This window comes from Acomys minous, assembly GCF_964271855.1.
Source record: "Acomys minous genome assembly, chromosome: 3".
Taxonomy (NCBI): Eukaryota; Metazoa; Chordata; class Mammalia; order Rodentia; family Muridae; genus Acomys; species Acomys minous.
Genome location: NC_140485.1, coordinates 83168630 through 83735465, shown reverse-complemented (window position 1 = coordinate 83735465; position 566836 = coordinate 83168630). Strand labels below are relative to the sequence as shown.

Here is a 566836-nt window from a genome sequence, read left to right as displayed (position 1 = left end):
CCCTAGCCTCTCCTCTTCCATTGATCTGCCGAATCTCCGGTGGTTTGGGTCTTGTAATTCTCCAGAAAGGTGGGAGGCCAGGGTCTGCGAATAAAAAGGCAGGGGTGGGGGCGGCCTCTTGGACACCTGCCGTAACCCTTTAGCAGTCACTCCATTCCAACGCCACTTCCTAGGTTCCCCGGTGTTCACTTATTGTTTCATCCTCTCCTTTGATCTTGAGAGATCTCTTTTTTCATTGTCTTTTTCAAGCTGAGAAACTGCAGTCCTGAGTTGCGGTCTCTTGTTCACTCTTCCTTCTTTCAAGAACCGCGTTCACCTGGCCATTTGCCCGGCTAGGGAAGGCAGGGGGAAGGGTTAGGAGGAAACCCCTAGGGAAGGAAAGAGCAAGTGCAAACAGCTACCCTCATCACCACCACCACTGGAGGCCACATTTTCTAGGATGTCCGTGTGTGAGGGTGGGCATGCAAAATGATAGATCTGGCGATTTCTGACGGATAGGACCCTGAAGGGCCAGAAGGTGGCCATGGGGGCACCCACTGCAGAATGTCAGCTGAGGAGTTATGTGGCTAGGTCAGGACTTAGCAAGGAGGCTTGGCAGCCACAGTGGACCAGGGATCACAAAGCAGCCTCCTGGAATTGAGGAGTCCAGTCCCAGGGACATTATATTATAAACATGGTCTATGAGAGGAGGTGGGGGCCTCTCATGTGTCTGAATAGTCCCACACAACCACCCGCTTTGGCTTGGATCAGATGTCCTAGGCCACTGGAACCGTTTCTTTGTCATTATTCTGAGCAGTATGGAATCACTAATCATCCTAGTCCTACGATTTATATGGTTTATACTATCCCCGCCCATTTTATAGATGAGGAAACAGAGTCAAAGGACTTTATTTAATGGCTTAAAATTACATAGTAGTGCTAGAAACAAATTCAAATGTGGCTGTTGAATAGGCTTTGAAAGCCCAAGGGAATGGGGAAGGGAGGGAGGGGAGGAAGTGAGAGGAAGGACCACCCTGCTCCGGAGTGACGGGAGAGAGAGGAGACAGCTGCCCTAGGCTAGGTCAAGCAGCCATCTGCTGTCCTGAAGCCTGGCTTCCCTTTCCTGTCCAGGGACTGTTTCGGTCTCAGTGATGCTTGGGAGGTTGGGGTACCAGCTGTTGCCTAAAGCTAAAAGCAGAGGGGAAGTGTTAGGGGATAAAGGAGTTTTCAAGGCTGAATTTGAAGCCAGTAGCCTATGTTTAGACTGACAGGAGCCTATATGGTCTGAATCAGGAAGACCTAGCTCTTCTTTTTTTTGTCTCCTACAACCCCAGACCTAAAAACCAGTCTAACACAGAGAGCCTTAAGTGGGGTCGGAGGAGCTGCTCTGGCTCTGGCCACCCTCTGGTCAGGTGCCTGGATGGGCCTGGCAAAGATAGTATCCTCCTTTGGGCCCCACCTAAATGGAAGTCCCCATATATCCCAAGCCCAGTTTAATCAACCCAGCAGCAGAAGTCAGGTTTTATGGGCTGATACTTTGATGCCAAAAGGTCTGGGTCCCAGACCCACAGTCCTTTCGTGATTCCATGGCTTCGGGTAAACCACTCGATTTTTCTTGGCTTCATAGAATAACAAAATGGAGTATATGGCACGCCTTCCTGCGAGGACAGCAGTGAGGATAATCATTAATGGGAAGTTTCAATGAGGATAATGCTTTCCACAGAAACGTCTTCCAGAAACATCTCCCTGATACTCTGGGTATAACTGCCACAGCACCCCGGTCTTTTCCTTCTTCACAGTGACACACCAGCCAGCAGCTTATCTTGTCACGCGTGTCTGGGATCTTCCCGAGGGCTTGGGAAATTCACCCATCTTTCTTCACCCTGAGACTTTATAGTGCCCAGTGCTCTGGTACTCAGCAGGTGTCCTGTGAAAACGTGAAGGTGGCCTTATATAACCTGAAATGATAAAATTTTACAAGAAAGGAAATAAAAGCAGCCCGGTGGTGGCGCGCACCTTAAACCTCAACATTTAGGAGGCAGAGGCAGGCGAATCTCTGAGTTTGAAGGCAGCCTGGGCTACAGAGCAAATTCCAGGACAGGCAAGGCTACATAGGGAAAGGAAAGATGCTAACCAAACCTCATCCAATGAGACGCAGGCATTGGGACAAATGCCTGTGATCTCAGCCCTTGGGGTAAGGAATAGGGACAAAGGAAAGAGAATTGTAATGAATCCAAGGCCAGTCTGGAGCAGTTCATAGTGAGCCCCATCCAAAACGAGCGAGCGAGGGACTCAGTGACACAGGTGATCTTTCTCCAGTTTATAAAGGTGACTTATTCACACGGAGACAGTGGCTGTGAGGCATGGCTTGTAATCCTTTCAGCACAGTGTTAGTAGCTTTAGGAGGTTTACATTGTTACTAGTTGTTATTTACAAACTGGCCACTTTGTGGGTAGAAACTGAACCAGCAGGAAATGCTGCTTCAAGGCTGTTTGGTTGTTTTTTTTTTTTAAGGAAGTAGGAACATTTGCATTCAGGAGCCCTGTGTAGGGTTTGAGTGACTAGACTAGATGAAATGACCCAGAGGAAGGACTTTCTAAGAGATCTGAAGCATCCGTCAGGTGTGGAGTTAATCTACCTATCAAGGACACTGTAGAGGGGATCCTGTCTGACCCGGAGGTCTATACTGCTGTGTCCTGAGGGCACGAGTTCAGATGTGAGTGGAACCAAGGGACGTGTGGACTGACTGTGTTTCAGAGGCAGCTGGGTGGGCCTGGAAACAGCTTGGGGCTGACCTGCCTATGAGCAAAGTCTGAGTCTGGCTGGGATGGAGGCAGGTGGCCTACAGTCGGTCAGAGCTGGACAGGCCCTTTGAGAGCTCATCCACTTCCCTAGGCCTCTCTCACTTCACAGATGGAGACGCTGGGCCCAGAGAGATAACCTAAGTTAGCCAGCGGCAAAGACAAATCTGGAGCCTTTCCCTAGCTCTCGGAGACATGATGGTCTCTAAGCTTTGTGGGGAATAGCTCTTAGGAACCATCCTTGTCATCTTTCCTTACTTGGCCTCCAGATGCTGCTGAGCAAGGACTCCACCCCGTCTACTGCCCCTTCTGCTATTCCTGATGGTTTTCCCACGCTTCCTACTGTGCACAGGATAATTGGTACTACATTGTTTATAAACGCATATGTTGGGCATGGTCCAAATGCCAATCATAAGTCTGGCTAAATAAGCCATGGGGGTTGTGACAATGGAGTGGCCTGGAGAAGTGCTCTGTCCTAATGTGGAGAAGTTCTTACAGAGGAAAAACAAGGGCAGAAAGAGTGGTGAATCTGTGTGAAAATGGCAAATAACAACCTCTGGCTTCATATGTTTATATAAGCATAAAGACATTCTGGGGCTGGTGAGATGGCTGGGGGCGTAAAGGTGCCACCAACAAGCCTGAGGACCGGGGTTCAATTTCCAGGGTCCACATGGTGGAAAAAGGGAACTGACTCCTCCAAGTTGTCCTCTGACCTCCACACAAGCCATAGTACACACACCCTCCTCCCACATGTACACAAAATAAATAAATAAAAATGTAATAATTTTTTCGGGAAAAAAACCCTTTGGAATTACATAATAAAGATTGCTTAAAAAGACACTAGTAGTTGGGGATAAGGATGGGATGAAAAATTCATTATTTGTTGTGTATGCGTTTTTACAGCCGTGCAAATGTATTTGCTTATTAGTAGAGTAAAATTATAAAGAGGACAGCTGCTAAATAAGCCTGGCCAGATGTTGTAACACAGGAACAGGAACCAGTGTGGTCAGATTTTCTAATTATTCAAGAGAAGACACAAAGCTCTATTTTACTGTAAAATGTCCTTAGTTTTAGATACCAGCTCCAGGTTTCTTCAAACACTTCTCTTATTAGTAAATAAGCCACTGGGGCAGATGTGGCCAGCTCTTCAGCCTCAGCCCTGATGACCTGCCCCTGGCCTAAGAGCTCTCAGCGCTCAAGGTTTTTATTCTTATGTGGGCAGCTGCAGGCTGAAAATTGACTCCTTCTGCCTCTCTCTGGACACCCTTCAATCCCTGCCTCTTGGGGCTGTGACACTAACAGCTTTTAACTCAAGATCTAGGAGGCAGAGAGAGGCTGTGAACTCTCAGATAATTCTCTCCCCTGGGATGCTGTAGGCATCAAGGCCCACTTGCCTCCTGCTGTCCACCCATCTGTCCCTTGGAAGTGGGCGCAGGAGTGAGGCTGGCTGCGAGGGCACGGGAAGGGCTTCCTCCCAGAGCTCACACGACAGGGCTCTGTTCAACCCTGGAAGGATCAGATCTAAGATGGGGATCCTAAGAGCCTGTCAACAAAGAAAAGCCAGTGATGCGCATGTGGTGAGTGTTAAGGTAGCTGGCCAAATTCCAAATGCTGAGATTGCCGTTCCAAGAAGGACCTTTCAGGACCACCTCCATTCATCTCTCTTGGACAGACAGGGAGACAAACTGCTCCCAGCCCCACTGCCTACCTCAAGACCTTTTTCCTGGCTGGCAAACCCAGCTTCTTCCCTGGGCTCTCTGTAGATGCCCTGTGTAGGCTCTGTTTCTTAACAATTAAATTTTATTATACAATCCAACTAGCTTACACAAGAGGGAAAAAAGATTAAAGGGGAAAATGAGTGAACCTTCCAGTATCCGTTCCACAGGATGGGTCCTTAGGTGTCTCTGGCTGGCATGCTGGTCCAGCCTGTTCGCTGATCCACGTGCGCTCAAGCCTAGTCTCAACCTGCTGTTGCTCTTTCCTCTCCGCCTGTCTGGGTCACGTGGCCAGTCCTCAGCCGTGCAGACATCTCTGTCCTGCCCATCTCTCCTCTCCAGCATCAATTTCATCTCTTACCATCTTCTCCGCATTCACCCTCTTCCAGCCACACAAGCTGCTTGCTGTCCCTTTGATTTCATTTTAATTGTTTTTGTATTTGGTGCTGAAAATTGAACACAAGGAGGCCTGCTAGGGTTATGTACCTGAGCCACCCCGCAGAGTTCCTGGTCATTAGCAAGCCTGTCTTCTCCTTTTTCCGGGCTTTTGTCCCTGCCCTTCCCAGGTTACCAGCCGTTGCCTTTCTCTCAGATGTGGGCTGTTCAGAGGCCCTTTCCCTACCCTCAGCCCCAGGCCTCCCAGGTCTAGGATTATAGATGCACACCGCAGTACCTGGGTTCGTGAGGCATTTTGTTGCTCACCTTGCTCATACACTGGTCCCCTCTCCCGTGTTTTAAAAAATTTCATTGCTTTTGATACTACCTGACGATGATACACAGGCAGTTGTTTCTGGTACAGAGTGGAAGGCCTGCATGCTTATGTTACCCTCCACTGAGTCCTCAAGACTTAAGGGAGGCAGCAGGCTCAGTTGCCGCAGGAAGGGGCAAAGGCTTGCAGTCATGGTGACAGCGAGTTCCTCAGCTTAGTCATTTAGGGTGCCTTCCTCATTGCAATGTTTTGTTCTTCTTTGTAGGACCTGAGAGCCACTTAAATAAACAAGGGTGTCCTTATTTATTCATTGAGTTCTCAGTGTGTCCATATAGTCAAAAACTGAAAGGTACAAAGGAGGCACTTTGGGAAAGGTTTCTCCAGGCACCAGCTCCCTTCCAGGGGCAACCAGCGATGCAACAGCATTTTGGTTTTGACGGGGATCTCATTTAGCCCAGGCTAGCCTCAGACCCACTATGTAGTGTTAAAATAACTTTTTAGATTCATGATTCAATTATCGTTTCCAAGGCTTACTGCCTCCATCTGCTAACCTAGGCCTAGTCCTGGAAGCTTCTAGCCTCCATACAATCTAATCTAGGCCTAAAATGTTTTCACACTCTGAGACTTACTGCTGAGTAATCTCCTCCTTTCTGGTTCTTTCCGAGCTCTGGCTGGCTGGTTGAACTCATTTGTTCTGGCTCAAACTCCTCTCCAGGCTGACTGACTCAAACTGACTTCTCAGCTTTTGAATGGCTTTGTCTGGCCAAACTAACTCTAGCAATCTGTTCTACTTTGGCTCTTCTCATTCTCTGCCTCGTTCTGTCTTTACCTGAGTTTAGTTTGTTCTTTCTCTGCAACCTGTCTCACTATTACTGTCCCGTAAAACCACCTCCTCCCTCTCTCATTCCGTGTGCTGCTCCTTTAAGTAACTCCCTTTTCTTCTCTCTCATGAGAGTTGGGCGTATCCTATTCTGTCAAATCTTTCTCTGATTTGTCACTTTGTCAGCCACTCAATTAGACATTATATTTAAACATGGGTGCTTCCACCTACAAACTAACTTTACTTTCATTGTTTGGGATTAAAGGTGTGTGCCACCACACCTGGACCTAAGCTTTCCTTTATTTTAAACTTGCTTTCTACCAGGTTGGCCTTGAACTCAGAGATCTGCTTGCCTCTCTCTCTCTCTCTTTCTCCTGGGATTAAGGTTATGTGCCACCGCTGCCCCATGTGTCCGCATTCTAGCAGGATCACACAGACCTAGAAGGTCTTTGAATTTGAACTCTTTCCATAGCAGCCATGTTCTGAATTAAAATTCCTCTACATCTTTCCCCTTTCCATTTAAGCTAAGAATTGTACAGAGTTTGACTTTTACGATAGAAAAAGTTATCACTCCCACAAGCTTAACAGTCCAAATGTCCTTACAAAAATCTGTTGATGCAACGATCCTTCATAATTGCAGTCCTGATCATCTGTCTTCAGCAACAGCCCATTTTAGCATCAAGGTTTTCCAACATGCCAGCCTGATGAATTGTCCATCTTTCAGCTGGTTTGTTGAGCTGTCACCATGCAGTGGGATTTGCTTTGTGTGTCTGTGTTGCTGTCCTCCTGCATCTCTTCCTTGAGTGCCATTACATTGAAGCTGCTCTTATTTGGATTGGAAATTTATCAGTTTTGATGCAAGATATAGTCTTTCATCTCCTGTGGAAATATAGGCAAAACCTCTTCTCCAATGCAACACCTTCCCTGACTTCCATTCTCATGTTAAAACGTCTTTGAAGTATACAGGTTGAACTAATGCATTAGTTTTCTCCGTACAGTCCAGTGTCCTTCAGCTAATCTTATTTCCCTTTTCTATTTATCAAGATACAATAGATCTTTAGGAAACTACACACAAACCAGACTTTTAGGCATTCACATTTCATGCCTGGTGCCATGCTGATAAGCCAGGTTTCTTACCCATTATAGCCAAAGGTAATTGAAGTGGAAGTTTCTGGTTTCTTTAAAAACTTGGTTGTGTTGTGTGATGTTTTTCTGGAAGCTGCCTTGTGAGAGGGCATGCGATGTTTTGCTGAAAACAGACACATAAGCGAGCACGTGATGTTTAGAAAGAATGTAAACAGAACCCCACAGTTAAATGATACTACCATTGCTACACCACACAACACTCCGCTGGGCTTCTCTGGTCTTCGCTTCACAGGGAGAGAACATTCCAGAGAACATCTTGTGGTTCTGCTCCTTCTGCTCACTCGTGTTGATGCAGCAGAGCCTTGCAGTTTCTGCTGGATCGCACCACTGCTATGGACATGTGTTGCTGTTTGGTACTTACTGTTGGACTGGATTACTGGTATCCTGACAAAGCAAAGCAGAATTAGCCAAGAAACTATGTCTAAAACAGGCCCACAACTCCTTTTTCCTATTACCATTCTTTTTCCTCTTCCTCTAGTCAGTAAGGTTGAAGTGTTTAAGAACTCTAAATAAAGTTGGTTTTGAAAAATCCAAGCTTACAGATAATCTTGAATTTCTGATCCTCCTGATTTTACCTCCTAAGTGCAGAGTGTTGAACCCAGGGTTTCATGCATGCTAGGCAAGCACTCTTTCCATTCTACTTTCAGAACAGAATTCCATCCATTCCACCTCCCCCTTTTTTGAGACAGGGTTTTATAGTGGGCATTTTGGTTTCTTTAAAACCCAGTGATCTTATGTTTTTGTTTTAATCCCAAGTGTGGGATATAGGGCTGCTTTTAGTTTGTCCACAGCTGATAATTGCCTCATGGGGCTCAGAGAGGGGTGTGGTCACTGCCAGCTGGTAACGTCCTTGTGCAGTTCAGAGAGTGGCATGGTCTCTGACAGCTGCAGATAATTTAATTCTGAGAACTTGGAGAGGGAATAAATATCAGAGCCCAGAGAGAGAGAGAGAGAGAGAGAGAAGATACAGAGAGAGAGAGAGAGAGAGAGAGAGAGAGGCAGACAGACAGACAGACAGACAGACAGACAGAGAAGTGCTTTGAGGAGACTGTTAGAGGACGAAGAAAGCTACTGGTTCACTGGACTGCTGGATACCCTGATGACTGAGGTTGATATTGCCCCAATGAACTTGACGATCCTTAACAGCCAGAAGTAGCTAAAGAGAACTCTTCCCCCTTTCCTTTCTAACCTTTTTTTCCCTACCCAGTGTTGGGAGGTTGAAAGGGAGGAAGAGGTATTAGAAACCAAAATAAAATAGACTTTAAAAAGGTGCCTACACCGTTTGACTATGCAACTCTGGATGGCCTCAAATGTGCTGTGTAGACCAGATTGCCTTGACATCAAAGAGATCTGTCTTCCTCTGCCTCCCCAGGGTTGAGATTAAAATCTGTGCTTTGTCACTTCAAGTGCTCATCTGCCTTCCTCCATAGGCACTCATGCCATTTAAAAAGAGACCCTGAACTGTATTCAGTGCCATGCCTTACCTTTCCCCCATATGACAGCGTGTTCAGAGCCTGCTGGGTTCCAATGCATAGAGAATACACCGTTCCCTCTCATAGCATCAAGAATTCCACTGGATGTCCTGTAACCTACTTCACCCATCCCTTCAATGATGAGCAATTGAGTGGCCTCCAGACGGTGACAAATTGCTAGAAACTTGGTGGGCACACCGTTTTGGACATCTATTAGAATAAGTTTCTAGTTGTAGGCCTGTTGATTGAGTGATATAAAGAATGCTCATGATTTTGATAGATGCTTTCCTTGAGGACTGCTCCAGTCTTTTCTCTAGACAAAAGCACTAAAGAGGTTGCTGTAAACAGCCTTTTAAAGGGGATAGCGATGAGTCTTCCTGTAACACTGCTGCAGGGAGCTTAAAAGAATGAGCTCTGGGTAGAAAGTCCTCCAGGAGAAGCCCATGCTGAGAACAAATGGGCTGAAACCCTGGTACCAGCGCAGAGAGATTCACACCGCTGACACCCAGCCAAACCTGCATGTACATATTTCCTTGATTTCATTTGATCAGTTTTGCTTTGTTTGAAACATGGTCTCACTTTGTACTTCTGCCTGGCCTCAAATTCCAGGGTTCTCCTATTGCCCCAGGGCTGGGATTATAGGTGTGAGCTACCCTGCCATCCTTGTTTCATCTTTCTTTATTATTATCATCTTATTTTACTTTATTATTCTATTTTACATGTACGAATGTTTTCCCTGCATGTATGTCAGTGTACCATGTGGGTGCCTGATGACTGAAGAGGACACCAGAAACCCTAGGTTTAAGTTGCAGATGACTGTAAGCTGTCATGTAGGTCCTGGGACTCAGACCCAGGTCTTCTGAAAGAGCAGCCAGTGCTGAGCTGACTACTACTAGTCTTTCTCTCTGTGGATCTTGTCAAAATAACTTTAAAACTAAGCAAATACATAAATAAATCCTTCTTTTTTCATCAGTATTTGTTTTCTTGAAACAGGGTCTCACTACATAGCCCTAGCTGACTTAGAGCTCACCATGTAGACCAGGCTAGCCTCGAACTCATGCCAAGTCTCCTACCTCGGCCTCCCAGGCACCAGGATTACAGACATACTCCACTGCACCCACTTCCTTCATCCGTTTTGTTTCCTAGTTCTCCTTAGATATGGTGGCCGGGAATGGGCCAGGGACCTCGGGACTTGGGTAGCACTTCAGAATCCTTGCAGGTGGGCAATTGCTCCACTATGCTATACCTCAGCTTCCACTTCAGTGGCAAGGATTCCCTACTTTCTACGGTTGTGAGAATCCAAGGATGATGGAAAGTGCTCAGCAGGGTTCCCAGCATGCAGCAAGGACTCGCTGACTCACCTGCTTGGTGTACACACCATAGAGACATTCTGTTTCAGCCAGTGATACAGAATAACCCCTACTAAACAGTAAATGTTCAATAAGTACTGGTTCAGTGGGTGTGTCCACTTCATAATTCCTCTCTGTCTACCAGGCCCTTCACTGAGGCCTAGCCCATCTGACTCTTGCTTTTGGTTTTGGTTTTGTTTTTTTCGAGACAGGGTCTCTTTGTGTAGCCTTGGCTGTACTAGACTCACTTTGTAGACCAGGCTGGCCTCGAACTCACAGCGATCAGCTTGCTACGCACACACACCCACACACCCACACACCAGGTGGTCGGATGACAGGTGGTTGGTCAGATAGGCAGCAGGTGGGTGGAACGGGAGCTGTCACCCTCCTAGTCCTTTACTTCATGGAGTCCAGTGAGAGTGCCGCACCCTTCGTTCTTGTGGAACATTCACTAAATCCTCAGGCTTTGGTTTTCTGATGTGGTTTTGATACACCCACGTGCCCATATGTTCTCAGTCTACTTTGTAAGTTTTTAGGTGGCACCTTTTTTGTTTGGAGGAGTACGTTGTCGGTCTGTGCCTCATGGCTAGTGCTTCACAGTGATGGAGTCTGTGACTCATGGCTGGTGCCTCACAGCAGTGGGGTCTGAGCCTCGCACCAGTGCTGCACAGTGGTGGTGTCTGTAACTAAGATACGGAGTCGTCCTTCCTTTGATACTGTCAGGTGCAGCCAAATGCTACTTGTAAAATGGAGTCTCCCAGGTCAAGGCACAACCTGAACCCATTCACACAGCTCTGAGCATCACACAGCCCCCCCCCAATCTCCACACTTTCCCTCTGCTTAGTTTATTTCTAGTTCTCCTAAGATCTTGGCTTAAATGTCACTTTCTCAAGAAGCCTTCCCTCCACCCTAATTTAATTCAGGACCCTCCACACAATCTCACTGGACTGTGAGATTTTGTTCGAGCATTATCACAATTAGGAAAAGGCAAATGAGTAAATGTCAACCACATGACGGTCACGGCTGGAAGTCTGCCAAGCCAAGGATTGCCCTGCCCTGTATACCACTGGGTCCCCAGGTCCTAGCACAGGGCCAGTACTCGCAGGCATTGTCCTGAATGTCCTGAGTGCCAATGCCTGTTTCACAGAGGGTTGATCTGCCCTTTCCCACCCTGACCCCCACACCATCCTCCCTCCAGTGGAAGAAAGGCTGCCTGTAAGAGTAAAAGGGTAAGGGAGGAAAGGGAAGAGAAGAGGGAAAAAAAACTGGATCCTGGGGCTGAGGTTGTAGCTCAGCACTTCGAGTAGAGTGATCCTCTAGCACGCAAAAGCCTTGGGCTCAATCCCCAGCACTCTGCAAGACAAGGCACCACCACTCTGGTGGTGAAGGCAAGAAGTTCAAGGTTATCCTCAGCTACATATGAAGTTCGAGGCCAGCCTGGGCTACATGAGACCCTATCCCAATATAAAACAAAAAATTGGGTCCTTAATTCTCTCCATGGTCATGCTTAGCCGTATTAACAGACCTTTCTGGAGCCCACTCTGAGGTCCTTGACCCCTGAGAGGAAGTCCCTGGATACATGTCTTCTGTCCTGGCGAGAATACCAAATACATGAGGGGGTGAGGTCAGAAGTGAGACCCCAAAACTGTTGAGGGTTGACCTGGGTGATTCAGGATCTTGTGTCCCCAAGGGAAGAGTAAACACCTTTGGAAAATGAAAGCAAAGGGCCGGCCAGGCAGGGGGCATACCCAAAACAAGGACAGTGGGAGGCGCCTTTGAGGACCTGGATCCAAGAAGAGTGGAGGAAGATGTCAAAGACAAGGACAAGGAGGCCACAATGAGGAATATCTCACTGTTCTAGTGCTGTAAAAAGACACCATGACCAAAGTATCTCTTATAATTGGGGCTGGTTTACAGTTTCAGTTTAGTCCATTGTCACCATGGCAAGGAGCATGGTAGCATGCAGGCAGACATGGTGCCAGAGAGGTAGCTGATGAGAGTTCTACATCTTGATCCATAAGCAGCAGCAGCAGCAGAGAGAGAGATCAACACGGCCACACCTCCTAATCCTTCTGATTCTTTCAAAGAGTTCTACTCCCTGGTGTCTGAGCATTCAAAACATGAGCCAACATGAGGGCATTCTTATTCAAAACACCACTAGCCGCCATCGCCATCGTACCTGCACTTGCTATAATCCACAAGTGAAAACAGCTTAGTTGCCTGCCTACAAGACAGCAGTAAATACACCATTTCCAGCCATGCCACGGGCAAGCCACAAAAGATGGGCATATGTGGACTGGTGACGTGGCTCAGAAAGGGAAGGGGTTTGCTGCAGAAACTTGAAGACCCATGTAAATGTGGATCCGAGCTGGACTTCTTGATACAGACCTATGATCTCAACTCAGCAATGTTACCTAAGATGCTAAGACAGGAGGATCCTAAGTTCAAGGCCTGGCTGGGCTGTTGAGTGAGTTCCAGGCTAGCCTGAGCTATTGAGTTAGGTCTAATCTCAAAACAAAGAGCAGAAAGCTATAGTGGTAGAGCACTTGCTCAGCATGCACGTTTCAGCCCTTGGGGCAGTGGGCAGGCTCTAATCATAAATTCTAATGTGAGGACATTGAGGACTGAGTTAGTAGTAAAGATTTGTTCCCAGAGGCCTGGAGTGTTTTGGACTTGGGCTCTCTTTGGAGGTCATTTAAGATGCTTCAAGTCAAGCCACAGAGCCATCTGTTGCCTGGTGAAAATCTAGGCATGGGGAATTAGAGACAAGTCCCCATCTGGCTGCATGACCTTGGGAGGAGCCCATCCCCTTTCCTGGCCTTAATGTCCTCATCTGCCCAATGGGAATTCTATTTCTGCATTAGCCAGGGCTGTGGGAGGATGAAGCAAGGGCACAGAGGAATCCTATGAAAGGGAAGGATTATGCTCTGGGTCATGGAAGGAGAGGAAGGGAGGCCTCCCTTCCACCTGCCAAGCCCACAGAGGAAGTAGAGGAGGGGAGCTGGGGACCACCCAGGCCAGCAACACAACCCACATTCAGGACATGAGCAGGGATGTGGGCACCTGGACTAGCCATGGACCAAAGTTGGTGAGGCAGCCACCCAAGCTGTCTGGAGCACTGGGACACTGACACAGAGCTCTGCTGTGTTCTCCACCCTCCGCCCCAACACAGCTGCAGCTGGTCCCTTCTTCAAGGGTTAAGCATCAACCTCCCACCCCAAACAATACACCCATCACAGCCAGACTACAGCACACTTGCCCTCCACAGCCTATGATCCCACCAGAGGCAAGGGGCTTCTCCCAGGCCGACTCCATCAGATCCACACTTCCTCAAAACCCTCCAGAATGTCTCCCCAACCATTCCCCTTATCAGAGGAGCCTGGTAGGCTGTGCTTCTCCCCGTCCCCAACCTCAGCATCTCAGATCAGGGTTAGGAGCCTTGTGAAGTGCATTCCTGGCCCCACTTCCCCACCATGATCACAACTGGTGGGTCCTGGGAGGGGAGGGAGCAAGGCAGGAAAGGTTGGGGGATGAAGATGTCAGGCCGGCTGAGGCGAGACAATTCATTTCATTGGGGGGGAGCAAAGACTATTTCAGCCTTTGGGGAGTGAGTAGAGGCTTTTGGGGTGAGTGTACATCATCGGCGGGGTGGGGTGGGGTGGGGCCAAGGTGCTTTGAATGCCTTATTTACATGAGAAGGAATTCCTGGTGCTTGCTGGACTTGACCTTATAAGGAGACAGGAAGTTTAACCTGTAACCTGGTCTCCAGGCGACATGGACACCTCAAGAGTGGCAGAGGTGGGGGTTGTAAGCAGGCCCAGAACAGGGAGGGGACGCTCCTATTTCTGCTCCTACTTCTCAAGACAAGGTTTTCAGAATTTGGACATGCTTGAACCTCATTCACTCATCATAGCCATTGCTGAGCAGGACAAAGGAGTAGAGGAAGCTGTCCACAAGTACTGGGAAGAGTGGTTGCCCCGCCCTCCCTCTCCCCTCCCCCCCCCCACCTCCTCTCCCCCACCACCACCCTAGGCCTTCTCTAGATCCTAGATTGGTCTTGAATTTTTTTACAATCCTTCTGCCTTAGCCTCCTGAGTGTTGGGACTATATGAACCATCTTAAAGACAAACAAGCATGCTGGGCGGTGGTGGTGCACGCCTTTAATGCCAGCACTTGGGAGGCAGAAGCAGACAGATCATGGTGAGTTCGAGGCCAGCCTGGTCTACAAGGTGAATCCAGAACAGTTAAGGCTACACAGAGAAACCCTGTCTCAAAAACAAACAAACAAACCTGTAACATCTCTGTTGCAGTGGTGGTAGATGGGTCATCTAGGGTAGGTTAGGGAGTGGGTGAGTGTTGTAAAGTGTTTTAAAGCATGAAGGAGCCAGGGAGGCAGACGTAGAAATCCACCGTGGCTGTGATCTTAGCCAGAGAGGCACAGATGGTACCTTCATCGGCTGCTGCCTAGGGGCTCCATCTGTAAGCTGGACGTGGATGCATCGATCCCTACCCTTCACCTCATCCAAAAAGACAGGCCTCCAAGTCCCAAGCTGACGGCTTTAGTCTGAGAGGCTGCAGTACCCTGAGGGCCATGGTTCCCAAGGAGAGCTGTGGATGTTATCACTGAGCACACAGAGACGGTAGGAAAGGACTCCAGGACTCCGAGCATGGCTGCTATTGGCTGCAGTCCACAGACCAAGAGTTGATGTGGTTCAAGGAACGAAAGAAGGTTTGGTGGCGGCGGCGGCGGTGGCAGTGGTGGTGATGGTGGCGTTGGTGGTGGCGGTGGTGGTGATGGTGGTGGCGGTGGTGGCTGTGGGGGCGGCAGTGGGGGCGGCAGCGGGGGTGGTGGCGGCAGGGGTGGCGGTGGTGGTGGTGATGGTGGTGGTGGTGGTGGTGGTGGCGGTAATGGTGATGGTGGTGGTGGCGGTGGTGGTGGTGATGGTGGGGGTGGGGGTGGCGGCGGTGGTGGTGGTGGGGGCGGGGATGGGGGTGGCGGCGGTGGTGGTGGCGGGGGCGGGGGTGGCGGCGGTAAAGGTGGTGGTGGTGGTGGCGGCGGCCCACGCCTTTAATCCCAGCACTTGGGAGGCAGAGGCAGGCAGAGTGAGTTCTAGGACAGCTAAGGGTTACATAGGGAAACCTTGTCTCAAACAAGAAGGAGGAGAAACATAAAGCCTCCCTCCTAGAGCTTAAACAGCCTCTACAATATACCAGCCATTTGGCCTCCCAGCCTGGGCCTTCCTGCTGGCCTCCTGGGCTAGGAAACTAGTTACCTTGAGCTGGCTCGGTTCATCTTTCATGTGCCAGGGTTTAGGAAGTCTACCCCCACATTCAGCCCATAGTCACTGACTGAACATGACTGGACCAAGCTCATTCTTGGCCGAGACACACAGCAAAGACCTGGACAGCCAAGGTCTCGTCGGGACATACCTAGATGTCATCCCAAAAGGAATAAAAGTGTTTATTCTGAGCCACCAAACATGAGAATCCATGGTCCCAAATCCAGACTCAACTTGCCTCAGATGACTGTTCCACTGTGCACAGAAGTCACGTGAGTTATTTTGTGGCTGTTGACTTGTTTCTGATCCAGTGTCTCACTATGGTGGCCTGGCTGGCCCAGAAAACTGTGCAAACCAGGATAGCCTTGAACTCACAGAGTGCTGAAATTAAAGGCATGAGCCAGCAAACTGAGGCCAGGTTACATGAGTTCTTATTAGTCACAGGACAAAACAAAGGCAAAATTCACTTATTAAATACGTAGGTGGTGACTGAGGTTGGACGAGATGCAGCAAAACGGGGGGAACTGTTACAGGTTTTAGACTCTCTGCTGACATGCTTAGCACTTGGGTGGCGTGCGATCTACTGGTCTACTTAAAATGTGGGCAACAAAGGGACAAAGACAGCACGTGATAATTCAGTTCTGGCTCTGCAGCGTTCTAACTCTCCAATCACAGAGTCTGAATCAGTCAGTTTTTAAAGAAGTTACTTCTTCCTAGTAACTTCCATTCACAGCCCCATCCTAAGAGGCTAAATGCTCAGAAAGGGAGATGTTTAGAGAGAGAGAAAAAAGATGCTATGGTAAGTGCAGAGGTGGGACACACACACTTGACAAGCGGAGACATGGCATGGCATTGCGGGAGCAAAGAGGATAAGAGAAAATTAAACCAGGCTAAGGGCAGGTGTGTGCAAATGACCTGAGAATTCCCTATTGGCTCTAGGTCCAGTAGGACGCAGCAGGCCCACAGTGATGGCTGGGGACACCATTACTCATGCCCTCTCTCCTCTTCCTAAGGCTTCTTTCCTGCAGACCTTACCTGGTACTCTCCACTGACCTTGCATCAGTGAGCAGAGACAAGTCACAGGTCTGGGCAGCAGGAGCTGCAGGTGAAAGGGAAAATTTTTAATTAGCATTAAAGCAACCAGAACAGCAGAGCTCTCTAACTCATAAGTGCAGGTCGACAGGTATGCTAGCCCAAGGTCCCAGATGATAAGTCACAAAGAATGCGGAGATAGGAGACAAAGGCCTACTGAGTGTTCCAGGGACCGGCTGGCCATAAAAGATAGGGAGGGTACACAAGGACAAATTCCTGAGAGAAGCAGGTACCGGACATGATCAAGTGAGTAATGAGCCAAGACCCCTCATCCAATTTTATGGTGTTTGCTTAATCCTCTTTGAGGCCAGCACACAATGTTCTAGGTTTGAGTTTAACCAGATGTGTTGTCAGCTCAGATAAAACATCTACCCTCAGGTTTCAAGAAAAACAGGAACCAAGGACTGTTCCCGTATGATTAAGTCTGAGCTTACCCTAGATCTGCCTACACAATTTGCTGATGTTCAAATGTTTGAAACAACCAATTGTGTGTGGCCGCGCCAAAACTTCCCACTCCCCCCCGACCCTTGCCCATATAAACCCCTAACCCCTGGGCTTCTGGGTCGACCCCTCTGTCTCCTGCGTGAGGTACGTGTCGACCCGGAGCTCCGCCAATAAACTGCCTCATGTGTTTACAGCAAGACGGTCGTTTGTGTATCTTTGGGTGCGCGCCATCCCGAGGCTTGAGTGAGGGTCTTCCTTTGGGGGTCTTTCACAGGTGATGCCCAGTGACGGCCTTATGGGTTGGGTATGGCACTGATACCTCTTTTCTCCAGCTTTTTATATCCAGTGCATCGTTCACCTCTCTGGCCTCATCTCCCGCCTTCCTCCCTCACATCTATTCTATCACACATGCATCAGCCTCCCTGTCCTCAGGCTCACCTCAGGGTCATTGCACTTGTGACCTCTGCCTGCAGTGGTGTCTCACCTCACCCAGCTAGCCACCTGGCTCACTCCCTCACCTCCTCCCAATGACACCTCTTCAGAGACACCCTCCCTAACTCCTGCGTCACTCCCTCCCTCTTCACCTTGCATTGTTGGGGCACCTGGACAACACTTACCTGCACTTGACACAGGGTGCGTTTGCTTATTTCCCTGTTGGTTGCCCACCCCACCCCCCACACCTCCCCGAGCCTGAAGGTGGGCACCACACCTGGCTTTGCTCATAGTAGACTCATGAATTTCTGAGCCTGGGAAACTGCTACATTTCCATGAAACGAATAGTTAGGAAATATCAAAGATGTCCCAAAGTCCAAAATCTGTTCATTTTGACTCTTGGGGATGACTGTGACCTTCTCTGCAATGTCCAGCGACCACATGTGGTCCCTGAGGGCCAATCAGAGCCAAGAAACCATTCACATGGGGCCTTCCTTAACCCCTCTCCATGCAAGCCCACTCAACAAGGGTCAGGGGCGTCAGCCTGCCCAGCCATCTTTGGCCCCAAGGTGGAGAGACCCAAAACTAGGGTCCAGGCCCCAGGGATTCCTGGAAAGACTCATTTCTCCTTTGGCAAATATCCTCACTTCCTTCACAGGGCTTGTGCCTGCATTTCTGAACCAGAAGGTGTTTACACAAAACATCCTGGGTTTGGCGACAAATTCACCCTCTATGAGGAATCCTTAATGAATCTTCCACACCAGGCAGCTGCAGAGTAAACTGTCTCAGTCTCTTGGAAGGGAAGGCAGCCCAAAGCCAGACGAAGAGGTGTTTCTGGGCTTCATGAGAGAGAGAGACCAAAGCCTGTGTCCCCCTCCCCCCCAGATCTGTGCCTAATTTACCCTTCTCCCAGGCAAAGAGGTCATGAAATTCAAGTGAGGCAAAGAGGATGAAAGGGCTAAGTTACCAGAAGTCAAAAAGGAGACTTAAAAAAATTAACATCAGATCAGGGCTTTAAGATTGGGGGGGGGGCAGGGGGGCGGGGAGAGGTGGCTCCGGGAGCAAGAGTGTTCACTTTGCAAGAATGAAGATCTGAGTTTGAATCCCAAGCACCTGCATAAAAATCCAGGCATGACTGTGTGGGCCTTTTACCATTTGTGAACAGAGGCGGGCAGATTTCAGAGAGTTCACTGGCTAGCCAGCCTAGCCCAAAAGTGAGCTTCTGTTCCAATGAGAGGACACAATAAGGTGGAGAGGGACAGAGGGACACCTGACACCCTGCTCTGGCCTCTGCATGCTTCTGCATGGGCACAGGTACCCCCTATCCTTACACATCACACACATATGCACACAACATAAAATGAGATGAGAAATAGTTGAGTAGTAGAAACAGCGTGTGAGAGGCACTGGGTTAATTCCAGCCTCACACACGGGAAAACAAAAGGGCATGGGTGAGGCAGAAACTCCCAGGACCCACCTCAGAGCCTCCAGCTTTGCAACTGTATAGTAAGAGGTCTAGGGGACCCCTCAAGTCCTGCTGGGAAGCATGCCCCGCCCCGCCCCCCCCCGCCCGGAAGTCTTGGATCTTCAGCTCTTACTGACACTTCACTGCTGCTCATCCTGGACAGTTTCCAGCCCCTTCTGCGGGTTTCGTTCATTAGATTCAGCAAACGCCGTGGCCAGATGAAATTTAAGACGATTACTGCCTCCTTTCCAGATGGAGGTGGAAGGGCGAATTGCTATCACCCATTATTTGCAAACTGGAAGCTGAAAGCGTCACCGGTTAAATATGGGTCTCTCTACCACACTCGGTTTCTTGGCGTTGTTAAACGGGACTTTATGATTTCTGTGTCTCCAAGGCCCTTATCGCTACCTTTATGTGATTATTTTCCCATCAGTGGTCTCTGCTTCCCACTAGGATGACGTTCCTAGAATCGGGATGCTTTATTCACAGCCGCGTTCCCAACACCCAATCTGACACAGGGTGGATGCTCAAGAACCCTTTGGAGGAAAGAAGCAGCAGAGCGTTGGCCTGCTCTCCCAGCGCCTGCAGGGGGCGCTCCCACCCCACTCCCAAAGCTAGCCCCGCCTCCCCGCGCCCCGCTGATGCGCATGCGTTCCACTGTGAGGGCAGTGAGGGTTTGTGTGTGTGTGTGTGTGTGTGTTTTTTAACCCCACCCCGCCCCGCCCTCCGTCCCCGCTACGCAGGCGCGCCGGAAGTCCCCGCAAAGTGCGTGCGCGGAAGTAACCGAGGCGAATTTGAAGCGGTACGAGAGGTTCCTAAGAGGTGCGTGGCGCCATGCTGTCCCCCGAGGCAGAGCGGGTGCTGCAGTACCTAGTCGAGGTGGAGGAGTTGGCAGAGGCGGTGCTGTCTGACAAGCGGCAGGTGAGAGACGCTGCGAGCGCCTTACGGAAGCGCGCCGGCTCGGAGGGAGTTGATCTGGCCTGCCGGCGTGACTGCCTTTAGTGGCCTGGCGCAGAGAGAGTGCCTGTTCTGTGTTGGGCACTTGCCTTCCTTTCCCCATGGCCCTGCTGGTTCCTCGGATCCTACCCTCTGCGGGCGGCTTCCCCGACACCGTTCCCAAACGTTATCCGGAGCCCCATGTGTTCTCTCTCGTTCGTGCTGGGGATGTTATCTTTGAATTTTGATTGACTGATTGATCGGTTGGTTTAGACTCTTAAACTTTAGAGGGTCTCATGTACCTTGGGCTGGCCTCGAACTCACTTTGTAGTCTAGGATAGCCATGAAATTCCAGCCTCCTGAGTTCTGGGATTATAGGTACGCACGGGACTTAGATTTTTAAGAGTCTCGCTGGCTGCTCCCTAGAGTGCAAGGAACCATGCAGATGATCCAGGTGATCTGGATTTAGCCAGATGGTAGCGATGGAGAAGTGACGGGCTGAGAAATACACTCTGGAGATGTTCTCCAAAAGCTGTCATAGTGAGTCCTTGTGGTCTATAGTGAGAAGGCGCGGTGGTTCACAAGGTGCAGGATTCCTGTATACTCCAGCCCTGAAGTCACCTCCTGAGCAGCTGTCACCGTGGTGTCCTGCCACAGCTGCGCTGTTCTGTGTGGTTGGGTGTGTGGTGAGACTGGCAAGAGTTATCTGCAAGAAACTGTCAGTGGTCACTGTCTAGAGGAGACACTCAGCTCCCTGGTGACCCTGATACCCCCTCACGTTTGAATGGATGATACAAAATGACTCTTAATCTGTAAACCTTTTCCTAGCCACCTTCTCTGGAGGACGGTAGTGGGCGAAGAGGCAAGACATTGGCAGTTAGCCAGGAAAGATGCCGTGTCTCTTCAGAGTGGGGCAGGGGCAGCTGAGCTCCTTTCTGTTCCTGCTTTCAGATCGTAGACCTGGACACCAAGAGGAATCAGAACCGAGAGGGCCTGAGGGCCCTACAGAAGGACCTGAGCACTTCCGGTGAGTTGTGATGTCCCCCACTGAAGCCCAGGGGAGCCCATTCAAGTTCTCTTCTGAAGGGCATCGTTGTCTCTGGTAAACTCCAGGCCGGAGGCTGGAACTGTGTGACTCAGTCTCACAGGAAACTAAAACAGCTTGTGTAGAAGAGGAGTGAGCGTGCGTCACAGGTCAGGCATATGCTGCCACTCAGGGTTTTAGCTGCTCACTTCAGTGACAGGCCATTAGCTCATCACTCGTTGGCAGATACTGAGAGTGCTCGCGCCACTTAAAAGCAATAGATCTGCCCGTATGTTCCACACGAGGACGAGCAGCGCGGGCGCATAACTGAAAACTGTGAGTTTACGGTGGGCGGGTGTTGACTGCCTAGGAGGGAGGAGCTGGGGCTCGTCAGATGAGGCCAGGTGGCTGTGCTGTGGCCGTATGAACAGGAGGGGGACAGCACAAAGCAGTCTGGAAAGGTAGACAGCATTCAGGCCGTAATGAAGGCTTCTGCGGGCTTCTCAGCTCAACCCAGAGTTGTTCTGCCGGGCCCCACCTGACCCAGCCTCACACACACTCACCATGTGAGCCCCGCCCTCCCACTCACTGGTCTCATGGTTGCTCCTGACACCGAAGCACTGCTGATCCGGCTGTTGCCCTTCCTCTGCCTGGCTCTGTCTTCCTTGATGTATATAGGGGAGATGCCCTCCCTTCCTCAGGTCCCTGCCTGGATGTCACATGTGCACAGAAACCTCATCCCAACTTTCAACGTGTCTGCCCTCTGCTCTGATGTTTCCCAGCACTCTTACACAGCTTTAGTTTTCAAACTACTTTTAGCAGTAGGTGGAAAACAACTTTGTTTATTCCTCGTCTTTTGCTATGACGTTGAATTCCACGGGGGCAGGAACTGTCTTGTTCTGCTATGCTCTTCACATCCAAACGACGCCTGGCAGACAGCAGGCGCTTCAGAAAGAGAGCAAAACGTGTTGAATAAATGTCTGTTTACTCTTTCAGATGACGTGATGGTTTGCTTTGGGAACATGTTCATCAAAATGCCTCACCCTAAGACAAAGGAAATGATCCAGAAAGGTAAGGTGTCCTGGGACGGCTCAGGACATGGCTAACCCCACCACCGCCGCCACCACCACCAGCCTGGGTCATAATCCCGCACTAAGAACCAAAACTGATGTGGTTTTGGTTCCTGCTCAGCCACAGTGGGTCAGTTCCTCATCTGTAAGCAGCGCCTCTACACAGCACAGTTGTGAAGTCAGGATAAGAAGAATGTCCAGTGTAATTCTTACTTACTGGTGAGAAGGGAGCTGCGATACCAAAGCTTGACCTGACATTGAGCTTGACGTACAGTTCTGTTTTCCTCATTAAAAAGTTGTTGAGCCAGGCACAGTGACCCACGCCTGTGATCCCAGCACTCGGGAGGCAGAGGCAGGCGGATTCATGTGAGTTCAAGGCCAGCCTTGTCTACAGAGAGAGTCTAGGATAGGCAAGGCTACACAGAGAAACCCTGTGTGGGGGGAAAGAAAGGAAGAAAGAAAAGAAAAGAAAGTTGTTTAAAGAAAACCAAAACCAAGTCCGTTTTCCTGGAGGCCTGGTGAGACGGCTCAGCGGGTAAGCATGCCTGCTGATGAGCTGAGTTCAGTTCTTAGGACTCACAATAGTAGATGGAGGGAACCAGCTCAGGTTGTCCTCGATGCTCCAGCCATGCACGTACATTCAGACAAAATAAATAAAATCAACAACAACATAGGAAGTCCCCCAGCTGCTCAGCAGTGGCACTGCAGTGTAGTGCTTGCGTCACTGAGCATTCCTATACTGTTACAGGAGACCTTGAATCTGTGACCTGTTCTCTTGGCCAGTCAGAGGTTGTCTATTGTCTCTGTTTACCCTGCACCAATTATGCTGTTCAAGTTAGCTCAGGGGCAGATACCTCAAGAATATTCCTGGAGTGATGGCCTAATCTAGCTGTGTGCTTATCTGTGCTTAATGATATCCAGGGCGTAAGGAAGACTTCCAAATAGGGCCAGATAAAGTTCATTTTAGAATATTCCTAGAAAGACACATACAATTTTCTCAGGAAAAGACAAAACGAATCATAATGCAGAAAGTCCCCAAGAATGCAACACACAGACACCAAAAACCAAAAGTGAGAGAGCGAATAACAGCAATTGCAGTATTTGGCTCAGCTTTGCTAGAACCATTCCAAACAGCTGTGCTGGCTTCATGACATTTGCCGTTACCAGTGGATATGGATATGGCTGTGCCAACTGGACACTTTCTTATTTATAGTAAGAAAAAAGTCCATTGCCAAGGCTGTGAAGCGTGGCTAGTAGTCAGGGCTTTCCTCGTGGGAAGTGAGACCAGGCAGTCGGCTCACAGCATTTGAGTGATCAAACTTCGATGGCTGCCTGTGCTGTTGTGTCACTACTCCTCAGTGCACTCTGTGGTGACAGTAGGCTGTCCCTCCCTACCCACCATGACTGACTAGGTCATGCTAGAGCACCAAGCTCCCCCACTGGCTACTTTAGGCCACATTTTCGCAGGGCCTTGGTGGAACTTGAGGTTGTAAGGTTTCTTAGCCAACCACTTAGCATACTTTGGATAACTGAGTGTCAGGCCTTGCTCTGGGCCAGCTCAGGGACGTGGGTAGTTAGTGTCCCTCTTGTGTTTAGCCCTTCCTCAGATGGTCTCTGAGGTCATCTTTTCTTTCCTGTGTACTACAAGCCTTGGCTCCCAAGGGTGTTAGGTAGAGACTTGAGGCCCTCTCTGTAACATAACCTTGTCCTGTCCACCTGCTATGCTTTTTTTCAGATCAGGAACACCTGGATAAAGAAATAGAAAGGCTCCGCAGTCAACTTAAAGTGAAAGTTAACCGCCTCCTTGAAGCCCAAGGTATTGGCCTAGCCGGGGTGGAGGCTTAGACATGGGGTGGAGGCTTAGACATGGGGTGGAGGTGGGGGAAGCACTGAATGTTAGAGAGTGCGTGTAAAAAGCCGCTCAGGTGGGTAGTGGGAGACAAACAGCCGTTGTCTGGAGCTGCTCAGAGATAGGCCATGGCGATTTGTGGAGCTTCTTCTTGTTACAACTCCTTTCCCAGGCACTGAGAGCTGGCTGGGGTGATCCTGCCTGGTGGGGTATGCCAGGGTGGCTAGCACAGGAGGAACTCACCAGAGTTCAGTCAGAGGTCAGAGCTCATGAGTAAACTTGAACACATTAGATCCCAGGCCTGCTCTGAATGTGGCGGTCTGGGCGGCAGTCATGACTTGGCAGGTCCTTGGCTCAGCAGCAGTGTTGTTGTGTATCAGCCTGTGCACTGCAGCATCTGAGGCCCGGCCCTGCACTCCTCATGCCGAGCTGGCAGCATTAATGCAGTGTTAGCCACTTTCCTGGGCCTGGCTCCAGAGCCAGCAGGAGGTTAGGCAGCAGGGGCCCCAGTTTGATCGTGACTATCTTCTCTTTGCAGGAAAACCAGAGCTGAAGGGTTTTAACCTGAACCCCCTCAACCAGGATGAGCTTAAAGCCCTCAAGGTCATCTTGAAAGGATGAGGCTCACAGCAGGATGGGGGACTTTACCTCTAGGTCCTTCTGGCCTTGAGACCTGCAGGGACAGGATTGTCTGTTTAAGGGGACAGCATCAGGAATGTGGCTTCTGTACAAAGTCTTTTTTTGTAGTGCTTGGCTGCTTTGTGACGAGAGAGAACCCTTAGTCTGTTCTGTGTGCGTGGCCAGGCCACCAGTGCTTGGACACAAGACCTATTGACAGACCCTGGCAGCCATCTGTAGGTGTGTGGGGGTGTGGAATGGCTGTAGCCAACACTTCTCAACAGTAGCCTGCTGTTCAGATGGGCCTGCTCAGGGATGGAGGGAGAGAGTGGACCGGCAGCTTCATTCCAGCTTTCTGCATGGCAAGGCATTTTCAGGCAGTGTGTGTGTGACAGTTGGAATAAAACAAGAGACTGACAGTTCACTTCTGTATGAAGCAGACTTAGGTGTTCCTCACCAGCTGCAGGGTAGACACATTTCCCCACTGCTCTTCTATCCTTTTTCCTGCTGGTTGTCTGTAGTGGGTGCTGCCAGTTACCCTCTCTGGTTGCTCTTGAGATACTGGCCCAGCAAACAGCATCCTCCCTAGTGTGACTCAACATAGAGCATCGGCCTGAGATCATAGTGTGAATGTGGTGTGAGAGCAAAACTGGCCCCTGTTCCCAGGGGCTCAATAAACATCAACCGAACAAACCAAAGCTCAGAGTTGTCACCTCACTCTCCTTCGCCAAGGCCTTGCCTTTTTATTAGAATGCTACTCAAGAAAGGAAGTGGCTCCTGCCTTAAAATGTGTGGCCTCAAGAATAGAGACTGCTGTCTGTCACCCCCATTGCATTTGGCCCATAGTTAGATCAGAAACAAGCTGATGCTACTAGAGTGAAAGTAGAGGCTGGAGAGGTGGCTGTGGGGTTGAGAGCACTTGTCGTTCTGTTGGAGGTCCAAGCTAGATTCCCCGCCCCACAGAGCGGCTTATAACTAACTGTAACTCCAGTTCTAGAGGATTGGATACCTTCTGTCTTCCACAGGCATGCATGGCACATGTACACGCATATGCACATACAGGCAAAACACTCATGCAAATCCTTAGTCAGGCGTGGTGGCGCATCGCTTTAATCCCAGTCCTCGGGAGGCAGAGGCAGGGGATTGCTGAGTTCAATGCCAGCCTGGTCTACATAGTTGTAGGGCAGCCAGAGCTATGTAGAAAAACTCTATTTCAAAAAACAAGTAGGAGAGGAACTAGAAATTAGAATTAAGCCAAATATTTTAAATATTGCTGATGCCTTTAGGGACTATTTAAAAATGGGTTGGTCAAGAAAAATACCTTCTTTATGTAAGGCAAATTTGACCTGTGCCTGTGGGCTTGTTTTTGGGGGTTTATAGACACTCCTGTGGTAGACCCAGACCAAGCTGCATGTCTGCATTGGGGGTCTAGTTAGACGACCACACCTTCAGAGAGCAAGGTGGCAGCATAGCTCAAGCTGAGATGGGCCGAGAGTGTGTGACCTACAGACTATACATAGATGCTGTGTGGTCCCATCCAGACAAACCGCAGGGTGACAGGGAGATGTTCCGTCTACCTGCCCTTTTGCTGAACTTCTAAACCATATGAATAAAATACAAACTCAACAGTTCGCTTTGGCCGGGAGTGGTGGCACACACCTTTAATCCCAGCACTTGGGAGGTAGAGGCAGATGGATCTCTGTGAGTCCGAGGCCAGCCTGGTCTACAGAGTAAGTTCCAGGGCTACAGAGAGAAACCCTGTACAAAAACAGAAAACAAGTCACTTTGATGGCAGCTATCTGGTAGGTCAGCCTGGCATATAATTTCTCCACAGGAATATTGCTTCTGCCAGGGTACTATCAAAGAGCCATCAGCTCTGATTTCTGGAAGCAAGAACCTCGAGTCCACACTTGAGGGGGTGGGCTTAGGGAACCCCTGGGATGCAGATCCCGAGTGGCTCCCAGCCTCCCAAGGCCAGCTGGTTCACTTTTTGATTTGCTGCTGTTCTTTCCCAGATTTTCCTTCCGGCTTACTTTAGGCAGTCAGGTTTGCACTTGTAGGCAGACGGCTCAGAAGGTAGGTCAAGCTGCCTTCTCCACGGGGTAAGTTGCCTCCCAGCCCAGGCTTACTGTCACTTCGCAGACTATAAGGGAAGCCTCTGAGCAGAATATACTAAGGTACCTGACTTCCCATTGTGACCTTGCCTGATCACTGTAGCCTCACTTTTTGATTTTTTAAAATTCAAAAGCCCCAAATGAGAGGTGGGTATTCCCAGAGACCCTAGCTAAGCAGGGTGCCTTCCCACTTCTCATTTTAATCTGAGACACAGATTAAAACACATATGGTGTATTTAATCTGAGACACATGGTTTTCATATAGGACAGGGTAGACTTAGGGCTTGGCACTCCCCTAGACCTCCAGTGGACAATCTAAAATCACTTATTTTGCAAGCTTAAAGACAAACTTCCTAGCCCAGAGGACCATTCACCATGACCAAAGAGACATCAAAATGTCAGCGGCATCCTGAGCTGTGCTGGAGACCTGCTGCGAGAGGCCGGGGTGGCACGTGCCCAGGTCCTCATGCCTCCTGGCTGGGATCAGCTAGAAGCTTTCTTCTGCATTTGTAGGGACCAGAACAACTGCCTCAGCTGCTCCTTCCGATCGTTGACGCAGCCTAGGAAGAACATGGCGCGTTGGTTGGAGTGGCCTGTGTACCCACTAGCTGGTATAAGAAATGGGCAGCAGGAATTTTGTGGCCATGGGTGGCCCCCTCCTGTACTGGACCAATTCTCAGCTCTCCTCAGCTTCCTCAGGATGGCCCCACCTGCCTTGCAGAGTGAGTTCAGTGAAGGCTTAAGTTGCCTGGGGGGGTGGTTCACCTGCAATTTCAGAGGCACTGCCCCCCCCCCCCACCATGAGCTTGGTGAGCCTTCACAGGAGTGATGTGTAGCCAGGAAACTCAGATTGTCATTTACCCCAAGTTGCATGAGTATCAGAACGGAGATAAGCTGAGATTATGTGGCGGCAGAGTCACATTCACCTGCTTCTACAGACTGCATTGTTCTTGGCTGTGCTTAGTGAAAACACAAAAGCCAGCAGCGCCTGCTGCTTAGTTAAATGCTAGCTTACATCCCCTACCCAGTACATCCTGGAAGGGTGGCCCAGGCAGACCACGCCCAACAGCTGCCTCCCCTACACAGTCACGAGGAAACCTGTTCCCTGCTTGGGTCTCGGAGCTGGTTCTTTTTTTGGTTTTGTTTTAGTGGTTTTTGTTTTGTTTGTCTTTGTTTTTTGTTTTTTTGGTTTTTCGAGACAGAGTCTCTCTGTGTTAGCCTTGGCTGTCCTGGGCTGGCTTTGTAGACCAGGCTGGCCTCAAACTCACAGTGATCTGCCTGCCTCTGCCTCCCAAGTGCTGGGATTAAAGGCATGTGCCACCATGCCCAGCCTTCAGAGCTGGCTCTTAAGGAAACTCCAGTTTTTAATCTTAGCCAGGCACATTTATGACACTCATAGGTGCTACTGGCGTGACCTGGCATTCCATGACCACAAGAATTGACTAGTAATCTCAGTTCCACCCTTGCCTCCAAGACTGTCCCAGCTGCCAAGCTTCAGAACCCCACACTGTGCATCCTTGGTACTTCCCAAAGTGACTCCAGGGGGGCCTGCTTTAATGCTTTGGATCCTTCGTTGTGCCAAACTCTTTTGTGGAGTTTTAGATCCATCACTGGATTATTGGCTAACCTTTCCCCGTGTCCTAGAACACATTCCTCTACAGAAGCAGCCTCTGTCTGCTCTGCCTGAGTGCTGGCAAACCAACCATAGCTTCAGTCACACAGGCACCTGCAGTTTTCAGAGTTTGGCCATCTTGCAACCAGGAGACAACCTGAGCATTCGGCCAACCTGCTGAGTGTGGCAAGGAGAGTCATCCAGGCATCGCAACACTATGACGTCAGTCCCTTCGGCCATACCTCACCCTCTGTAGCCTGAGACACCTCCTCCACCACTCCCTTTCCCTCTCCCCACACCCCCTCCCAGGGTCTTGTGAATATTGGACAAGCACTCTGCCACTTTGCTATAACCCCTCTTTGAGACAGACTGGCCGTGAACCCACTCTACAGTGCAGGCAGGCCATGAACTTGTGATCCTCCTACGTCAACCTCCCTAGTGGCTAGGTCAGCCCCTTTCTACTTAACTACTAGTTGGAGTTTGTTGCGTGCAGCCAAGCCCAGTCCTAAATTATACTAAACTCTTTGAAAAGATATGAAATTTCTCATCATAAAAGAAACAGGCCCTCAGCACTCAGGAGGCAGAGGCAGGTGGATCTCTGTGAGTTTGAAGCCAGACTGGTTTGCATACTAAGTTCCAGGCCATCCAGAACTACGTAGTGAAACACTGTATCAAAAAAGAAAAAAATTTAAAGAAGCCACAAAACAAAATGTAAAACAACAAAGGAGAAACTTGAGGAAATGTTTATGTTTGATGCATCAGGGTGGGACAGGGGTGGTATCTTTGACCATTAACATTTTCTATAAATGTAGTAAAAAAAATATGGGCAGCCCAGAGGAAAACAGGTACAGGCTGGGCATAGCAGCACACACCTTTAATCCCAGCACTTTGGAGGCAGAAACAGGTGGACCTCTGTGAGTTTGAGGCCAGCCTGGTCTCCAGGCCAGCTGGAGCTACATAGTGAGGGTTTGTTTCAAAAAGTAGAAAGAAAAACAAGAAAAGAAAAAGTGTGTGTGTGTGTGTGTGTGTGTGTGTGTGTGTGTGTGTGTGTGTGTGTGTGTGTGTACAGGCACAGTGGCACATTCCTATGACTCCAGCACTTCATGGGCTGAGGCAGGAGGATAAGAACAGACTTCAATCTCTGCCATAGCTCCATAGAGAGTTCCAGGCCAGCTTGGGCTACCTGTGGCTCAGTTGATGGAGGGTTTGCCTAACGTGCATGAGGTCCTGGGTTCAAGTCCTGGTAACATGAAAACCTGGCATATCAGCACACACCTGTGGTCCCAGCACTCAGGAGGTGAAAACAGGAACATCAGAAGTTCAGGATAACCCTGGCTACACAGGGAGCTGAATGACAGCTGGGTGACGCGCCACCAAACCAACACAAGAACTTGCTTCATGTCCCTTCATAAAAGTAGTCTACTATTAAACAGAAAACTCAGCAAAAACCCAGGAAAAAGAGGAAATGCAAACGAAAAGTGGAAGTCTCCTCAGCAATTAATGGAATTCACATAAAATAAGAATGAATTCAGCAAGCCTTGGACTCCTTGCGAGTCTGTCCCTTTGGTCCAGGGACTTGGCTTCCAGGGACCAAGCAGGAAATAGCCTGTCTCAGTGGGTCTCACGGGAAAGGATGTTCACCCCAGTGTTATTTAGAAAAGTGAAAAGATGAAATCTGCTGAACACTGGACGCTGGCAACTGCCTCATAAGTCTTCTGAGACTAGGAGAGTCTAGAGTTCAGGATTAGGGTTCAGGCTGGTCCATCGCTATGGCAACAGCTTTCTGCGGTTTGTGCAACCTTTGGACATTTCCTCGTCCGTAGGGTGATCACAGACGCTGCCACATGAAATGTGATAATGTGCGTAGACAGCCCTGGCTACCGTGTGCTTCCCATGGGACGGCCTTTGTACTCCTGAGTGGAGAGATGCCACGTGAAAAGTGGGACTCCCAACGCCAGTCTGGTGCCAGATTTACAAAAATATGAATATATGCATATTCTGGTGTTTCTGGAAGGAAACACCAGATTGTTAATGATAGTTATGTCTGGATGTGTTTTAAATTTTCCTTCTTTAGTTTTCAAATATTCTACAATGAGTGTGAATTTCTATAATTGGGAAAAGTTTCACATTGTATATACTATACTAACTTTATCGAAGACTCTCGCAGCCTAACTTTTCTGATGATTGTTTGTTCCCCACCTGAGTCTTAAAATCCTCCTCCTGACAGCTCAGAAATTTCTCACTACGGTGCACAAGGTCCTACCAGGAGTGTCCAACCATTTGACATTGTCACCTATAAAGTCCACACTTGAGCAATGTGCAAAAAGTTACACACACGTTCAGAGACACACACTCAGAGTTACATGCACACGTGCACACACACACAACTGAATAAAAATCTCATAAATGTCTTAAGTGAGTATATGATTTTGTGTTGGTCCACCTTTACTGCTTGTTACCCTTAGCTGAGCTCAGTTTGTGAGGTTCCCCAGGCGGAAGGTTGGACATGAGGCTTGTAAGACACTACTCATCTGTGTGTTACGGGAGAGAGGTCAGATTGCTTGCCTGAGGCACACAGCTGGTGTGCTGCGGATTGCATTTACGTCATCTCACTGCTATGCCAAGCCCCGCCCCCAGCACACCTGCACTCCTCCCTATGACCTTTTTTCCCCACTCACTTCCTGTCTGGCCCAGCATACCTAGGTGAGTGTTGGTCACAAAGTTTCCCATTCCCAGTAGGTCAGAAGGCACCTCCTCTCTGCTGACGGGGCCATCATTCCACATGAGGTCGAAGCCCCCGACTCTCTTCTCCCTTCCTGTGAGCCTGGGGATGCGGAGGTAAAGAACACGCAGCTGGTGAGGCTTTAAGACAGCACCAGTGCCATCAAAGCCAGGCGCCATGCAAATGTGCAATGGGACCACTACTCAGGGGGCCCTCCCTACTGCCCATCAGTAATGTAGTGCTATTTTGTCATTTCTGCCTTAAAGTAGGTCCTTCCACGCAGGGATTCACCCATCCATCCCTGAATCCCTGTATTCCGTCCCCAAAGACAGCGTCAGGGTGGTAAGCAGCTTCTTAGTGAGTGCCGTGAGCGAGGTGCTTAACAGATTGTCTTGACGAGTTACTCTACAGATGAGGAAACCGAGAGAGGGGAAGTGACTGGTCCAGGGTCCCACACAGTCAGTAAAACTTGAGGAACTACTGAGCTAGCTACACTGAGTTCCTGGGCCCATGGATGTCTCAGTTTCTCCATCTATGAAGTATGTATCTCAAGGTTCTGAGTCCTCTCATCCTTGACCGGAGCCCATCTGCCACTGAGAGGGCACAGACGGGACCCTACCTGCCCTCCATGTCTACCACATGCAGGGTGTCTTCCAGCAGAGAGGTCTTCAGTTCATAGTCTTCCTCGCTGCTGGCCGTCAGTGAGGGAGATGCATTGACTTCTAGGAGCCACCTGGGGAGGGCAGGGGAAATTGTGGGGGGGGGGGGCGCTGTCAGAGGGTCCAGCCTACCTTCTATCAAAAGGTCTCCTGATGTAATGCAAAGCGCTGAGTGTCTCACACCTTAGAAAAGCATCCAAAAGATGTGCGAGCACACCCAAGGGAGGATACAGGGTGCAAAGGCTTCACACAGCTCTACAGTTGGGTGAAAATGATACCTAGCAAGGTGATAGAGAAAAATCCTACAACAGCCAACGTCTGCAAATATTTAAGAATAAACAAACAGGGCTGGAGAGATGGCTCAGCAATTAAGAGCACCATCTGCTCTTCCAGAGGTCCTGAGTTCAATTCCCAGCAACCACATAGTGATCTGATGCCCTCTTCTGGCCTGCAGGCACACATGTAGGCAGAACACTATATGTAATAAATAAATCTTTTTTTAAAAAAATAGAATAAACAAACAAAAACAATGGTTAAAGCTATACCTGTGGGCAGAAAAGAGCTTCCTGGAAGCTCTAAGATCACTGAATAAAAAAATCTAGCGCTGGGGTGGGTTACCCGCCTGAGTTGTTGGCCAGCTGTTACACAGCTATCGCTGCATGCCAGGACTAGATGCTAAGACCCTGTTGCTGGAGACACCGCTCTCTGGTTGCAGGACGTGGAGAAGCCAGACTGGGCCTGGATGCTCCCTCCTTGCTGGTTAGTGCTTGTGGGGTTGCGGGCTTTTGTGCAGGTTGGTAGAAGGTGTGGTTAACAACTTGCTTGAGTGTAGGTACAGAACGCTAGTACCATTAGCATGCCAGGGAAGATGTGCCCACTGGGGTGACAGTGGCCCAATGGGGTGAGATTATTCTCTAATTGCCAAGGCCCTCTCCCCAGGAGGGGTTCTGTGTTTGATACTGTCAGTCATAACAAAACCCCATAGCTGGAAGGGCGTCAGCCCTACTGGGAGCTACTGCTGTTGTTTTGCTAAATGGACACATAGCCCATGAAAACAGCTTCCAAATCTAGATGCTTATACACCCCAATTGTTGCTTCTTTGGACCCAGCCAGGGAAGCCTCTTTCTGCAGATGACTGAGGTTACTGCAGAGACTCGTGGGTGCTAAAGAATAGCAACAATTTCAGTGGCATTGCAGCCTGATGCTTAGCGCTAAGAGAAAAGAGTCAGATCTCTCTTTCACTCCCCTGAGGCTCAGAAAACACTGTGGAGGAGTAGGCAGAAAGAACACTAAGAGCCACAGCAACAAGAGGGGTGCTGTTAAATGCTGTATCCCGCCCCCCCCACCCGCCACCGCAGGATGCAGCAAATGCTGTCTCCAAGTCAGACAGCTCTGACTTCCTGCATGAGACCCTCACAAAACTGGGCCCACTCACAGTCCTTGTGAAAAGGGATGAAGGCTCACAAGGCCTCCTCTGAGATGAGGGTGCTCTTCTTCCTCAGTGGTGTCATTGCCAGCCAGTTTCCATTCTTTGAAACTGCTTAGCCATGCTCCTGAGAGCAAAGCAGGCCCACTTAAACTCATTGGCTCACCCAGCTAGACTTGGTGCTCGCTTTCTCTCCTTCCTCTCTCTCTTTCTTTCTCTCTCTCTCCCTCCCTCCCTCCTTTGTATCTCACCCCATCTCTCTCTCTCTCTCTCTCTCTCTCTCTCTCTCTCTCTCTCTCTTGCTCCATCTCTCTCTCTCTCTTTCTGTTTATTATGGTCTATCTTATCTATCTATGAATAGATAGATCATGCAATATCGAATCAGTTAACAGTTGGTAGAAATCCCTTTAGAACAGGCCTCCACCAATCAGCCATCATTTATCCCTTTAACAGTCCCATAATAGCAGACACTCTGATCAGCCCCAGTTTACACACTGGCAAACTGGGGCACAGAAAAGGAAAGCATGGCAGACTTTGTACAGCTAGGAAGCAGCAGAGCTGGGAATCAAACCACAGTAGTCTGCACTGGTCTGCATAGCCCACCATGACCTACCTCCCTAACCCTGGCTCCCTGGGCCACTGCCCACTTACGGCTTGAGGTCCTGGTCAATGAGGATGTCGTAACCATACAGCTCAAAGCAGTGCTTGTCACTGATGATCACCTTCTGCACGCTCTGCAGGCTCTTGATGAAGATGTTGTCCATGTCACGGAAGAGAGCCTCCACGGCCTCAGGACCGTGCTTGGATGCCAGGTACTGCCGGAAGCGCTGAATCATCCACTTGCAGCCCTTAGACCCAGGCAGTCAGGTTAGGAGGGAGGTCCACATCATTGGCGCCCTCCTGATGATCCTCAAATGACCCCATTCATAGAGCTCCTCAGCCTGGCGGAGGGACTCCAGCTGAGCCCTGGGACTGGGAAGTTTGGGTGGGCACTTCATTCTAGAGCAAAGATCTACCCACATAGCTAAGATGGGCCGTGGCCTACATAGGTGACTCCTCCTGGTAGAGTGCACTGGTCACCTCTCAGGGCTGAAAGGCAGCCAGCGAGCTTCTGCTCCTAGGATTACGTGATATAAGATGAACCAGGGGAAGGAAAAGACGAGAGTAAGTGTGAGCTGGGAGCTCACTCATCAATGTCCCCTGCTTTGGCCCTTAGCTACAAGAAGTCTGAGAATTCTATAGTTGTACTGGCTTTCGGGCTAGCATATGGATTAGTGGTAAATAGGTGGCTGTATATGATAGACAGACAGACAGATAATAGATAGAAAGAAAGAAAGAAAGATAGATAGATGATAGATAGATAGATAAGACAGGGAGATATATAGGTAAATTGATGATTGATAGGCAGAATATCTATATAATATACCAACTGATGGGTTGGTTGATCAGTAAGAGACACCTGAGATATGAGCACAGAACACATTTTGCTTAGGTGTAAGTTAGTTTGACATTCAAATATTGAGCTTCATGCCAAGTCTCTCTCCACGGTAGCCTTGCCCTAGCTCTGCAGATGGGAAGGGTGAGTGACCCTGCCTTCTCTGAAGTAAACTGTGGCCTATCTTGGGCTCCACGTCTCTCTGCTTGTCCCTCCCACTTGGACCAGGAGGAAGGCAGGTCCCTAGCCTCCTCACCTTTTTTGGGTGATAGTCTGGAGATGTCTTCTGCACCGCAACGTTGGTGAGGTGAACATCTGGCAGAGGTTGGTGGTCAAGGGCTAGTGTGGACAGAGGGGAGCATCCATGTTCCCTGCTGCTCCAGGGACTGAACTGAGACTGGCCCTGGCTTGGGAGTTGATAGGGAAAGCTTAAAAACAAAAACAAACAAACAAACAAAAAACAAAAAAAACACAAGAAAACCAAAACAAACAAACAAACAAACAAACAAAAATCCAGCCCACAGTTTACATGCATGGGACAAGTCCTGGGTACATCTCAGGGGCTGGAGATTCTTGAACAATCTGGGCGGGCCCTCTGTTTACCAGCTGTGCTTACCAATCTTATGTCAACTTCACACAAACTAGAGTTTTCTGGAAGATGGAAAACTCCACAAGATCCAGCCGTTTGGCATTTTCTTCGTGCTAGATCAGGGAGGGCCCTTCCCATTGTGGGTGTTTCCATCCTTGGGCTAGTGGTCCTGAGTTCTATAAGAAAGCAGGCTGAGCAAGCCATGGAGAGCAAATCTGCGGGCTCTGCATCAGCTCCTGCATCCAGGTTCCTCTCCTGACTGCATTCAGTGACAGACCACAGTGTGGAGGGGTAAGCCAGACAAGCCCTCTCCTCCCCGACTTGCTTTTGGTCATGGTGTTTCACCACAGCAATAGAAACCTAAGACAGCAGCCTGCTGACTGGGAGTGTACAATAGCACACAGTGGCCCCGCAGGGCTATGCAAGGGATTAGCTGAAGTGCCTCTTGAGTGCTTGCTTGGCAGAGCTGAGAGGACTATATTACCATTTCCAACTCAAGGACAGAGACCAATACAGAGGGGACTGGCCTGGTGGCTCCTTTGCAGGAGTCAGGGTGGTGCTGAGGGCCCAGGCCTGAGAGTTGGCCTTTCATATCACCACCATTGTGACCTCCAGTGGCGCCGTGACCCACAAAACACTTCATTTGCCCCTGCATAATCCTCATGGCATGGGTGAGGCTCAGAGGACGGGGGACAGCCCTTCAAAACCCCTTCCCTCGGCTTCCTTCCCCCAGGACTACCCAGTGTGGATCCTCAAGTCTCTCGATGTGACATAACATCCCAGGACTTAATTAGGACACTTGTGGGATGGGGAGGAGAGGCTCCTGGTCCCTTGCCTGAGTCTAGTTTGCCTGCATCACATTTCTGCTTGTCCCTTGCACATGGGGCAGGGCAGGGCAGCTCCAGCCTCCCAGATCATGAGAGACCCTGTTAGTGTGAATTTCCTAGATGTCATCTTTAGAACTCTTCCAAGGTCTTCTTTTTTCTTTTTCTTTTGCATTTATCTGAGAGGTTTGTTTTTCCTTCTCTATTCCAGAAGAGTGAACACATGACGAGTCACTGAACAGGAAGGGGCCTTTCTGTTTGTGCTAAATGATTTCCAAAGGGATCCCAAGGTAACCCACAGGTGCATCCTTCCCACAAGCAGGGCGGGAACACCTGGGTGGCCAGGTGCAAAACTGACTAACTAATGAGATACATAAGTCATCCTCCTTCCTCACACTACAGGCAAAATCGGCTTTGAATGCACTGCAAAATTTTATATAAAAGACAAACTAAGACGCCCGGCGTGGTGGCACACGTCTTTAATCCCAGCACTTGAGAGGCAGAGGCAGGCGGATTGATGTGTGTTTGAGGCCAGCCTGGTCTACAAAGCAAGTCCAGGATAGCCAAGGCTAACACAGAGAAACACTGTCTTGAAAAACAAAATCAAACAAACAAACAAAAAGACAAACTAAAAGTTCTTAGAATATGCGTGGATAAGTCACTGTCACCTCAGACAGAGCCCCTTAGGCTGCCAAAGCACAAACCACACAAGGAGAAATAGATACACTGGATTTTATCAAAATCAAAATTTTGTGCTGTAGTAATTGTATAAATTATTATTATTATTATTTATTATTTATTATTATGTGTGGCATATGTGTATCCCACACCTTTACCTGTTGAGCCACTCACTGCCTCAGTCCGTTTTGTTATTTTTGTTAAAGTGCATTATTTGTAGAAATGACCATAAGGTGGGAATCACATACAGTTGGAAGTGTTGTCCTCCCCCAATTCTGAGCCTCTGTGTTTTTCAGAGCTAATAAATTAATTACTGATGCGTGGCCTTTCATACTGCTTCCTAAACAAAACACTTTTAAAGCGTGGAAGTTGGTGACAGCACTTAATGAATAAAGAAGCCACCAATTTGAAAAAGAGCTAAGAGGGCATATGGGAGGACTCGGAGGGAGGAAAGGGAAGGGAGAAATGTCATAATTATAATCTCAAAAATAAAAGGATAAATAAATCCTAGGGGGAATAGTATATTTTAATATCTAACAATACATGTAAGATTTATTATCTCCTGGGGACAAAAAGTGGGAATTTATCCAAAAAGTGGGATTGTTAACCCAGCAACCTTCCACATGGCACTTGTCTTATTAGACATGTCCTTGTCAGGGCAACTCAATACTTCAGTACCTGGGCGCGCTCAGCAGGTTGCTGGCGCCATGCAGATCCTTGCCTCATAACCCCAGCACTCAGGCCTCAGTTGTGTTGTATTTGTATCTGTATTTGTATATATGCTTGGATTTTTGCACGTAAACTTTATATTACATATACCAAAGTTAAGATCATCGCATTTCTTATTTTGTGAACTAGAATTTAGTTTAAAGTTTGGTATGTTTAGGGTTGGGGAGACAGCTTGGTCATAAAGTGTTGGCATGCCTCCCTGGGTTTGATCCCCAGAAGCCACAGGGGTAAAAATATGGGAATGGCTAGTCATGGTGGCACATATTTTAATCCCAGCACTCAGGAGGTACAGACAGGTGAGTTCAGGGCCAGTCTAGTATCAGGCAAGCCAGGGATGCAGGGGAGGATGCTGTCTCGTACACTAGCCAGCCAACCAACTCTGGACACGGTGGCATGTGCTGTAGTCCCAGCACTGGGGAATAGGGACAGCACACTAGGGCTGGCCAGACAGCCTAGCAGAACAGGGGAACACTAGGCCAGTGAGAGACCCTGACATTAGGGTTTCTTTGTAGTCTTTTCTGCATATTTTAATTTTAAGAAATTGAAAATCATTTAAGAGAATGGCGGAAAGTGCTGCGCATTCACTCAGTGTGAATATTTAGTGAGTGGGGCCTTGTTAGATGGAAGCGGGCCCCTGGGAAGGGCTGCTCGTCTTCAGCATGTCCTCAGGATACAGAGGGCTATAACACTCCGAAATGGCGTTTACTGAGGGGTGACTCCTGCAGGCACTGCTGTATGTGTTGTGCATGTTACTTGATTTTAATAAAAACAAGGCAGCAATACAAAGAAAGATGGTGGCACACATGTGGCAAATGCTTGGTATAATCATAGGGTAAAATTAACATACTGGAAATGAAGTCACCAAAACAAGGAAAATAACTTGTAGTGCGTGTGCAGGAGGGCCCACACCCAGTCTTAGGGGTGGGCCATGCAAGGGCGTTACTTCAGGCTCACGGTTCAGCTGAAAGCTGAAACCAGTGCAGACAGAGGAGGCTGGCTCAGAGCACAGGCTGGAGTCCTCCAGTGTGCTGCCCCTGTGCGCAGTCATGCCATTTAGCCCCCTGACTCACTCTATAGCTGAAGATGACCTTGAACGCCTGAGCCTTCTGCTTCCACCCTCCCACTGCTGGGATCACAGGCCTGTGTCCTCACCGCCTGTCTATTGAGTGCTGTGCGTGCTGGGAACGCACTCTGGGAGCTGAGCTACAGCTTTGTCCTGTTTTTGTTTTGTTTTAACACAGGGTCTCTTTATGGCCCAGAGTGGCCCCAAACTCATAATCCTCCTGCCTCAACTCCCTCACATACTGAGATTACAGGCATGGGCCCTGTATGTTTTATAGGCAATACATTCGCCTGGCTCAAAAGTAAAAATGATATATATGTGCATGTGTGCACGCACACACACACACACACACACACATCCACACACATACACGTGTGTGTGCGAATGTATGTAAAGAGATAGTCTCCTTTCCACTCATTTTTCCTCCCTAAGACAGTTTCTGTGTCTAGTTTCTCTTCCCTCCCTCCATCCCTTTCTTCTTTCTCTTCTTCTTTTTAAAAATTTATTTTATTTTATTTATTTATTTTTGGCAGTGTTTGGATCAAATCTCTGGCCTTAAATATAAGGCAAGGGCTCTACCACTGAGCCATATTCCCAGCCTGTTTCCAGTTTCCTGTCTGTCATTCAGAAATATCTATGGACAAATAAAGAAAACATAGATATAGTTTGGCCTGAATGGGTGTATACCTGTTGCTGATGTTTTTTTTTTCTTGGAGACTGTTTAACATCAGTATCTAAAGCATGTTCCTTCCTCTGACCAGTTTCATCCTGTCCCGATGTATAAATGCACCTCCTGTCCTGTTTCCTGGGTTTTGCTTTCCATCAATGATATGCCACGTGCAACCTTCCTGCTCATTTCTTCCCACGCGGTGGTGTGCCTGTGGCATACACACTGATGGGGGGGGGGGGCTGGCTTAGGCGTCCGTGCGTCTGGCTTCTGGCCGTTACCTAGCGACTCATTCTGATACCTCTTTACACTCCCACCAGTCTCACACACGCCCTCCTCCCCTAGCTTTGGCACAACAGCGTGGTATCTGAGTTTTGGTCTCTGCCAACAGGACGGTGAAGAAGGAGGAACGAATGAATGAGCGCCCTGAGGGAGCCAAAGGATGCAGCGGCTCTGCAAAGCTCAACCTGTCTGCTCCAACCTGGGGAAACCCCAGTGTGGGCACCCATGCAGACCACCACACAGCAGGGACATTTGAGGGGTGCTGCCCTGAGCAGAGCTCTCTCCTGAGAGTTGCTCTTTTATGTAGGGACCTTGTGCTCAGGCCCCAGGGAATCTGGCATATATTCTGGGGGTGGAGAAGCTGGGGGGGGCTATGGGAAGGGACTGGGGACTGGAAGGGGTCTCATGGGGAGGATACAATGGTCGTCGATGGTATTCAGTGTGAAACGGGTGTTGGAGAAGCGGGCGAAGCCATCGCGGTACAGCCAAGCTCGCAGAGGGATGTACTGTCGGGGATGAGGGAGAGAGAAAAGGGCAGCGATGGTCAGAGTGTTCCCATGCCCGCTGTTTCCTTACCTGCCTTATCTCTAGCCCGCTTTCTCTCCACAGCAGCCTTCAATCGTTCCTCTGCTCCCGCCCTGCGGCTCCACCCCTTTCCCCCCTAGGTGTGCAAAAGGAACAAAATACAACCAGGCATGACACCCCACCGGGACCTCAAGGTCCTGAAGGATGCGCTAAGCCTGAGACACTGTGAGTCCTTGTTCTCAGTGGAGGCTGAAACCCAAGGACCTCACTGAGTTGACTGAGTTGTTATGAGAGGCCCCTGCTGTGTGCTGGGGCCTGGCGCTCAGTACATTTGTTATGGTTACCTGCAGAACTGTGAGAGAGAGAGAAAGAGAGAGAGAGAGAGAGAGAGAGAGAGAGAGAGAGAGAGAGAGAGAAGCAGGAGGAGGAGGAGGAGGAGGAGGAGGAGGAGAGCAGCTCTAGCACGGGCAGCTAGGATGTAACTCTGGGGACACCCCTCCATGCCCCCGGGCTCACAGGAGGCCCAGCCTGAGCCACTCACCGACATCACCAGCACGTAGACGCGCAGGTCAAACTTTCGGCCTGTGGGAAAGAAGTGCTTTGTGTGACAGATACTGATTCAGAGATGGACTGGCAGACAGACATCTGCCTATTTGAGGCTCCAAGCAAAGCTATACAGGGCACAGGAGGAGACTGGGTGGGGCAGGATTGGGGCAAAGTTGGAGACTTAGTGGCTGAGGAAGGCCCTAAAAGAGCTGCAGACTGACTGACTGACAGACACACAGACAAGTGTATGTCCGGCCCAGGCTGAGTAAGGCCTTCTGGCTGGGTGCACAAAGACTCTGGGCCCAGGGCAGGGGAAAGAAAGGAAAGTGAGGCAGGTGGCAGGGGCCAGGCCATGTGCAGAAGACAGGGACAAGTCTCCCAGCAGTCTTTGTTTATAAACCATAAGAAGCCACTGGTAGGAGTCGGTGCTCCTGGCGACTGTATTGGTGTGCAGTCTAAGGGACCAAGGCAGCAGAGCACCAGCGAAGCCAGGGCAGCCATCCAGGAAGGAGGCAACAGCAGCTAGGACTGGGTCAGAGAAAAGAGCGGTGGCCAGCCACGCTGCTTTAGAACTGTGGGGAGTTTGGTGAAGATCAGTAGGAGGGGGCCTGGAGAGATGGATGGCTCAGTGGTTAGGAGTGTGCACTGCTCTCCCATAGGACCTGAGTTTGGTTGGCAGCACACACATCAGGTGGCTCACACCTCCTTTAACCGAAGCTCCAAGAGAGCAGGTGCCTGCTGCCCCTGCAGGTGCCTGCCCATACCTGCCCATACCTGCCCATACCTGCCCATACCTGCCCATACCTGCCCATACCTGCCCATACCTGCCCATACCCACCCACAGCCACAAGCACCTACACATAATTAAAATAATAAACACAAATGAAACAAAGACCTCAGAAAACAGTGTCAGGGAAGGATCAGAGACATCCGATACTTCTCAGACTCTGGCTTGGCAACCTGGGGGAGGAGCAGCCGTGGCTCAGGTGGAGAAGCTGGAGATGAGCAAGGCTGGGGAACGGTTTTGAGTCTGAGGCACATTGGTATAGAGTTGCTGGGAATATCCCAAGAGATTTGGGGTCCAAGGGCAAGGCTTTGGCTGGGGACAGAGAGCTGGAGTCCCTGGAGGAGGGAAAAAGAGAAGAGGCCCAGGGGCTGTGCCCCCTAAAGATCACAGCTAGAGGACAAGGGGGTTGAGGGCAGACAAGTGGAATTAGCCTGGCTGCATTGAGACTCCCTGGATAGCTTGTTGCCTGCTGCCTGCTCATTTGGAGGCCAAGCTCGTAGGGTAGAGCCCAGGACAGTGGCAGCAATGAGGCTCTTTTGTCAATGTTTCTTTCATTGGATGAAAGCATGAATGAATGAACTGGCTTTCCATGGAGAATTTCCCTGACCCCAGTGGGAGTGGGAAGAGCATGCTAGGCTGGGGGAATTGCACAAGCCACAGTTAGGAGAGTTCAGGACAGGTTTCTGCCTGTGGCCCCTTTCAGGCCTGATGACAGGCCAGGTTCTTCACTGTCTGACATGTTGAGTGAGTGCTCAGAGGGCAGGGGACAAACACAGCCATCTCACCTCCTATTAAGTAGGGATTTTCCACGTAACGCTGAGCCACATAGTTCTCCACCGGCATCTCATCTTTCTGGTCCTCAGAACTTCTTGTGTCCTGGTTGTGGCAATACTGATCAGTAACACACACCGAGAGTGCCCCGTGTCCTGGGTGCCACGTCAGGCACTATCCCTGGGTATCTGGTTGGATCCTCTCCGGTAAGAACCAATGCAATCCCCATTTTACAGATGCACGCCTGAAGTCCAGAGAGCTGGGATGACTTGTCTGAAGTCACACAGCTGGCCAGAGGTCCAACAGGGGTGTGGTGCCATATATAGTTTGGCCTGTGCTGCCCCCAGAAGGGAGCCACTGGCCACACGTGGTCATATTGATGAAAAGCAACTGAAACTACATGTTGTGACATCAACAAATCCTGAAGCCAGCGGCTGCATGAAATAAGCCAGCAACAAAAGGATCTGCTTCCTGGAGTCCACCAGTATAATCATGCCTAGCACGCTTAACATGTGCACGACTCTGGGTTCTGTCACCATTACAGGATGAGATGAGGGAGGAGGGGGAGGGGCAAGGACCAACCCTCTTTGGGAGTCCAGCGCTTAGCCTGGGAAGAGAAATCACCCATGCCATGGTTGTACAAGTTCCAGCGCAAGGCTGCCCAGAGGACGTCAGAACAGGGCTGCCCCTTTCTCACCGCAGGCCCAGCCATCCCTGTCGCCCCCTTGACCCCATATCAGTGACTTCATGAAGAGCCAAGACCAAACCCCAAAGTCACAAACTCTCTGGACTCACAAGCCACCCAGTAGTAAGTGCTTGGACTGGGAGCCTCTGGCTGTCAGGGCAGAACCTCCTCCTGCCCAGCTGAGGTACCACATGGGTGGCCAGGCCTCTCCTTCCTGGGGCCCTCTTCCTCACTTCTGCTCACATGGCTGCCTGATGAGTTCACATTAGCATGAGCAGGTAGCGCCTCCATAGTGATGAGTTTCTTCCCAGCACTGCCCTGACAGGTGCACAAGATTCATTGGGATTGTGCGGGAGGGGAAAAGCATCCATTAAGCACTTGCTTTTTGAGTCTAGGAGTTGAGTCCTCCTGCTCCCCTCCCACAGCACCACTGTCACCACCATGGTTCAGAAAGGCCCTGGTCATATTCCTAAGACCACAGCTGCTAACAGGGGCCCTGCTCATCAGCCCACTGGATCCTCAGCAGACCCTAAGAAGGGCGGGGCGAGGTCAGGAATTTGAACCCAGAGCTGAGGCTCTTGTGGGAAGTTTTGCCAGGAACCCTGTGCTTTCTGGGGGAAGAAAGGCGTGGCCTCCTCCTAGAGGGTGGGTCTTGGGAGGAGGAGAACGGAGGCAGGCTCACCTTTCTCCAGTCCATGACGTCTTTCAGTCTCCGGAAGAGAAAGATGCCCTTCCCCTGAGATCGAGCAACCTGGCAGGGGGGTGGGGGTGGAGAAAGGCAGAGTCCGCTCAGGGTTCCTCCCTGGCCTTCATCCCCAGGGCCTTCCTCAGCTCATCTCTGTGTCCATCTCACCATGTGCATCTAAGGCCTCTGCCCAGAGGAATGCCCATTCAATCGCCATGGGGCTGGAGGAGGAGAGTGAGCTGGGCTTTGCTACAAAGACATACATTTACATGAATAATGTAAAAGGACAGACAATTAAAACACCATCTCGGCCAGCCCTGCAACACCCCCATCCAATGCTTTTTTTGGAAATCAATTTGCCTTCCTAATTAGGTTTTGCTTCACTAATATTGGATTCAGACTGCCTTTACTGCACCCTGCCTTGGGTAATTCATGGTCTCCCAGGGCCAAGGGGGCTGCGGGAATCTTTGCGATCTGTAGCGAGAATTTTGGTTTCTTTTAAAACCCAGTTACATTATGTGAATATGTTTTTGTTTTAATTCTAGGTATGGTATATGGGGCTGCTCCAGATTTTCCACAGCAGCTAGCTATATAATGTGTCTCATGCTCTGGGAGGGGTGAGATTCTTGCCACATGAAGATAGTTTAATTCTGGGAAATTTCGGGAGGGTATAAATTGGAGAGCCCCAAGAGGGCCCCGTGAGGCTGCTGCTCCTGGTTCCTGTTGTTACAGTTTGTCAAGTGGTCATGAACAAAAAGACAGTAAGTTAATCCCAGCACTTGGGAGGCAGAGGCTGGTGGATCACTGTGAGTTTGAGGCCAGCCTGGTCTACAAAGTGAATCCAGGTTAGTCAAGGCCACAAAGAGAAACCCTGTCTCAAAAAACAAAAACCAAAAACAACAAAAAAAGAAGTTGAAGATAACCAATTGATGAAGAATGGACTTGCCCCCAGTGCCCTTAATCAGCAGGGTGTAGTCTAAAGAGGTCTACACCCCCTTTTTCCTCTAACCTCCTTTCTCTCTCCTACCTAGTGTTGGGGTGTTGGAAGGGATTAGGGTGGAATAAAGGTTGTAAGGGTGGTAGATATAAGAACACAAATAAAATAGCTAAACAAGCACACCTACAGACATCTGGCCTTCTGGGATGCTCACCTGCCTGGATTTGCATAGGAACACTGTCTGCATGCTCACTGCCCTCTCCTACCCACAGCCTATTGCTACTGCAGAGAATTTTGTTAAGCCATCATTAAAAGGTATGTTGGCACGTGTGCAAGTGTGCATGGTGTGTGTGTGTGTCTGTCCATCTGTGTGTGTGTATCTGATGATCAAACCCAGGATCTTACTTTTGCTAAGCAAGCACTCTATGGCTGAGCTATAGGCCATCCCCAGGGATTACGCTGTATCTGTCACTTAGAAATCTGACTTTCCCAGCAGAACCATGAAGAGCGAGGATCTGCTATCTGAGACCAACTCTGGCTTCCTGTGCCAGCTCAGCCCGTTAGTTCTCTGAGGTCCTGGGCAGGGCCCCACGAGGCATCTTTTCTTTGGCACTCACCCAGGGGGTTCACCAGCCCAGCTGAAGTTCAGGACCAGCCTGTGGGGTGCTGCATGTACATCCACAGTGGGTCTTCTCTATTAAATTAAGCCTCTCTGGGAACCCTCTCAGAGATACCCCTAAGGATGTACCTCATTCGTTTTGTAGGTGTTTATAAATCCAATCAAACTAACAATGTGCTATCACAGCATGTCGAAGCTTTGCCAACCTGACACACAAACACATCAATTTAAGCCATAGCATTCTCTCCCGGGCCTCTTGGGTTGTGGTCTTCCCAGTGTGAGACGCACTCATTCTGACCTCAAAAGCCCCCACCCCTACTCTCTTAACAAGTGCAATGCTGTTCAAAAGTCCTAGATCCAATCCAGACATGGTGGCTCACATTTTTTAAACTCCAGCCCACAGGAAGCAGAGGCAGGCAGATCTCCATGAGTTCAAGGCCAGATTAATATACACAGCAAATTCCAGTACAGCCACAGTTACATAGAGACCCTCCCTGTTTAAAAAAACAAAAAAACAAAAAAAAACAAGACAACAAAACATCCTAAGTTTAGAGCCACTCACAGTGGCACGAACCTTTAATCCCAGCATTCAGGAAGCAGAGGCAGGAAGATCTCTGTGAGCTTAAGTCCAGCCTGGCTTACACAGTGAGACCCTGTCTAAGAAAACAAATAACAAAAAGAATCCTAAGTATAATCTCTCTTCTGAGACGCAATTCAATCTACTATGAACCCCTGTAAAATAAAAACACAACACACTTCTAACACCCAATGACACAGAAAAAATATTTCAAAAGGGAGGAACAGGGTAAAGCAAGTCCAAAGCCAGACTGAAATGCAGCAGGGGAGATTCCAACCCTACCACTCCAGGGCGGCATCTGGGGCTCACGACAGAATCACCTGGGCTCCACCAGCCGCGGGCAGCCCCGCCTCTCCAGCTCTGCCATCTTCAGTCTTTCTCTTGGATCAGTTCCACTTCATGCTTACGGCTCTCACTGGCAGACATGCTATGGCCGTGGCATCTCCAGTGCACTGGGGTCACCATTACAATGTGGGCTTCTTCTTCACAGCTTTGCCTGAGGCCTTTTGCAGATAACCCTACCCTGCCACATACTGACTGGTCTACATGACTTTCTGGAACCTCGATGAAGCTTCCATGACTCTCTCTCACTCTTGTACTTTTCACAGCTGCAAAACCAGAACCGCATGGACGCCACTGCTAAATTCTGCTGCCAGCTTGAGGTGGAGTCTGGTACTGGGTTTGAACCCATGTACTCTTGTGCATGCTAGGCAAGTGCCCTACCCACAGAGCCACATCACCAGCCCTTATAACATTGATTTTATACCAGTTTGGCCACTCTCAGGCCTTATTCCCTTACAGCCCTGCCCTGCCCCTAAGAGACTGCATTCATGATGTAACATTCGTTGGCGCCATTTGTGTTGCATTGTGGGTAGTGGGTGCTCTCCCTCAAAGCCTCTTCCACTTCATCCCACCCAGCAGACAGTGCAGACTGCCCTTGACCGAGGTCTGAGTCCTCACAGTGGCTCATTGCTGGTGCTATGTGATTGGCTCAGGCATTGGCCTTTAGGATGCCAGGGAGTCTGCTGCGGGGACTTCTGGGAAAAAGTCTGTGTCTTCTTCAAGAGTGACACAAGGACAAGGCATTCCTTTATCTGGTGGCAGGTGGAGGCATGATGAGGTGACGCGTTAGAGCTGCAGCAGCCATGTTGTGCTGGGAGGAGCAGCCTGCCTGCTGGGTGGGAATTAATGGTACTGTTGAGCCACCCAGGAAACTGCCCTTGCCTTGACTCTTCTTACTAAAGAAAGTCACCCAGGGTTTAGGGACTTCAAGGGGAAGACACTTTTTCTTATTTAGTGTCATTAATATCTAAGCAGACTGTTGCATTTCCTTCTATGATGCGTGCTGGCAATCCATTTGGGGAACTATCAGTCACGCCTGTGGCATATCATCAGAAGAAATCACAGTCTCTTTATATTATGTGACAATTGTTGCATAGATGTCAAAAGAGTATTTGTGTTGTGTGTCTTATGACTCTCAAATTACTACAGGGATGGAACCTGCTGTTAGGTCCTTTAATATGTAATGAGGAGGAGAGGGGGCGCTTAATGATATGTGAGGTGCACCACAGAGAGCACCACAGAGGGTGCCCCCCCCCCCCCCCGCAGGAGAGTAACCCGCTGGGTGCAACAGCTCCTCTGCTCGCCCACCTCCAGCCACTCTGGGCCCTGGGCCAGCTGCACATTCTACAGCAGGAACTTCTTCCCTCGCACTTTCCCCCTTCCCCCCTTCTCTCCTTCCCTCCCCTCCCCCTTCTCTCCCTCCCTTTCTCCCTCTTCTCTCTCTTTCTGCTCCACCTGCTTGGCCCTGTTGATTTTCCTCAACAGACACAACTCTGGCAAATTTCTTGACATCTGTTTCCTGGAGGGCCCCAGACTAACATGGTTTTAATAACTGTTTTTCAACATAGCTGTTTTCGTTTGTAATTAAATGGTTTTGGTTTGGTTTTGATTTTCCAAGACAGGGTTTCTCTGTGTAACCCTGGCTGTCCTAGAACATGCTCTATAGACCAGGCTGGCCTCGAACTCACAGAGCTTCGCCTGTCTCTACCTCCAGAGTGCTGGGATTAAAGGTGTGCACCACCACTGCCCGGCAATTAAATGTTCTTTATGCTTTGAAAACCCTTATTTTTTATTTTGTTTTGTTTAAGCTTTGTGAGACAGTCTTGAGATGTAGCCTTGGCTAGTCTGGAATTCTCTGATAGACCAGGCTGGCCTCCACCATGCAACAATCCTCCCGCCTCTGCCTCCTGAGTGCTAGCACCCCTAGCTGAGAGCCACGGCCTGTCATAGGTACATGCTTCTCTCTGGCTTCATGACATCTTTCAGATTTCATATGTCAATCATGTCTCAAAACAGCGTCTTTCAGTAAAGCACTATTCTGTGACTCAGTTGGCCGGTACGTGTCCCCACATGTTCAGGAGCTTGCTCAAGCCCCTGGGAGATGGCTTTCTGCTCTGTGCTGGCCACACAGGCCAGCTCTGGGGGGGGGGGAGGTATTCAGTGCAGCCTCAGCACCACCACTCACATACAGCAGAGTGGCAAAAATGTCCTCAAGTGGGGAGCAGCTAAGCTTTATACAAGATATTACAACCGAGAGCAGCTTCATGGACACACAGGTGGGTGGAAAGGCACAGTCCTGCCCCACACACCTGATGCCTTGCACCCCGAGGGACACTGGCAGGGGAGCTGGGGGGGAAGGGCAGGTGGGAGAAAGGCTGGGTGGGTGTGTTTGCTGCCTTGTGGGTTCCTTTATCCCACCCTTTATCCCCCTGGTTTAGGCTCCTAACACTAGATAGGAGAGAAACAGGAGAGAGGGGAGAGAGGAATTAGGGAAATCCCTAAATCTAAAATTTCTTTCCTTTTGTTTCTTTTTCTTTAACACAGCTACTAGCAAACCACAGCCAACCTCCCTAAACAACCACCGACCCCAACTCTGGAGGCCCTCACACTCATGTACCCTCTGAAAAGTTTCCAGAATTCCAGATGTCACACAACCACAGAGATTATCTGCAGCTGCCAAAACCACACTTCTTCTAGAGCAGGAGGCTAAACGTGGGTAGCTGTGACAACAGCCCTGTATCCCCACGCGTGGGCTTAAAATGAAAACACATTATATTTTTGTGGGGTTTTTTGTTTCTTTGTTTGTTTGTTTGTTTGTTTGTTTGTTCGAGATAGGGTTTCTCTGTGTAGCCTTGGCTATCCTGGACTCGCTTTGTAGACCAGGCTGGCCTCGAACTCACAGCGATCTGCCTGCCTCTGCCTCCCAAGTGCTGGGATTAAAGGTGTGTACCACTATGCCTAGCCTGTTTTTAAAGAAACCAAAATTCCAAAATTCTCACTACATGTGTGTGATTTCTTTTACACTAGACTGGACTTAAATTCTGGTAGGTTTGGCTTTAGTTTTTTGCAGGGCTGAGGGGTAAACCTGGGGCCTCAGTAGGCTAGGCAAATGCTTTAACACTAAACTATGTCCTCAGCTTTTAGACTGGACTTTCTGTGGCCAAACCTGAAGGCCTATTTATTTGTTTACTTGATTTTTTTTCTTTCATTTTTATGTGTTTGTGCACATTTACATGTGTTGGGGCACACACAGGTGTGTGGTTCATGTACCTGCTATGTGCACATGTTTGCATATTTACTTGTGTTGGGGTACACACAGGTGTGTGGTTCATGTACCTGTTATGTGCATGTGTGTGTGCATGTGTGTGTGTTTGCACATGTGCAAGTGTGTGCACGCGCCAGAAGACAACCTCAGATGTCATTCCTCAGAAACTGTTCGCCTTATTTATTCATTTTGAGATAGGATCTCTCTGTGTAGCCCTGGCTGGCCTACAACTCTTCAGACCAGGCTGGCTTCAAAGACACAGCAATCCACCTGCCTCTGCCTCTCAAGTGCTGGAATTAAAGGCTCTGGCAGGAGACAGTAGCTTTCATTGGGACCTGGGGCTCAGTGCCTCAGCCAGTAAACCCCAAGGATCCTCAGTGATGTTAGCACAGGCCACCACATCTGGTTTTTACATGGTTGCTAAGGATAAAACTCAAACCCTCACTCTGTAGTCAAGGATGACTCTGAATTCCTGATCCTCCCTCCTCTGCCTCCTAAATGATGGGATGACAAACCACTGGACCACTGTGCCTAGTGGCCAAAGGCGGCTTCTTCTTCTTCTTCTTCTTCTTCTTCTTCTTCTTCTTCTTCTTTCTTCTTTCTTCTTTCTTCTTCTCCTTCTTTTTTAAAAATGTATATGAGTGCTCTGTTTTTCATGCACCCCTGAAGAGGAATTCAGATTCTACTACAGATGCCTGTGAGCCACCATGTGGTTCCTGGGAATTGAACTCAGGACCTCTGGAAGAGCAGCTAGTGTTCTTAACCGCTGAGACATCTCTCTAGCCGTAAAGGCCTATTCTTCCTATCCCTAAGAGTGTAAAGCTGAGAGATGGATGGTCCTAGGACACCAAGAGTCTACAGAGTGGCACCAGGGTGGGGGTGGGGCACCACCAAAGTCCCCTTATACTTTCTGTGCCTAAGAGGATGCCTAGGAAGAGGGTGAGGGTAGAGTGGCCTGACACAGCCTTCCTCAGGGAACCGAAGAACGAGGCTTGGGATTGCCTGATGAAGATGTAGCCACTTATGTAGCACAGGGGCCAGGAGTGGGGTGGGCTTGAGCAAGGCAGTACAGAAGAACACAATAGTCCACAATGCCACCCAAGGAAGGCGGCCCCCAGGCTCCTGGTTCTTTCCCAGAGTCTGAACAGGCTGGTAAGGCGAGCTGGTGGTGACAGGGTGGAGAGGACGAGCAGAGAGCTACAGGCATCGCCCAGCTGCACCCCAGCTGTACTTTCTGCTAATTGGGAACCAGCAACTGCATATTAAGTCGCTTCCTTTCCCAGCCCACGGCTTTTGTTAGCAGCAGTGCCATGACGGTTGTGATTAAGAAGCGGAACCTTAGCTCTGTGGGTAGTGCTGTGTGTGTGCGTGTGCGTGTGCGTGTGCGTGTGTCCCACAGCTGAGACATGCTGTCCGGGGAATGAAAACGGGTGCTTCTTCTGCTCAGCTGGGCCTGAGGCTTTTGTTTTCTTTTTCTTTTCTGAGATAGGGTCTCACTATAGAGAGAACTGTACAACGGAACTCACTGTGTAGCGTAGGCTAGCCTTAAGCCTGTACTACTCCTCCTGCCCGAGCCTCTTAAGTGCCTGAATTCTAATTCTGTATCTGCCACCTGTGAGGTGTGTGACTCTGGCTAAGGGCCCCGGGCCACCCTGTTCATCTGTGAGCAGGGACAGGTCTGTGCCTGAAGTTGCACGTGTTCGATACAAAGCCCACGGGTTAGGGGAGAGGCTTGGAGTTAGGTGCTCAGCAGTAGACCCGTCCTCTGATCACTTCCAAGAGTCCAGGAAACACCTCCCCTTCGCCCTGCCCCAGGAAGCTCTGGTCAGTTTCACAGACCTGTGTGGCTGAGTGTAATGCCGCCCACCTTTAATCCTAGCACTCGGGAGGCAGAAGCACACGAATGGCTGTAAGTTTGAGGCCAGCCTGGTCTACAGAGTGTGTGTTCCAAGGCAGCTATATCTAGAGCTACTAGACAGGACTACATAGGGAGACTGTCTCAAAAAAAACAAAACAAAACAAGCAAACCTGAGTGTGCACCTGCCTTTCCCAGAGTCCCTGGGCAGACTGGGGTGGGCCTGAGCAGTTTGGTCTAATTCATGTGGGGAAACCCTTGCTCTTGCTGCTGGGCCTTGGTGACGCTGAGTGGCAAAACTGGAAGGCAGGGGCTGCAGAGATGGCTCAACACTTAAGAGCTTCTCTTCCAGAGAACCCAGGTTCAACTCTCAGCACCTGAAGGCAGCTCACAACTGCCTCTAACTCCAGTCCCCAGAGGACCCAACGCCTTCTTCCGGCCTCTGTGGGCCAGGCACACAAGTGGTGCACAGACACACATGCAGGCAAAACATGCACACACACAAAGTTTTTAAAAATCTAAAACACTTCTCTAAAGATAAAAGATTCGAAAACAGTGGCTCCCAAACCCAGTGCAGCTTGGAACTCTGCAGGTGCAGCAGGTACAGGGCTCCCCGGGCGTCCAGTGTGAGTGTGGAGGCCGTGGCCCACACCAGGCTCCCCCCACCTGGGAGCTCTAGTAGGACATGTATGACATAGTTCTAACACAGAATCGCTTCTTTTTTCATAACGCCTCAAAGGGACACGAGGCTTCAGTTTCGATGCTGGGCCTTCTTGGGACCCTCAGACGGCAACCCTGACTGGAACCCCGACCCTCGCAGCGGAGGCAGTCACAGGAACCCCGACTCTCGCAGCGGAGGCAGTCACAGGAACCCCGACCCTCGCAGCGGAGGCACTCACAGGAACCCCGACTCTCCCTGCGGAGGCATTTACTCACAGGCTTCATGATCCAGGTGATTCCGGGGTTCTTGCGGAACTCCTCCACGAACAGGTGGTACTCGCAGGGCATCTCAAAGGTTTTGGGGAAGAAGTCACACTTGGCTGCCTCCACCTTCCCCGACTCCCGCTCCAGCTGTTTCCGGAACCGCTTCAGGTTCTTTACCATGTAGTTTTTCCTGGTCAGCTGGGCCGCAGGGAGCAGGGCAGACAGTGACTCTCCTGCACCCTGCCTGCCTTGCCCACCTCTTTTTAGAAAAAAACAAAACTTCATTACATTTATTTATAGGGGGAAGAGGCCAAAACAAAGAGAAAGGGGACATAATGTCCCCACCTGCTTCTGAGTTTTTATCCTTTCTGAGGAGTAGTATGATTCCATTTCCCCCAAATTAGGTCACTTCCTACAAGTTTTACTCCCTTACACCACAGAGGGAAAAGAGTGTTGGGGGCCCACTCTGACCCTAGTCAATCAACAATTATTTCTGTGCCCAGGCACCAAAGCAGGGTCCTGTTAATGGTGGCTTCCCTAGTGACGCATCAAGGGCGGAGGTCCTATTACAACCATTTCAGTACTTGTGGACATAAACAACAACCCAATCCTCACAACAGAAGGGACACGTGGACATCTTAAGATCAGTAGAAGGCCTGAGCATAGTGGCTCACACCTTTAATCCCAGAGGCAGGTGGATCTCTGTGAGTTCGAGGCCAGTGTGGTCTACATATTGAATTCCAGGACAGCCAGGGCTACACTGAGAGACCCTGTCTCAAAAACAAACAAAAGACCAATGGAAGAGTAGGGAGAATTACCAAGATGGGGATACCTGAACCCTAGACAAGCTCCCAGACTCCCTTAGAGACTGCAGTACCCACTTGCTGATGAGCTTTGCGATTGTTTAACCGATAGAGCCCAATAGTATCAAAGGTCATTGGGCAACTTCTGGGTGTCAGTCTCTCCTACTATGTGGGTCTTGGGGATGGAGCTCACCTCGTAGTTGTTCCGGAAGTGGCTGATCCTCACGTGCTCACCCATGTAGGTGTGGTCAAAGTTCTCCCGCAGCCAGCTGAGGTCACACCAGTAGAAATCCCACTCGCCTTCACTGGGTGAGAGAGACAAGGATGGAGCCTGAGGACACACAGTGGCTGGCTTCCCTGAGGGACAGATGAGGCCACCCTGAGCAGACTGGCCACACTGCTCCAGTCCCAACTGTGCCCTAAGGTGCAGGGTGCTCCCCACTAACGCAGCCTGCGTTACAGGGAGGTAGAGCAATGGATCTGCCCTCCCTGCCCCTGCCCTGCTACTTTAATTTGGATCGGTGTGTTGACAGCTTGATCACCAGCCTGTGGCAATACTGGGAGATGGTGGAGCCTTTAAAGATGGGGCCCCAAAGGACGTTAGTTTACTGAGGGGCATGCTCTTGAAGAGGATATTGGGCAGGCCCCTAGCTCCTCCTCCCGGCTTCTGGGTTCTGGTTTTACTTCCTGGCTACCCTGAGGTCCCATCATGGTGTTCAGCCTTACTATAGGCTTAAGAGGAAAGGGCCAAGTGGTGATGGGCTGAGACCTCCGGAACTGGATAAGCCACTTGTTTACCTTAACAAACAAACAAACAAATGATGACAACAACAAAAAACAAACAAACAACAACAACAAAACCAGGGTCCCACTATGTAGCCCTGGCTGGCCTTGAACTTACAGAGCCCCGCTTGTCTCCATCTCCACTGTGCCAATACCTGGCTTCCTTTCCTGTTTTAAAATTGATTATCTTAGAAGATAATTTGCCAAAACAATGGAAAACAGACTAAATATCCTCCACCCCTGCTCTTCTTTCTTTCTTTCCTTTTTTTTTTTCTTTTTATTGGGGGGGGAGGGGAAAATATTGAGCTTTAAAAAACCCCTTGAGGGATCTGAAGGTGAATTAACTTTGGTGACTCTGACCAGGTCAGGAAGAACGCCATCGTCTGCAGCATTTCCCAACTGTCTCTTTTACCCCAGCAGCCATAGGCTACAAGGACAGGGAGAAACCATGAGAACCTTCTTGGGCAGATGGCACAAATGCGTGAGCAAAAATGGCCACACCTAACTGGTGACATTGGCATGGATGCTTCCCGGCAGATGTCCCAACATCACAGCCACAGCCCTGTGGCTACTGCAGATCCTGACCTGCGTGCAGGAGCTGCTGGCTCCATGTCCAGGTGGCTAAGCTGAGAATTCTATAGAGCAAGGGGGAACAAAAGCAGCAAGTTTCAGTGGGTGGTAGAAGTTTCCAGCAACTAAGATGTGGATTGCTTCTCATTTCCTCCCAGCTGCTGCATGGCATGCCTCCTGGACGCTAACCATGCATGGGAGTTTGGCCTTCAGGGCTGCGGAGTCAGGTGGGAGGAATTTGTCCATCCCTTGCAGGGGACATTGTGAGGGCATGTCTCTGAGCAAGTGGGCCCCGAGTTTCCACCAAGCATCAAAAGACTTTTTAAATTTTTTTGGGTGATGTGTTGCCTAGAATGCTGAGGCGCTGCAGTGCTGCGTTCCACCTCCAGCACTGGGGATGGGAGGACAAGGTACTTATACAAATGAATACGTGCTCAATGTGGCTGCACCTTTGAAACAAGTAAAAGACCAGACACTGGGCAAGGCAGCTCACACCCATAAATCCTAGCATTCGGGAGGACTGCCTACAAGTCTGAGGCTAGCCTGGGCTACATAGTGAATACCAGGCTAAGGTGTCACAACAGACTTACACAGCTATTAGCAAGAGCCTGGCTCAGGGAGAAAGGAGGGAGGGAGGGAGGGAGGGAAGGAGGGAGGGAGGGAGGGCGGAAAGGAACGGGGCAAAGTGGAAAGAGACAAAAGACCCATTGTCCAGCTCCATTTCTATGAGGTTGAATAGAACAAACTAAAGTCGAGGGGCTGGACAGAAAGGGAAGTGGGAGGAGGGACTGCTGGAGGATGGGGCCTTCTGTGAGGGAAGAGGAGAAGGTTCTGGAGTGAGACAGTGAGGATTACACAATATTATGAGCATGAAAGACAGGGATTTGAACTAGGCATGGTGATGCCAGCCAGGAGCCCCAGTACTCAGAACGTGGAGGCAGGAGGATTAGTGGTATGAGATCATCCTTGTCTACATAGTGAGGCTGAGAACAGCTTGGGCTATGAGGAAAAAAAAAAAAGACATGAGATTGGTTTTTGTTGTTTTGTGACAAGGTCTCACTCTGTAGACCAGGCTGGCCTTGAACCCACAGAGCCCAGCTGGAATTGTGTGTGTGTGTGTGTGTGTGTGTGTGTGTGTGTGTGTGTGTGTATGGGTTTATCTTCTGATAAGTGAAAAGTAATTTCACTTATCAGAAAAAAAGAGAGAGAGAAAGGAGGGGATAGCAAAAGGTGGCCTGAGACCTTTCAGTGTGGCTGTTACTGCCATGGCTGCCCTGGGCTCTGGGAAGGTCAATTGTTCTAGAATTGTCTCCTGAGCCTGTTCTCACCAGAAGATAGCAGTGGGGATACGAATGGGAGAGTGGTCCATCTTCATTGCTCCCAGCATCCCTCAGGGGCCTGTGCGCTGACTGAATGAGTGTATGACGCACTGTTCATTTGTTCACCTGTGTGCGGAGGCTGTCTCCAGGGGTGCCGGAGAGAGGCAGTTTGGGGGTAGTGACAATGACAAAACACCTGGGCAGATGTTGCCATCACTCCTGTAAGCTAGACTGACAACAAGCAAGATAGAAATCACTGCGCAGTGAGGAACTGTGAACTGTGCTTCGGAGTGAAGAGTCATGAGGTTGGGAGCTGAGGGACCCTTTGAAAGTGACCCTTCAGCTGAGATCTGGAGTGTGAAGAGGGTGGCCAGGCCGAGGGCAGCGGGGGAGCACTGTAGCAGAACAGGGCCCTGGGATTGGAAAGGGCGTGTTCGAGGGTGTGAAGGGGAGCTCTGGAGGAGGCGGAGATGAAGAGCAAGCTAAGGCTTGGAGAGCATCGTGGACTGCAGTGCTTCCTGTGACTCAAGTTCCCTCGTGTGCGTGCCATCTTCACGCCATTAAGTGTGGCCATTCTTTACTTATGGAGGAAGACGTTAAAGGGCTAACCAAGGCCAGGGATCCTTCCCCCTTCCACTCTGTCACGCTTAAAGTGTCCTGACGTCTGTCTGGCTCCTAGAGCGACCGCCCTCAGCTTCATCAACACTGAATGCGAGGATCACCTGGATGCAGCTTGCCGTGGCCAGGCAACCATTTCCAATGGGCTGACTTAGTCCCAGTCCGTCCTCCTGCTGGACTGAAGCCCGGGGCAGAGCACTGGCTCATTCCCTCCCCTGCTCATGCAAAGGCTGCTAGGCCTGGGTGGGAACTGTGATTCTGCAGACAGGCAGCGTTAGGGCGCCAGGCACACACGCTGCCCCATGGCTTTCCCTGCAGTGTGCTTTCCAGGTGGCAATGTCATTACTGTCCTAGTTTCCCGTTGGTGAAATCATAGTAGCACTTGCCCAGACGGTTTGTGGTAGAAGACTCATGGTGTGGCTAAGAGATGGCTTGTGTTAAGTGCTGCAGGGTGACCAGGATGCAATGAACTGCTTGCTGGGTGTCTTGGCGTGGTTGGATACTGGTCCCCTATCCTTCAAATCCATGCTCTTCTCAGGGTCTCACCCTGTAACTCTTCACTGTTGCTATGAGACCAGGCTGGCCTTGAACTCACGGAGATTTGAGTGCCTCTGACCCCCAAGTGCTGTGACTAAAGGGATGCGCCACCATGTCCAGCTGGAATTCTCTGACGTACCTGAGGCCATGTGGCTTCCTTGCAGTGGGATGTGGCACATGGCTAAGTTCTGCTGAGGCCACTGTGAGGGGCAAGGTCGCTTATTTTGCCTCAATCTGCCACCGCTATTTGAAGGCAACCCTGAAGTTCCACCTTAACTCATGGGAGAGCGGGATGGAGAGATGGATGAAGATGGCGGAATGGGGTGGGGGTGGGGGGCTCTGTCATCTCAGAACTTTCAGATCCAGAGACTTTCACCTGTCAAAACTCCTCATGGGTTTCTGTGACACACACCCAAGCCACAGCCCTCAGTAACTGCACCTACTGCCTCAGGCCATGTGTTTAGTGTTGTCTCTGTCACTGTCCCCAGGCCCTAGCACAAAAGAATTGCAGGCCTGCTGTAGGTGGCAGGGGAAGAGCTGGTCGCGCTGGTCCCTGGAAAGCTCAAGCCAGCGGGGCTGTGCGATCACATTCCTTGTTTCCGCTGAGAGCAATGGGACGAGTGGACAGAAATCACCCAGAACTGACTGGAATCCTACAGGACACTTGCATGCTGTGCTACTTTCCCCCATCGCTGCACGAAAAACACTGGACAAGAAGCAGCTTAAGGAAGGAAGGAGGGATGTGTTTGACTGACAGTTGGAGGGGATACAGCCCATCAGAGCGGCAGGAGCACGGGCAGCCGGGCAACTGCCTCCACAGCCAGGAAGCAGGAAGAGATGAATGCTGGCCCCCAACTGTCTTCCTCCTCTTAAAATCCATCCCGGGACCCCCTCCCCCACCCACACCCAGCCACCCCCACCCCCACCCATGGGATGCTGCTGCCTACTGTTATGAGGGACCTTTCCCCCTTGACAAATCTACAAACTCTTCACAAACACACACAGTAGCTTGTCCCTATAGAATCTATAATATAGATGATCCTACGTCCTGTCAACTTGATAGTTGATAATGCCCATCACACATGCCATAGAGTCTCAAGCAAGTGGCTAGCACCTGGGAAAGTATCATATCATACTAGATGTGTGCAGGGCATAAATGCAATGGCGATGATGTCAGCCATGCATGCAACACAATGTGGTGCAAAAACAAAACAAAACAAAAAACCAAAAACAGCAGCAACAACAAAAGCTCACATCTGATTTAGGGAAGGTCCCAGTAGCTGAGAGAAAAAACAAAAGGAGACCAGGGCCTGGGAGACAAAGGGAAGAGAGCTGAGCAGAGGGAGGAGAGGGGTATCTTACTCTTTCACTTCTACCCAACCGGGCCTGCGGCGCAGAACGTCCATGAGCGTGTTCATGGGTGTGGTCTTGAACCGGATTAACGTTCTCTGTTCTCTGCAAGACACGACAGAAAAAAATATGCTCGGGACCAACGGCTTTCTTAGGATGTCCCTGAGGATTGGGACAAAAGGGAAGAAGAAAAGCCAGGCTCCACCTGCTAGTGCCACAGTCAGGAGTGCTGCTTCTCAGAGCTCAGTGCCATCGCCTGCCAACACTTAGAATAGCCAGACTGAGACTCTTAGCTTCTTTGAGCTACTGATAAAATGGCAAACTAAGCATAGAGCGCATGCCTGTAATGCAGAAGGCTGAGGCAGGAGGAACGCCATGAGTTCAAGGCAGCCTGGATTTCAGCCTAGACCACAAAGTCAGACTTTGTCTCAAAACAACAACAACAACGGTGGCTGGGAAAATGGCACAGTAGTGAAGAGCACAGGTTGTTGCACTTTCAGAGGACTCGGGTTTGACTCTCAGCACCCACACGGCAGCTTATAACCATCTGTAATTCCTGCTCCAGGGGATCCCAGTGCCGCCTTCTGGCCTCCGTGGACACCAGGCGCACAGACATGCATGTAGACAGAACACCCCTGCACATAAAGTAAATAATAAAAATAATAAGCCAGGCGTGGCGGTTCTCACCTGTGGTCCTAGTACTCGGGAGGTGGAGGCAGGAGGATCAGTTGAAGGTCGTCTTTGGCTACATAGTTTGAGGCCAGCCTAGGCTTCGCAAGGCCGTATCAAATAAATAATAAATAAGATGACAAAACAAAAAGCAAACATTTCCTCAGTCCCTGCTATGTTCTAGGCGAGGTCCGGCTGCCTCACGTGAGCTGTGACTAATTCTTGTATCACACGGTAAGTGTTTGCAGATGCCCTTCCCTGGCAATCATCTGGGGAGATGGAGCAGATATATTCTCCCCTAGTCCTCCTAGGGGCAACTAAAATCCCAAAGATTATGTATAAAACACGTGTCAGAAGACTGAATGGTACAAGGAGGCTAGTGAGGGATCTTGGAACAAAGCAATGGTGATGGTGACTTTCCCAGCTTTCTCTCTGCCTCTCTATGTCCCAGATGTGGAAAGAAAACGCCCAGCCAGTGGGCATCCAGAAATGTTAGTCAGTATGGACCCTAAACAGCCTTTAAATGCAGCCTGTTCTCTCCAGTCTGCGGAAGCCCTAAATAATGCAACCTTCCACAGCAGAATAGACTAGTAAAACCTCGAGTGAACTCTTGTTAAGTGGGGAGCTGTCACTTCTTGTGAGGGTGCAGCAGTGTACGCCAACATTGCTCTGTCATTGGATGGTGCAGAGAAGAGGCCAGGGCCCCGGGAGCCTGGACAGCCCCAAATGCAGGCATTACCAATCAATTCCACTGAAAACAACGGACTGAATCAATAAAACGAAAGCTCTTGAAAGACCAATAAAGTTGACAAATCAACCAGCCAGACTAACAAAGAGAAGACGTTATTACCCACAGGTGGGATGAAGTGGGGTGCTACCACAGACCCAGCGGACACGGAGACCACAGTAGGAGCACACTAGCACCTCCCCACACCCGAGCTTGACAGCTGAGATGACAGTTCTTGAAAAGCCCAGACTAGCGCAGCCCTCCTCATGTGACACACATTTGAGTAACTGTATTCCTAGAGAAACTGAGGCCATTATGTGAAAAACACCCCCAAAAGATGTACCTGGCCCCACAGGATACCACTGGAGAATTAATTCTCCCAAGATGTATAAAGAAGCTGGCTCAGTTCCACCCACTCTTTTCCAGAAAAAGGAAGTGGGGCGGGCGGGGAGAGAGAGCTTCCAGAGGCATCTGTGACGCTAGAGTAACCTGAAAGTGACATTAGACACTGAACGGTTAACATAAAAACAAAGCTACAGGGTGTGGCTAATGGCAGAACCCTTGCTTAGCATGTGGGAGACCCCGGGCGTTATCTCTATCACCACATTTACAGGTGAGCACACACATGTTCAAAAATATACACCAGCAAGGGAAACTCAACAATACAAAAAAAATTTTTTTTTAATTATACCTCATAACCAAGTGGCGTCTTTCCAGCAGGTAAAGCTGGCTCAGTGCTGGAAATCTAATTGATGTAATTTATCATAGTAACAGACCCAAGAAGGAAAATCACATGGTCATATCAATTAAAGCGGAAAAATCATTTCAGCTCCTCAGCCTCTAAACAACAAAATGTATCATCGACACTAGACTTTGAGGATTAGACTTTCAGTTTGCAGGGAGTGGGGGAGGGACAGATGGACAGATAGACTATAACAGATGCATATTTGATCCCCTGGTGTCACAGGTCACAGGAGTCTTCCTGGAGGTCCCAGCTCTCTTTCAGGGGACACCATAGTCCTGTTTCCAGCTTCATATCTTTCTGAGATAGATTTTCTTCTAATCCTTCAGCACAACAACAGACTGAATTTTTAAAAAATTTTAGACATGCATGCTGGTACATGCTTTTGATTCCAACACTCAGGAGGCAGAGGTAGAGAGATCTCTATGAGTTTGAGGCCAGCCTGGTCTACATAGTGAGTTCTGGGATAGCCATGGGAAACCTTATCTCAAAACAAAACAAAACATTTTTCTTGAATAGGGTTTCAGTAGGTGAAGTTGGCCTTGAGAACCAACGTTCTAAGTAACTTTTTAAAAATAGAGTAAGAAGGTTTAGCTGGAAATTAACGGAGACCAAGCAGAGCCTTACAAAGGAGTACCTAGTCCCAAACAAGAGAGACAGCTTCAAAATCCATCAGACGGGGAAAATGTTAAAGCAGAAAATAGCAAGTGATCACTCGAAGGCAGGAGGGGTGATAATTACCTGTGGTGATGGTGGTGGTGTGGAGCAGTCACCAGAGAAGACTGCCTGGATGTGTGCTTAAGCCAACATAAAGTCTTTACTAGGATCCCAGAGCAGCGCTGAGCCTTTCTACCCCCATACAGGGTTTCTCTGTGTAGCCTTGGCTGTCCTGGACTCGCTTTGTAGACCAGGCCGGCCTCCAACTCACAGTAATCCCCCTGCCTCTGCCTCCCTGAGTGCTGGGATTAAAGGTGCCACGCCCAGCCTCTCAGGATGATCTTTTAAGCACAAAAATCATGTTCTGGGTTGACATACTTCAGTTAGCAAACAAAGCCTGACGCAAAACTACAGAAACTGACAAAGTCAGCACACTTAGAGACTTTCCCAGAACTATGGACCTTGTGGATTAAGTTTTGTCTTTTTTCTTTCTTTCTTTCTTTCTTTCTTTTTTTTTTTTTTTTTTTTTTTTTTGCCAGATTGTGCTGTCTACACACCGAGTTTTGCAGCCTGGATGGCACTTCCATCATAGAGTCAGTTGTGCTAAGGACTAAGGGCTTACTTACTAAGGTCTGGGGCCTCCTTACAATGTGAGGGTAAACGGGCAGCGATTGGGCCTATTCAAACCACCAGCAAGCTGGGTGGTGGTAGCGGCAGAGTTGCAAGCCTTTAATCCTAGCACTCCAGAGGCAGAGGTTGGCAGACTTCTGTTATCAGTTCTAGGCCAGCCTGGTCTACAGAGTGAGTTCCAGGATAGCTAGGGCTACACAGAGAAACCCTGTCTCAAAAAACCAACCAACCAACCAACCAACAACAACAACAACAAAGAAACCACCAGCTATATGTTGTATACAGAAAACTGGCAATCCCCTAAACACTGGGAGGAAGCAGCCACTGGGCCGGCAGAGGCCTCTGGAGAGGCTCCACAGATCAGTTCTAGTAAAACTGAACCTACAAATGCCCCAAACTCAGTGCTTTGGCCAAGCGTGTACCTCGGTGTGTTCTCAGAAACATGCTCAGGCACCTCTGGCAGGGACTGACGGCTGACATTTGCTGTGGAAACAGCACTGTGGCAGCACACCCATATCCCTGGAACATTCTCACTCTGCACAAGCCAATCAGAGGGCCTTCTGCCTCAGCACCTGAACCTCTGGCTCAGAGCAGATCTGAAGCAGGGAGGAGTCCGCCCTCCTCCCCCACCAGCACACGGAGGGGAGGGTGCTGGGGGGGGGGAGACTTGGAGGCTGTCCCTCCCCCACCAGCACACAGCTGGGGTTGGTGGGGAGGCGGGGGACTTGGAGGCTGTCTCTCCAGCTCTGCCTCGGGTCTATGTTCTCCAGGCGGATGGAACCCACTGGCCTCAGCCACACCGGATTCCTCCCCTTAGTTGGCTGTGGTCCTCCCCACTTCCTGCTGCTTCCTGAAACCACCTTCCAAATATCTTGCTCTGGGTCATTATCTTGGCTTTTTGATTCTGAGGGCCACAGCCAAGGCTTTTACAGGGAACCAGAGAAGCCATGTGTCTGGGTTCTTGCTATGGGACAGCCTGGGACATCCTCAGGCAGCCTGGAAGTACCTACCGTATGTTCAGAGCCCCACTAATCAATACTAAAAATACAATTTTTCTGTTTCTATTATTTCTTTTTTTGAAAATGCACTTTTACATGACAAAAGCAGGATGCAGAGGGAAAATGATACCCATAAGCAACTTACATCCCTAGCTCCTGAGCTCTAAGGGGTGGCCTTGTACTGTAGTTATGATTGATAAGATAAAAACACAGGAAGGTGGGCTGGAGAGATGGCTCCGTGGGTAAGTGCACTGTCTGCTCCTCAAAAGGTCCTCAGTTCGATTCCCAGAAACCACATGGTGGCTCACAACCATCTGCAGTGGAATCTAATGCCTTCTTCTGCCATGCAGGTGTACACGCAGACAGAACACTCATACATAAAGTAAATAATAAAATCTTACACACACACACACACACACACACACACACACACACACACACGGAGGGCTAAGTTTCTGGGAAATGTTTGTTCACTTGAATTTTACAAAGAGGGTGAGGGATATGCCCTGCACCCCACCACTCACGTTTTTCTTTTCCTAGCTCAAGCTGACGTTAACTCTGAGTCTTCCTGCCTCGGCCTCAGTAGGCCTGAGGTAACAAGTGTGAGCCACCATGCCTCACTTTCGGGGTCTCCACTGGGATCGGAAGGCTGGTGCTACAAATCAAAACTCAAGGAACCTCTGCAGCAGCACTCTGGCCGTTTTGTCCTCGAGGAAAAGAAATGCAACCTGCTGGTTGGCGGTGTGTTTGTTACCTGTAGCCAAACACCTTTCTAATTTGCAGATACCCTGACACAAGTAGCTGGACCCATCCTATTCACTGCAGTGCCTCTGGTTTTGTTAGAGTAGATACGCAAGCTCAGGGTCAAGAGCTGGGACAGGGTTAAGGAGCTCTGCCTGTAAGAGCTGGAGACTTGACAGTGGTGATAGAAGCAGCCATACAGAGAAAGTGTGGCTGGAACCGCCCTGAAAGAAGCACCTGAAGTCACCACACCTGCTCACTGCGGGCCCAGCCAGAGGAGCCTCAGTAAAGAGTAAAGATAGAAAACACTGGCTACAGTGTGTACAGTGCAAACCCCTCCACCCCCGGAAAATCTCCACTAAAGATCATTGCTCTTCTGTTTGGTGCAGGTGGGTTGTGCTTAGGGCAAACTAGTAGGTGCTGAGTTCTGAGTCCAGGCTCTTAAGAATGCTGAGTGCCAGAGGTGGGGGGGTCCAGTGTGCCCTGCAAGGTCCAACTAGCCATGCCTTACAGATGCAGGACTCCCAGCAAGACCCTTGGCTTCTCTGACTGTCCAGTGTCTCCATCTGCACAGTGGACACAGTAGCAGGATCTACCTGAAGGGTGGTGGTCAGGATTTGGTGAGATAGTACATGGGGAGAGGTGGGGTCACCATTCAACAACTGTTTGCTATGGTCCCTAAGGTTACAATCCTAATGATTGAATTAAATAATGGAGCGGTAGCTAGGTGTTGTGGAGCATACCTCTAATCCCATTGTGAGTTCAAGGTCAGTCTGGGCCACAAAGAGAGATCCCTAACTCAACAAGGCAGGGTAAAGAGAAAGATTAAGGGAGGGGTAGAAAAAGTGGGGAGGGGAAGAGGCGGAAAGGAGCGCCTGTCCTGTGGGGATGGACTGAGTGACACCACTCACCGCTCTTTTCCTTTTGACAATCCATGGCCCTTGTAACTTGGATTCTGCAGGGAGAAAAAAAATCCATGATGTAACTGGGTTTGCACACCCACCTACTGTCCCTGCCCAACCTATTCAGTGAGTGAGGTGCTCAAACCACCACACTCAATAGAGCGTAGGTCCTCAAGCGTGAATGTCCGGCCTGGCTGCGTTCTCCCTCATCATCTCTGCTCAGAAATCAGGGCGGAACTTACCTGCTTAGCAAGCAATGAGTTCTCCGATGCTGAAGAATCACACCACAGGCAAGACCGCTATATGTAGGCCAGCTCGTCAGTGCTTCAGATGTCAACCCAAAGCCTCGCCTGAGAGCTCCTTGGGCTCCCTAAGAACAATCTAGACCTTCCATTCTAACTTTGAGTGTTGGCTGTACACAAGAGCTAGGGAGGGACTGTGTGCATTTCTCAGAGTGATTTCCTCACACCCCTCCCAAAGACCTACCCAGTCCTCTATGGGTAAGGGTATTGTTTGTCCCCAGTCAAGTCCCAAAGACACTGGCCCCAGTCCTGGTAGGATCAGTCTCTACCAAGAGTACATGAATAGGGAACAAACTGTCTCTGTTGAGGGTGACATCTTTCCGGTGTGTGTGTGTTGAGGGGGGGCTCTCCTGTTGCCCTTTAACATGAACCACAGATGTAATGGTTTGGAAGGCTGTGAATTTGTTATTGTGTTGGTGCCTCCCTGAGAGATGTTTCTCTTGTAGAGTCTGGGGGTTTCTCCCACTCTCAGTCACACTGTGGGTACAAGTTAGTTGCTTGGGGTATAGGAGAGGGGTCTCTGGTGACTTGTCAGCCAAGACTTGCTCCCAAGTCTGTCTGTCTGTCTGTCTCTATCTCTGTCTCTGTCTGTCTCTGTCTCTCTGTCTCTCTCTGTGTCTCTCTGTCTCTGTCTCTGTCTCCCTCTCTCTCCCTCCCTCTCTTCCCCTGCCAGGTTTCTCTGTGTAATAGCCCTAGCTGTCCTGGAGTGGATTTGTAGACCAGGCTGGCCTTCACAGAGATCCTCCTGCCTCAATCTCTTGAGTGCTGGAATTAAAGGCGTGCGCCACCATGCCCTGCCTGCTCCCAAGTCTCTAGAGACGTGGACATCTGTTTGCACCCAAGATAGCTCCAGAGGCCTTGTGAGTACTTCTAATTCGTCCCCTCTGTCTCAGCTCTAATGACTGATGTAACTTAAGAGGATTACGGGAGGAGCCTTGTCGCCATGTGTAGGCTTAATTGCCTTAACAATTATACTTTACTATTAACTTATTAAAGAGTGTACCTCCCTTACAGCCCAACTGGCCTAAATAAGAGAGAAAGGAGACTAAGGAAAACAAGAATGAAACCTGGGTATCAGTTCCTAGGAACAATTCTCCTGTTGTAGGCAGCAGGATTTCAGCAAACCAGCAATCCCACCAAAGCTGCTGCTGGAACCTGGAGCAACCGGAAGCTGGAGCCTCAGCCGGAGCCCAAAGCCTTGAACAGTTCTCTTCTCTTGAGCAGCTCTCTCGAGGAGCATCTCGAAGTGCAGGGATGAACAGCCCAAAACCAAGTCCCAACAAAACGCCCATCCTCCAAGAGGACGAGGGCGATGAGAATGGGATGGGCGAGAGGGCGGCCCCCTTTCCAGCCGCAGCCGTGTCACAGGCTCTGCCCACGCTCAGGGACTAGGAGGATACGCGTGGCAGGTACACCAAGGAGTGGGAATCTTGGAAACCATCCTGGTGCTTTAATTACGACTCACACCTGTCAACGGGCCAGAGTGAGGGCACCACTCTGGCAAACTAGTAAACCCCCAAAACATGTAAAATTATCCTCTAGTCCCTCCACCTCACCCACTGCTGTTCGGGCCATTCTAATCTTTTTTAAAACTGTTAATATTTCATTCTTTCTCCTGCGCTCTGTTCTAGACTTTCCCTGGGCAGTCCCTCCAGGACCTTTGGTTGCAAAACATTTCTCCTTTCTTCACTACCTTGCATTAGTACACATGGCAAACTTTAATCAACCATGTGTTTATATATAGACTTACTACTATTTCTTCTTCTTTTTTTTCTCTCTCTCTCTGTCTCTCTCTCTTTGTCTCTCTCTCTCTCTCTCTATCTCTCTCTCTCTCTGTCTCTCTCTCTCTCTCTCTCTCTCTCTCTCTCTCTCTCTCTCTCTCTCTCTCTCGTGTATGCATGTGTGTGCAGGTGTGCTCACCCATGCGTTAGGTGTCTCCCTGGACTCATATCTCAACCATCTTTATAATTTCAGACAGCGTCTCTCAGTGAACCTGACGCTAACCATTTCTGCTAACTTGGCTGGCCGGAGAACACTCGGGATCTGCCTGTCTCCCTGTCCCCAAGTGATGGTGAAGGACCAGACAGACTCCATTTTGAAAAAGAAACTCTAATTTGTGTTAAACCTAGCCAAGGGTTAAACCCAGATTTGAGAAAAAACACAAACTAGTCTAAACAGAAAAATATTCCCTAGCAACACAATCAGCTCACCTTGGAAAAGTCCAAATATACTCTCAGCTGGTCAATCTGACCAGCAGGAGGTCTAGCACATAGCAACAACCAGTTAGGAGAAGCCAGGCCAAAGTTCCTAATACCCCATGACTGCTTCAACCAATCTTTTCTACAGGCCAACTTTCCCCTACCCAACCACGAAACGCCAAGGCTTGTAACTCCCTGCTTGCAGCTTTTCTGCCCAAATGCCATCCAATCATATACTGTAAAACCCATTTCTTTATACCAGGTGTGGTGACACACACCTTTAATCCCAGCACTCGGGAGGCAGAGGCAGGTGGATTGCTGTGAGTTTGAGGCCAGCCTGGTCTACAAAGTAAGTCTAGAACAGCCAAGGCTACATTGGGAAATCCTGTCTCAAAAAAAAAACAAAAAACAAAACAAACAAACAAACAACAACAACAACTCACTTCTTTGTCTAAAACCTATTTTAAAAAAACCCTCTCAATTGAGACTAGAGGCCGCTTCCCTGCATCTGCTGTGCCAGTGCATGGGAGGGGTGGCCTGGGTTCAAACCTGCAATAAAGACTTCCTTGCCATGGCATTTGGACTTGGCTCTTGGGTGGTCTCGAAAATTTGGACATAACAATGGAGTTACAGACTTGGACACTATTCCCAGCTTTTATTTTATTTTCCATTCCCGTGTGTGTGTGTGTGTGTGTGTGTGTGTGTGTGTGTGTGTGTGTGTGTGTGTGTTGGAGTTCATATGTCTGTGTGCACATGGCGGCCTGAGGTTGACTCATCCTCAATCACTCTTCCACGGTGTGTCACTGAGGCAGGGTCTCTCAATCAAACCCAGAGCTTGCTGATGTGGTTAGTACGGCTAGCCAGTTTGCTCTGGGGAATCTCATCTCGACTTCTGAGGGTGGAATCATAGGTGAGTCACCATGCCCACAGGGCACGTACGTAAGTTCTGGGGACCCCAACTTGGGCCCTCATGCTTAAGTGGCAGGCAACTGAGCTGCTGAGCCGTCTTTGCAGGCCATGTTTCTACGTAGGTGCTAGAATCTTGGTGCTAGCACAGCAAGACTTTTATCTACCGAGCCTCTGTTGTTTCATCTGCTTATTTTTCATCCTATGCCACTGCCGCTTTTTTTTTAAGCAGTCAGGAGTTGAATGTGGGGCTTGGTATGTGTGCCTGACAAGACCTCCAGCGCCGACCTACATCCCAAGCTGTTTGAGTCTGTGTTGTTTCGCTTTGTCTTGACAGAGACTCAGAGCCCAGGCTAGCCTTACACTAAAACATGCCGTGGAATGGAAGATGACACTGAACTGCTGCTCCTGCTTCTAGATCTCAGATCCTGGAATGAGAGGGATGCTGTGCCAGGGCTCAAAGCAGAGCCTTGTGCGTGTAAGGCAAGCACTCTACAACTGAGCGACATCCCCAACCCTCCACTCCAGCTTCTGCTACTTTTTATTTTTGAGACAAGGTCTGACTGAGTTGCCCAGGCTGGCCTTCAACTCACACTGTAGCTTAAGGAGGCCTTGAGTTTATGATCCATCTCCCTCATCCTCCTTGGTGGCTAGGATGAAAGGCCTGTGCTACGGGGCCCAGATCACATTGTTTTGAGGACTGTAGTTTTCTAGTACATCTTGAAATCAAATGACTAACCCTCCCATGTTGTCTTTGCAATGAACAGTTTTCTGTACTTCATTATAAACATGACTTTCAGTGCTAGGATTGAACCCAGGGCCACACACATGTTAACTAACTAAGCATATGCTCTACCACTGAGCTCCATGCCCCCACCCCCACCCCCGTCCCACCAACACAAATGTTAGAATCTGCTTCACAATTTGTATTTGAGGCATGTTGGGATTTTTGTTGGGATCACACTGAGTAGATCACTCATGGGAAGACGTGACATCATCAAGTGTTAAGTCTTTCAATCCATGAACATGGTTTGTCTCTCTACTAGTATGTCAATTTTATTTCTTACCAACTATTTTCTTTTTTTTTTTTTTTTGGTATGGAAATCTTGTTTTAATTTTATTTGTAGGTAATTAACATTGTTATGCTATTGTAAACATATGTTTGATGCTATGTGTACACATGAAGTCAGGTGAGCAGGCATGTATGTATGCATGCACGTGAAGGCCAGAGAGGTCAGGGCCGCGTGTCTTTCTCAACCAGTCTCCGCCTTCCTTTTTGAGGCTGCTTCTTTCACTGAACCTAGAGCTCACAGATTCAGCCAGGTTGAGGAGCCAGTGAGCCCCAGGGATCCTCCTGGCTCCACCTCTCCAGTGCTGGGATCCAAAGTGCAGGCTACCATGCCTAGTGCTTGCTTGTTTGTTTGTTTGTTTGTTTTTAGGGTCAAACCCAAGCCCTCATGCTTACACAGCAAGCTCTTTACCCTCTGCACCATCTCTCAAACCCCCTGTACTGGATATTTACTTTTTCTCATTTTTAAATTAGCTGATGATACTAATTTGTGATAAACAGAAAAAAATATCACTCCAAAGATGTCCATGTCTGAATCCCTAGAGCCTACAATACAGGCAAAGGAAATTAATGCTTGGCTAGAATCCAGTGACCTTACGCTAGAGAGAGCGGTCTGTTATCTCGATAGGTCTGATGTAATCACAGTGCCCCGTAACGTGGATGAAGCAGGCGGAAGCGTCAGAGTGGTGAGTGTGAGAAAGATGGGCTGTGACAGCAGAAGGAGCAGAAGCCATTAGACACAGAACAGGCATGAAAACCACCTCTCCTAGGAACGCAGCAGCTCTGCATGCAGCTCAGCATCTCCCTTCACACTCCCGACCATCAGACCTGATGGGTATCAAGCTTTCTAAGCCGCTAGATTTATGATAGCTTGTTCCACTGAAGACAGACACAAGCAGAAGCAAAACTGGTTAACATGTGGTAACCTGCAGTCAGCACCCTCACTGAACCAATGGCGGGAGCTTATAGATTCCCTCATATGATTCTATCTATCTATCTATCTATCTATCTCTATCTATCTATCTATCTACATATGTATATACATGTATGCTTGTATATACATATGTATGTATTTATGTTTATATATGTATGTATATGTGTTTGTTGTCTATGAACAAAGGCAGATCTACTTCCTCCTTTTCAATATCTATGTCTTTTATATTTTTATAGCTTAGCTGCAGTGTCCAAACCCTCATACAGTGCTGACTAAAAGCATCGAGCGCAAACATCCTTAACTTGTGCCTGGCCTTTAGGGACATTTCCTGTTTCAACTTTTTAAAATGATGCTGCCGACGCCAGAGAGACGGTCCAGCGGGTAAAGGTGCTTGCAGTCAAGTCTGCCTGTCTGAGGTCAATCCTGGAGACCCACAGGGTGGACATGGAGAACGAACTCTGGCAGTTTGTCCTCTGCGCTTCACACATGTGCCAAAGAGCCCACTCACGTAAGTAAAAGATGTAATAAGAATGTGTTTTAAAGAATGATGTTACAGGCTTGAGGTTAAATGCACTGGCTGCTCTTCCGGAGGTCCCGAGTTCAATTCCCAGCAACCACATGGTGGCTCACAACCATCTATAATGTGATCTGATGCCCTCTTCTGGTGTGCAGGTGTGCATGCAGGTAGAGCACTGTATACATAATAAATAAACAAATAAACAAACAAATAAATAATGTTTTAATCTTAAAATGAAAAAAGAATATTACTATAGGCTCATAATTGTCCTGTAACAAAGGGGTTAATGTTCTGCTGTTCCCTAGTTTTTTCGGGGATTTATCATGAACAAGTATCTTTTGTTTGTTTGTTTGTTTGTTTTGTTTTTTGACACAGGGTTTCTCTGTGTAGACTTGGTTGTCCTGGACTCACTTTGTAGACCAGGCTGGCCTTGCACTCACAGCAATCCACCTGCCTCTGCCTCCAGAGAGCGCCACCACTACCTGGCCATGAACAAGTATCTTATTTAAACATTTTTTGCGTAAGGGATCATTTCTTACAAAGTTATGGAAATACTATAAAATTCACTGAGAACATCTTTCTCTGATGATTATTATGTTACTCACCCATCGCAGTCATCAGGTTCCGGTTCTTGAGATGTGTTTGGCATTTACTTCTGCCTGACACCACAAAAACTGTGTGTGTGTGAGAATGCATGACCTTGCTTCATATGTGGCGGTCAGAGGTCACTCTGAGCATCTTGGCACAGTTGTTCACTGGCCTGTATGCCAGGCAAGCTAGCATTCACGCTTCCAGAGACTCTCCGGCCCCCACCTCCCATGTCCCACTAGGAACACTGGGACTACAGCAATGTGCTACCACGCCCAGCTTCATCTTGGTTCCGGACATCCTAACTTGGGTCCTCAAGCTTTCACAGAAAGCATGCTACTCATTGAGACGTCTCCCTGCACCATGAACTGAAAATGTGATGTCAGTGTCCTGAGCCTCCCAGGGAGCCTCCCAGAGAGGCTCAAGGACCCATCCAAGGTGAAGAGTTTTCAGAAGAGACTTGTTTTGGTGTAGTTTTGAAATATTAAATGGTTTATCAGAACTACAAAATCATGCATACATGACAAAGTATACAAATGACAAACAAAATACCAAGCAGGAGGGGGAATGCATCAAGGAAGCATTCGAGGCTTGTGGAGGTCCATGCAGCCCAAGGTGCACCACTTTCCCAGCCCTTCCCTGTGTCCAGCAACCCAGAAGCTCAGGGAGTTTTAATCCTATGACTTTCTCTTCTACCATCAACTCCCCCACGTGTGTGTGTGTGTGTGTGTGTGTGTGTGTGTGTGTGTGTACACATTTCTGCAAATATTTCTCCTTAGAAGCAGTGGGTCTCTCTGCCCTCATTGCAACTGAAAGGCAGAGGGGTTTGGGCACCCAACGCTTACCCCAGCCAACCAACAAGCATTTCTGTACTGGGGCACTGTGGCAAGGAACACTATTATAGTTGCTTCTATGCTCACACACCAAGGTAGGGTCTTACTGCAGTTATTTTAGTGATCATGAACAAAGACAGACCCAAGCCCTGTTGAACAAGGGCTCATAGACACTTTTAGACTGATAAAGAAAAGGGGTGTGGAGGACTCACCAGGTGGAATACCCTAAACCGTAAAATAACCCAAACTTCCTCAGGAGTTGACAGTCCCCCCAGCTCTTGGGGGGGGGGGGGACTCCTCTGCCTCAGAGCTCTGCAGTGCTTACCAACAAGCTTTCCTTTTGCCCTGACATCGATTCCTGTGTTGTAATCTTTAATGCCCTGAGAAAATAAGCCTGTCTGCTAACAGATATTGAAATGATCCACCAAAGATAGTTATTAACAACCACTCTGAATAAGCAAACTGTCACTTTTAGGTCCTTTTTATTCACAGGCAGACCAATAGCAGGCTTGTACTTTTTGGTGGCAAACCTCAAGGGCACAGAGTTTTTTGAGATGAACGCCACAAAGACCAAAATTTACATAAAAAACTTAGATGAAGGTCAAAGTAACCTTAAAAGATTCAATCCTGGAAGAGCATAGTAATTATTTTAGACAGAACATGCCAATTATTTCTGACATATCTTTTCTAGTTATTTAAGTTTACTTTACTTTGGTTAATACAACTGGACCATGGTCAAGGCCATGAAAATTTCAAATATGCTGCCAAGTCAGACATGACTGCTGTTGGGGGGCGGGGTAGAGGGCTGAGCACCTTCTAAACAAACGCAAATTGAGTCAGTGGTGGCGCACTCCTTTAATCCCAGTACTTGGGAGGCAGAGGCAGGCAGATCGTTGTGAGTTCAAGGCCAGCCTGGTCTACAAAGCGAGTCCAGGACAGCCAAGGCTACACAGAGAAACTCTGTCTCGAAAAACCAAAAAAAAAAAAAAAAAAAAAAAAAAAGAGTATGAAAAGGAAACAGTCTGTGTGGAGAAGGCTGCTGCAGTCGATGCTTGTCTTGCTTTTGTTAATGCCACTTTAATAGTGAGCCATCTCCCAACCTGTGTGCTGTATTGTTACTTTAACTAAGAAATGGATCGTGATGACTTAGCATAGTGGTGGTGGAAGTGGAGAGAATAAATTCAATATAAATTCACAAAGTTAAAAGAGAAGGCTTTCCTGGATGTAGGAAATAAAGCCATAGGAGTCAGAGTAGCACCTTAGTTTCCTTAACTTGATCAACAACAGTCACTCAGTAGTGACATGCCCGCTTTCTGTTTTATTTTTTACCAAATATTTTCTGGGTGTTTTTTGTTTTTTTGTTTTTTGTTTTTTGTTTTTTGTTTTTTTGTACAGAAATCTTATGTTTTAACTTAATTTTATTTGTAGGTAATTAATACTGTTATGCTATTGTAAACATATGTTTGATGCTATGTGTGCACATGAAGGCAGATGAGCAGGCATGTATGTATGCATGCACGTGAAGGCCAGAGAGGTCAGGGCCGGGTGTCTTTCTCAACCAGTCTCCGCCTTCCTTTTGAGGCTGCTTCTTTCACTGAACCTAGAGCTCACAGATTCAGCCAGGTTGAGGAGCCAGTGAGCCCCAGGGATCCTCCTGGCTCCACTTCTCCAAGGCTGAGATTACAAGTGCAGGCTACCAGCTAATGGAGGGCTTTGTAGACAGGCTGGCCTCGAACTCACAGCAATCTGCCTCCCTCTGCCTTCCTGAGTGCTATGATTAAAGGCGTGCGCCACCACACCCCGCTATTTTTCCTGATCTTAACATCAGAGTTGGCAAGCGCAGGAAGTTGTCTGATTTGAGGTTCAGATAGCACTGGGCTATCCACTACGGGAACTTTTTTGGATGGATGGGCAGACAAGCAAACTGGGAATGAAAGAATCTCTAAAGGTTTACTAAGTCGGGAAAGTATTTAGGGGCCACAGAAATCGCTGCGTGCAGTTTAGATTCTAGACCGAGTACATTTCCCATGTGGCCCACGGCATGTCGGGACTTGTAGTCTTTAGAAAGTCCAGCTTATTCTTTTTTTTTCACCTCTAAAACTGCACCCAGCCTTTCCGTTCTACATTCCTCTGCGGCCCTCTAAGGACATCGAAAGCACTGGATAGGTGTCACTCCTACCTTTTGTCGCGACATGACATGGGCCCGAACCAAACCGCCACGGGGAGCCAGCTAAAGCGTGTGCGTCCCGTTGTCACGGCAACGAAGGGACGTCAGATCCTCCACTCTGATTGGATGATTAGGCCACGCCTCAAGCAGCAGCCCCTCCCCCCCCGCCCCCCCCAAGAACGGATCAACTGCCCCAGCCTTTTGCTCTTGTGCCACTTCTCGGTGGGGTACACTTGCCTAGAGCCTGGCGGTCCGCTGCCGCACTTCCTATTCGGATGCCCAGCTACACGCCCCTGATCTAAAAGTACCGCATTTGAAAAATGGTCACGTTTCAGAAAATGCAGTTCCTCACTAGGTAATCTGATTATTTGGTCGTCTCCACCCCTCCAAAACAGTCATTTTTTAAAAAACTTGCGTTTAGATTTGTTCTTTGAAACGGGGTCTCACGTTACCTAGGCTAGCTTCAAACTCACTCCATCACCAAGGATGACCTTGAACTAACTCCAGTACTCTTGTTTCCACCACACCTCTCCGTATGACTCCATCACTTTCTCTGACTCTTCAGCATCCAGGCACTGTGGCATTTGCTTAGGAGGTAAAGGTAGGAGGATTCAAAGGTGTCCTTGGCTAGAACGTGAGTTTAAAGCCAGCCAGTGTGACATAAAACCCTGCCTCAAAAACAGAAACAAACAAAAATAAGCTAGTTATAATCTTATTATAAAAGTTCTGGTTTTGTGGTGTGGTACTATGGACTGAAATAATATATATATATTTTTAAAGACAGGGTCTCATTGTGTAGCACTGGCTGTCCTTGAATCCACTATGTTGACCACGTAGGCCTCAAACTCAGAGGCCTTTCTGCCTCTGTCTCTGCTTCCACCTCCCAAGGGCTGGGAGCAAAAGTATATGCCACCAGCCAGTTTATAGAAATAATTCTTTTTTTTTTGTTTTTGTTTTGTTTTGTTTTGTTTTTTGAGACAGGGTTTCTCTGTGTAGTCTTGGCTGTCCTAGACTCGCTTTGTAGTCCAGGCTGGCCTCGAACTCACAGCGATCCGCCTGCCTCTGCCTCCTGAGTGCTAGGATTAAAGGTGTGCACCACCACGCCCGGCAGAAATAATGCTTACGTATTCCAGTAATGATTCTGAAGAAATAACTGAACTGTGTGTCAGAGCTGACCCCTATGCCTGCCGCAGCAGCAGCATCCCCACCTCACACTGCCCAGCTCAAGTCACTCTCTGCCTGAGCACTCGGAAAACACAGGCTCCATCTGCTCCCCAGCCACTGGCAGCCTTCCGGAGCTCATCCCGCCCACTCTGTGGCCCTGTTCTTCCCGTTTGGTCTCCAACCTGTGTCAGTTGATGGTTTGACCTTCACTCCCCGCCCCCACACTCTGAAATCCACCTGCAGGATTCGCATCTTCTGCCTTAACCTCTGCTCACACTTTATCTCAGAAGTTCTTTACTGCATTCTGAAAAATTCCTCAGTATCTCCTCCCATAAGCACCTAGGAAGGAAGGAAGGAAGGAAGGAAGAAAGAGAGCTCTTGTGTATCTTCTACTTGCTCCAGGAATTCAGCTTAACGCCTGGCACTTGGCAGCTGGCCAACACCATCAGTGACTACATGAATGAATAAGGGAATGTTAATTAAAACAGATAGTTACCAACTGTGAGACTAGACTACAAAGTCCCAGGCTAAATATAGTCCAAAATAGCTGAAAGCAAATACTCAGATATTTATTTACACATGCTCACAGCAGCAGGATTCGCCGTAGACCCCCAAATAGAAACAACCTGCATGTCCATCAAGAGACAAATCAGTCGCAGTAGGTACATATAATAGAATCTTACTTGGCCATAAGGAGGTATGGAGAACTGAAACACACTGATGTTGATGTGTAAATGAACCTGAAAAGGCCATAAATAAAATGTATGTGGGGTGTGTGTGTATGTGTAAAACAAAGGCACCCAAATAACTCTTACAAAACATTATGGAAAAAAGGGGGCCCCACCCTGGCTTCTACAAAAGAAAAATGAGCAAAAGATAGCTTGTTAATTGTTACTGTTGTTATGACTTAAGAAAGGAGACGTTGCCAGGCATGGTGGAGCAAGCCTGTAATCCCAGCACTGGGGAGGCAGAGGCAGGTGGATCACTGTGAGTTCGAGGCCAGCCTGGTCTACAAATGAGTCCAGGACAGCCAGGGCTACACAGAGAAACCCTGTCTTGAAAAACCAAAAGAAGGAGGAGGAGGAGGAGGAGGAGGAGGAGGAAGAGGAGGAGAAAGGAGACATTGACTTTAATTCACAGTTTGAGGGCACAGTTCCACATGATGGAGAGGGAGTGTTAGCAGGAGTGTGAGGTAACCTGACTAGTTGTAGCCACAGTCATGATTGAGAAAAGATGACTGCGGTACTCAGCTCATTGTCTTCCCCGTATGTACCCCAGGACCGCAGGCCATGGAATGGTGCCATCTTTTTCTCAGATGACTCTTTGAACTTCAATTAACCCAATATAAAAAAAATTCTTCATGGGTAACCCAGAGATGTGTCTCCCTAGTGGCTCCAGGACCTGTCACAGGCAGAAAGAAATTCAAATGAGCCAAAAATGGTGCACACTTGTGATTCTAGAGATGGTGGTACACACCTGTGATCCTAGTGGAGATGGTGGTGCACACCTGTGATCCTAGAGGACATGGTGGTGCACACCTGTGATCCTGGTGGAGATGGTGGTGCACATCTGTGATCCTAGTGGAGATGGTGGTGCACACCTGTGATCCTAGAGGACATGGTCGTGCACACCTGTGATCCTGGTGGAGATGGTGGTGCACACCTGTGATCCTAGTGGAGATGGTGGTGCACACCTGTGATCCTAGAGGACATGGTGGTGCACACCTGTGATCCTGGTGGAGATGGTGGTGCACACCTGTGATCCTAGAGGAGATGGTGGTGCACACCTGTGATCCTAGTGAAGATGGTGGTACACACCTGTGATCCTAGTGGAAATGGTGGTGCACACCCGTGATCCTAGAGGAGATGGTAGTGCACACCTGTGGTCCTGGAGGAGCTGGTGGTGCACACCTGTGATCTTAGAGGAGATGGTGGTGCACACCTGTGATCCTAGTGGGCATGGTGGTGCACATCTGTGATCATAGTGGAGATGGTTGTGCATACCTGTGATCCTAGTGGAGATGGTGGTGCACACCTGTGATCCTAGTGGAGCTGGTGGTGCACACCTGTGATCTTAGAGGACATTGTGGTGCACACCTGTGATCCTAGAGGACATGGTGGTGCATACCTGTGATCCTAGAGGACATGGTGATGCACACCTGTGATCCTAGAGGACATGGTGGTGCACACCTGTGATCCTAGAGGAGATGGTGGTGCACACCTGTGATCTTAGAGGACATGGTGGTGCACACCTGTGATCTTAGAGGACATGGTGGTGCACACCTGTGATCCTAGAGGAGATGGTGGTGCACACCTGTGATCCTAGAGGACATGGTGGTGCACACCTGTGATCCTAGAGGAGATGGTGGTGCACACCTGTGATCCTAGAGGAGTTGGTGGTGCACACCTGTGATCCTAGAGGACATGGTGGTGCACACCTGTGATCCTAGAGGAGATGGTGGTGCACACCTGTGATCCTAGTGGAGATGGTGGTGCAAATCTGTGATCCTCTCACTTGAAGAGTAGAGACTGGAGGATTGTTGCACATCTTAGTACATCCTGGCTATCGATTAAGTTCCAGGCTAGGGCTGCATGGTGAGACTGTGTACTGGCTGGTTTTGTGTTTCAACTTGACACAACTTAGACTCATCAGAGAGGAAGGAGCCTCAGTTGAAAAAAAAAATGCCTTCATGAGATCCAGCTGTAAGGCATTTTCTCAAGTAGTGATCAATGGTGGAAGGCACAGCCCATTGTGCGTGGTACCATGTCTGGGCCAGTGGTCCTGGGCTCTAAAAGAAAGCAGGCTGAGCAAGCCATGAGAAGCAAACCAGTAAGCGGCACCCTCCATGGCCTCTGCATCAGCTCCTGCCCCCAGATGCTGGCTCTGCTTGAGCTGCTGCCTGACTTCCTCCAGTGATCTGTGATCTGGAAGTGTAAGCCAAATAAACCCTTACTTCCTCAACTTGGTTTTTGATCATGGTGTTTTGTCCCAGTAATAGAAACCCTGACAAAGACACTCTGTCTGGGGAAAAAAAAAAAAAAAACAAGTGAGAGAGGGAGGGAAGGTAAAGAGATAGAAGAAGGAAGGAGGAAAAAGCTAGAAACTCTAACTGCAAACCATCTGAGAATTAAGACAATTAAAAATTAGGGTTTTAAATACATCAGTTGCACAAAATAAAAGCAGCTTCGGGTCCTGGCTAACCAGAAACGAGAAGGAACCATTGCGGCCTAAAGGCTCCGTGTGTTGGATCCCGGGCAAAGCCAGGGCCAAGGCCATTAAAGAAATGTGTCCTTTGGAGAGTAATTGAGGCCGCTGCTCTCCGGGACTGTTCCGAAGCCAGTGCCTCCAATGCTTTTGTACTTCCCAAGCACTGTGTGAAGCTGCATTTCACGGCACGCTGTCTGTGAGCTGCTTGTGAATCCACCTTGTGGGGTCCAGAAGGACTGAACTCCCATCCCGTTCAGACCTGCCGATGCTGCCTCACGACCTCCACCAAAGCCCATGGCAAAGAGCTGGATTCTTTTTTTAACATGTTCATTTTTAATTATTCCTATATGTGGTAGGGGTGTGTGCACATGTGAACGCAGGCACACTTAAAGCCCAAAAGAGGACATTGGATCTCCTGGAGCTGGCGTTTCATCTGGGTGGTGAGCTGCCAGGTGGGTGCTGGGAACTAAACTGATCCTCTGCAAGATCAGTGATCGCTCTCAACTCCCGAACCAGCTTACCAGCCCCAGTAGCCGAATTCTCTCTTTTTTGGTTTTTCACGACGGGGTTTCTCTGTGTAACCTTGGCTGTCCTGGACTTGCTTTGTAGACCAGGCTGGATGGACTAGCTAGCTGGATTCTTAAACAGTGATCAGCGTGGGCATGTTGTGAGTGATCCAGGAGCTGGCTTCCAGTGGCGGAGGGGTTAGGATGGTTTAGCTTGGAGAGAAAGCAGCTGAGACAAACTGCCCTTCGGGAGACAGTTTTACTATCATGGTGGAAGTGTGTGTGGGTGGCCTCAGTACCACCAGATAAAGAGGCTGACCCACTCACACGAACACAGGTTACCAGGGTGGGCAGAAGGTCCCAGCAGGTTGATTAATAAGTCGCCCATGGTGCATGCTTGCCAGCCAGTAACCTGGCTGTCCCCCAGGGGCAGGGGGCGGAAGGAGAGATTGCAAGGTCACAGGCTAGTCAGCTCCAATGGCCACACCTTTGCTGGGGAAGCAAGGTAGCAAGGGGGTGTGGCCTATTCCAGACCAGGAAGAGTCCGGAAAATATATGCTCTAACACCTTTGTCCTGTCCGTGGCTCCACCCACCCTGGGTGCTAGGGTCTCCACCAGGTATTTTAAATACGCCGTCCCATTTATTCTCACTACAAACCTAGAGACCTTTTCTCCCTCGCATATATCACTGATGAAAGTGAGACTTACAGACTTGAAGTAACTTTACTCAAAAGCACAGTGGCCACCACCAGATTGCAGATGGTCTCTCCTAATGACAATAGTTTCTGATCACCGCTTGTAACTCCCACAAACTTGGTAACTTAAAAAAATAAAATCTCATGAATGTGCTATCTTAAGGCTCTGGGCAGAAGCCTGGAATGGGTCCCACTGGATGAATTGAGGTGACCACATGGCCGAGTTCTTTCTGGTAGTTATAGAAAAAAAAAAATTAACCTGCTGCCTTAAATTTTCCATCAACACCTCCTGAAGGCTCTTGCTTGTGAGCTGAGCTGCCTCCACCCCGAGGCAGTGTGTGACACACTTGGGTCCCTCCTCACCCTCTTTCCCCTCTTGTTAGAGTAGAGGTTCTCCCTCTCCCATTTGCCACCTTCCAAGCTCAGCCATACATTTCCAAAGACACTGGCTATCTCTTAGATGTGTTTGGAACCGTTCCGAGGAGTCTTGCTTGCCCTGAGATACATGGTCTATTGACATCTTGATGTGAAAAACATCTCAGAAATAGAGTTCCCTCACTAGTGCTCTCCTCTACCCCTTGTGCTCTCTGCTTCTGTCATGATTGCCCTCTGACCCTATGTCTCTGCCTTCCCTGTCACCTGTGCTTTTTGCCGGACACTCCCGTGTCATTCCACCTCATGCCGGTTGATGAATGACTTTAACCCACCTCCAGCCTCAACTTCCTTCCTGTGTAACACAGCACACTCAGAGCTTGACAGCAACCAGCATGTGGACAGCTTTGAGAACAAGCATTTTGCTTACCCCAGTTAAGTCATAGAGTTGTTTCTGGGGAGACATGTGTTTTAGCAGAATTTTTGTAAAATAGCCACCTCATGATTTATTTAAGAAACTTGGGCTTTGCAATAGCAAACAGCTCACAGCTATTAAATGTGTGATGTGTCACAGCTACCTTGTTTTCTCTCCTTGGGGCTTTTACTCTGGCAGAGATCTCTCTTAAGTGTGTCTCCTATTTCCTTTAAGCACCAAGTCTGACACAAAGGGTGACTGGGGTCAGCCCTTCATAGATGACAAAACAACCTAAGATAATCAGCTCTCCCTACTAAGTGCGCTGAGTTGCTACTTCCTACTGCTCTGATATGGGACCCTGTCTCCAGAATCTTTTACCAGCTCCCGCAGCCCCCCAGGATGTGTATGTTTGAGACAAGATTTCATATCATCTAGGCTGGCTCAAGTTCACAAGGTAGCCAAGACTGAACTTCAACTCCTGATCCTCCTGATCCTGTCTTCCGAATGCTATAGTTAAGGTCCACACCTCCGCACCTGCTCACTGTCAGGGGCCAGGCCTTCTGGAAGACTCAAGTCAACATCTTTGGTGTAACTTTCCACCTATAACTTGACATCCAATAACCACATGTTGAATTGTTTTTCTTTCTGTGGCAGAGATAAAGATTTTCAAATCAGGGAACCTAAGACCCCTTTCCCTCCTTCCCCAGCCGCCTCCGTCTGCATACCCTGCTAGCTACACTCCGAGATATTCATGCATGGTGAAAGCCTCCGCTTCCTTCCGTCTCTGTCAGTGCCATCAAAAGTTATCTTCATCTCCACCCACACACCTGCAGCAGCCTCCCTAAGTAGATGACTTCCCTAAGAGGGTCAACAGGACAGACAGACACACACACAGAGAGACAGACAGACAGACACAGACACAGAGACAGACAGACAGACACAGAGACAGAGAGACAGACAGACAGACACACACACAGAGACAGACAGACAGACAGACAGACAGACAGACACAGAGACAGAGAGAGAGAGAGAGAGAGACAGACAGACAGACACAGAGACAGAGAGACAGACAGACAGACACACACACAGAGACAGACAGACAGACAGACAGACAGACAGACACAGAGACAGAGAGAGAGAGAGAGAGACAGACAGACAGACAGACAGACAGACAGACACAGAGAGAGAGAGACAGACAGACAGAGACAGAGAGACAGACACACAGACACACAGACACAGACACAGACACAGACAGATAGGCACAGGCACAGGGCCACAGAGACAGAGGAGTTAAATCCTTAAACCAGATGCCATGGGTCCTTGGTTAAAGTTTCCCTTTGGCTTTCTGTCCCACGGAGGAGAAAACAATGTTAAGCCTAATTATGCCATAGAGGATCCTCCCTATGGGGCCTCTGACTGCACACTTCAGCCCATCTCATGCCCCTGCCTCAGCTCCCTCTGCTCCGGCTGTACCTGCTCTACCCACAGGCCACTGTCTCCTCAGCACAGGCCTCTGCAGTGCTGGCCTCTGGCCTCAGTCCTTCTCCACTCTTGCAGAAACTATGCCAGCTCTCAGCTCAAAGTCAGAGAGGTTTTCTCAACCACCCCTGCTTGGTTTTCTTCCTAGTCACCTGTGACTTTTGGTAAATGCATTGTTTGTCTGGGTGTAGTTTTCCTTTGCCTTCCCGCCTAGATCTGGGTTGTGCGTTACGTTGACACTGGGAGGCAATAATAAGTCATAAAAGAAGTTATTTTAAAATAATTTTCATTTACATATAATTTTATCACATATATAAAGGCCTCTAGCAAATTTGCCTCCTAATGAGGTGATGAACATTAAGAGGAGCGGATCTGGGTCCAGGGGTTCTGCTCAAACTACTGCACCAACCAAGGACAATACCTGCAGTAAACATCGGGCCCCTACCCAGATCTAGCCAATGGACAGGACATTCTCCACAGCTGAGTAGAGAGTGGGGACTGACTTTCACACGTACTCTGGTGCCCCATATTTGACCATGTACCCATGATGGGGAGGCCTGGTGGCACTCAGAGGAAGGATAGCAGGCTACCAAGAAGAGACTTGATACCCTATGAGCATATACAGGGGGAGGAGGTCCCCCTCAGTCACAGGCATAGGGGAGGGGAATAGGGGGAAAGAGGGAGGGAGGGAAGAACAAAAGGATACAAGGGATGGGATAACAATTTAGATGTAATATGAATAAATTAATTTTTAAAAAGAAGAAAAATGAGATGATGTGCTTGTTTAATTTCTGTACAAAGAACTAAATCTTGGCTGCATGTCTGATACTGTGGGACATTTTTCAGGGTTGATATTTCAATCTTATAATCATCAATACTGAGATTGCTACTTTGTAAAATTTGTAGCACAAAAGTCAGAAGATGTTGACTATTCTGTTTTAATTCCAACCCAAAATTCATGTGTTATTTTTTAGGAAATTGAACCCAGGAACTCAAACAGCATTAAAAAAAAAAACAACAACAACATTGCAACTTATCATAATCCGAAGATATTTTAGCTTGACACATGCTGAGGAATGGAGGCAGGAAAATATCGAGTCTCTCCCCCATAATTAGAAGTAATCTGTACAGTAAAACCCTGCAATTCATTACACAGCAGAGTCTCAATCTGGGCTAAGGTGTTTCAGGTAGAGTCATGGTTGGTGTGTGCCTGACTGCAAGCTCAGGCCAGAGTGTGAGCATGGCAGAATCAAAACCAAGGTTGCAGGGAAGCCCTCACGTTGCACAGCACAGGTGACTGCTGCCCAAAACACCCCAGACTCACGGTGTGCTTCATTTTGAATTTTTAGCCATTACATATTTAGAAACCTTTTACTGTTGCCAAATTTTTCACAACTATCACACATTCAGTGCCGGCCATGCCCACAGCTTAGATAAGCTGAGTTCTAGACTGCTAGCCTCCATCTTGGGCCACAACTGTGTCCCTAATATCTACTGCTCACTAAATATTTGTTGAATAGTTTGTGTTTTATGAAAACAGAGAGTGTTGAGCCAGACATCCCATTATATACTGTGAACTCAAGCAAGAGAGAAGCATAAAGAATGGCTTCTTTTTTTCCCTCCTCCACCAACAGTTGAAACAGACTCTCTGTCCTGCTTGTGTGGACGCCCCCCTACAGGTACTTAAAGGGTAGGGATGATGGCGGCAGGAACAGAGTGGGCTCAGCTGTTTCTATTCAGTTCCCATAGGAGGTACCTAACTAATTTACTTTAACATGCTTATGCAGACAGTGTCAGCTAGAGCTACGGGAGCAGGGGCGGGGCGGGGGGTGGGGCGGGGGACGGGGGTCGGGAGGGGACACGACTTTCTCAGATCATTCAACAAATGTGAACATGGGGCTTGAACTGTGGGCATCTTGTTGCAGTTTTTCTGAGCCAGGATAGGGTGCCTGGAGCCTTTTTACACTTACTTCCCCCACCCCCTCCATCCCGCATTTACCCTGGCTTCTTCAAAGCCTCTAATGGCAGTTATGCCTGGTCCTAGAAGAATTACCCACGTGGCTCCGTCCTCCTGGGGGCCAGAGTTCACGGAAAGGATAGGAGGGTGGACGGATGAAAGGTGAGTGGACTGATGGATGATTGATGGGTGGTTGGTGAGAGAATGGATGGGAGGGAGAGAGGGAGGGAGGGAGGGAGAAGATGGGAGACGAGTGACTGGGTGGACTGATGCATAAATGGACGGAAGGGAAAATGGATGGTGGATGGAGGGTGAATGGGTGGGTAAATGGATAGAACGGATAGTGGAGATGAAGAGTGGGATGAGAGAGAAAGGGGGAGGATGGTTGCGGGGGGGGGGCTGCATGGACTGGGGATATAAAAGAAGAAAAAAATTTTTTCTGTTTCTTGTTGCAAACAGAAACCAACAGCAGAGCCTTTAGCAATGAGTCCAGCAGCCTCTACCACTAAAGGAACCCAGGCTGGAGAAGCTAGCTGCTTTGCCCTCCCCCCCCCCCGCAGCCGCAGGCGAGTGCGGGTACAGCCGCAAGCTGGGTGTCCGTGCCCCATTAGGGGCTCCCCACCACAACCTCCTCACAACGCCGCGCCTGACGGTGCCAGGGTGGGGGGAGCGCCCTGCCCCCACCTCCGGAGGTGGCGTCCCACGCGGTCGCAACAAGCTGCCGTTGTCCCGCGGACCGTGGGCCCCGCACACTGGGGCTTTGTCCGGCCCCCCGCCACGACCCACGGGGGGAGGGGGCCCCACATGACCGAGCGGGTAGGAGGAGCCTGCAGCGGTGGCGGCGGCGGCGGCGGCGGCGGCGGCTCCATCGCTTCCCTCTGGGGCTGGGGGTCCTCGGGCGGTGGCGGCGGCGGCGGCGGCTGAACAGGGCTCGGCAGGACCGCGGACGCCGGGCCCCTGGCTCCCCGTCAAGCTGCAAGCTCCCAGCCTGGGCCAGCCGGGCAGCTGTGAACCCAGCGCTTTCCAGGTGCAGAGCCGGGGGTGCGCCCGGCCACCCTGCCAGGGGATCATGGGGAATGGCATGACAAAGGTAGGGGGAACCCCCGCCGCACCGGACCTGGACCGGTCGCTGACCTTCTGCTCCTGGTCCTAGATGTATGCCACATCTCTGTCATGCTGCATCTCTGCCTGTGCCTCTGTGCGGACTTTGACTCTAGCTGTGTCTTTGGCTGGCTTCTCTTGGAGCGCTTTTCTCTCTGTCTCTCTGTCTCTCTGTCTCTCTGTCTCTGTCTCTTTATCTGTCTCCGTCTCTGTGTCTGTCTGTCTGTCTGTCTGTCTGTCTGTCTGTCTCTCTCTCTCTCTCTCTCTCTCTCTCTCTCTCTGTGGAGGGGGGGGGAGAGGAGAGACCCCTGGACTCTGGAGCCTCTATCCTTCCAGCTCTGCTTTGCATGGCCTTCCACCTGTGCCTGCCATGGCCACCTCCATCTAGGACCCATTCAGTAACCCTCCCTGGGACTTTCTACCCATCCTTCCTCTTCTGTTCTACCCGTCCCCAGGCTGACCTCCCTGGTTCCTCCTGTGGTTAACGATCCCCTGTTCTTGCATCCTTGCCAGAGCCCCAGACCCCTCATGCAGACCTATCAGGAAGAAGGCTTCCTGAGGTCCCATCACCAATAGAGAAGAGCTGGGGGTGGGGGGCAGCTACGATGGGTGGGAAGGGGTGCAGCCCTCCCCCTGACCCCTGCTGTCCTTTCTCCAGGTACTTCCTGGACTCTACCTTGGAAACTTCATTGGTGAGCACTGCCCACTCTGTCCCCAAGCCATGGCATTCCGCCTGTCCCAGGCCTGTGTCCACTCTTCACACTCAGGCCCACACAACTCAGATGCTCTCAAGAATGGAATGTCGGGGAGGGAGAACGCCAGGCTGGGAGGAGAAAGGACTCACTTGAGGATTGGGGGGTGCAAGGGCAGGCAGCCCCTAGGCTGGAAAGAGCACTGGCATTGGCTCCCAGTTCAGCCTTCCCTGGAGGTTCCACAACAGGTTAAAGTCCTGCACAAAGGCTTGCTCTGAGCCTGCCCACCTCCTCAGCGAAGCCCACCAGCCCCCAGGGGCTCTTCCCTAAGGCTGTTGCTGAGGTCTTCTCTCAGTGGGAAGCTGTGAATTCTCCAACAGCCTCCTCTGAAGAGGAGCTGAACCAGGCACTGTCAGCAGAGCCCTGAGTGGAACCCCCAGGTGGCCTCAAGCCAGGGGGTTCTCGAGCCTGCAGTTTTCTGCCTTCCTTTTTCTCATCTATCCTTTCCACGATCTTCCATTGGGGGTGGGGGGGGGGAGTACACTCCCATCCCTGCCTTCACAGGCTCCAGGCTGGTGATAGGGAGCCAGATGCGAACAGAGACCTTTGACTTTGTGGTGGAAAATGTGCTGAGACAGGCTGGCTCAAGGCCTGGGGCCCCAAGGTGGATGGAAAAGTCACAGAGTAGACTCAGGTGACCCACCCCCACGGCTCTGGCTCCTTCCTCCCTAGGCGCCTCCTCAGCAGCTCCTGCCACATTGATTTCTGAGAGGAATCGGCTTTGTTGTGTGTTAGTTCCATAAGGACCAGCGCTAGCTATGGCGTTGACCCCAGACTCAGTGCCCAGCCGAAGCCTGCACATAGCGGGCACATGGGGAATATTGCTGAATGAGAAAATAGGTATATGGAAATACGTGTTATTTATCCACGTGCTGGCACATCTCACTGCCAGAAATGACGGCTGGCATCCCTAAAAGCTGTAGTCCTGGGTCATTTGTCATATAGTATAGATGCCGATGACGTAATATTTAAAACAAATGGAACCCCATCTGCATGCTGTTCAGGAAGTGGTGTGTCCCACTTACAATACATATCAGGAGTCATCCTCATATATCGTTCACAGGGGTCATTTTCATAGTTGCACAAGAGTCCAAAGTACAGTTGTACTTATTTTCAGCTGGTCCCTTTTGGATGGGCATTAGGTTAGCTCAAACATGTTTTAGCTGCTTCCGCAATGAACAGCGCTGCAGAGAACGCCAGCCTCCATGTGCAGCTGTCCATGTACAGCCACTCTGTCCACAGATTCCTAGAAGTCGAATTGCTGGGTTGAGGGATGGCCTAGGGATAGGCCTGGGATGGAAAGAGCAGCACCGGCTGAGGCACAGCAGCCTATGTCCGATGGGTGCCCCCCCCACGGGGGGGGGGAGGCGGAAGAACATGCAAGCCAGCAGAAGGTGGGCCTAGCTGGAAGGGGAGGGGTGAGGAAGCAAGCTGGGCACTGGCTCTTACTGGCTCTTGCTGCCCTTGGTGATTGGGAGAATAAATAAGTCACACCTGCCAACTTGGCTCAAGCGCCCTGTTTGTTTCAGATGCCAAAGACCCGGATCAGCTGAGCCGGAATAAGATCACACATATCGTCTCTATCCACGAATCACCCCAGCCTCTGCTGCAGGTACCCCAAGCCCTCCATGCCAGGCCTGGTAGGTGGGATGGAGAGCGGTAGGTCCAGGGCTGCCCTCGACTCCGATCCCTACTTTCTAGTGCTGTGGAGGTGGAGCCTAAGGTGTTGAACAGCTCTGTCCCTGAGCCACACACAGTCCTTGGACTGCCGTCTTTGACCCCCGCTGACTCATCCAGCCTTCCCCTCACTGGACTGTTTCATCATCCCTGTTTGGTGGCTGAGGCCGCGGACGTAAATGAACTCACCTAAGGTCATACAGTGATGAAGCTGGCCAACTAGGATTTGAGCATAGGCCGTCTGACCCTAGAGGTCTCATATCAGTCCTTAATAGTAAAACCTTAATGCAGCTCTCGTATTAATCCTTTTCTGCACCTACCTGGGCGTCCTTCCCGCTTCCAAGTGCCTGGACGATTCCAAACAGAAGATCCCAGGTTCTGTGTCTTACTGTACAACCTCGGGCCACGACTGCAGCTCTTTGGTGCCTTTGATCCTGACTGCCCCAGAGGGCTGCTGTGAGGGTGCAGAGGGCCTGCAGTCGTGGAAGAGACTTCTGTGTGCTGTAAAGCACAGTCCCACTGCATGGTTGGTTCTGCTCTCATAGACTCCTAAGGAAGAGAAGATGGTTTAGGACTAAAAGGAAGAAATAAAGAGACACTCGGGCGGCTGGTACTAGAGTCCAGAGACCATTTATTCTCTTTCTCACCTATCTGCTAAATGGAAATTTTACAATAGTACTTTTGACCTCACTGAGTGTCTCTGAGCCATGCATAGATGCTCAGCAAAGTATAACTGATAAAAGATAAGTTGTTGGGTTTAAAAAAAAAAAAAAACCTCTTATCCCAGGCTAGGGAAATGGCTCTGTGTCTAAGAGCACTTTCTACCAACTCTCAACACCCATGTAAAAGCCAACCATGCTTATATGTGCCTATATGGAACCTGGCACCACAGGTGGAGGCACAAGAGTCTTTGGGACCGGCTGGCTGCCAGCCTGGCTGAGAAACACATCCAGGTTCTGGGAGAGGGCCTGTCTCAGGGGAATAAGGCAGAGAGTGATAAAGCAGGACACCTGACCTCAGCACACATATATACATGTGTGCATGCACAGGTACATATGCACATACATGCAATCATATATATATATATATATATATATATATATTCCCGTATATATATATTCCCATAAAAGAACCCCTTATATTAGATTCTGTGTCTACTACAGCTACTGCCGAGAAGGAATAATAGATTGAAAAGGCTCAAGAGATCTTAGATTAAAAAAAAAAAAAGCCAGGTGGCGGTGGTGGCGCATGCCTGTAATCCCAGCACTTGGGAGGCAGAGGCAGGCAGATCACTGTGAGTCCAAGGCCAGCCTGGTCTACAAAGTGAATCCAGGATAGTCAAGGCTACACAGAGAAACTCTGTCTCGAAAAACCAAAAAAAAAAAAAAAAAAAAGCCAAGAGGTAGTTGCTGCACACACCTTTAATCCTAGCACTCAGGAGGCAGAAGCAGGCTGACTTGTGAGTTGGAGGCCAACCTAGTCTACAGAGTGAGTTCCAGGGCAGCCAAGGTTAAGAGAGAAACCCTGTCTTGAACCCTCCTCCCCAAAAAAGAGCAAGCTCCAGGAGCTGGAGAGATGGTTCAGTGGTTAGAACACTTTGTTCTTGTAAAAGACCCACACTTGGTTCCCAGCACCCACATGGCAGCTCACACTGTAACTCCAGTTTCGGAAAGATCTGATGTGTTCTTTTGGTCTCCAAGGGCACCGGGCTCACACGTACATTTACATGCGTGCAAGCAGAACACTCACACACAAATCTTTTAAATTGAAAAAAACAGACTGGCTGTAATGACCTTGGCAGGGTCTTTTATCCTTTCAAGGTCTCAGTTTTGTTGTTTGATTGTTGTTGTTGTTGTCTGGTTGATTGGTTTTTCACCTATCAAATTTGATGGTCTCTAGGGGCAGCTGACAATAATCTGACTTTCATTGTCAGTGAAGAAATTTCCAGGCCAGTGGAGTCTGATTTCTCATTCTAGGGAAGCCTCATTTTAGAGCACTGGAGTGTGTAGTCTGAACAGATTGCACGGGCAGGCTTTCCAAGTTATTAATGTGTTTATTAAAGAAATGAGTGCTTAGAAAAAGGGCTGTGCCCCATACCTCGCCAGCAGCCGTCCCTCCGTCAGGGAACTCAGCAGGCAGGGTTTGATGCTTCCACGCAATCCCGCAGCCAGACACACTGCAAAGGGAAACTGCAGATCCTCCAAATAGCACGGGATTCCACGACCTTGGAAGTGTTAGACAGAGACGGGACAAACCGCCATGGGCAAAAAAAAAAAAAAAAAAAAAGGGCAGGTCCCTGGCCCTTTAAGGTGCCAGCAGCAGGCCAGGCACCTGAAAAGAGTTGTGTGAGGTAACAACTATTAAGGGGAGTCCTTGAGAACTGGCGGTGAGGGGTCAAATCATGGGCAGAAATATCCTCAGTACTGAAGCAAAGCCTGTCAGACCAACTCATGAAGTTGTCCCTGATGTTGGCGGTGGTGGTGGTTGTGCGTGCGGTGCTTATTTTTCTGTCTGTCTGTCCGTCCGTCTGTCTGTCTGTCTGTCTGTCAGTCTGTCCTTTGAGTCAGAGACTTACTGTGGTAGCCCAGGCTGGCCTCTAACTCATAATCCTCCTGCCTCTGCTTCCTGAGTGCTAGGTTTACATATGTGCAGCCACTATGCCTGTCCGTCCTTTTCACTGTATAACTTTGCAACCCCGACTTGGAGGAGAGCCCCTTGAAGAAACACCTTCCCTACTTCCAAGTCTTCATGTCCCTGTCACCTGTGGGTGAGAAGACACAGATTGTCTGTATCGACACAGATTGGCCGGCCCATACAGATAGTACCTGCTCTTTGGGTTCAGGAAAACAATGGTGGTCCAGAGAGGGGGCAGGAATAGGGTGGGGTCACACTGTCCTTGGCAGCTCAGGCTGGGGGAGGGGTGAGGCAAGGCCCCGCCATCTGAGCGTGTTTCATCCTTGCAGGATATCACCTACCTTCGCATCTCAGTGGCCGACGCTCCTGAGGTACCCATGTAAGTTGCCCTGGATAGGCCACCAGCCGACAGAGAGATGCTCCCTGGGATGGGAGTAAGGTCATAGAGTTTTCATGCTGGAAAGCTGTCACAGGGCACTCGGAGCCAGACTGACTCTGCTTGAACCATGCCCTTACAGAATGTCCCAAATCAGCTCTCTCCAGAACTTCAGCCTCCTCCCCTGTGACATAGAGAAAGTGTCCTGTCTCTTGGGACCAGGTGCACAGGGGATTTGAGAGGCAGCCTTGTCTTGCATCCTCGCTCATCGTTAAGACACCTGGTTTGCAGCCAGGCTTTGCCAGTTAGTGCTGTGTGACCTTGGCAAAGTCACTTGTCCTCGCTGACCTTTAGCTACATAAAGGCAGGATGTGATGAGTCAAGGAGGTTTGCAAAGTCAAGGTGACCCAAGTTGAGGATGTGGGACAGGACCTGGTAATTGCAGGGACTCTGGAAGACCAGGGTTTTCTTTAGTTTACTAGCACTGGCACCTAGAGATTGGGATGGACCCAGGCTGAAACCTTGCCCTTGGGGCTCTTCTCCCAGACCACTGCTAACCACTGTTCCAGATCCTCTCCTGGGGTGCAGACCCCAGAAGAATGGCACCCTCACTCTCTCCACACGCATGTCCCTCTTTCCTGTACCCACTGGAGAGGTGGCTGCCTAGATGGTGGGGCCAGCCTCTCCCCCTGCCTGCCCTGCTGCCTCCTTGCAGAGCAGGGGCCCCCAATCACTATACATGCTGGCTGCACTGAGGGTCCAGGGTTCTCTGTCCCTTGCTGTCTATAAGTAGGAGGGGGGTGGGGGGAGCTCCTGAGAGACCTGCCCCCCGCCCCAGCACGCCCTTCCCTGTTGCTTTCTTCTCTAGCAAAAAACACTTCAAAGAATGCATCAACTTTATCCACTGTTGCCGCCTCAACGGGGGTAACTGCCTTGTGCACTGGTGAGTTCTGAAGGTCACCCTTCCCACATGCATGCCTGTCCTGTGGGGGCAGGTCCCCTCCAGCCTGCCATCACTCATCAGGACAGATCACTCAGAGGCTCATCACCCCCTGGCAGCTGGATGGCCATAGCCTGGCAACTGTTCTCCGGAGACTCAGTTCATTATCTGTAAAGAGGGGGCATGAATGTTGTGCTAACAGGGCTATTGAGGGAGCTGAAACTGCTGCTCTGGCTTAGTGGCTGTTTTCTCCAAACCGTACTGTAAGTGATGCGGCATCAGAGACCATGGGTTTTATTCCTTACGGTAGCCCAGGACCTGAACAAAAAGATGGAGTTTGTTTAATGAACGACTATTTCCACTAGTCCCTTAGTATGGGAGGGAGAGCGTAGGCCAGGGGGAGCTAGAAAGGCAGGCTCCCTGTGGTTGGAGCTCAAGGGACAAAGGAGAAGCTCCAGGGAAGCAAGGGACATGTCGGAGGGGGCATATGGAAGGGAGGGGGGCTTTCCTGAAGCCTGGGGCTGTCTGGGATCCAGCTTTGCAGGAATATCTCGAAGTACCACCGTTGTGATCGCCTACGTGATGACTGTGACCGGACTAGGCTGGCGGGAAGTACTTGAAGCCATCAAGGCCACCCGGCCCATCGCCAACCCAAACCCAGGCTTTAGGCAGCAGCTTGAAGAGTTTGGCTGGGGAAACTCCCAGAAGGTAGGGGCTGTGCAGGGGTGGGACTGTGCAGGGCAGGGGCTGTGCAGGGCAGGGGCTGTGCAGGGGTGGGACTGTGCAGGGCAGGGGCTGTGCAGGGCAGGGGCTGTGCAGGGTAGGGACTGTGTAGGGCAGGGGCTGTGCAGGGCAGGGGCTGTGCAGGGCAGGGGCTGTGCAGGGCTGGGACTGTGTAGGGCAGGGGCTGTGCAGGGTTGGGGCTGTGCAGGGCAGGGGCTGTGCAGGGCAGGGGTTGTGCAGGGCTGGGGCTGTGCAGGGCAGGGGCTGTGCAGGGCTGGGACTGTACAGGGCTGGGGCTGTGCAGGGCAGGGGTTGTGCAGGGCTGGGACTGTGCAGGGGTGGGACTGTCCAGGGCAGGGGCTGTGCAGGGCTGGGGCTGTGCAGGGCTGGGACTGTGCAGGGCTGGGGCTGTGCAGGGCTGGGGCTGTGCAGGGCAGGGGCTGTGCAGGGCAGGGGCTGTGCAGGGCTGGGGCTGTGCAGGGCTGGGACTGTGCAGGGCTGGGGCTGTGCAGGGCTGGGGCTGTGCAGGGCTGGGACTGCAGGGCTGGGGCTGTGCAGGGCTGGGGCTGTGCAGGGCAGGGGCTGTGCAGGGCAGGGGCTGTGCAGGGCTGGGGCTGTGCAGGGCAGGGGCTGTGCAGGGCAGGGGCTGTGCAGGGCTGGGACTGTGCAGGGCAGGGGCTGTGCAGGGCAGGGGCTGTGCAAGGCTGAGGAGTCCTATATTCCTCCTTGGTTTTAGCACCCAGTGGAGGGGACAGAGCCGCCCCGTGAAGCTTGGAAAGTCTTAGAATGAAGGAGTCTTAGAGGAGCCAGGTGTGGGAAGAGGGCGAGGGGTGGAAGTCGCAACAGTGGCAGCTATAGCTTCCCGCCCCCTGCTCCCCCTCCCTGCCCCAGCTTCGCCGGCAGTTGACAGAACGCTTCGGGGAGAGCCCGTTCCGCGACGAAGAGGACTTGCGCACGCTGCTGCCTCTCTGCAGGCGTTGTCGCCAGGGCTCGGCGACCACCGCGGCTACTTTGGTCACAGCGCCTTCGGCTTCCGAGGGGACCCTACAGCGCCTGGTGCCGCGATCGCCGCGGGACGCCCATCGGCCGCTGACGCTGCTGACGCGCGTCAAGCAGACTTTCTCCTGCCTCCCGCGGTGCCTGTCGCCCAAGGGCGGCAAGTGAGCGAGCGCCTTGTCCACCGCTCTGCCAAGTCTTGACGCCGCAGCCTTCGCTGGCCGCTGGGCTTCCCACGTCCGGGGATGCACCCAGAGCGCGTGGGAGCCTCGCCCCTGCCCCGTGCCCACCATACTTGTCTGCGTTCGTCCTCAGTGTCCCCTCTGTGAGTCTGTGTTCGGCCGGCCTGCTGCAAGCCACCTGGTGCCTTAGTCCCTAGGCTCTGGGCAGGGGTCCTGGGCCTCCACTCCGCTAGGCCGGGAGCAGGAGGGAAGGTCGGACCAGCCTGGAGGAGATTAAAGAGACAAAGTTGCCTGGCCCGGTGCCTCTGGTCATTCTGCAGAGCCTGGGCTAGGGAGCCTGCAGGAGGCAGGGCCAGATGGCTTCCTGGGGCCAGGGAAGCCATCAGTCTGCAGAGCTGAATTCTAAGACCATGCACTTCTTTGACACCAGCCCTCCCCACGCACCATCTGTCCCAGAGCCCTGGACTCCTGACACCTCCCTGTGCCCCTTTACTCTGGACCTCTAACCTCTCTGAGGCCCCTTCCTCTTCTTCTCCCTCCCTCCTCTCTACACAAATAGCTGGCCAGTGTGGCCCGGTTGGTGGTGTTGCCTTCACATATTTTATTGTTGAAATGGCTTTATCCTCAGGAAGACCACCTCAGGAAGGTCAGGCAGCTGGGCCCAAGCACACGCAGCTAGGGCAGGCCGTTCCCAGTTGCGATGGTAGGGAGGAGGTAACTCTTGGTGTGGAAGTTTCTGGAGAGAGACCCCGGCATGGTGCAGAGGAGTGGGGTTTTTTTTGTTTTTTGTTTTGTTTTGCTTTGCTTAGGTTACCAATCTAATAAAGCAGTAAGTAACCCTATGGACGAACAGAGGAAGGGGAGACACCAGAGCAAATGCCCTGAGAGAGCAGAAGTGGTTATACTCAGTAGACTCTTGTGGCTGATGGGGAGGCAGAGAGCTCAGCGCTGAGCTGAGAGAACGGCAAAATAACCACAGCATTCTCCAGTTCCTCACTCACTCAAGTGTTCATTGAGCATACAATGCGCCAGGTACTGTGCTGGGCCCTAGGGCTACCGCAGTGAGCAGACCTCTGTACATTGCTGGCATTCTAGTAGAAGATACCAGATAAAAGAAGGAGTGGGGGTGGGGTAGTGGTGTCATGTCTTTAATCCCAGAACTTGGGAGGCAGAGGCAGGCAGATCTCGGTGAGTTCGAGAACAGCCTGGTCTACAAATCAAATCCAGGACAGCCAGGGCCACACGGAGAAACCCTGTCTCCAAAAAAAAAAAGTGGGGGCAGGGGGTAAGAGTAGACCATCTTGCCATGTGACTGGGAGTGGTGATGGAGGTGTGTGGACCAGGTGGGAATTCCAAACTGAGGGAGAAGTAAATGAAAAGGCCCTGAGTTCAGGACAGCATGGAAAGAAGGTGGCTGGGCTCACCAGAGGGCACCGTGCCTGTCTGTGTCCTCCTGAGTGCTTGGTGGCACCACACTCCACCTGTTTTCTAACTTCTGTCTCAGTGTCGTTTCATCTTTAACACAAAAACGTGGCTCCATCACTTACAGACAAAACCAAGCTCTTTGGTATAAAGTTCCGGATCCTTCCGGATGCTCCCCGAGTGGAACATCACCTCTACACTCTATCTCAGCAGCAAGTGCTGTCTACTGAGGGTGCCACCACCGTCCTAAACACTGCAGCTCAGATGATCCTTATCCCACACCCTGCAAAGGCGGCCCATTCATCAGAGGAGGAGAATACAAAGGCTGCTGCCCCCAGGTCGTAAGAGATGGGGTTGGGCTGTGAGCTCAGGCAGCCTGGCTGCAGACCCCATTCTCTTCATGATTTACCCCTTGTGAGCTAGAAATCTGAAGGGTTCCTCTGACACACACAGAAGTCGGATGCTTGGGTGGACAGAGCACCTCAGGGTGGCTTCTAAAACCCCCAGCTCAGTTGGATTATAGATGTATTAACCGTCTACAGATTTTTTTTCCTTCCTTGTCACTATTCCCTAAACAATATTACAGGCACCTGGTACTTGCTTCGGCTTCAACATCGGTATTTTTAGAGATGGTTCAAAGGATGTAGGAGGATTCTTGCAGGCTCTGTGTAAATAGTCCACTGCTTGGATTTGCCTTTTCGGTGGTGGCGTTCACTGGTGTCCTGGAACGAACCCCTCACCAAAGGGATAACTAATTATTACTCTTGTTAATCTCTTGAAATGCATTGTGCCCCCTCTGGAGTGGACTGTGGCTGCATCAGTGTGATGGGACATCTGCTGGCATCTGGGACCAGGAGGAGAAAGAGTAACACTCTCCCACTGGTGCTTGTGAAGGAGAGACCTCGCTCCCCACCCCTCGCCGCCAGACTAGCCACTGCACTAGAGGATTTTTTTCCCCCTTCAGAGCCTCAGTTCCACCACACACACAGCAAGGACTGGGGCAGCCCAAATGAATCGGCGTCTTTTGTATTGCAAATCTTTATAATAAAAAATCACAGACTCTAGAACCAGGTGTGGTGGCACGTGTCTACAGCCCAGTACTCAGGAGGCCAAGGCAGAAGGTTGGCCTGGGCTAAATACTGAGACCCTGTCTCAACCTCCCCCCACCTTCCAAAACATACCCACCCACCCACCCCAAAAAAATGTATCAGTGTGAAAACGTCCTCGTGTGATTTCAGTGGATCGGAGACCCAACTAGGAACCTGTACGTTCTGGAGATAGTTCTCAAGAGTCGGTAATGGGCCACAGACACACAGATCTCAGCTGTCCCTGGTGGTGGCGCCACAGAACTTCGTGGCAGTAATGTAAGTTATTAAAGGCCCTGTGGCCCAGTGGGGAAGGAGTCAGCCAGGCCAGCACTGAGATGAGCAGTCACTCAGGAGGCAATTCCAAAACGTGAGGGGCCAAGCGCAGGCCATGGAGCGGGGGTGGGGGTGGGGGTGGGGGGGTGGGGAGGATGGGGGCGTGGGGAGTTGGGTAGGGGGGGGGGCTAGCATTCTGGTCCCTGGGCTTCTCTAACGTCAAGTGTGTGTGGGGAGGTCACCCGTGTGCCTTTGAAGCCACTCGCCTCCCAATTGCGACAGGATTAAGTCTGAGAAGCGCTTTGCCTTTCCAGCTTCCATCATCTAGGTGCAGAGAAAAGACTGGCAGCTGGGCCCTGCCGCTGTCCTACTATGTAGGGGATGCTGAGGCTGAAGGACACTAGAGTCCAAGAAGAAGAGACCGGTGTATAACACAGTAGGATAGTCTCAGAAAAAAAAAATAGGCCATTCCCAGGTGAGCTAGGAAAAGCGGGATGGGCACCTGACAGAGCAAGATTGTTCCTCTGAGGCTGGAGAGATGGCTCAGAGACTGAGAGCACTGGCTGCTCATCCAAAGGTCCTGAGTTCAATTCCCAGCAACTACATGGTGGCTCACAACCATCTATAATGAGATCTGGTGCCCTCTTCTGGAGTGCAGGCATACATGCAGGCTGGAGACTGCCTCTATCCTGGCCGGAGCCCCCTGCACTCTGGGAACTCATCCTTGTCTGTTGGGCTCCAAGACAGCCAGCCACCTGGAGCAGAGAAAGAAAGAGGCCCTGGGGTACAGGAACCACACAGAAAGTGAAACTTTGCCCAAATGTCCATGCTCCTGTGCTACATTCCAATGACCTGGTGATTGCCTGACACGTGCACAGCCAGCGCACCTGGCATTTTGCCTAAGGTAGATCCTGTCCATGGGAAATCTATGGCAGGGACCAGGGATTCTCTGCGTCTCTGGGACTGGTTGGTGGCACAGATAGAAAGTGGATGCTAGGAAGGGTTGTGCTGGGAGGATTCGGAGACCTTCCACATCCCCTGGAAGCACACAGCTCAGCAGGGTTACCTACAAGACACAGCAGTATGTGGTATTTTTTTTTCTGGTAAGGTGCAGGAGGGTCCTGGACTATTCCAGCCAGTGTGAGTGGTGAACTCACACAGCCTCAGTGCTCTCCTGGAGCTTGGGCGTTGGCCCATAGCTGTGACCTTGGGCAATCCAAATGACCTCCAGATGGGGTGCAGTGTTCCCCACTATGGGGAACCCCACAAGAGACCTTTCCACACACTCTTAGTGTCACCTAACACTATGCCGCCTGTGACTTTTCCATTCTTCTGGGGAGGAGGCTCTCCTTTCAACCCACAGAGAAATTAGAAAGCACCCCCTCTTGTAATTTTCACTCCAAAATAGCCAGTCTCAGCATCTTAGGAGCCTTCTTTTCAGGGACCTCCTGCAGGGATACCCCCTTGCTCAGGCATCACGTTCTGAAATTAGCTGTTTTGGAGGGGCACTTAAAACTCTCCTCCTAGCCACAAGCAACCAACTGCACATCAGGCCACTGTCACCACAAACACCCAAGTCACCTCCAGCTCCCCTCTCCTGAGACTCTTAGGCAGTGTCCCACAGTTAGCCCCTCCCTTCCAGCTTCTTTAGTCTCCAGCCCATCTGGCCTCTGTCTCTCCTGCCAATAATGTCACTAGCTGCCAAGTTCAAAGAGGAAGGCATTCCAGCCTTCGCCAGGGTAGTCCAGCACCTGGTGAATCCATCTTACTCCAAACATTCTCACTGTCCCTCCAAGGTCCTTTCTCATGATGAGATGGCCATAACCTGCCCCTCATCACCTCATTGGCCAGGGGCTGGAGTCCTCTCCTCACCCTGGCCCTCTCACTTCACCCTTAGCGGTCCCCACACAGCATTACATCTGCCTGTATTGCTTCCTCCCTTCACCTCTCTGGCTGTTCGCATCATCTGCTTAGCCACCAGAGGCAGCTTTCCCTGGTGCACCTGTTGACTTAACACACTTACCTCTAACTCACTGCTTTCCCCCATGATCCTTGAATGAGCCTGTCATCTCTTCCCACCACACCATGATCTGCCCGAGGGTGACATTGAGCACAGTGTCTGACATGCAGTTGACATGCAGTGCATGTTGAATGGGTGGCTGCACCGCCCGTTCTTTAAACTTTGCATGCTGCTGTTCACGGCAGAGTGTCCTGGAGGCATCCTAGCTGCTCCCCACCTCTCCACTCACCAGGACACACACGACCTTGGCTTCAACCCTTCTGCTGCCCCAGTGTCCATGGATAAATCTTGGCCTTAGGGACAATCATGATCTACCTCTACTGCCTGCATGGATTCCATGTCTGCACACTTCCTCCTTCCTACAATGTACTTGTAACCCCCCCCCCCAAACCAGCACTTGCATTGCAAGCAGAAGGGGTAGAAGTCAGATTGGACCAAGACTGGGGGAGCTGGGAAGGAGGGGCTAGTGGAGGGGGCCCTGCCTAGGGCCACTTGGGAGAGGGGAGCTGGGTGTTCAGGGTAGTGACAGAGACTTTATGTGCCATTGGTTATTCGAGACTCAGGGGAGAGATGTGGGAGAGTTTTTTTTTAATGCTTCTGCAAAGCAGCCAGTTTCAGATATGTGCAGAATGGGGGAAAAGAGGTTGGTTGGTTTTTATTCTGGTGGTGCTGGGACACTGAACACAGGTCCTTGGGCATGGCAGGCACGGATGTTATCACAGAGCTGCATATACCCAAACCCAGCTCCTCACAAAGAATTTGAATCCTATAAGTTAAAAGTAAATAAGAACATTGCCTTCATTTTATTTATCATGCTAACAAACAAGGCCACAATATAAATAAACATTCTTTTTTTTTTTGCCTGTGTGTGTGTGTGTGTGTGTGTGTGTGTGTGTGTGTGTGATTTCATGGCCCTGAGTATAGTGTGAGTGTTGGGTAGTGTTTTTGATGCAGGAAGGCATGTCATACCTCAACCAGGAGAATTTGGACTAAGTGGCGTTTTGCAGGAGTTAGCACTGGCTAATGAAGTCACAGTTTATACGCAGCAGTACTCTACTGTCGGTCCCGGCCCGCAGGAAAAATCAAATCAGGGCTCACCTGAAAGAGGGAGTGGGGATTGAAAGTAGGATACAGAGACATGAGAAATAACGAATCAAGTCAGGAAATTTCTGATCAAGATTCCCTTTAATGCAGATGAGTAAGACTTTATATAGTAAGGTCAGTAGGATCTATTCTGATCCTCTTTCCCATGCTCCCAAGGCAAGAAGAACACAATAGCCTGAATAGCTCCCTGTAAGAACTTCCTATTCCTGAGTAGCTCTCTGAAAGGATTTCCTTAGCCCTCCAGGTGTTTCTCAGTAGGAACTTCCCTACTTCTTTCAAAGGTAAGTAGTCCAAGGATGGCCTGGAGAACACAAAGACCTCCTCCGGCAGAGCTCAGCATCTGGAAGGTCACAGCGTGCAGCCTAAGCGGGATTTCAGACATGGCAGAATTTAGCACGGTTCCCCACACTCTACACAGAGCAGCACAAAGTAAGAATATGCAGTGATGGTTTGACTGCTGTGACCCTCACAGGAACCTAGCAGAGTGTCCATACAACAAGCGACCTTGAGTAAGAGAGGCAGCTACGCATGCACACCTCAGGCACACACACCCAGCTCTTCCAGGCTCAGGCTGCTCACTGTTCCCTGATTGCACCATGTCCTTCCAGAAGCAGTAGGACGTTGCCAGGGCTGATCCAAGAACATGACTCTACCTTACAACCGTCTGCTCACCCTTAACGTGCAGCTCGGTTCACCTAGCAGATGCTGGCTGAGTACCCTCTGTGTGCCAGGCACCGCCTCGTCTCTGGGGCCACAGCAGGAAACAAAATAAGGGTTTCTCTCATCGTGGCACCCTCTGCCCTCTGCCTCAGAGTTAGAGTATCCTCCAACAGTTAATAGACGTTACAAATAGGCTGTAATGGTGTGCCAGCGTCGGTGCCAAGTGCTTTACGCATATGTGGGGGTTAAGGGAATTTCCAGAGCTGAGAGCACCACCTCTGCCCATCCTGGCAATTGGGAGAGATGTGGCCTCTTGGTCTGCATTTGACAAATCTGCCACTATTTTATATCCTGTTCTCTCTCTCTCTCTCTCTCTCTCTCTCTCAAGTAAAAAAAAGCTTTAGTCTCATCCAGAATGAATACGCAAATCATTGAACGGGACATTCCAGGAATTATCGATTGCCTGTCTTTAATACATCAACACGCATCACTTTATCATTTACAGCAGCCACAGGCCGGAAGCTATTGCATGGGGGCTCCTTGAGAGCAAGCGTTGTTCCATCTTGGACCTCCATGTAATTCCCAGAGCTAGGTAAAATATAGTAGATGCCCAAAGAATATGGGATGAAACTAAAAACAGGGGAGGGGAAGGAGGTAAAGTGTCAAGAGGTCCCTCACCCCTGTCACGGCTCCAGACCCAACTAGGTCATCTCTCTTCAGGTGCCCCACTCACCTTCAGACCTGGGCTGTGCACAGGGCAGGCACCTGGAGGCTTCTGACAAGGAGAAGCCCTCCATCTGGAAGACTTGGCTCCTTTGTGCCCGCAACAAGAGTACGGACTTCTGCAACATTCAAGAGTGGAGCCAACTGGACATCACGCAGGTACCCACCTCCCTGCGCTTGAACTCACAATGGGTAGACACTATTTAAAAAGAAGGAAACTGGGCTTATCCGAGTAAGGCAGTGAGCTGTGGCAACTCTTTCTGGGGTTACTTCTGATGCTTGCCTTCTCTTGGGACCCGTGCTTGCTTGATACAGTTACTGGGTTTCAAGCTCTCTGTGATGAGGGGAGCATTTTAAGGAGCCCCTGAGTGAGCCAACCTGCAGGGCAGACCAGGTCAGCGTGTCCTTTCAAGCCATCAGCCTGGCCAGCTCAGGCACATCTCAGCCAAGCCTGAAAGAAGCCCCACCCTCTCTAGCTCTTACCTCATCTCCCCATCTGCCTCTTGTGTCCTATGTCCCAGCTCTCCCACCATGGTCAGTTTCAGCCTTCCTTGCCCTCCCTCAGCCTGGCTCCCTGTCTGTCCTCATCACCTGCCCTGCCTTCAGTTCCATTATTTTATCTGCCTCAAGCCAATTCTCTCTATGCCCACCCCTCCCCTATCACCCACAGGTCCACGGTGACCCATTGGTCCCTCATTGGTCCCTCCTCCCTGTCTGCCTGCCCTTGTGAATGCCTCTCCTTCATCTTTGCCATCATCTGTGGCTCACCGCTATGTCCTCAGCTCCTATTCTATGTCCCCCGCCCCCGTCCCTCCTCGGCACCCAGTGTACCTGTGACCTCAGCGTTATGGTCCTGTAGACCCTGCCGCCCCAGAGCTCCTTTCCCCAGCATCTGAATCTATGTCCTCCAACACCTTCACCAGCTCTCCCTTTTCCTCCAAGGCAGAAAGGTCTTAAGTTCTGAGATGCACGGGTTTCATTAGCCCTAGCTGGCCTTCAGATTGCCCAGTGCTCTCTCTGCTCGGATGGAGATAGCCTGGCAGCGGCTCCGGACCTTGGTCTCCTCTCCCATCCTCGAGGCTGGTCCTCTCTGATGCCCAGAATAGCTTCAGATCATCCGCAAAAGAAAAGGACAAGGAGTAGCAGCCCTGTAGGATGCCAGAAGCCTTCCGTATCCCAGGCCCTCTGCCTGACCACAGTCGGGGCTGGATCTCGTCGCCCACTCCTGTGTCCTCTCTGGCCTGGATCTAGGGTCTGAGGGACCCTGGTGACGTGGTTTCTGACTGTTTACCCTCCTTCCCAGAGTACCAGGCATAGAACCCCAGATACTCTTACAGCCTCTGAGGAGTTCAGAAGCCCTGGTAAGGACTCCGAAGGCCCTCCCATCTGACCAGCTGCCAAACTGGAGAGGATCAAGGGATGAGAACAGCATCCCTGTACCTCTTAGCCAAAGGCCCCAGTCCCGGAAGCCCAAGGCTAACATTCAAGACCCTGACTGATGCCTGATGCCTACCTAAGCATTCTCACAGCTCCGTGTGACAGATGCAGCACTGTTCCCAACTTGTAGACAGACACCTCGCAGTGATAACCTGTACTCCTAACCTTGCCTGAGCTCACCCAGCTTGTTACTAGCAGGTCACAGCTGCCCAGCAGCAGGAAAGGACAGGCTCTGAGGGCCTGGGGCAGGAGCCCAGACCCTAACCGGGACCTTCAGGACAGACCTGTGCTGCCATTCCTGACAGAAGACAGCCACTGTGGTATTGATGCTATCACTGTGTCTGCCACTGCTGGTGAGGCTGCAGAGATGGCACAGCCCTGAAGAGCACTTTTGGCTCTTCCAGAGGATGAGAGCTTGGCTTCGAGCAGCTGTGTCTGGTAGCTGGCTCTCACCCACCTGTGCAACTTCAGTTCTGGGGCATCTGATGGGCTCGCCCGGCTTCCATGGGCACCTGCACAGATTTGGCACACACACTCACACATACACATAAATTAAAATAAATCTTTAAAAAAGAAAAACGCTCTACTAGAAGAAGCTCCTGGAATCCCAGACCATAGGTCATGCCTCCCAGTGTCCTTGGCACTAAACTAGTTTGTTTTATGTTTTTGTTTGTTTTTGGGGTTTGAGATAGGGTCTGGTACAGCACAGCTTGGCCTAAACTCGCTATGTGGCACAAAACCTTGAATTTCTGATTCTCCTGTGTCCATCCCCCATACACCCTGGGGTTACAAGGGCGTGCCTGGGTTTTGTGTAGGCTTGCTTTGTTATTTTTAATAAATGTTTAGATGATATAATCGCACCATTAGCCCCTTCCCTTTCCTCCTCCAGGCCTTCCCATGTCACCCCTGTTGCTCTTTCAAATCCATGGCCTCTTTTTTGCTTTGTTGTTTTTGTTGATAGTGGTGGTGGTGCTGTGTGTGTGTGTGTGTGTGTGTGTGTGTTCTTACATACAACCTGTTCAATCTGGATAATGAATACTTATATGTGTACATTTCCAGGGCTTACCGTTTGGTACTGGAGAGTTACCTGGTGTGCTCTTCCCTGGGGAAGAAGGTTTCTCCATTCCGTAGTTGCCCTTAGTCCTCTGTGTAGAGCTGAGGCCTCACTGGGTTGTATGCGGTGCCGGGGTTGGAACCCAGAGCCTCCTGCGCATGCAAAGAGCACTGCACAGAGTGAGTCCCCAGGCTACTAGTATTTCAATAATGGAATGTATTATTAATCCTATTTCCAGACTTATTTATCAATGTTGATGATTGAGAGGGAGAAAGTGACAAAAATTTGTCTGGTGGGGAGCCAGAGGAGTCTCCCCGTCTGTGTTACGTTGTGTTGAGAGCAAAAAAGGAGGGTGTTGATGCTGTAGATATCGGGGTCTGGGTCCAGTGAGGAGGCGGGGGGGGGGGGGGGGGGGGAGGGGGCGTCTCCTCCTTTCCCTGTCTCTCTGCTTCCCAAACTGCTGGCTGCTCCTGCAGTTCTTCTACAGCGCGATGCTAGTGCACGAAGCCACCGGGTGCTGGGCAGAAGGCTGCAGCCTGACCCTAGCGGGGAGCAAATTCTGGGGGCCTGTGTGGTGCAGCGCCTGCTGCGACATCTGGAGCCCAGTGTGCCGCTGTGGGTGGCGCCGCCCGAGGGCGTGTTCCCTCAGCACCTGTGCTGGGCAGCATGGTGGCAGCCCAGCTGGAGAGCAAGCGCCCATACCAGCTGCTGGACGCTCACTGCTCCCTCCAGGGTAAGCGCACACAGTGTGCCTAGGGGACACGTGCACAGTGGCCTAGGCAGCAGTAGAGAGTGCACACTTGTGATCGTGGGTCCAGAGGGTGGGCTCAAAGTGAGCTTTGTTTGGAAATAAGACACCGCATAGAGGCACCAAGGATGAGAAAGAATGCGGGTATCAGGGCTGGTAGCAGATTCCTTTTAGACCTATAGGGAGTGCAGGCAGGGGCAGCTTTGGTCCTTGGGGGTGAGACAAGAGTACAGCACTTGGATACATATTTAAAGGGGGCATCAGGGGCAGTGGGCACAAGACAGGCATTGGTGAATAGCAATGGGCAAGGGATGGGCACAAAGGCACAGAGTGATCATAGGAGCAGGAGGCAAAGGACAGACACTGGCATAGCCGGGCCTTGAAAACATAGGCCTGGAGTGGGCAGAGATAGGGTCGTGGATGTGGGCATAGGGCACAGGTACACAAGGATGTGGGCGTGGGATATGAGCACAAAGTGGGCACTGGGTTAGGATGCAAAGTTCTTGGCCCTGCTCTCATAGTCTCTGTGAGGAAGAGCTGCAGGCCATCCTGTAGGACGGCTACCTTGAGCCTGAATACCACTCAGTCTGTGCTTTGGTGAGGAGTAGCCAGGCCCTCCAGACAGGCCCGAGGACAGGCTCATCTGGCTCATGTGAGTCACTCCCTCTTCTCCAAATCTTTACAAATGGCTTCTCATTGATCCTTCCTAGTCCCAGTTCCCCCTTAGTCCCAGCTCCCCCTTAGTCCCAGCTCCCCCTAATCCCAGCTCCCCCCTAGTCCCAGCTCCCCCTTAGTCTCAGCTCCCCCTAGTCCCAGCTCCCCCTAGTCCCAGCTCCCCCTTAGTCCCAGCTCCCCCTAATCCCAGCTCCCCCTTAGTCCCAGCTCCCCCTAATCCCAGCTCCCCCTTAGTCTCAGCTCCCCCTAATCCCAGCTCCCCCTAATCCCAGCTCCCCCTAATCCCAGCTCCCCCTAGTCCCAGCTCCCCCTAGTCCCAGCTCCCCCTAATCCCAGCTCCCCCTTAGTCCCAGCTCCCCCTAATCCCAGCTCCCCCTTAGTCTCAGCTCCCCCTAATCCCAGCTCCCCCTAATCCCAGCTCCCCCTAATCCCAGCTCCCCCTAATCCCAGCTCCCCCTAGTCCCAGCTCCCCCTAATCCCAGCTCCCCCTTAGTCCCAGCCCCCCTAATCCCAGCTCCCCCTTAGTCCCAGCTCCCCCTAATCCCAGCTCCCCCTTAGTCTCAGCTCCCCCTAATCCCAGCTCCCCCTAATCCCAGCTCCCCCTTAGTCCCAGCTCCCCCTAATCCCAGCTCCCCCTTAGTCCCAGCTCCCCCTAATCCCAGCTCCCCCTAATCCCAGCTCCCCCTAGTCCTAGCTCCCCCTAGTCCCAGCTCCCCCTAATCCCAGCTCCCCCTAATCCCAGCTCCCCCTAATCCCAGCTCCCCCTAATCCCAGCTCCCCTAGTCCCAGCTCCCCCTTAGTCTCAGCTCCCCCTTAGTCTCAGCTCCCCCTTAGTCCCAGCTCCCCCTTAGTCTCAGCTCCCCCTTAGTCTCAGCTCCCCCTTAGTCTCAGCTCCCCCTTAGTCCCAGCTCCCCCTTAGTCTCAGCTCCCCCTTAGTCCCAGCTCCCCTTAGTCCCAGCTCCCCTTAGTCCCAGCTCCCCCTAGTCCCAGCTCCCCCTTAGTCCCAGCTCCCCCTAATTCCAGCTCCCCTTAGTCCCAGCTCCCCCTTAGTCTCAGCTCCCCCTTAGTCCCAGCTCCCCCCTAATCCCAGCTCCCCCTAGTCCCAGCTCCCCCTAATCCCAGCTCCCCCTAATCCCAGCTCCCCCTAGTCCCAGCTCCCCCTAGTCCCAGCTCCCCCTAATCCCAGCTCCCCCTAGTCCCAGCTCCCCCTAGTCCCAGCTCCCCCTAATCCCAGCTCCCCCTAATCCCAGCTCCCCCTTAGTCTCAGCTCCCCCTAATCCCAGCTCCCCCTAATCCCAGCTCCCCCTAATCCCAGCTCCCCCTAGTCCCAGCTCCCCCTAATCCCAGCTCCCCCTAATCCCAGCTCCCCCTAGTCCCAGCTCCCCCTAGTCCCAGCTCCCCCTAATCCCAGCTCCCCCTAGTCCCAGCTCCCCCTAATCCCAGCTCCCCCTAATCCCAGCTCCCCCTAGTCCCAGCTCCCCCTAGTCCCAGCTCCCCCTAATTCCAGCTCCCCTTAGTCCCAGCTCCCCCTAATCCCAGCTCCCCCTAATCCCAGCTCCCCCTAATCCCAGCTCCCCCTTAGTCCCAGCTCCCCCTAATCCCAGCTCCCCCTAATCCCAGCTCCCCCTAATCCCAGCTCCCCCTTAGTCCCAGCTCCCCTAGTCCCAGTTCCTTCTAACCCCAGCTCTGTTCCGTCCTGCAGGGTCTTCAATGGGTACCTGTGGAGGGGGCAGACAAGTGGGGGGACAGGAGACACAAAGAAATGAGGGCAAGTCTGGATTCTGATCAAGCCCCCACAATAAACCACAACAGGTGTCTAACTGCCGAACCACGACAGGGTCAGCTGGCCTCTGGTAAATGGCAGACTGCTGGAGAACTAGGAACCTGGGCTCTGACAAGATGCTGAACAGTGGCCATATAGCCCGTCCCCTACATCTCCTCCCTCTCTTTATTAAAAGAGGAGGTAGATGGATCCATCATATATGGTGAGCTTTGGTACCCGGAGGGAGCAGGCATTAAGCAGAGGGGGAAAGCATTGACTTGATCCTCCTAGGCTCAGATTGGCCTACGAAGATGTCTTTTTGAGGAGGAGAGGGAGGTCCTGGTCTGCTGTCTGTGGGCGTTCCCAGCATACAGCAAACAAGGCAGTTTTTGACCTCTATGCAATCAGGTTTACTTCTCAGGGGACTCAGAGTCGGACGATCGGGTCCTCCCCCTGCGGTACCTTGTCCTACACCCCTTGCAGGTGCCCATGCCTTGTGGCAGGCAATATCTGAGTATATGCCATCCTGACCATGCCAAGAAAGGAGGAATGGAAGCACATTAGTGTTCAAGCACATCATGGCCATGGTCCGCCAAGTCAAGTCTATAATAATGCACCTGTATTGTTCAGGCATCTCGAGCATCTAGCTGCTGTTTTATAAAGCCAGTAAGGCATCTAAAAGCCTAAGGTGTGGCCTGCTATTCATCTGAATAGCCTTAGTCCGTAAGCTCCAGCCTGTGAACATGGACCTGTATAGGTTTTGCCCATATGGCATCCACTTGCTGTTTGACAAAGGCTATGAGTTTGTTAAAGAGAAAGGTTCCCCAGGCGTCCAGCTCAAACTAAGGCACCAGCCAAGGACAATACAGGCGGTAAACCTTAAACCCCTACCCAGATCTAACCAATGGACAGAACACTCTCCACAGTAGAGTGGAGAGTGGGATATGACTTTCTCACATACTCTGGTGCCTCACCTTTGACCATGTCCCCTGGAGGGGGAGACCTGGTGGCACTCAGAGGAAGGACAGCAGGTTACCAAGAAGAGACTTGATACCCTATGAGCATATACAGGGGGAGGAAATCCCCCTCAGGAACAGTCATAGGGGAGGGGAATAAGGGGAAAATGGGAGAGAGGGAAGAATGGGAGGATACAAGGGATGGGATAAACATTGAGATGTAACAAGAATAAATTAATAAAGGAAAGAATAAAGAGAAAGGGTCCTAGTGATAGTAATATTAAAAAGCCAAGCAAGGGACCTAAAAGAGGGAGAAGATATGGGAGGAACCCATAGAGCCCATTCCAAAGGGGATTATGTAGGAGCTCTTTTTGCTGCTTTTCCAGGTCTTCTTGTTAGCATAGAAATAGCACTTTTCCTCCGACCTCGAGATCAACAGCAAACTCATCCACGCCAGCATCCACTTGACACACAAGTCTCTCAGGCACCCGGAGTATACATCATGTTCCTGCGAGAAAACACAAACAGAGCCTCCACCTCATATTAATACAGGGTCCGGTCCATTCTCCTGGACCACAGCGAAAGGATCTTTCCACTTCACTCTAGCGTAGGATGACTGAGTGCCAGAATCGACTGGCTGCAGAATTTCCTTTGGCATCAAGCAGTAAAAATTTAAAATAAAGAGAACATGAATCAAAGCATTTTAGGTGATTGGGGGTAAAGTTCCTCCTTCTTTACTTTTTGTAAAGAGGTTTTTATGGTAGGATGAGCTCGTTCCACCATACCTGGTCCTTGAGGGTTATAAGGAACACCTGTAACATGCTTTATGAAAAAAAAAGTCACAAAAGTTTTGAAAACCTTTGCTGACATACCCTAGAGGCTTGTTATAATCTATATAGGTTATGAATTGATTGGAGATAGCCTCTTCCACTAACGCCAAGGCTTTCCTAGCTTCAGCTGTAAGTTCCTGGGGTGAATTTGGAGCTGAATCTCCTTGTAAGATTTTGAATAAGGGCCGTAAATCTCTAGTTGTTAATTTTAAATAAGGTCTAAGCCAATTTATATCACCAAGCAACTATTAAAAATCATTTAAAGTTTTTAAATGATCGACTCCCAATGTGATCTTTTTGGTGTTTTATCTGACAAGGAAAAAGCTGGAATCCCAAATACAAATATGGCTCAACCTTTTGGACTTTTTTAGGAGCTATTTGTAGCCAGACTGAGATAATTGGGTTTTCATAAAAGCATAACACAAAATCACTTGTTGTCAATCTTTTTTAGCAATAAGTATATTATCCATATAATGAATGATATATAAATTGGTATATTTTTCTCTAACCTTCTGTAAAGCTGTAGCTACAAATTTTTGACATAGGGTGGGACTGTTAGCCATTCCCTGAGGCAAAACCTGTCAATGATATCTCTTTATTGTCTCTCTGGAATTCACAGAATGTCTATTAAAAGCAAAGCTATGGCAATCTTTTGGATGCAAGGGAACAGCGAAAAAGCAATCCGTAAGGTCTATGACAATTTTGAAAGTATTTTTGGGAACAGCCACAGGAAAGGGCAATCCTGGCAGTAATGTTCCCATAAGTTGCAAGTCTCAAGTAAGTTTAAAAACTTACATCTCTGTAAGTAACTTGGCTTATAAGTAGATTACGCCCTGTGGAGATCAAGTTGGAACTCAAGAGTTTTGTCTGTGTTAATACTCAAGTGTTGGGATTCAACACGCCCTGTCACACTGTCTCTGTCTCCCGAGTGCTGGATTTAAAGGCATGTGCCACCATGACTTATTTAATTGTTTCATTTCAATTCTAGTTTTAAAAAAAATCTTTAAACATCTCAAACAAAAATTAATCAGGGAAACAAGAAAATTCTAAGTTTTAGGTAGTTAACTACATTCCCTAGCCTAGCCTAGAACTCTATCAGCCTCCTAGTTCCGCCTCTCCAACTGGCCACGTGTCTGTAGCCATCTCTGCTCCGTAGGAGTCAAGCCCACAGATAACTGGGAGCCGTGTCTGTAAAATTATCTGGCCCAAGGAAATTTTAGCCCTGGGCTCATTTAGCTAGTTGGATCCAAGCTGGAAACGCCCAGCTGTAAATGTTTATTTTCAAGGACAAAACTAGTTTATCTCTCTTTTTTGAGAATCTAAAAATTTTAGAAATATTTCAAGTAAACATTAAGCAAAGAAATAAGAAAATTATAAACACCTTGTAACTAAGGAGTTTGGAATTAACTCCATTATCTAGACAAGTTTGGAAAACTGTTAGTCTCTTTTTTTTTTTTAAGATGTTATATATTTATTGTATATGAGTGCTCTATTTGCATTAGATCACATTACAGATGGTTGTGAGCCACCATGTGGTTGCTGGGAATTGAACTCAGGACCTCTGGAAGAGCAGCCAGTGCTCTTAGCCTCTGAGCCATCCCTCCAGCCCCAACTGTTAGTCTCTTACAAGCAAAAAACTAAGCAAGAAATTTCTATGTGTTAGGCAATAAACTATTCTTTAGACTGCACTTTTCCAACTGGCCACATGTTTGCAGCCATGCCTGTTCTGTAAGAGTCAAGCCCCACAGGCAGTCACTGTGCCTGGGTCCAGGCCCTGGGAAGGGCGGGCCTGCTTCTGCCACGGAGGCAATACCCTTACTGCCTCATGGGCTGTGTGTGCCATGTTGGGCTGCACTGCTTTAGAAAATTGGCCAGCGAGTAAAGCTTGGCCCTCTCTCAGGACATTAAAAAAAAAAAAAAAGAAAAGAAACAATATTTTAAAAATTAAGCAAATTTACAGACATAGACATAGACATAAAATTTGACATGATGATTATAAAGCAATACCTGAGTTTCCTGTGTCTTGAGGAACTGTTTGAATCCCTGTAAGAAAAGCTAATGCTTACTTAATGCCTGTCCCATATGTGCGTGTGTGTCGCCGTGTCTTACCTTAGTTGATCTGTCTCACGGATGGGTATTCCGTGGCGATGCATGTCGATCTGACTCACGGGCACAGAGTCCGTGGCGATCCATGTCGATCTGTCCCATGGGCACGAAGTCCGTGGCGACCTGTGGCAATCACTGTGCGGGTCTTCACTCACGGAGTGGGCATTTCTCCATGGTGACCTCTGTTGAGGGGCAGCTGCAGCTGAAGAGCAGTGCTCGCCAAGACTCTCCCCATTCCACAAGACCACGTTGGGTGCCAACTGTTCCGTCCTGCAGGGTCTTCAATGGGTACCTGCGGAGGGGGCAGACAAGTGGGGGGACAGGAGACGCAAAGAAATGAGGGCAAGTCTGGATTCTGATCAAGTCCCCACAATAAACCACAACAGGTGTCTAACTGCCGAACCATGACAGGGTCAGCTGGCCTCTGGTAAATGGCAGACTGCTGGAGAAATAGGAACCTGGGCTCTGACAAGATGGAAGAACATTGGCCACATAGCCCGTCCCCTACACAGCTCCCCCTTAGTCCCAGCTCCCCCTTAGTCCCAGCTCCCTGATCTTCCTGGCTCCCCTCTCCCACTCTGTACAACTAACTGTCTTGTCTTTGTGATTCAAAATGTGCATGACATCCACCCAGAGTGTGAGAGGAGGGTCACCCCACTGCCCAGTGCTGCTGCAGGTAGAGCAAGTCTGCTCCTCCTGCACTGGAAGCTCCTGTACCTCGAGGCCTCACAAGATTCCCCAGCCCAGCACCCTCAGCAGCATCCTCTGGCACAGCACTCACCCCCTCTACCCTGAGGACAGAGCCTTGTAATGCAAGGAGTGGCCGCCTGCAGGGCATGAGGGGGTCAGCGGGAACTTGACTTAGAGCGCCCTTGAATTTGAGGCAGATATAGGGTAAAATCACTTTATCAATAGTCCAACATGGCTACTGCTCCTTCCTTAGAGCCAGCCTTGCCCTGCTGTAAAGCTCTTCCTCTTTGCTTTGAGGCACTGCTTCCCAGTGATTAGGCCCTAAGAGCTGTTTAGCACAGGGCCAACTTACAGCAGAAGAGCCCTGCCACCCAGGTGCTCTGTGGGTTCAGACCCTTTGTCCTACCTATCATTTCTATTTCAGGGGGACTGATGAGGAGGGGAGCATCCCAAAACCCAACACTTGGCCTGAATCCTGGGCTTTGGATGCCAGTAGCTACAGCACTGGTACCCGGAGGTACCAGTATACAGCTCTAAGGCAGAGTCCAAGACCAGAGGCCAGCTTCTTTCCAAGGCCCGCAGACCATTGCAGACCGCTAGAAGGAAAATTCCTGAAGACAGAGAGGAAAACCTTCAACAAGCAGTCCACCATCCTGCCCCCTGCCTTGTGCCTTTCTTTTTCTAGGCTTATTTATAGGATCTTGTTATGGATGTGAACATAATAAACCTTTTAATAGCATGTCAATAAGTCTCTCTCATTTTCTTTCTTTTCTCTTCCTTCTTGTGCTGGGAATCAGACTCTGGGCCTTGTGCCTGCTGCGTGTGCTCCTCCACTGCACTGCACCCCAGTCAATCAGCCACTCTGTGGGAGAAGCTGATATGATTTGACAAAGGACGAAAGCCCATTGGGGTTTCCCCAGTCACTCTGGGGGGGGGTGTATTGAGTTGCTGGATATGGGGGACAAAGCAGAACAGCAAGAGCTTTACACACTTGGGGTTCACAGGCTGTTTCCAGCTGGGGCCCCATGACTGTCCCCACTCCTGACCCTCACAAATGGGATGATGATGTAAAAGCCAGGTTTATTGTTCACTGACTGTGCAACCTCAGGAAGTCCCCTAACCTCCCTGAACCTCAGACCCCTCATCAGCTCAGAAGATGCTGTGAAGATCTCTGCAGCGGGCATGGTCTGAGGTATGGGAGTGGCTCGGGTGTGTGACCTGGCCAGTCCCACGGCAGGTGACCACTGACTTAGGGGGTGGGGGTGGGAGGAGAAAGCACTTGAAAAGGGCTGATTTTGTCTTGGCCTTTGCCGTACCCCAGCCTCAGGCTGAGGCTAGGAGACATGAGCTCACAGAACACCCAGCCCCCTCCCCTCTCCCCAGGCTCTCCCAGAGAACTGGTTTCTAAGAGATCCTGTTGTGTCCTCACCACAGTCTGGACATTGACAGCTTAGCAGTTCCATTGTAGAGATGGGAAGCTGAGGGCTCTGCCCAGGTGGCTGTCCTCCCCTCTCCCGTCACTAGAGGGCGCCAGGGATCAGGAAAACCGGGTTGAGCAGCCTCCTTTACCGTCCCTGTAGCCCTCCAAAATCTACAGGCCAGTAAGTACGCAGAGGCTGGAATGGTGTGGCCTGGAGGACTCCCCAGTGTGGGAAGGAAATAGCAGGGGAGAAGAAAAGCCAGAACTAGGGTACTTGAGAAGCCTCTGTGGCTTTTCTTGCACCATAGGGACTCTGCTTAGATTCTCCCCATCTCCTCCCCTTGAGTCATACCTGTGTCTGCAGTTCCTTCTGTCTGTCTGCAGGTTTCTTCACTGTTTTCCACTGCTGTGACTGGACCTCTCTCTGTATGCTTACTGTCTCCTCTCTCTCTCTCTCTCTCTCTCTCTCTCTCTCTCTCTCTCTCTCTCTCTCTCTCCATGTCTGGCTGGCTCTATCGTGTGCGTGTGTGTGTGTGTGTGTGTGTGTGTGTGTCTGTCTGTCTGTCTGTCTGTCTGTCTGTCTGTCTGTCCGTGTACCTGCCAGCCAACTTGCCTGGCCCTATCTCACTCAATTTCAGGGCCTGTGCCTGCCCTCCCACCTCCCACCTCTTCATCCCTCGGCCGCTCACAGCTTCCGACTGCCTTCCTCCCTTGCCCGCCTCCTTAGACTTGACAAGGGCGGTGAAAGAAGAGGGAAGGGCAGCCTGGTGGGCCCACCTCTTTTTGCCTTTCTAGGCTGGGAGGCTGGGCCAGTGGGTCTTTTAACGGCCAGGGCAGCCTGTGCAGATCAGCCAGCCCTGGATGCCTCGCCTGGCTCTGCGGTCCCAGCAGCACAGGCAGCATGCAGCAGCAGCAGCCGTCCCCAGGATCCTTGGCTCCTTCTGCAGAGCCCACCAAGCCCCCTTACAGCTACATAGCCCTGATTGCCATGGCTATCCAAAGTTCACCAGATCAGCGGGCTACCCTCAGCGGCATCTACCGCTACATCATGGGCCGCTTCGCCTTTTACCGGCACAACCGGCCGGGCTGGCAAAACAGCATCCGCCACAACCTGTCTCTCAACGAGTGCTTCGTCAAGGTGCCCCGAGATGACCGCAAGCCAGGCAAAGGCAGCTACTGGACCCTGGATCCCGACTGCCACGACATGTTTCAGCACGGTAGCTTCCTCCGCCGCCGTAGACGCTTCACCAAGCGCACAGGTGCCCAGGGCACAAAGGGTCCCGTCAAGGCAGACCACAGACCCCTCAGAGCCACCAGCCCGGACCCAGGAGCACCCAACACCGCAACTGGCAGGTTGTGCCCATTCCCACCGGAGGTGCCAAATCCCAAGGGCTTAAGCTTTGGGGGTCTGATGGGGTCACTGCCAGCCAGCATGTGCCCGGCAACCAGTGACACCAGGCCCCAGCTGCCCAGGGGACGCAAAGAGATGTGCTCGCCCAAGTCTGCAGGCCCAAGGGAGCTCTCAGAAGCCACCTCGCCCTCCCCATGCCCAGCATTCAGCTTTTCAGCTGCTTTCTCTGAAGCTGAAAGTCTCAGCAAGGCCCCCACACCCAGTGTGGCTCCTGAGCACCCTGTGGGCATTGAGAGCAGCTACCAGTGCCGGATGCAGACACTGAATTTCTGCATGGGGACTGACCCAGGCCTTGACCACCTTTTGGCCTCTGCAGTCCCCACTTGTACACCCTCGACTCCTTCAGCTTCTCACCGGGCCCCACTGCCCCTGCCAGCTGACTCCAAGGAACCCTGGGTATCTGGGAGTTTCCCTGTCCAGGGAGGTTCTGCCTATCCCCTGGGGTTAACCCCTTGCCTTTACCGGACACCGGGAATGTTCTTCTTTGAGTGACTGACTGCATCAGCCTGTCTGTAGGGGCTCCGTCTACGAGTCTCTGAAGACACCGACTGGCTGTAGGACCTAGGATACTCTGCAAGGACCCAGGCCTGGCAGGCCAAGGACTGTGAGGACCAGAAGGCAGAAGTGAGCAGTCAGCCAGGTCCCGGGGGCCCTCCTGACAAACTTGGGATGAGGGGAAATGGTGTGGTTCTCTGTGGTTCTCAGGGCTAATAAAGCCAGCATGATGATGAGGGTTTGCCTGCTGTATGACTGGGGTTGAGGGCCAGGATGCTGGGTTCGGGGGTGGGGGGCACTGTGGTACTGGAAGGTGCAGTAGCGGTGAGGGAACCCGCCTGGAAAGATCCTGCTTGAGGCTTTCTTTCTCCTGCTGGGGACTTTCTTGGGGAGTTTCCCAGGAAGGGAAAGTAGGGCACGAGGGCATTCGGAGGGGAGCTGCAGCCAAGATCCACAGAGCCTGGGAACGCCGGACTGGCCTGCAAGGCTGCCTTCCATCCTTGCGTGTCGCTGGACACTCTCTCTATGACGCCTCGCCATGTCCACTGCCGTGCCCTCCCAGGCTTCTTCTGTCATCTCTTTGGGTTCTAGGGACCATCCACTCCATTTACAGTGGTGGAAACTGAGGCTCCAGGGGATGTTCAAAGAGACGGCAGAGAGCAAAGAGTACCCAGGTCTGCGCGGCTTTGATGCAAACTGGGGGAAGGTGCAGGGCAGAGAGCTGGCCCAGGGCAGCATGGGAAGGCCCCAGAGAAGCAGGGCCTTCCTGATAAGAGGCCCTGTCCTTCTGCGCAGACAGGGGAGCTGAGGTTTAAACGCAGCACCTGTCTTTATTTGAACTCCCCACAGTCGCGGGACTTCTCCTGTGTCCCTGGGTCCCTGTGACTCCCCCCCCCCCGACAAAATTGTATGACATTTATTTGTGAGTGTGAGTGTGTGTGCACAGGGGTCAGAGACAACTTGTGGACGCTGGTTCTCTCCTTCCGCCATGTGGGTCCTAGGGCTTGAACTCAGAGCCTTTAATGCTACCTCACCACCCCCTCCTGTGACTCTTTAAGGGTGTGGGGGAGGGAGGACCCATGGCTGACCTTGAGCTCCAAGCTTTGTCCTTCTCTAACTAGTCTCCTGGGTAGAATAAGACGCAAGGTAGTTTGCATGGTATCCACCAGAGGGACAGACAGGGACTTGAGACCTCACTGTCGCCCCGGGCACTGTGAGGAGCAAAACCAAGACTCTTCTTCTGAGCCATGGGTATGGGTGAGACAGAAAGGCCAAAGTGCTGGTGTGGCCCCATTTTCATCTTCTGCAGACAGCCCAGAAGGGCTTATGTTCCATGAGGTGGCACCCAGTGCCTACCCTTCCTCAGACAAGAGGCCTAGCTCCACCCCCACCTCCCTACCCCCCACCCCCCCACCCCACCCACCCACCCCACCACCACCTCCCCCTGCCACCATAAGCCCTTCCTTGGACGGCTCTCTGACTTCAGCCTCCATGGCTCCCTCCTCCTTTCACAGGTCCCCTGGGGCTTTGGAGGAAGCAAGCTGGCTGGCCTGACTGAACTGTCTGGTTCCCACAGACTCCAGAACTGAGGTGGAAGGGGGACCTGAGGGGCCAGCTCGCTGTGACCGGAAGGGGGTGGGAAAGTGCCTGGCTAGCTGGGGAAGGTGGGCTCCCCCTCCTCCCCTCCCATTTCCCCTCCCTATCCTTCCTGCTACACCCCCAACCAGCAAAACAGTGGGGGCACAGGCACACCAAGCTAGGGGACTCTCATGTGATGTGGGGTCAGCGTGTGGGGTGAGTGGGAGGGAGGGTGCTGGGGAGACACAGTCAGTCAGAGACAGGAGAGAATCCGTGGTCAGGGTTCTTCCTCAGCCAGGTCAGGGAAAGAGGCCTCTGTTGGCCACTGTTCCTTGTTATGCATTCCTCCGGAGCCCCCCCCCCCCCCGTGACCCCAAGTCTCTTCTCAGCCTGTATCCTAGCCTGTATCTTAGATGGGAAGCTAGCAGGGCTGGGGAAAGCACCCAACCTCCCAAGGATGTTCAGCCTCTGAGCCCCGTGTCAGTCCAGAAGAGGAGCCTGAGGGCTCTGCAGGGAAGGCAGGCACTTGCCTGTGTCCCTTCCTGTACATGGGCTGGGGTGATGAGGCGCAGGTTCCTCCCTGTTTCTTCAGAGGGAACTGCCCATGTCAGCATGCCACGGATCTCCACCCAAGGAAGCAGAGAGCTCATAGAGAGTCTGTGGACAACCAGGCTGAGGCCTTGCTTGCCTGGACCGTGGGAAACATGCAAAAGGCGGGGGGTGGGGGGTGGGGGAGGGGGGCAGGGGAGATCAGCAACACTGGTGATGTCTCCAAGCAGGGCCTTGGTCTGGGCCTACCCCCAAACATTCAATCTTGGACCAGGTCCACCCTCTCTGGGCCTTGGTTTCACTTCCTTTATCCAGTGGATAGGAATTGGGCGGTTTGTATCTGAGTCTCAGGGGAGACTGGCCTGGGGGACAGCCTGGAGGACGTCCCATCTCTGGAGGTTCTTAGCCAGGCGGCCTAGACATCATGATCTCACGCCTTCCGCTCAGTGCCCAGCAGCGACCTTCCCACTGGGCATCCTGCCCTCACATTCTTTCTGTGGCCGACAGATAACTTCTGCCTGCTGCACTACTGACCCTATTAGGGGGTGGGATATAAGGCCAGCAAGAGCCTCTCATCAGGTCAGATGTAGATGTCAAAGCCAAGGTCACACAGCAAAGCCAGCAGAGCCGCCTCCCCAACCCAGCCACATGAAGCCTAGTTCAGGGATATGACTTGAGCCAGCCTCCTTCAGGGGAGGCGCATCTGTGTCCAGCTCCAGTTCTGGAACCATTTTCTCCTCTTCAGAAAATTAGGGCAGAAAGGGTTCTGAGACGAAATCAAATCCTAAAATGGTAGGATCCGTATTTAAGAATATTCCAGAGTTCTTAATCACAGCAGCTCAGATTCTTGGAACGCAGAGCTGACAGAGTGTCTTCTGACCCCTCTTACATTATGTGCGTTCCAGGAAGCAGGATGGGCCTGTTCTGACAAAACACAGCAACCCTGTTAGACTGTCACTACCCGCTGGCCTTTGCTCTGCCAGCCCAAGGTCAAGGTGCCCATCTGCCATCAGAGGGGCATAGATGGGGTCCCCAGCACACCCCAAGGGTCCACCTGGAAGACTCTTCCACTGGCTTACTTCAGGCCTGCCTCCCACCCACTGCTTCCTCCCTGCTGAAGGCATTCCCTGACTAAATTGCAAGTTACTCATGCCTTCCCACACCCCCAGACAGCATTTGGCTGGGGAGAGACCCTCTTCCCCAGAGGGCGGCTTCCTTTGGCTACCACAACGATGAGAAAGCAGGGGGAGGTTGTGTCAGCCTGGCACATCTGCCCTTTGGTAGTGCAGGAATCTAGGAACCCAGGCCTCTGCCCACCATGCCTAGCCTGTCCAAGTTCCCATAGCCAAGCCTGCCCATAACCCAGGCTGCCAGAGGCTGCATTGCCTTCAGTGCTGTCCTAGCTGTGTGGCCTGGGAAAGTCACTTCCTCTTGCTGATCTCTTCAGAAAGATGCAAATTTGCTGTTCACCCCCATGGGGCTGGGGTGAGGGGTCTCTAAGTTATGCGTTTTCCAAGTGCTTAGGGCAGGGCCTGGCACTCGGAATTGTGACATCAATGATAAGTGAATAAATCCATATTTGGGGGCTAGTGTGCCCCCTTGTATGATGCATCCCCTTACCAAGGCAGTGTCGAGCTACTGCAGAAGAAAGGGGCAGAGCGCAGAGAAAGAACAAAACAGTGTGGCCTTAAATCCTGTCCTTCCTCCTTCCTTGCTGTGTGGCTTCACTCATCCCAGCCTCAGCTCCCTCCTCCATGAGGTGGGAATGCTGTTTTTGATGACCAGGACCAGCATGTGCGAACCCCATCTGCATCCTTATGTATAATTTGGCCAACAGAGATAAAATCAGAATAAAAATGTATCCCTGCCTGAGATCCCCACACTCTCAGGCCAGCCTAGTTCTCTCAGCTCCGTCCTCTGAGTGAACATGGGTGCACATATACACAGACAGACAGACAGACAGAGACAGACAGACAGACACACACACACACACAGAGACACACATACACACAGAGACAAAGACAGACAGACACAGAGGGAGAGAGAGAGACAGACACACACACACAGAGACAAAGACAGACAGACAAGCACACATACAAAGACAAAGACAGACAGAGAGACAGACAGACAGACAGACAGACAGACACACACACACACACACACACACACACACACACACACACGGCAAAACCGTAAGCTGGAGGCTCCTCTGAGGTGCCTGGTCCTCTGTCCCCCACCCTGCTGGTAACTGGGAGGGTGACTCAAGGAGACAGTCTGGTGGGCAGAAAGAAATGGCTCTGGAGCTAAAAACAGACCAGAGGGCCTGTTAGTCACTCCATTTGCCGGGAAGGCCGGGGATGCCCCCAGATCACTGTCCTCCAGGTCAGTCCCGAGGTTGCCCCAGTGTCACTTAGGTTCATGGAGAGTGGCTGGTCCTTCCTCCCTGCCGGCAGCCAGCTCAGATGAGCTTCTCACTTCCAGGCCTCTGTGCTTGCTTTCTGCTCTCCAAGGAGTGTCCCCTCTCTGCAGGGTAGCTTTCTACACACAGTCCCTGTCATTGGCCAGCCAATACCCCCAAAGGAGTCCCAAAGCCTGCGCCCAGTTAACTGTTCTGCACGGTTCATGCTACTTTCATGTGGCCCCACTCTGAGGCGCTCGCAGCTGTGGGACTACACCTATGTGTCTTTGCCTTAGGACACAGGTTTTAGGGGCAAGGGCCGTGTTTACCTTGTTTTCTTTTCCTCTTCTCAGTAGGGATGTGGTGAATATTTACCAGGGAATGGCGCCTTGGTTGCCATATATCATTTACAGTGGGTTGTCTCAAAGAGCCCCAGGGACTCACGCAGCGCCATCCAAGGCTTGTGGGTGAGAGCACTCTTTCATGACCTCACTGACTCAGAGCAGCTTTCATGCCCACCCTTTCTTCTGCCTGGATAACCCTCCACCACTAGCCATAGGGCTCTCTCCTTGCTCCCAGCCTCCACCAAGCATCCTCAGATGAGAACTCCCTGACCACCGCCCCCTTGTCCCCCAGCCAGTGAGGGCTAAGGTCAGTGTGATTTTTTTTTAATTTTTAATTTTAATTTTATTAATTTATTCAGATTACAACTCAATTGTTAGCCCAGCACTTGTATCCTCCCATTCCTCCCTCCCTCCCGCTTTCACCCTATTTTCCTCCCCTAGTTCTATGACTGAATGGGACCTCCCCCCCACACACACACACTATATGGTCATAGGCTATCAAGTCTCATCTTGGTAGCCTGCTTATTCTTTCTTTGAGTGCCACCAGGCCTCCCCACCAAGGGCAGGTGGTCAAATGTGGGGCACCAGAGTTCATGTCAAAGTCAGTCCCCGCTCTCCACATACCTGTGGAGAATGTCCTGTCCATTGGGTAGATCAGAGTAGGGGCTCGATGTTTACTATTGTATTGTCCTCGGTTAGTGCAATAGTTTGAGCAGACCCCCCTGGGCCCTGATCCACCCATCCACAATGCTCTTCTTGTAGGTTTCTAGGACCCTCTGGGTCCTTTTATTTCCCCATCTCCTATAAATTTCTTACCTGGGGTCTCAGTAGGATGTCCTCACGTCTATCCCAATCTCCTGGTAAGTGAAGACATTCATGGGACAAGGTCAGTGTGTTTTACCCACTAGAAAAAGCTCCCTGAGACCAGAGTCTCTGTCTGCCCCCCCTGTTGTCCCCTGCAACTGGAACCATATATGGACCACAGGAGAGGATCCTGAAAAAACTAAACACAAGTTTGAGAGCCATCACCTGGCTCTTCCTGGGCATCTCACGTGACTTTGGCACTGCCCTTGGAAAGCAGATACTGAATTCCTTATCCCATTTTACAGACAGGAGCCTGAGGCTCAAAGACAGCAAGAAGCTAAATTTGAACCTGGAACTCCATGTCTATTACTGCCCTGTGTACCTTGAGGGTTCTGACTGCACTGCTCTGGGTACAGCGTCCTCTGCTCTCCCTGCCTCCAGTCTCTCCCATCGATTCACCTGCCTGGCTGCAGAGACCAGTCTAAAGCACGGACATTGTGGTCTCGTTCCTCTATTCAAAAGTCTTCTGCGGCTCCCCGCTACCCTCAGTCAGCCTGATTATTTCCCCAAAATTATGTCCTTCAACATATACAAAGCCATACTAGAATGCACTCAGACAAGCTTGCTTCCGGTGATTTGAGCTCCCTCTGGCCCACCACACTTTCCCTCACTGTGCCACAAAGCACTGCTCCTCATGTGCCCTCGCCTAGAGTGTCACTCCTAGAGAGACGAGACTTCAGATTGGTGAGCGACTCTTTCCTTAGCTGTGAAAAGGCTTCCTGAGTTTTCTTCCAGCTTCTCCCAGCCCCCATCCTACCTCTTGGGTCCCTGAGGCTGTGAACCTCACCGGAGATTGACCCTGGGGGAACTCCACCCACTCTGCCCGACTCCACTCACATCCTAAGCTCACTGGGAAAGCCTGCACCTCGGTCTCCTCAGCTGTGACATACTGGATGGCTAACACATGGATTTTCTCAATAAAGTGCTGGGGTTCAGGAAGCGCTTCCTCTCAGAGCGGGGAGGAGAAGCAGGTGCAGAGCCAGCCAGCCCCCCCAGCCCCCCCCACCCCCCACCTCCCAGAACAACGCTGGCGGCCGTGTTCCCTCTGGGCGGCCAAGCAAGGGCTGCATCTTTTCCCACCACTGCCTGGTTGGGTTCAAGGTGGCCAGAGGAATTCAAGGCCACTAGACTCAGACAGGAAAAGGCAACGTCACCAGGGCTGGTGTAATCCAAACCAGATGTGGCCTCAGTGGCTTCCAGACCCAGGGGGTGGTCACTGTGGACCTGGCCCAGGCCCAGAGGCAGGAAATGGCCTTGGAGGAACACTTTCTGGGCTTGGCCCAGCTAGGAGGAGGGTCTATTGGAGGCTCTTAACCCTTCTTGGACCCAAAGGGTGCCCAAGCCCAGCCCTAGGGAGGCACACATGCGGGCAGCACAGGAGACAGCCATTGCACAGTTGCTGAGGTAGACACTGTGCAGGACCAGCAATGCCCCTTGAACTCTGCAGAAGAGGGTGTGTTCTTCCTGGAGCCCAGGAAACTCATAGTCTGGCATCCTGGGGGTGGCAGGGCCCCAGGCCCAGAGCTCTGGCCGCAGAGCACACTCAGGTCTGGCTCTAGCTTGGCGGTCCTCCGTCAGCCTCCTGCCTCCTTTCTCTGGTGGCAGCCAGGGCTAGAGCTCCATTGAGAGCAATGCAGCCTGGGTCCCAGTCTCCAGAGAGGTGGGCGCAGCTCTGCAACAGGGTAAGGGCTCCAGCGTTGCACGAGTGTGCTCTGCAGGCTCTGAGAGATCAGAAAGTCCCCATGAAGCAGGACACAGTGGTGCACACTTTAGTCTCAGCACTTGGGACACAGAGTCGGGCAGATCTCTGTGAGTTCGAAGCTAACCTGGTCAGCACATGAGTTCCGCATAGCTAGGCTTCACTGTGGGACCCTGTATTGGGGGTGGGGGTGGGGGAAATTCCTATAAAACCCCATTCTCCCATCTTTATTGTTGAGTCTACATTCTGGGCCTCCAGGGACCAGGGAGGCCCAAAGGAGGTGTCCGATTACTCAGGGGGACATGGTTCTGGGAGAAGGGTGACAGGGTGATCATTGCTACCTATGGTTCTGGGAGGGCTTCTTGCCCAGGACATACTAGCTGTGTGGCCTTGGGCAAGTCATCTGTCCTCTGTGAACCTGTTCCCTCACTAGTAAAACACGGTAGATGAGCCCCATCCTATCGCAACTGTCATGATGGTTATCGGAGTCACAGAAGAAGGAAGAGTTAGGGTTATGATCAAGTTATACAGGAGGAAACAAGGTCCAGGTGGAGTGGCTCACACCTTTAATCCCAGCACTCAGGAGGCAGAGGCAGGTAGATCTCTGTGAGTTCAAGGCCAGCCTGGTCTACAGAGATAGGTCCAGGACAGCCAGGGCTACACAGAGAAACCCCGTCTCCAAAAACAAAAACAAAAAAGGAAACAAGCTTGTGCCTGGAGTCAGGTTCTATTCCTAACTGTTGAAGCCTTTGGTGAGGGGGCCCTCCCTGTTCTGGCCTCAGTTTCCCCAGTTGGATCCAAGCCTGGGATATCTGCTCAGACGGAAACTCGCTCCCTTCCCTCGCCTCTCATGAGTGACTCACTCCTCATCATCATGCTGTGTGGCCTGATGCTCACGCAGGGTGGGGACCACTCAGTGGAAACTCTGGCTCAGCTGGCTGGCAGAGGTCAGGTTGGGGGAGGCAGCAGGGTGCCAGTGGGCAGTGGGCAGCAGTGTGTGGTCCTGGGGGCCCTGCTCGTAGTATATCTGCCAGTCACAGGCCAAACCAGGTTTTTGGAACTTTCACTTCCCAGTGCTAAGGTCAGGCTTAGACACCCTTAAGTCCCAGCTCCATGCCCTATGTGGTACCTGCTGCTGCAATGAACAGGGCGGGCAGGGGCTGGGGGGTGAGGGGTAAGGTGCCTGGCTCCACAGCAGTGGACGCAGGAGAAGTATGTACAACATCACAGCTGTCTCAGCTGTGGACACACCCAAGGCCCAAGCCAGGAGCAGCAGGGCAACAGCCACTGATCCTGATCCTGCTTCCCTCCAGCCACTCGAGCCTTCCTAAAATCAGCTTTTCTGTCAGACAAAGGATGCAACGCTTCTGTACTGGTTACTGCAGGCGTGCGGACCTAGTGCTCAACCACTTGTCAGCCTTGCGTCTGTCTCTCTGGCAGGCCACCGCACACCAAGCTGCCTCAGCTGAGGCTAGGTCATCTCTTGCTTAGAAAACCTGCACACTAGGTTGGCTCTGCTCTGCTGTCCCTGCTGCCCCTCCAGCAGGTGGCCCCTGCCTGCGCAGGTAGCCTGGATGAAGCCAGTGGGAAGCAGAAAGCAGGACTTGCTGTATCTGGATAAAGGCATCGCAGGGCCATGGGCTCTGTTAGCCTTGCCTGAGTGGGTGCCCCATCTTCTGCTCCCACCTTGTTCAATGTTGAGCTTACCAGAAGAGTTCTTTTCAAGGTTCAGGCCCAGACTTACGGGGCAGGCTTCAAGTTCCTTTCTTGCTCTAAGCCTTAGTTCCCTCAACTATTGAATGTGGGTAAAGCCCGCCCTGCCACGCCACATCCTCCCCACCCACCCCCCATTTCCTCCCTGGGCCATGTATAATGCAAGTACCTTGTCTCCACCTTAGCAGTGATGCATCGTCATCCTCTCCTCTCCTTGAGGTGGGTCTTACCGCTGTCTTACCACCTGACTTAGTTTCCCTCTGTGAGATACAAATCTTACCTACCTCCTCCTCCTCCTCCTCCTCCAAAGAATGAGCCCATAACTAGAGTCTAGCACAGGTAAGGAAACTGAGGCACAGCAAGGAAGCCACTTGAACACAGCTCACGTTTGGTACTCTGGCTCCTGAGTGAACACCACATTATGCGTAGATGCAAGAGCTCAGTGCCTGGCACGCAGTAGGTGCCCAACCGACGCAGTAACTTGTGATCTCACACGAGTACGCGCACGTGCAGAAGGAAGGAGGCCACCTCCAACCTGTGTGTTTATTTACAAGGCACAAGCTGAGAGCAGGTTGGGGGCTGCCTGACAGCCTCCATACTTCTTGTTGGGCAAGTTTATCCTGTCATTTGGGGTTGTGAATGCCCCTGGGATGGGCCACAGAGTCCTCCAGGCTGGGAAGACTCGGTCCTCGGGTGACCTTGGGGGTAGCCTCATGTTTCCCAGGCCTCTCCCCTCCTCACCACCCACTGTTACTCCAGGCCCAGGCTGGCTTTTTCTCACAGAGTTCCTGCGTGTTGGTGGTCACAAAAAGCAGTGGGTGGGGGCCGGGAGGCCATCTCTGTTGGGAGTGTGAAGCAAGGCGTGGAGATCCTTTCGCACAAAGCCTGCTCTGTCTCCCCTGGCAGCTGGCCTGCATCCTTTGCCCCGCCCACCCCCACCCCCAGCCCCCTCAACCCACCTGCTGGACCCCCAGCTCGCCCACTCCAGGCAAGGGCGCCCCAGGTGGGGCAAAGCAGAGGCTACAGGGCAGCTGTTCAAAGGGGGAAGCTAGGGAGAGAATAGGGAACGGCCTGGACATCCTTGGAGTCTGGGTGGAGCTGATGGGCCACAGCCCCGTCCGAGGAGGCGGTAGCAACATGGATTCCAGGCCGCACTCCGTGTTCACATAGGGGAAGCGGTATCACCTAAGGGCCTGGGGAGTCCTAAGCCTCTGGGCCTGCTGCAGCTTTGTCCTGGCCAGCCTGGTCTAGAGATCTGGCCGGCTCTCTCTCTCTCTGGCCTTCTGAGCTGTGTGGCTTCAGCCTTGACCACTGTGCAGCTGCATCCAGGCTTACTGCTCCTGGGGATCAGACCCCCAGAGCCATCAGTGCCCCCGAGCTACTGATCTTCTTGAAGCGATTGGCTGCGCTGACGGCAATGAAGTTTTTCTGGGGGATAAGAAAGGAATCTTGGGTCAGCACTCTGGCAGAGGAGAACCTTGGGTTGGTTCCTTAAGAGTCCCCACTTCTGAGCCGGGCGTGGTGGCGCACGCCTTTAATCCCAGCACTCGGGAGGCAGAGGCAGGTGGATCGCTGTGAGTTTGAGGCCAGCCTGGTCTACAAAGTGAGTCCAGGACAGCCAAGTCTAACACAGAGAGACCCTGTCTCGAAAAAACCAAAAAAAAAAAAAAGAGTCCCCACTTCTGGCCAGAGAGAGGGCTTAGCAATAAAGGCACCCTGCAGCCAAGCCCAAGTTCAGTCCCTGAGAGCCACAGGGTAGGAGGGCAGACTTGACACCTCAAGTTAGAGGCCATGGCATGAGTGTGTCCCCTGTTCCCTTTCTGTACATATACACAATAAATACATGAATGTAAAATAAAAAAAATTTAGGAGACTTTTAAAAGATCTCCCCGTTGGGCTGGAGAGATGGCTCAGCAGTTAAGAGCACTGACTGCTCTTCCAGAGGTCCTGAGTTTAACTCCCAGCACCCACATGGTGGCTCATAACCATCTATAATGTGATCTGATGCCCTCTTCTGACCTGCAGGTGTGCATGCAGGCAGAGCACCGTATATCCTGTCTCAAAAAACAAGGCTACAAGACCCAGATTCCTACCTCCCATCTCTGCCGCAGCAGCAGAGTATTTAGGAGTTCAATCGACGTGTAGAAAATAAAGGAGGAGAGTCATCATGGGGTCAGAGATGCTCTCTCTAGCCTGAGACCTAGATTAATGACCCTTCCCTGGCAGGCGGGTTGAGCGAACAGCTCCCGTTCAGAATGGGAGCTAGCCCAGGAGAAAAGCCCATGTTCTCGGCCAGGCCCTGTTCAACAGAGACTGCCAAAGCTTAGCTGGTAGGGCTGAACCTGGCAATGGGCTCTCCCCCCTCTCAGCCCTCCTCCTCCTCCTCCTCCTCCTCCTCCTCCTCCTCCTCCTCCTCCTTCAGCTCGGGTACCTTCCAGCGTCTCTTCATGAGGTATTTCTTAAGCAGGATCTGGGACTTGAGACGGCGGTTGCAGCGTTTGGCTTTCTCTGCCAGGTTGTTGAGCCAGGGGTGGGCGAGGCACTGCTCAGCACTCATTCGGGCGCTGTGGAGAGGGCAGTGTGGTGAGGGCAAGCCCATGCCAGGCCCGCTTGGCCCAGGCATGCACTTGAACATACAGTGGCCCCAGCCTGGACAAGCCTCACCTCTGGTCCTTGGTGATGAGATTGGAAACAAAGTCTTTGGCCTCATCCGACACAGCTTCAAAGGTCTCGTCATCAAAGTACCAGTTGGCAGACAGGACGTTGTTTAGAGTCTCCGCGTCATTATCTCCCAGGAAGGGAGAGAGGCCACTCAGTCTAGAGGGAAGGAGAGGAGAGGAAGAGGGTGAGACGGCAGCTGCTGCAGATGGGGCCGAGCCTAGGAGGCAGCATGTGCTGGAAAGACCCCGGGTTTTCAGAGTGGGACAGACCTGGGTTTGAATCTGGCTGGGTGACTTTGGGCAAGTCACTTCCCCTCTCTGAGCCTCACTCTTCTCATCTGTAAAATGGGCATAGTCACCCCAGCTTCCCAGGGTTGCAGTGAAAATCAGGAATGGTGAGTGTGAAACACATAGTGAGCACACGCAGAAAGATGTCCACTTGTCCCTCTGTCCCCACTCTGGGGCATAGGGAATCTGCTGTCCAGAATCTGCCCCACGGTGGGATTCTGTGCTTTTAGGGGACCATTTTTTTCATATATAAAATGGGTACAAAGCCCCCCTCTCTGGTTCTCCCTACAATTCCCCCAAAATAGATCCAGGCTGAAGGATCAGAGATAAGACCACCTCAGCAGAACCCCAAGGCCAGTCTTGTCCTCTCCTACCCACCCCTGCCACCTGCTGACTGAAGCCAGCACCTTCCCCCGGGGCTCACAGCATGTAGGTGATCACCCCCAGGCTCCACATGTCAGTCTTGTCAGAGATCTGGTCATAATTCACCACCTCGGGTGACAGGAACTCCGGGGTCCCAAAATTCACCTTCAGCTTCTCGTTGGGGTTATACCTGGAAGTGAGACGGAGAGTCAGGTCCCCAGCTGCCACCAGAGACATCCAGCCCCCTTCCCCACCCCGCCTCTAGGCCCCGCCCTGCCTCTAGGCCCCGCCCTGCCTCTAGGCCCCGCCCCACCTCTAGGCCCCGCCCCACCTCTAGGCCCCGCCCCGCCTCTAGGCCCCACCCTCCCACACACCCAACCGGTACCTCCGTGCCAGGCCAAAGTCAATAATCTTCACCAAGTGGCCCGTGGTGTTCACACACAGGATGTTCTCTGGCTGGAGAAAACGGGTGGCCCAAGTTGGCCTCTGATCCAACTCACCTTCCTTTGCCCCACCAGCTCCACCCTTTCTGGGGCCCCCACATGTGGGAATAGAGCCAGAGATGGTAACTCAGGGACCCATCAGGCCTGCATGGCCTCAGCCTAAGGAGGCAGAGGCCCTGTGAGGGAACCGTCTCCAAGCACAAGGCTGCCCAGAAACTACTGGATCCCCCATCCACGGCCCCGTTCCACTGGACAAATGTCTGCTTCCCCGTCTCCACCCTCTGCCTGCCCTGGATACTCTCTTGTGCCTTTTATAACCTTTTAAAATGACTTTCACTTATTTGGACATTGCAGAACAGGCAGGGAACATATCCATCCCAGACCCACCTTAGGAGTGAGCTCTCTTCCTGTGGCAACTGAGTGTTAAGTGAGTGAGCGAAAGTAGCCACCCTGTGCTAATGGAGCTTTTTAACATTCATCTCAATACTCATTAGCGTCTGCCACGGGGACAGGAGACACCTGGTGATGTGTGTTTCTCCCTTCCCATTCCACGCCCTAGGCAGGTGTCTAAGCTCCCAGCAGCCACTGGTACGGATGGGAGTGAGTGAGCTGTGTGAAATCTGTTTGCTGTCCCTAGCCAGCTGTGTGCAGGGGACTCTGTGAGCTCTGGATGTGAAAATCCTCCTGTAGTGCCTTCCTCCTGTGCACTGTGACACTGTGCACTGTGGCATGAGGCTTCTCAGTGGGCATCACAGCGGCATCCCAGAACACTGGCTGCTATGAAGTGGGCCCTCAGCACTAGGTTCCCGCCCTGAGTAAGGGATACGCACTGGCAGCACCTGTCTCAAGCCAACATGGAGGTTGGTGCTGTGCAACATCAGCAGACTGTAAGCTTCACAGAAGCTGAGATTAAGGCATGCTCCACCCACACCCACTCACACCCATTCCTCACTCCCACCTACACCCCCCACCCCACCCCACCCCCACTTCCCCCATCCCTAACACTCAGCAAGCACTCGGGGTCCACTCCGAGTACGATGGAAGGAGGGATGGAAAGGAGAAATGGGAGGAGCCAGAGATATGAGCCTTGACAACAGTGATGGCAGGTGGCCAGTGCTGTCCCAGGAGGCCTCCGCCTCCGCCCACTACCTTGAGGTCCAGGTGCAGAACCCTCATCTTGTGCATGAAGAGGATCCCGTCGCAGATCTGCCTGACGAACACCATGGTATCCACCTCCGTCAGATGGTAGTCCTCATCCACGATCCGCTCAAAGAGCTCGCCGCCCTCGATGCTGTGTGCATAGACCCCTCTGCAGACCAGCTCGGAGCTGCTGGCCCTGCCGCCAGCCCCCTGCCCCCCCCCGCACCCCACCCCACCCCCCACTCCCCACCCCCGCTCCTCAGCAGCCACTCACTACTCCATGAACAGGATGATCTCGTGTGAGGTCTCGATGGCCGAGTACAGCTGGATGAGGTTGCGGTGGTTCAGCTGGTTCATGACTTCAATCTCCAGCATCACCATTTCCTGGGGAGCAGGGACATCAAGAGGACCCACTGGGCACCAGCAACGCCCTCGCCAAGCTCCTCCCACCTGGTCTCCTCATAACCTCACGCTGAGCACCTGCATCAGATCCATAACTGTGTTGCAGCCAGGTGGGATCAGTTCCCAAAGCCATGTGTGGTGGTGCGTGCTTGTAATCCCAGAATTCAGGAGGCAGAGGCAGGACAGTCAAGAGCTCAAGACTGGACTAGATTGCACAATAAGACCCTGTTCAAGCTGGGGTGGGGGGGAGGGGGTGGCGTGGCACACTCCTTTAATCCCAGCACTTGGGAGGCAGAGGGAGAGGCAAGTGGGTCTCTGTGAGTTCGAGGCTAGCCTGGTCTACAAAGCGAGTCCAGGACAGCTGAGGCTACACAGAGAAACCCTGTCTCAGGAAGAAGAAAAAAAAGACCCTGTTCAACCCCCACCCCTAAAATGAAATTGATTCTTAAATACACAGCACTCCCTTCATCCCTTAGACTCTAATCTACCCAGCAGCCATCTTTGCCGTTTCCCTTTGGGGAATCTTAGAAAGCCCCAGATTTATCATGTCCTTGATACCACCCTTCTCCATGCTTGACTTGTCTGTAGCTGTCAGAAAAAAAAAAAAAAGACATGAGTCTTCACCCAAGCATAAGGGACAAAGAGCTGGGAGCTATCACATCTGGATGGCCACAGATACCCTATCAATTTGGGCGTTTGGCACAGTTTCACCCTAACCTAGATTAGGAACCCAGCCATCCCTCATCCCCTCTCTCCACTCTAAACAGCTGTCACTTGTTACTTTCAGAATGTGCATGCAGGCCAGCGGTCTCACTGGGGGGACGGCGGGGTTGGGGCTGCTATAAGCTATGGCAGGAATATTCACACCATGAAATTGGCACGTGCTGTTCATCAGGCCTCTCCTCTCCTCGTACCTGCACCCCAGGGCAGCTGTTACTCACACCTGCACCCCAGGGCAGCTGTTAAACACACCTGCACCCCAGGGCAGCTGTTACTCACACCTGCACCCCAGGGCAGCTGTTACTCACACCTGCACCCCAGGGCAGCTGTTACTCACACCTGCACCCCAGGGCAGCTGTTACTCGCACCTGCACCCCAGAGCAGCTGTTACTCACACCTGCACCCCAGGGCAGCTGTTACTCACGCCTGCACTCCAGGGCAGCTGTTAATCACACCTGCACCCCAGGGCAGCTGTTACTCACACCTGCACCCCAGGGCAGCTGTTAAACACACCTGCACCCCAGGGCAGCTGTTACTCACGCCTGCACTCCAGGGCAGCTGTTACTCGCACCTGCACCCCAGAGCAGCTGTTACTCACACCTGCACCCCAGGGCACCTGTTACTCACGCCTGCACCCCAGGGCAGCTGTTACTCGCGCCTGCACCCCAGGGCAGCTGTTAAACACTAGGCACCAGTGCAAGGCTGTCCAGCTGCACCTCTTTCCCCTTTGTCCCCTTCACTCCTTCATCCGGCTCTCACTTTGCCTACCACTTCCCCCAGAGAGGAAGCCTCTGACCAGACTCCCCGTCACTGCCCTGGTTCTCCTTTTTCTTCCTGGCACCTCTCAACACCTGGTGCCATGCTCTTCATTTTGTTCCAGCTTTTAGTCATCTATCTGTCCCTATACTCTGATTTGCTGGTCCCATGAGGTTGGGGACTTTTACAGTCCTGTGACATTTCTGTGGCACCTGGGACAGTGGAAGGCAAAGAAAAAAAATATGCTCGGTGATCAATTAACCAGCAGCTGGCTCCAATTAACTCACACGGCGAATGCTTGTGTGAATTATAACAGGACACTGAGCATTCGTGCTGAACCAGATCCTGTGACGGAGGCCAGTGGAGAGCAGTCAGAAGAGCCGAGCTGAGGCTGTGGGTATAGCTCAGCTGGTAGAGTGCTTGCCTGGCATTCAGGAGGTCCTGGGTTCAATTCCCAGAAGCACATAAACTGGGTATAATGGCAAACACCTGCAACCCCAACACTCAGGAAGCAGAGGATAAGGAATTGGGGTCATCCTCTGCTCCAAAGTGAGTCCAAGGTCACTCTGGGATACCTGAGTCCCTAGCTCAATCAATCAATCGTCAGTAAGTAAAAGAGCCACACACAGGAGCAGGATGGAGCCAAACAAAAAAACTCGTCCCTCCTAGCTGTGCTTGGAGCAAAGGGGATAGGAATTCTGTGGCACTGTGGCACTGTCCCCTAGGTCTTGGTGGGCCCCAGCCTTTCACGTGTATGGCTACCTTTGCCCACAATGTTGGTAACCTCAGCCCCGTTGGTAATCTTTGGCCCTTGGGCGCCTCCTCCTTTCTTTTTCCTCCTTTCTTCCATCTCTGTGATACCAGAATGAACCCAGAATGCCAGGGAATTGCTCCACTTGAGGATCCCTTCCACAGTTCCCTTTCTGAAAGTCTCTCCCTAACCCACCTGAAACACTCCCATCTGCAAAACCTTCATCCTGTAGACGCTGCTCTAGGAAGCATCACTGAGCCAGGGCTGAGGCAGGCCCCTCCCTTGATGCTCCTCTCACCCTCCCTCAGCTTCCCTCCTGAGACACAGCTGTTGGCACCTGCTGCTGGGCCGCTTGCCCTCAATCCATGTGAACCTGCCAGAGCAGCTCACTCCTGGAGCCAGGACTGCTCAGAGCTATAAGCCCAGACCACACTGGCAGTGGGAAGCAAAGCCCTCCACTGGCCTTCGTTTCCTTGGCACAGGCTTCCTGGGGACAGGGTCCACCTCACTGCCCTTGGGGATCCCCAGTGCCCATCATAGGACCTAGCCAGCACCCGTACTCCCCAGCGCTGCTGAGCTGCGCCTGAAAACGAGATGTGTGGTTCATGGCTAGGGACACCAGGCTCCCGTTACAGACTGTTCGTCCATCCTTCTCTCTGTGTGGCGTCTTTAATGCCACAAGCTTTTCACGTCAGGGTCCCAGCCTAGCCTAGCTGAGAACATCTCCCCGATACCTTGTCCTTGGGAGTCTGTTTCTTGATGACCTTGGCTGCCAGCTTGAGGCCTGTGGCTTTCTCCGTGCAGGTGCACACAGCTCCAAACTTACCACTGTAATGAGAAGAGGTTGGGAGTGAGGGTCCAGCCAAGCAAGACCCAGGGATCAGCAAAGGTTTCTGTTCCCTTCTCCCCTTGACACAGGCCTGATGTTGACTCTGGCTGCTCCTCTGAGAGATGGAAGCACCCACCCCACCAGCCCTGACTCCCTCCTGAAGTGGAGGAGGGTTCTACTAAGACGCTGGCTGGAGAGCATGGGACAAGAAGGAACAGATTGCATTTCTTCCGGGAATGGCTCATCCAGAGAGTGACCACAGTCACTGCACTTTGCTTGCGACACGATGGATAACATGTGTGACCACACAGAAGCAAGTACATGCATGTGGGCTGTGTTCTACTGGGTGTGTCTGGGTCTCGGGGTGGGGGTGGGGGTGGGGGTCTGGATGTTTCCCCCATGCATGCTTCCAAGGCTGGGTCGCTGTCTCACCCGCCCAGAGCTTCCTTTGAGTTCATGCTGAATTCACTGTTGACATTTCCGGTCCTCAGCTCCACAATCCTGTGTGGGAAGGGAGCTGGGGGTGGCGGACAATCATCTGAGGAGACAGAGTTGAGCTGTTAGAGTCAGGGCTGGGGACTTCTGGGAAATGTCTTTGACACCACCCCCTCCTGCAAGATCGAGGTGTTCCGCCCCCCACCCCCACCCCCTCCAGGAAAGTTGAGTTTACCATGTGATGTCTGGGGACACCTGGTCAGAACAAGGAATATAAGACCCAGTTTCCAAGTCTAGTTTTGCTGTGTATATCTGTCTCCATCATGGGGGACTCATGTTCTCTGCAGAACGAGGAGACAACTAAGCTAACTGGACTTAGGTGCACGCTATAGAGGAGGGAGTGTGCTGTTTCCTTTAAAAACAACCAAACACCTGAACAAGCCCACACAGCAGCTGTGAAGTGGAATCCCAGACAGTGAGTGGGACTGCTGTGTCTGGATGATGGTGTGGGCGGAGACTCTTGCCCGCCACCTAATTACACCACCGTGGGGCGCCCAGGGACGCGGCTTTCGGTGGTGAGATACCGCCACCTAGTGGGCATCGTGTGTACAGCGGGCCCCGAAGGTCAGTTAGACTGACTCATCGGAATGGAAACCTTTAAAAATAGTCAGAGGCGGCAGGGAAACCACTCTGGTGATAAATCAGACGGCCCTTGGAGGGAGTTCAGGTCCTGTCATGCCAAGGATGTGATCTCTGGGCGGGGCGGAGGTCTCTGTCGCCGCGGGGGCAGGAGGCAGGGCCCCTGGCCACCACCCAGCCGCCAGGTCCTCCTACCCTGTCTGGGTGGCATTCTGCCGCGAGCCAGGCAGACTGGCTGGTCTCCCAGGGCACCTCAGCCTGGAGGAGGGGGTGTCAGGACACTCTGGGCTCTCCTGACCCTATGTCACCCCATCCACCCCCAAGCCCAACTACACCCCTGCTTGGGACCCCTTCACTCTGACACAGCTCAGACTGACTTCCCTGCCACCCAGGGCTCTCTCTGGGTGCTGCCCAGCTTCCCTGGCCACTGGTCCCACACACAAACACCTGTGTGGCTCATGAAACCTCTATGGCTCCATGACACCCTGCCCTCCACTTTTTCTTTTCGAAGCACCTGACATTGGAACCCTTCCTCAGACAGAGCCCCAAATCCATTTCTCAGCAACTTTGTGTTACTCCTCTGTATGATTTTCCTTTTTTTTTTTTTTTAAATCCCACATTAACCAAAGTAGAAGAAAATAAAAAATGGGTTTTTGAGTCAGACGGTCTTCATCATCTTTGGGCATTTTGTTTCCTTTTCCTGTCTCTATCAAAAAGAAACACTACCTGCCCCCCCACCCCCACCCCTCCAGGGCACCTGGAGAAGGCCTGGGCCAGGACAGTTCAGCTCCCTACATAAGGATACTTGAAACCACTCCATCCCTCCCCTCCCCCACCGCCCAGGACACTCCCGCCCCTACCTACCCAGAATTTGGAAGCAGTCTTCTTCTCTGGCAGTGAGACAGAGGGCCTGCCCCACCTCTGCTCTCTCTGAGGAAACAGCCTGGGACTCGATCCTCTGGGAGGTGTCCCCTTGCACCTTAGCCTGCCCAGCCTGGCCTGGGCCTTTCTCTGCTTCTTCCTTCTGGCCCTCTGCCAGGGCGTTCGTCCCTCCTTCTGCCTTGGCTGGCCCAGGATCTCGGGGGTCGGGGGTCACAGACACCCCTGAAAAGGTGAGTTCTGTTGTCTCACTTAGGGGCTTCACAGCCGGCGTCTTCTCGGAGCTAGACATAAGACGTGAGACACCTCAGGCAGGTTAGAGGCTTTCCAACCTCACTTTGCCGTCTAGAGCTAAGACAAGCTTGTCCCCCGCCCTAAATGCACCCACCACCACCTCATCCACACCAAGGGCCAACCAAGACAACCTGACTGCCATTGTGTGGCTAATCATACAGGCCGACAGGAGAGCTATAAGGCTCCTGATTCATAAAGACTGTTGCCGTGTAACTGCCACTAATGTGTTACTATCAGGGTGGTGTGAGAAGTGTTGCTGTTGTGTCCAATTGTGCATAACCAATTGCACCGGCTTATGAATGAACGGTTAGTCACCTTTTCATATTAAATTAAGCTGGAGGCTACACTCTCCGGCTTGCCACTTGCCACTTGAAACAAGTGCCCAGAAGCCTAGAGGGGCAAAAAAAAAGCGTGTAGCCCAACCGGTCTTCCGAGACATCTCCTGTCTGACACTCCATTCTCTGAATGAAGATAATATTCTTCCTTCAGGAACAGGGTGGTAGATGGGTGCCTGAGGCAGAACTACCCTCCCCAGCACTAGATGTGATAATATTTAGTAGTCCTCAAGCCCGGGAGGTTAAGCCTGAGAAAAGGTGCCACTGGAGCCCTTGCTCCCCAAGCAGGGACAATCACCATGAGATGATGGCAGGACAGCTAGGGCTGTGAAGAAAGGCAGGTGACCCCCTTCTTCCTGCTTCGCGGCATTCTGCTGCCTTCTTGCTCGCCTTGGGTTCTCCGGGTCCCTGGTTGCCGGAGGGTGCTTGCTTGGCATCCAGCTTCTGACCGCTGGCCGCAGCTGTGGCAGTGGGCTGGGGCAGGGCTGCGGGGGGCCCCACACTGCCTTCAGCAGGCCCCCCGCCCCCATCCCCCTCTCCTGAAGGGCCCTGGCTGCTGGCTGAAGCCGGGGCCGGGTCACCCTTCTTTTCTGGGGCAGGGGCTTCGCCGTCTTTCTTCAGGGAGGGTGGATCTGGATCTTTCTTTGGGTCCGGGGCGCCAGGGTCTTTCTTTGCATTAGGGGGGCTCGGGTCTTTCTTTGTGACTGGGGGGCTGGGGTCTTCCTCTGAAGCTGGAGGTCCATCACCTGCAGCACCTTTAGTTGTCTGTTCTGCAAAGCAGGGGGGACATCCATCAGCATCTGCCTCTGGGTTCCCTACCCAGGAACAGCCTGTCGGTGCCTGTCCTATCACGTCTCTGGAGCCGCTTTTGGTAGTAAACTTGTCAGGAACTTAGGGGCTCTGGAAGGGCTTTGCTGGCCGCCCGCCACTCCTTGTGTACTAGTGCTAATCCCAACAGCCACTGATGGAGACTCCCCGGCCCCCTCCCCCCCCCCCCCAAGCAAGGGCTTCATGCAGGCATCCACCTTCTGGCCTCCGCTGTGGCAGTGGCCAGGGGCAAGGCTGCGGGAGGCCCCGTTCTGCGTCCTGCGTCCTGCAGCCTAACCCCACCCACAAATTATCCCCACTCCTGAATCCCTCATGCACCATGCAGAGAAACCCTGCGCACAGAACTTCCCTGTGAGGAACCTGCCCAACCCTGCCTTCAAAAACATCCCCTCTGCTGCTGCTCCTCCCTCCCATCTCCTGCCCCAGCTTGGCACCTGTTGACAAGCTCTGGCTTCCCAGCTCAACTGCTTTGTTTTCTGCAGCCATGAGGTAGGTAGGCGTGTGCTCCTGCGTGTCTAACCCAAGTCTTTCTAGCTGCAGAAAGAGGAGTGAAGGGTATCACGTTGTCAGATGCCCCTCCTCTTTTCCAGCTGTGGAGAGAGAAGTCCAGCGGCCAGCCAACTGAAAGGAGAGGTGTACCTGGATAGAGAGGGGCAACCTGGTGACCCGGCTGCCTTCCGCCGGCTTCTCAGGAGCAATCCTGGGGTGGTTGTAAGGGATTGGGCCCGGTGGGTAGAGGCGGAGGCAGGGGCGTGGGCAGTGGAGGCGGAGACTGAGAGGAGGCTCTTTGACACCAGGGGCCATGCAGTGCGGGTTGCCACCACCTGTCGCTCTTGGCCCCCGTTCAGAGGACACAGCATTCTTCCCACGGCCTGACATGGGGGTAGAATGGCGTTGGAACCATTAAGAAGAAAAAAGGGAGGGGGCATCTGGGCCCTGGGGAGCAGGCTGTGGCCAGGGCGAGGGAAGAGGCTACAAGAAGAGGGGCCCTTGGGCAGGGCTGAAGGGCAAGACTGTGATCAGGCCCAGGCATTGCCCTGGCCACCTCTATGCCACACCTCTCAGAGTTCCGTGGAGCTTGGGGAGAGCTGCCGTGACCCCAGTGCACAGCCTTGTGCTCCCTGGTATCCGGATCTACTCAGACCATCTCTGGGTAAGAAATCGTACCAGGATCACTTGCTTCATTGTCCACAGGTTGCCTCCACCCTCCCTCCACCCCCACCACTGCCCCCGGGGGAAAACATCTTTTTCTTGGATTCTTTTGGACCACGGAGGCTTGGCTTGAATAGGCAAGGGAGGCCAGTGGAAATATATGATGACCCTCATCAAGAAGAGAGGCCTCTTCAGGGATGGGGAACTGAGCTCCACGTGCCCAGGCTGAGATGGGCAGGGAGAATCATGCTGTAGAGTCCTCCCCACTGTGCAGAGCCGGGGAGCCCCCACTTTTCTGGGAGGAGCCCTGAGCACTGGCCAAGGCTGAGTGTTGGAAGTGGTCGTGGCATAACTGGGTTCAGATCCCACCTGAGGCAAACATTTCCAGTGCTTGGCCACCGCTGGCCCTTCCCCTGCAGAGGAGAGAGATGGAGGCTGGCGGCTGGCAGGAACACAGCACCTCTGAAGTGGAGGCAATGTGGGGTTGTGAAATGCATCAGGAAGCTGCTACAGGGTTGGTTATGAAGGGGGAAGCTCAGGAGCACAGTAGCAGAGAGTGTCTGTGACCCGTGCAAACTCTTTTTGGCAGGAGAACAAAGCAATCCATCACTTGGCCGGAAGGGCGGCATCAAGGCTTCTTACCCTTATTTTAATTTTTATTGTTGGTTTTAGACTGGTTCTTGCTATGCGGCCCGGGGTAGCCTAGGCTCTTGATCCTCATGCTTTAGGCCCCAGAGTACTGAGGTGACAGACATGTGTCACTTATGCCTTCAGCCCCTTTCCTGTTTTCCTTGAGCTGCGAGAATGTGGCGATTTCAAAACGCATGGCTTCTTTGAAAGGAGGCAAACATCGAAGGCACTGGACACGAGCTCGTGGAAACTGGCGCTGGCGCTCCCCTCCCCCATCCTCTCTGGGCTGGTCCTGTCCACTGTTTCTCTTCCTCAGAGTTCAGCACACAACATTGCTCTTCCAGGAAGCAAAAAATAAGCAATGTCTGTGCAGCACTTCCCCATGAGGGGCCGGGCTGGGTAAGGAAGAGCATCCTTGCCACCAATCACCTCCTATAGGCGTTTCCTAACTTCTCACTGCATGTTGTTACTGGTGGTAACTGTGGGCCACGCTCACCCCACTTTCTGAGTGATGGTGAGGAGGGCTAATGGTCTGAGTGACTTTGCCTAAAGCCCTCAGCAGTGTTGGTTACCAGAAAGCTTCATAAATTGCGCTCCCTTCTGCCGTGTAGACCCGCGAAGGCACTCAGAAGGTTGAAATGCCTCTTGCACTCACCTGTGACAGAGACATCCTTAGCCCTCTACTTGGCTGCCTTGCCAGCATGGTTTGGCTTACCTTGAAATGCTGGATCTCTCCACTCCCAATGTGGTTTGGTGACCCAGGCTGCTCCCACGGTAAGCTCACAGCCTAGACAGAGCTACGCGGTATTTTGTGTACCCCCAGAACTGTGTGCCTACCATACTAGCCAAGTGAACGACCAGGAAGGCTGGCTGGGGGGTCTGAATTACTTTGCTGTGGTGGCCCTTGGTGACATCCCCTAGTTGATGGCCCCTAGACATCCTCTGTGGTTATCAATATATCACCTGTCAGGTCGCCCAAGTGCTAGCTAAGGGCTAGCTCCCAGGACCCATACAGGACACCCTAGATGTCAAGTGTCTCTTTCACATGTTAAAGATGCAGATTGATGCTGGGGTAGTGTGGGGGGAGGGGCAGGGCGCGATGGCATAAACAGCTTTCCCCAGAGCTCCTCAGCCTGGCAAGCAGCTTCAGAATGGTCATACTCAAATTCAGCGCCACCTCCTGTTACAACAGGCTTTTAGTCTAACCTACTGCTCTTGTGCGGGTTCCCGCATTAAAACAGCTAAGAGCAGTTTTCACCATAGCTGGCTGGTTGTTTGAGGAGCGTGGGGGCCTGGGTAGGGGGGACAGGGGGTGGGGGGTGGGGCAGAGGTTGATGTCAGGGAGTCTTCTTCAGTTGCTCTACCTGATCTGTATGAGTTTTTTGTTTGTTTGTTTTTGTCAACCAGATGCAATCTAGGTTCATCTTAGAAGAGGGAACCTCTGTTGAGAAAATGCCTCCATAAGATTAGCCTATAGGCAAGTCTATAAGGCATTTTCTTGAGTAGTGATTGGTGTGGACGCCCACTATGGGTGGTGCCATACCTAGGCAATTAGTCCTGGCTTGTATGAAAAAGCAAGCTGAGCAAGTCAGGAGGAGCAGAGCACGCCTCCTCCATGGCTTTGGTTCCTGCCTCCAGGTTCCTGCTTGAGTTTCTCCCCTGCTTTCCCTTCATGGTAGACCGTAAACTGTAAACTGAAATAAACCCTTTCCTCCCCAAGTTGTTTTTGGTCATGATGTTTAATCACAGCAGTAGACAGTGAGCTAGACAGAGTCTGTCTCTGAGCCTAGGACACACCGATTCAGCTAGGCTGATGAGCTAGGAAACCCCCAAGGCCTGCCTCCATTTTTGCCTTTCTAGTGCTGGGATGACAAATGAGTGTCGTGCCCAGTTTTTACATGAGCACCCAGGATGGAACTCTGATCCTTATGCTTGTGGGACCAGCACTGTAGAGTGCCGTGCGGCTGACCCTCTCCCGGGCAATGCTTTCTGATGAGTGGGCCTCCCCAGCCCCGGGAACATCCTGCCTTTCATCTTGAAGCAGGCTTATGGGGTAACGGTGAGGAGCACCAGCTGTGAGGATGACATGTGCCTCAATGGTCTCCTCCTTTGCCGGAGGACACCTGCTCCCAGCAGGAAGCTCACTAGGGTGCCCAGAGTGGCTGAGCCAGTGTATGTAGGGCCGTTGGTACAGAGCAAAAGGACCTGGCACTTGGCAATGTGGTGACCACTGCAGACAGAGCTTAGCTAGTTAGCTCCACTGAATGCGCCTTCTGCTGGGATGGGAGGCTGACGTGGATCTGTGCAGCATGACCCAGTCTTGTCAGCTGCTCACAGAGAGACCTCAAGCTTCTCGGTCCTCTTGGAGGCATGGGGGAGGGGCACAGGGAAACCTCCTCAACCCTGCAAGAGACTGCCAGAACCCCTGCCCACCTAACTCATAAAGGGGTTTTCCCCTGCCCCATGCCAGCTGCGCAGACACCCTTTGCCTCTGTGGGGCCAAGGCAGAAAGTGGGACAGTGCCAGGCCCAATTAAACCTGCCAGGGGAATTAAGGTCAGCAGGATGCAATTATGCCTGTTGGATTTAACAAGGCCAGAGGGAAGACTTCTCTAGCCAGAGTTCACGGCTCCTTAGGCCACTTGCCCTGGGCAGCTTTGCCTTCCAGGAGCACGGGCTAGGGTCCTGCCCACCTCTGGGCAATCTCATCGGGAATGCAGGGGTTAACGCCACCCAGCACTGCTCCTTGGCTCCCAAAAGGAAACTGGTCCAGCCAAGAGGCTTTACAAGGCTTTACAAGGACCTGCTGGAGGAGACTTTCCCCCACCTCCCCACCTGACCCTTCCCCCGCTCCCTCGCTCCCTCTGCTGTGATGGAAAATCCAGGCGGTTGAGCAATGGCCTTTCCCTCTCGCTGCTTCCACTCCAAGCCTTCTTTGAAAGTCACTGGGGCTGTCACCAGCACATTGTTTTCCTTGCTCTCTCCCACTTTGAGCCTTGTCAGTCCTTCCCAGGCCTACAGGAAAGCTCTGGCCCTGCCACAGACTTCCATCCTTGCTGCTGAGGGTAGCTGGTAAGAAGACAACAGAGGACACACTTCAACTGCCTCTACTTGTTTGGATCTCCCTGTTCTTTATATGTTATAGCTATAGTTGGATAAATATGTGAAAACGAGTCAGCACAGACACCCGCAGCGCATGCTCAGAGTCTTGAGGACTGGTGGTCAGGGCAGTTCTCAGCAGAAAGTGCAGCCCCCACTGCCACTGCTCCCAGCTCTCCGTACCTGAGCGCCAGTCATTTCCCGTGAGGGCTGCTCGGGATGGGGTGCCAGCAATTTGTCATTTTGAGCAGCACTTGCATCTTTGTATGTAAACCCAAGTTGGAAGAGTGCCAAGCCAGAGACCCGCTCACTGGAAAGCATTGCCAGAGACCCCACAAGAGGGCCAGCTGTGAGGCAGTTTGTCTCCTGGTAAGTCACATTGGTACAGCCAGGGCGAGGGTCTCAGGACCTACATCCTCGTTGTGTGAGGCCATGCCTTTTAGCCCAGATGCATACAGAAGCACCTTGGGGTTTTCATAACCTGTGATGGCCCCGCCCCTCTTGAACTCAGGCGAGCTAGATCGGAGCCTGAGGAAGGGGCATCTCTCTGGAAGAAGCTGAGATGCACTGGGGGCTTTCCTGGGGGACAGAAATCACTTCTCCCGTGCCTTGAAAGTGATGCCGGTGTTTCTTTTGCCCTGTGGGGGCTGCCCGCCCATCCCCATGTCTGAGGCCTCCCGCAAGTCCAAGTGTTAGGGACCGCATCTCCAACACTTCCTGTGTCTCAGGCAGGACGTGGTTGTGGCAACAGACAATGATATTCGTGGCGTGTTGGCTCCCTGCCAGAGCCAGGAGTTGCTGCCGCTCTTCTCACCATATGAAGCCGATGCCAAAATCACTCCCTTTTCTAGGAGGAAACAGAGGCAGAGGAGAAACTGACCCAAGGCTTCAGAGGCAGAGGCAGAATTTTAACTCAAACAGGCTTCATTTCTACTGTGTGCCAGAAGCAATGGCCACTGAAAGTAAACGCCTTTGTGAACAAAGTGAGAACCAGGGATGGTGGTGCAAGCCTCCCGGCACTCAGGAGATGGAGGAGGCAGCGGTGGGCTACGAGATGAGGCCTTATCTAAATAAATAAATAAGAATATTGAGACACTGTCATCAATTTGGTGGCCCCAGGAGTTCTATTAATACGAAAGAGTAAGCACTCCTTTGGCATGGCTTTGGGACAAGGGAAACCAGCCCAGTCCCTTCCCTGCTCCTTCCCCCACCTCAACCCAACTTCTGCAGCATAAACAGCAAAGCTAAAAATAGCTACCTAATGACGTCAGAGGAACAAGGTCATCTGAAAATTGCCCACAGCCACTGGACACCTCCCTATAGGATCAAGTGGCAGGAGGGTACCCCAGTCCGGTGCAGCTGTTCCAAGAACAGGAAATGTCCCTGGAGCAGGCTTAAGCACACAGTGCATGGGACGGCAAAGGCAGCTGAATGAGGCACAGATGGGCCACAGAGGAGAAACGGGCTGTGCAGAGCGCACACCCAGGAGGCAGTAACTTGACTTTGTCTGTTCTGGGAGTTATTCTCAACACATGATCCCAGGAAATGGCTCAAGAAGTGGGGAATGTGTGTTCTGTCCTGTTGTGTGGATAGGCAGCTCCTGGCCTGGTTTGCCTCTGCGCTATTTTTAAAGCTCCAGGTCTCTTGGCTAACTAAGCTGGGTGACCATGAGAATGAGGGGGTGCCTGGCCATCTGCAAGTGGCTGCCGGGTGGAGGCGGGGGCCCTGCCTGGGAAGATGAAGGGCGTCTAAGCCAGCAGCAAGGCAGGGCCTGAGGAGCCTCCCAGATGTAGCCCACCTGAGACCTGGGCCACTCTGGCAATCAGTCAGGCCCGCTAAAGCTTGTTGCTTTGATGACGGGCAGCTGCCACATCCTGAACAGGAGCCTGCACATCCAGCAGGGCACAGCCCACACCGATGGGATGCCTGCTCTGCTGGCAACAGGTTTACAAAGGAGAGGACCTGCCTCATGGCCTCTGAGAGGCTTAGCTGGAGTTCCCCCTCACCCCCCAACATGCACACAAGGCTGAGGTCAGTGGGAGCCCCATCTCACAAGCAGCAGAGAGCTAGGATCCACCCTCTGGGAGCCCCTGAAGATACCCACACCCACGCACATGCTCTTCTCAAGATACTTTAGGGTTACACACTTTGTCAGTTCCAGTGACATTAAAAGAAAAACATTACCAAGAAGAGACTTGATACCCTATGAGCATATACAGGGGGAGGAAGTCCCCCTCAGTCACAGTCATAGGGGAGGGGAGTAAGGGGAAAATGGGAGGGAGGGAGGAATGGGAGGATACAAGAGAGGGGATAACCATGGAGATGTAATATGAATAAATAAAATAAAATTTAAAAAATTAAAATAAAAAAAAAAGAAAGAAAAACACCCCACTGGTCTGTCACGTGACTTGTTGGGAGGACCTGTGGAAAGGCATCTGTGCCCCATCATCCTTTCAGTCACAGTCTTACTGAAGAGACAAACACCCACTCAAGGAACTCAGCAACAGGAACCGCTGGACAGGGAAACTCCCTAGGGCACAGGGGAGGCAGGAAAGCGTGCTCAACTTGAGGGTTTCTGATTAGCTTGAGCACTTCGGGTCACATGAGAGAGTAGCTGGCAGCTCTCCGGGAACCTGAGTCAGGATCAGCAGGTCTTTTCCCTGGCACAGTAGTCCCCACAGTTAGGTATGCAACCCCCTCCAATGGAGGCCTTATGAAAACACAGGAGCCTGGGCCCATACCAAGGGTGTCTGATTCACTGGGCTCACAATGAGGATGGTGAGTTTGCACTTCTAGCTCTGGGTGATGGGCATTCTGTGGCTTCATGGAGAAAGTCCTCAGGCCAAGAAGATACTGAGCCTCCCCCTCCCTTTTCCGGGAAGCCTGTGGCAGCAGACAACAGTGTCAGTTCCTGGAAGGAACCACAGCCACTCACCTCACCGTCCAGCCATGCTAACTGCTTCCTGCATTGGTCTCCCATCACCTCCCTACAAACTTTAAAAAAGAGGGAAAGGCCAATGTGCAAATACAAGGAAGCCGAGAGCAGTCCCAACGAAGCTCAGTCCCAACCAAGACAGTGGGACAGCTTGCCACCCACTCAGCTCATGCCTGTCCCCAGCTCCTCTCACTTGTGTGAATTCTCATGAGCCTTCTCCTGGTTTCCTTAGTTGGCTGCTAACTAGAGGCCACTGAGCCTGCCCGGCAGGCTGTTCACCAAAGGGTTAGCATCAGGGGCTTCTGGCCTCTGCTGGTGGCACATGTCGATTGACTCAGGTATGGTCACAGCCACAGAAGCTAACAGCCGCCATCCGTGCCCACAGTGCTTGGGGTCACTTCAGAGCTGAGAAACGTCCCTCCTTGAAGGGGGACAGAAAGGCCCAGTTGGGACACATCATTCCAACATTTTCCTCCTCATTGTCATCTTTTCTTTTTGAGACAGAGTCTTTAGCCAAGCTTGCTTCAAGCTTGCTACAGCCCAAAGATGACCTTGAACTTCTGCTTCTCCTGGTCCCCGCGTCCCCAGTGCTGGGATTACAGGCATTTGTCACCATGCCTGGTTTAATACAGAGGCTGGGAATTGAACCTAGGGCTTTGTGCATGCTAGGCAAGCACCCTACCAACTGAACTACACCCTGAACTTCTACTGCTCCAACTAAGATGACATTGAAGTCTGGAAAACTCAAATGTAACTATTCCGTGTTCTTCCTGGACTTTGTACAAGGATACTAAGCAACTGGGCCCCTCGGCCACCTATGCCATAAAAAGCAAAGTGCAGTGGGAAGAAATAAAAAGGAGAAAGATGAGGTGTCAGTTTTACTGTGATATCCTAAATCACCACCAACAGAAGGACCACTTCAAAAAAAAAAAAAAAAAAAAAGAAAATCACATTTTGGATGGGGCAGGGATAGCTTTATGGAGTCTGTTAATAATTGAACATTCCGTGCAGTCTTTAACCAGTTCCAAGGTCAAGAGAAACATCAGAAAATATGTGTGTGTGTCAGAGGACAACATTATTCAGGGATTAGTCCCCTGGAGCGATCTGGGCTAGATTTCCGCTTCCAGAACAACCCTTGGAAAGTCCTCCACAAGATCGCACCCTGGCCTCCAACACGTGGGAAAGCAGGGCTGGGGCTGGAGGGGTTCCTGAGATCAGCAGCGGGCAAGAGAAGGACACAAGCATGAACGTGGCCAGTGGCGGCTAAGGAGATCACCATGGGAAACTGGGAAGTTGGTTAAGATGAAAGGAGCCTCAGGCATTGTCCTGGCTCAGCTTTACTTGACAGAGGTAGAGACTCTGAAAGGAGGAATGATGCATTCAAGGTTGTCACTTGTCAAGAACAGAAGGGACATTATAATCTCCCTCCCACACTTTCACATCACAGCCCCCGGGTAAGGAAGACTAAGAACTTTCTCCTTTCAAATCTGACCTGAAGGCTTCGGGCCAACAGGACCAGTGTGAACATCAACTTGAAAATAGGAGTCACAAGGGTTTAAAACACAGCTAAAATTATTTCCAGGAAGGCTCATCTAAGTGCCAATACATTTTTTTGTTTTGTTTTTGCTGGGCATGAATGTCAGTTATACTGACACATTAGCTCAAAGCAGCTTTCTACACACACACACACACACACACACACACACACACACACACACACACAATATATATAATATATATATATATATATATATATATATATATATATATATAAATAACTTGCAAATAAGTACGCATGCCAGAATAACATTACTGCCTGTGCTTTGTCAGTTATGTGTACAGGTACATGTGGGTGCATGTACATGTGTGTGAAGGCCAGGTGCCAATGTCAGGTGTCCTCAGTCACTCTCCGCCTTATTGAGCTCCAGGATCTGCCTGTCTCCCTCGGTATCTGGCTTTTTCCACAAGTGCTGGGGCAGATTCAGGTCTCAGGATTGGAGAACGAGCTCATTACCATTTTCCCTTATCCCTATCTGCAGCTTTTATGGGAAACTGTTTTTGTGTATGCACACAGGTACACATATTTGTGTGTGTCTGGGAGCATGTGTGTGTGTATGTGAAGGCCAGAGGACAATGGTGGGTATTGTTCCTTGGGGCACTCTTTACCTTATTATTTTTTAAAGGATCTCTTTTTTCTATCATTTTAAAAGTACTATTATATTTATTTACTTATTGTGAATGTATGTGTACCGTCGCATATGTCGAGCAAGACCTAAGAATACGTTGGGGAAGTCTGTTCCATCTTTCTACGATGGGGGTCCCTGGAATTGAACTCAGGTCATAAGGCTTGGCAGCAGGCACCTTTACCCACTAAGCCTTCTGCTAAGTCCAGCCCCACCACTTTACTTACTTATTTATTTGAGACACAGTCTTACTGACCTAGAACTCACCAGTTAGGCTAGGCTGGCTGGCCTGCAAGCCCCAGAAATCTGCTTGCCTACACCTCCTCAACACCCCAATTATAAGGGTTCACAACTGCACTTGGCTTATTTCCCATGGCTTCTGGGGATTGAACTCAAGAGCCCATGCTTGCAAGGCAAGTAGCTTACCAAGTATGCTATCGGCAGCCCATTCCCTTTGGAGGGCGTCCCTCCCTCCCCCCGCTGACTCCCTACCCCCCTCATCTTATATTTTACTTACAAGGTAAACTGGCAGGTGGTTAGAAAAGATTAAAGTTGATATAAACATGACATATTAAGGGGAGGCAAATGGGGCAATACTGTCTATAAATAGAGCCCAGAACAACCCTTCCCAAAGCAAACATTTTCACCAGGGAGAAACAAACTCAGAAGGATGGAGTCGTGTGCTGCTGTTAGAATTGGTATTTATAAAGTGTGCGTGTGTAGTATAAAGGAGCCGGGGGAGGGAGGCATGGGGAGACTTTATACTACACAGAAACAGACTCAAGATGCCGTGGGAGTACAGCAGCTCTGTGCAGTGGCTGACAGGAAGTCAGCAGGAGCCTGGGGAATTCTCTCCCCTGACCAAGCATGTTAAACAGTGTGGCCCCACACTGCTCCTCACGTTTACTGTTTAGTAGCCTGGCATGCTGAGAGCCTCTCTGACCTTTGCTCCTGAAAGAAGACCCGAGAATGCTGCTGAAACCCAAACAAGCTGGCCAATGGCCCTTGGCCACAGTTCTTGGCATGTTCACACACCTGCCCACAGTGCTGGGAATGGCAGCTCCTTAGTAAATCCAGGGTCTGCCCATCAGGAAGGGCTTGTATTCCCTGTCCAGTCTTTTCCCCCCCGCTAAGAAGAAAAAGGCAATTGGTGCCTCCAAGCTGGCATCTTTCCTGAGAAGCCTAAATCTCCTCCAGCCTGCCTGACCCTGCAACCACAAGTTCTCAAAGTGAACGGCAGTATCTGTACACTGCTTTCAGGGAGCCTAGGACCACAACCTACAAGTTATGGCTTGACCCGAGCTCAGCTTCTGTCATGCAAGGCAGTAAAGAGCAAATCCCACCAGCCCGTTTGCAATGTCAGCAATGACCACCACCACCCCCAGAGAGAGAGAGAGAGAGAGAGAGAGAGAGAGCGCTCCTAGACAGTGGGTATGTAAGAAGGCAGAGAAAATAAGGGGCCCATGCCTTTACACATCTTTTCTGTAGCAACTGCATTGGCTTTAACTTAGTAACAAATTGTCCTGGAATTCTTGGCCTTGGAGCAAACATGTCAGCTCCTTGGTTACACCTTCGTCACTGCTCAAAGTACTACACACTTTAACCTTCCTGCTCTTTCCATAGGCCTGGGTTTGTCCTGTCTCCAGGAAACTTTATATGTTGCCTAAAATGAGCATCCCAGCAGGCTGTGAGGCCGCAGCCAGCTCGGGCTTCAGAGTGTTGACCAGCTCCTAGGGAGCCACCACACCACCAGACTGAAACTCAGCCCCGGCAGAAACAGGAGCCTAGCCACGTGGCTCACAGCTTTTTTAACTGCTACTGTCAGCATTGAGAAACTTCCCCCAGAGGCTTCTACGAAATTGAAAAGAGTAATGCTGGAGGTGGCCCGGAGGTACGCACCAGTAATCCTAGACCTTGGGAGGTTAAGGCAGGATCATGAGTTCAAGGCCAGCCTGAGCTACACAGTGAGGTCAAAAAGCAGGTTAAATTTCTCTAACAGGAAACGAAGGTGCAAGCAGGCTGTCCAGCTAATAATGAGCAAGTCCCTGAGGCTCAACAAAGCCAAGCCAAGAACAGCCGCTGACCTGCCCCTGGGCTTCCCGACAGCTACCTTGCTAGATTCCCATGAGCCTTCATGCTCCGGAAGCCAGGACAAGCTCAGGGTAGGGCAGGCGTTCCGCCACTCAAAGCCACAGGCAGTGAAAAGAGTAAGGAGCAGAGGATGCGATGTGTATATAAGGCCGGGGAGGAGTACAAGAAACCAGGCACCCCTGAGCAGATGGGTTACCTTGCTACCTTCACAGCTTTGAACCATATGCACAGCATGTAGAGGCTTTCTAAACTAAAAAATTTTTAATTAATGCAGTAAACCTGGAGGTACACACTTTTAATCCCAGCACTTGGGAGGCAGAAGCAGGCATATGTCTGAGTTGAAGGCCAGCCTGGTCTGCAGAGCAAGTTCAAGGACGGCCAGGGCTATAAATAAAGGCCCTGTCTTAAAAAATAAAAACAAAAATTAATGCAGTATAACTTAATTTACACACACACACACACACACACACACGGGACTGAATGCAATGCTTGATCGGTGAATGCTCACACAAAAACACTTCAATCACACAGCTTATTTCTAAAGAACAGGAGGTGAAGAAAGACAGCTACGTGGCTATGCAGCATGTATTAGTATTTTGTGGACAAAGAGCAGTCCTACTGTTGCACTTATTTTAAAACAAGATAACCCGCCTTGAAAAGCAGTAGCTTCAGTTCCAAGTGCTGTGCTCCTCGGTACTGAGCTGTGGGTTGAGTCACAGCCCATCTCACTGTACAATTGTGTGTATTCAGTCTCCTCTCTGAAATGCTATAGCAAGCAACACCGACCCCAAGCTGCCCGCCCCTCAGCTCTATTTCCCAGGGACAGAAAACTCCGTGGAAAAGAACCTGAAAGGAATCAAACAGCAACCAAAATGGTAGCCAACCTACAGAGCAAAGCCAGGCAGTGGGCAGAAGGAAGGCTGACGGTACAAGTATAGGACGGGAAGCCACAGCGCAGGTGTGACTGTCAGGAGATGCACTCCCCAAACTGTGCAATTTCAGCAACCCAGAGTCAAATGGTGGAAATTTTACAAAATTGTCCAGCAAAATGTTAGTTAGCCAGGTTTCCTAGTAAAGTCCAGTAAATTATTTTTTCAAGTTTATATTACAAAATATATGTTTAGATATAAACTAGAGAGATAAAAGGCATGAGGACGGCAACGAACAGGACACTCGGGCTGCGGCTCTGGCTCATTTGCTGCGGTGTTGACTGCTTTGCAGAGGACAGGAGTTGTTCCTGTAAGTCCATCCCCACAGCGATCCGACACCTCCAGCCCACGCAGGCACCTTCACTCACACACACAACTAAAATTACAATGTCTTTTTTTTTTTTAACAAAAGTTAAAATTCAGTGGAAAGGAGCGGGGTGTGGTGGCATACACCTTTAATCCCAGCACTGGGGAGGCAGAGGCAGGTGGATCTCTGTGAGTTCGAGGCCAGCCTGGTCTACAAAGTGAGTCCAGGACAGCCAAGACTACACAGGAAAACCTTGTCTCGAAAAACAAAACAAAACAAAATTCAGTGGAAAGTATGCACATGTATAAAATGCCCAAATGTAGAAAATTTTATTTACTTTTCTTGAAACAGGGTCTCACCTTGGCCTTGAACTCAGAGATGGAGCTGAGTCTGCCTGGGTGCTGGGGTTAAAGGCACGCACCACCAAGCCCAGCTGAAAACGTATGAAGTTTCATCTCTGGGTATGTTCTTTGTTCAGAAAAACTTCCAAGTTACCTTGGAAAGACAAAACTGTCTAGGATACAGCCTGAAGGGATGAGGAAACAAGATGGGCGGGGCCTCTCCACCTCCCTCAGAATGCCCAGGTGGCGGCACTGGTGCTCACTTGCAAAAGTTATTTATATCCCTGTGAGCAGCCAGGTCACCCCAATAAACCAACCAGTCCTTTTAGGATCATGGGGACGTGCCTGATGTGCTACCCCCGGTAGCTGACACAGCAGTTGGAACTGCAGAAGGCAGGCCTGGAGAATGGATCAAGACGTTTGGAGTGAAAATACCAAGCGGCCAGAAACAAACGAAAGATCCAAGTATTGACAACAAAATCCCCAGGACTGGGGTAAAACTGGATCTTCTGCACCCCAAGGATGAGCCCTGTTCTGTTCAGCTTCCTCTCCACATCCAATCTGCTAGCAGCAGAGTGCACTCAGAGGGCTGGAGGATGGCTCTGGCAAGGAAGCTCACGTGTGCGCAGCTCCAGCTCCAAGGGATCTTTGGTCTCTCAGGGCACCCGCACTACACATTCAAACAAAAGCACTCGAAAAGCCAGGCACTGCTTTGGGAGGTTGTACAATTTAGACCAGTGAGGCTCAGCTTGGGTACATAAGCCAACAGGGACAGGCCCTCGAAGGTTATAGACCAGGCTTAACTGCCAGTCCGAATTGTGCTATTTGTCACAGACTGAACTGTGTCACCTCGCCATCGGGAGGATGCACTGCATTCCCAGAAAATAGCGAGCCCAAATAAAATCTTGTGACCTTTTAAAAAAAGGTTATTTCAAGTCAGGTTGGAAAATGTAGGCTGAGCCTTTCTATCGTCAGCAGCAAGAGTACAGACCGGGCTTCAGCAGCGCCTCTGTACGCTGTCTGGGTCCATGCAGTTGTCTTCCTTAGTGCCATAAGGAGGGTCCCTGCCTCACAGAACAAAGAACGAATCCCACAGCCTGGGGCTGCTTCTCATTTGTACTGTGACTAAAACCATAGACTTTATTTTATGGTTAAAATACATATATAGAAGGGGTGGTGGTGGGAGACCAGGTGGAAAGTGAAAGCTGTGCCAGAACAAAACCCGAAATTCTAGTGTCTGAAAGAAGTGCGATTAAAGCCTAAGTGAGTTGTGTGTCATACAAAGTCTCTGTGTAAAGTGATTTTTAAAAAACCCGGCATTCCCCAGCTCTCAGGCACGTTGCCACATACGCGTCTGAGAAAGGTTCTCTCTCATGTGACACAGAGAGCAGCTTCTACTGGAATCGAGTGGAGAATTTGGGAGACACAGGGACGGTCAAGGGAAGTTCACTCGATTTCACCTCCACTGCTGGGTACTTGCGGATTGGGTTTGCCTTGTGCACCTGCAGTGAAAGAAAAGCAAAGTCACCACTTCGGTGGATGCCACAGACTGATGTGCTCAGTCTTTCCTTTTGTCTTTTAGAGGAAAATGGTTGGAAAGGTTTATAGATCCCAATTACAAATTTAAGGGGAAGAAGGGCACAGTAAAATGGAGAAGTGTGATGCCCAAACAGGTTTCTACTGTTGCTCACTGGGCCCCTCACTAAGAATGTCAAACTTATCCCCAGCATAACTTACTAGGGAGAAACAGGGCCTTGCTCAACTGTAGCAGACAAAAGCTACAAGTTAAAATTTTGTGCCAGAGGCTAGAGAGATGGCTCAGCGGATAAGAGCCCTGACTGCTCCTCCAGAGGACCCAGGTTCAATTCTCACCACCTACATGGTGGCTCACAACTCTGTAACTCCAGCCCCAGGGCATGTGGCCCCTCCTCTGATGTGAGGGCATTAGGTACACTCAAGCAAAGCACTCATATGCATAAAATAATACATCTTTAAAAAGTTAAAAATAAATGTTTTTTTTTTTGAGACAGGGTTTCTCTGTGTAGCCTTGGCTATCCTAGATTCACTTTGCACACAAGGCTGGCCTCGAACCCACAGTTATCGCCTACCTCTGCCTCCCTGAGTGCTGGGATTAAAGGAATGTGCCACTATGCCTAGCTTAAATAATAATTTCTTTTTAAAATGGGATCTGACACCATTTTCTGGTTCCCATGGGCACTGCATGCACGTGGTACACAGACATGTATGCACTCAAAATGCTCATATCTAAAAAAACAAAAATTTTAAAATATTTTTTAAAATAGCCAGAGTGAAATTTTAAGCTTGTTTGATTGACGTTTAGTACTCAACAAAATCACAGACCAAAACAAAAGGCAAAAGCAATTATCAAGAAGGGCTGCTGGGAAGCAGGTGCCGCCCATCCTTCTGAAGAGTGTAAGATTAGCCCTAGAGCGAGCCGACCTAACACAGTGATAATCAGCACTGATTAACTGTGCTGTAGGGTACTGCCACTGGCCTACACTGAGGACAGCTGTAAGACACAGATTTAAACTGGGAACAAACTCAATAGGCAGGTACCTGGGCAGAAAATAACCACGGACAAACGGCGGCTGATTTTTGAAGTGAACCTATGAGACATTGCACTGTTTGCTCACTCACACCCCCTGTCAGTGCAGATGCAGAATAGATCGTCCCAGCCCCACCAGAAACCAGAATAGAGACAACAGGGCTGTGCGCGCGCATGCAGCCCGGTCAGTTACCAGCTCTCTGCGAAGCCTGGCTAGCTCCTCCTTCTGCTGCTCCTCCTGTTGTTGCCTCGCTTCCTCCAACTGCTGCATTTTCCAGGCCTCCATTTCAGCCATTTTCTTTTTCCACTCCTGCCGTTCCTTGGCTCTCTTCTCAGTGGCCAGCTGAAAAGATTCCTGATCTAGAGAACCAGAAAGGTTCTCTGAGTACAGAAACAAAGACAATATTGACGCATGTGCTGTACTCATAAGGCCCTAGGAGTAGGCCAACCCGAAAGACATGGCTAGCAACCAGAAGCTGCCGAGGAGGAAGATGGAGCGAGGCCGCGCCACAGACTCAGAATGCTGAGAAGTCGGAAAGGCCTCTGGAAATCATTTAGTCTAAGAGCCCCGGGTGGTGGGGCAGCTACACTCTCCTACACAGGGACTTGGAGTCAGAAGGAAGAGTCCCAATCTCCTGCCACACTGCCCAACGGCACCATCCCTCATCCACTTGCTCCCCGTTGGGTGTGGTCAGCTGCATCGGCCTCGGTTCCTGTTCTATCAGTCTGCCCCACAGACTTAACACAAAGGGAGCTAGGGGTCCAGCAAAGGCAACAAAAGACTGGGCCTGAGGGAGGAAAGCTACCATGCCCTCAGATAAAGCATCTCTTGTTGACACAGCGCCGTTCTCCCCTAGCTGAGTCCTAAGTACGTCCCCGCAAAGCGTGGCACTCTGTCCCACCCGCACGAGCACACAGAACACTACCAGCAGCTGACTTCTTCTCTTTCTTGGGAACAAAGGGCTCTTGGAAGATGACGGTGTTTGGGTGAGCCTTGAAGCAAGCTGCTTTCTTCTGCTGCTTCAGCTCTTCCTCCAGCTGTTAGAAGAAAGTCTGTCAGCCAGCCACACACAGTGTGTCATGGCTACTGCAGCCACGACACACATCCTGGACTGCCTGCCTGAGAAGACGGCACTCTGCATCCGCTACTTCTTACAAACGAGTAGTTAGCCTCCGAGGCTCCATTACATCCTGCTTACTTTTGTTTTGAGGTTAAACAGAACAGTGATGGTGGCAAAGTTAGATGCCAATTATACCAACCTATAACCAATCATTTGTCTCTGATCACCTATTATGGGCGACTATAATACATCCCATGTTGAAAAACCAGCCTATTTTATTGAGAACCAATTCTCCCATCCTGTTTCCTACCAAAGCACTAACTTAACCAGGTGAGACCCTACAGAAACTCCTGACTGAGAAGGAGTCTCACAGTCCCCAGCTGACTGCTAAAGCAGGCATGAACAAACTTCAGCCTGCTGCCCAAATGCATCTTGAATTACGAATAGGCTTTACATGCCCAAAGGGTCAACTATGCATACAGGGGCAAAGGAGGGGAATGCCCGACAGACGTCCTATGTAACCTATAAAACCTAAAATAACTATTAGCTGACCTTTTACATAAAACTGATGTGACTCCTGGTTTACATAGAATATATTAAAATAATCAAATCTGTCATCCCAGATGATTTCAGTATAGAATCTACCTAAAGGCCCGCCCACTCACCTACCCACGCCCTCAACCAACCAGCCAACCAGCTGCTCCCCATTCCTACCTGGCATTTCCACATCTTGGCCTTGTAGGCTCCTCTTTTGTCTGTCTCCAAGGAGAAAGGCACAGCCTGAGTCACATTCTTTACCTTTCTCTCTGGCAGGTTAACAGTGTCAAAATAGGGCAGAGGAAGTGCCTTGAACTTGGGCACCTAATGGAGCACATAAGAGTAAGAACAACATAAGGGCCTTTTATCAATGGACAGGAAACCTATCCCGCAGAGGATGTCAGATCCTGTTGACAGCTTCAGGGCCTCCCCACCTTCAAGTCTCTGAGTAACAGGAAACTATAAAGAACTCTTGCCAGACACAGCAACGCACACCTCTAGCCCAGATCCCAGGAGTTCAGCACACCTGCCTAGACTACGTGGTGAGACAATGTCCCCAAACCAAATGAGACGAAAACAGTCTCTGAGCAAGTACGCTGGTAGGCATTTTGTCAATTTGACACAAGCCAGGGTTATCTTGGAAGAATAAACTTCAACTGAAAAAACATGGCCAAACAAGCCTTTTTCCCCCCCCCCAAGATGCTTTCCGGTTTTATCACAGCAACAGAAAGCAAACGGAGACACAGACAAAGCAATATTTACTCCTGAATATGTGTATGAACCCGAAAGACAGGACGAGTAAGTCAACGTTCAAAGCAGCACAGCCTAGCAGAGAAGCAACGGACCTTTTTTTTAGACCCAAAAGAAAACCTAAGCTTTCCTCCTAATATTCCAAACTGGCAGTCACTAGCCTCCTTGTGCCAGACAGATTACTTAATTTCTTGCACAATAAATATTTTAGGGGGGGGTCATGCAAGAGTCAGTGAAAAGCGTTGATTTTAATAGTAATTTTATATAAAAAGTATGTATACATATACTTTTTAAATTCAAAAGTGTTTTTATATATTTAAATATATGGTATCTTTATATAAAAAGTTCCCTGGGTGAGGTGTGGTGATATATGCCTGTAATCCCAGTACCTGCAAGGGGAAGGCAGAGGCAGGATGACGACCGCAGATACTGCTCAAAACAAACAAATAAACAAGCAAACAAACGGGGGTGGGGGGGGTGGGGGGAGAGGTTCCCTTTGAGGAATCAGAGAATTGTATTCTGCAAATTACACAGGTGAGACACCTACCTCCCCCTTCTGCATTTCTTTTATTTTCTTTTCCTTCTGCAGCTGGCGTTCTTTGTCTCGGGTGTCAAAGGAGAAGGGGCATACCTCCACATTTCTTGCCCCTGGGATGTGGGGCTTATAAGGCACTCCATAATGTGGTACAGGTTGAGCTCTTATCACTACTGGTTTATCCTCTTCCTAAGAGAGAAACTATGGGTTAGAAGCAAGACTCCTCCTTTGGCCCCAGCTCACCCTCTTCAGAATGTGGGAAAATCCACTAATTAATACAAGTCCACAGCCCTGGGTGGCCTAGCTTCCTTTTCTTTCGAGGACAGACAATGCCAATTCAGCAGCCGCATCATGGATCAAAGCAATGTAACAGCATTTGGTAAATGACTATCACAATTACTCTGTAAAAATCTCAAATTTTTCCCAGGAATGCTGGGATAGCTAAGTGAGGTCAGAGAGATAAAATGAAGATCAGAAGAAAGGTGCTAAGTAAGCATGCTTACACCTTAGACTCTGACTCAGACTCCAGACTCCACTCCAACATGTGACTGGAATTAATGGTTGCCAAACCCAGAATAGGACCAAGTAAGTTGTTTGGGTTCAAGCTAGTAACATAAGATTACCATGTATTTTAGTTCCAACTGAACCTATAAAAAGGTTTATGCTGAGATCTGCTATAAAATTACCCTAACTCTGGATATTTATAGATAAAATGGGAGATGTAATAAGAAGCTAGCATGATCAATGACAGTTCACATTTTACCGTTCTATGAATCATCACCTTTAGTCACCTTTGTGACCCTTGGGTGTTAAGGACAATACAGTGTAACTGCTTGGTATGAATTTTAAAGGTCCTTTACTAACAGTGACAATAATTCAGGGAACTCTTGACCATGTTACAAGGACAGCATGATCTCAATGCTCTAATGCTTAACTTTCCTGCTCTTCTCATAGCTTGTAACCCACTATCACCGAAAGCCGAGCCCCACCCACTACAGTGCGCTAGAGGGACAAGGCAGATGATCAGACACCCGTGTCAGGCTTACAGACAAGAGCTGACTGCCTCTGGGCCCCATTAAGTGTAAAGACTCAGAGTGGTCATGCAGAAGGAAAAAAGGGGCCCCCTCTCCCTGGGGGAGTCACCTCATCTTCTCTGGTGGGCACTCGGATCCTGTTCTTCAATGCAAAAACTGGTGACTTGGGGACAGTAGCTGGAATTACTTTCTTTTTAGGAACACCCTAGAAAGAACACAACTCAATTAGACATCCCATGTCTAACTGAAATACTAAAAACTGGGAAGCTAAAAAATACTAAAAAGTTGGGAAGATAAAAGCTGGATGAGGGGCCACTTGCCAAACAAGCCTGACTCAAAGTTGTCCTGTGATCTCCACATGAGCACGCAAGGACTAACACTCATATAAACGTCACACACACACACACACACACACACACACACACAATCTGTGCCAAGACAACAGAAGCCTCCACTGCCAGCACTGCTAGGACTCTAGAAGAAGCCCCACTCAAGGAAACCAACTGAGAAATGTGTACATCCCTTAAACAAAATAGTGTAGTGTTTACATGTAACCTATGCACACCTTTCCATATATTTCATGTCATTAGCATATTGTTCATAATTCTTAACACGACGAAAATGTGTTGAGTGCACTTATCATATTATGTAGGGAATATTAGCCAAGGAAAGAAGCCTGCATATGATCAGTACAAATGTTATCTCTTCCATCCATAGTTAGCTGAATTCACAGAAAGAGAACTCAAAATTGTAGTTGATGGTACCTGCTAAACCTCACTGTGCTTAAGTCAGAAGCTCCCCTCCTGTGCCTTGTCTGTATGTGCTGTAAAGCTGGTGTTATTTCAGTCCATGAATCTCCAGTACCCAGGGAGATCTTATTCATTTAAGGCCATCAGTAAATGTTAGCTAACTGAATACAGGACGGCTTGCACCTTGGATTCAGAGGCTCCTGTGGGAGCCTGTCGACTCAATAATACCGCAACCACTCAGCACAGGCTTCAGTCTTACAGAGGCCCCGCCCACAGAGTCTCTAGCCAAGGATGGCCTTAAGCTCCCTAAATAGCTGGAGATGACCTTAAATTCCTCCTGAATATTGGGATTACAGATGTCCATAAATCCTGGTTTATGTGATAACCAGGACTGAACCCAGAGCACCCACATGCTAGACAAGTGCTCTATACTCCTACCTCTGGGTTTTTCAAAGCCACTTATGGGGCATATAAGATACTCGTTTGATATTTACTCTAGTTTTATTTTTTAAAGACAGAATCTCATTATAAAGACCAAGCTGAAGTAAAAAAAATAAAAATAAAAGGGGGGGCCACTGGAAAGATGGATGAGATTAAGAGCACTGACTGTTCTTCCTGAGGTCCTGAGTTCAATTCCCAGCAACCACATGGTGGCTCACAACCATCTATAATGTGATCTGATGTTCTCTTCTGGCATGCAGGTGTACCTGCAGGCAGGGCACTGTATGTGTAATACATCAATTCGAGGGGGGGAAAAGATCAAGCTGGCCTTCAACTCAGACTGCCTCATGAGTGCTGGGATTAAAAACCTGTGCCACCATGCCTGACTGATATTTACTTGTAATTTTTCAAAATTACTTTTGCCTCTCTATCTTGAACAACTTAGGAAACATGGTTTTAAAAAAAGTGTTAGTTATAACACATTTGGGACTAGCTTGTAAAAGCAAATTGAAGCCAGGCCTGGAGGCACACACCTACAATTACAGCACCTGACAGGGCGAACAAAAAGTCAGCCACACAGCAAGTTGTAGGCCAGCTTGAGCTAATGTGAATCGGTATCAAAACACAGTAAGATACAAACAAATTAACCTTTAAACATGAAGATGTGCTATCATGAAGACAGACAGACAGTCTCTCCCCTTAGGGTAACAGGTCCCTCTAGAGGATTCCCAAAGCAGGGAGGCTCATCCTGCTGCACATTTTTTTGGTTTTTTGAGACACAATTTCTCTGTGTAGCCTTGGCTGTCCTAGACTCGCTTTGTAGACCAGGCTGGCCTCAAACTCACAGTGATCCACCTGCCTCTGCCTCCCGAGTGCTGGGATTAAAGGTGTGCGCCACCACGCCCAGCTCTGCTGCATTTTTAAGGATTCTTTTTTTAAGTGTATGCATGTTTGCCTGCATGTATATATGTATGTATGTGCACCATGGCATGCCTGGCAGCAGAGCGGGTCAGAAGAGTTATGGATGGCAGTGAACCATCATGTGAAGCCCTTTAAACTGCATCTCTTTTCAGCATACATGTTCCGATCAGTCTGCATTTTAGCCACACATTGCCTCTCTCTCTAGACCTACATACAGTCTAAGAGCAAATCCACTCCTGCTGCATCTCTTTGTCATCCGCAACCCAATGCGCTGGTGTCCTGGTCACAGCATCAACTTGAACACTTCTGGGTCACTTCAGGACACCTCAAGTATTCTTACCACAACATCTTCCAAGATCTTAGTGGGGCAAGGTCTGGAATGAAACTCGAAGTTTTCATCCTCCGGTTTGTTCTTTGCCTCTCGCTCCTGAATTCGTTTCTCAATTCCCAAATCAAAACCAACAGGCTGAGTAGGAGGCTTAACGGGCAGCGTCTTGGGCAAGATGGGGCCACCTTCAAAAATCCTGGGATCAAATGCCTGTGCTTTGAATTTGTATCTGTAACAAAGAAATTTAAGTAATAAATACAAAATGCTTTTAAATCAGATAAAATCTGCACAAAGTAGAACAGAACCTATAAATAAGCAGTAAGATGGTCCACCATGTACACAAAATCCATCCTCTCCACAGCCATGTTCTTCACCTCCTGAAAAAAGAGTAAATGACATCGTCGAAACCCTGCTGGGGCTGGGGCTGGGGCTGGGCTCCATGGAGGCAGGTGCCTGTAATCCTAGCACTCAGCAGGCAGAGAGAGGAGGACCAGAAATTCAAATTTGGGGCTGGAGAGATGTCTTAGGTTAAGAGTACTGGCTGCTACTCCAGACAAGGCTCAATTCCCAGGATCCACGTGGTGACTAACAACCATCTGTAACTCCAGCTCCACAGGACAGAAAGCCTCCCCTGGCTTCCATGGGCCCCAGGCATGTCAGTGATAAGAAAACATTACATGCAAGCAAAACTCCCATAAACATAAAATGAAAAAGTCACCTTTGGCTAATAGCAATTTTGAGGCTCGCTAGGAATACATGAACCCCTGCAGGCTGACGACCTAGGTCTGTAATCCCAGAGATCCAGGCCAAGGCAAGAGACTAACATAATCAAGACACACTGAGCTACACAGCCAGCCCAAGCCACTCAGTGAGGCTCTACTTGAAAACAACAGCACAGTGTTTGTCCTACGTGCACATGGGCCCTGGGTTTCACCCCAGTACCATAACGATCATGGCCGGTGCAGGGAGATGAGCTTCAGTGCTGACTACATTAAGTTCCAGCTTCTCCCGAGAGTCAAGCTGCAGGTGCTTTGATAATCAGGCAAAGGTGTGGTCTACCTAGACTAACCTTATCCTCAATTAGAATCCAAAGTGAGGCTCTGCTACCCCCATTACATTGCACTGAATTGGGTGTTTATCAGATGATGCTCCAGGGCACCTCCATGGTCCCACTCTCAGTCAGAGAGGCAGGAACACAACCTACGGAGTCACTGCATGCCACACATTTCATGGGAAGGAAAACAGCCACCACTGTCCCCGTGGGACTGAAAGTGAGCAGGGACCTACTGTTGCAGTTTCTCAAGCTCCTCAGCCTCCTGCTCTGCTGCACTTTTGCACGTCACAGGCCTTGCACGGTATTTGGTTTGCAGTACGGGAGTCTGGGGATCTCGGTTCATCTTGGGCGAGGATCTGGAGGGTAACAAGTCTGTAAAACAAAATTGCAGACATCTGCTTAGTTCCCCAAGATACAGGTCACGTGGAAGTGCTGAGTCAACGAGATAGAAATGGATGAACCAGAGAACCTGGCTTTGTAGGATCAACTCAGCTTATGCCAATCAACCTGACAAATGTTCCCTCCCTTCCTCCTTTTTTTTTTTTTTTTTTTTTTTTTTTTTTTTGGTTTTTCGAGACAGGGTTTCTGTGTAGCCTTTGCTGTATTGGACTCACTCAGTAGACTAGACTGGCCTCGAACTCACAGTGATCCACCTGCCTCTGCCTCCCAAGTGCTGGGATTAAAGGCGTGCGCCACCACCGCCCAGCTCCCTATCACTCTTACTGAAGGATAGTTTTTAGACAAATTCTTCTGCCATCTCTGCACTCTGTCTGAAGGGCCCTTGCCACTCCACAGCCCTTTCCATTGACAACAGCAACTATTTTACTATGTTCACTATGTTTTTTTTTACCAGACCTTTACTGAGTAACTCCCAACTTTGAGTTTCACAAAAAACATCTGTATCAAATCATCCAGGCCACCACACACAGCAAGTGAGATGGAAATGTCAGCATGGTGGATCACATCTGCAGTCTGAGCATTTCGGAAGCTGAGGCAGAAGGATCAGTTTATGGACAGTTTATACTACATTTCAACTTCCAAAGCGACCTCACTATAGAACTACACCAAAGAGAGGAAGAAAAAAAAAAAGGAAAGTCAGATAGTCGACTGGGGAAAGTTAGAGAAAGTCAAGAGGCAGACAGAGAGAAAACAACCATGCCAACACATCATTAGAGCAGTAGTTCTCAGCCTTCCTAATGCTGTGACCCTTTAATACAGTCCTCACGTCATGGTGACCCCAACCATAAATTTATTTTTGTTGCTACTTCATAACTGTAATTTTGCTACTCTTACGAATTGTAATGTGTTTTCCAATGGTCTTAGGTGAACCCAGTGAAAGGGCCGTTTGACCCCAAAAGGGGTCCCAAGGGTTAGAACCACTGATTTAGAGCATTACAAACACTCACAGGAGGTATTGGTTTCCCTGGTCAATAACAACCTTATCAATTTTCATAATTACTTAGAACAAATCTAATTCATTCACTGGCTTCTCTTTTTAAACAGAGTCTGATTATGAAGCCTTGGCTAGGTGGGAACTTAATTCCATGAGGATTAAAAAATTCACTATGTTCATATTATAAAGTATTAGAATATAATAGCAATATTAAAAATACCGTATTTAAGTTCGGCACGGTAGTGCACACCTTTATTCCCAGAACTCAGGAGGCAGAGGCAGGCAGATCTTTGTAAGTTCCAGGCCAGCCTGGGCTACAAAGTGAGCCCAGGACAGCCAAGGCTACACAGGGAAACCCTGTCTCAAAAAACAAAACCAAAAACCAAGAAATGGTATTTAAGGAGAACACAGCACCACAGCGGTGGAGTGCTTGCCTAGCTGAATCACCAGCACTACAGTAAGAAGAGAAAAACTGCATTTAAAGCAACTCATGTGGCCACCTTAAAAAAGTGCGAAACAATGCGTAATAGAAAATTTGTAGATACGAACCCTTACTTCCCAAATGCTGAGGTTACAAGCATGCACAACCAACCCAGCTTTATTACAGGATGTTTTATCTCAATGTGATTGATCCCTCAGATTGTATTTGATCCCTGTATGGTCCCTCAGATTGTGAACTGTAAAAACCTATCTTTTGTTTGGCGTGGCTGAGTCCTAGCACACACCTTCAATCCAAGATCTTCCTGGACACAGGGTTTAATAAAGTTAAAGCCAGCTGACAGGAATCAGAGAGCAGAAGGGGTCTTTGGCATTTTCCACTCTCGGGATTTTAGCTTTAGTTCTCAGGCTCTTAGCTCTCTAGCGCCCCAGTTCCTTGACATTTGGCTTTTTGGACTTTGAGCTAGCAAGGCTTTGGCCTTGGGGTTTTTGACCTTTTCTTCCTGGGTTGTCAACTGAGCTGGTGAGACTTTTGGGCCTTCTCCATCGGGACGTGAGCTGGGTGCTTTCTCTGCCTTTCTGAGCTAGCAGGTTTTTCACCCAGCATCTGGTTCCTGTGTCTTTATTGGTAAAATAGAACGATCTGGGATTCTCATTTAAAACAATACTGCTTAGCCATATTCTCCTAATAGCTTGGTTTTACATTGTTTTGAGTCTTTAGACTTTACCTTCTTGCAGAACTTGTTTTTGTAAAAACAAAAACAATTGAAATCCTTTCATCTGTTCACCTTCAAATCTATACAAACTTGTCAGCATTGACTCTTTCAACCAGGTGTGATGGTGCATGAATGTAATCCCAACACTTAAGCGCTGAGCCATCTCTCCAGCCCCTTTTTTGTTTGTTTTTTCCAAGAAGCCCTCATAGTTAAGACTCAAGTGACCTGGCCCTGCGAGAGAAAGCTTCTTGAATTCTTCATTCTTTTTCTGCATCTCCACCACCTCCTGCTGCATTTTCAGTCTTTTCTCAGTGCTGAAGGGGAAGCAGTGTGAACCCTGCCAGCTGCAGTAACAATGGCCCTGGCAAGACACGCCCACCACTGCAACAGTGACAGAAATGTTAGGAGAATAACCAGCCACTTTCTGATTGCACTTAAAGCCCATCCAGAAAATGGAATTCATACCTGGCACCATTAGCAGGTCCAAAAACCTGTGGCTAGGGAGGCTTGGGGAGAGCCTACCACTACTACTATTCTGCTAAGTGGACATAGTATTTAACTGGCCCCTAGGTACTTGTCTTTACACCCATAGGTTAATGCCTCACCCAAAACTCAGAGAGGCTTCTTTTTTGCAATGGATGGTAATTAGCACAGAGACTCAGAACTGGTCAATGTGTAAAGAACAAGAGATCGTAGACTGTTCAGATCTAAACGGGGCCTCACACCACTGCCTCTAAGGCTCAGGGATCAACATAGAATAAGGGGTAAGAGCCAGAGGCAGTGGAAGACTACAGTGAGACCACATCTGTGCAGATAGGACAGAGCAGCTGCACACATGAACTCCTAGTAGCTAGGATTTTATGCACCAGACCAAGACCAAGATCAAGCCAGACGAAGCCTCAGCATGGAGGAAGAAGTGGGTCATGAAGTCCACCCCTGGCAGCCAACAGCTGCCGGGAGAGGGAACGTCACTTTTCTTCAGGGCTGCTCCAGTAGGTGACCCTACACTGACGCACACAATGGCAGCACGAATAGATTCAGTAGTTTAAAAAGAAAACATAAAGCCAGGTGTGGTGGCCCACGCCTCTAATCCCAGCCCTTGGGAGGCAGAGGCAGGTGGATCTCTGTGAATTCGAGGCCAGCCTGGTCTACAAAGAGAGTCCAGGACAGCCGGGGATACACAAAGGAACCCTGTCTTGAACCCGCCACCCCCAAAAAAGGAAGAAAATTTGTTTTTAAAACTCATAAACTAAGGACTAGAATGCAGCCCAGTAGTAAAGCATTTGCCCACCATTCTCAAAGCCCTACATTAAATCACCAGCATAGCAAAAAGTACAAAGAAAAAAAAAACAACAACAGCTTAAAAAAAAACAGCAAATAAATAAAGGCACATAAAAAAGTACAGTCAGATATGGTGGTGCCTACAGTCTTAGCATGTGAGAGTATAGGAAACAGGGCAAGTCTGCGGACAGTCGGAGCCTCACACAGAACCTTGTCTCAGGAAAGCCATGGTTTGTTACTACATTCACCATGAATTGAAGTCATCCATTTCACTAACAAACCAAAATGACAGTGTCTGGGACTTGCAGCTCTAATCGCCACCGGCTTTCCTCAAGGCTCCCCTGTAAGCTGTTTCTCCTTACCTGCCTTCAAAGGTGTACCAGAGCCTTGCTGAAGCGTGGCTGTCCTCAGGGAAGCTTTGCCCTGAAAAGGCTCTCCTATTCCATTCCTCCCGAGAAACCTGTTCTCCAGGTTGGCCTTCTCGTCTGTGAAACAACCAGTCAGGAAGCAAAGCAAAGGAGAATCACATATTAAAATGGGGAGTAGAGTCCCTTTCCAGCACGGTTAGCAAAACCACAGTCTAGCACTGTGCATTATAGGTCAGGAACAGACTGCAAAATCTATCCCGAAGACTTGCAACACCTAGTGTCTTACAGAGAAGGAAAGTTGCAGATTCTGTACCATTGTTAAGACACAGGGAGGGCCACACCGACATTAGCTGGCCTTATCTACCATGTAAACACATCGTGCTGCCCTTGAAGAATTTTGGTCACCAGGAACTGCAAGAGCACAAGGGACAGTTTATATTCATAGAGTGTGGGGTGTTTGAGAGTGGAGAAGAGCAAAGTTTTCTCAACAAGTTTTATCTTGGGCTCTGCTGTGACTAAAGCTGGTACAAAAACAATCTGTCCCCACAGCAGCACACTGTCAGGCTGGGGGAGCACAGCACCCCTGAACAACTACACTACTCACAGTCGATTCTGATTATAACCTTGTGAAAAGCTGAAAGAAAACAAGAAAAAGTACACTACACCTAAGATGGTTTTCTAAGTTCAGAATTATTATTTTTTTCCTTCCAGACTCTGTATGGAATCACACTGATATGCTAACGGCTCCTTTCTGTGGATATTAGGGCATAAAGAAAACTTGTTAAAAGAAACCTTCAGACAGCCGGCGGTACCTTTGGGCTGCAGTGCTGTGCGGCATGGACAGACCTCTCTGGGACAGCAGGCCCTCTGATCTACCCTTCCTTCAACAGAGCCCTCTCTCGAGAGTAACACTCAACTCCTTTCCCAAGAAACTACCAGACACCATCTCATTTGGACTCTGTATTTTAAGTGTAGCCACAATGGTCATTTTGTTCTTACCACATATTAATGTTAATGTCTCTTAATGAAGGTGGAGACAAGAGAAAGGATAAGATGAAGAAGCCTCATCAGACACTGGATTCACTTATCCCAAGGTTATGTCAGAGTAACACCTACAAGGTGGGCGCTGGCGAGATGGCTCCTGCAGAAGAACCATTCACCAAAGACAACACAAAAATCCGTATTTTTTGGAATTATCTTTTTTCCCTTCTGTTTCTGTGGAACTGAATTGTAATCTTAAATTATGAGTAAAGATGATGTTTCCATCTTGTTATAAAAAAAAGAAAGAACGAACGAAAGAAAGAAAAACTAGGGGCTGGAGAGGTGGCTCAGATATTAAGAGCACTGTTCTTCCAAAGGTCCTGTGTTCAATTCCCAGCAACTACATGGTGGCTCACAACCATCTATAATGAGATCTGGTGCCCTCTTCTGGTGTTCAGGCTCAATGCAGGCAGAATACTGTATGAAGAATAAATAAATCTTAGAAAAAGAAAGAAAGAAAGAAAGAAAGAAAGAAAGAAAGAAAGAAAGAAAGAAAGAAAGAAAGGAAAAAGTAGCTAGGCAGTGGTGGTATGCACCTTTAATCCCAGCCTTTAGGAGGCAGACACAGGCAAATCCCTGTGAGTTCTAGGACCAGCCTGATCTACAAAGAGAGTCTAGGACAGCCAAGGTTACATCCTTGTTCACTGCTGCTGACTCAAAATACAAACAAACAAACAAAACCAAGAAAGAAAGGACGGCTAGGAGTCGTGGTGCATGCCTTTAATCCTAGAACTCTGGAGACAGAGGCAGGTGGATCTCTGTGAGTTCAAGGCCCTAGTGTAGAAAACGTGTCCAGGAAAACCAAGACTACAAGAGAAACTCTGTCTTGGGGAAGAAGAGAAGAGAAGAGAAGAGAAGAGAAGAGAAGAGAAGAGAAGAGAAGAGAAGAGAAGAGAAAAGAGAAGAGAAAGAAAAAGGAAGGAAGGAAAAAAATCAAGAAGGAAAAGTTTGGCCTGGTTGCTCACAGCTGTTAACACAGCGCTTCTGAGCCTGAGGCGGAGAGACGGCCCAGAGCTCTAGGCCAGTCTGGGCTACGGTCTGAAACCTTGTCTCAAAAAACCTAATTTCAAATATAAGCAGATTTCTGTGGTTCGAAAGTTAGCTGTTTTCTATTAAATCATGGGTGAGAAGGTGTGGAAAAGAATGTGTAGTCCAGGTACATTTTTGCAGTATCTTGTTTTTTAATTTGTTTGGTTTTACTAATTTATTTTTATGTGTGGGTATTTCGCCCACATATGTGTCTGTGCACCATGTGCATGCTTGCGGCCTGCGGAGTTCTGAGGAGGAGACTGGATTCTCTGAGACTGGAGCCATAGACAGCTGTGAGCTGCCAGAGCTGGTTTGGGAAACAGAGTCAGTGCTGCTACCTGCTGAGCCGTCCTTCCAGCCCTTCTGCTCGTGACATGGCCTCCGCGACAGGACCAACCCTTCACATGACAGAGAAACAGCAGCGGCGCGTGCCTTTAACCACAGTGCTTTGGAAAGGCACAGGCAGCTGATCTTTGAATTCAAAAGAGCAAGTTCCAGGGTTGCCAGGGCTACACACAGGGAAACCCAATCCTGAAACACTGGGGGCGGGGGAAAGCAGAGAAAGTAGCCACTTACCAAACCACGAGTCTACATTTTCAGTCTCTTCTTCAGCATCCAAAGATAAAAAATTGATAAAGTCAGTGGGAGCATCAAAAGAGTAAGTGTTTGTGACTTGTGACATTGTTCCACTAGTGCAGGAGAACGGGCTCTTCCCAGGATTCTAACACTCTACTCAATAGATCGCCTTCTGGGGAAAGAAATGGTTACACAAATTAGGTTTCCACATAAATATTAAGTATTGATTCCTACCAAGTACTTCAGTTTTATAATTCCAATTTAGAAAATCATCTAGGTCAGGGCATGGCAGGTGCATGTCTGTAATCCCAGCACTCAGGAGGCAGAAGCAAGCAGATCTCTGTGAGTTCAACACGACCCTGGCCTAGAGTGAGCTCCAGGTTAGCCAGAACTACACAGAGAAACCCTATCTCAAGAAACAAAACAGAGGGGCTAGAGAGATGGCTCAGAGGTTAAGAGCACTGCCTGTTCTTCCAAAGGTCCTGAGTTCAATTCCCAGCAACCACATGGTGGCTTACAACCATCTATAGTGAAATCTGGTACCCTCTTCTGGTATGCAGGCATATATGAAGGTGAAACACTGTATACTTAAATAAATAAATCTTTAAAAAAAAAAAAAAACAGAGGTGCGGGGGAGGTCATCTGGTAAATCCATGGCTTTTTTTCAAATCAACCTATTAAAGTTAGTTGTCTGGGAGGTTGCTTTAGTTTTTGGAATGAGAAAAAAAGAGCTAGTGAGATGGCTCAGTGGGTAAAAGTACCTGCCACCAAGTCTTATAACCTAGTTTGATCTCTAAAAGCCACATGGTGGCAAGAGAGAAAACTGACTCCTCTAAGCTGTCCTCTGACCCCCATACATACGCTGAGGCTTGCATGCACACCCACACAGATAAATAAGGGTACAAACTTTTTCCTCTTCTTTTTTTTTTTCCCCTGAGACTGGGCTTCTCTGTGTCACTCTGGCTGTCCTGAACTCACTTTGTAGACCAGGCTGGGCTCAAACTCACGGTGATGTGCCTGCCTCTGCCTTGGAGTGCTGAGATGAAAGGCAGCTGCTCGGCTTCTCCTCCTCTTTTTAAAGAAAAGGCTAAGTTAGATGAGTGCCTACAATATGCCCTCCAGTACTGGGTGCCACATTCATTATTAATTTTCCCTCAATCTGTCATTTTCTTATTTCTAAGCCTTCCTCCACCTTTGTATGCACGCTCTGCCTAATAACCTAATTTCTAGAACACATCATTAACTTTTACACCTATCAATATTTACCCAAGTTCAACTAAATCTGTAAATACTTACTATGCAAGTGTCCACCTGTTACATATAAATAATTCCACACCACAGTGTTGGCCGTGTTCCCTCTAGAACAGTGAGCGCCCACCTTTGTATCAGCTAACTCCATAATCACTTCTCTTGGCAGACTGCAGGTTCTCAAGACAAAAGCCAGTCTCAAAGTTGTGCATATCAGTGTGCTTAGCAGAGTATCTTACGCATACAGGGTGAGACACAGTTTTGCCAAGTATAGGTTTTGATTCCTTAGAAATATTTTAGGAAAATTCTCTTCCTAGGCTACAGGTGTAGCTCAGTGGTGAAAAGCAAATTTAGTACACATGAGAATGTGAGTTTGATCTCTAACATCGAGGGGGAGAAGAAAAGAAAACAAAACAAAAAACTTCTTAGGCACCTTTGAACAAAAGCACTTCATACACATCGAAGCCACAACATGCAGAATAAGCAAAAGGCAGGAACAAGTCAGAAATACAAGCCAAGCCCCTCTGCCAACAAAACCGCATTCCACTGTGTGCAGCAAACCTAGTGACTTTAACACACATGGCTCCACCCTGCTCTAGCTCCATCTAGGTAACAAAATAGCTGAAGCAGTCTGAGTAGCCTCAAGGCCATGCTCACTGACAAATAATTGCCTAGCCTGTTTGTCCTAGAAAGCACCCTGTGACAGGCGTCCGGCACAATGCCTGCAATCCTCAGCACTCAAAGATAGAGACAGGAAAACTCTACAAAAGCTAGAGGCCAGCTTGGTCTACACAGCAAGGTCCAGGCTAGCTATGGCTAACATAGCAAGACCCTGTCTCAAGAAAAGAAAAAGGGAGTCTCTCTTGAAAGATAACAATAATGTTTGTATAAAAGTTATCTCTTCTCGCCGGGCGTGGTGGCGCATGCCTTTAATCCCAGCACTCGGGAGGTAGAGGTAGGCGGATCGCTGTGAGTTCAAGGCCAGCCTGGTCTATAAAGTGAGTCCAGAGCAGCCAAGGCTACACAGAGAGACCCTGTCTCAAAAAACCAAAAAAAAAAAAAAAAAAAAAAAAAGTTATCTCTTCTCGGGCTGGAGAGGTGGCTCAGAGGTTAAGAGCACTGCCTACTCTTCCAAAGGTCCCGAGATCAATTCCCAGCAACCACATGGTGGCTCACAATCACCTATAATGAGATCTGGTGCCCTCTTCTGGTGTGCAGGGGACATGCAAGCAAAAAACTGTATACTTAATAAATAAATCTTTTGTTGTTGTTGTTGTTTTTGTTTTCTGAGACAGTATTTCTCTGTGCAGCCTTGACTGTCCTGGACTCACTTTGTAGACCAGGCTGGCCTTGAACTCACAGCAATACGCCTGCCTCTGCCTCCTGAGTGCTGGAATTAAAGGCGTGTGCCATCACGCCCAGCCTAATAAATCTTTTTTTTTTTTAAACGCTATCCCTTCTCTTAGGATAGATGGGTGGCTCAGTGTAAAGGCTTTTGCTACAACTCCTGAGAACCTGTATGCACTCCGTTCCTGGTACCTATGAAAGGAGAGACCTGACCCCTGGGGGCTATTTTACCTTCATGTGGGTTGTGCCGCATACACTCACACAAACACAAGTAAATTTTTTTTAAACTTTAAGCTGAGTGCTGAAGTGCTGAAGCATTCCTTTAATCACACCACAGAAGATAGAAGCAGGTCGTCTCTGTGAGTTTGAGTCCAACCTGGTCTACTTAATGAGTGCCAGAGCTATATAGTAAATCCTTGTCTGTCTGTCTGTCTGTCTGTCTGTCTGTCTGTCTGTCTCTCTCTCTGTCTCTCTCTCTCTCACACACACACACACACCCCTACCTTTCTCTAAATGCCTATAAAAAGTAAATTTTATGGCCGGGTGGTGGTGGTGCACGCCTTTAATCACAGCACTCGGGAGGGAGAGGCAGGTACACTTCTGTAAGTTTGAAGCCAGCCCGGTCTACACAGTGAGTTCCAGAACAGCCAGAACTATATAGAAAAACCCTGGGGATGGGGGGGGGGGTAAACAAAACCAACCTTCTAGAAGAAATTCTTATTATAGCTAATATTCAATATTCTGTATTTGTTTGTTTGTTTGTTTGTTTTTCGAGACAGGGTTTCTCTGTGTAGCCTTGGCTGTCTTGAACTTGCTTTATAGACCAGGCTGGCCTCAAACTCAGAGATCCGCCTGCCTCTGCCTCCTGAGTGCTGGAATTAAAGGCATGCGCCACAGCACCCAGCTGAGTCAGGGGATCTTAATGTATACTGTGAAAGTGTTCCTAATATGGGGAGCATGACAGTGCCCCAGCCCCAACTCTATACACTGGCAACTTGCACAGTATATATCTCTGAACTATACCACTGTCACCATATTTTGAGCTCAGTCACCCAACCTCCATTACTGCCCAGTGGTTTGGCCAGCATGTCTTTAACTTCTCAGTGAACTAAGTGATGTGGAAAGTATTTCTGAGTTTTAACGGTGTCTCAGAAATAGTTGTTTTAACAAATAACAGATTTCACCGGGCGGTGGTGGCCCATGCTTTTAATCCCAGCACTTGGGAAGCAGAGGCAGGCGGATCTCTGTGAGTTAGAGGCCAGCCTGGTCTACAGAATTAGTTCCAGGACAGCTAAGGCTACACAGAGAAATCCTGACCCAAAAGACCAAAGAGACAAAAACAAATAACTGATTTCTACAGTGACATCATTGGGCATATTATACACACCATACAACTGCTCCCTGTGAGCTCATTACAGCCTCAGCTCTTTATAGCAACATTCTAATTGAGGACTTAGTGTAGAAACATGAGACTTTCACATTGGAAGTAACTGTAAGTATCATCAGATTTTTGTTATTTTTCAAGACAGGGTTTCTCTGTGTAGCCCTGACTATCCTGGAACTCAATCAAACTCAGAGATCCGCCTGTCTCTGCCTCCTGAGTGCTGGGCTTAAGGGTGTGTACCACCATGGCCAGCTGGTAACACCTAATTTTTGCAGCTTATAGATATAATTCATTAAAACAAACAGGTTTACCAAAAACCACGTAACAGCACTAAAATTGCAGCTTAAACAAACATAGGGATGCCAGGTTGTTTTAGGTGCTAAATCTGTCAACCTTGTAGAGCATCACTTACTGTCCTCATGCTAGAAGATGACACTAAGGACCAGAGATGAAAGAGCTGCTCAGTACCCCGTGTGTAAGGAGCTGTCTCCCAGCTGCAGCACACCCTCTGACACTCCTCATCCCACTGTAGGAATGAGCATGTTAGGAGTGGCAGGTCTCCGTTTCTATACAAGGTAACGCTGCTGTTTGTCTTCCGTGGGTTTTCCGTGATCTTCTGGCCTGAAGACGGCCCTCTGTTATACCAGTCTAAACTTTTCACTCACCTTCATTTCCTCTTTCATTATTCAAGGATTTGTTTGTTTTATCTTGGGGTTTGGGCTTTTGCTGTGTCTTTGTTTTGTTTTTGCTGCTGGATTTTTATTTATTAATTTGTTTTTGTTCTTGTGTTTTGATTTTGTTTTTATTTTAGACAGAGTCTCACTGTGTAGCCCTGGGTTGCCTGGAACTTGATCTGTACAACAGCCTGGCCTCAGAAGCTCATTGGCTAGCCTCTGCCTCCAGAGCGCTGGGATTAAAGCCGTGCAGCATGACCCCCAGGTTAGTTAGCCTCTGCCTCCAGAGCGCTGGGATTAAAGCCGTGCAGCATGACCCCCAGGTGTTTGTTGTTGCTGCTGGGGGGGTGGGGTAAGGACAGGAAATTATACAGCACAGACTGGCCTAAAACTTGCTGTATAACCATACACGCACAATCCATACCATGTATGTATAGTATATAAAAGCTTAAAAAATAAAACAAAACAAAATCACTAGTGAATAACTTCTCTGGCAATATTACAATTCTCTGCATGAAAAAGGTCACTTTCTGTTCTTTTGAACAACTATGCTGAAAGACATGGGAAAATCTTGGATTCAAATGCTCTCCATAGCTAACTGAGGTCACTGGGAACAGTTCCCAGCCAGGGCTCTAATGAAGACAAGCAGAGCTGGGGAAGGAAGAGGCCGGAATGTGACGCACCACAACCACACTGAGCCCTCTACACACTGTGAGTCCAGCAACTCTCTAGAGATGCTGGCGTCACTCTAGGATAAGATACTTTTTGACCTTTACTTAAACCTCTTTTCTTTTTCTTTTTTCTTTTATTTATTTTGGAATTCTTAACAATTTCTAATTTATGTGTATGGATATTTTGTACGCTTGTATGTCTGGGTATGTAGTGTCTGCAGAGACCAGAAAATGTGGTAAGATTCACCTGGAACTTAGCTGCCATGTGACTTTCAGGAACTCAAACCCAGCTCCTCTGGAAAAGCAGCCACGTTCTTAACTGCTGAGCCACCTCTCAAGCCCCCTTTTACTCTTTTTTTGTTTTTGGTTTTGGTTTTGGTTTTTTAGTTTTTTGAGACAGGGTCTCTCTGTGTAGCCTTGGCTGTCCTGGACTCACTTTGTAGACCAGGCTGGCCTCGAACTCACAGCGATCCACCTGCCTCTGCCTCCTGAGTGCTGGGATTAAAGCCGTGCGCCACCACCACCCGGCTTCCCCTTTTACTCTTAATACCAACCTTCTAGAAGAAATTCTTATAGCTAATGTTCAACATTCTTTACGTATTTATTACTTTTTTCTCTAAAATAATTCTTATGATGCTGAGTCAGGGGATGTTCCCCGCCCCCCCTAGGGTTTCTCTGTGTAGCCTTGGCCATCCTGGACTCTGCCTCCTGAGTGCTGGGATTATAGGCGTGTGCCACCACCACCCAGCGAGTCAAGGGACTTTTTTGTTTGTTTGTTTTACACTTTCTTTCTCTTTTTTAATATATTTTATTGATTTATTCATATTACATCTCAATTGTTATCCCATCCCTTGTATCCTCCCATTCCTCCCTCCCTCCCATTTTCCCCTTACTCCCCTCCCCTATGACAGTGACTGAGGAGGACCTCCTCCCCCTGTATATGCTCATAGGGTATCAAGTCTCTTCTTCGTAGCCTGCTATCCTTCCTCTGAGTGCCACCAGGCCTCCCCATTCCTGTTTTTTTTTTTAATATTTATTTATTATTATGTATACAGTGCTCTCCTGCATGTACACCTGCAGGCCAGAAGATGGCATCAGATCACATTATAGATGGTTGTGAGCCACCATGTGGTTGCTGGGAATTGAGCTCAGGACCTCTGGAGGAGCAGCCAGTGCCCTTAACCTCTAAGCCATCTCTCCAGCCCTTAATACCATGTTTAAACCTATATTAAACCTCCCTCTTGATAAACCCTAACTCAAGCTAGGTGTGGCACTCAAAAAAATGCCAAGGCAGGCATCATCTCAAGCCAGCCTGTTCTACATAGTGAGTTCAAGACAGCCAGAGCTGCACAATGAGACCTTGTCTCAAAACAACAACAACAAAGAAACAAAAAAGCCAGGAGAGCCGGGTGTGGTGGAGCATGCCTTTAATCCTAACACTTGGGAGGCAGAGGCTGGTGGATCGCTATGAGTTCGAGGCCAGCCTGGTCTACAAAGTGAGTCCAGGACAGTCCGGGCTACACAGAGAAACCCTGTCTTGAAAAAACAAAAAACAAAAAAACAAACAAAAAAGCCAGGAGATAGTAATTCAGGCCTTCAATCTCAGCAGTAGGCAGAGGCAGGCCAGTCTCTGAGTGTGAGGGCAGCCTGGTCTACAGAGCAAGTTCCAGGAGAACTGGAGCTGCCCAAAGAAACCCTATCTCAAGAAAACAAACAAAGTAGGAAACAACATCAACAAATAAACAGGAGTGGGGATGGGAGTGTCACCTTGATTCCACCAAAGCATTCTGCTAAACAAAACAAAACCAAACCCACATGCCTGAAAAGTGTTCAAATCTAGCCCATCACTTTTTTCTTTGAGCAGAGAAAGAGAGAGAGAGAGGGTGTGTGTGTGTGTGTGTGTGTGTGTGTGTGTGTGTGTGTGTGTGTGTGTGTGTGTGTGTGTGTATGTGTGTGTTTTGGTGGGGGTTGGTCTCTGACTGGACTCTGTCCTTCTGTCTGGGCCTCAGTGATTTCAAAAAACAAAAAAGGAAAAAGGCAACATATTCCTGAGAGTCGTGCAGTAGGAGAGACTGCGCTATAAAGCTTTTGTGTTCTCTGGAAACATGCTTTATTTATTTATTTTTATTTATTTATTTTTAATGTGTATCCCAGGCTGGCCTCGAACTCCAGATCCTCCTGCCTCTGCCTCCTTCAGCAAATCCTACCGGCCTGCGCCACCAGAACCGGCCATGCTTTTATTATTATATAACGTTTACCTTTACACTGAAGAGGCTAGCAGACTGAACAACATTTATTTTCCTCTGAATTTGCACTTCAAAAAACACTGGAATTCCTAGAATTTTTGCTAAATATTCTTGATAATCTGATAATAATTTTTGCATTGTTGTTATTGTTTGTTTTGGTTTGTTTTTGGAGACAGGGTTTCTCTATGATAGCCTTGGCTGTCCTGGACTTGCTGTGTAAGCCAGGCTCCTGGAACGAGCAGAGACCCGCCTGCCTCTGCCTCCCGGGTGCTGGGATTAAAGGCTGCGCCACCACTAGCCATCCTGAAAGTAATTTCTAATCAGTTAGTTTTTAGAAATAATGCTTCCCCTTTTTATGGTCCATAAATTGACCTTTAACTTGACTTAACCAAAACATTACATATTCTTCCTAGTACAGATATATTTTTAAAAATATTCATTTATGTGTTTTACATATATGAGTGTTCTGGCTTCATGTATGTCAGAAGAGAGCATCAGATCCCATTATAGATAGCTGTGACCCACCATGTGGATGCTGGAAACTGAACTCAAGACCTCTGAAAGAACAGTCAATGCTCTTAATTGCTAAGCCATCTTTCCAGTCCCATCTTTTTTTTTTAACCTGCATGAGTGTTTTACCTGCATGTATGTATGTGCACCACATGTGTGCCTGGTAGCTACAGAAGTCAGAAGAGGGCATCACATGCCCTGGGACTGGAGTTACAGATGGTTATGAAGTACCATGTAGGGGTTGAGATTCACACCTGGGTCCTCAGCTAGGCATGGTGGCGCATGCCTTTAATGCCAGCACTCGGGAGTCAGAGGCTGTCTCCCTGTCTCACCCAGGCTTGGTAGGTCACACCTGTAATCCCAGCTCTCAGGGAGACAGAGACAGGTGGATCCACAAAGCAAGTCCAGACAGCCAAGGCTACACAGAGAAACCCTGTTGGGGTGGGGGTGGGGGGGGAATCACCCAGTCTCTGCTCAAAGTGGGAGCAAATTAACAAATATGTATCAGTTATCCCTTGAGAACTCCCATCCTCTTTGCTAAAGGCTGACAAAACATATGAAGAAAACCAAAGTAGGGTTGGGGATGTAGCTCAGTGAGAAAATAAACAGGAGAGGAGGAGGGCCAGGACACAGAGCAAAGTAACTGCTAAAGCAAGATGGTTTCACAGCACTGCCTCACCGCAAACAACAAATACTAGGATGTCAAAACAGCAAACATGAACGTCTCTTGAAGCTGGTGGGATACCGCACAGGTCAAAGCTAAGGGCAGCTGGTTAAGGGAGACCCCATGAACGGTGGGAACAAGATCCTTCCTGCACCCCTTAACCATGATTGAGTTTCTGTCAACAGGTTTCACTGAAGGGGGGAAAAGGCAGATGCAGACGCATCAAGCACACCCCCTTAGCGAAATCAAGCTGCCAAGCAAGAGAATTAGCTTCATATTTCAAAAGTATCTGAAACTACCACATTACAGACTACTGAAAAAACTACAAATATTCTCAGGAATATAGTATTATTTAGCAGTCGGGCTTGGTGATGCACACCCTTAATCCCATCACTCAGGAGGCAGAGACAGGCAGATCTCACATCTCTGAGTTCGACGCCAGCCCGGTCTACAAAGTGAATCCAGGGCAGCCAAGGCTACACAGAGAAACCCTGTCTCAAAAAAAGAAGAAAAAAAAAAAGCAAACAGAAAGAAACCAAACCTGTGTCCTCTGTAAAAGCAGCAGGCACCGCACTTGAGAACCTGAGGCAAGAGAACTAACTCACATTTGAAGTCATCCTGGGCTACAAAATGAGACTCTGTCTCCAACAATTAAAAATACCCTGTCTCAGCCAGGCTTGGTAGGTCACACCTGTAATCCCAGCTCTCAGGGAGACAGAGACAGGTGGATCCACAAAGCAAGTCCAGACAGCCAAGGATACACAGAGAAACCCTGTTGGGGTGGGGGTGGGGGTGGGGGGGAATCACCCAGTCTCTGCTCAAAGTGGGAGCAAATTAACAAATATGTATCAGTTATCCCTTGAGAACTCCCATCCTCTTTGCTAAAGGCTGACAAAACATATGAAGAAAACCAAAAGTAGGGTTGGGGATGTAGCTCAGTGAGAAAATAAACAGGAGAGGAGGAGGGCCAGGACACAGAGCAAAGTAACTGCTAAAGCAAGATGGTTTCACAGCACTGCCTCACCGCAAACAACAAATACTAGGATGTCAAAACAGCAAACATGAACGTCTCTTGAAGCTGGTGGGATACCGCAGAGGTCAAAGCTAAGGGCAGCTGGTTAAGGGAGACCCCATGAACGGTGGGAACAAGATCCTTCCTGCACCCCTTAACCACGATTGAGTTTCTGTCAACAGGTTTCACTGAAGGGGGGGAAAGGCAGACGCAGACGCATCAAGCACACCCCCTTAGCGAAATCAAGCTGCCAAGCAAGAGAATTAGCTTCATATTTCAAAAGTATCTGAAACTACCACATTACAGACTACTGAAAAAACTACAAATATTCTCAGGAATATAGTATTATTTAGCAGTCGGGCTTGGTGATGCACACCCTTAATCCCATCACTCAGGAGGCAGAGACAGGCAGATCTCACATCTCTGAGTTCGACGCCCGCCTGGTCTACAAAGTGAATCCAGGACAGCCAAGGCTACACAGAGAAACCCTGTCTCAAAAAAAGAAGAAAAAAAAAGCAAACAGAAAGAAACCAAACCTGTGTCCTCTGTAAAAGCAGCAGGCACCGCACTTGAGAACCTGAGGCAAGAGAACTAACTCACATTTGAAGTCATCCTGGGCTACAAAATGAGACTCTGTCTCCAACAATTAAAAACACCCTGTCTCAGCCAGGCTTGGTAGGTCACACCTGTAATCCCAGCTCTCAGGGAGACAGAGACAGGTGGATCCACAAAGCAAGTCCAGACAGCCAAGGCTACACAGAGAAACCCTGTTGGGGTTGGGGGGGGGTGGGGGAATCACCCAGTCTCTGCTCAAAGTGGGAGCAAATTAACAAATATGTATCAGTTATCCCTTGAGAACTCCCATCCTCTTTGCTAAAGTCTGACAAAACATATGAAGAAAACCAAAAGTAGGGTTGGGGATGTAGCTCAGTGAGAAAATAAACAGGAGAGGAGGAGGGCCAGGACACAGAACAAAGTAACTGCTAAAGCAAGATGGTTTCACAGCACTGCCTCACCGCAAACAACAAATACTAGGATGTCAAAACGGCAAACATGAAGGTCTCTTGAAGCTGGTGGGATACCGCACAGGTCAAAGCTAAGGGCAGCTGGTTAAGGGAGACCCCATGAACGGTGGGAACAAGATCCTTCCTGCACCCCTTAACCACGATTGAGTTTCTGTCAACAGGTTTCACTGAAGGGGGGAAAAGGCAGACGCAGACGCATCAAGCACACCCCCTTAGCGAAATCAAGCTGCCAAGCAAGAGAATTAGCTTCATATTTCAAAAGTATCTGAAACTACCACATTACAGACTACTGAAAAAACTACAAATATTCTCAGGAATATAGTATTATTTAGCAATTGGGCTTGGTGATGCACACCCTTAATCCCATCACTCAGGAGGCAGAGACAGGCAGATCTCACATCTCTGAGTTCGACGCCAGTCCGGTCTACAAAGTGAATCCAGGACAGCCAAGGCTACACAGAGAAACCCTGTCTCAAAAAAAGAAGAAAAAAAAAAGCAAACAGAAAGAAACCAAACCTGTGTCCTCTGTAAAAGCAGCAGGCACCGCACTTGAGAACCTGAGGCAAGAGAACTAACTCACATTTGAAGTCATCCTGGGCTACAAAATGAGACTCTGTCTCCAACAATTAAAAACACCCTGTCTCAGCCAGGCTTGGTAGGTCACACCTGTAATCCCAGCTCTCAGGGAGACAGAGACAGGTGGATCCACAAAGCAAGTCCAGACAGCCAAGGCTACACAGAGAAACCCTGTTGGGGTGGGGGTGGGGGTGGGAGAATCAACCAGTCTCTGCTCAAAGTGGGAGCAAATTAACAAATATGTATCAGTTATCCCTTGAGAACTCCCATCCTCTTTGCTAAAGGCTGACAAAACATATGAAGAAAACCAAAAGTAGGGTTGGGGATGTAGCTCAGTGAGAAAATAAACAGGAGAGGAGGAGGGCCAGGACACAGAGCAAAGTAACTGCTAAAGCAAGATGGTTTCACAGCACTGCCTCACCGCAAACAACAAATACTAGGATGTCAAAACATGAACGTCTCTTGAAGCTGGTGGGATACCGCACAGGTCAAAGCTAAGGGCAGCTGGTTAAGGGAGACCCCATGAACGGTGGGAACAAGATCCTTCCTGCACCCCTTAACCACGATTGAGTTTCTGTCAACAGGTTTCACTGAAGGGGGGAAAAGGCAGACGCAGACGCATCAAGCACACCCCCTTAGCGAAATCAAGCTGCCAAGCAAGAGAATTAGCTTCATATTTCAAAAGTATCTGAAACTACCACATTACAGACTACTGAAAAAACTACAAATATTCTCAGGAATATAGTATTATTTAGCAGTCGGGCTTGGTGATGCACACCCTTAATCCCATCACTCAGGAGGCAGAGACAGGCAGATCTCACATCTCTGAGTTCGACGCCAGTCCGGTCTACAAAGTGAATCCAGGACAGACAAGGCTACACAGAGAAACCCTGTCTGGAAAAAGAAAAATAAATAAATAAATAAATAAAATAAAAAGCTGGGCTTGGTGGCACTTTAATCCCAGCACTGGGAGGCAAAGGCAGGTGGATGGATCTCTGAGTTCGAGGCCAGCCTGATCTACACAGCAAAATCCAGGCCAGCAAGGGCTATAAAATAAGTCCCTGTCTCAACAAAATATGTAAATGAAAATTAAATAAATAAAAAGAAAGAAATGAAAAATAATATAACCTTACAGGAAATCTGAGGGGGGAAAAGTCTGGGTCTGTCTGTTCTTCCAGAGAACAGGGATCTATGAGTCCAGGAAAGCCAAGGCTACACAGAGAAACTCTGTCTTTGGGAAAAAACAAATAACAAAAACCAGTATCATATCATAGAGCCCATTTGCTGCTTCCCAAAATAAACACTGAAAAGATACATATATGTGTAATCCTTTTCCTTAAGAAACAGACAAAAAGGCGGGCATGGTAGTGCACCCCTTTAATCTCAGCACTCAGGAGCTCTGTGACTTCCAGGTCAGCCTGGTCTACAAATTCCCAGTCAGCCAAGGCTACACAGAGAAACCTTGCCTTGAAACAAACAAGCAAACAAACAAACCAAGAACAGACACAGGGGGCTCCTTTTCCTAAAAACACATAAAAGTGAGTACTCAGGAAGAGCAGCGACCTGGGTGAAGGAGGGTCAGTGAAGGCTGCTGAGAGCAGTGAGATCTAAAGAAACCTACAGATTAAAAAGTCATCTAAACCAGGCATGGTGGTGGGACACGCCTTTAATCCCAGGTGTTTGGAGGCACAGGTCAGCCTGGTCTACAGAGTGAGTTTTTGGGCAGCTAGAGCTATACAGAGAATCAATGACTGGAAAGAAACAAAACAAAACAAAACAAAACAATTTCTGGGGAAGAAATGGGTGAAAAGGGGAAATAAATGGAGAAAAATGCACATGAGGAAGGTCGCAGAAGAAGCAATGTAACCTGTTTCTACATTCATCTGAAATTAGCCTCTTGTGGCCTCTCGTCTCTCTTCACTCATCCTCAAACCAAAAATAAGCAGCCTTGACAAGCACTATAAATCAAAAGGGGCAGGTTAGAAGAGGTGGGGAGCGGCAGAGCGCATTCTAAGCGGGCCTGAAATTGCAGGCTAGCAGCTCCTAGCAAAACACATGGATGTGCTAGAAGCTGGAGCCCCTCACCACTGAGACAGAGAGGAAAGCACAAGCTAACCCGCTGGGAATTCAAGAGAGTACACAGAAGCCAATGCTTCATTAGAACAATCAGTTAAAATAACCCCATCCATGCAATGCCACTTCCTCACGAACGCTTTCCTAGGGGTAAGTGATCTCATACATTGACACATATTTTCATTTTACCATCTTCATTTTCCCTTTGTACATAAGGAACTAGAGTTAGCAAATGGCAACATATCCAACATCTAGTTCTGACTAGTAATCAAATGTACAAACTAAATCTGAAGAAAGTCTAATGGACTTTGTTTCCACAGTTGCTAACTTCTATGTTGAAATCGGATCTGTTTACAGAAACAGATCTATGTAGCTTCCAAGGTTGGGCCAATTTAAAGTCCAAAACAACCCCCTCACCATCTAAACATTCAAAAGTCAACACAGGACACACTGGACATTTGCTCTAATTCACCACTGCCCAGAAACGCCAAGCAAACGTGTTCTGTTCTTTCTGCAACTCACCAATTCCAGACAGGCATGGGGTCCTCATGAATGGAATCACAGCACTTGAGTGCTGAAGCAGCAGGATGGAGGCCAGCCTCGGCTACACAGTGGATTTGAGGGCAGCCTTGGCTACACAGTGGATTTGAGGGCAGCCTACAAGACTTTATTTCAAAAGCCAAGCAAGGACAATGGAGACAGCTTGATGGGTAAGGGAGATGCGTGCGAGCCTGAGTTCAATCCCTGCCTACGGTGAAAGAAAATTCAGCTCCTAAATTATTCTCTGGCCTCCACACACACCATGGTACTCATGTTCCTGTAAATAACACACACACACACACACACACACACACACACACACATCTTGTAAGTTTCGTACATTACTGAGTTTGTTTTTAGATAGTGTCTCTCTCTATTTAGCCCTGGATGTCCAGGAAATCTCTAGGTAGACCAAGTTAGCCTTGAATTTACAGAGATCAGCCTGGTTAGCTGGGCGGGGTGGCACACACCTTTAATCCCAGCACTTGGGAGGCAGAGGCAGGAGGATCGCTTGGAATTCAAGGCCAGCATGATCTACAGAGTCCAGGAGAGCCAAGGCTACACACAGAAACCCTGTCTCAAAACAAAAAACAAAAACAAAATAACAAAAAACAGAGATCTGCCTGGCTCTACTTCTCAAGTGCAGGGATTAAAGATGCCCACTACCATACCTGGCCCACGTTTGTTTTGTTTATCTGTGTGTGTTCATATTAACTACACACAATCATTCAGGGCTTCCCCCGCTCCCCATACCTCCCATGACATATTTCTGAGACAGGATCACACGTTGCCCGGCCTAGCCTTAAAATGACTATATTGCTGAGAATGACCTTCAACTCCTAACACTTCTGCCACCACCTCCCAAGTGCTGGGATTATAAGATGTGCCACCAAGCACAGCTTGTTTTTTGTTTTGTTTTGAGGCAGAATCTCCAAAAAAATATAGGCTAGGCTGGCCTTGAACTGAATTTTTTTTTCCAAGACAGGGTTTCTCTATGTAGCCCTGGCTGTGCTGGACGCACTTTGTAGACCAGGCTTGTCTTGAACTCACAGCAATCCACCTGCCTCTGCCTACTGAGTGCTGGGATTAAAGGCATGTGCTGACCCCTTGAACTGAATTTATGGGCAAAGCTAGCCCAGAATTTCTGATTCTCCTGCCTCAATCTCCTAAATTTGACATTGTATGTGTACTCCCCATCCCCATACCTCATATCTTTCTTTTTACTTGAAATATACTCAAAAATCTATAATGCCGTTCATGCTAGGCATGGTGGCACAGACCTGCGATACTAACTACTCAGGAGGTAAAAGCGGGAGAATCACAGGCTCACGGCCAGTCTCAGCACAGCCTGAGACCCTGACTCCAAATAGAAGGTAACAAAAGGGCCAGTTATGGAGGCGCTCACCTTTCATCGCTGCGCTCCGGAGGCAGGCAGATCGCTGTGAGCTCCAGGCCAGGCAGGGCTACATAGTGAGACACTGTCTCAGAACACCAAAACAAAGTCCAAAAAAAAAAAGAACTGGAGGCTTGGGTCAGTAATTAAGAGTTTGGGCCTCTCAGGCCAGGTGTGGTGGCTCACGCCTTTAATCCCAGGCAGAGGCAGGCGGATCTCTGCGAGTTCAAGGCCAACCTGGTGTATAGAGTGAGTTCAGACAGCAAAGGCTACACAGAACCTTTGCTGGAGAAGAAAAAACGAACGAAGGAAAGAAAGAAAATAAGTAAGTATGGGCCTCTCTTCCAAAAGACCTGAGTAGGGCTCCCAGCACCCACATGATAGTTCACAACTGTCTGAACCAACATCCTCCTCTGGCCTCCATGGGCACCAGACAGGCAAGAGATGCGCAGACACACGTGCAGGCAAAATACTACATGTATAAAAGAAGATTTAAAATATGCACAAAATAAAATAAAAATTAAAAGTACAAAAAGGTTTGAGGCTAGTTCAGTGGTAAGGTGTGTGAAGCTCCGCCTTTAATCTCCAACACAACAGCACATGTCACTCAAAATTTCTCTAAAAAGCAGGATAGTGGGTGATTTTACTTTTTCCTTTCCAAATTTAAAGAATTTCTAAGACATGTATTAGCTTTAAAAGACACTCAAGTTACTTAAGGGCTTATGAGGCTGATAGGCTAATGTTTCTCTTACCCCTTTGGGTGTAACTCACCGTGGATGCTCACCTGGCCTGTAGTTAATGTTTCTCCTACAGCCAGGCCTCAGAAACCTCGGCCTCACTCTCAAGCCTCTCGTGGATGCTTGCAGTTTACAGACACTTCACATGAAGAACCTGGAAGCAGTAGAAAGGTATTTGAAAGGTTAAACTTTAAATTTTTTCTGTGCAAGCTGGGCGGTGGTGGCGCACGCCTTTAATGCCAGCACTGGGGGAGGCAGGGGTGGGCAGATTTCTGTGAAGCTGATATGCGCGAGTAGATTAGCACATTTCCTGGTACGTGGTGTGCTGCTACTGATCTAGCAAACGCCTTTCTCTCAGTACCTGTCCATAAGAACAAACAGAAGCAATTTGCTTAGTCGACATGCCAGAAGTATACCTTTACAGTTTTACTTCAAGCCTTGTGTCATAACAAAGAGACCGCTGTCTCTTCCACACAGTATTACATTGATTGGTCCACTACAGCGACAACATTATGCTGACTGGACCATGTGAGGAGGTAGCAACCACTTCTAACTTGGTGACATGCACATCAGAGGATGGGAAATAAATCCAACTAAATTTAAAGGGCCTTCTACCTCAATGAAACTCTTAGGAATCCACTCGTGTGGGGCATGCAGAAATATTCCTTCTAAGGTTAAGGATAAATTATTGTACCTAGCCCTTCCCACCATGAAAAAAGAAGTAGAGTATTTTAGTGGGCCCATTTGAATTCTGGAGCTAGATAATTCCTCACTTAGGTGTAGTATTTTGACCCTTATTCCAAGTTTTACTAGCTTTGAATAGGACCTGGTTGCTGCGCAGGTTGCTCTACCACTTGGGCCATAGGATTCAGCAGACCCCATGGTACTTGAGGTATCAGTGGCAGATAAGGATGCTGTTGGGAGCTTTTGGAAGGCCCCTATAGATGAATCACAGAAGAGACCTTTGGGATTTTGGAGCACGGTTCTACTACCATCTACAGACAACTATGCTCCCTTTGAGTGACAGCTCTTGACCTACTATTGGGCCTTAGTGGAAATCTGAAAGTTTGACGATGGGCCATGATGTGACCTAGGCTAGTCATCATGAGCTGGGTGTTATAAAGTAGGACATGCACAGCAGCAATCTATTATCAACTAAATATAAGTAAAATGTATGTGATCAGGCCCAAGCAGGTCCTGAAGGCATAAGCAAGTTACATAATCCCAGCCTGTAATCCCAGCACTCGGGAGGCCAAGGCAGGCAGATTTCTGTCAGTTTGAGGCCAGCCTGGTTTACAAAATGAGTCCAGAAAAGCCAAGGCCACACAAAGAAACTGTCCTAAAAACTGGAAAAAAGAAAAAAAAAAAAAAAAGAAGGTGCCCGAATGCCTCCTATGTTTCTACTCCCACTGCAGTACCATGTGTTGCCAAGCATGCCTCATGGGTGTGCCCCAAGACAAAGAAGAGGAGACGAGGGGCTGGTTTAGTGATGGTTCGGCCTGTTATGCAGGTGCCACCCAGAGGTGGGTAACTACAGCATCACAGCCCCTTTCTAAAGCAACCCTGAAAGATACCAGCAAAGGGAAACCTGCACAGTGGGCAAAACTTCAGGCATATCTGGGGCTCAGGGTTGGTCTCTGCTGTGGGCAGATCTGGCATTGAGCAGCAGCTGTAGCCATGTCAGCCTTGGTGAGTGGAAGGCCATGCTGCCGAGCTCATCCTAACCTCCATTTCAGCCATCATGGACACTGTTCATGGGCCCATTAAGAGTAACGTGGATTTGCGTGTCATCCTTGCGCAGGGGCCATGCTAATCTTCTCTGTATCGCTCGCAAATTTGTGAAGGGTTCCAAATTAAAAAAAAAAAAAAAAGAGTAACAGGGATAGTTAGAGAAGACGCTGACTCTGCTCCCTTCACAGCCAGAGACTTGCAGCAGTGGGCCCACAATCACGGCCACTGGTCTTACCATAGTCCCCACCACCCTGAAGCATCTGGCCTGAAAAGGATGGAATGACCTTTTGAGAACAGTTACAGCAGCAGTTAGGTGACAGCGGGCTGCAGGGCTAGGACAGAGCTCTCCAGAAGGCAGTACATGATTTGAATCTGCATCTAATATAGGGTACAGCTTCTGCCATCGCCAGGATCCATGGGTCCAGGAATCAAGGGGTCAAAAAGGGAATTGTGCCATGCACGATCATCCCTAGTAACCCACTAGGAAAATGTTTGCTTCCTGTTCCCTCTGCCCTAAGTTCTGCTGGCCTAGAAGTTTTGGTTCCAGACTGGGAACCGGCATCTCCTGCCAGGAGCCACAACAAACATCCATTTGAACTAGAAGTTGAGACTTCTCCTGGCTCCTTTGGGTTTCCGATGCCCTTAAGCCAGCAGGCAAAGAAAGGAATAACAACTGGTCCAGATTAGCAGAGGGGAATAGGATTGCTTCTCCACAGTAGAGTTAAGAAAGATTAGCTCTTCTAAACTTAGTGGCGCATGCCTATAATCCTAGCGCTTGTGGAGGTAGAAGCAGATGGAGTTCTGTGAGTTCAAGGCCAGCCTGGTCTACAAAGTGAGTCTAGGACAGCCAAGGCTACACAGAGAAACTCTGTCTTGAAAAACAAAACAAACAAACAAACAAAAAGAATGTCCCTCTAGGAGCATTGCCATCTAGTCTAACATCCATAATGCATTTGCAGCTCTATGAAGGATAGTTACATCATGTCACGTGTAATTATGACCTGGCTATTGTTTTCGTTTGGAAATTAAGAATGGCCTAAGAGGCCAGGAGGTGGTGGTGCACGCCTTTAATCCCAGCCCTGGGGAAGCAGAGGCAGGTGGATCTCTGTGAGTTCGAGGCCAGCCTGGTCTACAAAGCAAGCCCAGGAGCGGTAAGGCTACAACAGAGAAGTCCTGTCTGGAAAAACAAAAGAAGACAAAAACAAAAACAAAAAACAAACAAAACTGCATACGTAGCCTGGCATGGTGGCGCAAGCCTGCAATCCCAGTGCTGGGGTGGCAGAGGCAAGCAGACTTTAAGGCCAGCAGGGTCTACATAGGGAGTCTCAAAAAATAAAAATAAAAATGGCATAAGTAGATATAAGCAGATACATCAAGTTGACAAGGGGTCAACATGTGATGGCTATTCTTAGTTGTCAACTACAATTAACTAAAACCCAAGCAGGTAGGTACATCTGTGACTTTTTTTTTCCTTAATTAATCATGTAAAGTGGGAAAACCCCCTTCTAATCAGAATCTTGTCGCTTTCTTTTTGTTTTGTTTTTTTCAAGGCAGGGTTTCTCTGTGTAGGCCTGGCTGTCCTGGATTTTGTGGACCAGGCTGGCCTCAAACTCACAGCACTCTGCCTGCCTCTGCCTCCTTTGTTGCTGGGATCAAAGGCGTGAGCCACCATGCCCAGCTGGAAAATATTCTTTTAATCCAGATCTCTCAAGGTAGAAGACCTGCATATTAATCTGGGCCACACCTTCTGCTGGCAGCCTATAGAAAGGACGTGGAAGAAGGCAGCTCGCTCTCTCTGCCTGCTTGCTCTTGCTGGCAAGTCCGTTCTCTCACTGACGTTAGAGCCCAGCTCATCCGTCCGGCCTGCAGACTGAACAACTCCTGGATTCCTGGACCTTCCATTGGTGGACAGCATTGCTGAACTAGCCGGACCACAGCCTGCAAGGCTTCCAAATACACACATATCTCCTGTTCCTCCATAGAACCCTGACTGATAGAACACCTTTCTATTAATGCTTAATTCCATCTTTTTCTAAGAAAGGATCTTGGGCTACTGATTTACATGCCTCTGTCTCAAAATACAAATCTAAATAATAACTCAAAGACTAGTCAATGCCACCATTATCAATTCTGTTTCCTAACTGCTACCATGGCAAGAATAGTGTTTGTGAAAGGATACATAAATTATCCTCTCTGCTCTTCTCCCAAAAATGTTTGTGTGTGTGTGTGTGTGTGTGTGTGTGTGTGTATTTTTTAATAAAAATTTTAAAAGTGAAGAGGCTGGATGTACAGGCTCCCATTGTAAAGAACAGATCCAAGAAAAGCTAAAGGGAAAAAAAATATAAAGGGAATGTAAAACTCAGTCTCTCCTGATACCAGAATCAGAAACAAAGAACTTTTCCACATAGCTTTTTCTTGACCAAGCTTAATGGCACCTGCAACATAAACTGATGAGAATGAGCTCTTCAACATAAACCTGGCCAAAATAATGTTTCAAATTTGCCAACCTACTTGGTATAATCCAGTTTTTCCACGCTTGCTATTTAGCTGTCAACTTAGACAGGGCCTTCCTATCCATCCAGTTCAACATATATGCAGCCTGGCTGTCTCATCCCTGTCTAGCTAAACCCTGCTTCCCAAGAGTCCATGTGTGTCCCACACACTTCAGAAACCCAGCCTTCCCTGTGTTAAGTCTCAGGCATCTCCACTCATAAATTGCCAGAAGACTTGTAAAACAAAAACAATGCTTTTAGTTACATAATAGTAACTTACACAGCTTCTGTCTTAAAAATAGAAATTGGTAGAGTTCTAGCTTAGCATATACAAAGCCCTGGGCTCAATCCCCAGCACACACAACATAGAGCATGCTGGTGCACACCCATAAACCCAGCACTCCAGCCGTGAAGGAAGAGGAGTAAGAGCTCAAGAGTAGCCTACACCAGCTGGAGAGACAGTTCAGTGGTTAGGAGCACAGGCTGCTCTCACAGAGGACCCAGGTTCAACTCCCAGCACCCACAGGGCAGTCTGTAACTCCAGTTCCAGGGGATCCAATGCCCTCATATAGACACATGTAGGCAAAACACCAATGTACATAAGATAATAAATGAACTATAAGAAAAAACACCTATTTAAAACAACAGCCTAAGCCAGGTGTGGTGGCGCACGCCTTTAATCCCAGCACTTGGGAGGCAGAGGCAGGAGGATCACTGTGAGTTCGAGGACAGCCTCGTCTACAAAGTGAGTCTAGGACAGCAAGGCAAGGCTACCCAGTGAAACCCTGTCTCAAAAAACCAAAAACAAAACAAAACAACAATCAGCCTATGCTACATAGCTTCTTTCAGGCCGACATGGGCTACACAGGGCCCGATGTAGGCTCAATTTTCTTAACCAATATATTTTATTACAAACTTATTAACAGAGCGTATGTCACTTATAACCCAACTAACCTAAACAATAGGAAAAGAGGATTAAAGAATACAATAACAAAACTGTAACGATATCAGTTCCGAGGAATGATTCTCCTGGCGTAATCAGCAGGATTTCTTCTGCTGGAACCTGGAGTAACCAGAACCCGGAACCTCAGCAGGAGCCGGAGTCCCAAAGCCTTCCCCCAAGTGGTTCTCTCTAGGAGTATCTCGAAGTGGAGCCATGAACAGCCAAAACAATCCCAAGTCTCCAAAGGCCCCGCCTCCTGTAAAGCCCGTGTGCTCTGACCCCAGCCTCCTGTCCTGTAGCGCCCGTGTGCTCTGACCCCAGCCTCCTGTCCTGTAGCGCCCGTGTGCTCTGACCCCAGCCTCCTGTCCTGTAGCGCCCGTGTGCTCTGACCCCAGCCTCCTGTCCTGTAGCGCCCGTGTGCTCTGACCCCAGCCTCCTGTCCTGTAGCGCCCGTGTGCTCTGACCCCAGCCTCCTCTCCCTTCAAGCTCTCTTTGCCTTTATTTCCCACCATGCTGTTCCCTGCTGCTGCTTCAGCCAAACTGTCCTTTTGCCACCCTGAAAATGCCAAGCATCTTTCCACTCTTCTGCTTGAAAAGCTCTCTATGTGGACCCACAGTGAACTGTCTCCCCTCCTTCAGCTCTTGGCTCAAATACCACCACCTTCAGGTATTACCCTTTGTGTGTACGGCATACCTGAAGCTGGGAATTCTGAGAAATCCACACTCAGAGAGTACACATAGGAGTAATCTGAAAGCTGTTTTCTTTTCTCTCTCTTTCTTTTTTTTGTTGTTGTTGGTTTTTGACACAGGATTTCTTTGTGTAGCCTTGGCTGTGCTGGAGAAAAGCTGTTTTCTATAGAAACATCTATAAAAATATGTCTGTTACAAAACTATTTGTATCAGCTACTGGGCTGTTCTACAGCTTTTATTACCTAAGATATATTATGTGAATGGCAGGACAGTATTTACTCACTGTAATTCACAGCTAAGCTTTCTATAACTTGAATGGCCACTGTATAAAGCCCTATCTATTCCTTCCTTCCATTTATTTACTTACTTAATTATTGGTTGGCCTCCAACTCAGAGATCTGGCTGCCTCTGGCTCCTGGGTGCTGGCATGACAGCAGTGTGCCGCTACACTCAGCCTCCTATTCCTCTCTGTAGCTCAGGAAGCTACATGAGCTCAATCATGAATCCAGTCCTTCTTTTTGTTTGGCTCTTGTACACACATGATTTATCAAAATGTTTGGGTTTTCTCCTGTTAATTTGTCTTATGTCAAGTTAATTCACATTCTAGCCAAAGAACCTCAATAGGTGAGGGGTGAGCTATTTTTCATTCCGGTACATCTTGGTTGTCCACTTTTTTTGATCACTCTTGAAGTTTCATTCCCTTATCTGTGTATTTACTTACAGGGGATGGGGCATGCCATGGCACACATGGAAGTCAGAGGTCACCTTGCAGAGTTAGCTCTTCCCTCCCACTATGTGGGAACCAGAGACCTAACTCGGGATGACAGCATGCACCTTTCCTAGCTGAACCATCTTGCCAGGCCCTTTGATTACCATTTTTATTTATTTTTTTATTTTTTTTAATATTTTATTTAATTTTAATTTATATATGTTGGTGTCAGATCTTGGCGTTACAGACAGTTGTGAGCTGCCATGTGGGTGCTGGGAATTGAACCCGGGTCCTTTGGAAGAGCAGGCAGTGCTCTTAACCGCTGAGCCATCTCTCCAGCCCTGATTACCATTTTTAAAGTACTGCCCCACCCTGCCTTGCCGGGCATTCTCTAGGAACCAATCTGCCTTATTTTCCTTATTTTCTTCAGAGTACCTACTATCAGCTGATGTATCACAGACAGAGAGAGACACACATAGACACACACTGGAAACCAAACTTTGATCTTCTGGAACAGCAGCAAGAGCTCTAAAACACTGTGCCATCTCTCCAGCTCCCGAGGCACATAGTATCTATGGACTGCTGTGCCATATGCACTCACTCCATCATTGACTAAAATGTCATACAACTCTGTGTGTGTGTGTGTGTGTTTGCACTCAGCTTAGCTTGTATATATATGAACACGAGCATGAACATGCATTTGGAGGCCACAGGTAAACCCTGGGGATTGCTCCCCAGAAGCTATCTCCCTTACTGGTCTGGAAGAAAACTACTAGGCTAGAGTGGCTGGCTCAGAAACCCCCTTGTCTCTGCTTTCCAGCTTTGGGATTACAAGTGCACACCACTATGTCTTGCTTTTTTTTTTTTTTTTGTTTTTTGTTTTTTGTTTTTTGAAACATCTTTTCTGTGTATCATTGGGTTTCCTGGAACTCACTCTGTAGAACAGGCTGGCCTTGAACTCAGAGATCACCTGCCTCTGCCTCCCAAGTGTCAGGATTAAAGGCGTGTGTCATCACTGCCTGGGTCAAACTTGGATTCTTTTTTTGTTTGTTTGTTTTTCGAGACAGGGTTTCTCTGTGTAGCCTTGGCTGTCCTGGACTCACTTTGTAGACCAGGCTGGCCTCGAACTCACAGCGACCCACCTGCCTCTGCCTCCCAAGTGTTGGGATTAAAGGCGTGCGCCACCACGCCCGGCCAAACTTAGATTCTTATGCTAGCATAGCAAGCATTTTACAGACTGAGCCTTAGCCTCCATTACAGTTTTTGTTTGTTTGCTTTTTGTCTTTCCACTAGAATGAACTACATGAGGCAATAACTTAGTTTTGCTTGGTATTTGTTTCCCAGTGCCTAGAAGAGTCGGGGCTCAATAATTTGGTTAGAGGAAGCTCCCACCATTAATAGTCTGGTTTGCTAAGGTCTTTTCCTCAGATCCTCAGTCCCAGTGCTCTGGGTTGAGATAACCAATGTGAGCAAGATGTGGACTATACCTCAGCTCCTGAGAGAGTACAGCTGTTAGAAACGCCTTCTCTGCAGCAACTTAAAACTACCAGTTAGCTTAACTTCCTTTAAGCAAAATGCTGGGGACCTCATATATAAGATGAATAACAAACTGGTGGCAATTTGTCTGGATCTCTCCTTCCCTAGGTGAAACAAAACCCCAGGGGGACTATCTGTATCCCTCCATGCCCAATGGAGGCGGGGAAGACACACTGTGAGTTGCACAGACAACAGAGGATCCAGAGTGAGTCCTGCAAGAAAAGAGGAGGAGTCCTAGGGAGGAGCCTCCAGGCTGGGGATGGAGACAGCAACCTTGGTAGACCAAGGTTGTTGAGGGTGCTGTTTCTATTGCAGAGCAGATCACTGGTGATTACCCTTAAATCTAACCACACTAAACCAGACAAATCAGCGACTGCAGAAAAGCAAGACTCGATGTAAGCTGAGGGCTGGGGAAAAACCAAGAGGAGAATGGCACCCGAATCCACCAGCCTTGAGACAGGCGTCTGCTAGGAGAAGGGGTCGGCTAACAATACTGCTTCACTCAGCCCAAACAAAACTGGTGGTTGCCCACAAGAAAGTCAGGAATTTCTCCAGGTTCCACTGGGCCCTAAAAAGTACCTGGGTAATTTTCAAGCAGAAGGTGAAGAGCCCCATGTGGCTGCTGGGGACATTGTTTTAGGGAGTCTGGAAAACCCTGTGATGGCAAAAAGACTTTTAAGAGCCACTTAAAAAAGGATACTGAGAAGAAGTGGGTGTTCCAAGGGGGAGCCCTTCAGACACTTCTACTCCATTTGAGACCTGAATGAGATTACTAAAAATTTCTGTGCTGGGGTTTCTGATGGGGCTTCCCCCAAGAAAACCACAGAACTGCAGAATTTGCAAATGGAGCTGAGGTGCATCAACGAAGCACAAATTCCTATCTGTGTCTCACTGAAGAAGCCAGAACAGGTAAGAAGAGATCTGCAGCTTGGGAAAGGCCAAACTAGGGGTTCCCCCTACAATGCTTGCTCTATGCTCCTAACAATGGTGACTCCATTGGGCAAAAGGGTATCTCCAGGGCTGGCTGTACCAGTGACTGGCCCACTTGGGGCCTCACCCACATTCAAAACACCCCACCCAAAGTTTCACCCACTGGGGGCTAGGTCTCAGTGAACTGGCTAGTTTCTTGAGGAGTAACTCCAGGGGGTAAAGTTCAGAGCCTTGAGGGAAGAAGCTCATTCTGGAGAAGAAGTGCGTCTACCCTACAATTAAGGGTAGGGAAGGGCTTGTATTCCGGCAGCTGCGTATCATTATTCCATTTTACAGGTGGGAGAATCAGTAGACAAGAGACCCAAACAGGTTCAACATTTTTCAGGTGACTCAGGCAGGCTGGTAGTAAGATGGCCAGAGGGGAGTTCCAATCCTTAGAGCATCACCCCACAATTAGCAGAGATTCTGGGGCAGGCCGTCTCCCCGCAGACACGCCACTCTCAGTGATTGACAAGGCTGAGATTTTAACAATGAAGCCCATCAAGGCTGGGCAAACTCCTGATGCCACTCAACACTTGCCACGCCTGAGCTTTACGAGGGCCGCCATCTGAGGTCTCCACATATTTGGGAACCTGCTGCTGCTGATAAAGGCACTGTTCTCAGACACCTGAACAATGCCACAAGTGCAGCAAGAAATGAGCACCTTCTACAGGCATGCTTTCCTCAGCCCAACAGCAGCTGGCATTCTGTGGTTGTCTGTCTGGATTACTAGTTCCTGAACAAGGTATGGATAGAAAGGATTTGGACTCTGAAATTAGGCCTACCTCAATTTAAATTTCACACGCAGACACTTAGTTGGCTGAGAAACATTTCAGCTCATTTAGCTACTGGGAGCTTTATGTGGAACCTGGGAATAAACTGACCTACCTTGGAAAGTTACTGTGTGGAGCATAATGAATGACCACATATTTCCGTGATGGAGAGAGAGCACTGAAAACACCACTTGCCTTATAGTAGCTGCTCAGTAAATCGGCTACATTGAAATATAAACCACAATGTGAATGCATGAGGCGCTCAAGTTACTCAGGAAAGGCAAAGTTCTTTTCCCTTGGCTAAAGGACGCTAAGTTCAGCGCATACCCTGAGCGAACCACCGGGACTCTGAGCGTGGTGGCTGCGGCCTCCAGGAAGTTTGGGAATGCTACTGTAGCAGCACCTCACAGCTCAGAGAAGGGCTGTGCCTAAAAGGAAATGGGCAGGCACCTTCTTCCACCGAGGCTCAGCTAACACTCAGTGGAATGTTCTTTACCCCCTGGTTTCGGGGAAGAGTGCATGCCCAGAATTGGTTCTGCCGTAACTGGCTCTTCTGCACACATTCCCTCGGCTTACCAAGCAGAAGTAGCAAGTTACCAGGTATGTTGCCCAACAGGCTCCAGAAAGTCTTGAGTGGAGAGACACCAGGAGGTGGAATTTTAGTCAGTGGAGATCTATTGAACTTGCCCTAAGCTGCAGCCTGAGATAGATTTAGCATTTTTCCAGGTTAGTGAAACAAGACACGCAATAGGGAGCAGCTGGCAACTCTGCAGAGGCTGGCAGTCCAGCAGGTACCTCTTCCTTCTGCCTACGGTTTGTAGCTGGCACGGGCCTACCTGGTATTCGGACCACTAGCTAAAGACAGCGGGCAAGCAATAGAGGCAGAGGGCCCCAGTCTCCTTGCCGATGCCTCAAAGGGTGTGTCTGAAGGGCAGGAATCCTGTCCCTCCTGTCATCAGCTGAACAAATATTTGCCCCAAAAGAGAATCAAAGCAAGAATGAACAGAAGAGGTCACAGCACAAACCAACAGGAACTATTTAATCATTCATCTCCCCAGGGAGCTCATTTACAGATTGGCTTTCAAGGCTGGCAATCCTTAGCTCAAGGGAGCCCACCTTTACCTCAGCCAACTCTACTCTGGTCATCTGACCTCTACTGACAAGTGACCTCCTTGCCTTTACACGAGCTACTGACCGAGCAGAGCAGGTAAAGTTTCAAGAAATGGGAAACTAGAGACAGGATGGGGTCCCTGGGCAAACCCAGGAGGTCTCTTTCTCAGCAGTAAAGCAAAGTGCCTGCCCCGCCCTAGGCCCAGCCTATGGACAACTGAATTCTTGACATTCCGGAGTCCATGGTGCATGGCCCTTCCACCTCACTTCCTCCAATGGATGACTTATTTTCACAGCCTGTCCATTTTCTACATACTCTGAGGGGACAGAACATGTCTCAGAAGCCCCAAGCTCCCTTCTTCCAGAATGGAGTTACTCTGAAGGGTGAAAACTGCCTACTCCAGTGGCCACTGGTGAGGAAGCTCTCACCTCTACCTCACCCTGACTAGGTGACAAGCAGAAGGATTCTCTGAAGAAAAGGGACTCACTGGCGTCAGCCTCTGTGAGTCACAGTGGTCTGCTAAGCAAGGCAAGCTGGCCACATTTTTCTAGTGCGAGAACTAAGGCCCCAGAACGTAAACCAGCCTGTCCAAGATCACATGGCCAGTTAAGTGACAGGGCCAGGACTCACACCCACATCCAGTCTGTCACCAAACCTTAATTTCCTATGGAGCCTTACAGACCAGGTTCTTGCTCTGCCGGCAAACAGCTGCCTCAGTAAAGAGGCCCCAGGGCCCTGACCAGAAAAGCACTAGGCAGAACAGCTGGAGATCCCCACCCGACCCTGGGGCAGTGAGGTGCAAAGTCCTGGGGCTCAGTATATGACACAGCAAGAGCTCCACAAACAAACCAACCATGCAGAAAGTTGCATACCTTGGGGAAAATGAACTTAGGGCCACAGCACAAACACAACCAGCCCAGACCACTTTCCTCTAAAGCCAGACAGCACTCAGCCACTCAAGACAGTGGGGCTCCTGCCTGGCCAAATGGTCTGAGTACTGTGCATGCAATTACCCTGGGCTTGAGATCACCGGCCCTTCTGTTTCTCTATGTACCGTGTTCTTCACCCCCAGCCAAGGTGACCCACGACACGAGGGCGGGCAGGACGCAGGGAGAACTTGCCACTCATAGGTTTTAAGCCAAGGAAACAGCCTATGTTTTTCTTTGCTGAGAGAGAAACTGGAACAAAACTGTGAAACTGTGGGGCTAGAATGAAAGACGAAGGTCCTTCAAGAACTGGGTCGTCTGTATTTTCAAGGCTAACCTCTTGTTTCGATAGCAAGCCAGGAATGTCTCCGCAACAATCAACAGCCTCAACAATCATGCCATGCAACAGAAAAGAGACCGCCAAGGGCAGTTGGGATTCACCACAGAGAGGAGACACACAAGGGGCGTGGCTCTTACCCAGCCGCCGTTCTCCTGGATCCAAGGCTCTAGGTGGTCATTCAGGTAGGTGGCCATCCAACCTGCGATCCGACTCACCAATACCTGCATCTCCTTGTCCACGCTTTCCACGCACAGTGCCCCAAAGGAGAAAAAGGCCGCGATGCGACCCCAGTTTACCCCATCCCGGAAGAGTTCATTGACTACCTGTTCAAAGCTCTGATACGCTGTCCCTGGGGTTATATGGAGCTGGGATGTTAGATCACTGAACGCCCGCCGGTACCGCAGTTCAAACTCATCGCCGGCCTCTCTCAGCGCTTGCTTCACTGCTGCCATGGGAATCACCTCCCGTGCTTCCAAGCTGCTGCTGTGGCCAGTGGCTCCATTCACCGCCCGGCTGTCCGCCAGGTGCCAGGATGGGTTGCCATTGACGGCACTGGGGGTCTCCCTCTCTGACTCAGTTACTTCTGGGGCCTCAGTCCTGTTCTCTTCGACATCACTAAACTGGCTCCAGCTGTATCCTTTCTGGGAAAGCTTGTAGGAGAGAAAGTCAACCACCAGCTCCCGGTTGCTCTGAGACATTTTTATAATAGAGATGGGCTCAACCAGTCCATTGTCCAAAACACCTGCTCACTCACTGGGTCTGCTCGGTGTTTAGCGATTCTCTTCCAGGATCCAAAGCCAAGAGACGGTTCTGAAGAGAGAGAAAGAGCTTCAGGAGAAAAATTTTAATATGCATGTCATTTACCTTACAATATCCCCATTCCTCCTCCAGGTACCAGAATTGGTTTCTTTGTGGCTCTTAGGAAGGTCTGGGTCCAGGTTCTAAAGGACTTCAATTAAGTCAGATTGAAAGGACCAGCAAGCTTTGAATTGTTTCATCAGCCTCTTTTTACTACAACCACCCACCCCTTTTTCTCCGAAATGCCTTTCTCAAAAAGTCACCCCCATTGGCATACAACCCCCCCCCTCGCTCCCCACCTACATTCAAATCTATCTCCGGCGACAGCTAGCAGGTGCAGCCCCCCGGAAGATCTTTTGTATCATAGGTCAGGAGGAGGTGGTTCTGGGTCGCCGGTAACTCAGCCAAAGCCCCGGCCAGAGGGATCGTGCGACCTGGTAGGCAAGCCCAGAAGGAGACCAATTGCGAAGCTTAGGAACCCTCGCTTGCTTTTTCCATCGTCCAGATCGAGAGCGGCCTCTCTCTGCTCCGCAGCCTCCAGCCACCCGGGAGCCCAACCCCCTCGCTCTAGCACGCCCCTCGGCTCTCCGCCTCCTACTGGGAGCCAGGAGAACTCTCCCGGAGGTATGGGCTTAGTGTAATTCCGCCCCCCCCCCCCCGCGTCGCCCAGCTTTCTTTCTTTCTATTTAAGTACCAGCCCTGGATGAGGCTTCCGAAACCCTAAAGGGACTTCTCAGGGAACCTCAAGGTTTCGCGCAGGGTCGCGGGGAGGGGGAAACGGCCTTGGCTCTGCGATCTGATTTCGGAAAGACCACCCCCGGGCCTTTCCGAGAGGCTGTATGCTGGAGACCCCCCACAAACACCGCTGGTTGTTTCTGAATTTCCCAAAAGGCCCTGGACAGGGCGTTGGGGGACTGCCAGATCCTCCATTCCGCGCCCGGACACAATGGCCGCCGGCACCCCGCACAAAGACGGGGGTGAGAGGGAGGCGCTGCGCCCCGCCACCGGCCAGGAAGAAGGGTCGAGGCTCCCACGGCGGAGACCTCGTTTTCCTGAGGCCGGGCCCAAGGCGGCCTCCTGGAGCCCCCTGCAGGGCTCCGGGGCCGCCGGCTGCTACGCGCAGAAGCCCCGGGTGGGTGGGCTGAGGCCTCGCTTACAGCTCGCGCTCCCCCGGGCCGGGTACCCGCCGAGCCACCGCCCCGTTGCTAGGCAACCGCCTTCCCTCAGGGGCGCCCCCTAGACCTCTCCTGGAAGGAGGGGTCTCGCCCCCGCGGCCTGCCCCAGCATAGCCAATCCGCGGGCCAAAGCGGCACGGAAGCGGGACGGCAAAGGCTCCCATTGGGCGCACGGCCTGTCAGGCACAAGGGAGGCGGCGCTCTCACCTGCGAGCCCAGTGAGCCGCGGGGGGCCACATCCCCCCTTCATCGGCCTGGTGGCTTCCAGACGCGACGGCGCTTCGCGGCAGAGTTGTACACCGCGGACTTGGGTCGGCCTACCTGGCTTGACTGCTCGCGCCGCGTCTCCCGGAGAAGCCGGCCTCAGTTTCCCCTGAAGAGACCGGGGGAACTTGCAAGCGCAGTCACTTCCGGTGCCGAGGCAGCGCGCGCGAGCCCGAGACGCAAGAGGAGTGCGCGCCAGGAGGGACTGGCTTCGAGACGTGGGGATGGGCGCCCCCTGGCGACGGATTTGAGGAGTCGCAGGCGCATTCTGTGGTTCTTCCATCCTTCCGTTTTTTATACTCAAAAGAGCACTTTTTCTTGGGTGTCCAACATCGGACAGGTTTCTCAACTTGTGTATATTGTCCTTAATTGTAAAACTGATAGCAGTATTGACCTCTCATCGAGTGTGCATCAGCTATCACTTAGAAACCCCGAAGAATAGAAAACCCTTAATTTGATTGGATCATTGAAGACAGTTGTGAACAAGGCAAGGCTTGGTCTCTGTTTTCGTGAAGACTTATGCCTTAGGAATGGAGACAGTGTCCAAATAGGAAAATACACAAAAAAAATATATTGAAAAAAAAACACCCCAATCCTGACATTTTGATAGCAATGACTAAATGAGAGTTGCTTTAGCGTGAGTGATCTTTTTCAAAATGCAAAGTTTGACTCTGACTGACCACTGCAGTAGAATGACATTTATTTAACAGGTTTTCTGCCCAAGCTGTCAAGTTTTATGTCCTCAAGATGACCTTAATTTCTGATCCTCCTGTCTCACGATTATACCCAGTTTCTGTGTCGCTGGGGATCAAACGGAGAGCCTTGTGCATACCAGGCAGGCGGCAGGCATCCTACCGAATGAGTTATAGCCCCAGTTTTTTTAAACTATTATTTTATTTGGGAGTGTGAGTGTGTGTGTAGGTGTAGGTGTATGTGTGCCATCAGGTGTGTGTGGAGATCAAAGGACAACGTTTGGGAGTTGATTCTTTCCAAGAGTGGAACTCAGACCTTCAGGCTTGCAAGGCAAGTTCCCTCTTTTCATACAGAGTCTACTTAGGTAGCTCTGTAACTCAGGCTGCCCTTGACCTCGAACTCACTGGATAGCCTAGGTTGGTCTTGAACTCATAGCAGTCTCCCAGCTTTGGTGGACTGAGAGCTACTGGGATCTCATTCCCTCACGTGCATATGGCCACTGTTGGATGCCCAGTCTGTAACATAATACATGCACTCTCTTCCTCTCCTGCTTCCTGGCTGATGAAGGACATGGCATCTGGAAGAAGCTGTTCCTTTGTCCATCACTGGACAGTCTGGAGACCGAATCCCACGGTCTTTTGCATAAGAAGGGGCAGCATATGCTGTAGGCAACAGAGTTCATTTGTAATCACATATAATTTTCTCAGTAGTAGCAGTGACTCCCACCAAACTATTTCAGCTTGCTTGCTTTATTATTTATTTCTGCACTTCCTTTCTCATCCTTGTATCTTCACATCCTTTGCCTTTATTTGACTTTCTTTCCTTTTTTTTTTTTTTTTTTTTTGAGACAGGGTTTCTCTGTGTAGCCTTGACTGTCCTGGACTCGCTTTGTAGCCACCGCCGCCTGGCTGAGTTTCTTTCATAGTAAAAAACAAACAAACAAACAAACAAACAAAAAACCCCAAACCCACAAACTATTAAAGAACCATTTGCAGGTTAGAGAGATGGCTCAGTGGTTAAGAGCACTGACTGTGCTTCCAGAGGTCCTGAGTTCAATTCCCAGCAACCAGATGATGGCTCACAACCATCTATAATGTATACATAATAATAAATAAATCTTTAAAAAAAAAGAACCATTTGCTACTACAGTAAAAATATTCTTTTTGCTGTTATTCTCTTTATGTATTCCTGGCTGTCCTGGACAGACTGGCATCAATACAGAGATCTTCCTGCCAGGGTCTGGGATTAAAGGCCTGTGTCACTATGCCTGGCTAGTAAGAACATTCTTGTGTGTGGCCTCAGTGTATTACAATACCTGTCAAGTCACCCTAAGTCATCCTGTGTTTTCTCGGGTGGTTTGTGTCTGTTCAGTATTATCAAGTTGTCATTTTTGGTTCAAAATTATTGTGGCCTTCAACTAACTGGACCAACTGAGTGACCTTTGATAGTATATTATGTGCGTAGGTTAGTTGATGTTATATACTGTATGTACACAGATACATGCCTTAGTGAAGGGTTTTCTGGTATGCTTGGGGTCAAAATGGTTGATTCTTGGTGTGTGGTATTGTGGTTCAAACCCAGTATCTTGGCTCATGGTAGAGGGGGTTTGTGTGTATGTGTGTGGTGACAATGATAGGGCTGAAGGAGAAAGAAACCTGTTTTTGTTATGATCCCAAGTGTGGGATGGGGAACTGTCTTGTGTGAGAACAGGTGAGGTTAATCCACTAGAAGACAAACCACCTCATGCAGGAACTTGATGTTAGCTGAAAAGATCCGTGAACAGACTCTGGGAGGAGGTATATAAATGAGCCCAAAAACCGGAGGCGGGGCCTTTGGAGACTTGGGATTGTTTTGGCTGTTCATGGCTCCACTTCGAGAAGCTCCTAGAGAGAACCACTTGGGGGAAGGCTTTGAGGCTCCGGCTCCTGTTGAGGTTCCGGGTTCTGGTTACTCCAGGTTCCAGCAGAAGAAATCCTGCTGATTACGCCAGGAGAATCATTCCTCGGAACTGATATGGTTACAGTTTTGTTATTGTATTCTTTAATCCTCTTTTCCTATTGTTTAGGTTAGTTGGGTTATAAGTGACATACGCTCTGTTAATAAGTTTGTAATAAAATATATTGGTTAAGAAAATTGAGCCTACATCGGGCCCTGTGTAGCCCATGTCGGCCTGAAAGAAGCTATGTAGCATAGGCTGGTTGTTGTTTTGTTTTGGTTTTGGCTTTTTGAGGCAGAGTTTCTCTGTGTAGCCTTGCCTTGCTGTCCTAGACTCACTTTGTAGACAAGGCTGTCCTCGAACTCACAGTGATCCTCCTGCCTCTGCCTCTGCTGGGATTAAAGGCGTGCGCCACCACGCCTGGCTTAGGCTGTTGTTTTAAATAGGTGTTTTTTCTTATAGTTCATTTATTATCTTATGTACATTGGTGTTTTGCCTACACGTGTCTATATGAGGGCATTGGATCCCCTGGAACTGGAGTTACAGACTGCCCTGTGGGTGCTGGGAGTTGAACCTGGGTCCTCTGTGAGAGCAGCCTGTGCTCCTAACCACTGAACTGTCTCTCCAGCTGGTGTAGGCTACTCTTGAGCTCTTACTCCTCTTCCTTCACGGCTGGAGTGCTGGGTTTATGGGTGTGCACCAGCATGCTCTATGTTGTGTGTGCTGGGGATTGAGCCCAGGGCTTTGTATATGCTAAGCAAGAACTCTACCAATTTCTATTTTTAAGACAGAAGCTGTGTAAGTTACTATCATGTAACTAAAGGCATTGTTTTTGTTTTACAAGTCTTCTGGCAATTTATGAGTGGAGATAGCTGAGACTTAATACAGGGAAGGCTGGGTTTCTGAAGTGTGTGGGACACACATGGACTCTTGGGAAGCAGGGTTTAGCTAGACAGGGATGAGACAGCCAGGCTGCATATATGTTGAACTGGATGGATAGGAAGGCCCTGTCTAAGTTGACAGCTAAATAGCAAGTGTGGAAAAACTGGATCATACCAAGTAGGTTGGCAGATTTGAAGCATTATTTTGGCCAGGTTTATGTTGAAGAGCTCATTCTCATCAGTTTATGTTGCAGGTGCCATTAAGCTTGGTCAAGAAAAAGCTATGTGTAAAAGTTCTTTGTTTCTGATTCTGGTATCAGGAGAGACTGAGTTTTACATTCCCTTTATATTTTTTTCCCTTTAGCTTTTCTTGGATCTGTTCTTTACAATGGGAGCCTGTACATCCAGCCTCTTCACTTTTCAAATTTTTATTAAAAAATACACACACACACACACACACACACACACACACACACACACACACACAAACATTTTTGGGAGAAGAGCAGAGAGGATAATTTATGTATCCTTTCACAAACTTACTATTTTTGCCATGGTAGCAGTTAGGAAACAGACTTGATAATGGTGGGATTGACTAGTCTTTGAGTTATTATTTAGATTTGCATTTTGAGACAGAGGCATGTAAATCAGTAGCCCAAGATCCTTTCTTAGAAAAAGATGGAATTAAGCATTAATAGAAAGGTGTTCTATCAGTCAGGGTTCTACGGAGGAACAGGAGATATGTGTGTATTTGGAAGCCTTGCAGGCTGTGGTCCGGCTAGTTCAGCAATGCTGTCCACCAATGGAAGGTCCAGGAATCCAGGAGTTGTTCAGTCTGCAGGCCGGACGGATGAGCTGGGCTCTAACGTCAGTGAGAGAACGGACTTGCCAGCAAGAGCAAGCAGGCAGAGAGAGCGAGCTGCCTTCTTCCACGTCCTTTCTATAGGCTGCCAGCAGAAGGTGTGGCCCAGATTAATATGCAGGTCTTCTACCTTGAGAGATCTGGATTAAAAGAATATTTTCCAGCTGGGCATGGTGGCTCACGCCTTTGATCCCAGCAACAAAGGAGGCAGAGGCAGGCAGAGTGCTGTGAGTTTGAGGCCAGCCTGGTCCACAAAATCCAGGACAGCCAGGCCTACACAGAGAAACCCTGCCTTGAAAAAAACAAAACAAAAAGAAAGCGACAAGATTCTGATTAGAAGGGGGTTTTCCCACTTTACATGATTAATTAAGGAAAAAAAAAGTCACAGATGTACCTACCTGCTTGGGTTTTAGTTAATTGTAGTTGACAACTAAGAATAGCCATCACATGTTGACCCCTTGTCAACTTGATGTATCTGCTTATATCTACTTATGCCATTTTTATTTTTATTTTTTGAGACTCCCTATGTAGACCCTGCTGGCCTTAAAGTCTGCTTGCCTCTGCCACCCCAGCACTGGGATTGCAGGCTTGCGCCACCATGCCAGGCTACGTATGCAGTTTTGTTTGTTTTTTGTTTTTGTTTTTGTCTTCTTTTGTTTTTCCAGACAGGACTTCTCTGTTGTAGCCTTACCGCTCCTGGGCTTGCTTTGTAGACCAGGCTGGCCTCGAACTCACAGAGATCCACCTGCCTCTGCTTCCCCAGGGCTGGGATTAAAGGCGTGCACCACCACCTCCTGGCCTCTTAGGCCATTCTTAATTTCCAAACGAAAACAATAGCCAGGTCATAATTACACGTGACATGATGTAACTATCCTTCATAGAGCTGCAAATGCATTATGGATGTTAGACTAGATGGCAATGCTCCTAGAGGGACATTCTTTTTGTTTGTTTGTTTGTTTTGTTTTTCAAGACAGAGTTTCTCTGTGTAGCCTTGGCTGTCCTAGACTCACTTTGTAGACCAGGCTGGCCTTGAACTCACAGAACTCCATCTGCTTCTACCTCCACAAGCGCTAGGATTATAGGCATGCGCCACTAAGTTTAGAAGAGCTAATCTTTCTTAACTCTACTGTGGAGAAGCAATCCTATTCCCCTCTGCTAATCTGGACCAGTTGTTATTCCTTTCTTTGCCTGCTGGCTTAAGGGCATCGGAAACCCAAAGGAGCCAGGAGAAGTCTCAACTTCTAGTTCAAATGGATGTTTGTTGTGGCTCCTGGCAGGAGTTGCCGGTTCCCAGTCTGGAACCAAAACTTCTAGGCCAGCAGAACTTAGGGCAGAGGGAACAGGAAGCAAACATTTTCCTAGTGGGTTACTAGGGATGATCGTGCATGGCACAATTCCCTTTTTGACCCCTTGATTCCTGGACCCATGGATCCTGGCGATGGCAGAAGCTGTACCCTATATTAGATGCAGATTCAAATCATGTACTGCCTTCTGGAGAGCTCTGTCCTAGCCCTGCAGCCCGCTGTCACCTAACTGCTGCTGTAACTGTTCTCAAAAGGTCATTCCATCCTTTTCAGGCCAGATGCTTCAGGGTGGTGGGGACTATGGTAAGACCAGTGGCCGTGATTGTGGGCCCACTGCTGCAAGTCTCTGGCTGTGAAGGGAGCAGAGTCAGCGTCTTCTCTAACTATCCCTGTTACTCTTTTTTTTTTTTTTTTAATTTGGAACCCTTCACAAATTTGCGAGCGATACAGAGAAGATTAGCATGGCCCCTGTGCAAGGATGACATGCAAATCCACATTACTCTTAATGGGCCCATGAACAGTGTCCATGATGGCTGAAATGGAGGTTAGGATGAGCTCGGCAGCATGGCCTTCCACTCACCAAGGCTGACATGGCTACAGCTGCTGCTCAATGCCAGATCTGCCCACAGCAGAGACCAACCCTGAGCCCCAGATATGCCTGAAGTTTTGCCCACTGTGCAGGTTTCCCTTTGCTGGTATCTTTCAGGGTTGCTTTAGAAAGGGGCTGTGATGCTGTAGTTACCCACCTCTGGGTGGCACCTGCATAACAGGCCGAACCATCACTAAACCAGCCCCTCGTCTCCTCTTCTTTGTCGTGGGGCACACCCATGAGGCATGCTTGGCAACACATGGTACTGCAGTGGGAGTAGAAACATAGGAGGCAGTCGGGCACCTTCTTTTCTTTTTCTTTTTTCCAGTTTTTAGGACAGTTTCTTTGTGTGGCCTTGGCTTTTCTGGACTCATTTTGTAAACCAGGCTGGCCTCAAACTGACAGAAATCTGCCTGCCTTGGCCTCCCGAGTGCTGGGATTACAGGCTCGGATTATGTAACTTGTTTATGCCTTCAGGACCTGCTTGGGACTGATCACATACATTTTACTTATATTTAGTTGATAATAGATTGCTGCTGTGCATGTCCTACTTTATAACACCCAGCTCATGATGACTAGCCTAGGTCACATCATGGCCCATCGTCAAACTTTCAGATTTCCACTAAGGCACAATAGTAGGTCAAGAGCTGTCACTCAAAGGGAGCATAGTTGTCTGTAGATGATAGTAGAACCGTGCTCCAAAATCCCAAAGGTCTCTTCTGTGATTCATCTATAGGGGCCTTCCAAAAGCTCCCAACAGCATCCTTATCTGCCACTGATACCTCAAGTACCATGGGGTCTGCTGAATCCTATGGCCCAAGTGGTAGAGCAACCTGCGCAGCAACCAGGTCCTATTCAAAGCTAGTAAAACTTGGAATAAGGGTCAAAATAATACACCTAAGTGAGGAATTATCTAGCTCCAGAATTCAAATGGGCCCACTAAAATACTCTACTTCTTTTTTGATGGTGGGAAGGGCTAGGTACAATAATTTATCCTTAACCTTAGAAGGAATATTTCTGCATGCCCCACATGAGTGGATTCCTAAGAGTTTCATTGAGGTAGAAGGCCCTTTAAATTTAGTTGGATTTATTTCCCATCCTCTGATGTGCATGTCACCAAGTTAGAAGTGGTTGCTACCTCCTCACATGGTCCAGTCAGCATAATGTTGTCGCTGTAGTGGACCAATGTAATACTGTGTGGAAGAGACAACGGTCTCTTTGTTAAGACACAAGGCTTGAAGTAAAACTGTAAAGGTATACTTCTGGCATGTCGACTAAGCAAATTGCTTCTGTTTGTTCTTATGGACAGGTACTGAGAGAAAGGCGTTTGCTAGATCAGTAGCAGCACACCACATACCAGGAAATGTGTTAATCTGCTCGCGCATATCAGCTTCACAGAAATCTGCCCACCCCTGCCTCCCCCAGTGCTGGCATTAAAGGCGTGCGCCACCACCGCCCAGCTTGCACAGAAAAAATTTAAAGTTTAACTTTTCAAATACCTTTCTACTGCTTCCAGGTTCTTCATGTGAAGTGTCTGTAAACTGCAAGCATCCACGAGAGGCTTGAGAGTGAGGCCGAGGTTTCTGAGGCCTGGCTGTAGGAGAAACATTAACTACAGGCCAGGTGAGCATTCACGGTGAGTTATACCCAAAGGGGTAAGAGAAACATTAGCATATCAGCCTCATAAGCCTTTAAGTAACTTGAGTGTCTTTTAAAGCTAATACATGTCTTAGAAATTCTTTAAATTTGGAAAGGAAAAAGTAAAATCACCCACTATCCTGCTTTTTAGAGAAATTATGACTGACATGTGCTGTTGTGTTGGAGATTAAAGCCAGAGCTTCACACACCTTATCACTGAGCTAGCCTCAAACCTTTTTGTACTTTTAATTTTTATTTTATTTTGTGCATATTTTAAATCTTATTTTATACATGTAGTATTTTGCCTGCATGTGTGTCTGCGCATCTCTTGCCTGTCTGGTGCCCATGGAGGCCAGAGGAGGATGTTGGTTCAGACAGTTGTGAACTATCATGTGGGTGCTGGGAGCCCTACTCAGGTCTTTTGGAAGAGAAGCCCATACTTACTTATTTTCTTTCTTTCCTTCATTTGTTTTTTCTTTTCCAGCAAAGGTTCTGTGTAGCCTTTGCTGTCTGTACTCACTCTATACACCAGGTTGGCCTTGAACTCACAGAGATCCGCCTGCCTCTGCCTGGGATTAAAGACGTGAGCCACCACACCTGGCCTGAGAGGCCGAATCTCTTAATTACTGACCCAAGCCTCCAGTTCTTTTTTTTTTGGACTTTGTTTTGGTGTTCTGAGACAGTGTCTCACTATGTAGCCCTGCCTGGCCTGGAGCTCACAGCGATCTGCCTGCCTCCGGAGCGCAGCGATGAAAGGTGAGCGCCTCCATAACTGGCCCTTTTGGTACTTTCTATTTGGAGTCAGGGTCTCAGGCTCTGCTGAGACTGGCCGTGAGCCTGTGATTCTCCCGCTTTTACCTCCTGAGTAGTTAGTATCGCAGGTCTGTGCCTCCATGCCTAGCATGAACGGCATTATAGATTTTTGAGTATATTTCAAGTAAAAAGAAAGATATGAGGTATGGGGATGGAGAGTACACATACAATGTCAAATTTAGGAGATTGAGGCAGGAGAATCAGAAATTCTGGGCTAGCTTTGCCCATAAATTCAGTTCAAGGGGTCAGCACATGCCTTTAATCCCAGCACTCAGGAGGCAGAGGCAGGTGGATTGCTGTGAGTTCAAGACAAGCCTGGTCTACAAAGTGCGTCCAGCACAGCCAGGGCTACATAGAGAAACCATGTCTTGGAAAAAAAAAAATTCAGTTCAAGGCCAGCCTAGCCTATATTTTTTGGTGATTCTGCCTCAAAACAAAACAAAAAACAAGCTGTGCTTGGTGGCACATCTTATAATCCCAGCACTTGGGAGGTGGTGGCAGAAGTGTTAGGAGTTGAAGGTCATTCTCAGCAATATAGTCATTTTAAGGCTAGGCCGGGCAACGTGTGATCCTGTCTCAGAAATATGTCATGGGAGGTATGGGGAGCGGGGGAAGCCCTGAATGATTGTGTGTAGTTAATATGAACACACACAGATAAACAAAACAAACGTGGGCCAGGTATGGTAGTGGGCATCTTTAATCCCTGCACTTGAGAAGTAGAGCCAGGCAGATCTCTGTTTTTTGTTATTTTGTTTTTGTTTTTTGTTTTGAGACAGGGTTTCTGTGTGTAGCCTTGGCTCTCCTGGACTCTGTAGATCATGCTGGCCTTGAATTCCAAGCGATCCTCCTGCCTCTGCCTCCCAAGTGCTGGGATTAAAGGTGTGTGCCACCCCGCCCAGCTAACCAGGCTGATCTCTGTAAATTCAAGGCTAACTTGGTCTACCTAGAGATTTCCTGGACATCCAGGGCTAAATAGAGAGAGACACTATCTAAAAACAAACTCAGTAATGTACGAAACTTACAAGATGTGTGTGTGTGTGTGTGTGTGTGTGTGTGTGTGTGTGTTATTTACAGGAACATGAGTACCATGGTGTGTGTGGAGGCCAGAGAATAATTTAGGAGCTGAATTTTCTTTCACCGTAGGCAGGGATTGAACTCAGGCTCGCACGCATCTCCCTTACCCATCAAGCTGTCTCCATTGTCCTTGCTTGGCTTTTGAAATAAAGTCTTGTAGGCTGCCCTCAAATCCACTGTGTAGCCAAGGCTGCCCTCAAATCCACTGTGTAGCCGAGGCTGGCCTCCATCCTGCTGCTTCAGCACTCAAGTGCTGTGATTCCATTCATGAGGACCCCATGCCTGTCTGGAATTGGTGAGTTGCAGAAAGAACAGAACACGTTTGCTTGGCGTTTCTGGGCAGTGGTGAATTAGAGCAAATGTCCAGTGTGTCCTGTGTTGACTTTTGAATGTTTAGATGGTGAGGGGGTTGTTTTGGACTTTAAATTGGCCCAACCTTGGAAGCTACATAGATCTGTTTCTGTAAACAGATCCGATTTCAACATAGAAGTTAGCAACTGTGGAAACAAAGTCCATTAGACTTTCTTCAGATTTAGTTTGTACATTTGATTACTAGTCAGAACTAGATGTTGGATATGTTGCCATTTGCTAACTCTAGTTCCTTATGTACAAAGGGAAAATGAAGATGGTAAAATGAAAATATGTGTCAATGTATGAGATCACTTACCCCTAGGAAAGCGTTCGTGAGGAAGTGGCATTGCATGGATGGGGTTATTTTAACTGATTGTTCTAATGAAGCATTGGCTTCTGTGTACTCTCTTGAATTCCCAGCGGGTTAGCTTGTGCTTTCCTCTCTGTCTCAGTGGTGAGGGGCTCCAGCTTCTAGCACATCCATGTGTTTTGCTAGGAGCTGCTAGCCTGCAATTTCAGGCCCGCTTAGAATGCGCTCTGCCGCTCCCCACCTCTTCTAACCTGCCCCTTTTGATTTATAGTGCTTGTCAAGGCTGCTTATTTTTGGTTTGAGGATGAGTGAAGAGAGACGAGAGGCCACAAGAGGCTAATTTCAGATGAATGTAGAAACAGGTTACATTGCTTCTTCTGCGACCTTCCTCATGTGCATTTTTCTCCATTTATTTCCCCTTTTCACCCATTTCTTCCCCAGAAATTGTTTTGTTTTGTTTTGTTTTGTTTCTTTCCAGTCATTGATTCTCTGTATAGCTCTAGCTGCCCAAAAACTCACTCTGTAGACCAGGCTGACCTGTGCCTCCAAACACCTGGGATTAAAGGCGTGTCCCACCACCATGCCTGGTTTAGATGACTTTTTAATCTGTAGGTTTCTTTAGATCTCACTGCTCTCAGCAGCCTTCACTGACCCTCCTTCACCCAGGTCGCTGCTCTTCCTGAGTACTCACTTTTATGTGTTTTTAGGAAAAGGAGCCCCCTGTGTCTGTTCTTGGTTTGTTTGTTTGCTTGTTTGTTTCAAGGCAAGGTTTCTCTGTGTAGCCTTGGCTGACTGGGAATTTGTAGACCAGGCTGACCTGGAAGTCACAGAGCTCCTGAGTGCTGAGATTAAAGGGGTGCACTACCATGCCCGCCTTTTTGTCTGTTTCTTAAGGAAAAGGATTACACATATATGTATCTTTTCAGTGTTTATTTTGGGAAGCAGCAAATGGGCTCTATGATATGATACTGGTTTTTGTTATTTGTTTTTTCCCAAAGACAGAGTTTCTCTGTGTAGCCTTGGCTTTCCTGGACTCATAGATCCCTGTTCTCTGGAAGAACAGACAGACCCAGACTTTTCCCCCCTCAGATTTCCTGTAAGGTTATATTATTTTTCATTTCTTTCTTTTTATTTATTTAATTTTCATTTACATATTTTGTTGAGACAGGGACTTATTTTATAACCCTTGCTGGCCTGGATTTTGCTGTGTAGATCAGGCTGGCCTCGAACTCAGAGATCCATCCACCTGCCTTTGCCTCCCAGTGCTGGGATTAAAGTGCCACCAAGCCCAGCTTTTTATTTTATTTATTTATTTATTTATTTTTCTTTTTCCAGACAGGGTTTCTCTGTGTAGCCTTGTCTGTCCTGGATTCACTTTGTAGACCGGACTGGCGTCGAACTCAGAGATGTGAGATCTGCCTGTCTCTGCCTCCTGAGTGATGGGATTAAGGGTGTGCATCACCAAGCCCGACTGCTAAATAATACTATATTCCTGAGAATATTTGTAGTTTTTTCAGTAGTCTGTAATGTGGTAGTTTCAGATACTTTTGAAATATGAAGCTAATTCTCTTGCTTGGCAGCTTGATTTCGCTAAGGGGGTGTGCTTGATGCGTCTGCGTCTGCCTTTTCCCCCCTTCAGTGAAACCTGTTGACAGAAACTCAATCGTGGTTAAGGGGTGCAGGAAGGATCTTGTTCCCACCGTTCATGGGGTCTCCCTTAACCAGCTGCCCTTAGCTTTGACCTGTGCGGTATCCCACCAGCTTCAAGAGACGTTCATGTTTTGACATCCTAGTATTTGTTGTTTGCGGTGAGGCAGTGCTGTGAAACCATCTTGCTTTAGCAGTTACTTTGCTCTGTGTCCTGGCCCTCCTCCTCTCCTGTTTATTTTCTCACTGAGCTACATCCCCAACCCTACTTTGGTTTTCTTCATATGTTTTGTCAGCCTTTAGCAAAGAGGATGGGAGTTCTCAAGGGATAACTGATACATATTTGTTAATTTGCTCCCACTTTGAGCAGAGACTGGGTGATTCTCCCACCCCCACCCCCACCCCAACAGGGTTTCTCTGTGTAGCCTTGGCTGTCTGGACTTGCTTTGTGGATCCACCTGTCTCTGTCTCCCTGAGAGCTGGGATTACAGGTGTGACCTACCAAGCCTGGCTGAGACAGGGTGTTTTTAATTGTTGGAGACAGAGTCTCATTTTGTAGCCCAGGATGACTTCAAATGTGAGTTAGTTCTCTTGCCTCAGGTTCTCAAGTGCGGTGCCTGCTGCTTTTACAGAGGACACAGGTTTGGTTTCTTTCTGTTTGCTTTTTTTTTTCTTCTTTTTTTGAGACAGGGTTTCTCTGTGTAGCCTTGGCTGTCCTGGATTCACTTTGTAGACCGGACTGGCGTCGAACTCAGAGATGTGAGATCTGCCTGTCTCTGCCTCCTGAGTGATGGGATTAAGGGTGTGCATCACCAAGCCCGACTGCTAAATAATACTATATTCCTGAGAATATTTGTAGTTTTTTCAGTAGTCTGTAATGTGGTAGTTTCAGATACTTTTGAAATATGAAGCTAATTCTCTTGCTTGGCAGCTTGATTTCGCTAAGGGGGTGTACTTGATGCGTCTGCGTCTGCCTTTTCCCCCCTTCAGTGAAACCTGTTGACAGAAACTCAATCGTGGTTAAGGGGTACAGGAAGGATCTTGTTCCCACCGTTCATGGGGTCTCCCTTAACCAGCTGCCCTTAGCTTTGACCTGTGCGGTATCCCACCATCTTCAAGAGACGGTCATGTTTTGACATCCTAGTATTTGTTGTTTGCGGTGAGGCAGTGCTGTGAAACCATCTTGCTTTAGCAGTTACTTTGCTCTGTGTCCTGGCCCTCCTCCTCTCCTGTTTATTTTCTCACTGAGCTACATCCCCAACCCTACTTTGGTTTTCTTCATATGTTTTGTCAGCCTTTAGCAAAGAGGATGGGAGTTCTCAAGGGATAACTGATACATATTTGTTAATTTGCTCCCACTTTGAGCAGAGACTGGGTGATTCCCCCCCCACCCCCACCCCCACCCCAACAGGGTTTCTCTGTGTAGCCTTGGCTGTCTGGACTTGCTTTGTGGATCCACCTGTCTCTGTCTCCCTGAGAGCTGGGATTACAGGTGTGACCTACCAAGCCTGGCTGAGACAGGGTGTTTTTAATTGTTGGAGACAGAGTCTCATTTTGTAGCCCAGGATGACTTCAAATGTGAGTTAGTTCTCTTGCCTCAGGTTCTCAAGTGCGGTGCCTGCTGCTTTTACAGAGGACACAGGTTTGGTTTCTTTCTGTTTGCTTTTTTTTTTCTTCTTTTTTTGAGACAGGGTTTCTCTGTGTAGCCTTGGCTGTCCTGGATTCACTTTGTAGACCGGACTGGCGTCGAACTCAGAGATGTGAGATCTGCCTGTCTCTGCCTCCTGAGTGATGGGATTAAGGGTGTGCATCACCAAGCCCGACTGCTAAATAATACTATATTCCTGAGAATATTTGTAGTTTTTTCAGTAGTCTGTAATGTGGTAGTTTCAGATACTTTTGAAATATGAAGCTAATTCTCTTGCTTGGCAGCTTGATTTCGCTAAGGGGGTGTACTTGATGCGTCTGCGTCTGCCTTTTCCCCCCTTCAGTGAAACCTGTTGACAGAAACTCAATCGTGGTTAAGGGGTACAGGAAGGATCTTGTTCCCACCGTTCATGGGGTCTCCCTTAACCAGCTGCCCTTAGCTTTGACCTGTGCGGTATCCCACCAGCTTCAAGAGACGGTCATGTTTTGACATCCTAGTATTTGTTGTTTGCGGTGAGGCAGTGCTGTGAAACCATCTTGCTTTAGCAGTTACTTTGCTCTGTGTCCTGGCCCTCCTCCTCTCCTGTTTATTTTCTCACTGAGCTACATCCCCAACCCTACTTTGGTTTTCTTCATATGTTTTGTCAGCCTTTAGCAAAGAGGATGGGAGTTCTCAAGGGATAACTGATACATATTTGTTAATTTGCTCCCACTTTGAGCAGAGACTGGGTGATTCCCCCCCACCCCCACCCCCACCCCAACAGGGTTTCTCTGTGTAGCCTTGGCTGTCTGGACTTGCTTTGTGGATCCACCTGTCTCTGTCTCCCTGAGAGCTGGGATTACAGGTGTGACCTACCAAGCCTGGCTGAGACAGGGTGTTTTTAATTGTTGGAGACAGAGTCTCATTTTGTAGCCCAGGATGACTTCAAATGTGAGTTAGTTCTCTTGCCTCAGGTTCTCAAGTGCGGTGCCTGCTGCTTTTACAGAGGACACAGGTTTGGTTTCTTTCTGTTTGCTTTTTTTTTCTTCTTTTTTTGAGACAGGGTTTCTCTGTGTAGCCTTGGCTGTCCTGGATTCACTTTGTAGACCGGACTGGCGTCGAACTCAGAGATGTGAGATCTGCCTGTCTCTGCCTCCTGAGTGATGGGATTAAGGGTGTGCATCACCAAGCCCGACTGCTAAATAATACTATATTCCTGAGAATATTTGTAGTTTTTTCAGTAGCCTGTAATGTGGTAGTTTCAGATACTTTTGAAATATGAAGCTAATTCTCTTGCTTGGCAGCTTGATTTCGCTAAGGGGGTGTGCTTGATGCGTCTGCGTCTGCCTTTTCCCCCCTTCAGTGAAACCTGTTGACAGAAACTCAATCGTGGTTAAGGGGTGCAGGAAGGATCTTGTTCCCACCGTTCATGGGGTCTCCCTTAACCAGCTGCCCTTAGCTTTGACCTCTGCGGTATCCCACCAGCTTCAAGAGACGTTCATGTTTTGACATCCTAGTATTTGTTGTTTGCGGTGAGGCAGTGCTGTGAAACCATCTTGCTTTAGCAGTTACTTTGCTCTGTGTCCTGGCCCTCCTCCTCTCCTGTTTATTTTCTCACTGAGCTACATCCCCAACCCTACTTTGGTTTTCTTCATATGTTTTGTCAGCCTTTAGCAAAGAGGATGGGAGTTCTCAAGGGATAACTGATACATATTTGTTAATTTGCTCCCACTTTGAGCAGAGACTGGGTGATTCCCCCACCCCCACCCCCAACCCCAACAGGGTTTCTCTGTGTAGCCTTGGCTGTCTGGACTTGCTTTGTGGATCCACCTGTCTCTGTCTCCCTGAGAGCTGGGATTTCAGGTGTGACCTACCAAGCCTGGCTGAGACAGGGTGTTTTTAATTGTTGGAGACAGAGTCTCATTTTGTAGCCCAGGATGACTTCAAATGTGAGTTAGTTCTCTTGCCTCAGGTTCTCAAGTGCGGTGCCTGCTGCTTTTACAGAGGACACTGGTTTGGTTTCTTTCTGTTTCCTTTTTTCTTTTTCTTCTTTTTTTGAGACAGGGTTTCTCTGTGTAGCCTTGGCTGTCCTGGATTCACTTTGTAGACCAGGCTGGCCTGGAACTTACAAAGATCTGCCTGCCTCTGCCTCCTGAGTTCTGGGATTAAAGGTGTGTGCTACCGCGCCCTACTTAAATACGGTTTTTTAATATTGCTATTATATTCTAATATTTTATATTATGAACATAGTGAATTTTTTAATCCTCATGGAATTAAGTTCTCACCTAGCCAAGACTTCATGATCACACTCTGTTTAAAAAGAGAAGCCAGTGAATGAATTAGATTTGTTCTAAGTAATTATGAAAATTGATAAGGTTGTTATTGACCAGGGAAACCAATACCTCCTGTGAGTGTTTGTAATGCTCTAAATCAGTGGTTCTAACCCTTGGGACCCCTTTTGGGGTCAAACGGCCCTTTCACTGGGTTCACCTAAGACCATTGGAAAACACATTACAATTCGTAAGAGTAGCAAAATTACAGTTATGAAGTAGCAACAAAAATAAATTTATGGTTGGGGTCACCATGACGTGAGGACTGTATTAAAAGGTCACAGCGTTAGGAAGGCTGAGAACTACTGCTCTAATGATGTGTTGGCATGGTTGTTTTCTCTCTGTCTGCCTCTTGACTTTCTCTAACTTTCCCCAGTCGACTATCTGTCTTTCCTTTTTTTTTTTTTTCTTCCTCTCTTTGGTGTAGTTCTATAGTGAGGTCGCTTTGGAAGTTGAAATGTAGTATAAACTGGCCATAAACTGATCCTTCTGCCTCAGCTTCCTAAATGCTCGGACTGCAGATGTGATCCACCATGCTGACATTTCCATCTCACTTGCTGTGTGTGGTGGCCTGGATGCTTTGATACAGATGTTTTTTGTGAAACTCATAAAGTTGGGAGATACTCAGTAAAGGTCTGGTAATAAAAACATAGTGAACAAGAAGTAAAACAGTTGCTGTTGTCAATGGAAAGGGCTGTGGAGTGGCAAGGGCCCTTCAGACAGAGTGCAGAGATGGCAGAAGAATTTGTCTAAAAACTATCCTTCAGTGAGAGTGATAGAGAGCTGGGTGGTGGTGGCGCACGCCTTTAATTCCAGCACTTGGGAGGCAGAGGCAGGTGGATCACTGTGAGTTCGAGGCCAGTCTAGTCTACTGAGTGAGTCCAATGCAGCAAAGGCTACACAGAAACCCTGTCTGGAAAAAAAAAAAGGAGGAAGGGAGGGAACATTTGTCACGTTGATTGGCATAAGCTGAGTTGATCCTACAAAGCCAGGTTCTCTGGTTCATCCATTTCTATCTAGTTGACTCAGCACTTCCACGTGACCTGGATCTTGGGGAACTAAGCAGATGTCTGCAATTTTGTTTTACAGACTTGTTACCCTCCAGATCTGCGACCAAGATGAACCGAGATCCCCAGACTCCCGTACTGCAAACCAAATACCGTGCAAGGCCTGTGACGTGCAAAAGTGCAGCAGAGCAGGAGGCTGAGGAGCTTGAGAAACTGCAACAGTAGGTCCCTGCTCACTTTCAGTCCCACGGGGACAGTGGTGGCTGTTTTCCTTCCCATGAAATGTGTGGCATGCAGTGACTCCGTAGGTTGTGTTCCTGCCTCTCTGACTGAGAGTGGGACCATGGAGGTGCCCTGGAGCATCATCTGATAAACACCCAATTCAGTGCAATGTAATGGGGGTAGCAGAGCCTCACTTTGGATTCTAATTGAGGATAAGGTTAGTCTAGGTAGACCACACCTTTGCCTGATTATCAAAGCACCTGCAGCTTGACTCTCGGGAGAAGCTGGAACTTAATGTAGTCAGCACTGAAGCTCATCTCCCTGCACCGGCCATGATCGTTATGGTACTGGGGTGAAACCCAGGGCCCATGTGCACGTAGGACAAACACTGTGCTGTTGTTTTCAAGTAGAGCCTCACTGAGTGGCTTGGGCTGGCTGTGTAGCTCAGTGTGTCTTGATTATGTTAGTCTCTTGCCTTGGCCTGGATCTCTGGGATTACAGACCTAGGTCGTCAGCCTGCAGGGGTTCATGTATTCCTAGCGAGCCTCAAAATTGCTATTAGCCAAAGGTGACTTTTTCATTTTATGTTTATGGGAGTTTTGCTTGCATGTAATGTTTCCTTATCACTGACATGCCTGGGACCCATGGAAGCCAGGGGAGGCTTTCTGTCCTGTGGAGCTGGAGTTACAGATGGTTGTTAGTCACCACGTGGATGCTGGGAATTGAGCCTTGTCTGGAGTAGCAGCCAGTACTCTTAACCTAAGACATCTCTCCAGCCCCAAATTTGAATTTCTGGTCCTCCTCTCTCTGCCTGCTGAGTGCTAGGATTACAGGCACCTGCCTCCATGGAGCCCAGCCCCAGCCCCAGCCCCAGCAGGGTTTCGATGATGTCATTTACTCTTTTTTCAGGAGGTGAAGAACATGGCTGTGGAGAGGATGGATTTTGTGTACATGGTGGACCATCTTACTGCTTATTTATAGGTTCTGTTCTACTTTGTGCAGATTTTATCTGATTTAAAAGCATTTTGTATTTATTACTTAAATTTCTTTGTTACAGATACAAATTCAAAGCACAGGAATTTGATCCCAGGATCTTGTGACCCTTTAAAAAAGGTTATTTCAAGTCAAGTTGGAAAATGTAGGCTGAGCCTTTCTATCGTCAGCAGCAAGAGTACAGACCGGGCTTCAGCAGCGCCTCTGTACGCTGTCCGGGTCCATGCAGTTGTCTTCCTTAGTGCCATAAGAAGGGTCCCTGCCTCACAGAACAAAGATCGAATCCCACAGCCTGGGGCTGCTTCTCATTTGTACTGTGACTAAAACCACAGACTTTATTTTATGGTTAAAATACATATATAGAAAGGGTGGTGGTGGGAGACCAGGTGGAAAGTTAAAGCTGTGCCAGAACAAAACCTGAAATTCTAGTGTCTGAAAGAAGTGCGATTAAAGCCAAAAGTCTGTGTAAAATGATTTTTAAAAACCTGGCATTCCCCAGCTCTCAGGCACGTTGCCACATACGCGTCTGAGAAAGGTTCTCTCTCATGTGACGCAGAGAGCAGCTTCTACTGGAATCGCGTGGAGAATTTGGGAGACACAGGCACTGTCAGGGGAAGTTCACTCGATTTCACCTCCACTGCTGGGTACTTGCGGATTGGGTTTGCCTTGTGCACCTGCAGTGAAAGAAAAGCAAAGTCACCACAGGAAACCTATCCCGCAGAGGATGTCAGATCCTGTTGACAGCTTCAGGGCCTCCCCACCTTCAAGTCTCTGAGTAACAGGAAACTATAAAGAACTCTTGCCAGACACAGCAACGCACACCTCTAGCCCAGATCCCAGGAGTTCAGCACACCTGCCTAGACTACGTGGTGAGACAATGTCCCCAAACCAAATGAAACCAAAACAGTCTCTGAGCAAGTATACTGGAAGGCATTTTGTCAATTTGACACAAGCCAGGCTTATCTTGGAAGAATAAACTTCAACTGAAAAAACATGGCCAAACAAGCCTTTTTTTTCCCCCAAGATGCTTTCCGGTTTTATCACAGCAACAGAAAGCAAACGGAGACACAGACAAAGCAATATTTACTCCTGAATATGTGTATGAACCCGAAAGACAGGACGAGTAAGTCAACGTTCAAAGCAGCACAGCCTAGCAGAGAAGCAACGGACCTTTTTTTAGACCCAAAAGAAAACCTAAGCTTTCCTCTAATATTCCAAACTGGCAGTCACTAGCCTCCTTGTGCCAGACAGATTACTTAATTTCGTGCACAATAAATATTTTATGGGGGGGGGGGTCTTGCAAGAATCAGTGAAAAGCATTGATTTTAATAGTAATTTTATATAAAAAGTATGTATACATATACTTTTTAAATTCAAGTGTTTTTATATATTTAAATATATGGTATCTTTATATAAAAAGTTCCCTGGCTGAGGTGTGGTGATACATGTCTGTAATCCCAGTACCTGCAAGGGGAAGGCAGAGGCAGGATGACGACCGCAGATACTGCTCAAAACAAACAAATAAACAAGCAAACAAACGGGGGTGGGGTGGGGGGAGAGGTTCCCTTTGAGGAATCAGAGAATTGTATTCTGCAGATTACACAGGTGAGACACCTACCTTCCCCTTCTGCATTTCTTTTATTTTCTTTTCCTTCTGCAGCTGGCGTTCTTTGTCTCGGGTGTCAAAGGAGAAGGGGCATACCTCCACATTTCTTGCCCCTGGGATGTGGGGCTTATAAGGCACTCCATAATGAGGTACAGGTTGAGCTCTTATCACTACTGGTTTATCCTCTTCCTAAGAGAGAAACTATGGGTTAGAAGCAAGACTCCTCCTTTGGCCCCAGCTCACCCTCTTCAGAATGTGGGAAAATCCACTAATTAATACAAGTCCACAGCCCTGGGTGGCCTAGCTTCCTTTTCTTTCGAGGACAGACAATGCCAATTCAGCAGCCGCATCATGGATCAAAGCAATGTAACAGCATTTGGTAAATGACTATCACAATTACTCGGTAAAAATCTCAAATTTCTCACAGGAATGCTGGGATAGCTAAGTGAGGTCAGAGAGATAAAATGAAGATCAGAAGAAAGGTGCTAAGTAAGCATGCTTACACCTTAGACTCTGACTCAGACTCCAGACTCCACTCCAACATGTGACTGGAATTAATGGTTGCCAAACCCAGAATAGGACCAAGTAAGTTGTTTGGGTTCAAGCTAGTAACATAAGATTACCATGTATTTTAGTTCCAATTGAACCTATAAAAAGGTTTATGCTGAGATCTGCTATAAAATTACCCTAACTCTGGATATTTATAGATAAAATGGGAGATGTAACAAGAAGCTAGCATGATCAATGACAGTTCACATTTTACCGTTCTATGAATCATCACCTTTAGTCACCTTTGTGACCCTTGGGTGTTAAGGACAATACAGTGTAACTGCTTGGTATGAATTTTAAAGGTCCTTTACTAACAGTGACAATAATTCAGGGAACTCTTGACCATGTTACAAGGACAGCATGATCTCAACGCTCTAATGCTCAACTTTCCTGCTCTTCTCATAGCTTGTAACCCACTATCACCGAAAGCCGAGCCCCACCCACTACAGTGCGCTAGAGGGACAAGGCAGATGATCAGACACCCGTGTCAGGCTTACAGACAAGAGCTGACTGCCTCTGGGCCCCATTAAGTGTAAAGACTCAGAGTGGTCATGCAGAAGGAAAAAAGGGGCCCCCTCTCCCTGGGGGAGTCACCTCATCTTCTCTGGTGGGCACTCGGATCCTGTTCTTCAATGCAAAAACTGGTGACTTGGGGACAGTAGCTGGAATTATTTTCTTTTCAGGAACACCCTAGAACACAACTCAATTAGACATCCCATGTCTAACTGAAATACTAAAAACTGGGAAGCTAAAAAATACTAAAAAGTCGGGAAGATAAAAGCTGGATGAGGGGCCACTTGCCAAACAAGCCTGGCTCAAAGTTGTCCTGTGATCTCCACATGAGCATGCAAGGACTAACACTCATATAAACGTCACACGCGCACACACACACACACACACACACACACACACACACACACACGATCTGTGCCAAGACAACATAAGCCTCCACTGCCAGCACTGCTAGGACTCTAGAAGAAGCCCCACTCAAGGAAACCAACTGAGAAATGTGTACATCCCTTAAACAAAATAGTGTAGTGTTTACATGTAACCTATGCACACCTTTCCATATATTTCATGTCATTAGCATATTGTTCATAATTCTTAACACGACGAAAATGTGTTGAGTGCACTTATCATATTATGTAGGGAATATTAGCCAAGGAAAGTAGCCTGCATATGATCAGTACAAATGTTATCTCTTCCATCCATAGTTAGCTGAATTCACAGAAAGAGAACTCAAAATTGTAGTTGATCGTACCTGCTAAACCTCACTGTGCTTAAGTCAGAAGCTCCCCTCCTGTGCCTTGTCTGTACGTACTGTAAAGCTGGTGTTATTTCAGTCCATGAATCTCCAGTACCCAGGGAGATCTTATTCATTTAAGGCCATCAGTAAATGTTAGCTAACTGAATACAGGACGGCTTGCACCTTGGATTCAGAGGCTCCTGTGGGAGCCTGTCGACTCAATAATACCGCAACCACTCAGCACAGGCTTCAGTCTTACAGTGGCCCCGCCCACAGAGTCTCTAGCCCAGGATGGCCTTAAGCTCCCTAAATAGCTGGAGATGACCTTAAATTCCTCCTGAATATTGGGATTACAGATGTCCATAAATCCTGGTTTATGTGATAACCAGGACTGAAACCAGAGCACCCACATGCTAGACAAGTGCTCTATACGCCTACCTCTGGGTTTTTCAAAGCCACTTTATGGGGCATATAAGATACTCGTGTGATATTTACTCTAGTTTTATTTTTTAAAGACAGAATCTCATTATAAAGACCAAGGTGAAGTAAAAAATTAAAATTAAAGGGGGGGCACTGGAAAGATGGCTGAGATTAAGAGCACTGACTGTTCTTCCTGAGGTCCTGAGTTCAACTCCCCGCAACCACATGGTAGCTCACAACCATCTATAATGTGATCTGATGCAGAAGAAAGCAGCTTCCTTCAAGGCTCACCCAAACACAGTCATCTTCCAAGAGCCCTTTGTTCCCAAGAAAGAGAAGAAGTCAGCTGCTGGTAGTGTTCTGTGTGCTCGTGCGGGTGGGACAGAGTGCCACGCTTTGCGGGGACGTACTTAGGACTCAACTAGGGGAGAACGGCGGCGCTGTGTCAACAAGAGATGCTTTATCTGAGGGCATGGTAGCTTTCCTCCCTCAGGCCCAGGCTTTTGTCGCCTTTGCTGGACCCCTAGCTCCCTTTGTGTTAAGTCTGTGGGGCAGACTGATAGAACAGGAACCGAGGCCGATGCAGCTGACCACACCCAACGGGGAGCAAGTGGATGAGGGATGGTGCCGTTGGGCAGTGTGGCAGGAGGTTGGGACTCTTCCTTCTGACCCCAAGTCCCTGTGTAGGAGAGTGTAGCTGCCCCACCACCCGCGGCTCTTAGACTAAATGATTTCCAGAGGCCTTTCCGACTTCTCAGCATTCTGAGTCTGTGGCGCGGCCTAGCTCCATCTTCCTCCTCGGCAGCTTCTGGTTGCTAGCCATGTCTTTCGGGTTGGCCTACTTCTAGGGCCTTATGAGTACTGCACATGCATAGATATCACCTGAGGAACAAGAAGGAGGAGAGTAAGTTTCCTACCAGCACCTCACTGACTGGAGCCGCTTCCAGAGTCACTGGCACAGCAAGAGGGATTGTTGTTTGTTTCTTTGTTCTTGTTTTTTCTCTATTTAAAAAAAAAGATTTATTTATTATGTCCTGCATGCACACCTATAGGGCAGAAAATGGCATCAGATTACATTACAGATGGCTGTGAGCCACCATGTGGTTGCTAGGAATTGAACTCAGGACCTCTGGAAGAGCAGTTAGTGCTCTTAACCTCTCAGCCATCTCTCTAGCTCCCTTAAACCCCCCCCCTTTTTTTTTTACTTTCAAGTCAGGGTTTCTCTGTGTAGCCTTGACTGTCCTAGACTCATTTTGAAGACCAGGCTGGCCTCAAGCTCACAGAGATCCACCTGTTTCTGCCTCCCCAAGTGTTGGGATTACATTCATGCACCATCACACCTGGTTGAAAGAGTCAATGCTGACAAGTTTGTATAGATTTGAAGGTGAACAGATGAAAGGATTTCAATTGTTTTTGTTTTTACAAAAACAAGTTCTGCAAGAAGGTAAAGTCGAAAGACTCAAAACAATGTAAAACCAAGCTATCAGGAGAATATGGCTAAGCAGTATTGTTTTAAATGAGAATCCCAGATCGTTCTATTTTACCAATAAAGACACAGGAACCAGATGCTGGGTGAAAAACCTGCTAGCTCAGAAAGGCAGAGAAAGCACCCAGCTCACGTCCCGATGGAGAAGGCCCAAAAGTCTCACCAGCTCAGTTGACAACCCAGGAAGAAAAGGTCAAAAACCCCAAGGCCAAAGCCTTGCTAGCTCAAAGTCCAAAAAGCCAAATGTCAAGGAGCTGGGGTGCTAGAGAGCTAAGAGCCTGAGAACTAAAGCTAAAATCCCGAGAGTGGAAAATGCCAAAGACCCCTTCTGCTCTCTAATTCCTGTCAGCTGGCTTTAACTTTATTAAACCCTGTGTCCAGGAAGATCTTGGATTGAAGGTGTGTGCTAGGACTCAGCCACGCCAAACAAAAGATAGGTTTTTACAGTTCACAATCTGAGGGACCATACAGGGATCAAATACAATCTGAGGGATCAATCACATTGAGATAAAATATCCTGTAACATCTGGGTTGGTTGTGCATGCTTGTAACCTCAGCATTTGGGGGTAAGGGTTCATACTTACAAACTTTCTATTACGCATTGTTTCTCACTTTTTTAAGGTGGCCACATGAGTTGCTTTAAATGCAGTTTTTCTCTTCTTACTGCAGTGCTGGTGAATCAGCTAGGCAAGCACTCCACCGCTGTAGTGCTGTGTTCTCCTTAAATACCATTTCTTGGTTTTTGGTTTTGTTTTTTGAGACAGGGTTTCCCTGTGTAGCCTTGGCTGTCCTGGGCTCACTTTGTAGCCCAGGCTGGCCTGGAACTTACAAAGATCTGCCTGCCTCTGCCTCCTGAGTTCTGGGATTAAAGGTGTGTGCTACCGCGCCCTACTTAAATACGGTATTTTTAATATTGCTATTATATTCTAATATTTTATATTATGAACATAGTGAATTTTTTAATCCTCATGGAATTAAGTTCCCACCTAGCCAAGGCTTCATGATCAGACTCTGTTTAAAAAGAGAAGCCAGTGAATGAATTAGATTTGTTCTAAGTAATTATGAAAATTGATAAGGTTGTTATTGACCAGGGAAACCAATACCTCCTGTGAGTGTTTGTAATGCTCTAAATCAGTGGTTCTAACCCTTGGGACCCCTTTTGGAGTCAAACGGCCCTTTCACTGGGTTCACCTAAGACCATTGGAAAACACATTACAGTTCGTAAGAGTAGCAAAATTACAGTTATGAAGTAGCAACAAAAATAAATTTATGGTTGGGGTCACCATGACGTGACGACTGTATTAAAAGGTCACAGCGTTAGGAAGGCTGAGAACTACTGCTCTAATGATGTGTTGGCATGGTTGTTTTCTCTCTGTCTGCCTCTTGACTTTCTCTAACTTTCCCCAGTCGACTATCTGACTTTCCTTTTTTTTTTTCCTTCCTCTCTTTGGTGTAGTTCTATAGTGAGGTCGCTTTGGAAGTTGAAATGTAGTATAAACTGGCCATAAACTGATCCTTCTGCCTCAGCTTCCTAAATGCTCGGACTGCAGATGTGATCCACCATGCTGACTTTTCCATCTCACTTGCTGTGTGTGGTGGCCTGGATGCTTTGATACAGATGTTTTTTGTGAAACTCATAAAGTTGGGAGATACTCAGTAAAGGTCTGGTAATAAAAACATAGTGAACAAGAAGTAAAACAGTTGCTGTTGTCAATGGAAAGGGCTGTGAAGTGGCAAGGGCCCTTCAGACAGAGTGCAGAGATGGCAGAAGAATTTGACTAAAAACTATCCTTCAGTAAGAGTGATAGGGAGCTGGGTGGTGGTGGCGCACGCCTTTAATCCCAGCACTTGGGAGGCAGAGGCAGGTGGATCACTGTGAGTTCGAGGCCAGTCTAGTCTACTGAGTGAGTCCAATACAGCAAAGGCTACACAGAAACCCTGTCTGGAAAAAAAAAAAAAAAGAAGGAAAGGAGGGAACATTTGTCATGTTGATTGGCATAAGCTGAGTTGATCCTACAAAGCCAGGTTCTCTGGTTCATCCATTTCTATCTAGTTGACTCAGCACTTCCACGTGACCTGGATCTTGGGGAACTAAGCAGATGTCTGCAATTTTGTTTTACAGACTTGTTACCCTCCAGATCTGCGACCAAGATGAACCGAGATCCCCAGACTCCCGTACTGCAAACCAAATACCGTGCAAGGCCTGTGACGTGCAAAAGTGCAGCAGAGCAGGAGGCTGAGGAGCTTGAGAAACTGCAACAGTAGGTCCCTGCTCACTTTCAGTCCCACGGGGACAGTGGTGGCTGTTTTCCTTCCCATGAAATGTGTGGCATGCAGTGACTCCGTAGGCTGTGTTCCTGCCTCTCTGAGAGTGGGACCATGGAGGTGCCCTGGAGCATCATCTGATAAACACCCAATTCAGTGCAATGTAATGGGGGTAGCAGAGCCTCACTTTGGATTCTAATTGAGGATAAGGTTAGTCTAGGTAGACCACACCTTTGCCTGATTATCAAAGCACCTGCAGCTTGACTCTCGGGAGAAGCTGGAACTTAATGTAGTCAGCACTGAAGCTCATCTCCCTGCACCGGCCATGATCGTTATGGTACTGGGGTGAAACCCAGGGCCCATGTGCACGTAGGACAAACACTGTGCTGTTGTTTTCAAGTAGAGCCTCACTGAGTGGCTTGGGCTGGCTGTGTAGCTCAGTGTGTCTTGATTATGTTAGTCTCTTGCCTTGGCCTGGATCTCTGGGATTACAGACCTAGGTCGTCAGCCTGCAGGGGTTCATGTATTCCTAGCGAGCCTCAAAATTGCTATTAGCCAAAGGTGACTTTTTCATTTTATGTTTATGGGAGTTTTGCTTGCATGTAATGTTTCCTTATCACTGACATGCCTGGGGCCCATGGAAGCCAGGGGAGGCTTTCTGTCCTGTGGAGGTGGAGTTACAGATGGTTGTTAGTCACCACGTGGATGCTGGGAATTGAGCCTTGTCTGGAGTAGCAGCCAGTACTCTTAACCTAAGACATCTCTCCAGCCCCAAATTTGAATTTCTGGTCCTCCTCTCTCTGCCTGCTGAGTGCTAGGATTACAGGCACCTGCCTCCATGGAGCCCAGCCCCAGCCCCAGCCCCAGCAGGGTTTCGACGATGTCATTTACTCTTTTTTCAGGAGGTGAAGAACATGGCTGTGGAGAGGATGGATTTTGTGTACATGGTGGACCATCTTACTGCTTATTTATAGGTTCTGTTCTACTTTGTGCAGATTTTATCTGATTTAAAAGCATTTTGTATTTATTACTTAAATTTCTTTGTTACAGATACAAATTCAAAGCACAGGCATTTGATCCCAGGATTTTTGAAGGTGGCCCCATCTTGCCCAAGACGCTGCCCGTTAAGCCGCCTACTCAGCCTGTTGGTTTTGATTTGGAAATTGAGAAACGAATTCGGGAGCGAGAGGCAAAGAAAAAACCAGAGGATGAACACTTCGAATTTCATTCCAGACCTTGCCCCACTAAGATCTTGGAAGATGTTGTGGTAAGAATACTTGAGGTGTCCTGAGGTGATCCAGAAGTGTTCAGGTTGATGCTGTGACCAGGACACCAGCGCATTGGGCTGTGGATGACAAAGAGATGCAGCAGGAGTGGATTTGCTCTTAGACTGTATGTAGGTCTAGTGAGAGAGGCAATGTGTGGCTAAAATGCAGACTGATCGGAACATGTGTGCTGAAAAGAGATGCAGTTTAAAGGGCTTCACATGATGGTTCACTGCCATCCATAACTCTTCTGACCCGCTCTGCTGCCAGGCATGCCATGGTGCACATACATACATATATACATGCAGGCAAACATGCATACACTTAAAAAAATAATCCTTAAAAATGCAGCAGAGCCGGGCGTAGTGGCGCACACCTTTAATCCCAGCACTCGGAAGGCAGAAGCAGGTGGATCACTGTGAGTTTGAGGCCAGCCTGGTCTACAAAGCGAGTCTAGGACAGCCAAGGCTACACAGAGAAACTGTGTCTCAAAAAACCAAAAAAATGTGCAGCAGAATGAGCCTCCCTGCTGTGGGAATCCTCTAGAGGGACCTGTTACCCTCAGGGGAGAGACTGTCTGTCTGTCTTCATGATAGCACATCTTCATGTTTAAAGGTTAATTTGTTTGTATCTTACTGTGTTTTGATACCGATTCACATTAGCTCATGCTGGCCTACAACTGCTGACACAGCAGGAGGAACTGCAGAAGGCAGGCCTGGAGAATGGATCAAGGCGTTTGGAGTGAAAATACCAAGCGGCCAGAAACAAACGAAAGATCCAAGAATTGACAACAAAATCCCCAGGACTGGGGTAAAACTGGATCTTCTGCACCCCAAGGATGAGCCCTGTTCTGTTCAGCTTCCTCTCCACATCCAATCTGCTAGCAGCAGAGTGCACTCAGAGGGCTGGAGGATGGCTCTGGCAAGGAAGCTCACGTGTGCGCAGCTCCAGCTCCAAGGGATCTTTGGTCTCTCAGGGCACCCGCACTACACATTCAAACAAAAGCACTCGAAAAGCCAGGCACTGCTTTGGGAGGTTGTACAATTTAGACCAGTGAGGCTCAGCTTGGGTACATAAGCCAACAGGGACAGGCCCTCGAAGGTTATAGACCAGGCTTAACTGCCAGTCCGAATTGTGCTATTTGTCACAGACTGAACTGTGTCACCTCGCCATCGGGAGGATGCACTGCATTCCCAGAAAATAGTGAGCCCAAATAAAGTCTTGTGACCTTTTAAAAAAAGGTTATTTCAAGTCAGGTTGGAAAATGTAGGCTGAGCCTTTCTATCGTCAGCAGCAAGAGTACAGACCGGGCTTCAGCAGCGCCTCTGTACGCTGTCCGGGTCCATGCAGTTGTCTTCCTTAGTGCCATAAGGAGGGTCCCTGCCTCACAGAACAAAGATCGAATCCCACAGCCTGGGGCTGCTTCTCATTTGTACTGTGACTAAAACCACAGACTTTATTTTATGGTTAAAATACATATATAGAAAGGGTGGTGGTGGGAGACCAGGTGGAAAGTTAAATGCTGTGCCAGAACAAAACCTGAAATTCTAGTGTCTGAAAGAAGTGCGATTAAAGTCTAAGTGAGTTGTGTGTCATACAAAGTCTCTGTGTAAAGTGATTTTTAAAAAACCCGGCATTCCCCAGCTCTCAGGCACGTTGCCACATACGCGTCTGAGAAAGGTTCTCTCTCATGTGACACAGAGAGCAGCTTCTACTGGAATCGAGTGGAGAATTTGGGAGACACAGGGACGGTCAAGGGAAGTTCACTCGATTTCACCTCCACTGCTGGGTACTTGCGGATTGGGTTTGCCTTGTGCACCTGCAGTGAAAGAAAAGCAAAGTCACCACTTCGGTGGATGCCACAGACCGATGTGCTCAGTCTTTCCTTTTGTCTTTTAGAGGAAAATGGTTGGAAAGGTTTATAGATCCCAATTACAAATTTAAGGGGAAGAAGGGCACAGTAAAATGCAGAAGTGTGATGCCCAAACAGGTTTCTACTGTTGCTCACTGGGCCCCTCACTAAGAATGTCAAACTTATCCCCAGCATAACTTACTAGGGAGAAACAGGGCCTTGCTCAACTGTAGCAGACAAAAGCTACAAGTTAAAATTTTGTGCCAGAGGCTAGAGAGATGGCTCAGCGGATAAGAGCCCTGACTGCTCCTCCAGAGGACCCAGGTTCAATTCTCACCACCCACATGGTGGATCACAACTCTGTAACTCCAGCCCCAGGGCATGTGGCCCCTCCTCTGATGTAAGGGCATTAGGTACACTCAAGCAAAGCACTCATATGCATAAAATAATACATCTTTAAAAAGTTAAAAATCAATGTTTTTGTTTTTTTGAGACAGGGTTTCTCTGTGTAGCCTTGGCTATCCTAGATTCACTTTGCACACAAGGCTGGCCTCGAACTCACAGTTATCGCCTACCTCTGCCTCCCTGAGTGCTGGGATTAAAGGAATGTGCCACTATGCCTAGCTTAAATAATAATTTCTTTTTAAAATGGGATCTGACACCATTTTCTGGTTCCCATGGGCACTGCATGCACGTGGTACACAGACATGTATGCACTCAAAATGCTCATATCTAAAAAAACAAAAATTTAAAAATACTTTTTAAAATAGCCAGAGTGAAATTTTAAGCTTGTTTGATTGACGTTTAGTACTCAACAAAATCACAGACCAAAACAAAAGGCAAAAGCAATTATCAAGAAGGGCTGCTGGGAAGCAGGTGCCGCCCATCCTTCTGAAGAGTGTAAGATTAGCCCTAGAGTGAGCCGACCTAACACAGTGATAATCAGCATTGATTAACTGTGCTGTAGGGTACTGCCACTGGCCTACACTGAGGACAGCTGTAAGACACAGATTTAAACTGGGAACAAACTCAATAGGCAGGTACCTGGGCAGAAAATAACCACGGACAAACGGCGGCTGATTTTTGAAGTGAACCTATGAGACATTGCACTGTTTGCTCACTCACACCCCCTGTCAGTGCAGATGCAGAATAGATCGTCCCAGCCCCACCAGAAACCAGAATAGAGACAACAGGGCTGTGCGCGCGCATGCAGCCCGGTCAGTTACCAGCTCTCTGCGAAGCCTGGCTAGCTCCTCCTTCTGCTGCTCCTCTTCTTGTTGCCTCACTTCCTCCAACTGCTGCATTTTCCAGGCCTCCATTTCAGCCGTTTTCTTTTCCAACTCCTGCCGTTCCTTGGCTCTCTTCTCAGTGGCCAGCTGAAAAGGTTCCTGATCTAGAGAACCAGAAAGGTTCTCTGAGTACAGAAACAAAGACAATATTGACGCATGTGCTGTACTCATAAGGCCCTAGGAATAGGCCAACCCGAAAGACATGGCTAGCAACCAGAAGCTGCCGAGGAGGAAGATGGAGCTAGGCCGCGCCACAGACTCAGAATGCTGAGAAGTCGGAAAGGCCTCTGGAAATCATTTAGTCTAAGAGCCGCGGGTGGTGGGGCAGCTACACTCTCCTACACAGGGACTTGGGGTCAGAAGGAAGAGTCCCAACCTCCTGCCACACTGCCCAACGGCACCATCCCTCATCCACTTGCTCCCCGTTGGGTGTGGCCAGCTGCATCGGCCTCGGGTCTGTTCTATCAGTCTGCCCCACAGACTTAACACAAAGGGAGCTAAGGGTCCAGCAAAGGCGACAAAAGCCTGGGCCTGAGGGAGGAAAGCTACCATGCCCTCAGATAAAGCATCTCTTGTTGACACAGCGCCGCCGTTCTCCCCTAGTTGAGTCCTAAGTACGTCCCCGCAAAGCGTGGCACTCTGTCCCACCCGCACGAGCACACAGAACACTACCAGCAGCTGACTTCTTCTCTTTCTTGGGAACAAAGGGCTCTTGGAAGATGACTGTGTTTGGGTGAGCCTTGAAGGAAGCTGCTTTCTTCTGCATCAGATCACATTATAGATGGTTGTGAGCCACCATGTGGTTGCTGGGAGTTGAACTCAGGACCTCAGGAAGAACAGTCAGTGCTCTTAATCTCAGCCATCTTTCCAGTGCCCCCCCTTTAATTTTAATTTTTTACTTCACCTTGGTCTTTATAATGAGATTCTGTCTTTAAAAAATAAAACCAGAGTAAATATCACACGAGTATCTTATATGCCCCATAAAGTGGCTTTGAAAAACCCAGAGGTAGGAGTATAGAGCACTTGTCTAGCATGTGGGTGCTCTGGTTTCAGTCCTGGTTATCACATAAACCAGGATTTATGGACATCTGTAATCCCAATATTCAGGAGGAATTTAAGGTCATCTCCAGCTATTTAGGGAGCTTAAGGCCATCCTGGGCTAGAGACTCTGTGGGCGGGGCCACTGTAAGACTGAAGCCTGTGCTGAGTGGTTGCGGTATTATTGAGTCGACAGGCTCCCACAGGAGCCTCTGAATCCAAGGTGCAAGCCGTCCTGTATTCAGTTAGCTAACATTTACTGATGGCCTTAAATGAATAAGATCTCCCTGGGTACTGGAGATTCATGGACTGAAATAACACCAGCTTTACAGTACGTACAGACAAGGCACAGGAGGGGAGCTTCTGACTTAAGCACAGTGAGGTTTAGCAGGTACGATCAACTACAATTTTGAGTTCTCTTTCTGTGAATTCAGCTAACTATGGATGGAAGAGATAACATTTGTACTGATCATATGCAGGCTACTTTCCTTGGCTAATATTCCCTACATAATATGATAAGTGCACTCAACACATTTTCGTCGTGTTAAGAATTATGAACAATATGCTAATGACATGAAATATATGGAAAGGTGTGCATAGGTTACATGTAAACACTACACTATTTTGTTTAAGGGATGTACACATTTCTCAGTTGGTTTCCTTGAGTGGGGCTTCTTCTAGAGTCCTAGCAGTGCTGGCAGTGGAGGCTTATGTTGTCTTGGCACAGATCGTGTGTGTGTGTGTGTGTGTGTGTGTGTGTGTGTGTGTGTGCGCGTGTGACGTTTATATGAGTGTTAGTCCTTGCATGCTCATGTGGAGATCACAGGACAACTTTGAGCCAGGCTTGTTTGGCAAGTGGCCCCTCATCCAGCTTTTATCTTCCCGACTTTTTAGTATTTTTTAGCTTCCCAGTTTTTAGTATTTCAGTTAGACATGGGATGTCTAATTGAGTTGTGTTCTAGGGTGTTCCTGAAAAGAAAATAATTCCAGCTACTGTCCCCAAGTCACCAGTTTTTGCATTGAAGAACAGGATCCGAGTGCCCACCAGAGAAGATGAGGTGACTCCCCCAGGGAGAGGGGGCCCCTTTTTTCCTTCTGCATGACCACTCTGAGTCTTTACACTTAATGGGGCCCAGAGGCAGTCAGCTCTTGTCTGTAAGCCTGACACGGGTGTCTGATCATCTGCCTTGTCCCTCTAGCGCACTGTAGTGGGTGGGGCTCGGCTTTCGGTGATAGTGGGTTACAAGCTATGAGAAGAGCAGGAAAGTTGAGCATTAGAGCGTTGAGATCATGCTGTCCTTGTAACATGGTCAAGAGTTCCCTGAATTATTGTCACTGTTAGTAAAGGACCTTTAAAATTCATACCAAGCAGTTACACTGTATTGTCCTTAACACCCAAGGGTCACAAAGGTGACTAAAGGTGATGATTCATAGAACGGTAAAATGTGAACTGTCATTGATCATGCTAGCTTCTTGTTACATCTCCCATTTTATCTATAAATATCCAGAGTTAGGGTAATTTTATAGCAGATCTCAGCATAAACCTTTTTATAGGTTCAATTGGAACTAAAATACATGGTAATCTTATGTTACTAGCTTGAACCCAAACAACTTACTTGGTCCTATTCTGGGTTTGGCAACCATTAATTCCAGTCACATGTTGGAGTGGAGTCTGGAGTCTGAGTCAGAGTCTAAGGTGTAAGCATGCTTACTTAGCACCTTTCTTCTGATCTTCATTTTATCTCTCTGACCTCACTTAGCTATCCCAGCATTCCTGTGAGAAATTTGAGATTTTTACTGAGTAATTGTGATAGTCATTTACCAAATGCTGTTACATTGCTTTGATCCATGATGCGGCTGCTGAATTGGCATTGTCTGTCCTCGAAAGAAAAGGAAGCTAGGCCACCCAGGGCTGTGGACTTGTATTAATTAGTGGATTTTCCCACATTCTGAAGAGGGTGAGCTGGGGCCAAAGGAGGAGTCTTGCTTCTAACCCATAGTTTCTCTCTTAGGAAGAGGATAAACCAGTAGTGATAAGAGCTCAACCTGTACCTCATTATGGAGTGCCTTATAAGCCCCACATCCCAGGGGCAAGAAATGTGGAGGTATGCCCCTTCTCCTTTGACACCCGAGACAAAGAACGCCAGCTGCAGAAGGAAAAGAAAATAAAAGAAATGCAGAAGGGGAAGGTAGGTGTCTCACCTGTGTAATCTGCAGAATACAATTCTCTGATTCCTCAAAGGGAACCTCTCCCCCCACCCCACCCCCGTTTGTTTGCTTGTTTATTTGTTTGTTTTGAGCAGTATCTGCGGTCGTCATCCTGCCTCTGCCTTCCCCTTGCAGGTACTGGGATTACAGACATGTATCACCACACCTCAGCCAGGGAACTTTTTATATAAAGATACCATATATTTAAATATATAAAAACACTTGAATTTAAAAAGTATATGTATACATACTTTTTATATAAAATTACTATTAAAATCAATGCTTTTCACTGATTCTTGCAAGACCCCCCCCCCCATAAAATATTTATTGTGCACGAAATTAAGTAATCTGTCTGGCACAAGGAGGCTAGTGACTGCCAGTTTGGAATATTAGAGGAAAGCTTAGGTTTTCTTTTGGGTCTAAAAAAAGGTCCGTTGCTTCTCTGCTAGGCTGTGCTGCTTTGAACGTTGACTTACTCGTCCTGTCTTTCGGGTTCATACACATATTCAGGAGTAAATATTGCTTTGTCTGTGTCTCCGTTTGCTTTCTGTTGCTGTGATAAAACCGGAAAGCATCTTGGGGGAAAAAAAAGGCTTGTTTGGCCATGTTTTTTCAGTTGAAGTTTATTCTTCCAAGATAAGCCTGGCTTGTGTCAAATTGACAAAATGCCTTCCAGTATACTTGCTCAGAGACTGTTTTGGTTTCATTTGGTTTGGGGACATTGTCTCACCACGTAGTCTAGGCAGGTGTGCTGAACTCCTGGGATCTGGGCTAGAGGTGTGCGTTGCTGTGTCTGGCAAGAGTTCTTTATAGTTTCCTGTTACTCAGAGACTTGAAGGTGGGGAGGCCCTGAAGCTGTCAACAGGATCTGACATCCTCTGCGGGATAGGTTTCCTGTGGTGACTTTGCTTTTCTTTCACTGCAGGTGCACAAGGCAAACCCAATCCGCAAGTACCCAGCAGTGGAGGTGAAATCGAGTGAACTTCCCCTGACAGTGCCTGTGTCTCCCAAATTCTCCACGCGATTCCAGTAGAAGCTGCTCTCTGCGTCACATGAGAGAGAACCTTTCTCAGACGCGTATGTGGCAACGTGCCTGAGAGCTGGGGAATGCCAGGTTTTTAAAAATCATTTTACACAGACTTTTGGCTTTAATCGCACTTCTTTCAGACACTAGAATTTCAGGTTTTGTTCTGGCACAGCTTTAACTTTCCACCTGGTCTCCCACCACCACCCTTTCTATATATGTATTTTAACCATAAAATAAAGTCTGTGGTTTTAGTCACAGTACAAATGAGAAGCAGCCCCAGGCTGTGGGATTCGATCTTTGTTCTGTGAGGCAGGGACCCTTCTTATGGCACTAAGGAAGACAACTGCATGGACCCGGACAGCGTACAGAGGCGCTGCTGAAGCCCGGTCTGTACTCTTGCTGCTGACGATAGAAAGGCTCAGCCTACATTTTCCAACTTGACTTGAAATAACCTTTTTTAAAGGGTCACAAGATCCTGGGATCAAATTCCTGTGCTTTGAATTTGTATCTGTAACAAAGAAATTTAAGTAATAAATACAAAATGCTTTTAAATCAGATAAAATCTGCACAAAGTAGAACAGAACCTATAAATAAGCAGTAAGATGGTCCACCATGTACACAAAATCCATCCTCTCCACAGCCATGTTCTTCACCTCCTGAAAAAAGAGTAAATGACATCATCGAAACCCTGCTGGGGCTGGGGCTGGGGCTGGGCTCCATGGAGGCAGGTGCCTGTAATCCTAGCACTCAGCAGGCAGAGAGAGGAGGACCAGAAATTCAAATTTGGGGCTGGAGAGATGTCTTAGGTTAAGAGTACTGGCTGCTACTCCAGACAAGGCTCAATTCCCAGCATCCACGTGGTGACTAACAACCATCTGTAACTCCAGCTCCACAGGACAGAAAGCCTCCCCTGGCTTCCATGGGTCCCAGGCATGTCAGTGATAAGGAAACATTACATGCAAGCAAAACTCCCATAAACATAAAATGAAAAAGTCACCTTTGGCTAATAGCAATTTTGAGGCTCGCTAGGAATACATGAACCCCTGCAGGCTGACGACCTAGGTCTGTAATCCCAGAGATCCAGGCCAAGGCAAGAGACTAACATAATCAAGACACACTGAGCTACACAGCCAGCCCAAGCCACTCAGTGAGGCTCTACTTGAAAACAACAGCACAGTGTTTGTCCTACGTGCACATGGGCCCTGGGTTTCACCCCAGTACCATAACGATCATGGCCGGTGCAGGGAGATGAGCTTCAGTGCTGACTACATTAAGTTCCAGCTTCTCCCGAGAGTCAAGCTGCAGGTGCTTTGATAATCAGGCAAAGGTGTGGTCTACCTAGACTAACCTTATCCTCAATTAGAATCCAAAGTGAGGCTCTGCTACCCCCATTACATTGCACTGAATTGGGTGTTTATCAGATGATGCTCCAGGGCACCTCCATGGTCCCACTCTCAGTCAGAGAGGCAGGAACACAACCTACGGAGTCACTGCATGCCACACATTTCATGGGAAGGAAAACAGCCACCACTGTCCCCGTGGGACTGAAAGTGAGCAGGGACCTACTGTTGCAGTTTCTCAAGCTCCTCAGCCTCCTGCTCTGCTGCACTTTTGCACGTCACAGGCCTTGCACGGTATTTGGTTTGCAGTACGGGAGTCTGGGGATCTCGGTTCATCTTGGTCGCAGATCTGGAGGGTAACAAGTCTGTAAAACAAAATTGCAGACATCTGCTTAGTTCCCCAAGATCCAGGTCACGTGGAAGTGCTGAGTCAACTAGATAGAAATGGATGAACCAGAGAACCTGGCTTTGTAGGATCAACTCAGCTTATGCCAATCAACGTGACAAATGTTCCCTCCCTTCCTCCTTTTTTTTTTTCCAGACAGGGTTTCTGTGTAGCCTTTGCTGCATTGGACTCACTCAGTAGACTAGACTGGCCTCGAACTCACAGTGATCCACCTGCCTCTGCCTCCCAAGTGCTGGAATTAAAGGCGTGCGCCACCACCACCCAGCTCTCTATCACTCTCACTGAAGGATAGTTTTTAGACAAATTCTTCTGCCATCTCTGCACTCTGTCTGAAGGGCCCTTGCCACTCCACAGCCCTTTCCATTGACAACAGCAACTGTTTTACTTCTTGTTCACTATGTTTTTATTACCAGACCTTTACTGAGTATCTCCCAACTTTATGAGTTTCACAAAAAACATCTGTATCAAAGCATCCAGGCCACCACACACAGCAAGTGAGATGGAAATGTCAGCATGGTGGATCACATCTGCAGTCCGAGCATTTAGGAAGCTGAGGCAGAAGGATCAGTTTATGGCCAGTTTATACTACATTTCAACTTCCAAAGCGACCTCACTATAGAACTACACCAAAGAGAGGAAGAAAAAAAAAAAAAAGGAAAGACAGATAGTCGACTGGGGAAAGTTAGAGAAAGTCAAGAGGCAGACAGAGAGAAAACAACCATGCCAACACATCATTAGAGCAGTAGTTCTCAGCCTTCCTAACGCTGTGACCCTTTAATACAGTCCTCACGTCATGGTGACCCCAACCATAAATTTATTTTTGTTGCTACTTCATAACTGTAATTTTGCTACTCTTACGAATTGTAATGTGTTTTCCAATGGTCTTAGGTGAACCCAGTGAAAGGGCCGTTTGACCCCAAAAGGGGTCCCAAGGGTTAGAACCACTGATTTAGAGCATTACAAACACTCACAGGAGGTATTGGTTTCCCTGGTCAATAACAACCTTATCAATTTTCATAATTACTTAGAACAAATCTAATTCATTCACTGGCTTCTCTTTTTAAACAGAGTCTGATCATGAAGTCTTGGCTAGGTGAGAACTTAATTCCATGAGGATTAAAAAATTCACTATGTTCATAATATAAAATATTAGAATATAATAGCAATATTAAAAAACCGTATTTAAGTAGGGCGCGGTAGCACACACCTTTAATCCCAGAACTCAGGAGGCAGAGGCAGGCAGATCTTTGTAAGTTCCAGGCCAGCCTGGTCTACAAAGTGAATCCAGGACAGCCAAGGCTACACAGAGAAACCCTGTCTCAAAAAAAGAAGAAAAAGAAAAAAGGAAACAGAAAGAAACCAAACCTGTGTCCTCTGTAAAAGCAGCAGGCACCGCACTTGAGAACCTGAGGCAAGAGAACTAACTCACATTTGAAGTCATCCTGGGCTACAAAATGAGACTCTGTCTCCAACAATTAAAAACACCCTGTCTCAGCCAGGCTTGGTAGGTCACACCTGAAATCCCAGCTCTCAGGGAGACAGAGACAGGTGGATCCACAAAGCAAGTCCAGACAGCCAAGGCTACACAGAGAAACCCTGTTGGGGTTGGGGGGTGGGGTGGGGTGGGGGAATCACCCAGTCTCTGCTCAAAGTGGGAGCAAATTAACAAATATGTATCAGTTATCCCTTGAGAACTCCCATCCTCTTTGCTAAAGGCTGACAAAACATATGAAGAAAACCAAAGTAGGGTTGGGGATGTAGCTCAGTGAGAAAATAAACAGGAGAGGAGGAGGGCCAGGACACAGAGCAAAGTAACTGCTAAAGCAAGATGGTTTCACAGCACTGCCTCACCGCAGCAACAAATACTAGGATGTCAAAACATGAACGTCTCTTGAAGCTGGTGGGATATCGCACAGGTCAAAGCTAAGGGCAGCTGGTTAAGGGAGACCCCATGAACGGTGGGAACAAGATCCTTCCTGCACCCTTTAACCACGATTGAGTTTCTGTCAACAGGTTTCACTGAAGGGGGGAAAAGGCAGACGCAGACGCATCAAGCACACCCCCTTAGCGAAATCAAGCTGCCAAGCAAGAGAATTAGCTTCATATTTCAAAAGTATCTGAAACTACCACATTACAGACTACTGAAAAAACTACAAATATTCTCAGGAATATAGTATTATTTAGCAGTCGGGCTTGGTGATGCACACCCTTAATCCCATCACTCAGGAGGCAGAGACAGGCAGATCTCACATCTCTGAGTTCGACGCCAGTCCGGTCTACAAAGTGAATCCAGGACAGCCAAGGCTACACAGAGAAACCCTGTCTCAAAAAAAGAAGAAAAAAAAAAAAGCAAACAGAAAGAAACCAAACCTGTGTCCTCTGTAAAAGCAGCAGGCACCGCACTTGAGAACCTGAGGCAAGAGAACTAACTCACATTTGAAGTCATCCTGGGCTACAAAATGAGACTCTGTCTCCAACAATTAAAAACACCCTGTCTCAGCCAGGCTTGGTAGGTCACACCTGTAATCCCAGCTCTCAGGGAGACAGAGACAGGTGGATCCACAAAGCAAGTCCAGACAGCCAAGGCTACACAGAGAAACCCTGTTGGGGTTGGGGGGTGGGGTGGGGTGGGGGAATCACCCAGTCTCTGCTCAAAGTGGGAGCAAATTAACAAATATGTATCAGTTATCCCTTGAGAACTCCCATCCTCTTTGCTAAAGGCTGACAAAACATATGAAGAAAACCAAAAGTAGGGTTGGGGATGTAGCTCAGTGAGAAAATAAACAGGAGAGGAGGAGGGCCAGGACACAGAGCAAAGTAACTGCTAAAGCAAGATGGTTTCACAGCACTGCCTCACCGCAAACAACAAATACTAGGATGTCAAAACAGCAAACATGAACGTCTCTTGAAGCTGGTGGGATACCGCACAGGTCAAAGCTAAGGGCAGCTGGTTAAGGGAGACCCCATGAACGGTGGGAACAAGATCCTTCCTGCACCCCTTAACCACGATTGAGTTTCTGTCAACAGGTTTCACTGAAGGGGGGAAAAGGCAGACGCAGACGCATCAAGCACACCCCCTTAGCGAAATCAAGCTGCCAAGCAAGAGAATTAGCTTCATATTTCAAAAGTATCTGAAACTACCACATTACAGACTACTGAAAAAACTACAAATATTCTCAGGAATATAGTATTATTTAGCAGTCGGGCTTGGTGATGCACACCCTTAATCCCATCACTCAGGAGGCAGAGACAGGCAGATCTCACATCTCTGAGTTCGACGCCAGTCCGGTCTACAAAGTGAATCCAGGACAGCCAAGGCTACACAGAGAAACCCTGTCTCAAAAAAAGAAGAAAAAAAAAAGCAAACAGAAAGAAACCAAACCTGTGTCCTCTGTAAAAGCAGCAGGCACCGCACTTGAGAACCTGAGGCAAGAGAACTAACTCACATTTGAAGTCATCCTGGGCTACAAAATGAGACTCTGTCTCCAACAATTAAAAACACCCTGTCTCAGCCAGGCTTGGTAGGTCACACCTGTAATCCCAGCTCTCAGGGAGACAGAGACAGGTGGATCCACAAAGCAAGTCCAGACAGCCAAGGCTACACAGAGAAACCCTGTTGGGGTGGGGGTGGGGGTGGGGGGGGAATCACCCAGTCTCTGCTCAAAGTGGGAGCAAATTAACAAATATGTATCAGTTATCCCTTGAGAACTCCCATCCTCTTTGCTAAAGGCTGACAAAACATATGAAGAAAACCAAAGTAGGGTTGGGGATGTAGCTCAGTGAGAAAATAAACAGGAGAGGAGGAGGGCCAGGACACAGAGCAAAGTAACTGCTAAAGCAAGATGGTTTCACAGCACTGCCTCTGAGGCTGGACAGGAGTATTTCCTGATACAGTTCCCTTAGCATTCAGAGAAGAGCAGTCATTTGATGGAATGGATTGGTTCTGAAGATTTTCCTTTTCTGTCTCTTTATAGTAAGTGTTCTCAACTATGAGAGACCAAAAACCTAGTCAGACTTCTATAGAAGTGTACTAAAATATTCACTAATTAAAAGCTTAGCTAGGTGGTGGTGATGCAAGTCATTAATCCTAGCACTCAGGAGGCAGAGGAGTTCAAGGCCAGCCTGTTATACAGAGTAAGTTCCAGGACAGCCAGGGTTTTGCAGAGAAACCCTGTCTCAAAAAGAAAAAAAAGGTTAAATGGTAGGGCTAGAGCGATACTCAACAGTTAAAACCACTAGCTGCTCTTCCAGACACCTGGCTTACATTTCCAGCACCCACATGACGACTCATAACTGTCTGTAACTTAGGTTCCAAGCAAGCTGACATCTTCTTCTGGCTTTTGCAGGCAGGATGTACAATACCCAGAGACATAAAATAAAATTTAAAAAATTGAAAAGTTTAAATGGAGTTCCCCTGTAGCAGGGGACAGTGTCTCTCCAGACACCATAAGATATCAGATTGAACGTACAGAGCCACATCTACATTATCTCTTCTCATGCTTTTGTCAGTGGGTTTCCTGTAGGTCCCATGCAAAACCATACTCCAGGCTATTGCCACTGCTCTTAGCTCTGAGCCCTGCGCCACCCCCCCCCCCAGCCCCCTGAACTTGACACTAAGACCCTGAAGACACCACACACTTGAGTCATAGAACATGGAGAAAATCGAGCTGGTATCAACCTGGGAGCCCCAACCCTACTGGCTGGCTTTCCCAGTGCTGAAGGGGAAGCAGTGTGAACCCTGCCAGCTGCAGTAACAATGGCCCTGGCAAGACACGCCCACCACTGCAACAGTGACAGAAATGTTAGGAGAATAACCAGCCACTTTCTGATTGCACTTAAAGCCCATCCAGAAAATGGAATTCATACCTGGCACCATTAGCAGGTCCAAAAACCTGTGGCTAGGGAGGCTTGGGGAGAGCCTACCACTACTACTATTCTGCTAAGTGGACATAGTATTTAACTGCCCCCTAGGTACTTGTCTTTACACCCATAGGTTAATGCCTCATCCAAAACTCAGAGAAGCTTCTTTTTTGCAATAGATGGCAATTAGCAGAGACTCAGAACTGGTCTTGTGTAGAGAACAAGAGATTGTAGACTGTTCAGATCTAAACGGGGCCTCACACCACTGCCTCTAAGGCTCAGGGATCAACACAGAATAAGGAGTAAGAGCCAGAGGCAGTGGAAGACTACAGTGAGACCACATCTGTGCAGATAGGACAGAGCAGCTGCACACATGAACTCTTAGTAGCTAGGATTTTATGCACCAGACCAAGACCAAGATCAAGCCAGACGAAGCCTCAGCATGGAGGAAGAAGTGGGTCATGAAGTCCACCCCTGGCAGCCGACAGCTGCCAGGAGGGGGATCGTCACTTTTCTTCAGGGCTGCTCCAGTAGATGACCCTACACTGACACACACAATGGCAGCACGAATAGATTCAGTAGTTTAAAAAGAAAACATAAAGCCCACGCCTCTAATCCCAGCCCTTGGGAGGCAGAGGCAGGCGGATCTCTGTGAGTTCGAGGCCAGCCTGGTCTACAAAGAGAGTCCAGGACAGCCGGGGATACACAAAGGAACCCTGTCTTGAACCCCCCCCCTAAAAAGGAAGAAATTTTGTTTTTAAAACTCATAAACTAAGGACTAGAATGCAGCCCAGTAGTAAAGCATTTGCCCACCATTCTCAAAGCCCTACATTAAATCACCAGCATAGCAAAAAGTAAAAAGAAAAAAAAACAACAACAGCTTAAAAAAAAACAGCAAATAAATAAAGGCACATAAAAAAGTACAGTCAGATATGGTGGTGCCTACAGTCTTAGCATGTGAGAGTATAGGAAACAGGGCAAGTCTGCGGACAGTCGGAGCCTCACACAGAACCTTGTCTCAGGAAAGCCATGGTTTGTTACTACATTCACCATGAACTGAAGTCATCCATTTCACTAACAAACCAAAATGACAGTCTCTGGGACTTGCAGCTCTAGTCGCCACCAGCTTCCCTCAAAGCTCCCCTGTAAGCTTTTCTCCTTACCTGCCTTCAAAGGTGTGCCAGAGCCTTGCTGAAGCGTGGCTGTCCTCAGGGAAGCTTTGCCCTGAAAAGGCTCTCCAATTCCATTCCTCCCGAGAAACCTGTTCTCCAGGTTGGCCTTCTCGTCTGTGAAACAACCAGTCAGGAAGCAAAGCAAAGGAGAATCACATATTAAAATGGGGAGTAGAGTCCCTTTCCAGCACGGTTAGCAAAACCACAGTCTAGCACTGTGCATTATAGGTCAGGAACAGACTGCAAAATCTATCCCGAAGACTTGCAACACCTAGTGTCTTACAGAGAAGGAAAGTTGCAGATTCTGTACCATTGTTAAGACACAGGGAGGGCCACACAGACATTAGCTGGCCTTATCTACCATGTAAACACATCGTGCTGCCCTTGAAGAATTTTGGCCACCAGGAACTGCAAGAGCACAAGGGACAGTTTATATTCATAGAGTGTGGGGTGTTTGAGAGTGGAGAAGAGCAACGTTTTCTCAGCAAGTTTTATCCTGGGCTCTGCTGTGACTAAAGCTGGTACAAAAACAATCTGTCCCCACAGCAGCACACTGTCAGGCTGGGGGAGCACAGCACCCCTGAACAACTACACTACTCACAGTCGATTCTGATAATAACCTTGTGAAAAGCTGAAAGAAAACAAGAAAAAGTACACTACACCTAAGATGGTTTTCTAAGTTCAGAATTATTATTTTTTTCCTTCCAGACTCTGTATGGAATCACACTGATATGCTAACGGCTCCTTTCTGTGGATATTAGGGCATAAAGAAAACTTGTTAAAAGAAACCTTCAGACAGCCGGCGGTACCTTTGGGCTGCAGTGCTGTGCGGCATGGACAGACCTCTCTGGGACAGCAGGCCCTCTGATCTACCCTTCCTTCAACAGAGCCCTCTCTCGAGAGTAACACTCAACTCCTTTCCCAAGAAACTACCAGACACTGTCTCATTTGGACACTGTATTTTAAGTGCAGCTACAATGGTCATTTTGTTCTTACCACATATTAATGTTAATGTCTCTTAATGAAGGTGGAGACAAGAAAAAGGATAAGATGAAGAAGCCTCATCAGACACTGGATTCACTTATCCCAAGGTTATGTCAGAGTAACACCTACAAGGTGGGCGCTGGCGAGATGGCTCCTGCAAAAGAACCATTCACCAAAGACAACACAAAAATCCGTATTTTTTGGAATTATCTTTTTTCCCTTCTGTTTCTGTGGAACTGTATTGTAATCTTAAATTATGAGTAAAGATGATGTTTCCATCTTGTTATAAAAAAAAAAGAAAGAAAGAACGAAAGAAAGAAAAACTAGGGGCTGGAGAGGTGGCTCAGAGATTAAGAGCACTGGCTGCTCTTCCAAAGGTCCTGTGTTCAATTCCCAGCAACCACATGGTGGCTCACAACCATCTATAATGAGATCTGGTGCCCTCTTCTGGTGTTCAGGCTCAATGCAAGCAGAATACTGTATGAATAATAAATAAATCTTAGAGAAAGAAAGAAAGAAAGAAAGAAAGAAAGAAAGAAAGAAAGAAAGAAAAAGTAGCTGAGCAGTGGTGGTATGCACCGTTAATCCCAGCCCTTAGGAGGCAGACACAGGCAAATCTCTGTGAGTTCTAGGACCAGCCTGATCTACAAAGAGAGTCTAGGACAGCCAAGGTTACATCCTTGTTCATTGCTGCTGTCTCAAAAAACAAACAAACAAACAAACAAAACCAAGAAAGAAAGGATGGCTAGGAGTGGTGGCGCATGCCTTTAATCCTAGCACTCTGGAGACAGAGGCAGGTGGATCTCTGTGAGTTCAAGGCCAGCCCTGGTGTAGAAAACGTGTCCAGGAAAACCAAGACTACAAGAGAAACTCTGTCTTGGGGAAGAAAGAAGGAAAAAAAGAAAGAAAGAAAGAAAGAAAGAAAGAAAGAAAGAAAGAAAGAGGAAGGAAGGGAAGGAAGGAAGGAAGAAAAAAAAATCAAGAAAGAAAAGTTTAGCCTGGTTGCTCACAGCTGTTAACACAGCGCTTCTGAGCCTGAGGCGGAGAGACGGCCCAGAGCTCTAGGCCAGTCTGGGCTACGGTCTGAAACCTTGTCTCAAAAAACCTAATTTCAAATATGAACAGACTTCTGTGGTTCGAAAGTTAGCTGTTTTCTATTAAATCATGGGTGAGAAGGTGTGGAAAAGAATGTGTAGTCCAGGTACATTTTTGCAGTATCTTGTTTTTTAATTTGTTTGGTTTTACTAATTTATTTTTATGTGTGTGGGTATTTCGCCCACATATGTGTCTGTGCACCATGTGCATGCTTGCGGCCTGCGGGGTTCTGAGGAGGAGACTGGATTCTCTGAGACTGGAGCCATAGACAGCTGTGAGCTGCCAGAGCTGGTTTGGGAAACAGAGTCAGTGCTGCTACCTGCTGAGCCGTCCTTCCAGCCCTTCTTCTGCTCGTGACATGGCCTCCGCGACAGGACCAACCCTTCACATGACAGAGAAACAGCAGCACAGCAGCACGTGCCTTTAACCACAGTGCTTTGGGCAGGCACAGTCAGCTGATCTTTGAATTCAAAAGAGCAAGTTCCAGGGTTGCCAGGGCTACACACAGGGAAACCCAATCCTGAAACACTGGGGGCGGGGGAAAGCAGAGAAAGTAGCCACTTACCAAACCATGAGTCTACATTTTCAGTCTCTTGTTCAGCATCCAAAGATAAAAAATTGATAAAGTCAGTGGGAGCATCGAAAGAGTAAGTAGTTGTGACTTGTGACATTGCTCCACTAGTGCAGGAGAACAGGCTCTTCCCAGGATTCGAACACTCTACTCAATAGATCGCCCTCTGAGGAAAGAAATAGTTACACAAATTAGGTTTCCACATAAATATTAAGTATTGATCCCTACCAAGTACTTCAGTTTTATATTTCCAATTTAGAAAATCATCTAGGGCAGGGCATGGCAGGTGCATGTCTGTAATCCCAGCACTCAGGAGGCAGAAGCAAGCAGATCTCTGTGAGTTCAACATGACCCTGGCCTAGAGTGAGCTCCAGGTTAGCCAGAACTACACAGAGAAACCCTATCTCAAGAAACAAAACAGAGGGCTGGAGAGATGGCTCAGAGGTTAAGAGCACTGCCTGCTCTTCCAAAGGTCCTGAGTTCAATTCCCAGCAACCACATGGTGGCTTACAACCATCTATAGTGAAATCTGGTATAGTGAAATCTGTTCTTCCGAAGGTCCCGAGTTCAATTCCCAGCAACCACATGGTGGCTCACAACCACCTGTAATGAGATCTGGGGCCTTCCTGTGGTCGGCAGGCACATGTGTGGGCAGAATACTGTGTAAATAATAAATAAATCTTTAAAAAAAAAACAAAAAAACAGAGGGCTGGAGAGATCGCTCAGAGGTTAAGAGCACTGCCTGCTCTTCCAAAGGTCCTGAGTTCAATTCCCAGCAACCACATGGTGGCTTACAACCATCTATAGTGAAATCTGGTACCCTCTTCTAGTATGCAGGCATATATGAAGGTGAAACACTGTATACTTAAATAAATAAATCTTTTAAAAAAAACAAAACAGAGGTGCGGGGGAGGTCATCTGGTAAATCCATGGCTTTTTTTCAAATCAACCTATTAAAGTTAGTTGTCTGGGAGGTTGCTTTAGATTTTGGAATGAGAAAAAAAGAGCTAGTGAGATGGCTCAGTGGGTAAAAGTACCTGCCACCAAGTCTTATAACCTAGTTTGATCTCTAAAAGCCACATGGTGGCAAGAGAGAAAACTGACTCCTCTAAGCTGTCCTCTGACCCCCATACATACGCTGAGGCATGCATGCACACCCACACAGATAAATAAAGGCACAAACTTTTTCCTCTTCTTTTTTTTTTCCCCCTGAGACTGGGTTTCTCTGTGTCACTCTGGCTGTCCTGGACTCACTTTGTAGACCAGGCTGGGCTCAAACTCACGGTGATGCGCCTGCCTCTGCCTTGGAGTGCTGAGATTAAAGGCAGCTGCTCGGCTTAAAGAAAAGGCTAAGTTAGATGAGTACCTACAATATGCCCTCCAGTACTGGGTGCCGCATTCATTATTAATTTTCCCTCAATCTGTCATTTTCTTATTTCTAAGCTTTCCTCCACCTTTGTATGCACGCTCTGCCTAATAACCTAATTTCTAGAACACATCATTAACTTTTACACCTATCAATATTTACCCAAGTTCAACTAAATCTGTAAATACTTACTATGCAAGTGTCCACCCGTTACATATAAATAATTCCTCGCCACAGTGTTGGCCGTGTTCCCTCTAGAACAGTGAGCGCCCACCTTTGTATCAGCTAACTCCATAATCACTTCTCTTGGCAGACTGCAGGTTCTCAAGACAAAAGCCAGTCTCAAAGTTGTGCATATCAGTGTGCTTAGCAGAGTATCTTACGCATACAGGGTGAGACACAGTTTTGCCAAGTATAGGTTTTGATTCCTTAGAAATATTTTAGGAAAATTCTCTTCCTAGGCTACAGGTGTAGCTCAGTGGTGAAAAGCAAATTTAGTACACATGAGAATGTGAGTTTGATCTCTAACATCGAGGGGGAGAAGAAAAGAAAACAAAACAAAAAACTTCTTAGGCACCTTTGAACAAAAGCACTTCATACACATCGAAGCCACAACATGCAGAATAAGCAAAAGGCAGGAACAAGTCAGAAATACAAGCCAAGCCCCTCTGCCAACAAACCCGCATTCCACTGTGTGCAGCAAACCTAGTGAGTTTAACACACATGGCTCCACCCTGCTCTAGCTCTATCTAGGTAACAAAATAGCTGAAGCAGTCTAAGTAGCCTCAAGGCCATGCTCACTGACAAGTAATTGCCTAGCCTGTTTGTCCTAGAAAGCACCCTGTGACAGGCGTCCGGCACAATGCCTGCAATCCTCAGCACTCAAAGATAGAGACAGGAAAACTCTACACAAGCTAGAGGCCAGCTTGGTCTACACAGCAAGGTCCAGGCCAGCTATGGCTAACATAGCAAGACCCTGTCTCAAGAAAAGAAAAAGGGAGTCTCTCTTGAAAGATAACAATAATGTTTGTATAAAAGTTATCTCTTCTCGGGCTGGAGAGGTGGCTCAGAGGTTAAGAGCACTGCCTGTGTCGCGAGCAGAGAGTTTACACTCAGAATCCGGAACAAAAGAGTCAGGCCAAGAGCAAGTGGTACGATTTAGCAAGAGAGGTTTATTAGCAATACAAAGGCAACTACAACAAAAGGCAGCGGCTAAGGCTCCAAGGCCAAGCCACCAATACCATTTCATTACACCTTAAAACTATCTTAATTCTAATAGGAGTAGCATTTAGCATCTTATAATATCAATGTTCTGGGAGCTTATGCCATTAGGGTATACGACCTGATATCGCGAAGTTCTGCCGAACAGGTTCGCTGCTGCGACTTGAATCAGTTCTCGGGTTGTTATCTGACAGCATGTCTGTCCGCTCCGTCCGGGGGGAAGCGCCCCGTTGGCTGGCAGCATTTCAAGTGATCATGGTGGCAGCGAGAGAGAGAGAGAGAGAGAGAGAGAGAGAGAGAGAGAGAGAGAGAGAGAGAGAGAGAGAGAGAGAGAGAGAGCTAGCGAGCGAAGAGCGCTGGCTGCTTCTTCTCAGGGTTTTTATACTTACTTTAACCTTACCCTCTCTAATTCACACATCTACCTTTCTGCGGCACTCTTATCACCAACTTGCAGTCCTGGCTGCTCCTAGGTCAGAACTTACTACTAAGGTTTTATCTATCACTCACACATCTGGTCAGACGTCAGCTTTTTGGGCTGTCAGCTATTTTCTACGCTGGGCTTTGAAACAAGCCGTGACATGTAGCTGCTTCCTACACTGGGCTTTGAAACAAGCCCTGACATGTTTATTACAGCCTGCTCTTCCAAAGGTCCCAAGATCAATTCCCAGCAACCACATGGTGGCTCACAACCACCTATAATGAGATCTGGTGCCCTCTTCTGGTGTGCAGGGGACATGCAAGCAAAAAACTGTATACTTAATAAATAAATCTTTTGTTGTTGTTGTTGTTTTTGTTTTCTGAGACAGTATTTCTCTGTGCAGCCTTGACTGTCCTGGACTCACTTTGTAGACCAGGCTGGCCTTGAACTCACAGCAATACGCCTGCCTCTGCCTCCTGAGTGCTGGAATTAAAGGCGTGTGCCATCACGCCCAGCCTAATAAATCTTTTTTTTTTTTAAAACGCTATCCCTTCTCTTAGAATAGATGAGGTGGCTCAGTGTAAAGGCTTTTGCTACAACTCCTGAGAACCTGTGTGCACTCCGTTCCTGGTACCTATGAAAGGAGAGACCTGACCCCTGGGGGCTATTCTACCTTCATGTGGGTTGTGCCGCATACACTCACACAAACACAAGTAAATTTTTTTCAAACTTTAAGCTGAGTGTGCTGATGCATTCCTTTAATCACACCACAGAAGATAGAAGCAGGTCGTCTCTATGAGTTTGAGTCCAACCTGGTCTACTTAATGAGTGCCAGAGCTATATAGTAAATCCTTGTCTGTCTGTCTGTCTGTCTGTCTGTCTCTCTCTTTCTCTCTCTCTCTCTCTCACACACACACACCCCTACCTTTCTCTAAATGCCTATAAAGGTAAATTTTATGGCCGGGTGGTGGTGGTGCACGCCTTTAATCACAGCACTCGGGAGGGAGAGGCAGGTACACTTCTGTAAGTTTGAAGCCAGCCCGGTCTACACAGTGAGTTCCAGAACAGCCAGAACTATATAGAAAAACCCTGGGGATGGGGCGGGGGTAAACAAAACCAACCTTCTAGAAGAAATTCTTATTATAGCTAATATTCAATATTCTGTATTTGTTTGTTTGTTTGTTTTTTGAGACAGGGTTTCTCTGTGTAGCCTTGGCTGTCTTGAACTGCCCCTCACCCCCCAACACGCACACAAGGCTGAAGTCAGTGGGAGCCCCATCTCACAAGCAGCAGAGAGCTAGGATCCACCCTCTGGGAGCCCCCGAAGATACCCACACCCACGCACATGCTCTTCTCAAGATACTTTAGGGTTACACACTTTGTCAGTTCCAGTGACATTAAAAGAAAAACATTACCAAGAAGAGACTTGATACCCTATGAGCATATACAGGGGGAGGAAGTCCCCCTCAGTCACAGCCATAGGGGAGGAGAGGGAGGGAGGAATGGGAGGATACAAGAGAGGGGATAACCATTGAGATGTAATATGAATAAATTAATAAAATAAAAATTTAAAAAATTAAAATAAAAAAAAAAGAAAGAAAAACACCCCACTGGTCTGTCACGTGACTTGTTGGGAGGACCTGTGGAAAGGCATCTGTGCCCCATCATCCTTCCAGTCAGTCTTACTGAAGAGACAAACACCCACTCAAGGAACTCAGCAACAGGAACCACTGGACAGGGAAACTCCCTAGGGCACGGGGGAGGCAGGAAAGCGTGCTCAACCTGAGGGTTTCTGATTAGCTTGGGCACTTAGGGTCACATGAGAGAGTAGCTGGCAGCTCTCCGGGAACCTGAGTCAGGATCAGCAGGTCTTTTCCCTGGCACAGTAGTCCCCACAGTTAGGTATGCAACCCCCTCCAATGGAGGCCTTATGAAAACACAGGAGCCTGGGCCCATACCAAGGGTGTCTGATTCACTGGGCTCACAATGAGGATGGTGAGTTTGCACTTCTAGCTCTGGGTGATGGGCATTCTGTGGCTTCATGGAGAAAGTCCTCAGGCCAAGAAGATACTGAGCCTCCCCCTCCCTTTTCCGGGAAGCCTGTGGCAGCGGACAACAGTGTCGGTTCCTGGAAGGAACCACAGCCACTCACCTCACCGTCCAGCCATGCTAACTGCTTCCTGCATTGGTCTCCCATCACCTCCCTACAAACTTTAAAAAAGAGGGAAAGGCCAATGTGCAAATACAAGGAAGCCGAGAGCAGTCCCAACGAAGCTCAGGGAGCCACCAAGACAGTGGGACAGCTTGCCACCCACTCAGCTCATGCCTGTCCCCAGCTCCTCTCACTTGTGTGAATTCTCGTGAGCCTTCTCCTGGTTTCCTTAGTTGGCTGCTAACTAGAGGCCACTGAGCCTGCCCCGGCAGGCTGTTCACCAAAGGGTTAGCATCAGGGGCTTCTGGCCTCTGCTGGTGGCACATGTCGATTGACTCAGGTATGGTCACGGCCACAGAAGCTAACAGCTGCCATCCGTGCCCACAGTGCTCGGGGTCACTTCAGAGCTGAGAAACGTTCCTCCTTGAAGGGGGACGGAAAGGCCCAGTTGGGACACATCGTTCCAACATTTTCCTCCTCATTGTCATCTTTTCTTTTTGAGACAGAGACTTTAGCCAAGCTTGTTTCAAGCTTGCTACAGCCCAAAGATGACCTTGAACTTCTGCTTCTCCTGGTCCCCGCGTCCCCAGTGCTGGGATTACAGGCATTTGTCACCATGCCTGGCTTAATACAGAGGCTGGGAATTGAACCTAGGGCTTTGTGCATGCTAGGCAAGTACCCTACCAACTGAACTACACCCTGAACTTCTACTGCTTCAACTGAGATGACATTGAAGTCTGGAGAACTCAAATGTAACGCTCAAGGCCATGAGGCCAAAGGAGCAACCCCCAATTCCCTAGCGTTAGGTTGATTTAACTATTCCGTGTTCTTCCTGGACTTTGTACAAGGATACTAAGCAACTGGGCCCCTCGGCCACCTATGCCATAAAAAGCAAAGTGCAGTGGGAAGAAATAAAAAGGAGAAAGATGAGGTGTCAGTTTTACTGTGATATCCTAAATCACCACCGACAGAAGGACCACTTCAAAAAAAAAAATCACATTTTGGATGGAGCAGGGATAGCTTTATGGAGTCTGTTAATAATTGAACATTCCGTGCAGTCTTTAACCAGTTCCAAGGTCAAGAGAAACATCAGAAAATATGTGTGTGTGTCAGAGGACAACATTATTCAGGGATTAGTCCCCTGGAGCGATCTGGGCTAGATTTCCGCTTCCAGAACAACCCTTGGAAAGTCCTCCACAAGATCGCACCCTGGCCTCCAACACGTGGGAAAGCAGGGCTGGGGCTGGAGGGGTTCCTGAGATCAGCAGCGGGCAAGAGAAGGACACAAGCATGAACGTGGCCAGTGGCGGCTAAGGAGATCACCATGGGAAACTGGGAAGTTGGTTAAGATGAAAGGAGCCTCAGGCATTGTCCTGGCTCAGCTTTACTTGACAGAGGTAGAGACTCTGAAAGGAGGAATGATGCATTCAAGGTTGTCACTTGTCAAGAACAGAAGGGACATTATAATCTCCCTCCCACACTTTCACATCACAGCCCCCGGGTAAGGAAGACTAAGAACTTTCTCCTTTCAAATCTGACCTGAAGGCTTCGGGCCAACAGGACCAGTGTGAACATCAACTTGAAAATAGGAGTCACAAGGGTTTAAAACACAGCTAAAATTATTTCCAGGAAGGCTCATCTAAGTGCCAATACATTTTTTTGTTTTGTTTTTGCTGGGCATGAATGTCAGTTAGACTGACACATTAGCTCAAAGCAGCTTTCTACACACACACACACACACAATATATATATATAAATTGCAAATAAGTACGCATGCCAGAATAACATTACTGCCTGTGCTTTGTCAGTTATGTGTACAGGTACATGTGGGTGCATGTACATGTGTGTGAAGGCCAGGTGCCAATGTCAGGTGTCCTCAGTCACTCTCCGCCTTATTGAGCTCCAGGATCTGCCTGTCTCCCTCGGTATCTGGCTTTTTCCACAAGTGCTGGGGCAGATTCAGGTCTCAGGATTGGAGAACGAGCTCATTACCATTTTCCCTTATCCCTATCTGCAGCTTTTATGGGAAACTGTGTTTTTGTGTATGCACACGGGCACACATATTTGTGTGTGTCTGGGAGCATGTGTGTGTATGTGAAGGCCAGAGGACAATGGTGGGTATTGTTCCTTGGGGCACTCTTTACCTTATTATTTTTTAAAGGATCTCTTTTTTCTATCCTTTTAAAAGTACTATTATATTTATTTACTTATTGTGTATGTATGTGTACCGTCGCATATGTCGAGCAAGACCTAAGAATACATTGGGGAAGTGTGTTCCCTCTTTCTACCATGGGGGTCCCTGGAATTGAACTCAGGTCATAAGGCTTGGCAGCAGGCACCTTTACCCACTAAGCCTTCTGCTAAGTCCAGCCCCACCACTTTACTTACTTATTTATTTATTTGAGACACAGTCTTACTGACCTAGAACTCACCAGTTAGGCTAGGCTGGCTGGCCTGCAAGCCCCAGAAATCTGCTTGCCTACACCTCCTCAACACCCCAATTATAAGGGTTCACAACTGCACTTGGCTTATTTCCCATGGCTTCTGGGGATTGAACTCAAGAGCCCATGCTTGCAAGGCAAGTAGCTTACCAAGTATGCTATCGGCAGCCCATTCCCTTTGGAGGGCTTCCCTCCCTCCCCTCTTCCCTCCCTCCCCCCGCTGACTCCCTACCCCCCTCATCTTATATTTTACTTACAAGGTAAACTGGCAGGTGGTTAGAAAAGATTAAAGTTGATATAGACATGACATATTAAGGGGAGGCAAATGGGGCAATACTGTCTATAAATAGAGCCCAGAACAACCCTTCCCAAAGCAAACATTTTCACCAGGGAGAAACAAACTCAGAAGGATGGAGTCGTGTGCTGCTGTTAGAATTGGTATTTATAAAGTGTGCGTGTGTAGTATAAAGGAGCCGGGGGAGGGAGGCATGGGGAGACTTTATACTACACAGAAACAGACTCAAGATGCCGTGGGAGTACAGCAGCTCTGTGCAGTGGCTGACAGGAAGTCAGCAGGAGCCTGGAGAATCCTCTCCCCTGACCAAGCATGTTAAGCAGTGTGGCCCCACACTGCTCCTCACGTTTACTGTTTAGTAGCCTGGCATGCTGAGAGCCTCTCTGACCTTTGCTCCTGAAAGAAGACCCGAGAATGCTGCTGAAACCCAAACAAGCTGGCCAATGGCCCTTGGCCACAGTTCTTGGCATGTTCACACACCTGCCCACAGTGCTGGGAATGGCAGCTCCTTAGTAAATCCAGGGTCTGCCCATCAGGAAGGGCTTGTATTCCCTGTCCAGTCTTTTCCCCCCCTAAGAAGAAAAAGGCAATTGGTGCCTCCAAGCTGGCATCTTTCCTGAGAAGCCTAAATCTCCTCCAGCCTGCCTGACCCTGCAACCACAAGTTCTCAAAGTGAACGGCAGTATCTGTACACTGCTTTCAGGGAGCCTAGGACCACAACCTACAAGTTATGGCTTGACCCGAGCTCAGCTTCTGTCATGCAAGGCAGTAAAGAGCAAATCCCACCAGCCCGTTTGCAATGTCAGCAATGACCACCACCCCCCCCCCCCGAGAGAGAGAGAGAGAGAGAGAGAGAGAGAGAGAGAGCGAGAGAGAGAGAGAGAGAGAGTTCCTAGACAGTGGGTATGTAAGAAGGCAGAGAAAATAAGGGGCCCATGCCTTTACACATCTTTTCTGTAGCAACTGCATTGGCTTTAACTTAGTAACAAATTGTCCTGGAATTCTTGGCCTTGGAGCAAACATGTCAGCTCCTTGGTTACACCTTCGTCACTGCTCAAAGTACTACACACTTTAACCTTCCTGCTCTTTCCATAGGCCTGGGTTTGTCCTGTCTCCAGGAAACTTTATATGTTGCCTAAAATGAGCATCCCAGCAGGCTGTGAGGCCGCAGCCAGCTCGGGCTTCAGAGTGTTGCCCAGCTCCTAGGGAGCCACCACACCACCAGACTGAAACTCAGCCCCGGCAGAAACAGGAGCCTAGCCACGTGGCTCACAGCTTTTTTAACTGCTACTGTCAGCATTGAGAAACTTCCCCCAGAGGCTTCTACGAAATTGAAAAGAGTAATGCTGGAGGTGGCCCGGAGGTACGCACCAGTAATCCTAGACCTTGGGAGGTTAAGGCAGGATCATGAGTTCAAGGCCAGCCTGAGCTACACAGTGAGGTCAAAAAGCAGGTTAAATTTTGTCGCGAGCAGCCTTCGCCGATAAAGGAGACGCGGCAACTCAGGATTCTTCCGACAGCGATTTTATTGTACAGCTCTTTGCAGACAGATGGAGAAGGACCTCTTCCCCAAAAAACCCGAGGCTTATATAGGGAATTCAGGGGCGTATAGGGACGTGTCCTCTTATCATTGGTGCTCTAGAGAATACCCAATTAGCATATCGTCCGAGTAAGCAGGTTATGTAAGGATGACGTAATTGCGCATGCGCACTGGCCGCAAGGGCTTCCGTGAAGAACCAGGAAACAGGAAACCAGCGTCATCTTGTAATGGCGGAGCGGCTCCCGACAAAATTTCTCTAACAGGAAACGAAGGTGCAAGCAGGCTGTCCAGCTAATAATGAGCAAGTCCCTGAGGCTCAACAAAGCCAAGCCAAGAACAGCCGCTGACCTGCCCCTGGGCTTCCTGACAGCCACCTTGCTAGATTCCCATGAGCCTTCATGCTCCGGAAGCCAGGACAAGCTCAGGGTAGGGCAGGCGTTCCGCCACTCAAAGCCACAGGCAGTGAAAAGAGTAAGGAGCAGAGGATGCGATGTGTATATAAGGCCGGGGAGGAGTACAAGAAACCAGGCACCCCTGAGCAGATGGGTTACCTTGCTACCTTCACAGCTTTGAACCATATGCACAGCATGTAGAGGCTTTCTAAACTAAAAAATTTTAAATTAATGCAGTAAACCTGGAGGTACACACATTTAATCCCAGCACTTGGGAGGCAGAAGCAGGCATATGTCTGAGTTGAAGGCCAGCCTGGTCTGCAGAGCAAGTTCAAGGACGGCCAGGGCTATAAATAAAGGCCCTGTCTTAAAAAATAAAAACAAAAATTAATGCAGTATAACTTAATTTACACACACACACACACACACACACACACACACACACACACACGGGACTGAATGCAATGCTTGATCGCTGAATGCTCACACAAAAACACTTCAATCACACAGCTTATTTCTAAAGAACAGGAGGTGAAGAAAGACAGCTACGTGGCTATGCAGCATGTATTAGTATTTTGTGGACAAAGAGCAGTCCTACTGTTGCACTTATTTTAAAACAAGATAACCCGCCTTGAAAAGCAGTAGCTTCAGTTCCAAGCGCTGTGCTCCTCGGTACTGAGCTGTGGGTTGAGTCACAGCCCATCTCACTGTACAATTGTGTGTATTCAGTCTCCTCTCTGAAATGCTATAGCAAGCAACACCGACCCCAAGCTGCCCGCCCCTCAGCTCTATTTCCCAGGGACAGAAAACTCCATGGAAAAGAACCTGAAAGGAATCAAACAGCAACCAAAATGGTAGCCAACCTACAGAGCAAAGCCAGGCAGTGGGCAGAAGGAAGGCTGAAGGTACAAGTATAGGACGGGAAGCCACAGCGCAGGTGTGACTGTCAGGAGATGCACTCCCCAAACTGTGCAATTTCAGCAACCCAGAGTCAAATGGTGGGGATTTTACAAAATTGTCCAGCAAAATGTTAGTTAGCCAGGTTTCCTAGTAAAGTCCAGTAAATTATTTTTTTCAAGTTTATATTACAAAATATGTGTTTAGATATAAACTAGAGAGATAAAAGGCATGAAGACAGCAACGAACAGGAAACTCGGGCTGCGGCTCTGGCTCCTTTGCTGCGGCGTTGACTGCTTTGCAGAGGACAGGAGTTGTTCCTGTAAATCCATCCCCACAGCGATCCGACACCTCCAGCCCACGCAGGCACCTTCACTCACACACACAACTAAAATTACAATGTCTTTTTTTTTTTTTAACAAAAGTTAAAATTCAGTGGAAAGGAGCAGGGTGTGGCGGCGCACACCTTTAATCCCAGCACTGGGGAGGCAGAGGCAGGTGGATCACTGTGAGTTCGAGGCCAGCCTGGTTTACAAAGTGAGTCCAGGACAGCCAAGACTACACAGGAAAACCTTGTCTCGAAAAACAAAACAAAACAAAATTCAGTGGAAAGTATGCACGTGTATAAAATGCCCAAATGTAGAAAATTTTATTTACTTTTCTTGAAACAGGGTCTCACCTTGGCCTTGAACTCAGAGATGGAGCTGAGTCTGCCTGGGTGCTGGGGTTAAAGGCACGCACCACCAAGCCCAGCTGAAAACGTATGAAGTTTCATCTCTGGGTATGTTCTTTGTTCAGAAAAACTTCCAAGTTACCTTGGAAAGACAAAACTGTCTAGGATACAGCCTGAAGGGATGAGGAAACAAGATGGGCGGGGCCTCTCCACCTCCCTCAGAATGCCCAGGTGGCGGCACTGGTGCTCACTTGCAAAAGTTATTTATATCCCTGTGAGCAGCCAGGTCACCCCAATAAACCAACCAGTCCTTTTAGGATCATGGGGACGTGCCTGATGTGCTACCCCCGGTAGCTGACACAGCAGTTGGAACTGCAGAAGGCAGGCCTGGAGAATGGATCAAGACGTTTGGAGTGAAAATACCAAGCGGCCAGAAACAAACGAAAGATCCAAGTATTGACAACAAAATCCCCAGGACTGGGGTAAAACTGGATCTTCTGCACCCCAAGGATGAGCCCTGTTCTGTTCAGCTTCCTCTCCACATCCAATCTGCTAGCAGCAGAGTGCACTCAGAGGGCTGGAGGATGGCTCTGGCAAGGAAGCTCACGTGTGCGCAGCTCCAGCTCCAAGGGATCTTTGGTCTCTCAGGGCACCCGCACTACACATTCAAACAAAAGCACTCGAAAAGCCAGGCACTGCTTTGGGAGGTTGTACAATTTAGACCAGTGAGGCTCAGCTTGGGTACATAAGCCAACAGGGACAGGCCCTCGAAGGTTATAGACCAGGCTTAACTGCCAGTCCGAATTGTGCTATTTGTCACAGACTGAACTGTGTCACCTCACCATCGGGAGGATGCACTGCATTCCCAGAAAATAGCGAGCCCAAATAAAATCTTGTGACCTTTTAAAAAAAGGTTATTTCAAGTCAGGTTGGAAAATGTAGGCTGAGCCTTTCTATCGTCAGCAGCAAGAGTACAGACCGGGCTTCAGCAGCGCCTCTGTACGCTGTCTGGGTCCATGCAGTTGTCTTCCTTAGTGCCATAAGGAGGGTCCCTGCCTCACAGAACAAAGAACGAATCCCACAGCCTGGGGCTGCTTCTCATTTGTACTGTGACTAAAACCATAGACTTTATTTTATGGTTAAAATACATATATAGAAGGGGTGGTGGTGGGAGACCAGGTGGAAAGTGAAAGCTGTGCCAGAACAAAACCCGAAATTCTAGTGTCTGAAAGAAGTGCGATTAAAGCCTAAGTGAGTTGTGTGTCATACAAAGTCTCTGTGTAAAGTGATTTTTAAAAAACCCGGCATTCCCCAGCTCTCAGGCACGTTGCCACATACGCGTCTGAGAAAGGTTCTCTCTCATGTGACACAGAGAGCAGCTTCTACTGGAATCGAGTGGAGAATTTGGGAGACACAGGGACGGTCAGGGGAAGTTCACTCGATTTCACCTCCACTGCTGGGTACTTGCGGATTGGGTTTGCCTTGTGCACCTGCAGTGAAAGAAAAGCAAAGTCACCACTTCGGTGGATGCCACAGACCGATGTGCTCAGTCTTTCCTTTTGTCTTTTAGAGGAAAATGGTTGGAAAGGTTTATAGATCCCAATTACAAATTTAAGGGGAAGAAGGGCACAGTAAAATGGAGAAGTGTGATGCCCAAACAGGTTTCTACTGTTGCTCACTGGGCCCCTCACTAAGAATGTCAAACTTATCCCCAGCATAACTTACTAGGGAGAAACAGGGCCTTGCTCAACTGTAGCAGACAAAAGCTACAAGTTAAAATTTTGTGCCAGAGGCTAGAGAGATGGCTCAGCGGATAAGAGCCCTGACTGCTCCTCCAGAGGACCCAGGTTCAATTCTCACCACCTACATGGTGGCTCACAACTCTGTAACTCCAGCCCCAGGGCATGTGGCCCCTCCTCTGATGTGAGGGCATTAGGTACACTCAAGCAAAGCACTCATATGCATAAAATAATACATCTTTAAAAAGTTAAAAATAAATGTTTTTTTTTTTGAGACAGGGTTTCTCTGTGTAGCCTTGGCTATCCTAGATTCACTTTGCACACAAGGCTGGCCTCGAACCCACAGTTATCGCCTACCTCTGCCTCCCTGAGTGCTGGGATTAAAGGAATGTGCCACTATGCCTAGCTTAAATAATAATTTCTTTTTAAAATGGGATCTGACACCATTTTCTGGTTCCCATGGGCACTGCATGCACGTGGTACACAGACATGTATGCACTCAAAATGCTCATATCTAAAAAAACAAAAATTTTAAAATATTTTTTAAAATAGCCAGAGTGAAATTTTAAGCTTGTTTGATTGACGTTTAGTACTCAACAAAATCACAGACCAAAACAAAAGGCAAAAGCAATTATCAAGAAGGGCTGCTGGGAAGCAGGTGCCGCCCATCCTTCTGAAGAGTGTAAGATTAGCCCTAGAGCGAGCCGACCTAACACAGTGATAATCAGCACTGATTAACTGTGCTGTAGGGTACTGCCACTGGCCTACACTGAGGACAGCTGTAAGACACAGATTTAAACTGGGAACAAACTCAATAGGCAGGTACCTGGGCAGAAAATAACCACGGACAAACGGCGGCTGATTTTTGAAGTGAACCTATGAGACATTGCACTGTTTGCTCACTCACACCCCCTGTCAGTGCAGATGCAGAATAGATCGTCCCAGCCCCACCAGAAACCAGAATAGAGACAACAGGGCTGTGCGCGCGCATGCAGCCCGGTCAGTTACCAGCTCTCTGCGAAGCCTGGCTAGCTCCTCCTTCTGCTGCTCCTCCTGTTGTTGCCTCGCTTCCTCCAACTGCTGCATTTTCCAGGCCTCCATTTCAGCCATTTTCTTTTTCCACTCCTGCCGTTCCTTGGCTCTCTTCTCAGTGGCCAGCTGAAAAGATTCCTGATCTAGAGAACCAGAAAGGTTCTCTGAGTACAGAAACAAAGACAATATTGACGCATGTGCTGTACTCATAAGGCCCTAGGAGTAGGCCAACCCGAAAGACATGGCTAGCAACCAGAAGCTGCCGAGGAGGAAGATGGAGCGAGGCCGCGCCACAGACTCAGAATGCTGAGAAGTCGGAAAGGCCTCTGGAAATCATTTAGTCTAAGAGCCCCGGGTGGTGGGGCAGCTACACTCTCCTACACAGGGACTTGGAGTCAGAAGGAAGAGTCCCAATCTCCTGCCACACTGCCCAACGGCACCATCCCTCATCCACTTGCTCCCCGTTGGGTGTGGTCAGCTGCATCGGCCTCGGTTCCTGTTCTATCAGTCTGCCCCACAGACTTAACACAAAGGGAGCTAGGGGTCCAGCAAAGGCAACAAAAGACTGGGCCTGAGGGAGGAAAGCTACCATGCCCTCAGATAAAGCATCTCTTGTTGACACAGCGCCGTTCTCCCCTAGCTGAGTCCTAAGTACGTCCCCGCAAAGCGTGGCACTCTGTCCCACCCGCACGAGCACACAGAACACTACCAGCAGCTGACTTCTTCTCTTTCTTGGGAACAAAGGGCTCTTGGAAGATGACGGTGTTTGGGTGAGCCTTGAAGCAAGCTGCTTTCTTCTGCTGCTTCAGCTCTTCCTCCAGCTGTTAGAAGAAAGTCTGTCAGCCAGCCACACACAGTGTGTCATGGCTACTGCAGCCACGACACACATCCTGGACTGCCTGCCTGAGAAGACGGCACTCTGCATCCGCTACTTCTTACAAACGAGTAGTTAGCCTCCGAGGCTCCATTACATCCTGCTTACTTTTGTTTTGAGGTTAAACAGAACAGTGATGGTGGCAAAGTTAGATGCCAATTATACCAACCTATAACCAATCATTTGTCTCTGATCACCTATTATGGGCGACTATAATACATCCCATGTTGAAAAACCAGCCTATTTTATTGAGAACCAATTCTCCCATCCTGTTTCCTACCAAAGCACTAACTTAACCAGGTGAGACCCTACAGAAACTCCTGACTGAGAAGGAGTCTCACAGTCCCCAGCTGACTGCTAAAGCAGGCATGAACAAACTTCAGCCTGCTGCCCAAATGCATCTTGAATTACGAATAGGCTTTACATGCCCAAAGGGTCAACTATGCATACAGGGGCAAAGGAGGGGAATGCCCGACAGACGTCCTATGTAACCTATAAAACCTAAAATAACTATTAGCTGACCTTTTACATAAAACTGATGTGACTCCTGGTTTACATAGAATATATTAAAATAATCAAATCTGTCATCCCAGATGATTTCAGTATAGAATCTACCTAAAGGCCCGCCCACTCACCTACCCACGCCCTCAACCAACCAGCCAACCAGCTGCTCCCCATTCCTACCTGGCATTTCCACATCTTGGCCTTGTAGGCTCCTCTTTTGTCTGTCTCCAAGGAGAAAGGCACAGCCTGAGTCACATTCTTTACCTTTCTCTCTGGCAGGTTAACAGTGTCAAAATAGGGCAGAGGAAGTGCCTTGAACTTGGGCACCTAATGGAGCACATAAGAGTAAGAACAACATAAGGGCCTTTTATCAATGGACAGGAAACCTATCCCGCAGAGGATGTCAGATCCTGTTGACAGCTTCAGGGCCTCCCCACCTTCAAGTCTCTGAGTAACAGGAAACTATAAAGAACTCTTGCCAGACACAGCAACGCACACCTCTAGCCCAGATCCCAGGAGTTCAGCACACCTGCCTAGACTACGTGGTGAGACAATGTCCCCAAACCAAATGAGACGAAAACAGTCTCTGAGCAAGTACGCTGGTAGGCATTTTGTCAATTTGACACAAGCCAGGGTTATCTTGGAAGAATAAACTTCAACTGAAAAAACATGGCCAAACAAGCCTTTTTCCCCCCCCCCAAGATGCTTTCCGGTTTTATCACAGCAACAGAAAGCAAACGGAGACACAGACAAAGCAATATTTACTCCTGAATATGTGTATGAACCCGAAAGACAGGACGAGTAAGTCAACGTTCAAAGCAGCACAGCCTAGCAGAGAAGCAACGGACCTTTTTTTTAGACCCAAAAGAAAACCTAAGCTTTCCTCCTAATATTCCAAACTGGCAGTCACTAGCCTCCTTGTGCCAGACAGATTACTTAATTTCTTGCACAATAAATATTTTAGGGGGGGGTCATGCAAGAGTCAGTGAAAAGCGTTGATTTTAATAGTAATTTTATATAAAAAGTATGTATACATATACTTTTTAAATTCAAAAGTGTTTTTATATATTTAAATATATGGTATCTTTATATAAAAAGTTCCCTGGGTGAGGTGTGGTGATATATGCCTGTAATCCCAGTACCTGCAAGGGGAAGGCAGAGGCAGGATGACGACCGCAGATACTGCTCAAAACAAACAAATAAACAAGCAAACAAACGGGGGTGGGGGGGGTGGGGGGAGAGGTTCCCTTTGAGGAATCAGAGAATTGTATTCTGCAAATTACACAGGTGAGACACCTACCTCCCCCTTCTGCATTTCTTTTATTTTCTTTTCCTTCTGCAGCTGGCGTTCTTTGTCTCGGGTGTCAAAGGAGAAGGGGCATACCTCCACATTTCTTGCCCCTGGGATGTGGGGCTTATAAGGCACTCCATAATGTGGTACAGGTTGAGCTCTTATCACTACTGGTTTATCCTCTTCCTAAGAGAGAAACTATGGGTTAGAAGCAAGACTCCTCCTTTGGCCCCAGCTCACCCTCTTCAGAATGTGGGAAAATCCACTAATTAATACAAGTCCACAGCCCTGGGTGGCCTAGCTTCCTTTTCTTTCGAGGACAGACAATGCCAATTCAGCAGCCGCATCATGGATCAAAGCAATGTAACAGCATTTGGTAAATGACTATCACAATTACTCTGTAAAAATCTCAAATTTTTCCCAGGAATGCTGGGATAGCTAAGTGAGGTCAGAGAGATAAAATGAAGATCAGAAGAAAGGTGCTAAGTAAGCATGCTTACACCTTAGACTCTGACTCAGACTCCAGACTCCACTCCAACATGTGACTGGAATTAATGGTTGCCAAACCCAGAATAGGACCAAGTAAGTTGTTTGGGTTCAAGCTAGTAACATAAGATTACCATGTATTTTAGTTCCAACTGAACCTATAAAAAGGTTTATGCTGAGATCTGCTATAAAATTACCCTAACTCTGGATATTTATAGATAAAATGGGAGATGTAATAAGAAGCTAGCATGATCAATGACAGTTCACATTTTACCGTTCTATGAATCATCACCTTTAGTCACCTTTGTGACCCTTGGGTGTTAAGGACAATACAGTGTAACTGCTTGGTATGAATTTTAAAGGTCCTTTACTAACAGTGACAATAATTCAGGGAACTCTTGACCATGTTACAAGGACAGCATGATCTCAACGCTCTAATGCTTAACTTTCCTGCTCTTCTCATAGCTTGTAACCCACTATCACCGAAAGCCGAGCCCCACCCACTACAGTGCGCTAGAGGGACAAGGCAGATGATCAGACACCCGTGTCAGGCTTACAGACAAGAGCTGACTGCCTCTGGGCCCCATTAAGTGTAAAGACTCAGAGTGGTCATGCAGAAGGAAAAAAGGGGCCCCCTCTCCCTGGGGGAGTCACCTCATCTTCTCTGGTGGGCACTCGGATCCTGTTCTTCAATGCAAAAACTGGTGACTTGGGGACAGTAGCTGGAATTACTTTCTTTTTAGGAACACCCTAGAAAGAACACAACTCAATTAGACATCCCATGTCTAACTGAAATACTAAAAACTGGGAAGCTAAAAAATACTAAAAAGTTGGGAAGATAAAAGCTGGATGAGGGGCCACTTGCCAAACAAGCCTGACTCAAAGTTGTCCTGTGATCTCCACATGAGCACGCAAGGACTAACACTCATATAAACGTCACACACACACACACACACACACACACACACACACACACACACACACACACAATCTGTGCCAAGACAACAGAAGCCTCCACTGCCAGCACTGCTAGGACTCTAGAAGAAGCCCCACTCAAGGAAACCAACTGAGAAATGTGTACATCCCTTAAACAAAATAGTGTAGTGTTTACATGTAACCTATGCACACCTTTCCATATATTTCATGTCATTAGCATATTGTTCATAATTCTTAACACGACGAAAATGTGTTGAGTGCACTTATCATATTATGTAGGGAATATTAGCCAAGGAAAGAAGCCTGCATATGATCAGTACAAATGTTATCTCTTCCATCCATAGTTAGCTGAATTCACAGAAAGAGAACTCAAAATTGTAGTTGATGGTACCTGCTAAACCTCACTGTGCTTAAGTCAGAAGCTCCCCTCCTGTGCCTTGTCTGTATGTGCTGTAAAGCTGGTGTTATTTCAGTCCATGAATCTCCAGTACCCAGGGAGATCTTATTCATTTAAGGCCATCAGTAAATGTTAGCTAACTGAATACAGGACGGCTTGCACCTTGGATTCAGAGGCTCCTGTGGGAGCCTGTCGACTCAATAATACCGCAACCACTCAGCACAGGCTTCAGTCTTACAGAGGCCCCGCCCACAGAGTCTCTAGCCAAGGATGGCCTTAAGCTCCCTAAATAGCTGGAGATGACCTTAAATTCCTCCTGAATATTGGGATTACAGATGTCCATAAATCCTGGTTTATGTGATAACCAGGACTGAACCCAGAGCACCCACATGCTAGACAAGTGCTCTATACTCCTACCTCTGGGTTTTTCAAAGCCACTTATGGGGCATATAAGATACTCGTTTGATATTTACTCTAGTTTTATTTTTTAAAGACAGAATCTCATTATAAAGACCAAGCTGAAGTAAAAAAAATAAAAATAAAAGGGGGGGCCACTGGAAAGATGGATGAGATTAAGAGCACTGACTGTTCTTCCTGAGGTCCTGAGTTCAATTCCCAGCAACCACATGGTGGCTCACAACCATCTATAATGTGATCTGATGTTCTCTTCTGGCATGCAGGTGTACCTGCAGGCAGGGCACTGTATGTGTAATACATCAATTCGAGGGGGGGAAAAGATCAAGCTGGCCTTCAACTCAGACTGCCTCATGAGTGCTGGGATTAAAAACCTGTGCCACCATGCCTGACTGATATTTACTTGTAATTTTTCAAAATTACTTTTGCCTCTCTATCTTGAACAACTTAGGAAACATGGTTTTAAAAAAAGTGTTAGTTATAACACATTTGGGACTAGCTTGTAAAAGCAAATTGAAGCCAGGCCTGGAGGCACACACCTACAATTACAGCACCTGACAGGGCGAACAAAAAGTCAGCCACACAGCAAGTTGTAGGCCAGCTTGAGCTAATGTGAATCGGTATCAAAACACAGTAAGATACAAACAAATTAACCTTTAAACATGAAGATGTGCTATCATGAAGACAGACAGACAGTCTCTCCCCTTAGGGTAACAGGTCCCTCTAGAGGATTCCCAAAGCAGGGAGGCTCATCCTGCTGCACATTTTTTTGGTTTTTTGAGACACAGTTTCTCTGTGTAGCCTTGGCTGTCCTAGACTCGCTTTGTAGACCAGGCTGGCCTCAAACTCACAGTGATCCACCTGCCTCTGCCTCCCGAGTGCTGGGATTAAAGGTGTGCGCCACCACGCCCAGCTCTGCTGCATTTTTAAGGATTCTTTTTTTAAGTGTATGCATGTTTGCCTGCATGTATATATGTATGTATGTGCACCATGGCATGCCTGGCAGCAGAGCGGGTCAGAAGAGTTATGGATGGCAGTGAACCATCATGTGAAGCCCTTTAAACTGCATCTCTTTTCAGCATACATGTTCCGATCAGTCTGCATTTTAGCCACACATTGCCTCTCTCTCTAGACCTACATACAGTCTAAGAGCAAATCCACTCCTGCTGCATCTCTTTGTCATCCGCAACCCAATGCGCTGGTGTCCTGGTCACAGCATCAACTTGAACACTTCTGGGTCACTTCAGGACACCTCAAGTATTCTTACCACAACATCTTCCAAGATCTTAGTGGGGCAAGGTCTGGAATGAAACTCGAAGTTTTCATCCTCCGGTTTGTTCTTTGCCTCTCGCTCCTGAATTCGTTTCTCAATTCCCAAATCAAAACCAACAGGCTGAGTAGGAGGCTTAACGGGCAGCGTCTTGGGCAAGATGGGGCCACCTTCAAAAATCCTGGGATCAAATGCCTGTGCTTTGAATTTGTATCTGTAACAAAGAAATTTAAGTAATAAATACAAAATGCTTTTAAATCAGATAAAATCTGCACAAAGTAGAACAGAACCTATAAATAAGCAGTAAGATGGTCCACCATGTACACAAAATCCATCCTCTCCACAGCCATGTTCTTCACCTCCTGAAAAAAGAGTAAATGACATCGTCGAAACCCTGCTGGGGCTGGGGCTGGGGCTGGGCTCCATGGAGGCAGGTGCCTGTAATCCTAGCACTCAGCAGGCAGAGAGAGGAGGACCAGAAATTCAAATTTGGGGCTGGAGAGATGTCTTAGGTTAAGAGTACTGGCTGCTACTCCAGACAAGGCTCAATTCCCAGCATCCACGTGGTGACTAACAACCATCTGTAACTCCAGCTCCACAGGACAGAAAGCCTCCCCTGGCTTCCATGGGCCCCAGGCATGTCAGTGATAAGAAAACATTACATGCAAGCAAAACTCCCATAAACATAAAATGAAAAAGTCACCTTTGGCTAATAGCAATTTTGAGGCTCGCTAGGAATACATGAACCCCTGCAGGCTGACGACCTAGGTCTGTAATCCCAGAGATCCAGGCCAAGGCAAGAGACTAACATAATCAAGACACACTGAGCTACACAGCCAGCCCAAGCCACTCAGTGAGGCTCTACTTGAAAACAACAGCACAGTGTTTGTCCTACGTGCACATGGGCCCTGGGTTTCACCCCAGTACCATAACGATCATGGCCGGTGCAGGGAGATGAGCTTCAGTGCTGACTACATTAAGTTCCAGCTTCTCCCGAGAGTCAAGCTGCAGGTGCTTTGATAATCAGGCAAAGGTGTGGTCTACCTAGACTAACCTTATCCTCAATTAGAATCCAAAGTGAGGCTCTGCTACCCCCATTACATTGCACTGAATTGGGTGTTTATCAGATGATGCTCCAGGGCACCTCCATGGTCCCACTCTCAGTCAGAGAGGCAGGAACACAACCTACGGAGTCACTGCATGCCACACATTTCATGGGAAGGAAAACAGCCACCACTGTCCCCGTGGGACTGAAAGTGAGCAGGGACCTACTGTTGCAGTTTCTCAAGCTCCTCAGCCTCCTGCTCTGCTGCACTTTTGCACGTCACAGGCCTTGCACGGTATTTGGTTTGCAGTACGGGAGTCTGGGGATCTCGGTTCATCTTGGGCGAGGATCTGGAGGGTAACAAGTCTGTAAAACAAAATTGCAGACATCTGCTTAGTTCCCCAAGATACAGGTCACGTGGAAGTGCTGAGTCAACGAGATAGAAATGGATGAACCAGAGAACCTGGCTTTGTAGGATCAACTCAGCTTATGCCAATCAACCTGACAAATGTTCCCTCCCTTCCTCCTTTTTTTTTTTTTTTTTTTTTTTTTTTTTGGTTTTTCGAGACAGGGTTTCTGTGTAGCCTTTGCTGTATTGGACTCACTCAGTAGACTAGACTGGCCTCGAACTCACAGTGATCCACCTGCCTCTGCCTCCCAAGTGCTGGGATTAAAGGCGTGCGCCACCACCGCCCAGCTCCCTATCACTCTTACTGAAGGATAGTTTTTAGACAAATTCTTCTGCCATCTCTGCACTCTGTCTGAAGGGCCCTTGCCACTCCACAGCCCTTTCCATTGACAACAGCAACTATTTTACTATGTTCACTATGTTTTTTTTTACCAGACCTTTACTGAGTAACTCCCAACTTTGAGTTTCACAAAAAACATCTGTATCAAATCTTCCAGGCCACCACACACAGCAAGTGAGATGGAAATGTCAGCATGGTGGATCACATCTGCAGTCTGAGCATTTCGGAAGCTGAGGCAGAAGGATCAGTTTATGGACAGTTTATACTACATTTCAACTTCCAAAGCGACCTCACTATAGAACTACACCAAAGAGAGGAAGAAAAAAAAAAAGGAAAGTCAGATAGTCGACTGGGGAAAGTTAGAGAAAGTCAAGAGGCAGACAGAGAGAAAACAACCATGCCAACACATCATTAGAGCAGTAGTTCTCAGCCTTCCTAATGCTGTGACCCTTTAATACAGTCCTCACGTCATGGTGACCCCAACCATAAATTTATTTTTGTTGCTACTTCATAACTGTAATTTTGCTACTCTTACGAATTGTAATGTGTTTTCCAATGGTCTTAGGTGAACCCAGTGAAAGGGCCGTTTGACCCCAAAAGGGGTCCCAAGGGTTAGAACCACTGATTTAGAGCATTACAAACACTCACAGGAGGTATTGGTTTCCCTGGTCAATAACAACCTTATCAATTTTCATAATTACTTAGAACAAATCTAATTCATTCACTGGCTTCTCTTTTTAAACAGAGTCTGATTATGAAGCCTTGGCTAGGTGGGAACTTAATTCCATGAGGATTAAAAAATTCACTATGTTCATATTATAAAGTATTAGAATATAATAGCAATATTAAAAATACCGTATTTAAGTTCGGCACGGTAGTGCACACCTTTATTCCCAGAACTCAGGAGGCAGAGGCAGGCAGATCTTTGTAAGTTCCAGGCCAGCCTGGGCTACAAAGTGAGCCCAGGACAGCCAAGGCTACACAGGGAAACCCTGTCTCAAAAAACAAAACCAAAAACCAAGAAATGGTATTTAAGGAGAACACAGCACCACAGCGGTGGAGTGCTTGCCTAGCTGAATCACCAGCACTACAGTAAGAAGAGAAAAACTGCATTTAAAGCAACTCATGTGGCCACCTTAAAAAAGTGCGAAACAATGCGTAATAGAAAATTTGTAGATACGAACCCTTACTTCCCAAATGCTGAGGTTACAAGCATGCACAACCAACCCAGCTTTATTACAGGATGTTTTATCTCAATGTGATTGATCCCTCAGATTGTATTTGATCCCTGTATGGTCCCTCAGATTGTGAACTGTAAAAACCTATCTTTTGTTTGGCGTGGCTGAGTCCTAGCACACACCTTCAATCCAAGATCTTCCTGGACACAGGGTTTAATAAAGTTAAAGCCAGCTGACAGGAATCAGAGAGCAGAAGGGGTCTTTGGCATTTTCCACTCTCGGGATTTTAGCTTTAGTTCTCAGGCTCTTAGCTCTCTAGCGCCCCAGTTCCTTGACATTTGGCTTTTTGGACTTTGAGCTAGCAAGGCTTTGGCCTTGGGGTTTTTGACCTTTTCTTCCTGGGTTGTCAACTGAGCTGGTGAGACTTTTGGGCCTTCTCCATCGGGACGTGAGCTGGGTGCTTTCTCTGCCTTTCTGAGCTAGCAGGTTTTTCACCCAGCATCTGGTTCCTGTGTCTTTATTGGTAAAATAGAACGATCTGGGATTCTCATTTAAAACAATACTGCTTAGCCATATTCTCCTGATAGCTTGGTTTTACATTGTTTTGAGTCTTTAGACTTTACCTTCTTGCAGAACTTGTTTTTGTAAAAACAAAAACAATTGAAATCCTTTCATCTGTTCACCTTCAAATCTATACAAACTTGTCAGCATTGACTCTTTCAACCAGGTGTGATGGTGCATGAATGTAATCCCAACACTTAAGCGCTGAGCCATCTCTCCAGCCCCTTTTTTGTTTGTTTTTTCCAAGAAGCCCTCATAGTTAAGACTCAAGTGACCTGGCCCTGCGAGAGAAAGCTTCTTGAATTCTTCATTCTTTTTCTGCATCTCCACCACCTCCTGCTGCATTTTCAGTCTTTTCTCAGTGCTGAAGGGGAAGCAGTGTGAACCCTGCCAGCTGCAGTAACAATGGCCCTGGCAAGACACGCCCACCACTGCAACAGTGACAGAAATGTTAGGAGAATAACCAGCCACTTTCTGATTGCACTTAAAGCCCATCCAGAAAATGGAATTCATACCTGGCACCATTAGCAGGTCCAAAAACCTGTGGCTAGGGAGGCTTGGGGAGAGCCTACCACTACTACTATTCTGCTAAGTGGACATAGTATTTAACTGGCCCCTAGGTACTTGTCTTTACACCCATAGGTTAATGCCTCACCCAAAACTCAGAGAGGCTTCTTTTTTGCAATGGATGGTAATTAGCACAGAGACTCAGAACTGGTCAATGTGTAAAGAACAAGAGATCGTAGACTGTTCAGATCTAAACGGGGCCTCACACCACTGCCTCTAAGGCTCAGGGATCAACATAGAATAAGGGGTAAGAGCCAGAGGCAGTGGAAGACTACAGTGAGACCACATCTGTGCAGATAGGACAGAGCAGCTGCACACATGAACTCCTAGTAGCTAGGATTTTATGCACCAGACCAAGACCAAGATCAAGCCAGACGAAGCCTCAGCATGGAGGAAGAAGTGGGTCATGAAGTCCACCCCTGGCAGCCAACAGCTGCCGGGAGAGGGAACGTCACTTTTCTTCAGGGCTGCTCCAGTAGGTGACCCTACACTGACGCACACAATGGCAGCACGAATAGATTCAGTAGTTTAAAAAGAAAACATAAAGCCAGGTGTGGTGGCCCACGCCTCTAATCCCAGCCCTTGGGAGGCAGAGGCAGGTGGATCTCTGTGAATTCGAGGCCAGCCTGGTCTACAAAGAGAGTCCAGGACAGCCGGGGATACACAAAGGAACCCTGTCTTGAACCCGCCACCCCCAAAAAAGGAAGAAAATTTGTTTTTAAAACTCATAAACTAAGGACTAGAATGCAGCCCAGTAGTAAAGCATTTGCCCACCATTCTCAAAGCCCTACATTAAATCACCAGCATAGCAAAAAGTACAAAGAAAAAAAAAACAACAACAGCTTAAAAAAAAACAGCAAATAAATAAAGGCACATAAAAAAGTACAGTCAGATATGGTGGTGCCTACAGTCTTAGCATGTGAGAGTATAGGAAACAGGGCAAGTCTGCGGACAGTCGGAGCCTCACACAGAACCTTGTCTCAGGAAAGCCATGGTTTGTTACTACATTCACCATGAATTGAAGTCATCCATTTCACTAACAAACCAAAATGACAGTGTCTGGGACTTGCAGCTCTAATCGCCACCGGCTTTCCTCAAGGCTCCCCTGTAAGCTGTTTCTCCTTACCTGCCTTCAAAGGTGTACCAGAGCCTTGCTGAAGCGTGGCTGTCCTCAGGGAAGCTTTGCCCTGAAAAGGCTCTCCTATTCCATTCCTCCCGAGAAACCTGTTCTCCAGGTTGGCCTTCTCGTCTGTGAAACAACCAGTCAGGAAGCAAAGCAAAGGAGAATCACATATTAAAATGGGGAGTAGAGTCCCTTTCCAGCACGGTTAGCAAAACCACAGTCTAGCACTGTGCATTATAGGTCAGGAACAGACTGCAAAATCTATCCCGAAGACTTGCAACACCTAGTGTCTTACAGAGAAGGAAAGTTGCAGATTCTGTACCATTGTTAAGACACAGGGAGGGCCACACCGACATTAGCTGGCCTTATCTACCATGTAAACACATCGTGCTGCCCTTGAAGAATTTTGGTCACCAGGAACTGCAAGAGCACAAGGGACAGTTTATATTCATAGAGTGTGGGGTGTTTGAGAGTGGAGAAGAGCAAAGTTTTCTCAACAAGTTTTATCTTGGGCTCTGCTGTGACTAAAGCTGGTACAAAAACAATCTGTCCCCACAGCAGCACACTGTCAGGCTGGGGGAGCACAGCACCCCTGAACAACTACACTACTCACAGTCGATTCTGATTATAACCTTGTGAAAAGCTGAAAGAAAACAAGAAAAAGTACACTACACCTAAGATGGTTTTCTAAGTTCAGAATTATTATTTTTTTCCTTCCAGACTCTGTATGGAATCACACTGATATGCTAACGGCTCCTTTCTGTGGATATTAGGGCATAAAGAAAACTTGTTAAAAGAAACCTTCAGACAGCCGGCGGTACCTTTGGGCTGCAGTGCTGTGCGGCATGGACAGACCTCTCTGGGACAGCAGGCCCTCTGATCTACCCTTCCTTCAACAGAGCCCTCTCTCGAGAGTAACACTCAACTCCTTTCCCAAGAAACTACCAGACACCATCTCATTTGGACTCTGTATTTTAAGTGTAGCCACAATGGTCATTTTGTTCTTACCACATATTAATGTTAATGTCTCTTAATGAAGGTGGAGACAAGAGAAAGGATAAGATGAAGAAGCCTCATCAGACACTGGATTCACTTATCCCAAGGTTATGTCAGAGTAACACCTACAAGGTGGGCGCTGGCGAGATGGCTCCTGCAGAAGAACCATTCACCAAAGACAACACAAAAATCCGTATTTTTTGGAATTATCTTTTTTCCCTTCTGTTTCTGTGGAACTGAATTGTAATCTTAAATTATGAGTAAAGATGATGTTTCCATCTTGTTATAAAAAAAAGAAAGAACGAACGAAAGAAAGAAAAACTAGGGGCTGGAGAGGTGGCTCAGATATTAAGAGCACTGTTCTTCCAAAGGTCCTGTGTTCAATTCCCAGCAACTACATGGTGGCTCACAACCATCTATAATGAGATCTGGTGCCCTCTTCTGGTGTTCAGGCTCAATGCAGGCAGAATACTGTATGAAGAATAAATAAATCTTAGAAAAAGAAAGAAAGAAAGAAAGAAAGAAAGAAAGAAAGAAAGAAAGAAAGAAAGGAAAAAGTAGCTAGGCAGTGGTGGTATGCACCTTTAATCCCAGCCTTTAGGAGGCAGACACAGGCAAATCCCTGTGAGTTCTAGGACCAGCCTGATCTACAAAGAGAGTCTAGGACAGCCAAGGTTACATCCTTGTTCACTGCTGCTGACTCAAAATACAAACAAACAAACAAAACCAAGAAAGAAAGGACGGCTAGGAGTCGTGGTGCATGCCTTTAATCCTAGAACTCTGGAGACAGAGGCAGGTGGATCTCTGTGAGTTCAAGGCCCTAGTGTAGAAAACGTGTCCAGGAAAACCAAGACTACAAGAGAAACTCTGTCTTGGGGAAGAAGAGAAGAGAAGAGAAGAGAAGAGAAGAGAAGAGAAGAGAAGAGAAGAGAAAAGAGAAGAGAAAGAAAAAGGAAGGAAGGAAAAAAATCAAGAAGGAAAAGTTTGGCCTGGTTGCTCACAGCTGTTAACACAGCGCTTCTGAGCCTGAGGCGGAGAGACGGCCCAGAGCTCTAGGCCAGTCTGGGCTACGGTCTGAAACCTTGTCTCAAAAAACCTAATTTCAAATATAAGCAGATTTCTGTGGTTCGAAAGTTAGCTGTTTTCTATTAAATCATGGGTGAGAAGGTGTGGAAAAGAATGTGTAGTCCAGGTACATTTTTGCAGTATCTTGTTTTTTAATTTGTTTGGTTTTACTAATTTATTTTTATGTGTGGGTATTTCGCCCACATATGTGTCTGTGCACCATGTGCATGCTTGCGGCCTGCGGAGTTCTGAGGAGGAGACTGGATTCTCTGAGACTGGAGCCATAGACAGCTGTGAGCTGCCAGAGCTGGTTTGGGAAACAGAGTCAGTGCTGCTACCTGCTGAGCCGTCCTTCCAGCCCTTCTGCTCGTGACATGGCCTCCGCGACAGGACCAACCCTTCACATGACAGAGAAACAGCAGCGGCGCGTGCCTTTAACCACAGTGCTTTGGAAAGGCACAGGCAGCTGATCTTTGAATTCAAAAGAGCAAGTTCCAGGGTTGCCAGGGCTACACACAGGGAAACCCAATCCTGAAACACTGGGGGCGGGGGAAAGCAGAGAAAGTAGCCACTTACCAAACCACGAGTCTACATTTTCAGTCTCTTCTTCAGCATCCAAAGATAAAAAATTGATAAAGTCAGTGGGAGCATCAAAAGAGTAAGTGTTTGTGACTTGTGACATTGTTCCACTAGTGCAGGAGAACGGGCTCTTCCCAGGATTCTAACACTCTACTCAATAGATCGCCTTCTGGGGAAAGAAATGGTTACACAAATTAGGTTTCCACATAAATATTAAGTATTGATTCCTACCAAGTACTTCAGTTTTATAATTCCAATTTAGAAAATCATCTAGGTCAGGGCATGGCAGGTGCATGTCTGTAATCCCAGCACTCAGGAGGCAGAAGCAAGCAGATCTCTGTGAGTTCAACACGACCCTGGCCTAGAGTGAGCTCCAGGTTAGCCAGAACTACACAGAGAAACCCTATCTCAAGAAACAAAACAGAGGGGCTAGAGAGATGGCTCAGAGGTTAAGAGCACTGCCTGTTCTTCCAAAGGTCCTGAGTTCAATTCCCAGCAACCACATGGTGGCTTACAACCATCTATAGTGAAATCTGGTACCCTCTTCTGGTATGCAGGCATATATGAAGGTGAAACACTGTATACTTAAATAAATAAATCTTTAAAAAAAAAAAAAAACAGAGGTGCGGGGGAGGTCATCTGGTAAATCCATGGCTTTTTTTCAAATCAACCTATTAAAGTTAGTTGTCTGGGAGGTTGCTTTAGTTTTTGGAATGAGAAAAAAAGAGCTAGTGAGATGGCTCAGTGGGTAAAAGTACCTGCCACCAAGTCTTATAACCTAGTTTGATCTCTAAAAGCCACATGGTGGCAAGAGAGAAAACTGACTCCTCTAAGCTGTCCTCTGACCCCCATACATACGCTGAGGCTTGCATGCACACCCACACAGATAAATAAGGGTACAAACTTTTTCCTCTTCTTTTTTTTTTTCCCCTGAGACTGGGCTTCTCTGTGTCACTCTGGCTGTCCTGAACTCACTTTGTAGACCAGGCTGGGCTCAAACTCACGGTGATGTGCCTGCCTCTGCCTTGGAGTGCTGAGATGAAAGGCAGCTGCTCGGCTTCTCCTCCTCTTTTTAAAGAAAAGGCTAAGTTAGATGAGTGCCTACAATATGCCCTCCAGTACTGGGTGCCGCATTCATTATTAATTTTCCCTCAATCTGTCATTTTCTTATTTCTAAGCCTTCCTCCACCTTTGTATGCACGCTCTGCCTAATAACCTAATTTCTAGAACACATCATTAACTTTTACACCTATCAATATTTACCCAAGTTCAACTAAATCTGTAAATACTTACTATGCAAGTGTCCACCTGTTACATATAAATAATTCCACACCACAGTGTTGGCCGTGTTCCCTCTAGAACAGTGAGCGCCCACCTTTGTATCAGCTAACTCCATAATCACTTCTCTTGGCAGACTGCAGGTTCTCAAGACAAAAGCCAGTCTCAAAGTTGTGCATATCAGTGTGCTTAGCAGAGTATCTTACGCATACAGGGTGAGACACAGTTTTGCCAAGTATAGGTTTTGATTCCTTAGAAATATTTTAGGAAAATTCTCTTCCTAGGCTACAGGTGTAGCTCAGTGGTGAAAAGCAAATTTAGTACACATGAGAATGTGAGTTTGATCTCTAACATCGAGGGGGAGAAGAAAAGAAAACAAAACAAAAAACTTCTTAGGCACCTTTGAACAAAAGCACTTCATACACATCGAAGCCACAACATGCAGAATAAGCAAAAGGCAGGAACAAGTCAGAAATACAAGCCAAGCCCCTCTGCCAACAAAACCGCATTCCACTGTGTGCAGCAAACCTAGTGAGTTTAACACACATGGCTCCACCCTGCTCTAGCTCCATCTAGGTAACAAAATAGCTGAAGCAGTCTGAGTAGCCTCAAGGCCATGCTCACTGACAAATAATTGCCTAGCCTGTTTGTCCTAGAAAGCACCCTGTGACAGGCGTCCGGCACAATGCCTGCAATCCTCAGCACTCAAAGATAGAGACAGGAAAACTCTACAAAAGCTAGAGGCCAGCTTGGTCTACACAGCAAGGTCCAGGCTAGCTATGGCTAACATAGCAAGACCCTGTCTCAAGAAAAGAAAAAGGGAGTCTCTCTTGAAAGATAACAATAATGTTTGTATAAAAGTTATCTCTTCTCGCCGGGCGTGGTGGCGCATGCCTTTAATCCCAGCACTCGGGAGGTAGAGGTAGGCGGATCGCTGTGAGTTCAAGGCCAGCCTGGTCTATAAAGTGAGTCCAGAGCAGCCAAGGCTACACAGAGAGACCCTGTCTCAAAAAACCAAAAAAAAAAAAAAAAAAAAAAAAGTTATCTCTTCTCGGGCTGGAGAGGTGGCTCAGAGGTTAAGAGCACTGCCTACTCTTCCAAAGGTCCCGAGATCAATTCCCAGCAACCACATGGTGGCTCACAATCACCTATAATGAGATCTGGTGCCCTCTTCTGGTGTGCAGGGGACATGCAAGCAAAAAACTGTATACTTAATAAATAAATCTTTTGTTGTTGTTGTTGTTTTTGTTTTCTGAGACAGTATTTCTCTGTGCAGCCTTGACTGTCCTGGACTCACTTTGTAGACCAGGCTGGCCTTGAACTCACAGCAATACGCCTGCCTCTGCCTCCTGAGTGCTGGAATTAAAGGCGTGTGCCATCACGCCCAGCCTAATAAATCTTTTTTTTTTTTAAACGCTATCCCTTCTCTTAGGATAGATGGGTGGCTCAGTGTAAAGGCTTTTGCTACAACTCCTGAGAACCTGTATGCACTCCGTTCCTGGTACCTATGAAAGGAGAGACCTGACCCCTGGGGGCTATTTTACCTTCATGTGGGTTGTGCCGCATACACTCACACAAACACAAGTAAATTTTTTTTAAACTTTAAGCTGAGTGCTGAAGTGCTGAAGCATTCCTTTAATCACACCACAGAAGATAGAAGCAGGTCGTCTCTGTGAGTTTGAGTCCAACCTGGTCTACTTAATGAGTGCCAGAGCTATATAGTAAATCCTTGTCTGTCTGTCTGTCTGTCTGTCTGTCTGTCTGTCTGTCTGTCTGTCTCTCTCTCTGTCTCTCTCTCTCTCACACACACACACACACCCCTACCTTTCTCTAAATGCCTATAAAAAGTAAATTTTATGGCCGGGTGGTGGTGGTGCACGCCTTTAATCACAGCACTCGGGAGGGAGAGGCAGGTACACTTCTGTAAGTTTGAAGCCAGCCCGGTCTACACAGTGAGTTCCAGAACAGCCAGAACTATATAGAAAAACCCTGGGGATGGGGGGGGGGGGTAAACAAAACCAACCTTCTAGAAGAAATTCTTATTATAGCTAATATTCAATATTCTGTATTTGTTTGTTTGTTTGTTTGTTTTTCGAGACAGGGTTTCTCTGTGTAGCCTTGGCTGTCTTGAACTTGCTTTATAGACCAGGCTGGCCTCAAACTCAGAGATCCGCCTGCCTCTGCCTCCTGAGTGCTGGAATTAAAGGCATGCGCCACAGCACCCAGCTGAGTCAGGGGATCTTAATGTATACTGTGAAAGTGTTCCTAATATGGGGAGCATGACAGTGCCCCAGCCCCAACTCTATACACTGGCAACTTGCACAGTATATATCTCTGAACTATACCACTGTCACCATATTTTGAGCTCAGTCACCCAACCTCCATTACTGCCCAGTGGTTTGGCCAGCATGTCTTTAACTTCTCAGTGAACTAAGTGATGTGGAAAGTATTTCTGAGTTTTAACGGTGTCTCAGAAATAGTTGTTTTAACAAATAACAGATTTCACCGGGCGGTGGTGGCCCATGCTTTTAATCCCAGCACTTGGGAAGCAGAGGCAGGCGGATCTCTGTGAGTTAGAGGCCAGCCTGGTCTACAGAATTAGTTCCAGGACAGCTAAGGCTACACAGAGAAATCCTGACCCAAAAGACCAAAGAGACAAAAACAAATAACTGATTTCTACAGTGACATCATTGGGCATATTATACACACCATACAACTGCTCCCTGTGAGCTCATTACAGCCTCAGCTCTTTATAGCAACATTCTAATTGAGGACTTAGTGTAGAAACATGAGACTTTCACATTGGAAGTAACTGTAAGTATCATCAGATTTTTGTTATTTTTCAAGACAGGGTTTCTCTGTGTAGCCCTGACTATCCTGGAACTCAATCAAACTCAGAGATCCGCCTGTCTCTGCCTCCTGAGTGCTGGGCTTAAGGGTGTGTACCACCATGGCCAGCTGGTAACACCTAATTTTTGCAGCTTATAGATATAATTCATTAAAACAAACAGGTTTACCAAAAACCACGTAACAGCACTAAAATTGCAGCTTAAACAAACATAGGGATGCCAGGTTGTTTTAGGTGCTAAATCTGTCAACCTTGTAGAGCATCACTTACTGTCCTCATGCTAGAAGATGACACTAAGGACCAGAGATGAAAGAGCTGCTCAGTACCCCGTGTGTAAGGAGCTGTCTCCCAGCTGCAGCACACCCTCTGACACTCCTCATCCCACTGTAGGAATGAGCATGTTAGGAGTGGCAGGTCTCCGTTTCTATACAAGGTAACGCTGCTGTTTGTCTTCCGTGGGTTTTCCGTGATCTTCTGGCCTGAAGACGGCCCTCTGTTATACCAGTCTAAACTTTTCACTCACCTTCATTTCCTCTTTCATTATTCAAGGATTTGTTTGTTTTATCTTGGGGTTTGGGCTTTTGCTGTGTCTTTGTTTTGTTTTTGCTGCTGGATTTTTATTTATTAATTTGTTTTTGTTCTTGTGTTTTGATTTTGTTTTTATTTTAGACAGAGTCTCACTGTGTAGCCCTGGGTTGCCTGGAACTTGATCTGTACAACAGCCTGGCCTCAGAAGCTCATTGGCTAGCCTCTGCCTCCAGAGCGCTGGGATTAAAGCCGTGCAGCATGACCCCCAGGTTAGTTAGCCTCTGCCTCCAGAGCGCTGGGATTAAAGCCGTGCAGCATGACCCCCAGGTGTTTGTTGTTGCTGCTGGGGGGGTGGGGTAAGGACAGGAAATTATACAGCACAGACTGGCCTAAAACTTGCTGTATAACCATACACGCACAATCCATACCATGTATGTATAGTATATAAAAGCTTAAAAAATAAAACAAAACAAAATCACTAGTGAATAACTTCTCTGGCAATATTACAATTCTCTGCATGAAAAAGGTCACTTTCTGTTCTTTTGAACAACTATGCTGAAAGACATGGGAAAATCTTGGATTCAAATGCTCTCCATAGCTAACTGAGGTCACTGGGAACAGTTCCCAGCCAGGGCTCTAATGAAGACAAGCAGAGCTGGGGAAGGAAGAGGCCGGAATGTGACGCACCACAACCACACTGAGCCCTCTACACACTGTGAGTCCAGCAACTCTCTAGAGATGCTGGCGTCACTCTAGGATAAGATACTTTTTGACCTTTACTTAAACCTCTTTTCTTTTTCTTTTTTCTTTTATTTATTTTGGAATTCTTAACAATTTCTAATTTATGTGTATGGATATTTTGTACGCTTGTATGTCTGGGTATGTAGTGTCTGCAGAGACCAGAAAATGTGGTAAGATTCACCTGGAACTTAGCTGCCATGTGACTTTCAGGAACTCAAACCCAGCTCCTCTGGAAAAGCAGCCACGTTCTTAACTGCTGAGCCACCTCTCAAGCCCCCTTTTACTCTTTTTTTGTTTTTGTTTTTGGTTTTGGTTTTTTAGTTTTTTGAGACAGGGTCTCTCTGTGTAGCCTTGGCTGTCCTGGACTCACTTTGTAGACCAGGCTGGCCTCGAACTCACAGCGATCCACCTGCCTCTGCCTCCTGAGTGCTGGGATTAAAGCCGTGCGCCACCACCACCCGGCTTCCCCTTTTACTCTTAATACCAACCTTCTAGAAGAAATTCTTATAGCTAATGTTCAACATTCTTTACGTATTTATTACTTTTTTCTCTAAAATAATTCTTATGATGCTGAGTCAGGGGATGTTCCCCGCCCCCCCTAGGGTTTCTCTGTGTAGCCTTGGCCATCCTGGACTCTGCCTCCTGAGTGCTGGGATTATAGGCGTGTGCCACCACCACCCAGCGAGTCAAGGGACTTTTTTGTTTGTTTGTTTTACACTTTCTTTCTCTTTTTTAATATATTTTATTGATTTATTCATATTACATCTCAATTGTTATCCCATCCCTTGTATCCTCCCATTCCTCCCTCCCTCCCATTTTCCCCTTACTCCCCTCCCCTATGACAGTGACTGAGGAGGACCTCCTCCCCCTGTATATGCTCATAGGGTATCAAGTCTCTTCTTCGTAGCCTGCTATCCTTCCTCTGAGTGCCACCAGGCCTCCCCATTCCTGTTTTTTTTTTTAATATTTATTTATTATTATGTATACAGTGCTCTCCTGCATGTACACCTGCAGGCCAGAAGATGGCATCAGATCACATTATAGATGGTTGTGAGCCACCATGTGGTTGCTGGGAATTGAGCTCAGGACCTCTGGAGGAGCAGCCAGTGCCCTTAACCTCTAAGCCATCTCTCCAGCCCTTAATACCATGTTTAAACCTATATTAAACCTCCCTCTTGATAAACCCTAACTCAAGCTAGGTGTGGCACTCAAAAAAATGCCAAGGCAGGCATCATCTCAAGCCAGCCTGTTCTACATAGTGAGTTCAAGACAGCCAGAGCTGCACAATGAGACCTTGTCTCAAAACAACAACAACAAAGAAACAAAAAAGCCAGGAGAGCCGGGTGTGGTGGAGCATGCCTTTAATCCTAACACTTGGGAGGCAGAGGCTGGTGGATCGCTATGAGTTCGAGGCCAGCCTGGTCTACAAAGTGAGTCCAGGACAGTCCGGGCTACACAGAGAAACCCTGTCTTGAAAAAACAAAAAACAAAAAAACAAACAAAAAAGCCAGGAGATAGTAATTCAGGCCTTCAATCTCAGCAGTAGGCAGAGGCAGGCCAGTCTCTGAGTGTGAGGGCAGCCTGGTCTACAGAGCAAGTTCCAGGAGAACTGGAGCTGCCCAAAGAAACCCTATCTCAAGAAAACAAACAAAGTAGGAAACAACATCAACAAATAAACAGGAGTGGGGATGGGAGTGTCACCTTGATTCCACCAAAGCATTCTGCTAAACAAAACAAAACCAAACCCACATGCCTGAAAAGTGTTCAAATCTAGCCCATCACTTTTTTCTTTGAGCAGAGAAAGAGAGAGAGAGAGGGTGTGTGTGTGTGTGTGTGTGTGTGTGTGTGTGTGTGTGTGTGTGTGTGTGTGTGTGTGTGTATGTGTGTGTTTTGGTGGGGGTTGGTCTCTGACTGGACTCTGTCCTTCTGTCTGGGCCTCAGTGATTTCAAAAAACAAAAAAGGAAAAAGGCAACATATTCCTGAGAGTCGTGCAGTAGGAGAGACTGCACTATAAAGCTTTTGTGTTCTCTGGAAACATGCTTTATTTATTTATTTTTATTTATTTATTTTTAATGTGTATCCCAGGCTGGCCTCGAACTCCAGATCCTCCTGCCTCTGCCTCCTTCAGCAAATCCTACCGGCCTGCGCCACCAGAACCGGCCATGCTTTTATTATTATATAACGTTTACCTTTACATTGAAGAGGCTAGCAGACTGAACAACATTTATTTTCCTCTGAATTTGCACTTCAAAAAACACTGGAATTCCTAGAATTTTTGCTAAATATTCTTGATAATCTGATAATAATTTTTGCATTGTTGTTATTGTTTGTTTTGGTTTGTTTTTGGAGACAGGGTTTCTCTATGATAGCCTTGGCTGTCCTGGACTTGCTGTGTAAGCCAGGCTCCTGGAACGAGCAGAGACCCGCCTGCCTCTGCCTCCCGGGTGCTGGGATTAAAGGCTGCGCCACCACTAGCCATCCTGAAAGTAATTTCTAATCAGTTAGTTTTTAGAAATAATGCTTCCCCTTTTTATGGTCCATAAATTGACCTTTAACTTGACTTATCCAAAACATTACATATTCTTCCTAGTACAGATATATTTTTAAAAATATTCATTTATGTGTTTTACATATATGAGTGTTCTGGCTTCATGTATGTCAGAAGAGAGCATCAGATCCCATTATAGATAGCTGTGACCCACCATGTGGATGCTGGAAACTGAACTCAAGACCTCTGAAAGAACAGTCAATGCTCTTAATTGCTAAGCCATCTTTCCAGTCCCATCTTTTTTTTTTAACCTGCATGAGTGTTTTACCTGCATGTATGTATGTGCACCACATGTGTGCCTGGTAGCTACAGAAGTCAGAAGAGGGCATCACATGCCCTGGGACTGGAGTTACAGATGGTTATGAAGTACCATGTAGGGGTTGAGATTCACACCTGGGTCCTCAGCTAGGCATGGTGGCGCATGCCTTTAATGCCAGCACTCGGGAGTCAGAGGCTGTCTCCCTGTCTCACCCAGGCTTGGTAGGTCACACCTGTAATCCCAGCTCTCAGGGAGACAGAGACAGGTGGATCCACAAAGCAAGTCCAGACAGCCAAGGCTACACAGAGAAACCCTGTTGGGGTGGGGGTGGGGGGGGAATCACCCAGTCTCTGCTCAAAGTGGGAGCAAATTAACAAATATGTATCAGTTATCCCTTGAGAACTCCCATCCTCTTTGCTAAAGGCTGACAAAACATATGAAGAAAACCAAAAGTAGGGTTGGGGATGTAGCTCAGTGAGAAAATAAACAGGAGAGGAGGAGGGCCAGGACACAGAGCAAAGTAACTGCTAAAGCAAGATGGTTTCACAGCACTGCCTCACCGCAAACAACAAATACTAGGATGTCAAAACAGCAAACATGAACGTCTCTTGAAGCTGGTGGGATACCGCAGAGGTCAAAGCTAAGGGCAGCTGGTTAAGGGAGACCCCATGAACGGTGGGAACAAGATCCTTCCTGCACCCCTTAACCACGATTGAGTTTCTGTCAACAGGTTTCACTGAAGGGGGGGAAAGGCAGACGCAGACGCATCAAGCACACCCCCTTAGCGAAATCAAGCTGCCAAGCAAGAGAATTAGCTTCATATTTCAAAAGTATCTGAAACTACCACATTACAGACTACTGAAAAAACTACAAATATTCTCAGGAATATAGTATTATTTAGCAGTCGGGCTTGGTGATGCACACCCTTAATCCCATCACTCAGGAGGCAGAGACAGGCAGATCTCACATCTCTGAGTTCGACGCCAGTCCGGTCTACAAAGTGAATCCAGGACAGCCAAGGCTACACAGAGAAACCCTGTCTCAAAAAAAGAAGAAAAAAAAAGCAAACAGAAAGAAACCAAACCTGTGTCCTCTGTAAAAGCAGCAGGCACCGCACTTGAGAACCTGAGGCAAGAGAACTAACTCACATTTGAAGTCATCCTGGGCTACAAAATGAGACTCTGTCTCCAACAATTAAAAACACCCTGTCTCAGCCAGGCTTGGTAGGTCACACCTGTAATCCCAGCTCTCAGGGAGACAGAGACAGGTGGATCCACAAAGCAAGTCCAGACAGCCAAGGCTACACAGAGAAACCCTGTTGGGGTTGGGGGGGGGTGGGGGAATCACCCAGTCTCTGCTCAAAGTGGGAGCAAATTAACAAATATGTATCAGTTATCCCTTGAGAACTCCCATCCTCTTTGCTAAAGTCTGACAAAACATATGAAGAAAACCAAAAGTAGGGTTGGGGATGTAGCTCAGTGAGAAAATAAACAGGAGAGGAGGAGGGCCAGGACACAGAACAAAGTAACTGCTAAAGCAAGATGGTTTCACAGCACTGCCTCACCGCAAACAACAAATACTAGGATGTCAAAACGGCAAACATGAACGTCTCTTGAAGCTGGTGGGATACCGCACAGGTCAAAGCTAAGGGCAGCTGGTTAAGGGAGACCCCATGAACGGTGGGAACAAGATCCTTCCTGCACCCCTTAACCACGATTGAGTTTCTGTCAACAGGTTTCACTGAAGGGGGGAAAAGGCAGACGCAGACGCATCAAGCACACCCCCTTAGCGAAATCAAGCTGCCAAGCAAGAGAATTAGCTTCATATTTCAAAAGTATCTGAAACTACCACATTACAGACTACTGAAAAAACTACAAATATTCTCAGGAATATAGTATTATTTAGCAATTGGGCTTGGTGATGCACACCCTTAATCCCATCACTCAGGAGGCAGAGACAGGCAGATCTCACATCTCTGAGTTCGACGCCAGTCCGGTCTACAAAGTGAATCCAGGACAGCCAAGGCTACACAGAGAAACCCTGTCTCAAAAAAAGAAGAAAAAAAAAAGCAAACAGAAAGAAACCAAACCTGTGTCCTCTGTAAAAGCAGCAGGCACCGCACTTGAGAACCTGAGGCAAGAGAACTAACTCACATTTGAAGTCATCCTGGGCTACAAAATGAGACTCTGTCTCCAACAATTAAAAACACCCTGTCTCAGCCAGGCTTGGTAGGTCACACCTGTAATCCCAGCTCTCAGGGAGACAGAGACAGGTGGATCCACAAAGCAAGTCCAGACAGCCAAGGCTACACAGAGAAACCCTGTTGGGGTGGGGGTGGGGGTGGGAGAATCAACCAGTCTCTGCTCAAAGTGGGAGCAAATTAACAAATATGTATCAGTTATCCCTTGAGAACTCCCATCCTCTTTGCTAAAGGCTGACAAAACATATGAAGAAAACCAAAAGTAGGGTTGGGGATGTAGCTCAGTGAGAAAATAAACAGGAGAGGAGGAGGGCCAGGACACAGAGCAAAGTAACTGCTAAAGCAAGATGGTTTCACAGCACTGCCTCACCGCAAACAACAAATACTAGGATGTCAAAACATGAACGTCTCTTGAAGCTGGTGGGATACCGCACAGGTCAAAGCTAAGGGCAGCTGGTTAAGGGAGACCCCATGAACGGTGGGAACAAGATCCTTCCTGCACCCCTTAACCACGATTGAGTTTCTGTCAACAGGTTTCACTGAAGGGGGGAAAAGGCAGACGCAGACGCATCAAGCACACCCCCTTAGCGAAATCAAGCTGCCAAGCAAGAGAATTAGCTTCATATTTCAAAAGTATCTGAAACTACCACATTACAGACTACTGAAAAAACTACAAATATTCTCAGGAATATAGTATTATTTAGCAGTCGGGCTTGGTGATGCACACCCTTAATCCCATCACTCAGGAGGCAGAGACAGGCAGATCTCACATCTCTGAGTTCGACGCCAGTCCGGTCTACAAAGTGAATCCAGGACAGACAAGGCTACACAGAGAAACCCTGTCTGGAAAAAGAAAAATAAATAAATAAATAAATAAAATAAAAAGCTGGGCTTGGTGGCACTTTAATCCCAGCACTGGGAGGCAAAGGCAGGTGGATGGATCTCTGAGTTCGAGGCCAGCCTGATCTACACAGCAAAATCCAGGCCAGCAAGGGCTATAAAATAAGTCCCTGTCTCAACAAAATATGTAAATGAAAATTAAATAAATAAAAAGAAAGAAATGAAAAATAATATAACCTTACAGGAAATCTGAGGGGGGAAAAGTCTGGGTCTGTCTGTTCTTCCAGAGAACAGGGATCTATGAGTCCAGGAAAGCCAAGGCTACACAGAGAAACTCTGTCTTTGGGAAAAAACAAATAACAAAAACCAGTATCATATCATAGAGCCCATTTGCTGCTTCCCAAAATAAACACTGAAAAGATACATATATGTGTAATCCTTTTCCTTAAGAAACAGACAAAAAGGCGGGCATGGTAGTGCACCCCTTTAATCTCAGCACTCAGGAGCTCTGTGACTTCCAGGTCAGCCTGGTCTACAAATTCCCAGTCAGCCAAGGCTACACAGAGAAACCTTGCCTTGAAACAAACAAGCAAACAAACAAACCAAGAACAGACACAGGGGGCTCCTTTTCCTAAAAACACATAAAAGTGAGTACTCAGGAAGAGCAGCGACCTGGGTGAAGGAGGGTCAGTGAAGGCTGCTGAGAGCAGTGAGATCTAAAGAAACCTACAGATTAAAAAGTCATCTAAACCAGGCATGGTGGTGGGACACGCCTTTAATCCCAGGTGTTTGGAGGCACAGGTCAGCCTGGTCTACAGAGTGAGTTTTTGGGCAGCTAGAGCTATACAGAGAATCAATGACTGGAAAGAAACAAAACAAAACAAAACAAAACAATTTCTGGGGAAGAAATGGGTGAAAAGGGGAAATAAATGGAGAAAAATGCACATGAGGAAGGTCGCAGAAGAAGCAATGTAACCTGTTTCTACATTCATCTGAAATTAGCCTCTTGTGGCCTCTCGTCTCTCTTCACTCATCCTCAAACCAAAAATAAGCAGCCTTGACAAGCACTATAAATCAAAAGGGGCAGGTTAGAAGAGGTGGGGAGCGGCAGAGCGCATTCTAAGCGGGCCTGAAATTGCAGGCTAGCAGCTCCTAGCAAAACACATGGATGTGCTAGAAGCTGGAGCCCCTCACCACTGAGACAGAGAGGAAAGCACAAGCTAACCCGCTGGGAATTCAAGAGAGTACACAGAAGCCAATGCTTCATTAGAACAATCAGTTAAAATAACCCCATCCATGCAATGCCACTTCCTCACAAACGCTTTCCTAGGGGTAAGTGATCTCATACATTGACACATATTTTCATTTTACCATCTTCATTTTCCCTTTGTACATAAGGAACTAGAGTTAGCAAATGGCAACATATCCAACATCTAGTTCTGACTAGTAATCAAATGTACAAACTAAATCTGAAGAAAGTCTAATGGACTTTGTTTCCACATTTGCTAACTTCTATGTTGAAATCGGATCTGTTTACAGAAACAGATCTATGTAGCTTCCAAGGTTGGGCCAATTTAAAGTCCAAAACAACCCCCTCACCATCTAAACATTCAAAAGTCAACACAGGACACACTGGACATTTGCTCTAATTCACCACTGCCCAGAAACGCCAAGCAAACGTGTTCTGTTCTTTCTGCAACTCACCAATTCCAGACAGGCATGGGGTCCTCATGAATGGAATCACAGCACTTGAGTGCTGAAGCAGCAGGATGGAGGCCAGCCTCGGCTACACAGTGGATTTGAGGGCAGCCTTGGCTACACAGTGGATTTGAGGGCAGCCTACAAGACTTTATTTCAAAAGCCAAGCAAGGACAATGGAGACAGCTTGATGGGTAAGGGAGATGCGTGCGAGCCTGAGTTCAATCCCTGCCTACGGTGAAAGAAAATTCAGCTCCTAAATTATTCTCTGGCCTCCACACACACCATGGTACTCATGTTCCTGTAAATAACACACACACACACACACACACACACACACACACATCTTGTAAGTTTCGTACATTACTGAGTTTGTTTTTAGATAGTGTCTCTCTCTATTTAGCCCTGGATGTCCAGGAAATCTCTAGGTAGACCAAGTTAGCCTTGAATTTACAGAGATCAGCCTGGTTAGCTGGGCGGGGTGGCACACACCTTTAATCCCAGCACTTGGGAGGCAGAGGCAGGAGGATCGCTTTGAATTCAAGGCCAGCATGATCTACAGAGTCCAGGAGAGCCAAGGCTACACACAGAAACCCTGTCTCAAAACAAAAAACAAAAACAAAATAACAAAAAACAGAGATCTGCCTGGCTCTACTTCTCAAGTGCAGGGATTAAAGATGCCCACTACCATACCTGGCCCACGTTTGTTTTGTTTATCTGTGTGTGTTCATATTAACTACACACAATCATTCAGGGCTTCCCCCGCTCCCCATACCTCCCATGACATATTTCTGAGACAGGATCACACGTTGCCCGGCCTAGCCTTAAAATGACTATATTGCTGAGAATGACCTTCAACTCCTAACACTTCTGCCACCACCTCCCAAGTGCTGGGATTATAAGATGTGCCACCAAGCACAGCTTGTTTTTTGTTTTGTTTTGAGGCAGAATCTCCAAAAAAATATAGGCTAGGCTGGCCTTGAACTGAATTTTTTTTTCCAAGACAGGGTTTCTCTATGTAGCCCTGGCTGTGCTGGACGCACTTTGTAGACCAGGCTTGTCTTGAACTCACAGCAATCCACCTGCCTCTGCCTACTGAGTGCTGGGATTAAAGGCATGTGCTGACCCCTTGAACTGAATTTATGGGCAAAGCTAGCCCAGAATTTCTGATTCTCCTGCCTCAATCTCCTAAATTTGACATTGTATGTGTACTCCCCATCCCCATACCTCATATCTTTCTTTTTACTTGAAATATACTCAAAAATCTATAATGCCGTTCATGCTAGGCATGGTGGCACAGACCTGCGATACTAACTACTCAGGAGGTAAAAGCGGGAGAATCACAGGCTCACGGCCAGTCTCAGCACAGCCTGAGACCCTGACTCCAAATAGAAGGTAACAAAAGGGCCAGTTATGGAGGCGCTCACCTTTCATCGCTGCGCTCCGGAGGCAGGCAGATCGCTGTGAGCTCCAGGCCAGGCAGGGCTACATAGTGAGACACTGTCTCAGAACACCAAAACAAAGTCCAAAAAAAAAAAGAACTGGAGGCTTGGGTCAGTAATTAAGAGTTTGGGCCTCTCAGGCCAGGTGTGGTGGCTCACGCCTTTAATCCCAGGCAGAGGCAGGCGGATCTCTGCGAGTTCAAGGCCAACCTGGTGTATAGAGTGAGTTCAGACAGCAAAGGCTACACAGAACCTTTGCTGGAGAAGAAAAAACGAACGAAGGAAAGAAAGAAAATAAGTAAGTATGGGCCTCTCTTCCAAAAGACCTGAGTAGGGCTCCCAGCACCCACATGATAGTTCACAACTGTCTGAACCAACATCCTCCTCTGGCCTCCATGGGCACCAGACAGGCAAGAGATGCGCAGACACACGTGCAGGCAAAATACTACATGTATAAAAGAAGATTTAAAATATGCACAAAATAAAATAAAAATTAAAAGTACAAAAAGGTTTGAGGCTAGTTCAGTGGTAAGGTGTGTGAAGCTCCGCCTTTAATCTCCAACACAACAGCACATGTCACTCAAAATTTCTCTAAAAAGCAGGATAGTGGGTGATTTTACTTTTTCCTTTCCAAATTTAAAGAATTTCTAAGACATGTATTAGCTTTAAAAGACACTCAAGTTACTTAAGGGCTTATGAGGCTGATAGGCTAATGTTTCTCTTACCCCTTTGGGTGTAACTCACCGTGGATGCTCACCTGGCCTGTAGTTAATGTTTCTCCTACAGCCAGGCCTCAGAAACCTCGGCCTCACTCTCAAGCCTCTCGTGGATGCTTGCAGTTTACAGACACTTCACATGAAGAACCTGGAAGCAGTAGAAAGGTATTTGAAAGGTTAAACTTTAAATTTTTTCTGTGCAAGCTGGGCGGTGGTGGCGCACGCCTTTAATGCCAGCACTGGGGGAGGCAGGGGTGGGCAGATTTCTGTGAAGCTGATATGCGCGAGTAGATTAGCACATTTCCTGGTACGTGGTGTGCTGCTACTGATCTAGCAAACGCCTTTCTCTCAGTACCTGTCCATAAGAACAAACAGAAGCAATTTGCTTAGTCGACATGCCAGAAGTATACCTTTACAGTTTTACTTCAAGCCTTGTGTCATAACAAAGAGACCGCTGTCTCTTCCACACAGTATTACATTGATTGGTCTACTACAGCGACAACATTATGCTGACTGGACCATGTGAGGAGGTAGCAACCACTTCTAACTTGGTGACATGCACATCAGAGGATGGGAAATAAATCCAACTAAATTTAAAGGGCCTTCTACCTCAATGAAACTCTTAGGAATCCACTCGTGTGGGGCATGCAGAAATATTCCTTCTAAGGTTAAGGATAAATTATTGTACCTAGCCCTTCCCACCATGAAAAAAGAAGTAGAGTATTTTAGTGGGCCCATTTGAATTCTGGAGCTAGATAATTCCTCACTTAGGTGTAGTATTTTGACCCTTATTCCAAGTTTTACTAGCTTTGAATAGGACCTGGTTGCTGCGCAGGTTGCTCTACCACTTGGGCCATAGGATTCAGCAGACCCCATGGTACTTGAGGTATCAGTGGCAGATAAGGATGCTGTTGGGAGTTTTTGGAAGGCCCCTATAGATGAATCACAGAAGAGACCTTTGGGATTTTGGAGCACGGTTCTACTACCATCTACAGACAACTATGCTCCCTTTGAGTGACAGCTCTTGACCTACTATTGGGCCTTAGTGGAAATCTGAAAGTTTGACGATGGGCCATGATGTGACCTAGGCTAGTCATCATGAGCTGGGTGTTATAAAGTAGGACATGCACAGCAGCAATCTATTATCAACTAAATATAAGTAAAATGTATGTGATCAGGCCCAAGCAGGTCCTGAAGGCATAAGCAAGTTACATAATCCCAGCCTGTAATCCCAGCACTCGGGAGGCCAAGGCAGGCAGATTTCTGTCAGTTTGAGGCCAGCCTGGTTTACAAAATGAGTCCAGAAAAGCCAAGGCCACACAAAGAAACTGTCCTAAAAACTGGAAAAAAGAAAAAAAAAAAAAAAGAAGGTGCCCGAATGCCTCCTATGTTTCTACTCCCACTGCAGTACCATGTGTTGCCAAGCATGCCTCATGGGTGTGCCCCAAGACAAAGAAGAGGAGACGAGGGGCTGGTTTAGTGATGGTTCGGCCTGTTATGCAGGTGCCACCCAGAGGTGGGTAACTACAGCATCACAGCCCCTTTCTAAAGCAACCCTGAAAGATACCAGCAAAGGGAAACCTGCACAGTGGGCAAAACTTCAGGCATATCTGGGGCTCAGGGTTGGTCTCTGCTGTGGGCAGATCTGGCATTGAGCAGCAGCTGTAGCCATGTCAGCCTTGGTGAGTGGAAGGCCATGCTGCCGAGCTCATCCTAACCTCCATTTCAGCCATCATGGACACTGTTCATGGGCCCATTAAGAGTAACGTGGATTTGCGTGTCATCCTTTCGCAGGGGCCATGCTAATCTTCTCTGTATCGCTCGCAAATTTGTGAAGGGTTCCAAATTAAAAAAAAAAAAAAAAGAGTAACAGGGATAGTTAGAGAAGACGCTGACTCTGCTCCCTTCACAGCCAGAGACTTGCAGCAGTGGGCCCACAATCACGGCCACTGGTCTTACCATAGTCCCCACCACCCTGAAGCATCTGGCCTGAAAAGGATGGAATGACCTTTTGAGAACAGTTACAGCAGCAGTTAGGTGACAGCGGGCTGCAGGGCTAGGACAGAGCTCTCCAGAAGGCAGTACATGATTTGAATCTGCATCTAATATAGGGTACAGCTTCTGCCATCGCCAGGATCCATGGGTCCAGGAATCAAGGGGTCAAAAAGGGAATTGTGCCATGCACGATCATCCCTAGTAACCCACTAGGAAAATGTTTGCTTCCTGTTCCCTCTGCCCTAAGTTCTGCTGGCCTAGAAGTTTTGGTTCCAGACTGGGAACCGGCATCTCCTGCCAGGAGCCACAACAAACATCCATTTGAACTAGAAGTTGAGACTTCTCCTGGCTCCTTTGGGTTTCCGATGCCCTTAAGCCAGCAGGCAAAGAAAGGAATAACAACTGGTCCAGATTAGCAGAGGGGAATAGGATTGCTTCTCCACAGTAGAGTTAAGAAAGATTAGCTCTTCTAAACTTAGTGGCGCATGCCTATAATCCTAGCGCTTGTGGAGGTAGAAGCAGATGGAGTTCTGTGAGTTCAAGGCCAGCCTGGTCTACAAAGTGAGTCTAGGACAGCCAAGGCTACACAGAGAAACTCTGTCTTGAAAAACAAAACAAACAAACAAACAAAAAGAATGTCCCTCTAGGAGCATTGCCATCTAGTCTAACATCCATAATGCATTTGCAGCTCTATGAAGGATAGTTACATCATGTCACGTGTAATTATGACCTGGCTATTGTTTTCGTTTGGAAATTAAGAATGGCCTAAGAGGCCAGGAGGTGGTGGTGCACGCCTTTAATCCCAGCCCTGGGGAAGCAGAGGCAGGTGGATCTCTGTGAGTTCGAGGCCAGCCTGGTCTACAAAGCAAGCCCAGGAGCGGTAAGGCTACAACAGAGAAGTCCTGTCTGGAAAAACAAAAGAAGACAAAAACAAAAACAAAAAACAAACAAAACTGCATACGTAGCCTGGCATGGTGGCGCAAGCCTGCAATCCCAGTGCTGGGGTGGCAGAGGCAAGCAGACTTTAAGGCCAGCAGGGTCTACATAGGGAGTCTCAAAAAATAAAAATAAAAATGGCATAAGTAGATATAAGCAGATACATCAAGTTGACAAGGGGTCAACATGTGATGGCTATTCTTAGTTGTCAACTACAATTAACTAAAACCCAAGCAGGTAGGTACATCTGTGACTTTTTTTTTCCTTAATTAATCATGTAAAGTGGGAAAACCCCCTTCTAATCAGAATCTTGTCGCTTTCTTTTTGTTTTGTTTTTTTCAAGGCAGGGTTTCTCTGTGTAGGCCTGGCTGTCCTGGATTTTGTGGACCAGGCTGGCCTCAAACTCACAGCACTCTGCCTGCCTCTGCCTCCTTTGTTGCTGGGATCAAAGGCGTGAGCCACCATGCCCAGCTGGAAAATATTCTTTTAATCCAGATCTCTCAAGGTAGAAGACCTGCATATTAATCTGGGCCACACCTTCTGCTGGCAGCCTATAGAAAGGACGTGGAAGAAGGCAGCTCGCTCTCTCTGCCTGCTTGCTCTTGCTGGCAAGTCCGTTCTCTCACTGACGTTAGAGCCCAGCTCATCCGTCCGGCCTGCAGACTGAACAACTCCTGGATTCCTGGACCTTCCATTGGTGGACAGCATTGCTGAACTAGCCGGACCACAGCCTGCAAGGCTTCCAAATACACACATATCTCCTGTTCCTCCATAGAACCCTGACTGATAGAACACCTTTCTATTAATGCTTAATTCCATCTTTTTCTAAGAAAGGATCTTGGGCTACTGATTTACATGCCTCTGTCTCAAAATACAAATCTAAATAATAACTCAAAGACTAGTCAATGCCACCATTATCAATTCTGTTTCCTAACTGCTACCATGGCAAGAATAGTGTTTGTGAAAGGATACATAAATTATCCTCTCTGCTCTTCTCCCAAAAATGTTTGTGTGTGTGTGTGTGTGTGTGTGTGTGTGTATTTTTTAATAAAAATTTTAAAAGTGAAGAGGCTGGATGTACAGGCTCCCATTGTAAAGAACAGATCCAAGAAAAGCTAAAGGGAAAAAAAATATAAAGGGAATGTAAAACTCAGTCTCTCCTGATACCAGAATCAGAAACAAAGAACTTTTCCACATAGCTTTTTCTTGACCAAGCTTAATGGCACCTGCAACATAAACTGATGAGAATGAGCTCTTCAACATAAACCTGGCCAAAATAATGTTTCAAATTTGCCAACCTACTTGGTATAATCCAGTTTTTCCACGCTTGCTATTTAGCTGTCAACTTAGACAGGGCCTTCCTATCCATCCAGTTCAACATATATGCAGCCTGGCTGTCTCATCCCTGTCTAGCTAAACCCTGCTTCCCAAGAGTCCATGTGTGTCCCACACACTTCAGAAACCCAGCCTTCCCTGTGTTAAGTCTCAGGCATCTCCACTCATAAATTGCCAGAAGACTTGTAAAACAAAAACAATGCTTTTAGTTACATAATAGTAACTTACACAGCTTCTGTCTTAAAAATAGAAATTGGTAGAGTTCTAGCTTAGCATATACAAAGCCCTGGGCTCAATCCCCAGCACACACAACATAGAGCATGCTGGTGCACACCCATAAACCCAGCACTCCAGCCGTGAAGGAAGAGGAGTAAGAGCTCAAGAGTAGCCTACACCAGCTGGAGAGACAGTTCAGTGGTTAGGAGCACAGGCTGCTCTCACAGAGGACCCAGGTTCAACTCCCAGCACCCACAGGGCAGTCTGTAACTCCAGTTCCAGGGGATCCAATGCCCTCATATAGACACATGTAGGCAAAACACCAATGTACATAAGATAATAAATGAACTATAAGAAAAAACACCTATTTAAAACAACAGCCTAAGCCAGGTGTGGTGGCGCACGCCTTTAATCCCAGCACTTGGGAGGCAGAGGCAGGAGGATCACTGTGAGTTCGAGGACAGCCTCGTCTACAAAGTGAGTCTAGGACAGCAAGGCAAGGCTACCCAGTGAAACCCTGTCTCAAAAAACCAAAAACAAAACAAAACAACAATCAGCCTATGCTACATAGCTTCTTTCAGGCCGACATGGGCTACACAGGGCCCGATGTAGGCTCAATTTTCTTAACCAATATATTTTATTACAAACTTATTAACAGAGCGTATGTCACTTATAACCCAACTAACCTAAACAATAGGAAAAGAGGATTAAAGAATACAATAACAAAACTGTAACGATATCAGTTCCGAGGAATGATTCTCCTGGCGTAATCAGCAGGATTTCTTCTGCTGGAACCTGGAGTAACCAGAACCCGGAACCTCAGCAGGAGCCGGAGTCCCAAAGCCTTCCCCCAAGTGGTTCTCTCTAGGAGTATCTCGAAGTGGAGCCATGAACAGCCAAAACAATCCCAAGTCTCCAAAGGCTCCGCCTCCTGTAAAGCCCGTGTGCTCTGACCCCAGCCTCCTGTCCTGTAGCGCCCGTGTGCTCTGACCCCAGCCTCCTGTCCTGTAGCGCCCGTGTGCTCTGACCCCAGCCTCCTGTCCTGTAGCGCCCGTGTGCTCTGACCCCAGCCTCCTGTCCTGTAGCGCCCGTGTGCTCTGACCCCAGCCTCCTGTCCTGTAGCGCCCGTGTGCTCTGACCCCAGCCTCCTCTCCCTTCAAGCTCTCTTTGCCTTTATTTCCCACCATGCTGTTCCCTGCTGCTGCTTCAGCCAAACTGTCCTTTTGCCACCCTGAAAATGCCAAGCATCTTTCCACTCTTCTGCTTGAAAAGCTCTCTATGTGGACCCACAGTGAACTGTCTCCCCTCCTTCAGCTCTTGGCTCAAATACCACCACCTTCAGGTATTACCCTTTGTGTGTACGGCATACCTGAAGCTGGGAATTCTGAGAAATCCACACTCAGAGAGTACACATAGGAGTAATCTGAAAGCTGTTTTCTTTTCTCTCTCTTTCTTTTTTTTGTTGTTGTTGGTTTTTGACACAGGATTTCTTTGTGTAGCCTTGGCTGTGCTGGAGAAAAGCTGTTTTCTATAGAAACATCTATAAAAATATGTCTGTTACAAAACTATTTGTATCAGCTACTGGGCTGTTCTACAGCTTTTATTACCTAAGATATATTATGTGAATGGCAGGACAGTATTTACTCACTGTAATTCACAGCTAAGCTTTCTATAACTTGAATGGCCACTGTATAAAGCCCTATCTATTCCTTCCTTCCATTTATTTACTTACTTAATTATTGGTTGGCCTCCAACTCAGAGATCTGGCTGCCTCTGGCTCCTGGGTGCTGGCATGACAGCAGTGTGCCGCTACACTCAGCCTCCTATTCCTCTCTGTAGCTCAGGAAGCTACATGAGCTCAATCATGAATCCAGTCCTTCTTTTTGTTTGGCTCTTGTACACACATGATTTATCAAAATGTTTGGGTTTTCTCCTGTTAATTTGTCTTATGTCAAGTTAATTCACATTCTAGCCAAAGAACCTCAATAGGTGAGGGGTGAGCTATTTTTCATTCCGGTACATCTTGGTTGTCCACTTTTTTTGATCACTCTTGAAGTTTCATTCCCTTATCTGTGTATTTACTTACAGGGGATGGGGCATGCCATGGCACACATGGAAGTCAGAGGTCACCTTGCAGAGTTAGCTCTTCCCTCCCACTATGTGGGAACCAGAGACCTAACTCGGGATGACAGCATGCACCTTTCCTAGCTGAACCATCTTGCCAGGCCCTTTGATTACCATTTTTATTTATTTTTTTATTTTTTTTAATATTTTATTTAATTTTAATTTATATATGTTGGTGTCAGATCTTGGCGTTACAGACAGTTGTGAGCTGCCATGTGGGTGCTGGGAATTGAACCCGGGTCCTTTGGAAGAGCAGGCAGTGCTCTTAACCGCTGAGCCATCTCTCCAGCCCTGATTACCATTTTTAAAGTACTGCCCCACCCTGCCTTGCCGGGCATTCTCTAGGAACCAATCTGCCTTATTTTCCTTATTTTCTTCAGAGTACCTACTATCAGCTGATGTATCACAGACAGAGAGAGACACACATAGACACACACTGGAAACCAAACTTTGATCTTCTGGAACAGCAGCAAGAGCTCTAAAACACTGTGCCATCTCTCCAGCTCCCGAGGCACATAGTATCTATGGACTGCTGTGCCATATGCACTCACTCCATCATTGACTAAAATGTCATACAACTCTGTGTGTGTGTGTGTGTGTTTGCACTCAGCTTAGCTTGTATATATATGAACACGAGCATGAACATGCATTTGGAGGCCACAGGTAAACCCTGGGGATTGCTCCCCAGAAGCTATCTCCCTTACTGGTCTGGAAGAAAACTACTAGGCTAGAGTGGCTGGCTCAGAAACCCCCTTGTCTCTGCTTTCCAGCTTTGGGATTACAAGTGCACACCACTATGTCTTGCTTTTTTTTTTTTTTTTTGTTTTTTGTTTTTTGTTTTTTGAAACATCTTTTCTGTGTATCATTGGGTTTCCTGGAACTCACTCTGTAGAACAGGCTGGCCTTGAACTCAGAGATCACCTGCCTCTGCCTCCCAAGTGTCAGGATTAAAGGCGTGTGTCATCACTGCCTGGGTCAAACTTGGATTCTTTTTTTGTTTGTTTGTTTTTCGAGACAGGGTTTCTCTGTGTAGCCTTGGCTGTCCTGGACTCACTTTGTAGACCAGGCTGGCCTCGAACTCACAGCGACCCACCTGCCTCTGCCTCCCAAGTGTTGGGATTAAAGGCGTGCGCCACCACGCCCGGCCAAACTTAGATTCTTATGCTAGCATAGCAAGCATTTTACAGACTGAGCCTTAGCCTCCATTACAGTTTTTGTTTGTTTGCTTTTTGTCTTTCCACTAGAATGAACTACATGAGGCAATAACTTAGTTTTGCTTGGTATTTGTTTCCCAGTGCCTAGAAGAGTCGGGGCTCAATAATTTGGTTAGAGGAAGCTCCCACCATTAATAGTCTGGTTTGCTAAGGTCTTTTCCTCAGATCCTCAGTCCCAGTGCTCTGGGTTGAGATAACCAATGTGAGCAAGATGTGGACTATACCTCAGCTCCTGAGAGAGTACAGCTGTTAGAAACGCCTTCTCTGCAGCAACTTAAAACTACCAGTTAGCTTAACTTCCTTTAAGCAAAATGCTGGGGACCTCATATATAAGATGAATAACAAACTGGTGGCAATTTGTCTGGATCTCTCCTTCCCTAGGTGAAACAAAACCCCAGGGGGACTATCTGTATCCCTCCATGCCCAATGGAGGCGGGGAAGACACACTGTGAGTTGCACAGACAACAGAGGATCCAGAGTGAGTCCTGCAAGAAAAGAGGAGGAGTCCTAGGGAGGAGCCTCCAGGCTGGGGATGGAGACAGCAACCTTGGTAGACCAAGGTTGTTGAGGGTGCTGTTTCTATTGCAGAGCAGATCACTGGTGATTACCCTTAAATCTAACCACACTAAACCAGACAAATCAGCGACTGCAGAAAAGCAAGACTCGATGTAAGCTGAGGGCTGGGGAAAAACCAAGAGGAGAATGGCACCCGAATCCACCAGCCTTGAGACAGGCGTCTGCTAGGAGAAGGGGTCGGCTAACAATACTGCTTCACTCAGCCCAAACAAAACTGGTGGTTGCCCACAAGAAAGTCAGGAATTTCTCCAGGTTCCACTGGGCCCTAAAAAGTACCTGGGTAATTTTCAAGCAGAAGGTGAAGAGCCCCATGTGGCTGCTGGGGACATTGTTTTAGGGAGTCTGGAAAACCCTGTGATGGCAAAAAGACTTTTAAGAGCCACTTAAAAAAGGATACTGAGAAGAAGTGGGTGTTCCAAGGGGGAGCCCTTCAGACACTTCTACTCCATTTGAGACCTGAATGAGATTACTAAAAATTTCTGTGCTGGGGTTTCTGATGGGGCTTCCCCCAAGAAAACCACAGAACTGCAGAATTTGCAAATGGAGCTGAGGTGCATCAACGAAGCACAAATTCCTATCTGTGTCTCACTGAAGAAGCCAGAACAGGTAAGAAGAGATCTGCAGCTTGGGAAAGGCCAAACTAGGGGTTCCCCCTACAATGCTTGCTCTATGCTCCTAACAATGGTGACTCCATTGGGCAAAAGGGTATCTCCAGGGCTGGCTGTACCAGTGACTGGCCCACTTGGGGCCTCACCCACATTCAAAACACCCCACCCAAAGTTTCACCCACTGGGGGCTAGGTCTCAGTGAACTGGCTAGTTTCTTGAGGAGTAACTCCAGGGGGTAAAGTTCAGAGCCTTGAGGGAAGAAGCTCATTCTGGAGAAGAAGTGCGTCTACCCTACAATTAAGGGTAGGGAAGGGCTTGTATTCCGGCAGCTGCGTATCATTATTCCATTTTACAGGTGGGAGAATCAGTAGACAAGAGACCCAAACAGGTTCAACATTTTTCAGGTGACTCAGGCAGGCTGGTAGTAAGATGGCCAGAGGGGAGTTCCAATCCTTAGAGCATCACCCCACAATTAGCAGAGATTCTGGGGCAGGCCGTCTCCCCGCAGACACGCCACTCTCAGTGATTGACAAGGCTGAGATTTTAACAATGAAGCCCATCAAGGCTGGGCAAACTCCTGATGCCACTCAACACTTGCCACGCCTGAGCTTTACGAGGGCCGCCATCTGAGGTCTCCACATATTTGGGAACCTGCTGCTGCTGATAAAGGCACTGTTCTCAGACACCTGAACAATGCCACAAGTGCAGCAAGAAATGAGCACCTTCTACAGGCATGCTTTCCTCAGCCCAACAGCAGCTGGCATTCTGTGGTTGTCTGTCTGGATTACTAGTTCCTGAACAAGGTATGGATAGAAAGGATTTGGACTCTGAAATTAGGCCTACCTCAATTTAAATTTCACACGCAGACACTTAGTTGGCTGAGAAACATTTCAGCTCATTTAGCTACTGGGAGCTTTATGTGGAACCTGGGAATAAACTGACCTACCTTGGAAAGTTACTGTGTGGAGCATAATGAATGACCACATATTTCCGTGATGGAGAGAGAGCACTGAAAACACCACTTGCCTTATAGTAGCTGCTCAGTAAATCGGCTACATTGAAATATAAACCACAATGTGAATGCATGAGGCGCTCAAGTTACTCAGGAAAGGCAAAGTTCTTTTCCCTTGGCTAAAGGACGCTAAGTTCAGCGCATACCCTGAGCGAACCACCGGGACTCTGAGCGTGGTGGCTGCGGCCTCCAGGAAGTTTGGGAATGCTACTGTAGCAGCACCTCACAGCTCAGAGAAGGGCTGTGCCTAAAAGGAAATGGGCAGGCACCTTCTTCCACCGAGGCTCAGCTAACACTCAGTGGAATGTTCTTTACCCCCTGGTTTCGGGGAAGAGTGCATGCCCAGAATTGGTTCTGCCGTAACTGGCTCTTCTGCACACATTCCCTCGGCTTACCAAGCAGAAGTAGCAAGTTACCAGGTATGTTGCCCAACAGGCTCCAGAAAGTCTTGAGTGGAGAGACACCAGGAGGTGGAATTTTAGTCAGTGGAGATCTATCGAACTTGCCCTAAGCTGCAGCCTGAGATAGATTTAGCATTTTTCCAGGTTAGTGAAACAAGACACGCAATAGGGAGCAGCTGGCAACTCTGCAGAGGCTGGCAGTCCAGCAGGTACCTCTTCCTTCTGCCTACGGTTTGTAGCTGGCACGGGCCTACCTGGTATTCGGACCACTAGCTAAAGACAGCGGGCAAGCAATAGAGGCAGAGGGCCCCAGTCTCCTTGCCGATGCCTCAAAGGGTGTGTCTGAAGGGCAGGAATCCTGTCCCTCCTGTCATCAGCTGAACAAATATTTGCCCCAAAAGAGAATCAAAGCAAGAATGAACAGAAGAGGTCACAGCACAAACCAACAGGAACTATTTAATCATTCATCTCCCCAGGGAGCTCATTTACAGATTGGCTTTCAAGGCTGGCAATCCTTAGCTCAAGGGAGCCCACCTTTACCTCAGCCAACTCTACTCTGGTCATCTGACCTCTACTGACAAGTGACCTCCTTGCCTTTACACGAGCTACTGACCGAGCAGAGCAGGTAAAGTTTCAAGAAATGGGAAACTAGAGACAGGATGGGGTCCCTGGGCAAACCCAGGAGGTCTCTTTCTCAGCAGTAAAGCAAAGTGCCTGCCCCGCCCTAGGCCCAGCCTAGGACAACTGAATTCTTGACATTCCGGAGTCCATGGTGCATGGCTCTTCCACCTCACTTCCTCCAATGGATGACTTATTTTCACAGCCTGTCCATTTTCTACATACTCTGAGGGGACAGAACATGTCTCAGAAGCCCCAAGCTCCCTTCTTCCAGAATGGAGTTTACTCTGAAGGGTGAAAACTGCCTACTCCAGTGGCCACTGGTGAGGAAGCTCTCACCTCTACCTCACCCTGACTAGGTGACAAGCAGAAGGATTCTCTGAAGAAAAGGGACTCACTGGCGTCAGCCTCTGTGAGTCACAGTGGTCTGCTAAGCAAGGCAAGCTGGCCACATTTTTCTAGTGCGAGAACTAAGGCCCCAGAACGTAAACCAGCCTGTCCAAGATCACATGGCCAGTTAAGTGACAGGGCCAGGACTCACACCCACATCCAGTCTGTCACCAAACCTTAATTTCCTATGGAGCCTTACAGACCAGGTTCTTGCTCTGCCGGCAAACAGCTGCCTCAGTAAAGAGGCCCCAGGGCCCTGACCAGAAAAGCACTAGGCAGAACAGCTGGAGATCCCCACCCGACCCTGGGGCAGTGAGGTGCAAAGTCCTGGGGCTCAGTATATGACACAGCAAGAGCTCCACAAACAAACCAACCATGCAGAAAGTTGCATACCTTGGGGAAAATGAACTTAGGGCCACAGCACAAACACAACCAGCCCAGACCACTTTCCTCTAAAGCCAGACAGCACTCAGCCACTCAAGACAGTGGGGCTCCTGCCTGGCCAAATGGTCTGAGTACTGTGCATGCAATTACCCTGGGCTTGAGATCACCGGCCCTTCTGTTTCTCTATGTACTGTGTTCTTCACCCCCAGCCAAGGTGACCCACGACACGAGGGTGGGCAGGACGCAGGGAGAACTTGCCACTCATAGGTTTTTAAACCAAGGAAACAGCCTATGTTTTTCTTTGCTGAGAGAGAAACTGGAACAAAACTATGAAACTGTGGGGCTAGAATGAAAGACAAAGGTCCTTCAAGAACTGGGTCGTCTGTATTTTCAAGGCTAACCTCTTGTTTCGATAGCAAGCCAGGAATGTCTCCCCAACAATCAACAGCCTCAACAATCATGCCATGCAACAGAAAAGAGACCGACAAGGGCAGTTGGGATCCACCACAGAGAGGAGACACACAAGGGGCGTGGCTCTTACCCAGCCGCCGTTCTCCTGGATCCAAGGCTCTAGGTGGTCATTCAGGTAGGTGGCCATCCAACCTGCGATCCGACTCACCAATACCTGCATCTCCTTGTCCACGCTTTCCACGCACAGTGCCCCGCCGAAGGAGAAAAAGGCCACGATGCGACCCCAGTTTACCCCATCCCGGAAGAGTTCATTGACTACCTGTTCAAAGCTCTGATACGCTGTCCCTGGGGTTATATGGAGCTGGGATGTTAGATCACTGAACGCCCGCCGGTACCGCAGTTCAAACTCATCGCCGGCCTCTCTCAGCGCTTGCTTCACTGCTGCCATGGGAATCACCTCCCGTGCTTCCAAGCTGCTGCTGTGGCCAGTGGCTCCATTCACCGCCCGGCTGTCCGCCAGGTGCCAGGATGGGTTGCCATTGACGGCACTGGGGGTCTCCCTCTCTGACTCAGTTACTTCTGGGGCCTCAGTCCTGTTCTCTTCGACATCACTAAACTGGCTCCAGCTGTATCCTTTCTGGGAAAGCTTGTAGGAGAGAAAGTCAACCACCAGCTCCCGGTTGCTCTGAGACATTTTTATAATAGAGATGGGCTCAACCAGTCCATTGTCCAAAACACCTGCTCACTCACTGGGTCTGCTCGGTGTTTAGCGATTCTCTTCCAGGATCCAAAGCCAAGAGACGGTTCTGAAGAGAGAGAAAGAGCTTCAGGAGAAAAATTTTAATATGCATGTCATTTACCTTACAATATCCCCATTCCTCCTCCAGGTACCAGAATTGGTTTCTTTGTGGCTCTTAGGAAGGTCTGGGTCCAGGTTCTAAAGGACTTCAATTAAGTCAGATTGAAAGGACCAGCAAGCTTTGAATTGTTTCATCAGCCTCTTTTTACTACAACCACCCACCCCTTTTTCTCCGAAATGCCTTTCTCAAAAAGTCACCCCCATTGGCATACAACCCCTCCTCCCTCCCCACCTACATTCAAATCTATCTCCGGCGACAGCTAGCAGGTGCAGCCCCCCGGAAGATCTTTTGTATCATAGGTCGGGAGGAGGTGGTTCTGGGTCGCCGGTAACTCAGCCAAAGCCCCGGCCAGAGGGATCGTGCGACCTGGTAGGCAAGCCCAGAAGGAAACCAATTGCGAAGCTTAGGAACCCTCGCTTGCTTTTTCCATCGTCCAGATCGAGAGCGGCCTCTCTCTGCTCCGCAGCCTCCAGCCACCCGGGAGCCCAACCCCCTCGCTCTAGCACGCCCCTTGGCTCTCCGCCTCCTACTGGGAGCCAGGAGAACTCTCCCGGAGGTATGGGCTTAGTGTTATTCCGCCTCCCCCCCCCCCCCCCCGCGTCGCCCAGCTTTCTTTCTTTCTATTTAAGTACCAGCCCTGGATGAGGCTTCCGAAACCCTAAAGGGACTTCTCAGGGAACCTCAAGGTTTCGCGCAGGGTCGCGGGGAGGGGGAAACGGCCTCGGCTCTGCGATCTGATTTCGGAAAGACCACCCCCGGGCCTTTCCGAGAGGCTGTATGCTGGAGACCCCCCACAAACACCGCTGGTTGTTTCTGAATTTCCCAAAAGGCCCGGGACAGGGCGTTGGGGAACTGCCAGATCCTCCATTCCGCGCCCGGACACAATGGCCGCCGGCACCCCGCACAAAGACGGGGGTGAGAGGGAGGCGCTGCGCCCCGCCACCGGCCAGGAAGAAGGGTCGAGGCTCCCACGGCGGAGACCTCGTTTTCCTGAGGCCGGGCCCAAGGCGGCCTCCTGGAGCCCCCTGCATGGCTCCGGGGCCGCCGGCTGCTACGCGCAGAAGCCCCGGGTGGGTGGGCTGAGGCCTCGCTTACAGCTCGCGCTCCCCCGGGCCGGGTACCCGCCGAGCCACCGCCCCGTTGCTAGGCAACCGCCTTCCCTCAGGGGCGCCCCCTAGACCTCTCCTGGAAGGAGGGGTCTCGCCCCCGCGGCCCGCCCCAGCATAGCCAATCCGCGGGCCGAAGCGGCACGGAAGCGGGACGGCAAAGGCTCCCATTGGGCGCACGGCCTGTCAGGCACAAGGGAGGCGGCGCTCTCACCTGCGAGCCCAGTGAGCCGTGGGGGGCCACATCCCCCCTTCATCGGCCTGGTGGCTTCCAGACGCGACGGCGCTTCGCGGCTGAGTTGTACACCGCGGACTTGGGTCGGCCTACCTGGCTTGACTGCTCGCGCCGCGTCTCCCGGAGAAGCCGGCCTCAGTTTCCCCTGAAGAGACCGGGGGAACTTGCAAGCGCAGTCACTTCCGGTGCCGAGGCAGCGCGCGCGAGCCCGAGACGCAAGAGGAGCGCGCGCCAGGAGGGACTGGCTTCGAGACGTGGGAATCGGCGCCCCCTGGCGACGGGTTTGAGGAGTCGCAGGCGCATTCTGTGGTTTTTCCATCCTTCCGTTTTTTATACTCAAAAGAGCACTTTTTCTTGGGTGTCCAACATCGGACAGGTTTCTCAATTTGTGTATATTGTCCTTAATTGTAAAACTGATAGCAGTATTGACCTCTCATCGAGTGTGCATCAGCTATCACTTAGAAACCCCGAAGAATAGAAAACCCTTAATTTGATTGGATCATTGAAGACAGTTGTGAACAAGGCAAGGCTTGGTCTCTGTTTTCGTGAAGACTTATGCCTTAGGAATGGAGACAGTGTCCAAATAGGAAAATACACAAAAAAAATATATTGAAAAAAAACACCCCAATCCTGACATTTTGATAGCAATGACTAAATGAGAGTTGCTTTAGCGTGAGTGATCTTTTTCAAAATGCAAAGTTTGACTCTGACTGACCACTGCAGTAGAATGACATTTATTTAACAGGTTTTCTGCCCAAGCTGTCAAGTTTTATGTCCTCAAGATGACCTTAATTTCTGATCCTCCTGTCTCACGATTATACCCAGTTTCTGTGTCGCTGGGGATCAAACGGAGAGCCTTGTGCATACCAGGCAGGCGGCAGGCATCCTACCGAATGAGTTATAGCCCCAGTTTTTTTAAACTATTATTTTATTTGGGAGTGTGAGTGTGTGTGTAGGTGTAGGTGTATATGTGCCATCAGGTGTGTGTGGAGATCAAAGGACAACGTTTGGGAGTTGATTCTTTCCAAGAGTGGAACTCAGACCTTCAGGCTTGCAAGGCAAGTTCCCTCTTTTCATACAGAGTCTACTTAGGTAGCTCTGTAACTCAGGCTGCCCTTGACCTCGAACTCACTGGATAGCCTAGGTTGGTCTTGAACTCATAGCAGTCTCCCAGCTTTGGTGGACTGAGAGCTACTGGGATCTCATTCCCTCACGTGCATATGGCCACTGTTGGATGCCCAGTCTGTAACATAATACATGCACTCTCTTCCTCTCCTGCTTCCTGGCTGATGAAGGACATGGCATCTGGAAGAAGCTGTTCCTTTGTCCATCACTGGACAGTCTGGAGACCAAATCCCACGGTCTTTTGCATAAGAAGGGGCAGCATATGCTGTAGGCAACAGAGTTCATTTGTAATCACATATAATTTTCTCAGTAGTAGCAGTGACTCCCACCAAACTATTTCAGCTTGCTTGCTTTATTATTTATTTCTGCACTTCCTTTCTCATCCTTGTATCTTCACATCCTTTGCCTTTATTTGACTTTCTTTCCTTTTTTTTTTTTTTTTTTTTTTTTTTTTTGAGACAGGGTTTCTCTGTGTAGCCTTGACTGTCCTGGACTCGCTTTGTAGCCACCGCCGCCTGGCTGAGTTTCTTTCATAGTAAAAAACAAACAAACAAACAAACAAACAAAAAACCCCAAACCCACAAACTATTAAAGAACCATTTGCAGGTTAGAGAGATGGCTCAGTGGTTAAGAGCACTGACTGCGCTTCCAGAGGTCCTGAGTTCAATTCCCAGCAACCAGATGATGGCTCACAACCATCTATAATGTATACATAATAATAAATAAATCTTTAAAAAAAAAGAACCATTTGCTACTACAGTAAAAATATTCTTTTTGCTGTTATTCTCTTTATATATTCCTGGCTGTCCTGGACAGACTGGCATCAATACAGAGATCTTCCTGCCAGGGTCTGGGATTAAAGATTACTATGCCTGGCTAGTAAGAACATTCTTGTGTGTGGCCTCAGTGTATTACAATACCTGTCAAGTCACCCTAAGTCATCCTGTGTTTTCTCGGGTGGTTTGTGTCTGTTCAGTATTATCAAGTTGTCATTTTTGGTTCAAAATTATTGTGGCCTTCAACTAACTGGACCAACTGAGTGACCTTTGATAGTATATTATGTGCGTAGGTTAGTTGATGTTATATACTGTATGTACACAGATACATGCCTTAGTGAAGGGTTTTCTGGTATGCTTGGGGTCAAAATGGTTGATTCTTGGTGTGTGTGGTATTGTGGTTCAAACCCAGTATCTTGGCTCATGGTAGAGGGGGTTTGTGTGTATGTGTGTGGTGACAATGATAGGGCTGAAGGAGAAAGAAACCTGTTTTTGTTATGATCCCAAGTGTGGGATGGGGAACTGTCTTGTGTGAGAACAGGTGAGGTTAATCCACTAGAAGACAAACCACCTCATGCAGGAACTTGATGTTAGCTGAAAAGATCCGTGAACAGACTCTGGGAGGAGGTATATAAATGAGCCCAAAAACCGGAGGCGGGGCCTTTGGAGACTTGGGATTGTTTTGGCTGTTCATGGCTCCACTTCTAGAAGCTCCTAGAGAGAACCACTTGGGGGAAGGCTTTGAGGCTCCGGCTCCTGTTGAGGTTCCGGGTTCTGGTTACTCCAGGTTCCAGCAGAAGAAATCCTGCTGATTATGCCAGGAGAATCATTCCTCGGAACTGATATCGTTACAGTTTTGTTATTGTATTCTTTAATCCTCTTTTCCTATTGTTTAGGTTAGTTGGGTTATAAGTGACATACGCTCTGTTAATAAGTTTGTAATAAAATATATTGGTTAAGAAAATTGAGCCTACATCGGGCCCTGTGTAGCCCATGTCGGCCTGAAAGAAGCTATGTAGCATAGGCTGGTTGTTGTTTTGTTTTGGTTTTGGCTTTTTGAGGCAGAGTTTCTCTGTGTAGCCTTGCCTTGCTGTCCTAGACTCACTTTGTAGACAAGGCTGTCCTCGAACTCACAGTGATCCTCCTGCCTCTGCCTCTGCTGGGATTAAAGGCGTGCGCCACCACGCCTGGCTGTTGTTTTAAATAGGTGTTTTTTCTTATAGTTCATTTATTATCTTATGTACATTGGTGTTTTGCCTACACGTGTCTATATGAGGGCATTGGATCCCCTGGAACTGGAGTTACAGACTGCCCTATGGGTGCTGGGAGTTGAACCTGGGTCCTCTGTGAGAGCAGCCTGTGCTCCTAACCACTGAACTGTCTCTCCAGCTGGTGTAGGCTACTCTTGAGCTCTTACTCCTCTTCCTTCACGGCTGGAGTGCTGGGTTTATGGGTGTGCACCAGCATGCTCTATGTTGTGTGTGCTGGGGATTAAGCCCAGGGCTTTGTATATGCTAGGCAAGAACTCTACCAATTTCTATTTTTAAGACAGAAGCTGTGTAAGTTACTATTATGTAACTAAAAGCATTGTTTTTGTTTTACAAGTCTTCTGGCAATTTATGAGTGGAGATAGCTGAGACTTAACACAGGGAAGGCTGGGTTTCTGAAGTGTGTGGGACACACATGGACTCTTGGGAAGCAGGGTTTAGCTAGACAGGGATGAGACAGCCAGGCTGCATATATGTTGAACTGGATGGATAGGAAGGCCCTGTCTAAGTTGACAGCTAAATAGCAAGCGTGGAAAAACTGGATCATACCAAGTAGGTTGGCAGATTTGAAGCATTATTTTGGCCAGGTTTATGTTGAAGAGCTCATTCTCATCAGTTTATGTTGCAGGTGCCATTAAGCTTGGTCAAGAAAAAGCTATGTGGAAAAGTTCTTTGTTTCTGATTCTGGTATCAGGAGAGACTGAGTTTTACATTCCCTTTATATATTTTTCCCTTTAGCTTTTCTTGGATCTGTTCTTTACAATGGGAACCTGTACATCCAGCCTCTTCACTTTTCAAATTTTTATTAAAAAATACACACACACACACACACACACACACACACACACACACACACACACACAAACATTTTTGGGAGAAGAGCAGAGAGGATAATTCATGTATCCTTTCACAAACTTACTATTTTTGCCATGGTAGCAGTTAGGAAACAGACTTGATAATGGTGGGATTGACTAGTCTTTGAGTTATTATTTAGATTTGCATTTTGAGACAGAGGCATGTAAATCAGTAGCCCAAGATCCTTTCTTAGAAAAAGATGGAATTAAGCATTAATAGAAAGGTGTTCTATCAGTCAGGGTTCTACGGAGGAACAGGAGATATGTGTGTATTTGGAAGCCTTGCAGGCTGTGGTCCAGCTAGTTCAGCAATGCTGTCCACCAATGGAAGGTCCAGGAATCCAGGAGTTGTTCAGTCTGCAGGCCGGACGGATGAGCTGGGCTCTAACGTCAGTGAGAGAACGGACTTGCCAGCAAGAGCAAGCAGGCAGAGAGAGCGAGCTGCCTTCTTCCACGTCCTTTCTATAGGCTGCCAGCAGAAGGTGTGGCCCAGATTAATATGCAGGTCTTCTACCTTGAGAGATCTGGATTAAAAGAATATTTTCCAGCTGGGCATGGTGGCTCACGCCTTTGATCCCAGCAACAAAGGAGGCAGAGGCAGGCAGAGTGCTGTGAGTTTGAGGCCAGCCTGGTCCACAAAATCCAGGACAGCCAGGCCTACACAGAGAAACCCTGCCTTGAAAAAAACAAAACAAAAAGAAAGCGACAAGATTCTGATTAGAAGGGGGTTTTCCCACTTTACATGATTAATTAAGGAAAAAAAAAGTCACAGATGTACCTACCTGCTTGGGTTTTAGTTAATTGTAGTTGACAACTAAGAATAGCCATCACATGTTGACCCCTTGTCAACTTGATGTATCTGCTTATATCTACTTATGCCATTTTTATTTTTATTTTTTGAGACTCCCTATGTAGACCCTGCTGGCCTTAAAGTCTGCTTGCCTCTGCCACCCCAGCACTGGGATTGCAGGCTTGCGCCACCATGCCAGGCTACGTATGCAGTTTTGTTTGTTTTTTGTTTTTGTTTTTGTCTTCTTTTGTTTTTCCAGACAGGACTTCTCTGTTGTAGCCTTACCGCTCCTGGGCTTGCTTTGTAGACCAGGCTGGCCTCGAACTCACAGAGATCCACCTGCCTCTGCTTCCCCAGGGCTGGGATTAAAGGCGTGCACCACCACCTCCTGGCCTCTTAGGCCATTCTTAATTTCCAAACGAAAACAATAGCCAGGTCATAATTACACGTGACATGATGTAACTATCCTTCATAGAGCTGCAAATGCATTATGGATGTTAGACTAGATGGCAATGCTCCTAGAGGGACATTCTTTTTGTTTGTTTGTTTGTTTTGTTTTTCAAGACAGGGTTTCTCTGTGTAGCCTTGGCTGTCCTAGACTCACTTTGTAGACCAGGCTGGCCTTGAACTCACAGAACTCCATCCGCTTCTACCTCCACAAGCGCTAGGATTATAGGCATGCGCCACTAAGTTTAGAAGAGCTAATCTTTCTTAACTCTACTGTGGAGAAGCAATCCTATTCCCCTCTGCTAATCTGGACCAGTTGTTATTCCTTTCTTTGCCTGCTGGCTTAAGGGCATCGGAAACCCAAAGGAGCCAGGAGAAGTCTCAACTTCTAGTTCAAATGGATGTTTGTTGTGGCTCCTGGCAGGAGTTGCCGGTTCCCAGTCTGGAACCAAAACTTCTAGGCCAGCAGAACTTAGGGCAGAGGGAACAGGAAGCAAACATTTTCCTAGTGGGTTACTAGGGATGATCGTACATGGCACAATTCCCTTTTTGACCCCTTGATTCCTGGACCCATGGATCCTGGCGATGGCAGAAGCTGTACCCTATATTAGATGCAGATTCAAATCATGTACTGCCTTCTGGAGAGCTCTGTCCTAGCCCTGCAGCCCGCTGTCACCTAACTGCTGCTGTAACTGTTCTCAAAAGGTCATTCCATCCTTTTCAGGCCAGATGCTTCAGGGTGGTGGGGACTATGGTAAGACCAGTGGTCGTGATTGTGGGCCCACTGCTGCAAGTCTCTGGCTGTGAAGGGAGCAGAGTCAGCGTCTTCTCTAACTATCCCTGTTACTCTTTTTTTTTTTTTTTTAATTTGGAACCCTTCACAAATTAGCGAGCGATACAGAGAAGATTAGCATGGCCCCTGCGAAAGGATGACACGCAAATCCACGTTACTCTTAATGGGCCCATGAACAGTGTCCATGATGGCTGAAATGGAGGTTAGGATGAGCTCGGCAGCATGGCCTTCCACTCACCAAGGCTGACATGGCTACAGCTGCTGCTCAATGCCAGATCTGCCCACAGCAGAGACCAACCCTGAGCCCCAGATATGCCTGAAGTTTTGCCCACTGTGCAGGTTTCCCTTTGCTGGTATCTTTCAGGGATGCTTTAGAAAGGGGCTGTGATGCTGTAGTTACCCACCTCTGGGTGGCACCTGCATAACAGGCCGAACCATCACTAAACCAGCCCCTCGTCTCCTCTTCTTTGTCGTGGGGCACACCCATGAGGCATGCTTGGCAACACATGGTACTGCAGTGGGAGTAGAAACATAGGAGGCAGTCGGGCACCTTCTTTTCTTTTTCTTTTTTCCAGTTTTTAGGACAGTTTCTTTGTGTGGCCTTGGCTTTTCTGGACTCATTTTGTAGACCAGGCTGGCCTCAAACTGACAGAAATCTGCCTGCCTTGGCCTCCCGAGTGCTGGGATTACAGGCTCGGACTATGTAACTTGTTTATGCCTTCAGGACCTGCTTGGGCCTGATCACATACATTTTACTTATATTTAGTTGATAATAGATTGCTGCTGTGCATGTCCTACTTTATAACACCCAGCTCATGATGACTAGCCTAGGTCACATCATGGCCCATCGTCAAACTTTCAGATTTCCACTAAGGCCCAATAGTAGGTCAAGAGCTGTCACTCAAAGGGAGAATAGTTGTCTGTAGATGATAGTAGAACCGTGCTCCAAAATCCCAAAGGTCTCTTCTGTGATTCATCTATAGGGGCCTTCCAAAAGCTCCCAACAGCATCCTTATCTGCCACTGATACCTCAAGTACCATGGGGTCTGCTGAATCCTATGGCCCAAGTGGTAGAGCAACCTGCGCAGCAACCAGGTCCTATTCAAAGCTAGTAAAACTTGGAATAAGGGTCAAAATACTACACCTAAGTGAGGAATTATCTAGCTCCAGAATTCAAATGGGCCCACTAAAATACTCTACTTCTTTTTTCATGGTGGGAAGGGCTAGGTACAATAATTTATCCTTAACCTTAGAAGGAATATTTCTGTATGCCCCACATGAGTGGATTCCTAAGAGTTTCATTGAGGTAGAAGGCCCTTTAAATTTAGTTGGATTTATTTCCCATCCTCTGATGTGCATGTCACCAAGTTAGAAGTGGTTGCTACCTCCTCACATGGTCCAGTCAGCATAATGTTGTCACTGTAGTGGACCAATGTAATACTGTGTGGAAGAGACAGCGGTCTCTTTGTTAAGACACAAGGCTTGAAGTAAAACTGTAAAGGTATACTTCTGGCATGTCGACTAAGCAAATTGCTTCTGTTTGTTCTTATGGACAGGTACTGAGAGAAAGGCGTTTGCTAGATCAGTAGCAGCACACCACATACCAGGAAATGTGTTAATCTGCTCGCGCATATCAGCTTCACAGAAATCTGCCCACCCCTGCCTCCCCCAGTGCTGGCATTAAAGGCGTGCGCCCCACCGCCCAGCTTGCACAGAAAAAATTTAAAGTTTAACCTTTCAAATACCTTTCTACTGCTTCCAGGTTCTTCATGTGAAGTGTCTGTAAACTGCAAGCATCCACGAGAGGCTTGAGAGTGAGGCAGAGGTTTCTGAGGCCTGGCTGTAGGAGAAACATTAACTACAGGCCAGGTGAGCATTCACGGTGAGTTATACCCAAAGGGGTAAGAGAAACATTAGCATATCAGCCTCATAAGCCTTTAAGTAACTTGAGTGTCTTTTAAAGCTAATACATGTCTTAGAAATTCTTTAAATTTGGAAAGGAAAAAGTAAAATCACCCACTATCCTGCTTTTTAGAGAAATTATGACTGACATGTGCTGTTGTGTTGGAGATTAAAGCCAGAGCTTCACACACCTTATCACTGAGCTAGCCTCAAACCGTTTTGTACTTTTAATTTTTATTTTATTTTGTGCATATTTTAAATCTTCTTTTATACATGTAGTATTTTGCCTGCATGTGTGTCTGCGCATCTCTTGCCTGTCTGGTGCCCATGGAGGCCAGAGGAGGATGTTGGTTCAGACAGTTGTGAACTATCATGTGGGTGCTGGGAGCCCTACTCAGGTCTTTTGGAAGAGAAGCCCATACTTACTTATTTTCTTTCTTTCCTTCATTCGTTTTTTCTTTTCCAGCAAAGGTTCTGTGTAGCCTTTGCTGTCTGTACTCACTCTATACACCAGGTTGGCCTTGAACTCGCAGAGATCCGCCTGCCTCTGCCTGGGATTAAAGGCGTGAGCCACCACACCTGGCCTGAGAGGCCCAAACTCTTAATTACTGACCCAAGCCTCCAGTTCTTTTTTTTTGGACTTTGTTTTGGTGTTCTGAGACAGTGTCTCACTATGTAGCCCTGCCTGGCCTGGAGCTCACAGCAATCTGCCTGCCTCCGGAGCGCAGCGATGAAAGGTGAGCGCCTCCATAACTGGCCCTTTTGGTACCTTCTATTTGGAGTCAGGGTCTCAGGCTGTGCTGAGACTGGCCGTGAGCCTGTGATTCTCCCGCTTTTACCTCCTGAGTAGTTAGTATCGCAGGTCTGTGCCACCATGCCTAGCATGAACGGCATTATAGATTTTTGAGTATATTTCAAGTAAAAAGAAAGATATGAGGTATGGGGATGGGGAGTACACATACAATGTCAAATTTAGGAGACTGAGGCAGGAGAATCAGAAATTCTGGGCTAGCTTTGCCCATAAATTCAGTTCAAGGGGTCAGCACATGCCTTTAATCCCAGCACTCAGGAGGCAGAGGCAGGTGGATTGCTGTGAGTTCAAGACAAGCCTGGTCTACAAAGTGCGTCCAGCACAGCCAGGGCTACATAGAGAAACCCTGTCTTGGAAAAAAAAATTCAGTTCAAGGCCAGCCTAGCCTATATTTTTTGGAGATTCTGCCTCAAAACAAAACAAAAAACAAGCTGTGCTTGGTGGCACATCTTATAATCCCAGCACTTGGGAGGTGGTGGCAGAAGTGTTAGGAGTTGAAGGTCATTCTCAGCAATATAGTCATTTTAAGGCTAGGCCGGGCAACGTGTGATCCTGTCTCAGAAATATGTCATGGGAGGTATGGGGAGCGGGGGAAGCCCTGAGTGATTGTGTGTAGTTAATATGAACACACACAGATAAACAAAACAAACGTGGGCCAGGTATGGTAGTGGGCATCCCTGCACTTGAGAAGTAGAGCCAGGCAGATCTCTGTTTTTTGTTATTTTGTTTTTGTTTTTTGTTTTGAGACAGGGTTTCTGTGTGTAGCCTTGGCTCTCCTGGACTCTGTAGATCATGCTGGCCTTGAATTCAAAGCGATCCTCCTGCCTCTGCCTCCCAAGTGCTGGGATTAAAGGTGTGTGCCACCACGCCCAGCTAACCAGGCTGATCTCTGTAAATTCAAGGCTAACTTGGTCTACCTAGAGATTTTCTGGACATCCAGGGCTAAATAGAGAGAGACACTGTCTAAAAACAAACTCAGTAATGTACGAAACTTACAAGATGTGTGTGAGTGTGTGTGTGTGTGTGTGTGTGTGTGTGTGTGTGTGTGTGTGTGTTATTTACAGGAACATGAGTACCATGGCGTGTGTGGAGGCCAGAGAATAATTTAGGAGCTGAATTTTCTTTCACCGTAGGCAGGGATTGAACTCAGGCTCGCACGCATCTCCCTTACCCATCAAGCTGTCTCCATTGTCCTTGCTTGGTTTTTGAAATAAAGTCTTGTAGGCTGCCCTCAAATCCACTGTGTAGCCAAGGCTGCCCTCAAATCCACTGTGTAGCCGAGGCTGGCCTCCATCCTGCTGCTTCAGCACTCAAGTGCTGTGATTCCATTCATGAGGACCCCATGCCTGTCTGGAATTGGTGAGTTGCAGAAAGAACAGAACACGTTTGCTTGGCGTTTCTGGGCAGTGGTGAATTAGAGCAAATGTCCAGTGTGTCCTGTGTTGACTTTTGAATGTTTAGATGGTGAGGGGGTTGTTTTGGACTTTAAATTGGCCCAACCTTGGAAGCTACATAGATCTGTTTCTGTAAACAGATCCGATTTCAACATAGAAGTTAGCAACTGTGGAAACAAAGTCCATTAGACTTTCTTCAGATTTAGTTTGTACATTTGATTACTAGTCAGAACTAGATGTTGGATATGTTGCCATTTGCTAACTCTAGTTCCTTATGTACAAAGGGAAAATGAAGATGGTAAAATGAAAATATGTGTTAATGTATGAGATCACTTACCCCTAGGAAAGCGTTCGTGAGGAAGTGGCATTGCATGGATGGGGTTATTTTAACTGATTGTTCTAATGAAGCATTGGCTTCTGTGTACTCTCTTGAATTCCCAGCGGGTTAGCTTGTGCTTTCCTCTCTGTCTCAGTGGTGAGGGGCTCCAGCTTCTAGCACATCCATGTGTTTTGCTAGGAGCTGCTAGCCTGCAATTTCAGGCCCGCTTAGAATGCGCTCTGCCGCTCCCCACCTCTTCTAACCTGCCCCTTTTGATTTATAGTGCTTGTCAAGGCTGCTTATTTTTGGTGTGAGGATGAGTGAAGAGAGACGAGAGGCCACAAGAGGCTAATTTCAGATGAATGTAGAAACAGGTTACATTGCTTCTTCTGCGACCTTCCTCATGTGCATTTTTCTCCATTTATTTCCCCTTTTCACCCATTTCTTCCCCAGAAAGAGTTTGTTTTTTTTCCCAGTCATTGATTCTCTGTATAGCTCTAGCTGCCCAAAAACTCACTCTGTAGACCAGGCTGACCTGTGCCTCCAAACACCTGGGATTAAAGGCGTGTCCCACCACCATGCCTGGTTTAGATGACTTTTTAATCTGTAGGTTTCTTTAGATCTCACTGCTCTCAGCAGCCTTCACTGACCCTCCTTCACCCAGGTCGCTGTTCTCCCTGAGTACTCACTTTTATGTGTTTTTAGGAAAAGGAGCCCCCTGTGTCTGTTCTTGGTTTGTTTGTTTGCTTGTTTGTTTCAAGGCAAGGTTTCTCTGTGGAGCCTTGGCTGACTGGGAATTTGTAGACCAGGCTGACCTGGAAGTCACAGAGCTCCTGAGTGCTGAGATTAAAGGGGTGCACTACCATGCCCGCCTTTTTGTCTGTTTCTTAAGGAAAAGGATTACACATATATGTATCTTTTCAGTGTTTATTTTGGGAAGCAGCAAATGGGCTCTATGATATGATACTGGTTTTTGTTATTTGTTTTTTCCCAAAGACAGAGTTTCTCTGTGTAGCCTTGGCTTTCCTGGACTCATAGATCCCTGTTCTCTGGAAGAACAGACAGCCCCAGACTTTTCCCCCCTCAGATTTCCTGTAAGGTTATATTATTTTTCATTTCTTTCTTTTTATTTATTTAATTTTCATTTACATATTTTGTTGAGACAGGGACTTATTTTATAGCCTTTGCTGTCCTGGATTTTGCTGTGTAGATCAGGCTGGCCTCGAACTCAGAGATCCATCCACCTGCCTTTGCCTCCCAGTGCTGGGATTAAAGTGCCACCAAGCCCAGCTTTTTATTTTATTTATTTATTTATTTATTTTTCTTTTTCCAGACAGGGTTTCTCTGTGTAGCCTTGTCTGTCCTGGATTCACTTTGTAGACCAGGCTGGCGTCGAACTCAGAGATGTGAGATCTGCCTGTCTCTGCCTCCTGAGTGATGGGATTAAGGGTGTGCATCACCAAGCCCGACTGCTAAATAATACTATATTCCTGAGAATATTTGTAGTTTTTTCAGTAGTCTGTAATGTGGTAGTTTCAGATACTTTTGAAATATGAAGCTAATTCTCTTGCTTGGCAGCTTGATTTCGCTAAGGGGGTGTGCTTGATGCGTCTGCGTCTGCCTTTCCCCCCCTTCAGTGAAACCTGTTGACAGAAACTCAATCATGGTTAAGGGGTGCAGGAAGGATCTTGTTCCCACCGTTCATGGGGTCTCCCTTAACCAGCCGCCCTTAGCTTTGACCTGTGCGGTATCCCACCAGCTTCAAGAGACGGTCATGTTTTGACATCCTAGTATTTGTTGTTTGCGGTGAGGCAGTGCTGTGAAACCATCTTGCTTTAGCAGTTACTTTGCTCTGTGTCCTGGCCCTCCTCCTCTCCTGTTTATTTTCTCACTGAGCTACATCCCCAACCCTACTTTTGGTTTTCTTCATATGTTTTGTCAGCCTTTAGCAAAGAGGATGGGAGTTCTCAAGGGATAACTGATACATATTTGTTAATTTGCTCCCACTTTGAGCAGAGACTGGGTGATTCCCCCCCCACCTCCACCCCAACAGGGTTTCTCTGTGTAGCCTTGGCTGTCTGGACTTGCTTTGTGGATCCACCTGTCTCTGTCTCCCTGAGAGCTGGGATTACAGGTGTGACCTACCAAGCCTGGCTGAGACAGGGTGTTTTTAATTGTTGGAGACAGAGTCTCATTTTGTAGCCCAGGATGACTTCAAATGTGAGTTAGTTCTCTTGCCTCAGGTTCTCAAGTGCGGTGCCTGCTGCTTTTACAGAGGACACAGGTTTGGTTTCTTTCTGTTTGCTTTTTTTTTTCTTCTTTTTTTGAGACAGGGTTTCTCTGTGTAGCCTTGGCTGTCCTGGATTCACTTTGTAGACCGGACTGGCGTCGAACTCAGAGATGTGAGATCTGCCTGTCTCTGCCTCCTGAGTGATGGGATTAAGGGTGTGCATCACCAAGCCCGACTGCTAAATAATACTATATTCCTGAGAATATTTGTAGTTTTTTCAGTAGTCTGTAATGTGGTAGTTTCAGATACTTTTGAAATATGAAGCTAAGTCTCTTGCTTGGCAGCTTGATTTCGCTAAGGGGGTGTGCTTGATGCGTCTGCGTCTGCCTTTTCCCCCCTTCAGTGAAACCTGTTGACAGAAACTCAATCGTGGTTAAGGGGTGCAGGAAGGATCTTGTTCCCACCGTTCATGGGGTCTCCCTTAACCAGCTGCCCTTAGCTTTGACCTGTGCGGTATCCCACCAGCTTCAAGAGAAGTTCATGTTTGCTGTTTTGACATCCTAGTATTTGTTGTTTCGGTGAGGCAGTGCTGTGAAACCATCTTGCTTTAGCAGTTACTTTGCTCTGTGTCCTGGCCCTCCTCCTCTCCTGTTTATTTTCTCACTGAGCTACATCCCCAACCCTACTTTTGGTTTTCTTCATATGTTTTGTCAGCCTTTAGCAAAGAGGATGGGAGTTCTCAAGGGATAACTGATACATATTTGTTAATTTGCTCCCACTTTGAGCAGAGACTGGGTGATTCCCCCACCCCACCCCCCCAACCCCAACAGGGTTTCTCTGTGTAGCCTTGGCTGTCTGGACTTGCTTTGTGGATCCACCTGTCTCTGTCTCCCTGAGAGCTGGGATTTCAGGTGTGACCTACCAAGCCTGGCTGAGACAGGGTGTTTTTAATTGTTGGAGACAGAGTCTCATTTTGTAGCCCAGGATGACTTCAAATGTGAGTTAGTTCTCTTGCCTCAGGTTCTCAAGTGCGGTGCCTGCTGCTTTTACAGAGGACACAGGTTTGGTTTCTTTCTGTTTGCTTTTTTTCTTCTTTTTTTGAGACAGGGTTTCTCTGTGTAGCCTTGGCTGTCCTGGATTCACTTTGTAGACCGGACTGGTGTCGAACTCAGAGATGTGAAATCTGCCTGTCTCTGCCTCCTGAGTGATGGGATTAAGGGTGTGCATCACCAAGCCCGACTGCTAAATAATACTATATTCCTGAGAATATTTGTAGTTTTTTCAGTAGTCTGTAATGTGGTAGTTTCAGATACTTTTGAAATATGAAGCTAATTCTCTTGCTTGGCAGCTTGATTTCGCTAAGGGGGTGTACTTGATGCGTCTGCGTCTGCCTTTTCCCCCCTTCAGTGAAACCTGTTGACAGAAACTCATTCGTGGTTAAGGGGTACAGGAAGGATCTTGTTCCCACCGTTCATGGGGTCTCCCTTAACCAGCTGCCCTTAGCTTTGACCTGTGCGGTATCCCACCAGCTTCAAGAGACGTTCATGTTTGCTGTTTTGACATCCTAGTATTTGTTGTTTGCGGTGAGGCAGTGCTGTGAAACCATCTTGCTTTAGCAGTTACTTTGCTCTGTGTCCTGGCCCTCCTCCTCTCCTGTTTATTTTCTCACTGAGCTACATCCCCAACCCTACTTTGGTTTTCTTCATATGTTTTGTCAGCCTTTAGCAAAGAGCATGGGAGTTCTCAAGGGATAACTGATACATATTTGTTAATTTGCTCCCACTTTGAGCAGAGACTGGGTGATTCCCCCACCCCACCCCCCCAACCCCAACAGGGTTTCTCTGTGTAGCCTTGGCTGTCTGGACTTGCTTTGTGGATCCACCTGTCTCTGTCTCCCTGAGAGCTGGGATTACAGGTGTGACCTACCAAGCCTGGCTGAGACAGGGTGTTTTTAATTGTTGGAGACAGAGTCTCATTTTGTAGCCCAGGATGACTTCAAATGTGAGTTAGTTCTCTTGCCTCAGGTTCTCAAGTGCTGTGCCTGCTGCTTTTACAGAGGACACAGGTTTGGTTTCTTTCTGTTTGCTTTTTTTTTCTTCTTTTTTTGAGACAGGTTTTCTCTGTGTAGCCTTGGCTGTCCTGGATTCACTTTGTAGACCAGGCGGGCGTCGAACTCAGAGATGTGAGATCTGCCTGTCTCTGCCTCCTGAGTGATGGGATTAAGGGTGTGCATCACCAAGCCCGACTGCTAAATAATACTATATTCCTGAGAATATTTGTAGTTTTTTCAGTAGTCTGTAATGTGGTAGTTTCAGATACTTTTGAAATATGAAGCTAATTCTCTTGCTTGGCAGCTTGATTTCGCTAAGGGGGTGTACTTGATGCGTCTGCGTCTGCCTTTTCCCCCCTTCAGTGAAACCTGTTGACAGAAACTCATTCGTGGTTAAGGGGTACAGGAAGGATCTTGTTCCCACCGTTCATGGGGTCTCCCTTAACCAGCTGCCCTTAGCTTTGACCTGTGCGGTATCCCACCAGCTTCAAGAGACGTTCATGTTTGCTGTTTTGACATCCTAGTATTTGTTGTTTGCGGTGAGGCAGTGCTGTGAAACCATCTTGCTTTAGCAGTTACTTTGCTCTGTGTCCTGGCCCTCCTCCTCTCCTGTTTATTTTCTCACTGAGCTACATCCCCAACCCTACTTTGGTTTTCTTCATATGTTTTGTCAGCCTTTAGCAAAGAGCATGGGAGTTCTCAAGGGATAACTGATACATATTTGTTAATTTGCTCCCACTTTGAGCAGAGACTGGGTGATTCCCCCACCCCACCCCCCCAACCCCAACAGGGTTTCTCTGTGTAGCCTTGGCTGTCTGGACTTGCTTTGTGGATCCACCTGTCTCTGTCTCCCTGAGAGCTGGGATTACAGGTGTGACCTACCAAGCCTGGCTGAGACAGGGTGTTTTTAATTGTTGGAGACAGAGTCTCATTTTGTAGCCCAGGATGACTTCAAATGTGAGTTAGTTCTCTTGCCTCAGGTTCTCAAGTGCTGTGCCTGCTGCTTTTACAGAGGACACAGGTTTGGTTTCTTTCTGTTTGCTTTTTTTTTCTTCTTTTTTTGAGACAGGTTTTCTCTGTGTAGCCTTGGCTGTCCTGGATTCACTTTGTAGACCAGGCGGGCGTCGAACTCAGAGATGTGAGATCTGCCTGTCTCTGCCTCCTGAGTGATGGGATTAAGGGTGTGCATCACCAAGCCCGACTGCTAAATAATACTATATTCCTGAGAATATTTGTAGTTTTTTCAGTAGTCTGTAATGTGGTAGTTTCAGATACTTTTGAAATATGAAGCTAAGTCTCTTGCTTGGCAGCTTGATTTCGCTAAGGGGGTGTGCTTGATGCGTCTGCGTCTGCCTTTTCCCCCCTTCAGTGAAACCTGTTGACAGAAACTCAATCGTGGTTAAGGGGTGCAGGAAGGATCTTGTTCCCACCGTTCATGGGGTCTCCCTTAACCAGCTGCCCTTAGCTTTGACCTGTGCGGTACCCCACCAGCTTCAAGAGAAGTTCATGTTTGCTGTTTTGACATCCTAGTATTTGTTGTTTGCGGTGAGGCAGTGCTGTGAAACCATCTTGCTTTAGCAGTTACTTTGTTCAGTGTCCTGGCCCTCCTCCTCTCCTGTTTATTTTCTCACTGAGCTACATCCCCAACCCTACTTTTGGTTTTCTTCATATGTTTTGTCAGCCTTTAGCAAAGAGGATGGGAGTTCTCAAGGGATAACTGATACATATTTGTTAATTTGCTCCCACTTTGAGCAGAGACTGGGTGATTCCCCCACCCCACCCCCCCAACCCCAACAGGGTTTCTCTGTGTAGCCTTGGCTGTCTGGACTTGCTTTGTGGATCCACCTGTCTCTGTCTCCCTGAGAGCTGGGATTACAGGTGTGACCTACCAAGCCTGGCTGAGACAGGGTGTTTTTAATTGTTGGAGACAGAGTCTCATTTTGTAGCCCAGGATGACTTCAAATGTGAGTTAGTTCTCTTGCCTCAGGTTCTCAAGTGCGGTGCCTGCTGCTTTTACAGAGGACACAGGTTTGGTTTCTTTCTGTTTGCTTTTTTTTTTCTTCTTTTTTTGAGACAGGGTTTCTCTGTGTAGCCTTGGCTGTCCTGGATTCACTTTGTAGACCGGACTGGTGTCGAACTCAGAGATGTGAGATCTGCCTGTCTCTGCCTCCTGAGTGATGGGATTAAGGGTGTGCATCACCAAGCCCGACTGCTAAATAATACTATATTCCTGAGAATATTTGTAGTTTTTTCAGTAGTCTTTAATGTGGTAGTTTCAGATACTTTTGAAATATGAAGCTAATTCTCTTGCTTGGCAGCTTGATTTCGCTAAGGGGGTGTGCTTGATGCGTCTGCGTCTGCCTTTTCCCCCCTTCAGTGAAACCTGTTGACAGAAACTCAATCGTGGTTAAGGGGTGCAGGAAGGATCTTGTTCCCACCGTTCATGGGGTCTCCCTTAACCAGCTGCCCTTAGCTTTGACCTGTGCGGTATCCCACCAGCTTCAAGAGACGGTCATGTTTTGACATCCTAGTATTTGTTGTTTGCGGTGAGGCAGTGCTGTGAAACCATCTTGCTTTAGCAGTTACTTTGCTCTGTGTCCTGGCCCTCCTCCTCTCCTGTTTATTTTCTCACTGAGCTACATCCCCAACCCTACTTTGGTTTTCTTCATATGTTTTGTCAGCCTTTAGCAAAGAGGATGGGAGTTCTCAAGGGATAACTGATACATATTTGTTAATTTGCTCCCACTTTGAGCAGAGACTGGGTGATTCCCCCCCCCACCACCCCAACAGGGTTTCTCTGTGTAGCCTTGGCTGTCTGGACTTGCTTTGTGGATCCACCTGTCTCTGTCTCCCTGAGAGCTGGGATTTCAGGTGTGACCTACCAAGCCTGGCTGAGACAGGGTGTTTTTAATTGTTGGAGACAGAGTCTCATTTTGTAGCCCAGGATGACTTCAAATGTGAGTTAGTTCTCTTGCCTCAGGTTCTCAAGTGCGGTGCCTGCTGCTTTTACAGAGGACACAGGTTTGGTTTCTTTCTGTTTGCTTTTTTTTTTTCTTCTTTTTTTGAGACAGGTTTTCTCTGTGTAGCCTTGGCTGTCCTGGATTCACTTTGTAGACCAGGCTGGCCTGGAACTTACAAAGATCTGCCTGCCTCTGCCTCCTGAGTTCTGGGATTAAAGGTGTGTGCTACCGCGCCCTACTTAAATACGGTTTTTTAATATTGCTATTATATTCTAATATTTTATATTATGAACATAGTGAATTTTTTAATCCTCATGGAATTAAGTTCTCACCTAGCCAAGACTTCATGATCAGACTCTGTTTAAAAAGAGAAGCCAGTGAATGAATTAGATTTGTTCTAAGTAATTATGAAAATTGATAAGGTTGTTATTGACCAGGGAAACCAATACCTCCTGTGAGTGTTTGTAATGCTCTAAATCAGTGGTTCTAACCCTTGGGACCCCTTTTGGGGTCAAACGGCCCTTTCACTGGGTTCACCTAAGACCTTGGAAAACACATTACAATTCGTAAGAGTAGCAAAATTACAGTTATGAAGTAGCAACAAAAATAAATTTATGGTTGGGGTCACCATGACGTGAGGACTCTATTAAAGGGTCACAGCGTTAGGAAGGCTGAGAACTACTGCTCTAATGATGTGTTGGCATGGTTGTTTTCTCTCTGTCTGCCTCTTGACTTTCTCTAACTTTCCCCAGTCGACTATCTGTCTTTCCTTTTTTTTTTTTCTTCCTCTCTTTGGTGTAGTTCTATAGTGAGGTCGCTTTGGAAGTTGAAATGTAGTATAAACTGGCCATAAACTGATCCTTCTGCCTCAGCTTCCTAAATGCTCGGACTGCAGATGTGATCCACCATGCTGACATTTCCATCTCACTTGCTGTGTGTGGTGGCCTGGATGCTTTGATACAGATGTTTTTTGTGAAACTCATAAAGTTGGGAGATACTCAGTAAAGGTCTGGTAATAAAAACATAGTGAACAAGAAGTAAAACAGTTGCTGTTGTCAATGGAAAGGGCTGTGGAGTGGCAAGGGCCCTTCAGACAGAGTGCAGAGATGGCAGAAGAATTTGTCTAAAAACTATCCTTCAGTAAGAGTGATAGGGAGCTGGGTGGTGGTGGCGCACGCCTTTAATCCCAGCACTTGGGAGGCAGAGGCAGGTGGATCACTGTAAGTTTGAGGCCAGTCTAGTCTACTGAGTGAGTCCAATACAGCAAAGGCTACACAGAAACCCTGTCTGGAAAAAAAAAAGGAGGAAGGGAGGGAACATTTGTCAGGTTGATTGGCATAAGCTGAGTTGATCCTACAAAGCCAGGTTCTCTGGTTCATCCATTTCTATCTAGTTGACTCAGCACTTCCACGTGACCTGTATCTTGGGGAACTAAGCAGATGTCTGCAATTTTGTTTTACAGACTTGTTACCCTCCAGATCTGCGACCAAGATGAACCGAGATCCCCAGACTCCCGTACTGCAAACCAAATACCGTGCAAGGCCTGTGACGTGCAAAAGTGCAGCAGAGCAGGAGGCTGAGGAGCTTGAGAAACTGCAACAGTAGGTCCCTGCTCACTTTCAGTCCCACGGGGACAGTGGTGGCTGTTTTCCTTCCCATGAAATGTGTGGCATGCAGTGACTCCGTAGCCTGTGTTCCTGCCTCTCTGACTGAGAGTGGGACCATGGAGGTGCCCTGGAGCATCATCTGATAAACACCCAATTCAGTGCAATGTAATGGGGGTAGCAGAGCCTCACTTTGGATTCTAATTGAGAATAAGGTTAGTCTAGGTAGACCACACCTTTGCCTGATTATCAAAGCACCTGCAGCTTGACTCTCGGGAGAAGCTGGAACTTAATGTAGTCAGCACTGAAGCTCATCTCCCTGCACCGGCCATGATCGTTATGGTACTGGGGTGAAACCCAGGGCCCATGTGCACGTAGGACAAACACTGTGCTGTTGTTTTCAAGTAGAGCCTCACTGAGTGGCTTGGGCTGGCTGTGTAGCTCAGGTGTGTCTTGATTATGTTAGTCTCTTGCCTTGGCCTGGATCTCTGGGATTACAGACCTAGGTCGTCAGCCTGCAGGGGTTCATGTATTCCTAGCGAGCCTCAAAATTGCTATTAGCCAAAGGTGACTTTTTCATTTTATGTGTATGGGAGTTTTGCTTGCATGTAATGTTTCCTTATCACTGACATGCCTGGGGCCCATGGAAGCCAGGGGAGGCTTTCTGTCCTGTGGAGCTGGAGTTACAGATGGTTGTTAGTCACCACGTGGATCCTGGGAATTGAGCCTTGTCTGGAGTAGCAGCCAGTACTCTTAACCTAAGACATCTCTCCAGCCCCAAATTTGAATTTCTGGTCCTCCTCTCTCTGCCTGCTGAGTGCTAGGATTACAGGCACCTGCCTCCATGGAGCCCAGCCCCAGCCCCAGCCCCAGCAGGGTTTTGATGATGTCATTTACTCTTTTTTCAGGAGGTGAAGAACATGGCTGTGGAGAGGATGGATTTTGTGTACATGGTGGACCATCTTACTGCTTATTTATAGGTTCTGTTCTACTTTGTGCAGATTTTATCTGATTTAAAAGCATTTTGTATTTATTACTTAAATTTCTTTGTTACAGATACAAATTCAAAGCACAGGAATTTGATCCCAGGATCTTGTGACCCTTTAAAAAAAGGTTATTTCAAGTCAAGTTGGAAAATGTAGGCTGAGCCTTTCTATCGTCAGCAGCAAGAGTACAGACCGGGCTTCAGCAGCGCCTCTGTACGCTGTCCGGGTCCATGCAGTTGTCTTCCTTAGTGCCATAAGGAGGGTCCCTGCCTCACAGAACAAAGATCGAATCCCACAGCCTGGGGCTGCTTCTCATTTGTACTGTGACTAAAACAATAGACTTTATTTTATGGTTAAAATACATATATAGAAGGGGTGGTGGTGGGAGACCAGGTGGAAAGTGAAAGCTGTGCCAGAACAAAACCCGAAATTCTAGTGTCTGAAAGAAGTGCGATTAAAGCCAAAAGTTTGTGTAAAATGATTTTTAAAAACCTGGCATTCCCCAGCTCTCAGGCACGTTGCCACATACGCGTCTGAGAAAGGTTCTCTCTTATATGACGCAGAGAGCAGCTTCTACTGGAATCGCGTGGAGAATTTGGGAGACACAGGCACTGTCAGGGGAAGTTCACTCGATTTCACCTCCATTGCTGGGTACTTGCGGATTGGGTTTGCCTTGTGCACCTGCAGTGAAAGAAAAGCAAAGTCACCACAGGAAACCTATCCCGCAGAGGATGTCAGATCTTGTTGACAGCTTCAGAGCCTCCCCACCTTCAAGTCTCTGAGTAACAGGAAACTATAAAGAACTCTTGCCAGACACAGCAACGCACACCTCTAGCCCAGATCCCAGGAGTTCAGCACCCCTGCCTAGACTACGTGGTGAGACAATGTCCCCAAACCAAATGAAACCAAAACAGTCTCTGAGCAAGTACGCTGGAAGGCATTTTGTCCATTTGACACAAGCCAGGCTTATCTTGGAAGAATAAACTTCAACTGAAAAAACATGGCCAAACAAGCCTTTTTTTCCCCCCAAGATGCTTTCCGGTTTTATCACAGCAACAGAAAGCAAACGGAGACACAGACAAAGCAATATTTACTCCTGAATATGTGTATGAACCCGAAAGACAGGACGAGTAAGTCAACGTTCAAAGCAGCACAGCCTAGCAGAGAAGCAACGGACCTTTTTTTAGACCCTAAAGAAAACCTAAGCTTTCCTCTAATATTCCAAACTGGCAGTCACTAGCCTCCTTGTGCCAGACAGATTACTTAATTTCTTGCACAATAAATATTTTATGGGGGGGGGGGTCTTGCAAGAATCAGTGAAAAGCATTGATTTTAATAGTAATTTTATATAAAAAGTATGTATACATATACTTTTTAAATTCAAGTGTTTTTATATATTTAAATATATGGTATCTTTATATAAAAAGTTCCCTGGCTGAGGTGTGGTGATACATGTCTGTAATCCCAGTACCTGCAAGGGGAAGGCAGAGGCAGGATGACGACCGCAGATACTGCTCAAAACAAACAAATAAACAAGCAAACAAACAGGGTGGGGGTGGAGGGGTGAGGGTTGTGGGGAGAGGTTCCCTTTGAGGAATCAGAGAATTGTATTCTGCAGATTACACAGGTGAGACACCTACCTTCCCCTTCTGCATTTCTTTCATTTTCTTTTCCTTCTGCAGCTGGCGTTCTTTGTCTCGGGTGTCAAAGGAGAAGGGGCATACCTCCACATTTCTTGCCCCTGGGATGTGGGGCTTATAAGGCACTCCATAATGAGGTACAGGTTGAGCTCTTATCACTACTGGTTTATCCTCTTCCTAAGAGAGAAACTATGGGTTAGAAGCAAGACTCCTCCTTTGGCCCCAGCTCACCCTCTTCAGAATGTGGGAAAATCCACTAATTAATACAAGTCCACAGCCCTGGGTGGCCTAGCTTCCTTTTCTTTCGAGGACAGACAATGCCAATTCAGCAGCCACATCATGGATCAAAGCAATGTAACAGCATTTGGTAAATGACTATCACAATTACTTGGTTCAAATCTCAAATTTCTCACAGGAATGCTGGGATAGCTAAGTGAGGTCAGAGAGATAAAATGAAGATCAGAAGAAAGGTGCTAAGTAAGCATGCTTACACCTTAGACTCTGACTCAGACTCCAGACTCCACTCCAACATGTGACTGGAATTAATGGTTGCCAAACCCAGAATAGGACCAAGTAAGTTGTTTGGGTTCAAGCTAGTAACATAAGATTACCATGTATTTTAGTTCTAATTGAACCTATAAAAAGGTTTATGCTGAGATCTGCTATAAAATTACCCTAACTCTGGATATTTATAGATAAAATGGGAGATGTAATAAGAAGCTAGCATGATCAATGACAGTTCACATTTTACCGTTCTATGAATCATCACCTTTAGTCACCTTTGTGACCCTTGGGTGTTAAGGACAATACAATGTAACTGCTTGGTATGAATTTTAAAGGTCCTTTAATAACAGTGACAATAATTCAGGGAACTCTTGACCATGTTACAAGGACAGCATGATCTCAACGCTCTAATGCTTAACTTTCCTGCTCTTCTCATAGCTTGTAACCCACTATCACCGAAAGCCGAGCCCCACCCACTACAGTGCACTAGAGGGACAAGGCAGATGATCAGACACCCGTGTCAGGCTTACAGACAAGAGCTGACTGCCTCTGGACCCCATTAAGTGTAAAGACTCAGAGTGGTCATATAGAAGGAAAAAAGGGGCCCCCTCTCCCTGGGGGAGTCACCTCATCTTCTCTGGTGGGCACTCGGATCCTGTTCTTCAATGCAAAAACTGGTGACTTGGGGACAGTAGCTGGAATTATTTTCTTTTCAGGAACACCCTAGAACACAACTCAATTAGACATCCCATGTCTAACTGAAATACTAAAAACTGGGAAGCTAAAAAATACTAAAAAGTCAGGAAGATAAAAGCTGGATGAGGGGCCACTTGCCAAACAAGCCTGACTCAAAGTTGTCCTGTGATCTCCACATGAGCACGCAAGGACTAACACTCATATAAACGTCACTCGCGCACACGCACGCGCGCACACACACACACACACAATCTGTGCCAAGACAACAGAAGCCTCCACTGCCAGCACTGCTAGGACTCTAGAAGAAGCCCCACTCAAGGAAACCAACTGAGAAATGTGTAAATCCCTTAAACAAAATAGTGTAGTGTTTACAGGTAACCTATGCACACCTTTCCATATATTTCATGTCATTAGCATATTGTTCATAATTCTTAACACGACGAAAATGTGTTGAGTGCACTTATCATATTATGTAGGGAATATTAGCCAAGGAAAGAAGCCTGCATATGATCAGTACAAATGTTATCTCTTCCATCCATAGTTAGCTGAATTCACAGAAAGAGAACTCAAAATTGTAGTTGATGGTACCTGTTAAACCTCACTGTGCTTAAGTCAGAAGCTCCCCTCCTGTGCCTTGTCTGTACGTGCTGTAAAGCTGGTGTTATTTCAGTCCATGAATCTCCAGTACCCAGGGAGATCTTATTCATTTAAGGCCATCAGTAAATGTTAGCTAACTGAATACAGGACGGCTTGCACCTTGGATTCAGAGGCTCCTGTGGGAGCCTGTCGACTCAATAATACCGCAACCACTCAGCACAGGCTTCAGTCTTACAGTGGCCCCGCCCACAGAGTCTCTAGCCCAGGATGGCCTTAAGCTCCCTAAATAGCTGGAGATGACCTTAAATTCCTCCTGAATATTGGGATTACAGATGTCCATAAATCCTGGTTTATGTGATAACCAGGACTGAACCCAGAGCACCCACATGCTAGACAAGTGCTCTATACTCCTACCTCTGGGTTTTTCAAAGCCACTTTATGGGGCATATAAGATACTCGTGTGATATTTACTCTAGTTTTATTTTTTAAAGACAGAATCTCATTATAAAGACCAAGCTGAAGTAAAAAATTAAAATTAAAGGGGGGGCACTGGAAAGATGGCTGAGATTAAGAGCACTGACTGTTCTTCCTGAGGTCCTGAGTTCAACTCCCAGCAACCACATGGTGGCTCACAACCATCTATAATGTGATCTGATGCAGAAGAAAGCAGCTTCCTTCAAGGCTCACCCAAACACCGTCATCTTCCAAGAGCCCTTTGTTCCCAAGAAAGAGAAGAAGTCAGCTGCTGGTAGTGTTCTGTGTGCTCGTGCGGGTGGGACAGAGTGCCACGCTTTCCGGGGACGTACTTAGGACTCAGCTAGGGGAGAACGGCGGCGCTGTGTCAACAAGAGATGCTTTATCTGAGGGCATGGTAGCTTTCCTCCCTCAGGCCCAGGCTTTTGTCGCCTTTGCTGGACCCCTAGTTCCCTTTGTGTTAAGTCTGTGGGGCAGACTGATAGAACAGGAACCGAGGCCGATGCAGCTGACCACACCCAACGGGGAGCAAGTGGATGAGGGATGGTGCCGTTGGGCAGTGTGGCAGGAGGTTGGGACTCTTCCTTCTGACCCCAAGTCCCTGTGTAGGAGAGTGTAGCTGCCCCACCACCCGCGGCTCTTAGACTAAATGATTTCCAGAGGCCTTTCCGACTTCTCAGCATTCTGAGTCTGTGGCGCGGCCTAGCTCCATCTTCCTCCTCGGCAGCTTCTGGTTGCTAGCCATGTCTTTCGGGTTGGCCTACTCCTAGGGCCTTATGAGTACTGCACATGCATAGATATCACCTGAGGAACAAAAAGGAGGAGAGTAAGTTTCCTACCAGCACCTCACTGACTGGAGCCGCTTCCAGAGTCACTGGCACAGCAAGAGGTATTGTTGTTTGTTTCTTTGTTCTTGTTTTTTCTCTATTTAAAAAAAAAGATTTATTTATTATGTCCTGCATGTACACCTATAGGGCAGAAAATGGCATCAGATTACATTACAGATGGCTGTGAGCCACCATGTGGTTGCTAGGAATTGAACTCAGGACCTCTGGAAGAGCAGTTAGTGCTCTTAACCTCTCAGCCATCTCTCTATCTCCCTTCAAACCCCCCCCCTTTTTTTTTTACTTTCAAGTCAGGGTTTCTCTGTGTAGCCTTGACTGTCCTAGACTCATTTTGAAGACCAGGCTGGCCTCAAGCTCACAGAGATCCACCTGTTTCTGCCTCCCCAAGTGTTGGGATTACATTCACGCACTATCACACCTGGTTGAAATAGTCAATGCTGACAAGTTTGTATAGATTTGAAGGTGAACAGATGAAAGGATTTCAATTGTTTTTGTTTTTACAAAAACAAGTTCTGCAAGAAGGTAATGTCTAAAGACTCAAAACAATGTAAAACCAAGCTATCAGGAGAATATGGCTAAGCAGTATTGTTTTAAATGAGAATCCCAGATCGTTCTATTTTACCAATAAAGACACAGGAACCAGATGCTGGGTGAAAAACCTGCTAGCTCAGAAAGGCAGAGAAAGCACCCAGCTCACGTCCCGATGGAGAAGGCCCAAAAGTCTCACCAGCTCAGTTGACAACCCAGGAAGAAAAGGTCAAAAACCCCAAGGCTTGCTAGCTCAGAGTCCAAAAAGCCAAAGGCCAAGGCGCTAGGGCGCTAGAGACTAAGAGCCTGAGAACTAAAGCTAAAATCCCGAGAGTGGAAAATGCCAAAGACCCCTTCTGCTCTCTAATTCCAGTCAGCTGGCTTTAACTTTATTAAATCCTGTGTCCAGGAAGATCTTGGATTGAAGGTGTGTGCTAGGACTCAGCCACACCAAACAAAAGATAGGTTTTTACAGTTCACAATCTGAGGGACCATACAGGAATCAAATACAATCTGAGGGATCAATCACATTGAGATAAAATATTCTGTAACAAAGCTGGGTTGGTGGTGCATGCTTGTAACCTTAGCATTTGGGAGGTAAGGGTTCGTATCTACAAATTTTCTATTACGCATTGTTTCTCACTTTTTTAAGGTGGCCACATGAGTTGCTTTAAATGCAGTTTTTCTCTTCTTACTGCAGTGCTGGTGATTCAGCTAGGCAAGCACTCCACTGCTGTGCTGCTGTGTTCTCCTTAAATACCATTTCTTGGTTTTGGGTTTTGTTTTTTGAGACAGGGTTTCCCTGTGTAGCCTTGGCTGTCCTGGGCTCACTTTGTAGCCCAGGCTGGCCTGGAACTTACAAAGATCCGCCTGCCTCTGCCTCCTGAGTTCTGGGATTAAAGGTGTGTGCTACCGCGCCCTACTGAAATACGGTATTTTTAATATTGCTATTATATTCTAATATTTTATATTATGAACATAGTGAATTTTTTAATCCTCATGGAATTAAGTTCTCACCTAGCCAAGGCTTCATAATCAGACTCTGTTTAAAAAGAGAAGCCAGTGAATGAATTAGATTTGTTCTAAGTAATTATGAAAATTGATAAGGTTGTTATTGACCAGGGAAACCAATACCTCCTGTGAGTGTTTGTAATGCTCTAAATCAGTGGTTCTAACCCTTGGGACCCCTTTTGGGGTCAAACTGCCCTTTCACTGGGTTCACCTAAGACCTTGGAAAACACATTACAATTCGTAAGAGTAGCAAATTACAGTTATGAAGTAGCAACAAAAATAAATTTATGGTTGGGGTCACCATGACGTGAGGACTGTATTAAAGGGTCACAGTGTTAGGAAGGCTGAGAACTACTGCTCTAATGATGTGTTGGCATGGTTGTTTTCTCTCTGTCTGCCTCTTGACTTTCTCTAACTTTCCCCAGTCGACTATCTGTCTTTCCTTTTTTTTTTTCTTCCTCTCTTTGGTGTAGTTCTATAGTGAGGTCGCTTTGGAAGTTGAAATGTAATATAAACTGGCCATAAACTGATCCTTCTGCCTCAGCTTCCTAAATGCTCGGACTGCAGATGTGATCCACCATGCTGACATTTCCATCTCACTTGCTGTGTGTGGTGGCCTGGATGCTTTGATACAGATGTTTTTTGTGAAACTCATAAAGTTGGGAGATACTCAGTAAAGGTCTGGTAATAAAAACATAGTGAACAAGAAGTAAAACAGTTGCTGTTGTCAATGGAAAGGGCTGTGGAGTGGCAAGGGCCCTTCAGACAGAGTGCAGAGATGGCAGAAGAATTTGTCTAAAAACTATCCTTCAGTGAGAGTGATAGAGAGCTGGGTGGTGGTGGCGCACGCCTTTAATTCCAGCACTTGGGAGGCAGAGGCAGGTGGATCACTGTGAGTTCGAGGCCAGTCTAGTCTACTGAGTGAGTCCAATGCAGCAAAGGCTACACAGAAACCCTGTCTGGAAAAAAAAAAAGGAGGAAGGGAGGGAACATTTGTCACGTTGATTGGCATAAGCTGAGTTGATCCTACAAAGCCAGGTTCTCTGGTTCATCCATTTCTATCTAGTTGACTCAGCACTTCCACGTGACCTGGATCTTGGGGAACTAAGCAGATGTCTGCAATTTTGTTTTACAGACTTGTTACCCTCCAGATCTGCGACCAAGATGAACCGAGATCCCCAGACTCCCGTACTGCAAACCAAATACCGTGCAAGGCCTGTGACGTGCAAAAGTGCAGCAGAGCAGGAGGCTGAGGAGCTTGAGAAACTGCAACAGTAGGTCCCTGCTCACTTTCAGTCCCACGGGGACAGTGGTGGCTGTTTTCCTTCCCATGAAATGTGTGGCATGCAGTGACTCCGTAGGTTGTGTTCCTGCCTCTCTGACTGAGAGTGGGACCATGGAGGTGCCCTGGAGCATCATCTGATAAACACCCAATTCAGTGCAATGTAATGGGGGTAGCAGAGCCTCACTTTGGATTCTAATTGAGGATAAGGTTAGTCTAGGTAGACCACACCTTTGCCTGATTATCAAAGCACCTGCAGCTTGACTCTCGGGAGAAGCTGGAACTTAATGTAGTCAGCACTGAAGCTCATCTCCCTGCACCGGCCATGATCGTTATGGTACTGGGGTGAAACCCAGGGCCCATGTGCACGTAGGACAAACACTGTGCTGTTGTTTTCAAGTAGAGCCTCACTGAGTGGCTTGGGCTGGCTGTGTAGCTCAGTGTGTCTTGATTATGTTAGTCTCTTGCCTTGGCCTGGATCTCTGGGATTACAGACCTAGGTCGTCAGCCTGCAGGGGTTCATGTATTCCTAGCGAGCCTCAAAATTGCTATTAGCCAAAGGTGACTTTTTCATTTTATGTTTATGGGAGTTTTGCTTGCATGTAATGTTTCCTTATCACTGACATGCCTGGGACCCATGGAAGCCAGGGGAGGCTTTCTGTCCTGTGGAGCTGGAGTTACAGATGGTTGTTAGTCACCACGTGGATGCTGGGAATTGAGCCTTGTCTGGAGTAGCAGCCAGTACTCTTAACCTAAGACATCTCTCCAGCCCCAAATTTGAATTTCTGGTCCTCCTCTCTCTGCCTGCTGAGTGCTAGGATTACAGGCACCTGCCTCCATGGAGCCCAGCCCCAGCCCCAGCCCCAGCAGGGTTTCGATGATGTCATTTACTCTTTTTTCAGGAGGTGAAGAACATGGCTGTGGAGAGGATGGATTTTGTGTACATGGTGGACCATCTTACTGCTTATTTATAGGTTCTGTTCTACTTTGTGCAGATTTTATCTGATTTAAAAGCATTTTGTATTTATTACTTAAATTTCTTTGTTACAGATACAAATTCAAAGCACAGGAATTTGATCCCAGGATCTTGTGACCCTTTAAAAAAGGTTATTTCAAGTCAAGTTGGAAAATGTAGGCTGAGCCTTTCTATCGTCAGCAGCAAGAGTACAGACCGGGCTTCAGCAGCGCCTCTGTACGCTGTCCGGGTCCATGCAGTTGTCTTCCTTAGTGCCATAAGAAGGGTCCCTGCCTCACAGAACAAAGATCGAATCCCACAGCCTGGGGCTGCTTCTCATTTGTACTGTGACTAAAACCACAGACTTTATTTTATGGTTAAAATACATATATAGAAAGGGTGGTGGTGGGAGACCAGGTGGAAAGTTAAAGCTGTGCCAGAACAAAACCTGAAATTCTAGTGTCTGAAAGAAGTGCGATTAAAGCCAAAAGTCTGTGTAAAATGATTTTTAAAAACCTGGCATTCCCCAGCTCTCAGGCACGTTGCCACATACGCGTCTGAGAAAGGTTCTCTCTCATGTGACGCAGAGAGCAGCTTCTACTGGAATCGCGTGGAGAATTTGGGAGACACAGGCACTGTCAGGGGAAGTTCACTCGATTTCACCTCCACTGCTGGGTACTTGCGGATTGGGTTTGCCTTGTGCACCTGCAGTGAAAGAAAAGCAAAGTCACCACAGGAAACCTATCCCGCAGAGGATGTCAGATCCTGTTGACAGCTTCAGGGCCTCCCCACCTTCAAGTCTCTGAGTAACAGGAAACTATAAAGAACTCTTGCCAGACACAGCAACGCACACCTCTAGCCCAGATCCCAGGAGTTCAGCACACCTGCCTAGACTACGTGGTGAGACAATGTCCCCAAACCAAATGAAACCAAAACAGTCTCTGAGCAAGTATACTGGAAGGCATTTTGTCAATTTGACACAAGCCAGGCTTATCTTGGAAGAATAAACTTCAACTGAAAAAACATGGCCAAACAAGCCTTTTTTTTCCCCCAAGATGCTTTCCGGTTTTATCACAGCAACAGAAAGCAAACGGAGACACAGACAAAGCAATATTTACTCCTGAATATGTGTATGAACCCGAAAGACAGGACGAGTAAGTCAACGTTCAAAGCAGCACAGCCTAGCAGAGAAGCAACGGACCTTTTTTTAGACCCAAAAGAAAACCTAAGCTTTCCTCTAATATTCCAAACTGGCAGTCACTAGCCTCCTTGTGCCAGACAGATTACTTAATTTCGTGCACAATAAATATTTTATGGGGGGGGGGGTCTTGCAAGAATCAGTGAAAAGCATTGATTTTAATAGTAATTTTATATAAAAAGTATGTATACATATACTTTTTAAATTCAAGTGTTTTTATATATTTAAATATATGGTATCTTTATATAAAAAGTTCCCTGGCTGAGGTGTGGTGATACATGTCTGTAATCCCAGTACCTGCAAGGGGAAGGCAGAGGCAGGATGACGACCGCAGATACTGCTCAAAACAAACAAATAAACAAGCAAACAAACGGGGGTGGGGTGGGGGGAGAGGTTCCCTTTGAGGAATCAGAGAATTGTATTCTGCAGATTACACAGGTGAGACACCTACCTTCCCCTTCTGCATTTCTTTTATTTTCTTTTCCTTCTGCAGCTGGCGTTCTTTGTCTCGGGTGTCAAAGGAGAAGGGGCATACCTCCACATTTCTTGCCCCTGGGATGTGGGGCTTATAAGGCACTCCATAATGAGGTACAGGTTGAGCTCTTATCACTACTGGTTTATCCTCTTCCTAAGAGAGAAACTATGGGTTAGAAGCAAGACTCCTCCTTTGGCCCCAGCTCACCCTCTTCAGAATGTGGGAAAATCCACTAATTAATACAAGTCCACAGCCCTGGGTGGCCTAGCTTCCTTTTCTTTCGAGGACAGACAATGCCAATTCAGCAGCCGCATCATGGATCAAAGCAATGTAACAGCATTTGGTAAATGACTATCACAATTACTCGGTAAAAATCTCAAATTTCTCACAGGAATGCTGGGATAGCTAAGTGAGGTCAGAGAGATAAAATGAAGATCAGAAGAAAGGTGCTAAGTAAGCATGCTTACACCTTAGACTCTGACTCAGACTCCAGACTCCACTCCAACATGTGACTGGAATTAATGGTTGCCAAACCCAGAATAGGACCAAGTAAGTTGTTTGGGTTCAAGCTAGTAACATAAGATTACCATGTATTTTAGTTCCAATTGAACCTATAAAAAGGTTTATGCTGAGATCTGCTATAAAATTACCCTAACTCTGGATATTTATAGATAAAATGGGAGATGTAACAAGAAGCTAGCATGATCAATGACAGTTCACATTTTACCGTTCTATGAATCATCACCTTTAGTCACCTTTGTGACCCTTGGGTGTTAAGGACAATACAGTGTAACTGCTTGGTATGAATTTTAAAGGTCCTTTACTAACAGTGACAATAATTCAGGGAACTCTTGACCATGTTACAAGGACAGCATGATCTCAACGCTCTAATGCTCAACTTTCCTGCTCTTCTCATAGCTTGTAACCCACTATCACCGAAAGCCGAGCCCCACCCACTACAGTGCGCTAGAGGGACAAGGCAGATGATCAGACACCCGTGTCAGGCTTACAGACAAGAGCTGACTGCCTCTGGGCCCCATTAAGTGTAAAGACTCAGAGTGGTCATGCAGAAGGAAAAAAGGGGCCCCCTCTCCCTGGGGGAGTCACCTCATCTTCTCTGGTGGGCACTCGGATCCTGTTCTTCAATGCAAAAACTGGTGACTTGGGGACAGTAGCTGGAATTATTTTCTTTTCAGGAACACCCTAGAACACAACTCAATTAGACATCCCATGTCTAACTGAAATACTAAAAACTGGGAAGCTAAAAAATACTAAAAAGTCGGGAAGATAAAAGCTGGATGAGGGGCCACTTGCCAAACAAGCCTGGCTCAAAGTTGTCCTGTGATCTCCACATGAGCATGCAAGGACTAACACTCATATAAACGTCACACGCGCACACACACACACACACACACACACACACACACACACACACACACACACGATCTGTGCCAAGACAACATAAGCCTCCACTGCCAGCACTGCTAGGACTCTAGAAGAAGCCCCACTCAAGGAAACCAACTGAGAAATGTGTACATCCCTTAAACAAAATAGTGTAGTGTTTACATGTAACCTATGCACACCTTTCCATATATTTCATGTCATTAGCATATTGTTCATAATTCTTAACACGACGAAAATGTGTTGAGTGCACTTATCATATTATGTAGGGAATATTAGCCAAGGAAAGTAGCCTGCATATGATCAGTACAAATGTTATCTCTTCCATCCATAGTTAGCTGAATTCACAGAAAGAGAACTCAAAATTGTAGTTGATCGTACCTGCTAAACCTCACTGTGCTTAAGTCAGAAGCTCCCCTCCTGTGCCTTGTCTGTACGTACTGTAAAGCTGGTGTTATTTCAGTCCATGAATCTCCAGTACCCAGGGAGATCTTATTCATTTAAGGCCATCAGTAAATGTTAGCTAACTGAATACAGGACGGCTTGCACCTTGGATTCAGAGGCTCCTGTGGGAGCCTGTCGACTCAATAATACCGCAACCACTCAGCACAGGCTTCAGTCTTACAGTGGCCCCGCCCACAGAGTCTCTAGCCCAGGATGGCCTTAAGCTCCCTAAATAGCTGGAGATGACCTTAAATTCCTCCTGAATATTGGGATTACAGATGTCCATAAATCCTGGTTTATGTGATAACCAGGACTGAAACCAGAGCACCCACATGCTAGACAAGTGCTCTATACTCCTACCTCTGGGTTTTTCAAAGCCACTTTATGGGGCATATAAGATACTCGTGTGATATTTACTCTAGTTTTATTTTTTAAAGACAGAATCTCATTATAAAGACCAAGGTGAAGTAAAAAATTAAAATTAAAGGGGGGGCACTGGAAAGATGGCTGAGATTAAGAGCACTGACTGTTCTTCCTGAGGTCCTGAGTTCAACTCCCAGCAACCACATGGTGGCTCACAACCATCTATAATGTGATCTGATGCAGAAGAAAGCAGCTTCCTTCAAGGCTCACCCAAACACAGTCATCTTCCAAGAGCCCTTTGTTCCCAAGAAAGAGAAGAAGTCAGCTGCTGGTAGTGTTCTGTGTGCTCGTGCGGGTGGGACAGAGTGCCACGCTTTGCGGGGACGTACTTAGGACTCAACTAGGGGAGAACGGCGGCGCTGTGTCAACAAGAGATGCTTTATCTGAGGGCATGGTAGCTTTCCTCCCTCAGGCCCAGGCTTTTGTCGCCTTTGCTGGACCCCTAGCTCCCTTTGTGTTAAGTCTGTGGGGCAGACTGATAGAACAGGAACCGAGGCCGATGCAGCTGACCACACCCAACGGGGAGCAAGTGGATGAGGGAGGGTGCCGTTGGGCAGTGTGGCAGGAGGTTGGGACTCTTCCTTCTGACCCCAAGTCCCTGTGTAGGAGAGTGTAGCTGCCCCACCACCCGCGGCTCTTAGACTAAATGATTTCCAGAGGCCTTTCCGACTTCTCAGCATTCTGAGTCTGTGGCGCGGCCTAGCTCCATCTTCCTCCTCGGCAGCTTCTGGTTGCTAGCCATGTCTTTCGGGTTGGCCTACTCCTAGGGCCTTATGAGTACTGCACATGCATAGATATCACCTGAGGAACAAGAAGGAGGAGAGTAAGTTTCCTACCAGCACCTCACTGACTGGAGCCGCTTCCACAGTCACTGGCACAGCAAGAGGGATTGTTGTTTGTTTCTTTGTTCTTGTTTTTTCTCTATTTAAAAAAAAAGATTTATTTATTATGTCCTGCATGCACACCTATAGGGCAGAAAATGGCATCAGATTACATTACAGATGGCTGTGAGCCACCATGTGGTTGCTAGGAATTGAACTCAGGACCTCTTGAAGAGCAGTTAGTGCTCTTAACCTCTCAGCCATCTCTCTAGCTCCCTTAAACCCCCCCCCCTTTTTTTTTTACTTTCAAGTCAGGGTTTCTCTGTGTAGCCTTGACTGTCCTAGACTCATTTTGAAGACCAGGCTGGCCTCAAGCTCACAGAGATCCACCTGTTTCTGCCTCCCCAAGTGTTGGGATTACATTCACGCACCATCACACCTGGTTGAAAGAGTCAATGCTGACAAGTTTGTATAGATTTGAAGGTGAACAGATGAAAGGATTTCAATTGTTTTTGTTTTTACAAAAACAAGTTCTGCAAGAAGGTAAAGTCGAAAGACTCAAAACAATGTAAAACCAAGCTATCAGGAGAATATGGCTAAGCAGTATTGTTTTAAATGAGAATCCCAGATCGTTCTATTTTACCAATAAAGACACAGGAACCAGATGCTGGGTGAAAAACCTGCTAGCTCAGAAAGGCAGAGAAAGCACCCAGCTCACGTCCCGATGGAGAAGGCCCAAAAGTCTCACCAGCTCAGTTGACAACCCAGGAAGAAAAGGTCAAAAACCCCAAGGCCAAAGCCTTGCTAGCTCAAAGTCCAAAAAGCCAAATGTCAAGGAGCTGGGGTGCTAGAGAGCTAAGAGCCTGAGAACTAAAGCTAAAATCCCGAGAGTGGAAAATGCCAAAGACCCCTTCTGCTCTCTAATTCCTGTCAGCTGGCTTTAACTTTATTAAACCCTGTGTCCAGGAAGATCTTGGATTGAAGGTGTGTGCTAGGACTCAGCCACGCCAAACAAAAGATAGGTTTTTACAGTTCACAATCTGAGGGACCATACAGGGATCAAATACAATCTGAGGGATCAATCACATTGAGATAAAATATCCTGTAACATCTGGGTTGGTTGTGCATGCTTGTAACCTCAGCATTTGGGGGTAAGGGTTCATACTTACAAACTTTCTATTACGCATTGTTTCTCACTTTTTTAAGGTGGCCACATGAGTTGCTTTAAATGCAGTTTTTCTCTTCTTACTGCAGTGCTGGTGAATCAGCTAGGCAAGCACTCCACCGCTGTAGTGCTGTGTTCTCCTTAAATACCATTTCTTGGTTTTTGGTTTTGTTTTTTGAGACAGGGTTTCCCTGTGTAGCCTTGGCTGTCCTGGGCTCACTTTGTAGCCCAGGCTGGCCTGGAACTTACAAAGATCTGCCTGCCTCTGCCTCCTGAGTTCTGGGATTAAAGGTGTGTGCTACCGCGCCCTACTTAAATACGGTATTTTTAATATTGCTATTATATTCTAATATTTTATATTATGAACATAGTGAATTTTTTAATCCTCATGGAATTAAGTTCCCACCTAGCCAAGGCTTCATGATCAGACTCTGTTTAAAAAGAGAAGCCAGTGAATGAATTAGATTTGTTCTAAGTAATTATGAAAATTGATAAGGTTGTTATTGACCAGGGAAACCAATACCTCCTGTGAGTGTTTGTAATGCTCTAAATCAGTGGTTCTAACCCTTGGGACCCCTTTTGGAGTCAAACGGCCCTTTCACTGGGTTCACCTAAGACCATTGGAAAACACATTACAGTTCGTAAGAGTAGCAAAATTACAGTTATGAAGTAGCAACAAAAATAAATTTATGGTTGGGGTCACCATGACGTGACGACTGTATTAAAAGGTCACAGCGTTAGGAAGGCTGAGAACTACTGCTCTAATGATGTGTTGGCATGGTTGTTTTCTCTCTGTCTGCCTCTTGACTTTCTCTAACTTTCCCCAGTCGACTATCTGACTTTCCTTTTTTTTTTTTCCTTCCTCTCTTTGGTGTAGTTCTATAGTGAGGTCGCTTTGGAAGTTGAAATGTAGTATAAACTGGCCATAAACTGATCCTTCTGCCTCAGCTTCCTAAATGCTCGGACTGCAGATGTGATCCACCATGCTGACTTTTCCATCTCACTTGCTGTGTGTGGTGGCCTGGATGCTTTGATACAGATGTTTTTTGTGAAACTCATAAAGTTGGGAGATACTCAGTAAAGGTCTGGTAATAAAAACATAGTGAACAAGAAGTAAAACAGTTGCTGTTGTCAATGGAAAGGGCTGTGGAGTGGCAAGGGCCCTTCAGACAGAGTGCAGAGATGGCAGAAGAATTTGACTAAAAACTATCCTTCAGTAAGAGTGATAGGGAGCTGGGTGGTGGTGGCGCACGCCTTTAATCCCAGCACTTGGGAGGCAGAGGCAGGTGGATCACTGTGAGTTCGAGGCCAGTCTAGTCTACTGAGTGAGTCCAATACAGCAAAGGCTACACAGAAACCCTGTCTGGAAAAAAAAAAAAAAAGAAGGAAAGGAGGGAACATTTGTCATGTTGATTGGCATAAGCTGAGTTGATCCTACAAAGCCAGGTTCTCTGGTTCATCCATTTCTATCTAGTTGACTCAGCACTTCCACGTGACCTGGATCTTGGGGAACTAAGCAGATGTCTGCAATTTTGTTTTACAGACTTGTTACCCTCCAGATCTGCGACCAAGATGAACCGAGATCCCCAGACTCCCGTACTGCAAACCAAATACCGTGCAAGGCCTGTGACGTGCAAAAGTGCAGCAGAGCAGGAGGCTGAGGAGCTTGAGAAACTGCAACAGTAGGTCCCTGCTCACTTTCAGTCCCACGGGGACAGTGGTGGCTGTTTTCCTTCCCATGAAATGTGTGGCATGCAGTGACTCCGTAGGCTGTGTTCCTGCCTCTCTGAGAGTGGGACCATGGAGGTGCCCTGGAGCATCATCTGATAAACACCCAATTCAGTGCAATGTAATGGGGGTAGCAGAGCCTCACTTTGGATTCTAATTGAGGATAAGGTTAGTCTAGGTAGACCACACCTTTGCCTGATTATCAAAGCACCTGCAGCTTGACTCTCGGGAGAAGCTGGAACTTAATGTAGTCAGCACTGAAGCTCATCTCCCTGCACCGGCCATGATCGTTATGGTACTGGGGTGAAACCCAGGGCCCATGTGCACGTAGGACAAACACTGTGCTGTTGTTTTCAAGTAGAGCCTCACTGAGTGGCTTGGGCTGGCTGTGTAGCTCAGTGTGTCTTGATTATGTTAGTCTCTTGCCTTGGCCTGGATCTCTGGGATTACAGACCTAGGTCGTCAGCCTGCAGGGGTTCATGTATTCCTAGCGAGCCTCAAAATTGCTATTAGCCAAAGGTGACTTTTTCATTTTATGTTTATGGGAGTTTTGCTTGCATGTAATGTTTCCTTATCACTGACATGCCTGGGGCCCATGGAAGCCAGGGGAGGCTTTCTGTCCTGTGGAGCTGGAGTTACAGATGGTTGTTAGTCACCACGTGGATGCTGGGAATTGAGCCTTGTCTGGAGTAGCAGCCAGTACTCTTAACCTAAGACATCTCTCCAGCCCCAAATTTGAATTTCTGGTCCTCCTCTCTCTGCCTGCTGAGTGCTAGGATTACAGGCACCTGCCTCCATGGAGCCCAGCCCCAGCCCCAGCCCCAGCAGGGTTTCGACGATGTCATTTACTCTTTTTTCAGGAGGTGAAGAACATGGCTGTGGAGAGGATGGATTTTGTGTACATGGTGGACCATCTTACTGCTTATTTATAGGTTCTGTTCTACTTTGTGCAGATTTTATCTGATTTAAAAGCATTTTGTATTTATTACTTAAATTTCTTTGTTACAGATACAAATTCAAAGCACAGGAATTTGATCCCAGGATTTTTGAAGGTGGCCCCATCTTGCCCAAGACGCTGCCCGTTAAGCCGCCTACTCAGCCTGTTGGTTTTGATTTGGAAATTGAGAAACGAATTCGGGAGCGAGAGGCAAAGAAAAAACCAGAGGATGAACACTTCGAATTTCATTCCAGACCTTGCCCCACTAAGATCTTGGAAGATGTTGTGGTAAGAATACTTGAGGTGTCCTGAGGTGATCCAGAAGTGTTCAGGTTGATGCTGTGACCAGGACACCAGCGCATTGGGCTGTGGATGACAAAGAGATGCAGCAGGAGTGGATTTGCTCTTAGACTGTATGTAGGTCTAGTGAGAGAGGCAATGTGTGGCTAAAATGCAGACTGATCGGAACATGTGTGCTGAAAAGAGATGCAGTTTAAAGGGCTTCACATGATGGTTCACTGCCATCCATAACTCTTCTGACCCGCTCTGCTGCCAGGCATGCCATGGTGCACATACATACATATATACATGCAGGCAAACATGCATACACTTAAAAAAAGAATCCTTAAAAATGCAGCAGAGCCGGGCGTAGTGGCGCACACCTTTAATCCCAGCACTCGGAAGGCAGAAGCAGGTGGATCACTGTGAGTTTGAGGCCAGCCTGGTCTACAAAGCGAGTCTAGGACAGCCAAGGCTACACAGAGAAACTGTGTCTCAAAAAACCAAAAAAATGTGCAGCAGAATGAGCCTCCCTGCTGTGGGAATCCTCTAGAGGGACCTGTTACCCTCAGGGGAGAGACTGTCTGTCTGTCTTCATGATAGCACATCTTCATGTTTAAAGGTTAATTTGTTTGTATCTTACTGTGTTTTGATACCGATTCACATTAGCTCATGCTGGCCTACAACTGCTGACACAGCAGGAGGAACTGCAGAAGGCAGGCCTGGAGAATGGATCAAGGCGTTTGGAGTGAAAATACCAAGCGGCCAGAAACAAACGAAAGATCCAAGAATTGACAACAAAATCCCCAGGACTGGGGTAAAACTGGATCTTCTGCACCCCAAGGATGAGCCCTGTTCTGTTCAGCTTCCTCTCCACATCCAATCTGCTAGCAGCAGAGTGCACTCAGAGGGCTGGAGGATGGCTCTGGCAAGGAAGCTCACGTGTGCGCAGCTCCAGCTCCAAGGGATCTTTGGTCTCTCAGGGCACCCGCACTACACATTCAAACAAAAGCACTCGAAAAGCCAGGCACTGCTTTGGGAGGTTGTACAATTTAGACCAGTGAGGCTCAGCTTGGGTACATAAGCCAACAGGGACAGGCCCTCGAAGGTTATAGACCAGGCTTAACTGCCAGTCCGAATTGTGCTATTTGTCACAGACTGAACTGTGTCACCTCGCCATCGGGAGGATGCACTGCATTCCCAGAAAATAGTGAGCCCAAATAAAGTCTTGTGACCTTTTAAAAAAAGGTTATTTCAAGTCAGGTTGGAAAATGTAGGCTGAGCCTTTCTATCGTCAGCAGCAAGAGTACAGACCGGGCTTCAGCAGCGCCTCTGTACGCTGTCCGGGTCCATGCAGTTGTCTTCCTTAGTGCCATAAGAAGGGTCCCTGCCTCACAGAACAAAGATCGAATCCCACAGCCTGGGGCTGCTTCTCATTTGTACTGTGACTAAAACCACAGACTTTATTTTATGGTTAAAATACATATATAGAAAGGGTGGTGGTGGGAGACCAGGTGGAAAGTTAAATGCTGTGCCAGAACAAAACCTGAAATTCTAGTGTCTGAAAGAAGTGCGATTAAAGTCTAAGTGAGTTGTGTGTCATACAAAGTCTCTGTGTAAAGTGATTTTTAAAAAACCCGGCATTCCCCAGCTCTCAGGCACGTTGCCACATACGCGTCTGAGAAAGGTTCTCTCTCATGTGACACAGAGAGCAGCTTCTACTGGAATCGAGTGGAGAATTTGGGAGACACAGGGACGGTCAAGGGAAGTTCACTCGATTTCACCTCCACTGCTGGGTACTTGCGGATTGGGTTTGCCTTGTGCACCTGCAGTGAAAGAAAAGCAAAGTCACCACTTCGGTGGATGCCACAGACCGATGTGCTCAGTCTTTCCTTTTGTCTTTTAGAGGAAAATGGTTGGAAAGGTTTATAGATCCCAATTACAAATTTAAGGGGAAGAAGGGCACAGTAAAATGCAGAAGTGTGATGCCCAAACAGGTTTCTACTGTTGCTCACTGGGCCCCTCACTAAGAATGTCAAACTTATCCCCAGCATAACTTACTAGGGAGAAACAGGGCCTTGCTCAACTGTAGCAGACAAAAGCTACAAGTTAAAATTTTGTGCCAGAGGCTAGAGAGATGGCTCAGCGGATAAGAGCCCTGACTGCTCCTCCAGAGGACCCAGGTTCAATTCTCACCACCCACATGGTGGATCACAACTCTGTAACTCCAGCCCCAGGGCATGTGGCCCCTCCTCTGATGTAAGGGCATTAGGTACACTCAAGCAAAGCACTCATATGCATAAAATAATACATCTTTAAAAAGTTAAAAATCAATGTTTTTGTTTTTTTGAGACAGGGTTTCTCTGTGTAGCCTTGGCTATCCTAGATTCACTTTGCACACAAGGCTGGCCTCGAACTCACAGTTATCGCCTACCTCTGCCTCCCTGAGTGCTGGGATTAAAGGAATGTGCCACTATGCCTAGCTTAAATAATAATTTCTTTTTAAAATGGGATCTGACACCATTTTCTGGTTCCCATGGGCACTGCATGCACGTGGTACACAGACATGTATGCACTCAAAATGCTCATATCTAAAAAAACAAAAATTTAAAAATACTTTTTAAAATAGCCAGAGTGAAATTTTAAGCTTGTTTGATTGACGTTTAGTACTCAACAGAATCACAGACCAAAACAAAAGGCAAAAGCAATTATCAAGAAGGGCTGCTGGGAAGCAGGTGCCGCCCATCCTTCTGAAGAGTGTAAGATTAGCCCTAGAGTGAGCCGACCTAACACAGTGATAATCAGCATTGATTAACTGTGCTGTAGGGTACTGCCACTGGCCTACACTGAGGACAGCTGTAAGACACAGATTTAAACTGGGAACAAACTCAATAGGCAGGTACCTGGGCAGAAAATAACCACGGACAAACGGCGGCTGATTTTTGAAGTGAACCTATGAGACATTGCACTGTTTGCTCACTCACACCCCCTGTCAGTGCAGATGCAGAATAGATTGTCCCAGCCCCACCAGAAACCAGAATAGAGACAACAGGGCTGTGCGCGCGCATGCAGCCCGGTCAGTTACCAGCTCTCTGCGAAGCCTGGCTAGCTCCTCCTTCTGCTGCTCCTCTTCTTGTTGCCTCACTTCCTCCAACTGCTGCATTTTCCAGGCCTCCATTTCAGCCGTTTTCTTTTCCAACTCCTGCCGTTCCTTGGCTCTCTTCTCAGTGGCCAGCTGAAAAGGTTCCTGATCTAGAGAACCAGAAAGGTTCTCTGAGTACAGAAACAAAGACAATATTGACGCATGTGCTGTACTCATAAGGCCCTAGGAATAGGCCAACCCGAAAGACATGGCTAGCAACCAGAAGCTGCCGAGGAGGAAGATGGAGCTAGGCCGCGCCACAGACTCAGAATGCTGAGAAGTCGGAAAGGCCTCTGGAAATCATTTAGTCTAAGAGCCGCGGGTGGTGGGGCAGCTACACTCTCCTACACAGGGACTTGGGGTCAGAAGGAAGAGTCCCAACCTCCTGCCACACTGCCCAACGGCACCATCCCTCATCCACTTGCTCCCCGTTGGGTGTGGCCAGCTGCATCGGCCTCGGGTCTGTTCTATCAGTCTGCCCCACAGACTTAACACAAAGGGAGCTAAGGGTCCAGCAAAGGCGACAAAAGCCTGGGCCTGAGGGAGGAAAGCTACCATGCCCTCAGATAAAGCATCTCTTGTTGACACAGCGCCGCCGTTCTCCCCTAGTTGAGTCCTAAGTACGTCCCCGCAAAGCGTGGCACTCTGTCCCACCCGCACGAGCACACAGAACACTACCAGCAGCTGACTTCTTCTCTTTCTTGGGAACAAAGGGCTCTTGGAAGATGACTGTGTTTGGGTGAGCCTTGAAGGAAGCTGCTTTCTTCTGCATCAGATCACATTATAGATGGTTGTGAGCCACCATGTGGTTGCTGGGAGTTGAACTCAGGACCTCAGGAAGAACAGTCAGTGCTCTTAATCTCAGCCATCTTTCCAGTGCCCCCCCTTTAATTTTAATTTTTTACTTCACCTTGGTCTTTATAATGAGATTCTGTCTTTAAAAAATAAAACTAGAGTAAATATCACACGAGTATCTTATATGCCCCATAAAGTGGCTTTGAAAAACCCAGAGGTAGGAGTATAGAGCACTTGTCTAGCATGTGGGTGCTCTGGTTTCAGTCCTGGTTATCACATAAACCAGGATTTATGGACATCTGTAATCCCAATATTCAGGAGGAATTTAAGGTCATCTCCAGCTATTTAGGGAGCTTAAGGCCATCCTGGGCTAGAGACTCTGTGGGCGGGGCCACTGTAAGACTGAAGCCTGTGCTGAGTGGTTGCGGTATTATTGAGTCGACAGGCTCCCACAGGAGCCTCTGAATCCAAGGTGCAAGCCGTCCTGTATTCAGTTAGCTAACATTTACTGATGGCCTTAAATGAATAAGATCTCCCTGGGTACTGGAGATTCATGGACTGAAATAACACCAGCTTTACAGTACGTACAGACAAGGCACAGGAGGGGAGCTTCTGACTTAAGCACAGTGAGGTTTAGCAGGTACGATCAACTACAATTTTGAGTTCTCTTTCTGTGAATTCAGCTAACTATGGATGGAAGAGATAACATTTGTACTGATCATATGCAGGCTACTTTCCTTGGCTAATATTCCCTACATAATATGATAAGTGCACTCAACACATTTTCGTCGTGTTAAGAATTATGAACAATATGCTAATGACATGAAATATATGGAAAGGTGTGCATAGGTTACATGTAAACACTACACTATTTTGTTTAAGGGATGTACACATTTCTCAGTTGGTTTCCTTGAGTGGGGCTTCTTCTAGAGTCCTAGCAGTGCTGGCAGTGGAGGCTTATGTTGTCTTGGCACAGATCGTGTGTGTGTGTGTGTGTGTGTGTGTGTGTGTGTGTGTGTGCGCGTGTGACGTTTATATGAGTGTTAGTCCTTGCATGCTCATGTGGAGATCACAGGACAACTTTGAGCCAGGCTTGTTTGGCAAGTGGCCCCTCATCCAGCTTTTATCTTCCCGACTTTTTAGTATTTTTTAGCTTCCCAGTTTTTAGTATTTCAGTTAGACATGGGATGTCTAATTGAGTTGTGTTCTAGGGTGTTCCTGAAAAGAAAATAATTCCAGCTACTGTCCCCAAGTCACCAGTTTTTGCATTGAAGAACAGGATCCGAGTGCCCACCAGAGAAGATGAGGTGACTCCCCCAGGGAGAGGGGGCCCCTTTTTTCCTTCTGCATGACCACTCTGAGTCTTTACACTTAATGGGGCCCAGAGGCAGTCAGCTCTTGTCTGTAAGCCTGACACGGGTGTCTGATCATCTGCCTTGTCCCTCTAGCGCACTGTAGTGGGTGGGGCTCGGCTTTCGGTGATAGTGGGTTACAAGCTATGAGAAGAGCAGGAAAGTTGAGCATTAGAGCGTTGAGATCATGCTGTCCTTGTAACATGGTCAAGAGTTCCCTGAATTATTGTCACTGTTAGTAAAGGACCTTTAAAATTCATACCAAGCAGTTACACTGTATTGTCCTTAACACCCAAGGGTCACAAAGGTGACTAAAGGTGATGATTCATAGAACGGTAAAATGTGAACTGTCATTGATCATGCTAGCTTCTTGTTACATCTCCCATTTTATCTATAAATATCCAGAGTTAGGGTAATTTTATAGCAGATCTCAGCATAAACCTTTTTATAGGTTCAATTGGAACTAAAATACATGGTAATCTTATGTTACTAGCTTGAACCCAAACAACTTACTTGGTCCTATTCTGGGTTTGGCAACCATTAATTCCAGTCACATGTTGGAGTGGAGTCTGGAGTCTGAGTCAGAGTCTAAGGTGTAAGCATGCTTACTTAGCACCTTTCTTCTGATCTTCATTTTATCTCTCTGACCTCACTTAGCTATCCCAGCATTCCTGTGAGAAATTTGAGATTTTTACCGAGTAATTGTGATAGTCATTTACCAAATGCTGTTACATTGCTTTGATCCATGATGCGGCTGCTGAATTGGCATTGTCTGTCCTCGAAAGAAAAGGAAGCTAGGCCACCCAGGGCTGTGGACTTGTATTAATTAGTGGATTTTCCCACATTCTGAAGAGGGTGAGCTGGGGCCAAAGGAGGAGTCTTGCTTCTAACCCATAGTTTCTCTCTTAGGAAGAGGATAAACCAGTAGTGATAAGAGCTCAACCTGTACCTCATTATGGAGTGCCTTATAAGCCCCACATCCCAGGGGCAAGAAATGTGGAGGTATGCCCCTTCTCCTTTGACACCCGAGACAAAGAACGCCAGCTGCAGAAGGAAAAGAAAATAAAAGAAATGCAGAAGGGGAAGGTAGGTGTCTCACCTGTGTAATCTGCAGAATACAATTCTCTGATTCCTCAAAGGGAACCTCTCCCCCCACCCCACCCCCGTTTGTTTGCTTGTTTATTTGTTTGTTTTGAGCAGTATCTGCGGTCGTCATCCTGCCTCTGCCTTCCCCTTGCAGGTACTGGGATTACAGACATGTATCACCACACCTCAGCCAGGGAACTTTTTATATAAAGATACCATATATTTAAATATATAAAAACACTTGAATTTAAAAAGTATATGTATACATACTTTTTATATAAAATTACTATTAAAATCAATGCTTTTCACTGATTCTTGCAAGACCCCCCCCCCCATAAAATATTTATTGTGCACGAAATTAAGTAATCTGTCTGGCACAAGGAGGCTAGTGACTGCCAGTTTGGAATATTAGAGGAAAGCTTAGGTTTTCTTTTGGGTCTAAAAAAAGGTCCGTTGCTTCTCTGCTAGGCTGTGCTGCTTTGAACGTTGACTTACTCGTCCTGTCTTTCGGGTTCATACACATATTCAGGAGTAAATATTGCTTTGTCTGTGTCTCCGTTTGCTTTCTGTTGCTGTGATAAAACCGGAAAGCATCTTGGGGGAAAAAAAAGGCTTGTTTGGCCATGTTTTTTCAGTTGAAGTTTATTCTTCCAAGATAAGCCTGGCTTGTGTCAAATTGACAAAATGCCTTCCAGTATACTTGCTCAGAGACTGTTTTGGTTTCATTTGGTTTGGGGACATTGTCTCACCACGTAGTCTAGGCAGGTGTGCTGAACTCCTGGGATCTGGGCTAGAGGTGTGCGTTGCTGTGTCTGGCAAGAGTTCTTTATAGTTTCCTGTTACTCAGAGACTTGAAGGTGGGGAGGCCCTGAAGCTGTCAACAGGATCTGACATCCTCTGCGGGATAGGTTTCCTGTGGTGACTTTGCTTTTCTTTCACTGCAGGTGCACAAGGCAAACCCAATCCGCAAGTACCCAGCAGTGGAGGTGAAATCGAGTGAACTTCCCCTGACAGTGCCTGTGTCTCCCAAATTCTCCACGCGATTCCAGTAGAAGCTGCTCTCTGCGTCACATGAGAGAGAACCTTTCTCAGACGCGTATGTGGCAACGTGCCTGAGAGCTGGGGAATGCCAGGTTTTTAAAAATCATTTTACACAGACTTTTGGCTTTAATCGCACTTCTTTCAGACACTAGAATTTCAGGTTTTGTTCTGGCACAGCTTTAACTTTCCACCTGGTCTCCCACCACCACCCTTTCTATATATGTATTTTAACCATAAAATAAAGTCTGTGGTTTTAGTCACAGTACAAATGAGAAGCAGCCCCAGGCTGTGGGATTCGATCTTTGTTCTGTGAGGCAGGGACCCTTCTTATGGCACTAAGGAAGACAACTGCATGGACCCGGACAGCGTACAGAGGCGCTGCTGAAGCCCGGTCTGTACTCTTGCTGCTGACGATAGAAAGGCTCAGCCTACATTTTCCAACTTGACTTGAAATAACCTTTTTTAAAGGGTCACAAGATCCTGGGATCAAATTCCTGTGCTTTGAATTTGTATCTGTAACAAAGAAATTTAAGTAATAAATACAAAATGCTTTTAAATCAGATAAAATCTGCACAAAGTAGAACAGAACCTATAAATAAGCAGTAAGATGGTCCACCATGTACACAAAATCCATCCTCTCCACAGCCATGTTCTTCACCTCCTGAAAAAAGAGTAAATGACATCATCGAAACCCTGCTGGGGCTGGGGCTGGGGCTGGGCTCCATGGAGGCAGGTGCCTGTAATCCTAGCACTCAGCAGGCAGAGAGAGGAGGACCAGAAATTCAAATTTGGGGCTGGAGAGATGTCTTAGGTTAAGAGTACTGGCTGCTACTCCAGACAAGGCTCAATTCCCAGCATCCACGTGGTGACTAACAACCATCTGTAACTCCAGCTCCACAGGACAGAAAGCCTCCCCTGGCTTCCATGGGTCCCAGGCATGTCAGTGATAAGGAAACATTACATGCAAGCAAAACTCCCATAAACATAAAATGAAAAAGTCACCTTTGGCTAATAGCAATTTTGAGGCTCGCTAGGAATACATGAACCCCTGCAGGCTGACGACCTAGGTCTGTAATCCCAGAGATCCAGGCCAAGGCAAGAGACTAACATAATCAAGACACACTGAGCTACACAGCCAGCCCAAGCCACTCAGTGAGGCTCTACTTGAAAACAACAGCACAGTGTTTGTCCTACGTGCACATGGGCCCTGGGTTTCACCCCAGTACCATAACGATCATGGCCGGTGCAGGGAGATGAGCTTCAGTGCTGACTACATTAAGTTCCAGCTTCTCCCGAGAGTCAAGCTGCAGGTGCTTTGATAATCAGGCAAAGGTGTGGTCTACCTAGACTAACCTTATCCTCAATTAGAATCCAAAGTGAGGCTCTGCTACCCCCATTACATTGCACTGAATTGGGTGTTTATCAGATGATGCTCCAGGGCACCTCCATGGTCCCACTCTCAGTCAGAGAGGCAGGAACACAACCTACGGAGTCACTGCATGCCACACATTTCATGGGAAGGAAAACAGCCACCACTGTCCCCGTGGGACTGAAAGTGAGCAGGGACCTACTGTTGCAGTTTCTCAAGCTCCTCAGCCTCCTGCTCTGCTGCACTTTTGCACGTCACAGGCCTTGCACGGTATTTGGTTTGCAGTACGGGAGTCTGGGGATCTCGGTTCATCTTGGTCGCAGATCTGGAGGGTAACAAGTCTGTAAAACAAAATTGCAGACATCTGCTTAGTTCCCCAAGATCCAGGTCACGTGGAAGTGCTGAGTCAACTAGATAGAAATGGATGAACCAGAGAACCTGGCTTTGTAGGATCAACTCAGCTTATGCCAATCAACGTGACAAATGTTCCCTCCCTTCCTCCTTTTTTTTTTTGCAGACAGGGTTTCTGTGTAGCCTTTGCTGCATTGGACTCACTCAGTAGACTAGACTGGCCTCGAACTCACAGTGATCCACCTGCCTCTGCCTCCCAAGTGCTGGAATTAAAGGCGTGCGCCACCACCACCCAGCTCTCTATCACTCTCACTGAAGGATAGTTTTTAGACAAATTCTTCTGCCATCTCTGCACTCTGTCTGAAGGGCCCTTGCCACTCCACAGCCCTTTCCATTGACAACAGCAACTGTTTTACTTCTTGTTCACTATGTTTTTATTACCAGACCTTTACTGAGTATCTCCCAACTTTATGAGTTTCACAAAAAACATCTGTATCAAAGCATCCAGGCCACCACACACAGCAAGTGAGATGGAAATGTCAGCATGGTGGATCACATCTGCAGTCCGAGCATTTAGGAAGCTGAGGCAGAAGGATCAGTTTATGGCCAGTTTATACTACATTTCAACTTCCAAAGCGACCTCACTATAGAACTACACCAAAGAGAGGAAGAAAAAAAAAAAAAAGGAAAGACAGATAGTCGACTGGGGAAAGTTAGAGAAAGTCAAGAGGCAGACAGAGAGAAAACAACCATGCCAACACATCATTAGAGCAGTAGTTCTCAGCCTTCCTAACGCTGTGACCTTTTAATACAGTCCTCACGTCATGGTGACCCCAACCATAAATTTATTTTTGTTGCTACTTCATAACTGTAATTTTGCTACTCTTACGAATTGTAATGTGTTTTCCAATGGTCTTAGGTGAACCCAGTGAAAGGGCCGTTTGACCCCAAAAGGGGTCCCAAGGGTTAGAACCACTGATTTAGAGCATTACAAACACTCACAGGAGGTATTGGTTTCCCTGGTCAATAACAACCTTATCAATTTTCATAATTACTTAGAACAAATCTAATTCATTCACTGGCTTCTCTTTTTAAACAGAGTGTGATCATGAAGTCTTGGCTAGGTGAGAACTTAATTCCATGAGGATTAAAAAATTCACTATGTTCATAATATAAAATATTAGAATATAATAGCAATATTAAAAAACCGTATTTAAGTAGGGCGCGGTAGCACACACCTTTAATCCCAGAACTCAGGAGGCAGAGGCAGGCAGATCTTTGTAAGTTCCAGGCCAGCCTGGTCTACAAAGTGAATCCAGGACAGCCAAGGCTACACAGAGAAACCCTGTCTCAAAAAAAGAAGAAAAAGAAAAAAGGAAACAGAAAGAAACCAAACCTGTGTCCTCTGTAAAAGCAGCAGGCACCGCACTTGAGAACCTGAGGCAAGAGAACTAACTCACATTTGAAGTCATCCTGGGCTACAAAATGAGACTCTGTCTCCAACAATTAAAAACACCCTGTCTCAGCCAGGCTTGGTAGGTCACACCTGAAATCCCAGCTCTCAGGGAGACAGAGACAGGTGGATCCACAAAGCAAGTCCAGACAGCCAAGGCTACACAGAGAAACCCTGTTGGGGTTGGGGGTGGGGGTGGGAGAATCACCCAGTCTCTGCTCAAAGTGGGAGCAAATTAACAAATATGTATCAGTTATCCCTTGGGAACTCCCATCCTCTTTGCTAAAGGCTGACAAAACATATGAAGAAAACCAAAGTAGGGTTGGGGATGTAGCTCAGTGAGAAAATAAACAGGAGAGGAGGAGGGCCAGGACACAGAGCAAAGTAACTGCTAAAGCAAGATGGTTTCACAGCACTGCCTCACCGCAAACAACAAATACTAGGATGTCAAAACATGAACGTCTCTTGAAGCTGGTGGGATACCGCACAGGTCAAAGCTAAGGGCAGCTGGTTAAGGGAGACCCCATGAACGGTGGGAACAAGATCCTTCCTGCACCCCTTAACCACGATTGAGTTTCTGTCAACAGGTTTCACTGAAGGGGGGAAAAGGCAGACGCAGACGCATCAAGCACACCCCCTTAGCGAAATCAAGCTGCCAAGCAAGAGAATTAGCTTCATATTTCAAAAGTATCTGAAACTACCACATTACAGGCTACTGAAAAAACTACAAATATTCTCAGGAATATAGTATTATTTAGCAGTCGGGCTTGGTGATGCACACCCTTAATCCCATCACTCAGGAGGCAGAGACAGGCAGATCTCACATCTCTGAGTTCGACGCCAGTCCGGTCTACAAAGTGAATCCAGGACAGCCAAGGCTACACAGACAAACCCTGTCTCAAAAAAAGAAGAAAAAAAAAAGCAAACAGAAAGAAACCAAACCTGTGTCCTCTGTAAAAGCAGCAGGCACCGCACTTGAGAACCTGAGGCAAGAGAACTAACTCACATTTGAAGTCATCCTGGGCTACAAAATGAGACTCTGTCTCCAACAATTAAAAACACCCTGTGTCAGCCAGGCTTGGTAGGTCACACCTGTAATCCCAGCTCTCAGGGAGACAGAGACAGGTGGATCCACAAAGCAAGTCCAGACAGCCAAGGATACACAGAGAAACCCTGTTGGGGTTGGGGGGGTGGGGTGGGGTGGGGTGGGGGAATCACCCAGTCTCTGCTCAAAGTGGGAGCAAATTAACAAATATGTATCAGTTATCCCTTGAGAACTCCCATCCTCTTTGCTAAAGGCTGACAAAACATATGAAGAAAACCAAAAGTAGGGTTGGGGATGTAGCTCAGTGAGAAAATAAACAGGAGAGGAGGAGGGCCAGGACACAGAGCAAAGTAACTGCTAAAGCAAGATGGTTTCACAGCACTGCCTCACCGCAAACAACAAATACTACGATGTCAAAACGGCAAACATGAACGTCTCTTGAAGCTGGTGGGATACCGCACAGGTCAAAGCTAAGGGCAGCTGGTTAAGGGAGACCCCATGAACGGTGGGAACAAGATCCTTCCTGCACCCCTTAACCACGATTGAGTTTCTGTCAACAGGTTTCACTGAAGGGGGGGAAAGGCAGACGCAGACGCATCAAGCACACCCCCTTAGCGAAATCAAGCTGCCAAGCAAGAGAATTAGCTTCATATTTCAAAAGTATCTGAAACTACCACATTACAGACTACTGAAAAAACTACAAATATTCTCAGGAATATAGTATTATTTAGCAGTCGGGCTTGGTGATGCACACCCTTAATCCCATCACTCAGGAGGCAGAGACAGGCAGATCTCACATCTCTGAGTTCGACGCCAGTCCGGTCTACAAAGTGAATCCAGGACAGCCAAGGCTACACAGAGAAACCCTGTCTCAAAAAAAGAAGAAAAAAAAAAGCAAACAGAAAGAAACCAAACCTGTGTCCTCTGTAAAAGCAGCAGGCACCGCACTTGAGAACCTGAGGCAAGAGAACTAACTCACATTTGAAGTCATCCTGGGCTACAAAATGAGACTCTGTCTCCAACAATTAAAAACACCCTGTCTCAGCCAGGCTTGGTAGGTCACACCTGTAATCCCAGCTCTCAGGGAGACAGAGACAGGTGGATCCACAAAGCAAGTCCAGACAGCCAAGGCTACACAGAGAAACCCTGTTGGGGTGGGGGTGGGGGTGGGGGGGGAATCACCCAGTCTCTGCTCAAAGTGGGAGCAAATTAACAAATATGTATCAGTTATCCCTTGAGAACTCCCATCCTCTTTGCTAAAGGCTGACAAAACATATGAAGAAAACCAAAGTAGGGTTGGGGATGTAGCTCAGTGAGAAAATAAACAGGAGAGGAGGAGGGCCAGGACACAGAGCAAAGTAACTGCTAAAGCAAGATGGTTTCACAGCACTGCCTCTGAGGCTGGACAGGAGTATTTCCTGATACAGTTCCCTTAGCATTCAGAGAAGAGCAGTCATTTGATGGAATGGATTGGTTCTGAAGATTTTCCTTTTCTGTCTCTTTATAGTAAGTGTTCTCAACTATGAGAGACCAAAAACCTAGTCAGACTTCTATAGAAGTGTACTAAAATATTCACTAATTAAAAGCTTAGCTAGGTGGTGGTGATGCAAGTCATTAATCCTAGCACTCAGGAGGCAGAGGAGTTCAAGGCCAGCCTGTTATACAGAGTAAGTTCCAGGACAGCCAGGGTTTTGCAGAGAAACCCTGTCTCAAAAAGAAAAAAAAGGTTAAATGGTAGGGCTAGAGCGATACTCAACAGTTAAAACCACTAGCTGCTCTTCCAGACACCTGGCTTACATTTCCAGCACCCACATGACGACTCATAACTGTCTGTAACTTAGGTTCCAAGCAAGCTGACATCTTCTTCTGGCTTTTGCAGGCAGGATGTACAATACCCAGAGACATAAAATAAAATTTAAAAAATTGAAAAGTTTAAATGGAGTTCCCCTGTAGCAGGGGACAGTGTCTCTCCAGACACCATAAGATATCAGATTGAACGTACAGAGCCACATCTACATTATCTCTTCTCATGCTTTTGTCAGTGGGTTTCCTGTAGGTCCCATGCAAAACCATACTCCAGGCTATTGCCACTGCTCTTAGCTCTGAGCCCTGCGCCACCCCCCCCCCCAGCCCCCTGAACTTGACACTAAGACCCTGAAGACACCACACACTTGAGTCATAGAACATGGAGAAAATCGAGCTGGTATCAACCTGGGAGCCCCAACCCTACTGGCTGGCTTTCCCAGTGCTGAAGGGGAAGCAGTGTGAACCCTGCCAGCTGCAGTAACAATGGCCCTGGCAAGACACGCCCACCACTGCAACAGTGACAGAAATGTTAGGAGAATAACCAGCCACTTTCTGATTGCACTTAAAGCCCATCCAGAAAATGGAATTCATACCTGGCACCATTAGCAGGTCCAAAAACCTGTGGCTAGGGAGGCTTGGGGAGAGCCTACCACTACTACTATTCTGCTAAGTGGACATAGTATTTAACTGCCCCCTAGGTACTTGTCTTTACACCCATAGGTTAATGCCTCATCCAAAACTCAGAGAAGCTTCTTTTTTGCAATAGATGGCAATTAGCAGAGACTCAGAACTGGTCTTGTGTAGAGAACAAGAGATTGTAGACTGTTCAGATCTAAACGGGGCCTCACACCACTGCCTCTAAGGCTCAGGGATCAACACAGAATAAGGAGTAAGAGCCAGAGGCAGTGGAAGACTACAGTGAGACCACATCTGTGCAGATAGGACAGAGCAGCTGCACACATGAACTCTTAGTAGCTAGGATTTTATGCACCAGACCAAGACCAAGATCAAGCCAGACGAAGCCTCAGCATGGAGGAAGAAGTGGGTCATGAAGTCCACCCCTGGCAGCCGACAGCTGCCAGGAGGGGGATCGTCACTTTTCTTCAGGGCTGCTCCAGTAGATGACCCTACACTGACGCACACAATGGCAGCACGAATAGATTCAGTAGTTTAAAAAGAAAACATAAAGCCCACGCCTCTAATCCCAGCCCTTGGGAGGCAGAGGCAGGCGGATCTCTGTGAGTTCGAGGCCAGCCTGGTCTACAAAGAGAGTCCAGGACAGCCGGGGATACACAAAGGAACCCTGTCTTGAACCCCCCCCCTAAAAAGGAAGAAATTTTGTTTTTAAAACTCATAAACTAAGGACTAGAATGCAGCCCAGTAGTAAAGCATTTGCCCACCATTCTCAAAGCCCTACATTAAATCACCAGCATAGCAAAAAGTAAAAAGAAAAAAAAACAACAACAGCTTAAAAAAAAACAGCAAATAAATAAAGGCACATAAAAAAGTACAGTCAGATATGGTGGTGCCTACAGTCTTAGCATGTGAGAGTATAGGAAACAGGGCAAGTCTGCGGACAGTCGGAGCCTCACACAGAACCTTGTCTCAGGAAAGCCATGGTTTGTTACTACATTCACCATGAACTGAAGTCATCCATTTCACTAACAAACCAAAATGACAGTCTCTGGGACTTGCAGCTCTAGTCGCCACCAGCTTCCCTCAAAGCTCCCCTGTAAGCTTTTCTCCTTACCTGCCTTCAAAGGTGTGCCAGAGCCTTGCTGAAGCGTGGCTGTCCTCAGGGAAGCTTTGCCCTGAAAAGGCTCTCCAATTCCATTCCTCCCGAGAAACCTGTTCTCCAGGTTGGCCTTCTCGTCTGTGAAACAACCAGTCAGGAAGCAAAGCAAAGGAGAATCACATATTAAAATGGGGAGTAGAGTCCCTTTCCAGCACGGTTAGCAAAACCACAGTCTAGCACTGTGCATTATAGGTCAGGAACAGACTGCAAAATCTATCCCGAAGACTTGCAACACCTAGTGTCTTACAGAGAAGGAAAGTTGCAGATTCTGTACCATTGTTAAGACACAGGGAGGGCCACACAGACATTAGCTGGCCTTATCTACCATGTAAACACATCGTGCTGCCCTTGAAGAATTTTGGCCACCAGGAACTGCAAGAGCACAAGGGACAGTTTATATTCATAGAGTGTGGGGTGTTTGAGAGTGGAGAAGAGCAACGTTTTCTCAGCAAGTTTTATCCTGGGCTCTGCTGTGACTAAAGCTGGTACAAAAACAATCTGTCCCCACAGCAGCACACTGTCAGGCTGGGGGAGCACAGCACCCCTGAACAACTACACTACTCACAGTCGATTCTGATAATAACCTTGTGAAAAGCTGAAAGAAAACAAGAAAAAGTACACTACACCTAAGATGGTTTTCTAAGTTCAGAATTATTATTTTTTTCCTTCCAGACTCTGTATGGAATCACACTGATATGCTAACGGCTCCTTTCTGTGGATATTAGGGCATAAAGAAAACTTGTTAAAAGAAACCTTCAGACAGCCGGCGGTACCTTTGGGCTGCAGTGCTGTGCGGCATGGACAGACCTCTCTGGGACAGCAGGCCCTCTGATCTACCCTTCCTTCAACAGAGCCCTCTCTCGAGAGTAACACTCAACTCCTTTCCCAAGAAACTACCAGACACTGTCTCATTTGGACACTGTATTTTAAGTGCAGCTACAATGGTCATTTTGTTCTTACCACATATTAATGTTAATGTCTCTTAATGAAGGTGGAGACAAGAAAAAGGATAAGATGAAGAAGCCTCATCAGACACTGGATTCACTTATCCCAAGGTTATGTCAGAGTAACACCTACAAGGTGGGCGCTGGCGAGATGGCTCCTGCAAAAGAACCATTCACCAAAGACAACACAAAAATCCGTATTTTTTGGAATTATCTTTTTTCCCTTCTGTTTCTGTGGAACTGTATTGTAATCTTAAATTATGAGTAAAGATGATGTTTCCATCTTGTTATAAAAAAAAAAGAAAGAAAGAACGAAAGAAAGAAAAACTAGGGGCTGGAGAGGTGGCTCAGAGATTAAGAGCACTGGCTGCTCTTCCAAAGGTCCTGTGTTCAATTCCCAGCAACCACATGGTGGCTCACAACCATCTATAATGAGATCTGGTGCCCTCTTCTGGTGTTCAGGCTCAATGCAAGCAGAATACTGTATGAATAATAAATAAATCTTAGAGAAAGAAAGAAAGAAAGAAAGAAAGAAAGAAAGAAAGAAAGAAAAAGTAGCTGAGCAGTGGTGGTATGCACCGTTAATCCCAGCCCTTAGGAGGCAGACACAGGCAAATCTCTGTGAGTTCTAGGACCAGCCTGATCTACAAAGAGAGTCTAGGACAGCCAAGGTTACATCCTTGTTCATTGCTGCTGTCTCAAAAAACAAACAAACAAACAAACAAAACCAAGAAAGAAAGGATGGCTAGGAGTGGTGGCGCATGCCTTTAATCCTAGCACTCTGGAGACAGAGGCAGGTGGATCTCTGTGAGTTCAAGGCCAGCCCTGGTGTAGAAAACGTGTCCAGGAAAACCAAGACTACAAGAGAAACTCTGTCTTGGGGAAGAAAGAAGGAAAAAAAGAAAGAAAGAAAGAAAGAAAGAAAGAAAGAAAGAGGAAGGAAGGGAAGGAAGGAAGGAAGAAAAAAAAATCAAGAAAGAAAAGTTTAGCCTGGTTGCTCACAGCTGTTAACACAGCGCTTCTGAGCCTGAGGCGGAGAGATGGCCCAGAGCTCTAGGCCAGTCTGGGCTACGGTCTGAAACCTTGTCTCAAAAAACCTAATTTCAAATATGAACAGACTTCTGTGGTTCGAAAGTTAGCTGTTTTCTATTAAATCATGGGTGAGAAGGTGTGGAAAAGAATGTGTAGTCCAGGTACATTTTTGCAGTATCTTGTTTTTTAATTTGTTTGGTTTTACTAATTTATTTTTATGTGTGTGGGTATTTCGCCCACATATGTGTCTGTGCACCATGTGCATGCTTGCGGCCTGCGGGGTTCTGAGGAGGAGACTGGATTCTCTGAGACTGGAGCCATAGACAGCTGTGAGCTGCCAGAGCTGGTTTGGGAAACAGAGTCAGTGCTGCTACCTGCTGAGCCGTCCTTCCAGCCCTTCTTCTGCTCGTGACATGGCCTCCGCGACAGGACCAACCCTTCACATGACAGAGAAACAGCAGCACAGCAGCACGTGCCTTTAACCACAGTGCTTTGGGCAGGCACAGTCAGCTGATCTTTGAATTCAAAAGAGCAAGTTCCAGGGTTGCCAGGGCTACACACAGGGAAACCCAATCCTGAAACACTGGGGGCGGGGGAAAGCAGAGAAAGTAGCCACTTACCAAACCATGAGTCTACATTTTCAGTCTCTTGTTCAGCATCCAAAGATAAAAAATTGATAAAGTCAGTGGGAGCATCGAAAGAGTAAGTAGTTGTGACTTGTGACATTGCTCCACTAGTGCAGGAGAACAGGCTCTTCCCAGGATTCGAACACTCTACTCAATAGATCGCCCTCTGAGGAAAGAAATAGTTACACAAATTAGGTTTCCACATAAATATTAAGTATTGATCCCTACCAAGTACTTCAGTTTTATATTTCCAATTTAGAAAATCATCTAGGGCAGGGCATGGCAGGTGCATGTCTGTAATCCCAGCACTCAGGAGGCAGAAGCAAGCAGATCTCTGTGAGTTCAACATGACCCTGGCCTAGAGTGAGCTCCAGGTTAGCCAGAACTACACAGAGAAACCCTATCTCAAGAAACAAAACAGAGGGCTGGAGAGATGGCTCAGAGGTTAAGAGCACTGCCTGCTCTTCCAAAGGTCCTGAGTTCAATTCCCAGCAACCACATGGTGGCTTACAACCATCTATAGTGAAATCTGGTATAGTGAAATCTGTTCTTCCGAAGGTCCCGAGTTCAATTCCCAGCAACCACATGGTGGCTCACAACCACCTGTAATGAGATCTGGGGCCTTCCTGTGGTCGGCAGGCACATGTGTGGGCAGAATACTGTGTAAATAATAAATAAATCTTTAAAAAAAAAACAAAAAAACAGAGGGCTGGAGAGATCGCTCAGAGGTTAAGAGCACTGCCTGCTCTTCCAAAGGTCCTGAGTTCAATTCCCAGCAACCACATGGTGGCTTACAACCATCTATAGTGAAATCTGGTACCCTCTTCTAGTATGCAGGCATATATGAAGGTGAAACACTGTATACTTAAATAAATAAATCTTTTAAAAAAAACAAAACAGAGGTGCGGGGGAGGTCATCTGGTAAATCCATGGCTTTTTTTCAAATCAACCTATTAAAGTTAGTTGTCTGGGAGGTTGCTTTAGATTTTGGAATGAGAAAAAAAGAGCTAGTGAGATGGCTCAGTGGGTAAAAGTACCTGCCACCAAGTCTTATAACCTAGTTTGATCTCTAAAAGCCACATGGTGGCAAGAGAGAAAACTGACTCCTCTAAGCTGTCCTCTGACCCCCATACATACGCTGAGGCATGCATGCACACCCACACAGATAAATAAAGGCACAAACTTTTTCCTCTTCTTTTTTTTTTCCCCCTGAGACTGGGTTTCTCTGTGTCACTCTGGCTGTCCTGGACTCACTTTGTAGACCAGGCTGGGCTCAAACTCACAGTGATGTGCCTGTCTCTGCCTTGGAGTGCTGAGATTAAAGGCAGCTGCTCGGCTTAAAGAAAAGGCTAAGTTAGATGAGTACCTACAATATGCCCTCCAGTACTGGGTGCCGCATTCATTATTAATTTTCCCTCAATCTGTCATTTTCTTATTTCTAAGCTTTCCTCCACCTTTGTATGCACGCTCTGCCTAATAACCTAATTTCTAGAACACATCATTAACTTTTACACCTATCAATATTTACCCAAGTTCAACTAAATCTGTAAATACTTACTATGCAAGTGTCCACCCGTTACATATAAATAATTCCATGCCACAGTGTTGGCCGTGTTCCCTCTAGAACAGTGAGCGCCCACCTTTGTATCAGCTAACTCCATAATCACTTCTCTTGGCAGACTGCAGGTTCTCAAGACAAAAGCCAGTCTCAAAGTTGTGCATATCAGTGTGCTTAGCAGAGTATCTTACGCATACAGGGTGAGACACAGTTTTGCCAAGTATAGGTTTTGATTCCTTAGAAATATTTTAGGAAAATTCTCTTCCTAGGCTACAGGTGTAGCTCAGTGGTGAAAAGCAAATTTAGTACACATGAGAATGTGAGTTTGATCTCTAACATCGAGGGGGAGAAGAAAAGAAAACAAAACAAAAAACTTCTTAGGCACCTTTGAACAAAAGCACTTCATACACATCGAAGCCACAACATGCAGAATAAGCAAAAGGCAGGAACAAGTCAGAAATACAAGCCAAGCCCCTCTGCCAACAAACCCGCATTCCACTGTGTGCAGCAAACCTAGTGAGTTTAACACACATGGCTCCACCCTGCTCTAGCTCTATCTAGGTAACAAAATAGCTGAAGCAGTCTAAGTAGCCTCAAGGCCATGCTCACTGACAAGTAATTGCCTAGCCTGTTTGTCCTAGAAAGCACCCTGTGACAGGCGTCCGGCACAATGCCTGCAATCCTCAGCACTCAAAGATAGAGACAGGAAAACTCTACACAAGCTAGAGGCCAGCTTGGTCTACACAGCAAGGTCCAGGCCAGCTATGGCTAACATAGCAAGACCCTGTCTCAAGAAAAGAAAAAGGGAGTCTCTCTTGAAAGATAACAATAATGTTTGTATAAAAGTTATCTCTTCTCGGGCTGGAGAGGTGGCTCAGAGGTTAAGAGCACTGCCTGTGTCGCGAGCAGAGAGTTTACACTCAGAATCCGGAACAAAAGAGTCAGGCCAAGAGCAAGTGGTACGATTTAGCAAGAGAGGTTTATTAGCAATACAAAGGCAACTACAACAAAAGGCAGCGGCTAAGGCTCCAAGGCCAAGCCACCAATACCATTTCATTACACCTTAAAACTATCTTAATTCTAATAGGAGTAGCATTTAGCATCTTATAATATCAATGTTCTGGGAGCTTATGCCATTAGGGTATACGACCTGATATCGCGAAGTTCTGCCGAACAGGTTCGCTGCTGCGACTTGAATCAGTTCTCGGGTTGTTATCTGACAGCATGTCTGTCCGCTCCGTCCGGGGGGAAGCGCCCCGTTGGCTGGCAGCATTTCAAGTGATCATGGTGGCAGCGAGAGAGAGAGAGAGAGAGAGAGAGAGAGAGAGAGAGAGAGAGAGAGAGAGAGAGAGAGAGAGAGAGAGAGAGCTAGCGAGCGAAGAGCGCTGGCTGCTTCTTCTAGGGTTTTTATACTTACTTTAACCTTACCCTCTCTAATTCACACATCTACCTTTCTGCGGCACTCTTATCACCAACTTGCAGTCCTGGCTGCTCCTAGGTCAGAACTTACTACTAAGGTTTTATCTATCACTCACACATCTGGTCAGACGTCAGCTTTTTGGGCTGTCAGCTATTTTCTACGCTGGGCTTTGAAACAAGCCCTGACATGTAGCTGCTTCCTACACTGGGCTTTGAAACAAGCCCTGACATGTTTATTACAGCCTGCTCTTCCAAAGGTCCCAAGATCAATTCCCAGCAACCACATGGTGGCTCACAACCACCTATAATGAGATCTGGTGCCCTCTTCTGGTGTGCAGGGGACATGCAAGCAAAAAACTGTATACTTAATAAATAAATCTTTTGTTGTTGTTGTTGTTTTTGTTTTCTGAGACAGTATTTCTCTGTGCAGCCTTGACTGTCCTGGACTCACTTTGTAGACCAGGCTGGCCTTGAACTCACAGCAATACGCCTGCCTCTGCCTCCTGAGTGCTGGAATTAAAGGCGTGTGCCATCACGCCCAGCCTAATAAATCTTTTTTTTTTTTAAAACGCTATCCCTTCTCTTAGAATAGATGAGGTGGCTCAGTGTAAAGGCTTTTGCTACAACTCCTGAGAACCTGTGTGCACTCCGTTCCTGGTACCTATGAAAGGAGAGACCTGACCCCTGGGGGCTATTCTACCTTCATGTGGGTTGTGCCGCATACACTCACACAAACACAAGTAAATTTTTTTCAAACTTTAAGCTGAGTGTGCTGAAGCATTCCTTTAATCACACCACAGAAGATAGAAGCAGGTCGTCTCTATGAGTTTGAGTCCAACCTGGTCTACTTAATGAGTGCCAGAGCTATATAGTAAATCCTTGTCTGTCTGTCTGTCTGTCTGTCTGTCTGTCTCTCTCTTTCTCTCTCTCTCTCTCTCACACACACACACCCCTACCTTTCTCTAAATGCCTATAAAAGGTAAATTTTATGGCCGGGTGGTGGTGGTGCACGCCTTTAATCACAGCACTCGGGAGGGAGAGGCAGGTACACTTCTGTAAGTTTGAAGCCAGCCCGGTCTACACAGTGAGTTCCAGAACAGCCAGAACTATATAGAAAAACCCTGGGGATGGGGCGGGGGTAAACAAAACCAACCTTCTAGAAGAAATTCTTATTATAGCTAATATTCAATATTCTGTATTTGTTTGTTTGTTTGTTTTTTGAGACAGGGTTTCTCTGTGTAGCCTTGGCTGTCTTGAACTGCCCCTCACCCCCCAACACGCACACAAGGCTGAAGTCAGTGGGAGCCCCATCTCACAAGCAGCAGAGAGCTAGGATCCACCCTCTGGGAGCCCCCGAAGATACCCACACCCACGCACATGCTCTTCTCAAGATACTTTAGGGTTACACACTTTGTCAGTTCCAGTGACATTAAAAGAAAAACATTACCAAGAAGAGACTTGATACCCTATGAGCATATACAGGGGGAGGAAGTCCCCCTCAGTCACAGCCATAGGGGAGGAGAGGGAGGGAGGAATGGGAGGATACAAGAGAGGGGATAACCATTGAGATGTAATATGAATAAATTAATAAAATAAAAATTTAAAAAATTAAAATAAAAAAAAAAGAAAGAAAAACACCCCACTGGTCTGTCACGTGACTTGTTGGGAGGACCTGTGGAAAGGCATCTGTGCCCCATCATCCTTCCAGTCAGTCTTACTGAAGAGACAAACACCCACTCAAGGAACTCAGCAACAGGAACCACTGGACAGGGAAACTCCCTAGGGCACGGGGGAGGCAGGAAAGCGTGCTCAACCTGAGGGTTTCTGATTAGCTTGGGCACTTAGGGTCACATGAGAGAGTAGCTGGCAGCTCTCCGGGAACCTGAGTCAGGATCAGCAGGTCTTTTCCCTGGCACAGTAGTCCCCACAGTTAGGTATGCAACCCCCTCCAATGGAGGCCTTATGAAAACACAGGAGCCTGGGCCCATACCAAGGGTGTCTGATTCACTGGGCTCACAATGAGGATGGTGAGTTTGCACTTCTAGCTCTGGGTGATGGGCATTCTGTGGCTTCATGGAGAAAGTCCTCAGGCCAAGAAGATACTGAGCCTCCCCCTCCCTTTTCCGGGAAGCCTGTGGCAGCGGACAACAGTGTCGGTTCCTGGAAGGAACCACAGCCACTCACCTCACCGTCCAGCCATGCTAACTGCTTCCTGCATTGGTCTCCCATCACCTCCCTACAAACTTTAAAAAAGAGGGAAAGGCCAATGTGCAAATACAAGGAAGCCGAGAGCAGTCCCAACGAAGCTCAGGGAGCCACCAAGACAGTGGGACAGCTTGCCACCCACTCAGCTCATGCCTGTCCCCAGCTCCTCTCACTTGTGTGAATTCTCGTGAGCCTTCTCCTGGTTTCCTTAGTTGGCTGCTAACTAGAGGCCACTGAGCCTGCCCCGGCAGGCTGTTCACCAAAGGGTTAGCATCAGGGGCTTCTGGCCTCTGCTGGTGGCACATGTCGATTGACTCAGGTATGGTCACGGCCACAGAAGCTAACAGCTGCCATCCGTGCCCACAGTGCTCGGGGTCACTTCAGAGCTGAGAAACGTTCCTCCTTGAAGGGGGACGGAAAGGCCCAGTTGGGACACATCGTTCCAACATTTTCCTCCTCATTGTCATCTTTTCTTTTTGAGACAGAGACTTTAGCCAAGCTTGTTTCAAGCTTGCTACAGCCCAAAGATGACCTTGAACTTCTGCTTCTCCTGGTCCCCGCGTCCCCAGTGCTGGGATTACAGGCATTTGTCACCATGCCTGGCTTAATACAGAGGCTGGGAATTGAACCTAGGGCTTTGTGCATGCTAGGCAAGTACCCTACCAACTGAACTACACCCTGAACTTCTACTGCTTCAACTGAGATGACATTGAAGTCTGGAGAACTCAAATGTAACGCTCAAGGCCATGAGGCCAAAGGAGCAACCCCCAATTCCCTAGCGTTAGGTTGATTTAACTATTCCGTGTTCTTCCTGGACTTTGTACAAGGATACTAAGCAACTGGGCCCCTCGGCCACCTATGCCATAAAAAGCAAAGTGCAGTGGGAAGAAATAAAAAGGAGAAAGATGAGGTGTCAGTTTTACTGTGATATCCTAAATCACCACCGACAGAAGGACCACTTCAAAAAAAAAAATCACATTTTGGATGGAGCAGGGATAGCTTTATGGAGTCTGTTAATAATTGAACATTCCGTGCAGTCTTTAACCAGTTCCAAGGTCAAGAGAAACATCAGAAAATATGTGTGTGTGTCAGAGGACAACATTATTCAGGGATTAGTCCCCTGGAGCGATCTGGGCTAGATTTCCGCTTCCAGAACAACCCTTGGAAAGTCCTCCACAAGATCGCACCCTGGCCTCCAACACGTGGGAAAGCAGGGCTGGGGCTGGAGGGGTTCCTGAGATCAGCAGCGGGCAAGAGAAGGACACAAGCATGAACGTGGCCAGTGGCGGCTAAGGAGATCACCATGGGAAACTGGGAAGTTGGTTAAGATGAAAGGAGCCTCAGGCATTGTCCTGGCTCAGCTTTACTTGACAGAGGTAGAGACTCTGAAAGGAGGAATGATGCATTCAAGGTTGTCACTTGTCAAGAACAGAAGGGACATTATAATCTCCCTCCCACACTTTCACATCACAGCCCCCGGGTAAGGAAGACTAAGAACTTTCTCCTTTCAAATCTGACCTGAAGGCTTCGGGCCAACAGGACCAGTGTGAACATCAACTTGAAAATAGGAGTCACAAGGGTTTAAAACACAGCTAAAATTATTTCCAGGAAGGCTCATCTAAGTGCCAATACATTTTTTTGTTTTGTTTTTGCTGGGCATGAATGTCAGTTATACTGACACATTAGCTCAAAGCAGCTTTCTACACACACACACACACACAATATATATATATAAATTGCAAATAAGTACGCATGCCAGAATAACATTACTGCCTGTGCTTTGTCAGTTATGTGTACAGGTACATGTGGGTGCATGTACATGTGTGTGAAGGCCAGGTGCCAATGTCAGGTGTCCTCAGTCACTCTCCGCCTTATTGAGCTCCAGGATCTGCCTGTCTCCCTCGGTATCTGGCTTTTTCCACAAGTGCTGGGGCAGATTCAGGTCTCAGGATTGGAGAACGAGCTCATTACCATTTTCCCTTATCCCTATCTGCAGCTTTTATGGGAAACTGTGTTTTTGTGTATGCACACGGGCACACATATTTGTGTGTGTCTGGGAGCATGTGTGTGTATGTGAAGGCCAGAGGACAATGGTGGGTATTGTTCCTTGGGGCACTCTTTACCTTATTATTTTTTAAAGGATCTCTTTTTTCTATCCTTTTAAAAGTACTATTATATTTATTTACTTATTGTGTATGTATGTGTACCGTCGCATATGTCGAGCAAGACCTAAGAATACATTGGGGAAGTGTGTTCCCTCTTTCTACCATGGGGGTCCCTGGAATTGAACTCAGGTCATAAGGCTTGGCAGCAGGCACCTTTACCCACTAAGCCTTCTGCTAAGTCCAGCCCCACCACTTTACTTACTTATTTATTTATTTGAGACACAGTCTTACTGACCTAGAACTCACCAGTTAGGCTAGGCTGGCTGGCCTGCAAGCCCCAGAAATCTGCTTGCCTACACCTCCTCAACACCCCAATTATAAGGGTTCACAACTGCACTTGGCTTATTTCCCATGGCTTCTGGGGATTGAACTCAAGAGCCCATGCTTGCAAGGCAAGTAGCTTACCAAGTATGCTATCGGCAGCCCATTCCCTTTGGAGGGCTTCCCTCCCTCCCCTCTTCCCTCCCTCCCCCCGCTGACTCCCTACCCCCCTCATCTTATATTTTACTTACAAGGTAAACTGGCAGGTGGTTAGAAAAGATTAAAGTTGATATAGACATGACATATTAAGGGGAGGCAAATGGGGCAATACTGTCTATAAATAGAGCCCAGAACAACCCTTCCCAAAGCAAACATTTTCACCAGGGAGAAACAAACTCAGAAGGATGGAGTCGTGTGCTGCTGTTAGAATTGGTATTTATAAAGTGTGCGTGTGTAGTATAAAGGAGCCGGGGGAGGGAGGCATGGGGAGACTTTATACTACACAGAAACAGACTCAAGATGCTGTGGGAGTACAGCAGCTCTGTGCAGTGGCTGACAGGAAGTCAGCAGGAGCCTGGAGAATCCTCTCCCCTGACCAAGCATGTTAAGCAGTGTGGCCCCACACTGCTCCTCACGTTTACTGTTTAGTAGCCTGGCATGCTGAGAGCCTCTCTGACCTTTGCTCCTGAAAGAAGACCCGAGAATGCTGCTGAAACCCAAACAAGCTGGCCAATGGCCCTTGGCCACAGTTCTTGGCATGTTCACACACCTGCCCACAGTGCTGGGAATGGCAGCTCCTTAGTAAATCCAGGGTCTGCCCATCAGGAAGGGCTTGTATTCCCTGTCCAGTCTTTTCCCCCCCTAAGAAGAAAAAGGCAATTGGTGCCTCCAAGCTGGCATCTTTCCTGAGAAGCCTAAATCTCCTCCAGCCTGCCTGACCCTGCAACCACAAGTTCTCAAAGTGAACGGCAGTATCTGTACACTGCTTTCAGGGAGCCTAGGACCACAACCTACAAGTTATGGCTTGACCCGAGCTCAGCTTCTGTCATGCAAGGCAGTAAAGAGCAAATCCCACCAGCCCGTTTGCAATGTCAGCAATGACCACCACCCCCCCCCCCCGAGAGAGAGAGAGAGAGAGAGAGAGAGAGAGAGAGAGAGAGAGCGAGAGAGAGAGAGAGAGAGTTCCTAGACAGTGGGTATGTAAGAAGGCAGAGAAAATAAGGGGCCCATGCCTTTACACATCTTTTCTGTAGCAACTGCATTGGCTTTAACTTAGTAACAAATTGTCCTGGAATTCTTGGCCTTGGAGCAAACATGTCAGCTCCTTGGTTACACCTTCGTCACTGCTCAAAGTACTACACACTTTAACCTTCCTGCTCTTTCCATAGGCCTGGGTTTGTCCTGTCTCCAGGAAACTTTATATGTTGCCTAAAATGAGCATCCCAGCAGGCTGTGAGGCCGCAGCCAGCTCGGGCTTCAGAGTGTTGCCCAGCTCCTAGGGAGCCACCACACCACCAGACTGAAACTCAGCCCCGGCAGAAACAGGAGCCTAGCCACGTGGCTCACAGCTTTTTTAACTGCTACTGTCAGCATTGAGAAACTTCCCCCAGAGGCTTCTACGAAATTGAAAAGAGTAATGCTGGAGGTGGCCCGGAGGTACGCACCAGTAATCCTAGACCTTGGGAGGTTAAGGCAGGATCATGAGTTCAAGGCCAGCCTGAGCTACACAGTGAGGTCAAAAAGCAGGTTAAATTTTGTCGCGAGCAGCCTTCGCCGATAAAGGAGACGCGGCAACTCAGGATTCTTCCGACAGCGATTTTATTGTACAGCTCTTTGCAGACAGATGGAGAAGGACCTCTTCCCCAAAAAACCCGAGGCTTATATAGGGAATTCAGGGGCGTATAGGGACGTGTCCTCTTATCATTGGTGCTCTAGAGAATACCCAATTAGCATATCGTCCGAGTAAGCAGGTTATGTAAGGATGACGTAATTGCGCATGCGCACTGGCCGCAAGGGCTTCCGTGAAGAACCAGGAAACAGGAAACCAGCGTCATCTTGTAATGGCGGAGCGGCTCCCGACAAAATTTCTCTAACAGGAAACGAAGGTGCAAGCAGGCTGTCCAGCTAATAATGAGCAAGTCCCTGAGGCTCAACAAAGCCAAGCCAAGAACAGCCGCTGACCTGCCCCGGGCTTCCTGACAGCCACCTTGCTAGATTCCCATGAGCCTTCATGCTCCGGAAGCCAGGACAAGCTCAGGGTAGGGCAGGCGTTCCGCCACTCAAAGCCACAGGCAGTGAAAAGAGTAAGGAGCAGAGGATGCGATGTGTATATAAGGCCGGGGAGGAGTACAAGAAACCAGGCACCCCTGAGCAGATGGGTTACCTTGCTACCTTCACAGCTTTGAACCATATGCACAGCATGTAGAGGCTTTCTAAACTAAAAAATTTTAAATTAATGCAGTAAACCTGGAGGTACACACATTTAATCCCAGCACTTGGGAGGCAGAAGCAGGCATATGTCTGAGTTGAAGGCCAGCCTGGTCTGCAGAGCAAGTTCAAGGACGGCCAGGGCTATAAATAAAGGCCCTGTCTTAAAAAATAAAAACAAAAATTAATGCAGTATAACTTAATTTACACACACACACACACACACACACACACACACACACACACACGGGACTGAATGCAATGCTTGATCGCTGAATGCTCACACAAAAACACTTCAATCACACAGCTTATTTCTAAAGAACAGGAGGTGAAGAAAGACAGCTACGTGGCTATGCAGCATGTATTAGTATTTTGTGGACAAAGAGCAGTCCTACTGTTGCACTTATTTTAAAACAAGATAACCCGCCTTGAAAAGCAGTAGCTTCAGTTCCAAGCGCTGTGCTCCTCGGTACTGAGCTGTGGGTTGAGTCACAGCCCATCTCACTGTACAATTGTGTGTATTCAGTCTCCTCTCTGAAATGCTATAGCAAGCAACACCGACCCCAAGCTGCCCGCCCCTCAGCTCTATTTCCCAGGGACAGAAAACTCCATGGAAAAGAACCTGAAAGGAATCAAACAGCAACCAAAATGGTAGCCAACCTACAGAGCAAAGCCAGGCAGTGGGCAGAAGGAAGGCTGAAGGTACAAGTATAGGACGGGAAGCCACAGCGCAGGTGTGACTGTCAGGAGATGCACTCCCCAAACTGTGCAATTTCAGCAACCCAGAGTCAAATGGTGGGGATTTTACAAAATTGTCCAGCAAAATGTTAGTTAGCCAGGTTTCCTAGTAAAGTCCAGTAAATTATTTTTTTCAAGTTTATATTACAAAATATGTGTTTAGATATAAACTAGAGAGATAAAAGGCATGAAGACAGCAACGAACAGGAAACTCGGGCTGCGGCTCTGGCTCCTTTGCTGCGGCGTTGACTGCTTTGCAGAGGACAGGAGTTGTTCCTGTAAATCCATCCCCACAGCGATCCGACACCTCCAGCCCACGCAGGCACCTTCACTCACACACACAACTAAAATTACAATGTCTTTTTTTTTTTTTAACAAAAGTTAAAATTCAGTGGAAAGGAGCAGGGTGTGGCGGCGCACACCTTTAATCCCAGCACTGGGGAGGCAGAGGCAGGTGGATCACTGTGAGTTCGAGGCCAGCCTGGTTTACAAAGTGAGTCCAGGACAGCCAAGACTACACAGGAAAACCTTGTCTCGAAAAACAAAACAAAACAAAATTCAGTGGAAAGTATGCACGTGTATAAAATGCCCAAATGTAGAAAATTTTATTTACTTTTCTTGAAACAGGGTCTCACCTTGGCCTTGAACTCAGAGATGGAGCTGAGTCTGCCTGGGTGCTGGGGTTAAAGGCACGCACCACCAAGCCCAGCTGAAAACGTATGAAGTTTCATCTCTGGGTATGTTCTTTGTTCAGAAAAACTTCCAAGTTACCTTGGAAAGACAAAACTGTCTAGGATACAGCCTGAAGGGATGAGGAAACAAGATGGGCGGGGCCTCTCCACCTCCCTCAGAATGCCCAGGTGGCGGCACTGGTGCTCACTTGCAAAAGTTATTTATATCCCTGTGAGCAGCCAGGTCACCCCAATAAACCAACCAGTCCTTTTAGGATCATGGGGACATGCCTGATGTGCTACCCCCGGTAGCTGACACAGCAGGAAGAACTGCAGAAGGCAGGCCTGGAGAATGGATCAAGATGTTTAGAGGGAAAATACCAAGCGGCCAGAAACAAACGAAAGATCCAAGTATTGACAACAAAATCCCCAGGACTGGGGTAAAACTGGATCTTCTGCACCCCAAGGATGAGCCCTGTTCTGTTCAGCTTCCTCTCCACATCCAATCTGCTAGCAGCAGAGTGCACTCAGAGGGCTGGAGGATGGCTCTGGCAAGGAAGCTCACGTGTGCGCAGCTCCAGCTCCAAGGGATCTTTGGTCTCTCAGGGCACCCGCACTACACATTCAAACAAAAGCACTCGAAAAGCCAGGCACTGCTTTGGGAGGTTGTACAATTTAGACCAGTGAGGCTCAGCTTGGGTGCATAAGCCAACAGGGACAGGCCCTCGAAGGTTATAGACCAGGCTTAACTGCCAGTCCGAATTGTGCTATTTGTCACAGACTGAACTGTGTCACCTCACCATCGGGAGGATGCACTGCATTCCCAGAAAATAGCGAGCCCAAATAAAATCTTGTGACCTTTTAAAAAATGGTTATTTCAAGTCAGGTTGGAAAATGTAGGCTGAGCCTTCCTATCGTCAGCAGCAAGAGTACAGACCGGGCTTCAGCAGCGCCTCTGTACGCTGTCTGGGTCCATGCAGTTGTCTTCCTTAGTGCCATAAGGAGGGTCCCTGCCTCACAGAACAAAGAACGAATCCCACAGCCTGGGGCTGCTTCTCATTTGTACTGTGACTAAAACCATAGACTTTATTTTATGGTTAAAATACATATATAGAAGGGGTGGTGGTGGGAGACCAGGTGGAAAGTGAAAGCTGTGCCAGAACAAAACCTGAAATTCTAGTGTCTGAAAGAAGTGTGATTAAAGTCTAAGTGAGTTGTGTGTCATACAAAGTCTCTGTGTAAAGTGATTTTTAAAAAACCCGGCATTCCCCAGCTCTCAGGCACGTTGCCACATACGCGTCTGAGAAAGGTTCTCTCTCATGTGACACAGAGAGCAGCTTCTACTGGAATCGAGTGGAGAATTTGGGAGACACAGGGACGGTCAAGGGAAGTTCACTCGATTTCACCTCCACTGCTGGGTACTTGCGGATTGGGTTTGCCTTGTGCACCTGCAGTGAAAGAAAAGCAAAGTCACCACTTCGGTGGATGCCACAGACCGATGTGCTCAGTCTTTCCTTTTGTCTTTTAGAGGAAAATGGTTGGAAAGGTTTATAGATCCCAATTACAAATTTAAGGGGAAGAAGGGCACAGTAAAATGGAGAAGTGTGATGCCCAAACAGGTTTCTACTGTTGCTCACTGGGCCCCTCACTAAGAATGTCAAATTTATCCCCAGCATAACTTACTAGGGAGAAACAGGGCCTTGCTCAACTGTAGCAGACAAAAGCTACAAGTTAAAATTTTGTGCCAGAGGCTAGAGAGATGGCTCAGCGGATAAGAGCCCTGACTGCTCCTCCAGAGGACCCAGGTTCAATTCTCACCACCTACATGGTGGCTCACAACTCTGTAACTCCAGCCCCAGGGCATGTGGCCCCTCCTCTGATGTGAGGGCATTAGGTACACTCAAGCAAAGCACTCATATGCATAAAATATTACATCTTTAAAAAGTTAAAAATAAATGTTTTTTTTTTTTTGAGACAGGGTTTCTCTGTGTAGCCTTGGCTATCCTAGATTCACTTTGCACACAAGGCTGGCCTCAAACCCACAGTTATCGCCTACCTCTGCCTCCCTGAGTGCTGGGATTAAAGGAATGTGCCACTATGCCTAGCTTAAATAATAATTTCTTTTTAAAATGGGATCTGACACCATTTTCTGGTTCCCATGGGCACTGCATGCACGTGGTACACAGACATGTATGCACTCAAAATGCTCATATCTAAAAAAACAAAAATTTTAAAATATTTTTTAAAATAGCCAGAGTGAAATTTTAAGCTTGTTTAATTGACGTTTAGTACTCAACAAAATCACAGACCAAAACAAAAGGCAAAAGCAATTATCAAGAAGGGCTGCTGGGAAGCAGGTGCCGCCCATCCTTCTGAAGAGTGTAAGATTAGCCCTAGAGTGAGCCGACCTAACACAGTGATAATCAGCACTGATTAACTGTGCTGTAGGGTACTGCCACTGGCCTACACTGAGGACAGCTGTAAGACACAGATTTAAACTGGGAACAAACTCAGTAGGCAGGTACCTGGGCAGAAAATAACCACGGACAAACGGCGGCTGATTTTTGAAGTGAACCTATGAGACATTGCACTGTTTGCTCACTCACACCCCCTGTCAGTGCAGATGCAGAATAGATCGTCCCAGCCCCACCAGAAACCAGAATAGAGACAACAGGGCTGTGCGCGCGCATGCAGCCCGGTCAGTTACCAGCTCTCTGCGAAGCCTGGCTAGCTCCTCCTGCTGCTGCTCCTCCTCTTGTTGCCTCGCTTCCTCCAACTGCTGCATTTTCCAGGCCTCCATTTCAGCCATTTTCTTTTTCCACTCCTGCCGTTCCTTGGCTCTCTTCTCAGTGGCCAGCTGAAAAGGTTCCTGATCTAGAGAACCAGAAAGGTTCTCTGAGTACAGAAACAAAGACAATATTGACGCATGTGCTGTACTCATAAGGCCCTAGGAGTAGGCCAACCCGAAAGACATGGCTAGCAACCAGAAGCTGCCGAGGAGGAAGATGGAGCGAGGCCGCGCCACAGACTCAGAATGCTGAGAAGTCGGAAAGGCCTCTGGAAATCATTTAGTCTAAGAGCCCCGGGTGGTGGGGCAGCTACACTCTCCTACACAGGGACTTGGAGTCAGAAGGAAGAGTCCCAATCTCCTGCCACACCGCCCAACGGCACCATCCCTCATCCACTTGTCCTCCTTGGGTGTGGCCAGCTGCATCGGCCTCGGTTCCCGTTCTATCAGTCTGCCCCACAGACTTAACACAAAGGGAGCTAGGGGTCCAGCAAAGGCAACAAAAGACTGGGCCTGAGGGAGGAAAGCTACCATGCCCTCAGATAAAGCATCTCTTGTTGACACAGCGCCGTTCTCCCCTAGCTGAGTCCTAAGTACGTCCCCGCAAAGCGTGGCACTCTGTCCCACCCGCACGAGCACACAGAACACTACCAGCAGCTGACTTCTTCTCTTTCTTGGGAACAAAGGGCTCTTGGAAGATGACGGTGTTTGGGTGAGCCTTGAAGCAAGCTGCTTTCTTCTGCTGCTTCAGCTCTTCCTCCAGCTGTTAGAAGAAAGTCTGTCAGCCAGCCACACACAGTGTGTCATGGCTACTGCAGCCACGACACACATCCTGGACTGCCTGCCTGAGAAGACGGCACTCTGCATCCGCTACTTCTTACAAAGGAGTAGTTAGCCTCCGAGGCTCCATTACATCCTGCTTACTTTTGTTTTGAGGTTAAACAGAGAACAGTGATGGTGGCAAAGTTAGATGCCAATTATACCAACCTATAACCAATCATTTGTCTCTGATCACCTATTATGGGCGACTATAATACATCCCATGTTGAAAAACCAGCCTATTTTATTGAGAACCAATTCTCCCATCCTGTTTCCTACCAAAGCACTAACTTATCCAGGTGAGACCCTACAGAAACTCCTGACTGAGAAGGAGTCTCACAGTCCCCAGCTGACTGCTAAAGCAGGCATGAACAAACTTCAGCCTGCTGCCCAAATGCATCTTGAATTACGAATAGGCTTTACATGCCCAAAGGGTCAACTATGCATACAGGGGCAAAGGAGGGGAATGCCCGACAGACGTCCTATGTAACCTATAAAACCTAAAATAACTATTAGCTGACCTTTTACATAAAACTGATGTGACTCCTGGTTTACATAGAATATATTAAAATAATCAAATCTGTCATCCCAGATGATTTCAGTATAGAATCTACCTAAAGGCCCGCCCACTCACCTACCCACGCCCTCAACCAACCAGCCAACCAGCTGCTCCCCATTCCTACCTGGCATTTCCACATCTTGGCCTTGTAGGCTCCTCTTTTGTCTGTCTCCAAGGAGAAAGGCACAGCCTGAGTCACATTCTTTACCTTTCTCTCTGGCAGGTTAACAGTGTCAAAATAGGGCAGAGGAAGTGCCTTGAACTTGGGCACCTAATGGAGCACATAAGAGTAAGAACAACATAAGGGCCTTTTATCAATGGACAGGAAACCTATCCCGCAGAGGATGTCAGATCCTGTTGATAGCTTCAGGGCCTCCCCACCTTCAAGTCTCTGAGTAACAGGAAACTATAAAGAACTCTTGCCAGACACAGCAACGCACACCTCTAGCCCAGATCCCAGGAGTTCAGCACACCTGCCTAGACTACGTGGTGAGACAATGTCCCCAAACCAAATGAAACCAAAACAGCCTCTGAGCAAGTACGCTGGTAGGCATTTTGTCAATTTGACACAAGCCAGGGTTATCTTGGAAGAATAAACTTCAACTGAAAAAACATGGCCAAACAAGCCTTTTTTTTTCCCCCCAAGATGCTTTCCGGTTTTATCACAGCAACAGAAAGCAAACGGAGACACAGACAAAGCAATATTTACTCCTGAATATGTGTATGAACCCGAAAGACAGGACGAGTAAGTCAACGTTCAAAGCAGCACAGCCTAGCAGAGAAGCAACGGACCTTTTTTTAGACCCTAAAGAAAACCTAAGCTTTCCTCCTAATATTCCAAACTGGCAGTCACTAGCCTCCTTGTGCCAGACAGATTACTTAATTTCTTGCACAATAAATATTTTAGGGGGGGGGGTCATGCAAGAATCAGTGAAAAGCGTTGATTTTAATAGTAATTTTATATAAAAAGTATGTATACATATACTTTTTAAATTCAAAAGTGTTTTTATATATTTAAATATATGGTATCTTTATATAAAAAGTTCCCTGGCTGAGGTGTGGTGATATATGCCTGTAATCCCAGTACCTGCAAGGGGAAGGCAGAGGCAGGATGACGACCTCAGATACTGCTCAAAACAAACAAATAAACAAGCAAACAAACGGGGGTGGGGTGGGGGGAGAGGTTCCCTTTGAGGAATCAGAGAATTGTATTCTGCAGATTACACAGGTGAGACACCTACCTTCCCCTTCTGCATTTCTTTTATTTTCTTTTCCTTCTGCAGCTGGCGTTCTTTGTCTCGGGTGTCAAAGGAGAAGGGGCATACCTCCACATTTCTTGCCCCTGGGATGTGGGGCTTATAAGGCACTCCATAATGAGGTACAGGTTGAGCTCTTATCACTACTGGTTTATCCTCTTCCTAAGAGAGAAACTATGGGTTAGAAGCAAGACTCCTCCTTTGGCCCCAGCTCACCCTCTTCAGAATGTGGGAAAATCCACTAATTAATACAAGTCCACAGCCCTGGGTGGCCTAGCTTCCTTTTCTTTCGAGGACAGACAATGCCAATTCAGCAGCCGCATCATGGATCAAAGCAATGTAACAGCATTTGGTAAATGACTATCACAATTACTCGGTAAAAATCTCAAATTTCTCACAGGAATGCTGGGATAGCTAAGTGAGGTCAGAGAGATAAAATGAAGATCAGAAGAAAGGTGCTAAGTAAGCATGCTTACACCTTAGACTCTGACTCAGACTCCAGACTCCACTCCAACATGTGACTGGAATTAATGGTTGCCAAACCCAGAATAGGACCAAGTAAGTTGTTTGGGTTCAAGCTAGTAACATAAGATTACCATGTATTTTAGTTCCAACTGAACCTATAAAAAGGTTTATGCTGAGATCTGCTATAAAATTACCCTAACTCTGGATATTTATAGATAAAATGGGAGATGTAATAAGAAGCTAGCATGATCAATGACAGTTCACATTTTACCGTTCTATGAATCATCACCTTTAGTCACCTTTGTGACCCTTGGGTGTTAAGGACAATACAGTGTAACTGCTTGGTATGAATTTTAAAGGTCCTTTACTAACAGTGACAATAATTCAGGGAACTCTTGACCATGTTACAAGGACAGCATGATCTCAACGCTCTAATGCTTAACTTTCCTGCTCTTCTCATAGCTTGTAACCCACTATCACCGAAAGCCGAGCCCCACCCACTACAGTGCGCTAGAGGGACAAGGCAGATGATCAGACACCCGTGTCAGGCTTACAGACAAGAGCTGACTGCCTCTGGACCCCATTAAGTGTAAAGACTCAGAGTGGTCATGCAGAAGGAAAAAAGGGGCCCCCTCTCCCTGGGGGAGTCACCTCATCTTCTCTGGTGGGCACTCGGATCCTGTTCTTCAATGCAAAAACTGGTGACTTGGGGACAGTAGCTGGAATTACTTTCTTTTTAGGAACACCCTAGAAAGAACACAACTCAATTAGACATCCCATGTCTAACTGAAATACTAAAAACTGGGAAGCTAAAAAATACTAAAAAGTTGGGAAGATAAAAGCTGGATGAGGGGCCACTTGTCAAACAAGCCTGACTCAAAGTTGTCCTGTGATCTCCACATGAGCACGCAAGGACTAACACTCATATAAACGTCTCACACACACACACACACACACACACACACACACACACACACACACACACACACAATCTGTGCCAAGACAACAGAAGCCTCCACTGCCAGCACTGCCAGGACTCTAGAAGAAGCCCCACTCAAGGAAACCAACTGAGAAATGTGTAAATCCCTTAAACAAAATAGTGTAGTGTTTACATGTAACCTATGCACACCTTTCCATATATTTCATGTCATTAGCATATTGTTCATAATTCTTAACACGACGAAAATGTGTTGAGTGCACTTATCATATTATGTAGGGAATATTAGCCAAGGAAAGAAGCCTGCATATGATCAGTACAAATGTTATCTCTTCCATCCATAGTTAGCTGAATTCACAGAAAGAGAACTCAAAATTGTAGTTGATGGTACCTGCTAAACCTCACTGTGCTTAAGTCAGAAGCTCCCCTCCTGTGCCTTGTCTGTACGTGCTGTAAAGCTGGTGTTATTTCAGTCCATGAATCTCCAGTACCCAGGGAGATCTTATTCATTTAAGGCCATCAGTAAATGTTAGCTAACTGAATACAGGCTTGCACCTTGGATTCAGAGGCTCCTGTGGGAGCCTGTCGACTCAATAATACCGCAACCACTCAGCACAGGCTTCAGTCTTACAGAGGCCCCGCCCACAGAGTCTCTAGCCAAGGATGGCCTTAAGCTCCCTAAATAGCTGGAGATGACCTTAAATTCCTCCTGAATATTGGGATTACAGATGTCCATAAATCCTGGTTTATGTGATAACCAGGACTGAACCCAGAGCACCCACATGCTAGACAAGTGCTCTATACTCCTACCTCTGGGTTTTTCAAAGCCACTTTATGGGGCATATAAGATACTCGTTTGATATTTACTCTAGTTTTATTTTTTAAAGACAGAATCTCATTATAAAGACCAAGCTGAAGTAAAAAAAATAAAAATAAAAGGGGGGGCCACTGGAAAGATGGATGAGATTAAGAGCACTGACTGTTCTTCCTGAGGTCCTGAGTTCAATTCCCAGCAACCACATGGTGGCTCACAACCATCTATAATGTGATCTGATGCTCTCTTCTGGCATGCAGGTGTACCTGCAGGCAGAGCACTGTATATGTAATACATCAATTCGAGGGGGAAAAAAGATCAAGCTGGCCTTCAACTCAGACTGCCTCATGAGTGCTGGGATTAAAAACCTGTGCCAACATGCCTGACTGATATTTACTTGTAATTTTTCAAAATTACTTTTGCCTCTCTATCTTGAACAACTTAGGAAACATGGTTTTAAAAAAAGTGTTAGTTATAACACATTTGGGACTAGCTTGTAAAAGCAAATTGAAGCCAGGCCTGGAGGCACACACCTACAATTACAGCACCTGACAGGGCGAACAAAAAGTCAGCCACACAGCAAGTTGTAGGCCAGCTTGAGCTAATGTGAATCGGTATCAAAACACAGTAAGATACAAACAAATTAACCTTTAAACATGAAGATGTGCTATCATGAAGACAGACAGACAGTCTCTCCCCTGAGGGTAACAGGTCCCTCTAGAGGATTCCCAAAGCAGGGAGGCTCATCCTGCTGCACATTTTTTTGGTTTTTTGAGACACAGTTTCTCTGTGTAGCCTTGGCTGTCCTAGACTCGCTTTGTAGACCAGGCTGGCCTCAAACTCACAGTGATCCACCTGCCTCTGCCTCCCGAGTGCTGGGATTAAAGGTGTGCGCCACCACGCCCGGCTCTGCTGCATTTTTAAGGATTATTTTTTTAAGTGTATGCATGTTTGCCTGCATGTATATATGTATGTATGTGCACCATGGCATGCCTGGCAGCAGAGCGGGTCAGAAGAGTTATGGATGGCAGTGAACCATCATGTGAAGCCCTTTAAACTGCATCTCTTTTCAGCATACATGTTCCGATCAGTCTGCATTTTAGCCACACATTGCCTCTCTCTCTAGACCTACATACAGTCTAAGCGCAAATCCACTCCTGCTGCATCTCTTTGTCATCCGCAACCCAATGCGCTGGTGTCCTGGTCAAAGCATCAACTTGAACACTTCTGGGTCACCTCAGGACACCTCAAGTATTCTTACCACAACATCTTCCAAGATCTTAGTGGGGCAAGGTCTGGAATGAAACTCGAAGTTTTCATCCTCCGGTTTGTTCTTTGCCTCTCGCTCCTGAATTCGTTTCTCAATTCCCAAATCAAAACCAACAGGCTGAGTAGGAGGCTTAACGGGCAGCGTCTTGGGCAAGATGGGGCCACCTTCAAAAATCCTGGGATCAAATGCCTGTGGTTTGAATTTGTATCTGTAACAAAGAAATTTAAGTAATAAATACAAAATGCTTTTAAATCAGATAAAATCTGCACAAAGTAGAACAGAACCTATAAATAAGCAGTAAGATGGTCCACCATGTACACAAAATCCATCCTCTCCACAGCCATGTTCTTCACCTCCTGAAAAAAGAGTAAATGACATCGTCGAAACCCTGCTGGGGCTGGGGCTGGGGCTGGGCTCCATGGAGGCAGGTGCCTGTAATCCTAGCACTCAGCAGGCAGAGAGAGGAGGACCAGAAATTCAAATTTGGGGCTGGAGAGATGTCTTAGGTTAAGAGTACTGGCTGCTACTCCAGACAAGGCTCAATTCCCAGCATCCACGTGGTGACTAACAACCATCTGTAACTCCAGCTCCACAGGACAGAAAGCCTCCCCTGGCTTCCATGGGCCCCAGGCATGTCAGTGATAAGGAAACATTACATGCAAGCAAAACTCCCATAAACATAAAATGAAAAAGTCACCTTTGGCTAATAGCAATTTTGAGGCTCGCTAGGAATACATGAACCCCTGCAGGCTGACGAACTAGGTCTGTAATCCCAGAGATCCAGGCCAAGGCAAGAGACTAACATAATCAAGACACACCTGAGCTACACAGCCAGCCCAAGCCACTCAGTGAGGCTCTACTTGAAAACAACAGCACAGTGTTTGTCCTACGTGCACATGGGCCCTGGGTTTCACCCCAGTACCATAACGATCATGGCCGGTGCAGGGAGATGAGCTTCAGTGCTGACTACATTAAGTTCCAGCTTCTCCCGAGAGTCAAGCTGCAGGTGCTTTGATAATCAGGCAAAGGTGTGGTCTACCTAGACTAACCTTATTCTCAATTAGAATCCAAAGTGAGGCTCTGCTACCCCCATTACATTGCACTGAATTGGGTGTTTATCAGATGATGCTCCAGGGCACCTCCATGGTCCCACTCTCAGTCAGAGAGGCAGGAACACAACCTACGGAGTCACTGCATGCCACACATTTCATGGGAAGGAAAACAGCCACCACTGTCCCCGTGGGACTGAAAGTGAGCAGGGACCTACTGTTGCAGTTTCTCAAGCTCCTCAGCCTCCTGCTCTGCTGCACTTTTGCACGTCACAGGCCTTGCACGGTATTTGGTTTGCAGTACAGGAGTCTGGGGATCTCGGTTCATCTTGGTCGAGGATCTGGAGGGTAACAAGTCTGTAAAACAAAATTGCAGACATCTGCTTAGTTCCCCAAGATACAGGTCACGTGGAAGTGCTGAGTCAACTAGATAGAAATGGATGAACCAGAGAACCTGGCTTTGTAGGATCAACTCAGCTTATGCCAATCAACCTGACAAATGTTCCCTCCCTTCCTTCTTTTTTTTTTTTTTTTTTTTTTTTTTTGGTTTTTCGAGACAGGGTTTCTGTGTAGCCTTTGCTGTATTGGACTCACTCAGTAGACTAGACTGGCCTCGAACTCATAGTGATCCACCTGCCTCTGCCTCCCAAGTGCTGGAATTAAAGGCGTGCGCCGCCACCACCCAGCTCCCTATCACTCTTACTGAAGGATAGTTTTTAGACAAATTCTTCTGCCATCTCTGCACTCTGTCTGAAGGGCCCTTGCCACTCCACAGCCCTTTCCATTGACAACAGCAACTATTTTACTATGTTCACTATGTTTTTTTTTACCAGACCTTTACTGAGTAACTCCCAACTTTGAGTTTCACAAAAAACATCTGTATCAAATCATCCAGGCCACCACACACAGCAAGTGAGATGGAAAAGTTAGCATGGTGAATCACATCTGCAGTCTGAGCATTTCGGAAGCTGAGGCAGAAGGATCAGTTTATGGCTAGTCTATACTACATTTTAACTTCCAAAGCGACCTCACTATAGAACTACACCAAAGAGAGGAAGAAAAAAAAAAAAGGAAAGTCAGATAGTCGACTGGGGAAAGTTAGAGAAAGTCAAGAGGCAGACAGAGAGAAAACAACCATGCCAACACATCATTAGAGCAGTAGTTCTCAGCCTTCCTAACGCTGTGACCCTTTAATACAGTCCTCACGTCATGGTGACCCCAACCATAAATTTATTTTTGTTGCTACTTCATAACTGTAATTTTGCTACTCTTACGAATTGTAATGTGTTTTCCAATGGTCTTAGGTGAACCCAGTGAAAGGGCCGTTTGACCCCAAAAGGGGTCCCAAGGGTTAGAACCACTGATTTAGAGCATTACAAACACTCACAGGAGGTATTGGTTTCCCTGGTCAATAACAACCTTATCAATTTTCATAATTACTTAGAACAAATCTAATTCATTCACTGGCTTCTCTTTTTAAACAGAGTCTGATCATGAAGTCTTGGCTAGGTGAGAACTTAATTCCATGAGGATTAAAAAATTCACTATGTTCATATTATAAAGTATTAGAATATAATAGCAATATTAAAAATACCGCATTTAAGTTCGGCACGGTAGTGCACACCTTTATTCCCAGAACTCAGGAGGCAGAGGCAGGCGGATCTTTGTAAGTTCCAGGCCAGCCTGGGCTAAAGAGTGAGCCCAGGACAGCCAAGGCTACACAGGGAAACCCTGTCTCAAAAAACAAAACCAAAAACCAAGAAATGGTATTTAAGGAGAACACAGCACCACAGCGGTGGAGTGCTTGCCTAGCTGAATCACCAGCACTACAGTAAGAAGAGAAAAACTGCATTTAAAGCAACTCATGTGGCCACCTTAAAAAAGTGCGAAACAATGCGTAATAGAAAATTTGTAGATACGAACCCTTACTTCCCAAATGCTGAGGTTACAAGCATGCACCACCAACCCAGCTTTGTTACAGGATGTTTTATCTCAATGTGATTGATCCCTCAGATTGTATTTGATCCCTGTATGGTCCCTCAGATTGTGAACTGTAAAAACCTATCTTTTGTTTGGCGTGGCTGAGTCCTAGCACACACCTTCAATCCAAGATCTTCCTGGACACAGGGTTTAATAAAGTTAAAGCCAGCTGACAGGAATTAGAGAGCAGAAGGGGTCTTTGGCATTTTCCACTCTCGGGATTTTAGCTTTAGTTCTCAGGCTCTTAGCTCTCTAGCACCCCAGCTCCTTGACATTTGGCTTTTTGGACTTTGAGCTAGCAAGGCTTTGGCCTTGGGGTTTTTGACCTTTTCTTCCTGGGTTGTCAACTGAGCTGGTGAGACTTTTGGGCCTTCTCCATCGGGACGTGAGCTGGGTGCTTTCTCTGCCTTTCTGAGCTAGCAGGTTTTTCACCCAGCATCTGGTTCCTGTGTCTTTATTGGTAAAATAGAACGATCTGGGATTCTCATTTAAAACAATACTGCTTAACCATATTCTCCTGATAGCTTGGTTTTACATTGTTTTGAGTCTTTAGACTTTACCTTCTTGCAGAACTTGTTTTTGTAAAAACAAAAACAATTGAAATCCTTTCATCTGTTCACCTTCAAATCTATACAAACTTGTCAGCATTGACTCTTTCAACCAGGTGTGATGGTGCATGAATGTAATCCCAACACTTAAGCGCTGAGCCATCTCTCCAGCCCCTTTTTTGTTTGTTTTTTCCAAGAAGCCCTCATAGTTAAGACTCAAGTGACCTGGCCCTGCGAGAGAAAGCTTCTTGAATTCTTCATTCTTTTTCTGCATCTCCACCACCTCCTGCTGCATTTTCAGTCTTTTCTCAGTGCTGAAGGGGAAGCAGTGTGAACCCTGCCAGCTGCAGTAACAATGGCCCTGGCAAGACACGCCCACCACTGCAACAGTGACAGAAATGTTAGGAGAATAACCAGCCACTTTCTGATTGCACTTAAAGCCCATCCAGAAAATGGAATTCATACCTGGCACCATTAGCAGGTCCAAAAACCTGTGGCTAGGGAGGCTTGGGGAGAGCCTACCACTACTACTATTCTGCTAAGTGGACATAGTATTTAACTGGCCCCTAGGTACTTGTCTTTACACCCATAGGTTAATGCCTCACCCAAAACTCAGAGAGGCTTCTTTTTTGCAATGGATGGTAATTAGCACAGAGACTCAGAACTGGTCAATGTGTAAAGAACAAGAGATCGTAGACTGTTCAGATCTAAACGGGGCCTCACACCACTGCCTCTAAGGCTCAGGGATCAACATAGAATAAGGGGTAAGAGCCAGAGGCAGTGGAAGACTACAGTGAGACCACATCTGTGCAGATAGGACAGAGCAGCTGCACACATGAACTCCTAGTAGCTAGGATTTTATGCACCAGACCAAGACCAAGATCAAGCCAGACGAAGCCTCAGCATGGAGGAAGAAGTGGGTCATGAAGTCCACCCCTGGCAGCCGACAGCTGCCGGGAGAGGGAACGTCACTTTTCTTCAGGGCTGCTCCAGTAGGTGACCCTACACTGACGCACACAATGGCAGCACGAATAGATTCAGTAGTTTAAAAAGAAAACATAAAGCCAGGTGTGGTGGCCCACGCCTCTAATCCCAGCCCTTGGGAGGCAGAGGCAGGTGGATCTCTGTGAATTCGAGGCCAGCCTGGTCTACAAAGAGAGTCCAGGACAGCCGGGGATACACAAAGGAACCCTGTCTTGAACCCGCCACCCCCAAAAAAGGAAGAAAATAAGAGGCAGGAATGTGACGCACCACAACCACACTGAGCCCTCTACACACTGTGAGTCCAGCAACTCTCTAGAGATGCTGGCGTCACTCTAGGATAAGATACTTTTTGACCTTTACTTAAACCTCTTTTCTTTTTCTTTTTTCTTTTATTTATTTTGGAATTCTTAACAATTTCTAATTTATGTGTATGGATATTTTGTACGCTTGTATGTCTGGGTATGTAGTGTCTGCAGAGACCAGAAAATGTGGTAAGATTCACCTGGAACTTAGCTGCCATGTGACTTTCAGGAACTCAAACCCAGCTCCTCTGGAAAAGCAGCCACGTTCTCAACTGCTGAGCCACCTCTCAAGCCCCCTTTTACTCTTTGTTTTTGGTTTTTTAGTTTTTTGAGACAGGGTCTCTCTGTGTAGCCTTGGCTGTCCTGGACTCACTTTGTAGACCAGGCTGGCCTCGAACTCACAGCGATCCACCTGCCTCTGCCTCCTGAGTGCTGGGATTAAAGGAGTGCGCCACCACCACCCGGCTTCCCCTTTTACTCTTAATACCAACCTTCTAGAAGAAATTCTTATAGCTAATGTTCAACATTCTTTACGTATTTATTACTTTTTTCTCTAAAATAATTCTTATGATGCTGAGTCAGGGGATGTTCCCCGCCCCCCCTAGGGTTTCTCTGTGTAGCCTTGGCCATCCTGGACTCTGCCTCCTGAGTGCTGGGATTATAGGCGTGTGCCACCACCACCCAGCGAGTCAAGGGACTTTTTTGTTTGTTTTACACTTTCTTTCTCTTTTTTAATATATTTTATTGATTTATTCATATTACATCTCAATTGTTATCCCATCCCTTGTATCCTCCCATTCCTCCCTCCCTCCCATTTTCCCCTTACTCCCTTCCCCTATGACAGTGACTGAGGAGGACCTCCTCCCCCTGTATATGCTCATAGGGTATCAAGTCTCTTCTTCGTAGCCTGCTATCCTTCCTCTGAGTGCCACCAGGCCTCCCCATCCTGTTTTTTATTTTAAATATTTATTTATTATTATGTATACAGTGCTCTCCTGCATGTACACCTGCAGGCCAGAAGATGGCATCAGATCACATTATAGATGGTTGTGAGCCACCATGTGGTTGCTGGGAATTGAGCTCAGGACCTCTGGAGGAGCAGCCAGTGCCCTTAACCTCTAAGCCATCTCTCCAGCCCTTAATACCATGTTTAAACCTATATTAAACCTCCCTCTTGATAAACCCTAACTCAAGCTAGGTGTGGCACTCAAAAAAATGCCAAGGCAGGCATTATCTCAAGCCAGCCTGTTCTACATAGTGAGTTCAAGACAGCCAGAGCTGCACAATGAGACCTTGTCTCAAAACAACAACAACAAAGAAACAAAAAAGCCAGGAGAGCCGGGTGTGGTGGAGCATGCCTTTAATCCTAACACTTGGGAGGCAGAGGCTGGTGGATCGCTATGAGTTCGAGGCCAGCCTGGTCTACAAAGTGAGTCCAGGACAGTCCGGGCTACACAGAGAAACCCTGTCTTGAAAAAACAAAAAACAAAAAAACAAACAAAAAAGCCAGGAGATAGTAATTCAGGCCTTCAATCTCAGCAGTAGGCAGAGGCAGGCCAGTCTCTGAGTGTGAGGGCAGCCTGGTCTACAGAGCAAGTTCCAGGAGAACTGGAGCTACCCAAAGAAACCCTATCTCAAGAAAACAAACAAAGTAGGAAACAACATCAACAAATAAACAGGAGTGGGGATGGGAGTGTCACCTTGATTCCACCAAAGCATTCTGCTAAACAAAACAAAACCAAACCCACATGCCTGAAAAGTGTTCAAATCTAGCCCATCACTTTTTTCTTTGAGCAGAGAAAGAGAGAGAGAGAGGGTGTGTGTGTGTGTGTGTGTGTGTGTGTGTGTGTGTGTGTGTATGTGTGTGTTTTGGTGGGGGTTGGTCTCTGACTGGACTCTGTCCTTCTGTCTGGGCCTCAGTGATTTCAAAAAACAAAAAAGGAAAAAGGCAACATATTCATGAGAGTCGTGCAGTAGGAGAGTCTGCGCTATAAAGCTTTTGTGTTCTCTGGAAACATGCTTTATTTATTTATTTTTAATGTGTATCCTAGGCTGGCCTCGAACTCCAGATCCTCCTGCCTCTGCCTCCTTCAGCAAATCCTACCGGCCTGCGCCACCAGAACCGGCCATGCTTTTATTATTATATAACGTTTACCTTTACATTGAAGAGGCTAGCAGACTGAACAACATTTATTTTCCTCTGAATTTGCACTTCAAAAAACACTGGAATTCCTAGAATTTTTGCTAAATATTCTTGATAATCTGATAATAATTTTTGCATTGTTGTTATTGTTTGTTTTGGTTTGTTTTTGGAGACAGGGTTTCTCTATGATAGCCTTGGCTGTCCTGGACTTGCTGTGTAAGCCAGGCTCCTGGAACGAGCAGAGACCCGCCTGCCTCTGCCTCCCGGGTGCTGGGATTAAAGACTGGGCCACCACTAGCCATCCTGAAAGTAATTTCTAATCAGTTAGTTTTTAGAAATAATGCTTCCCCTTTTTATGGTCCATAAATTGACCTTTAACTTGACTTATCCAAAACATTACATATTCTTCCTAGTACAGATATATTTTTAAAAATATTCATTTATGTGTTTTACATATATGAGTGTTCTGGCTTCATGTATGCCAGAAGAGAGCATCAGATCCCATTATAGATAGCTGTGACCCACCATGTGGATGCTGGAAACTGAACTCAAGACCTCTGAAAGAACAGTCAATGCTCTTAATTGCTAAGCCATCTTTCCAGTCCCATCTTTTTTTTTTAACCTGCATGAGTGTTTTACCTGCATGTATGTATGTGCACCACATGTGTGCCTGGTAGCTACAGAAGTCAGAAGAGGGCATCAGATGCCCTGGGACTGGAGTTACAGATGGTTATGAAGTACCATGTAGGGGTTGAGATTCAAACCTGGGTCCTCAGCTAGGCATGGTGGCGCATGCCTTAAATGCCAGCACTCGTGAGTCAGAGGCGGGAGGATCTCTGTAAGTTCTAGACCAGCCAGGTCTACAAAGTGAGTCCAAGGCAGCCAAGGCTACACAGAGAAACCCTGTCTCAAAAAAAGAAGAAAAAAAAAGCAAACAGAAGGAAACCAAACCTGTGTCCTCTGTAAAAGCAGCAGGCACCGCACTTGAGAACCTGAGGCAAGAGAACTAACTCACATTTGAAGTCATCCTGGGCTACAAAATGAGACTCTGTCTCCAACAATTAAAAACACCCTGTCTCAGCCAGGCTTGGTAGGTCACACCTGTAATCCCAGCTCTCAGGGAGACAGAGACAGGTGGATCCACAAAGCAAGTCCAGACAGCCAAGGCTACACAGAGAAACCCTGTTGGGGTGGGGGTGGGGGGGGGAATCACCCAGTCTCTGCTCAAAGTGGGAGCAAATTAACAAATATGTATCAGTTATCCCTTGAGAACTCCCATCCTCTTTGCTAAAGGCTGACAAAACATATGAAGAAAACCAAAAGTAGGGTTGGGGATGTAGCTCAGTGAGAAAATAAACAGGAGAGGAGGAGGGCCAGGACACAGAGCAAAGTAACTGCTAAAGCAAGATGGTTTCACAGCACTGCCTCACCGCAAACAACACATACTAGGATGTCAAAACAGCAAACATGAACGTCTCTTGAAGCTGGTGGGATACCGCACAGGTCAAAGCTAAGGGCAGCTGGTTATGGGAGACCCCATGAACGGTGGGAACAAGATCCTTCCTGCACCCCTTAACCACGATTGAGTTTCTGTCAACAGGTTTCACTGAAGGGGGGGAAAGGCAGACGCAGACGCATCAAGCACACCCCCTTAGCGAAATCAAGCTGCCAAGCAAGAGAATTAGCTTCATATTTCAAAAGTATCTGAAACTACCACATTACAGACTACTGAAAAAACTACAAATATTCTCAGGAATATAGTATTATTTAGCAGTCGGGCTTGGTGATGCACACCCTTAATCCCATCACTCAGGAGGCAGAGACAGGCAGATCTCACATCTCTGAGTTCGACGCCAGCCCGGTCTACAAAGTGAATCCAGGACATCCAAGGCTACACAGAGAAACCCTGTCTCAAAAAAAGAAGAAGAAAAAAAAAAGCAAACAGAAAGAAACCAAACCTGTGTCCTCTGTAAAAGCAGCAGGCACCGCACTTGAGAACCTGAGGCAAGAGAACTAACTCACATTTGAAGTCATCCTGGGCTACAAAATGAGACTCTGTCTCCAACAATTAAAAACACCCTGTCTCAGCCAGGCTTGGTAGGTCACACCTGTAATCCCAGCTCTCAGGGAGACAGAGACAGGTGGATCCACAAAGCAAGTCCAGACAGCCAAGGCTACACAGAGAAACCCTGTTGGGGTGGGGGGGGGGAATCACCCAGTCTCTGCTCAAAGTGGGAGCAAATTAACAAATATGTATCAGTTATCCCTTGAGAACTCCCATCCTCTTTGCTAAAGGCTGACAAAACATATGAAGAAAACCAAAAGTAGGGTTGGGGATGTAGCTCAGTGAGAAAATAAACACGAGAGGAGGAGGGCCAGGACACAGAGCAAAGTAACTGCTAAAGCAAGATGGTTTCACAGCACTGCCTCACCGCAAACAACACATACTAGGATGTCAAAACAGCAAACATGAACGTCTCTTGAAGCTGGTGGGATACTGCACAGGTCAAAGCTAAGGGCAGCTGGTTAAGGGAGACCCCATGAACGGTGGGAACAAGATCCTTCCTGCACCCCTTAACCATGATTGAGTTTCTGTCAACAGGTTTCACTGAAGGGGGGGAAAGGCAGACGCAGACGCATCAAGCACACCCCCTTAGCGAAATCAAACTGCCAAGCAAGAGAATTAGCTTCATATTTCAAAAGTATCTGAAACTACCACATTACAGACTACTGAAAAAACTACAAATATTCTCAGGAATATAGTATTATTTAGCAGTCGGGCTTGGTGATGCACACCCTTAATCCCCTCACTCAGGAGGCAGAGACAGGCAGATCTCACATCTCTGAGTTCGACGCCAGCCCGGTCTACAAAGTGAATCCAGGACATCCAAGGCTACACAGAGAAACCCTGTCTCAAAAAAAGAAGAAAAAAAAAAGCAAACAGAAAGAAACCAAACCTGTGTCCTCTGTAAAAGCAGCAGGCACCGCACTTGAGAACCTGAGGCAAGAGAACTAACTCACATTTGAAGTCATCCTGGGCTACAAAATGAGACTCTGTCTCCAACAATTAAAAACACCCTGTCTCAGCCAGGCTTGGTAGGTCACACCTGTAATCCCAGCTCTCAGGGAGACAGAGACAGGTGGATCCACAAAGCAAGTCCAGACAGCCAAGGCTACACAGAGAAACCCTGTTGGGTTGGGGGTGGGGGTGGGGGGGGGGATCACCCAGTCTCTGCTCAAAGTGGGAGCAAATTAACAAATATGTATCAGTTATCCCTTGAGAACTCCCATCCTCTTTGCTAAAGGCTGACAAAAAATATGAAGAAAACCAAAAGTAGGGTTGGGGATGTAGCTCAGTGAGAAAATAAACAGGAGAGGAGGAGGGCCAGGACACAGAGCAAAGTAACTGCTAAAGCAAGATGGTTTCACAGCACTGCCTCACCGCAAACAACACATACTAGGATGTCAAAACAGCAAACATGAACATCTCTTGAAGCTGGTGGGATACCGCACAGGTCAAAGCTAAGGGCAGCTGGTTAAGGGAGACCCCATGAACGGTGGGAACAAGATCCTTCCTGCACCCCTTAACCACGATTGAGTTTCTATCAACAGGTTTCACTGAAGGGGGGGAAAGGCAGACGCAGACGCATCAAGCACACCCCCTTAGCGAAATCAAGCTGCCAAGCAAGAGAATTAGCTTCATATTTCAAAAGTATCTGAAACTACCACATTACAGACTACTGAAAAAACTACAAATATTCTCAGGAATATAGTATTATTTAGCAGTCGGGCTTGGTGATGCACACCCTTAATCCCATCACTCAGGAGGCAGAGACAGGCAGATCTCACATCTCTGAGTTCGACGCCAGCCTGGTCTACAAAGTGAATCCAGGACATCCAAGGCTACACAGAGAAACCCTGTCTCAAAAAAAGAAGAAGAAAAAAAAAAGCAAACAGAAAGAAACCAAACCTGTGTCCTCTGTAAAAGCAGCAGGCACCGCACTTGAGAACCTGAGGCAAGAGAACTAACTCACATTTGAAGTCATCCTGGGCTACAAAATGAGACTCTGTCTCCAACAATTAAAAACACCCTGTCTCAGCCAGGCTTGGTAGGTCACACCTGTAATCCCAGCTCTCAGGGAGACAGAGACAGGTGGATCCACAAAGCAAGTCCAGACAGCCAAGGCTACACAGAGAAACCCTGTTGGGGTGGGGTGGGGGAATCACCCAGTCTCTGCTCAAAGTGGGAGCAAATTAACAAATATGTATCAGTTATCCCTTGAGAACTCCCATCCTCTTTGCTAAAGGCTGACAAAACATATGAAGAAAACCAAAAGTAGGGTTGGGGATGTAGCTCAGTGAGAAAATAAACACGAGAGGAGGAGGGCCAGGACACAGAGCAAAGTAACTGCTAAAGCAAGATGGTTTCACAGCACTGCCTCACCGCAAACAACACATACTAGGATGTCAAAACAGCAAACATGAACATCTCTTGAAGCTGGTGGGATACCGCACAGGTCAAAGCTAAGGGCAGCTGGTTAAGGGAGACCCCATGAACGGTGGGAACAAGATCCTTCCTGCACCCCTTAACCACGATTGAGTTTCTATCAACAGGTTTCACTGAAGGGGGGGAAAGGCAGACGCAGACGCATCAAGCACACCCCCTTAGCGAAATCAAGCTGCCAAGCAAGAGAATTAGCTTCATATTTCAAAAGTATCTGAAACTACCACATTACAGACTACTGAAAAAACTACAAATATTCTCAGGAATATAGTATTATTTAGCAGTCGGGCTTGGTGATGCACACCCTTAATCCCATCACTCAGGAGGCAGAGACAGGCAGATCTCACATCTCTGAGTTCGACGCCCGCCTGGTCTACAACGTGAATCCAGGACAGCCAAGGCTACACAGAGAAACCCTGTCTCAAAAAAAAAAGAAAAAAAAAGCAAACAGAAAGAAACCAAACCTGTGTCCTCTGTAAAAGCAGCAGGCACCGCACTTGAGAACCTGAGGCAAGAGAACTAACTCACATTTGAAGTCATCCTGGGCTACAAAATGAGACTCTGTCTCCAACAATTAAAAACACCCTGTCTCAGCCAGGCTTGGTAGGTCACACCTGTAATCCCAGCTCTCAGGGAGACAGAGACAGGTGGATCCACAAAGCAAGTCCAGACAGCCAAGGCTACACAGAGAAACCCTGTTGGGCTGGGGGTGGGGGTGGGGGTGGGGGAATCACCCAGTCTCTGCTCAAAGTGGGAGCAAATTAACAAATATGTATCAGTTATCCCTTGAGAACTCCATCCTCTTTGCTAAAGGCTGACAAAAAATATGAAGAAAACCAAAAGTAGGGTTGGGGATGTAGCTCAGTGAGAAAATAAACAGGAGAGGAGGAGGGCCAGGACACAGAGCAAAGTAACTGCTAAAGCAAGATGGTTTCACAGCACTGCCTCACCACAAACAACACATACTAGGATGTCAAAACAGCAAACATGAACGTCTCTTGAAGCTGGTGGGATACCGCACAGGTCAAAGCTAAGGGCAGCTGGTTAAGGGAGACCCCATGAACGGTGGGAACAAGATCCTTCCTGCACCCCTTAACCACGATTGAGTTTCTGTCAACAGGTTTCACTGAAGGGGGGGAAAGGCAGACGCAGACGCATCAAGCACACCCCCTTAGCGAAATCAAGCTGCCAAGCAAGAGAATTAGCTTCATATTTCAAAAGTATCTGAAACTACCACATTACAGACTACTGAAAAAACTACAAATATTCTCAGGAATATAGTATTATTTAGCAGTCGGGCTTGGTGATGCACACCCTTAATCCCCTCACTCAGGAGGCAGAGACAGGCAGATCTCACATCTCTGAGTTCGACGCCAGCCCGGTCTACAAAGTGAATCCAGGACATCCAAGGCTACACAGAGAAACCCTGTCTCAAAAAAAGAAGAAAAAAAAAAGCAAACAGAAAGAAACCAAACCTGTGTCCTCTGTAAAAGCAGCAGGCACCGCACTTGAGAACCTGAGGCAAGAGAACTAACTCACATTTGAAGTCATCCTGGGCTACAAAATGAGACTCTGTCTCCAACAATTAAAAACACCCTGTCTCAGCCAGGCTTGGTAGGTCACACCTGTAATCCCAGCTCTCAGGGAGACAGAGACAGGTGGATCCACAAAGCAAGTCCAGACAGCCAAGGCTACACAGAGAAACCCTGTTGGGGTGGGGGTGGGGGTGGGGGGGGGAATCACCCAGTCTCTGCTCAAAGTGGGAGCAAATTAACAAATATGTATCAGTTATCCCTTGAGAACTCCCATCCTCTTTGCTAAAGGCTGACAAAAAATATGAAGAAAACCAAAAGTAGGGTTGGGGATGTAGCTCAGTGAGAAAATAAACAGGAGAGGAGGAGGGCCAGGACACAGAGCAAAGTAACTGCTAAAGCAAGATGGTTTCACAGCACTGCCTCACCGCAAACAACACATACTAGGATGTCAAAACAGCAAACATGAACATCTCTTGAAGCTGGTGGGATACCGCACAGGTCAAAGCTAAGGGCAGCTGGTTAAGGGAGACCCCATGAACGGTGGGAACAAGATCCTTCCTGCACCCCTTAACCACGATTGAGTTTCTATCAACAGGTTTCACTGAAGGGGGGGAAAGGCAGACGCAGACGCATCAAGCACACCCCCTTAGCGAAATCAAGCTGCCAAGCAAGAGAATTAGCTTCATATTTCAAAAGTATCTGAAACTACCACATTACAGACTACTGAAAAAACTACAAATATTCTCAGGAATATAGTATTATTTAGCAGTCGGGCTTGGTGATGCACACCCTTAATCCCATCACTCAGGAGGCAGAGACAGGCAGATCTCACATCTCTGAGTTCGACGCCCGCCTGGTCTACAACGTGAATCCAGGACAGCCAAGGCTACACAGAGAAACCCTGTCTCAAAAAAAAAAGAAAAAAAAAGCAAACAGAAAGAAACCAAACCTGTGTCCTCTGTAAAAGCAGCAGGCACCGCACTTGAGAACCTGAGGCAAGAGAACTAACTCACATTTGAAGTCATCCTGGGCTACAAAATGAGACTCTGTCTCCAACAATTAAAAACACCCTGTCTCAGCCAGGCTTGGTAGGTCACACCTGTAATCCCAGCTCTCAGGGAGACAGAGACAGGTGGATCCACAAAGCAAGTCCAGACAGCCAAGGCTACACAGAGAAACCCTGTTGGGCTGGGGGTGGGGGTGGGGGTGGGGGAATCACCCAGTCTCTGCTCAAAGTGGGAGCAAATTAACAAATATGTATCAGTTATCCCTTGAGAACTCCATCCTCTTTGCTAAAGGCTGACAAAAAATATGAAGAAAACCAAAAGTAGGGTTGGGGATGTAGCTCAGTGAGAAAATAAACAGGAGAGGAGGAGGGCCAGGACACAGAGCAAAGTAACTGCTAAAGCAAGATGGTTTCACAGCACTGCCTCACCACAAACAACACATACTAGGATGTCAAAACAGCAAACATGAACGTCTCTTGAAGCTGGTGGGATACCGCACAGGTCAAAGCTAAGGGCAGCTGGTTAAGGGAGACCCCATGAACGGTGGGAACAAGATCCTTCCTGCACCCCTTAACCACGATTGAGTTTCTGTCAACAGGTTTCACTGAAGGGGGGGAAAGGCAGACGCAGACGCATCAAGCACACCCCCTTAGCGAAATCAAGCTGCCAAGCAAGAGAATTAGCTTCATATTTCAAAAGTATCTGAAACTACCACATTACAGACTACTGAAAAAACTACAAATATTCTCAGGAATATAGTATTATTTAGCAGTCGGGCTTGGTGATGCACACCCTTAATCCCCTCACTCAGGAGGCAGAGACAGGCAGATCTCACATCTCTGAGTTCGACGCCAGCCCGGTCTACAAAGTGAATCCAGGACATCCAAGGCTACACAGAGAAACCCTGTCTCAAAAAAAGAAGAAAAAAAAAAGCAAACAGAAAGAAACCAAACCTGTGTCCTCTGTAAAAGCAGCAGGCACCGCACTTGAGAACCTGAGGCAAGAGAACTAACTCACATTTGAAGTCATCCTGGGCTACAAAATGAGACTCTGTCTCCAACAATTAAAAACACCCTGTCTCAGCCAGGCTTGGTAGGTCACACCTGTAATCCCAGCTCTCAGGGAGACAGAGACAGGTGGATCCACAAAGCAAGTCCAGACAGCCAAGGCTACACAGAGAAACCCTGTTGGGGTGGGGGTGGGGGTGGGGGGGGGAATCACCCAGTCTCTGCTCAAAGTGGGAGCAAATTAACAAATATGTATCAGTTATCCCTTGAGAACTCCCATCCTCTTTGCTAAAGGCTGACAAAAAATATGAAGAAAACCAAAAGTAGGGTTGGGGATGTAGCTCAGTGAGAAAATAAACAGGAGAGGAGGAGGGCCAGGACACAGAGCAAAGTAACTGCTAAAGCAAGATGGTTTCACAGCACTGCCTCACCGCAAACAACACATACTAGGATGTCAAAACAGCAAACATGAACATCTCTTGAAGCTGGTGGGATACCGCACAGGTCAAAGCTAAGGGCAGCTGGTTAAGGGAGACCCCATGAACGGTGGGAACAAGATCCTTCCTGCACCCCTTAACCACGATTGAGTTTCTATCAACAGGTTTCACTGAAGGGGGGGAAAGGCAGACGCAGACGCATCAAGCACACCCCCTTAGCGAAATCAAGCTGCCAAGCAAGAGAATTAGCTTCATATTTCAAAAGTATCTGAAACTACCACATTACAGACTACTGAAAAAACTACAAATATTCTCAGGAATATAGTATTATTTAGCAGTCGGGCTTGGTGATGCACACCCTTAATCCCATCACTCAGGAGGCAGAGACAGGCAGATCTCACATCTCTGAGTTCGACGCCCGCCTGGTCTACAACGTGAATCCAGGACAGCCAAGGCTACACAGAGAAACCCTGTCTCAAAAAAAAAAGAAAAAAAAAGCAAACAGAAAGAAACCAAACCTGTGTCCTCTGTAAAAGCAGCAGGCACCGCACTTGAGAACCTGAGGCAAGAGAACTAACTCACATTTGAAGTCATCCTGGGCTACAAAATGAGACTCTGTCTCCAACAATTAAAAACACCCTGTCTCAGCCAGGCTTGGTAGGTCACACCTGTAATCCCAGCTCTCAGGGAGACAGAGACAGGTGGATCCACAAAGCAAGTCCAGACAGCCAAGGCTACACAGAGAAACCCTGTTGGGGTGGAGGTGGGGGGTGGGGGAATCACCCAGTCTCTGCTCAAAGTGGGAGCAAATTAACAAATATGTATCAGTTATCCCTTGAGAACTCCCATCCTCTTTGCTAAAGGCTGACAAAACATATGAAGAAAACCAAAAGTAGGGTTGGGGATGTAGCTCAGTGAGAAAATAAACACGAGAGGAGGAGGGCCAGGACACAGAGCAAAGTAACTGCTAAAGCAAGATGGTTTCACAGCACTGCCTCACCGCAAACAACACATACTAGGATGTCAAAACAGCAAACATGAACGTCTCTTGAAGCTGGTGGGATACCGCACAGGTCAAAGCTAAGGGCAGCTGGTTAAGGGAGACCCCATGAACGGTGGGAACAAGATCCTTCCTGCACCCCTTAACCATGATTGAGTTTCTGTCAACAGGTTTCACTGAAGGGGGGGAAAGGCAGACGCAGACGCATCAAGCACACCCCCTTAGCGAAATCAAGCTGCCAAGCAAGAGAATTAGCTTCATATTTCAAAAGTATCTGAAACTACCACATTACAGACTACTGAAAAAACTACAAATATTCTCAGGAATATAGTATTATTTAGCAGTCGGGCTTGGTGATGCACACCCTTAATCCCCTCACTCAGGAGGCAGAGACAGGCAGATCTCACATCTCTGAGTTCGACGCCAGCCCGGTCTACAAAGTGAATCCAGGACATCCAAGGCTACACAGAGAAACCCTGTCTCAAAAAAAGAAGAAAAAAAAAAGCAAACAGAAAGAAACCAAACCTGTGTCCTCTGTAAAAGCAGCAGGCACCGCACTTGAGAACCTGAGGCAAGAGAACTAACTCACATTTGAAGTCATCCTGGGCTACAAAATGAGACTCTGTCTCCAACAATTAAAAACACCCTGTCTCAGCCAGGCTTGGTAGGTCACACCTGTAATCCCAGCTCTCAGGGAGACAGAGACAGGTGGATCCACAAAGCAAGTCCAGACAGCCAAGGCTACACAGAGAAACCCTGTTGGGCTGGGGGTGGGGGTGGGGGTGGGGGAATCACCCAGTCTCTGCTCAAAGTGGGAGCAAATTAACAAATATGTATCAGTTATCCCTTGAGAACTCCATCCTCTTTGCTAAAGGCTGACAAAAAATATGAAGAAAACCAAAAGTAGGGTTGGGGATGTAGCTCAGTGAGAAAATAAACAGGAGAGGAGGAGGGCCAGGACACAGAGCAAAGTAACTGCTAAAGCAAGATGGTTTCACAGCACTGCCTCACCACAAACAACACATACTAGGATGTCAAAACAGCAAACATGAACGTCTCTTGAAGCTGGTGGGATACCGCACAGGTCAAAGCTAAGGGCAGCTGGTTAAGGGAGACCCCATGAACGGTGGGAACAAGATCCTTCCTGCACCCCTTAACCACGATTGAGTTTCTGTCAACAGGTTTCACTGAAGGGGGGGAAAGGCAGACGCAGACGCATCAAGCACACCCCCTTAGCGAAATCAAGCTGCCAAGCAAGAGAATTAGCTTCATATTTCAAAAGTATCTGAAACTACCACATTACAGACTACTGAAAAAACTACAAATATTCTCAGGAATATAGTATTATTTAGCAGTCGGGCTTGGTGATGCACACCCTTAATCCCCTCACTCAGGAGGCAGAGACAGGCAGATCTCACATCTCTGAGTTCGACGCCAGCCCGGTCTACAAAGTGAATCCAGGACATCCAAGGCTACACAGAGAAACCCTGTCTCAAAAAAAGAAGAAAAAAAAAAGCAAACAGAAAGAAACCAAACCTGTGTCCTCTGTAAAAGCAGCAGGCACCGCACTTGAGAACCTGAGGCAAGAGAACTAACTCACATTTGAAGTCATCCTGGGCTACAAAATGAGACTCTGTCTCCAACAATTAAAAACACCCTGTCTCAGCCAGGCTTGGTAGGTCACACCTGTAATCCCAGCTCTCAGGGAGACAGAGACAGGTGGATCCACAAAGCAAGTCCAGACAGCCAAGGCTACACAGAGAAACCCTGTTGGGGTGGGGGTGGGGGTGGGGGGGGGAATCACCCAGTCTCTGCTCAAAGTGGGAGCAAATTAACAAATATGTATCAGTTATCCCTTGAGAACTCCCATCCTCTTTGCTAAAGGCTGACAAAAAATATGAAGAAAACCAAAAGTAGGGTTGGGGATGTAGCTCAGTGAGAAAATAAACAGGAGAGGAGGAGGGCCAGGACACAGAGCAAAGTAACTGCTAAAGCAAGATGGTTTCACAGCACTGCCTCACCGCAAACAACACATACTAGGATGTCAAAACAGCAAACATGAACATCTCTTGAAGCTGGTGGGATACCGCACAGGTCAAAGCTAAGGGCAGCTGGTTAAGGGAGACCCCATGAACGGTGGGAACAAGATCCTTCCTGCACCCCTTAACCACGATTGAGTTTCTATCAACAGGTTTCACTGAAGGGGGGGAAAGGCAGACGCAGACGCATCAAGCACACCCCCTTAGCGAAATCAAGCTGCCAAGCAAGAGAATTAGCTTCATATTTCAAAAGTATCTGAAACTACCACATTACAGACTACTGAAAAAACTACAAATATTCTCAGGAATATAGTATTATTTAGCAGTCGGGCTTGGTGATGCACACCCTTAATCCCATCACTCAGGAGGCAGAGACAGGCAGATCTCACATCTCTGAGTTCGACGCCCGCCTGGTCTACAACGTGAATCCAGGACAGCCAAGGCTACACAGAGAAACCCTGTCTCAAAAAAAAAAGAAAAAAAAAGCAAACAGAAAGAAACCAAACCTGTGTCCTCTGTAAAAGCAGCAGGCACCGCACTTGAGAACCTGAGGCAAGAGAACTAACTCACATTTGAAGTCATCCTGGGCTACAAAATGAGACTCTGTCTCCAACAATTAAAAACACCCTGTCTCAGCCAGGCTTGGTAGGTCACACCTGTAATCCCAGCTCTCAGGGAGACAGAGACAGGTGGATCCACAAAGCAAGTCCAGACAGCCAAGGCTACACAGAGAAACCCTGTTGGGGTGGAGGTGGGGGGTGGGGGAATCACCCAGTCTCTGCTCAAAGTGGGAGCAAATTAACAAATATGTATCAGTTATCCCTTGAGAACTCCCATCCTCTTTGCTAAAGGCTGACAAAACATATGAAGAAAACCAAAAGTAGGGTTGGGGATGTAGCTCAGTGAGAAAATAAACACGAGAGGAGGAGGGCCAGGACACAGAGCAAAGTAACTGCTAAAGCAAGATGGTTTCACAGCACTGCCTCACCGCAAACAACACATACTAGGATGTCAAAACAGCAAACATGAACGTCTCTTGAAGCTGGTGGGATACCGCACAGGTCAAAGCTAAGGGCAGCTGGTTAAGGGAGACCCCATGAACGGTGGGAACAAGATCCTTCCTGCACCCCTTAACCATGATTGAGTTTCTGTCAACAGGTTTCACTGAAGGGGGGGAAAGGCAGACGCAGACGCATCAAGCACACCCCCTTAGCGAAATCAAGCTGCCAAGCAAGAGAATTAGCTTCATATTTCAAAAGTATCTGAAACTACCACATTACAGACTACTGAAAAAACTACAAATATTCTCAGGAATATAGTATTATTTAGCAGTCGGGCTTGGTGATGCACACCCTTAATCCCCTCACTCAGGAGGCAGAGACAGGCAGATCTCACATCTCTGAGTTCGACGCCAGCCCGGTCTACAAAGTGAATCCAGGACATCCAAGGCTACACAGAGAAACCCTGTCTCAAAAAAAGAAGAAAAAAAAAAGCAAACAGAAAGAAACCAAACCTGTGTCCTCTGTAAAAGCAGCAGGCACCGCACTTGAGAACCTGAGGCAAGAGAACTAACTCACATTTGAAGTCATCCTGGGCTACAAAATGAGACTCTGTCTCCAACAATTAAAAACACCCTGTCTCAGCCAGGCTTGGTAGGTCACACCTGTAATCCCAGCTCTCAGGGAGACAGAGACAGGTGGATCCACAAAGCAAGTCCAGACAGCCAAGGCTACACAGAGAAACCCTGTTGGGCTGGGGGTGGGGGTGGGGGTGGGGGAATCACCCAGTCTCTGCTCAAAGTGGGAGCAAATTAACAAATATGTATCAGTTATCCCTTGAGAACTCCATCCTCTTTGCTAACGGCTGACAAAAAATATGAAGAAAACCAAAAGTAGGGTTGGGGATGTAGCTCAGTGAGAAAATAAACAGGAGAGGAGGAGGGCCAGGACACAGAGCAAAGTAACTGCTAAAGCAAGATGGTTTCACAGCACTGCCTCACCACAAACAACACATACTAGGATGTCAAAACAGCAAACATGAACGTCTCTTGAAGCTGGTGGGATACCGCACAGGTCAAAGCTAAGGGCAGCTGGTTAAGGGAGACCCCATGAACGGTGGGAACAAGATCCTTCCTGCACCCCTTAACCACGATTGAGTTTCTGTCAACAGGTTTCACTGAAGGGGGGGAAAGGCAGACGCAGACGCATCAAGCACACCCCCTTAGCGAAATCAAGCTGCCAAGCAAGAGAATTAGCTTCATATTTCAAAAGTATCTGAAACTACCACATTACAGACTACTGAAAAAACTACAAATATTCTCAGGAATATAGTATTATTTAGCAGTCGGGCTTGGTGATGCACACCCTTAATCCCATCACTCAGGAGGCAGAGACAGGCAGATCTCACATCTCTGAGTTCGACGCCAGCCCGGTCTACAAAGTGAATCCAGGACATCCAAGGCTACACAGAGAAACCCTGTCTCAAAAAAAGAAGAAGAAAAAAAAAGCAAACAGAAAGAAACCAAACCTGTGTCCTCTGTAAAAGCAGCAGGCACCGCACTTGAGAACCTGAGGCAAGAGAACTAACTCACATTTGAAGTCATCCTGGGCTACAAAATGAGACTCTGTCTCCAACAATTAAAAACACCCTGTCTCAGCCAGGCTTGGTAGGTCACACCTGTAATCCCAGCTCTCAGGGAGACAGAGACAGGTGGATCCACAAAGCAAGTCCAGACAGCCAAGGCTACACAGAGAAACCCTGTTGGGGTGGGGGTGGGGGGGAATCACCCAGTCTCTGCTCAAAGTGGGAGCAAATTAACAAATATGTATCAGTTATCCCTTGAGAACTCCCATCCTCTTTGCTAAAGGCTGACAAAACATATGAAGAAAACCAAAAGTAGGGTTGGGGATGTAGCTCAGTGAGAAAATAAACACGAGAGGAGGAGGGCCAGGACACAGAGCAAAGTAACTGCTAAAGCAAGATGGTTTCACAGCACTGCCTCACCGCAAACAACACATACTAGGATGTCAAAACAGCAAACATGAACGTCTCTTGAAGCTGGTGGGATACCGCACAGGTCAAAGCTAAGGGCAGCTGGTTAAGGGAGACCCCATGAACGGTGGGAACAAGATCCTTCCTGCACCCCTTAACCATGATTGAGTTTCTGTCAACAGGTTTCACTGAAGGGGGGGAAAGGCAGACGCAGACGCATCAAGCACACCCCCTTAGCGAAATCAAGCTGCCAAGCAAGAGAATTAGCTTCATATTTCAAAAGTATCTGAAACTACCACATTACAGACTACTGAAAAAACTACAAATATTCTCAGGAATATAGTATTATTTAGCAGTCGGGCTTGGTGATGCACACCCTTAATCCCCTCACTCAGGAGGCAGAGACAGGCAGATCTCACATCTCTGAGTTCGACGCCAGCCCGGTCTACAAAGTGAATCCAGGACATCCAAGGCTACACAGAGAAACCCTGTCTCAAAAAAAGAAGAAAAAAAAAAGCAAACAGAAAGAAACCAAACCTGTGTCCTCTGTAAAAGCAGCAGGCACCGCACTTGAGAACCTGAGGCAAGAGAACTAACTCACATTTGAAGTCATCCTGGGCTACAAAATGAGACTCTGTCTCCAACAATTAAAAACACCCTGTCTCAGCCAGGCTTGGTAGGTCACACCTGTAATCCCAGCTCTCAGGGAGACAGAGACAGGTGGATCCACAAAGCAAGTCCAGACAGCCAAGGCTACACAGAGAAACCCTGTTGGGCTGGGGGTGGGGGTGGGGGTGGGGGAATCACCCAGTCTCTGCTCAAAGTGGGAGCAAATTAACAAATATGTATCAGTTATCCCTTGAGAACTCCATCCTCTTTGCTAAAGGCTGACAAAAAATATGAAGAAAACCAAAAGTAGGGTTGGGGATGTAGCTCAGTGAGAAAATAAACAGGAGAGGAGGAGGGCCAGGACACAGAGCAAAGTAACTGCTAAAGCAAGATGGTTTCACAGCACTGCCTCACCACAAACAACACATACTAGGATGTCAAAACAGCAAACATGAACGTCTCTTGAAGCTGGTGGGATACCGCACAGGTCAAAGCTAAGGGCAGCTGGTTAAGGGAGACCCCATGAACGGTGGGAACAAGATCCTTCCTGCACCCCTTAACCACGATTGAGTTTCTGTCAACAGGTTTCACTGAAGGGGGGGAAAGGCAGACGCAGACGCATCAAGCACACCCCCTTAGCGAAATCAAGCTGCCAAGCAAGAGAATTAGCTTCATATTTCAAAAGTATCTGAAACTACCACATTACAGACTACTGAAAAAACTACAAATATTCTCAGGAATATAGTATTATTTAGCAGTCGGGCTTGGTGATGCACACCCTTAATCCCCTCACTCAGGAGGCAGAGACAGGCAGATCTCACATCTCTGAGTTCGACGCCAGCCCGGTCTACAAAGTGAATCCAGGACATCCAAGGCTACACAGAGAAACCCTGTCTCAAAAAAAGAAGAAAAAAAAAAGCAAACAGAAAGAAACCAAACCTGTGTCCTCTGTAAAAGCAGCAGGCACCGCACTTGAGAACCTGAGGCAAGAGAACTAACTCACATTTGAAGTCATCCTGGGCTACAAAATGAGACTCTGTCTCCAACAATTAAAAACACCCTGTCTCAGCCAGGCTTGGTAGGTCACACCTGTAATCCCAGCTCTCAGGGAGACAGAGACAGGTGGATCCACAAAGCAAGTCCAGACAGCCAAGGCTACACAGAGAAACCCTGTTGGGGTGGGGGTGGGGGTGGGGGGGGGAATCACCCACTCTGCTCAAAGTGGGAGCAAATTAACAAATATGTATCAGTTATCCCTTGAGAACTCCCATCCTCTTTGCTAAAGGCTGACAAAAAATATGAAGAAAACCAAAAGTAGGGTTGGGGATGTAGCTCAGTGAGAAAATAAACAGGAGAGGAGGAGGGCCAGGACACAGAGCAAAGTAACTGCTAAAGCAAGATGGTTTCACAGCACTGCCTCACCGCAAACAACACATACTAGGATGTCAAAACAGCAAACATGAACATCTCTTGAAGCTGGTGGGATACCGCACAGGTCAAAGCTAAGGGCAGCTGGTTAAGGGAGACCCCATGAACGGTGGGAACAAGATCCTTCCTGCACCCCTTAACCACGATTGAGTTTCTATCAACAGGTTTCACTGAAGGGGGGGAAAGGCAGATGCAGACGCATCAAGCACACCCCCTTAGCGAAATCAAGCTGCCAAGCAAGAGAATTAGCTTCATATTTCAAAAGTATCTGAAACTACCACATTACAGACTACTGAAAAAACTACAAATATTCTCAGGAATATAGTATTATTTAGCAGTCGGGCTTGGTGATGCACACCCTTAATCCCATCACTCAGGAGGCAGAGACAGGCAGATCTCACATCTCTGAGTTCGACGCCCGCCTGGTCTACAACGTGAATCCAGGACAGCCAAGGCTACACAGAGAAACCCTGTCTCAAAAAAAAAAGAAAAAAAAAGCAAACAGAAAGAAACCAAACCTGTGTCCTCTGTAAAAGCAGCAGGCACCGCACTTGAGAACCTGAGGCAAGAGAACTAACTCACATTTGAAGTCATCCTGGGCTACAAAATGAGACTCTGTCTCCAACAATTAAAAACACCCTGTCTCAGCCAGGCTTGGTAGGTCACACCTGTAATCCCAGCTCTCAGGGAGACAGAGACAGGTGGATCCACAAAGCAAGTCCAGACAGCCAAGGCTACACAGAGAAACCCTGTTGGGGTGGAGGTGGGGGGTGGGGGAATCACCCAGTCTCTGCTCAAAGTGGGAGCAAATTAACAAATATGTATCAGTTATCCCTTGAGAACTCCCATCCTCTTTGCTAAAGGCTGACAAAACATATGAAGAAAACCAAAAGTAGGGTTGGGGATGTAGCTCAGTGAGAAAATAAACACGAGAGGAGGAGGGCCAGGACACAGAACAAAGTAACTGCTAAAGCAAGATGGTTTCACAGCACTGCCTCACCGCAAACAACACATACTAGGATGTCAAAACAGCAAACATGAACGTCTCTTGAAGCTGGTGGGATACCGCACAGGTCAAAGCTAAGGGCAGCTGGTTAAGGGAGACCCCATGAACGGTGGGAACAAGATCCTTCCTGCACCCCTTAACCATGATTGAGTTTCTGTCAACAGGTTTCACTGAAGGGGGGGAAAGGCAGACGCAGACGCATCAAGCACACCCCCTTAGCGAAATCAAGCTGCCAAGCAAGAGAATTAGCTTCATATTTCAAAAGTATCTGAAACTACCACATTACAGACTACTGAAAAAACTACAAATATTCTCAGGAATATAGTATTATTTAGCAGTCGGGCTTGGTGATGCACACCCTTAATCCCCTCACTCAGGAGGCAGAGACAGGCAGATCTCACATCTCTGAGTTCGACGCCAGCCCGGTCTACAAAGTGAATCCAGGACATCCAAGGCTACACAGAGAAACCCTGTCTCAAAAAAAGAAGAAAAAAAAAAGCAAACAGAAAGAAACCAAACCTGTGTCCTCTGTAAAAGCAGCAGGCACCGCACTTGAGAACCTGAGGCAAGAGAACTAACTCACATTTGAAGTCATCCTGGGCTACAAAATGAGACTCTGTCTCCAACAATTAAAAACACCCTGTCTCAGCCAGGCTTGGTAGGTCACACCTGTAATCCCAGCTCTCAGGGAGACAGAGACAGGTGGATCCACAAAGCAAGTCCAGACAGCCAAGGCTACACAGAGAAACCCTGTTGGGCTGGGGGTGGGGGTGGGGGTGGGGGAATCACCCAGTCTCTGCTCAAAGTGGGAGCAAATTAACAAATATGTATCAGTTATCCCTTGAGAACTCCATCCTCTTTGCTAAAGGCTGACAAAACATATGAAGAAAACCAAAAGTAGGGTTGGGGATGTAGCTCAGTGAGAAAATAAACAGGAGAGGAGGAGGGCCAGGACACAGAGCAAAGTAACTGCTAAAGCAAGATGGTTTCACAGCACTGCCTCACCACAAACAACACATACTAGGATGTCAAAACAGCAAACATGAACGTCTCTTGAAGCTGGTGGGATACCGCACAGGTCAAAGCTAAGGGCAGCTGGTTAAGGGAGACCCCATGAACGGTGGGAACAAGATCCTTCCTGCACCCCTTAACCACGATTGAGTTTCTGTCAACAGGTTTCACTGAAGGGGGGGAAAGGCAGACGCAGACGCATCAAGCACACCCCCTTAGCGAAATCAAGCTGCCAAGCAAGAGAATTAGCTTCATATTTCAAAAGTATCTGAAACTACCACATTACAGACTACTGAAAAAACTACAAATATTCTCAGGAATATAGTATTATTTAGCAGTCGGGCTTGGTGATGCACACCCTTAATCCCATCACTCAGGAGGCAGAGACAGGCAGATCTCACATCTCTGAGTTCGACGCCAGCCCGGTCTACAAAGTGAATCCAGGGCAGCCAAGGCTACACAGAGAAACCCTGTCTCAAAAAAAGAAGAAGAAAAAAAAGCAAACAGAAAGAAACCAAACCTGTGTCCTCTGTAAAAGCAGCAGGCACCGCACTTGAGAACCTGAGGCAAGAGAACTAACTCACATTTGAAGTCATCCTGGGCTACAAAATGAGACTCTGTCTCCAACAATTAAAAACACCCTGTCTCAGCCAGGCTTGGTAGGTCACACCTGTAATCCCAGCTCTCAGGGAGACAGAGACAGGTGGATCCACAAAGCAAGTCCAGACAGCCAAGGCTACACAGAGAAACCCTGTTGGGGTGGGGGTGGGGGTGGGGGAATCACCCAGTCTCTGCTCAAAGTGGGAGCAAATTAACAAATATGTATCAGTTATCCCTTGAGAACTCCCATCCTCTTTGCTAAAGGCTGACAAAACATATGAAGAAAACCAAAAGTAGGGTTGGGGATGTAGCTCAGTGAGAAAATAAACACGAGAGGAGGAGGGCCAGGACACAGAGCAAAGTAACTGCTAAAGCAAGATGGTTTCACAGCACTGCCTCACCACAAACAACACATACTAGGATGTCAAAACAGCAAACATGAACGTCTCTTGAAGCTGGTGGGATACCGCACAGGTCAAAGCTAAGGGCAGCTGGTTAAGGGAGACCCCATGAACGGTGGGAACAAGATCCTTCCTGCACCCCTTAACCATGATTGAGTTTCTGTCAACAGGTTTCACTGAAGGGGGGGAAAGGCAGACGCAGACGCATCAAGCACACCCCCTTAGCGAAATCAAGCTGCCAAGCAAGAGAATTAGCTTCATATTTCAAAAGTATCTGAAACTACCACATTACAGACTACTGAAAAAACTACAAATATTCTCAGGAATATAGTATTATTTAGCAGTCGGGCTTGGTGATGCACACCCTTAATCCCCTCACTCAGGAGGCAGAGACAGGCAGATCTCACATCTCTGAGTTCGACGCCAGCCCGGTCTACAAAGTGAATCCAGGACAGACAAGGCTACACAGAGAAACCCTGTCTGGAAAAAGAAAACTAAATAAATAAATACATAAAATAAAAAGCTGGGCTTGGTGGCACTTTAATCCCAGCACTGGGAGGCAAAGGCAGGTGGATGGATCTCTGAGTTCGAGGCCAGCCTGATCTACACAGCAAAATCCAGGCCAGCAAGGTCTATAAAATAAGTCCCTGTCTCAACAAAATAAGTAAATGAAAATTAAATAAATAAAAAGAAAGTAATGAAAAATAATATAATCTTACAGGAAATCTGAGGGGGGAAAAGTCTGGGGCTGTCTGTTCTTCCAGAGAACAGGGATCTATGAGTCCAGGAAAGCCAAGGCTACACAGAGAAACTCTGTCTTTGGGAACAAACAAATAACAAAAACCAGTATCATATCATAGAGCCCATTTGCTTCCCAAAATAAACACTGAAAAGATACATATATGTGTAATCCTTTTCCTTAAGAAACAGACAAAAAGGCGGGCATGGTAGTGCACCCCTTTAATCTCAGCACTCAGGAGCTCTGTGACTTCCAGGTCAGCCTGGTCTACAAATTCCCAGTCAGCCAAGGCTCCACAGAGAAACCTTGCCTTGAAACAAACAAGCAAACAAACAAACCAAGAACAGACACAGGGGGCTCCTTTTCCTAAAAACACATAAAAGTGAGTACTCAGGAAGAGCAGCGACCTGGGTGAAGGAAGGTCAGTGAAGGCTGCTGAGAGCAGTGAGATCTAACGAAACCTACAGATTAAAAAGTCATCTAAACCAGGCATGGTGGTGGGACACGCCTTTAATCCCAGGTGTTTGGAGGCACAGGTCAGCCTGGTCTACAGAGTGAGTTTTTGGGCAGCTAGAGCTATACAGAGAATCAATGACTGGAAAGAAACAAAACAAAACAAAACAATTTCTGGGGAAGAAATGGGTGAAAAGGGGAAATAAATGGAGAAAAATGCACATGAGGAAGGTCGCAGAAGAAGCAATGTAACCTGTTTCTACATTCATCTGAAATTAGCCTCTTGTGGCCTCTCGTCTCTCTTCACTCATCCTCACACCAAAAATAAGCAGCCTTGACAAGCACTATAAATCAAAAGGGGCAGGTTAGAAGAGGTGGGGAGCGGCAGAGCGCATTCTAAGCGGGCCTGAAATTGCAGGCTAGCAGCTCCTAGCAAAACACATGGATGTGCTAGAAGCTGGAGCCCCTCACCACTGAGACAGAGAGGAAAGCACAAGCTAACCCGCTGGGAATTCAAGAGAGTACACAGAAGCCAATGCTTCATTAGAACAATCAGTTAAAATAACCCCATCCATGCAATGCCACTTCCTCACGAACGCTTTCCTAGGGGTAAGTGATCTCATACATTGACACATATTTTCATTTTACCATCTTCATTTTCCCTTTGTACATAAGGAACTAGAGTTAGCAAATGGCAACATATCCAACATCTAGTTCTGACTAGTAATCAAATGTACAAACTAAATCTGAAGAAAGTCTAATGGACTTTGTTTCCACAGTTGCTAACTTCTATGTTGAAATCGGATCTGTTTACAGAAACAGATCTATGTAGCTTCCAAGGTTGGGCCAATTTAAAGTCCAAAACAACCCCCTCACCATCTAAACATTCAAAAGTCAACACAGGACACACTGGACATTTGCTCTAATTCACCACTGCCCAGAAACGCCAAGCAAACGTGTTCTGTTCTTTCTGCAACTCACCAATTCCAGACAGGCATGGGGTCCTCATGAATGGAATCACAGCACTTGAGTGCTGAAGCAGCAGGATGGAGGCCAGCCTCGGCTACACAGTGGATTTGAGGGCAGCCTTGGCTACACAGTGGATTTGAGGGCAGCCTACAAGACTTTATTTCAAAAACCAAGCAAGGACAATGGAGACAGCTTGATGGGTAAGGGAGATGCGTGCGAGCCTGAGTTCAATCCCTGCCTACGGTGAAAGAAAATTCAGCTCCTAAATTATTCTCTGGCCTCCACACACGCCATGGTACTCATGTTCCTGTAAATAACACACACACACACACACACACACACACACACACACACACACACTCACACACATCTTGTAAGTTTCGTACATTACTGAGTTTGTTTTTAGACAGTGTCTCTCTCTATTTAGCCCTGGATGTCCAGGAAATCTCTAGGTAGACCAAGTTAGCCTTGAATTTACAGAGATCAGCCTGGTTAGCTGGGCGGGGTGGCACACACCTTTAATCCCAGCACTTGGGAGGCAGAGGCAGGAGGATCGCTTGGAATTCAAGGCCAGCATGATCTACAGAGTCCAGGAGAGCCAAGGCTACACACAGAAACCCTGTCTCAAAACAAAAAACAAAAACAAAATAACAAAAAACAGAGATCTGCCTGGCTCTACTTCTCAAGTGCAGGGATTAAAGATGCCCACTACCATACCTGGCCCACGTTTGTTTTGTTTATCTGTGTGTGTTCATATTAACTACACACAATCATTCAGGGCTTCCCCCGCTCCCCATACCTCCCATGACATATTTCTGAGACAGGATCACACGTTGCCCGGCCTAGCCTTAAAATGACTATATTGCTGAGAATGACCTTCAACTCCTAACACTTCTGCCACCACCTCCCAAGTGCTGGGATTATAAGATGTGCCACCAAGCACAGCTTGTTTTTTGTTTTGTTTTGAGGCAGAATCTCTAAAAAAATATAGGCTAGGCTGGCCGTGAACTGAATTTTTTTTTCCAAGACAGGGTTTCTCTATGTAGCCCTGGCTGTGCTGGACGCACTTTGTAGACCAGGCTTGTCTTGAACTCACAGCAATCCACCTGCCTCTGCCTCCTGAGTGCTGGGATTAAAGGCATGTGCTGACCCCTTGAACTGAATTTATGGGCAAAGCTAGCCCAGAATTTCTGATTCTCCTGCCTCAATCTCCTAAATTTGACATTATATGTGTACTCCCCATCCCCATACCTCATATCTTTCTTTTTACTTGAAATATACTCAAAAATCTATAATGCCGTTCATGCTAGGCATGGTGGCACAGACCTGCGATACTAACTACTCAGGAGGTAAAAGCGGGAGAATCACAGGCTCACGGCCAGTCTCAGCACAGCCTGAGACCCTGACTCCAAATAGAAGGTAACAAAAGGGCCAGTTATGGAGGCGCTCACCTTTCATCGCTGCGCTCCAGAGGCAGGCAGATCGCTGTGAGCTCCAGGCCAGGCAGGGCTACATAGTGAGACACTGTCTCAGAACACCAAAACAAAGTCCAAAAAAAAAAAGAACTGGAGGCTTGGGTCAGTAATTAAGAGTTTGGGCCTCTCAGGCCAGGTGTGGTGGCTCACGCCTTTAATCCCAGGCAGAGGCAGGCGGATCTCTGCGAGTTCAAGGCCAACCTGGTGTATAGAGTGAGTTCAGACAGCAAAGGCTACACAGAACCTTTGCTGGAGAAGAAAAAACGAACGAAGGAAAGAAAGAAAATAAGTAAGTATGGGCCTCTCTTCTAAAAGACCTGAGTAGGGCTCCCAGCACCCACATGATAGTTCACAACTGTCTGAACCAACATCCTCCTCTGGCCTCCATGGGCACCAGACAGGCAAGAGATGCGCAGACACACATGCAGGCAAAATACTACATGTATAAAAGAAGATTTAAAATATGCACAAAATAAAATAAAAATTAAAAGTACAAAAAGGTTTGAGGCTAGCTCAGTGGTAAGGTGTGTGAAGCTCCGCCTTTAATCTCCAACACAACAGCACATGCCAGTCATAATTTCTCTAAAAAGCAGGATAGTGGGTGATTTTACTTTTTCCTTTCCAAATTTAAAGAATTTCTAAGACATGTATTAGCTTTAAAAGACACTCAAGTTACTTAAGGGCTTATGAGGCTGATATGCTAATGTTTCTCTTACCCCTTTGGGTATAACTCACCGTGAATGCTCACCTGGCCTGTAGTTAATGTTTCTCCTACAGCCAGGCCTCAGAAACCTCGACCTCACTCTCAAGCCTCTCGTGGATGCTTGCAGTTTACAGACACTTCACATGAAGAACCTGGAAGCAGTAGAAAGGTATTTGAAAGGTTAAACTTTAAATTTTTTCTGTGCAAGCTGGGCGGTGGTGGCGCACGCCTTTAATGCCAGCACTGGGGGAGGCAGGGGTGGGCAGATTTCTGTGAAGCTGATATGCGCGAGCAGATTAGCACATTTCCTGGCACGTGGTGTGCTGCTACTGATCTAGCAAACGCCTTTCTCTCAGTACCTGTCCATAAGAACAAACAGAAGCAATTTGCTTAGTCGACATGCCAGAAATATACCTTTACAGTTTTACTTCAAGCCTTGTGTCATAACAAAGAGACCGCTGTCTCTTCCACACAGTATTACATTGGTCCACTACAGCGACAACATTATGCTGACTGGACCATGTGAGGAGGTAGCAACCACTTCTAACTTGGTGACATGCACATCAGAGGATGGGAAATAAATCCAACTAAATTTAAAGGGCCTTCTACCTCAATGAAACTCATAGGAATCCACTCATGTGGGGCATGCAGAAATATTCCTTCTAAGGTTAAGGATAAATTATTGTACCTAGCCCTTCCCACCATGAAAAAAGAAGTAGAGTATTTTAGTGGGCCCATTTGAATTCTGGAGCTAGATAATTCCTCACTTAGGTGTATTATTTTGACCCTTATTCCAAGTTTTACTAGCTTTGAATAGGACCTGGTTGCTGCGCAGGTTGCTCTACCACTTGGGCCATAGGATTCAGCAGACCCCATGGTACTTGAGGTATCAGTGGCAGATAAGGATGCTGTTGGGAGCTTTTGGAAGGCCCCTATAGATGAATCACAGAAGAGACCTTTGGGATTTTGGAGCACGGTTCTACTATCATCTACAGACAACTATGCTCCCTTTGAGTGACAGCTCTTGACCTACTATTGGGCCTTAGTGGAATTCTGAAAGTTTGACGATGGGCCATGATGTGACCTAGGCTAGTCATCATGAGCTGGGTGTTATAAAGTAGGACATGCACAGCAGCAATCTATTATCAACTAAATATAAGTAAAATGTATGTGATCAGGCCCAAGCAGGTCCTGAAGGCATAAGCAATTACATAATCCCAGCCTGTAATCCTAGCACTCGGGAGGCCAAGGCAGGCAGATTTCTGTCAGTTTGAGGCCAGCCTGGTTTACAAAATGAGTCCAGAAAAGCCAAGGCCACACAAAGAAACTGTCCTAAAAACTGGAAAAAAGAAAAAAAAAAAAAAAGAAGGTGCCCGACTGCCTCCTATGTTTCTACTCCCACTGCAGTACCACGTGTTGCCAAGCATGCCTCATGGGTGTGCCCCAAGACAAAGAAGAGGAGACTAGGGGCTGGTTTAGTGATGGTTCGGCCTGTTATGCAGGTGCCACCCAGAGGTGGATAACTACAGCATCACAGCTCCTTTCTAAAGCAACCCTGAAAGATACCAGCAAAGGGAAACCTGCACAGTGGGCAAAACTTCAGGCATATCTGGGGCTCAGGGTTGGTCTCTGCTGTGGGCAGATCGGCATTGAGCAGCAGCTGTAGCCATGTCAGCCTTGGTGAGTGGAAGGCCATGCTGCCGAGCTCATCCTAACCTCCATTTCAGCCATCATGGACACTGTTCATGGGCCCATTAAGAGTAACGTGGATTTGCGTGTCATCCTTGCGCAGGGGCCATGCTAATCTTCTCTGTATCGCTCGCAAATTTGTGAAGCGTTCCAAATTAAAAAAAAAAAGAGTAACAGGGATAGTTAGAGAAGACGCTGACTCTGCTCCCTTCACAGCCAGAGACTTGCAGCAGTGGGCCCACAATCACGGCCACTGGTCTTACCATAGTCCCCACCACCCTGAAGCATCTGGCCTGAAAAGGATGGAATGACCTTTTGAGAACAGTTACAGCAGCAGTTAGGTGACAGCGGGCTGCAGGGCTAGGACAGAGCTCTCCAGAAGGCAGTACATGATTTGAATCTGCATCTAATATAGGGTACAGCTTCTGCCATCGCCAGGATCCATGGGTCCAGGAATCAAGGGGTCAAAAAGGGAATTGTGCCATGTACGATCATCCCTAGTAACCCACTAGGAAAATGTTTGCTTCCTGTTCCCTCTGCCCTAAGTTCTGCTGGCCTAGAAGTTTTGGTTCCAGACTGGGAACTGGCATCTCCTGCCAGGAGCCACAACAAACATCCATTTGAACTAGAAGTTGAGACTTCTCCTGGCTCCTTTGGGTTTCCGATGCCCTTAAGCCAGCAGGCAAAGAAAGGAATAACAACTGGTCCAGATTAGCAGAGGGGAATAGGATTGCTTCTCCACAGTAGAGGTAAGAAAGATTAGCTCTTCTAAACTTAGTGGCGCATGCCTATAATCCTAGCGCTTGTGGAGGTAGAAGCAGATGGAGTTCTGTGAGTTCAAGGCCAGCCTGGTCTACAAAGTGAGTCTAGGACAGCCAAGGCTACACAGAGAAACCCTGTCTTGAAAAACAAAACAAACAAACAAACAAAAAGAATGTCCCTCTAGGAGCATTGCCATCTAGTCTAACATCCATGATGCATTTGCAGCTCTATGAAGGATAGTTACATCGTGTCACGTGTAATTATGACCTGGCTATTGTTTTCGTTTGGAAATTAAGAATGGCCTAAGAGGCCAGGAGGTGGTGGTGCACGCCTTTAATCCCAGCCCTGGGGAAGCAGAGGCAGGTGGATCTCTGTGAGTTCGAGGCCAGCCTGGTCTACAAAGCAAGCCCAGGAGCGGTAAGGCTACAACAGAGAAGTCCTGTCTGGAAAAACAAAAGAAGACAAAAACAAAAACAAAAAACAAACAAAACTGCATACGTAGCCTGGCATGGTGGCGCAAGCCTGCAATCCCAGTGCTGGGGTGGCAGAGGCAAGCAGACTTTAAGGCCAGCAGGGTCTACATAGGGAGTCTCAAAAAATAAAAATAAAAATGGCATAAGTAGATATAAGCAGATACATCAAGTTGACAAGGGGTCAACATGTGATGGCTATTCTTAGTTGTCAACTACAATTAACTAAAACCCAAGCAGGTAGGTACATCTGTGACTTTTTTTTTCCTTAATTAATCATGTAAAGTGGGAAAACCCCCTTCTAATCAGAATCTTGTCGCTTTCTTTTTGTTTTGTTTTTTTCAAGGCAGGGTTTCTCTGTGTAGGCCTGGCTGTCCTGGATTTTGTGGACCAGGCTGGCCTCAAACTCACAGCACTCTGCCTGCCTCTGCCTCCTTTGTTGCTGGGATCAAAGGCGTGAGCCACCATGCCCAGCTGGAAAATATTCTTTTAATCCAGATCTCTCAAGGTAGAAGACCTGCATATTAATCTGGGCCACACCTTCTGCTGGCAGCCTATAGAAAGGACGTGGAAGAAGGCAGCTCGCTCTCTCTGCCTGCTTGCTCTTGCTGGCAAGTCCGTTCTCTCACTGACGTTAGAGCCCAGCTCATCCGTCCGGCCTGCAGACTGAACAACTCCTGGATTCCTGGACCTTCCATTGGTGGACAGCATTGCTGAACTAGCTGGACCACAGCCTGCAAGGCTTCCAAATACACACATATCTCCTGTTCCTCCATAGAACCCTGACTGATAGAACACCTTTCTATTAATGCTTAATTCCATCTTTTTCTAAGAAAGGATCTTGGGCTACTGATTTACATGCCTCTGTCTCAAAATGCAAATCTAAATAATAACTCAAAGACTAGTCAATCCCACCATTATCAAGTCTGTTTCCTAACTGCTACCATGGCAAAAATAGTAAGTTTGTGAAAGGATACATAAATTATCCTCTCTGCTCTTCTCCCAAAAATGTTTGTGTGTGTGTGTGTGTGTGTGTGTGTGTGTGTGTGTGTGTGTATTTTTTAATAAAAATTTGAAAAGTAAAGAGGCTGGATGTACAGGCTCCCATTGTAAAGAACAGATCCAAGAAAAGCTAAAGGGAAAAATATATAAAGGGAATGTAAAACTCAGTCTCTCCTGATACCAGAATCAGAAACAAAGAACTTTTCCACATAGCTTTTTCTTGACCAAGCTTAATGGCACCTGCAACATAAACTGATGAGAATGAGCTCTTCAACATAAACCTGGCCAAAATAATGTTTCAAATTTGCCAACCTACTTGGTATGATCCAGTTTTTCCACGCTTGCTATTTAGCTGTCAACTTAGACAGGGCCTTCCTATCCATCCAGTTCAACATATATGCAGCCTGGCTGTCTCATCCCTGTCTAGCTAAACCCTGCTTCCCAAGAGTCCATGTGTGTCCCACACACTTCAGAAACCCAGCCTTCCCTGTGTTAAGTCTCAGGCATCTCCACTCATAAATTGCCAGAAGACTTGTAAAACAAAAACAATGCTTTTAGTTACATAATAGTAACTTACACAGCTTCTGTCTTAAAAATAGAAATTGGTAGAGTTCTAGCTTAGCATATACAAAGCCCTGGGCTCAATCCCCAGCACACACAACATAGAGCATGCTGGTGCACACCCATAAACCCAGCACTCCAGCCGTGAAGGAAGAGGAGTAAGAGCTCAAGAGTAGCCTACACCAGCTGGAGAGACAGTTCAGTGGTTAGGAGCACAGGCTGCTCTCACAGAGGACCCAGGTTCAACTCCCAGCACCCACAGGGCAGTCTGTAACTCCAGTTCCAGGGGATCCAATGCCCTCATATAGACACATGTAGGCAAAACACCAATGTACATAAGATAATAAATGAACTATAAGAAAAAACACCTATTTAAAACAACAGCCTAAGCCAGGCGTGGTGGCGCACGCCTTTAATCCCAGCACTTGGGAGGCAGAGGCAGGAGGATCACTGTGAGTTCGAGGACAGCCTCGTCTACAAAGTGAGTCTAGGACAGCAAGGCAAGGCTACCCAGTGAAACCCTGTCTCAAAAAACCAAAACCAAAACAAAACAACAATCAGCCTATGCTACATAGCTTCTTTCAGGCCGACATGGGCTACACAGGGCCCGATGTAGGCTCAATTTTCTTAACCAATATATTTTATTACAAACTTATTAACAGAGCGTATGTCACTTATAACCCAACTAACCTAAACAATAGGAAAAGAGGATTAAAGAATACAATAACAAAACTGTAACTCAGTTCCGAGGAATGATTCTCCTGGCGTAATCAGCAGGATTTCTTCTGCTGGAACCTGGAGTAACCAGAACCCCGAACCTCAGCAGGAGCCGGAGCCCCAAAGCCTTCCCCCAAGTGGTTCTCTCTAGGAGTATCTCGAAGTGGAGCCATGAACAGCCAAAACAAGCCCAAGTCTCCAAAGGCCCCGCCTCCTGTAGAGCCCGTGAGCTCTGACCCCAGCCTCCTGTCCTGTAGCGCCCGTGTGCTCTGACCCCAGCCTCCTGTCCTGTAGCGCCCGTGTGCTCTGACCCCAGCCTCCTCTCCCTTTAAGCTCTCTTTGCCTTTATTTCCCACCATGCTGTTCCCTGCTGCTGCTTCAGCCAAACTGTCCTTTTGCCACCCTGAAAATGCCAAGCATCTTTCCACTCTTCTGCTTGAAAAGCTCTCTATGTGGACCCACAGTGAACTGTCTCCCCTCCTTCAGCTCTTGGCTCAAATACCACCACCTTCAGGTATTACCCTTTGTGTGTACCGCATACCTGAAGCTGGGAATTCTGAGAAATCCACACTCAGAGAGTACACATAGGAGTAATCTGAAAGCTGTTTTCTTTTCTCTCTCTTTCTTTTTTTTGTTGTTGTTGGTTTTTGACACAGGATTTCTTTGTGTAGCCTTGGCTGTGCTGGAGAAAAGCTGTTTTCTATAGAAACATCTATAAAAATATGTCTGTTACAAAACTATTTGTATCAGCTACTGGGCTGTTCTACAGCTTTTATTACCTAAGATATATTATGTGAATGGCAGGACAGTATTTACTCACTGTAATTCACAGCTAAGCTTTCTATAACTTGAATGGCCACTGTATAAAGCCCTATCTATTCCTTCCTTCCATTTATTTACTTACTTAATTATTGGTTGGCCTCCAACTCAGAGATCTGGCTGCCTCTGGCTCCTGGGTGCTGGCATGACAGCAGTGTGCCGCTACACTCAGCCTCCTATTCCTCTCTGTAGCTCAGGAAGCTACATGAGCTCAATCATGAATCCAGTCCTTCTTTTTGTTTGGCTCTTGTACACACATGATTTATCAAAATGTTTGGGTTTTCTCCTGTTAATTTGTCTTATGTCAAGTTAATTCACATTCTAGCCAAAGAACCTCAATAGGTGAGGGGTGAGCTATTTTTCATTCCGGTACATCTTGGTTGTCCACTTTTTTTGATCACTCTTGAAGTTTCATTCCCTTATCTGTGTATTTACTTACAGGGGATGGGGCATGCCATGGCACACATGGAAGTCAGAGGTCACCTTGCAGAGTTAGCTCTTCCCTCCCACTATGTGGGAACCAGAGACCTAACTCGGGATGACAGCATGCACCTTTCCTAGCTGAACCATCTTGCCAGGCCCTTTGATTACCATTTTTATTTATTTTTTTATTTTTTTTAATATTTTATTTAATTTTAATTTATATATGTTGGTGTCAGATCTTGGCGTTACAGACAGTTGTGAGCTGCCATGTGGGTGCTGGGAATTGAACCCGGGTCCTTTGGAAGAGCAGGCAGTGCTCTTAACCGCTGAGCCATCTCTCCAGCCCTGATTACCATTTTTAAAGTACTGCCCCACCCTGCCTTGCCGGGCATTCTCTAGGAACCAATCTGCCTTATTTTCCTTATTTTCTTCAGAGTACCTACTATCAGCTGATGTATCACAGACAGAGAGAGACACACATAGACACACACTGGAAACCACTTTGATCTTCTGGAACAGCAGCAAGAGCTCTAAAACACTGTGCCATCTCTCCAGCTCCCGAGGCACATAGTATCTATAGACTGCTGTGCCATATGCACTCACTCCATCATTGACTAAAATGTCATACAACTGTGTGTGTGTGTGTGTGTGTGTTTGCACTCAGCTTAGCTTGTATATATATGAACACGAGCATGAACATGCATTTGGAGGCCACAGGTAAACCCTGGGGATTGCTCCCCAGAAGCTATCTCCCTTACTGGTCTGGAAGAAAACTACTAGGCTAGAGTGGCTGGCTCAGAAACCCCCTTGTCTCTGCTTTCCAGCTTTGGGATTACAAGTGCACACCACTATGTCTTGCTTTTTTTTTTTTGGTTTTGTTTTTTGAAACATCTTTTCTGTGTATCATTGGGTTTCCTGGAACTCACTCTGTAGAACAGGCTGGCCTTGAACTCAGAGATCACCTGCCTCTGCCTCCCAAGTGTCAGGATTAAAGGCGTGTGTCATCACTGCCTGGGTCAAACTTGGATTCTTTTTTTGTTTGTTTGTTTTTCGAGACAGGGTTTCTCTGTGTAGCCTTGGCTGTCCTGGACTCACTTTGTAGACCAGGCTGGCCTCGAACTCACAGCGACCCACCTGCCTCTGCCTCCCAAGTGTTGGGATTAAAGGCGTGCGCCACCACGCCCGGCCAAACTTAGATTCTTATGCTAGCATAGCAAGCATTTTACAGACTGAGCCTTAGCCTCCATTACAGTTTTTGTTTGTTTGCTTTTTGTCTTTCCACTAGAATGAACTACATGAGGCAATAACTTAGTTTTGCTTGGTATTTGTTTCCCAGTGCCTAGAAGAGTCGGGGCTCAATAATTTGGTTAGAGGAAGCTCCCACCATTAATAGTCTGGTTTGCTAAGGTCTTTTCCTCAGATCCTCAGTCCCAGTGCTCTGGGTTGAGATAACCAATGTGAGCAAGATGTGGACTATACCTCAGCTCCTGAGAGAGTACAGCTGTTAGAAACGCCTTCTCTGCAGCAACTTAAAACTACCAGTTAGCTTAACTTCCTTTAAGCAAAATGCTGGGGACCTCATATATAAGATGAATAACAAACTGGTGGCAATTTGTCTGGATCTCTCCTTCCCTAGGTGAAACAAAACCCCAGGGGGACTATCTGTATCCCTCCATGCCCAATGGAGGCGGGGAAGACACACTGTGAGTTGCACAGACAACAGAGGATCCAGAGTGAGTCCTGCAAGAAAAGAGGAGGAGTCCTAGGGAGGAGCCTCCAGGCTGGGGATGGAGACAGCAACCTTGGTAGACCAAGGTTGTTGAGGGTGCTGTTTCTATTGCAGAGCAGATCACTGGTGATTACCCTTAAATCTAACCACACTAAACCAGACAAATCAGCGACTGCAGAAAAGCAAGACTCGATGTAAGCTGAGGGCTGGGGAAAAACCAAGAGGAGAATGGCACCCGAATCCACCAGCCTTGAGACAGGCGTCTGCTAGGAGAAGGGGTCGGCTAACAATACTGCTTCACTCAGCCCAAACAAAACTGGTGGTTGCCCACAAGAAAGTCAGGAATTTCTCCAGGTTCCACTGGGCCCTAAAAAGTACCCGGGTAATTTTCAAGCAGAAGGTGAAGAGCCCCATGTGGCTGCTGGGGACATTGTTTTAGGGAGTCTGGAAAACCCTGTGATGGCAAAAAGACTTTTAAGAGCCACTTAAAAAAGGATACTGAGAAGAAGTGGGTGTTCCAAGGGGGAGCCCCTCAGACACTTCTACTCCATTTGAGACCTGAATGAGATTACTAAAAATTTCTGCAGATTTTATCTGATTTAAAAGCATTTTGTATTTATTACTTAAATTCCTTTGTTACAGATACAAATTCAAAGCACAGGAATTTGATCCCAGGATTTTTGAAGGTGGCCCCATCTTGCCCAAGACGCTGCCCGTTAAGCCTCTTACTCAGCTTGTTGGTTTTGATTTGGGAATTGAGAAACGAATTCGGGAGCGAGAGGCAAAGAAAAAACCAGAGGATGAACACTTCGAATTTCATTCCAGACCTTGCGCCACTAAGATCTTGGAAAATGTTTTGGTAAGAATACTTGGGGTGTCCTGAGGTGACCCAGAAGTGTTCAAGTTGATGCTGTGACCAGGACACCAGCGCATTGGGCTGCGGATGACAAAGAGATGCAGCAGGAGTGGATTTGCTCTTAGACTGTAAGTAGGTCTAGAGAGAGAGGCAATGTGTGGCTAAAATGCAGACTGATCGGAACATGTGTGCTGAAAAGAGATGCAGTTTAAAGGGCTCAATTCACAGGCCTTGCATGGTATTTGGTTTGCAGTACGGGAGTCTGGGGATCTCGGTTCATCTTGGTTGCAGATCTGGAGGGTAACAAGTCTGTAAAACAAAATTGCAGACATCTGCTTAGTTCCCCAAGATACAGGTCACGTGGAAGTGCTGAGTCAACTAGATAGAAATGGATGAACAAGAGAACCTGGCTTTGTAGGATCAACTCAGCTTATGCCAATCAACCTGACAAATGTTCCCTCCCTTCCTCCTTTTTTTTTTTTTTTTTCCAGACAGGGTTTCTGTGTAGCCTTTGCTGTATTGGACTCACTCAGTAGACTAGACTGGCCTCGAACTTACAGTGATCCACCTGCCTCTGCCTCCCAAGTGCTGGGATTAAAGGCATGCGCCACCACCACCCAGCTCCCTATCACTCTTATTGAAGGATAGTTTTTAGACAAATTCTTCTGCCATCTCTGCACTCTGTCTGAAGGGCCCTTACCACTCCATAGCCCTTTCCATTGACAACAGCAACTGTTTTACTTCTTGTTCACTATGTTTTTATTACCAGACCTTTACTGAGTAACTCCCAACTTTATGAGTTTCACAAAAAACATCTGTATCAAAGCATCCAGGCCACCACACACAGCAAGTGAGATGGAAATGTCAGCATGGTGGATCACATCTGCAGTCCGAGCATTTAGGAAGCTGAGGCAGAAGGATCAGTTTATGGCCAGTTTATACTACATTTCAACTTCCAAAGCGACCTCACTATAGAACTACACCAAAGAGAGGAAGAAAAAAAAAAAAAGGAAAGTTAGATAGTCGACTGGGGAAAGTTAGAGAAAGTCAAGAGGCAGACAGAGAGAAAACAACCATGCCAACACATCATTAGAGCAGTAGTTCTCAGCCTTCCTAACGCTGTGACCCTTTAATACAGTCCTCACGTCATGGTGACCCCAACCATAAATTTATTTTTGTTGCTACTTCATAACTGTAATTTTGCTACTCTTACGAATTGTAATGTGTTTTCCAATGGTCTTAGGTGAACCCAGTGAAAGGGCCGTTTGACCCCAAAGGGGTCCCAAGGGTTAGAACCACTGATTTAGAGCATTACAAACACTCACAGGAGGTATTGGTTTCCCTGGTCAATAACAACCTTATCAATTTTCATAATTACTTAGAACAAATCTAATTCATTCACTGGCTTCTCTTTTTAAACAATCTGATTATGAAGCCTTGGCTAGGTGAGAACTTAATTCCATGAGGATTAAAAAATTCACTATGTTCATAATATAAAATATTAGAATATAATAGCAATATTAAAAATACCGTATTTAAGTAGGGCGCGGTAGCACACACCTTTAATCCCAGAACTCAGGAGGCAGAGGCAGGCAGATCTTTGTAAGTTCCAGGCCAGCCTGGTCTACAAAGTGAGCCCAGGACAGCCAAGGCTACACAGGGAAACCCTGTCTCAAAAAACAAAACCAAAAACCAAGAAATGGTATTTAAGGAGAACACAGCACCACAGCGGTGGAGTGCTTGCCTAGCTGAATCACCAGCACTACAGTAAGAAGAGAAAAACTGCATTTAAAGCAACTCATGTGGCCACCTTAAAAAAGTGCGAAACAATGCGTAATAGAAAATTTGTAGATACGAACCCTTACCTCCCAAATGCTGAGGTTACAAGCATGCACAACCAACCCAGCTTTGTTACAGGATGTTTTATCTCAATGTGATTGATCCCTCAGATTGTATTTGATCCCTGTATGGTCCCTCAGATTGTGAACTGTAAAAACCTATCTTTTGTTTGGCGTGGCTGAGTCCTAGCACACACCTTCAATCCAAGATCTTCCTGGACACAGGGTTTAATAAAGTTAAAGCCAGCTGACAGGAATCAGAGAGCAGAAGGGGTCTTTGGCATTTTCCACTCTCGGGATTTTAGCTTTAGTTCTCAGGCTCTTAGCTCTCTAGCGCCCCAGCTCCTTGACATTTGGCTTTTTGGACTTTGAGCTAGCAAGGCTTTGGCCTTGGGGTTTTTGACCTTTTCTTCCTGGGTTGTCAACTGAGCTGGTGAGACTTTTGGGCCTTCTCCATCGGGGCGTGAGCTGGGTGCTTTCTCTGCCTTTCTGAGCTAGCAGGTTTTTCACCCAGCATCTGGTTCCTGTGTCTTTATTGGTAAAATAGAACGATCTGGGATTCTCATTTAAAACAATACTGCTTAGCCATATTCTCCTGATAGCTTGGTTTTACATTGTTTTGAGTCTTTAGACTTTACCTTCTTGCAGAACTTGTTTTTGTAAAAACAAAAACAATTGAAATCCTTTCATCTGTTCACCTTCAAATCTATACAAACTTGTCAGCATTGACTCTTTCAACCAGGTGTGATGGTGCGTGAATGTAATCCCAACACTTGGGGAGGCAGAAACAGGTGGATCTCTGTGAGCTTGAGGCCAGCCTGGTCTTCAAAATGAGTCTAGGACAGTCAAGGCTACACAGAGAAACCCTGACTTGAAAGTAAAAAAAAAAGGGGGGGGGGGTTGAAGGGAGCTAGAGAGATGGCTGAGAGGTTAAGAGCACTGACTGCTCTTCCAGAGGTCCTGAGTTCAATTCCTAGCAACCACATGGTGGCTCACAGCCATCTGTAATGTAATCTGATGCCATTTTCTGCCCTATAAGCGTACATGCAGGACATAATAAATAAATCTTTTTTTTTAAATAGAGAAAAAACAAGAACAAAGAAACAAACAACAATCCCTCTTGCTGTGCCAGTGACTGTGGAAGCGGCTCCAGTCAGTGAGGTGCTGGTAGGAAACTTACTCTCCTCCTTCTTGTTCCTCAGGTGATATCTATTAGGGGTTCGTCTGTGGAAAGCTTCAACCTGCTGTGCAATGGGCACATATGTAGACGCCGCTTCATCAAATGTTCTTTTCTTTCCTTTGGACAGATTGAAAGGCTTAACGATAGTACATCCTTTAGTCACTCGGGCCTGTGAAGAGAGAAGTTGTTCAGCAACTTAAGTGAGATCTACCGCAAGCCACGTGCTCACACAGGTGCTCGACCGGAATCCTCACAGCTAGTTTACCAATCCTTTATCATTTTTCTTTTTGAAAAATATAGCACTTAGGAGATTGTTTGGCCATAGTACATATGCAGTTTCCCCCAAGTATATAAATGTTTGGAACCCATCAAGAGTAAGTGTTCTTAAAAGTCAAGGGGAGGGGGAGTCTAGCACAGTAGTGCAGGCCCTGTAATCCGAGCACTCGGGAGGCAGAGGCAGGCAGATCTCTGTGAGTTCGAGGCCAGCCTGGTCTACAAAGGGAGTCCAGGACAGCTAAAGCTACACAGAGAAACCCTGTCTTGGAAAAAGAAAAAACAAAGGGAGGAGAAAGAAAAGGGAAACACACACACACACACACACACACACACACACACCCCCATGGGGTGCTGGGCTGCTATTCCAGGTCAGACAGAAGCCTAACTTCTCTCCATGCATAACCTCAAACTGACTGATGCAACAGCCTTCTTCACTGAGTATCATTAATTTTTTAATCTATTTTTCATGAGTTGTTTTAGACAGGTCTCTCTGTGTAGCCCTGGCTGACTTGGAACTCACTATTTAGACCAAGCAGCCTTGAACTCACAAGAGATCTATCTGCCTCTGCCTTCCCAAGTGCGAAGATTAAAGCCTTGCTCCATTATGCCTGGCTGGATCATTAATTAAACTGATCGGAACAGGAGCAAAACTCAAGGACATCATTTCTAAAGCGGCAGCACCAAATTCAGGGTTTAAGGCTGACCCAGACCAGCCAGTGTCCAGCCTCATCTCAATAAAAGGCAATGGTGACTATGAATGCGAGCAGCTCACTAGTCCTGGAATGTTGACTTGGGACCATCATTGCTTCTGGTGGAGCCCTGCTAATGAACGGGACACACGCATGATCTATAGGCATTCACAGAGACAAAACACACATACACATAAAATAAACAAGTAAATAAAAGGAGGAGGGCCTGGAGAGGAGGCTCAGTGGTTAAGAATACCTGCTCTTCTTCCAGAAGACCTGAGTTCAATTCTCAGCACCCACATCAGGTGGCTCAGAACTACCTCTAACTCCCAGCTGTCCAGGTGAAGATCCAACGCCCTCTCTGGCCTCCACCATCACCCACAGACACATGGCATACACTCACCAGACACTTAGGTCTAACCATAAATAATAAAAAGGAAATAAAACTTTGCCTGACGTCAGGAGTGGTAGTGCCAGCTCACCATCCCATTACTGGGGAGGTGGAGGCAGGAGGATCAGGAGTTCAAGGTTATCCTCAGCTACACAGCAAGCTTAAGGCAAGCCTCGACTGAGACCCTGTCTTTAAAAACAAAAACAAAAACAAAACCAGGCTCTAAGGTAAGAGTGTCTATTTAAATTAAAAAAAAAAAGACAAATGGTGGTGGTGCATCCCTTTAAACCCAAAGGAGGAGTCAGAGGCAGGCAGATACTCTGAATTTGAGGACAGCCTCGTCTACAAGGCAAGCCCAGGACAGCCAAGGCTACACAGAGAAAGGTCCTGGATTCTATAGAAAAGCAGGCTGAGCAGGTCATGGGGGAAACAAGCCAGTAAGCAGTGCCCCTCTATGGCCTCAGCATCAGCTCCTGCCTCTAGGATCCTGTCCTGTTTTGGTTAGTTGCTGACTTCCTTGAAGCAATGTGGAAGTGCAATCCAAATAGATCCTTTCCTCCCCACACATCACAGCGATAGAAACCGTGATTAAAGCAGTCTGTATATTGGTGGGTGGGTGGGTGGGTGGGTGGGTGGGTGTGTGTGTGTGTGTGTGTGTGTGTGTGTGTGTGTGTGTGTGTGTGTGTGTGTGTTGTCAGCATTCCTTATTCCTAGGAGTTTTCTGTTAGGCTTGAGGCCTCCTGAGCTTTCCCTCACCCGTGCTAGCATTTCTACTGTGGTCATCCTCGTTTAGCTCCTGTTGGTGAGCTCGTGTGTACCTTCTGACAGTCCTAGGAGAGAACTCCCTGATGCAGTGGCTTGGCGCAGACCTCTCATAGTGTGTCCCGTTCATTAGCAGGGCTCCACCAGAAGCATTTGTAGTCACCGCTGTCTTTTGTTTGAGGTGAGGCCACGAGGCCGGACTTTCCCACCTGTTTCGGCCCTGAGCCTGAGGTGCGGGAAAAGGCCTCTACAAATTTGCCACACATAACTTTATGTGCTTTGTGTCCCATGTTAATCTTTACACAACTTGGTAACATGCATTCCCAAAGGAGTGACTTGTTGGCAGTCACAGAGTTCATAAGGAATTTGTATCTATCTTGATTCAAGGAGTAAGCTTCCCTCAACCATCCTAGTGTAAATAATGCTCACCACGCTACAGCTGAGTCCTACTGAATTAGTAATAATACCGTTGCCTGTCGACTTACAGGAGATGAGGGATGCTTTCGAAGTTCTGACATGAAATTCACTTCCTTATACTCTTCCTGGTTCTTGGGATGTTGTTTGATTCGCTCATCTGTGAGGAAGTGAAAGTCAACTGTTTTGGTGACCTGGCTCACAGGTTTCTTCACAGGTTGCACTGAGGAACAGAGTAAAACACACAGTTAACATTAAGAACAGAGAACATTAGTGAGTCCCTTTGCAACTGTAATCCTTTCTGTATTTCTGTTACTGTGGATCTAGGTTTTATGTCTGAGTTCTATTGGGTTTGAAGGCCTTTGTTCAGATGCAAACTAGGTAAGGAAAATGAACCCTTCTGCTAGGACAGGAGATAGTCATAGCTTTGATAGTCATGACCTCACCTGTTTTTTTAAAAGTAGTGTTAGAGATGGAACTCAGGGCCATACAAATTCTAGTCAACATTCCATACCACTGAAAATCCAACCCCTACGGACGCTGTAGACTGACTTTAAAAGCAAAAGTTAACTCAAACTCTCTAAAAGGGGGCTCTATAAAGTCCAAGGTACTTTTCCATCCAGTAAGCAGGACTCTTTAGCTTTGGTGCCACCAACACCGCTATGCCAGAACACAGCAAGTCTGAGCTCTTCACTCAGTTATCCTTTTCCTTCTAACTGCAACTGAATTTGATGGAGGTTTTTGTTTGTTTGTTTAGGATTTATTTTTATGTATATGTGTCCTCTGTTTTCCTGCACACCAGAAGAGAGCATCAGATTCCATTACAGATGGTTGTGAGCCACTATGTGCTTGCTGGTAATTAAACTCAGAACCTCTGGAAGAGCAGCCAGTGCTCTTAAGCGCTGAGCCATCTCTCCAGCCTCTTTTTTGTTTGTTTTTTCCAAGAAGCCCTCATAGTTAAGACTCAAGTGACCTGGCCCTGCGAGAGAAAGCTTCTTGAATTCTTCATTCTTTCTCCGCATCTCCACCACCTCCTGCTGCATTGTTTCAGTCTTTTCTCCAACTCCTGTTCTTCAGTACTCTTTAGAACCTTCTGCCTGGAAACAGAAACAGCAAGAGAGAAGAAAGGAAAAGAAGCATTCAGTAATCCAAAGACCAATGCTACTGAGTAGACTGTATGTATAACCTATGATCTATCAAAACCAAAAGGTTTATCTACCAACAACACATGTTGGCTTAATTAGGTAACATTATGAAAAGGCGTGGTGACGCAGACCTCTAATCCCAGTACTGGAGAAGCAGAGGCAGGTGGATCTCTGTCAGGGGTCTAGGGGAGGGGAAGAGGGCAGAAGAGGGAGGGAGGGTGGGAACAGGAAGATAAGAGAGAGGGGATCACCATCATGATATAATGTGAATAAAATAATTTTTAAAAGTTTGAAAAACTAAAAAAAAAAAAAAAAAAGTTTAAAAATATAAAGGATGTCTGGAGAGATGGCTCAGAGGTTAAGAGCACTGTCTGCTCTTCTGATCCTGAGTTCAATTCCCAGCAACCACATTGTGGCTCACAACCATCTATAATATGATCTGATGCCCTCCTCTGGCCTGCAGGCAAACACTGTGTATTTAATAAATAAACCTTTAAAATATAAAAATAAATAAATAAATAAAACAAATAAATAAAATAAACTAAAAAAAAAAAAACTAGAGGAATTTTAGAGGTCTATTGGACAGCATGGTGAACACAGAAATAATATATTAAAACTACGATGATGATTCTTCAGTCTTCACAATATAAAACCATGTTAAGAATCTGAGACACAGGGACTAGGGTGAGGGTTAGGGACTAGGCTCAGCAGTTAAGAGCGTTTACTGCCATGCAGAGCACATGGGTTCAGGTCCTAGCATCTACATGGAAGCTCACAACCATCCTTAACTTCAGTTCCAGGGGAGCTGACACCCTCTTCTGGCCTCCATAGTACCCACACAAATGTGGTACATCAGAAAACACTTACATGCATAAATAAATAAATCTTTTAAAAAAGACCATGCATGGTGAGGACATAGACCCTCTGCTCAGGTGTAGTAGACAGGCAGCACAGTCTCCTGGTGGTCCCACATATGAGGAGTAGGGGTTGCCCCTGACAAGGACTCTGTGCCCCCTGGCACAGAAGAAGACACAGGAAGTCCAAATGAGATTTGATAGGCTTAGGTCAGACGATAGGGGAAGAGGGCTCCCCCTTTCTGAGGACAGCGGGATGAGAGGGGATGAGGGAGGGAGGGAGCTACAAACAAGATGTAAAGTTAAAAAAAAAAGCAGCAGCAGCAGCAGGCAGGTATGGTGGCTCACGCCAGTAATTCTAGCACTCGGGAGGCAGAGGCAGACAGATCTCTGTGAGTTCAAGGCCAGCCTGGTCTACAGAATGAGTCCACGACAGCCAAGGCTACACAAGAAACTGGGTCTCAAAAAAAATTAAAATAAATTAAAAAACAAAAAATAAAATAAATAAAAACAAGGACTGTTTGAGGGCTGGAGAGATGGCTCAGACGTTAAGAGCACTGACTACTCTTCCAAAGGACCTGAGTTCAATTCTCAGCAACCACAAGATGGCTCACACCATCTATAATGTAATCTGATGCCCTCTTCTGGCATGTAGCTGTACATGCAGGCAGAGCACTATACATAATAATAAAAAAATCATTAAAAAAAAAAAATCTAAACCGGGCATGGTGACACATGCCAGAATTCCAGGACAACTTGGTCTACAAAGTGAGTCCAGGACAGCCAGGGTGACCCAGAGAAACCCTGTCGCCAAAAAACAAAAAACAAAACAAAACAAAAAAAAAGGTCTAAGGTTTTGGACATAACAGTTTGGTTTGACTATTCCACCATCACTTTTAGATTATAACATTGTACCACATAAAATATTATAAGTAGTCAATTTACAAAACTTAAAAATAGAGTTGGGTTTGGAGGTACATGCCTTTAATCCCAGCACCTAGAAGGCGGAAGCAGACAGATATGAGTTTGAGGCCAGCCTGCTGTACAGAGAGCAAAGCCACACAGAGAAACCCTGGCTCAAAAAACCCAAAAGATGAATAGAAAATAATTTGATGCTTATATATTGTATCAACTAGATATGAAGCAATTTAAAGTTATGAGGAGGCAGATGCGGGCTCGGCATGAAGCTTTGTAGGCAGCATTTACTACCATGTGCAAAGCTTAATTTAAATTCCTGTGCCACACACACCAGCTGGGGTGCTGCAGAGCCAAACTCTCAGCACCAGGGAGGTGGAGGCAAAACAAACACAAGCTCAAGGTCATCCTAGGCTCATGCAAGATCAGCCTATGCTACAAAAACAAACAGGGATGGCATTGAAAAGCTTTTTGCTATTTAATTTCAGATATAAAATTGGCGATAAGTATTTTTGGGAGGGAGGAATTTCGAGACAGAGTTTCTCTGTGTAGCCTTGGCTGTCCTGGACTTACTTTGTAGACCAGGCTGGCTTCGAACTCACAGGGACCCACCTGCCTCTGCCTCCCGAGTGCTGGGATTACAGGAGTGTGCCACCACGCCCGGCTAGATATCTTTTTTGTTTTGTTTTGTTTTGTTTTTTGACACAGGATTTCTTTGTGTAGCCCTGGCTGTCCTGGAATCACTTTGTAGACCAGGCTAGCCTCACACTCACATCGATAGATACACCTGCCTCTGCCTCCAGAGTTCTGGGATTAAAGGAGTGCACAACTATGTCTGGCTCTGGCAATAAATATAAACCATTATCTATTAAAGCATAAATAAGACTTTTCAGAAAAACTTGAAATCATCTCTTGGCAAGTGAATAAACGACACCCCACAGTTGATTACCGGCTAAGATCAGGTACACTTACTGGGTAAAGGCAAAGAAGCGCAAGGAGGCCTGTACGCCGAGGTGGTGAGAGCCTGCACTCATCCTGTGCTGTGTGTGGATTTTAAACTAGCGTCTGTGCTCCCTGCTTACCATCCCCGTACCCTTCAGGTCACAGGCAACTTTTAAGAGTTTCCCAGATGGCTGTGTGCCGACTGGCTTGATGACAGACCTATTTCTAACATATTGTACTTACTCGGAAGCTTACTCTGGGGAGGAATTTACCTTGCAGGTGGGGCAGCAGACACAGCATGCCTGCCCTTGGCTTTCTCCAGGCCTTCTCCTTCACCCTTTCTTGAAGTAGCTGGAACACTGCCTTCTTCCTCTTCCTCCGGTTTCTTTTTATGAGCACTTGAGTTCAAAATGAACAGAAAATAAATTTCAATTTTCACCCTCATTTTGGGGGCTAACAAGATGACTGAACCACAGGGTTCTTCAGTGGCATCATCAGCTCACGCACAGAAGTGCTCCAGCAGGTCAGCCACGCGGGCTGGCCAGGCACCCAGTGGTGTTTCAGGATATACAGTAATTCTCTCCTCACTCAAATACAGAAGGCAGTGGACAGCCTTCCTGATAGCTACGCCAGCTGTTCCTTCGGGAGCAGCAGCAGTGGACCCAGCTACAAATAAGTATTGTTCTTGCTTCAGCAGCCTCTGCTGCAACTGAGAGATTCAAGTGACAACCCCAACAACTAAGATAAAATGTAAGACACAGGCTCTACGGAAGGCCTCACTTTCCTGAATGAATGCTAGCCTGCATCCCTTACAATATACTCTCTTGAGCATGGATAGGTCTAAAGATAACTGCAGTTACCATCTGATAATGAAGCTTAAGCAAAGTAAAAAAAAGAAGCTAAGAGCCAACCAAAGCCAGCGGCAGGCTAGTCTTGACCTCTCTGCAGGACACACATTATTCATACACCTTAAGAGCATTCCTTGCAGTGAAACACATGCCAGTTACAAAACAGTAATAAGCACGGCGACACAGTCTGGGCGGTCACTACCACAGGAGGGCACTTCACGACAAACCTGTAAACAAGATCTGAGTACCTTCCAGAAGGGACACAGCTAACAGCTCCCCTGACCAAAGCTATGGCCTTGGAGTTTCCCAATCTACAGGGACACCAAGCCGAATGCAGATGGACGCCCTGGTAGTTTTACTGTATAAGTCCCGACTCCCAATTCAGGAGAGAAACCCAGCCACACAGGAGGGAGTTGCAAGACAACAGGAAGCAGCCTGCTCTACTTACACCTTCATCCTCTTGTTAGGCAGGCCGTCACCATCAGAAGTGGCGCGTCTCTTTGCTTTCATTTCAACAAGGGCAACATGGTTTTTTTCTTTCTGCTCCAACTCCTTCTGAGCAGAGAGTCTAACAGATCGCCTATGGTGAAATTGATACAACATATCTTCTGATGAATGCATTCACTAGAGATATGCAAATATTCTCCAGACAGTAACAGTATGTCAACTACAAGGACAATAAAACATCTATTTTCCATTTCTAGTAATCTAATGTTTGTGAAAATTTGTCACTTACGACTATAAAAGTCTGATATTCAAATATGCTGGTGGTTTATAATTTAGACCAATAAAACTGACTTTTTAAAACACCAACAAAACAGACTAAACATATTATCCTCTCAGCATTCAGGAAAGCTAAAGAACCCGGGGTGTGGTACATGCCTCTAATCCTAGCGTTTAGGAGTGAAGGGCCAAGCATGGTGGCACGCCCTACAGGGGCAGGCAGATCTGGAGTTCAAGAGAATGAGTTCCACCTTGTCTCGAAAAACACGAACAAAAAGAGGTAGAGTTTGAAGTTAGTTCTTGGCTACACAGTGAGGACCTGCCTCAGTTTTTAAAATAAAACACTAAAATATCTGTGACTGAGGACTGGGTATAGATGAGTGTAGAAGACCTGCCCAGCAAGGACAAGGAACCAAGACTTACTTCCCCGGGGAGGAGGGAAAGAACACAGAGAGAGTGGGAGGGATAAGATAAAATATAAACACAGAAAAAGGGAAATAGAATAATAGCAAAAAAGGCCCATGACCAGGAAACAAAGCAGGGATTCCAGGACAGCCAGGGCTACACAGAGAAACTGTCTCAAAAAACTAAAAATAAAACAAAATCAACACACAAAAAAGGAATGAACAAGTTTGAGCAAGCAATTCAGTGTCTAAAGCACCTACCTATAAAGTAAAGCGGCAAGCTACAATCCAGAATCACTGAGTGAACATAGGAGTCCACAGCCCCACCACACAAGGCCGGGGAGTTCCTCTACCGTTTGAGCAGCACCAGGAACACCCACTGCTGTGGCCCCACTCTTACCTCTGAAGCTGGACAGGAGTATTTCTTGATACAGTTCCCTTAGCATTCAGAGAAGAGCAGTCATTTGATGGAATGGATTGTTTCTGAAGATTTTCCTTTTCTGTCTCTTTATAGTAAGTGTTCTCAACTATGAGAGACCAAAAACCTAGTCAGACTTCTGTAGAAGTGTTCTAAAATACTAATTAAATGTTTAGCTAGGTGGTGGTGATGCAAGTCATTAATCCCAGCACTCAGGAGGCAGAGGAGTTCAAGGCCAGCCTGTTATACAGAGTAAGTTCCAGGACAGCCAGGGTTTTGCAGAGAAACCCTGTCTCAAAAAGAAAAAAAAAGGTTAAATGGTAGGGCTAGGGCGATACTCAACAGTTAAAACCACTAGCTGCTCTTCCAGACACCTGGCTTACATTTCCAGCACCCACATGACGACTCATAACTGTCTGTAACTTCAGTTCCAAGCAAGCTGACATCTTCTTCTGGCTTTTGCAGGCAGGATGTACAATACCCAGAGACATAAAATAAAATTTTAAAAATTGAAAAGTTTAAATGGAGTTCCCCTGTAGCAGGGGACAGTGTCTCTCCAGACACCATAAGATATCAGATTGAACGTACAGAGCCACATCTACGTTATCTCTTCTCATGCTTTTGTCAGTGGGTTTCCTGTAGGTCCCGTGCAAAACCATACTCCAGGCTATTGCCACTGCTCTTAGCTCTGAGCCCTGCGCCACCCCCCGGCCCCCTGAACTTGACACTAAGACCCTGAAGACACCACACACTTGAGTCATAGAACATGGAGAAAATCGAGCTGGTATCAACCTGGGAGCCCCAACCCTACTGGCTGGCTTTCCCAGTGCTGAAGGGGAAGCAGTGTGAACCCTGCCAGCTGCAGTAACAATGGCCCTGGCAAGACACGCCCACCACTGCAACAGTGACAGAAATGTTAGGAGAATAACCAGCCACTTTCTGATTGCACTTAAAGCCCATCCAGAAAATGGAATTCATACCTGGCACCATTAGCAGGTCCAAAAACCTGTGGCTAGGGAGGCTTGGGGAGAGCCTACCACTACTACTATTCTGCTAAGTGGACATAGTATTTAACTGCCCCCTAGGTACTTGTCTTTACACCCATAGGTTAATGCCTCATCCAAAACTCAGAGAAGCTTCTTTTTTGCAATACATGGCAATTAGCAGAGACTCAGAACTGGTCAATGTGTAAAGAACAAGAGATCGTAGACTGTTCAGACCTAAACGGGGCCTCACACCACTGCCTCAAAGGCTCAGGGATCAACATAGAATAAGGGGTAAGAGCCAGAGGCAGTGGAAGACTACAGTGAGACCACATCTGTGCAGATAGGACAGAGCAGCTGCACACATGAACTCTTAGTAGCTAGGATTTTATGCACCAGACCAAGACCAAGATCAAGCCAGACGAAGCCTCAGCATGGAGGAAGAAGTGGGTCATGTACCCCTGGCAGCCGACAGCTGCCGGGAGAGGGAACGTCACTTTTCTTTAGGGCTGCTCCAGTAGGTGACCCTACACTGACGCACACAATGGCAGCACGAATAGATTCAGTAGTTTAAAAATAAAACATAAAGCCAGGTGTGGTGGCCCACGCCTCTAATCCCAGCCCTTGGGAGGCAGAGGCAGGTGGATCTCTGTGAGTTCGAGGCCAGCCTGGTCTACAAAGAGAGTCCAGGAAAGCCGGGGATACACAAAGGAACCCTGTCTTGAACCCGCCACCCCCAAAAGGAAGAAAATTTGTTTTTAAAACTCATAGACTAAGGACTAGAATGCAGCCCAGTAGTAAAGCATTTGCCCACCATTCTCAAAGCCCTACATTAAATCACCAGCACAGCAAAAAGTAAAAAGAAAAAAAACAACAACAGCTTAAAAAAAAAAAAACAGCAAATAAATAAAGGCACATAAAAAAGTACAGTCAGATATGGTGGTGCCTACAGTCTTAGCATGTGAGAGTATAGGAATCAGGGCAAGTCTGCGGACAGTCGGAGCCTCACACAGAACCTTGTCTCAGGAAAGCCATGCTTTGTTACTACATTCACCATGAACTGAAGTCATCCATTTCACTAACAAACCAAAATGACAGTCTCTGGGACTTGCAGCTCTAATCGCCACTGGCTTCCCTCAAGGCTCCCCTGTAAGCTGTTTCTCCTTACCTGCCTTCAAAGGTGTGCCAGAGCCTTGCTGAAGCGTGGCTGTCCTCAGGGAAGCTTTGCCCTGAAAAGGCTCTCCTATTCCATTCCTCCCGAGAAACCTGTTCTCCAGGTTGGCCTTCTCGTCTGTGAAACAACCAGTCAGGAAGCAAAGCAAAGGAGAATCACATATTAAAATGGGGAGTAGAGTCCCTTTCCAGCACGGTTAGCAAAACCACAGTCTAGCACTGTGCATTATAGGTCAGGAACAGACTGCAAAATCTATCCCGAAGACTTGCAACACCTAGTGTCTTACAGAGAAGGAAAGTTGCAGATTCTGTACCATTGTTAAGACACAGGGAGGGCCACACAGACATTAGCTGGCCTTATCTACCATGTAAACACATCGTGCTGCCCTTGAAGAATTTTGGTCACCAGGAACTGCAAGAGCACAAGGGACAGTTTATATTCATAGAGTGTGGGGTGTTTGAGAGTGGAGAAGAGCAAAGTTTTCTCAACAAGTTTTATCTTGGGCTCTGCTGTGACTAAAGCTGGTACAAAAACAATCTGTCCCCACAGCAGCACACTGTCAGGCTGGGGGAGCACAGCACCCCTGAACAACTACACTACTCACAGTCGATTCTGATTATAACCTTGTGAAAAGCTGAAAGAAAACAAGAAAAAGTACACTACACCTAAGATGGTTTTCTAAGTTCAGAATTATTATTTTTTTCCTTCCAGACTCTGTATGGAATCACACTGATATGCTAACGGCTCCTTTCTGTGGATATTAGGGCATAAAGAAAACTTGTTAAAAGAAACCTTCAGACAGCCGGCCGTACCTTTGGGCTGCAGTGCTGTGCGGCATGGACAGACCTCTCTGGGACAGCAGGCCCTCTGATCTACCCTTCCTTCAACAGAGCCCTCTCTCGAGAGTAACACTCAACTCCTTTCCCAAGAAACTACCAGACACCGTCTCATTTGGACTCTGTATTTTAAGTGCAGCTACAATGGTCATTTTGTTCTTACCACATATTAATGTTAATGTCTCTTAATGAAGGTGGAGACAAGAGAAAGGATAAGATGAAGAAGCCTCATCAGACACTGGATTCACTTATCCCAAGGTTATGTCAAAGTAACACCTACAAGGTGGGCGCTCGCGAGATGGCTCCTGCAGAAGAACCATTCACCAAAGACAACACAAAAATCCGTATTTTTTGGAATTATCTTTTTTCCCTTCTGTTTCTGTGGAACTGAATTGTAATCTTAAATTATGAGTAAAGATGATGTTTCCATCTTCTTATAAAAAAAAGAAAGAACGAACGAAAGAAAGAAAAACTAGGGGCTGGAGAGGTGGCTCAGAGATTAAGAGCACTGGCTGCTCTTCCAAAGGTCCTGTGTTCAATTCCCAGCAACCACATGGTGGCTCACAACCATCTATAATGTATACATAATAATAAATACATCTTTTAAAAAAAAAGAACCATTTGCTACTACAGTAAAAATATTCTGAGAGAAAGAAAGAAAGAACGAGAGAAAGAAAGAAAAGAAGAAAGAAAGAAAGGAAAAAGTAGCTGGGCAGTGGTGGTATGCACCTTTAATCCCAGCCCTTAGGAGGCAGACACAGGCAAATCTCTGATTTCTAGGACCAGCCTGATCTACAAAGAGAGTCTAGGACAGCCAAGGTTACATCCTTGTTCACTGCTGCTGACTCAAAAAACAAACAAACAAACAAAACCAAGAAAGAAAGGACGGCTAGGAGTGGTGGTGCATGCCTTTAATCCTAGAACTCTGGAGACAGAGGCAGGTGGATCTCTGTGAGTTCAAGGCCCTGGTGTAGAAAATGTGTCCAGGAAAACCAAGACTACAAGAGAAACTCTGTCTTGGGTAAGGAAGAAAGAAGGAAAAAAAGAAAGAAGGAAAGAAAGAAAGAAAGAAGGAAAGGAGGGAGGGAAGGAGGGAGGGAGGGAGGGAAGGGAAGGGAAGGGAAGGGAAGGAAGGAAGGAAGGAAGGAAGGAAGGAAGGAAGGAAAAAAATCAAGAAGGAAAAGTTTGGCCTGGTTGCTCACAGCTGTTAACACAGCGCTTCTGAGCCTGAGGCGGAGAGACGGCCCAGAGCTCTAGGCCAGTCTGGGCTACAGTCTGAAACCTTGTCTCAAAAAACCTAATTTCAAATATGAACAGACTTCTGTGGTTCGAAAGTTAGCTGTTTTCTATTAAATCATGGGTGAGAAGGTGTGGAAAAGAATGTGTAGTCCAGGTACATTTTTGCAGTATCTTGTTTTTTAATTTGTTTGGTTTTACTAATTTATTTTTATGTGTGTGGGTATTTTGCCCACATATGTGTCTGTGCACCATGTGCATGCTTGCGGCCTGCGGAGGTCTGAGGAGGAGACTGGATTCTCTGAGACTGGAGCCATAGACAGCTGTGAGCTGCCATAGCTGGTTTGGGAAACAGAGTCAGTGCTGCTACCTGCTGAGCCGTCCTTCCAGCCCTTCTTCTGCTCGTGACATGGCCTCCGCGCACAGGACCAACCCTTCACATGACAGAGAAACAGCAGCGGCGCATGCCTTTAACCACAGTGCTTTGGGAAGGCACAGGCAGCTGATCTTTGAATTCAAAAGAGCAAGTTCCAGGGTTGCCAGGGCTACACACAGGGAAACCCAATCCTGAAACACTGGGGGCGGGGGAAAGCAGAGAAAGTAGCCACTTACCAAACCATGAATCTACATTTTCAGTCTCTTGTTCAGCATCCGAAGATAAAAAATTGATAAAGTCAGTGGGAGCATCGAAAGAGTAAGTAGTTGTGACTTGTGACATTGCTCCACTAGTGCAGGAGAACAGGCTCTTCCCAGGATTCGAACATTCTACTCAATAGATCGCCCTCTGAGGAAAGAAATAGTTACACAAATTAGGTTTCCACATAAATATTAAGTATTGATCCCTACCAAGTACTTCAGTTTTATATTTCCAATTTAGAAAATCATCTAGGGCAGGGCATGGCAGGTGCATGTCTGTAATCCCAGCACTCAGGAGGCAGAAGCAAGCAGATCTCTGTGAGTTCAACATGACCCTGGCCTAGAGTGAGCTCCAGGTTAGCCAGAACTACACAGAGAAACCCTATCTCAAGAAACAAAACAGAGGGCTGGAGAGATGGCTCAGAGGTTAAGAGCACTGCCTGCTCTTCCAAAGGTCCCGAGTTCAATTCCCAGCACCCACATGGTGGCTTACAACCATCTATAGTGAAATCTGGTACCCTCTTCCGGTATGCAGGCATATATGAAGGTGAAACACTGTATACTTAAATAAATAAATCTTTAAAAAAAAAAACACAGAGGTGTGGGGGAGGTCATCTGGTAAATCCATGGCTTTTTTTCAAATCAACCTATTAAAGTTAGTTGTCTGGGAGGTTGCTTTAGTTTTTGGAATGAGAAAAAAAGAGCTAGTGAGATGGCTCAGTGGGTAAAAGTACCTGCCACCAAGTCTTATAACCTAGTTTGATCTCTAAAAGCCACATGGTGGCAAGAGAGAAAACTGACTCCTCTAAGCTGTCCTCTGACCCCCATACATACGCTGAGGCTTGCATGCACACCCACACAGATAAATAAGGGTACAAACTTTTTCCTCTTCTTTTTTTTTTCCCCTGAGACTGGGTTTCTCTGTGTCACTCTGGCTGTCCTGGACTCACTTTGTAGACCAGGCTGGGCTCAAACTCACGGTGATGTGCCTGCCTCTGCCTTGGAGTGCTGAGATTAAAGGCAGCTGCTCGGCTTCTCCTCCTCTTTTTAAAGAAAAGGCTAAGTTAGATGAGTGCCTACAATATGCCATCCAGTACTGGGTGCCGCATTCATTATTAATTTTCCCTCAATCTGTCATTTTCTTATTTCTAAGCCTTCCTCCACCTTTGTATGCACGCTCTGCCTAATAACCTAATTTCTAGAACACATCATTAACTTTTACACCTATCAATATTTACCCAAGTTCAACTAAATCTGTAAATACTTACTATGCAAGTGTCCACCCGTTACATATAAATAATTCCTCGCCACAGTGTTGGCCGTGTTCCCTCTAGAACAGTGAGCGCCCACCTTTGTATCAGCTAACTCCATAATCACTTCTCTTGGCAGACTGCAGGTTCTCAAGACAAAAGCCAGTCTCAAAGTTGTGCATATCAGTGTGCTTAGCAGAGTATCTTACGCATACAGGGTGAGACACAGTTTTGCCAAGTATAGGTTTTGATTCCTTAGAAATATTTTAGGAAAATTCTCTTCCTAGGCTACAGGTGTAGCTCAGTGGTGAAAAGCAAATTTAGTACACATGAGAATGTGAGTTTGATCTCTAACATCGAGGGGGAGAAGAAAAGAAAACAAAACAAAAAACTTCTTAGGCACCTTTGAACAAAAGCACTTCATACACATCGAAGCCACAACATGCAGAATAAGCAAAAGGCAGGAACAAGTCAGAAATACAAGCCAAGCCCCTCTGCCAACAAACCCGCATTCCACTGTGTGCAGCAAACCTAGTGACTTTAACACACATGGCTCCACCCTGCTCTAGCTCTATCTAGGTAACAAAATAGCTGAAGCAGTCTAAGTAGCCTCAAGGCCATGCTCACTGACAAATAATTGCCTAGCCTGTTTGTCCTAGAAAGCACCCTGTGACAGGCGTCCGGCACAATGCCTGCAATCCTCAGCACTCAAAGATAGAGACAGGAAAACTCTACACAAGCTAGAGGCCAGCTTGGTCTACACAGCAAGGTCCAGGCCAGCTATGGCTAACATAGCAAGACCCTGTCTCAAGAAAAGAAAAAGGGAGTCTCTCTTGAAAGATAACAATAATGTTTGTATAAAAGTTATCTCTTCTCGCCGGGCGTGGTGGCGCATGCCTTTAATCCCAGCACTCGGGAGGTAGAGGTAGGCGGATCGCTGTGAGTTCGAGGCCAGCCTGGTCTATAAAGTGAGTCCAGAGCAGCCAAGGCTACACAGAGAGACCCTGTCTCAAAAAACCAAAAAAAAAAAAAAGTTATCTCTTCTCGGGCTGGAGAGGTGGCTCAGAGGTTAAGAGCACTGCCTCCTCTTCCAAAGGTCCCGAGATCAATTCCCAGCAACCACATGGTGGCTCACAACCACCTATAATGAGATCTGGTGCCCTCTTCTGGTGTGCAGGGGACATGCAAGCAAAAAACTGTATACTTAATAAATAAATCTTTTGTTGTTGTTGTTGTTTTTGTTTTCTGAGACAGTATTTCTCTGTGCAGCCTTGACTGTCCTGGACTCACTTTGTAGACCAGGCTGGCCTTGAACTCACAGCAATACGCCTGCCTCTGCCTCCTGAGTGCTGGAATTAAAGGCGTGTGCCATCACGCCCAGCCTAATAAATCTTTTTTTTTTTAAACGCTATCCCTTCTCTTAGGATAGATGGGTGGCTCAGTGTAAAGGCTTTTGCTACAACTCCTGAGAACCTGTGTGTACTCCGTTCCTGGTACCTATGAAAGGAGAGACCTGACCCCTGGGGGCTATTCTACCTTCATGTGGGTTGTGCCGCATACACTCACACAAACACAAGTAAATTTTTTTTAAACTTTAAGCTGAGTGTGCTGAAGCATTCCTTTAATCACACCACAGAAGATAGAAGCAGGTCGTCTCTGTGAGTTTGAGTCCAACCTGGTCTACTTAATGAGTGCCAGAGCTATATAGTAAATCCTTGTGTCTGTCTGTCTGTCTGTCTGTCTGTCTGTCTGTCTGTCTCTCTCTCTCTCTCTGTCTCTCTCTCTCTCACACACACACACCCCTACCTTTCTCTAAATGCCTATAAAAAGTAAATTTTATGGCCGGGTGGTGGTGGTGCACGCCTTTAATCACAGCACTCGGGAGGGAGAGGCAGGTACACTTCTGTAAGTTTGAAGCCAGCCCGGTCTACACAGTGAGTTCCAGAACAGCCAGAACTATATAGAAAAACCCTGGGGATGGGGGGGGGGGGGTAAACAAAACCAACCTTCTAGAAGAAATTCTTATTATAGCTAATATTCAATATTCTGTATTTGTTTGTTTGTTTGTTTTTCGAGACAGGGTTTCTCTGTGTAGCCTTGGCTGTCTTGAACTTGCTTTATAGACCAGGCTGGCCTCAAACTCAGAGATCCGCCTGCCTCTGCCTCCTGAGTGCTGGAATTAAAGGCATGCGCCACAGCACCCAGCTGAGTCAGGGGATCTTAATGTATACTGTGAAAGTGTTCCTAATATGGGGAGCATGACAGTGCCCCAGCCCCAACTCTATACACTGGCAACTTGCACAGTATATATCTCTGAACTATACCACTGTCACCATATTTTGAGCTCAGTCACCCAACCTCCATTACTGCCCAGTGGTTTGGCCAGCATGTCTTTAACTTCTCAGTGAACTAAGTGATGTGGAAAGTATTTCTGAGTTTTAATGGTGTCTCAGAAATAGTTGTTTTAACAAATAACAGATTTCACCGGGTGGTGGTGGCGCATGCTTTTAATCCCAGCACTTGGGAAGCAGAGGCAGGCGGATCTCTGTGAGTTAGAGGCCAGCCTGGTCTACAGAATTAGTTCCAGGACAGCTAAGGCTACACAGAGAAACCCTGACCCAAAAGACCAAAGAGACAAAAACAAATAACTGATTTCTACAGTGACATCATTGGGCATATTATACACACCATACAACTGCTCCCTGTGAGCTCATTACAGCCTCAGCTCTTTATAGCAACATTCTAATTGAGGACTTAGTGTAGAAACATGAGACTTTCACATTGGAAGTAACTGTAAGTATCATCAGATTTTTGTTATTTTTCAAGACAGGGTTTCTCTGTGTAGCCCTGACTATCCTGGAACTCAATCAAACTCAGAGATCCGCCTGTCTCTGCCTCCTGAGTGCTGGGCTTAAGGGTGTGTACCACCATGGCCAGCTGGTAACACCTAATTTTTGCAGCTTATAGATATAATTCATTAAAACAAACAGGTTTACCAAAAACCACGTAACAGCACTAAAATTGCAGCTTAAACAAACATAGGGATGCCAGGTTGTTTTAGGTGCTAAATCTGTCAACCTTGTAGAGCATCACTTACTGTCCTCATGCTAGAAGATGACACTAAGGACCAGAGATGAAAGAGCTGCTCAGTATCCCGTGTGTAAGGAGCTGTCTCCCAGCTGCAGCACACCCTCTGACACTCCTCATCCAACTGTAGGAATGAGCATGTTAGGAGTGGCAGGTCTCCGTTTCTATACAAGGTAACGCTGCTGTTTGTCTTCCGTGGGTTTTCCGTGATCTTCTGGCCTGAAGACGGCCCTCTGTTATACCAGTCTAAACTTTTCACTCACCTTCATTTCCTCTTTCATTATTCAAGGATTTGTTTGTTTTATCTTGGGGTTTGGGCTTTTGCTGTGTCTTTGTTTTGTTTTTGCTGCTGGATTTTTATTTATTAATTTGTTTTTGTTCTTGTGTTTTGATTTTGTTTTTATTTTAGACAGAGTCTCACTGTGTAGCCCTAGGTTGCCTGGAACTTGATCTGTACAACAGCCTGGCCTCAGAAGCTCATTGGCTAGCCTCTGCCTGCAGAACGCTGGGATTAAAGCCGTGCAGCATGACCCCCAGGTTAGTTAGCCTCTGCCTGCAGAGCGCTGGGATTAAAGCCATGCAGCATGACCCCCAGGTGTTTGTTGTTGCTGCTGGGGGGGGTGGGGTGGGGTAAGGACAGGAACGTATACAGCACAGATTGGCCTAAAACTTGCTGTGTAACCATACACGCACAATCCATACCATATATGTATAGTATATAAAAGCTTAAAAAATAAAACAAAACAAAATCACTAGTGAATAACTTCTCTGGCAATATTACAATTCTCTGCATGAAAAAGGTCATTTTTTCTGTTCTTTTGAACAACTATGCTGAAAGACATGGGAAAATCTTGGATTCCCATGCTCTCCATAGCTAACTGAGGTCACTGGGAACACTTCCCAGCCAGGGCTCTAATGAAGACAAGCAGAGCTGGGGAAGGAAGAGGCAGGAATGTGACGCACCACAACCACACTGAGCCCTCTACACACTGTGAGTCCAGCAACTCTCTAGAGATGCTGGCGTCACTCTAGGATAAGATACTTTTTGACCTTTACTTAAACCTCTTTTCTTTTTTTTTCTTTTATTTATTTTGGAATTCTTAACAATTTCTAATTTATGTGTGTGGATATTTTGTACGCTTGTATGTCTGGGTATGTAGTGTCTGCAGAGACCAGAAAATGTGGTAAGATTCACCTGGAACTTAGCTGCCATGTGACTTTCAGGAACTCAAACCCAGCTCCTCTGGAAAAGCAGCCACGTTCTTAACTGCTGAGCCACCTCTCAAGGCCCCTTTTACTCTTTTTTTGTTTTTGTTTTTGGTTTTGGTTTTTTTAGTTTTTTGAGACAGGGTCTCTCTGTGTAGCCTTGGCTGTCCTGGACTCACTTTGTAGACCAGGCTGGCCTCGAACTCACAGCGATCCACCTGCCTCTGCCTCCTGAGTGCTGGGATTAAAGCCGTGCGCCACCACCACCCGGCTTCCCCTTTTACTCTTAATACCAACCTTCTAGAAGAAATTCTTATAGCTAATGTTCAACATTCTTTACGTATTTATTACTTTTTTCTCTAAAATAATTCTTATGATGCTGAGTCAGGGGATGTTCCCCGCCCCCCCTAGGGTTTCTCTGTGTAGCCTTGGCCATCCTGGACTCTGCCTCCTGAGTGCTGGGATTATAGGCGTGTGCCACCACCACCCAGCGAGTCAAGGGACTTTTTTGTTTGTTTGTTTTACACTTTCTTTCTCTTTTTTAATATATTTTTATTGATTTATTCATATTACATCTCAATTGTTATCCCACCCCTTGTATCCTCCCATTCCTCCCTCCCTCCCATTTTCCCCTTACTCCCTTCCCCTATGACAGTGACTGAGGAGGACCTCCTCCCCCTGTATATGCTCATAGGGTATCAAGTCTCTTCTTCGTAGCCTGCTATCCTTCCTCTGAGTGCCACCAGGCCTCCCCATCCTGTTTTTTTTTTTTTTAATATTTATTTATTATTATGTATACAGTGCTCTCCTGCATGTACACCTGCAGGCCAGAAGATGGCATCAGATCACATTATAGATGGTTGTGAGCCACCATGTGGTTGCTGGGAATTCAGCTCAGGACCTCTGGAGGAGCAGCCAGTGCCCTTAACCTCTAAGCCATCTCTCCAGCCCTTAATACCATGTTTAAACCTATATTAAACCTCCCTCTTGATAAACCCTAACTCAAGCTAGGTGTGGCACTCAAAAAAATGCCAAGGCAGGCATCATCTCAAGCCAGCCTGTTCTACATAGTGAGTTCAAGACAGCCAGAGCTGCACAATGAGACCTTGTCTCAAAACAACAACAACAAAGAAACAAAAAAGCCAGGAGAGCCGGGTGTGGTGGAGCATGCCTTTAATCCTAACACTTGGGAGGCAGAGGCTGGTGGATCGCTGTGAGTTTGAGGCCAGCCTGGTCTACAAAGTGAGTCCAGGACAGTCCGGGCTACACAGAGAAACCCTGTCTTGAAAAAACAAAAAACAAAAAAACAAACAAAAAAGCCAGGAGATAGTAATTCAGGCCTTCAATCTCAGCAGTAGGCAGAGGCAGGCCAGTCTCTGAGTGTGAGGGCAGCCTGGTCTACAGAGCAAGTTCCAGGAGAACTGGAGCTGCCCAAAGAAACCCTATCTCAAGAAAACAAACAAAGTAGGAAACAACATCAACAAATAAACAGGAGTGGGGATGGGAGTGTCACCTTGATTCCACCAAAGCATTCTGCTAAACAAAACAAAACCAAACCCACATGCCTGAAAAGTGTTCAAATCTAGCCCATCACTTTTTTCTTTGAGGAGAGAGAGAGAGAGAGAGAGAGAGAGAGAGAGAGAGAGACACAGACAGACAGAGAGAGAGAGAGAGAGAGGGAGAGAGAGAGTGTGTGTGTGTGTGTTTTGGTGGGGGTTGGTCTCTGACTGGACTCTGTCCTTCTGTCTGGGCCTCAGTGATTTCAAAAAACAAAAAAGGAAAAAGGCAACATATTCCTGAGAGTCGTGCAGTAGGAGAGACTGCGCTATAAAGCTTTTGTGTTCTCTGGAAACATGCTTTATTTATTTATTTTTATTTATTTATTTTTAATGTGTATCCCAGGCTGGCCTCGAACTCCAGATCCTCCTGCCTCTGCCTCCTTCAGCAAATCCTACCGGCCTGCGCCACCAGAACCGGCCATGCTTTTATTATTATATAACGTTTACCTTTACACTGAAGAGGCTAGCAGACTGAACAACATTTATTTTCCTCTGAATTTGCACTTCAAAAAACACTGGAATTCCTAGAATTTTTGCTAAATATTCTTGATAATCTGATAATAATTTTTGCATTGTTGTTATTGTTTGTTTTGGTTTGTTTTTGGAGACAGGGTTTCTCTATGATAGCCTTGGCTGTCCTGGACTTGCTGTGTAAGCCAGGCTCCTGGAACGAGCAGAGACCCGCCTGCCTCTGCCTCCCGGGTGCTGAGATTAAAGGCTGTGCCACCACTAGCCATCCTGACAGTAATTTCTAATCAGTTAGTTTTTAGAAATAATGCTTCCCCTTTTTATGGTCCATAAATTGACCTTTAACTTGACTTATCCAAAACATTACATATTCTTCCTAGTACAGATATATTTTTAAAAATATTCATTTATGTGTTTTACATATATGAGTGTTCTGGCTTCATGTATGCCAGAAGAGAGCATCAGATCCCATTATAGATAGCTGTGACCCACCATGTGGATGCTGGAAACTGAACTCAAGACCTCTGAAAGAACAGTCAATGCTCTTAATTGCTAAGCCATCTTTCCAGTCCCATCTTTTTTTTTTAACCTGCATGAGTGTTTTACCTGCATGTATGTATGTGCACCACATGTGTGCCTGGTAGCTACAGAAGTCAGAAGAGGGCAACAGATGCCCTGGGACTGGAGTTACAGATGGTTATGAAGTACCATGTAGGGGTTGAGATTCAAACCTGGGTCCTCAGCTAGGCATGGTGGCGCATGCCTTTAATGCCAGCATTCGGGAATCACAGGCAGGAGGATCTCTGTAAGTTCGAGACCAGCCTGGTCTACAAAGCGAGTACAAGGCAGACAAGGCTACACAGAGAAACCCTGTCTCAAAAAAAGAAGAAAAAAAAAGGAAACAGAAAGAAACCAAACCTGTGTCCTCTGTAAAAGCAGCAGGCACCGCACTTGAGAACCTGAGGCAAGAGAACTAACTCACATTTGAAGTCATCCTGGGCTACAAAATGAGACTCTGTCTCCAACAATTAAAAACACCCTGTCTCAGCCAGGCTTGGTAGGTCACACCTGTAATCCCAGCTCTCAGGGAGACAGAGACAGGTGGATCCACAAAGCAAGTCCAGACAGCCAAGGCTACACAGAGAAACCCTGTTGGGGTGGAGGTGGGTGGGGGAATCACCCAGTCTCTGCTCAAAGTGGGAGCAAATTAACAAATATGTATCAGTTATCCCTTGAGAACTCCCATCCTCTTTGCTAAAGGCTGACAAAACATATGAAGAAAACCAAAAGTAGGGTTGGGGATGTAGCTCAGTGAGAAAATAAACAGGAGAGGAGGAGGGCCAGGACACAGAGCAAAGTAACTGCTAAAGCAAGATGGTTTCACAGCACTGCCTCACCGCAAACAACAAATACTAGGATGTCAAAACAGCAAACATGAACGTCTCTTGAAGCTGGTGGGATACCGCACAGGTCAAAGCTAAGGGCAGCTGGTTAAGGGAGACCCCATGAACGGTGGGAACAAGATCCTTCCTGCACCCCTTAACCACGATTGAGTTTCTGTCAACAGGTTTCACTGAAGGGGGGGAAAGGCAGACGCAGACGCATCAAGCACACCCCCTTAGCGAAATCAAGCTGCCAAGCAAGAGAATTAGCTTCATATTTCAAAAGTATCTGAAACTACCACATTACAGACTACTGAAAAAACTACAAATATTCTCAGGAATATAGTATTATTTAGCAGTCGGGCTTGGTGATGCACACCCTTAATCCCATCACTCAGGAGGCAGAGACAGGCAGATCTCACATCTCTGAGTTCGACGCCAGTCCGGTCTACAAAGTGAATCCAGGACAGCCCAGGCTACACAGAGAAACCCTGTCTGGAAAAAGAAAAATAAATAAATAAATAAATAAAATAAAATAAAAAGCTGGGCTTGGTGGCACTTTAATCCCAGCACTGGGATGCAAAGGCAGGTGGATGGATCTCTGAGTTCGAGGCCAGCCTGATCTACACAGCAAAATCCAGGCCAGCAAGGGCTATAAAATAAGTCCCTGTCTCAACAAAATAAGTAAATGAAAATTAAATAAATAAAAAGAAAGAAATGAAAAATAATATAATCTTACAGGAAATCTGAGGGGGGAAAAGTCTGGGGCTGTCTGTTCTTCCAGAGAACAGGGATCTATGAGTCCAGGAAAGCCAAGGCTACACAGAGAAACTCTGTCTTTGGGAAAAAACAAATAACAAAAACCAGTATCATATCATAGAGCCCATTTGCTGCTTCCCAAAATAAACACTGAAAAGATACATATATGTGTAATCCTTTTCCTTAAGAAACAGACAAAAAGGCGGGCATGGTAGTGCACCCCTTTAATCTCAGCACTCAGGAGCTCTGTGACTTCCAGGTCAGCCTGGTCTACAAATTCCCAGTCAGCCAAGGCTACACAGAGAAACCTTGCCTTGAAACAAACAAGCAAACAAACAAACCAAGAACAGACACAGGGGGCTCCTTTTCCTAAAAACACATAAAAGTGAGTACTCAGGAAGAGCAGCGACCTGGGTGAAGGAGGGTCAGTGAAGGCTGCTGAGAGCAGTGAGATCTAAAGAAACCTACAGATTAAAAAGTCATCTAAACCAGGCATGGTGGTGGGACACGCCTTTAATCCCAGGTGTTTGGAGGCACAGGTCAGCCTGGTCTACAGAGTGAGTTTTTGGGCAGCTAGAGCTATACAGAGAATCAATGACTGGAAAAAAAACAAAACAATTTCTGGGGAAGAAATGGGTGAAAAGGGGAAATAAATGGAGAAAAATGCACATGAGGAAGGTCGCAGAAGAAGCAATGTAACCTGTTTCTACATTCATCTGAAATTAGCCTCTTGTGGCCTCTCGTCTCTCTTCACTCATCCTCACACCAAAAATAAGCAGCCTTGACAAGCACTATAAATCAAAAGGGGCAGGTTAGAAGAGGTGGGGAGCGGCAGAGCGCATTCTAAGCGGGCCTGAAATTGCAGGCTAGCAGCTCCTAGCAAAACACATGGATGTGCTAGAAGCTGGAGCCCCTCACCACTGAGACAGAGAGGAAAGCACAAGCTAACCCGCTGGGAATTCAAGAGAGTACACAGAAGCCAATGCTTCATTAGAACAATCAGTTAAAATAACCCCATCCATGCAATGCCACTTCCTCACGAACGCTTTCCTAGGGGTAAGTGATCTCATACATTAACACATATTTTCATTTTACCATCTTCATTTTCCCTTTGTACATAAGGAACTAGAGTTAGCAAATGGCAACATATCCAACATCTAGTTCTGACTAGTAATCAAATGTACAAACTAAATCTGAAGAAAGTCTAATGGACTTTGTTTCCACAGTTGCTAACTTCTATGTTGAAATCGGATCTGTTTACAGAAACAGATCTATGTAGCTTCCAATGTTGGGCCAATTTAAAGTCCAAAACAACCCCCTCACCATCTAAACATTCAAAAGTCAACACAGGACACACTGGACATTTGCTCTAATTCACCACTGCCCAGAAACGCCAAGCAAACGTGTTCTGTTCTTTCTGCAACTCACCAATTCCAGACAGGCATGGGGTCCTCATGAATGGAATCACAGCACTTGAGTGCTGAAGCAGCAGGATGGAGGCCAGCCTCGGCTACACAGTGGATTTGAGGGCAGCCTTGGCTACACAGTGGATTTGAGGGCAGCCTACAAGACTTTATTTCAAAAACCAAGCAAGGACAATGGAGACAGCTTGATGGGTAAGGGAGATGCGTGCGAGCCTGAGTTCAATCCCTGCCTACGGTGAAAGAAAATTCAGCTCCTAAATTATTCTCTGGCCTCCACACACGCCATGGTACTCATGTTCCTGTAAATAACACACACACACACACACACACACACACACACACTCACACACATCTTGTAAGTTTCGTACATTACTGAGTTTGTTTTTAGACAGTGTCTCTCTCTATTTAGCCCTGGATGTCCAGGAAATCTCTAGGTAGACCAAGTTAGCCTTGAATTTACAGAGATCAGCCTGGTTAGCTGGGCGGGGTGGCACACACCTTTAATCCCAGCACTTGGGAGGCAGAGGCAGGAGGATCGCTTGGAATTCAAGGCCAGCATGATCTACAGAGTCCAGGAGAGCCAAGGCTACACACAGAAACCCTGTCTCAAAACAAAAAACAAAAACAAAATAACAAAAAATAGAGATCTGCCTGGCTCTACTTCTCAAGTGCAGGGATTAAAGATGCCCACTACCATACCTGGCCCACGTTTGTTTTGTTTATCTGTGTGTGTTCATATTAACTACACACAATCATTCAGGGCTTCCCCCGCTCCCCATACCTCCCATGACATATTTCTGAGACAGGATCACACGTTGCCCGGCCTAGCCTTAAAATGACTATATTGCTGAGAATGACCTTCAACTCCTAACACTTCTGCCACCACCTCCCAAGTGCTGGGATTATAAGATGTGCCACCAAGCACAGCTTGCTTTTTGTTTTGTTTTGAGGCAGAATCTCCAAAAAAATATAGGCTAGGCTGGCCTTGAACTGAATTTTTTTTTCCAAGACAGGGTTTCTCTATGTAGCCCTGGCTGTGCTGGACGCACTTTGTAGACCAGGCTTGTCTTGAACTCACAGCAATCCACCTGCCTCTGCCTCCTGAGTGCTGGGATTAAGGCATGTGCTGACCCCTTGAACTGAATTTATGGGCAAAGCTAGCCCAGAATTTCTGATTCTCCTGTCTCAATCTCCTAAATTTGACATTGTATGTGTACTCCCCATCCCCATACCTCATATCTTTCTTTTTACTTGAAATATACTCAAAAATCTATAATGCCGTTCATGCTAGGCATGGTGGCACAGACCTGCGATACTAACTACTCAGGAGGTAAAAGCAGGAGAATCACAGGCTCACGGCCAGTCTCAGCACAGCGTGAGACCCTGACTCCAAATAGAAAGTACCAAAAGGGCCAGTTATGGAGGCGCTCACCTTTCATCGCTGTGCTCCGGAGGCAGGCAGATCGCTGTGAGCTCCAGGCCAGGCAGGGCTACACAGAACCTTTGCTGGAAAAGAAAAAACGAACGAAGGAAAGAAAGAAAATAAGTAAATATAGGCTTCTCTTCTAAAAGACCTGGGTAGGGCTCCCAGCACCCACATGATAGTTCACAACTGTCTGAACCAACATCCTCCTCTGGCCTCCATGGGCACCAGACAGGCAAGAGATGCGCAGACACACATGCAGGCAAAATACTACATGTATAAAAGAAGATTTAAAATATGCACAAAATAAAATAAAAATTAAAAGTAATAAAAGGTTTGAGGCTAGCTCAGTGGTAAGGTGTGTGAAGCTCCACCTTTAATCTCCAACACAACAGCACATGTCAGTCAAAATTTCTCTAAAAAGCAGGATAGTGGGTGATTTTACTTTTTCCTTTCCAAATTTAAAGAATTTCTAAGACATGTATTAGCTTTAAAAGACACTCAAGTTACTTAAGGGCTTATGAGGCTGATATGCTAATGTTTCTCTTACCTCTTTGGGTGTAACTCACCGTGGATGCTCACCTGGCCTGTAGTTAATGTTTCTCCTACAGCCAGGCCTCACAACCCTCGGCCTCACTGTCAAGCCTCTTGTGCATGCTTGCAGTTTCCAGACACTTCACATGAAGAACCTGGAAGCAGTAGAAAGGTATTTGAAAGGTTAAACTTTAAATTTTTTCTGTGCAAGCTGGGCGGTGGTGGCGCACGCCTTTAATGCCAGCACTGGGGGAGGCAGGGGTGGGCAGATTTCTGTGAAGCTGATATGCGCGAGCAGATTAGCACATTTCCTGGCACGTGGTGTGCTGCTACTGATCTAGCAAACGCCTTTCTCTCAGTACCTGTCCATAAGAACAAACAGAAGCAATTTGCTTAGTCGACATGCCAGAAATATACCTTTACAGTTTTACTTCAAGCCTTGTGTCATAACAAAGAGACCGCTGTCTCTTCCACACAGTATTACATTGGTCCACTACAGCGACAACATTATGCTGACTGGACCATGTGAGGAGGTAGCAACCACTTCTAACTTGGTGACATGCACATCAGAGGATGGGAAATAAATCCAACTAAATTTAAAGGGCCTTCTACCTCAATGAAACTCTTAGGAATCCACTCATGTGGGGCATGCAGAAATATTCCTTCTAAGGTTAAGGATAAATTATTGTACCTAGCCCTTCCCACCATGAAAAAAGAAGTAGAGTATTTTAGTGGGCCCATTTGAATTCTGGAGCTAGATAATTCCTCACTTAGGTGTAGTATTTTGACCCTTATTCCAAGTTTTACTAGCTTTGAATAGGACCTGGTTGCTGCGCAGGTTGCTCTACCACTTGGGCCATAGGATTCAGCAGACCCCATGGTACTTGAGGTATCAGTGGCAGATAAGGATGCTGTTGGGAGCTTTTGGAAGGCCCCTATAGATGAATCACAGAAGAGACCTTTGGGATTTTGGAGCACGGTTCTACTATCATCTACAGACAACTATGCTCCCTTTGAGTGACAGCTCTTGACCTACTATTGGGCCTTAGTGGAATTCTGAAAGTTTGACGATGGGCCATGAAGTGACCTAGGCTAGTCATCATGAGCTGGGTGTTATAAAGTAGGACATGCACAGCAGCAATCTATTATCAACTAAATATAAGTAAAATGTATGTGATCAGGCCCAAGCAGGTCCTGAAGGCATAAGCAAGTTACATAATCCCAGCCTGTAATCCCAGCACTCGGGAGGCCAAGGCAGGCAGATTTCTGTCAGTTTGAGGCCAGCCTGGTCTACAAAATGAGTCCAGAAAAGCCAAGGCCACACAAAGAAACTGTCCTAAAAACTCGAAAAAAGAAAAAAAAAAAGAACGTGCCTGACTGCCGCCTATGTTTCTACTCCCACTGCAGTACCATGTGTTGCCAAGCATGCCTCATGGGTGTGCCCCACGACAAAGAAGAGGAGACGAGGGGCTGGTTTAGTGATGGTTCGGCCTGTTATGCAGGTGCCACCCCGAGGTGGGTAACTACAGCATCACAGCCCCTTTCTAAAGCAACCCTGAAAGATACCAGCAAAGGGAAACCTGCACAGTGGGCAAAACTTCAGGCATATCTGGGGCTCAGGGTTGGTCTCTGCTGTGGGCAGATCTGGCATTGAGCAGCAGCTGTAGCCATGTCAGCCTTGGTGACTGGAAGGCCATGCTGCCGAGCTCATCCTAACCTCCATTTCAGCCATCATGGACACTGTTCATGGGCCCATTAAGAGTAACGTGGATTTGCGTGTCATCCTTTCGCAGGGGCCATGCTAATCTTCTCTGTATCGCTCGCAAATTTGTGAAGCGTTCCAAATTAAAAAAAAAAAAAGAGTAACAGGGATAGTTAGAGAAGACGCTGACTCTGCTCCCTTCACAGCCAGAGACTTGCAGCAGTGGGCCCACAATCACGGCCACTGGTCTTACCATAGTCCCCACCACCCTGAAGCATCTGGCCTGAAAAGGATGGAATGACCTTTTGAGAACAGTTACAGCAGCAGTTAGGTGACAGCGGGCTGCAGGGCTAGGACAGAGCTCTCCAGAAGGCAGTACATGATTTGAATCTGCATCTAATATAGGGTACAGCTTCTGCCATCGCCAGGATCCATGGGTCCAGGAATCAAGGGGTCAAAAAGGGAATTGTGCCATGCACGATCATCCCTAGTAACCCACTAGGAAAATGTTTGCTTCCTGTTCCCTCTGCCCTAAGTTCTGCTGGCCTAGAAGTTTTGGTTCCAGACTGGGAACCGGCAACTCCTGCCAGGAGCCACAACAAACATCCATTTGAACTAGAAGTTGAGACTTCTCCTGGCTCCTTTGGGTTTCCGATGCCCTTAAGCCAGCAGGCAAAGAAAGGAATAACAACTGGTCCAGATTAGCAGAGGGGAATAGGATTGCTTCTCCACAGTAGAGGTAAGAAAGATTAGCTCTTCTAAACTTAGTGGCGCATGCCTATAATCCTAGCGCTTGTGGAGGTAGAAGCGGATGAAGTTCTGTGAGTTCAAGGCCAGCCTGGTCTACAAAGTGAGTCTAGGACAGCCAAGGCTACACAGAGAAACCCTGTCTTGAAAAACAAAACAAACAAACAAACAAAAAGAATGTCCCTCTAGGAGCATTGCCATCTAGTCTAACATCCATAATGCATTTGCAGCTCTATGAAGGATAGTTACATCATGTCACGTGTAATTATGACCTGGCTATTGTTTTCGTTTGGAAATTAAGAATGGCCTAAGAGGCCAGGAGGTGGTGGTGCACGCCTTTAATCCCAGCCCTGGGGAAGCAGAGGCAGGTGGATCTCTGTGAGTTCGAGGCCAGCCTGGTCTACAAAGCAAGCCCAGGAGCGGTAAGGCTACAACAGAGAAGTCCTGTCTGGAAAAACAAAAGAAGACAAAAACAAAAACAAAAAACAAACAAAACTGCATACGTAGCCTGGCATGGTGGCGCAAGCCTGCAATCCCAGTGCTGGGGTGGCAGAGGCAAGCAGACTTTAAGGCCAGCAGGGTCTACATAGGGAGTCTCAAAAAATAAAAATAAAAATGGCATAAGTAGATATAAGCAGATACATCAAGTTGACAAGGGGTCAACATGTGATGGCTATTCTTAGTTGTCAACTACAATTAACTAAAACCCAAGCAGGTAGGTACATCTGTGACTTTTTTTTTCCTTAATTAATCATGTAAAGTGGGAAAACCCCCTTCTAATCAGAATCTTGTCGCTTTCTTTTTGTTTTGTTTTTTTCAAGGCAGGGTTTCTCTGTGTAGGCCTGGCTGTCCTGGATTTTGTGGACCAGGCTGGCCTCAAACTCACAGCACTCTGCCTGCCTCTGCCTCCTTTGTTGCTGGGATCAAAGGCGTGAGCCACCATGCCCAGCTGGAAAATATTCTTTTAATCCAGATCTCTCAAGGTAGAAGACCTGCATATTAATCTGGGCCACACCTTCTGCTGGCAGCCTATAGAAAGGACGTGGAAGAAGGCAGCTCGCTCTCTCTGCCTGCTTGCTCTTGCTGGCAAGTCCGTTCTCTCACTGACGTTAGAGCCCAGCTCATCCGTCCGGCCTGCAGACTGAACAACTCCTGGATTCCTGGACCTTCCATTGGTGGACAGCATTGCTGAACTAGCTGGACCACAGCCTGCAAGGCTTCCAAATACACACATATCTCCTGTTCCTCCGTAGAACCCTGACTGATAGAACACCTTTCTATTAATGCTTAATTCCATCTTTTTCTAAGAAAGGATCTTGGGCTACTGATTTACATGCCTCTGTCTCAAAATGCAAATCTAAATAATAACTCAAAGACTAGTCAATCCCACCATTATCAAGTCTGTTTCCTAACTGCTACCATGGCAAAAATAGTAAGTTTGTGAAAGGATACATAAATTATCCTCTCTGCTCTTCTCCCAAAAATGTTTGTGTGTGTGTGTGTGTGTGTGTGTGTGTGTGTGTGTGTGTGTGTATTTTTTAATAAAAATTTGAAAAGTAAAGAGGCTGGATGTACAGGCTCCCATTGTAAAGAACAGATCCAAGAAAAGCTAAAGGGAAAAATATATAAAGGGAATGTAAAACTCAGTCTCTCCTGATACCAGAATCAGAAACAAAGAACTTTTCCACATAGCTTTTTCTTGACCAAGCTTAATGGCACCTGCAACATAAACTGATGAGAATGAGCTCTTCAACATAAACCTGGCCAAAATAATGTTTCAAATTTGCCAACCTACTTGGTATGATCCAGTTTTTCCACGCTTGCTATTTAGCTGTCAACTTAGACAGGGCCTTCCTATCCATCCAGTTCAACATATATGCAGCCTGGCTGTCTCATCCCTGTCTAGCTAAACCCTGCTTCCCAAGAGTCCATGTGTGTCCCACACACTTCAGAAACCCAGCCTTCCCTGTGTTAAGTCTCAGGCATCTCCACTCATAAATTGCCAGAAGACTTGTAAAACAAAAACAATGCTTTTAGTTACATAATAGTAACTTACACAGCTTCTGTCTTAAAAATAGAAATTGGTAGAGTTCTAGCTTAGCATATACAAAGCCCTGGGCTCAATCCCCAGCACACACAACATAGAGCATGCTGGTGCACACCCATAAACCCAGCACTCCAGCCGTGAAGGAAGAGGAGTAAGAGCTCAAGAGTAGCCTACACCAGCTGGAGAGACAGTTCAGTGGTTAGGAGCACAGGCTGCTCTCACAGAGGACCCAGGTTCAACTCCCAGCACCCACAGGGCAGTCTGTAACTCCAGTTCCAGGGGATCCAATGCCCTCATATAGACACATGTAGGCAAAACACCAATGTACATAAGATAATAAATGAACTATAAGAAAAAACACCTATTTAAAACAACAGCCTAAGCCAGGCGTGGTGGCGCACGCCTTTAATCCCAGCACTTGGGAGGCAGAGGCAGGAGGATCACTGTGAGTTCGAGGACAGCCTCGTCTACAAAGTGAGTCTAGGACAGCAAGGCAAGGCTACCCAGTGAAACCCTGTCTCAAAAAACCAAAACCAAAACAAAACAACAATCAGCCTATGCTACATAGCTTCTTTCAGGCCGACATGGGCTACACAGGGCCCGATGTAGGCTCAATTTTCTTAACCAATATATTTTATTACAAACTTATTAACAGAGCGTATGTCACTTATAACCCAACTAACCTAAACAATAGGAAAAGAGGATTAAAGAATACAATAACAAAACTGTAACTCAGTTCCGAGGAATGATTCTCCTGGCGTAATCAGCAGGATTTCTTCTGCTGGAACCTGGAGTAACCAGAACCCCGAACCTCAGCAGGAGCCGGAGCCCCAAAGCCTTCCCCCAAGTGGTTCTCTCTAGGAGTATCTCGAAGTGGAGCCATGAACAGCCAAAACAAGCCCAAGTCTCCAAAGGCCCCGCCTCCTGTAGAGCCCGTGAGCTCTGACCCCAGCCTCCTGTCCTGTAGCGCCCGTGTGCTCTGACCCCAGCCTCCTGTCCTGTAGCGCCCGTGTGCTCTGACCCCAGCCTCCTCTCCCTTTAAGCTCTCTTTGCCTTTATTTCCCACCATGCTGTTCCCTGCTGCTGCTTCAGCCAAACTGTCCTTTTGCCACCCTGAAAATGCCAAGCATCTTTCCACTCTTCTGCTTGAAAAGCTCTCTATGTGGACCCACAGTGAACTGTCTCCCCTCCTTCAGCTCTTGGCTCAAATACCACCACCTTCAGGTATTACCCTTTGTGTGTACCGCATACCTGAAGCTGGGAATTCTGAGAAATCCACACTCAGAGAGTACACATAGGAGTAATCTGAAAGCTGTTTTCTTTTCTCTCTCTTTCTTTTTTTTGTTGTTGTTGGTTTTTGACACAGGATTTCTTTGTGTAGCCTTGGCTGTGCTGGAGAAAAGCTGTTTTCTATAGAAACATCTATAAAAATATGTCTGTTACAAAACTATTTGTATCAGCTACTGGGCTGTTCTACAGCTTTTATTACCTAAGATATATTATGTGAATGGCAGGACAGTATTTACTCACTGTAATTCACAGCTAAGCTTTCTATAACTTGAATGGCCACTGTATAAAGCCCTATCTATTCCTTCCTTCCATTTATTTACTTACTTAATTATTGGTTGGCCTCCAACTCAGAGATCTGGCTGCCTCTGGCTCCTGGGTGCTGGCATGACAGCAGTGTGCCGCTACACTCAGCCTCCTATTCCTCTCTGTAGCTCAGGAAGCTACATGAGCTCAATCATGAATCCAGTCCTTCTTTTTGTTTGGCTCTTGTACACACATGATTTATCAAAATGTTTGGGTTTTCTCCTGTTAATTTGTCTTATGTCAAGTTAATTCACATTCTAGCCAAAGAACCTCAATAGGTGAGGGGTGAGCTATTTTTCATTCCGGTACATCTTGGTTGTCCACTTTTTTTGATCACTCTTGAAGTTTCATTCCCTTATCTGTGTATTTACTTACAGGGGATGGGGCATGCCATGGCACACATGGAAGTCAGAGGTCACCTTGCAGAGTTAGCTCTTCCCTCCCACTATGTGGGAACCAGAGACCTAACTCGGGATGACAGCATGCACCTTTCCTAGCTGAACCATCTTGCCAGGCCCTTTGATTACCATTTTTTTTTTATTTTTTTTAATATTTTATTTAATTTTAATTTATATATGTTGGTGTCAGATCTTGGCCTTACAGACAGTTGTGAGCTGCCATGTGGGTGCTGGGAATTGAACCCGGGTCCTTTGGAAGAGCAGGCAGTGCTCTTAACTGCTGAGCCATCTCTCCAGCCCTGATTACCATTTTTAAAGTACTGCCCCACCCTGCCTTGCCGGGCGTTCTCTAGGAACCAATCTGCCTTATTTTCCTTATTTTCTTCAGAGTACCTACTATCAGCTGATGTATCACAGACAGAGAGAGACACACATAGACACACACTGGAAACCAAACTTTGATCTTCTGGAACAGCAGCAAGAGCTCTAAAACACTGTGCCATCTCTCCAGCTCCCGAGGCACATAGTATCTATGGACTGCTGTGCCATATGCACTCACTCCATCATTGACTAAAATGTCATACAACTGTGTGTGTGTGTGTGTGTGTGTGTGTGTGTTTGCACTCAGCTTAGCTTGTATATATATGAACACGAGCATGAACATGCATTTGGAGGCCACAGGTAAACCCTGGGGATTGCTCCCCAGAAGCTATCTCCCTTACTGGTCTGGAAGAAAACTACTAGGCTAGAGTGGCTGGCTCAGAAACCCCCTTGTCTCTGCTTTCCAGCTTTGGGATTACAAGTGCACACCACTATGTCTTGCTTTTTTTTGTTGTTTTTTTGTTTTTTTTGTTTTTTGAAACATCTTTTCTGTGTATCATTGGGTTTCCTGGAACTCACTCTGTAGAACAGGCTGGCCTTGAACTCAGAGATCACCTGCCTCCCTCCCAAGTGTCAGGATTAAAGGCGTGTGTCATCACTGCCTGGGTCAAACTTGGATTCTTTTTTTGTTTGTTTGTTTTTCGAGACAGGGTTTCTCTGTGTAGCCTTGGCTGTCCTGGACTCACTTTGTAGACCAGGCTGGCCTTGAACTCACAGCGACCCACCTGCCTCTGCCTCCCAAGTGTTGGGATTAAAGGCGTGCGCCACCACGCCCGGCCAAACTTAGATTCTTATGCTAGCATAGCAAGCATTTTACAGACTGAGCCTTAGCCTCCATTACAGTTTTTGTTTGTTTGCTTTTTGTCTTTCCACTAGAATGAACTACATGAGGCAATAACTTAGTTTTGCTTGGTATTTGTTTCCCAGTGCCTAGAAGAGTCGGGGCTCAATAATTTGGTTAGAGGAAGCTCCCACCATCAATAGTCTGGTTTGCTAAGGTCTTTTCCTCAGATCCTCAGTCCCAGTGCTCTGGGTTGAGATAACCAATGTGAGCAAGATGTGGACTATACCTCAGCTCCTGAGAGAGTACAGCTGTTAGAAACGCCTTCTCTGCAGCAACTTAAAACTACCAGTTAGCTTAACTTCCTTTAAACAAAATGCTGGGGACCTCATATATAAGATGAATAACAAACTGGTGGCAATTTGTCTGGATCTCTCCTTCCCTAGGTGAAACAAAAACCCAGGGGGACTATCTGTATCACTCCATGCCCAATGGAGGCGGGGAAGACACACTGTGAGTTGCACAGACAACAGAGGATCCAGAGTGAGTCCTGCAAGAAAAGAGGAGGAGTCCTAGGGAGGAGCCTCCAGGCTGGGGATGGAGACAGCAACCTTGGTAGACCAAGGTTGTTGAGGGTGCTGTTTCTATTGCAGAGCAGATCACTGGTGATTACCTTTAAATCTAACCACACTAAACCAGACAAAGCAGCGACTGCAGAAAAGCAAGACTCGATGTAAGCTGAGGGCTGGGGAAAAACCAAGAGGAGAATGGCACCCGAATCCACCAGCCTTGAGACAGGCGTCTGCTAGGAGAAGGGGTCGGCTAACAATACTGCTTCACTCAGCCCAAACAAAACTGGTGGTTGCCCACAAGAAAGTCAGGAATTCCTCCAGGTTCCACTGGGCCCTAAAAAGTACCTGGGTAATTTTCAAGCAGAAGGTGAAGAGCCCCATGTGGCTGCTAGGGACATTGTTTTAGGGAGTCTGGAAAACCCTGTGATGGCAAAAAGACTTTTAAGAGCCACTTAAAAAAGGATACTGAGAAGAAGTGGGTGTTCCAAGGGGGAGCCCCTCAGACACTTCTACTCCATTTGAGACCTGAATGAGATTACTAAAAATTTCTGTGCTGGGGTTTCTGATGGGGCTTCCCCCAAGAAAACCACGGAACTGCAGAATTTGCAAATGGAGCTGAGGTGCATCAACGAAGCACAAATTCCTATCTGTGTCTCACTGAAGAAGCCAGAACAGGTAAGAAGAGATCTGCAGCTTGGGAAAGGCCAAACTAGGGGTTCTCCCCTACAATGCTTGTTCTATGCTCCTAACAATGGTGACTCCATTGGGCAAAAGGGTATCTCCAGGGCTGGCTGTACCAGTGACTGGCCCACTTGGGGCCTCACCCACATTCAAAACACCCCACCCAAAGTTTCACCCACTGGGGGCTAGGTCTCAGTGAACTGGCTAGTTTCTTGAGGAGTAACTCCAGGGGGTAAAGTTCAGAGCCTTGAGGGAAGAAGCTCATTCTGGAGAAGAAGTGCGTCTACCCTACAATTAAGGGTAGGGAAGGGCTTGTATTCCGGCAGCTGCGTATCATTATTCCATTTTACAGGTGGGAGAATCAGTAGACAAGAGACCCAAACAGGTTCAACATTTTTCAGGTGACTCAGGCAGGCTGGTAGTAAGATGGCCAGAGGGGAGTTCCAATCCTTAGAGCATCACCCCACAATTAGCAGAGATTCTGGGGCAGGCCGTCTCCCCGCAGACACGCCACTCTCAGTGATTGACAAGGCTGAGATTTTAACAATGAAGCCCATCAAGGCTGGGCAAACTCCTGATGCCACTCAACACTTGCCACGCCTGAGCTTTACGAGGGCCGCCATCTGAGGTCTCCACATATTTGGGAACCTGCTGCTGCTGATAAAGGCACTGTTCTCAGACACCTGAACAATGCCACAAGTGCAGCAAGAAATGAGCACCTTCTACAGGCATGCTTTCCTCAGCCCAACAGCAGCTGGCATTCTGTGGTTGTCTGTCTGGATTACTAGTTCCTGAACAAGGTATGGATAGAAAGGATTTGGACTCTGAAATTAGGCCTACCTCAATTTAAATTTCACACGCAGACACTTAGTTGGCTGAGAAACATTTCAGCTCATTTAGCTACTGGGAGCTTTATGTGGAACCTGGGAATAAACTGACCTACCTTGGAAAGTTACTGTGTGGAGCATAATGAATGACCACATATTTCCGTGATGGAGAGAGAGCACTGAAAACACCACTTGCCTTATAGTAGCTGCTCAGTAAATCGGCTACATTGAAATATAAACCACAATGTGAATGCATGAGGCGCTCAAGTTACTCAGGAAAGGCAAAGTTCTTTTCCCTTGGCTAAAGGACGCTAAGTTCAGCGCATACCCTGAGCGAACCACCGGGACTCTGAGCGTGGTGGCTGCGGCCTCCAGGAAGTTTGGGAATGCTACTGTAGCAGCACCTCACAGCTCAGAGAAGGGCTGTGCCTAAAAGGAAATGGGCAGGCACCTTCTTCCACCGAGGCTCAGCTAACACTCAGTGGAATGTTCTTTACCCCCTGGTTTCGGGGAAGAGTGCATGCCCAGAATTGGTTCTGCCGTAACTGGCTCTTCTGCACACATTCCCTCGGCTTACCAAGCAGAAGTAGCAAGTTACCAGGTATGTTGCCCAACAGGCTCCAGAAAGTCTTGAGTGGAGAGACACCAGGAGGTGGAATTTTAGTCAGTGGAGATCTATCGAACTTGCCCTAAGCTGCAGCCTGAGATAGATTTAGCATTTTTCCAGGTTAGTGAAACAAGACACGCAATAGGGAGCAGCTGGCAACTCTGCAGAGGCTGGCAGTCCAGCAGGTACCTCTTCCTTCTGCCTACGGTTTGTAGCTGGCACGGGCCTACCTGGTATTCGGACCACTAGCTAAAGACAGCGGGCAAGCAATAGAGGCAGAGGGCCCCAGTCTCCTTGCCGATGCCTCAAAGGGTGTGTCTGAAGGGCAGGAATCCTGTCCCTCCTGTCATCAGCTGAACAAATATTTGCCCCAAAAGAGAATCAAAGCAAGAATGAACAGAAGAGGTCACAGCACAAACCAACAGGAACTATTTAATCATTCATCTCCCCAGGGAGCTCATTTACAGATTGGCTTTCAAGGCTGGCAATCCTTAGCTCAAGGGAGCCCACCTTTACCTCAGCCAACTCTACTCTGGTCATCTGACCTCTACTGACAAGTGACCTCCTTGCCTTTACACGAGCTACTGACCGAGCAGAGCAGGTAAAGTTTCAAGAAATGGGAAACTAGAGACAGGATGGGGTCCCTGGGCAAACCCAGGAGGTCTCTTTCTCAGCAGTAAAGCAAAGTGCCTGCCCCGCCCTAGGCCCAGCCTAGGACAACTGAATTCTTGACATTCCGGAGTCCATGGTGCATGGCTCTTCCACCTCACTTCCTCCAATGGATGACTTATTTTCACAGCCTGTCCATTTTCTACATACTCTGAGGGGACAGAACATGTCTCAGAAGCCCCAAGCTCCCTTCTTCCAGAATGGAGTTTACTCTGAAGGGTGAAAACTGCCTACTCCAGTGGCCACTGGTGAGGAAGCTCTCACCTCTACCTCACCCTGACTAGGTGACAAGCAGAAGGATTCTCTGAAGAAAAGGGACTCACTGGCGTCAGCCTCTGTGAGTCACAGTGGTCTGCTAAGCAAGGCAAGCTGGCCACATTTTTCTAGTGCGAGAACTAAGGCCCCAGAACGTAAACCAGCCTGTCCAAGATCACATGGCCAGTTAAGTGACAGGGCCAGGACTCACACCCACATCCAGTCTGTCACCAAACCTTAATTTCCTATGGAGCCTTACAGACCAGGTTCTTGCTCTGCCGGCAAACAGCTGCCTCAGTAAAGAGGCCCCAGGGCCCTGACCAGAAAAGCACTAGGCAGAACAGCTGGAGATCCCCACCCGACCCTGGGGCAGTGAGGTGCAAAGTCCTGGGGCTCAGTATATGACACAGCAAGAGCTCCACAAACAAACCAACCATGCAGAAAGTTGCATACCTTGGGGAAAATGAACTTAGGGCCACAGCACAAACACAACCAGCCCAGACCACTTTCCTCTAAAGCCAGACAGCACTCAGCCACTCAAGACAGTGGGGCTCCTGCCTGGCCAAATGGTCTGAGTACTGTGCATGCAATTACCCTGGGCTTGAGATCACCGGCCCTTCTGTTTCTCTATGTACTGTGTTCTTCACCCCCAGCCAAGGTGACCCACGACACGAGGGTGGGCAGGACGCAGGGAGAACTTGCCACTCATAGGTTTTTAAACCAAGGAAACAGCCTATGTTTTTCTTTGCTGAGAGAGAAACTGGAACAAAACTATGAAACTGTGGGGCTAGAATGAAAGACAAAGGTCCTTCAAGAACTGGGTCGTCTGTATTTTCAAGGCTAACCTCTTGTTTCGATAGCAAGCCAGGAATGTCTCCCCAACAATCAACAGCCTCAACAATCATGCCATGCAACAGAAAAGAGACCGACAAGGGCAGTTGGGATCCACCACAGAGAGGAGACACACAAGGGGCGTGGCTCTTACCCAGCCGCCGTTCTCCTGGATCCAAGGCTCTAGGTGGTCATTCAGGTAGGTGGCCATCCAACCTGCGATCCGACTCACCAATACCTGCATCTCCTTGTCCACGCTTTCCACGCACAGTGCCCCGCCGAAGGAGAAAAAGGCCACGATGCGACCCCAGTTTACCCCATCCCGGAAGAGTTCATTGACTACCTGTTCAAAGCTCTGATACGCTGTCCCTGGGGTTATATGGAGCTGGGATGTTAGATCACTGAACGCCCGCCGGTACCGCAGTTCAAACTCATCGCCGGCCTCTCTCAGCGCTTGCTTCACTGCTGCCATGGGAATCACCTCCCGTGCTTCCAAGCTGCTGCTGTGGCCAGTGGCTCCATTCACCGCCCGGCTGTCCGCCAGGTGCCAGGATGGGTTGCCATTGACGGCACTGGGGGTCTCCCTCTCTGACTCAGTTACTTCTGGGGCCTCAGTCCTGTTCTCTTCGACATCACTAAACTGGCTCCAGCTGTATCCTTTCTGGGAAAGCTTGTAGGAGAGAAAGTCAACCACCAGCTCCCGGTTGCTCTGAGACATTTTTATAATAGAGATGGGCTCAACCAGTCCATTGTCCAAAACACCTGCTCACTCACTGGGTCTGCTCGGTGTTTAGCGATTCTCTTCCAGGATCCAAAGCCAAGAGACGGTTCTGAAGAGAGAGAAAGAGCTTCAGGAGAAAAATTTTAATATGCATGTCATTTACCTTACAATATCCCCATTCCTCCTCCAGGTACCAGAATTGGTTTCTTTGTGGCTCTTAGGAAGGTCTGGGTCCAGGTTCTAAAGGACTTCAATTAAGTCAGATTGAAAGGACCAGCAAGCTTTGAATTGTTTCATCAGCCTCTTTTTACTACAACCACCCACCCCTTTTTCTCCGAAATGCCTTTCTCAAAAAGTCACCCCCATTGGCATACAACCCCTCCTCCCTCCCCACCTACATTCAAATCTATCTCCGGCGACAGCTAGCAGGTGCAGCCCCCCGGAAGATCTTTTGTATCATAGGTCGGGAGGAGGTGGTTCTGGGTCGCCGGTAACTCAGCCAAAGCCCCGGCCAGAGGGATCGTGCGACCTGGTAGGCAAGCCCAGAAGGAAACCAATTGCGAAGCTTAGGAACCCTCGCTTGCTTTTTCCATCGTCCAGATCGAGAGCGGCCTCTCTCTGCTCCGCAGCCTCCAGCCACCCGGGAGCCCAACCCCCTCGCTCTAGCACGCCCCTTGGCTCTCCGCCTCCTACTGGGAGCCAGGAGAACTCTCCCGGAGGTATGGGCTTAGTGTTATTCCGCCTCCCCCCCCCCCCCCCCGCGTCGCCCAGCTTTCTTTCTTTCTATTTAAGTACCAGCCCTGGATGAGGCTTCCGAAACCCTAAAGGGACTTCTCAGGGAACCTCAAGGTTTCGCGCAGGGTCGCGGGGAGGGGGAAACGGCCTCGGCTCTGCGATCTGATTTCGGAAAGACCACCCCCGGGCCTTTCCGAGAGGCTGTATGCTGGAGACCCCCCACAAACACCGCTGGTTGTTTCTGAATTTCCCAAAAGGCCCGGGACAGGGCGTTGGGGAACTGCCAGATCCTCCATTCCGCGCCCGGACACAATGGCCGCCGGCACCCCGCACAAAGACGGGGGTGAGAGGGAGGCGCTGCGCCCCGCCACCGGCCAGGAAGAAGGGTCGAGGCTCCCACGGCGGAGACCTCGTTTTCCTGAGGCCGGGCCCAAGGCGGCCTCCTGGAGCCCCCTGCATGGCTCCGGGGCCGCCGGCTGCTACGCGCAGAAGCCCCGGGTGGGTGGGCTGAGGCCTCGCTTACAGCTCGCGCTCCCCCGGGCCGGGTACCCGCCGAGCCACCGCCCCGTTGCTAGGCAACCGCCTTCCCTCAGGGGCGCCCCCTAGACCTCTCCTGGAAGGAGGGGTCTCGCCCCCGCGGCCCGCCCCAGCATAGCCAATCCGCGGGCCGAAGCGGCACGGAAGCGGGACGGCAAAGGCTCCCATTGGGCGCACGGCCTGTCAGGCACAAGGGAGGCGGCGCTCTCACCTGCGAGCCCAGTGAGCCGTGGGGGGCCACATCCCCCCTTCATCGGCCTGGTGGCTTCCAGACGCGACGGCGCTTCGCGGCTGAGTTGTACACCGCGGACTTGGGTCGGCCTACCTGGCTTGACTGCTCGCGCCGCGTCTCCCGGAGAAGCCGGCCTCAGTTTCCCCTGAAGAGACCGGGGGAACTTGCAAGCACAGTCACTTCCGGTGCCGAGGCAGCGCGCGCGAGCCCGAGACGCAAGAGGAGCGCGCGCCAGGAGGGACTGGCTTCGAGACGTGGGAATCGGCGCCCCCTGGCGACGGGTTTGAGGAGTCGCAGGCGCATTCTGTGGTTTTTCCATCCTTCCGTTTTTTATACTCAAAAGAGCACTTTTTCTTGGGTGTCCAACATCGGACAGGTTTCTCAATTTGTGTATATTGTCCTTAATTGTAAAACTGATAGCAGTATTGACCTCTCATCGAGTGTGCATCAGCTATCACTTAGAAACCCCGAAGAATAGAAAACCCTTAATTTGATTGGATCATTGAAGACAGTTGTGAACAAGGCAAGGCTTGGTCTCTGTTTTCGTGAAGACTTATGCCTTAGGAATGGAGACAGTGTCCAAATAGGAAAATACACAAAAAAAATATATTGAAAAAAAACACCCCAATCCTGACATTTTGATAGCAATGACTAAATGAGAGTTGCTTTAGCGTGAGTGATCTTTTTCAAAATGCAAAGTTTGACTCTGACTGACCACTGCAGTAGAATGACATTTATTTAACAGGTTTTCTGCCCAAGCTGTCAAGTTTTATGTCCTCAAGATGACCTTAATTTCTGATCCTCCTGTCTCACGATTATACCCAGTTTCTGTGTCGCTGGGGATCAAACGGAGAGCCTTGTGCATACCAGGCAGGCGGCAGGCATCCTACCGAATGAGTTATAGCCCCAGTTTTTTTAAACTATTATTTTATTTGGGAGTGTGAGTGTGTGTGTAGGTGTAGGTGTATATGTGCCATCAGGTGTGTGTGGAGATCAAAGGACAACGTTTGGGAGTTGATTCTTTCCAAGAGTGGAACTCAGACCTTCAGGCTTGCAAGGCAAGTTCCCTCTTTTCATACAGAGTCTACTTAGGTAGCTCTGTAACTCAGGCTGCCCTTGACCTCGAACTCACTGGATAGCCTAGGTTGGTCTTGAACTCATAGCAGTCTCCCAGCTTTGGTGGACTGAGAGCTACTGGGATCTCATTCCCTCACGTGCATATGGCCACTGTTGGATGCCCAGTCTGTAACATAATACATGCACTCTCTTCCTCTCCTGCTTCCTGGCTGATGAAGGACATGGCATCTGGAAGAAGCTGTTCCTTTGTCCATCACTGGACAGTCTGGAGACCAAATCCCACGGTCTTTTGCATAAGAAGGGGCAGCATATGCTGTAGGCAACAGAGTTCATTTGTAATCACATATAATTTTCTCAGTAGTAGCAGTGACTCCCACCAAACTATTTCAGCTTGCTTGCTTTATTATTTATTTCTGCACTTCCTTTCTCATCCTTGTATCTTCACATCCTTTGCCTTTATTTGACTTTCTTTCCTTTTTTTTTTTTTTTTTTTTTTTTTTTTTTGAGACAGGGTTTCTCTGTGTAGCCTTGACTGTCCTGGACTCGCTTTGTAGCCACCGCCGCCTGGCTGAGTTTCTTTCATAGTAAAAAACAAACAAACAAACAAACAAACAAAAAACCCCAAACCCACAAACTATTAAAGAACCATTTGCAGGTTAGAGAGATGGCTCAGTGGTTAAGAGCACTGACTGCGCTTCCAGAGGTCCTGAGTTCAATTCCCAGCAACCAGATGATGGCTCACAACCATCTATAATGTATACATAATAATAAATAAATCTTTAAAAAAAAAGAACCATTTGCTACTACAGTAAAAATATTCTTTTTGCTGTTATTCTCTTTATATATTCCTGGCTGTCCTGGACAGACTGGCATCAATACAGAGATCTTCCTGCCAGGGTCTGGGATTAAAGATTACTATGCCTGGCTAGTAAGAACATTCTTGTGTGTGGCCTCAGTGTATTACAATACCTGTCAAGTCACCCTAAGTCATCCTGTGTTTTCTCGGGTGGTTTGTGTCTGTTCAGTATTATCAAGTTGTCATTTTTGGTTCAAAATTATTGTGGCCTTCAACTAACTGGACCAACTGAGTGACCTTTGATAGTATATTATGTGCGTAGGTTAGTTGATGTTATATACTGTATGTACACAGATACATGCCTTAGTGAAGGGTTTTCTGGTATGCTTGGGGTCAAAATGGTTGATTCTTGGTGTGTGTGGTATTGTGGTTCAAACCCAGTATCTTGGCTCATGGTAGAGGGGGTTTGTGTGTATGTGTGTGGTGACAATGATAGGGCTGAAGGAGAAAGAAACCTGTTTTTGTTATGATCCCAAGTGTGGGATGGGGAACTGTCTTGTGTGAGAACAGGTGAGGTTAATCCACTAGAAGACAAACCACCTCATGCAGGAACTTGATGTTAGCTGAAAAGATCCGTGAACAGACTCTGGGAGGAGGTATATAAATGAGCCCAAAAACCGGAGGCGGGGCCTTTGGAGACTTGGGATTGTTTTGGCTGTTCATGGCTCCACTTCTAGAAGCTCCTAGAGAGAACCACTTGGGGGAAGGCTTTGAGGCTCCGGCTCCTGTTGAGGTTCCGGGTTCTGGTTACTCCAGGTTCCAGCAGAAGAAATCCTGCTGATTATGCCAGGAGAATCATTCCTCGGAACTGATATCGTTACAGTTTTGTTATTGTATTCTTTAATCCTCTTTTCCTATTGTTTAGGTTAGTTGGGTTATAAGTGACATACGCTCTGTTAATAAGTTTGTAATAAAATATATTGGTTAAGAAAATTGAGCCTACATCGGGCCCTGTGTAGCCCATGTCGGCCTGAAAGAAGCTATGTAGCATAGGCTGGTTGTTGTTTTGTTTTGGTTTTGGCTTTTTGAGGCAGAGTTTCTCTGTGTAGCCTTGCCTTGCTGTCCTAGACTCACTTTGTAGACAAGGCTGTCCTCGAACTCACAGTGATCCTCCTGCCTCTGCCTCTGCTGGGATTAAAGGCGTGCGCCACCACGCCTGGCTATTGTTTTAAATAGGTGTTTTTTCTTATAGTTCATTTATTATCTTATGTACATTGGTGTTTTGCCTACACGTGTCTATATGAGGGCATTGGATCCCCTGGAACTGGAGTTACAGACTGCCCTATGGGTGCTGGGAGTTGAACCTGGGTCCTCTGTGAGAGCAGCCTGTGCTCCTAACCACTGAACTGTCTCTCCAGCTGGTGTAGGCTACTCTTGAGCTCTTACTCCTCTTCCTTCACGGCTGGAGTGCTGGGTTTATGGGTGTGCACCAGCATGCTCTATGTTGTGTGTGCTGGGGATTAAGCCCAGGGCTTTGTATATGCTAGGCAAGAACTCTACCAATTTCTATTTTTAAGACAGAAGCTGTGTAAGTTACTATTATGTAACTAAAAGCATTGTTTTTGTTTTACAAGTCTTCTGGCAATTTATGAGTGGAGATAGCTGAGACTTAACACAGGGAAGGCTGGGTTTCTGAAGTGTGTGGGACACACATGGACTCTTGGGAAGCAGGGTTTAGCTAGACAGGGATGAGACAGCCAGGCTGCATATATGTTGAACTGGATGGATAGGAAGGCCCTGTCTAAGTTGACAGCTAAATAGCAAGCGTGGAAAAACTGGATCATACCAAGTAGGTTGGCAGATTTGAAGCATTATTTTGGCCAGGTTTATGTTGAAGAGCTCATTCTCATCAGTTTATGTTGCAGGTGCCATTAAGCTTGGTCAAGAAAAAGCTATGTGGAAAAGTTCTTTGTTTCTGATTCTGGTATCAGGAGAGACTGAGTTTTACATTCCCTTTATATATTTTTCCCTTTAGCTTTTCTTGGATCTGTTCTTTACAATGGGAACCTGTACATCCAGCCTCTTCACTTTTCAAATTTTTATTAAAAAATACACACACACACACACACACACACACACACACACACACACACAAACATTTTTGGGAGAAGAGCAGAGAGGATAATTCATGTATCCTTTCACAAACTTACTATTTTTGCCATGGTAGCAGTTAGGAAACAGACTTGATAATGGTGGGATTGACTAGTCTTTGAGTTATTATTTAGATTTGCATTTTGAGACAGAGGCATGTAAATCAGTAGCCCAAGATCCTTTCTTAGAAAAAGATGGAATTAAGCATTAATAGAAAGGTGTTCTATCAGTCAGGGTTCTACGGAGGAACAGGAGATATGTGTGTATTTGGAAGCCTTGCAGGCTGTGGTCCAGCTAGTTCAGCAATGCTGTCCACCAATGGAAGGTCCAGGAATCCAGGAGTTGTTCAGTCTGCAGGCCGGACGGATGAGCTGGGCTCTAACGTCAGTGAGAGAACGGACTTGCCAGCAAGAGCAAGCAGGCAGAGAGAGCGAGCTGCCTTCTTCCACGTCCTTTCTATAGGCTGCCAGCAGAAGGTGTGGCCCAGATTAATATGCAGGTCTTCTACCTTGAGAGATCTGGATTAAAAGAATATTTTCCAGCTGGGCATGGTGGCTCACGCCTTTGATCCCAGCAACAAAGGAGGCAGAGGCAGGCAGAGTGCTGTGAGTTTGAGGCCAGCCTGGTCCACAAAATCCAGGACAGCCAGGCCTACACAGAGAAACCCTGCCTTGAAAAAAACAAAACAAAAAGAAAGCGACAAGATTCTGATTAGAAGGGGGTTTTCCCACTTTACATGATTAATTAAGGAAAAAAAAAGTCACAGATGTACCTACCTGCTTGGGTTTTAGTTAATTGTAGTTGACAACTAAGAATAGCCATCACATGTTGACCCCTTGTCAACTTGATGTATCTGCTTATATCTACTTATGCCATTTTTATTTTTATTTTTTGAGACTCCCTATGTAGACCCTGCTGGCCTTAAAGTCTGCTTGCCTCTGCCACCCCAGCACTGGGATTGCAGGCTTGCGCCACCATGCCAGGCTACGTATGCAGTTTTGTTTGTTTTTTGTTTTTGTTTTTGTCTTCTTTTGTTTTTCCAGACAGGACTTCTCTGTTGTAGCCTTACCGCTCCTGGGCTTGCTTTGTAGACCAGGCTGGCCTCGAACTCACAGAGATCCACCTGCCTCTGCTTCCCCAGGGCTGGGATTAAAGGCGTGCACCACCACCTCCTGGCCTCTTAGGCCATTCTTAATTTCCAAACGAAAACAATAGCCAGGTCATAATTACACGTGACATGATGTAACTATCCTTCATAGAGCTGCAAATGCATTATGGATGTTAGACTAGATGGCAATGCTCCTAGAGGGACATTCTTTTTGTTTGTTTGTTTGTTTTGTTTTTCAAGACAGGGTTTCTCTGTGTAGCCTTGGCTGTCCTAGACTCACTTTGTAGACCAGGCTGGCCTTGAACTCACAGAACTCCATCCGCTTCTACCTCCACAAGCGCTAGGATTATAGGCATGCGCCACTAAGTTTAGAAGAGCTAATCTTTCTTAACTCTACTGTGGAGAAGCAATCCTATTCCCCTCTGCTAATCTGGACCAGTTGTTATTCCTTTCTTTGCCTGCTGGCTTAAGGGCATCGGAAACCCAAAGGAGCCAGGAGAAGTCTCAACTTCTAGTTCAAATGGATGTTTGTTGTGGCTCCTGGCAGGAGTTGCCGGTTCCCAGTCTGGAACCAAAACTTCTAGGCCAGCAGAACTTAGGGCAGAGGGAACAGGAAGCAAACATTTTCCTAGTGGGTTACTAGGGATGATCGTACATGGCACAATTCCCTTTTTGACCCCTTGATTCCTGGACCCATGGATCCTGGCGATGGCAGAAGCTGTACCCTATATTAGATGCAGATTCAAATCATGTACTGCCTTCTGGAGAGCTCTGTCCTAGCCCTGCAGCCCGCTGTCACCTAACTGCTGCTGTAACTGTTCTCAAAAGGTCATTCCATCCTTTTCAGGCCAGATGCTTCAGGGTGGTGGGGACTATGGTAAGACCAGTGGTCGTGATTGTGGGCCCACTGCTGCAAGTCTCTGGCTGTGAAGGGAGCAGAGTCAGCGTCTTCTCTAACTATCCCTGTTACTCTTTTTTTTTTTTTTTTAATTTGGAACCCTTCACAAATTAGCGAGCGATACAGAGAAGATTAGCATGGCCCCTGCGAAAGGATGACACGCAAATCCACGTTACTCTTAATGGGCCCATGAACAGTGTCCATGATGGCTGAAATGGAGGTTAGGATGAGCTCGGCAGCATGGCCTTCCACTCACCAAGGCTGACATGGCTACAGCTGCTGCTCAATGCCAGATCTGCCCACAGCAGAGACCAACCCTGAGCCCCAGATATGCCTGAAGTTTTGCCCACTGTGCAGGTTTCCCTTTGCTGGTATCTTTCAGGGATGCTTTAGAAAGGGGCTGTGATGCTGTAGTTACCCACCTCTGGGTGGCACCTGCATAACAGGCCGAACCATCACTAAACCAGCCCCTCGTCTCCTCTTCTTTGTCGTGGGGCACACCCATGAGGCATGCTTGGCAACACATGGTACTGCAGTGGGAGTAGAAACATAGGAGGCAGTCGGGCACCTTCTTTTCTTTTTCTTTTTTCCAGTTTTTAGGACAGTTTCTTTGTGTGGCCTTGGCTTTTCTGGACTCATTTTGTAGACCAGGCTGGCCTCAAACTGACAGAAATCTGCCTGCCTTGGCCTCCCGAGTGCTGGGATTACAGGCTCGGACTATGTAACTTGTTTATGCCTTCAGGACCTGCTTGGGCCTGATCACATACATTTTACTTATATTTAGTTGATAATAGATTGCTGCTGTGCATGTCCTACTTTATAACACCCAGCTCATGATGACTAGCCTAGGTCACATCATGGCCCATCGTCAAACTTTCAGATTTCCACTAAGGCCCAATAGTAGGTCAAGAGCTGTCACTCAAAGGGAGAATAGTTGTCTGTAGATGATAGTAGAACCGTGCTCCAAAATCCCAAAGGTCTCTTCTGTGATTCATCTATAGGGGCCTTCCAAAAGCTCCCAACAGCATCCTTATCTGCCACTGATACCTCAAGTACCATGGGGTCTGCTGAATCCTATGGCCCAAGTGGTAGAGCAACCTGCGCAGCAACCAGGTCCTATTCAAAGCTAGTAAAACTTGGAATAAGGGTCAAAATACTACACCTAAGTGAGGAATTATCTAGCTCCAGAATTCAAATGGGCCCACTAAAATACTCTACTTCTTTTTTCATGGTGGGAAGGGCTAGGTACAATAATTTATCCTTAACCTTAGAAGGAATATTTCTGTATGCCCCACATGAGTGGATTCCTAAGAGTTTCATTGAGGTAGAAGGCCCTTTAAATTTAGTTGGATTTATTTCCCATCCTCTGATGTGCATGTCACCAAGTTAGAAGTGGTTGCTACCTCCTCACATGGTCCAGTCAGCATAATGTTGTCACTGTAGTGGACCAATGTAATACTGTGTGGAAGAGACAGCGGTCTCTTTGTTAAGACACAAGGCTTGAAGTAAAACTGTAAAGGTATACTTCTGGCATGTCGACTAAGCAAATTGCTTCTGTTTGTTCTTATGGACAGGTACTGAGAGAAAGGCGTTTGCTAGATCAGTAGCAGCACACCACATACCAGGAAATGTGTTAATCTGCTCGCGCATATCAGCTTCACAGAAATCTGCCCACCCCTGCCTCCCCCAGTGCTGGCATTAAAGGCGTGCGCCCCACCGCCCAGCTTGCACAGAAAAAATTTAAAGTTTAACCTTTCAAATACCTTTCTACTGCTTCCAGGTTCTTCATGTGAAGTGTCTGTAAACTGCAAGCATCCACGAGAGGCTTGAGAGTGAGGCCGAGGTTTCTGAGGCCTGGCTGTAGGAGAAACATTAACTACAGGCCAGGTGAGCATTCACGGTGAGTTATACCCAAAGGGGTAAGAGAAACATTAGCATATCAGCCTCATAAGCCTTTAAGTAACTTGAGTGTCTTTTAAAGCTAATACATGTCTTAGAAATTCTTTAAATTTGGAAAGGAAAAAGTAAAATCACCCACTATCCTGCTTTTTAGAGAAATTATGACTGACATGTGCTGTTGTGTTGGAGATTAAAGCCAGAGCTTCACACACCTTATCACTGAGCTAGCCTCAAACCGTTTTGTACTTTTAATTTTTATTTTATTTTGTGCATATTTTAAATCTTCTTTTATACATGTAGTATTTTGCCTGCATGTGTGTCTGCGCATCTCTTGCCTGTCTGGTGCCCATGGAGGCCAGAGGAGGATGTTGGTTCAGACAGTTGTGAACTATCATGTGGGTGCTGGGAGCCCTACTCAGGTCTTTTGGAAGAGAAGCCCATACTTACTTATTTTCTTTCTTTCCTTCATTCGTTTTTTCTTTTCCAGCAAAGGTTCTGTGTAGCCTTTGCTGTCTGTACTCACTCTATACACCAGGTTGGCCTTGAACTCGCAGAGATCCGCCTGCCTCTGCCTGGGATTAAAGGCGTGAGCCACCACACCTGGCCTGAGAGGCCCAAACTCTTAATTACTGACCCAAGCCTCCAGTTCTTTTTTTTTGGACTTTGTTTTGGTGTTCTGAGACAGTGTCTCACTATGTAGCCCTGCCTGGCCTGGAGCTCACAGCAATCTGCCTGCCTCCGGAGCGCAGCGATGAAAGGTGAGCGCCTCCATAACTGGCCCTTTTGGTACCTTCTATTTGGAGTCAGGGTCTCAGGCTGTGCTGAGACTGGCCGTGAGCCTGTGATTCTCCCGCTTTTACCTCCTGAGTAGTTAGTATCGCAGGTCTGTGCCACCATGCCTAGCATGAACGGCATTATAGATTTTTGAGTATATTTCAAGTAAAAAGAAAGATATGAGGTATGGGGATGGGGAGTACACATACAATGTCAAATTTAGGAGACTGAGGCAGGAGAATCAGAAATTCTGGGCTAGCTTTGCCCATAAATTCAGTTCAAGGGGTCAGCACATGCCTTTAATCCCAGCACTCAGGAGGCAGAGGCAGGTGGATTGCTGTGAGTTCAAGACAAGCCTGGTCTACAAAGTGCGTCCAGCACAGCCAGGGCTACATAGAGAAACCCTGTCTTGGAAAAAAAAATTCAGTTCAAGGCCAGCCTAGCCTATATTTTTTGGAGATTCTGCCTCAAAACAAAACAAAAAACAAGCTGTGCTTGGTGGCACATCTTATAATCCCAGCACTTGGGAGGTGGTGGCAGAAGTGTTAGGAGTTGAAGGTCATTCTCAGCAATATAGTCATTTTAAGGCTAGGCCGGGCAACGTGTGATCCTGTCTCAGAAATATGTCATGGGAGGTATGGGGAGCGGGGGAAGCCCTGAGTGATTGTGTGTAGTTAATATGAACACACACAGATAAACAAAACAAACGTGGGCCAGGTATGGTAGTGGGCATCCCTGCACTTGAGAAGTAGAGCCAGGCAGATCTCTGTTTTTTGTTATTTTGTTTTTGTTTTTTGTTTTGAGACAGGGTTTCTGTGTGTAGCCTTGGCTCTCCTGGACTCTGTAGATCATGCTGGCCTTGAATTCAAAGCGATCCTCCTGCCTCTGCCTCCCAAGTGCTGGGATTAAAGGTGTGTGCCACCACGCCCAGCTAACCAGGCTGATCTCTGTAAATTCAAGGCTAACTTGGTCTACCTAGAGATTTTCTGGACATCCAGGGCTAAATAGAGAGAGACACTGTCTAAAAACAAACTCAGTAATGTACGAAACTTACAAGATGTGTGTGAGTGTGTGTGTGTGTGTGTGTGTGTGTGTGTGTGTGTGTGTGTGTGTTATTTACAGGAACATGAGTACCATGGCGTGTGTGGAGGCCAGAGAATAATTTAGGAGCTGAATTTTCTTTCACCGTAGGCAGGGATTGAACTCAGGCTCGCACGCATCTCCCTTACCCATCAAGCTGTCTCCATTGTCCTTGCTTGGTTTTTGAAATAAAGTCTTGTAGGCTGCCCTCAAATCCACTGTGTAGCCAAGGCTGCCCTCAAATCCACTGTGTAGCCGAGGCTGGCCTCCATCCTGCTGCTTCAGCACTCAAGTGCTGTGATTCCATTCATGAGGACCCCATGCCTGTCTGGAATTGGTGAGTTGCAGAAAGAACAGAACACGTTTGCTTGGCGTTTCTGGGCAGTGGTGAATTAGAGCAAATGTCCAGTGTGTCCTGTGTTGACTTTTGAATGTTTAGATGGTGAGGGGGTTGTTTTGGACTTTAAATTGGCCCAACCTTGGAAGCTACATAGATCTGTTTCTGTAAACAGATCCGATTTCAACATAGAAGTTAGCAACTGTGGAAACAAAGTCCATTAGACTTTCTTCAGATTTAGTTTGTACATTTGATTACTAGTCAGAACTAGATGTTGGATATGTTGCCATTTGCTAACTCTAGTTCCTTATGTACAAAGGGAAAATGAAGATGGTAAAATGAAAATATGTGTTAATGTATGAGATCACTTACCCCTAGGAAAGCGTTCGTGAGGAAGTGGCATTGCATGGATGGGGTTATTTTAACTGATTGTTCTAATGAAGCATTGGCTTCTGTGTACTCTCTTGAATTCCCAGCGGGTTAGCTTGTGCTTTCCTCTCTGTCTCAGTGGTGAGGGGCTCCAGCTTCTAGCACATCCATGTGTTTTGCTAGGAGCTGCTAGCCTGCAATTTCAGGCCCGCTTAGAATGCGCTCTGCCGCTCCCCACCTCTTCTAACCTGCCCCTTTTGATTTATAGTGCTTGTCAAGGCTGCTTATTTTTGGTGTGAGGATGAGTGAAGAGAGACGAGAGGCCACAAGAGGCTAATTTCAGATGAATGTAGAAACAGGTTACATTGCTTCTTCTGCGACCTTCCTCATGTGCATTTTTCTCCATTTATTTCCCCTTTTCACCCATTTCTTCCCCAGAAAGAGTTTGTTTTTTTTCCCAGTCATTGATTCTCTGTATAGCTCTAGCTGCCCAAAAACTCACTCTGTAGACCAGGCTGACCTGTGCCTCCAAACACCTGGGATTAAAGGCGTGTCCCACCACCATGCCTGGTTTAGATGACTTTTTAATCTGTAGGTTTCTTTAGATCTCACTGCTCTCAGCAGCCTTCACTGACCCTCCTTCACCCAGGTCGCTGTTCTCCCTGAGTACTCACTTTTATGTGTTTTTAGGAAAAGGAGCCCCCTGTGTCTGTTCTTGGTTTGTTTGTTTGCTTGTTTGTTTCAAGGCAAGGTTTCTCTGTGGAGCCTTGGCTGACTGGGAATTTGTAGACCAGGCTGACCTGGAAGTCACAGAGCTCCTGAGTGCTGAGATTAAAGGGGTGCACTACCATGCCCGCCTTTTTGTCTGTTTCTTAAGGAAAAGGATTACACATATATGTATCTTTTCAGTGTTTATTTTGGGAAGCAGCAAATGGGCTCTATGATATGATACTGGTTTTTGTTATTTGTTTTTTCCCAAAGACAGAGTTTCTCTGTGTAGCCTTGGCTTTCCTGGACTCATAGATCCCTGTTCTCTGGAAGAACAGACAGCCCCAGACTTTTCCCCCCTCAGATTTCCTGTAAGGTTATATTATTTTTCATTTCTTTCTTTTTATTTATTTAATTTTCATTTACATATTTTGTTGAGACAGGGACTTATTTTATAGCCTTTGCTGTCCTGGATTTTGCTGTGTAGATCAGGCTGGCCTCGAACTCAGAGATCCATCCACCTGCCTTTGCCTCCCAGTGCTGGGATTAAAGTGCCACCAAGCCCAGCTTTTTATTTTATTTATTTATTTATTTATTTTTCTTTTTCCAGACAGGGTTTCTCTGTGTAGCCTTGTCTGTCCTGGATTCACTTTGTAGACCAGGCTGGCGTCGAACTCAGAGATGTGAGATCTGCCTGTCTCTGCCTCCTGAGTGATGGGATTAAGGGTGTGCATCACCAAGCCCGACTGCTAAATAATACTATATTCCTGAGAATATTTGTAGTTTTTTCAGTAGTCTGTAATGTGGTAGTTTCAGATACTTTTGAAATATGAAGCTAATTCTCTTGCTTGGCAGCTTGATTTCGCTAAGGGGGTGTGCTTGATGCGTCTGCGTCTGCCTTTCCCCCCCTTCAGTGAAACCTGTTGACAGAAACTCAATCATGGTTAAGGGGTGCAGGAAGGATCTTGTTCCCACCGTTCATGGGGTCTCCCTTAACCAGCCGCCCTTAGCTTTGACCTGTGCGGTATCCCACCAGCTTCAAGAGACGGTCATGTTTTGACATCCTAGTATTTGTTGTTTGCGGTGAGGCAGTGCTGTGAAACCATCTTGCTTTAGCAGTTACTTTGCTCTGTGTCCTGGCCCTCCTCCTCTCCTGTTTATTTTCTCACTGAGCTACATCCCCAACCCTACTTTTGGTTTTCTTCATATGTTTTGTCAGCCTTTAGCAAAGAGGATGGGAGTTCTCAAGGGATAACTGATACATATTTGTTAATTTGCTCCCACTTTGAGCAGAGACTGGGTGATTCCCCCCCCACCTCCACCCCAACAGGGTTTCTCTGTGTAGCCTTGGCTGTCTGGACTTGCTTTGTGGATCCACCTGTCTCTGTCTCCCTGAGAGCTGGGATTACAGGTGTGACCTACCAAGCCTGGCTGAGACAGGGTGTTTTTAATTGTTGGAGACAGAGTCTCATTTTGTAGCCCAGGATGACTTCAAATGTGAGTTAGTTCTCTTGCCTCAGGTTCTCAAGTGCGGTGCCTGCTGCTTTTACAGAGGACACAGGTTTGGTTTCTTTCTGTTTGCTTTTTTTTTTCTTCTTTTTTTGAGACAGGGTTTCTCTGTGTAGCCTTGGCTGTCCTGGATTCACTTTGTAGACCGGACTGGCGTCGAACTCAGAGATGTGAGATCTGCCTGTCTCTGCCTCCTGAGTGATGGGATTAAGGGTGTGCATCACCAAGCCCGACTGCTAAATAATACTATATTCCTGAGAATATTTGTAGTTTTTTCAGTAGTCTGTAATGTGGTAGTTTCAGATACTTTTGAAATATGAAGCTAAGTCTCTTGCTTGGCAGCTTGATTTCGCTAAGGGGGTGTGCTTGATGCGTCTGCGTCTGCCTTTTCCCCCCTTCAGTGAAACCTGTTGACAGAAACTCAATCGTGGTTAAGGGGTGCAGGAAGGATCTTGTTCCCACCGTTCATGGGGTCTCCCTTAACCAGCTGCCCTTAGCTTTGACCTGTGCGGTATCCCACCAGCTTCAAGAGAAGTTCATGTTTGCTGTTTTGACATCCTAGTATTTGTTGTTTCGGTGAGGCAGTGCTGTGAAACCATCTTGCTTTAGCAGTTACTTTGCTCTGTGTCCTGGCCCTCCTCCTCTCCTGTTTATTTTCTCACTGAGCTACATCCCCAACCCTACTTTTGGTTTTCTTCATATGTTTTGTCAGCCTTTAGCAAAGAGGATGGGAGTTCTCAAGGGATAACTGATACATATTTGTTAATTTGCTCCCACTTTGAGCAGAGACTGGGTGATTCCCCCACCCCACCCCCCCAACCCCAACAGGGTTTCTCTGTGTAGCCTTGGCTGTCTGGACTTGCTTTGTGGATCCACCTGTCTCTGTCTCCCTGAGAGCTGGGATTTCAGGTGTGACCTACCAAGCCTGGCTGAGACAGGGTGTTTTTAATTGTTGGAGACAGAGTCTCATTTTGTAGCCCAGGATGACTTCAAATGTGAGTTAGTTCTCTTGCCTCAGGTTCTCAAGTGCGGTGCCTGCTGCTTTTACAGAGGACACAGGTTTGGTTTCTTTCTGTTTGCTTTTTTTCTTCTTTTTTTGAGACAGGGTTTCTCTGTGTAGCCTTGGCTGTCCTGGATTCACTTTGTAGACCGGACTGGTGTCGAACTCAGAGATGTGAAATCTGCCTGTCTCTGCCTCCTGAGTGATGGGATTAAGGGTGTGCATCACCAAGCCCGACTGCTAAATAATACTATATTCCTGAGAATATTTGTAGTTTTTTCAGTAGTCTGTAATGTGGTAGTTTCAGATACTTTTGAAATATGAAGCTAATTCTCTTGCTTGGCAGCTTGATTTCGCTAAGGGGGTGTACTTGATGCGTCTGCGTCTGCCTTTTCCCCCCTTCAGTGAAACCTGTTGACAGAAACTCATTCGTGGTTAAGGGGTACAGGAAGGATCTTGTTCCCACCGTTCATGGGGTCTCCCTTAACCAGCTGCCCTTAGCTTTGACCTGTGCGGTATCCCACCAGCTTCAAGAGACGTTCATGTTTGCTGTTTTGACATCCTAGTATTTGTTGTTTGCGGTGAGGCAGTGCTGTGAAACCATCTTGCTTTAGCAGTTACTTTGCTCTGTGTCCTGGCCCTCCTCCTCTCCTGTTTATTTTCTCACTGAGCTACATCCCCAACCCTACTTTGGTTTTCTTCATATGTTTTGTCAGCCTTTAGCAAAGAGCATGGGAGTTCTCAAGGGATAACTGATACATATTTGTTAATTTGCTCCCACTTTGAGCAGAGACTGGGTGATTCCCCCACCCCACCCCCCCAACCCCAACAGGGTTTCTCTGTGTAGCCTTGGCTGTCTGGACTTGCTTTGTGGATCCACCTGTCTCTGTCTCCCTGAGAGCTGGGATTACAGGTGTGACCTACCAAGCCTGGCTGAGACAGGGTGTTTTTAATTGTTGGAGACAGAGTCTCATTTTGTAGCCCAGGATGACTTCAAATGTGAGTTAGTTCTCTTGCCTCAGGTTCTCAAGTGCTGTGCCTGCTGCTTTTACAGAGGACACAGGTTTGGTTTCTTTCTGTTTGCTTTTTTTTTCTTCTTTTTTTGAGACAGGTTTTCTCTGTGTAGCCTTGGCTGTCCTGGATTCACTTTGTAGACCAGGCGGGCGTCGAACTCAGAGATGTGAGATCTGCCTGTCTCTGCCTCCTGAGTGATGGGATTAAGGGTGTGCATCACCAAGCCCGACTGCTAAATAATACTATATTCCTGAGAATATTTGTAGTTTTTTCAGTAGTCTGTAATGTGGTAGTTTCAGATACTTTTGAAATATGAAGCTAATTCTCTTGCTTGGCAGCTTGATTTCGCTAAGGGGGTGTACTTGATGCGTCTGCGTCTGCCTTTTCCCCCCTTCAGTGAAACCTGTTGACAGAAACTCATTCGTGGTTAAGGGGTACAGGAAGGATCTTGTTCCCACCGTTCATGGGGTCTCCCTTAACCAGCTGCCCTTAGCTTTGACCTGTGCGGTATCCCACCAGCTTCAAGAGACGTTCATGTTTGCTGTTTTGACATCCTAGTATTTGTTGTTTGCGGTGAGGCAGTGCTGTGAAACCATCTTGCTTTAGCAGTTACTTTGCTCTGTGTCCTGGCCCTCCTCCTCTCCTGTTTATTTTCTCACTGAGCTACATCCCCAACCCTACTTTGGTTTTCTTCATATGTTTTGTCAGCCTTTAGCAAAGAGCATGGGAGTTCTCAAGGGATAACTGATACATATTTGTTAATTTGCTCCCACTTTGAGCAGAGACTGGGTGATTCCCCCACCCCACCCCCCCAACCCCAACAGGGTTTCTCTGTGTAGCCTTGGCTGTCTGGACTTGCTTTGTGGATCCACCTGTCTCTGTCTCCCTGAGAGCTGGGATTACAGGTGTGACCTACCAAGCCTGGCTGAGACAGGGTGTTTTTAATTGTTGGAGACAGAGTCTCATTTTGTAGCCCAGGATGACTTCAAATGTGAGTTAGTTCTCTTGCCTCAGGTTCTCAAGTGCTGTGCCTGCTGCTTTTACAGAGGACACAGGTTTGGTTTCTTTCTGTTTGCTTTTTTTTTCTTCTTTTTTTGAGACAGGTTTTCTCTGTGTAGCCTTGGCTGTCCTGGATTCACTTTGTAGACCAGGCGGGCGTCGAACTCAGAGATGTGAGATCTGCCTGTCTCTGCCTCCTGAGTGATGGGATTAAGGGTGTGCATCACCAAGCCCGACTGCTAAATAATACTATATTCCTGAGAATATTTGTAGTTTTTTCAGTAGTCTGTAATGTGGTAGTTTCAGATACTTTTGAAATATGAAGCTAAGTCTCTTGCTTGGCAGCTTGATTTCGCTAAGGGGGTGTGCTTGATGCGTCTGCGTCTGCCTTTTCCCCCCTTCAGTGAAACCTGTTGACAGAAACTCAATCGTGGTTAAGGGGTGCAGGAAGGATCTTGTTCCCACCGTTCATGGGGTCTCCCTTAACCAGCTGCCCTTAGCTTTGACCTGTGCGGTACCCCACCAGCTTCAAGAGAAGTTCATGTTTGCTGTTTTGACATCCTAGTATTTGTTGTTTGCGGTGAGGCAGTGCTGTGAAACCATCTTGCTTTAGCAGTTACTTTGTTCAGTGTCCTGGCCCTCCTCCTCTCCTGTTTATTTTCTCACTGAGCTACATCCCCAACCCTACTTTTGGTTTTCTTCATATGTTTTGTCAGCCTTTAGCAAAGAGGATGGGAGTTCTCAAGGGATAACTGATACATATTTGTTAATTTGCTCCCACTTTGAGCAGAGACTGGGTGATTCCCCCACCCCACCCCCCCAACCCCAACAGGGTTTCTCTGTGTAGCCTTGGCTGTCTGGACTTGCTTTGTGGATCCACCTGTCTCTGTCTCCCTGAGAGCTGGGATTACAGGTGTGACCTACCAAGCCTGGCTGAGACAGGGTGTTTTTAATTGTTGGAGACAGAGTCTCATTTTGTAGCCCAGGATGACTTCAAATGTGAGTTAGTTCTCTTGCCTCAGGTTCTCAAGTGCGGTGCCTGCTGCTTTTACAGAGGACACAGGTTTGGTTTCTTTCTGTTTGCTTTTTTTTTTCTTCTTTTTTTGAGACAGGGTTTCTCTGTGTAGCCTTGGCTGTCCTGGATTCACTTTGTAGACCGGACTGGTGTCGAACTCAGAGATGTGAGATCTGCCTGTCTCTGCCTCCTGAGTGATGGGATTAAGGGTGTGCATCACCAAGCCCGACTGCTAAATAATACTATATTCCTGAGAATATTTGTAGTTTTTTCAGTAGTCTTTAATGTGGTAGTTTCAGATACTTTTGAAATATGAAGCTAATTCTCTTGCTTGGCAGCTTGATTTCGCTAAGGGGGTGTGCTTGATGCGTCTGCGTCTGCCTTTTCCCCCCTTCAGTGAAACCTGTTGACAGAAACTCAATCGTGGTTAAGGGGTGCAGGAAGGATCTTGTTCCCACCGTTCATGGGGTCTCCCTTAACCAGCTGCCCTTAGCTTTGACCTGTGCGGTATCCCACCAGCTTCAAGAGACGGTCATGTTTTGACATCCTAGTATTTGTTGTTTGCGGTGAGGCAGTGCTGTGAAACCATCTTGCTTTAGCAGTTACTTTGCTCTGTGTCCTGGCCCTCCTCCTCTCCTGTTTATTTTCTCACTGAGCTACATCCCCAACCCTACTTTGGTTTTCTTCATATGTTTTGTCAGCCTTTAGCAAAGAGGATGGGAGTTCTCAAGGGATAACTGATACATATTTGTTAATTTGCTCCCACTTTGAGCAGAGACTGGGTGATTCCCCCCCCCACCACCCCAACAGGGTTTCTCTGTGTAGCCTTGGCTGTCTGGACTTGCTTTGTGGATCCACCTGTCTCTGTCTCCCTGAGAGCTGGGATTTCAGGTGTGACCTACCAAGCCTGGCTGAGACAGGGTGTTTTTAATTGTTGGAGACAGAGTCTCATTTTGTAGCCCAGGATGACTTCAAATGTGAGTTAGTTCTCTTGCCTCAGGTTCTCAAGTGCGGTGCCTGCTGCTTTTACAGAGGACACAGGTTTGGTTTCTTTCTGTTTGCTTTTTTTTTTTCTTCTTTTTTTGAGACAGGTTTTCTCTGTGTAGCCTTGGCTGTCCTGGATTCACTTTGTAGACCAGGCTGGCCTGGAACTTACAAAGATCTGCCTGCCTCTGCCTCCTGAGTTCTGGGATTAAAGGTGTGTGCTACCGCGCCCTACTTAAATACGGTTTTTTAATATTGCTATTATATTCTAATATTTTATATTATGAACATAGTGAATTTTTTAATCCTCATGGAATTAAGTTCTCACCTAGCCAAGACTTCATGATCAGACTCTGTTTAAAAAGAGAAGCCAGTGAATGAATTAGATTTGTTCTAAGTAATTATGAAAATTGATAAGGTTGTTATTGACCAGGGAAACCAATACCTCCTGTGAGTGTTTGTAATGCTCTAAATCAGTGGTTCTAACCCTTGGGACCCCTTTTGGGGTCAAACGGCCCTTTCACTGGGTTCACCTAAGACCTTGGAAAACACATTACAATTCGTAAGAGTAGCAAAATTACAGTTATGAAGTAGCAACAAAAATAAATTTATGGTTGGGGTCACCATGACGTGAGGACTCTATTAAAGGGTCACAGCGTTAGGAAGGCTGAGAACTACTGCTCTAATGATGTGTTGGCATGGTTGTTTTCTCTCTGTCTGCCTCTTGACTTTCTCTAACTTTCCCCAGTCGACTATCTGTCTTTCCTTTTTTTTTTTCTTCCTCTCTTTGGTGTAGTTCTATAGTGAGGTCGCTTTGGAAGTTGAAATGTAGTATAAACTGGCCATAAACTGATCCTTCTGCCTCAGCTTCCTAAATGCTCGGACTGCAGATGTGATCCACCATGCTGACATTTCCATCTCACTTGCTGTGTGTGGTGGCCTGGATGCTTTGATACAGATGTTTTTTGTGAAACTCATAAAGTTGGGAGATACTCAGTAAAGGTCTGGTAATAAAAACATAGTGAACAAGAAGTAAAACAGTTGCTGTTGTCAATGGAAAGGGCTGTGGAGTGGCAAGGGCCCTTCAGACAGAGTGCAGAGATGGCAGAAGAATTTGTCTAAAAACTATCCTTCAGTAAGAGTGATAGGGAGCTGGGTGGTGGTGGCGCACGCCTTTAATCCCAGCACTTGGGAGGCAGAGGCCGGTGGATCACTGTAAGTTTGAGGCCAGTCTAGTCTACTGAGTGAGTCCAATACAGCAAAGGCTACACAGAAACCCTGTCTGGAAAAAAAAAAGGAGGAAGGGAGGGAACATTTGTCAGGTTGATTGGCATAAGCTGAGTTGATCCTACAAAGCCAGGTTCTCTGGTTCATCCATTTCTATCTAGTTGACTCAGCACTTCCACGTGACCTGTATCTTGGGGAACTAAGCAGATGTCTGCAATTTTGTTTTACAGACTTGTTACCCTCCAGATCTGCGACCAAGATGAACCGAGATCCCCAGACTCCCGTACTGCAAACCAAATACCGTGCAAGGCCTGTGACGTGCAAAAGTGCAGCAGAGCAGGAGGCTGAGGAGCTTGAGAAACTGCAACAGTAGGTCCCTGCTCACTTTCAGTCCCACGGGGACAGTGGTGGCTGTTTTCCTTCCCATGAAATGTGTGGCATGCAGTGACTCCGTAGCCTGTGTTCCTGCCTCTCTGACTGAGAGTGGGACCATGGAGGTGCCCTGGAGCATCATCTGATAAACACCCAATTCAGTGCAATGTAATGGGGGTAGCAGAGCCTCACTTTGGATTCTAATTGAGAATAAGGTTAGTCTAGGTAGACCACACCTTTGCCTGATTATCAAAGCACCTGCAGCTTGACTCTCGGGAGAAGCTGGAACTTAATGTAGTCAGCACTGAAGCTCATCTCCCTGCACCGGCCATGATCGTTATGGTACTGGGGTGAAACCCAGGGCCCATGTGCACGTAGGACAAACACTGTGCTGTTGTTTTCAAGTAGAGCCTCACTGAGTGGCTTGGGCTGGCTGTGTAGCTCAGGTGTGTCTTGATTATGTTAGTCTCTTGCCTTGGCCTGGATCTCTGGGATTACAGACCTAGGTCGTCAGCCTGCAGGGGTTCATGTATTCCTAGCGAGCCTCAAAATTGCTATTAGCCAAAGGTGACTTTTTCATTTTATGTGTATGGGAGTTTTGCTTGCATGTAATGTTTCCTTATCACTGACATGCCTGGGGCCCATGGAAGCCAGGGGAGGCTTTCTGTCCTGTGGAGCTGGAGTTACAGATGGTTGTTAGTCACCACGTGGATCCTGGGAATTGAGCCTTGTCTGGAGTAGCAGCCAGTACTCTTAACCTAAGACATCTCTCCAGCCCCAAATTTGAATTTCTGGTCCTCCTCTCTCTGCCTGCTGAGTGCTAGGATTACAGGCACCTGCCTCCATGGAGCCCAGCCCCAGCCCCAGCCCCAGCAGGGTTTTGATGATGTCATTTACTCTTTTTTCAGGAGGTGAAGAACATGGCTGTGGAGAGGATGGATTTTGTGTACATGGTGGACCATCTTACTGCTTATTTATAGGTTCTGTTCTACTTTGTGCAGATTTTATCTGATTTAAAAGCATTTTGTATTTATTACTTAAATTTCTTTGTTACAGATACAAATTCAAAGCACAGGAATTTGATCCCAGGATCTTGTGACCCTTTAAAAAAAGGTTATTTCAAGTCAAGTTGGAAAATGTAGGCTGAGCCTTTCTATCGTCAGCAGCAAGAGTACAGACCGGGCTTCAGCAGCGCCTCTGTACGCTGTCCGGGTCCATGCAGTTGTCTTCCTTAGTGCCATAAGGAGGGTCCCTGCCTCACAGAACAAAGATCGAATCCCACAGCCTGGGGCTGCTTCTCATTTGTACTGTGACTAAAACAATAGACTTTATTTTATGGTTAAAATACATATATAGAAGGGGTGGTGGTGGGAGACCAGGTGGAAAGTGAAAGCTGTGCCAGAACAAAACCCGAAATTCTAGTGTCTGAAAGAAGTGCGATTAAAGCCAAAAGTTTGTGTAAAATGATTTTTAAAAACCTGGCATTCCCCAGCTCTCAGGCACGTTGCCACATACGCGTCTGAGAAAGGTTCTCTCTTATATGACGCAGAGAGCAGCTTCTACTGGAATCGCGTGGAGAATTTGGGAGACACAGGCACTGTCAGGGGAAGTTCACTCGATTTCACCTCCATTGCTGGGTACTTGCGGATTGGGTTTGCCTTGTGCACCTGCAGTGAAAGAAAAGCAAAGTCACCACAGGAAACCTATCCCGCAGAGGATGTCAGATCTTGTTGACAGCTTCAGAGCCTCCCCACCTTCAAGTCTCTGAGTAACAGGAAACTATAAAGAACTCTTGCCAGACACAGCAACGCACACCTCTAGCCCAGATCCCAGGAGTTCAGCACCCCTGCCTAGACTACGTGGTGAGACAATGTCCCCAAACCAAATGAAACCAAAACAGTCTCTGAGCAAGTACGCTGGAAGGCATTTTGTCCATTTGACACAAGCCAGGCTTATCTTGGAAGAATAAACTTCAACTGAAAAAACATGGCCAAACAAGCCTTTTTTTCCCCCCAAGATGCTTTCCGGTTTTATCACAGCAACAGAAAGCAAACGGAGACACAGACAAAGCAATATTTACTCCTGAATATGTGTATGAACCCGAAAGACAGGACGAGTAAGTCAACGTTCAAAGCAGCACAGCCTAGCAGAGAAGCAACGGACCTTTTTTTAGACCCTAAAGAAAACCTAAGCTTTCCTCTAATATTCCAAACTGGCAGTCACTAGCCTCCTTGTGCCAGACAGATTACTTAATTTCTTGCACAATAAATATTTTATGGGGGGGGGGGTCTTGCAAGAATCAGTGAAAAGCATTGATTTTAATAGTAATTTTATATAAAAAGTATGTATACATATACTTTTTAAATTCAAGTGTTTTTATATATTTAAATATATGGTATCTTTATATAAAAAGTTCCCTGGCTGAGGTGTGGTGATACATGTCTGTAATCCCAGTACCTGCAAGGGGAAGGCAGAGGCAGGATGACGACCGCAGATACTGCTCAAAACAAACAAATAAACAAGCAAACAAACGGGGTGGGGGTGGAGGGGTGAGGGTTGTGGGGAGAGGTTCCCTTTGAGGAATCAGAGAATTGTATTCTGCAGATTACACAGGTGAGACACCTACCTTCCCCTTCTGCATTTCTTTCATTTTCTTTTCCTTCTGCAGCTGGCGTTCTTTGTCTCGGGTGTCAAAGGAGAAGGGGCATACCTCCACATTTCTTGCCCCTGGGATGTGGGGCTTATAAGGCACTCCATAATGAGGTACAGGTTGAGCTCTTATCACTACTGGTTTATCCTCTTCCTAAGAGAGAAACTATGGGTTAGAAGCAAGACTCCTCCTTTGGCCCCAGCTCACCCTCTTCAGAATGTGGGAAAATCCACTAATTAATACAAGTCCACAGCCCTGGGTGGCCTAGCTTCCTTTTCTTTCGAGGACAGACAATGCCAATTCAGCAGCCACATCATGGATCAAAGCAATGTAACAGCATTTGGTAAATGACTATCACAATTACTTGGTTCAAATCTCAAATTTCTCACAGGAATGCTGGGATAGCTAAGTGAGGTCAGAGAGATAAAATGAAGATCAGAAGAAAGGTGCTAAGTAAGCATGCTTACACCTTAGACTCTGACTCAGACTCCAGACTCCACTCCAACATGTGACTGGAATTAATGGTTGCCAAACCCAGAATAGGACCAAGTAAGTTGTTTGGGTTCAAGCTAGTAACATAAGATTACCATGTATTTTAGTTCTAATTGAACCTATAAAAAGGTTTATGCTGAGATCTGCTATAAAATTACCCTAACTCTGGATATTTATAGATAAAATGGGAGATGTAATAAGAAGCTAGCATGATCAATGACAGTTCACATTTTACCGTTCTATGAATCATCACCTTTAGTCACCTTTGTGACCCTTGGGTGTTAAGGACAATACAATGTAACTGCTTGGTATGAATTTTAAAGGTCCTTTAATAACAGTGACAATAATTCAGGGAACTCTTGACCATGTTACAAGGACAGCATGATCTCAACGCTCTAATGCTTAACTTTCCTGCTCTTCTCATAGCTTGTAACCCACTATCACCGAAAGCCGAGCCCCACCCACTACAGTGCACTAGAGGGACAAGGCAGATGATCAGACACCCGTGTCAGGCTTACAGACAAGAGCTGACTGCCTCTGGACCCCATTAAGTGTAAAGACTCAGAGTGGTCATATAGAAGGAAAAAAGGGGCCCCCTCTCCCTGGGGGAGTCACCTCATCTTCTCTGGTGGGCACTCGGATCCTGTTCTTCAATGCAAAAACTGGTGACTTGGGGACAGTAGCTGGAATTATTTTCTTTTCAGGAACACCCTAGAACACAACTCAATTAGACATCCCATGTCTAACTGAAATACTAAAAACTGGGAAGCTAAAAAATACTAAAAAGTCAGGAAGATAAAAGCTGGATGAGGGGCCACTTGCCAAACAAGCCTGACTCAAAGTTGTCCTGTGATCTCCACATGAGCACGCAAGGACTAACACTCATATAAACGTCACTCGCGCACACGCACGCGCGCACACACACACACACACAATCTGTGCCAAGACAACAGAAGCCTCCACTGCCAGCACTGCTAGGACTCTAGAAGAAGCCCCACTCAAGGAAACCAACTGAGAAATGTGTAAATCCCTTAAACAAAATAGTGTAGTGTTTACATGTAACCTATGCACACCTTTCCATATATTTCATGTCATTAGCATATTGTTCATAATTCTTAACACGACGAAAATGTGTTGAGTGCACTTATCATATTATGTAGGGAATATTAGCCAAGGAAAGAAGCCTGCATATGATCAGTACAAATGTTATCTCTTCCATCCATAGTTAGCTGAATTCACAGAAAGAGAACTCAAAATTGTAGTTGATGGTACCTGTTAAACCTCACTGTGCTTAAGTCAGAAGCTCCCCTCCTGTGCCTTGTCTGTACGTGCTGTAAAGCTGGTGTTATTTCAGTCCATGAATCTCCAGTACCCAGGGAGATCTTATTCATTTAAGGCCATCAGTAAATGTTAGCTAACTGAATACAGGACGGCTTGCACCTTGGATTCAGAGGCTCCTGTGGGAGCCTGTCGACTCAATAATACCGCAACCACTCAGCACAGGCTTCAGTCTTACAGTGGCCCCGCCCACAGAGTCTCTAGCCCAGGATGGCCTTAAGCTCCCTAAATAGCTGGAGATGACCTTAAATTCCTCCTGAATATTGGGATTACAGATGTCCATAAATCCTGGTTTATGTGATAACCAGGACTGAACCCAGAGCACCCACATGCTAGACAAGTGCTCTATACTCCTACCTCTGGGTTTTTCAAAGCCACTTTATGGGGCATATAAGATACTCGTGTGATATTTACTCTAGTTTTATTTTTTAAAGACAGAATCTCATTATAAAGACCAAGCTGAAGTAAAAAATTAAAATTAAAGGGGGGGCACTGGAAAGATGGCTGAGATTAAGAGCACTGACTGTTCTTCCTGAGGTCCTGAGTTCAACTCCCAGCAACCACATGGTGGCTCACAACCATCTATAATGTGATCTGATGCAGAAGAAAGCAGCTTCCTTCAAGGCTCACCCAAACACCGTCATCTTCCAAGAGCCCTTTGTTCCCAAGAAAGAGAAGAAGTCAGCTGCTGGTAGTGTTCTGTGTGCTCGTGCGGGTGGGACAGAGTGCCACGCTTTCCGGGGACGTACTTAGGACTCAGCTAGGGGAGAACGGCGGCGCTGTGTCAACAAGAGATGCTTTATCTGAGGGCATGGTAGCTTTCCTCCCTCAGGCCCAGGCTTTTGTCGCCTTTGCTGGACCCCTAGTTCCCTTTGTGTTAAGTCTGTGGGGCAGACTGATAGAACAGGAACCGAGGCCGATGCAGCTGACCACACCCAACGGGGAGCAAGTGGATGAGGGATGGTGCCGTTGGGCAGTGTGGCAGGAGGTTGGGACTCTTCCTTCTGACCCCAAGTCCCTGTGTAGGAGAGTGTAGCTGCCCCACCACCCGCGGCTCTTAGACTAAATGATTTCCAGAGGCCTTTCCGACTTCTCAGCATTCTGAGTCTGTGGCGCGGCCTAGCTCCATCTTCCTCCTCGGCAGCTTCTGGTTGCTAGCCATGTCTTTCGGGTTGGCCTACTCCTAGGGCCTTATGAGTACTGCACATGCATAGATATCACCTGAGGAACAAAAAGGAGGAGAGTAAGTTTCCTACCAGCACCTCACTGACTGGAGCCGCTTCCAGAGTCACTGGCACAGCAAGAGGTATTGTTGTTTGTTTCTTTGTTCTTGTTTTTTCTCTATTTAAAAAAAAAGATTTATTTATTATGTCCTGCATGTACACCTATAGGGCAGAAAATGGCATCAGATTACATTACAGATGGCTGTGAGCCACCATGTGGTTGCTAGGAATTGAACTCAGGACCTCTGGAAGAGCAGTTAGTGCTCTTAACCTCTCAGCCATCTCTCTATCTCCCTTCAAACCCCCCCCCTTTTTTTTTTACTTTCAAGTCAGGGTTTCTCTGTGTAGCCTTGACTGTCCTAGACTCATTTTGAAGACCAGGCTGGCCTCAAGCTCACAGAGATCCACCTGTTTCTGCCTCCCCAAGTGTTGGGATTACATTCACGCACTATCACACCTGGTTGAAATAGTCAATGCTGACAAGTTTGTATAGATTTGAAGGTGAACAGATGAAAGGATTTCAATTGTTTTTGTTTTTACAAAAACAAGTTCTGCAAGAAGGTAATGTCTAAAGACTCAAAACAATGTAAAACCAAGCTATCAGGAGAATATGGCTAAGCAGTATTGTTTTAAATGAGAATCCCAGATCGTTCTATTTTACCAATAAAGACACAGGAACCAGATGCTGGGTGAAAAACCTGCTAGCTCAGAAAGGCAGAGAAAGCACCCAGCTCACGTCCCGATGGAGAAGGCCCAAAAGTCTCACCAGCTCAGTTGACAACCCAGGAAGAAAAGGTCAAAAACCCCAAGGCTTGCTAGCTCAGAGTCCAAAAAGCCAAAGGCCAAGGCGCTAGGGCGCTAGAGACTAAGAGCCTGAGAACTAAAGCTAAAATCCCGAGAGTGGAAAATGCCAAAGACCCCTTCTGCTCTCTAATTCCAGTCAGCTGGCTTTAACTTTATTAAATCCTGTGTCCAGGAAGATCTTGGATTGAAGGTGTGTGCTAGGACTCAGCCACACCAAACAAAAGATAGGTTTTTACAGTTCACAATCTGAGGGACCATACAGGAATCAAATACAATCTGAGGGATCAATCACATTGAGATAAAATATTCTGTAACAAAGCTGGGTTGGTGGTGCATGCTTGTAACCTTAGCATTTGGGAGGTAAGGGTTCGTATCTACAAATTTTCTATTACGCATTGTTTCTCACTTTTTTAAGGTGGCCACATGAGTTGCTTTAAATGCAGTTTTTCTCTTCTTACTGCAGTGCTGGTGATTCAGCTAGGCAAGCACTCCACTGCTGTGCTGCTGTGTTCTCCTTAAATACCATTTCTTGGTTTTGGGTTTTGTTTTTTGAGACAGGGTTTCCCTGTGTAGCCTTGGCTGTCCTGGGCTCACTTTGTAGCCCAGGCTGGCCTGGAACTTACAAAGATCCGCCTGCCTCTGCCTCCTGAGTTCTGGGATTAAAGGTGTGTGCTACCGCGCCCTACTGAAATACGGTATTTTTAATATTGCTATTATATTCTAATATTTTATATTATGAACATAGTGAATTTTTTAATCCTCATGGAATTAAGTTCTCACCTAGCCAAGGCTTCATAATCAGACTCTGTTTAAAAAGAGAAGCCAGTGAATGAATTAGATTTGTTCTAAGTAATTATGAAAATTGATAAGGTTGTTATTGACCAGGGAAACCAATACCTCCTGTGAGTGTTTGTAATGCTCTAAATCAGTGGTTCTAACCCTTGGGACCCCTTTTGGGGTCAAACTGCCCTTTCACTGGGTTCACCTAAGACCTTGGAAAACACATTACAATTCGTAAGAGTAGCAAATTACAGTTATGAAGTAGCAACAAAAATAAATTTATGGTTGGGGTCACCATGACGTGAGGACTGTATTAAAGGGTCACAGTGTTAGGAAGGCTGAGAACTACTGCTCTAATGATGTGTTGGCATGGTTGTTTTCTCTCTGTCTGCCTCTTGACTTTCTCTAACTTTCCCCAGTCGACTATCTGTCTTTCCTTTTTTTTTTTCTTCCTCTCTTTGGTGTAGTTCTATAGTGAGGTCGCTTTGGAAGTTGAAATGTAATATAAACTGGCCATAAACTGATCCTTCTGCCTCAGCTTCCTAAATGCTCGGACTGCAGATGTGATCCACCATGCTGACATTTCCATCTCACTTGCTGTGTGTGGTGGCCTGGATGCTTTGATACAGATGTTTTTTGTGAAACTCATAAAGTTGGGAGATACTCAGTAAAGGTCTGGTAATAAAAACATAGTGAACAAGAAGTAAAACAGTTGCTGTTGTCAATGGAAAGGGCTGTGGAGTGGCAAGGGCCCTTCAGACAGAGTGCAGAGATGGCAGAAGAATTTGTCTAAAAACTATCCTTCAGTAAGAGTGATAGGGAGCTGGGTGGTGGTGGCGCACGCCTTTAATCCCAGCACTTGGGAGGCAGAGGCAGGTGGATCACTGTGAGTTCGAGGCCAGTCTAGTCTACTGAGTGAGTCCAATACAGCAAAGGCTACACAGAAACCCTGTCTGGAAAAAAAAAAAAAAGAAGGAAGGGAGGGAACATTTGTCATGTTGATTGGCATAAGCTGAGTTGATCCTACAAAGCCAGGTTCTCTGGTTCATCCATTTCTATCTAGTTGACTCAGCACTTCCACGTGACCTGTATCTTGGGGAACTAAGCAGATGTCTGCAATTTTGTTTTACAGACTTGTTACCCTCCAGATCTGCGACCAAGATGAACCGAGATCCCCAGACTCCCGTACTGCAAACCAAATACCGTGCAAGGCCTGTGACGTGCAAAAGTGCAGCAGAGCAGGAGGCTGAGGAGCTTGAGAAACTGCAACAGTAGGTCCCTGCTCACTTTCAGTCCCACGGGGACAGTGGTGGCTATTTTCCTTCCCATGAAATGTGTGGCATGCAGTGACTCCGTAGGCTGTGTTCCTGCCTCTCTGAGAGTGGGACCATGGAGGTGCCCTGGAGCATCATCTGATAAACACCCAATTCAGTGCAATGTAATGGGGGTAGCAGAGCCTCACTTTGGATTCTAATTGAGGATATGGTTAGTCTAGGTAGACCACACCTTTGCCTGATTATCAAAGCACCTGCAGCTTGACTCTCGGGAGAAGCTGGAACTTAATGTAGTCAGCACTGAAGCTCATCTCCCTGCACCGGCCATGATCGTTATGGTACTGGGGTGAAACCCAGGGCCCATGTGCACGTAGGACAAACACTGTGCTGTTGTTTTCAAGTAGAGCCTCACTGAGTGGCTTGGGCTGGCTGTGTAGCTCAGGTGTATCTTGATTATGTTAGTCTCTTGCCTTGGCCTGGATCTCTGGGATTACAGACCTAGGTCGTCAGCCTGCAGGGGTTCATGTATTCCTAGCGAGCCTCAAAATTGCTATTAGCCAAAGGTGACTTTTTCATTTTATGTTTATGGGAGTTTTGCTTGCATGTAATGTTTCCTTATCACTGACATGCCTGGGGCCCATGGAAGCCAGGGGAGGCTTTCTGTCCTGTGGAGCTGGAGTTACAGATGGTTGTTAGTCACCACGTGGATCCTGGGAATTGAGCCTTGTCTGGAGTAGCAGCCAGTACTCTTAACCTAAGACATCTCTCCAGCCCCAAATTTGAATTTCTGGTCCTCCTCTCTCTGCCTGCTGAGTGCTAGGATTACAGGCACCTGCCTCCATGGAGCCCAGCCCCAGCCCCAGCCCCAGCAGGGTTTTGACGATGTCATTTACTCTTTTTTCAGGAGGTGAAGAACATGGCTGTGGAGAGGATGGATTTTGTGTACATGGTGGACCATCTTACTGCTTATTTATAGGTTCTGTTCTACTTTGTGCAGATTTTATCTGATTTAAAAGCATTTTGTATTTATTACTTAAATTTCTTTGTTACAGATACAAATTCAAAGCACAGGAATTTGATCCCAGGATTTTTGAAGGTGGCCCCATCTTGCCCAAGACGCTGCCCGTTAAGCCGCCTACTCAGCCTGTTGGTTTTGATTTGGGAATTGAGAAACGAATTCGGGAGCGAGAGGCAAAGAAAAAACCAGAGGATGAACACTTCGAATTTCATTCCAGACCTTGCCCCACTAAGATCTTGGAAGATGTTGTGGTAAGAATACTTGAGGTGTCCTGAGGTGACCCAGAAGTGTTCAGGTTGATGCTGTGACCAGGACACCAGCGCATTGGGCTGTGGATGACAAAGAGATGCAGCAGGAGTGGATTTGCTCTTAGACTGTATGTAGGTCTAGTGAGAGAGGCAATGTGTGGCTAAAATGCAGACTGATCGGAACATGTGTGCTGAAAAGAGATGCAGTTTAAAGGGCTTCACATGATGGTTCACTGCCATCCATAACTCTTCTGACCCGCTCTGCTGCCAGGCATGCCATGGTGCACATACATACATATATACATGCAGGCAAACATGCATACACTTAAAAAAAGAATCCTTAAAAATGCAGCAGAGCCGGGCGTGGTGGCGCACACCTTTAATCCCAGCACTCGGAAGGCAGAGGCAGGTGGATCACTGTGAGTTTGAGGCCAGCCTGGTCTACAAAGCGAGTCTAGGACAGCCAAGGCTACACAGAGAAACTGTGTCTCAAAAAACCAAAAAAATGTGCAGCAGAATGAGCCTCCCTGCTGTGGGAATTCTCTAGAGGGACCTGTTACCCTCAGGGGAGAGACTGTCTGTCTGTCTTCATGATAGCACATCTTCATGTTTAAAGGTTAATTTGTTTGTATCTTACTGTGTTTTGATACCGATTCACATTAGCTCAAGCTGGCCTACAACTGCTGACACAGCAGGAGGAACTGCAGAAGGCAGGCCTGGAGAATGGATCAAGACGTTTGGAGTGAAAATACCAAGTGGCCAGAAATAAACGAAAGATCTAATAATTGACAACAAAATCCCCAGGACTGGGGTAAAACTGGATCTTCTGCACCCAAAGGATGAGCCCTGTTCTGTTCAGCTTCCTCTTCACATCCAATCTGCTAGCAGCAGAGTGCACTCAGAGGGCTGGAGGATGGCTCTGGCAAGGAAGCTCACGTGTGCGCAGCTCCAGCTCCAAGGGATCTTTGCTCTCTCAGGGCACCCGCACTACACATTCAAACAAAAGCACTCGAAAAGCCAGGCACTGCTTTGGGAGGTTGTACAATTTAGACCAGTGAGGCTCAGCTTGGGTACATAAGCCAACAGAGACAGGCCCTCGAAGGTTATAGACCAGGCTTAACTGCCAGTCCGAATTGTGCTATTTGTCACAGACTGAACTGTGTCACCTTGCCATCGGGAGGATGCACTGCATTCCCAGAAAATAGCGAGCCCAAATAAAATCTTGTGACCTTTTAAAAAATGGTTATTTCAAGTCAGGTTGGAAAATGTAGGCTGAGCCTTTCTATCGTCAGCAGCAAGAGTACAGACCGGGCTTCAGCAGCGCCTCTGTACGCTGTCCGGGTCCATGCAGTTGTCTTCCTTAGTGCCATAAGGAGGGTCCCTGCCTCACAGAACAAAGATCGAATCCCACAGCCTGGGGCTGCTTCTCATTTGTACTGTGACTAAAACCACAGACTTTATTTTATGGTTAAAATACATATATAGAAGGGGTGGTGGTGAGAGATCAGGTGGAAAGTTAAAGCTGTGCCAGAACAAAACTTGAAATTCTAGTAAAGGCAACTAGTGTCTGAAAGAAATAACTCCAAAAAGTCCGATTAAAGCCTAAATGAGTCGTGTCTCATTAGCTCCAAAAGTCTCTGTGTAAAATGATTTTCAAAAAACCCGGCATTCCCCAGCTCTCAGGCACGTTGCCACATACGCGTCTGAGAAAGGTTCTCTCTCATGTGACACAGAGAGCAGCTTCTACTGGAATCGCGTGGAGAATTTGGGAGACACAGGCACTGTCAGGGGAAGTTCACTCGATTTCACCTCCACTGCTGGGTACTTGCGGATTGGGTTTGCCTTGTGCACCTGCAGTGAAAGAAAAGCAAAGTCACCACTTTGGTGGATGCCACAGACCGATGTGCTCAGTCTTTCCTTTTGTCTTTTAGAGGAAAATGGTTGGAAAGGTTTATAGATCCCAATTACAAACTTAAGGGGAAGAAGGGCACAGTAAAATGGAGACGTGTGATGCCCAAACAGGTTTCTACTGTTGCTCACTGGGCCCCTCACTAAGAATGTCAAACTTATCCCCAGCATAACTTACTAGGGAGAAACAGGGCCTTGCTCAACTGTAGCAGACAAAAGCTACAAGTTAAAATTTTGTGCCAGAGGCTAGAGAGATGGCTCAGCGGATAAGAGCCCTGACTGCTCCTCCAGAGGACCCAGGTTCAATTCTCACCACCTACATGGTGGCTCACAACTCTGTAACTCCAGCCCCAGGGCATGTGGCCCCTCCTCTGATGTGAGGGCATTAGGTACACTCAAGCAAAGCACTCATATGCATAAAATAATACATCTTTAAAAAGTTAAAAATCAATGTTTTTTTTTTTTGAGACAGGGTTTCTCTGTGTAGCCTTGGCTATCCTAGATTCACTTTGCACACAAGGCTGGCCTCGAACTCACAGTTATCGCCTACCTCTGCCTCCCTGAGTGCTGGGATTAAAGGAATGTGCCACTATGCCTAGCTTAAATAATAATTTCTTTTTAAAATGGGATCTGACACCATTTTCTGGTTCCCATGGGCACTGCATGCACGTGGTACACAGACATGTATGCACTCAAAATGCTCATATCTAAAAAAACAAAAATTTAAAAATATTTTTTAAAATAGCCAGAGTGAAATTTTAAGCTTGTTTGATTGACGTTTAGTACTCAACAAAATCACAGACCAAAACAAAAGGCAAAAGCAATTATCAAGAAGGGCTGCTGGGAAGCAGGTGCCGCCCATCCTTCTGAAGAGTGTAAGATTAGCCCTAGAGTGAGCCGACCTAACACAGTGATAATCAGCACTGATTAACTGTGCTGTAGGGTACTGCCACTGGCCTACACTGAGGACAGCTGTAAGACACAGATTTAAACTGGGAACAAACTCAGTAGGCAGGTACCTGGGCAGAAAATAACCACGGACAAACGGCGGCTGATTTTTGAAGTGAACCTATGAGACATTGCACTGTTTGCTCACTCACACACACACACACACACACCCCCCCCCCCGTCAGTGCAGATGCAGAATAGATCGTCCCAGCCCCACCAGAAACCAGAAGAGAGACAACAGGGTTGTGCGCACGCATGCAGCCCGGTCAGTTACCAGCTCTCTGCGAAGCCTGGCTAGCTCCTCCTTCTGCTGCTCCTCCTGTTGTTGCCTCGCTTCCTCCAACTGCTGCATTTTCCAGGCCTCCATTTCAGCCATTTTCTTTTCCAACTCCTGCCGTTCCTTGGCTCTCTTCTCAGTGGCCAGCTGAAAAAGTTCCTGATCTAGAGAACCAGAAAGGTTCTCTGAGTACAGAAACAAAGACAATATTGACGCATGTGCTGTACTCATAAGGCCCTAGGAGTAGGCCAACCCGAAAGACATGGCTAGCAACCAGAAGCTGCCGAGGAAGAAGATGGAGCGAGGCCGCGCCACGGACTCAGAATGCTGAGAAGTCGGAAAGGCCTCTGGAAATCATTTAGTCTAAGAGCCCCGGGTGGTGGGGCAGCTACACTCTCCTACACAGGGACTTGGGGTCAGAAGGAAGAGTCCCAACCCCTGCCACACTGCCCAACGGCACCCTCCCTCATCCACTTGCCCCGCCCTTGGGTGTGGCCAGCTGCATCGGCCTCGGTTCCTGTTCTATCAGTCTGCCCCACAGACTTAACACAAAGGGAACTAGGGGTCCAGCAAAGGCGACAAAAGCCTGGGCCTGAGGGAGGAAAGCTACCATGCCCTCAGATAAAGCATCTCTTGTTGACACAGCGCCGCCGTTCTCCCCTAGCTGAGTCCTAAGTACGTCCCCGGAAAGCGTGGCACTCTGTCCCACCCGCACGAGCACACAGAACACTACCAGCAGCTGACTTCTTCTCTTTCTTGGGAACAAAGGGCTCTTGGAAGATGACGGTGTTTGGGTGAGCCTTGAAGGAAGCTGCTTTCTTCTGCATCAGATCACATTATAGATGGTTGTGAGCCACCATGTGGTTGCTGGGAGTTGAACTCAGGACCTCAGGAAGAACAGTCAGTGCTCTTAATCTCAGCCATCTTTCCAGTGCCCCCCCTTTAATTTTAATTTTTTACTTCAGCTTGGTCTTTATAATGAGATTCTGTCTTTAAAAAATAAAACTAGAGTAAATATCACACGAGTATCTTATATGCCCCATAAAGTGGCTTTGAAAAACCCAGAGGTAGGAGTATAGAGCACTTGTCTAGCATGTGGGTGCTCTGGGTTCAGTCCTGGTTATCACATAAACCAGGATTTATGGACATCTGTAATCCCAATATTCAGGAGGAATTTAAGGTCATCTCCAGCTATTTAGGGAGCTTAAGGCCATCCTGGGCTAGAGACTCTGTGGGCGGGGCCACTGTAAGACTGAAGCCTGTGCTGAGTGGTTGCGGTATTATTGAGTCGACAGGCTCCCACAGGAGCCTCTGAATCCAAGGTGCAAGCCGTCCTGTATTCAGTTAGCTAACATTTACTGATGGCCTTAAATGAATAAGATCTCCCTGGGTACTGGAGATTCATGGACTGAAATAACACCAGCTTTACAGCACGTACAGACAAGGCACAGGAGGGGAGCTTCTGACTTAAGCACAGTGAGGTTTAACAGGTACCATCAACTACAATTTTGAGTTCTCTTTCTGTGAATTCAGCTAACTATGGATGGAAGAGATAACATTTGTACTGATCATATGCAGGCTTCTTTCCTTGGCTAATATTCCCTACATAATATGATAAGTGCACTCAACACATTTTCGTCGTGTTAAGAATTATGAACAATATGCTAATGACATGAAATATATGGAAAGGTGTGCATAGGTTACATGTAAACACTACACTATTTTGTTTAAGGGATTTACACATTTCTCAGTTGGTTTCCTTGAGTGGGGCTTCTTCTAGAGTCCTAGCAGTGCTGGCAGTGGAGGCTTCTGTTGTCTTGGCACAGATTGTGTGTGTGTGTGTGTGCGCGCGTGCGTGTGCGCGAGTGACGTTTATATGAGTGTTAGTCCTTGCGTGCTCATGTGGAGATCACAGGACAACTTTGAGTCAGGCTTGTTTGGCAAGTGGCCCCTCATCCAGCTTTTATCTTCCTGACTTTTTAGTATTTTTTAGCTTCCCAGTTTTTAGTATTTCAGTTAGACATGGGATGTCTAATTGAGTTGTGTTCTAGGGTGTTCCTGAAAAGAAAATAATTCCAGCTACTGTCCCCAAGTCACCAGTTTTTGCATTGAAGAACAGGATCCGAGTGCCCACCAGAGAAGATGAGGTGACTCCCCCAGGGAGAGGGGGCCCCTTTTTTCCTTCTACATGACCACTCTGAGTCTTTACACTTAATGGGGCCCAGAGGCAGTCAGCTCTTGTCTGTAAGCCTGACACGGGTGTCTGATCATCTGCCTCGTCCCTCTAGCGCACTGTAGTGGGTGGGGCTCGGCTTTCGGTGATAGTGGGTTACAAGCTATGAGAAGAGCAGGAAAGTTGAGCATTAGAGCGTTGAGATCATGCTGTCCTTGTAACATGGTCAAGAGTTCCCTGAATTATTGTCACTGTTAGTAAAGGACCTTTAAAATTCATACCAAGCAGTTACACTGTATTGTCCTTAACACCCAAGGGTCACAAAGGTGACTAAAGGTGATGATTCATAGAACGGTAAAATGTGAACTGTCATTGATCATGCTAGCTTCTTATTACATCTCCCATTTTATCTATAAATATCCAGAGTTAGGGTAATTTTATAGCAGATCTCAGCATAAACCTTTTTATAGGTTCAGTTGTAACTAAAATACATGGTAATCTTATGTTACTAGCTTGAACCCAAACAACTTACTTGGTCCTATTCTGGGTTTGGCAACCATTAATTCCAGTCACATGTTGGAGTGGAGTCTGGAGTCTGAGTCAGAGTCTAAGGTGTAAGCATGCTTACTTAGCACCTTTCTTCTGATCTTCATTTTATCTCTCTGACCTCACTTAGCTATCCCAGCATTCCTGTGAGAAATTTGAGATTTGAACCAAGTAATTGTGATAGTCATTTACCAAATGCTGTTACATTGCTTTGATCCATGATGTGGCTGCTGAATTGGCATTGTCTGTCCTCGAAAGAAAAGGAAGCTAGGCCACCCAGGGCTGTGGACTTGTATTAATTAGTGGATTTTCCCACATTCTGAAGAGGGTGAGCTGGGGCCAAAGGAGGAGTCTTGCTTCTAACCCATAGTTTCTCTCTTAGGAAGAGGATAAACCAGTAGTGATAAGAGCTCAACCTGTACCTCATTATGGAGTGCCTTATAAGCCCCACATCCCAGGGGCAAGAAATGTGGAGGTATGCCCCTTCTCCTTTGACACCCGAGACAAAGAACGCCAGCTGCAGAAGGAAAAGAAAATAAAAGAAATGCAGAAGGGGGAGGTAGGTGTCTCACCTGTGTAATTTGCAGAATACAATTCTCTGATTCCTCAAAAGGAACCTCTCCCCCCAACCCCCACCCTTCCACACCCCCCCCCGTTTGTTTGCTTGTTTATTTGTTTGTTTTGAGCAGTATCTGAGGTCGTCATCCTGCCTCTGCCTTCCCCTTGCAGGTACTGGGATTACAGGCATGTATCACCACACCTCACCCAGGGAACTTTTTATATAAAGATACCATATATTTAAATATATAAAAACACTTGAATTTAAAAAGTATATGTATACATACTTTTTATATAAAATTACTATTAAAATCAATGCTTTTCACTGATTCTTGCAAGACCCCCCCCCATAAAATATTTATTGTGCAAGAAATTAAGTAATCTGTCTGGCACAAGGAGGCTAGTGACTACCAGTTTGGAATATTAGAGGAAAGCTTAGGTTTTCTTTAGGGTCTAAAAAAAGGTCCGTTGCTTCTCTGCTAGGCTGTGCTGCTTTGAACGTTGACTTACTCGTCCTGTCTTTCGGGTTCATACACATATTCAGGAGTAAATATTGCTTTGTCTGTGTCTCCGTTTGCTTTCTGTTGCTGTGATAAAACCGGAAAGCATCTTGGGGGGAAAAAAAGGCTTGTTTGGCCATGTTTTTTCAGTTGAAGTTTATTCTTCCAAGATAAGCCTGGCTTGTGTCAAATGGACAAAATGCCTTCCAGCGTACTTGCTCAGAGACTGTTTTGGTTTCATTTGGTTTGGGGACATTGTCTCACCACGTAGTCTAGGCAGGGGTGCTGAACTCCTGGGATCTGGGCTAGAGGTGTGCGTTGCTGTGTCTGGCAAGAGTTCTTTATAGTTTCCTGTTACTCAGAGACTTGAAAGTGGGGAGGCTCTGAAGCTGTCAACAAGATCTGACATCCCCTGCGGGATAGGTTTCCTGTGGTGACTTTGCTTTTCTTTCACTGCAGGTGCACAAGGCAAACCCAATCCGCAAGTACCCAGCAGTGGAGGTGAAATCGAGTGAACTTCCCCTGACAGTGCCTGTGTCTCCCAAATTCTCCACGCGATTCCAGTAGAAGCTGCTCTCTGCGTCACATGAGAGAGAACCTTTCTCAGACGCGTATGTGGCAACGTGCCTGAGAGCTGGGGAATGCCAGGTTTTTAAAAATCATTTTACACAGACTTTTGGCTTTAATCGCACTTCTTTCAGACACTAGAATTTCGGGTTTTGTTCTGGCACAGCTTTCACTTTCCACCTGGTCTCCCACCACCACCCCTTCTATATATGTATTTTAACCATAAAATAAAGTCTATTGTTTTAGTCACAGTACAAATGAGAAGCAGCCCCAGGCTGTGGGATTCGATCTTTGTTCTGTGAGGCAGGGACCCTTCTTATGGCACTAAGGAAGACAACTGCATGGACCCGGACAGCGTACAGAGGCGCTGCTGAAGCCCGGTCTGTACTCTTGCTGCTGACGATAGAAAGGCTCAGCCTACATTTTCCAACTTGACTTGAAATAACCTTTTTTTAAAGGGTCACAAGATCCTGGGATCAAATTCCTGTGCTTTGAATTTGTATCTGTAACAAAGAAATTTAAGTAATAAATACAAAATGCTTTTAAATCAGATAAAATCTGCACAAAGTAGAACAGAACCTATAAATAAGCAGTAAGATGGTCCACCATGTACACAAAATCCATCCTCTCCACAGCCATGTTCTTCACCTCCTGAAAAAAGAGTAAATGACATCGTCAAAACCCTGCTGGGGCTGGGGCTGGGGCTGGGCTCCATGGAGGCAGGTGCCTGTAATCCTAGCACTCAGCAGGCAGAGAGAGGAGGACCAGAAATTCAAATTTGGGGCTGGAGAGATGTCTTAGGTTAAGAGTACTGGCTGCTACTCCAGACAAGGCTCAATTCCCAGGATCCACGTGGTGACTAACAACCATCTGTAACTCCAGCTCCACAGGACAGAAAGCCTCCCCTGGCTTCCATGGGCCCCAGGCATGTCAGTGATAAGGAAACATTACATGCAAGCAAAACTCCCATAAACATAAAATGAAAAAGTCACCTTTGGCTAATAGCAATTTTGAGGCTCGCTAGGAATACATGAACCCCTGCAGGCTGACGACCTCGGTCTGTAATCCCAGAGATCCAGGCCAAGGCAAGAGACTAACATAATCAAGATACACCTGAGCTACACAGCCAGCCCAAGCCACTCAGTGAGGCTCTACTTGAAAACAACAGCACAGTGTTTGTCCTACGTGCACATGGGCCCTGGGTTTCACCCCAGTACCATAACGATCATGGCCGGTGCAGGGAGATGAGCTTCAGTGCTGACTACATTAAGTTCCAGCTTCTCCCGAGAGTCAAGCTGCAGGTGCTTTGATAATCAGGCAAAGGTGTGGTCTACCTAGACTAACCATATCCTCAATTAGAATCCAAAGTGAGGCTCTGCTACCCCCATTACATTGCACTGAATTGGGTGTTTATCAGATGATGCTCCAGGGCACCTCCATGGTCCCACTCTCAGTCAGAGAGGCAGGAACACAGCCTACGGAGTCACTGCATGCCACACATTTCATGGGAAGGAAAACAGCCACCACTGTCCCCGTGGGACTGAAAGTGAGCAGGGACCTACTGTTGCAGTTTCTCAAGCTCCTCAGCCTCCTGCTCTGCTGCACTTTTGCACGTCACAGGCCTTGCACGGTATTTGGTTTGCAGTACGGGAGTCTGGGGATCTCGGTTCATCTTGGTCGCAGATCTGGAGGGTAACAAGTCTGTAAAACAAAATTGCAGACATCTGCTTAGTTCCCCAAGATCCAGGTCACATGGAAGTGCTGAGTCAACTAGATAGAAATGGATGAACCAGAGAACCTGGCTTTGTAGGATCAACTCAGCTTATGCCAATCAACCTGACAAATGTTCCCTCCCTTCCTCCTTTTTTTTTTTTTTTTCCAGACAGGGTTTCTGTGTAGCCTTTGCTGTATTGGACTCACTCAGTAGACTAGACTGGCCTCGAATTTACAGTGATCCACCTGCCTCTGCCTCCCAAGTGCTGGGATTAAAGGCGTGCGCCACCACCACCCAGCTCCCTATCACTCTTATTGAAGGATAGTTTTTAGACAAATTCTTCTGCCATCTCTGCACTCTGTCTGAAGGGCCCTTGCCACTCCACAGCCCTTTCCATGACAACAGCAACTATTTTACTTCTTGTTCACTATGTTTTTATTACCAGACCTTTACTGAGTATCTCCCAACTTTATGAGTTTCACAAAAAACATCTGTATCAAAGCATCCAGGCCACCACACACAGCAAGTGAGATGGAAATGTCAGCATGGTGGATCACATCTGCAGTCTGAGCATTTCGGAAGCTGAAGCAGAAGGATCGGTTTATGGCCAGTTTATACTACATTTCAACTTCCAAAGCGACCTCACTATAGAACTACACCAAAGAGAGGAAGAAAAAAAAAAGGAAAGACAGATAGTCGACTGGGGAAAGTTAGAGAAAGTCAAGAGGCAGACAGAGAGAAAACAACCATGCCAACACATCATTAGAGCAGTAGTTCTCAGCCTTCCTAACGCTGTGACCCTTTAATACAGTCCTCACGTCATGGTGACCCCAACCATAAATTTATTTTTGTTGCTACTTCATAACTGTAATTTTGCTACTCTTACGAATTGTAATGTGTTTTCCAATGGTCTTAGGTGAACCCAGTGAAAGGGCAGTTTGACCCCAAAAGGGGTCCCAAGGGTTAGAACCACTGATTTAGAGCATAACAAACACTCACAGGAGGTATTGTTTTCCCTGGTCAATAACAACCTTATCAATTTTCATAATTACTTAGAACAAATCTAATTCATTCACTGGCTTCTCTTTTTAAACAGAGTCTGATTATGAAGTCTTGGCTAGGTGAGAACTTAATTCCATGAGGATTAAAAAATTCACTATGTTCATAATATAAAATATTAGAATATAATAGCAATATTAAAAAACCGTATTTAAGTAGGGCACGGTAGCACACACCTTTAATCCCAGAACTCAGGAGGCAGAGGCAGGCAGATCTTTGTAAGTTCCAGGCCAGCCTGGTCTACAAAGTGAATCCAGGACAGCCAAGGCTACACAGAGAAACCCTGTCTCAAAAAAAGAAGAAAAAAAAAAGCAAACAGAAAGAAACCAAACCTGTGTCCTCTGTAAAAGCAGCAGGCACCGCACTTGAGAACCTGAGGCAAGAGAACTAACTCACATTTGAAGTCATCCTGGGCTACAAAATGAGACTCTGTCTCCAACAATTAAAAACACCCTGTCTCAGCCAGGCTTGGTAGGTCACACCTGTAATCCCAGCTCTCAGGGAGACAGAGACAGGTGGATCCACAAAGCAAGTCCAGACAGCCAAGGCTACACAGAGAAACCCTGTTGGGGTGGGGGTGGGGGGTGGGGGAATCACCCAGTCTCTGCTCAAAGTGGGAGCAAATTAACAAATATGTATCAGTTATCCCTTGAGAACTCCCATCCTCTTTGCTAAAGGCTGACAAAACATATGAAGAAAACCAAAAGTAGGGTTGGGGATGTAGCTCAGTGAGAAAATAAACACGAGAGGAGGAGGGCCAGGACACAGAGCAAAGTAACTGCTAAAGCAAGATGGTTTCACAGCACTGCCTCACCGCAAACAACAAATACTAGGATGTCAAAACAGCAAACATGAACGTCTCTTGAAGCTGGTGGGATACCGCACAGGTCAAAGCTAAGGGCAGCTGGTTAAGGGAGACCCCATGAACGGTGGGAACAAGATCCTTCCTGCACCCCTTAACCACGATTGAGTTTCTGTCAACAGGTTTCACTGAAGGGGGGAAAAGGCAGACGCAGACGCATCAAGCACACCCCCTTAGCGAAATCAAGCTGCCAAGCAAGAGAATTAGCTTCATATTTCAAAAGTATCTGAAACTACCACATTACAGACTACTGAAAAAACTACAAATATTCTCAGGAATATAGTATTATTTAGCAGTCGGGCTTGGTGATGCACACCCTTAATCCCATCACTCAGGAGGCAGAGACAGGCAGATCTCACATCTCTGAGTTCGACGCCCGCCTGGTCTACAAAGTGAATCCAGGACAGCCAAGGCTACACAGAGAAACCCTGTCTCAAAAAAAGAAGAAAAAAAAAAGCAAACAGAAAGAAACCAAACCTGTGTCCTCTGTAAAAGCAGCAGGCACCGCACTTGAGAACCTGAGGCAAGAGAACTAACTCACATTTGAAGTCATCCTGGGCTACAAAATGAGACTCTGTCTCCAACAATTAAAAACACCCTGTCTCAGCCAGGCTTGGTAGGTCACACCTGTAATCCCAGCTCTCAGGGAGACAGAGACAGGTGGATCCACAAAGCAAGTCCAGACAGCCAAGGCTACACAGAGAAACCCTGTTGGGGTGGGGGTGGGGGTGGGGGAATCACCCAGTCTCTGCTCAAAGTGGGAGCAAATTAACAAATATGTATCAGTTATCCCTTGAGAACTCCCATCCTCTTTGCTAAAGGCTGACAAAACATATGAAGAAAACCAAAAGTAGGGTTGGGGATGTAGCTCAGTGAGAAAATAAACAGGAGAGGAGGAGGGCCAGGACACAGAGCAAAGTAACTGCTAAAGCAAGATGGTTTCACAGCACTGCCTCTGAGGCTGGACAGGAGTATTTCCTGATACAGTTCCCTTAGCATTCAGAGAAGAGCAGTCATTTGATGGAATGGATTGGTTCTGAAGATTTTCCTTTTCTGTCTCTTTATAGTAAGTGTTCTCAACTATGAGAGACCAAAAACCTAGTCAGACTTCTATAGAAGTGTACTAAAATATTCACTAATTAAAAGCTTAGCTAGGTGGTGGTGATGCAAGTCATTAATCCCAGCACTCAGGAGGCAGAGGAGTTCAAGGCCAGCCTGTTATACAGAGTAAGTTCCAGGACAGCCAGGGTTTTGCAGAGAAACCCTGTCTCAAAAAGAAAAAAAAGGTTAAATGGTAGGGCTAGAGCGATACTCAACAGTTAAAACCACTAGCTGCTCTTCCAGACACCTGGCTTACATTTCCAGCACCCACATGACGACTCATAACTGTCTGTAACTTAGGTTCCAAGCAAGCTGACATCTTCTTCTGGCTTTTGCAGGCAGGATGTACAATACCCAGAGACATAAAATAAAATTTTAAAAATTGAAAAGTTTAAATGGAGTTCCCCTGTAGCAGGGGACAGTGTCTCTCCAGACACCATAAGATATCAGATTGAACGTACAGAGCCACATCTACATTATCTCTTCTCATGCTTTTGTCAGTGGGTTTCCTGTAGGTCCCGTGCAAAACCATACTCCAGGCTATTGCCACTGCTCTTAGCTCTGAGCCCTGCGCCACCCCCCGGCCCCCTGAACTTGACACTAAGACCCTGAAGACACCACACACTTGAGTCATAGAACACGGAGAAAATCGAGCTGGTATCAACCTGGGAGCCCCAACCCTACTGGCTGGCTTTCTCAGTGCTGAAGGGGAAGCAGTGTGAACCCTGCCAGCTGCAGTAACAATGGCCCTGGCAAGACACGCCCACCACTGCAACAGTGACAGAAATGTTAGGAGAATAATCAGCCACTTTCTGATTGCACTTAAAGCCCATCCAGAAAATGGAATTCATACCTGGCACCATTAGCAGGTCCAAAAACCTGTGGCTAGGGAGGCTTGGGGAGAGCCTACCACTACTACTATTCTGCTAAGTGGACATAGTATTTAACTGGCCCCTAGGTACTTGTCTTTACACCCATAGGTTAATGCCTCATCCAAAACTCAGAGAAGCTTCTTTTTTGCAATAGATGGCAATTAGCAGAGACTCAAAACTGGTCAATGTGTAGAGAACAAGAGATTGTAGACTGTTCAGATCTAAACGGGGCCTCACACCACTGCCTCTAAGGCTCAGGGATCAACACAGAATAAGGAGTAAGAGCCAGAGGCAGTGGAAGACTACAGTGAGACCACATCTGTGCAGATAGGACAGAGCAGCTGCACACATGAACTCTTAGTAGCTAGGATTTTATGCACCAGACCAAGACCAAGATCAAGCCAGACGAAGCCTCAGCATGGAGGTAGAAGTGGGTCATGAAGTCCACCCCTGGCATCCGACAGCTGCCGGGAGGGGGAACGTCACTTTTCTTCAGGGCTGCTCCAGTAGGTGACCCTACACTGACGCACACAATGGCAGCACGAATAGATTCAGTAGTTTAAAAAGAAAACATAAAGCCCACGCCTCTAATCCCAGCCCTTGGGAGGCAGAGGCAGGCGGATCTCTGTGAGTTCGAGGCCAGCCTGGTCTACAAAGAGAGTCCAGGACAGCCGGGGATACACAAAGGAACCCTGTCTTGAACCCCCCCCCCCAAAAAGGAAGAAATTTTGTTTTTAAAACTCATAAACTAAGGACTAGAATGCAGCCCAGTAGTAAAGCATTTGCCCACCATTCTCAAAGCCCTACATTAAATCACCAGCATAGCAAAAAGTAAAAAGAAAAAAAACAACAACAGCTTAAAAAAAAACAGCAAATAAATAAAGGCACATAAAAAAGTACAGTCAGATATGGTGGTGCCTACAGTCTTAGCATGTGAGAGTATAGGAAACAGGGCAAGTCTGCGGACAGTCGGAGCCTCACACAGAACCTTGTCTCAGGAAAGCCATGGTTTGTTACTACATTCACCATGAACTGAAGTCATCCATTTCACTAACAAACCAAAATGACAGTCTCTGGGACTTGCAGCTCTAGTCGCCACCAGCTTCCCTCAAAGCTCCCCTGTAAGCTGTTTCTCCTTACCTGCCTTCAAAGGTGTGCCAGAGCCTTGCTGAAGCGTGGCTGTCCTCAGGGAAGCTTTGCCCTGAAAAGGCTCTCCTATTCCATTCCTCCCGAGAAACCTGTTCTCCAGGTTGGCCTTCTCATCTGTGAAACAACCAGTCAGGAAGCAAAGCAAAGGAGAATCACATATTAAAATGGGGAGTAGAGTCCCTTTCCAGCACGGTTAGCAAAACCACAGTCTAGCACTGTGCATTATAGGTCAGGAACAGACTGCAAAATCTATCCCGAAGACTTGCAACACCTAGTGTCTTACAGAGAAGGAAAGTTGCAGATTCTGTACCATTGTTAAGACACAGGGAGGGCCACACCGACATTAGCTGGCCTTATCTACCATGTAAACACATCGTGCTGCCCTTGAAGAATTTTGGCCACCAGGAACTGCAAGAACACAAGGGACAGTTTATATTCATAGAGTGTGGGGTGTTTGAGAGTGGAGAAGAGCAACGTTTTCTCAGCAAGTTTTATCCTGGGCTCTGCTGTGACTAAAGCTGGTACAAAAACAATCTGTCCCCACAGCAGCACACTGTCAGGCTGGGGAAGCACAGCACCCCTGAACAACTACACTACTCACAGTCGATTCTGATTATAACCTTGTGAAAAGCTGAAAGAAAACAAGAAAAAGTACACTACACCTAAGATGGTTTTCTAAGTTCAGAATTATTATTTTTTTCCTTCCAGACTCTGTATGGAATCACACTGATATGCTAATGGCTCCTTTCTGTGGATATTAGGGCATAAAGAAAACTTGTTAAAAGAAACCTTCAGACAGCCGGCGGTACCTTTGGGCTGCAGTGCTGTGCGGCATGGACAGACCTCTCTGGGACAGCAGGCCCTCTGATCTACCCTTCCTTCAACAGAGCCCTCTCTCGAGAGTAACACTCAACTCCTTTCCCAAGAAACTACCAGACACTGTCTCATTTGGACACTGTATTTTAAGTGTAGCTACAATGGTCATTTTGTTCTTACCACATATTAATGTTAATGTCTCTTAATGAAGGTGGAGACAAGAGAAAGGATAAGATGAAGAAGCCTCATCAGACACTGGATTCACTTATCCCAAGGTTATGTCAGAGTAACACCTACAAGGTGGGCGCTGGCGAGATGGCTCCTGCAAAAGAACCATTCACCAAAGACAACACAAAAATCCGTATTTTTTGGAATTATCTTTTTTCCCTTCTGTTTCTGTGGAACTGTATTGTAATCTTAAATTATGAGTAAAGATGATGTTTCCATCTTGTTATAAAAAAAAAAAAAGAAAGAAAGAACGAAAGAAAGAAAAACTAGGGGCTGGAGAGGTGGCTCAGATATTAAGAGCACTGTTCTTCCAAAGGTCCTGTGTTCAATTCCCAGCAACCACATGGTGGGTCACAACCATCTATAATGAGATCTGGTGCCCTCTTCTGGTGTTCAGGCTCAATGCAAGCAGAATACTGTATGAATAATAAATAAATCTTAGAGAAAGAAAGAAAGAAAGAAAGAAAGAAAGAAAGAAAGAAAGAAAAAGTAGCTGAGCAGTGGTGGTATGCACCTTTAATCCCAGCCCTTAGGAGGCAGACACAGGCAAATCTCTGTGAGTTCTAGGACCAGCCTGATCTACAAAGAGAGTCTAGGACAGCCAAGGTTACATCCTTGTTCATTGCTGCTGTCTCAAAAAACAAACAAACAAACAAACAAAACCAAGAAAGAGAGGATGGCTAGGAGTGGTGGCGCATGCCTTTAATCCTAGCACTCTGGAGACAGAGGCAGGTGGATCTCTGTGAGTTCAAGGCCAGCCCTGGTGTAGAAAACGTGTCCAGGAAAACCAAGACTACAAGAGAAACTCTGTCTTGGGGAAGAAAGAAGGAAAAAAAGAAAGAAAGAAAGAAAGAAAGAAAGAAAGAGGAAGGAAGGGAAGGAAGGAAGGAAGAAAAAAAAAATCAAGAAAGAAAAGTTTAGCCTGGTTGCTCACAGCTGTTAACACAGCGCTTCTGAGCCTGAGGCGGAGAGACGTCCCAGAGCTCTAGGCCAGTCTGGGCTACGGTCTGAAACCTTGTCTCAAAAAACCTAATTTCAAATATGAACAGACTTCTGTGGTTCGAAAGTTAGCTGTTTTCTATTAAATCATGGGTGAGAAGGTGTGGAAAAGAATGTGTAGTCCAGGTACATTTTTGCAGTATCTTGTTTAATTTGTTTGGTTTTACTAATTTACTTTTATGTGTGTGGGTATTTCGCCCACATATGTGTCTGTGCACCATGTGCATGCTTGCGGCCTGCGGGGTTCTGAGGAGGAGACTGGATTCTCTGAGACTGGAGCCATAGACAGCTGTGAGCTGCCAGAGCTGGTTTGGGAAACAGAGTCAGTGCTGCTACCTGCTGAGCCGTCCTTCCAGCCCTTCTTCTGCTCGTGACATGGCCTCCGCGACAGGACCAACCCTTCACATGACAGAGAAACAGCAGCACAGCAGCACGTGCCTTTAACGACAGTGCTTTGGAAAGGCACAGGCAGCTGATCTTTGAATTCAAAAGAGCAAGTTCCAGGGTTGCCAGGGCTACACACAGGGAAACCCAATCCTGAAACACTGGGGGGGGGGGGGGGGGAAGCAGAGAAAGTAGCCACTTACCAAACCATGAGTCTACATTTTCAGTCTCTTGTTCAGCATCCAAAGATAAAAAATTGATAAAGTCAGTGGGAGCATCGAAAGAGTAAGTAGTTGTGACTTGTGACATTGCTCCACTAGTGCAGGAGAACAAGCTCTTCCCAGGATTCGAACACTCTACTCAATAGATCGCCCTCTGAGGAAAGAAATAGTTACACAAATTAGGTTTCCACATAAATATTAAGTATTGATCCCTACCAAGTACTTCAGTTTTATATTTCCAATTTAGAAAATCATCTAGGGCAGGGCATGGCAGGTGCATGTCTGTAATCCCAGCACTCAGGAGGCAGAAGCAAGCAGATCTCTGTGAGTTCAACATGACCCTGGCCTAGAGTGAGCTCCAGGTTAGCCAGAACTACACAGAGAAACCCTATCTCAAGAAACAAAACAGAGGGCTGGAGAGATGGCTCAGAGGTTAAGAGCACCGTCTGTTCTTCCGAAGGTCCCGAGTTCAATTCCCAGCAACCACATGGTGGCTCACAACCACCTGTAATGAGATCTGGGGCCTTCCTGTGGTGGGCAGGCACATGTGTGGGCAGAATACTGTGTAAATAATAAATAAATCTTTAAAAAAAAAAACAAAAAAAACAGAGGGCTGGAGAGATCGCTCAGAGGTTAAGAGCACTGCCTGCTCTTCCAAAGGTCCTGAGTTCAATTCCCAGCAACCACATGGTGGCTTACAACCATCTATAGTGAAATCTGGTACCCTCTTCTAGTATGCAGGCATATATGAAGGTGAAACACTGTATACTTAAATAAATAAATCTTTTAAAAAAAACAAAACAGAGGTGCGGGGGAGGTCATCTGGTAAATCCATGGCTTTTTTTCAAATCAACCTATTAAAGTTAGTTGTCTGGGAGGTTGCTTTAGATTTTGGAATGAGAAAAAAAGAGCTAGTGAGATGGCTCAGTGGGTAAAAGTACCTGCCACCAAGTCTTATAACCTAGTTTGATCTCTAAAAGCCACATGGTGGCAAGAGAGAAAACTGACTCCTCTAAGCTGTCCTCTGACCCCCATACATACGCTGAGGCATGCATGCACACCCACACAGATAAATAAAGGAACAAACTTTTTCCTCTTCTTTTTTTTTTTCCCCCTGAGACTGGGTTTCTCTGTGTCACTCTGGCTGTCCTGGACTCACTTTGTAGACCAGGCTGGGCTCAAACTCACGGTGATGCACCTGCCTCTGCCTTGGAGTGCTGAGATTAAAGGCAGCTGCTCGGCTTAAAGAAAAGGCTAAGTTAGATGAGTACCTACAATATGCCCTCCAGTACTGGGTGCCGCATTCATTATTAATTTTCCCTCAATCTGTCATTTTCTTATTTCTAAGCTTTCCTCCACCTTTGTATGCACGCTCTGCCTAATAACCTAATTTCTAGAACACATCATTAACTTTTACACCTATCAATATTTACCCAAGTTCAACTAAATCTGTAAATACTTACTATGCAAGTGTCCACCCGTTACATATAAATAATTCCACGCCACAGTGTTGGCCGTGTTCCCTCTAGAACAGTGAACGCCCACCTTTGTATCAGCTAACTCCATAATCACTTCTCTTGGCAGACTGCAGGTTCTCAAGACAAAAGCCAGTCTCAAAGTTGTGCATATCAGTGTGCTTAGCAGAGTATCTTACGCATATAGGGTGAGACACAGTTTTGCCAAGTATAGGTTTTGATTCCTTAGAAATATTTTAGGAAAATTCTCTTCCTAGGCTACAGGTGTAGCTCAGTGGTGAAAAGCAAATTTAGTACACACGAGAATGTGAGTTTGATCTCTAACATCGAGGGGGAGAAGAAAAGAAAACAAAACAAAAAACTTCTTAGGCACCTTTGAACAAAAGCACTTCATACACATCGAAGCCACAACATGCAGAATAAGCAAAAGGCAGGAACAAGTCAGAAATACAAGCCAAGCCCCTCTGCCAACAAAACCGTATTCCACTGTGTGCAGCAAACCTAGTGAGTTTAACACACATGGCTCCACCCTGCTCTAGCTCCATCTAGGTAACAAAATAGCTGAAGCAGTCTAAGTAGCCTCAAGGCCATGCTCACTGACAAATAATTGCCTAGCCTGTTTGTCCTAGAAAGCACCCTGTGACAGGCGTCCGGCACAATGCCTGCAATCCTCAGCACTCAAAGATAGAGACAGGAAAACTCTACACAAGCTAGAGGCCAGCTTGGTCTACACAGCAAGGTCCAGGCCAGCTATGGCTAACATAGCAAGACCCTGTCTCAAGAAAAGAAAACGGGAGTCTCTCTTGAAAGATAACAATAATGTTTGTATAAAAGTTATCTCTTCTCGGGCTGGAGAGATGGCTCAGAGGTTAAGAGCACTGCCTGTGTCGCGAGCAGAGAGTTTACACTCAGAATCCGGAACAAAAGAGTCAGGCCAAGAGCAAGTGGTACGATTTAGCAAGAGACTTTATTAGCAATACAAAGGCAACTACAACAAAAGGCAGCGGCTAAGGCTCCAAGGCCAAGCCACCAATACCATTTCATTACACTCTTAAAACTATCTTAATTCTAATAGGAGTAGCATTTAGCATCTTATAATATCAATGTTCTGGGAGCTTATGCCATTAGGGTATACGACCTGATATCGCGAAGTTCTGCCGAACAGGTTCGCTGCTGCGACTTGAATCAGTTCTCGGGTTGTTATCTGACAGCATGTCTGTCCGCTCCGTCCGGGGGGAAGCGCCCCGTTGGCTGGCAGCATTTCAAGTGATCATGGTGGCAGCGAGAGAGAGAGAGAGAGAGAGAGAGAGAGAGAGAGAGAGAGAGAGAGAGAGAGAGAGAGAGAGAGAGAGAGAGAGAGAGCTAGCCAGCGAAGAGAGCTGGCTGCTTCTTCTCAGGGTTTTTATACTTACTTTAACCTTACCCTCTCTAATTCACACATCTAGCTTTCTGCGGCACTCTTATCACCAACTTGCAGACCTGGCTGCTCCTAGGTCAGAACTTACTACTAAGGTTTTATCTATCACTCACACATCTGGTCAGACGTCAGCTTTTTGGGCTGTCAGCTATTTTCTACGCTGGGCTTTGAAACAAGCCCTGACATGTAGCTGCTTCCTAGACTGGGCTTTGAAACAAGCCCTGACATGTTTATTACAGCCTGCTCTTCCAAAGGTCCCAAGATCAATTCCCAGCAACCACATGGTGGCTCACAACCACCTATAATGAGATCTGGTGCCCTCTTCTGGTGTGCAGGGGACATGCAAGCAAAAAACTGTATACTTAATAAATAAATCTTTTGTTGTTGTTGTTGTTTTTGTTTTCTGAGACAGTATTTCTCTGTGCAGCCTTGACTGTCCTGGACTCACTTTGTAGACCAGGCTGGCCTTGAACTCACAGCAATACGCCTGCCTCTGCCTCCTGAGTGCTGGAATTAAAGGCGTGTGCCATCACGCCCAGCCTAATAAATCTTTTTTTTTTTTTTAAACGCTATCCCTTCTCTTAGAATAGATGAGGTGGCTCAGTGTAAAGGCTTTTGCTACAACTCCTGAGAACCTGTGTGCACTCCGTTCCTGGTACCTATGAAAGGAGAGACCTGACCCCTGGGGGCTATTCTACCTTCATGTGGGTTGTGCCGCATACACTCACACAAACACAAGTAAATTTTTTTTAAACTTTAAGCTGAGTGTGCTGAAGCATTCCTTTAATCACACCACAGAAGATAGAAGCAGGTCGTCTCTATGAGTTTGAGTCCAACCTGGTCTACTTAATGAGTGCCAGAGCTATATAGTAAATCCTTGTCTGTCTGTCTGTCTGTCTGTCTCTCTCTCTCTTTCTCTCTCTCTCTCTCTCACACACACACACCCCTACCTTTCTCTAAATGCCTATAAAAAGTAAATTTTATGGCCGGGTGGTGGTGGTGCACGCCTTTAATCACAGCACTCGGGAGGGAGAGGCAGGTACACTTCTGTAAGTTTGAAGCCAGCCCGGTCTACACAGTGAGTTCCAGAACAGCCAGAACTATATAGAAAAACCCTGGGGATGGAGCGGGGGTAAACAAAACCAACCTTCTAGAAGAAATTCTTATTATAGCTAATATTCAATATTCTGTATTTGTTTGTTTGTTTGTTTTTTGAGACAGGGTTTCTCTGTGTAGCCTTGGCTGTCTTGAACTGCCCCTCACCCCCCAACACGCACACAAGGCTGAGGTCAGTGGGAGCCCCATCTCACAAGCAGCAGAGAGCTAGGATCCACCCTCTGGGAGCCCCCGAAGATACCCACACCCACGCACATGCTCTTCTCAAGATACTTTAGGGTTACACACTTTGTCAGTTCCAGTGACATTAAAAGAAAAACATTACCAAGAAGAGACTTGATACCCTATGAGCATATACAGGGGGAGGAAGTCCCCCTCAGTCACAGCCATAGGGGAGGAGAGGGAGGGAGGAATGGGAGGATACAAGAGAGGGGATAACCATTGAGATGTAATATGAATAAATTAATAAAATAAAATTTTAAAAAATTAAAATTAAAAAAAAAAAAAGAAAGAAAAACACCCCACTGGTCTGTCACGTGACTTGTTGGGAGGACCTGTGGAAAGGCATCTGTGCCCCATCATCCTTCCAGTCAGTCTTACTGAAGAGACAAACACCCACTCAAGGAACTCAGCAACAGGAACCACTGGACAGGGAAACTCCCTAGGGCACGGGGGAGGCAGGAAAGCGTGCTCAACCTGAGGGTTTCTGATTAGCTTGGGCACTTAGGGTCACATGAGAGAGTAGCTGGCAGCTCTCCGGGAACCTGAGTCAGGATCAGCAGGTCTTTTCCCTGGCACAGTAGTCCCCACAGTTAGGTATGCAACCTCCTCCAATGGAGGCCTTATGAAAACACAGGAGCCTGGGCCCATACCAAGGGTGTCTGATTCACTGGGCTCACAATGAGGATGGTGAGTTTGCACTTCTAGCTCTGGGTGATGGGCATTCTGTGGCTTCATGGAGAAAGTCCTCAGGCCAAGAAGATACTGAGCCTCCCCCTCCCTTTTCCGGGAAGCCTGTGGCAGCGGACAACAGTGTCGGTTCCTGGAAGGAACCACAGCCACTCACCTCACCGTCCAGCCATGCTAACTGCTTCCTGCATTGGTCTCCCATCACCTCCCTACAAACTTTAAAAAAGAGGGAAAGGCCAATGTGCAAATACAAGGAAGCCGAGAGCAGTCCCAACGAAGCTCAGGGAGCCACCAAGACAGTGGGACAGCTTGCCACCCACTCAGCTCATGCCTGTCCCCAGCTCCTCTCACTTGTGTGAATTCTCGTGAGCCTTCTCCTGGTTTCCTTAGTTGGCTGCTAACTAGAGGCCACTGAGCCTGCCCCGGCAGGCTGTTCACCAAAGGGTTAGCATCAGGGGCTTCTGGCCTCTTGCTGGTGGCACATGTCAATTGACTCAGGTATGGTCACGGCCACAGAAGCTAACAGCCGCCATCCGTGCCCACAGTGCTCGGGGTCACTTCAGAGCTGAGAAACGTTCCTCCTTGAAGGGGGACGGAAAGGCCCAGTTGGGACACATCGTTCCAACATTTTCCTCCTCATTGTCATCTTTTCTTTTTGAGACAGAGTCTTTAGCCAAGCTTGCTTCAAGCTTGCTACAGCCCAAAGATGACCTTGAACTTCTGCTTCTCCTGGTCCCCGCGTCCCCAGTGCTGGGATTACAGGCATTTGTCACCATGCCTGGTTTAATACAGAGGCTGGGAATTGAACCTAGGGCTTTGTGCATGCTAGGCAAGCACCCTACCAACTGAACTACACCCTGAACTTCTACTGCTTCAACTAAGATGACATTGAAGTCTGGAGAACTCAAATGTAACGCTCAAGGCCATGAGGCCAAAGGAGCAACCCCCAATTCCCTAGCGTTAGGTTGATTTAACTATTCCGTGTTCTTCCTGGACTTTGTACAAGGATACTAAGCAACTGGGCCCCTCGGCCACCTATGCCATAAAAAGCGAAGTGCAGTGGGAAGAAATAAAAAGGAGAAAGATGAGGTGTCAGTTTTACTGTGATATCCTAAATCACCACCGACAGAAGGACCACTTCAAAAAAAAAAAAATCACATTTTGGATGGAGCAGGGATAGCTTTATGGAGTCTGTTAATAATTGAACATTCCGTGCAGTCTTTAACCAGTTCCAAGGTCAAGAGAAACATCAGAAAATATGTGTGTGTGTCAGAGGACAACATTATTCAGGGATTAGTCCCCTGGAGCGATCTGGGCTAGATTTCCGCTTCCAGAACAACCCTTGGAAAGTCCTCAACAAGATCGCACCCTGGCCTCCAACACGTGGGAAAGCAGGGCTGGGGCTGGAGGGGTTCCTGAGATCAGCAGCGGGCAAGAGAAGGACACAAGCATGAACGTGGCCAGTGGCGGCTAAGGAGATCACCATGGGAAACTGGGAAGTTGGTTAAGATGAAAGGAGCCTCAGGCATTGTCCTGGCTCAGCTTTACTTGACAGAGGTAGAGACTCTGAAAGGAGGAATGATGCATTCAAGGTTGTCACTTGTCAAGAACAGAAGGGACATTATAATCTCCCTCCCACACTTTCACATCACAGCCCCTGGGTAAGGAAGACTAAGAACTTTCTCCTTTCAAATCTGACCTGAAGGCTTCGGGCCAACAGGACCAGTGTGAACATCAACTTGAAAATAGGAGTCACAAGGGTTTAAAACACAGCTAAAATTATTTCCAGGAAGGCTCATCTAAGTGCCAATACATTTTTTTGTTTTGTTTTTGCTGGGCATGAATGTCAGTTATACTGACACATTAGCTCAAAGCACCTTTCTACACACACACATACACATACACTATATATATATATATATATATCTTGCAAATAAGTATGCATGCCAGAATAACATTACTGCCTGTGCTTTGTCAGTTATGTGTACAGGTACATGTGGGTGCATGTACATGTGTGTGAAGGCCAGGTGCCAATGTCAGGTGTCCTCAGTCACTCTCCGCCTTATTGAGCTCCAGGATCTGCCTGTCTCCCTTGGTGTCTGGCTTTTTCCACAAGTGCTGGGGCAGATTCAGGTCTCAGGATTGGAGAACGAGCTCATTACCATTTTCCCTTATCCCTATCTGCAGCTTTTATGGGAAACTGTGTTTTTGTGTATGCACACAGGTACACATATTTGTGTGTGTCTGGGAGCATGTGTGTGTATGTGAAGGCCAGAGGACAATGGTGGGTATTGTTCCTTGGGGCACTCTTTACCTTATTATTTTTTAAAGGATCTCTTTTTTCTATCCTTTTAAAAGTACTATTATATTTATTTACTTATTGTGTATGTATGTGTACCGTTGCATATGTCGAGCAAGACCTAAGAATACGTTGGGGAAGTCTGTTCCCTCTTTCTACCATGGGAGTCCCTGGAATTGAACTCAGGTCATAGGGCTTGGCAGCAGGCACCTTTACCCACTAAGCCTTCTGCTAAGTCCAGCCCCACCACTTTACTTATTTATTTATTTGAGACACAGTCTTACTGACCTAGAACTCACCAGTTAGGCTAGGCTGGCTGGCCTGCAAGCCCCAGAAATCTGCTTGCCTACACCTCAACACCCCAATTACAAGGGTTCACAACTGCACTTGGCTTATTTCCCATGGCTTCTGTGGATTGAACTCAAGTGCCCATGCTTGCAAGGCTTACCAAGTATGCTATCGGCAGCCCATTCCCTTTGGAGGGCTTCCCTCCCTCCCCTCTTCCCTCCCTCCCCCCGCTGCCCCCCTACCCCCCTCCCATCTTATATTTTACTTACAAGGTAAACTGGCAGGTGGTTAGAAAAGATTAAAGTTGATATAGACATGACATATTAAGGGGAGGCAAATGGGGCAATACTGTCTATAAATAGAGCCCAGACAACCCTTCCCAAAGCAAACATTTTCACCAGGGAGAAACAAACTCAGAAGGATGGAGTCGTGTGCTGCTGTTAGAATTGGTATTTATAAAGTGTGCGTGTGTAGTATAAAGGAGCCGGGGGAGGGAGGCATGGGGAGACTTTATACTACACAGAAACAGACTCAAGACGCCGTGGGAGTACAGCAGCTCTGTGCAGTGGCTGACAGGAAGTCAGCAGGAGCCTGGAGAATCCTCTCCCCTGACCAAGCATGTTAAGCAGTGTGGCCCCACACTGCTCCTCACGTTTACTGTTTAGTAGCCTGGCATGCTGAGAGCCTCTCTGACCTTTGCTCCTGAAAGAAGACCCGAGAATGCTGCTGAAACCCAAACAAGCTGGCCAATGGCCCTTGGCCACAGTTCTTGGCATGTTCACACACCTGCCCACAGTGCTGGGAATGGCAGCTCCTTAGTAAATCCAGGGTCTGCCCATCAGGAAGGGCTTGTATTCCCTGTCCAGTCTTCCCCCCTCCCAAGAAGAAAAAGGCAATTGGTGCCTCCAAGCTGGCATCTTTCCTGAGAAGCCTAAATCTCCTCCAGCCTGCCTGACCCTGCAACCACAAGTTCTCAAAGTGAACTGTACACTGCTTTCAGGGAGCCTAGGACCACAACCTACAAGTTATGGCTTGACCCGAGCTCAGCTTCTGTCATGCAAGGCAGTAAAGAGCAAATCCCACCAGCCCGTTTGCAATGTCAGCAATGCACACATACACACACACACACACACACACACACACACACACACACAGAGAGAGAGAGAGAGAGAGAGAGAGAGAGAGAGAGAGAGAGAGAGAGAGAGAGAGAGAGAGCGCTCCTAGACAGTGGGTATGTAAGAAGGCAGAGAAAATAAGGGGCCCATGCCTTTACACATCTTTTCTGTAGCAACTGCATTGGCTTTAACTTAGTAACAAATTGTCCTGGAATTCTTGGCCTTGGAGCAAACATGTCAGCTCCTTGGTTACACCTTCGTCACTGCTCAAAGTACTACACACTTTAACCTTCCTGCTCTTTCCATAGGCCTGGGTTTGTCCTGTCTCCAGGAAACTTTATATGTTGCCTAAAATGAGCATCCCAGCAGGCTGTGAGGCCGCAGCCAGCTCGGGCTTCAGAGTGTTGACCAGCTCCTAGGGAGCCACCACACCACCAGACTGAAACTCAGCCCCGGCAGAAACAGGAGCCTAGCCACGTGGCTCACAGCTTTTTTAACTGCTACTGTCAGCATTGAGAAACTTCCCCCAGAGGCTTCTACGAAATTGAAAAGAGTAATGCTGGAGGTAGCCCGGAGGTACGCACTAGTAATCCTAGACCTTGGGAGGTTAAGGCAGGATCATGAGTTCAAGGCCAGCCTGAGCTACACAGTGAGGTCAAAAAGCAGGTTAAATTTCTCTAACAGGAAACGAAGGTGCAAGCAGGCTGTCCAGCTAATAATGAGCAAGTCCCTGAGGCTCAACAAAGCCAAGCCAAGAACAGCTGCTGACCTGCCCCTGGGCTTCCCGACAGCCACCTTGCTAGATTCCCATGAGCCTTCATGCTCCGGAAGCCAGGACAAGCTCAGGGTAGGGCAGGTGTTCAGCCACTCAAAGCCACAGGCAGTGAAAAGAGTAAGGAGCAGAGGATGCGATGTGTATATAAAAATAAAGGCAGAGGTGGGAACGTGTGTGTGTGTGTGTGTGTGTGTGTGTGTGTGTGTGTGTGTATAGAGCAGCAGGGGAGGAGTACAAGAAACCAGGCACCCTTGAGCAGATGGGTTACCTTGCTACCTTCACAGCTTTGAACCATATGCACAGCATGTAGAGGCTTTCTAAACTAAAAAATTTTAAATTAATGCAGTAAACCTGGAGGTACACACATTTAATCCCAGCACTTGGGAGGCAGAAGCAGGCATATGTCTGAGTTGAAGGCCAGCCTGGTCTGCAGAGCAAGTTCAAGGACGGCCAGGGCTATAAATAAAGGCCCTGTCTTAAAAAATAAAAACAAAAATTAATGCAGTATAACTTAATTTACACACACACACACACACACGGGACTGAATGCAATGCTTGATCGCTGAATGCTCACACAAAAACACTTCAATCACACAGCTTATTTCTAAAGAACAGGAGGTGAAGAAAGACAGCTACGTGGCTATGCAGCATGTATTAGTATTTTGTGGACAAAGAGCAGTCCTACTGTTGCACTTATTTTAAAACAAGATAACCCGCCTTGAAAAGCAGTAGCTTCAGTTCCAAGCGCTGTGCTCCTCGGTACTGAGCTGTGGGTTGAGTCACAGCCCATCTCACTGTACAATTGTGTGTATTCAGTCTCCTCTCTGAAATGCTATAGCAAGCAACACCGACCCCAAGCTGCCCGCCCCTCAGCTCTATTTCCCAGGGACAGAAAACTCCATGGAAAAGAACCTGAAAGGAATCAAACAGCAACCAAAATGGTAGCCAACAGACAGAGCAAAGCCAGGCGGTGGGCGGAAGGAAGGCTGAAGGTACAAGTATAGGACGGGAAGCCACAGCGCAGGTGTGACTGTCAGGAGATGCACTCCCCAAACTGTGCAATTTCAGCAACCCAGAGTCAAATGGTGGGGATTTTACAAAATTGTCCAGCAAAATGTTAGTTAGCCAGGTTTCCTAGTAAAGTCCAGTAAATTATTTTTTTCAAGTTTATATTACAAAATATGTGTTTAGATATAAACTAGAGAGGTAAAAGGCATGAAGACAGCAACGAACAGGAAACTCGGGCTGCGGCTCTGGCTCCTTTGCTGCGGCGTTGACTGCTTTGCAGAGGACAGGAGTTGTTCCTGTAAGTCCATCCCCACAGCGATCTGACACCTCCAGCCCACGCAGGCACCTTCACTCACACACACAACTAAAATTACAATGTCTTTTTTTTTTTTTTTTTTTACAAAAGTTAAAATTCAGTGGAAAGGAGCAGGGTGTGGTGGCATACACCTTTAATCCCAGCACTGGGGAGGCAGAGGCAGGTGGATCACTGTGAGTTCGAGGCCTACAAAGTGAGTCCAGGACAGCCAAGGCTACACAGGAAAACCCTGTCTCGAAAAACAAAACAAAACAAAATTCAGTGGAAAGTATGCACATGTATAAAATGCCCAAATGTAGAAAATTTTATTTACTTTTCTTGAAACAGGGTCTCACCTTGGCCTTGAACTCAGAGATGGAGCTGAGTCTGCCTGGGTGCTGGGGTTAAAGGCACGCACCACCAAGCCCAGCTGAAAACGTATGAAGTTTCATCTCTGGGTATGTTCTTTGTTCAGAAAAACTTCCAAGTTACCTTGGAAAGACAAAACTGTCTAGGATACAGCCTGAAGGGATGAGGAAACAAGATGGGCGGGGCCTCTCCACCTCCCTCAGAATGCCCAGGTGGCGGCACTGGTGCTCACTTGCAAAAGTTATTTATATCCCTGTGAGCAGCCAGGTCACCCCAATAAACCAACCAGTCCTTTTAGGATCATGGGGACGTGCCTGATGTGCTACCCCTGGCAGCTGACATAGCAGGAAGAACTGCAGAATGCAGGCCTGGAGAATGGATCAAGACATTTGGAGTGAAAATACCAAGTGGCCAGAAATAAACGAAAGATCTAAGAATTGACAACAAAATCCCCAGGACTGGGGTAAAACTGGATCTTCTGCACCCCAAGGATGAGCCCTGTTCTGTTCAGCTTCCTCTCCACATCCAATCTGCTAGCAGCAGAGTGCACTCAGAGGGCTGGAGGATGGCTCTGGCAAGGAAGCTCACGTGTGCGCAGCTCCAGCTCCAAGGGATCTTTGGTCTCTCAGGGCACCCGCACTACACATTCAAACAAAAGCACTCGAAAAGCCAGGCACTGCTTTGGGAGGTTGTACAATTTAGACCAGTGAGGCTCAGCTTGGGTACATAAGCCAACAGGGACAGGCCCTCGAAGGTTATAGACCAGGCTTAACTGCCAGTCCGAATTGTGCTATTTGTCACAGACTGAACTGTGTCACCTCGCCATCGGGAGGATGCACTGCATTCCCAGAAAATAGTGAGCCCAAATAAAGTCTTGTGACCTTTTAAAAAAAGGTTATTTCAAGTCAGGTTGGAAAATGTAGGCTGAGCCTTTCTATTGTCAGCAGCAAGAGTACAGACCGGGCTTCAGCAGCGCCTCTGTACGCTGTCCGGGTCCATGCAGTTGTCTTCCTTAGTGCCATAAGAAGGGTCCCTGCCTCACAGAACAAAGATCGAATCCCACAGCCTGGGGCTGCTTCTCATTTGTACTGTGACTAAAACCACAGACTTTATTTTATGGTTAAAATACATATATAGAAGGGGTGGTGGTGGGAGACCAGGTGGAAAGTGAAAGCTGTGCCAGAACAAAACCTGAAATTCTAGTAAAGGCAACTAGTGTCTGAAAGAAATAACTCCAAAAAGTCCGATTAAAGCCTAAATGAGTCGTGTCTCATTAGCTCCAAAAGTCTCTGTGTAAAATGATTTTCAAAAAACCTGGCATCCCCAGCTCTCAGGCACGTTGCCACATACGCGTCTGAGAAAGGTTCTCTCTCATGTGACGCAGAGAGCAGCTTCTACTGGAATCGCGTGGAAAATTTGGGAGACACAGGGACGGTCAGGGGAAGTTCACTCGATTTCACCTCCACTGCTGGGTACTTGCGGATTGGGTTTGCCTTGTGCACCTGCAGTGAAAGAAAAGCAAAGTCATCACTTCGGTGGATGCCACAGACCGATGTGCTCAGTCTTTCCTTTTGTCTTTTAGAGGAAAATGGTTGGAAAGGTTTATAGATCCCAATTACAAACTTAAGGGGAAGAAGGGCACAGTAAAATGGAGAAGTGTGATGCCCAAACAGGTTTCTACTGTTGCTCACTGGGCCCCTCACTAAGAATGTCAAACTTATCCCCAGCATAACTTACTAGGGAGAAACAGGGCCTTGCTTAACTGTAGCAGACAAAAGCTACAAGTTAAAATTTTGTGCCAGAGGCTAGAGAGATGGCTCAGCGGATAAGAGCCCTGACTGCTCCTCCAGAGGACCCAGGTTCAATTCTCACCACCTACATGGTGGCTCACAACTCTGTAACTCCAGCCCCAGGGCATGTGGCCCCTCCTCTGATGTGAGGGCATTAGGTACACTCAAGCAAAGCACTCATATGCATAAAATATTACATCTTTAAAAAGTTAAAAATCAATGGTTTTTTTTTTTGAGACAGGGTTTCTCTGTGTAGCCTTGGCTATCCTAGATTCACTTTGCACACAAGGCTGGCCTCGAACTCACAGTTATCGCCTACCTCTGCCTCCCTGAGTGCTGGGATTAAAGGAATGTGCCACTATGCCTAGCTTAAATAATAATTTCTTTTTAAAATGGGATCTGACACCATTTTCTGGTTCCCATGGGCACTGCATGCACGTAGTACACAGACATGTATGCACTCAAAATGCTCATATCTAAAAAAACAAAAATTTAAAAATACTTTTTAAAATAGCCAGAGTGAAATTTTAAGCTTGTTTGATTGACGTTTAGTACTCAACAAAATCACAGACCAAAACAAAAGGCAAAAGCAATTATCAAGAAGGGCTGCTGGGAAGCAGGTGCCGCCCATCCTTCTGAAGAGTGTAAGATTAGCCCTAGAGTGAGCCGACCTAACAGTGATAATCAGCACTGATTAACTGTGCTGTAGGGTACTGCCACTGGCCTACACTGAGGACAGCTGTAAGACACAGATTTAAACTGGGAACAAACTCAGTAGGCAGGTACCTGGGCAGAAAATAACCACGGACAAACGGCGGCTGATTTTTGAAGTGAACCTATGAGACATTGCACTGTTTGCTCACTCACACCCCCTGTCAGTGCAGATGCAGAATAGATCGTCCCAGCCCCACCAGAAACCAGAAGAGAGACAACAGGGCTGTGCGCGCGCATGCAGCCCGGTCAGTTACCAGCTCTCTGCGAAGCCTGGCTAGCTCCTCCTTCTGCTGTTCCTCCTTTTGTTGCCTCGCTTCCTCCAACTGCTGCATTTTCCAGGCCTCCATTTCAGCCATTTTCTTTTCCAACTCCTGCCGTTCCTTGGCTCTCTTCTCAGTGGCCAGCTGAAAAGGTTCCTGATCTAGAGAACCAGAAAGGTTCTCTGAGTACAGAAACAAAGACAATATTGACGCATGTGCTGTACTCATAAGGCCCTAGGAATAGGCCAACCCGAAAGACATGGCTAGCAACCAGAAGCTGCCGAGGAAGAAGATGGAGCGAGGCCGCGCCACGGACTCAGAATGCTGAGAAGTCGGAAAGGCCTCTGGAAATCATTTAGTCTAAGAGCCGCGGGTGGTGGGGCAGCTACACTCTCCTACACAGGGACTTGGAGTCAGAAGGAAGAGTCCCAACCTCCTGCCACACTGCCCAACGGCACCCTCCCTCATCCACTTGCTCCCCCTTGGGTGTGGTCAGCTGCATCGGCCTCGGTTCCTGTTCTATCAGTCTGCCCCACAGACTTAACACAAAGGGAGCTAGGGGTCCAGCAAAGGCGACAAAAGACTGGGCCTGAGGGAGGAAAGCTACCATGCCCTCAGATAAAGCATCTCTTGTTGACACAGCGCTGTTCTCCCCTAGCTGAGTCCTAAGTACGTCCCGGAAAGCGTGGCACTCTGTCCCACCCGCACGAGCACACAGAACACTACCAGCAGCTGACTTCTTCTCTTTCTTGGGAACAAAGGGCTCTTGGAAGATGACGGTGTTTGGGTGAGCCTTGAAGCAAGCTGCTTTCTTCTGCTGCTTCAGCTCTTCCTCCAGCTGTTAGAAGAAAGTCTGTCAGCCAGCCACACACAGTGTGTCCCGGCTACTGCAGCCACGACACACATCCTGGACTGCCTGCCTGAGAAGACGGCACTCTCCATCCGCTACTTCTTACAAACGAGTAGTTAGCCTCCGAGGCTCCATTACATCCTGCTTACTTTTGTTTTGAGGTTAAACAGAGAACAGTGATGGTGGCAAAGTTAGATGCCAATTATACCAACCTATAACCAACCATTTGTCTCTAATCACCTATTATGGGCAACTATAACACATACCATGTTGAAAAACCAACCTATTTTATTGAGAATCAATTCTCCCATCCTGTTTTCTACCAAAGCACTAACTTAACCAGGTGAGACCCTACAGAAACTCCTGACTGAGAAGGAGTCTCACAGTCCCCACCTGACTGCTAAAGCAGGCATGAACAAACTTCAGCCTGCTGGCCAAATGCACCTTGAATTACCAATAGGCTTTACATGCCCAAAGGGTCAACTATGCATACAGGGGCAAAGGAGGGGAATGCCTGACAGACGTCCTATGTAACCTATAAAACCTAAAATAACTATTAGCTGACCTTTTACATAAAACTGATGTGACTCCTGGTTTACATAGAATATATTAAAATAATCAAATCTGTCATCCCAGATGATTTCAGTATAGAATCTACCTAAAGGCCCGCCCACTCACCTACCCACGCCCTCAACCAACCAGCCAACCAGCTGCTCCCCATTCCTACCTGGCATTTCCACATCTTGGCCTTGTAGGCTCCTCTTTTGTCTGTCTCCAAGGAGAAAGGCACAGCCTGAGTCACAGTCTTTACCTTTTTCTCTGGCAGGTTAACAGTGTCAAAATGGGGCAGAGGAAGTGCCTTGAACTTGGGCACCTAATGGAGCATATAAGAGTAAGAACAACATAAGGGCCTTTTATCAATGGACAGGAAACCTATCCCACAGAGGATGTCAGATCCTGTTGACAGCTTCAGGGCCTCCCCACCTTCAAGTCTCTGAGTAACAGGAAACTATAAAGAACTCTTGCCAGACACAGCAACGCACACCTCTAGCCCAGATCCCAGGAGTTCAGCACACCTGCCTAGACTACGTGGTGAGACAATGTCCCCAAACCAAATGAGACGAAAACAGTCTCTGAGCAAGTACGCTGGTGGGCATTTTGTCAATTTGACACAAGCCAGGGTTATCTTGGAAGAATAAACTTCAACTGAAAAAACATGGCCAAACAAGCCTTTTTTTTTCCCCCCAAGATGCTTTCCGGTTTTATCACAGCAACAGAAAGCAAACGGAGACACACACAAAGCAATATTTACTCCTTAATATGTGTATGAACCCGAAAGACAGGACGAGTAAGTCAACGTTCAAAGCAGCACAGCCTAGCAGAGAAGCAACGGACCTTTTTTTAGACCCAAAAGAAAACCTAAGCTTTCCTCCTAATATTCCAAACTGGCGGTCACTAGCGTCCTTGTGCCAGACAGATTACTTAATTTCTTGCACAATAAATATTTTATAGGGGGGGGGGTCTTGCAAGAATCAGTGAAAAGCATTGATTTTAATAGTAATTTTATATAAAAAGTATGTATACATATACTTTTTAAATTCAAAAGTGTTTTTATATATTTAAATATATGGTATCTTTATATAAAAAGTTCCCTGGGTGAGGTGTGGTGATACATGCCTGTAATCCCAGTACCTGCAAGGGGAAGGCAGAGGCAGGATGACGACCGCAGATACTGCTCAAAACAAACAAATAAACAAGCAAACAAACGGGGGTGGGGGGGTGGGGGGAGAGGTTCCCTTTGAGGAATCAGAGAATTGTATTCTGCAAATTACACAGGTGAGACACCTACCTCCCCCTTCTGCATTTCTTTTATTTTCTTTTCCTTCTGCAGCTGGCGTTCTTTGTCTCGGGTGTCAAAGGAGAAGGGGCATACCTCCACATTTCTTGCCCCTGGGATGTGGGGCTTATAAGGCACTCCATAATGAGGTACAGGTTGAGCTCTTATCACTACTGGTTTATCCTCTTCCTAAGAGAGAAACTATGGGTTAGAAGCAAGACTCCTCCTTTGGCCCCAGCTCACCCTCTTCAGAATGTGGGAAAATCCACTAATTAATACAAGTCCACAGCCCTGGGTGGCCTAGCTTCCTTTTCTTTCGAGGACAGACAATGTCAATTCAGCAGCCGCATCATGGATCAAAGCAATGTAACAGCATTTGGTAAATGACTATCACAATTACTCTGTAAAAATCTCAAATTTCTCACAGGAATGCTGGGATAGCTAAGTGAGGTCAGAGAGATAAAATGAAGATCAGAAGAAAGGTGCTAAGTAAGCATGCTTACACCTTAGACTCTGACTCAGACTCCAGACTCCACTCCAACATGTGACTGGAATTAATGGTTGCCAAACCCAGAATAGGACCAAGTAAGTTGTTTGAGTTCAAACTAGTAACATAAGATTACCATGTATTTTAGTTACAACTGAACCTATAAAAAGGTTTATGCTGAGATCTGCTATAAAATTACCCTAACTCTGGATATTTATAGATAAAATGGAAGATGTAATAAGAAGCTAGCATGATCAATGACAGTTCACATTTTACCGTTCTATGAATCATCACCTTTAGTCACCTTTGTGACCCTTGGGTGTTAAGGACAATACAGTGTAACTGCTTGGTATGAATTTTAAAGGTCCTTTACTAACAGTGACAATAATTCAGGGAACTCTTGACCATGTTACAAGGACAGCATGATCTCAACGCTCTACAGACGAATCTCTAATGCTCAACTTTCCTGCTCTTCTCATAGCTGTAACCCACTATCACCGAACGCCAAGCCCCACCCACTACAGTGCGCTAGAGGGACAAGGCAGATGATCAGACACCCGTGTCAGGCTTACAGACAAGAGCTGACTGCCTCTGGGCCCCATTAAGTGTAAAGACTCAGAGTGGTCATATAGAAGGAAAAAAGGGGCCCCCTCTCCCTGGGGGAGTCACCTCATCTTCTCTGGTGGGCACTCGGATCCTGTTCTTCAATGCAAAAACTGGTGACTTGGGGACAGTAGCTGGAATTACTTTCTTTTCAGGAACACCCTAGAAAGAACACAACTCAATTAGACATCCCATGTCTAACTGAAATACTAAAAACTGGGAAGCTAAAAAATACTAAAAAGTCAGGAAGATAAAAGCTGGATGAGGGGCCACTTGCCAAACAAGCCTGACTCAAAGTTGTCCTGTGATCTCCACATGAGCACGCAAGGACTAACACTCATATAAACGTCACACGCGCACATGCACACGATCTGTGCCAAGACAACAGAAGCCTCCACTGCCAGCACTGCCAGGACTCTAGAAGAAGCCCCACTCAAGGAAACCAACTGAGAAATGTGTAAATCCCTTAAACAAAATAGTGTAGTGTTTACATGTAACCTATGCACACCTTTCCATATATTTCATGTCATTAGCATATTGTTCATAATTCTTAACACGACGAAAATGTGTTGAGTGCACTTATCATATTATGTAGGGAATATTAGCCAAGGAAAGAAGCCTGCATATGATCAGTACAAATGTTATCTCTTCCATCCATAGTTAGCTGAATTCACAGAAAGAGAACTCAAAATTGTAGTTGATGGTACCTGTTAAACCTCACTGTGCTTAAGTCAGAAGCTCCCCTCCTGTGCCTTGTCTGTATGTGCTGTAAAGCTGGTGTTATTTCAGTCCATGAATCTCCAGTACCCAGGGAGATCTTATTCATTTAAGGCCATCAGTAAATGTTAGCTAACTGAATACAGGACGGCTTATACCTTGGATTCAGAGGCTCCTGTGGGAGCCTGTCGACTCAGTAATACCGCAACCACTCAGCACAGGCTTCAGTCTTACAGTGGCCCCGCCCATAGAGTCTCTAGCCAAGGATGGCCTTAAGCTCCCTAAATAGCTGGAGATGACCTTAAATCCCTTCGAATACTGGGATTACAGATGTCCATAAATCCTGGTTTATGTGATAACCAGGACTGAACCCAGAGCACCCACATGCTAGACAAGTGCTCTATACTCCTACCTCTGGGTTTTTCAAAGCTACTTTATGGGGCATATAAAATACTCGTTTGATTATTTACTCTAGTTTTATTTTTTAAAGACAGAATCTCATTATAAAGACCAAGCTGAAGTAAAAAAATAAAAATAAAAGGGGGGGGGGGCACTGGAGAGATGGCTCAGAGATTAAGAGCACTGACTGTTCTTCCTGAGGTCCTGAGTTCAACTCCCAGCAACCACATGGTGGCTCACAACCATCTATAATGTGATCTGATGCCCTCTTCTGGCATGCAGGTGTACCTGCAGGCAGAGCACTGTATACATAATACATCAATTCGGGGGTGGGGGGGTGGGGGGAGATCAAGGTGGCCTTCAACTCAGACTGCCTCATGAGTGCTGGGATTAAAAACCTGTGCCACCACGCCTGGCTGATATCTACTTGTAATTTTTCAAAATTACTTTTGCCTCTGTATCTTGAACAACTTAGGAAACATGGTTTTAAAAAAAGTGTTAGTTATAACACATTTGGGACTAGCTTGTAAAAGCAAATTGAAGCCAGGCCTGGAGGCACACACCTACAATTACAGCACCTGGGAGGGCGAACAAAAAGTCAGCCACACAGCAAGTTGTAGGCCAGCTTGAGCTAATGTGAATCAGTATCAAAACACAGTAAGATACAAACAAATTAACCTTTAAACATGAAGATGTGCTATCATGAAGACAGACAGACAGTCTCTCCCCTGAGGGTAACAGGTCCCTCTAGAGGATTCCCACAGCAGGGAGGCTCATTCTGCTGCACATTTTTTTGGTTTTTTGAGACACGGTTTCTCTGTGTAGCCTTGGCTGTCCTAGACTCGCTTTGTAGGTCAGGCTGGCCTCAAGCTCACAGTGATCCACCTGCCTCTGCCTCCCGAGTGCTGGGATTAAAGGTGTGCGCCACCACGCCCGGCTCTGCTGCATTTTTAAGGATTCTTTTTTTAAGTGTATGCATGTTTGCCTGCATGTATATATGTATGTATGTGCACCATGGCATGCCTGGCAGCAGAGCGGGTCAGAAGAGTTATGGATGGCAGTGAACCATCATGTGAAGCCCTTTAAACTGCATCTCTTTTCAGCACACATGTTCCGATCAGTCTGCATTTTAGCCATACATTGCCTCTCTCACTAGACCTACATACAGTCTAAGAGCAAATCCACTCCTGCTGCATCTCTTTGTCATCCGCAGCCCAATGCGCTGGTGTCCTGGTCACAGCATCAACCTGAACACTTCTGGGTCACCTCAGGACACCTCAAGTATTCTTACCACAACATCTTCCAAGATCTTAGTGGGGCAAGGTCTGGAATGAAATTCGAAGTGTTCATCCTCTGGTTTTTTCTTTGCCTCTCGCTCCCGAATTCGTTTCTCAATTTCCAAATCAAAACCAATAGGCTGAGTAGGCGGCTTAACGGGCAGCGTCTTGGGCAAGATGGGGCCACCTTCAAAAATCCTGGGATCAAATTCCTGTGCTTTGAATTTGTATCTGTAACAAAGAAATTTAAGTAATAAATACAAAATGCTTTTAAATCAGATAAAATCTGCACAAAGTAGAACAGAACCTATAAATAAGCAGTAAGATGGTCCACCATGTACACAAAATCCATCCTCTCCACAGCCATGTTCTTCACCTCCTGAAAAAAGAGTAAATGACATCGTCGAAACCCTGCTGGGGCTGGGTCTGGGGCTGGGCTCCATGGAGGCAGGTGCCTGTAATCCTAGCACTCAGCAGGCAGAGAGAGGAGGACCAGAAATTCAAATTTGGGGCTGGAGAGATGTCTTAGGTTAAGAGTACTGGCTGCTACTCCAGACAAGGCTCAATTCCCAGGATCCACATGGTGACTAACAACCATCTGTAACTCCAGCTCCACAGGACAGAAAGCCTCCCCTGGCTTCCATGGGCCCCAGGCATGTCAGTGATAAGAAAACATTACATGCAAGCAAAACTCCCATAAACATAAAATGAAAAAGTCACCTTTGGCTAATAGCAATTTTGAGGCTCGCTAGGAATACATGAACCCCTGCAGGCTGACGACCTAGGTCTGTAATCCCAGAGATCCAGGCCAAGGCAAGAGACTAACATAATCAAGACACACCTGAGCTACACAGCCAGCCCAAGCCACTCAGTGAGGCTCTACTTGAAAACAACAGCACAGTGTTTGTCCTACGTGCACATGGGTCCTGGGTTTCACCCCAGTACCATAACGATCATGGCCGGTGCAGGGAGATGAGCTTCAGTGCTGACTACATTAAGTTCCAGCTTCTCCCGAGAGTCAAGCTGCAGGTGCTTTGATAATCAGGCAAAGGTGTGGTCTACCTAGACTAACCTTATCCTCAATTAGAATCCAAAGTGAGGCTCTGCTACCCCCATTACATTGCACTGAATTGGGTGTTTATCAGATGATGCTCCAGGGCACCTCCATGGTCCCACTCTCAGTCAGAGAGGCAGGAACACAGCCTACGGAGTCACTGCATGCCACACATTTCATGGGAAGGAAAACAGCCACCACTGTCCCCGTGGGACTGAAAGTGAGCAGGGACCTACTGTTGCAGTTTCTCAAGCTCCTCAGCCTCCTGCTCTGCTGCACTTTTGCACGTCACAGGCCTTGCACGGTATTTGGTTTGCAGTACAGGAGTCTGGGGATCTCGGTTCATCTTGGTCGCAGATCTGGAGGGTAACAAGTCTGTAAAACAAAATTGCAGACATCTGCTTAGTTCCCCAAGATACAGGTCACGTGGAAGTGCTGAGTCAACTAGATAGAAATGGATGAACCAGAGAACCTGGCTTTGTAGGATCAACTCAGCTTATGCCAATCAACCTGACAAATATTCCCTCCCTTCCTCCTTTTTTCTTTTTTTGTTTTTGTTTTTGTTTTTTGTTTTTGTTTTTCAAGACAGGGTTTCTGTGTAGTCTTTGCTGTATTGGACTCACTCAGTAGACTAGACTGGCCTCGAACTCACAGTGATCCACCTGCCTCTGCCTCCCAAGTGCTGGAATTAAAGGCGTGCGCCACCACCGCCCAGCTCTCTATCACTCTTACTGAAGGATAGTTTTTAGACAAATTCTTCTGCCATCTCTGCACTCTGTCTGAAGGGCCCTTGCCACTCCACAGCCCTTTCCATTGACAACAGCAACTGTTTTACTTCTTGTTCACTATGTTTTTATTATCAGACCTTTACTGAGTAACTCCCAACTTTATGAGTTTCACAAAAAACATCTGTATCAAAGCATCCAGGCCACTACACACAGCAAGTGAGATGGAAATGTCAGCATGGTGGATCACATCTGCAGTCCGAGCATTTAGGAAGCTGAGGCAGAAGGATCAGTTTATGGCCAGTTTATACTACATTTCAACTTCCAAAGCGACCTCACTATCGAACTACACCAAAGAGAGGAAGAAAAAAAAAAAAAAAAAGGAAAGTCAGATAGTCGACTGGGGAAAGTTAGAGAAAGTCAAGAGGCAGACAGAGAGAAAACAACCATGCCAACACATCATTAGAGCAGTAGTTCTCAGCCTTCCTAACGCTGTGACCCTTTAATACAGTCCTCACGTCATGGTGACCCCAACCATAAATTTATTTTTGTTGCTACTTCATAACTGTAATTTTGCTACTCTTACGAATTGTAATGTGTTTTCCAATGGTCTTAGGTGAACCCAGTGAAAGGGCCGTTTGACCCCAAAAGGGGTCCCAAGGGTTAGAACCACTGATTTAGAGCATTACAAACACTTACAGGAGGTATTGTTTTCCCTGGTCAATAACAACCTTATGAATTTTCATAATTACTTAGAACAAATCTAATTCATTCACTGGCTTCTCTTTTTAAACAGAGTCTGATTATGAAACCTTGGCTAGGTGGGAACTTAATTCCATGAGGATTAAAAAATTCACTATGTTCATAATATAAAATATTAGAATATAATAGCAATATTATAAATACCGTATTTCAGTAGGGCGCGGTAGCACACACCTTTAATCCCAGAACTCAGGAGGCAGAGGCAGGCGGATCTTTGTAAGTTCCAGGCCAGCCTGGGCTACAAAGTGAGCCCAGGACAGCCAAGGCTACACAGGGAAACCCTGTCTCAAAAAACAAAACCCAAAACCAAGAAATGGTATTTAAGGAGAACACAGCAGCACAGCAGTGGAGTGCTTGCCTAGCTGAATCACCAGCACTGCAGTAAGAAGAGAAAAACTGCATTTAAAGCAACTCATGTGGCCACCTTAAAAAAGTGAGAAACAATGCATAATAGAAAATTTGTAGATACGAACCCTTACCTCCCAAATGCTAAGGTTACAAGCATGCACAACCAACCCAGCTTTGTTACAGAATATTTTATCTCAATGTGATTGATCCCTCAGATTGTATTTGATCCCTGTATGGTCCCTCAGATTGTGAACTGTAAAAACCTATCTTTTGTTTGGCGTGGCTGAGTCCTAGCACACACCTTCAATCCAAGATCTTCCTGGACACAGGATTTAATAAAGTTAAAGCCAGCTGACTGGAATTAGAGAGCAGAAGGGGTCTTTGGCATTTTCCACTCTCGGGATTTTAGCTTTAGTTCTCAGGCTCTTAGTCTCTAGCGCCCTAGCACCTTGGCCTTTGGCTTTTTGGACTCTGAGCTAGCAAGCCTTGGGGTTTTTGACCTTTTCTTCCTGGGTTGTCAACTGAGCTGGTGAGACTTTTGGGCCTTCTCCATCGGGACGTGAGCTGGGTGCTTTCTCTGCCTTTCTGCGCTAGCAGGTTTTTCACCCAGCATCTGGTTCCTGTGTCTTTATTGGTAAAATAGAACGATCTGGGATTCTCATTTAAAACAATGCTGCTTAGCCATATTCTCCTGATAGCTTGGTTTTACATTGTTTTGAGTCTTTAGACTTTACCTTCTTGCAGAACTTGTTTTTGTAAAAACAAAAACAATTGAAATCCTTTCATCTGTTCACCTTCAAATCTATACAAACTTGTCAGCATTGACTCTTTCAACCAGGTGTGATGGTGCATGAATGTAATCCCAACACTTGGGGAGGCAGAAACAGGTGGATCTCTGTGAGCTTGAGGCCAGCCTGGTCTACAAAATGAGTCTAGGACAGTCAAGGCTACACAGAGAAACCCTGACTTGAAAGTAAAAAAAAAAAAAGGGGGGGGGGGTTGGAGGGAGCTAGAGAGATGGCTGAGAGGTTAAGAGCACTGACTGCTCTTCCAGAGGTCCTGAGTTCAATTCCCAGCAACCACATGGTAGCTCACAGCCATCTGTAACGTAATCTAATGCCCTTTTCTGCCCTATAAGCGTACATGCAAGACATAATAAATAAATCTTTTTTTTTTAAATAGAGAAAAAACAAGAACAAAGAAACAAACAACAATCCCTCTTGCTGTGCCAGTGACTGTGGAAGCGGCTCCAGTCAGTGAGGTGCTGGTAGGAAACTTACTCTCCTCCTTCTTGTTCCTCAGGTGATATCTATTAGGGGTTCGTCTGTGGAAAGCTTCAACCTGCTGTGCAATGGGCACATATGTAGACGCCGCTTCATCAAATGTTCTTTTCTTTCCTTTGGACAGATTGAAAGGCTTAACGATAGTACATCCTTTAGTCACTCGGGCCTGTGAAGAGAGAAGTTGTTCAGCAACTTAAGTGAGATCTACCGCAAGCCACGTGCTCACACAGGTGCTCGACCGGAATCCTCACAGCTAGTTTACCAATCCTTTATCATTTTTCTCTTTTTGAAAAATATAGCACTTAGGAGATTGTTTGGCCATAGTACATATGCAGTTTCCCCCAAGTATATAAATGTTTGGAACCCATCAAGAGTAAGTGTTCTTAAAAGTCAAGGGGGGGGGGGGAAATAGCACAGTAGTGCAGGTCCTGTAATCCGAGCACTCGGGAGGCAGAGGCAGGCAGATCTCTGTGAGTTCGAGGCCAGCCTGGTCTACAAAGGGAGTCCAGGACAGCTAAAGCTACACAGAGAAACCCTGTCTTGGAAAAAGAAAAAACAAAGGGAGGAGAAAGAAAAGGGTAACACACACACACACACACACACACACACACACACACACACACACACACACACACACACACACACCCCATGGGCTGCTGGGGCTGCTATTCCAGGTCAGACAGAAGCCTAACTTCTCTCCATGCATAACCTCAAACTGACTGATGCAACAGCCTTCTTCACTGAGTATCATTAATTTTTTAATCTATTTTTCATGAGTTGTTTTAGACAGGTCTCTCTGTGTAGCCCTGGCTGACTTGGAACTCACTATTTAGACCAAGCAGCCTTGAACTCACAAGAGATCTATCTGCCTCTGCCTTCCCAAGTGCTAAGATTAAAGGCTTGCTCCATTATGCCTGGCTGGATCATTAATTAAACTGATCGGAACAGAAGCAAAACTCAAGGACATCATTTCTAAAGCGGCAGCACCAAATTCAGGGTTTAAGGCTGACCCAGACCAGCCAGTGTCCAGCCTCATCTCAATAAAAGGCAATGGTGACTATGAATGCGAGCAGCTCACTAGTCCTAGAATGTTGACTTGGGACCATCATTGCTTCTGGTGGAGCCCTGCTAATGAACGGGACACACGCATGATCTATAGGCATTCACAGCGACAAAACACACATACACATAAAATAAACAAGTAAATAAAAGGAGGAGGGCCTGGAGAGGAGGCTCAGTGGTTAAGAATACCTGCTCTTCTTCCAGAAGACCTGAGTTCAATTCTCAGCACCCACATCAGGTGGCTCAGAACTACCTCTAACTCCCAGCTGTCCAGGTGAAGATCCAACGCCCTCTCTGGCCTCCACCATCACCCACAGACACATGGCATACACTCACCAGACACTTAGGTCTAACCATAAATAATAAAAAGGAAATAAAACTTTGCCTGACGTCAGGAGTGGTAGTGCCAGCTCACCATCCCATTACTGGGGAGGTGGAGGCAGGAGGATCAGGAGTTCAAGGTTATCCTCAGCTACACAGCAAGCTTAAGGCAAGCCTCGACTGAGACCCTGTCTTTAAAAACAAAAACAAAAACAAAACCAGGCTCTAAGGTAAGAGTGTCTATTTAAATTAAAAAAAAAAAGACAAATGGTGGTGGTGCATCCCTTTAAACCCAAAGGAAGAGTCAGAGGCAGGCAGATACTCTGAATTTGAGGACAGCCTCGTCTACAAGGCAAGCCCGGGACAGCCAAGGCTACACAGAGAAAGGTCCTGGATTCTATAGAAAAGCAGGCTGAGCAGGTCATGGGGGAAACAAGCCAGTAAGCAGTGCCCCTCTATGGCCTCAGCATCAGCTCCTGCCTCTAGGATCCTGTCCTGTTTTGGTTAGTTGCTGACTTCCTTGAAGCAATGTGGAAGTGTAATCCAAATAAATCCTTTCCTCCCCACATATCTTTGGTCATGGTGTTTCATCACAGCAATAGAAACCCTGATTAAGGCAGTCTGTATACTGGTGTGTGTGTGTGTGTGTGTGTGTGTGTGTGTGTGTGTGTGTGTGTGTGTGTGTGTGTGTGTGTGTTTTCCAAGGCTGACCTGCTGTATTGGTGTGTTCTTCTGGGAAGACCATTTCTGCAGTTGTCAGCATTCCTTATTCCTAGGAGTTTTCTGTTAGGCTTGAGGCCTCCTGAGCTTTCCCTCACCCGTGCTAGCATTTCTACTGTAGTCATCCTCGGTTAGCTCCTGTTGGTGAGCTCGTGTGTACCTTCTGACAGTCCTAGGAGTGAACTCCCTGATGCAGTGGGCTTGGCGCAGACCTCTCATAATGTGTCCCGTTCATTAGCAGGGCTCCACCAGAAGCATTTGTAGTCACCGCTGTCTTTTGTTTGAGGCGAGGCCGCGAGGCCGGACTTTCCCATCTGTTTCTGCCCTGAGCCTGAGGTGCGGGAAAAGGCCTCTACAAATTTGCCACACATAACTTTATGTGCTTTGTGTCCCATGTTAATCTTTACACAACTTGGTAACATGCATTCCCAAAGGAGTGACTTGTTGGCAGTCACAGAGTTCATAAGGAATTTGTATCTATCTTGATTCAAGGAGTAAGCTTCCCTCAACCATCCTAGTGTAAATAATGCTCACCAGGCTACAGCTGAGTCCTACTGAATTAGTAATAATACCGTTGCCTGTCGACTTACAGGAGATGAGGGATGCTTTCGCAGTTCTGACATGAAATTCACTTCCTTATACTCTTCCTGGTTCTTGGGATGTTGTTTGACTCGCTCATCTGTGAGGAAGTGAAAGTCAACTGTTTTGGTGACCTGGCTCACAGGTTTCTTCACAGGTTGCACTGAGGAACAGAGTAAAGCACACAGTTAACATTAAGAACAGAGAACATCAGTGAGTCCCTTTGCAACTGTAATCCTTTCTGTATTTCTGTTACTGTGGATCTAGGTTTTATGTCTGAGTTCTATTGGGTTTGAAGGCCTTTGTTCAGATGCAAACTAGGTAAGGAAAATGAACCCTCCTGCTAGGATAGGAGATAGTCATAGCTTTGATAGTCATGACCTCACCTTTTTTTTTTTTTAAAGTGGTGTTAAGAGATGGAACCCAGGGCCATACAAATTCTAGTCAAACATTCCATACCACTGAAAATCCAACCCCTACGGACGCTGTAGACTGACTTTAAAAGCAAAATTCAACTCAAACTCTCTAAGAGGGGGCTCTATAAACTCCAAGGTACTTTTCCATCCAGTAAGCAGGACTCTTTAGCTTTGGTGCCACCAACACCGCTATGCCAGAACACAGCAAGTCTGAGCTCTTCACTCAGTTATCCTTTTCCTTCTAACTGCAACTGAATTTGATGGAGGTTCTTTTTTGTTTGTTTAGGATTTATTTTTATGTATATGTGTCCTCTGTTTTCCTGCACACCAGAAGAGAGCATCAGATTCCATTACAGATGGTTGTGAGCCACTGTGTGTTTGCTGGGAATTAAACTCAGAACCTCTGGAAGAGCAGCCAGTGCTCTTAAGCGCTGAGCCACCTCTCCAGCCCCTTTTTTGTTTGTTTTTTCCAAGAAGCCCTCATAGTTAAGACTCAAGTGACCTGGCCCTGCTAGAGAAAGCTTCTTGAATTCTTCATTCTTTCTCCGCATCTCCACCACCTCCTGCTGCATTTTCAGTCTTTTTTCCAACTCCTGTTCTTCAGTACTCTTTAGAACCTTCTGCCTGGAAACAGAAACAGCAAGAGAGAAGGAAAAGAAGCATTCAGTAATCCAAAGACCAATGCTACTGAGTAGACTGTATGTATAACCTATGATCTATCAAAACCAAAAGGTTTATCTACCAACAACACATGTTGGCTTAATTAGGTAACATTATGAAAAGGCGTGGTGACGTACACCTCTAATCCCAGTACTGGAGAAGCAGAGGCAGATGGATCTCTGTGAGTTTGAGGCCAGCCTGGTCTGCAAAGTGAATCCAGGCCAACCAAGGCTACACAGAGAAACCCTGTCTCAAAACACAAAATAAACAAAAGATGGGTATTTTACACTAAGACATTAAACATTTTCAGAAAACAATCGCTAAAATTACACAAGACACTAGACACCACAAAAGACTCACATATTTGACCACACCAATGATCAACTTTTTTTTTGTTTTTTGGCCTGCTTCTGCCTCCTGAGTGCTGGGATTAAAGGCGTGGGCCACCATGCCCGGCCTCCAATGATCAACTTTTATGATACATGAAAAACTAATCTAAAAAAACAGAAAAGCCACATTTAGAATTCCAACACATGTGAGACTAAGGCCAGAGGACTGCAATCAGAAGACAGCCTGACTTACCTAGCCAGTTCTAGGCCCAGCAATGTAGGAGAAAAAGATGAGAGAGAGAGAGAGAGAGAGAGAGAGAGAGAGAGAAGGAAGGAGCAGCAGCAAAACAAAATCTCCAAAGCAGAATTCAGGAAATCAGATGAGGCTGCAGCACAGGGTGCAATGCTTTCCTACCATGCTGAACTAGGCTAAACCCCCAGGCTACCACACCTTCTTATCTCTCATTGGAGAAACAGGACTTACTCTAAAATAAATATAACAGCAGACAGAAATCAAGTCATTGAAGATTCAGACATCTCAGGTCTAGCATTTCATTTTATTATCTACCTATGAACTCAACTAAAAGATTTAGCCTATCAGAACCTATTTTCTCCACTGAAATTAAGGAATATAAATATTCATGCTCATAGACTATAACTGTTATGTAGACGCTTCTGAAATGCCTGACATATGGTAAAGTTCGACATGCCTGTAACCTTAGCATCTGGGAGTCAAAAGTAGGCAGGCCAAGAATTTAAGGCCATCCTCATCCTCATAGCAAGTTCAAGACCAGTCTGTGCCAAACCAAGAAAAAAAATTTCAATAAAACTAGAGGAAGACATAGCTAATACACAGCTCATTCTCCACATGGAGAAGGGGTGGAGGGAGCAGGGGACTGCCTCTGACACGAACTCTGGTGCCGGAGACGTGAACACTGCCCCGTGGCAGAGAGGTCTGTGGATGCAGGCTATCCAGATGACCTGATAGGCTGTGGTCAGCAGGTGGGGAGGAGGACCCCACCTGTCAGGGGTCTAGGGGAGGGGAAGAGGGCAGAAGAGGGAGGGAGGGTGGGAACAGGAAGATAAGAGAGAGGGGATTACAATCATGATATAATGTGAATAAAATAATTTTTAAAAGTTTAAAAAACTAAAGGAGGTCTGGAGAGATGGCTCAGAGGTTAAGAGCACTGTCTGCTCTTCTGATCCTGAGTTCAATTCCCAGCAACCACATTGTGGCTCACAACCATCTATAATAATATGATCTGGTGCCCTCCTCTGGCCTGCAGGCAAACACTGTATATTTAATAAATAAACCTTTAAAATATAAAAATAAATAAATAAATAAAACAAATAAATAAAATAAAATAAAATAAAAATAAAAATAAAAAACTAGAGGAATTTTAGAGGTCTATTGGACAGCATAGTGAACACAGAAATAATATATTAAAACTACGATGATGATTCTTCAGTCTTCACAATATAAAACAATGTTAAGAATCTGAGACACAGGGACTAGGCTCAGCAGTTAAGAGTGTTTACTGCCATGCAGAGCACATGGGTTCAGGTCCTAGCATCTACATGGAAGCTCACAACCATCCTTAACTTCAGTTCCAGGGGAGCTGACACCCTATTCTGGCCTCCATAGTACCCAAACAAATGTGGTACATCAGAAAAACACTTACATGCATAAATAAATAAATCTTTTAAAAAAGACCATGCATGGTGAGGACATAGACCCTCTGCTCAGGTGTAGTAGACAGGCAGCACAGTCTCCTGGTGGTCCCACATATGAGGAGTAGGGGCTGCCGCTGACAAGTACTCTGTGCCCCCTGGCACAGAAGAAGATGCAGGAAGTCCAAATGAGATTTGATAGGCTTAGGTCAGACAATAGGGGAAGAGGGCTCCCCCTTTCTGAGGACAGCGGGATGAGAGGGGATGAGGGAGGGAGGGGGCTACAAACAAGATGTAAAGTTTAAAAAAAAAAAGCAGCAGCAGCAGCAGGCAGGTATGATGGCTCACGCCAGTAATTCTAGCACTCGGGAGGGAGAGGCAGACAGATCTCTGTGAGTTCAAGGCCAGCCTGGTCTACAGAATGAGTCCACGACAGCCAAGACTACACAAGAAACTGGGTCTCAAAAAAATTAAATTAAATTAAATTAAAAAACAAAAAAATAAAATAAAATAAAAACAAGGACTGTTTGAGGGCTGGAGAGATGGCTCAGAAGTTAAGAGCACTGACTACTTTTCCAAAGGTCCTGAGTTCAATTCTCAGCAACCACAAGATGGCATACACCATCTATAATGTAATCTGATGCCCTCTTCTGGCATGTAGCTGTACATGCAGGCAGAGCACTATACCTAATAATAAAAAAATCATTAAAAAAAAAATCTAAACCGGGCATGGTGACACATGCCAGAATTCCAGGACAACTTGGTCTACAAAGTGAGTCCAGGACAGCCAGAGTGACCCAGAGAAACCCTGTCACCAAAAAACAAAAAAACAAAACAAAACAAAAAAAAGTCTAAGGTTTTGGGCATAATAGTTTGGTTTGACTATTCCACCATTGCTTTTAGATTATAACATTGTACCACATAAAATATTATAAGTAGTCAATTTACAAAACTTAAAAATAGAGTTGGGTTTGGAGGCACATGCCTTTAATCCCAGCACCTGGAAGGCAGAAGCAGACAGATATGAGTTTGAGGCCAGCCTGCTGTACAGAGAGCAAAGCCACACAGAGAAACCCTGGCTCAAAAAAACCAAAAGATGAATAGAAAATAATTTGAGGCTTATATGTTGTATCAATTAGATATGAAGCAATTTAAAGTTATGAGGAGGCAGATGCGGGCTCGGCATGAAGCTTTGTAGGCAGCATTTACTACCATGTGCAAAGCTTAATTTAAATTCCTGTGCCACACACACCAGCTGGGGTGCTACAGAGCCAAACTCTCAGCACCAGGGAGGTGGAGGCAAAACAAACACAAGCTCAAGGTCATCCTAGGCTCGTGCAAGATCAGCCTATGCTACAAAAACAAACAAGGATGGCATTGAAAAGCTTTTTGCTATTTAATTTCAGATATAAAATTGGCGATAAGTATTTTTGGGAGGGAGGAATTTCCAGACAGAGTTTCTCTGTGTAGCCTTGGCTGTCCTGGACTTACTTTGTAGACCAGGCTGGCCTCGAACTCACAGGGACCCACCTGCCTCTGCCTCCCGAGTGCTGGGATTACAGGAGTGTGCCACCACACCCAGCTAGATATCTTTTTTGTTTTGTTTTGTTTTTCGAGACAGGATTTCTTTGTGTAGCCCTGGCTGTCCTGGAATCACTTTGTAGACCAGGCTGGCCTCACACTCACATCGATAGATACACCTGCCTCTGCCTCCAGAGTTCTGGGATTAAAGGAGTGCACAACTATGTCTGGCTCTGGCAATAAATATAAACCATTATCTACTAAAGCATAAATAAGACTGTTCAGAAAAACTTGAAATCATCTCTTGGCAAGTGAATAAACGACACCCCACAGTTGATTACTGGCTAAGATCAGGTACACTTACTGGGTAAAGGCAAAGAAGCGCAAGGAGGCCTGTACGCCGAGGTGGTGAGAGCCTGCACTCATCCTGTGCTGTGTGTGGATTTTAAACTAGCGTCTGTGCTCCCTGCTTACCATCTCCGTACCCTTCAGGTCACAGGCAACTTTTAAGAGTTTCCCAGATGGTTATGTGCCGACTGGCTTGATGACAGACCTATTTCTAACATATTGTACTTACTCGGAGGCTTACTCTGGGGAGGAATTTACCTTGCAGGTGGGGCAGCAGACACAGCATGCCTGCCCTTGGCTTTCTCCAGGCCTTCTCCTTCACCCTTTCTTGAAGTAGCTGGAACACTGCCTTCTTCCTCTTCCTCCGGTTTCTTTTTATGAGCACTTGAGTTCAAAATGAACAGAAAATAAATTTCAATTTTCACCCTCATTTTGGGGGCTAACAAGATGACTGAACCACAGGGTTCTTCAGTGGCATCATCAGCTCACGCACAGAAGTGCTCCAGCAGGTCAGCCACGCAGGCTGGCCAGGCACCCAGTGGTGTTTCAGGATATACAGTAATTCTCTCCTCACTCAAATACAGAAGGCAGTGGACAGCCTTCCTGATAGCTACGCCAGCTGTTCCTTCGGGAGCAGCAGCAGTGGACCCAGCTACAAATAAGTATTGTTCTTGCTTCAGCAGCCTCTGCTGCAACTGAGAGATTCAAGTGACAACCCCAACAACTAAGATAAAATGTAAGACACAGGCTCTACGGAAGGCCTCACTTTCCTGAATGAATGCTAGCCTGCATCCCTTACAATATACTCTCTTGGGCATGGATAGGTCTAAAGATAACTGCAGTTACCATCTGATAATGAAGCTTAAGCAAAGTAAAAAAAAGAAGCTAAGAGCCAACCAAAGCCAGCAGCAGGCTAGTCTTGACCTCTGTGCAGGACACACATTATTTAGACACATTAAAAGCATTCCTTGCAGTGAAACACATTCCAGTTAAAAAACAGTAATAAGCATGGCCACACAGTCTGGGCGGTCGCTACCACAGGAGGGCACTTCACGACAAACCTGTAAACAAGATCTGAGCACCTTCCAGAAGGGACACAGCTAACAGCTCCCCTGACCAAAGCTATGTATGGCCTTGGAGTTTCCCAATCTACAGGGACACCAAGCCGACTGCAGATGGATGCCCTGGTAGTTTTACTGTATAAATCCTGACTCCCAATTCAGGAGAGAAACCCAGCACACAGGAGGGAGTCGCAAGACAACAGGAAGCAGCCTGTTCTACTTACACCTTCATCCTCTTGTTAGGCAGGCCGTCACCATCAGAAGTGGCGCATCTCTTTGCTTTCATTTCAACAAGGCCAACATGGTTTTTTTCCTTCTGCTCCAACTCCTTCTGAGCAGAAAGTCTAACAGATCGCCTATGGTGGAATTGATACAACGTATCTTCTGATGAATGCATTCACTAGAGATATGCAAATATTCTCCAGACAGTAACAGTATGTCAACTACAAGGACAATAAAACATCTATTTTCCATTTCTAGTAATCTAATGTTTGTGAAAATTTGTCACTTACGACCATAAAAGTCTGATATTCAAATATGCTGATGGTTTATAATTTAGACCAATAAAACTGACTTTTTAAAACACCAACAAAACAGACTAAACATATTATCCTCTCAGCATTCAGGAAAGCTAAAGAACCCAGGGTGTGGTACATGCCTCTAATCCTAGCGTTTAGGAGTGAAGGGCCAAGCATGGTGGCACGCCCTACAGGGGCAGGCAGATCTGGAGTTCAAGAGAATGAGTTCCACCTTGTCTCGAAAAACTCGAACAAAAAGAGGTAGAGTTTGAGGTTAGTTCTTGGCTACACAGTGAGGACCTGCCTCAGTTTTTAAAATAAAACACTAAAATATCTGTGACTGAGGACTGGGTATAGATGAGTGTAGAAGACCTGCCCAGCAAGGACAAGGAACCAAGACTTACTTCCCCAGGGAGGAGGGAAAGAACACAGAGTGGGAGGGATAAGATAAAATATAAACACAGAAAAAGGGAAATAGAATAATAGCAAAAAAGGCCCATGACCAGGAAACAAAGCAGTGATTCCAGGACAGCCAGGGCTACACAGAGAAACTCTGTCTCAAAAAACTAAAAATAAAACAATATCAACACACAAAAAAGGAATGAACAAGTTTGAGCAAGCAATTCAGTGTCTAAAGCACCTACCTATAAAGTAAAGTGGCAAGCTACAATCCAGAATCACTGACTGAACATAGGAGTCCACAGCCCCACCACACAAGGCCGGGGAGTTCCTCTACCGTTTGAGCAGCACCAGGAACACCCACTGCTGTGGCCCCACTCTTACCTCTGAGGCTGGACAGGAGTATTTCTTGATACAGTTCCCTTAGCATTCAGAGAAGAGCAGTCATTTGATGGAATGGATTGTTTCTGAAGATTTTCCTTTTCTGTCTCTTTATAGTAAGTGTTCTCAACTATGAGAGACCAAAAACCTAGTCAGACTTCTGTAGAAGTGTTCTAAAATACTAATTAAAAGTTTAGCTAGGCGGTGGTGATGCAAGTCATTAATCCCAGCACTCAGGAGGCAGAGGAGTTCAAGGCCAGCCTGTTATACAGAGCAAGTTCCAGGACAGCCAGGGTATTGCAGAGAAACCCTGTCTCAAAAAGAAAAAAAAGGTTAAATGGTAGGGCTAGGGCGATACTCAACAGTTAAAACCACTAGCTGCTCTTCCAGACACCTGGCTTACATTTCCAGCACCCACATGACAACTCATAACTGTCTGTAACTTCAGTTCCAAGCAAGCTGACATCTTCTTCTGGCTTTTGCAGGCAGGATGTACAATACCCAGAGACATAAAATAAAATTTTAAAAATTGAAAAGTTTAAATGGAGTTCCCCTGTAGCAGGGGACAGTGTCTCTCCAGACACCATAAGATATCAGATTGAACGTACAGAGCCACATCTACATTATCTCTTCTCATGCTTTTGTCAGTGGGTTTCCTGTAGGTCCCGTGCAAAACCATACTCCAGGCTATTGCCACTGCTCTTAGCTCTGAGCCCTGCGCCACCCCCCCCCAGCCCCCTGAACTTGACACTGAGACCCTAAAGACACCACACACTTGAGTCATAGAACACGGAGAAAATCGAGCTGGTATCAACCTGGGAGCCCCAACCCTACTGGCTGGCTTTCCCAGTGCTGAAGGGGAAGCAGTGTGAACCCTGCCAGCTGCAGTAACAATTGCCCTGGCAAGACACGCCCACCACTGCAACAGTGACAGAAATGTTAGGAGAATAACCAGCCACTTTCTGATTGCACTTAAAGCCCATCCAGAAAATGGAATTCATACCTGGCACCATTAGCAGGTCCAAAAACCTGTGGCTAGGGAGGCTTGGGGAGAGCCTACCACTACTACTATTCTGCTAAGTGGACATAGTATTTAACTGGCCCCTAGGTACTTGTCTTTACACCCATAGGTTAATGCCTCACCCAAAACTCAGAGAGGCTTCTTTTTTGCAATAGATGGCAACTAGCAGAGACTCAAAACTGGTCAATGTGTAGAGAACAAGAGATTGTAGACTGTTCAGATCTAAAACGGGGCCTCACACCACTGCCTCAAAGGCTCAGGGATCAACACAGAATAAGGGGTAAGAGCCAGAGGCAGTGGAAGACTACAGTGAGACCACATCTGTGCAGATAGGACAGAGCAGCTGCACACATGAACTCCTAGTAGCTAGGATTTTATGCACCAGACCAAGACCAAGATCAAGCCAGACGAAGCCTCAGCATAGAGGAAGAAGTAGGTCATGAAGTCCACCCCTGGCAGCCAACAGCTGCCAGGAGAGGGAACGTCACTTTTCTTCAGGGCTGCTCCAGTAGATGACCCTACACTGACGCACACAATGGCAGCACGAATAGATTCAGTAGTTTAAAAAGAAAACATAAAGCCCACGCCTCTAATCCCAGCCCTTGGGAGGCAGAGGCAGGTGGATCTCTGTGAGTTCGAGGCCAGCCTGGTCTACAAAGAGAGTCCAGGACAGCCGGGGATACACAAAGGAACCCTGTCTTGAACCCCCCCCCCCCGGAAAAAGGAAGAAAATTTGTTTTTAAAACTCATAAACTAAGGACTAGAATGCAGCCCAGTAGTAAAGCATTTGCCCACCATTCTCAAAGCCCTACATTAAATCACCAGCATAGCAAAAAGTAAAAAGAAAAAAAACAACAGCTTAAAAAAAAAAACAGCAAATAAATAAAGGCACATAAAAAAGTACAGTCAGATATGGTGGTGCCTACAGTCTTAGCATGTGAGAGTATAGGAAACAGGGCAAGTCTGCGGACAGTCGGAGCCTCACACAGAACCTTGTCTCAGGAAAGCCATGGTTTGTTACTACATTCACCATGAATTGAAGTCATCCATTTCACTAACAAACCAAAATGACAGTCTCTGGGACTTGCAGCTCTAGTCGCCACCGGCTTCCCTCAAGGCTCCCCTGTAAGCTGTTTCTCCTTACCTGCCTTCAAAGGTGTGCCAGAGCCTTGCTGAAGCGTGGCTGTCCTCAGGGAAGCTTTGCCCTGAAAAGGCTCTCCTATTCCATTCCTCCCGAGAAACCTGTTCTCCAGGTTGGCCTTCTCATCTGTGAAACAACCAGTCAGGAAGCAAAGCAAAGGAGAATCACATATTAAAATGGGGAGTAGAGTCCCTTTCCAGCACGGTTAGCAAAACCACAGTCTAGCACTGTGCATTATAGGTCAGGAACAGACTGCAAAATCTATCCCGAAGACTTGCAACACCTAGTGTCTTACAGAGAAGGAAAGTTGCAGATTCTGTACCATTGTTAAGACACAGGGAGGGCCACACAGACATTAGCTGGCCTTATCTACCATGTAAACACATCGTGCTGCCCTTGAAGAATTTTGGCCACCAGGAACTGCAAGAACACAAGGGACAGTTTATATTCATAGAGTGTGGGGTGTTTGAGAGTGGAGAAGAGCAACGTTTTCTCAGCAAGTTTTATCCTGGGCTCTGCTGTGACTAAAGCTGGTACAAAAACAATCTGTCCCCACAGCAGCACACTGTCAGGCTGGGGGAGCACAGCACCCCTGAACAACTACACTACTCACAGTCGATTCTGATTATAACCTTGTGAAAAGCTGAAAGAAAACAAGAAAAAGTACACTACACCTAAGATGGTTTTCTAAGTTCAGAATTATTATTTTTTTCCTTCCAGACTCTGTATGGAATCACACTGATATGCTAACGGCTCCTTTCTGTGGATATTAGGGCATAAAGAAAACTTGTTAAAAGAAACCTTCAGACAGCCGGCGGTACCTTTGGGCTGCAGTGCTGTGCGGCATGGACAGACCTCTCTGGGACAGCAGGCCCTCTGATCTACCCTTCCTTCAACAGAGCCCTCTCTCGAGAGTAACACTCAACTCCTTTCCCAAGAAACTACCAGACACTGTCTCATTTGGACACTGTATTTTAAGTGTAGCTACAATGGTCATTTTGTTCTTACCACATATTAATGTTAATGTCTCTTAATGAAGGTGGAGACAAGAAAAAGGATAAGATGAAGAAGCCTCATCAGACACTGGATTCACTTATCCCAAGGTTATGTCAGAGTAACACCTACAAGGTGGGCGCTGGCGAGATGGCTCCTGCAGAAGAACCATTCACCAAAGACAACACAAAAATCCGTATTTTTTGGAATTATCTTTTTTCCCTTCTGTTTCTGTGGAACTGTATTGTAATCTTAAATTATGAGTAAAGATGATGTTTCCATCTTGTTATAAAAAAAAAAAGAAAGAAAGAACGAAAGAAAGAAAAACTAGGGGCTGGAGAGGTGGCTCAGATATTAAGAGCACTGTTCTTCCAAAGGTCCTGTGTTCAATTCCCAGCAACCACATGGTGGCTCACAACCATCTATAATGAGATCTGGTGCCCTCTTCTGGTGTTCAGGCTCAATGCAGGCAGAATACTGTATGAATAATAAATAAATCTTAGAGAAAGAAAAGAAAGAAAGAAAGAAAGAAAGAAAGAAAGAAAGAAAGAAAGAAAGAAAAAGTAGCTGAGCAGTGGTGGTATGCACCTTTAATCCCAGCCCTTAGGAGGCCGACACAGGCAAATCTCTGTGAGTTCTAGGACCAGCCTGATCTACAAAGAGAGTCTAGGACAGCCAAGGTTACATCCTTGTTCATTGCTGCTGTCTCAAAAAACAAACAAACAAACAAAGAGACAAAACCAAGAAAGAAAGGATGGCTAGGAGTAGTGGCGCATGCCTTTAATCCTAGCACTCTGGAGACAGAGGCAGGTGGATCTCTGTGAGTTCAAGGCCAGCCCTGGTGTAGAAAACGTGTCCAGGAAAACCAAGACTACAAGAGAAACTCTGTCTTGGGGAAGAAAGAAGGAAAAAAAGAAAGAAAGAAAGAAAGAAAGAAAGAGGAAGGAAGGGAAGGAAGGAAGGAAGAAAAAAAAAATCAAGAAAGAAAAGTTTAGCCTGGTTGCTCACAGCTGTTAACACAGCGCTTCTGAGCCTGAGGCGGAGAGACGTCCCAGAGCTCTAGGCCAGTCTGGGCTACGGTCTGAAACCTTGTCTCAAAAAACCTAATTTCAAATATGAACAGACTTCTGTGGTTCGAAAGTTAGCTGTTTTCTATTAAATCATGGGTGAGAAGGTGTGGAAAAGAATGTGTAGTCCAGGTACATTTTTGCAGTATCTTGTTTTTTAATTTGTTTGGTTTTACTAATTTACTTTTATGTGTGTGGGTATTTCGCCCACATATGTGTCTGTGCACCATGTGCATGCTTGCGGCCTGCGGGGTTCTGAGGAGGAGACTGGATTCTCTGAGACTGGAGCCATAGACAGCTGTGAGCTGCCAGAGCTGGTTTGGGAAACAGAGTCAGTGCTGCTACCTGCTGAGCCGTCCTTCCAGCCCTTCTTCTGCTCGTGACATGGCCTCCGCGACAGGACCAACCCTTCACATGACAGAGAAACAGCAGCACAGCAGCGCGTGCCTTTAAACAGTGCTTTGGGAAGGCACAGGCAGCTGATCTTTGAATTCAAAAGAGCAAGTTCCAGGGTTGCCAGGGCTACACACAGGGAAACCCAATCCTGAAACACTGGGGGCGGGGGAAAGCAGAGAAAGTAGCCACTTACCAAACCATGAGTCTACATTTTCAGTCTCTTGTTCAGCATCCAAAGATAAAAAATTGATAAAGTCAGTGGGAGCATCGAAAGAGTAAGTAGTTGTGACTTGTGACATTGCTCCACTAGTGCAGGAGAACAGGCTCTTCCCAGGATTCGAACACTCTACTCAATAGATCGCCCTCTGAGGAAAGAAATAGTTACACAAATTAGGTTTCCACATAAATATTAAGTATTGATCCCTACCAAGTACTTCAGTTTTATATTTCCAATTTAGAAAATCATCTAGGGCAGGGCATGGCAGGTGCATGTCTGTAATCCCAGCACTCAGGAGGCAGAAGCAAGCAGATCTCTGTGAGTTCAACATGACCCTGGCCTAGAGTGAGCTCCAGGTTAGCCAGAACTACACAGAGAAACCCTATCTCAAGAAACAAAACAGAGGGCTGGAGAGATGGCTCAGAGGTTAAGAGCACCGTCTGTTCTTCCGAAGGTCCCGAGTTCAATTCCCAGCAACCACATGGTGGCTCACAACCACCTGTAATGAGATCTGGGGCCTTCCTGTGGTGGGCAGGCACATGTGTGGGCAGAATACTGTGTAAATAATAAATAAATCTTTAAAAAAAAAAAAAAGAGGGCTGGAGAGATCGCTCAGAGGTTAAGAGCACTGCCTGCTCTTCCAAAGGTCCTGAGTTCAATTCCCAGCAACCACATGGTGGCTTACAACCATCTATAGTGAAATCTGGTACCCTCTTCCGGTATGCAGGCATATTTGAAGGTGAAACACTGTATACTTAAATAAATAAATCTTTAAAACAAAAAACAAAAAACAGAGGTGCGGGGGAGGTTATCTGGTAAATCCATGGCTTTTTTTCAAATCAACCTATTAAAGTTAGTTGTCTGGGAGGTTGCTTTAGTTTTTGGAATGAGAAAAAAAGAGCTAGTGAGATGGCTCAGTGGGTAAAAGTACCTGCCACCAAGTCTTATAACCTAGTTTGATCTCTAAAAGCCACATGGTGGCAAGAGAGAAAACTGACTCCTCTAAGCTGTCTTCTGACCCCCATACATGCGCTGAGACATGCATGCACACCCACACAGATAAATAAAGGAACAAACTTTTTCCTCTTCTTTTTTTTTTTCCCCTGAGACTGGGTTTCTCTGTGTCACTCTGGCTGTCCTGGACTCACTTTGTAGACCAGGCTGGGCTCAAACTCACAGTGATGTGCCTGTCTCTGCCTTGGAGTGCTGAGATTAAAGGCAGCTGCTCGGCTTAAAGAAAAGGCTAAGTTAGATGAGTACCTACAATATGCCCTCCAGTACTGGGTGCCGCATTCATTATTAATTTTCCCTCAATATGTCATTTTCTTATTTCTAAGCCTTCCTCCACCTTTGTATGCACGCTCTGCCTAATAACCTAATTTCTAGAACACATCATTAACTTTTACACCTATCAATATTTACCCAAGTTCAACTAAATCTGTAAACTCTTACTATGCAAGTGTCCACCCGTTACATATAAATAATTCCATGCCACAGTGTTGGCCGTGTTCCCTCTAGAACAGTGAGCGCCCACCTTTGTATCAGCTAACTCCATAATCACTTCTCTTGGCAGACTGCAGGTTCTCAAGACAAAAGCCAGTCTCAAAGTTGTGCATATCAGTGTGCTTAGCAGAGTATCTTACGCATACAGGGTGAGACACAGTTTTGCCAAATATAGGTTTTGATTCCTTAGAAATATTTTAGGAAAATTCTCTTCCTAGGCTACAGGTGTAGCTCAGTGGTGAAAAGCAAATTTAGTACACATGAGAATGTGAGTTTGATCTCTAACATCGAGGGGGAGAAGAAAAGAAAACAAAACAAAACTTCTTAGGCACCTTTGAACAAAAGCACTTCATACACATCGAAGCCACAACATGCAGAATAAGCAAAAGGCAGGAACAAGTCAGAAATACAAGCCAAGCCCCTCTGCCAACAAAACTCTATTCCTGGTACCTATATGAAAGGAGAGACCTGACCCCTGGGGGCTATTCTACCTTCATGTGGGTTGTGCCGCATACACTCACACAAACACAAGTAAATTTTTTTTTAAAACTTTAAGCTGAGTATGCCGAAGCATTCCTTTAATCACACCACAGAAGATAGAAGCAGGTCATCTCTATGAGTTTGAGTTCAACCTGGTCTACTTAATGAGTTCCAGAGCTATATGGTAAATCCTTGTCTGTCTGTCTGTCTGTCTGTCTGTCTGTCTGTCTGTCTGTCTGTCTCTCTCTCTCTCTCTCTCTCTCACACACACACACACACACACACACACCTTTCTCTAAATGCCTATAAAAAGTAAATTTTATGGCCGGGTGGTGGTGGTGCACGCCTTTAATCACAGCACTCAGGAGGGAGAGGCAGGTACACTTCTGTAAGTTCGAAGCCAGCCCGGTCTACACACTGAGTTCCAGAACAGCCAGAACTATATAGAAAAACCCTGGGGTTGGGGAGGGGAGGGCGTTAAACAAAACCAACCTTCTAGAAGAAATTCTTAATATAAGTAATATCCAATATTCTTTATTTTGTTTGTTTGTTTTTTGAGACAGGGTTTCTCTGTGTAGCCTTGGCTGTCTTGAACTTGCTTTATAGACCAGGCTGGCCTCAAACTCAGAGATCCGCCTGCCTCTGCCTCCTGAGTGCTGGAATTAAAGGCGTGCGCCACAGCACCCAGCTGAGTCAGGGGATCTTAATGTATACTGTGAAAGTGTTCCTAATATGGGGAGCATGACAGTGCCCCAGCCCCATCACTACCAACTCTATACACTGGCAACTTGCATAGTAGATATCTCTGAACTATACCACTGTCACCATAGTTTGAGCTCAGTTACCCAACCTCCATTACTGTCCAGTGGTTTGGCCAGCATGTCTTTAACTTCTCAGTGAACTAAGTGATGTGGAAAGTATTTCTGAGTTTTAATGATGTCTCAGAAATAGTTGTTTTAACAAATAACAGATTTCACCGGGTGGTGGTGGCGCATGTTTTTAATCCCAGCACTTGGGAAGCAGAGGCAGGCGGATCTCTGTGAGTTAGAGGCCAGCTTGGTCTACAGAATTAGTTCCAGGACAGCTAAGGCTACATAGAGAAACCATGACCCAAAAGACCAAAGAGACAAAAACAAATAACTGATTTCTATAGTGACATCATTGGACATATTATACACACCATACAACTGCTCCCTGTGAGCTCATTACAGCCTCAGCTCTTTATAGCAACAATCTAATTGAGGACTTAGTGTAGAAACATGAGATTTTCACATTGGAAATAACTGTAAGTATCATCAGATTTTTGTTATTTTTCAAGACAGGGTTTCTCTGTGTAGCCCTGACTATCCTGGAACTCAATCAATCAAACTCAGAGATCCGCCTGTCTCTGCCTCCTGAGTGCTGGGCTTAAGGGTGTGTACCACCATGGCCAGCTGGTAACACCTAATTTTTGCAGCTTATAGATATAATTCATTAAAACAAACGGGTTTACCAAAAACCACATAACAGCACTAAAATTGCAGCTTAAAACAAACATAGGGATGCCAGGTTGTTTTAGGTGCTAAATCTGTCAACCTTGTAGAGCATCACTTACTGTCCTCATCCTAGAAGATGACACTAAGGACCAGAGATGAAAGAGCTGCTCAGTATCCCGTGTGTAAGGAGCTGTCTCCCAGCTGCAGCACACCCTCTGACACTCCTCACCCCACTGTAGGAATGACCATGTTAGGAGTGGCAGGTCTCCGTTTCTATACAAGGTAACGCTGGGTTTGTCTTCCGTGAGTTTTCCGTGATCTTCTGGCCTGAAGACGGCCCTCTGTTATACCAGTCTGAACTTTTCACTCACCTTCATTTCCTCTTTCATTATTCAAGGATTTGTTTGTTTGTTTGTTTTATCTTGGGGTTTGGGCTTTTGCTGTGTCTTTGTTTTGTTTTTGCTGCTGGATTTTTATTTATTAATTTGTTTTTGTTCTTGTGTTTTGATTTTGTTTTTATTTTAGACAGAGTCTCACTGTGTAGCCCTGGGTTGCCTGGAACTTGATCTGTACAACAGCCTGGCCTCAGAAACTCATTAGTTAGCCTCTGCCTCCAGAGCGCTGGGATTAAAGCCGTGCAGCATGACCCCCAGGTTAGTTAGCCTCTGCCTCCAGAGCGCTGGGATTAAAGCCGTGCAGCATGACCCCCAGGTGTTTGTTGTTGTTGCTGGGGAGGGTGGGGTAAGGACAGGAACGTATACAGCACAGACTGGCCTAAAACTTGCTGTGTAACCATACACGCACAATCCATACCATATATGTATAGTATATAAAAGCTTAAAAAATAAAACAAAACAAAATCACTAGTGAATAACTTCTCTGGCAATATTACAATTCTCTGCATGAAAAAGGTCACTTTCTGTTCTTTTGAACAACTATGCTGAAAGACATGGGAAAATCTTGGATTCCCATGCTCTCCATAGCTAACTGAGGTCACTGGGAACACTTCCCAGCCAGGGCTCTAATGAAGACAAGCAGAGTTGGGGAAGGAAGAGGCAGGAATGTGACGCACCACAACCACACTGAGCCCTCTACACACTGTGAGTCCAGCAACTCTCTAGAGATGCTGGCGTCACTCTAGGATAAGATACTTTTTGACCTTTACTTAAACCTCTTTTCTTTTTTTTCTTTTATTTATTTTGGAATTCTTAACAATTTCTAATTTATGTGTATGGATATTTTGTACGCTTGTATGTCTGGGTATATAGTGTCTGCAGAGACCAGAAAATGTGGTAAGATTCACCTGGAACTTAGCTGCCATGTGACTTTCAGGAACTCAAACCCAGCTCCTCTGGAAAAGCAGCCACGTTCTCAACTGCTGAGCCACCTCTCAAGCCCCCCTTTACTATTTATTTGTTTTTGTTTTTGTTTTTGGTTTTTTTAGTTTTTTGAGACAGGGTCTCTCTGTGTAGCCTTGGCTGTCCTGGACTCACTTTGTAGACCAGGCTGGCCTCGAACTCACAGCGATCCACCTGCCTCTGCCTCCTGAGTGCTGGGATTAAAGGCGTGCGCCACCACCACCCGGCTTCCCCTTTTACTCTTAATACCAACCTTCTAGAAGAAATTCTTATAGCTAATGTTCAACATTCTTTACGTATTTATTACTTTTTTCTCTAAAATAATTCTTATGATGCTGAGTCAGGGGATGTTCCCCGCCCCCCCTAGGGTTTCTCTGTGTAGCCTTGGCCATCCTGGACTCTGCCTCCTGAGTGCTGGGATTATAGGCGTGTGCCACCACCACCCAGCGAGTCAAGGGACTTTTTTGTTTGTTTGTTTTACACTTTCTTTCTCTTTTTTAATATATTTTATTGATTTATTCATATTACATCTCAATTGTTATCCCATCCCTTGTATCCTCCCATTCCTCCTTCCCTCCCATTTTCCCCTTACTCCCTTCCCCTATGACAGTGACTGAGGAGGACCTCCTCCCCCTGTATATGCTCATAGGGTATCAAGTCTCTTCTTCGTAGCCTGCTATCCTTCCTCTGAGTGCCACCAGGCCTCCCCATCCTGTTTTTTTTTTTTTAATATTTATTTATTATTATGTATACAGTGCTCTTCTGCATGTACACCTGCAGGCCAGAAGATGGCATCAGATCACATTATAGATGCTTGTGAGCCACCATGTGGTTGCTGGGAATTGAGCTCAGGACCTCTGGAGGAGCAGCCAGTGCCCTTAACCTCTAAGCCTTCTCTCCAGCCCTTAATACCATGTTTAAACCTATATTAAACCTCCCTCTTGATAAACCCTAACTCAAGCTAGGTGTGGCACTCAAAAAAATGCCAAGGCAGGCATTATCTCAAGCCAGCCTGTTCTACAGAGTAAGTTCAAGACAGCCAGAGCTGCACAATGAGACCTTGTCTCAAAACAACAACAACAAAGAAACAAAAAAGCCAGGAGAGCTGGGTGTGGTGGAGCATGCCTTTAATCCTAACACTTGGGAGGCAGAGGCTGGTGGATCGCTGTGAGTTCGAGGCCAGCCTGGTCTACAAAGTGAGTCCAGGACAGTCCGGGCTACACAGAGAAACCCTGTCTTGAAAAAACAAAAAACAAAAAAACAAACAAAAAAGCCAGGAGATAGTAATTCAGGCCTTCAATCTCAGCAGTAGGCAGAGGCAGGCCAGTCTCTGAGTGTGAGGGCAGCCTGGTCTACAGAGCAAGTTCCAGGAGAACTGGAGCTGCCCAAAGAAACCCTATCTCAAGAAAACAAACAAAGTAGGAAACAACATCAACAAATAAACAGGAGTGGGGATGGGAGTGTCACCTTGATTCCACCAAAGCATTCTGCTAAACAAAACCAAACCAAACCCACATGCCTGAAAAGTGTTCAAATCTAGCCCATCACTTTTTTCTTTGAGGAGAGAGAGAGAGAGAGAGAGAGAGAGAGAGAGATGTGTGTGTGTGTGTGTGTGTGTGTGTGTGTGTGTGTGTGTGTGTGTGTGTTTTGGTGGGGGTTGGTCTCTGACTGGACTCTGTCCTTCTGTCTGGGCCTCAGTGATTTCAAAAAACAAAAAAGGAAAAAGGCAACATATTCCTGAGAGTCGTGCAGTAGGAGAGACTGCGCTATAAAGCTTTTGTGTTCTCTGGAAACATGCTTTATTTATTTATTTTTATTTATTTATTTTTAATGTGTATCCCAGGCTGGCCTCGAACTCCAGATCCTCCTGCCTCTGCCTCCTTCAGCAAATCCTACCGGCCTTCGCCACCACAACTGGCCATGCTTTTATTATTATATAACGTTTACCTTTCCATTGAAGAGGCTAGCAGACAGAGCAACATTTATTTTCCTCTGAATTTGCACTTCAAAAAACACTGGAATTCCTAGAATTTTTGCTAAATATTCTTGATAATCTGATAATAATTTTTGCATTGTTGTTATTGTTTGTTTTGGTTTGTTTTTGGAGACAGGGTTTCTCTATGATAGCCTTGGCTGTCCTGGACTTGCTGTGTAAGCCAGGCTCCTGGAACGAGCAGAGACCCGCCTGTCTCTGCCTCCTGGGTGCTGGGATTAAAGGCTGCGCCACCACTAGCCATCCTGACAGTAATTTCTAATCAGTTAGTTTTTAGAAATAATGCTTCCCCTTTTTATGGTCCATAAATTGACCTTTAACTTGACTTTTCCAAAACATTACATATTCTTCCTAGTATAGATATATTTTTAAAAATATTCATTTATGTGTTTTACATATATGAGAGTTCTGGCTTCATGTATGTCAGAAGAGAGCATCAGATCCCATTATAGATAGCTGTGAGCCACCATGTGGATGCTGGAAACTGAACTCAAGACCTCTGAAAGAACAGTCAATGCTCTTAATTGCTAAGCCATCTTTCCAGTCCCATCTTTTTTTTTTAACCTGCATGAGTGTTTTACCTGCATGTATGTATGTGCACCACATGTGTGCCTGGTAGCTACAGAAGTCAGAAGAGGGCATCAGATGCCCTGGGACTGGAGGTACAGATGGTTATGAAGTACCATGTAGGGGTTGAGATTCACACCTGGGTCCTCAGCTAGGCATGGTGGCGCATGCCTTTAATGCCAGCACTCGGGAGTCAGAGGCAGGAGGATCTCTGTAAGTTCGAGACCAGCCTGGTCTACAAAGCGAGTCCAAGGCAGCCAAGGCTACACAGAGAAACCCTGTCTTAAAAAAAGAAGAAAAAAAAAAGCAAACAGAAAGAAACCAAACCTGTGTCCTCTGTAAAAGCAGCAGGCACCACACTTGAGAACCTGAGGCAAGAGAACTAACTCACATTTGAAGTCATCCTGGGCTACAAAATGAGACTCTGTCTCCAACAATTAAAAACACCCTGTCTCAGCCAGGCTTGGTAGGTCACACCTGTAATCCCAGCTCTCAGGGAGACAGAGACAGGTGGATCCACAAAGCAAGTCCAGACAGCCAAGGCTACACAGAGAAACCCTGTTGGGGTGGGGGTGGGGGGAATCACCCAGTCTCTGCTCAAAGTGGGAGCAAATTAACAAATATGTATCAGTTATCCCTTGAGAACTCCCATCCTCTTTGCTAAAGGCTGACAAAACATATGAAGAAAACCAAAAGTAGGGTTGGGGATGTAGCTCAGTGAGAAAATAAACAGGAGAGGAGGAGGGCCAGGACACAGAGCAAAGTAACTGCTAAAGCAAGATGGTTTCACAGCACTGCCTCCCCGCAAACAACACATACTAGGATGTCAAAACAGCAAACATGAACGTCTCTTGAAGCTGGTGGGATACCGCACAGGTCAAAGCTAAGGGCAGCTGGTTAAGGGAGACCCCATGAACGGTGGGAACAAGATCCTTCCTGCACCCCTTAACCACGATTGAGTTTCTGTCAACAGGTTTCACTGAAGGGGGGAAAAGGCAGACGCAGACGCATCAAGCACACCCCCTTAGCGAAATCAAGCTGCCAAGCAAGAGAATTAGCTTCATATTTCAAAAGTATCTGAAACTACCACATTACAGACTACTGAAAAAACTACAAATATTCTCAGGAATGTAGTATTATTTGGCAGTCGGGCTTGGTCATGCACACCCTTAATCCCATCACTCAGGAGGCAGAGACAGGCAGATCTCACATCTCTGAGTTCGGAGCCAGCCTGGTCTACAAAGTAAATCCAGGACAGACAAGGCTACACAGAGAAACCCTGTCTGGAAAAAGAAAAATAAATAAATAAATAAATAGATAAAATGAAAAGCTGGGCTTGGTGGCACTTTAATCCCAGCACTGGGAGGCAAAGGCAGGTGGATGGATCTCTGAGTTCGAGGCCAGCCTGATCTACACAGCAAAATCCAGGCCAGCAAAGGCTATAAAATAAGTCCCTGTCTCAACAAAATAAGTAAATGAAAATTAAATAAATAAAAAGAAAGAAATGAAAAATAATATAATCTTACAGGAAATCTGAGGGGGGAAAAGTCTGGGGCTGTCTGTTCTTCCAGAGAACAGGGATCTATGAGTCCAGGAAAGCCAAGGCTACACAGAGAAACTCTGTCTTTGGGAAAAAACAAATAACAAAAACCAGTATCATATCATAGAGCCCATTTGCTTCCCAAAATAAACACTGAAAAGATACATATATGTGTAATCCTTTTCCTTAAGAAACAGACAAAAAGGCGGGCATGGTAGTGCACCCCTTTAATCTCAGCACTCAGGAGCTCCGTGACTTCCAGGCCAGCGTGGTCTACAAATTCCCAGTCAGCCAAGGCTACACAGAGAAACCTTGCCTTGAAACAAACAAGCAAACAAACAAACCAAGAACAGACACAGGGGGCTCCTTTTCCTAAAAACACATAAAAGCGAGTACTCTGGAAGAGCAGCGACCTGGGTGAAGGAGGGTCAGTGAAGGCTGCTGAGAACAGTGAGATCTAAAGAAACCTACAGATTAAAAAGTCATCTAAACTAGGCATGGTGGTGGGACACGCCTTTAATCCCAGGTGTTTGGAGGCACAGGTCAGCCTGGTCTACAGAGTGAGTTTTTGGGCAGCTAGAGCTATACAGAGAATCAATGACTGGAAAAAAAAAAACAAAAAACAAAAAACTCTTTCTGGGGAATAAATGGGTGAAAAGGGGAAATAAATGGAGAAAAATGCACATGAGGAAGGTCGCAGAAGAAGCAATGTAACCTGTTTCTACATTCATCTGAAATTAGCCTCTTGTGGCCTCTCGTCTCTCTTCACTCATCCTCAAACCAAAAATAACCAGCCTTGACAAGCACTATAAATCAAAAGGGGCAGGTTAGAAGAGGTGGGGAGCGGCAGAGCGCATTCTAAGCGGGCCTGAAATTGCAGGCTAGCAGCTCCTAGCAAAACACATGGATGTGCTAGAAGCTGGAGCCCCTCACCACTGAGACAGAGAGGAAAGCACAAGCTAACCCGCTGGGAATTCAAGAGAGTACACAGAAGCCAATGCTTCATTAGAACAATCAGTTAAAATAACCCCATCCATGCAATGCCACTTCCTCACGAACGCTTTCCTAGGGGTAAGTGATCTCATACATTAACACATATTTTCATTTTACCATCTTCATTTTCCCTTTGTACATAAGGAACTAGAGTTAGCAAATGGCAACATATCCAACATCTAGTTCTGACTAGTAATCAAATGTACAAACTAAATCTGAAGAAAGTCTAATGGACTTTGTTTCCACAGTTGCTAACTTCTATGTTGAAATCGGATCTGTTTACAGAAACAGATCTATGTAGCTTCCAAGGTTGGGCCAATTTAAAGTCCAAAACAACCCCCTCACCATCTAAACATTCAAAAGTCAACACAGGACACACTGGACATTTGCTCTAATTCACCACTGCCCAGAAACGCCAAGCAAACGTGTTCTGTTCTTTCTGCAACTCACCAATTCCAGACAGGCATGGGGTCCTCATGAATGGAATCACAGCACTTGAGTGCTGAAGCAGCAGGATGGAGGCCAGCCTCGGCTACACAGTGGATTTGAGGGCAGCCTTGGCTACACAGTGGATTTGAGGGCAGCCTACAAGACTTTATTTCAAAAACCAAGCAAGGACAATGGAGACAGCTTGATGGGTAAGGGAGATGCGTGCGAGCCTGAGTTCAATCCCTGCCTACGGTGAAAGAAAATTCAGCTCCTAAATTATTCTCTGGCCTCCACACACGCCATGGTACTCATGTTCCTGTAAATAACACACACACACACACACACACACACACACACACACACACACATCTTGTAAGTTTCGTACATTACTGAGTTTGTTTTTAGACAGTGTCTCTCTCTATTTAGCCCTGGATGTCCAGGAAATCTCTAGGTAGACCAAGTTAGCCTTGAATTTACAGAGATCAGCCTGGTTAGCTGGGTGTGGTGGCACACACCTCGGGCGTGGTGGCACACACCTTTAATCCCAGCACTTGGGAGGCAGAGGCAGGAGGATCGCTTGGAATTCAAGGCCAGCATGATCTACAGAGTCCAGGAGAGCCAAGGCTACACACAGAAACCCTGTCTCAAAACAAAAAACAAAAACAAAATAACAAAAAACAGAGATCTGCCTGGCTCTACTTCTCAAGTGCAGGGATTAAAGATGCCCACTACCATACCTGGCCCACGTTTGTTTTGTTTATCTGTGTGTGTTCATATTAACTACACACAATCATTCAGGGCTTCCCCTGCTCCCCATACCTCCCATGACATATTTCTGAGACAGGATCACACGTTGCCCGGCCTAGCCTTAAAATGACTATATTGCTGAGAATGACCTTCAACTCCTAACACTTCTGCCACCACCTCCCAAGTGCTGGGATTATAAGATGTGCCACCAAGCACAGCTTGTTTTTTGTTTTGTTTTGAGGCAGAATCTCCAAAAAATATAGGCTAGGCTGGCCTTGAACTGAATTTTTTTTCCAAGACAGTGTTTCTCTATGTAGCCCTGGCTGTGCTGGACGCACTTTGTAGACCAGGCTTGTCTTGAACTCACAGCAATCCACCTGCCTCTGCCTCCTGAGTGCTGGGATTAAAGGCATGTGCTGACCCCTTGAACTGAATTTATGGGCAAAGCTAGCCCAGAATTTCTGATTCTCCTGCCTCAATCTCCTAAATTTGACATTATATGTGTACTCCCCATCCCCATACCTCATATCTTTCTTTTTACTTGAAATATACTCAAAAATCTATAATGCCGTTCATGCTAGGCATGGTGGCACAGACCTGCGATACTAACTACTCAGGAGGTAAAAGCGGGAGAATCACAGGCTCACGGCCAGTCTCAGCACAGCCTGAGACCCTGACTCCAAATAGAAAGTACCAAAAGGGCCAGTTATGGAGGCGCTCACCTTTCATCGCTGCGCTCCAGAGGCAGGCAGATCGCTGTGAGCTCCAGGCCAGGCAGGGCTACATAGTGAGACACTGTCTCAGAACACCAAAACAAAGTCCAAAAAAAAAAAAAGAACTGGAGGCTTGGGTCAGTAATTAAGAGTTTGGGCCTCTCAGGCCAGGTGTGGTGGCTCACGCCTTTAATCCCAGGCAGAGGCAGGCGGATCTCTGCGAGTTCAAGGCCAACCTGGTGTATAGAGTGAGTTCAGACAGCAAAGGCTACACAGAACCTTTGCTGGAAAAGAAAAAACGAACGAAGGAAAGAAAGAAAATAAGTAAGTATGGGCTTCTCTTCCAAAAGACCTGAGTAGGGCTCCCAGCACCCACATGATAGTTCACAACTGTCTGAACCAACATCCTCCTCTGGCCTCCATGGGCACCAGACAGGCAAGAGATGCGCAGACACACATGCAGGCAAAATACTACATGTATAAAAGAAGATTTAAAATATGCACAAAATAAAATAAAAATTAAAAGTACAAAAAGGTTTGAGGCTAGCTCAGTGGTATGGTGTGTGAAGCTCCGCCTTTAATCTCCAACACAACAGCACATGCCAGTCAAAATTTCTCTAAAAAGCAGGATAGTGGGTGATTTTACTTTTTCCTTTCCAAATTTAAAGAATTTCTAAGACATGTATTAGCTTTAAAAGACACTCAAGTTACTTAAGGGCTTATGAGGCTGATATGCTAATGTTTCTCTTACCCCTTTGGGTGTAACTCACCGTGGATGCTCACCTGGCCTGTAGTTAATGTTTCTCCTACAGCCAGGCCTCACAACCCTCGGCCTCACTCTCAAGCCTCTTGTGGATGCTTGCAGTTTCCAGACACTTCACATGAAGAACCTGGAAGCAGTAGAAAGGTATTTGAAAGGTTAAACTTTAAATTTTTTCTGTGCAAGCTGGGCGGTGGGGCGCACGCCTTTAATGCCAGCACTGGGGGAGGCAGGGGTGGGCAGATTTCTGTGAAGCTGATATGCGCGAGCAGATTAGCACATTTCCTGGTACGTGGTGTGCTGCTACTGATCTAGCAAACGCCTTTCTCTCAGTACCTGTCCATAAGAACAAACAGAAGCAATTTGCTTAGTCGACATGCCAGAAGTATACCTTTACAGTTTTACTTCAAGTCTTGTGTCATAACAAAGAGACCGCTGTCTCTTCCACACAGTATTACATTGGTCCACTACAGCGACAACATTATGCTGACTGGACCATGTGAGGAGGTAGCAACCACTTCTAACTTGGTGACATGCACATCAGAGGATGGGAAATAAATCCAACTAAATTTAAAGGGCCTTCTACCTCAATGAAACTCTTAGGAATCCACTCATGTGGGGCATGCAGAAATATTCCTTCTAAGGTTAAGGATAAATTATTGTACCTAGCCCTTCCCACCATGAAAAAAGAAGTAGAGTATTTTAGTGGGCCCATTTGAATTCTGGAGCTAGATAATTCCTCACTTAGGTGTAGTATTTTGACCCTTATTCCAAGTTTTACTAGCTTTGAATAGGACCTGGTTGCTGTGCAGGTTGCTCTACCACTTGGGCCATAGGATTCAGCAGACCCCATGGTACTTGAGGTATCAGTGGCAGATAAGGATGCTGTTGGGAGCTTTTGGAAGGCCCCTATAGATGAATCACAGAAGAGACCTTTGGGATTTTGGAGCACGGTTCTACTATCATCTACAGACAACTATGCTCCCTTTGAGTGACAGCTCTTGACCTACTATTGGGCCTTAGTGGAAATCTGAAAGTTTGACGATGGGCCATGATGTGACCTAGGCTAGTCATCATGAGCTGGGTGTTATAAAGTAGGACATGCACAGCAGCAATCTATTATCAACTAAATATAAGTAAAATGTATGTGATCAGGCCCAAACAGGTCCTGAAGGCATAAACAAGTTACATAATCCGAGTCTGTAATCCCAGCACTCGGGAGGCCAAGGCAGGCAGATTTCTGTCAGTTTGAGGCCAGCCTGGTCTACAAAATGAGTCCAGAAAAGCCAAGGCCACACAAAGAAACTGTCCTAAAAACTGGAAAAAAGAAAAAAAAAAGAAGGTGCCCGACTGCCTCCTATGTTTCTACTCCCACTGCAGTACCACGTGTTGCCAAGCATGCCTCATGGGTGTGCCCCACGACAAAGAAGAGGAGACAAGGGGCTGGTTTAGTGATGGTTCGGCCTGTTATGCAGGTGCCACCCAGAGGTGGGTAACTACAGCATCAAAGCCCCTTTCTAAAGCAACCCTGAAAGATACCAGCAAAGGGAAACCTGCACAGTGGGCAAAACTTCAGGCATATCTGGGGCTCAGGGTTGGTCTCTGCTGTGGGCAGATCTGGCATTGAGCAGCAGCTGTAGCCATGTAAGCCTTGGTGAGTGGAAGGCCATGCTGCCGAGCTCATCCTAACCTCCATTTCAGCCATCATGGACACTGTTCATGGGCCCATTAAGAGTAACGTGGGTTTGCGTGTCATCCTTGCGCAGGGGCCATGCTAATCTTCTCTGTATCATTCGCAAATTTGTGAAGCGTTCCAAATTAAAAAAAAAAAAGAGTAACAGGGATAGTTAGAGAAGACGCTGACTCTGCTCCCTTCACAGCCAGAGACTTGCAGCAGTGGGCCCACAATCACGGCCACTGGTCTTACCATAGTCCCCACCACCCTGAAGCATCTGGCCTGAAAAGGATGGAATGACCTTTTGAGAACAGTTACAGCAGCAGTTAGGTGACAGCGGGCTGCAGGGCTAGGACAGAGCTCTCCAGAAGGCAGTGCATGATTTGAATCTGCATCTAACATAGGGTACAGCTTCTGCCATCACCAGGATCCATGGGTCCAGGAATCAAGGGGTCAGAAAGGGAATTGTGCCATGCACGATCATCCCTAGTAACCCACTAGGAAAATGTTTGCTTCCTGTTCCCTCTGCCCTAAGTTCTGCTGGCCTAGAAGTTTTGGTTCCAGACTGGGAACCGGCAACTCCTGCCAGGAGCCACAACAAACATCCATTTGAACTAGAAGTTGAGACTTCTCCTGGCTCCTTTGGGTTTCCGATGCCCTTAAGCCAGCAGGCAAAGAAAGGAATAACAACTGGTCCAGATTAGCAGAGGGGAATAGGATTGCTTCTCCACAGTAGAGTTAAGAAAGATTAGCTCTTCTAAACTTAGTGGCGCATGCCTATAATCCTAGCGCTTGTGGAGGTAGAAGCAGATGGAGTTCTGTGAGTTCAAGGCCAGCCTGGTCTACAAAGTGAGTCTAGGACAGCCAAGGCTACACAGAGAAACCCTGTCTTGAAAAACAAAACAAACAAACAAAAAGAATGTCCCTCTAGGAGCATTGCCATCTAGTCTAACATCCATAATGCATTTGCAGCTCTATGAAGGATAGTTACATCATGTCACGTGTAATTATGACCTGGCTATTGTTTTCGTTTGGAAATAAGGAATGGCCTAAGAGGCCAGGAGGTGGTGGTGCACGCCTTTAATCCCAGCCCTGGGGAAGCAGAGGCAGGTGGATCTCTGTGAGTTCGAGGCCAGCCTGGTCTACAAAGCAAGCCCAGGAGCGGTAAGGCTACAACAGAGAAGTCCTGTCTGGAAAAACAAAAGAAGACAAAAACAAAAACAAAAAACAAACAAAACTGCATACGTAGCCTGGCATGGTGGCGCAAGCCTGCAATCCCAGTGCTGGGGTGGCAGAGGCAAGCAGACTTTAAGGCCAGCAGGGTCTACATAGGGAGTCTCAAAAAATAAAAATAAAAATGGCATAAGTAGATATAAGCAGATACATCAAGTTGACAAGGGGTCAACATGTGATGGCTATTCTTAGTTGTCAACTACAATTAACTAAAACCCAAGCAGGTAGGTACATCTGTGACTTTTTTTTTCCTTAATTAATCATGTAAAGTGGGAAAACCCCCTTCTAATCAGAATCTTGTCGCTTTCTTTTTGTTTTGTTTTTTTCAAGGCAGGGTTTCTCTGTGTAGGCCTGGCTGTCCTGGATTTTGTGGACCAGGCTGGCCTCAAACTCACAGCACTCTGCCTGCCTCTGCCTCCTTTGTTGCTGGGATCAAAGGCGTGAGCCACCATGCCCAGCTGGAAAATATTCTTTTAATCTAGATCTCTCAAGGTAGAAGACCTGCATATTAATCTGGGCCACACCCTCTGCTGGCAGCCTATATAAAGGACGTGGAAGAAGGCAGCTCGCTCTCTCTGCCTGCTTACTCTTGCTGGCAAGTCCGTTCTCTCACTGACGTTAGAGCCCAGCTCATCCGTCCGGCCTGCAGACTGAACAACTCCTGGATTCCTGGACCTTCCATTGGTGGACAGCATTGCTGAACTAGCTGGACCACAGCCTGCAAGGCTTCCAAATACACACATATCTCCTGTCCCTCCATAGAACCCTGACTGATAGAACACCTTTCTATTAATGCTTAATTCCATCTTTTTCTAAGAAAGGATCTTGGGCTACTGATTTACATGCCTCTGTCTCAAAATACAAATCTATATAATAACTCAAAGACTAGTCAATCCCACCATTATCAAGTCTGTTTCCTAACTGCCACCATGGTAAGAATAGTAAGTTTGTGAAAGGATACATAAATTATCCTCTCTGCTCTTCTCCCAAAAATGTGTGTGTGTGTGTGTGTGTGTGTGTTGTGTGTGTGTGTGTGTGTGTGTGTGTGTGTGTATTTTAATGAAAATTTGAAAAGTGAAGAGGCTGGATGTACAGGCTCCCATTGTAAAGAACAGATCCAAGAAAAGCTAAAGGGAAAAAAATATAAAGGGAATGTAAAACTCAGTCTCTCCTGATACCAGAATCAGAAACAAAGGACTTTTCCACATAGCTTTTTCTTGACCAAGCTTAATGGCACCTGCAACATAAACTGATGAGAATGAGCTCTTCAACATAAACCTGGCCAAAATAATGGTTCAAATCTGCCAACCTACTTGGTATGATCCAGTTTTTCCACACTTGCTATTTAGCTGTCAACTTAGACAGGGCCTTCCTATCCATCCAGTTCAACATATATGCAGCCTGGCTGTCTCATCCCTGTCTAGCTAAACCCTGCTTCCCAAGAGTCCATGTGTGTCCCACACACTTCAGAAACCCAGCCTTCCCTGTATTAAGTCTCAGCTATCTCCACTTATAAATTGCCAGAAGACTTGTAAAACAAAAACAATGCTTTTAGTTACATAATAGTAACTTACACAGCTTCTGTCTTAAAAATAGAAATTGGTAGAGTTCTTGCTTAGCATATACAAAGCCCTGGGCTCAATCCCCAGCACACACAACATAGAGCATGCTGGTGCACACCCATAAACCCAGCACTCCAGCCGTGAAGGAAGAGGAGTAAGAGCTCAAGAGTAGCCTACACCAGCTGGAGAGACAGTTCAGTGGTTAGGAGCACAGGCTGCTCTCACAGAGGACCCAGGTTCAACTCCCAGCACCCACAGGGCAGTCTGTAACTCCAGTTCCAGGGGATCCAATGCCCTCATATAGACACGTGTAGGCAAAACACCAATGTACATAAGATAATAAATGAACTATAAGAAAAAACACCTATTTAAAACAACAGCCTAAGCCAGGCGTGGTGGCGCACGCCTTTAATCCCAGCACTTGGGAGGCAGAGGCAGGAGGATCACTGTGAGTTCTAGGACAGCCTTGTCTACAAAGTGAGTCTAGGACAGCAAGGCAAGGCTACCCAGTGAAACCCTGTCTCAAAAAACCAAAACCAAAACAAAACAACAATCAGCCTATGCTACATAGCTTCTTTCAGGCCGACATGGGCTACACAGGGCCCGATGTAGGCTCAATTTTCTTAACCAATATATTTTATTACAAACTTATTAACAGAGCGTATGTCACTTATAACCCAACTAACCTAAACAATAGGAAAAGAGGATTAAAGAATACAATAACAAAACTGTAACCATATCAGTTCCGAGGAATGATTCTCCTGGCATAATCAGCAGGATTTCTTCTGCTGGAACCTGGAGTAACCAGAACCCGGAACCTCAGCAGGAGCCGGAGCCCCAAAGCCTTCCCCCAAGTGGTTCTCTCTAGGAGCATCTCGAAGTGGAGCGATGAACAGCCAAAACAATCCCAAGTCTCCAAAGGCCCCGCCTCCGGTTTTTGGGCTCATTTATATACCTCCTCCCAGAGTCTGTTCACGGATCTTTTCAGCTAACATCAAGTTCCTGCATGAGGTGGTTTGTCTTCTAGTGGATTAACCTCACCTGTTCTCACACAAGACAGTTCCCCATCCCACACTTGGGATCATAACAAAAACAGGTTTCTCTCTCCTTCAGCCCTATCATTGTCACCACACACATACACACAAACCCCCTCTACCATGAGCCAAGATACTGGGTTTGAACCACAATACCACACACACCAAGAATCAACCATTTTGACCCCAAGCATACCAGAAAACCCTTCACTAAGGCATGTATCTGTGTACATTCAGTATATAACATCAACTAACCTACGCACATAATATACTATCAAAGGTCACTCAGTTGGTCCAGTTAGTTGAAGGCCACAATAATTTTGAACCAAAAATGACAACTTGATAATACTGAACAGACACAAACCACCCGAGAAAACACAGGATGACTTAGGGTGACTTGACAGGTATTGTAATACACTGAGGCCACACACAAGAATGTTCTTACTAGCCAGGCATAGTGACACAGGCCTTTAATCCCAGACCCTGGCAGGAAGATCTCTGTATTGATGCCAGTCTGTCCAGGACAGCCAGGAATATATAAAGAGAATAACAGCAAAAAGAATATTTTTACTGTAGTAGCAAATGGTTCTTTTTTTTTTAAAGATTTATTTATTATTATGTATACATTATAGATGGTTGTGAGCCACCATGTGGTTGCTGGGAATTGAACTCAGGACCTCTGGAAGCGCAGTCAGTGCTCTTAACCACTGAGCCATCTCTCTAACCTACAAATGGTTCTTTAATAGTTTGTGGGTTTGGGGTTTTTTGTTTGTTTGTTTGTTTGTTTGTTTGTTTGTTTTTTACTATGAAAGAAACTCAGCCAGGCGGCGGTGGCTACAAAGCGAGTCCAGGACAGTCAAGGCTACACAGAGAAACCCTGTCTCAAAAAAAAAAAAAAAAAAAAAGGAAAGAAAGTCAAATAAAGGCAAAGGATGTGAAGATACAAGGATGAGAAAGGAAGTGCAGAAATAAATAATAAAGCAAGCAAGCTGAAATAGTTTGGTGGGAGTCACTGCTACTACTGAGAAAATTATATGTGATTACAAATCAAGAAAATAGAGGGTATACCCAACCCACAATACTGTATGATCTGGGTCACAGTTTTCCTTCCTCTCCAATCAATGAATGCCCCAAGATAGGAAGCTAAAAAGACAGAAACACGTAGTGGACTCGACATAAAGGGAGAAGGCAGTAATTTTAAATTCTAACCAAAAGACAATAAAGTGGAATTAAACTCTACCTCAGTTGTGTTGGCACACCTCAGACAAACGCAGCCAGTGGTGATCACATCTCTTTTCCTCCACCAGTGCTATTGTATAACTGAGCTATCTTCCCCTACTGGGTCTTAACTTCCCTCCCTAAAGTAAATGCAACGAGCGCTTAATGAACAAGCTTGCTGCGGAAACTGGAGAGCAGCAGTACTAACACCGAGAGTCGTTACCATCCAGTGGCTATCAGCCTGGAGCAGCCTATGCGCCGGGGTTCCCAGGAATACAGACTCGGAAGCTGAGACTTCACCGCGAAGCCCTGTCACCGACGCCCGAAGCCCGCACGCCCTTAAGGCTGCCCCGGCCCGCCCGGAGGACACCCCCACGCCCACCCAGAGACCTGGAGGAATGGTTCCCGGTGCACCACCGATTCCCCTCACCTCCCCACCACTTACCAGGCTTCGCCTTGTACCAGCTCTAAAGAACCCGCGCCGCCCGTCCGCACCGGGACTCAACTGGTTGAAAATTTGAACTCAAACTCCCGGTCGAATGCACCAATCAGAGAGCCGGAAGTCAACAAACCTCGCTCTTTGATTGGCCTCAGAAAAATGCCGCGACGCCGGAAGTCAGGAGGCGGGACAATATGAGAACTTGCCGAAGCGCCTTCAGGGAAATGTAGTTTCTTGCACAGATGGGCGCGAGTTGAAACGATTCTACTACAAAACCCAGAATCCTCTGCTTCTACTTGGTTTTTGTTTAGAGATGGGATTGGCGAGTGCGGTTGTGTGGTGTTGGGTTTTGGTGAAGATAGGGCCACTTGTAGTCCAAGTTTGCCTGAATCCTCGCCTCCCAAGTGCAGCGGTTTCAGATGCTCTAATGCCCTTCCTGGATGAACAAGGAGGTCTGAAATCACTGAAGCAGTATTTTAGTGCAGGCAAGAAACACAAGGCGCACGCCTTTAATCCCAGCACTCGGGAGGCAGAGGCAGGCGAATCGCTGTGAGTTCGAGGCCAGCCTGGTCTACAAAGTGAGTCCAGGATGGCCAAGGCTACACAGAGAAACCCTGTCTCGAAAAACCAAAAAAAAAAAAAAAAAAAAAAAGAAACACAAGGCACATCTGGTCCCCTCCATCCATTTCAGCATCACTGAGGTATACAAACAAGGAAATTAGTAGTGACCAGTCTGTTGCAATGCACAGTAGTTTCAAAAGTGGAAACCACCTAAATCTCATAAGTAGGAGAGTATTTCATGAAATTGACTAGAAGGCGGTCTTTAGTACTTAAAGTCCTCCCTGAGACGCTGCGTGATGACTCACCTTTCATCCCAGCACTCAGGGAGGCAGAGGCAGGGGGTTCGCTATTAGTTCAATACCAGCCAGGACAGCCAAGGCTACACAGAGAAACCCTGTCTTGAATAAAACAAAAACAAAGAAACACATTTTCAAGTTAAAAAGTGAGTTGAAGGTAAAGGCACTTCCTGCCATCCCTAAGAACCTGAGTTCCACACGGGAGGCGGGGGGGCACATAGTGGAAGGCGAGAACCGGCTCCTACAGGTAGGTGCTCCTTTGAGCTCACATATGACCTCACCCCCACCCCAACACACACACACACACACACACACATACACACACACACACACACACACACACACACACACACGAGTTGTTTGTTGGTTTGTTTGAAGGCAGGGTTTCACTGTGTATTCCTGACCGTCCTAGAATTTACTCTGAGGACCAGATTGGCCTAGAACTTACTGCCTCCTGAGTGCTGGCAGTACAGATGTGCAACACCACCAGCCAGCAACAAAAATAAATCGTGAGAGAGAGAGAGAGAGAGGGAAATAGCAGGGCACAGTGACACATGCCTGTACGCCCAGCACTCAGGAGGCAGAGGCAGGTGGGTCTCTGTAAGTTCTAGGCCAATCTGGTCCTCAGAGTAAGTTCTAGGGCAGTCAGGGATACACAGTGTTGGCGTTAAAGGCGTGTGCCACCAGGCCCTGCTCACGCTGATTTTACAAATGTGAAGAACTGGGCACTTCACAGTTTGCTAATGCAAGGTAAGCTAGTACAATTGTGATGGAGCACTTTGCCAAAATTCATTAAGGTTAAAAACAGATTAATCTGCTCAAATACTGATAATTGTGCTTCTAGGAATTTTTATCTTACAAATGCCAACATATGCAGAACACAGATTAGACAAATTATAGCATTTTTGTAATGGAAAAAGATTGGAAACTACCTAAATGTTCCCAAAGGGAGGAAGTGGGTGATTAAATGATGGCATATCCTTATTTATTTTTTTAAAGAGATTTATTTATTACGTATACAGTGCTCTGCCTGCATGTACACCCGCAGGCCAGAAGAGGGCATCAGATCTCATTATAGATGGTTGTGAGCCACCATACGGTTGCTGGGGAATTAAACTCAGGACCTTTGGAAGAGCAAACAGTGCCCTTAACCTCTGAGCCATCTCTCCATGCCCCGGCATATCCTTATAAAGCTAATGTTTTTATGTTTCTAGTTTTTTGTTTTATTTTGTAAAAATTTTTTTAAATTTATTTATTAAGTATACAGTGTTCTGTCTGCATGTATGTACACCTGCATGCCAGAAGAGGGCATCAGATCACATTATAGATGGTTGTGAGCTACCATGTGGTTACTGGGAGTTGAACTCAGGACCTCTGGAAGAGCAGACGGCGCTTTTAACCACTGAGCCATCTCTCCAGCACAAAGTGATTTTTTTTTTTTTTTTGGTTTTTCGAGACAAGGTTTCTCTGTGTAGCCTTGCCTGTCCTGGACTAACTTTGTAGGCCAGGCTGGCCTTGAACTCACAGCGATCCGCCTGCCTCTGCCTCCCAAGTGCTGGGATTAAAGGCGTGGGCCACCACAGCCCGGCTTTACTTTGTTAAATTTTTTTAAGACAGGGTCTCACTATGTTGAGCAGGCTGGCCTCACACAGAGATCTGCCTCCCTCCTCCACGTGCTGGAACTAAAGCTGTGCTCTGCCGCACCCCATCATGTTCTCTGTTTTGTTTGTTTGCTGGCTGGTTATTGTATTTTTTTTTCTTTTGAATTTAGAAGCTCATGCCAGTGAGATGGCTCAGCAGGTAAAAGCACTTGCCATTCAACCCTAACACCCTAAATTTGATCACCCCTCTCCCTGCCCCCCCCCCCCCAGCCACCTAAAAGGCAGTTTGCCTGTGTAAAGCCATCAGAGCGCTCTACAGCCAGGTAGGAAGCAGAGACCCGGCACTCAGGGCAGGAGCAGAACAAAAGAGACCTCGCCTCAAAAACAAAGGAGCAAGCAAGGTGGTGGGAAAACCCACTCTCTAAACCTTCTTCTCTGATCTCCAGACAGATGCGCAATCATTCTGTAAATTGTATAAGTGTGTTTTGTCTGCATGCCTGTAGGGTACCACACATGCCTGTGCAGTAGAGGGCAAAAGAGGCCATCACATCCACTGGGACTGGAGTTACAGGCGGTTGTGAGCCACCATGAGGATGCGGGAACTGAACCTGGGTTCTCTTGAAAGGGCAAAATAAGTGCTCTAAACCACTGAGCCATCTCTCTAGCCCCACACAGTATCCAGTGGTGAAATAAAATCAGTCGCTAGAGAATCATTGTTATAATGTGCTAAACATTTGTATAAGTTCTTTTTTTAAAAAAATACACTTACAGGGGACTGGAGAGATGGCTCAGAGATTAAAGGCACTGACTGCTCCTCCAGAGGTCCTGAGTTCAATTCTCAGCAACCACATGGTGGCTCAAAACCATCTATGATGGGATCGGGTGCCCTCTTCTGGTGTACAGGTGTACATGCAAGCAGAACACTGTATATGTAGTAAATAAATACATCTTAACACACACACACACACACACACACACACACACACACACACTTACTTAGCAGGGCATGGTGGTGCACGCCTTTGATCCCAGCACTCAGGAGGCAGAGGTAGGCGGATCGCAGTGAGTTCGAGGCCAGCCTGGTTTACAAAGCAAGGCCAGGACAGCCGAGGCTACGTAGAGAAATCCTGTCTCAAAAAACAAAACACAAAACAAAAAACCACTTACTTATTTGTTGGGAAGACAAGAGTATGTGGTTCGGCCTGGGAAAGCAGTTGATACAAAATTACCCTTCCAACAATGATCATTATAGAGGGTGGGCGCACAACCACCAGACTAGGGCCAGACCTTATGGCAGGAAAGCATTAAGTATAGTGCATCACATGATGGCAGCACCACAGGGCTGTGAGCTGAGAGACCATCATAGAAATAGTAAGAAAGTTATCTCAAGGTCAACGGGTAAGAAAATTGCTATGGAGGAGGGGGAGGGAAAGAGAGACTAAGAGTCCAGAGCAAGCAAGCCAGAGAGAGAGAGAGAGAGCCAGACAGCTCTAAAAAAAAAAAAAGAAAGAAAGAAAGAAAGAGAAAAGGCTTCTCTAGGGATAAGGGACCTAGCTATGGCTCAAAGCAGAAATGAAGTAGCATATTTATTTACAAATTACTGTTACAGCCTTAGAAGAGAGCTGTGGGAGGGTGAGGCAGATGTGCTCCCAAGATCTAACATTAGTGTGTACCCCGAGGTGGAGGGTGGGGTAACAATTTGGGGTTAGTTCTCCCCTTTCCCTACTTGGGTTCCAAGCTGGAAGTCAAGTTGTTCGGCTAAGGGCAAGCACTTTTACGGCCATCTCCTCAGCCCTGTCTCTTCTTAAATTCCTCACTTAACCTTCAGGCCATCACAGTGAGGCTATCAGAACCGCTGTCTCCGCTAGTGGGGGAGCAGGTGAAGCTGCCACAGGTGAAAACGGTGAAGGCCACACAGGCCGCTTTAACCCAGCGAGAGACAGCAAGGCAATTTATCCGGTTGCTT

At 47.2% G+C, this 566836-nt stretch overlaps 19 protein-coding genes and 9 long non-coding RNA genes across 65 annotated transcripts; 11 read left to right on the top strand and 17 right to left on the bottom strand.

Moving 5' to 3' along the window:
- Window positions 1–19432: 19432 nt before the first annotated feature.
- PDRG1 (p53 and DNA damage regulated 1) lies at window positions 19433–24898 on the top strand. The gene is made up of 5 exons (XM_084776083.1): window positions 19433–19624; window positions 20591–20666; window positions 21660–21734; window positions 23469–23549; window positions 24121–24898. Exons 1-5 carry the CDS (start codon window positions 19538–19540, stop codon window positions 24201–24203), a joined length of 402 nt encoding a protein of 133 aa, XP_084632209.1. The 5' UTR covers window positions 19433–19537; the 3' UTR covers window positions 24204–24898.
- Window positions 24899–25026: 128 nt separating this feature from the next.
- On the bottom strand, window positions 25027–73170 carry TTLL9 (tubulin tyrosine ligase like 9). Of its 3 annotated transcripts, XM_084776033.1 has the most exons (15): window positions 73091–73170; window positions 63574–63617; window positions 57511–57603; window positions 52515–52626; window positions 51531–51716; window positions 42997–43065; window positions 42558–42632; window positions 41644–41734; window positions 40067–40107; window positions 39419–39506; window positions 34425–34483; window positions 33385–33581; window positions 31268–31381; window positions 30626–30750; window positions 25027–26874 (listed from the first exon to the last, which is right to left on the bottom strand). In XM_084776033.1, the coding sequence occupies exons 1-15, from the start codon at window positions 73103–73105 to the stop codon at window positions 26798–26800; spliced, it is 1386 nt and encodes a 461-aa protein (XP_084632159.1). In that variant the 5' UTR covers window positions 73106–73170; the 3' UTR covers window positions 25027–26797. The 3 variants fall into 3 exon arrangements, with proteins under 3 accessions (XP_084632159.1, XP_084632157.1, XP_084632158.1); XM_084776031.1 differs by lacking the exon at window positions 42558–42632; XM_084776032.1 differs by lacking the exons at window positions 42558–42632; window positions 57511–57603; window positions 63574–63617; window positions 73091–73170 and having other exon boundaries at window positions 51531–51777.
- A 10334-nt stretch (window positions 73171–83504) lies between these two features.
- On the top strand, window positions 83505–93096 carry DUSP15 (dual specificity phosphatase 15). 2 transcript variants are annotated; one of them, XM_084776418.1, is made up of 7 exons: window positions 83505–83963; window positions 84633–84666; window positions 86256–86338; window positions 89367–89416; window positions 90282–90356; window positions 90890–91061; window positions 91968–93096. In XM_084776418.1, exons 1-7 carry the CDS (start codon window positions 83943–83945, stop codon window positions 92238–92240), a joined length of 708 nt encoding a protein of 235 aa, XP_084632544.1. In that variant the 5' UTR covers window positions 83505–83942; the 3' UTR covers window positions 92241–93096. The 2 variants fall into 2 exon arrangements, with proteins under 2 accessions (XP_084632544.1, XP_084632543.1); XM_084776417.1 differs by lacking the exons at window positions 83505–83963; window positions 84633–84666 and adding an exon at window positions 84849–85566.
- Window positions 93097–112024: 18928 nt separating this feature from the next.
- FOXS1 (forkhead box S1) lies at window positions 112025–113359 on the top strand. Its single transcript, XM_084775185.1, has one exon. It carries the CDS (start codon window positions 112124–112126, stop codon window positions 113123–113125), a length of 1002 nt encoding a protein of 333 aa, XP_084631311.1. The 5' UTR covers window positions 112025–112123; the 3' UTR covers window positions 113126–113359.
- A 9412-nt stretch (window positions 113360–122771) lies between these two features.
- MYLK2 (myosin light chain kinase 2) lies at window positions 122772–135166 on the bottom strand. Its single transcript, XM_084776001.1, has 13 exons — window positions 134675–135166; window positions 134470–134569; window positions 133506–133977; window positions 132564–132862; window positions 131058–131163; window positions 130531–130624; window positions 127442–127551; window positions 127177–127318; window positions 125970–126040; window positions 125646–125774; window positions 124938–125090; window positions 124705–124837; window positions 122772–123701 (listed from the first exon to the last, which is right to left on the bottom strand). The coding sequence occupies exons 1-13, from the start codon at window positions 134912–134914 to the stop codon at window positions 123621–123623; spliced, it is 2130 nt and encodes a 709-aa protein (XP_084632127.1). The 5' UTR covers window positions 134915–135166; the 3' UTR covers window positions 122772–123620.
- On the top strand, window positions 135049–148650 carry LOC311594426. The gene is made up of 2 exons (XR_014778090.1): window positions 135049–135188; window positions 147712–148650. It is a non-coding gene; the product is annotated as an uncharacterized lncRNA (long non-coding RNA).
- A 164-nt stretch (window positions 148651–148814) lies between these two features.
- LOC311594393 (targeting protein for Xklp2-like) lies at window positions 148815–180175 on the bottom strand. The gene is made up of 10 exons (XM_084776029.1): window positions 179895–180175; window positions 161868–161990; window positions 157911–158049; window positions 156636–156852; window positions 154294–154389; window positions 153163–153339; window positions 152043–152189; window positions 151194–151305; window positions 150461–150648; window positions 148815–149203 (listed from the first exon to the last, which is right to left on the bottom strand). Exons 1-10 carry the CDS (start codon window positions 179899–179901, stop codon window positions 149096–149098), a joined length of 1314 nt encoding a protein of 437 aa, XP_084632155.1. The 5' UTR covers window positions 179902–180175; the 3' UTR covers window positions 148815–149095.
- Window positions 180176–180666: 491 nt separating this feature from the next.
- LOC311594409 (bcl-2-like protein 1) lies at window positions 180667–195256 on the bottom strand. Of its 2 annotated transcripts, none has more exons than XM_084776079.1 (3): window positions 195134–195256; window positions 192977–193649; window positions 180667–180773 (listed from the first exon to the last, which is right to left on the bottom strand). In XM_084776079.1, the coding sequence occupies exons 2-3, from the start codon at window positions 193535–193537 to the stop codon at window positions 180750–180752; spliced, it is 585 nt and encodes a 194-aa protein (XP_084632205.1). In that variant the 5' UTR covers window positions 193538–193649; window positions 195134–195256; the 3' UTR covers window positions 180667–180749. The 2 variants fall into 2 exon arrangements, with proteins under 2 accessions (XP_084632205.1, XP_084632204.1); XM_084776078.1 differs by lacking the exon at window positions 195134–195256 and adding an exon at window positions 193941–194036.
- LOC311594416 lies at window positions 180671–184455 on the top strand. The gene is made up of 2 exons (XR_014778076.1): window positions 180671–180790; window positions 184053–184455. It is a non-coding gene; the product is annotated as an uncharacterized lncRNA (long non-coding RNA).
- Window positions 195257–195428: 172 nt separating the features above from the next.
- On the top strand, window positions 195429–229868 carry LOC311594400 (targeting protein for Xklp2-like). 5 transcript variants are annotated; one of them, XM_084776044.1, is made up of 8 exons: window positions 195429–195563; window positions 202858–202964; window positions 212221–212359; window positions 220783–220921; window positions 221976–222192; window positions 227332–227427; window positions 228382–228558; window positions 229503–229868. In XM_084776044.1, exons 4-8 carry the CDS (start codon window positions 220812–220814, stop codon window positions 229608–229610), a joined length of 708 nt encoding a protein of 235 aa, XP_084632170.1. In that variant the 5' UTR covers window positions 195429–195563; window positions 202858–202964; window positions 212221–212359; window positions 220783–220811; the 3' UTR covers window positions 229611–229868. The 5 variants fall into 5 exon arrangements, with proteins under 5 accessions (XP_084632170.1, XP_084632169.1, XP_084632171.1 ...); XM_084776043.1 differs by having other exon boundaries at window positions 202858–202977; XM_084776045.1 differs by lacking the exons at window positions 195429–195563; window positions 202858–202964 and adding an exon at window positions 209572–209816.
- Window positions 199350–202927, bottom strand: LOC311594424. Its single transcript, XR_014778088.1, has 3 exons — window positions 202841–202927; window positions 201499–201606; window positions 199350–199588 (listed from the first exon to the last, which is right to left on the bottom strand). It is a non-coding gene; the product is annotated as an uncharacterized lncRNA (long non-coding RNA).
- On the bottom strand, window positions 213662–282874 carry LOC311594388 (targeting protein for Xklp2-like). 2 transcript variants are annotated; one of them, XM_084776018.1, is made up of 12 exons: window positions 282602–282874; window positions 265597–265719; window positions 261643–261781; window positions 260368–260584; window positions 258008–258103; window positions 256877–257053; window positions 255757–255903; window positions 254908–255019; window positions 225269–225456; window positions 216103–216198; window positions 214972–215148; window positions 213662–214027 (listed from the first exon to the last, which is right to left on the bottom strand). In XM_084776018.1, exons 1-12 carry the CDS (start codon window positions 282606–282608, stop codon window positions 213920–213922), a joined length of 1587 nt encoding a protein of 528 aa, XP_084632144.1. In that variant the 5' UTR covers window positions 282609–282874; the 3' UTR covers window positions 213662–213919. The 2 variants fall into 2 exon arrangements, with proteins under 2 accessions (XP_084632144.1, XP_084632143.1); XM_084776017.1 differs by lacking the exon at window positions 282602–282874 and adding an exon at window positions 268231–268359.
- LOC311594412 (targeting protein for Xklp2-like) lies at window positions 230055–240198 on the bottom strand. The gene is made up of 4 exons (XM_084776082.1): window positions 240027–240198; window positions 237374–237496; window positions 231171–231309; window positions 230055–230112 (listed from the first exon to the last, which is right to left on the bottom strand). Exons 1-4 carry the CDS (start codon window positions 240130–240132, stop codon window positions 230070–230072), a joined length of 411 nt encoding a protein of 136 aa, XP_084632208.1. The 5' UTR covers window positions 240133–240198; the 3' UTR covers window positions 230055–230069.
- LOC311594408 (bcl-2-like protein 1) lies at window positions 235210–296991 on the bottom strand. 4 transcript variants are annotated; one of them, XM_084776077.1, is made up of 4 exons: window positions 296648–296991; window positions 295683–296358; window positions 283374–283480; window positions 235210–235337 (listed from the first exon to the last, which is right to left on the bottom strand). In XM_084776077.1, the coding sequence occupies exons 2-3, from the start codon at window positions 296244–296246 to the stop codon at window positions 283457–283459; spliced, it is 588 nt and encodes a 195-aa protein (XP_084632203.1). In that variant the 5' UTR covers window positions 296247–296358; window positions 296648–296991; the 3' UTR covers window positions 235210–235337; window positions 283374–283456. The 4 variants fall into 4 exon arrangements, with proteins under 4 accessions (XP_084632203.1, XP_084632201.1, XP_084632200.1 ...); XM_084776075.1 differs by having other exon boundaries at window positions 235216–235337; window positions 283361–283480; XM_084776074.1 differs by lacking the exon at window positions 235210–235337 and adding an exon at window positions 268264–268402 and having other exon boundaries at window positions 283361–283480.
- Window positions 284902–446681, top strand: LOC311594415. Its single transcript, XR_014778075.1, has 3 exons — window positions 284902–286654; window positions 407438–407889; window positions 446225–446681. It is a non-coding gene; the product is annotated as an uncharacterized lncRNA (long non-coding RNA).
- On the bottom strand, window positions 301714–304684 carry LOC311594421. The gene is made up of 2 exons (XR_014778085.1): window positions 304211–304684; window positions 301714–302300 (listed from the first exon to the last, which is right to left on the bottom strand). It is a non-coding gene; the product is annotated as an uncharacterized lncRNA (long non-coding RNA).
- On the top strand, window positions 302296–304823 carry LOC311594423. Its single transcript, XR_014778087.1, has 2 exons — window positions 302296–302937; window positions 304693–304823. It is a non-coding gene; the product is annotated as an uncharacterized lncRNA (long non-coding RNA).
- LOC311594399 (targeting protein for Xklp2-like) lies at window positions 307329–343150 on the top strand. 2 transcript variants are annotated; one of them, XM_084776041.1, is made up of 8 exons: window positions 307329–307878; window positions 316935–317073; window positions 325493–325631; window positions 334065–334203; window positions 335258–335474; window positions 340614–340709; window positions 341664–341840; window positions 342785–342936. In XM_084776041.1, the coding sequence occupies exons 4-8, from the start codon at window positions 334094–334096 to the stop codon at window positions 342890–342892; spliced, it is 708 nt and encodes a 235-aa protein (XP_084632167.1). In that variant the 5' UTR covers window positions 307329–307878; window positions 316935–317073; window positions 325493–325631; window positions 334065–334093; the 3' UTR covers window positions 342893–342936. The 2 variants fall into 2 exon arrangements, with proteins under 2 accessions (XP_084632167.1, XP_084632166.1); XM_084776040.1 differs by lacking the exons at window positions 307329–307878; window positions 316935–317073; window positions 325493–325631 and adding an exon at window positions 330927–331358 and having other exon boundaries at window positions 342785–343150.
- On the bottom strand, window positions 327148–353468 carry LOC311594404 (targeting protein for Xklp2-like). Its single transcript, XM_084776056.1, has 8 exons — window positions 353297–353468; window positions 350656–350778; window positions 344453–344591; window positions 339286–339439; window positions 338551–338738; window positions 329375–329470; window positions 328244–328420; window positions 327148–327299 (listed from the first exon to the last, which is right to left on the bottom strand). The coding sequence occupies exons 4-8, from the start codon at window positions 339377–339379 to the stop codon at window positions 327192–327194; spliced, it is 663 nt and encodes a 220-aa protein (XP_084632182.1). The 5' UTR covers window positions 339380–339439; window positions 344453–344591; window positions 350656–350778; window positions 353297–353468; the 3' UTR covers window positions 327148–327191.
- On the bottom strand, window positions 348492–457876 carry LOC311594406 (bcl-2-like protein 1). Of its 11 annotated transcripts, XM_084776060.1 has the most exons (5): window positions 456966–457374; window positions 456569–456699; window positions 455604–456279; window positions 443407–443513; window positions 442861–442907 (listed from the first exon to the last, which is right to left on the bottom strand). In XM_084776060.1, exons 3-4 carry the CDS (start codon window positions 456165–456167, stop codon window positions 443430–443432), a joined length of 648 nt encoding a protein of 215 aa, XP_084632186.1. In that variant the 5' UTR covers window positions 456168–456279; window positions 456569–456699; window positions 456966–457374; the 3' UTR covers window positions 442861–442907; window positions 443407–443429. The 11 variants fall into 11 exon arrangements, 10 of the variants coding, with proteins under 10 accessions (XP_084632192.1, XP_084632193.1, XP_084632185.1 ...); XR_014778074.1 differs by lacking the exons at window positions 442861–442907; window positions 443407–443513; window positions 456966–457374 and adding exons at window positions 348492–348619; window positions 404607–404726 and having other exon boundaries at window positions 456569–456889; XM_084776066.1 differs by lacking the exons at window positions 442861–442907; window positions 456966–457374 and adding an exon at window positions 424305–424436 and having other exon boundaries at window positions 456569–456889.
- Window positions 365806–442945, bottom strand: LOC311594392 (targeting protein for Xklp2-like). 5 transcript variants are annotated; one of them, XM_084776028.1, is made up of 10 exons: window positions 442834–442945; window positions 427553–427675; window positions 374922–375060; window positions 373646–373862; window positions 371285–371380; window positions 370154–370330; window positions 369037–369183; window positions 368186–368297; window positions 367454–367641; window positions 365806–366194 (listed from the first exon to the last, which is right to left on the bottom strand). In XM_084776028.1, exons 1-10 carry the CDS (start codon window positions 442838–442840, stop codon window positions 366087–366089), a joined length of 1314 nt encoding a protein of 437 aa, XP_084632154.1. In that variant the 5' UTR covers window positions 442841–442945; the 3' UTR covers window positions 365806–366086. The 5 variants fall into 5 exon arrangements, with proteins under 5 accessions (XP_084632154.1, XP_084632153.1, XP_084632151.1 ...); XM_084776027.1 differs by lacking the exon at window positions 442834–442945 and adding an exon at window positions 441406–442334; XM_084776025.1 differs by lacking the exon at window positions 442834–442945 and adding an exon at window positions 430243–430414.
- On the bottom strand, window positions 413794–423406 carry LOC311594411 (targeting protein for Xklp2-like). The gene is made up of 5 exons (XM_084776081.1): window positions 423281–423406; window positions 420126–420249; window positions 419224–419375; window positions 416621–416789; window positions 413794–413911 (listed from the first exon to the last, which is right to left on the bottom strand). The coding sequence occupies exons 2-5, from the start codon at window positions 420193–420195 to the stop codon at window positions 413820–413822; spliced, it is 483 nt and encodes a 160-aa protein (XP_084632207.1). The 5' UTR covers window positions 420196–420249; window positions 423281–423406; the 3' UTR covers window positions 413794–413819.
- Window positions 457877–461236: 3360 nt separating the features above from the next.
- Window positions 461237–465604, bottom strand: LOC311594422. Its single transcript, XR_014778086.1, has 2 exons — window positions 465468–465604; window positions 461237–462216 (listed from the first exon to the last, which is right to left on the bottom strand). It is a non-coding gene; the product is annotated as an uncharacterized lncRNA (long non-coding RNA).
- A 12295-nt stretch (window positions 465605–477899) lies between these two features.
- Window positions 477900–520800, top strand: LOC311594402 (targeting protein for Xklp2-like). Of its 4 annotated transcripts, XM_084776053.1 has the most exons (6): window positions 482302–482714; window positions 485411–485549; window positions 486605–486821; window positions 492003–492098; window positions 493053–493229; window positions 520645–520800. In XM_084776053.1, the coding sequence occupies exons 1-6, from the start codon at window positions 482678–482680 to the stop codon at window positions 520660–520662; spliced, it is 684 nt and encodes a 227-aa protein (XP_084632179.1). In that variant the 5' UTR covers window positions 482302–482677; the 3' UTR covers window positions 520663–520800. The 4 variants fall into 4 exon arrangements, with proteins under 4 accessions (XP_084632180.1, XP_084632179.1, XP_084632178.1 ...); XM_084776054.1 differs by lacking the exons at window positions 482302–482714; window positions 520645–520800 and adding an exon at window positions 477900–477971 and having other exon boundaries at window positions 493053–493283; XM_084776052.1 differs by lacking the exon at window positions 520645–520800 and having other exon boundaries at window positions 493053–493285.
- On the bottom strand, window positions 478445–504290 carry LOC311594405 (targeting protein for Xklp2-like). The gene is made up of 8 exons (XM_084776057.1): window positions 503683–504290; window positions 501044–501166; window positions 495858–495996; window positions 490685–490838; window positions 489949–490136; window positions 480749–480844; window positions 479618–479794; window positions 478445–478658 (listed from the first exon to the last, which is right to left on the bottom strand). Exons 4-8 carry the CDS (start codon window positions 490776–490778, stop codon window positions 478551–478553), a joined length of 663 nt encoding a protein of 220 aa, XP_084632183.1. The 5' UTR covers window positions 490779–490838; window positions 495858–495996; window positions 501044–501166; window positions 503683–504290; the 3' UTR covers window positions 478445–478550.
- Window positions 515849–555251, bottom strand: LOC311594381 (targeting protein for Xklp2). Of its 7 annotated transcripts, none has more exons than XM_084775997.1 (16): window positions 554501–555251; window positions 540024–540146; window positions 537862–537988; window positions 536785–536916; window positions 535758–535883; window positions 531473–531594; window positions 530566–530717; window positions 527870–528038; window positions 524991–525129; window positions 523715–523931; window positions 521374–521469; window positions 520230–520406; window positions 519108–519254; window positions 518257–518368; window positions 517525–517712; window positions 515849–516268 (listed from the first exon to the last, which is right to left on the bottom strand). In XM_084775997.1, exons 1-16 carry the CDS (start codon window positions 554505–554507, stop codon window positions 516161–516163), a joined length of 2142 nt encoding a protein of 713 aa, XP_084632123.1. In that variant the 5' UTR covers window positions 554508–555251; the 3' UTR covers window positions 515849–516160. The 7 variants fall into 7 exon arrangements, with proteins under 7 accessions (XP_084632123.1, XP_084632122.1, XP_084632120.1 ...); XM_084775996.1 differs by lacking the exon at window positions 554501–555251 and adding an exon at window positions 553053–553545; XM_084775994.1 differs by lacking the exon at window positions 554501–555251 and adding an exon at window positions 542670–542841.
- Window positions 545531–550631, top strand: LOC311594419. 2 transcript variants are annotated; one of them, XR_014778082.1, is made up of 3 exons: window positions 545806–546804; window positions 546863–548662; window positions 549727–550631. It is a non-coding gene; the product is annotated as an uncharacterized lncRNA (long non-coding RNA). The 2 variants fall into 2 exon arrangements; XR_014778083.1 differs by lacking the exon at window positions 549727–550631 and having other exon boundaries at window positions 545531–546804; window positions 546863–549211.
- An 875-nt stretch (window positions 555252–556126) lies between the features above and the next one.
- LOC311594418 lies at window positions 556127–558630 on the bottom strand. Its single transcript, XR_014778081.1, has 2 exons — window positions 558005–558630; window positions 556127–556257 (listed from the first exon to the last, which is right to left on the bottom strand). It is a non-coding gene; the product is annotated as an uncharacterized lncRNA (long non-coding RNA).
- Between the last annotated feature and the right edge of the window lie 8206 nt (window positions 558631–566836).

Bases quoted from the DNA above. Each gene is read 5' to 3' on its own strand.
- FOXS1 (XM_084775185.1), top strand. From the start codon at position 112,124: ATGCAGCAGCAGCAGCCGTCCCCAGGATCCTTGGCTCCTTCTGCAGAG.
- LOC311594393 (XM_084776029.1), bottom strand. The intron at 153,340-154,293 runs GTGACTCCCCCA...TTTCTCTCTTAG, and splicing joins TGCCCACCAGAGAAGATGAG to GAAGAGGATAAACCAGTAGT. The intron at 152,190-153,162 runs GTAGGTGTCTCA...GTGCTCCATTAG, and splicing joins AAGAAATGCAGAAGGGGGAG to GTGCCCAAGTTCAAGGCACT.
- LOC311594409 (XM_084776079.1), bottom strand. From the start codon at position 193,537: ATGTCTCAGAGCAACCGGGAGCTGGTGGTTGACTTTCTCTCCTACAAG. The intron at 180,774-192,976 runs GTAAGAGCCACG...TACTGCTTCCAG, and splicing joins TCCAGGAGAACGGCGGCTGG to GTTCTTCATGTGAAGTGTCT.
- LOC311594381 (XM_084775994.1), bottom strand. From the start codon at position 542,775: ATGTCACAAGTCACAACTACTTACTCTTTCGATGCTCCCACTGACTTT. The intron at 525,130-527,869 runs GTAAGTTTCCTA...TTTGTTTTACAG, and splicing joins GAGGAACAAGAAGGAGGAGA to ACTTGTTACCCTCCAGATCT. The intron at 517,713-518,256 runs GTAGTGTTCTGT...TTCTGTACTCAG, and splicing joins AGAGAAGAAGTCAGCTGCTG to AGAACCTTTCTGGTTCTCTA.
- LOC311594411 (XM_084776081.1), bottom strand. From the start codon at position 420,195: ATGCAGCAGGAGGTGGTGGAGATGCGGAGAAAGAATGAAGAATTCAAG. The intron at 416,790-419,223 runs GTAAGTCGACAG...CTCTCTTCACAG, and splicing joins GAAAGCATCCCTCATCTCCT to GCCCGAGTGACTAAAGGATG. The intron at 413,912-416,620 runs GTAAGTTTCCTA...TTTGTTTTACAG, and splicing joins GAGGAACAAGAAGGAGGAGA to ACTTGTTACCCTCCAGATCT.
- LOC311594400 (XM_084776042.1), top strand. From the start codon at position 218,042: ATGCATAGATATCACCTGAGGAACAAGAAGGAGGAGA. The intron at 218,079-220,782 runs GTAAGTTTCCTA...TTTGTTTTACAG, and splicing joins GAGGAACAAGAAGGAGGAGA to ACTTGTTACCCTCCAGATCT. The intron at 227,428-228,381 runs GTGACTCCCCCA...TTTCTCTCTTAG, and splicing joins TGCCCACCAGAGAAGATGAG to GAAGAGGATAAACCAGTAGT.
- LOC311594408 (XM_084776077.1), bottom strand. From the start codon at position 296,246: ATGTCTCAGAGCAACCGGGAGCTGGTGGTTGACTTTCTCTCCTACAAG. The intron at 283,481-295,682 runs GTAAGAGCCACG...TACTGCTTCCAG, and splicing joins TCCAGGAGAACGGCGGCTGG to GTTCTTCATGTGAAGTGTCT.
- LOC311594399 (XM_084776040.1), top strand. From the start codon at position 331,322: ATGCATAGATATCACCTGAGGAACAAGAAGGAGGAGA. The intron at 335,475-340,613 runs GTAAGAATACTT...GTTGTGTTCTAG, and splicing joins AGATCTTGGAAGATGTTGTG to GGTGTTCCTGAAAAGAAAAT. The intron at 341,841-342,784 runs GTAGGTGTCTCA...CTTTCACTGCAG, and splicing joins AAGAAATGCAGAAGGGGAAG to GTGCACAAGGCAAACCCAAT.
- LOC311594406 (XM_084776062.1), bottom strand. From the start codon at position 456,167: ATGTCTCAGAGCAACCGGGAGCTGGTGGTTGACTTTCTCTCCTACAAG. The intron at 443,514-455,603 runs GTAAGAGCCACG...TACTGCTTCCAG, and splicing joins TCCAGGAGAACGGCGGCTGG to GTTCTTCATGTGAAGTGTCT.
- LOC311594402 (XM_084776052.1), top strand. From the start codon at position 482,678: ATGCATAGATATCACCTGAGGAACAAAAAGGAGGAGA. The intron at 482,715-485,410 runs GTAAGTTTCCTA...TTTGTTTTACAG, and splicing joins GAGGAACAAAAAGGAGGAGA to ACTTGTTACCCTCCAGATCT. The intron at 485,550-486,604 runs GTAGGTCCCTGC...TCTTTGTTACAG, and splicing joins GAGCTTGAGAAACTGCAACA to ATACAAATTCAAAGCACAGG.
- LOC311594405 (XM_084776057.1), bottom strand. From the start codon at position 490,778: ATGCAGAAGAAAGCAGCTTCCTTCAAGGCTCACCCAAACACCGTCATC. The intron at 480,845-489,948 runs GTAACTGACCGG...GTTGTGTTCTAG, and splicing joins CCAGGCTTCGCAGAGAGCTG to GGTGTTCCTGAAAAGAAAAT. The intron at 479,795-480,748 runs GTGACTCCCCCA...TTTCTCTCTTAG, and splicing joins TGCCCACCAGAGAAGATGAG to GAAGAGGATAAACCAGTAGT.
- PDRG1 (XM_084776083.1), top strand. From the start codon at position 19,538: ATGCTGTCCCCCGAGGCAGAGCGGGTGCTGCAGTACCTAGTCGAGGTG. The intron at 20,667-21,659 runs GTGAGTTGTGAT...TTACTCTTTCAG, and splicing joins GAAGGACCTGAGCACTTCCG to ATGACGTGATGGTTTGCTTT. The intron at 21,735-23,468 runs GTAAGGTGTCCT...GCTTTTTTTCAG, and splicing joins AAAGGAAATGATCCAGAAAG to ATCAGGAACACCTGGATAAA.
- LOC311594412 (XM_084776082.1), bottom strand. From the start codon at position 240,132: ATGTCACAAGTCACAACTACTTACTCTTTCGATGCTCCCACTGACTTT. The intron at 237,497-240,026 runs GTAAGTGGCTAC...GTTGTTTCACAG, and splicing joins AAATGTAGACTCATGGTTTG to ACGAGAAGGCCAACCTGGAG. The intron at 230,113-231,170 runs GTAGGTCCCTGC...TCTTTGTTACAG, and splicing joins GAGCTTGAGAAACTGCAACA to ATACAAATTCAAAGCACAGG.
- LOC311594404 (XM_084776056.1), bottom strand. From the start codon at position 339,379: ATGCAGAAGAAAGCAGCTTCCTTCAAGGCTCACCCAAACACAGTCATC. The intron at 338,739-339,285 runs GTAGTGTTCTGT...TTCTGTACTCAG, and splicing joins AGAGAAGAAGTCAGCTGCTG to AGAACCTTTCTGGTTCTCTA. The intron at 328,421-329,374 runs GTGACTCCCCCA...TTTCTCTCTTAG, and splicing joins TGCCCACCAGAGAAGATGAG to GAAGAGGATAAACCAGTAGT.
- LOC311594392 (XM_084776024.1), bottom strand. From the start codon at position 377,706: ATGGTGCCAGGTATGAATTCCATTTTCTGGATGGGCTTTAAGTGCAAT. The intron at 373,863-374,921 runs GTAGGTCCCTGC...TCTTTGTTACAG, and splicing joins GAGCTTGAGAAACTGCAACA to ATACAAATTCAAACCACAGG. The intron at 371,381-373,645 runs GTAAGAATACTT...TGTTCTTTCTAG, and splicing joins AGATCTTGGAAGATGTTGTG to GGTGTTCCTAAAAAGAAAGT.
- MYLK2 (XM_084776001.1), bottom strand. From the start codon at position 134,914: ATGTCAGGCCGTGGGAAGAATGCTGTGTCCTCTGAACGGGGGCCAAGA. The intron at 125,775-125,969 runs GTACCGGTTGGG...TCTCACTTCCAG, and splicing joins GACTTTGGCCTGGCACGGAG to GTATAACCCCAACGAGAAGC. The intron at 123,702-124,704 runs GTACCCGAGCTG...CTTATCCCCCAG, and splicing joins TCATGAAGAGACGCTGGAAG to AAAAACTTCATTGCCGTCAG.
- LOC311594388 (XM_084776017.1), bottom strand. From the start codon at position 268,336: ATGTCACAAGTCACAAACACTTACTCTTTTGATGCTCCCACTGACTTT. The intron at 261,782-265,596 runs GTAAGGAGAAAC...TTTGTTTTACAG, and splicing joins TGGTACACCTTTGAAGGCAG to ACTTGTTACCCTCCAGATCC. The intron at 216,199-225,268 runs GTAACTGACCGG...GTTGTGTTCTAG, and splicing joins CCAGGCTTCGCAGAGAGCTG to GGTGTTCCTGAAAAGAAAAT.
- TTLL9 (XM_084776033.1), bottom strand. The intron at 51,717-52,514 runs GTGAGCTCCATC...CCTGCGGCCCAG, and splicing joins ACTTCCGGAACAACTACGAG to CTGACCAGGAAAAACTACAT. The intron at 33,582-34,424 runs GTGAGGAGGCTA...CCTGGGTCTAAG, and splicing joins CAGACTATCACCCAAAAAAG to GGCTGCAAGTGGATGATTCA.
- DUSP15 (XM_084776417.1), top strand. From the start codon at position 85,485: ATGGCGTTGACCCCAGACTCAGTGCCCAGCCGAAGCCTGCACATAGCG. The intron at 89,417-90,281 runs GTAAGTTGCCCT...TTTCTTCTCTAG, and splicing joins GACGCTCCTGAGGTACCCAT to CAAAAAACACTTCAAAGAAT. The intron at 91,062-91,967 runs GTAGGGGCTGTG...TCCCTGCCCCAG, and splicing joins GCTGGGGAAACTCCCAGAAG to CTTCGCCGGCAGTTGACAGA.